General features: G+C 41.4%; 1 protein-coding gene, 3 long non-coding RNA genes and 1 pseudogene across 5 annotated transcripts; 3 read left to right on the forward strand and 2 right to left on the reverse strand.

Annotated features, from left to right (window-relative positions):
* Positions 1 to 33,902: 33,902 nt before the first annotated feature.
* Positions 33,903 to 52,103, forward strand: LOC116666119. Of its 2 annotated transcripts, XR_004322969.1 has the most exons (7): positions 33,903 to 34,051; positions 34,706 to 34,903; positions 41,293 to 41,413; positions 42,589 to 42,728; positions 47,301 to 47,435; positions 49,777 to 49,871; positions 51,771 to 52,103. It is a non-coding gene; the product is annotated as an uncharacterized LOC116666119 (long non-coding RNA). The 2 variants fall into 2 exon arrangements; XR_004322970.1 differs by lacking the exon at positions 41,293 to 41,413.
* Positions 52,104 to 87,589: 35,486 nt separating this feature from the next.
* Positions 87,590 to 422,644, reverse strand: VAV3 (vav guanine nucleotide exchange factor 3). The gene is given in 28 exon segments (XM_006179926.3): positions 87,590 to 89,819; positions 90,441 to 90,592; positions 111,818 to 111,947; positions 117,629 to 117,716; positions 118,284 to 118,400; positions 122,347 to 122,381; positions 127,606 to 127,671; positions 151,984 to 152,120; positions 193,644 to 193,689; positions 198,705 to 198,730; positions 210,251 to 210,351; positions 210,639 to 210,740; positions 245,090 to 245,199; positions 245,593 to 245,725; positions 247,266 to 247,351; positions 250,445 to 250,531; positions 252,200 to 252,268; positions 255,501 to 255,596; positions 259,301 to 259,400; positions 260,706 to 260,809; positions 262,650 to 262,718; positions 264,961 to 265,053; positions 266,778 to 266,886; positions 272,054 to 272,119; positions 274,534 to 274,550; positions 274,552 to 274,593; positions 341,933 to 342,049; positions 422,128 to 422,644. Coding segments are annotated over 28 exon segments (2,544 nt in total). The 5' UTR covers positions 422,332 to 422,644; the 3' UTR covers positions 87,590 to 89,777.
* Positions 137,150 to 141,512, forward strand: LOC116665918. Its single transcript, XR_004322751.1, has 3 exons — positions 137,150 to 137,353; positions 138,468 to 138,672; positions 141,088 to 141,512. It is a non-coding gene; the product is annotated as an uncharacterized LOC116665918 (long non-coding RNA).
* A 24,260-nt stretch (positions 422,645 to 446,904) lies between the features above and the next one.
* LOC102506720 lies at positions 446,905 to 447,455 on the forward strand (annotated as a pseudogene).
* Positions 447,456 to 491,912: 44,457 nt separating this feature from the next.
* On the reverse strand, positions 491,913 to 566,854 carry LOC116665917. The gene is made up of 7 exons (XR_004322750.1): positions 566,734 to 566,854; positions 532,397 to 532,517; positions 517,175 to 517,264; positions 511,607 to 511,718; positions 507,210 to 507,349; positions 506,620 to 506,781; positions 491,913 to 494,937 (listed from the first exon to the last, which is right to left on the reverse strand). It is a non-coding gene; the product is annotated as an uncharacterized LOC116665917 (long non-coding RNA).
* Positions 566,855 to 576,716: the final 9,862 nt, after the last annotated feature.

Here is a 576,716-nt window from a genome sequence, read left to right on the forward strand (position 1 = left end):
CCAGTCTGACTTCTTCACCTGCCGCCACGCCTTGCTGGATGGAGGAGGGGTGGGGATGTCTTCTGATAAATACCCTCTGTAAAAGCTAGATGAAGGAACAGCGTGTCTTATTGGTTTTGTTCCCAGAAAAGCCAATTCAAAGAAGGCAATAAAAGGTAAGCAGGTAATGCCTGTGCTGCCTGCCACCCCACGTCTAAGTCGATTGAATGTTTGTTATTCAAACCCACAGTCTCTTTTGATGTAAGAAATAAGAAAAGATGAAAATAAATTAGAGCTCTGGCTTAGTGCCAGAGTGGCCAAGCAGAAATTGGAGATTTACATTAGAAGCATAAACAGCGAATTATATTTCAGGCTCACCAAAGACTACACGTGGAAATGCTGATAACACACAGAGTTTGAGATTACTTATAATGAGGTGGATTTCTAATATTAAAATTGGAATTTAAGTTGTCTTGTAGTTTATTAGCACAAATCAAAGGCAGACTGTGTCATTTCCAGCAACGATGCACTTTATCATTACCCACTCATGGCTTTGTCACAATGCTCAGGAATCAGACTGCACGCTTCAGTATGTGGTATTCCAAAAGCTAACTCTAGAATTTAATGAAGGCCTGATCCAAATCAATTCATCTGCATTTTATCTTTATGGAGCTGTAAGAATCTAAATTGATGAGGGAATATCTTGCTTTCAGTGTATTTAGATATAGTTTTCTGAATTTCCTGAAGTGATGTGACCTGCTTTTAAATAAATTCACTTTTAGGTATATAACAAGTGGAAATGAAATGTTCTTTTTAATCTGGATTCTCAAATTCTTCTAAAGAGTGTATTACTTTGACAAAACCCCGAATCAGTGGATTTGATTTGCCTGATTCTTTCTAGCATTCTTGGAAAGCTTGTTCCATCAACAATATTATGTCTAAGAGCAGGATTGGGGTGAAAAATGGCTACCAAGTTGTTCATATATTTAAGGTCCTAATTCTTGCTCAGTCTCCACTTGGATTAACCCTTAGGGTTCGTTAATATAGTCTTATATATGAGTTAATCTATCAACTTTATCATAAAATACAAGTACAGTTCCTTCCATCAATACCATAGATGAATATAAAACTTCAAAGGAATCTTGGTCCCAAAGTTCAGCTATATAGAAAGTGTTTATATTTATAGGAAAGTAATTAGACTGCCCTGTGATGATGTGGGGCTGATGTGTTTCTGACCCTGTACACAGCCTGGAGGGGGACTTTAGTCCCAGCAGAGAGGGGCCCTTACTTAAAGGGGCCTATTCTGACCCTCCTCCCACTTTCTCTCAGTAGCCAGAAACTCAGAATTCCCTACACAGGTGTCCTCTCCCCACTTTTAGGGTGTGAGTACCTCTTCTGGGGGTCCAGTTCCTGAAGGCAGGCAGCATCGTGAGTGCACGTCCTTGAGCACAAGAGTTAGTGAAGGATGAACATGTGTGGATAGACAGTGACTTGGACCTGGGAGTCTATGATGGGGAACTCACATGCGAGTGAAAGGAGGCTCCTTGCAGTGAAAATCAGAGCTCAGGGGTGGACAGAAGGAGCCAAGGGGTGGGAGCGAGATAGAGTCGGGCTGCCTCAGGGCCAGGGTCCAACATAGAACTCTTGGCAGTACAGAGATGCTAAACCTATACCTGAGCTTCCAATGATTCTGAAAGCATTTGCATCAAAGCAGCAGGGTGGGACATATTTTACTTAATACTATCTTAGCTTCATGTATAACTTATAAACATTTAGATACATGGCCTGTGGGCTTCCATTGTTACTATTGTCCTGGCCCCTGCCTGGTGGGTCTGCCTGAAGATGAGCATTGCATGGGGTGCCATGCAGAAATCACTCACTCAGGTACAGGCTGGGAGAAGGCATATGGGTTACAGTCCAGCCGTTCCTGTAGTTAATGCTCCACCTCACTTTCTCTCCAACCTGTCTTCTTACTGAAAATGAGAAGGTTTGGATGGACTGGGGCAGGTGTGAGGAAACCCTGAAGTCAGATCTTTTGTCCCGTCGTCTTCATGCTCCGCCATCAATAACCCAGTGTTACTGGGAGGTAAGGATCCCACATTCTGAGACGGGGTGCTCTTTGCTACATGGAAATGGGTTGTTGTACCTCATCTGTCGTTGATGCTGAACAAATTACCATTTAACAGTTTCTCTGCTCGTAGGATTGCACACAATACAGGGGAACTTTGAACTACACACTCTGTGTATTCGTTATGTGTGGGGGTCTATGTAATTATGATCTGGTGCAATTTAAAGCTTCAGCTTCAGAAATCTGAACTAGAATTTCCTACCCACTGTTTTTATTCCTAGTCTTCATCAATAAGCATTAGAACAACCTAAGTAACTGAGTAAAACTCTAGGATTTGGGGGGGATTTAATTGGGTAGCCTTAATGATATATAGGAATGAAAAACAGAGCTAGAGAACACCCCTAGAATTTGGGTCCAGGTATCTGACTATGAACAGTTCTTTCATTACCTCAGGAAATCAGGACTAGATTCTGATCAATTTTCTTTTTAAGGAATATCAAATGTTCATTTGACACAAATATTTTGACAGTTCTGACCATTTCCATATAGAAGAATTTTTCACTTTGAACTATATTTTCACTTTTTAACACCAAAAGAAATTTTTCCCTTTAGTTACCTAAGACAGATGCCAATAAATTCCCAGTATAAACTGCACATAAACATAATACGATGTCAGAAAGAATTAAGGATACCAACTGTCATATTTTGAATTTTCACCAACAGTCTTGGGAACATGGAGAATTTTTACTCTTTACAACACCTGGTAAGGTGTGATTCACATATTACCATCTTCATTTTGCATCTGAAAAATCAAATAACTAAGAAACAGACATATCCCCCTTATAAATCATGTTATTTCATTTAACTAGAAATGAGAAAATCACATCTGTGAAAAACTTATATTAATATTGAAAAATGCAGTTATTTGAGATCTATTATGGCAGAAAAATTCTGTCCCTAGTACATTTTTAGAGTAGGTCCTGAAACAATCCCCCAAGATTTATATGATTTTGGGGGTTATTGTTGAAATATATACAATTGAGCATTTAACAAATGCTGGAATTCCCCCCTCCCCCGCCTTCCCTCATCACCCAACAGCTCTTTTTAATTGATGACTGACTTAAAATGGAATAGTAACATTTAAAATTATGTGATGTTTTTATTAACCTGAAATGATAGCTGGTAAAATGGACCATTATTCTGCAAGACCTAATTATGTTAACACTAAAGATTTAGCTAGGCTGGCTGGAGCAAACTGCAGAGAACTGGAAGTAAAAATAATATCATTTCTTAGCCTAGTCCCATTTTTTTTTTCAGAGGCATCACTTTTAACTATTATTTAATTAATGAACTATGAATTCTATGAGGGGGAAAAAAAAACGTGACTGGAAGAAAGAAAAAAATAATTACTACCCTTCCTACATCTGTCTGAATAGACACCGAAATTCCTGCGTGGCGAGAATGTGTCAAGTTATGTTAAAGACATAATGCACCTGGTGTGTATCCTCCAGCCGCCCTGCCCTGCTGGTGCCGCATTACAGCTCTGCTCTTACCAGGGAGAGTCATTCTAATCTAATAAAAGAAAGAAAATGGCAGAAAATCACACACCTGAAGTCCTGTTAAGAATAGGTGATTCTTTTTGCCCCAGGCAGGCAAGAGCATAATGTCATTTTTGTTCGTTTGTATTTTGCTCTGAAGGAGGGGCTGCTCCTGTGAGGGAATGATTTTCCCTCTACCGGTGTGAAACGTGGCATTCTCCAAGGAAATAGCATTTTGCTGGTTACCGGCCGTGCCTACCCCACGAAGCCCTGAGTAATTGTTTTGGCTTTAGTGGTGTGTTAAACACCTAAAGGCAAGAGATTATGTCATCACTCTCTGTCTCTTTTTCTCTCCCTTTTATATATATATATAAAAGTAAAATTGTATATATATATATGCGTCCAAGTATAGGATGATGATGTTTGCAAGAATCCTTCAGTTAGCTGATGCCTAATTATGAAGACTCCCAATTAAATATTTAGTTTATTAAATTAATAGTGTGACAAGTATCGGAGCAGCTTTACAACCGCTTAAACTCGTGTTTACATCCTGTGTAATTACAATTCATAACTGGGAAAGCAGTCAAAACTTTAATGCATTCTGACCGATGGTTCTCATTCTGCCAGATAGACCCAGCACAACACATTCCAGTAAGTGACTTAAAAATGGGACGTCTACATCTAGACTTGGGAAGGGCAGTGGAGGGATTCTAGCCATGGAGTGTTTCAAATTAGGTGTAAGATTTTCTGTATACATTTTTTTTTTTTTTCTGGGCAGAGGATCCGTTAAACTCTCTCTCTTTTTAAAATTTAATTTATGAAAGGCCTGAAAGTGTAAGGATGACTGCACTAAAACCTAAGGTTAAGATTTACCCGAACTGTGAAAGTTTTCTTTAAATGATAAATTGTTGATGGGGAATGAGTGAAAATAACACAAAGGTATTTTTGAAAGCACGTCTTCCAGCAATCAGCTCTTTTTTCATTGTGTACCGACCTCATCTCTCCTCAGGGCATCTATATTCCCTTTTGTAGATAAGGTAATACATTTTATTAGTCGGTCATAGTCATTGTGGAAGCCGCATGACGTAAAAGTGAAAATAACCTAGGTCAGGAGTGTCGCATGAGTGACGGGTGATCGAAGCGTCTCGGCAGCTCTGGTGTGTTTCTCTTGGCAGCATGTAGGATCGCTGGACGTTCACTTCCCCTGCGTCCCTGGGTCAGCCTTCCTTTAGGCTTTGAAGGATACTGGTTCCAGTAAAGCTCTTGGGAGAATCTCTGTTTCTGAATAAGCACTTGCATTAATATGTTGATAATAAAAGCCTCATATCTTATCATCAGTTTCAATTAAGTGATAACTAAACTCTGGCAATTGGATGTATATCATTTTTCATTCAATCTGACTGTGTATGTATTTCCATGTGAATTGTCGCTTTGATGCATGCAACATATTTTCATTTACAGTCACATACCTGGGTTACTGAGTCAGTGAGAACAACCTGCAGGCACAGGCAGGTAGCAGTACGTTGATTTGACACTTGCCTATTAGAGGATGTTACCACATAGATTTAAGTCCCTCCCATTAGTCAGATTCTGTCACCTGAAATATGAGCACATTCTGAAAAAGCCTGAAATAACGTGGGTTCTGAGGCTGTTCTCAGGGTTGTGAGAGGCACAACCACTCTGGCTTCTCTGTTACAGACATCTTGCTAGAAAGGGCTCAAACTGTTTCTTTTTCATATTTGTCCTAACATTTTAAAAAATAAAATGTGTGTGACACTGGAACACACTTGGACTGAATGGCACAAACTCCCTTTCCTTCCAGCTGGTTTGTTTCATTTTTGTGGCTATTCTAGGCTGCAGGCATCAGGTCAGGAGCAAAGGTCTTCCTGACTGTATGGTTCCCTAGGTTGTGGGAGCTATTCTCACTGCTCGGGGCCCTAATTTACATCCCTACCCTGTCCTCTGCACCTGTGCCAGCCAAATTGGGAGCGACTCGTGACCTGTGGCTTTTGAGCGCTTGACTGTGGTTAGTCCACAGTGACATGTCCTATGAATGTAAGATACTCACTGGATTTCAAAGAGTACAAAACAAACAGGAAAAGAATGTGAATTCTCTCTTTAATCGTTTTCATATTGACTACATGTTGGAATGATAATATTTTGGACAGACTGTGTTAAATAAAATATATTATTAGAATTGACTTGAACTGCTGCTTTTTGCTTTTCTAATGTGGCTGCCGGACATATTTTAGTTACGTATTTGGCTCACATGTGTTGTATTTCTATTGGACAGCACTGCTCTAGCCACTGAAGTTTCCCATCTATCAAACGGGGCAAGTAGTAGTCACGCTCCAGAGTTCATGTGAAAGTCAAAGTGAACTAATGAACATGAGTTTACTTGGCAAATTGTAAAGTGTAGGAAGAGTCTGAGGTGCTGATGAGAATGATGGTGACAGTCACGATGATGACAGTCATGATGATATTTTCAAGCTCCACCTTTCCAGGCTTCTCTGGAAATGTTCAACCAGAGGTCTTGCCGAAACTTCCTCTAAAAGTGCTCCCGAGTGAGGCATGCAAGGCTTTTAAAGTTTGAATGAGGCACGTGACCTGAACAGGAGGCTTATGTTTGTAACAGTGTCAACAAGGAGCATGCTAATGGCAGCAAAAATTAATAGTAATCTTTGCCGAAAGCCTTGAGCCAGGAGCTGTGTTAAGTGTTTTTTACCATCTTTATTCTGAATAATGCACCGCGTTTCTGTTAGGGCAGCTTATGAGCCTTTTGCTCTCTCATATTTTCTGCGCCCTTAATTGCTTCTGGTAAGTTCTTTATGTAGATAATGAATGGAAGATGGCAAGATGTGACTTAGCAACAGCAACTCAGGGGACAAAGGCAGAATGTGAGTCGACCATGTGTGCATAAATTTGCACAGCAGAGTTCTAGCGTCATAGCATGAAAGGCGGTAGGATTTCTACGCAGTCACTCTTCCTCTCTGTGTTTCACACTACTGCTCTTTGCAGATATTTTGCAAATGGAAGGTTTGTGGCAACACTGAGCTGAGCAAGTCCATCAATGCCATTTTGCCAACAGCATTTGCTCACGTCCTGTCTCGGTTGCATCTTGGTAATTCTTGCAATATTTGGGGGTTTTTTTCATTATGATTATATTTGTTATGGTGATCTGTGATCAGTGATCTTTGATGTAGATACTGCAAGAGATTACAACTCACTGAAGGCTCAGATGATGGTTAGCATTTTTTAGCAATAAAATATTTTTAATTAAGGTATGTACATTTGTTAGACATAATGCTATTGAACAGTTAATAGACTACAGTGTAGTGTAAACATAATTTTATGTACACTGGGAAACCAGAAACTTCAGTGTGACGCTTTATTGCAATAGTCACTTTATTGCCATGGTCTGGAACCAAACCTGCAACGTTCCCGAGATAGTACGCTTTGTAGTTAGGGTCAAATGTTGAGCCTCTAATTAATTTAACTTCTGTCTGTGTAAAGGATGGTTTTCATGGGATAACACTCTTGTTACCTCACTGCTCCATTCAACAGCCTCTCAAGATAAACTGCTTACTCCACAGTCTTGAGATCAAAACTCATCTTCACGTTGTCCTCAGCACATCTCTCCAGTCCTTGATGCCTGAAAATGCCCTGCACATTATCATCTTCCTGACTTATTTAGGTCTACCTGGAATGCCTTTCAACATTCTTCACCCATAAAAAAATCCTACCCCAAGTCAAGTTCTACCTCTCCCAGAAGCCTTGTCAGATCATCTCCACTACTTCTAGACGTGCTTACTTACGTGACTCACCACTGAGTTCTTGCCACGTGTGATCTACACTGTGATTTAGTAGTTATCGCCCCTGCTGCATTATCATTGTTAACACTAACATCACACACACACACACACACACACAGGATCTTGCATACAATCTCTACATTCATTCACAAATATTTATTGAGCACCTATTATGTGCCAGGCACTGATCTAGATGATTGAATCAGTAGGGTCTAATACAAATTTGAGTCTGTGTGCCTCTTATTATATCTTATTATATATAAATATTACATATATCTTATATATCTTATTATATATAAATAGTGCAATTTAAATAAATAACTGTATTAAATAATATAAATAAAAACTTAAATAAATTGAATTCCTGAAGGGAAAATGTGTATACATTAAAGATTTGCAGATTGAATCTCATTTTAAATACATTAGGGGTGTATTCCTAATTAAACCCTGTGGTGTGTGCTTCTTAAAGGTCCTTTATAAGATCATTGATGTATCCCAGTTTACTTTTTCTAATTTCAGATTTTGATATAGATCGTTTTTCTTAAAATAGAAACATCTGTATTCCTCAATCTCTGCCATACTTTGTGCTTACATCTGTCATTCTCAGACTTGAGCATGCCCCGGAATCACCTGGAAAGGTCTAGGAAGACAGTGGGCTAGAGCCAACCCTCGAGTTCTGGCTCCGTAGGTCTGAGGTAGAGCCCAAGGGTTGGATTTGTACAAGTTCCCAGGTAAGGCTGAGGCTGCTGGCCGAGACATCACCCTGTGAGAACCATTGCTTTAAGCTAATTAAAAACTTCACTGCATTTTCCTGAGAAACTCACGGAGCTTAACCTAACTCCCCTCCCTTGAGATCCAGTGACCTAACTTTAAAATGAACATCCTGATTTTTCACCCTGCAGGCCTGTGCTGAGAATTAAATGAGGTAATGTACACGAAACCGTCTAATCTGAGGTTCACATTCAGGAAATGTGACTTGAAACCACACGCTTTCAACTTAGCCATAAAATAAGGCAGAGGCATTTATTTTACTAGATTCCCCAACTCGAGCAATTCAAGCTATCTATTAGAAGTTCTGGTCTCTCTATTCAACTGATTTCACCCACAAAATGATAAAATAATAGGCTCCCACAGTTGACAAAAACGTTAGAGATTCTCTGGAGCAAGCAGTTAAATGTTTTGGACCAGGTAAATTGTCAAACCCTTTTTGTTTACTTTCTTGATTCAGTAAAGCAATCAAAACAATTGAACTGGTTGCCTGTATCATTCCTCAACTTGAATATTTAGTTTTTCCTAAATTGAATTATTTGACCAAAGCAAGCTACATCCAGGCTAACATGAAAAAAAAAAAGGAAATGAGATTCTCGTTTCTCTTGTCAGCTTGTAGCTGTGCAGCTTCCACACAGACGCTCTGCCCTGGGAGATCACGCTGAATTAAAGCCCCGCTCCTTCTGACTCCGGCTTGCCCGCTAACTCACCGTGTGGCCTCACTCTGTGATGTTTCTCTACCCACTACACGGGCTCAGAGGGTTGTTAATGCAGGGAATCAATGATCAAAAATTAATTTTAAAGCCTATGTTAAGAGCGCATTAACGTGAACAGTGCAGCTTGCCTACAAGAGAGCCTGAGCAGCCCAGCAAGATGCTCCAAAGGGTTTGAGGACAAAATTCTCAGATAGAACATACCTTGAGAATAATGATGCGTGTCACTAATAACCCAGGGCTAAGTGATCAGCCTAAATTGGAGGCTTTGCAGAGGAATACACAGCCTTTATAATTTCCAGTTTGGTGTAATAATATGGAAATGGCTTTTGATGCTGGGACTGGATCAGCCTAAATGAGCTGGAATTGATAGCTGCCTGTAATACCAGGGGCAGGAGAGAGTGATCACGTCTGTGTCCTTGCTGACTTATCTAGGGCTCTCCAGACGTGACAGTTTTAAGGAGTGAGACTTTAAATGTGTTATGGAGACGCACTGCAATATCCTGCAGCACAGAGCGAGGTACCTTTAAAATTGCCTCAACAAGAATACAGAATGCGGAGTCTCCTTTCCAGGAAGGGAAGAAGGGCTTTTGTTCCCATGAAAAGTAGAAGATGATAATTTTTTTAAAAAATATGATGGAGGTGTTCTGAGGGCACAGAGAATTAGCTCTTCCTCCAGGAGCCCCCCAAGCCCAGGCCATTCTGTCCCCTGGAAGCGATAGCATTCTGGAAGGCAGACACCTGGACCCTTTCCAGGGAACAAGATAATGGACACCTGAGGGCAAGACAGTTAATAAGCTCATGATTAAAATGTTAAACTGGCAAAATTCAAAGCCTGTGGTCAATGACATAGGAAACAAAGAGCTGCTTTAGTTTCTGTGTTATAGATAGCATCCCCAGCATTACGTAACAGCCTCACTAAGAAGTCATCACGGCACGAACAAATCATTGTGGAACAGTGGCGAGTTTAGATTAGCCCGAGTGGAATCAGGCTTGACGAGGTCTTTGCAAGGCATATACGACTCCCTACTATCTGACTGCTTCGGCCGCATCTTCTTGCCAGCCTGTGCTCCATCTTAGTCCTGGTGGTGGCACTTCCCTGGAGACACCAGACCCTGATGTCCCATGTGCCTTTGTGTCTGTCTCCCCTTCCACCTGAAATGTGCTTCTCCGTTGTGTCTGTCTAGTGAGCTCATCCCGTAAGACCCCGTGGAGCTGCCTTCTATTTGATGTCCCAGTGCAGTTGTTTGCTGTGTCTCAGACCACCCCAAAACTTACTGGAATAAAACAAGACTGGCGAGGGCAGCTTGTCCCTCCTCCACAATGTCTGGCATCGCAGTTGAGAGGGACTCAAGTGATGGAGGACTGTCAGCTGGTCCGGCATGTTTTGGCAGTGGCCGAGGGCTGAGTTCGGCTGGGCTCATCCACCAGAGCACCTACAACACGGCGCCTCTGGCATGACAGCCATAGGGTGGTCAGGTGTCTTATGTACAGCTTGGTATTCTAGCAAACAATGTGGAAGCCACATGCCTTTCAAGACTGGGATTTCAAAATGTAGAACAGACAAACAAGGTTGTACTGTGTAGCACAGGGAAATATATACAGGAACTTGTGGTGCTCACAGCGAAAGAGAATGTGACAATGAATGTATGTATGTTCATGTATAACTGAAAAACTGTGCTCTACACTGGAATTTGACACAACGTTGTAAAATGACTATAACTCAATAAAAAAAAGTTTTTTTACAAAAAAAAAAAAAAAAAAGACTGAGCTTCAGAACACATATAGTGTTACTTTTGTCACATTCTACCACTCAGCGGTCACAAGCTAGCCCAGACTCAGGAGGAGGGGACACAGGCTTTGCCCTTCATTGAGAGAAATGTCAAAGAATTGGGGACCGCGTTTCCTCTCTGACCCAGACAGGGTGGCGCGTTCTCCTTTGCTCCACCCCCACACACAGCGTAGCTTGGGATCTCTACCAGCACCTGTTTCTGGCTGTGCTGTGTGGCTGTTTAGTCCCCTGGCTTCCAACTAGACCCTGATCGCCATTCGATTTGCAAGCCTGGCAAAGCTCACATCAGATATTGGACAAAAGGTGCTTAATGAGCACTTCTCAAATGGGGAGTCTGTTGTAAGTCTGGATTCCAAACAGAAACTCCTCCACCAAAGGGTATGTAACTCCTGCCCCAAGGGCAGCCCCACATGCTGTGTGGAAGAGCAGTGCTTGTGAGCAGAGGGCGTGGTGGCCGGGAGAATGTAGACATGGAATTCTCAGTGAGCCAGACTGTCCGAGGCCACCGCCCACAACATTTCCAGGGCGAGTAATCGGAGACAAATGCCAGTAGTGATCAGCACCGGCCAGGGCTGTCAAAGGCACAGTCTGGCGTCCTCCTCTGCCACTGCCATCTCAGCCTTCCCCTGGAATCCAGCCTCCTGGGTCTAATGGCCTGTGGGACATTTACCTGGATGTCTAATAGAGGTGCTCAACCAACATGTCTAAAAGACCAAACTCTCGTGTCAGCAAGCCCTTCCAGCTCCGCCTTCAGCCCTGTCTGGCCTTGTCTGCTGCAGCAGTGTCCTGACTGCCTTCCTTTCTTCCAGCCTCACCCCTCTTCAAATCTCCCCTCAGCAGTGACTCTTTAAATAAGGAAATATGGTCATGTTCCTCCTCTGCTCAAACCCACCAGTGGTGCCTCCTCCACCCGTAGATCAAAGTCCAAAGGGATTGCTCAGGCCCCACGTGGATAGCCCTCAGCTACCTCTCCGCCCTCATTTCCCACCACAGCGCCGCTCACTGGCCCCGCTTCAGGCGCACTCTGCCCTCCCCTCAAGCACACTCCGCCTCCAACCGCTCTACTTGCTGCTTCCTCTTCCTGGAATCTTCTTTCCTAGATGTTCTTCCTACTCCATTCAGGACTTGGCTCAAATGTCTCCTCTTCCTCACCAGTCACCTTCTATTCCTACTGTTTCTCCATTCTGCTCTATTTGACTTCCGACCACTTATCACCACCGGCATGATACTGTTCCTTTGTTTATTGTCTGTCTCCTTCCACTAAAATATCGGCTGTGTTTACTGCCATGTTCCGAGCATCCAGGACAGCGTCTGGCTTTGTAGAGGGCACTAAACAAATATTTGTGGAATTAATGAAGAAATTGACGAACGTTCCTGGAAGACGTGGATCGCAGTGCTCTTGCCTGCAGAAGCCAGGCGAGGCCTTGGGACCTGTCTGATCTGTGTTCCGTGTAACCTCTAACAGTCTGAAAGTATCTTGGTCCAAGAAATGAAAAATGATATGCCATCCCTGCGCTAAACTTGGGGTGCTTTTGGTTTTGTCTGTTTTCTTTCTTTTAGAAGAGCTGTTTTGTCTCCTTATTCCCAGGACCTAACAGGTGTCTGGAACTAATAGGTACTTGAAAGGTGTTTGCTGAACTCATGTTCAGTAGACTAGAAATACGCTAGATGCTTTTGTGACTCACCACATGTAAACATTAGCCAGTGAGATGGAAGCCCCGATTGCATTTTGCAAATACTTCACTGATACCAAAAATGTATCAGGCGTAGTGCCTCATGCACAGCGTCCCTCCAGCGTCTCCTCCATGGCTTCTCTGCGGGTTTGGAAGGAAGGGGAAGGTGCTCCTCCACTGACCGATGGCTCCAGAGAAAAGTGCGACTAAATCCTGTCACCTTCGTCAGCACAGCCCCTCTCCTGGCACGGACTGGTGATGGGGCTGGCCACCCTGTGCTGGTACCTCTCCCCAAACTGCAGGGAGACAGATAAGAAATTGTGCTGTCTTTATCCTGTGCTTTATGTATGTACAACTTTTAAGGAAGTGAATGCTTGAGTTTGTGACAAAAGCCCTTCATTTACATGCGACATTAAGTGTCAGTTAACGCTCGGTCAGGTGGCACGATCGTTTGGTCCCAAGACTGTGCTTTCTGCGTTACTTTGTGCCAGAGTGGCTCTCGTGATAGGTGCTAAGCAAATACAAAGTGCGACGGGGAATGCTGCTTTGTGTTTGTAAAACTTCTTTCAGCCCAGGCTTTCCAAGCAGGATACACACATTAAAGGAAACGATTATCCCCACTTTACACAAAGAGGAGAAACGTTTGATTTCTTTAGTAATAGCCTCTTAGAACAGTTTCCAAAGGTAATTACATTGGTTGGATATGCCAACTTGTGCGATGAAATTATCAGCACATTACATGAAACCAGTAAGAGGAAATAATACTTCACAGAGCATATCAAGTACAAGAGGAGCTTCCCCTGCGTCCTGACTCCCTCTGTCACCGGGGGTAAGACACCAGCATTGCTGTAATGAGGGAACGGATGCATCCTTTTGGGCCATGGTTGAATGTTCTAACAATCATTTGAATGCACATGAGATAGGAGGTCCCCTGGGAGTAAGCAGAAGGCTGCCCCCTGCCCCTCAGACATTCCCTCTCTGAGCGAGACAATGAACAGGTGAACTCTGACTGAGGACCTGCTATGCCCCTGGCCTTGTGCTAGGTGCGTTCACGTGCCTGATCTCCTCCCATCTGCATCACAGTTCATTTTGTGGCTTAACACCAGGAGCTTGGTCTTGGACTCCAGGCTTGGTGTTCTTTCCACTACCCAGACCTGCAATGCCCAGGCCAGGCCAGGGCTCACCACCTTCGTCCAGCAACTCCCAATTCCGCATTTCTTCAGCAGCCCCAGGGAGGCAGAAAGCCAGCCCTCCAGGATTGCACAAAGCACACCTGAGTCACTGAAGGGCTAAACCCATAGAAACGGGCAGAGGGTTAGACATGATAGGAGCCTCCTCACTGTCTCAGCCTTCCGGTACCCACCCAGATTCCAGCGTCTTTCCTTGACTCGCAGAAAGGTTGGTAGTGTGGGCTATGAGGTCTGATTGGCTGGGTCTGAAGCCCAGTTTCTCCACTTGTAAGCTATGCGATCTTTTTTTTTTTAAGTAAGCTATGCGATCTTAACCTTACTGTGCCTCAGTTTCTTCACTGCGAAGTGGTTTAATAATAATATCTACCTCACACTGATGTTACAGGAGTTGAATGTATCACTGCATATTCCATCAGGGAGGTGCTCTTCAATCAGGAAAAACAGAAGCAAAGGAATGACTGTGGAAAGATTTCTAACACTACCTTAATTTCCCAATTATAGGCAGAGTACAACATTCTAAGTAAAACAAAGTCATAAGCAATGACACCTGGGTTCCTTTGCTTTCCAAGCCTTTCCTTCCTTTTATCAAGACCTCCTTCTTCTTGGTACAGCTGCCTACAGATGACACCAACTCACAGTCTCTAGCTGACATTCCATCCCTGACTTACTCCTGTCTCTGCGAGATGGGGAATTGTTCTCTGAAGGCAGAAATGTGCTTATATAAGTGCATATACACATTCCCATCCCCTTTGGCGATAAAGCCTTAAGGAAAAAGATGTATTTTTCAAGATGTGGCCATAAAACTATGTGGTAGAACTTTATAATCTCAGGGCCAAGAGGGAAAAAAAATAGCACAAAAAGGGAAATTTCAGCCAATGTTACAGAACCACAGCGGTAAGAAGCTGTTTCCTGAACAACAGGCTCGCTAAGCCACATGACCTCTGCTGCCATGTGAAGAGTGAGAAATTCTCTAAATTAAATCAGTTGGAATGGTGAGCCGGAGAGGCGCCTGCTGACCGAGACCTCCGGCGGCACGGCCGGGGGCCAGGCTGGGAAATCAGGCGGAATTGAAGTTCCCCAGTGAGAGCAGTTAAGAGCCCGATGGGTAGGTGTTTATAGGTTTTGCCAAGTCTTGTCTTGCTGACAGACTGGCTCCTCAGTCGAGTTTCCTCTCCTGTCTTCTGCTTCTGCTCCTGTTCCATGGCCTTGCAAATGCCGTAATGTAATCGCAGCTTGTTTCCATTCTCCGAAACCTGTACCCGGAAGGTACCTCTAAGCTATATACATACGTTGGGATTAAAGACAAGACAGGCTCCCAGCCCCATCGTGCTCAGATGCACTTCCTTGGAAACACGGCGTTTCAGCTGAGCAGCCCTGGGCTTCAAGTGTACCTGGGGGGAAGGATAAGTGACTCTTCCCTGACCTTATTTGCTCCTGGCTGAGCTGGAGCTGAGATGCTGTTCACAAGTGGTGCTCAGAGGCACTGTCCCCCACTCACTCAGCGAGGAGTGTTCGGGGCACAGATGCAACGGGGGAGTGGAGCAAGGCAACGCCCTCCATCCTTGTCCATCCCCACCCCCAGGTGCCTGTTTTAGTCTCCATTTCATTAGAATGCTGCCTTGGGATGGATCACACCCCAAATCAAATTCCAAGAAAGGACAGAGGGTCCATGAGAGGAAAATGGCTTTGGAGTCAGTGCCACAGCCTAGGAGGCAGGGGAGGGGTTTGGAGTCCCAAAGCCCAGTCATCCTCCTGACTTGGGGATGCCTTGGGGAAATGGCTCTGGGCATAGTCAGGGTTCCAACAGAAAACAGATGGCAGACTCAACAGGGGGCAGTTGAGGAGAATTTAATTAAGGGACCGTGTTCAAAGATGTGATCTGAGTTAAGGGAATGGTGAGTATCTGGATTTGGGGAAGCAGCTACCACCCCAAGGCAGCTTTGGGAGAGGTGTGGGCTTCCATAGAGGAACCAACCAGCAGGACGGGGTCCTGGGGGGAATTCCAATTCTTCTCTGCCCTCGAGTCTCTGCCAGTGCTGCCCATTGGCCAAACTCAATAGGGATCAAGAGGGCAGAGGAGCCTACATGATGCATGAAGGATTACCCAAGGCAAAAAGAAAGGGGAGAAGAGTGGTGGGTGGGTCTGTAGGGACAAACGGGGCACACACAGCATCATTCTCGCTTCCCAGGGTGCAGGCAGTTGGAGCCATCTGAGAATCTTCACTGAAGTCAACGCAAGTGACTTGATTAGGCTTATCCCGGAGAGACCGTCACGGTCTGTTCTGTTGGGGTTGGCAGCCCCCCAAAAGGCTGACAAATTTATGGCTCCACCAATGGCAGCAACATGGTAGCCAGTGCAGAGGGGGCTGTGACAGCCGTGGCCGGCAGGGGTGGGTAGCCCTGCTGTGGTGGCTCCTGCAGGGTGTGTGAAAGCCAGCAGTTTCTGAGCCCAGCCCCAAAGGGCACTGCCAACATCCTGTTCCCCAAAAGGACCTCTTCAGAGCAATGACCAGAACTGACATGTAAGCACCCTGGGAGACCTCAAACATCCTGGAGGCATGGGAATAGGGCTCAGCAAACTTTTCCGTACAGAGCCCTGCAGCAAATACTCTGGGCTTTGTGACCTCTACGCTCTCTGTTGTTGATGATTCAGTTCCGTGGTTCGTTGTGGCATGAAAACAGCTCCAGACGTGTAAACAAATGAATGTGATCGTGTTCTAATAACACTTTACAAAAATAGGTGTCAGGCTGGATCCGATCTTCAAGTAGTAGCTTGCTGAATACTGGCTTAGAACATGGAGATTTAGGGGGTTCGTATAATCCTGCCCTCATTTGTACCCACAAGATGGCAAGGCTGGGGTCGTATCTGTTTTATGTATTGACATTTCTGGTTTCTATTAGATTGTAAGCCACATGAAAACAGGAGCCACGTCTTATTGTTCTGGGCATCCTTAATACCCAGAATTACATGAATGAGTGAATGGCCACAGAAGACACTCTAATTTGCAGTGGTATTGCAGTTCTTGCCTTTTTCATATATTTAAAACAGTGAATGATCAGAAGATGTGTAGAGAAATAGAAACTCTGTGTGGGTCCTAAATTTCTCATCAAATGGAGACAGTTTCACGCGCTGACTGGCGCTCCTTTACTCTAATGAAGGTAGAATAGGTTAGCGCAAACAAACAAATGTTGACAGTAGAAAAGTAAACAGGATCCTAATTAATGTGTTTGCTAATGAGACTCCCTGGATGGATGTTTAACCATCACACATGAATTAGGTGTTTCTTCCCAGCATATGCTCAACTTAGGGGGTTGGGCGTTCGGTGCTTTATTTATCACACGTGGCCTTCAAAAACTCCAGGGGAAAAAAAAAATCCTTGCAACTCTATTTTTCTGATCTTGCGTAAGTTCCCTTTCTGTTTTCCCTCCCTCCCAACCCCAGGGTATTCGTGGTGCACCTGCTATCATGAGTGCGCTCGTAAAAGATAACTTTGGAACTGCCTGTGAGACACAAGTCTTAGCACCCCGACCACTGTGCAGATCCAGGACTGTGTAAACCCATGTGCAGAGAGGCGAACAGAGCTGGAGAGAACAGAACAGTCTGTGTGGTACAAGGCTGGACCGCCACCGCCCGCAAAAGCACACACGCCTTCCACGTAGTCTGGTTCTTCTTTACGGTGAATGGAACACAGCCGACGAAGAAATGGAAGAGCGCTTTTGCTGTTTCCTTCAGTAAACAGTAGTTTGAATTGTTTGACCATAAAAAGTTGAAAGGAGGGAGTTCTTAGCTTTCCCACAACAGAAGCAAACTTTTGGGGATGATGAAGTTTAGGGGCCCAGAGATTCTAGTAAATGTGTTTCAGCATGAGTGGCTGGAAGTATCTATGATCAAACAGGGAAAGAGATACAACCTGTTTCTAGGTCACTGAATGCATTCGCTAAGTATTTATTGAGCATTCACCAAGTACCCAGCAGAGATGAATCCAAATCTGAACTGCTGCTACTCCACCCAGTCCTTTGTTGAGCCTACATGCAAACGGTTTTGCAAGCTTCGTGGAAGGTATGTATTTGATATTTGCTTGATAGTCATCATGGAATCAGAAACAAGGTCCCTGGACACTGACACTCTTCTGTCTATGTTTAGGCCACGTTTTGCCGTGCCTCACTTTGACATAGCGAGCCAAGAGAATGCCAAAAAAATCTGTAGTTTATCGACAGGCAAGTGATAGAATAGTGTTCATATTTTGGTGAAAATCAAACAAAATGTGCTTTGTTTATTTCAGTCTGAATAAAATGTGGATTTCATCTTTTTATTTTTTAAAAGGGCAGTGTTCAATTCTTTATAAAACCTGTGGTCCAAGTATTCCTATTTTGATAAATTATAAAATGACCTTCTCTCGTCTCACCTTTTCCTGCTGAGGCCTGGCACTGCTTAGATCTTGCCTTCTGCCCTTGCAACCCCTGGTGTGTGTCTATTACTCAGAGCATCAAGTGGAGGTCAACAAGTTACTGAAAAAGACCAGACAAGTGAAAGAAATCCTTACTGCTTCTCAATGAGTACTGGCCTGAAAGTACAGTGATTGGTTTTACATCGTGAGGGGGATAAGTTCTCGTACGTCAGCCCCTGTATGGGCAATACACACAGTAAGTGAGACAGATGAACAGCAATGTTAAATTATTTAAGTGCAAGTGTGCTTAAAACTCTATGAGACAAAATAGGTACAATCCTCATTCTTCTGCTAAAACTAACTCTTATGAACAGTGTGATATAAACACAGAACATGAAAAATACTGGAATTTTCGATCAGATAATTAATGTAACTAGAGTTGATAGACGGTAGATAGTTATACATTGAAAGGCAAACTTAAATTGACTGCTTTCGTGCAGCTTCTGAACGTCGCATTTACTTTGAAAAATAACTGTTTTGTTCTAAAGGAGCTGTATGCTTAAATAGGAGAAGACATTCAGCTGTGGTTCTTAACCCATCAATGAGTGGCATTATTGACACCATAAGCCAGTGAATTAAAAGCTCTGTTAGTAAAAAAACTGGCATATTTTCAATTCAGACTGACACTATTCAAGATACAGGCGTAAGTGACATCTCTTCAGTACCACTGTACTAAAATGTATCACAGGACCTAAGAAAGTGCGATAGTTAGAGGAAGCATTAAGTCAAACACAGGGGAAAAAATACTTTCCAGTCTGCCACAGATGTTCTCAGCCAAAAAGTGTGTAGGAGGTTCAGCTGATGGAAAATTCACCATGAAAGGACTATTTGATGAGTTAGATTGTATCGTTTTTTTTTTTTTTTAATCAGCCATGTTTTCGTGTGGTGTGATTCTCTGTTTTGAATTTGCTAATAGGACGTGAGATATAAATGTGAGTCCTCATTCAGCTGTCATATCCCTGTGGGTCATCCTTAAAAGAACCAAGTGGGAGAAAAGGGATTTTTAGATACCATTTTAAATTGTCTTTGGGGAAATGAGGCAGTGGGCTAAAGGCATGGGTTTGACAAAAGTATCTGAGAACTAGAGAGCTCAAAATCTGACCCTGTGATTGCGTGAGGGCGTTCTAGTTTGAGTGTGTGGCAGTAATAGAAATACTGAATAATGTAGTCAATAGCACAGAAGTGGTTTGGTTTGGATAGCAGGTTAGGGCACTAAAATAGAGACCAGAACTTAAGTGATCAGTCAAGGGGCAAAGATGGCAGAAGCAAACTCAGCACGTGGACTGTGACTCCTATTGGCCAAAGAAAATTCCAAGCCCTGAATTAGGAGCATCAGCAACTGAAAGGATGTTGGTTGGGTATCACCTCCAGCCCTCTTACCCTAGCTCCATTATTTTGCAGATAAAGAGACCAAGGTCCAAAGAGGCAAAGTGATTCCTCTGGTCATATTTTTTATTCATTCATTCATTCATTCAGTCACTCAAGAAGTATTTGATGAACACCTCTGATGAGCCGGGCGCCATGCTAAGCAGTAGGCAGGAGTAGATCTGTCACTGAGTCAAACTTGCATCCCCTTGCCCGTGTGCACCGACACGGGGCTGTGGTGGAGGGAAGTGACACATGCACTGCAGGGCACCAAGCAAGGAGTTCAGGTAGCCCGCGCTCAAGATGCTTGAACTCCTCGATGGCTTCAAGGGAAAAAATTTTTAAAGACAGGGTGAGGGAGGGGGCTTGTGAGGTACACGATCAGCTCATGGACATTCTTCTGATTGGCTGGTGGTGAGGTATTCCACAGTCAACATTATCAACTTTCTGTTTCCAGCTGGTTTGGGATCTGCTATATGCTTGTGGGCAGCATGCAATTAACTTCTTCCACCTGGTGGGGGTTTGAGTCTTTGCAAAACAGCAGAAAGGACACGGCTCAGAGTATTACCTACAGCCACTGAAGAGGAACTAAAGGTCCCTGACTTTGTTTAATGACTAAATTATTATTTTGTCTTGCTTGACCATTGCTTTTCTGTCGCATTTTCTCATTTCTCTGATTAAACGTATTCTTTGGAACTTGGGGAAGGCCTAGGAGGCTAAAGTTTTCTACAGACAAAAGGCAGGTGGAGGACATGGGGGATCTGTCCCAGGAAGGCCCCATAGGGTCCTGCTCCATTACAGATCCAGCTTTGTGGATCCTGAAGCTTATACAGTTTTAAGAAAAGAATGTGAAATTAAGTCAAAAAGGGAGTTCATAAATAGGACAGTAGAAAAAACACAATTGAAAAAAATGTTAAAACCAACAGTCACCATAAGCATCACAAAATCCAGAAAAATAACATATCTTTATTAATTGACTACCTACCACATCTTTATATTTTCTTTTCCTGACAATTTTTGGCTGGATATTCCTTGATCACCTTTCCAAGGACAACAATTTTATATTTTCTGTGGACAGAAAGGAGAGATAATTTAGTCTTTCCTTCAGCATCACTGATCAAAATTAGTTTCCAATAATTGGCAAATTTGAAATGATTTTTTTCAGCTTCACAACTCGTGGTTGGTTATGTAATATAAAATTTCAGAATTGCTATCAAATTTGGGAAAACATTTATCAGGGAGAGAATGCTCATTTGATTTGTTTCCAGCAATGAGAACCGAACCTTCTATGATTTTATACAGCTGGTGACTGGAAAAATATTTCATAGACTAACTTCTGGCACCATCTAGTTCAAACCTTGTTTCTCTTCTGCTGCTCCCATGCCTCCTCTTGCTTGACGCCGTAGGAACACACTTATTTCAAAGCACAACCTCTGGTCCTTCATCGTTATATCCCAACCCCAGATGAGTGAGCTCCGGAAGGAGTAGGGTTCTGTCTGGAAGCCTTTCTTAGACTGGATCAGCAAGCAATAGCTTAGTGATACAAAAAAGCGAGTGTGAACCACATAAACATACCTCATTAAACTAAAATTGAATATATATGTAACCCAGCTCTCCTTTAGCTGGATTCAAAAATCACTGCTGGCCATATGAACACATCTGAACAGGAAGGAGAGTGTGACAGAGGGAAAGTCAGTGGGGAAGGACCTGTAAATTTAACTGATTGTGGCTAAAATGTTTCACTTATGTAAAGTTTACCAAAAACAAATGGCCATGTGAACTTTTGTTAAAGATCCTGCAAGTAGAGGGACAGTCCCAATGCAAGTTGGGAGTCTGAAGCCTTAAGCACGTTAGCTTTACAGTAACGCACCTCAGGTGGTAGGGATTCAGTAATGAACATCAAGAAGTCATCTGAATACCATCCAGTGGCTTTCAGTCTAACCCTGTAAATCAGCAGTTACCACGCAATCTATTATTTGCTGGCATGGAGAGCAAGGATATGGACTACTTGTGAAAACACTGGAAGACCTGTCTCTCCTCAGACCTGTCAGGGAGCAAGGGGAACCAGTTACAACTGAGAGTAGAACCCAGCCCCAGCACTCTGGCCAGCGCCTGGAACCAGGTAAAAGATATCTTCCAAAGACCACATGCTATTCTAAGCAGCATTTTAGTTTATGATCCATGCAATGGCCACTAAGGGAGCTAATTTGTAAAGGAGTCTTGTTAGATTTTCAAGAAGTAATAAACTAGAAAGAGCAGCCCCCAAACTATTTATCATCTGCCATGCAAATTTTCCAAGTATTGCAAGTGAAGAACAGCATCTTGTCCCTAAGACAAGTTCTGTAGCCCCTGTCCCCCACCTATAACCCACCTGTAGCCACCATGGACTGACCACGCACCATCCCAGGCTCGGAGCTAAGGGCTTCTTTACATGGTGTGTTGCATTTCGTCCACATGACAACCTTCTTGTTTGGGATTCTTAGTCTCTATCCAAATATGGAAACTGATGCTTAAGGGGTTTAAATGTTTTACCCGGGGTGTAAAGATACTAAGTAGTGAAGTGGGATTTGCAATAAAGACTTTCTGACTCCAAAGCCTGTTTTGGACTTAACCATGTGTCGGGCATGGTTACTACCACATGAGATAAATAGGTGGAGATAACACAGTTGCTGTCCTCACGGAGGAAAGACTGCCAAGGAACAGCAGGAAATCCCCAGGCATGTCGTGCTCATGGGGATAAGGGCTGTGAGAAGCTCTATCCATCCCTGGCCATCACTGCCCCCACACTCATTCTGCTCTGTCCCTCTAGACTCCTTACTTGTTCCTTAAACATACAAATATTCATATCTCAGGGCTTTTGCTTTCGATGCTTTCTTTGCCTTACAACAGTTTCCTCCTAGTTTCCACATAATTTATTCCTTATCTCGCTGAGGCCTCTGCTCAGATATCATCTTTTTTTTTTTTTACTTGAAGTACAGTCAGTTACAATGTGTCAATTTCTGGTGCACAGCACAATGTCCCAGTCATGCATATGCATACATATATTCCTTTACAGATTCTTTTTCATTAAACATTATTATAAGATATTGAATATAGTTCCCTGTGCTATACAGAAGAAATTTGGTTTTTTTAATCTATTTTTATACATAGTGGCTAACATTTGCAAATATCAAACTCCCAAATTTATCCCTTCCCATCCCCTTTCCCCCGGTAACCATAAGATTGTTTACTATGCCTGCGAGTCTGTTTCTGTTTTGTAGATGAGTTCATTAGTGTCCTCTTTTTTCTTATTTTTAGATTCCACATATGAATTCAGATATCATCTCCTTAAAGAGACTTTGACCAAGCTGCCGGCCTTTTTACTATATTCTTCCTCTGTTTTATTTTTCTTCATATCACTTAGCACTGCCTACACATGAGTTTACATACATTTACTCATTTACCTACATTGACTCCCCCACTAGCATTTAGACTACATGAGATCAGGGCTTTGTTTCATTTTCTGTTCTGTCTCCAGTGCTTGGAACAGTGTCCCATGCAATGCAGGTGACCAGTGAATATTTGTGAATGAATAGATGTGTCTCCTGATGTCATAAATGGTCAATGAGACAAGCTGTCCCTGAAAAGCAAAAGCAAAAGAAAGATACAAGTCCCCACAGACCTGTCGTCCCACTAAAGATCTGGATCTATATCTGAGTTGTTAAGGTTCCCAGAGAAGACTTTTGCTCCTACAGTACAACATTCTTTTTCTTGGTCAGGTGGACTTTCCCTGTGAGAGGGCCAGCTTTAAGACCCAGATTGGGGTTCTGGGCAACACGTTCAGTCCTCACATGGACTTTGAGATCTTTGCCATGCGTCACACATATCTCTTCTTGACACCAAGTCTGACTCTTTAAGATAGCCTTGCCGTGTTTCTCTGGGATGCCGTGTGTGACATTTAGTACAACTTTATCTACGTTTTATAAGGTGATTAGACAAGTGCTATGTAAAAACGGCTAAAGTCAGTCATAGATGACCAGCACAAGGGGGACCAAGGATGCACTTGGCTAAAAAGCTGGCTTTGAAACTGTTGTTCCCTGGGCCGTATAATGACATCCTCCTAGTAACATCTCTTTTAATGAGGAGGATGCGTTCCAATGAAACACTTCAATGCAACAATTCATCACAGGAGTAATGACCTAGAAAGTCGCAGGGTGTGCTCCAGCTTTGGTGACTAGTAAGTTGCTTGCATCTCCCTAAGTTGTCTAAGAACAGAGTGGGTTTAGAGAGGCCAGTGTGTGCAGAAGCATCACTGCAGCTCCACTGTCCAGGTTAAGCCCAGCCTCGTCCCCTGCAGCCATGACTGCCAAGAATTTGTGTTAGAAAAAAAAAATACCTTTACTTTTTAAAACAATGATGTACTTCATAGATACTGGGTGCTTCTGAAATCTTTATTGGTACAATCTCCTATCTTGCCATCTGGCCCAATCCTGGACACATAGTTTGGTGGGAAAATGCATTTACATTCCGAAGGCATAGATATTGACCTAAAGGCTTAATATGGGGGAAGGACTGCCATCATCGCACAGCAGTATGGGAGCCCACGCATGCCCTGCAGTGGTCGGGTACCGCCTGTACGTGCTCACAGGTAGGGCTGGGGAGATGAGGGTCCCAGTGCTCTCTGGGCGGCACCACATTCAGTCATAAGGATGGAAACAGCAGGGAATGCCTTGCCAGCGCTCACTCTATTCTTACGACTGGGCGAGGACTTACCTTCGTCATGAGATAAATTCCCTGTATCTTCAGATGCTGCCTTGCCCATCATCACCTCAAACATAGACATCAGCTGGAAATGAATAGTCAGCAAACCCTTTGAAGTCTGAGACCAGAAATTCTCTTGCCCACTCCAGTCCCTGGTCAAAGACTCTCTGCATTTAAAGGGCTATACACAACTCTTCTTTACTGAGCCCTCTACTGTGAGCCCTCAGTGTGACTGAGGTATAGGAGGCAAAGGACTGTACTCGGTGAGGTCAAACCAGTAGTCAGGGGCCGTATCAAGAAAAAACGTCTAGAAGGATGTGGCCACAAAACGTGTTACTGACAAGCTGGGACTCAAATCCAGGCCAGTCTGATCCCACCGCCCAAATTTTTAACAATGATGTTGCATCACTAATTGCAGTTATTGCCATTATCAGTCAGTAGCCTAGAGAAATTTCAAAGTTTTATTTATATTTTATTCTTATTTTTGTTTCCAGTCGAGTTTGCCATTTCTTCACATTCTTTCACTGACAAATGTCTTTAAAAAGCTGTCCATGCCCATTGCCTCCGGAATCTCACCGCCTCTCACTCTCTGCCCCTTAAAGATCTATTCTCTGCTCTCAATCGTCTTCCGTGAAACTCCTTCCTTGAAAAGTTCCAGTGTGGTTATTGAACTTCAGCTCTACTGGGATTTTTTTTCATCCTCATATTTCTCAGTGTCTCTACCGTGTTTTATACATTTTTGTTTCAGAGAGTCCCTTCTCCTTTAGCTTCTTTGACACAGCCACACGCCCTCCTTTGCGCCTTTATTGTCCACTCTTCCTTTCCTGTCCTTAAATGTGTGACTGTGCTTCCGTCCCCAGCCCTCTTCTCCAGGTCATCATCTTCTTCAGCCACCATAGGTGGACATAGGTGATTCCTAAGCTCTGAACGCTGTCCTGAATTCTTCAATTGTAATCAGCTCCTGGACCAAATTCTTCTTTCCTCCCCAACTCATTTCTTCTACTTCATGTCTTATTTCTACTGAAGGCAACTTAATTCCTCTAGTCCCTCAGGCTGGAAAACCTAGTCATCGTAGACTCTCTGCTCACCTCTCACCGTGAATTTTCGCTTTTGTTCTGTAATTGCTTTTTGCATTGTGATATTACCCTGAGGAGACGGAAATTTCCTTGAAAGTAAGTAGCATATCTTATACATAGGGCCACCCACTGAGTAGGTGCTCAGTAAAAATTGGTTCAATAACAACATTGAGTCCACATAAAGTCCAGCTTTTTTGGCTTAACCATTACCTGACTCCTACCACCCTTCCAGAGTTATCTCCACTGTGTGCCTTCAGGAACCTTATGGTATCACACAGTTGTGTTACTTAATATTTCCACTTGCCCCACATCTTCCCATCCCTGTGTCTTTGTTCACACCGCTGCCTTATCCTGGAAGCTTTACTAACCACATTTTTGTATTTTATAAGTCCTACAGATATTTTTATATCGGTTCTAAAAATAATATTCTCTTTCCAGCTTGAAATAATCTCTCCCGCCTGAATGCCCGTCACACTTTACGCACAGCCTGTAATTCCACTTTATCATACCAAGTGCCATACCATGTTTGTAGGATGAATGTTGAATGTTTTACATAGTATCAAATCCTTTCCGTTTCCTCCCCAACTCAGAAACAAGAAGTGGGCATCAAAAATCTATAAAATATTCAATACCCTATTCAGTCCCTCTTAACAAGCTGCTGGAACAATGACCCTAGAGTGCAGAAATATCCGTGAAACTTTAAATGAATTATCAACAATCAACATTTTGCCAAAGAAAACCAATAGGTATGTCTTATTTGTCGTTTTGCCTTATTCTTTCTTCCTGTTGGATTTATTAATGCCCGTATCATCAGAGCTATAATAAGCCTTAAAATTAATGTTTATAATGTCTTTTGTAGCTTAAGACTTAATTTATTCCCCAAGCCTTAGACTCTGGCACAATTAGCTTTTGATACATGGACATTTCTGCTTACTCGGGACTTAGTAGTAAAGGGCTCCACATTTTGAATGGCCTCATAAATATATATTGAATTTAATTTTCTAACATGCAAAACTCATTTTCCTGTTGTTTGGAGGTTTTTCAGGCGGGAGGGGAGAGCAAGTTCCTATAAGTATTTTTGTTGTGTTCCATTAATTAGTTCATAAATCAGCGTGTCTTAGAATTGCACAGATTACCCTAAAGCCAATACACTTAGCATCGCAATGTTCAGCTGCATTCTTCAGTCTCACCTATGACTTCCAAAGGTTTTGTTCCAAGCAATTAAAATTGCTAGGGTCACTTGGACATTAATAAGAAGTTAGTGATACTTCAAAGTTTTTACTATATTCCTTTTTTTAAAAAAAAAATTATCATATTTTCTTCAAAAATATTGTATATGAAATTATGAGCCACTGATTTTCCAGAGACTAATGATCAAATGTTACTATTTTTAATTATATGATTACGTAAGGTTTTTTTTAATCAGTGAAGAAAAATAGAGAAAATACTGGTGAACTAAAAGATAAAAAGTAAATTTAGTGATTCCTAAGCTTCTCCTACCCAGAAACAACCACAGTTAATATACATACGTTTTATTTCATCCCTCATGCCTTTTTTTTTTTAATCTTTCTCATTTTTGGTCAAAATGCCTTTTGTGCTTTATTGTCCACACTCATCTCTTGGTTGTTATGCACTTTTTTTGATGAGGCCTCTCACGGGGACAATGGAGGGGAAGAGGAACGAGAAACCCAGGGGATGAGAACACTCCTACACTGGATGTTCTCCATCGCTGGGTGTCACCAAAGCACCAAGAGAGGTCCAGCTCCTCTATATCCTCCCTCGATGTAGCCGCTGCACCCTCGCTGGGCACACGCAAGGGGCATGCAGAGAGGCAACGAACCTCCTCCACCTTTCCTGACCTGATTTTCACTTCTGACTTTGGGATCGATAGCTTAAATGAGGAAGGAAAGCCACACGATGGAGAAAGATAACAACAGATTTAACAGTGACTTTGGCTGAAAGCAGGTTGGCCTGGAGAGAGTCATTTATTTTTCTTCACCTCCAGCGATTAAAGATTTAAATAGAACCAAAGTGGTCATCACTGACCGTGCTTAAGGGCACTGGTCATTATTAGCAAGTGCGCACATCATCTGTATGGCATGTCCAGTTAACCGCACCAACTCCCCCCGGCCCTCCCGGGGTCGGACTGCACAGAGGATCTTTAAAGGGGCCTGGAAACTCCGTAATTCACCCCTGGTTCAATAGGAACATAGAAGATTTGGCCCATTTTCATTTCAGGTCATCCCAAAAATATAGCCCCAAGCTTTCTTGACATCTAGACCCACATAAGCCTTACTTTCTTTTTTTTTTTTTTAAATGGAGGTGCTGGGGATTGAACCCAGGACCTTGTGCATACTGAGCATGTGCTGTACCACTGAGCTATACCCTCCCCTCTACTTTCTAATTTATGAGGTAAATTCCAAAGCTTATAATATTTATTCTTTTCTCAGAGACAGTAAGACTAATATGTATCCTTCAACCATCCACTAAAATAGATTAAGAATATTCTCATTAAGCATTAAAAATATAAAGGAGGCAGAAAACACAAACATTTGAAATAAGGGTTCACCAAGTTATAGACCAACAGAAACTTCTTTATGAGAGATACCGGCAGGTACGGCTGCAACACAGGGTTGGGTAGAAGAGATTAACATGTAAAACTGATCAGGAGAACGAAGAATGGAGAAGAACTGTAGGGGAGCAGAGCAAGAGACATTCAGAGGATTCAAACAGGCCAAAGAGATCGCCACATGGACGTCTTCAGGAAAAGCAAAATAAGCTGATGTACCATGGAAGGAGCAAATGTAACAGTAAAGGGTGCCGTATGTCAGTAATTAAAAGAAGAGGAGAAAGAAGCTGAAAGGCAGAATGAAGAAGCTGAAGAGAAAGACGGTGAGAAGGCAGTAGGTGAGGGAAATTCCCTCACGTTCTGCACATGAGATATGGACTCAAATGCTGCCTTTCACAGTCTTACTGAGGCTTTGAAAGAGGAACTTTGCTGAAGGAGAAATGCATTGGCCTTGACTTCAGCTCAGCTTGAAGTACAGTGTTCAGCGTGGCCTCCACTGAAATCCGTGGTGCAGACACTACTGTGTCTCCTCTTCCAACGTTCCATGTAGTCAGCAACTATTTTTTTTTTTTTATAATTCTCATTCTTTAAGTCAAAAAATAATTTTCTAAGCCAGAGAGGCCTCCTTAAGTGACAAAGCCATTTATTAACAAAGTAAGAAAAAACTCCACTATGACCCATGGAGAGTCATGAATCTGTCCATCCGTCTGTGCAGCCATTCTTTATTCATTTATTGTCTGTTCACTATTCTGTATCAACTCTCATTTATCCATTCTTTATTCCACAAGGCACTGCTATTAGGCATGACTAGATCAATAAGATAAAGACTTTATCTTCAAGGAGTTTACTCTCTACGATGTAATTACATTTCCATTCCTGTAAAAATACACAAGTTTCTTGTTTTTGCCTTAATCCTGGGGTTCCTAGGGTTATCTCACACACACACACACACACACACACACACACACACAGAAAATCTTCAGAGCAATAACCTAATTATTTTTATCAACTTAAGGAAAAAAAAGTTATATTTGTATATTTTTCAGAGTTCAACAGGTTTTCTTTTACTGGAAGAAATAAATCATGCCAAGCTCCCAGCCTTCCATTGCCTGGTTTGCACTGGGTGGCTGACATGTTACTTCCCTTCTCTTCCCCCTCTAAGAACTGCCTTGCATGATGTTCACATCCGCCCACCCTGTGCAGTGAGCTGAACAGGGTTTGATCCGCCTCATTAACATCTGAAGAAAAGAAAGGTCTAAGACTAACCGAAGTAATGGATTTGGCAAATCCGTGATCTCTGACTCGGAATCCCGCATTCTTCACACTCAGCATGTTACCGCCTAGTGCTAGGACAAATAGAGGTGGGGAAATTGCAATGCAGAAAGAAAAAGCCTGTTTGGAGCTGAACAGTTAGAGCGGTTGCATCACAGTGATTCTTCAGAAGCTGCTTCAAGATAGCTGACCACTGTCAGCTCACACACAGCACCGTGATGTGTACAGCAGGTTAAGGCCTCCACTGCAGTGGCAGCAAGAACTGTGGTTTTCTGGTCTCCCAGAAACCCTATGTCAGTGGAAAGAGAGCACTCTCCTGGTGACCGCCACTGTGATGCCATCACCATAAAAACCAGTCCTCGCAATGGGCTTAAGGTGAGATGCCACAGCCCCTCAGTCTTCTGCTGACCCCCCACCGCACCCCTGCTCTCTCTGCTCCAGCCTCACAGGCCCCCTTGCTCTTCGTTGGAACAAGCTACGCCCACTTCTAATTCGAGCTTTTGCTCTGCTGTGTTCTCTGCCTGAACCACTTTCTTCCCAAATATGTTCATGGAATCCTCCCATACTGCCTTTAAGCCCTCAGCTTTTCCATAAGCCGCACCCTGTTCATTAAACCTAAAATGTCAAACACCTCCACCCCTGCCATTCCCTTTACTCTGTTTTTTTTTTGTTTTGTTTTGCTATAGTGCTTCTCATCTTCTAAAGTGTATACTTTACTTATTTAATATATATTTTATTTATCATCTGTCCCCACCTCCTTGGCCTATCAAAGGTACATCTGAAGTGGCTCACCACAATGTTTGTTACATTTTTGTTGAATGTATGAATGAACACATCCCTAAACAGAAGTCGGGAGTCGATTAAGATGCATGCATGGGAGATACTGCTTTTATAACTGAGATTCATAGGAGGAGTCAAGTCTTTTAAACTGTACTTTTTATAACTATTAGAGTTACTTAAATGTCTTTCATTTTGGAATTTCCCCCATGGAAATAATTCCCAGAGGGGTCCCGGGTTCCCTTAATCCCCGGTGTCTCTGTGCAGGAGCCGTTTCCCCCAGCGCCGCCGGCGTTGCCAAAGCAGCGCGGGCGGTCCGCTCCTTGGCGCGGGTCCCCGGCCCTGCCTGCGCGCCGCCGCCGCCGCCGCGCCGTGCACGCGGGGTGCACCTGCGCCGGCCTTGCCGGCGGCGGGCTTTGCCGTCCGGTCCGTGTTAACACTCCAGTGCAGGCCCTCCTCACTGGCACGTATTCTGTCTGATAAACCTTGTCTTCCCCGCCCTTCCCGCTCTGTCTTCTCTTCTCCTACAGAAACATTACTTATTTATACCCAGGAGCGAAGCGTACTTCCTCCTAACATTCTCCACGTAAGATGTTCCACTTGCAAGATACAGGCTAGGGAAGTAGCGTAGGTTTGACAGGAACCAGAGCCGGAAGGAGAAGAGATGGAGACCCTAGGAAGCCCCCCGCATCAGGGTGGGTTTGCCATGCCATCTCCTCAAGGAGCCGGCTCCACATGCCTCAGCCTCCAAAATCACTCCCCGTGCTTCCTCCTTAATGCAGCGCTGCTGTATATTTAGCAATGGAAAACCCTGACCCCTCTGATCCGTCCGACTGGGCCATACCCCACAGAAGGTATCTCGCCCGGAAAGGAGCGCAGAAAGCCTTTAATTTTCTTTAATTTGTCATGGTTTTCATTTCCATTTGAATGGTGTGTGTCAGAAGACCTCTGCGTGGTGAAATATCTTACCCGTGTCATCGTACCCTCCACCTCGTGCCCACGAACTACACCGTGGAGTCGCTTCTGGCAGGAACCCCTCCTTCTCCACTGCCTGGACATCACGTCCTCATCCGCCTTCGCCGGCATTGTAACAAAGCTCATGCGGGAGCATTCTCCAGGGAGGGGACACAGACTTGCAGGATGGTGCTTTGCTCAGCACACAATGATCACCGACCAGCTGTTTAACCAGCTAAGTAAGACATTTGTAATCTTGCTGTTATGTTGCACGTGTGCAAGGCCACTCGCTACATCACCAGAGAGAATCCAGTCTTACTCTTAGTCCATCACAAACATGTGTGGGGGCCAGATTATCTTTGTTGCTCTCCCAGAATCAGAGGGAAGCCTGCCACTCTTTCTTCCTCTTTTTCCTTGAAGTCTCTCTGCCCCTCAAGGTGCTGGCTCCATCTAGCTGTAGCTCCCATGGTACAAGTCTATGGGGTGCATTTACAGGAGTGGAGACCAGGCAGATAATCACACTCTTCAGCATAAAACATCTGAAAGACGGGCTTTCATTTGCTAGTATCTCTCAGCTCTCAAGCATTATATTAAGAGCTAAAAAATCAGTAGTGCTCCGACTAGGTGCCAGGCACTGTGCTCAGCACCTGATGTGTATTATCTCATTTAAAGTTCATGAAACCTAAGACTTGAATACTATCATTTTTCTGATGATTTCATAGACTAAGAAGGTGAGACCTGGAGATCAAACAGCTAAGTAGTAAAGAATTCAGAATTCCAACCCAAGGTGTCTAATTCTGGAGCTGGCATGCAGAGGGTCTCCAGCAGTGTCAAGGAGGTCAAAGGAGCTGAGACATGCAAAGCACTTAAAACATTGCCTGGCACATGGGGAGGCTCAATGCAAAGGTGTGCTCCCCACCAGGGACAAGCATGGGAGGGAGCCGAATGGGGAAGGGAAAGGAGAGGTGAGTGTTGCCACACACTCATTACTTTGAGAGTGTATGTAAAGAATGAAGGTGAAAAAAAAATGTTGCATTGGGAGGCTTTCTTTCCCTTATCAAATATTTATGGAGTGACTATTGAGGGCCAGGCCTCATGCTAAGTGGGAAGATTCAACCTAATTGTTGCCCCAAAGGAGACAGAAGAAGAGACCTATGAATGGGTAAGCCGGTGAAGTGGTATAGGCCTTCCTCGAGCATGACTGACAGCGAAGAAGGAGCGGCCAACCCTACGGGGTGGGGTTCAGGTAAGGAAGGATTTCATAGGTGTGCCATTGGCTGGAATGAGGACCCAATTTGTAACACAACTGCTGCAGCAATGAGGGGTATCAGGATGAACATTTTCCTGAATTCGGTCTGCTAAGCCTGGAGGTAGCCAGAAGCCACTCCCAGATGTCTGAAGGGTATTTCTGGCCACCTCCCCTCTCATCAGTACAGTGGGAAGCAGACACTGCTCACGACTATATGCTTAATGAAGTGTAGAGTTTAATCCCAAACACTCAGTCGCATAAACCTGCTTTAGCTTTGATAACTAAATCGTCTTTCTTTTGTTCCAGAAAGGTCATGTTCACTGTAGCTATAAAGAGGGTGTTAGGCAGTGAACTTGGATTTACATTTCAGTTTTGTTTTGTGTTTATAGCCCCCAAATTCTAATAATTTTCTATCATACCCAGATTGTCACATTTTCCTGTTGTCATTACACTAACTAAATTGACTTGTTTCCCTGTCTACAGTTTATACTTACAGAGTTAGAATAAACCCAGGAAAACGTCACACAGTGGAGTTGACAACTGGTCCTGGAGTTTTACGACTTGGCATCCAGTCTCTGGTCTTCCATTTACAAGCGTCACTTTAACTTGGATTAATCACCTGTAAAATGGGTTTTATGATAGATACAGAGTGAGTTGCTGCTCTGGAACTTGGAAAGAAATAAGACTGGCTTCTGAGAACTCAACCAGAATTCCACACCACAGCTGCGACAGGCTTCTATGGTTAAAGCAAGAGACTCTCTGTGACTTGGAGCTTCAGAAACGTCCCAAATTCCAATCAGGTTGGTCTGGATGCAAACTCAGGGAGGGTAAGTGGAACATAATTAAGATTTAGTTAGTACAAAAAAATCAATAATATTGACTCCTTTCTGGAGATTCCGTGAACAAAGAGGTAAGCTGGGCCAGCCAGGGGTGGGGGTATTCAGTCAAGTACGGCTCATGGACCAAATCCAGCTGGTTGCTTTTTTTGTAAATAAGGTTTTAAGGAACATTTGTTTACCTATTGTCTATGGCTGTTGTGAGGCCATCATTACAGAGCTGAGTGGTTATGGCAGAAATGATATGGCCCACAATACCTCAAATATTTACCGTCTGGCCTTTTACAGAAAAAGCTTGCTGATCCCTGCTGTGGAAGATCAGTCTTTGATACTTTAAATTTTGGTCTCTTCTGGCTCATCTCCAGAATAAAATGTACTCCCATTAGTTCCCAAGATGGGGCCCAGGGACCCTGATTCTTATCAGAATCTCCATATGTGGGGTGTAATTATAAATGTCCCCTAATGTGGACACAGTGATGGAAATGCCAGAGTTTCCAAGTTTCGAAATGTTTAGGGTGAGATGCCTGATAAGTGCAACACGAGATGTCAGGGCCCCTAATAGCCACATCCCCACCTTGGAAAGGAATACATCAGAGCTGTCAGAGCTGAACACCATTTAATAATCAGATATATAATCCCCAGGCTCTGTTCTGCACCCCTAAAGCAGTCCTCTTCTCATCTGACTCCCCATGGACAGTGCCCCCTAGAGAGCTGGTCCAGGCGGCGTCTCTCCACTTGCCTGCCGCTCTGCTCACTACAGATGGCTAAATCAGTGTCAGTCTCTCCGAACTTGGTTTGTGTGCCTCAGTCCCTGCGTGGCAGATACACTCTCAACGTAACAACACATTCAGGGCTCTGAACCGACAAGGTTGTGAGAGTTACATGAGTAACGAGCATGAACCCAAGTTGGTAAGCTTGAAAGACCCACCCTGCTGCTTTGATTGCCAGTGTGTATATTTAACAAAAACCAAGGGAGAAGGGCGGGACTATTATTCTTTGTGGAGGAGGCTTTGCTAGTAGTGGAAATAATGTCATATGGTTTGTTAACACTTTTTTATTGAAGTGGCTGGTGGAAACTTACCAGTTAATTTCAGTTCCAATTCTCGCTTAAGCAGTTCTTACATCTATTCTGCTCTCCCCCTCAGCCTTCCCCCCTGCCCCACCCCTGGGTGAAGTCCTCGTCATCTCTGGCCTGGGCTGCAGTCCACCCCGAATGACCTCTCAGCCACCAGGTAAGAGAGTGCTGTCCCCAAACATGAAGCTCGGCGTGTCCGCCTCACTCAACTTTTCTCAGTAATACAGCTTTCACACTCCTCCCCAGCCTGGCCCCACCACACCAGCCACATCAGCCATGATCCAGCGACCCTCCACATGTACAAATTCTGCAACATGGCATTCCCTTTAACTCCTTTGCTATGGCAGGCTGCTGGTTGTTCCTGATAGCTCGTCCTTCCCTTTTTCATCTTATTAAAAATATATTTTCCTGCCTGCCACCTCACAGCTAGATGTGGCCATGTGTCTGTTCTCCAAGCCAATGAAATGCAGGAGGAAGAGAAGTGGGCAACTTCTGCCTCACTTGACTGAAGTGAGCTGGCTTGCCCTGGACCTCTTCTCTCCTTCCTTCCTACGATTGGAACACGCCCTTAGCAGCAAGCCAGCTGTAGCTCTACCAATCTCAGACGAGTGTGGAGCTGCAAGTTAGAAGGCTCTCAGTCACTGGCTGACCTGGTGGAGCAGACCCGCCCCCTCATCCAACTGACTTCCCACCTTCAGACGTCATGTGAGAGACAGATGGAGTTATTCCAAGTCACTGCCTTGTAGCTCCTTTGTTACAGCATTTAGCCTTTACCCTGACACTCTTGCCTCCATGTGTTCTAACTCTTCAGGCGGCTCTATCCCTGGTCACTCCGCCAGCTCCAGGCCACCATTTTTGTGGAGTAGCACGATGCCTCAGGACCAAGCAGGATTAGTCCTTCCTTGCCTGTGCACTCGCTCCACGGCACGTTCGCTTGATTATATCACCAGGCTGCTGTGACCTGATTTTTGGCTCATCTGCTCCATGACCATACTCTCCCATCAGCAAGGTGAGGACCATTTTCAGTTCATCTTTGAATCTTTAGGCCAAAGTGTAGCATGTGGTAGGAAGTCAACATGTTTTAAAAGGTAAGTGAATCATGGCTCCTCATCTTCCAGCTGAGCAGTAAGGAACGTTTGAAGGGTTAAGAAGAGAAGCAGAAGACAGAAAACTAGAGAAGGGACTAAATGAGACGGAAGGAGGGAAGGCTGAGGTATAGACCCTGCCCTCCAGGTCTTCTGCATCCCCACGAGCACCCAGCCCTCCGAAGGACACAGTCACCACTTGTTGACTGGATCGGGCCATTGCTTGTCAGCGTTGCTTCCCTCTATCAGATCCCAAGGGAGCTGTCATAGGAAGTCAGTCAGAAGACTGAAAGAATAGTTGGGGGGTAGGGGTGCAGATTGCCTGTTATTTAACAACACCTGTCACCCAAGTCCCTGAGTAAACAAATCTAGATTAGATGTACTCACGTGTTTAGACATATGGCTTTAATTAATTCAATATATTTTGGTTTGTAAAATGTCTCAGTGGCATGATACTTATTAAAACCCATTTCTTTATTTCATCAGATTTTCAAACAGAAACTCTCAAAGGAGATTGCTCCTCTAACTGAGACTATTTCTTTCCTATAGTCAGGGTGCTCTGTAAAGACAGTACACATTGCTTGTGGTAGCAAACGCTAGAGAAAGAGCTGGGAAACTCGGTGGCCTTTAATTATGCAGGATTTCATCGTGCAAGCATGTACAATCAGTATTTGTTCATCTTAATCTGATTACCAGCTAGTGGTGTTCATCCCCTCCATCAACAGGATAACAATATGACACATTTCATAGACTTTCCTGGGACGCTTCTAACAAGCTTATTGGAAGGATTTTAATCAGCCAATGAGCTCTTCAGTGGCGTTTTCAGGAGCCGGGGCACCTTCTTGCACTTACATCCCACAACCATATTTGCCTGACATCTTGTGGCCACAAGGAACATGACAGCCGATAAACCCCACATCTGCACACAGTGCGAGAGGCATCTTTGAATGCTAATGTTGGCATTACAAGTAGAGCAACTACAAAACTGCTTAGAAGATGTGTGACATGTAATTATTCCATGTAATTAAAATGGAAACTAGCCTTTTCCTTTTGTATGTATGTGGCAAGTTGGAACATGTGGTTCTGTTCTTCCAAGGAAAGGAATGGGGCCTCTAACTGGGCTCGACCACATTTGGCTTGGTGTCCACTGCCTTGGCCACAGAACCTTCCTCCTGTGAAAGGTCCACCAAAACAGGAAGGGATGAATTTTGGAGTTTGAGATTTACCAATGTTAACCACTATATATAAAAAATAGATAAAAAACCAAATTTATTCTGTATAGCACAGGGAACTATATTCAATATCTTATAATAACTTTTAATGAAAAAGAATATGAAGATGAATATATATGCATGACTGGGACATTATGCTGTACACCAGAAATTAACACAAGGTAACTGACTATACTTCAATTTAAAAAAAAAAAAAAACAAAGAATTATAATAAAAATAGTGACACTCATCAAAAACAAAAACAAAAGCCAGAACGTGGCTCACTTGGGCTGAGGAAAGAAAGAGGATCTGCAGTCAGCTCCTCTGGGAAAGAGGATTTCAAGCTGGGATTGTTAGAACAAAGAGTGAAGAATCTTCTGAGTACAAAAGAGGGGACTGATAAAAGGTTTCATTATCAATGGGTGTGATACAGTGTTGTGGCTTACAAACTGTTCTTTTAGCACTAGAAACATTTTGTTTAAAACCAGATTTAGTGTGGAATCCTGTAACTATAAAACAGGAGGAAAAAAAGGAGCTTTGATTGAATCCAGGGGTCTGAGCCCCACTGGCTTAGCTTCCCTGCCCCCCCGTGAGACTTCCCCAAACCCAGACCTTTGAGGAACCAGCCTGAAAACCACTGGGAAGACGGAAATAGTTTAGAGTGAAATCAGAACTCCTGGCTTTGTATTCCAACTCTGTCCCTCAGTAGCTAGAGCATCACTTAATAAGTCATTAACCTTTCTAAACCTCAGGTTTTTCATCTATAAAATAGAGGAACTAATATTTATTCCCCAGAGTTATTGGGACCATTAAAGGAGGCAGTAAAATGAAAGTGCTTTGTAATTACTAGACAAATGATCACGTTGTCATCATTAGGCAGCCGTAACGGGTAGTCACGCAACCAAGAGAAACAGGCGCCAGACAGTGCCTTGCACTGTCCTCTTGCCAGGTTCCAAGGAAATCTGGAGGAATCCATTGGCAGTCTTGATTAATGAATATGTCCCTGAGTAGCTTAGAGTAGCTAAAACACAGTGGGATGCTCTGAAACCTACAATACAGGGTCTCCAAACCCATGACCGTTCATTGTCAGCACCTTGCTTATGAAGGACAGCTTTCCCTGAACCTGGTACCCACTGCCACCTCATGTGACAACCAAATCAGAAGACCTATACTTGTGTGTCTGAGAAGAAGGTACAGAGGCAGAGTCACAGACAGGTTGTAACTTGTCTCTGAGCGCACAGCAGGCTCGTGACTGAGCTGGGACTAGGTTCCACTTCTCTTGTCACTCCAGTGATCACCCACCTGCCTAGGGGACAGCCTGTCTTATAACAGACACCCATCTACATCAGGGAGGGGAGGGAGGGGAGGGAGGGGCGCTGGTGCTGCACTGGAAAAATCCAGTGATGATAAGCACTAAGGCAATTTTGAAATCACTTCTGGGAGCTGGGAGCTGGCTGGGGACAGCAGGATAGAAGAGCAGAGAAACCCAGCATTTGCTTGCCTTGGGACTTGAATGAATGGGGACTGGAGTATGTTCTCTCTGTTGGGAATAGGACCAGGGGATAATTCTAAATGTTTCCAAGGGAGGAACAGTCTTCACTGACTAGCAGTAGGATGTCAGCCCCTGGAGCCCCTGACTCTGGGCACCCACAGCCCCATGAGCGTGTGGTGCCAGGTGAGGAGGTAAAGCAGTGGTGCTGCCAGGTGTTACCAGGGCGCTAGGATGCAGTTAAACACAGAGGACCTGGCTTATCCCACAGCACACCTTGAACAATTTAGAATAAATTCTCGGAGAAAGGTATATTGTTTCCAGTGGAGAACTTTACAAATAAGCTTTCTGATGTGTGCTTCTCACCCCCCAAAAAAAAGAGTATCCAGGCAGGATCAGATATCCTACCAAACCATCTTTTTAAGCTGAAAATTATGTGGTTGTATTGTGCCATTAAAGGTAATTTAAAGAAAATGGGTATTTAATTTAAAGATCATTTCTGGCAGGGCTGAGCTCTGGCTCCACCAGCATTTGAAGCTATTATATAAACCAGGAAAATCAGAACCGCGGCCATCTCGTCTATTAATGGTCCAGGCACTTGTGCCTTTTCTCTCATGCTCTTTGATATTTGCTATTTCCTTTATTTGGACCAAAAGGAGAAAAAGCTTAGTCGCAGAAATAGAGCATGCCACACTTGAATTCAGTGGAGCTTTTTGGGAAGAAAAAAAGAAAAAGGAGAGCCTTCCGAGGCAAAATGATAAATGGCTAATAAGAAACAGGGGTGCCTAGGGGCTGGCGAGGAGGGGCTGACCTCATGCTGGAGAATTCAGGATTCCGAGATAGGTAGCTGCTGCCTGTACCCTTGAAGGAGGAGCTATTGATTCAGTTTTAAGGAAAACAGGTTGATTCCTGGGCCCTGGTGGATGTGGGGCAGCGGCTTCTCTGAGCCTGCCACGCCCAGCGACCTTCACACGGGGCCGCAGCAAGAACAATGGAGAGGCAACACTCCTAAATTAGTCGCTGGGGCTGTTTGATTTGTTTCTGTGCCAGATGTTTCCTCGTTGATCCCTGCCTGGCCCATATGTCCTCCGTGAACAAGAGAGCAAGCAGAGCCAGCGGCCACCACTTCAGAAGCAGCCACCAGAGCAGGCTAATGGAGCCCTTGGCAGGAGGTTACCGCCTGATTGGCTCTCCCCCGTTTCTCTTGGAGATCAAGGGCGTTATGCAGACAGCACACCTGCCCACTCCCGTGGCCGGGCTCAGGGCGGCCAGGCAGCCTTGATTCCCACTGAGCTCCGGTGAGCGCCCCAGAGCCCCTCAGCTGTGTCCCCTCCCCTCCCCTCGTTTCATCTCCTTCAGGAGAAGCCTCTGTGGAATTCAGTAAAGAACCATTGCCACAGTTCAAAGTGGGGCCCGATCTGGCCAAGCAGGTTTTCTGTTCCCACTAGCAATACCCATCTGCTGTCGCCTGTGCTGAGGATGTTGGGGGGAGAAGGGGGAACTCTGCCACCTTCTAAACAAAGGGTGGAGAGGGATTGCCATTTTATTTTCCATTTTTTTCCGTCAAAGTATATGCACGTGGCCAACAGGCACATGAAAAAATGCTCAGTGTTGCTAATTATCAGAGAAATGCAAATCAAAACTACGATGAAGTATCACCTCACACCAGTCAGAATGGTCATCATGAAAAGTCCGCAAATGACAAATGCTGGAGAGGCTGTGGAGAAAAGGGAGCCCTCCTACACTGTTGGGAATGTAGTTTGATGCAGCCACTGTGGAAAACAGTATGGAGATTCCTCTAAAAACTAGAAATACTCTAATCATATGATCCAGCAATCTCACTCCTGGGCACATATCCAGAGAGAACTCTAATTTGAAAAGATACATGCACCCCAATGTTCATAGCAGCACTATTTACAACAGCCAGGACAGGGATTATCATTTTAAACTGGCAGGTGGAGGCAAGAGACTTGGGGAGTTGGCTCGGTTTGTCCTTCGTATCCACAAGAACTTCACTGTGGTTGTAAAAGGCAAAAACATCTTCCCCAGTGTCTCACAAGGCCTTTAAGGGACATCTCTTCCATCTGCCCACTTCACTCTCTTCTTTTGGAGTATCTGCCTCCCCCTCTTCTTGGGCACCTTTCTCATGCTGGCCAGGCAAAAGAATTTCTCCTGCAGTTTTCAAATCAGAACTGGGCCAAGAGTCAGTCCCTGCTCCAGGAGTGGGAGCTGTGGGATGTGAGTCTCACTGCAGACACCCCAGCAGTGGGCCAGCCCATTCCCAGCCAGCGGCCCCTGAGACCTCTGCCCTTCCTGTTCAGCTTTCTGATCCTTCTTCAATTACAGAGGATATTCCCATATCCTACCCAGTAAATTACTATTTTTGCCAAAGCCATTTTGGGTTTCTGTCCTTGAATCTAGAAGAGTCCTGAGAAATAAATGGATCACATCAGATGGAAACAGGACAGTACCCTGAATCACCATGTTTTTGAGAGCCAACTCTCTGATTAACCGATCTGCCAAAAATCAATTCCTCACATAATCTATTTGCTGGGAGACCTAGTCACAAAGCTGAGGATTTCCCCAGGCTTTGGTTTAGCCATGGCTCCTCCTGAGGCTGTTACTTTAATTTCTAGCTATAGAGTCACATCAGACTCTTCTAAGTTGAATGTCAATTTCCTATGGAATTTACATCTTAAATGGCCAGGATGTTTTGAAAGGTAGAAGCTTTATACGCAATGGATGACTTTCCCTTAAATATAGTTGGCCACCTTTCTAGTTTGAAACCTTATACCTCTATGTCTGCTCATTGTCTACTGTTCCTCTCTTGTGCCCCATCTTTACCCATGCCCACAAAATGTCTGTGACGAAATGTTTGAGATCCAGCTAAAGAATGTATCTGAACAATTTTAGTAATATGACCGTCCAGAGTTGTGAATAATTTACTTTCAATAATGTACTTTCAACCCGACCAAGATCCCAGTCCAATGCCTCACCACCAAGGATAGGCTGGAAAAAATGAATCCAACATTTAGCTTTCATCTGCTCCTTTACCCTTCCTGTTCACTAGACCAGTTCATTTACCCTAGAGTAGATCTCCCCAACCTGCAGGACAAACTCTGAGCCCCTGCTCTGCAGGGTCTGTACTGTTGCTTTGGGAAGGGCCTTGGCTCCCTCTTAGTCTGGGCCATGTGATTACAATACTCACGCCCTCATTATAGCTGGTACTTCTTCCACAGCACATCAGTCAGCTGCATGAACTTTTAGTTATGGCTATTTGTTTGCTATCTGCTTCCCCACTAAACTGTTAAGACCTTGAGTGCAGGGACCAGTTCATTCTGGCATCATCACTATATCCCAAGTGCCTGGCCAATCGATGGCACCACTTGGGAACCATCCTATCTTCGGCTTCCTGATTCTGCTGCTGCTCCCTTAAACCTTCTGAGTCTTCAGCAGCCTGAGGACCAGACCCCGGTCACCCATGCCTTCTCTCGCTATGCTGGCTCTTCTGATGGTCCTGTGATTAGAAGAGCCTGGTCTTACCTGCTGGACAAGTCCAGCCCAGCCTTCTGCTTTCAATTTGACCTCAGCAACTATTTCCTTCACCTTCCAGGTGTCTATCTCAGGGTGAAACTTTGCCACTTCGGCAGTCTACCCAGGAGAGGAAGATGAAATGCCTGACATCCATTATCCGCCATGGCGAGAGAGGGGACCCAGTGAGATGCTTCAGGAAGGTTCAGAGACTGCTGCGGTTGTAGAACTGGGGTCAGTTTCAGGTTCTGTCATTTATTGGCTATGTGACATGTTGTAAAGAAGAGTTAATAATAACAACCGTTTCACAGTGGCTGCTGTGAAAATACAGGCGCAAACAGAGAGTGCCTGGGCCCGAGCAGAGAGAGGCTCGTTCATTTCTTCTCCCCCTCTGCCCCTGTTGGGTCGCACTTACTAGCTAGCTAGGGGGATCTCACGCTTAGAGTCTCTGCCTGCGGTCACACCCCCGGCCCCCTAGGACTTCCTACCCTGCTCTTGCTTTAAGGGGAAAAAAAGCCCTAGAAAAAGTGTGAAAGGTTTTAAAATTACTGTTCTGTCCACAATCAGGCCAAAGTCCAGTTGGACACAGAAGTGCTGTCTACAGCTTTCCCCCTGGACCTGGTGAAGCAGGTCCCCTGATTTCCCCATGGACCCAGGGAGCTCTGCCACTGTCACAGCAAGTCCACCGCTGAGCAGAGCCCACCTCCACCAGGCTGCTGCCCACCTGCTTCATCTGACCTCGACCTCTTGAATTGAGGGTGGGCAAACTTAGCAAATAAAAATACAGGGTATCTATTTAAACTGCAGATAAACGACAAATACTTATTTCGTGTATGTCCCAAATATTCACTGTTTACCTGAAATTCACATTTAACTGGGTGCCCTGTGTTTTATCTGGCAATCTGCACCTTTGCTTGTTTCATTCTCTGATATGGCTTCCCACCCTATCCCACCCCTCCTCGCCTTCCTCCACCCATGATCACACACACACACACACACTCTTAACCCAAGCAAATCCATGGAGAGAGCTCAATAAAGTTATCCTCTCCCCACCCTCACCTGTCTGCTTCAGTCAGGAGTCCCTAACCACAGTCTTGTTCTTACTTGTCTATCCAACTGCCAGACTCAGTTTTACACGTCTGATCATTTACACTGGACACTACCTGGCCCAGGCCCACAACGAACCCTGCCCTTGGCTCCATCCCAGCTGCTTCTGTGGCCAAAATGAGCACCGTTTTTGCTTATGCACTAAAATGTCAGCATAATAACAGCCTTGTCCATTTCAAGTTTCTGTTTGCATCTCCCTCCCAAAAAGCGATCGCCCAGCAAGCAAGGGACCACTCAGCGTCTCACGCTGTTGTTTCCCCCTCTTTTCTAGGCGCCAGGCGACGCGTTCCAGAAAGCCTCTTTGGTCCTCACTTCCAGTCCCTGCTGAGCCCTTTGTGCTGCTTCTTCAGGTGTTTCTGTTGTTCTTCTGGCTTGTTTTCCTGAAGCTCGTCTCCAGCGTGCCTCACTGAGGTAAGAATCAGGAGGGGCAGGCTGTATTTGGAATTCTCAAGTCTGAGAGTTGATAAGTCTTGGAGCTTGGAACTAAGAACGCCAAGGCCTGAGAGTGTATCCAAAATTCTTTCATGGACTTTATGACTTCCAGAAAGCCACAGGTTTTCATCTGAGACTAGAAGAGCTACAGTTTAAATTGTCAGAGATTCCCCAGAACACAAAGCAAGCCCCAAGCCCTAGGACCTCATATTCTGAAAGGAAAGGGTGAGAAAAGATCGGAAAATCTGAGCCAGTGCAGCCTGCCAGATGTCACAGAGAAAGAAACACCTGCTCGAGCCACATTAAAGACAAAATAAAACATTGCTCAAATCGGAGAAAGAAGGAAAATCTTTTGTCTTCACACATGAACAGTTTGGCAACTGCATGAACTTTGCATCATGCTCGTTTTGGGGGGGGGCAGGTTACAAATATGAACATCAAAAGATTTTTTTCAGAGAGCCCAAGAGAGAGCAGATGTTAATTAGAATGAAATTGTAGCAAGGCAGGCTGGATCTGACTTCGTCCTGGTGTTGCATTATTAGTTCCTCACATCCACGTAGTCAGCAAGGCAACCAGTGTCGAAAATAATTGATCCAAATAGCTCGGTCTGTAAAGGCCATGATCAGACTGTGACCCCGGGCCCCCGGCACCAGCACAGTGCAGAGACGTGTTAGAGGTGCAGTTTCTGGGGTCCCAGGCCAGGCCTGCAAACTCAGAACTGTCCGTTACAAGCCCTCTGGGGTGGTACTGCAGCCACCGCTCAGACGCCACTTCCGTCGTTCCTGGTGGCGATTACCCAGAAGCGCCTCCTCGCCAAGGCTTGTGGACAAGAGAAATGGCCTGTGCTTTTTGTTTGTTTGTTTGTTTGTTTGTTTCAACGTAGCAGGAGTCTGACTTCGTCCCTGCCTTGCTTAGCACCAACATCAAAGTCAACACAATGTCAATTCCAGACACAGAGAGTTATTTTACTTAGTTGCCCACCAGCCACTTCAATAACAAAAGTATTGTTTTCTTAGGAGGAAAGAGAGAGGGAGGGAGGGAAAGAGAGTGGAGCCAAATCCCTGTCAGTCAATATGGAGCAACAGTGAAAGAAAACAGGTCTCCTCGAGGTCGCAATACTGTCTGCGTATTTTCCCTGACCCTCAGTACAGATGACGAACTGGTCAGTTTACCTGAGAAAAGCAAAGGGAGACAGTGGAAGGACACCCGTGCTGCTCACAGGTTTATATTATTTGTACTCCCCATGGTGATGGCAGCTGAACTCTAGGCGTCTCTTGGAACTGATGGACATTCAGTGTCAATTTGATAAAGTGCTTATAACTTCTATGCCATCTAATTTTTTCCTACATCTTTTACTATAATATTGCTGGGACACTCTTGATATTAGAAAAATAGATTTGAATTATGATTTTTTTCAAAGACATGGTGTTGATGAACTGAGTCCTAATTGTTCCCAGCTGGGCTTCCCCCACGCACCAGGGGTAGTCTCACTCCTAAAATGATCAGGAAAGCATTTGGATTTTTTTTTCAGTCCGTGGAAATTAAACACTTTGAAGTGAGATTTAAGCTGGCATTCTGGAATGTCTAAATGATTCGGTTTTCATGGTGGAAGACTTACGGCTTTGGTCTCTGCCTCAGAGGTCGGCAGGTGAGAGCGAGGCTGCTGTGCTCAGATTGCTCATTGCCCCCGACCCGTCTCAGCACATACAGCCTCAATCTCGGTTTTGTTTGCCCTGTTAGAAGGCTCTTAATTAGAAGCCCGTATATTTTTAAACCTCAGATAATGGTATTGGCCTTAAGCACCCATTCTTGGTAGGTGCCAGACAATGAAGGAGTCAAAAGTCATATCATACCCTATAGCCTTCCCAAATATAACTTTGCATTTAAGTATGTTCACAATGTCCTAAATTTAAGAAATCAGTTAAAAATAGTAAACACAGAGTGATTGGTTTAGATTTGGGTTTTTGTGAGATAGGTGAGATTTAAGGTTTTCTGCTTTACCACTTTTGTGATCAGAAAAAAAAAGTAAATTTAACTTAAAATAATAAAACTACTTGGTTTCAAAGTAACTCCCTCCAAATATTTATTAATTTCTGTGGTGGTTTTAGCATATGTCCACAAATTCTCTAATACCCCTTCCCTCCCCCAGGTGTGGGCTGGAGATAACATCTCTCTTCAAAGGAGTGAAATAGGCGGGGGGAGGAACACTAACTGTACGATGGAGAGACCTGGAAGGTAGCACCTTAACCAGGTCAAGGTGATCATCCCTAGTGATGTCATGGTGATGCCATGTGACATGAAGCTCACGTCACCTCAGTGGCTTCTTCCTGAAGTCCATAACCCCGGTTTAATTATGATAAAACATCAAACACAAATTGAGGGACATTCCACAAAACATCTGACCAGCACTCTTCAAAAGTATCAAGGTTGTAAAGAAACAAGGAGAGACTGAGATATATCACAGACTGGAAAAGAGCAGACACCTGAATGCAGTGCCTCTGAAACTGGATCCTGGAAGAGAAAGGGGACGTTAGTGGAAACTGGTGAAATGTGCATGAAATCTGCACCGATGTGAATTTCTGTGTTTTGAAAAATGGCTGTGTCAGGTGTTAACTTTAGGGGAAAGGTATATGGGAACTCTCTGTACTATCTTTGCATCTCTTCTGTAAGTCTCAAATGATTTCCAGATAGAAAGTTAAAACCATAACAAGGCTAGGGGCATTTGTAAAAACACTGAGCCATCCCTTTGCCAACTGTAACTCGTGTACCTCGGCAGCTATTATGTGAGGGCAGTGCAGTCATGCCTTACAGACACAAGGGCTCTCCCAACTTCAAGTATCACTTTGACCATCTCCAAAGGAACATCACATCCCAGAGAGACATGAAATCTCCCCCTGCCTGGGGAAGAGAGGAGTTGGAACAGGTATTCTGCTCGAAGCACACACCGTGCCATGCCGGGCTCCATTGTTGAGCCCCTCCTGTCACTGGCCGTCCCACACCCCGACCCCCACGCTGTGGCATTCACTGCCCCTTCCTGTGACTGCCCTAGGGAAGAAAGGGTGCATCTGAATATTCAGCCATTTTCAGCTTCCAAGCCAGCCTAACCAGCCAGTCTGCTTAATTCTCCATTTGTCATAAACATAAGACAAGGACATTTTAAATCCATTTTTGCTTGGTTTTGTGTTTTCCTCCCAGAATGAAAAAAAGCTCTTTTACCTCTGAGGGTTTATGTTCCATTATTTCATTGGCATTGATTTCTTTGCCACGTAGCCCGGCTTATTTCAAAAGCGTGAAATCTGTCCTCACTGTACTTTGCCACTGGAGTTCCTTTTCTATCCTAGTTCCCAGGCACAGCTTCTCCTTTTTTGAAAAACAAAGGGTCCTACCGGTACGGCAAGCTTGCTCACAACCTGTTTCAGGATGGCACCTGACCCAGGAGGTTTGCATGTTGGCTCAGCTGGTGCTGGCACTGTCAGCACCGAGGATCCCCCTGTGAGCAGAACCCCTCCTGTCCCCCTGTGGGTTGCCAGGGGCATAACTGAAGGGCTGAGAATGGCAACAGGGGCACCCAGGATCCACAGGGCACCTCATCTTTGGAAACCACTGGCCCTTCATCGTTATGATCATTTGCAAATGTTCACCAAGAAGACTTGGATGAAATGGAGATGATGAAAACATTGAACAAAACAGAGGAGAGACTGTCTCAAACACTTGGCCGTGAATTCTTACTAGGTTCCTGAGGCAAGTCAGGAATAGAGGAAAAGAATGAGAAGAGCTCAATCATGTGTTCAGTTCCCCAGTCTCCAGAGATTGGGGAGCCAGTGGGAAGGAAAAGGATCTGAGCTTAAAGAACTGAGGCCGTGGGAACCTGGTGGAGACTCACGTGTGCTCCAAGGACCTCTGACTTTTTTAGTAGAGACACTAGGACGTGCTCAGAAATGAAACTCCTGAGTAATTGTGGGCAGACCTGGGAGATGAGATCTTTGCTGACAGCGTCCACTGAGCCATACACAACTGCAAGTCCCCCAACTCAGCAAGACGGCACCCACGATTATCTAAGATGGAAACTCATTTGCTTCAGAAACAAAAATGAAAGAACAAAACCATGTTTATCTAACTTGTTTACATGCTTAGTTCACAAACAACATTTTAACAACAAAAAAACCACCATAATTCCACCATTTAGCAAGTCAGCTCTCTTTATTCAAGTTCATGTATGATCCCGTTTTACAAAATTATAATCATAGCATAAATAGACTTTTAAATCTTGTTTTGCTTTAAATGACAAAGCATTTTCTAAGCTGCTGTAAAATATCCATAATTACTGTTTTTAGTAGCTGTTCGATATTCTATTTTGTTGGTATACTATAATTTATTTAACTAGCCCCTTCTGTTGTCTGAACTCTTTTCCAGTTTTTTGCTATTATAAACCAGAGTTTAATGCACACGACTTTTCTCTTCCTCTGGGTAATGTATTTGGGATGACTTCAGAAGTTGAATTTAGAGGCAAGGGATACCTTCTAACCTTCATTTTTATAACTGATTTTCCAGGGGATTATCTATGTTCCTTTGTCTAAATGAGTCAGGAAAAGGAGATACACGTGGAATAGTTACACAGCCTCATTCCTGTTGAGCACCAGAACCGTATATCAGTGTGTCCGCTGGGCATCTCCACTTGGATGTTCTGTAAGTATTTTAAATTCAACATTCCCACACTGCACTTGGCATATTCTTCCCCACTCCCTCTCTCCTGCCCGTCCTCTGGGGTACCCTGGCTCCGTGAGGAGCATCACCCCACTGCTTAAGCCTAGAAACCTGAGAGTCATCCTTGATTCCTTCTTTACCCTCACTTCTCCCTCCATCTAATCAGTCATTAAGTGCTATGGGTTCTGTTTCCTGGGAATCTCTTGAGCCTCACCATTTTCCCAAATATCCATGTTCTCCTAGTCTAGTCCAAACCCCCATTGTCTCCTACCTGAACCACTGCACTAGCCATCCAACTGGACCCCACGCCTCTGGTCTTACACCCTTGGAATCACTCTTGTTGCACACAGGCAGATGTTTCTGAAGCATTTCATGCCTGTGCTTAGAGTTTTTTGTTTCCCCATTTCCCTTTGCACAATTTTAAACTCCTCATCCTGATTACAGGGCTGTGTAGGATCGGACCCTTTCCAGTCTCTCCAGTTTCATTATGAGTCACACTTGGCCCTGTTTTCTCTGCATCAGCCATTCTTGTCTTACTTCTGTTCCTCAAACGTCCCTCACTCTGTCTTGCCCTGGGGCTTACATAGGTGCCTGTCTCTCTTTACCCCGCAACCCACACCTCCATTCTCTAAATCCCGCTCACACTTTGAATCGCATATTAAGTGTCCCTTCCTCAGAAAGGGCCCTGGCATCAGTCACTGCCCCACCACGGACTGTCACAGTGGAGTGACATGCTCTCATAACACTCCATGCCTCTCCTCCAGTAACACTTACCTCACTCGTTTACTTATTAAACATCTGTCTTCACCCCCAGATTATTAGCTCCATGAAGGCAAGAATGTTTTTTGTCTTGGTCACCACTGTGTCCTCAATGTCCAGCATGCATTTGAAACATAATAGGAACTCAATATGTATTTTCTCAATGACTGAATAAATGGGGGAATGGCATAACCATATTTTCAGACCCCATTTTAAGATATTTTCCATCACATTAAACAGGATATTCCCAGAATCCTACTCCCAGAGATCTTCCTATGATTCACACCTCCACATTTTATGCTCAATGTGCACTAAACTTCAAGAAGAATGTTTTAACAGTTGATTCCCCACCCCCTGCCCAGGTGGATATGTAATTAGCACAAGAGCAGATCAGTGACTAAAGGTGAGGCTAACCCTACATATTTCCTTCTCTTCCCTGCTTCTCAGACTCGTCCTTTGGGAGAGGAGTGATAAAGCAGATGGATTTAGTTTTTATGTCGGTCATCATCAGCTGAGTGGAGGTTTTCGTGTGAAAGAAAAGGCTAGCATTAAATTGATTGATGGTTCATTTTTCCTATTTGCTCCTTGGTCATTGGAGTGACACCGGGAGGGCTGTCTAGTTAAGAGGTGTGTGAGACATCGGCTCTGACAAAGGCTGTTACGCACAGAGAATTCATCGCTTGTAATTGATCCTTGGAAATGAGCATATTCACATGTAGTCACCAATAAGCCTGGGTGTTGAGCTGCTAGGAGAAATCTATCCTGCACTTACTCAAGGAATAACATTTACATAGAATCTCACAAGGAGTGTTTGTGTTTCTCTAACAAGTGGGAGATGACAAATAATTCATGTGTGTATTAATAATTTCAGCTTTGAATTGTCTTCATTTCTGGCCGTACACCCAGGTCCCGCAAGACACGCACCCATGTGATTTCCATGCACTGCCGGGGGTGGGGTTGGCTGCAGCACGGGGGTTGTGTCCTCCCAGACTTCAGCCTCACATCTTGTTGCTCTTATCACTTCCCTTATTAAATCAGCCAAGGTTTTTGCCCTAGAAGGTGAAGGTCCAGGCGGGAAGAAATAACTCACCAAGTGGATCCAATATTGTCTACCAGGGTTTGCTCCCTGCCTGGGACTGGCTCACAGAAAACTCCTCTGCCACCCGCCTGCCACCGCAAATGGCTGCACCCCCTCAAATGCTCCAGCACAAGTGGGGACAAAATCTTCTGTCTCTGGCTGTCCTTAGCGCAGCTAAGCCTGGCTGGGCCTGTCAAAAGAATTGAAGTACAAAAGGAGCACAGAGGAGGGATAAACAGAGATAGGACGAATGATGAAACGGCCTGCTTGGAAAGTGCGGGCTTCTGAGCCGTCTCAGCCACCTTGCTCTGGGGGCTTAAGGGCCCTGCTCTTCCTGTAATTTTCTCCTGACGATGATCTTGTGCTTTAACCTGAGACGGGAGCAGCGCACCTGCCCCCCTGGCTCCTCGGCAGTGGTGTCGCTGGTTACAGACGCTGCCTCCGTCTGAAGTCTGAGTGAGTTCTCCCTTTGTTCCTCCCCTGCAGACACTGTCAGAGCTTCTCATCCTTCTCCTTCCAGTAGGAAATGTGACAGTGCGAATAAGAGCATTCATGTGTTGGATTCTGTTTCTGTGCCTAAGGTAAGAGCTGCTTCTTAGAGTAAGGGGAGGGGGTGGAGTGGAGACACAATAAGGGACAGGTTGACTGGTTTGTGATTCAGAGGGAAGAGCAAGTTTACAAAACATGTAATGTGATCCCCTGGGGGTCACTGGTAACCAGGTCTCTTGTTTCTCTCTGCCTTCCTATCTTTGGAACTGCTAATAGGAATGGATACAGACGCCAGGTGTGGCAGTTAGCTCCTGCCATACCTACTGGCTTGCTGGCTGGAAACACTAGTCCAGCACTGCCCCACAGAAGTGCCTACAGTGATGGGAATAGTCCTCGTCCCGCGTGCTGCCCAGGGTGGTGGCCGCTAGGCACACGTGGCTGCTGAGCACTTGAAATGTGGCTAGTCACAAGTGACACATGGGACTGGGAAAGTGAATTCTAAATTTTATTTAATTTTAAAGTTAAGCAGGCACACATGGCCTGCTGGTAGCTAACGCTTTAGACAGTGCAGCTCAAGAGACCAAGTGTGGCAGGGACCCTAAGTAGGTCCAGCATCTCTGCCACAGAGGCGAAGTCCCACAGCCACCGACCTGCTTGTCAAGCCATCTGGCCCGACAGAAGAGGCCCTTCCGGACCGGACCCCCTGTTTATAGCTGAGACCCGCACGCAGCCTTGGTGACGTGCTCTCACAGCACTCCGCAGCTTCTCCTTGGGGGCAGTTTTCACAGCTGTAATTTAGAAACCGTTTATGTGGTTCATTCATGAGTTATTTTGCTTAATCATCAGGTGTTTCTCGAGCATCTGCTCTGAGTGTCCCAGGCACCATTTCAGGCACTGAGGGTGCAAAGCGAACAAAGCAGGCAGAGTCCCTGGTCTCAGGGTCCTGCTGTGCCGGTGGCAGAGCCAGACCATAAATAAGTAAAGAAACAGATATAATGTCACGGGGAGTGGTGCCAGCTCAGTAACAAACAGTAAAGCGATGTGAGGGCGTGGGGAGCAACAGGGAAGCTATCTCAGGCAGGCGAGTCCGGGAAGGCGTCTATGGGAAGGTGGCACTGGAGCAGAGACATTTATAAAAGCTTCATGTAAGCCAATGCAGCATGCGTGTAATAAGGAAAGCACACGTGCACACGCAAGTGCACACATGCCATTTAGAACAAGGTCCTGTGCTGACGCAGTCAGTCAAGGCAGCCACACACCCGAGCAGTCCCACTACGAGGGGCCACCAGCTCCAAAGCCTGGAGCTGCTTCTGCCCCAGCTCCGCTTCCATCCTGACACTGCCCACTGCTGTCTACTTACCAAACGGTCGGTCCCAAGCGCCAGGCCCAAGGACTCCTGTTGTTTACAAGATGTATGGTCTCCTGCCATTTGGCCCGTGCCTCCCTTTCTCTCCTCATATCTGGCTATCTGCCTGCTCTGACACAACTGAGTGACTATCCAGCGCTTTAAGGGCCCCAAAGGGAGGCTCGTCTTGTATGTCACCTCTGTTCCTGGAATCTGCTCTGTCATCATGGTGGAGGCCAAGAGCTAGACCCCATGTGCAGGAAGTAGACTGGGTGGAAAGAGTGGAGGCTGTTGAGGATAGGGGGCGCTGAGGATGGAGTGTGGAGCATCCTTCACTCTGCGCACAGCACCCCCGACCTCAGCTCTTACCACGTTACCTCTCGTGGGTGCTGAAGTGGGTGAAGGCAGAGTGTGGTGGGAGACTGTGTGGTCAGGTCACCCAAGGTCTCTGCACATCCCCAATGCCTGCTTCACCTGTACCCGACTCCTGTGACTGACCTTCCTACATACTTGCCCCAGGCCCCACCTACTGATTGTTGTTACTGAAGGGGCGGTGAGGGGCGTGCCTCTCTGGTGGTTTCCATGGTAACAAATGGCCAACTTGGTGTCAATTCCCCCATAACTGCTAACCTCCCTCTGTCCCCAGGAGCGAAGACTGCTGCCCTGTCTTGCCCGCTGTCTGCCGCACACGGTGGGGAGTCGCCCCAGGACCTCGCTTCAGACATGTAAGCTCCCCCATCCATTAAACCAGTGATGTCTCGGCTGCTGACTCTGGGCTCTTTCTTCGGTCTTAAAGCTGGGCAAGTACAGGCCTCCTCTGTGGGTGGCACAGCCCCCAACTTCTGTCAAGCCAGACCTGGATCCTCCCTCTGCCCCCAACTCTCAGACCTCCACCGAGTCCCTGACTTCAAGCCCTGCATAGTCAAAGCCCCACATGGTGAAGCTTCTCCCTCGGGAAGGAGAGGGTCCAAGGAGGAGCTGTGAGGGGGCGCATCAAGGTCAGGGGCCTTGCCTCTCCTCGTATTAAAGAGAAGGAACTGTAGGCAGAGAAGGGAAGCCAGCCGAGTGACCCCCTAAGTGGAAATCAGGGCAGAAGTCTTTTGCAACAGAATCCCCATGGGAAACATGACAAAATTAGTAACAGGAATGCGGCCTCCCTCAGAGGATACAAGAATCACTGCATTGAAAATAACCACAAGGTCATCTAGTCCAGCTGCCACCAATGGCCTGAATTTTTCCAACAAATCTGTGGACAAGCAGTCACCCAGCCTTACACAGCAGCTCAGTGCTCTGCATGGCAGCTCCTTCTGACGGTGGGCAAGGGTTTAAAAGCCCCCTGGGCATCTAGTGCTTCCAGGTTCGCAGTGGGCAGAGGGCGGCACACGGGGGTGGGGGTCCAGCCCACTCCTCCATCCGGCCGGTGTGTTCATTCTCCCTTGATTTACAGCAAAGGCTCTTGGTGAGATCAAGATTGCTTTACTTTAGGCTGCTTAGATGGCTGCCTTAGTGAGCCAGCCTTAAAACATTCCCCAGGGGAGGTCAGTTTTTTGTTGTCATTGGTTTTTATTCCTGTGAAATCTCTGGGAATCACAATTTTAGAACCAGGAGGAACTTAGTTATCTAGTCCAACCTCCTCACGTGACTTATGAAAACTGAAGGGAGCCTCAAGCCTCGGGGCGGAATTCAGACAACATTTCCCACTGTTTCCATGCAGTATACCCTCAGAGGCTGAGTCCCCGTGGCTCTGGGACCCTCATGGAGGTGCTTAGTGGCCTCCCTTCAGTCTCACGTTACCTGATCCACTGCAGCACTGGCCCTGTTGACTCTTCCCTTGTTCTCAAAACTCTCCTCCCTTGGTCCCTGCAACACCCTTCCCAGTCTCCTCTCACCTTCTTTTCAGTCTTCGTGGCTGGACATTTTTCGACCTGCCCCATAAAGGCAGGTATTCCTGACAGCATGTCCTGGCCCCATCTCTCTGCTCACTCTACACATTCTTTTTCTTGGTTACAATCACCGCCTACAGATGGATAATTTGTAAATATCTATCTTCAATACACAGCTGTCTCCCCAGCTAGTAGGTTATCCTTCAGAGCCATAGATCCAACTGTTTACTGATTGTCTCCTTCTCAGTGTCTCATGAGCTCAATATGTTAAAAGATGGAATTCATTACCCCCACCCACAGCCCTGTTCCACTCCTATGTTCCCTGTCACCCAGACACCTGCCTCTAACTCATAACATACAAACCCAGAAGTTATCCTAGACTTTTCTGTTTCCCTCAGTTCTTACTTCCAGTTTGTGCCCATCAAGGGAAAAATGATGGAAGGAAGACAGCAAACGATTGCAACAAGTCTGAGGAAAGTTACCCTGTCCCCCAACCTTCAGGGATATCAGGAATGAGACAAAGAACAGACTCTTCTGATAAGATCAGCAGACAAACCTTTGCCCCGTGGGTGGGACAGCCATGGCTTCAGTCCCTGGGGCGTTCTACCAGCCCCCGGTCCGTCCACCTTCTTCTGTTATTGCCTCCTCCCAATCCAGCTCAGATTCAGTGGGCCACATTTTCAGCTACTCTCTTCCCAATACCTGCGACTTGCTTATCCAGTCATCACAACATCTGGAAAATCCCACCTATCTGTCTTCTCCACACCTGCATCTGGCCCATCAATCACTGATGGAGGAGATTTTCCAACCAAGCATGTCAGCACCGCTCTAAACGCAGGGTCACCAGATTCAGCCTTGTCCTCAACACTGCCCACTGACATTGCTCTGTTTCCATAGCCTTCTTACTCTTCTTTCCTCCGCAGTAATCACTGCAAAACTTCTCCCTGCCCCAGCCTTATGACTCTTAACCCTGCCCACACTCCCGCTTCCACTTGCCACTTCACAAGGAAAGCAGAGGCCGTCAGGGAACACTGTCAGATGGTTGCCACAGATCTGCAGGCACTCATCCTTTCTTTCTCTCATCCTGTCCAATAGAAGAGGGGTCCTTTTTCCAACCTAAGACTGATCATCACTCACTCATTCACTCAACAGTTAGTTGCTGAGTATCTACTATGTGCCAAGGTCACAAATGCAGCCACCACCTGGGGACTGACAGTTCCAACCCTCTAATCACATGGTTGCTCCCCTGGCAACCAACCCCGTCCTTAGGTGCTTCCCAAAACTCACCTCCCTGACATAGACCGAGTTATGGTGGGAAGAGGCTTGTGATGAATAATATGACACCCATTTCACCTGTATGTCTCTGAAGAGATTTCAGGAACCAGGGACAAACATTGCTCCCGTTGCTCTTCTTGCTCAAGAAATTCCAGAGGTTTTGGGAGCTGTGATCCAGAAACCGTGGACAAAGACCAAAAGATATATGAGGAATATATTTTGCAATATGTATGAGAGAGATGTTTCGGTCACCTGAGTGACCAAATAAATATTCTTATGGATCCTAATATCTCAGGCTGCAAATGTTCATGCAGTCACTCCTTGACCACTGCCTCCTCCACACATATTTCAGCCACTTAAGTCTCATTCACCTTAAAAATAACATGCTCCTCTGGGCAGCTTTTCCCCACTGTTTGTGCCCGCTTCTCCCTTTCCCAGCTGAATTTCTTGGAAAGTATCTCCCCTCTGCTTCCATTTCCGCACCTTCCCTTCATCTCTCATCGGTTTTATGTATCCTGTGCCACCGTGCTTCCCTGAAACTGCCCTCACCAGTGGCCTCCATGTTCCCAATTCCAGCGTTCACTCTTAGTAATGCTTGTCACAGCAGACTGTACCTCCTCTGTAAAGTTCTCCTTTCCTTGGCTGCCTTGACGCGATGTTTTTCTCCTGATGTCATAGTGGGCTTTTTGCCTATGTGACTCAGGCCTTGAAATATTGGAGCTGGGTGGCCTTCTGTCTCAGACTTTCTTCCTTACTCATCCTAACTCTTTGCTTGTGGCCCCATCCACCTCAGTGACTTGGATCACCGTGTATCTGTAAACTAATGAGGCTTTAATCTGTTGTGCCTACTCAGACTTGCTCCCAAGCAGGAATAGCACCACTGGGATGTTACGTATGTGTATGTGACACTCGGCGTGTCAGACGCTGACTCGGAACCTTCTCTCCAGTCTCACCCTCACCACCACATCACTCTGCGTCCCAAGCCCCACTGACGTCAGCAAGCCTCCCAGGAGATGGCGTATGCCTACTGCTCGAGACAGAAGCCCGGGCTCGTCTTTGACCCCTCTCACGTCCTAACCATGCAAATCCCCCTAATCCTACTCAAAGCATCTCTAGGCCCATGCCCTTTTCCCTGGTGCAGACTGCCCCAGCCGTGACTGTCATCTCTCCACTGCTCTACAGCAATCACATCTCATCACATCTCCCTGCGTCCACTCTTGACCTCATCCAGTCCATTCTCACACTGCAGCAGGGAGGACTTTATGAAATGCACAGGGGACCATGTCACTTGACTGCTTAAAAGCCTTCGATGGCTGCCTGTGGTTAGGGTAACACCCCAAGCCTTAGCCTGGCTTGATTTTGGTCTTCCAATGCCATTTCTCAAACTCAACTCTCCAATTTAATTCAACACTTCCACTTCTTCAAATGCTTCAACTCTTTCTCACTCCTGTGTCTAATTAATATTTCCTGCCCATTAGATTTTAAGATCCACGAAGTCATGAATCTTTGTTTAGTTTGTTCACCACTGTGTACACAGCCATCAGCCCAGTGCCTGACACATATTTGGGAACCACATGATTTATTTATTGAAAAGATATTTTTAAGGGCCTAATGTGGGTCAAGGTCTATTCTTGGTGCTTGGTGATATGGAAATAATAATTTTTTAAAAGAGAGACAAAACTCCTTGCCCTTAAGGAGTGTATATTAGAGTAGAGAGACAGAATAAACAAAGTGAGAAAAACATATAGTATGTTTGATAGTGGTAAATTCCATAGGGAAAACAATGCCATAGGACAAGGAGGAGAGAGAGGAAGAAAGAGAAAGGGAAGAAGGGTGGAGAGAGAGAGAGAACCAGGTGGATGTTTGGGGGAAGAACACTCCAGCAGAGGGAGCCGCACGTTTAAAGGTCCTGGGTGGGCATATGCCGTGAGAGCTCACGGGCCAGGAAGAAGGCCAGTGAGACGAGAGCAGGGCGAGCCGGGGGAGGGCAGCAAAAGATCAGTGCAGAGACACAAGGCGCTCCGTGACTCAGGGCCCGGCGGGCCTGAGGGGGCTTTCACGATGCGTGCTCCCAGCAGAGGGGCGCCATGGTGGGACGGGGATCTTGGCGGCCTCGCTCAGAACTTCATGTTGGGAATAGACTGAACAGGGATAAAGGTGGGAGCAAAAGTGCCAGCTAGGAGGCTCCTGCCACCATCTGGTTGATGAATAAAGGCAGCTCCGACCAGGGGGTAGCAGAGAGGTTGGGGGCGATGTGTATCTTGAAGGCAGAGTTGACAAGGTTTCCTGATGAACTGGATCTTGTGTATGAGAGAGGGAGGAATCCAAAATGATTCTAATGGGTTTTGGCCTGAGCAAACAGAAAGATGGCGTTGCCACTGAGATAAGGAAGACTGTGGAAGTAGGTTTGAACACCTGAATGTTAAGCAGCCTTTTAGACATGTTGGGCATTTCAGGCTGCTCAGAGTTGTGCTTTTTAAATTAAAATATCACTGTCAAAATGCCTTATAACTTTTAGCAGGAGCCCCATTCCTTTCAGGCCCGAGGCTCTGGCCCTATCCCAAACTTTCTAGATGTCGTAAAACTGGTCTAAGGGGATGCGTTAGTCTGGTACCGTCTGTGGAGCCAGATCTCTGGAACTGCCGCTTTCTAGAATATTTACTCTGAGCATCGTTTTAAAAATCTAATAAGCAAAACATTCCTGGTTGTGCAGAAGGACTGGAGCTCCTCTTCGCTCTGAAGCTTCCCAAACTCAGAGGTATCAGATGAGGTTTTCTTGGCCAAACCATGTGCCAGGTCCTCTGATAAACCATCTGCTAGGAATCTGCCCTTCCATGCTGCGGAGCCAGGCGCTCCAGATGGGGCTGGGAAAGGACTCCAGTCGGGATAACGAAGGCAAAGACATAACCACGGGCATGTGTTCAAATCACTGTGCCTAGGCCACCAAGGACGTCCTCAGATAATGTCCTTTCAGAACCACAGCTGACCCAAGGAGGGGATATTTAAGCCCAGCACATCCCTGAAAGAACCCTCCGTGGGTAAACTGGGGGCAGATGTTGCCCCAGGAGTAAAGTGAAAAAAATTGCAAAACTCCAGCCTGCTGAAAGACAAACGTTTTACCTCAAATCTACAATGCTAAATGGGTGGCTGCACTTTCTTTTCTTAAAATAACTTGCTTGCTAAGGGAAAAGACGTGCACATTTCTCAGACTTGAAAGTTCATCCAAGGAAAAGAGCCAAGTTCTGCAGACAGGCATAATCCACCTGCAGGTTCTTGTGACAGACATTCAGGTAACTAAAATTTTAGTGTCTCCATTTGGAGTGAGTGGTCCTTTCTTGAAGGACTCATGGAGCAAGGGGTCCGGCTGAATTCCTAGGGTGGTCCAGGACGGTGCCTCGATTGCTAGTCTTACACTGAATGGAGGAATAATGTTTCCCTGTGCTCGGGACAGGAGTGTCCATTAAATAACCAGCCTGGTTTCTCTGTCTGTGAATTAGCTCACAAGATTCATGAGAAGCAAGATTTCCAAACCCTTCAGGGGAAAAGGCGAGAACAATGAAATGGGGATAGAGTTCTTCAGTGGGAGGCTTTGAAGACAATGGCACGCAGTTGAACACAGACTCACTTTAGGTTTACCATTTAAAGATTCTTCCATCTCGAATAGGTAGATAAGTAATACACTACATAAATAAGACTAGATGGAAAAGTTTTTAATATATACATTAAATAACATGATCCTCTCATCTACCTAAACCTTAAAAAAACAATGTAAATAATTCAAGTAGATTCTGTCTTCATTAAGATCGAGGGTAGGGGTTCAGATGGGGATGCCCCTAGGGGAATGCACGAGAATCTCAAAGAAGGAAGTTACCTGTAGAAACCACGCTTGTCTCTCCCAACCTGGAAACGGTGACCTGCTGCAGGTATAAGCCTATAAGTCTATCCCCATGTAGATACGCAGGGGTGTGTGAGGATTCTCCAGCTGCACCGGGACAGATGAATGTTGTGAATGAACTGATGTGTATTCATCAGAAGGTACATTTGTAACTTTATCAGTGATTGTGGGTGCAGGTGACCCTGTCCTGAGAATTACTGTGGAATCATGCCCATGACACTGACATGATAATCACATGTTTAGAGGTCTAACCAGAGAGGCATAGAGCATGAGGTTACAGAGAGGCTCAGGTCCTGACTGGGTCACTTGCTAGCTGTGTAATCTTGAGCAAGTAAACTTGATGTGCCTCAGTCTCTTCATCTGTAAAGTGGGTAGCAATGGTACAGCTCTTAGAGGAAAGTAGAGATGAGATGATTTAATACATGCAAAGCATTTCACCTGGTTCCCAGCACATGAGTCCTATATAGTGTTTGCTATTTTAATGTCACCAGCATTGTTGACATAGACTTGGATTCTATGCCTATTCTGCCCAAGAACTGGATTAAAAAGATGCAAGCAAACAAGTTGCCAGTAGTGTCCCACATCCTGAAATGACTGCCACCTCAAGGATGCCCGGGAAACCAGGGCGAGACAGGATATCACAGAGCTCAGACTGGGCACTTTTAGACTCTGCCGTGCAGGGAGAGTGAACTGGGAGAGCTTTACAGCTAGAGGACAAAGAGGGAGTTCAGATAGCTTTTGTCTTTTACAGAAATTGAAATATGGTAGTATCATTCTCTTTCACCACCTCCCACCAAAGAAGAAAATAAAGATTTGTGGCATCAATGTGTAAAGTCAGAGAAAACATGAAATTCTCAGCTTTTTCCTTATCTGGTCATGTTCAAGACGAACACAAGTCTTTTAAAAATTTTGCATTTTAATGATGTTAGTAGATTGAGCTATGTAAAACTGCTGATTTGTTGGTCAAATAAGATAAACTGTCAGCATTTTTCATAGGGGTCAGTTTATACTATGCACTGGACATTCCTTTTCTGTGCAGTACACTTTAATTGTTATTTTTTTATGCTTTGTACCCAAGGGTAAATTTATTAAAGGGCATGTTTTAAAAGATGTATATGAAATAAAAACATTTCAAGGCTGGCCTTTGGCTACATAAATACTGAGTTTGCTTAAAAACTTCATTTTGTCTCGGTAATACATGGAACTTCTGAAACTGAGAGGGACTTTAGAGAACACCTTTCCTAAACCTTTCTTCTGATGAAGAAACTGAAGTCCTGAAGAATAAATTTATTTGGTCAAGGTCACAGTTAGAAAGTGTTGGGCCCAAGAACAGCTCTCAGGTCCCTGAGTCCCTATTCAGTTTCTCTTGGGGGAAAATCAAATCTCTGTTGTCTGGAAAATTCGTCAGGCAGGTGCAGGTGGGCTTTATAAAGAAGCCACATTCATGGTGTGGATAACATGGGTCTGAGTACATCCACTGTGACCTTAATGCCAAGACCCACTTCCTCAGGTCCTTATCCAGGCTCCTAATTCTGGGCATAATAAAGCTTGAAAAAATAGCCATTCGTATCCAAGAATTCTCAGACCCCCTCAGTCACACTGGTGCTGCTGGCACAACATCCAGGAAAGAAATGTTGAAAAAGAAGGTGTAAGGGCGCCTGCCACGTTTCCATGTAGGTAGCTGATGCTACCCTTGCTTTACAGACGAGGAAGCAGGTTCAGAGAAGCTGCTAGCACCCATGTCTGTCCACATTATCATGGAAAGAAGGGGTACTTTTCTGCCAGCTTCCAAATCTCACGTGAGTGCGTTCAAGTGGGAGAACTTCATGAGGGAAACCTGGTCTCAAGGAGTTCTGAACGTGCAGTGTTCAGCCTTCTAACTTCCCGAATTAAAAAAGCGTAAAATAAAGTCTGTCTTAGAAGGAGGCCCTGGACGGAATGCCTGTACTGCTGGGTTTGGGCCCCTTTCTCTGAACCAGTGGCAGCAGCACAGGGAAGGGACCTAGCCTCACAGGCTTCAACCAGTCAGGGTTCTTGTGTTAAGCTGAGGGTTTGATCATGTCTGTAAGTACAGTTGGCCCTTGAACAGCACGGGTTTGAATTGCACAGGTCCACGTATATGCAGATTTTCTTCAACAAAAATATTGGTACCTTTTTTGGAGATTTGCAACAATTTGAAAAAACTTGCAGACAACCGCAGAGCATGGAAATAATCGAAAAAATTAAGAAAAAGTTAGGTACGTATGTGATGAATGCATAAAATTTATGTAGATATATATTTCCGCCTATCCTTATATAGGCAGAAGGTGAGTGATAATTAATCTACAATTAATAATGGATTTTTCTTACTGTTTCATAACTTTGCTTTCAAAGAATTATACAGATGCCTCTCTCATAATTGTGAAACTGCGGGTTAAATCCGTTTCACCTGCCCTCACTAGTCAGGCCATTTTAAGACTTGGGCCTCCTCCAAGTGGCAGGTGACCTAAACAAGAAGGTGTCTGCCCGAGCTGTTTTCTGGGAACTTGGAGGCAGCTGTGTCCAGTCTGAGCGCAGCTGGTTCAGACTGGATAGGACCGCTGACCCTTCAACTGGGCATGCGCGAGCGTCCACTCAGTGACCTGCTGCACCTGCGGAGGCCTGCAGCCTGGTTACGCCTGCGCAGAACCATGATTACCCACCTTTTTCCAATCTTTGCTCCCCACACCCTCCACACTCCCTACGTCCCCTACGCCCCTACGTCCCTTCGCTCTCCACGCTCCCTTTGCTCTCTGCGCTCCCTCCTTCTGCTTGCGCTCTGCGCTCCCCACACCCTCCACCTCCCCACAACGCACTCGCTCCCCACCTCCCCTCAACCCTCCCCACTCCCCATGCCCCCCACTTCCCCCCTCCATGTTCCCCACTCCCCACCCCCCACACTCCCCACGTCCCCCAGGCTCCGCATACCCTCCCCAACCCCCACACCCCCCCATGTCCCTCAGCCCCCCACTCCCCACAGCCTCCACACTCCCCATTTCCCACACACTCCCCACACCCCCCCACTCCCCATGCCCCCAAGCCCTCATGCCCTCCACGCTCCCCACTTCCCACACCCCCACGCTCCCCACACCCTCCCCAATCTCCACACCCCTCATTCCCCAAGGCCTCCACACTCCCCACATCCTCCACCCCCATGTCCCCCACACGCCCCATGCTTCCCACACGCCTCACATCCCATCCCCCACACTCCCCACACCCCCATGTCCCCCACATCCCCCACACCTCAGCCTGCCTGCTGCTTTACTCATTATCCCATAATACTGCAGCCCCCTTGCATTCAGAGGGAGATTTGAGATTTGTTCCTTTGGCTCTTTGCTGGGCTGACTTGGGAGTAAACCCTCTGTCTGCTACAAGGGTCGTGGACTCAGCGTTCCGGCTCCTTGTGCATCTGGCAAGAGGAGCCTGGTGCGGTTACAACTGGAGAAACTGCCTACCAGTCTAGCATGACAGGTAAGTGGCTTTTTTAAAAATGTAACGTTGTTTCCAATATTATGTTATGAATATGACTGTAATACTGTATGTCATGAAAAAGCGATAAGGGTTCACTTGTTAGCGCCCAGGCCGGGCTGCGCGCAGCAGTCGCACAGACCATACGAGGCTGCCGGGAAGCAATCCTACCGCCGCTTCTTTGTCGTCGGTGCACGAATCGTTATACTTGTAAATACAGATTTCTCACATTATCTTTTCATTTCTGATGCCTAGTGTTAGCGTTGTGTATAACCTTGACTGTGTTTTGTATCTTATAAAACAACATCAGTGGACGTGTTGACTGTGCATCTCGTAGAGATGACTCAAACTTACGGTGTCAGTGACTACAGCAGTTCTTGCAAGTGTATTTTCTCTTTCTTACGATTTTTTAAAAGACATTTTCTTTAGCTTACTTCGTTGTAAGAGTAGAGTGTATAATACATATAACATACAAAGTGTGTGTTGATTGACTCTTCTATCAGTAAGGCTTTTGGTCAATAGGCTACTAAAATTCAGCTTTTGGGAAGCAAAAAATTCGATGTGGATTTATGACTCTGTGCAGTGGGGTCAGCACCCCGAACCCCCACATTGTTCAAGGGTCAACTAGATGTGGGCAGGTGCTGGGGGAGATAGGAAGAATACCCTAACAAATCCTGGATATTGTTAGTGCAAAGGGGGAGCGGGTGCTGGGTGATCAGCCGACAGGTATCTACTTCCATAGCCCGTATTTAGAGATGCCATAATGTATTCAGTAGATTTACTACTGTTGGACATTTATGTTCTTTCTGATTTTTCAGTCTTACAAGTTGTCTCTGCAACACTATTGTCGCTCCACCTTTGTGTACATCCATGAGTATTTTCCAAGAACAAATTCTTAATGTTGAATTGCTGGGTCAAAGTATGTGAATGTTTGTTTGGTCTTGATACAGTTTTCTTCTAGGAAGTTTGTTTCCCACCAGTCATTGATGGGTTTTGTGTTCCTCAAATTTCCTGATGATGATAAAATTACTGTTCTATGGACTATCTCAAGTGTAGGAGTCCCAAAGTAGGGCAGTAAGTTTTGATGCACTACAGCTAAGTCAGAAATCTTACGGCTCTTAAAACAGGATGCAAGAGACTCAAAAATTCAAGACAAGTGGTTTTCACCCAACTGAATAGTTAACTATCTTGCTTATAACCTTGATGGGCAACAGATAGAGCTTGACTGCATCCTACTGAGTGAAGAGTGTGCTTTCAGGCTTGTTCCCGCAGGAAGATGTCTCTAATAACATGTGATAGCATGGTGGTTACATCTGGAATAAAAAGACAACTTTCCTCCCCATAATTCTGGGTCTCATGTGGACATTCTGTTTGCCCCTGGACATCCTCTCCACCGTGCCATAGGCCGCAGGAGGGTGATCTTTATGGGCTGCGCCAACCAGGCCCTTGACCTCTGGTTTATGATTGACTTTGGAAGTGGGAGGCCCTGGCAAGGTGGGAGGGTGGGAGGTTGGGAGACAGTGAAGTGAAAGTATTTACTCTCCAGTCCTCTCTGGTGGACTGTGGGTTGGCAGTGACTCATCTCAGGCCCTCTCCCCCTGCTTCCTCCGGTAATTCAGGTTCCTGAAACCACTCATTCCTGTTGCTCCTTTCGGCCCAGGTCCTTGATCTCCCCTGCTGCCAGCCCAGGATTACTTCCCTAAGCCTCACTGGTTTCCTTTAACCCCGCGCTGGACTCTGTAAACAGCCTCTCCATTAAATTCTCCATTAGTCATGTGCCGTATGTTTCTTGCTGGAACCATGACAAATGCAGCTCTTGTAGATTCTATCAAACATCGTGAAATGTAATTCCACAAAATATACAGGAAAAGCACTCAATTTCCCATAACCCACACTCCAAACAGAAAAGAGCACTTGATCAACCAAGGAATTTATTTGGGTTTTTGAAAATGTTGTTACTGTTTTTCAGAGATAACTCCTTTTTATAAAAACCATTCTGTTCATGATTTGATGTCCTTTACAGTTGCATCCCAAGAGATTGATAATTAGCACTGATACCTGAGTTCACTGTTCTCTGAGGCCAGTGGTGTTGGTATTATTGGAGGAGGCCAGTTTGGAATTTGATCCTCTCCACGCGCTTGACTGCAAGACCTTGTTAGAGTAATGCCTATTGCTTCACTTTTACTTTCCAAATCTTGCACTAGTTTTTGTGTTTTGAAATTTACTGCAGAGACACAAAGGGAATGGGATTCTGGGAAACATAGTTCCTTTTTAATATGGCACAATCCAGTGCAGCCCCAGAGGAGAAGGCTGGTTAGTCATTCATTTGGTCATTCATTAATTCAAACAAATATATTATGCCGGTAATACTCTAGGTACCCATTTTGCAGAGCTTTAAACAGCCTCAATGAACATGAACAATGGGACAGATATTGTAAGTAAATTTCAAACACTTAAATCCATAAATATAAACATGATAGTGATGGAAAATAAGATGAACCCATGAGAGAAAGTTTCAGAGGAAGAACAACTTAGATTGGGGGTGGGGAGTGTCAGAGACCACTTTGCTAAGGAATGACGTCTAAGCTAAGACCTGAAAGATGAAGAATGAAGGGAAGTGTTTCAGAGAGAAGTAACAGAAAGTCATTTCAAAAATGTCTGAGACAGTTGAGAATACTTGCTGCAGCCTCTTTCTCATCTGCCATTTTATCTGGAATCTACTCCAGTTTCATTTTACTGCTCCAGTAAAACTCATCATACCAGGGTTACCATCCACCCCTAACTGCCAAATCCAGTGGTTTATTCACAGTCCTCATCTCACGTGATCTCTCAGCATGTCTTGTGCAGACAGTCACCTCCTGGAAACAGAGTCTTCCCCTGGCTTCCAGAACACACGTGTTTGTCTCTACCTACTGAAAAGTGCCCCACTGCATGACAGCAAGGGCTTTGGCATGTTCACTCCTGTATCTCTAGTGGCAAGGACAGTGTAGGGGCAGAGTAGGGATGGAATACTTGTTGAGTGAATTAAGGAGTCTAGGAAGAAACCGTAAGATAAGAAAGGGAGCAAAAAGGAACGGTGATCTAGAAGCTAAGTGAAATAATTACTTCAAGAAGGAAAATGTGATAGGTGATTTAAATGCTGCTGATAGCTGACTTTTGTTTTTATTTTTTGAAATGCAGTATAATCAGTTTATGATGTGGTAACTTCTCGTGTACAGCATAGTGATTGCTATGCATATGTGTATATATATTCCATTTCATGTGGTTTTTCATTATGGGCTGTTGCAAGGTTTTGAATACAGTTCCCTGTGCTATACAGTAGGAGTTTGTTGTTTATCTATTTTATGTATAGTGATGTGTATCTGCAAATCCCAAACTCCCAATTTGTCCCTCCTCTTCCCCCCCCCCCCATAAACTTAAGTTTGTTTTCTATGCCTGTGAGTCTGTTTCTATTTTGGAAAAAAAGTTCACTTGTGTCATTTTTTTTTTAAATTGCACATGTAAGCAACAGTATATGGTATTTTTCTTTCTTTCTGGCTTACTTCACTTATTATGACAATCTATGTGCATACATACTGCTGCAAATGGCATTATTCTTTTTTATGACTGAGTAGTATTCCATTGTGTATATATACAACTTCTTTATCCATTCACCTGTTGATGGACATTTAGGTTGCTTCCATGTATTGGCTATGGTATATAGTGCTTCTGTGAACACTGGGGTGCATGTATCTTTTTGAATTAGCATTTCCTCTGGATACATGCCCAGCAGAGGGATTGCTGGATCACAGGATAAGTTTATTTTTAGTTTTTTAAGGACTTTCCATACTGTTTTCCATAATGACTATACCAAATTACATCTCACCACAGTGTAGAAAGGTTCCCTTTTCTCCACACCCTCTCCAGCATTTATCATTTGTGGATTTTTTAATGATGGCCATTCTGATTGGTGTGAGGTGTTACCTCATGGTAGTTTTGATTTGCATTTCTCTGAAAATTAGTGATATTAAACAATTTTTCCTGTGCCTATTGGCCATTTGTTTGTCTTCATTGGAGAAATGTATGTTTAGGTCTTCTGCCATTTTTTGATTGGATTCTTTGGGTATTGTTGTTTTTGTTGTTATTGAGTTCTATGAACTATTTGTATTTTTTGAAAATTAAGCCCTTGTCAGTTGCATGGTTTGCAAATATTCTCTCCTGTTCTGTAGGCTGTCTTTCTGTTTATAGTATCCTTTGCTTTGCAAAAGCTTATAAGCTTACTAAGTTCCTCTTTGTTTTTGTTTTTGTTTTTGTTATGACTGCCTAGATAGACTGCCCTAGGAAAACATTGCTACAATTTGGATCAGCGAATTTTACCTGTGTTCTCCACTAGGAGGTTTATGGTGTCTTGTCTTATGTTTAACTCTTTAAGCCATTTTGAGTTTATTTTTCCGTATGGTGTGAGGAGTCTTCTAACTTCTTTGATTTACATGAGGCTGTCCAGCTTTCCCAACCCCACTTGTCAAAGAGATTCAATTTTCTCCATTGTATATTCTTGACCCCTTTGTCTACAATTAACTGACCATACGTCTGTGGGTTAATTCCTGGGCTCTCTATTCATTTCCATTAATCCATAGATCTGTTTTTATGCCAATACCAAGCTCTTATAATTACTGTAGCTCTGTAGTATCGTCAGAGCCTTGGAGGTTTATTCCTCCAGCTTCGTTCCTTTTCTTCAATATTGCTTTGGCAATTCTGGGTGATTCCATATAAATTTTAGGATTATTTGTTCTAGTTTGCTAAAAAATGTCATGGGTAATTTGATAGGTTTTGCATTAAATCGCTATATTGCCTTTTGTACTATGGCCATTGTAACAATATTGACTCTTCCAATCCAAGAGCATGGGATTTTATTTTTCCATGTCTTTAAGTCATTTTTAATTTCCTTATTGATATTTTGTTGTTCTCCCTTTATAAGTCTTTCATCTCCTCGGTCAGATTCATTCCTACATATTTAATTGTTTTGGATGCGATTTTACTAGGGACTGTTTCTTTACTTTCTTTGTCTGCTATTTCATTGTTAGTGTAAAGAAAGGTAACTGATTTTTGTATGTGAATCTTGTATCCTGCTGCCATGCCGATTCCTTTTATCAGCTCTAGTAGTTTTTTGTTGTTTAAATTTGCAAAATCTTTCATTTTTTAATTGATATACTGTCAGTTACAATGAGCCAGTTTTTGCTGTACAACTCAATGTCCAGTCATCCATATGCATACATGAATTCATTTTCATATTCCTTTTTGTTGAAGGTGTTTATAAGATATTGAATATAGTTTCCTGTGCTATACAGTGGAAACTTGATTTTTTAAATCTATCTTTATATATAGTGGGTAACATTTGCAAATCTCAAACTCCCAAATTTATCCCTTCCCAAACCCTTTCTGCTGTAGCCACAAGATTGTTTCCTATGACTCTGAGTCTGTTTCTGTTTTGCAGATGAGTTTATAGTGTCTTTTTTTTTCTTTTGAGATTCCACATACGAGTGATATCATATGGTATTTTCCATTCTGGATCTGGCTTACTTCACTTAGAACGACAATCTCTAGGTGCATCCATAGTGCTGCAAATGGCATTATTTTCTTCTTTTTTCTGGCTGAGTAGTATTTCATCGTATAAGCATACCAGGGCTTCTTTATGCAGTCATCTGTTGATAGACATTTAGGTTGCTTCTGTGTCTTGTATATTGTGTAGAGTGGTGCTGTGAAAATTGGTAAGCATGTACCTTTTTGAATTAAGAGTTCCCTCTGCATATATTCCCAGAAGTGGGGATGGGAGATCATCATATAGTAAGTCTATTTTCAGTTCAGGAACCTGTATACTGTTTTCCATAATGGCTAAGCCAAACTACATTCCCACAAGCAGTGTTGGACGATTTTCTTTTCTGCACGCTCTCTAAGGCATTTATATTTCATGGAGTTTTTTAATGATCATTCTGACTGGTGTGAGGTGATATTTCATTGTAGGTTTGATTTGTATTTCTCTGATAATTATCTATATTGAGCATTTTTTCCTGTGCCTATTGGCCATTTGTATATCTTCACTGGAGAATTGTTTGTTTAGGTCTTCTGCCCATTACTGGATTGGTTGTTTTGTTCTTGGTTATTAAGTTGTATGTGCTGTTTATATATACTGGAAATTAAACATTTGTCGGTCGCATCATTTCCAAATATTTTCTCCCATTCCATTGGCTTTTTGTTTTGCTTATGATTTCTTCAGCTGTGCATCAGCTTATAAGTTTAATGAGGTCCCAGTTGTTTATTTTTGCTCTTATTTCTATTGCCTGGGTAGACTGCCCTAGGAGAACACAGCTAAGATTTATGTCAGAGAATGTTTTGCCTATGTTTTCTTCAAGGAGTTTTATTTTGTCTTGTTTCATATTTAAGTCTTTTGTGGTATTTTGAGTGTATTTTCTTGTATGGTGTGAGGGAGTGTTGTAACTTCATTGATTTACATGCTGCTGTCCAGTTTTCCCAACCCCACTTGCTGAAGAGACTGTATTTTCTCTGTTGTATATTCTTGACCCCTTCGTCTATGATTAATTGATGATAGTTCTGTGGGTTAATTCCCAGGCTCTCTATTTGGTTCCATTGATCCATATGTCTTTTTTTAATGCTAATTCCAGGCTGTTTTGATGACTGTAGCTCTTTAGTCTGAAGTTCTGAAGGGTTATTCCTCCAGCTTCCTTCTTTTTTTTTTTTAATATGCTTTGGGAATTCTGGGTCTTGTGATTCCTATAAATTTGAGGATTATTTGTTCTAGTTCTTTGTAAAATATCATGGTTAATTTCATAGGGATCGCATTAATCCTCTATTGTAACAATATTTATTCTTCCAATCCAAGAGCATGGGATATCTTTCCATTACTTTAAGCCATTTTAAATTTTCTTATGTTTTATAGTTTCCCATGTATAAATATTTTACCTCCTTGGTCGTATTTATTCCAATTTTTTTTATTTTTTGGATATAATTTTAAAAGTGCTTACTTTCTTTCCCTGCTATTGTATTGGTAGTGTAAAGAAATGCAGCTGATCTCTGCATGTTAATGTATACTGGTGTGTTGTTGAATTCTTTTATCAGATGTAGTAGTTTTTTTTTTTTTTATTCAAAATTGTATAATCTTTTTCATTGAATTGAAGTTAAGCCCTATTGTGGGAACTCCACTTGTTCATCTTAGAAACCTGGGCCGGTAGGGCCCCCAGCCCCTCAGTGATTGTTTACCCTGCTATCAGGTCAGCCCTGTTCCTAGCGCTGTGTCCATGTTCGGTAGGCGGATTGGTTGAATAATGGCTGCCCCAGCCGTTGCTCCTGCTCTGTGCCAGAGCTCCCCTCCTTGCTCATTTGTCTTAGAGGCGTGGATCCACAAAGGCACCCCTGGAGCAAAATTGTCCCCTACTGTAAACAAATCTCAGTCTTGCCTATGAAATTGAGCTGACCCTGGGTATGGATTCAGGTTTCAACCCCGCCTCTGCCTGGGATCCCAGCACCAGCAACACAGTGACTGCTGCTGAGCCCCACGTGTCCTCTCTTGAGAACATGCCAGCACCGGTGCCTTGGGCCTGTGGACACAGAGGCTGCGGCCCAGTTGTGTTGCACCCCTTTTCCCAATTCATACCAGCGTTGTTGCTTTTTTTTAAAATAGGGGACCCTAGATATTCTATTCTATATACACTGCCAGCCATGGCCCACAGCATACTGCAGCTTTCTGAGGCTCCCTCTGAGCTGTCGGCCCCAGCCCTATGCCCAGCTCTGAAAGTCAGTCCCAGACCACCCCTGCTGGCTCATGTCTGGGCTGGGGATCACAGAGACCATTTGTGCTGGTTTCTCTCAGTCCTCTTGGCCAAGTGGCTGCTGTGTGTGCTCCTCTAAGCCTCGGAGGCTCCCCCTCTGTCCCCTTGACCTCTTCATTGGAGAGGGTTTGTCCCAGCCTAAGAGTGCTATTTCTCCTTTGCTGCGCCCTCCCTGTGGGACAGGTCCTGCGCTAATTTCCTTTTTCTTTTTCTTTTTTTCCCTACCAGTTTTGTGAGGAATTGTGTCTTTTGAAGTAGGTGATGTTCTGTCAAAGTTCAGCAGGTGTTCTGAGTGAATGGGCAGGTCTGTGGATGTCTCTCTTGGTGTGCTTGTGGGAGAGGGTGAGCTAAGGGCATTTTTCTACTCTGCCATCTTGGCACCTGCCCCCTCCCCACCCCCCCGCAATTTGGATCCCTTTTCACTTGTTTTTCTTGTCTGATTATGATGGCTAGGACTTCCAATATTATGTTGAACAGAAGTGGTGAAAGTAGGCATCCATCCTCCTTTTGTTCCATATTTTAGTGGGAAGGCTTTCAACTTTTCATTGTTGAGTATAGGGTTGGCTATGGGAGAGCTGACTTTTGGATTTGGTACAGTGCAGGTTTTGGTGGAATCTTGAGAGGCCAGAGGTCATATTGGAGTATGTTCAAGATAATAGAAGAATTGTAGCAACTTCAGCTGTTTTGAAGAGATCATAAAATGGACTGGTGGGTGATATGGGCTGCAAAGGAGCTTTTGCCTTTTTTTTTTTTTTTTTTTTTTTGAGGAATTGATATCCTGATTGTAAGGGTCTGGTAAAGAAATAAAGTTTGAATTTACAGAATGGAGAGGGATAATCACCGGAGTGATGTCCTTGAGGACGTGAGAGGATAGGGATTCTATGTAGAAATGAATTGGTGGGTTTGGACAGGAGCGTGAATAGTTCCTGTAACAAGAAGGATGTTGGTGCAAATGCAAGTAGATTAGTAGTTTTGGCACGGAAAGGTTGAAGATGAGCTTCTGTGACTCACCTCCATTGCTAGAGTCTTCTTCTCTACTCAAAATGTAAACACTGGAGTGCCCCAGGGCTAGTCACTGGCTTGCATCTCCTACGTTCACTTGCTAAGATGATTTCGTTTAATCTCATGACTTCAAATCTGTTGTTCATTTCCAGATGTTTTTTATACTGCCCCAACCTCTCCTCAAACTACAGACTCATACCCAACTACCTATTTGGTATATGTTGTTAGATGGCTAACAGGCATCTTGAGCTTAATGTATCTACAACTGGGCAGTTGACTTCTTACCTCCCTTCTCAAATCAATTAATCACCCTTTACCATGCTCATGCTTAAACACCATGCAAGCCAAAAATATTGACGTCAGCCTCAGTGATTCTGTTTTTCTCATCATTCCACATTCAAGCCATAAGCTAGGCCAGCAGTGACTTCAGAACATACCTGAAACACAAATGCTTGTCACACAGCCTGTGATATCAACCCGGTATGAGCCACCATCATTTCTCACCTGGGCTACACAGTCATGCTTTGACGGGCTTTCTACTTCCACTCTTGTCTCCCTTTGGTAAAACTTCCAACAACAGGCCAAAATGACACTTCAGTAAAGCAAATCTGATCATGTCACATCCCTCCTCAGAATGCTCCAATTTTTCCAAAAATCTAACATTCTTTCCATTATCCACAAAGCCATAGATGATCCAGTCCAAGATTAGCTCTCTAAGTCATCATCTGCCAGCCTTTCCCCTTGTTCACTCTGCTCTAGAGACAGAGGTCCACATGCTGTTACTTGGAAGTCCCACCAACCAAACACACTGTTCCCCAGGATTCTGCACTTGGCTCTTCCCTCTGCCTGGAGACCCTGATAATCACATGGCTCCCTCCCTCCCTTCTTCAGGTCCCTGTTCAGATATTCCTTGTGGCTACCATGTCTAAGGTAGAACTTCCCTCTTACTATATCCTTCCTCTGCTTTGATTTTCTTGATTTTATTTATCACTTCCTGATACTGTGTCATATGTGTTCATTTTTTGTCTGTCTCTCTGTTCTTGCCAATACAAGGTGGGCTCTATCAGAGCAGAGAGTTGTCTGTTTTGTCCACCATATATCTCCGCACATACATACACGGAAGGAATGGGAGCTGTTGAAGAGTTTTGAAAAAGGAAATGAAGTGATCCAATCAAGATTCTGGACAGGGGCTGGAAGAGGAGCAGGGATGCCAGCTGAGGCATTTCAATTGTCTGTGTGAGATGAGGTTGATTTGGAGTAAGGTAGAGGGAGTGAGATGTCAGAGACTCATTCAAGTCTTTGCCCTTCAAAGTTGTACACCCCCATTTTGTTTGAGCTTCAGTACTCTATTCCATTTACAAATTTGATTCCCTGGCCAAACAGCTATCTTGGTGTAGAATGTTGAAAACTGGAAATAGGCGCAGAAACTGTAGAACTGATGCCTTCCTCCTACAGATGAGGAAACGGAGCCTCAGAGAAGAGAGATTCCACTCAGTCTCTTGACTTGTTAGCGGAAGGAGCCAAGGTTACACTCTGCTGTGCCTTACTCTCATTCCTGTGCTCCTTCACCTCCCCACTAATCGTATTATAGAGTTGTCTTAGAAAAAAACAGACGTACTCTTAACATCTGAAGGACTTTGAAACTGCTAATTGTTTTTAAAATAATGTGATTACACGTTCAAGTTTGGCTCTTTGCACAATTCTAATTGTATTTTGGGCTGTACTGAGAAGTCCCAAAAGAGTGTATCAGATTTTGAGAGTCCTCCTGTTCAATGGCTTCAAATTGGTGGTGCAGCAACCAAGGCTTTGTTCCAGGGTTGTTTTGTCCCCTCTTTCCTTTATAACCCTTCGGGATATCTACCTAACATCATCTTTGAGGCAGGTCCTTAAATGCGATTATGTCCAGTATTTTAAGAAAAATGTAAAATAAATCGAGTAATATTAGATCAGGCAGACTGAATAAAGGTAAATAATTTTTTCACACTAATGTAGATTCATTTCATCACATGCCGTTAATGTAAATTATCTTCTTCAAAGCACCCAGGCAACAATATCTCAACATTAAGTGTAATAAATGCTAAGGGCATTTCTCACCTCTACAAAACCACAGCACACTTTCCCTCCCTTCTTCATATTATGCAGGTCTAATTTGCACAGGGATTTAGGAGCGTTTCGTTGGCTCATTTAAATAGGTTGCTTGTTCCTAATGAGCTCATTGCACAAAACTACTTAAGAGCTTTCCTCTCCTGCTGAGGTGATGTGTGATCCTGACATGCTGGGCGAGAAGAAAAGGGGTAACTCACTTGGGGCTGATGCCCTGAGAAGCTGAAGCAAACATGCGTGGGTAGAAGTAGTAGTGTTTCTATTGGAAACTAATTCCTACCTGAAGTTTGTCCTTAGTTTACACCCCTTGAACTTCACTCACGGTCTGTTTCACTCTCTCCAACCTCACTGCCCTTGCTGTTCTACAGACACGAAGCACTCAGGTATTCACATATGTTTTCATGTTCTCACTTAAATTTGGTCATTGTTCAAAAATCATTTCCTTGACCATCCTATGAAGAATAACACTCTTTTTCACTTACTCTACCTCTTTCCCCCTCTGTAACACATCTCAGTACCTAACTTGATGTATCTATCACACACCTACAAGTGTGTAAGCGCCTCAAGTGCGGAATTGTTACCTTCCAAGCCTTCGTAGAGTTGATCAAAAGAGCTCAATGTCTATTTTTTGAATGAGTGATTTGCCAGACACTTGGGGACTTTATCATTTTAAATTTTCAACAGCTACCTCCATGAAAACCCTCCTCTCATTCTCTCTCAACACTGAGTCTCAGGAAGGGCATTTCCTAAATGGAAGAAGACCAAGAAAATGAGCTCCTCTGAGGAGTCGCCCTCTTTTCTCCCCTGTATCCTCTGCAGAGCCTGGCACACAGTGGATATTGATTTAAATAATCCACAGTAATTTTTTTTTTGAACAAAGAACTAAATTTTAGGCAACTAACCTTCTCCGGAGTAACCCATGCTTTTCAGGTGAACCTCATGCTTGGCTTAAATGCTCTTTCGGTGTGCCCCTGCATGTAAGCACCTGCTGATCCCCAGGGATCCCTTCATCCTGGTATTCACGCCTTGTGTCAGCCCCTCCCCTTGAGTGTGAGCCGGTTTAGTGACTCCTTTCTAAGGACTAGAATAGAGCAGGAGTGATGGGCTGTCACTTCCGAGATTAAGTTATAGAGAGACTAGCTTTCGCCTCGAGGGCTCTGGCTCTTGCTCTGTCGCTCTTGAATGGATCAGTCTGGGGAGGAACCAGCTGCCATTGTTGTCAGGCAGCCCTGTACAGAGGCCCATGTGAGCAAGCTTGAAAGCTAATTTTCCCCCCACTTGAACTGTGAGATGACCCTGGACTTGACTGAAGCCTCACAGGAGACCCTGAGCCCGAAAACCCATTGAATCTACTCCCCGATTCCTGACCGAAAGAAACTGCAGGATAATGGATTCTTGTTGTCCTCAGCTGATAAGGACTGGGATAATTTGTTATGTGGGAGTAGACAGCTGATATACCCTGCACTATGTTTTGTGCTCATCAATTTTAAAGCATCGCTAATGAGAAAAGTTATCTTAAGATGTTTCTTCCGGTGGCTAATATAATACAATAGTTTTTCATGCCTGAGTTAAGTTTGTAACATTGATTTTTGTATGTTAAGTGGTAGCCAAAATGCAAAATTTAAAACTCTGTTTACATGTTATCCCATTTAATCCTCATGAAAACCATCTGAGATAAGGTGCTATCATGACCCCATTTAAACTACAGAGAAACTGAGGAAGAAGCAGTGTAAGCAATTTGCCCAAGGTCACAGAGCTGTTCAGTGGCAGAGCCAGAGAACTGTAGAAATAATTCTGAAAAACTCAGACGCTCCCATGTATTGCTGTATCTTAGATAAAAGTGGCCTTTTAGACTTGTTTTGTTCCAAGTTCAATGAGATGAAGTATGTGAAAAGACTCCATGAGCTGTAGATTGCAAATTAAGGGATACTTAAAAAAAAAAAACCCACCTTTATTATGGTATGGCTCCTGTACAGTAAGCTACATATTTCAGATGTACACTTTGATGAATTTTGATAGATGTGTACACAAATAAAACCACTACCACAATCAAGATAGCTAACACTTCTATCACTCCCCCAAGAGGTGTAATTTTCTGTCTTTTTTTTGTATATATATGTATTTTTTTTAATTGAAGTATAGTCAGTTTACAATTTTGTGTCAATTTCTGGTGCACAGCATAATGCTTCAGTCATACAAGGACATACATATATTCGTTTCATACTCCTTTTCACCATAAGGCACTACAAGATACTGAATATAGTTCTCTGTGCTATACAGTATGAATTTATTGTTTAACTATTTTATATGTATCAGTATATGCAAATCTCGATCTCCCAATTCATCCCTTCCCACCCCCAGCCAACTCTGGTAACCATAACTTTGTTTTTTATGTCTGTGCATCTGTTTCCATTTGAAAATAATTTCATTTGTGTCATTTAAAAAAAATTCCACAGATAAGTGGCATCATATGGCACTTGTCTTTCTGGCTTACTTCACTTAGTATGACAGTTTCTAGGTGCATCCATGTTGCTGCAAATGGCATTATTTTATTCTTTTTTGTGGCTAAGTAGTATTCCATTGTATAAATATACCACATCTTCTTTATCTAGTCATATGTCAGTGGACATTTAGGTTGTTTCCAGGTCTTGGCTGTTGTGAATAGTGCTTCTATGAACATTGGGGTGCATGTATCTTTTTGAATTAAGTTTCCCTCTGGATATATGCCCAGGAGTGGGATTGCTGGATCATATGGTAAGTCTATTTTCAGTCTTTGGAGGAATCTCTACACTGTTTTCCATAATGGCTGCACCAAACTACATTCTCACCAACAGTGTAGGAGAGGTCCCTTTTCTCCACAGCCTCTCCAGCATTTATTGTTTGTGGACTTTTGAATGATGGCCATTCTGACTGGTGTGAGGTGATACCTCGTTGTAGTTATTATTTGCATTTCTCTGATAATTAGTGATATTGAGCATTTTTTCCTATGCCTATTGGCCATTTGTCTGTCTTCATTAGAGACTGCTTGTTTAGGCCTTCTGCCCATTTTTGAATTGGTTTGTTTGTTTTATTCTTATTAAGTTGTATGAGCGTATATATATTCTGGAAATTAAGCCCTTGTCAGTTTCATCTTTTGGAACTATTTTCTCCCATTCCGTAGGTTGTCTTTTTCTTTTGCTTATGGTTTCCTTTGCTGTGCAAAGCTTGTAAGTTTAGTTAGGTCCCATTTGTTAATTTTTGCTTTTATTTCTATTGCCTGTGTAGACTGCCCTAGGAGAACATTGCTAAGATTTATGTCAGAGAATGTTTTGCCTATGTTTTCTTCTAAGAGGATTAAGGTATCTTGTCTTATATTTAACTCTTTATTTTGAGTTTATTTTTGTGTAAGGTGTGAGGGAGTATTCTAATTTCATTGATTTACATGCAGCTGTCCAGTTTTCCCAGCACTATTTGCTGAAAAGACTGTTTTTCCTCCGTTGTGTGTTCTTGCCTCCTTTGTCAAATATTAATTGACCTGTGATATATTAATTGTCTGTGGGTATATTTCTGGGCTTATATTCTGTTCCATTGATCCATATGTCTGTTTTTGTGCCAATACCATGCTGTTTTGATTATTGTAGCTCTGTAGTATTGTCTGAAGTCTGGGAGCGTTATTCCTCCAGCTTCATTCTTTTTCTTCAGTAATGCTTTGGCAATTCTGGGTTTTCTGTGATTCCATATAAATTTTATGATTGTTTGTTCTAGTTCTGTGAAAAATATCCTGGGTAATTTGATAGGGATTGCATTAAATCTCTATATTGCCTTGGGTAGTATGTCCATTGTAACAACATTGATTCATCCAATTCATGAGCATGGGATTTTATTTTTCAATTTTTTAAAGTAATTTTTTATTTCCTTAACCAATGTTTTGTTCTTCTTCATGTATAAGTCTTTCACCTTCTTGTTCAGATTAATTCCTACATATTTTATTTTGGCTGTATTTTAAAAGGAATTGTTTCTTTACTTTCCTTTTCTGGTATTTCATTGTTAGTATAAAGAAATGCAACTAATCTCTGTATGTTAATCTTGTATCCTGCTACCTTGATGAATTCTTTTATTAGCTCCAGTGGTTTTTGTGTGCTTTAGGGATTTATATATACAAGTATCATGTCATCTGCATATAGTGACAGTCTTACCTCTTCTCTTCCAATTTGGAGCCCTTTTATTTCTTTTTCTTGCCTAACTGCTATGGCTAGGACTTCCAATACTATACTTGAATAGAAGTGATGAGAGTGGGCATCCTTGTCTTGTTCCGGATTTTAGCAGAAAGGCTTTTAACTTTTCACTATTGAGTATTATGCTGGCTGTAGGTTTGTCATTAATAGCTTTTATTATATTGAGATATGTTTCCTCTATACCCACTTTGGTTAACAGTTTTTATCATAAATGGATGTTGAATTTTATCAAATACTTTTTCTGCATCTGTTGAGATGATCATGTGATTTTTGTCCTTTGTCTTGTTGATGTGGTGTATCACATTGATAGATTTGCGTATGTTGAATGATCCTTGTGACCCTGGGATGAATCCAACTTGATCATGGTGTATAATCTTTTTTATGTGTTGAATTCTGTTTACTACTTTGTTGAGGATTTTTGCATCTATGTGCATCAATGATATTAGCCTATAATTGTCTTTTTTTGGCATTGTCTGTCTGGCTAGGGTGATGGTGACTTCATAGAATGAGTTTGGCAGTGTTCCTTCCTCTTAAATCTTTTGGGAGAGTTTGAGAAGGGAATGGTATGAGCTCTTCTTTGTATGTTTGATAGAATTCCCCAGTGAAGCCATCTGGTCTTGAACTTTTGTTTGCAGGGAGGTTTTTTTTATTTCTGATTCTATTTCACTTCCAGTGATAGGTCTGTGCAGGTGATCACTTCTAGTGGTGGGTCTCTCGTTCTTGATTCAGTTTTGGTGGACTGTATGTTTTTAGAAACTTGTCCATTTCTAAGTTGTTCAATTTATTGCCATATAGCTCATATATTCTCTTATGATTTTTTGTATTTCTGTGGTGTTGGTTATAATTTCTCCATTTTCATTTCTTATTTTGTTTGTGTTCTCTCTTCTTGGTGAGCCTGGCCAGAGGTTTGTCAATTTTGTTTACTTTTTCAAAAAACCAGCTCTTGGCTTGATTGATTTTTTCCTATTGTTTTTTTAAACTTTGTTTTATTTATTTCCTCCCTGAACTTTATTATTTCTTTTCCTTCTGCTGACTCAGGTTTTCTTTGTTCTTCTTTTTCTAATTCTTTTAGGTGGTAGGTTAGGTTATTTGAGATTGTTCTGTTTTGAGAAAGGCCTGTATCACTATGAACTTCCCTCTTAGGACTACTTCTGCTGAAACCCATAGATTTTGTGTGGTTGTGTTTTCATTGTCATTTGTCTTAAAATATTTTTTAATTTCTTCTTTGATTTAATTGTTGACCCACTGTTTTTTTTTTAAAGCCCATTTATTGGGGTTTGTTTTTTTTTTTTTGGTTTTGGTTTGTTTTTTAACTTTTTTTATTGAGTTATAGTCATTTTACAATGTGTCAAATTCAGTGTAGAGCACAATTTTTCAGTTATACAAGAACAAACATATGTTCATTGTCGTATACACTGTGAGCTACAACCCCATTGGTTTTTTAGTAGCATGTTGTTTAGTCTCCATGCTGTTTTTTTTTCTCCTTTGTTTTTCTGTGGTTGATTTCTAGTTTCATGTCATTGTGGTCAGAGAGGATGCTTGAAATAATTTCTATCCTCTTAAATGTGTTGAGGCTTCTTTTGTGCCCAAGTATGTGGTATATCCTAGAGAATTTTCCATGAGCACTTGAAAAGAATGTATATTCTGTTTTGAGGGGATGTAATGTCCTAAAAATATCAACCAAGTCCGACTGTTCTGTTGTCATTCAGTATCTCTGTTGCCTTTTTTTCTGTCTGAAAGACCTTTCCAAAGATGTTAGTAGGGGAGTTAGTCTCCTACTATTATTGTATTCCCATCAATTTCTCCTTTATGTCTGTTAGTATTTTATATATTTAGGTGCTCCTATATTGGGTGCATATATGTTAATGAGTGTAATATCCTCATCTTGTGTTGCTCCTTTGATCATTATATAATGCCCTTTATCTTTCTTTATGGCTTTTGTTTTAAAGTTTATTGTGTCTGATATGAGTATTGCTACTCCCGCTTTCTTGTCATTTTTTTTCTTCTGATAGTTTTATTTTTTACATTTATGTTTTTTAATTATCTGAAATTTATTCTCTTATAGGGTTTCAGCAGAGAACCCATCTTTCCCTTTCTTTCACATTGCTTTTCCGTTGTCTCAATAGCATTTGAATAATCCATCTTTTCCCCACTGCTTTCAAGTACCACCATTATCATTAATTAATTTTCAATATAGACTTGGGCCTATATCTTGATAATGGTATTACATTGGTTTGTCTCTCCTTGTCTGTGTCAGTACCACTCTTTTAATTACTGAAGCATGATAGTACATTTATCATACCGTTTAGTCTTCCAATGAACATTAGAATATTTTTTTTCAAAATGGAAAACTTTTCCCATTGAGATTTTGATTAGTATATCATTGAATTTAGAAATTAATTTAGGAAGACTTGATATCTTAAGAATATTGAAGTCTTCCTGTTCAAAACCAAGTCATCTCCAAATATTTGTTTTATCCTCTTTTTTTTTTATTAATAGACTTTATTTTTTAGAGCAGTTTCAGTTTCACAGCATAATTGAGCAAAAAATACAGAGAGTTTGCACATAGCCCTGCCCACCCACACATATATACTCCCCTATCCTCACCATTCCTCATCAGTGTGGCACATTTGGTACAACTGATGAATCAACATAGACACATTATTATCAGCCAAAGTCCATAGTTTACATTAGTGTTCACTCTTGATGTTTTACATTCTGTGGGTTTTGACAAATGCATAATGACATATAACCACCACTATAGTATCATACAGAATAATTTCATTGCCCTAAAAATCCCTTGTGCTCCATTATTCATTCCTCCCCCTGACCCCCACCTCCCCAAATCCCTGGAAACCATTGTCTTTTTATTGTTTCTGTAGCTTTGCCTTTTCCAGAATGTCATTTGGCTGGAATTGTACAGCTTTGTATCCTTTTCCGACTTGCTTTTTCATTTAGTAGTATGTCTTTTAAGTTTCTTCCATGTCTTTCATGGCTTGATAGATCTTTTTTTTTTTTTTTTACTGCACATATATTTTTAAATTTACATATATGTACTGTTCATTGTTTCTAAGGATGTTTAGAGCTTTAGCTTTTTAAACTTAGTTATCAAAGGAATAAAGCCAACCACAAAATAAGAATTAATTAAAAAATATACACACACCCTACTATTAACAGCAATATTATTTATAATTGCCAAGACATGAAAGCATCCTAAGTGGTGCACATCAATAGTTGAATAGGTAAAGAAGATGCAGCAGATATGTAACGGAATACAACTCACCCATAAGAAAGAAGGATATTTTGCCATTTGTGGCCCTTCACTCTTTTTTTTTTTGCTTCAAAAACCAGGATTTTATAACTGGCGTAAAACTTCCATTGCATCAAAAACAACAAGATACCTAGAAATAAACTTAATCAAAATAGTTACCTATGCTCTGAAAACTGAAATGATACAAAGGAATGGAAAGATTCCTTGTGCTCTTGCATTGAAACAATCAACACTATCAAAATGGCCACACTACCTAAAGCAATCCACAGATCCAATGCAACCCCCATCAAAATACTCATGACATTCCCCACAGAGCTAGAACAATTCCACTATTCATAAGGAACCACAAAAGACTCCAAACAGTCAAAGCAATCTTTTGTAGGTCTATTTTTTTTTTCACTTTCTTCTTTTTGCTCTCTTTTCTTATGGTTTGATGACTAGAGAAGGTCCTTCAACATTTGTTGTAAAGCTGGTTTGGTGGTGCTGAAATCTTTTAGCTTTTGTTTATCTGTGAAGCTTTTGTTTATCTGTGAAGTTTTTTATTTCTTCCTTCAATCTGAATGAGAGCCTTGGGGGCTAGAGTATTCTTGGTTGTAAGTTTCCCCCTTGCATCACTTTAAGTATACTGTGCTACTCCCTTCTGGCCTGTGGAGTTTCTGCTGAGAAGTCAGCTGATAACCATATAGGAATTTCTTTGTATGTTATTTGTTGCTTTTCTCTTGCTAATTTTAATGTTTTCTCCTTATTTTTAATTGTCAATTTGATGACTATGTGCCTTGGTGTGTTCCCCTTTGGGTTGAGTCTGTATGGTATTCTGTGCGCTTCCTGGACTTGAGTGACTGTTTCCTTTCCCAAGTTGGGAAATAGTTTGGTGATTACCCAAAAATTTCTCTCTTCTCTTTCTGGGACCTCTATAATGTAAGTATTAGTGTGCTTCATGTTGTCCCAGAGTTCTCTTAAACTTTCCTCATTTCTTTTCATTCTTTTTTCTGTTCTGCAGTGGTAATTTCCACTAATCTGTCTTCTAGTTCACTAATCCATTCTTCTGCCTCATTTAGTCTATTCTTGGTTCCTTCTAGTGTGTTACTCATTTCAGTGATTTTATTCTTCAACTCCGTTTGGATATTCTTTATGTTTTCCAACTCTTTGCTAAAAACTTCACTCTGTTCATCGCTACTCCTCTCGGGTTCTCTGAACATCTTGGCCATCATTACTTTAAACTCTTTCTCAGATAAATTGCCTATCACCTCATCACTTATTTCTTCTTCCAGGATTTTATCTTCTGCCTTGGCCTGAGAGATATCCCTTTGCCATCTCATATCATCTATCTTTCTATTTTTATTTTTAGATAAGCTTGTTACGTTTCTCAGCCTTAGAGAAGTGGCCCTCTGTAGGAGATGTCCTATGCATCCCAGCAGTACACTCCTCTCTTGTCACCCCAGGGTCAGCATCCAGCCAGTCCCAGTGTAGAGTCTGGCCTGTGATTGTGGATTCCTTCCACAGGCTTTGGGATTGTTGTTTTCTTATTTCTAGTATCTGCCCCCTGGTGAATGAGGCTGGACTAGAAGGTCATGCAGGGTTCCTAGCAGGAGGAGCCAGTGCCTGCCTGCTGCTTGGTGAAGCTTGGTCCTGGACCTTGTCATTTCTATTTGCATGAAACATCTTTTTCCATCCTCTAACTTTCAATCTGTGTGTTTCCTTCACTCTAAAGTGGGTCTCTTGTAGGCAGCATATTGTAGGCTTTTGCTTTATTATCTATTCTGCACTCTGTCTTTTGATTGGAACATTTAGTCCATTGACATTTATAGTAATTATTGATACATGTGTTTATTGCCATTTTGAACTTTGTTTTACAGTTGATTTAGTATTTCTTTTGTGTTCTTTTCTTTTCCTTTTTGGTTTTCTTTTTGTGGTTTGATAATTTTCTTTTGTATTATCTTGATTTCTTGGGGGGGTGTGTGTGTGTGTGACTTTATTGTATGCTTTTGATTTGTGGTTACCCTGTTTTTCAAGTATGTTAACTCATTACTATATCTGTTTGCTTTAGACTGGTAGTCATGTAGGCTCAAACACATCCTAAAAAGAATGAAGAAAATGAGGAAAGTAAGAGAAAAAAATCTATATTTTCTTGCTTCCCTCTCCCACCTTTTATGATTTTGATGGCTTTTTTTTTTTTTTTACATCTTCATGTTTCTTCTCTTGCAACTCATTGTAGTTATCGCATTTCCAGTTATGGTTTTCTTGCTTCTATAGCTTCTGGCTTCTTTTCTGTTTAGAGTAGACCTTTCAATATTTCTTTTAGGATAGGTTTAGTATTACTGAATTCTTTTAGATTTGTTTGTCTGTGAAATTCTTCATTTCTCCTTCTACTCTAAAGGACAGTCTTGCCAGATAGAGTATCCTAGGTTGCAGCTTTTTCTCATTCAGGACTTTGAATATATCTTGCCACTCCCTTCTGGCCAGCAGTGTTTGGGTAGAGAAATCAGCTGAAAGCCTTATGGGGGTTCCCTTGTAACTAACTCTTTTGCTGCCTTTAGAATCTTTTCTTTATCTTTAACCTTGGCCATCTTAATTATACTATGTCTTGATGTAGGTCTATTTGGGTTCCTCTTCTTTGGGACCCTCTGTGCTTCCTCTACTTGGATATCTGTTTCCTTCTTTAGTTTTTGAAAGTTTTCAGTCATGATTTCTTCAAATACCTTTTCAACCCCTTTTTCTCTTCTCTTTCTGGGACCCCTATTATGCATAGGTTGCCATGCTTTATATTATCTCATAGGTCCCTTATATTGCTTTCATTGATTTTTACTTGCTTTTCTGCCTGCTGTTCTGATTGGGTGACTTCTGTTATCCTATCTTCTAAGTCACTTATTTGTTTCTCTGCATTATCTAGTCTGCTTTTGACTACCTTTAGCTCAGTTCTTAGCCACTGAAGTTTTCTGTTTTTAATTAGCTCCTCTTTATAGTTTCTATTTACTTTTTATAGTATTATCTGTCTCTATTAATAGTCTCTCTTATTTCCTTCAGTGCTTTTATCACTCCCTTTTTGGAGTCATGATTTAGTAGATGGTGAGGTCTATCTCATTGTTTATTCTTTAGGGGGACTTCTCTTGTTCTTTTAATTGGGGGTGGTACCACTGCTGCTTCATTTTACTTATACTTCTCTGGCTCTGTGGATTATGGAGTATCAGTAATGTACTGTGGTCTTGAAGGGCTTTTTTGTTGTTGTTTGTTTGTTTTTTATTTGCAGTGGGAGTATTCCTGTGTAGACTGTGTGCATCTGTTTTGTTGTGAGGGCTGTTATTGGCATGGATGGTTGCCATGCCTTTCTTCTGTGTGTGTTGGCTGTTATCCCTTTGACTGGGGGTGTAGTTGGTGTTGTGATCAGAGCCTGCCCTGATTGTTGTTGTTGAGTGGGGCCTCCTTTTTTGTTCTGTGGTTGTCACAGCCTTGACAGGGGCTGGGTGTGCTCCCCTGTTGCTGGAATAGAGGCTTCTAGACCTGTTTCTGAGCTGTGGTGTATGGTAGGCAGGGTTGGAGCACTTCAGCTGGAAAGAAGAGTCACTGAGTATACCTCTGCAGGTGATGTCCACTGGGAAGTGCCCTCTGTGATCTGTCACTTATTATTCAGACTTACACAGTACTTTTTGTTGACCCTGCCTTTGTCCCCGCCTTAGCTGCAGTAATGTCAGCCACCTGCTCTGGTGTCCCCCAGGTTCTGAGCCCCAGGAATGACCAGCACAGGTCCACCAGTGTTACCACCAGTGCTGTAGTGAGCATGCAGTCACACACCTGAATCCGTGGTGTGCCACACGGTCCACACAGACCCCAGCCCCACCTCCATGTATGGTACAGTATGCAGGCCCATCGTATACCTGCACTCGCCCCCACCATGTGCCAAAACTCTGCTCACTACCTGTTCATCCCAGAGGTGTAGATCGCAAAGGCACCAGTGGAGCAAATCCACCCGCTGCATGGCTGTAAACAAATCTCAGTCCCACCTGTGAAGTTACAAGTCTGCCGGATATGTATTCAGCTTTCAGCCCCACCTCTATGCAGCAGTGATGGCTATGACTGAGCCCTACTTCCCTTCTAAGAACACACCAACAATGGAGCCAAGTGGAGACAGCGGCTATGGTGTGGTTGCATTGTGCCCCTCCCCCGAATACACACCAGGAGTGGTGCTTTTTTATGGGGTCCCAGGCTTTTCTGTTCTGCACACACCCTCAGCCAGAGCTTACACCACCCTCCAGTCCCCTGAGGCTGCCTCTGTTCAGTGGGCCCCAGCCCTCTTCCTGGGCTTGTCACCAATCTCCAGTAGCTAGTCCCGGCTTGTCCTTGCTGGCTCGCATCTAGGGCTGGGATCGCAGGTACCCTCTGTGCCATTTTCTCTTAGCTCTGTCTGCCAGGGCAACTGCCTTTTCTCCTCCGGGCCTCAAAAGCTCTGCTTCTGTCCCCGCTTACCTCCTGGCTGGAGAGGGAGTGTCTCAGCATGAGGCTGCCTTTATTCCTTTGCCCCTCCCTCCCTCCCTCCCACAAGACTGGTTCTGCCCTGATTTTGTTTTTCTTTTTTCTTTCTTTTTCTGTTTTTCTCTTACCGGATTTTGTGAGAATCCTCCTGTATTTTGAAGTGAGAGACACTCTGCCAAAGTTCAATAGGTGTGCTGTGCGATTCATGGGTTTGTAGATGTGGAATCTTCAAAAAAAAAAAAAAAAAAGGAGAGAAATGAACATCTACAAAAACTAAAACTGACAAAGGCTGTTTGGTAACAAACTTATGGTTACCAGTGGGTAGAGGGGATGAGACGGGATAAATTGGGAATTCAAAAGTTTCACCTCAGGGGAGGTACCAAGATGGCCGAGTAAAGAGACTCACAGCTTGCCCTCTCCCACAAATACATCAAGAATTACATCAGCTTTTCTCTTTCTGGCTTACTTCACTTAGAATGACAATCTCTAGGTCCATCCTTGTTGCTGCAAATGGGATTATTTTATTATTTCAGAATCAGTGCTAGCATATTTTAAAACTTCTACATTTTGACAGAGTCTTTGAATTTCTTTTATTCTGAACCAGGAAGGAAAAACAACTTCAATCCCAGCTCCGTGGTTTTGTGAACTGACAGCGAGTCTGGTCAACCAGTTAACAGCTGCAGTCTCAGGGACAAAGACATGGGGACTCTGTGTGCATTGCCTGGGGTCACTCGGTGAGTGCAGGGGCCACGGCTTGGCCAGCAGGTGGCGGGCTGTGCACATCAGTCATTCCACTCACCTTCCCCGCAGGACTCAACACCGACCCACCCCAGTGTCCATCAGAGGACAGAGCATGACGTGACCTCTGCACTCATTCTGTTTCTTCACCGAGGTCTGTGTGTCTGGGTCATGGTGATCATATTGTGCCTAGAAATTCTGGAACTTTCTGACAGAGCCAGAGTTAGGCAGTGCTTCAAGATAAATTGTTTTCCTGTCACTATCGTCCCAAATCCTAATTGATGGCACCCAACTAGAGAAAGGATTCCTTTTTGACCTTTTTCAGGACTTGCTCATTACTTATAATAGGGTACTTTCCAAAGCCTGCCAGACGCGCGTGCGTAACATTTCTAATCAAAGTCTAACCAATCCCAGAAAACTAATTTCAGTGAAAAATGAAGTAACTGATGGACTAAGTCTAAATGATTATGAGCCGGGTGAAAATCCCATTTTCCTACTCAAAATAATGTGGAGCTGGAAAATTCAACTTCTGAGATTGTTTATGGGTTTGAATATTAATCTTCCTGAACATGCACCTTTTATTCCATCTGTAATTTGAATGCTCAAAATGTAATCATGTGTAAGAAACAAACACGAGCTCTAATACTCAAAGTAAAAGCTGCAAGTTCATAATTTGGTTCCTAAGTATTTAACAGTTCATCCGGGGAAAGGGACCAACATTTCCTGAGTACTACTATGTACTACTCTTTACTGACATCTTTTTCGTATGTTATGGTTCATTCTTTATAACAGTTCTCTCAGACACTTATCATTTATTACAGAAGAGGAAATTGATGCTCAGAAAAGTCACTGGCAGGGCTGGAGTTGGAACCTAGGTTGGACTGCTAAAACTTCCACTCTTTTTATGATACCAAATGGTTTAATTTCCTTATTAGAGAGATGGTCTAATTCAGAATCTGTAGTTTTGCTGCTTAATCCAATAAATGAGCCTGAATTATAGCAACGACCCAAATTGACCAGAAAATCCATCTGACAATGACAACCACAATGATGATAAAAACAGCTCATTTTATGTGTGTGTGTGTGTGTGAGGCACAATTCCACTTTATGTGCATGGTCCATGTGGAGTCTCACAACCATCCTGCGAAGTGCATGCTGCTGTGATGTTGACTGGCGGAGGCCTCGTGTGGCAGGGATGAGATGTGAACCCGGACGCGCAGTCCAGGGTCTGGGGCCATGCTTTTATCACTCTTCTGTACAGCCATCAAATTAAGTAGAACAGAGCAAGGCCCTGGAAGCCTAATTATCAACATATTTTACTTCCATTACTTGATGGAAGATGAAATACTTGAGTGGTGAAGGATATAGTCCCAGGTTAACTAGTAAATAAAGGGGGAGTTTGTATCACGGTTGGCAGTGGAGGTGAGGGTGGTGATGATCTGATACAAAGTCTGAAAGTCACACAAATGCTGCTGTGTTGAAGGGGAGGGGTAAAACAAAGGCAGCAAAGGCACCGGGCCTTCGCGTAGAGGGCGCAAGGCTGGCTAGCCCACCTTACTGTAATGAAATAGGGGAGACTCTACTGAGCATAGCTGTGCTGGTGATGGCGGACGGAAGCCGCTACCAGGGAACTGGCCTTTCCTGCCCCTTGGGAAGAACACACAGGCCAGCTCTGCCAAAGGACACTTGCTTCTGAGTCTCTCTGGCTTATCAGTTCATCATTTTCTGTGCAAAAGTTGAATCAAAATAGGAAAAAAAAGAATCCACTTTCTGACACCTGTCTAGGTAATATCTGAGTTCTCTTTTGGTAAGCGGGAGTGGGAGAATGTGAATTCCGTGTTCATCTTCAGCTGTTTAACCGCTGGCGTGTATCACCGCTGCTTCCCAGCTATGCCGCTTTACAGATGTGCCGAATCTCCCCCGCCCCGTGGAGCGCGGCGGCACAGGCCTGGAGTCAGGCTGCCCTGGTGGGAACTGCATTCCCAACACTGCTGGTTACGTGAGCTGGGTCGAGCTGCAACCTCTCAAAATGCCAGTTTCTTCCTCTGAACACGGGGTTCCTACCTGCGGGGCTGCTGTAAGTTAGCGCACGGAAGGCGCCGAGCACGGCGCGTGGGTTAGCATGTCGGTAGATGTTATTTGCAACCACTGAGTATGTCTTACAGGTCACTGTTCACAGCTGTTCAGGCAGCAGTCCTGAGTTACACCAGATCAAAGTTAGGGCTTCCAGGCCCATGCTTATTTGGCTGGCATACGTTGAATTGTGTATGGAACTGTTCAATGGAAAGAGTCTTCAACTCTCAATCAATTTAATGCAAGTAGTAACTATTTATTGTATTGACATATTTACAAAATATTACAAAGTGAAACACCACTCTAATTCACCCTACTGCACGGGGCTGCATACAGGCAAGACAAAGTATCTGGAAAAACATTTACTTCTGTCTTTGGTATTAGAAATCTACACAAATTCGCAGCATTTAAAATTTTCAGTACAGAATATGAAACATAGAGATGTACCCGGTAACATCATGAGAAAGGGCTTTAGTAACCTCTGCCGGGAAACCCGCAGGTCCATGAAATGCAGCAAGAAGACAACACGCCACCGCAAGGGAGGGGGTCTGTTGGCTAAAACAACAAAGAAACCGCATAAGCTGTAACACTGTGCGCAGGAGTGTTTCCACGTGTGTGAAGCTGCTCTCTCCAGAACAACATCTGGCAGACAGTAACAGGTGAAACACTCCCCAGACAGAGCTGCAGATAAGACTTTATAGGAAAGAATCCACTCCAGGATACCCCTTGAGGGTATGACTTGACTGTACAGAACATTTTATAAAGCTCGATTTTATGATCATTTACACATATACAAAAGCTTAACTGGTTTTAGCAAATTTTTCTAAAACACAATCACAGTTTACATAATTCTGAGGTAAAGGTCCTGAATCTACCCTATTTGAGAAGTCCTGGCCCACGAGGGTCTCTGAGCGGGGATGTGTTCACTGGACATCGTCCTGGCGCGCTGCTGGGCTGGGGAGGAGGCCAGCCACGCCCACCGCCCTTGAGAGATGGTCCAGAATTTCTGAACTAAATCATTCCTAGTTTGGTTCTATTACGTTAATGCTTCTAATGTTCTTTTCAAACATGAAACACTCTCTGACTCTTGTCAGAACATGACTTCTGCCGTGGGGAAAATACTTCATCAGGAAAGGGCCAAGTTATTGTCAACTTGGCTGTCTTGACTGGGCACTCTGCACATCCCAGGGAGAATGGACTTAGACTCCTCACATGAACAGTGAAGACTTGGTCAAATAAATGCACCACACACTGGCCTTCCCACCAGTTAGCCCACACCCAGAAATGGCCTGCAGGTGGGAAGAGTCTCAGAGCCAGAAGCCACTGTAAGACCAGAAAAGTCCAGGGACCCTCCTCCTGTCCCCGAAATGCATGAAGGACCTCGCTGTGCTTTACTTCAGAAATCCTCAACAGCCTTGTTTGTGCTACTGCAAATATTCCAGGGAGATGTGAGAACCAGCAAGTAGGTCCCAGGTATTTTTTTGGAGGGCGGGAGAGGTGGTGGGGGAGAAAAAAGCATATGTTAATAGATGTTGCGTCTCTAAAACGACTTACTTAAAAATCGCAGCCCTTGATCTGTTTCTGTAAACAGTGCCACACTTAGTGCAGGTTATTTACAACTACCTAAAACGTTCTCAGCCAAGATTCTCTCATAAAGCACATTTCCACAGTAACCCTAAGAAATCATGGCGGTTCTGAAGATTTACTAGGAAGACATTCTTTTGTGCACACTCTTGTAGGTTTTCTTTTTATGAAGTTTGCAAATACAATCAGGACATCAGATGAATAGTTAACCCCCCTGCGATCTATCACTTAAGAGGCAAACCTGAGCCTCTGCCTCTCGTGTTTTACCGCGAGTAACGTCTGGGGGTAAAAGTGCTTGCCAGGCAGTGAGCCACCTTGTGAGGCAATTTAAGACAAGTGCTGCTGGACCTTTCCAATAAACCGCCCCAGTGGCAGAACTCTTAATTTTAATATACGCTCGGAAGGGCAAAATCAACCTGCTGCTGCTCTGTACCATCAGAAACTCTGGTGAATGGCACGTGAGAAGAAAGTAAATACGTGCTAAGCATTTACTGACGGCTGGCGTTCCTGGCGTCTGACTGGACGAAGTAAAAAGAAGCATGAACCAGTGTGTGTGTGCAGGGCTCTTCTGGGAAGAAGGGCCTTTGGCTCTGCCCTGGTCTCTGGTGACGACAGACTGGCAGGCTGATTCTTGCGCAGCTCCAGGCAAGCCATTAATCTGTCAGCAGCAGCATCTTTAGAAATCCCAGCGTTAGGACTTGGGAAGGGACGGGGGGAAGGGTGCTGAATAGCCAGAAAGGCAGCTTCTTACACCCTTCAGTGACTTCATAATGCTGCGCAGGCTTCTGTTTATCCTTTCTCTGAGAGTCCCGGTGCAGGGTGCAACGCTGGATTGGAATTTATTCATCCTCTTCCACATACGTGGATGGAAACCAGCCCACCTGGAAAAGAAAAACCACCAACACAGCAACGTGACTTTGTATCTGGCACTTCAAAGGGTTCTGCAAACAGAGCATGTCATTTTCATAACACCCTGAAATTAAGCTGGGGTTTTATGCTCACTGCAGGTGAAGAGGATTGGTTTAAACTACTCCTGAAAGCCCAGCAGAGTGAATGATAGCCATGATGGAATAAAATATGCTTCAACGGTGTTCTAATCTGCTAGCACACAAATAAATATATAAACTAAGGGGCTCTACTATTTAATGCTTCCTGTTTCTGCAGTAGAACAAGATACAAAGACAGAGGTCCTATGCCCCACTCTTTCCAATGTAACTCTAGACTTAAAAGGTGGCTTAGAGACTGAAAAGAACTGATAGACTCCTCAACCCTTTCCCCAACAGGAAGCCACCAAACTTGCCCAAGAAAACCTTCTTTATGGCACTGTCACAGTCATTCAACACACTGTCCTTGTGTGACTAACTTCACTGTGGAACACCCCCCGTCTCGAGCCAGGGCTGGATGCGTATAGGGGCTCCCCAGCCCCCAGCACCACCGTGGGTGCCCACGGCTGCCCCGCCCACGTCGTTCATGTGACAAGCCCGTGGGGAGGGACAGCTCACCCTGCCGTTCACTTCTCCTCTCCACCAGCCGTTCGCACTCATCTTCGTGTAAATCTTCACCACGTCTCCTTTCAACAGGGACAGTTCTCGCATATCTCTTGCACAGAAGTCATACCTGGCGATGGCAATGCCCAGCACCTTTGGACTTAACACTGTAAAGAATTGATAGGGTCAGAACTGATTTGCAGTTTCCTGACCACAAGAACCTAATCAGATGAATGTCATAGATGCAATCAAAATGCGCGGCCGTGATTCCATCACAGACCAGTGAGAATGGCAGAAGGGCTTGAAAGCAGCAGAATTGCTGTTTCAATTCAGTCAGTTGCAGTCAAGTTCATTTCAGAAAGTTTAAAAAAAAAAAAAAAACCACCGTTCTGTTTTCACATTCTTTATAGGGACTTCAAAACAGGGACTAATTTTTGTAGTTTAAAAAAAGACGATTATTTAAGTTACTATCTAAGGAGACAGAATCTAAGATAACCAGTATAAATTTCCTATTGACGGCACTGTGATCCACTTTTAACTAGAATCTCTAAAAGGTAAAAGCTTTACAGTTTTATCTTTTAACCTTTTCGACTAAGACTCAAAACAACCAACTCCTCTGCTCTGAAAGTCTGTGGAATCCATGTCATCATTTCTAGTTTAATGGAACTTCCTCCCCCAAACAGCTTTTTTTTTTTTTTAACTATTTAGGGACAGTTATTTTTTTATAATTTCACTTGTAAAGAAGCTTAAATCAGGTTTTACAGAAAGAAAACATAAACACCACCCATTTATCTTCTTTCTTTCAAAGACTGCCTAATAGAAAACCTTTACTGAAGTATGCAATCAAAAATAAGACACCAGATGAACCAAGACATTCACCTGCTATATTCAGATTTATTTATTTATTTTTTTTTATGGTAGGAAAGGAGCTAATCACCTTCCTGCCCTCACCTGCCCTGTACTTGAAAGGCAAACTCTGCTTGAGCTGGACCTGTGTTCACCTCTAGTGTTTCATGACACATTTTATATTAACTTCTCTACCTGTTGCTCCTTGGGGTTATAAAGTGTTTTCTATTACATGTTTAGTGATTCTGAGAATCACTCACTTGGGATTGGTGAGGCTTTATAAACTTTAAATGGCAGAGGAACTGAAGTATAAGAACAAGAAATAAATGCTAAAAGCTGCCCATCTGGGTTTTTAACAGCTCCCCGTGCCGGGGCAGCTGCAGTTAGGACCCATGGCACTCCAGGAGAGCCTGCCTGCTTGGAGACAGGGAGCTCTGGCCTATTTTTCAGGGCTTTGCAATGACAGAAATTTTTTTAGTCTCCAGGTGTCCATTATAAGACAAACGAATAGCAACGCTGTAGATTTCAGAACTGTAAAGGGAACAAAAATAGGACATTTTATTTCACTGTTCAGACACAAACCACTTTCATAGTTTTCTTACTGAAAACCATCCCATTACTGGGGCACAACTCTTAAGAGTCGTGCACATAAAAACACCCCGGTGATGGAAAAACCCCTCTCCAGCTTCACTGTGCGGCCTTGCACAGATCCCTGTGACCCCTCTGGGCCATGTTGTTCTCGCCTGTAAAATGAGAGGTCATGTTAGATGACTCCTAAGGGCCTTCTAGTCCTAACTTGTATTATTCCACTGGGACTTACAGGTTAATTTTTAAAAATCTGTAAGGAAACACAGTTTGTCTAGCCATCATGTACTTCCCTGTGTGTCACATAAACAGCCATTACATTCTCTGGCTAATGACCAACATCTAGGCAGAATGCTGGTGCTCAAACTGATGGGCACATTCTGCCTTTAAAGCAAAGCGGACTAAATTTTACTCTTAGATTTGGAGGCAAAGGTTGGGATTTTGATTCTATTTATTTTCTTCATGGAAATACATGAACATTGGCTTTTCTGATCTCCAAGAAAGCTCGTTTTACAGAGTGCTTCAGCCCCCCTTTATCCTTTCGGCCTCCACGCCTTCCAAATGATGAAGCAGAGAACGTCTGACTGAGATACACAGCATGAGCACACACGCACAGCCAGGGGAGCAGGGTGTCAGGACAGACGGTGACCTGATGACAGAGACAGGAAAAGTGCATGGCGAGGACGTGACGCCAGGGGCTGCTGGCGAGGAGATGGATCTATATGAGAAGCCACACGGAAGTCGGGATATTTTTATTTGCAAACAAAAGCGAGTGGAACAGACACACAAAAGCAGCAGAGCAGTACCTGACCAGAAAGGAGTGGGAGAGTGGGGGACAAAGCTGGAGCCTGGAGGAGCTACAAAAGAAAACCCACAGCACAAAGAAGGGGCTGAGAGAGAGAGAGAGAGAAGCAAGAGAGCATTTAGATTTTGGCAAAACACATCTCAGCACAGCTACTTCACTGTCTAGAACCCTATGAAAACTGTCACATCAAAGTTGAAAGACCAAGCTTTGCCTTCACCCCCTCGTCTCCCGTCGCCGTTTCTAGAGGAAGATTGAGCCAGATTTTCACATTTGAGTTGATGTTAGTTCTGCAACTCAGGACGGGCTGTCCCTTTACAGGTGAACACAGTGCGCCCATTCCATCCCGGGATGGCCTTCTCTTCTTGATGTGGTATCCAAGCCCCACTTTGTTACCTCAGTGGAGAAGGGGATCCTGTAAATTCTTAATGTAAAGGATGCTTCACATCAAAACTGATATAAAAGAGCCTGCAGGGTGGTGTCAGTGAAACATGCAGAGCCCACTGAAAATTCAGGAAAATCACTCAGTCTGTAGGAACCACCCTCACCCTCCAACCAAGCATGCACATACTGGCTTATTTCCAGAAGTAAAATGTACACCACTCTGAATCTTATATCCAGAGAAGAAAGTAAATATAGCCTCCAACTGGAGGAATGTACAGAGCACTTCTCTGCATATTTGGATGCTCAAAAACTTGTTTTAATAACAAGAGCTAATTATTATCAAGTGGTTTGGGAGTCTTTGATGCCATGCTCAGTGTTTTATATTCAGTGTTTTATTTAATTATCACAACAGCTCACAGACGAAGGTACCCATACTATTTCTTCTTCATATCTGAGGAAAACCCAGATCCCAACCCAGGCAGAGTGACTCCAGAGTCCAAGCTCTTAGCCACTGCGCTGCCCGGCATCTACCCCTCTGCTTTAGGTACCACCACTGACAGTTTTCAAACTCCCTGCTGATACCATGGTGCCCCTGCGATGGAAAAGGAAGGCGTGGTTACAGATTTTCTCCCAATATTTATTCTCCCATTCATCCGTGGAACAGGTTATTTGGTTGGGCTATGTTTGCCCAGAAGGAAGGCTGTGACTAAGTTCTTGCTACAGAGATGTAAGTAAAAGTTATCATGAGGCAGCTTCGGGTACCTTTCCTGGTAAGGCAGCAGGCACAGGCCTTCACCCTTCTTTCTGCTTCCTCGCTCCATCCTGCTGTCTGGAAAGTGAAAGCTGCCATCTTGGTTCATGAGAAGGCAGACCTCGCCTTAAGGATGAGCTTGAAGGAACCTGGGTTACTGAAAATTTTATGGAGCAGAGAAGACCTGCCCTTCTCTAGAGCCCTGGACTTAGTACTTCCAGGTCTTTATGGGAAAAAGAAATACATGTCAATCATGTTTGAGCCAATGGTCTTTGGATTTCTGTTACTCGCAGAGGGACTTAATCTAAACTGTAACAAAAATCTCTCAATAACAAAGGACGAGGTGAAAGTAGGCCAAGCGAACCACAGTGAGGCCACAATGTATTTTGCCTCTCTTCAGGTCACTGCTTGATTTGAGAGCCACAGAATCCTTCCCAAGTTAATACTTCTTGTCAGGAAGGGATGCTAGAGATACTGAGAATAGCAGGAGCTCATGAAGGGGGTTCCCAGATACGAACCGACAGACTGGGCAAAGTGATTGGAGGGGGTTCGGTGGTTCTTGGAGCCCCCATATGTACACTGATGCGTTCAAGATACTTTTCTCATGAATGGCCTTATGTATTTACTTTTGACCTACCCTGAAGTATATCCTTGTTGATAATCGAGGTCCTTTTCTAATTGCATTTTCCAAGTGACTTTTTTTTTTTTAATGCAGTGGGGTACATGGCATTACAACTTTCATTTATTGCCATGCAGTGTAACTGGTTTCTTGTTTTCCTTGAGATTGTGTGATATCTACTGCTAGAGAAGAGGATGCTGTCTCTACTTTAATGAGGAAAATGGCACCCAAACTCTACTATTGGCAGAAAACCTGGTGCCAAGATTCCTACCCCATGTCTGTGAGAACCTAAATCAGGGCTCCTCATTCTACACATTACTTCTGGCAGGTGTTAGAATTTTCTCCTTGACCTGTTTTCCAAGTGTCCATCCTTCATTCTCTCTCTGGGACTATTTATCCACTGAGTAATCAAAGAAGAAAGTAGTTCCCCAAAATTTCTAATGAAGGTAATTCAAGACAAGAGTCTACAAATATTAACAAAAGATAAGCTGACTCTAGAAGGAAGAAATGAGAAATCCAGGAAGACACAAATAATGAGATTTAAATCTCAAAAGCAGGTAGATATATTAGATCAGATGATCTTTCTCTAAAATATCGATTCCTGACGTAACGTGGATAATGCTTCACCAAAGGACGTGAATCTGTTTCAGACACATCACATCAGTGCGCTACTTCTCTCTCAGCCCCAAAAGCCTTGCAAGCATTTGTACTCATGTCAAGCACATATAATGTGAACCATCTTGAATTTTATCTGAAAATTATAATCTTAACTGAATGCTAGCTGTGCCCCCTGTGGTTAGACTCAGCTCCTCTGCCGGCCTCACGCTAGCGTCTTCCCCAGGGAATGGAACGGATGCTCAGATGCGCTTTAGCTCCTCATGTAAACTCCACTCTTTGATTTCACTTATTTTCATGACACTGGCGTGAGGTACAACCATTATCTCTAATTTAACTTGTCTGAAACCAAACTCATCATCTTCCTTCCTGTAATCTAGCTCAACCTCCCACCTTTGTGTTATTTTTTTTTTCAGTGACTCCTGTGTTCTCTTTGCAGACTGTCCTTGCAAGGTCAGTATACTGTTCAGCTCTTTCTCTTCACTCTCTTCTTCCTCTGAAATGTAAGTTATCCCCTCACCAGACCCTCAGCTCATCCATCCCAGTTCAGGTACTTCAGCCATTTCTAGACTAAGATGCTGCCTCCCAGCTGGTCCTCATGCTTCGACTTCTTTCCATCCTGTTCTGACTACCGCCTCTCAGTTACTTACCACACACTGACTCATTCCTTTCCCTAAATTATAGAATCCAAACTCTTGACCTGAATTCCATGGCAATTCGTAGTCTGGCTATATCCTGCCTTCCTAACCAAATTTCCCATCACTTTCCTACACAAATTCTTTTCATCTTCAGACCACCTTCCTAATAACCCCACCCACGCTATGCCCTCAGCTTCAGTTTCAACTCAAAACTTCTGCTTGTTCTGGAATGCTGCTCCTTCACCTTCCCCCTACGAACCCTAACCTCCTTGTCTCCAGAGCTCAGCGCAGGTCCTGCCATGCGGCTTCCCTGACCAGTCAGACAACACTCGCCCCCTTTCCCGTCCTTTCTAGCCATCTGCTGGGCACGTACATCCTGGCACTCGCTGGTTCTGCTGTGTGATTCCTGTGCGTGCTCCTGTGCTGTTTCTACAATTAGCAGTTGATTCTGGAGAGCAAGGGCCAGCTCTCACCACGCGTCTGCCTCCCCACAGGGTCAGGCCCAGTGCCAAGCACTGCTGAACGGACAAGCCTCTCAGCGGGACATTTAGTTCTGCAAGCTCCTTCCATCTCCTGTTCGTTTAGCTCATCTTCTGCTCACTTAACTGCTCAAAAAGACTTCCAGCAAAAGCCAGCACAACACAAAGGAAAGACTGTGAAATATGTTCAGGTCTTACTCCCTGCAACCCCCGAGAGCCATAATCTATCAGCAATATTCCTGTGATAACTATGCTTTTTGTCCCTGAGATGCTGCACAGCTTCTGAGTGCCGTGTGTGTCACGGCACTGACCACGCTGCGGGCCTGAGCAGTCTTTGTAGGAGGAACCTTTTAACCTTTGACTCCTGTCTCCCGGTACCTCGCTCTCAGCCAGACATTGTAAGGACTGGTAGAGGTGCTTTCTACTTTTCTACGCTCTGTAGCATGACTTATTGTTGTCACTCTTTCTATACGTCAGTTTCCACTGCCTTCGGGTCTTTAATTCCTGTAAGCTGGGAAAACAGCATTTAAATGCCTGGCACCTATGGAGACGAGAGTATAAAGTTACATGTTTCCCTGGGAACGTATGGATTTAAATCTAGGGGTAAGCAATGTCACAGTAAGGTATTTGATAGAAGTATTTTGCAGAGTGGTTTAACCTGCAGAACATTCACGTCCATGCTGGAATATATTCACCTATTTCTACACACAGATACAGATACAGGTTTTCATCATACTCCTCCTCCTATACCAAGATGTCACGAATATGAGAATTACCAGTAGGCACATATCCTGGAAAGGAACGGAAACAGCTGAGCACATTCACACGGGGACGTTGTGGGATTCTCATCCCCCATCCCTTTCACCTCCTGGCCTAATACTTCACCACCTAATGCCATAGTTACACACCTGCCGCTAGCACATCACGTTGTGTCAGGCAGCTTCTTGAGACAAAGAACGTCTATTCATATCTGTCTCCACTGAGATAATATTAAATCTATGTTGAGACCTTTTTCATTGAAGTAGTCATCTGCAAACTGAGTGGTTTATTTAAGGGTCTAACTTTCCTTCTTCCTCAAATACTTTCAACTCCTCCTTAGTCCTAAGGAGAACCTTACTCAGAGAGACCGTCATCACACTCAGGCAAGTCTGGTTATTTTTCACATGAGGCCTGGCGCTCCAATGGGCTAATGCTCACGGAACGTTAGTAAGTGGCTCACAGTTTAGTGACTGAGTATTTCTCATTAGGAACTATTAAAAGTACAATTAAATATTATTATCTTTTCCAAGTGTGTACTTCAGGTTTTGTGTGTTTAACGTTCTCTAACCGAAACAGAAGCCATCAGCATAGCCGTAATCAACTGACTGGCAAATCGTGAGTGAATATTATTCAGTTCTGAGCCTTGACTGCGAAGACAGAGGCACAGAAGTATGTCAGTGAAACGAGGGACGCAGTGTTCACAGCAGAGCGAAGCACTAGGGGATGGGTATCTGCTGCCTAGAGTTCTGTTGTCAAGGCTGACTAAGCATTGCTTTGAAGGACTGTGCTCTGCCTTGATCAGGCTGTTCATGTTTATGAGCAATGAAAATCCACTCAATTTTCAGTAACATTTCGAATATGTACACGGCAGAGACCAAGCTCAGTCAACACTTCCTTAAGGTATTGGATATCAAATCACTGTTTTTGAACTACTAATTAATCATCCATTCCACGTACAACTAAACATGATGCAAAGCACTTGCTAATTATTCTCTGGGATAGACATTGCCTAAAGCTCAGCTTTCAGTTGTAACAACCCTATGTGTTCACACTCATTTGTGTGACGAAGGGTTGTCAGTAAAAATATCAGGCAATTGGACCAATGGTACCATCATCAATCCAGTGATCCCTGTGAGTTCACGGCCCAGCAGTGGCCCAGAGATTTTTCTGAAGAACTCCGTTCCTGGGTGGGACACTCTGATGAGAGATCCACAAGGTTCTTCTCACCGAGACTGTCTACAGATGGCCCAGCAGCAGAGAACATGCTGAGAATTTAACGAATGTTTAATTTACATTTGTGATCCTGAACCTGGTTTTATTTTAGAACTTAGCTGTGTCGTCGTCTTAGAGTCTCAGCAACATTCATAGACATAATATCAAGTATCTGCTCCCCCGTCTCCCTCAAATGTATAGTGTTTATTGTGTATTTTATATGTTGTCACTGAAAAAACTAGGAATAATTCAGATTGGTTTCATTTAATTGAATGCTGACATCTGGTAAATGGATAAATCTTCTTTAACCTAAAATTCAATGATATGACAAGGAAAACTTATATTCAGAATTATTTTAAAAATAGCTACTTTGAATTCAGTACTGCACAGTCTAAACATATAAAGCCATTAACAAGAAGACATGAGTATCGGGCCTTCCTTGTTATGGACAAGTAGATCGCTGGACAGTTCAAGAGATTTCAGATCATTTATAGGCATCCAGTTTATCAAGATGTGAACTTGATGCTAAATCCTTACTCTTTAAAAATAATTGGCAGACATTTATTAACTACTAATGTGCTAAGAACTGTGCTAAGGTGCTCCTGGAGATATAACAAGTAAGACAGAGCACTGGACTTCAAAGGAACTTAGGGATTAGTGAAGAGACAGACACATTCAGAGATGATACAGAGACACAGAAATTATCCACTTCTGGATAGAGAATGCTATGACTGTCAGACTTCAGGCTCCATTTGAGCCCTTCCCTAAAAGTCTCCAGTTTTCCAGTTGCTCAGGCCAACAACCTCAGTCATCCTTAAATCCTCTCTCGCTGTTTTTTCTCACATCTGATGTGTTGGAATGTCCTGCTGGGTCACCTGCACAACAGATCACCTGTCTGGCTCCGTGTTGGTCCAGGCCACCACCACTTCTTACCTGGGTTGCTGCATGAGCCTCCTACCTGGTCTTCCTGTTTCTATATGGAAGCTAGAAGCATCCTGTTAAAACTTAGTTAGACCCTGTCTCTCCTTTACCTAAACGCCTCCAATGCCTTCCCATTTCTCCCAGAGAAAAAGCTGAAGTCTGAAAGCCTCAGAGTCTGGCCTCCCTTACCTCCCTGACTCGACTCCTGCTGCTCTTCCTCTTGCTTCCTTTGCTTCGGCCACCCTGCACAGGTTGTGTGTGCTCCTTCGCCTGCTCCGGCTGTTCCCACTCTCACTTCCTTGAGTCTTTGCTAAGTGTTCCCTTCACAACTGGGCCTCCCTGGATGTTCCTATAGAAGAGTCATGGACACATCACCAGCGCCACGTGGGGCAGAGAGAAAGCAGGGACTACTGGGGGGAAGATAAGCAAGCAAAGAAGTAGGTAGAGGGCACTCAGTCCTCCAAACTCCCATTGTTCTGCTGTTTCGATTGGGCATGCGTGGTCTGCACACATCAGGGTCAAAGACCCAGTAGGCTGCTCTTCTGGATGGATAGGGTGTTTATGTGAGTTTATAGATAATAGGAACTCCCTGTTTGATATGGACTGAATGTTTGTGTCCCCTGCTCCCTACCCCAAAATTTATGTGTTGAAACCTACAGTGATGGTATTTGGAGGTGGGGCTTCTGAGAGGTGCTGAGGTCATGGGAATGGGTCCCGCGTGAATGGGATTAGTGCTCTTATAACCATCCCCAGCACTCCTGAGTAGTGTTACATTGTTCTTCTTAAAAAATATTTTTATTGAAATGTAGTCAGTTTACAATGCTGCATCAATTTCCGGTGTACAGCATTAATACTTCAGTCATATAGGAACATACATATATTTGTTTTCATAATTGTTTTTTTACCACATTACTACAAGATACTGAATATAGTTCCCTATGCTATACAGTAGAAGCTTGTTTTATCTCTTTTATATATAGCAGTTAGTATCTTCATAATTGTGAACTCCCAATTTATCCCTTCCCTCCTGGTAATCATACTTTGTTTTCTATGTCTGTGAGTCTGTTTCTGTCTTGTAAATAAGTTCATCTTTTTTTTTTTCTTTAGATTCCACATTTAAGTGATATCATACGGTATTTTTCTTTCTCTTTCTGGCTTTCTTCACTTTGAATTGACATTCTCCAGGTCCATCAACCTTGTTGCAAATGGCATAATCTTATTTTTTACGGCTGAGTAGTATTCCTTTGTATAAATATACCACAACTTCTTTATCCAGTCATCTGTCGATGGACATTTAGGTTGTTTCCAGGTCTTGGCTGTTGTAAATAGTGCTGCTAGGAACATTGGGGTGCATGTATCTTTTCGAATAAAGGTTTCCTCCAGATATATGCCCAGGACTGGGATTGCTGGGTCATATGATAGGTCTATTCTCAGTCTTTTGAGGGCTTTCCATACTGTTTTCTATAATGGCTGCACCAAACTACATTCCCACCAACAGTGTAGGAGGGTTCCCTTCTCTCCACAGCCTCTCCAGCATTTATTGTTTGTGGACTTTTTAATGTTGGTCATTCTGACTGGTGGGAGGTGATACCTCATTGTAGTTTTGATTTGCATTTCTCTGATGATTAGCGATATTGAACATTTTTTCCTGTGCCTATTGGCCATTTGTAGGTCTTCACTGGAGAACTGCTTGTTTAGGTCTTCTGCCCATTTTTAGGTTGGGTTGTTTGTTTCTTCTTATTAAGTCATATGAGCTATTTATATACTCTGGAAATGAAGCCCCTGTCAGTCTCATCTTTTGCAAATATTTTTTTCCCATTCTGCAGCTGTTGTTTTGTTTTGCTTATGGTTTCCTTTGATGTGCAAAAGCTTGTAGGTTTAATTAGGCCCCATTTGTTTATTTTTGCTTTTATTTCTATTGCTTGGGTAGACTGCCCTAGGAGAACACTGCTGACATTTATGTTAGATAATGTTTCGCCTATGTTTTCTTGTAAGAGGTTTATAGTGTCTTGTCTTATGTTTAAGTCTTTAAACCATTTTGAGTTTATTTTTGTGTATGGTGTGAGGGAGTGTTCTAACTTCATTGATTTACACGCTGTCCAGTCTTCCCCACACCATATGCTGAAGAGACTGTCTTTACTCCATTGTATGTTCTTGCCTCCTTTGTCAAAGATTAGTTGACCAAAAGTTTGTAGGTTTATTTCTGGGCTCTCTGTTCCATTGATCCATGTGTCTACTTTTGTACCAGTCCCATGCTGTTTTGATTACTGTAGCTCTGTAGTATTGTCTTAGGTCTGAGGGTTATTCTTCCAGCTTCATTCTTTTTCTTCAGAAATGCTTTGGCAATTCTGGGTCTTCTGTGATTCCATATAAATTTTAGGATTATTTATTCTAATTCTTTGAAAAATGTCCTGGGTAATTTGATAGGGATTGCATTAAATCTGTAGATTGCTTTGGGTAGTATGGCTATTTTAACAATATTAATTTTTCCAATCCAAGAACATGGGGTATCTTTCCATTTCTTTAAATCATCTTTAATTTCCTTAGTCAATGTTTTGTAGTTCTCCACATATAAGTCTTTCACTTCCTTGGTCAGATTTATTCCTAAGTATTTTATTTTTTGAATGCAATTTTAAAAGGGATTGTTTCTTTACTTTCCTTTTCTGATATTTCATTGTTAGTGTAAAGAAATGCAACTGATTTCTGTATGTTAATCTTGTATCCAGCTACCTTAGCGAATTCTTTTATTAGCTCTAGTAGTCTTTGTGTGGAGCCTTTAGGGTTTTCTGTATATAGTATCATGTCATCCACATATAGTCACAATTTTACATCTTCTCTTCCAATTTGGATCCCTTTTTATTTCTTTTTCTTGTCTAATTGCTATGGCTAGGACTTCCAAGACTATGTTGAATAGAAAAGGTGAGAGTGGGCATCCTTGTCCCAGGTTTTAGGGGGAAGGATTTCAGCTTTTCACCATTGAATATTATGCTTGCTGTAGGTTTGTCATAAAGAGCTTTTATTATGTTGAGATATATTCCCTCTATACCACACTTTGGTAAGAGTTTTTATCATAAATGGATATTGAATTTTATCAAATGCTTTCTCTGCATCAGTTGAGATGATCATGTGATTTTTGTCCTTTCTCTTGTTGATGTGGTGTATCACATTGATTGATTTGTGAATGTTGAACCAAACTTGTGTCCCTGAAATGAACCCAACTTGATCATGGTGTATGATCTTTTTTATGTGTTGTTGGATTATGTTTGCTAATATTTGGTTGAGGATTTTTGCATCTATGTTTATCAACGATATTGGCCTGTAATTTTCTTTTCTGGTAGTGTCTTCGGCTTTGGTATCAGGGTGATGGTGGCTTCATAGAATGAGTTTGGAAGTATTCCTCCTCTTCAATCTTTTGGAACAGTTTGAGGCTCGGTATGAGCTCTTTGTATGTTTGATAGAATTCCCCAGTGAAGCCATCTCATCCTGAACTTGTGTTTGCAGGAAGGTTTTATTTTTTTATTGCTGATTCTATTTCACTTCTAGTGATTGGTTTGTTCAAATTATCTATTTCTTCTTGATTCAGTTTTAGTGGACTGTATGTTTCTAGAAATTTGTCCATTTCTTCTAAGTTGTCCAATTTATTGCCATATAGTTGTTCAAGTGTTACATTGTTAAATTATTCTTCCAGAGCACTCACCAATGTCTAATACGCTATATAATTTATTTTTATCTATTATTTGCCTTCTTCATTACCATGTAAGTTCCACAAAGGCAGAGATTTGCTTCCCTCCCCCACTGCTGTGTATTCCCAGTAATTTGAATAGTGCTTGCCCTACAGTAGGTGCTCAGCAAAGATCTGTTGAATGAATGAATGAATGTGGGGACCTGTGGAGGGGGTTAATGGTGAGGATGTAATAACTAAAGAGATGAGGAAAGAAGTTCTTGGACTCATCCAAGTATGGAGAATGGTCCTATGAGGGAGAAGCATAAAGGAAAGAGGGAAGATTAACTGGGGAAGATGGAGCTTTGACTGGAAAGAATGAGCATTGAGTAAGGAAAGATCTGAACAAGCAAGTCAGGCCGTTATGAAATATTTGCACTCAATTCTTACAAGTATGAGCATATCGCAGCAGGGTGGCCAGGATAGGTGGCAGATTTAGCAACCATATGTATGAGGAGGGACTTATTAATTTAATTAGTTGATTAAAAAAGAAAGAAATGCGGCGAGGAAGGAAAGAAAGCACATGAGATGAAAGGCTATCATGGTAGAGGGAGTATCTAGTATATTTAGCTTTGAGTAGCTCTGAGAGATGAACTAATGATTAGCTACAATAAATCATTTCTGGATCAGTACAAGAATTTTAAAAATTTTGTTCAGAAAATTAAGTGTGTGCTTTTGTGTGGCTGTGGACGTGAAGTCACTTGAGTGTCAAGCAAAGCCTAAAGCTGACCTCAGGAATGTCTTCTTGTCTGAAGACGCTTCCACCAGGGCTGATGTGGCTGTAAGTTTGAGGAGCCTCAATACGAGACTCCTCCTGCATTCCCGTCTGTTGGTCAGCTGTTAAGCTAAACTGTATGCAACACTCAGGGGTTTGTGCGAGAGTGTGTTTGGTGCAAGCAGGTGCTCAGAAAAGGTGAATGCAGAAAGCAGTGAATGAAAGGAACCCTGGGCCAGGGCAGTACTCAGCTTCTCATGCTATTAGGAGAGGGCTGCAGAGTTAGGGCCTGCTACCTTCTGCGGATTCGGAATTCAGTAGGAGAAGCAGCAGATCAGTGGTGCGTATGAGGGAAAAGAGAGCTCTCAGCATCATTTCTCAAAGTTAGGAGGCTGCTCCAAATTTTAGCAAGACAAAAAGAAATTCCTCGCAATTAGATAAACTTCTGTTTGTTTTACAGGAAAGGGAGACTAGAAAAATCAAAACCTTGTGGATCAGGGCTGCCACATGAGGGTACTAGAGTCAATTAGGGAACATTACACCTATTAACTGAGATCCGTTTTTAATTTAGAAAATAAGGTTTATCAGAAAGAACACTATATAAAATGAGGAATTAAGACCTAAAGACTGCTTTTTGAGCTTTGAAATATTTAAAAAAGACATCTTTGAGTGAGGTTACTTAAATCTGTAGGATTTTGATCTGCAAGCTCTACATTTCCAAAGGGACCCTGGGTACTGGCTGCTGATTTTTAAAGCTATCAGGTTCAGGATAAAAATTCCTCGTAGTACCTAGGAAAGCTCCTGAGATAAGTAAATTAAACAGAGAAGCTCAGCATGATGTAGTAATGGAGATGTGCAACTGCAGCGGACCAGCTGCCCAAGAAAAGTGAATCCTGTAGACACGACAGACATGCTGAGGAAGGAGGTATAAAAATGTCAGCATATGTTACAGCTGCGTTAGCCGATAGAAAAGTGTGCACAGAGCACGTCCCACACACCAGACGTTGTTCTGAGTACTTCACATATACTGACTCTCTTAAGGCTCCTAACGTGAGCCTTACACACTCTGAGATGGCGTTGCAGGATGAAATAAACTCGGCAAATTCTGGGTAACCTGTCACTTTCCCGTATCATACCAGCAGCACTTCTGGTGCATCCATTTAACAAAGGAAACCTTTCGTGATGCTTCTCCCAGCGCTGGTGGTTCACGACACACTTGGTTAGAGACATTAATATATGTGAACGGGGTTTGAAAAATACACCGTTCTGTTAATCTTATCAAATTATCGAATATCAGAATTCCTAGGTTCTTATTCTATAGCAAAAATTTCATATAGTATTTCAGACAAATGGTCATGTGGATTTTTCTTGGAAACTTTCATTGGCTAGAAGTGCTTTCTCTCAGGAAGACAGTGCATTTCACTGCAGGAAAGTTACAAGCCATTGAAAACACTTCATTGTATTAAGGTCATGTTTCTCCTAACTCCCCATCCATTGACCAATTAACAAAAAGTAAAACTACAGATGGAAACATTTAAAATTAGTACTGTGAGATTATAGTGGGTTGAATGTTGCCTCACCTTCCCAAAGATAAGTCTGCCTAGAACTGAGTGTGATCTTACTTGCAAAGTGGGTCTTTGCAGATAAAAGTTAAGGATCTCAAGATGAAATCATGCTGTGTTAAGATGGGCTCTAAATGAAATGACAGGTGTCGTTATAAAAGAAGAGAAAGGGAGATGACATACAGAGGAGGGAAAGGCCAGGGAGATTGGAATGATCTGTCTACAAGCCAAAGGGACACCAAGGATGGCCAGCAGCCACCCAGAAGCAAGAAGAGAGGCAAGGAAGGGGTTCTCCCTCAAAGCCTCCAGTAGGAACCAATCCTGCCAGCACTCTGGTTTCAGACTTCTCGCCTCCAGAACCGTAACAGTACATGCCTGTTATTGTAAGCCCCTCCATTTGTGGCAGTTTTTACAGCAGTTCTAGGAAGCTGTTACAATGAGATTAAAGCAAATGCTTACATTACCAGAATAAAATGAGATTGAATCAAATCCAAATACCAAATGACAAAGGAAAAAGATGACAGAAGACTGAGGATAAAATTAGGAGATCAGGAAATAAGAGGAGATGGGTATGAGCAGGTTGAATTACAAGGGCAAGAAGGTTAAAAGCTAAGTGCACGTATAAGGAGTTTGTATGAAGGAGCTAATATTTCCACTATAACAAATAGTGGTAAGTAGTGGTTAGGGCATTATCAGGAGAACGATCAGGAGTAAGAAAGCTATGTTATATTGAGTTAAACAAATTATGAATGATACTCATTTTCCAAGCTTCTAAAACACTGGCTAAAATGAAGCTTAAGTACCTTGTCAGATGGCTAACAGAGTAACGGGGGTACCAGTGTGAAAGGAAAGAGACCACGCGCGGGGAGAAGGGGAAGCAGCCCCAGGCCCTGGCTCTGGCTCTGACGTTTTCCTGCAGGGCCACCTGTATGGTCCCGATGACCCAGAAAGCCTTTGTCAATTTTTGAAGAACTGCTATAATACTTGCTACTAGATCAAAGGCATCATTCTGATCTAAATGCTGTTTCACCCCCCCCCATCTTTCTCCCCTTTATCAAATAACTACACATAGCATCTTAATACCTGCTCTGCCTCCCGTGGACCTTCGTTCTGACTTCACTTGTTTAGCCCTGTCTGAACAAGTGATTCATGAAAGGCGCTGTGCAAAGTGCAGTCTGAGAAGCAAACAAGCCTGGTTCCTAAGGCTTCAGGGAACAACACACCAGAAAAAAATCATGAAACCTATATATTTTTATCTGTACTTATATAATATTTATATATTATATTTTTATTTATATTCTATGTAACTGTGGAATGAAGTGTGAATGATGGACAAAACTATCTTGTAAACTGCCTACTGAACCACTGAGTATGCACAGGTACTAAAAATCCGTGCAAAACTGCATGCATTTAGAACGCCTCTGTGTCCCGGTCAGTCAGTGGTTTCACCATTGGCCAGTCGTCCAGGGCAGGTGCTTGTGTATCACACCTGGACTGACTTCTACCTCAATTCTTTTATCCAATCAACTCGACCTCTAGATTATATCCAAGTCTGCCCTGGGTCCTGCTCCACTGCTTCCACTCCACTCTTGTCCAAACCACCATCGTCCCTCCCTTGGACGTCTGCAGGAGTTCCCTACCTCACCTCTCTTCTGGGCGGGCCTCCCTCCGAACCACTCTCCCAGAGTAGACAGTGATCTTTTAAAACAATGTAAATCAGTTCGTATCATTTTCTGCTCATAAAGCTTCCACACATTCCCACGGTATATAGTAGAATCCGCTCACTGTGCTCCAGACATTTCGACCTCCTTCTAATTTCTCAAGCATGCAAAGTCACTTCCTGTTAACTGTCCCTCACACAAGCTGCTGCTTCACTGTGGCGTTGCCCTACCCACCATTAACCCACAGCCCGCCAGTCCATGTAGATCCTCGACGCCACTTCTTCCCAATGTCCTCCCCTGACCCTACAGGCTAAATAGGCCCTCTTGTCATTCGCTTCCACCTGTGCTTCTGCTTCACAAGACTTAACTGGAATTTGTGATTATGAAGTCATTTGCTTTATGTCTGTCCCTGTCCATCTTCTTCACTGTTAAACCGAGCATCTGGAACAGGGACTGGCACGTAGTAAGAGCTGAGCCAATATTTGAATAAAAGAATGAATGAATGAATAAGCAAGTGCAGTGAGGGCCCAGGAGAGGAAGAGATGGTTTCCAGTACGACCTGCTTAGTACTCTACACGCCCTAAAACCGGCACAGCGAGCCCCCCGCACCCGGGGCCGGTGGAGGAGGACAAGGCTGCCATTTCTGTCCGGCGCTGTCAGACCTCTGCCGCTAATGGGATCATCTCTAAATTTTAAAACTCTTACTTCTGATATAATTCAGACTTAAAAGTAGCAAGCATAGTACAAAGAATTCTTATGTACTTTTCACTCAAACTCCTTAAATGTTAACATTTTACTGTTTGCTTTATCAGTCTCTGTATTTCTCCTGAACTATTTTAGAGTACGTTGCAGACAGAATGCCCTTGATCGCTAAATACTTCAGTGTGTACTTCCTAAAAAAAAAAAAAAAAAAGCATTTTCTTCTTTACAATCACAGTACAATTATCAAAAACAAAAAATTAATATGATTACTTCATCTAGAAACTTATTCATAATGTGTTAATTGTCCCATGTGTGTCCTTTATAGCCAAAAAAAAAAAAAAATTTTTTTTCCGGGTCCAGGAGTCAATCTAGGATCACATGTTGCACGCAGCTGTCGTGCGTCTGGTCCGCTTTAATCTTGAAACAATTCCCCAGTCTTTGCCTTTTGTGACGTTGGCATTTTTTAAGAGTACAGGCCAGTTATTTTGTAGAAGGTCTTCAGTGTGGGTTTGTCTGATGTTTCCTCATGATTAGATTCAAACTGTGCATCCTGGAGGCAGGAATCCCTCCAAAGAGGTGTTATGTCCTTCTTAGAGCATCACATTGGGAGGTACATGTCCCGTCATTGGTAACATTGTCACTGATCACCTGATTAAGCTGTTTCTCTTTTCCCTTTTGTAATAAGTTCTTGTGAGAAGATACTTTGAGATTATGTAAACATAGTGATAACCAACATTTTTTTAAACATTAGCCAACTCTACTCTGTGGTTCAACTAATTCTCCATTTCCTTGGGAAAATGCTTAAGGCCTGTTAATGGGTAATGAAATAGCTAATCATGCAACTTTTCCAGGTATAATGGCCTATTAATATTTTACCTAACCTTCTCTCACACAAACAAACCAAGGATACTATTTTTAAAAGAACACAATAAAATAATCTCATTCCTTATTCATCAGATGAGAAAGCTGAGGCCCAGACAGGCTAAGTGACTTGCCCAAGGTCAAACAGCCACTCAGTGGCAGAGCTGAAAATAATTAAGGGCTCACAGTAGAGCAAGAAAGGCAAAAGTCAGTTCAGAGTCTTTCAAGTACGTAAGCCCTGGGGGTACACCCGGAGCAGACTATGGCGGGTTTTCCGGGACCATTTTTGGAAAGTGATGGGATTCCTGCGCAGGCCCACGGGAGGGCAGGAGGTCTCCCACAGAGCCAGCGCCGTTTCCAGGGAAGCACGGCGGCTCACTGCTACGTGCGAGTTCCCTCTCTGTTCTCGCCTCTTCCTTTCTCTTTTTCTCCTCTCTTGGAAACACTCAAATCATTGCAAAGGCAAAAAAAGAAGAGTCTCATAGCCCGGGGAAGAGCCTTGCCCACAACGGGCTCCTCACCTAGAAACACTCTATGCTGGCTGCCTGTTTAATTCTAGTCAGTATCTTTCCATCTGTTGTTTCGCAATTGCATGAGGTAGGTCAGTCATAATCTTACCATATTTTACAAACTTGAGGATAGTTGTTAATCTGCCCAAGACCATTCCCACCTGGACTTAATACAGAAGCAAGCAGCCTCTTCTGCAATGTCCTGGGACTTGTCTTTTCCAAGGTAACTATTTTATTTAAAAAAAAAAAAAAAAAAAGCAGGTTTCAGGAGTTGGAACTCCAGTGTTGACATCTGCCCAGGACACAGGGTGGCCCTAGGCTGCAGCACGCCTGCTCTGCTTCCTCCAGGACTTTAGAAGCAGTGGCGATGTCACGCCCGGCCATCCAGGATCCCAAGGTACTACTTCTTCATAAAAGTTATTTGGAGACATTTAGCGGTGTACCCAAAGCTATGAACCAGAGGTAAGGATTATTCAGACATCCTGCATAATCTTTCTATGCAGAAGAGGTCCTGTTACCTCTTTACTGCTTCCTGAGAGGCACAACATGCATATAAAAGTAGAAGTGATGTTTTAATGAAGGGTTAACCCTTGATCAGGACTTGGTATTAAGTAAGCAAGGTATATTTTAAAAATTATAAAAGCAAAGATATAGATTGCTAGGAGCTAAAACTAGTAACTCAGCTACTGGGGACACAGGACCATGTCTGCTGTGCTAGGAGTTACGAGCAGCAGCCCTACCCGTGGCAGCGGCAGGACCAGTAGCCGACATTCACGGCGGGTTTTCCGTGTACCAGCACCACTGCGTGCTCTGGACAGAGCACCCCATTTAGTCCTCAGCATCATCTCCGTGCTCTTCTCCCTTCATACAAAGTCAGCATAAAGTAAATACAACACTGGGAAAATGTAGACTTGATCTAAGATGCTAATCCTGTTCTGGGGTAACAACTGAATAATCCTGGAGGTGTAGACCACCGAGAAGTTATTGCTGACTGACATACGAACTCACTCCCTCACTTCTCTCTCGTCACTGTATGGGTGAGGTCTTCCCTGCTCGTCCTATATAGAAACATCAGCCTCCTAACCCAGACTTGCCTGAGTCTCCTCATTAAACTCTAAGCTCCACGAGGACAGGAATTTTGTCTTCTCAACTGCTGTGTCCTCGTACCTAGAATAGTGCCTTGTCTGTGCTAGGTTTTTACCGTGTTATCTGTTGAAGAATGAATAACAGAATACTTGATGAACAAAGCCAAGCTCTAACAAAGATTACACTTTAAATGTGATTTGCTTTTACTTCTCGATCATAATAGGGTTCTTGTGACATGACTTGCCAGAGTCTCTTAAAAAGCTTGGGTATGGAATGTGTGAATGCTGTGAGTCTAAGAATGTCCCTATAGCTCGCATGGATGTTCAAAATCATGCTGTTGGATATGCTTAAAAGAAAAAAAAAAAGGAGAAAAAGCCCGTAACTCCATTCCTAGTGACTAAACAAGCTTGAGCATTAAGTACCTAGTTAAACACTAGAAACAAATTTTAAATTGGTCAAGTCCCTTCATCGTTGAACAATGCTCTCTGAACACATACACGTGCCAGCACCGAAGTGACTAGAAGTAAAAACATAGTGAAACACGAGGGTTAATGACCTTCCCCCGATACGGGACATCTGCTCTCCCCGACGGCCAAACTCTCCCACGATGGCTTTCCAAAACTCAACAACTCAAACAGGATTTTTAGTCTAACTGACCTCCTTGGCAACTTGTATTTCTCCTGCTACTGGTAAGGCAGATAAAGAGAACTGAAGATTATACTTGTCATGGAGGGGAAAATGGCATAACCCTGTAGACATTTAAGAAATTTGTAGAAAAAAATTAAGGGAAAACTTGCATTTTTGAATGAACAAAAAATAGGGCCTATGTGAGAGTCTAGGATAACTGGGTAACTGGGCTAAAAACCAGGAATTTTAATGTGTTTACAGTTTCAGCAAAAAGTGTGCTCTGGCCACTCATCGCACAAGCTTGTTCATTTATCACGGCTCCTTGTGAACAGAACAGCTACTAAGTTATTCAGATAAAAAAAAAAAAAAACCTGTCAGTCGATGTGACAAATTCCTTATATATTTACTTATGTGGAAGTGTTATGAAATTTCACTGATGTTGTTAGAGCCCTGAGCATTACTTGTTTTAACTTTTTTTTCCCCTGAAAGCAGAAACTGAAAGGGAAAGTTATATTATTACATGATGCAAAGCCTTTTCTTCAGATACCTCTAGCTAGTCCCATTGTGCTTAGGCTAAACGTTCCAAGGGTAATAAAAGAGGGTTCCTTTCTCCTCTAAAACAGTTTTATTTTTTAAAAAATGCTGTTAAAATGAGGGAATGAAATCACATTTTATTCATAGCAGTTTTCATTACTATCTACCTCCAGGAAGACTACGTGACATTAAACAGTGATGAGAAAAATGTTTTGACTTGAACTCACACTCAAACTATAACATGCTTTCGGTGTGCGCGCCACTCTTCTGTAATTATTTGTGGCATAACGCTCATTCTGGAACAAAGTGGTTAGTATATACTTTTAAATACTGGTGTCAGAGAAAACATGCTTTTAGTTATTTCAAAGCTCTGAAAGTAATCACGGAAATAGAATCTGTAAGCAGACTTGGGACACGAGGTTAGATGGGAGGACTGTGCACCAGCCTTGCTTAAATCCTGGTGATCAAACCGGATTATGGTCACAAACACTTATCGGTTAAAAAGAGTTTGGCTGATATAAAAGTCAGTGCAAAGTACAAAACTTACATATTAACATACCCTACATTTCTGATCGGCTTCTGAACACAAACATGATTTTTAATTTGGCACAAAGAACTAAATCTAGACATGTTCAATAAACCTGTTGGTCCATCTGATTCTGCTTCGCTCCAGAAAAATTCCTTGCTAAATGCATCTGCATATTAATTGATTCTATTTCAAAATTTGGAATGAAGCTGTTTAATGTTATCATGCCTTCAATCCTTAAGTGACAGCAAACTGTATTCTAAATTACAATACTCACAGCTGTTGCCTGCTCTGCTACCCCTCTGTCCAGCTGAATGTTCTGGCTCCTTGTATGGAAACTGCAGAGTTGTATCCAAGGTTCTGAACCCTTCTTTGAGAGAGTGATGCTTGTAGTACTCCACCAGCTCCTTTAGGAAAAAAGAATCAAACACATGAGCTCCTTGACACATCAATGTATACAATACACTGCTAAATTTTCCATAAGCACATGGAAGAGTAAGTAAATGATGATCTCCCCATGCTGTCTGGACGTATGTGACACCTGGCGAGTAATGGTCCTTGCTACCCAGGCCATTCGGAATATGAGTTACTGCCTGTTGTTACTCAACATCCTGTTAGTCTTCAGTCAGATGCAGTAAATGAAAAGAAATCATACTAGACCCCCATTTCAGAACAGTAATTATTGTTCTTATTTATGAAATACTTCCCTTTATTTTTGTTTAGAAAAGCAACAGCTGCTTTATGAGTATATAGCAATTTCCAGTTTCCTGCGTTTTCCTTCAGCATGGCAGAAAAACCAGCTTGATCCTGAATGTACTTTCCCGTGGTAAGCCAAAGCGGATAAACCGCAAATGCCGCTCGACGTTGTGTCTGACTTAGCAGTGTTAGTGCCCCCTCCTGGCTCTGTGCCGTCTGGTCCTCACCGAGGTCGGTAATGTAGTTCTTCCCAACTTCCTCTTACACCTAAATCTGCCTTAAATACATCCAAGCCTAACGTAACAACCACCCAGCATCTTTCACACTAAAATTTCGGGAAATTTCTTTTGAGATGTCAGTTTCACAGATTCTGCACAAATCTGAATCCGTCTACTCTAAACAGAAATTGAATAATGATTAAATCACACTGGAAAAATGCATATTATCACTAGATGAGTTACTGCAGCTATGTTTCTTAGAGAAACCTGAAGTGAAAATGAAAGCAAAATCGCTCTTAACCTAATCATTCAGTGCTTCTACCTCAGCACTAGTGTTTAAAACAGCGTAAAAGCAACTCTTTTTTTTTTTTAAATGACACTGTCATCAACTCAGTTCCTCCATTCAGTGGTTATGTTCAAAGTTCCCAAAACAACTCAATCAGGCCAAAAATCACCCAAAAGAAAAAGAGACTCATCAATGATGTATGTATTATTTGTGACCAGACTCAGATGAGTTGTGGAATGCATTGTGTGGGGAGTTCCCGGGCTCAGGGATGGTGAAAATGAGGCTCCGAGGAGTTCTCACCCTTGAAGGAAAGTGAAGGGTTATGAGAGTTCAAAGGCAAGAAAGAGAACTTCCTTCTCTGAATCCAGTGGGGAGGTTGAGGGGAGAGTTGATGGTGGGGGGTAGCTTGGCTTAAATTGAAGAACAGGTAAAATTTCAAAAGCCAGGAAGGAAGGATTAAGTAGAACAGTCAGGCGGGGAACAGACACAAAGGTAACAAAGACCACGTTCGTAAACTAAAAGCAGCGTAGTTTGGATAAAGTAAGTGGGGATTTTTCACCTTTCATGTCTGTTAAATGGGGATAATAAAACATTTCACAGATGAGATGTATCAAGGGCCTGGTACGTGTGAATGAATCATCATGGCTACTGTGAGCCCACATGCCAGGTCTTTTATACAGTTTCTTACAGTCTTCACAAAAGAAACAACAGCTAGGCCTTGTCCCTAGTGATGCTCAAGGCTCGGTGAGGTTTACTCAGCTTGGGCAAGGCTGTACTGCTGGTGTCTGTCTCCAAAGTTTCTGCTCTCAGCTACACTATACTATTAGCAAATAGTACCTGGAAAACATAACTACGCAAAAAGGGAGGCAAAGAGAAGGACCATTTGCTAAGCATCCATGGGGTATCAGGAACTTTGTTGTCTTAGATCCAAAGTGCTAAGGTTTTACACACATGACAACTTAAAATTTTTTTCTTCCATCCTTCCTTCCTTTGGGCCCAGATCATGGGGGTCCTTGATGAAACAAAAGAATATGGAACATGATCAACTTAAAAAAGTTAAAATACTAGATAGAAGTTTGTATCCTCAGAATGGCTTCAATGATCAGAATATAGCATTTGTATTGTGATTTTTTAACATGGTTTATAAAGGCAAGATCTAGAATTAAATTCTACTCAGAGACCAATGATATAATTAAATTTTTTTTAAAGGCAAAATTTGGTAAGGTCTCTGGAAGAACTGGACATGTATATGTACATGGTGTTGCTGGAGCAAAGGGTACTAAAAGTTCTCTTAGTCTTCTAATTTAAACTGAAAGAAATGTGTTTTCTTTAGCAAAAATATGGAAATAAACCTGAAAGCAACTGGAAGCCAACAGATTTGAACGTCAGTGTACTTTTGTTATAGGTAATATGACTTCTACGCATTATATTATGAATTAGCATGAAGTAAAGCTTATGTGAAGTTGGCTAGAAACTACAGGATTATACTGATGATCATTTAATACCTACCCACCTCCAAATTTTATGGAAGAAAAATGATTTTGCCAAGGCCAAGGGTCATGTGGCTTGGTAAGCTGCAAAACACCCTGTTAACATCTCACTAAGCATGAAAGATGTTTTAGTTCCATTCTTACAGCCCTTTGAGGGCAAATCTTCCTACATGTTTCTAACTGGGGAGAATTAAATCGTGCCACGGTGGATCTCTTCCAATTTATGCCTTTATGCTTCCTGTATTTTCGTCTAATCCACCCCTGCCGTAGCAGTCATTGACCTTCAGGTACTACAAGTAAATAAGAAGACTCTGAACAAAAGAAACCGCTAAGCTCGCCTTATCTCACTCTGACACAGCAGTGTCAACAATTCAAGTCTCTCTGAAAAATAATGAGTGAGAGCCAGTTGTTCCAATTACCAAGGAAACAGGCAGTGGAGATGATTTATAAACAGCAGTGGGACATGGATTGTCTGGCATACATGAGAATTAGAACAAAATTAATGCCTTGTAATATGGATACAGAAATTCACTTAGAATTTGAATTTAATGACTAAAACACAAAGATTTAGACAAACTAAGCTACTGAAACCCAAGGGGAAGAGGTTAGGTCATATAACCACCTGAGGCCAACCTCCTCTTCGGGAAGCTGGCTAATTTAAGACAAGTTGTGGATTTTGTTTGCATTTTATCTCCTTTCCAAATTAACTCCCAGACCCTAATGAGTTTCCTTAGGCAGATGAATATAACTTGATCACCCATGATGGGAGGATACTGAACTACACTTCAGTAAGAAACAGCTCCATCCATAGACCATCATGTACTTACAGTGGGAGCAGTGTTACTTGACCCCAGTGTGATAAAAGGTAACTCCTTGAGGTTGTATGATGCAGGTTTAGAGAAGCCTCTAGGTTGCCAGAGGGAAGCTGAAGGTCCCCATTAACCCTCCATCTTCTTCCTAAGGGGCTGGTTACTGAGACAGGAGCCATCCCTTCTGAACAGGAATTCACATGGCACTTTCCAGTTTAGGGTCAAAGGACAGTATTATTGTGAGGTTCTTGGTGCAGATGGACTTAACTATTTGAAAGAGCTAATTCAAATTAGTAAGCCCTTTTTGAATTCTGCAAAAACACTGATTTCACATGGTGAGGACTCAATATAAATGTGTTCAACAAATGAACAGAAACAGGAGAGGCAGCTCCAGACGAGTTCAACTGTCTCAGCAATTTTTATGGTTATTTGCTGAACCTGACAAAAGTGTTCGTCTGCGACTGAGATTTTTTTCAGCTCCTAGCCTTTCTTTCTTTTCACAATTATATCCTTTTGCAAATGTTTTTTTTGTTTGTTTCATTGCAGTTTTGCAGTTAATTCTTAATCCCCTCCTTTTAACCTACTGCACGGTGCTTCCTTACAAAAGATCCCCAGATCTGGAGGAAAAACACCTGCGTGTGTCTGGAGCAGTGGCGTGTCAGGCATTTTACACATACCATGTAAGGGGAGCTTTTAGCTGTGACAAATACTCTTAATTCCCTTTCCAGAACATCACGGCAGAACCTTCTACTGCTCTCGGTACAAATTATTTGAATTCTGGGTTCCTTATTGCTTTTACTATAATCACAGCTTTATATGCAGATGGGAACTGGAGGACCTATGTCCGCTAATCCAGGTCATGCAGCATTTACTGGCTTTCCACATCTAACCTCAGAGGCCGAGGAACTTTCTGGAGGTGAATCCAGGGGATGCAAAGCTGAATTGACTGTTGCTTCCCAGTGACTGTTCCTTTCAGGCTCTTTGCTTGTCTCCTGTGATGGGAGTCCCTTTCGTTGCTTTCAAAGTCAGCAAGGCCGGCAGCCGTCTCTGGCCCAACAGCATGTCTGTGTGTGCCTCACAGTCATCGTAATACCACGGAGCAGCCTCATTACCAAGCACAGCAGTTCTGTGGGTGGGAAGTCAAGCTGCTGTGCCTCACGGTGACGGGGAGACCCCTGTGCGTGCTTTTATCACGTCTCGGCTGGGGCTGTCACTCAGTATTTGTGCATACGCTTGCCGCCTCCCTGCTAGGTTTTCATTTCAGGAAGAGCCGCCTCGGGTCGCGTTCTCTCTGTGCACAGCCTGCTTGTTCCAGCAGAACGTAAGTCACTGCCAGCAGGGAGGATGCCTGGATCTTGGTTGCCAGTTTGACAGGGTCTACCTTTTCCAGGACATGAGTTCGCTGCCTGTCCTTAGCATGTGAATTGGGGATGTGATATTTAGGTCCAGAGAGACTTCCTTTCTTTTCTTTCAACTCAAGATGCTTCAGTTTCTTTAAAACAATGATTCCTGTCTTGAAGCAGTTCTAAATTTTTAGGCAAGGCTTTCAAGCTGGCCTGTTTTGTGAGGCTCTCTTACACTCAATTTTAACTTTAATGTTAACATCCGCAAAGTGCTTTGACATGTTTTCCGGAAGGATGCATTATGTATCACTTGATTGATGGTTCAATCAATGAGTAGTCCTTCCCAGTGTTACTCAAAGTACTTAGCAGAGTGCTACAAATGCATCTTATGTCCTATATCCAAATTCTTCATTATCTCAAGAAACTCCTTCAAACTTGAGACACAGACTTGAGACCGCTTTTCAAGAAATGAGAACTTTCTCTTTACCGTCAGCAACGCACGTGTGATGACAGTAATGCACTGTTTATATGACCTATACGTAATATTCTAATATGCTAATTGCACTTTTGAAAATAGTCAGAATAGTCCTCATTTATTTGAAGCAACTTAGTAACAACATACTATTTCAACTTAAATATAAAATTCCTATGAAATATCACTGCCATGTGGTAAAAATGTCACCTTGTTAATGTTTAATTGTCCAAGGCAATGAAGGAGAACTGTAGCACAGATAACTTAAAATAGCAGAAAATACAGGAAGGTTTTCCATTTGACAGCATAGTGTATTTTGTGTGAAATGAACCTAAATGTGAGAGACACTTTACCAATTACAACTTTTTAATGTTTAATTTAAAATCTTTTCTTCTGCCTGAATGAGGAGACGGGCAGAGTAGCAAAGAGACGTGTATTGAAACTTCGCTGTGTGTCACTCAAATACGGTGAAACACACAAGTGAAAGCAGATAGTTTTGAATGTGTCGGTGGCTCTAAGGATCATAAACAGTGTGGACTCTGAAATATTATCTGAAACTTGCAAGCTTAGTTTACAATGAAAATATGACTAGGGCAACATAAATGTAACTAGAATTCTTAAAACTTTTCAGGACTCCACTACAAAATTATAGTATGATTCTCTTCAAACAATGTTCAGTGAGCATAATTTCCAAGAAACTATAGAATTAAAACTGACTTTTCTAATAAGAGAAAAATGAGGACCACAGATTGAAAAGAACTAATCAATGCTTACCATTAAACTTTTAAACTTCCTATTTTCTGCAATGTGAAAAAAGCCATCTCTTGTTAAAATCTTGATGTGCTTTGCTTCATTATTGTACCTGTGGGCAACGGATAACTTATGAATATAAATGTGTTTTTAATCAGCTGAAATCAATAATTACCAGAGGGCATGCCCCAATAACATTATAGGAATTAATTCTGAAGACAAAATATATACCTATGCCAATACACTGGTGACAGCTAATTAACAAAATACATTTACTAGATTGGCTGAAGATACAACCAATATTTGAAGTGGGGGGGTTAGGTTTGACCAATCACTATGCCCAATTTATTCATAAGATCAGTTTGAGAATACTGAAAAACAAAGTAAAACAAAATCAAGTAATTTATATTCTTAGAATTTACGAGAAACACACACATCAAGTCACCAAATTACAGTATTATGAAAGAAACCTAATATGCCAATTAGCGGCCTATAACACGTAATACTGTTTTTTCTAACAGATATTTTCAAGTATTAATGAACTGTCTGGAGAGATGATGCATTATTTCTGCTGCAATTAGAACCTTGGTTTTCAACTTTCAGCGCGATACATGTCAGATGGTCTATGCAATTATGAAAACAGGAAATCTATTTCTGTAAAAGTACTCGTCCTACTTACTTAATGCTAATTGCATATTCTCCTGACTCTTTGGTCCTGTGCCTCACAAGGTAAGTACTATTTACCCTATTAATAAGTTCAGTCTCTGCCTGCAATCTTTCCATTGCTCCAGCATACCTGTAAGAAAGACAGACACAGAAAATGTAGGTAATGTACCTGGAAGAGAAGAGAGGCTAAAAATAAGTGATCGTGTTGGGATTTTAATTTAGGAGCAGAACTGAGCTGATTTTACTTCTATATTAATTATATTGCTTCAAAAAAAATAATGGGGAAAAAAGTCCTTCAATTACATCCAAATGCAAATGCTCTACAAAGATTACAACAGGGAAGTGAACAATGCTTAACACGAGGTAAATATTTATCAAATAAATAAATGGGACAAAGAACTAGTAGGTATTGGGTTAGAGGGAGAGTTGTGGGAAGTTTAGGGTCAAGAAGGAAAAAGATGTACTCAATAAAAAAAAATGTTTAAGAAAAAAAAAAAGGAAACGGACACGAAGGGAAGGACTGCCCTGCGTAAGACGCACCCAGATGTACACACACGCCTCCAAAATGTCACTTGTTCTACGTGCAACAGTGTGAAATAAAATCTCCTTTGAGTGTCATTTTAAGAAAACTCCAGTCATAATTTAAATTATTTTTATGATATAAAATTAATTCTTGTAGTCCACAATTTGGCTAACCAGTTTTCTTAAGAAATTAGTAGTAGTAGTAGTAAAATGTTTAAAAGGTGGTATTTTCAAAACCCGAATTCAATTCTTCCTCAACTATGTTGGCCTTAAACATACCCAAATTCCATGACACCAACAATAAAAGGCCCCAGGTGAATGTTGAAATATTCTTTAGTGATCTTTCACATCAAATACAGGTTTAGCATTTACTGGCAAATACATTCGAGATGTTGGGTAATAAAAGTTAAAGGAAAAATTTTATGTTTCGATTGGCTAGCTTTCAAATCAGTATTCTTTGTTTTGTCTACACTGCAAAATTTCATGACACTGTGCCTTCCAGTTACATGCTGTACTGAAAACTTCAGCTCTGTCCTGGGCTCTGGGTAGCATTTTAATTTGGAAATGAGAAATTCTAGGAAATGTTTGTATTATTTCTTTGATAATCGCTGCTTTCAGTGTCTCCTGGAGTTCCTACCAACTGCAGGCTGGGTTTCTAGGGTCGATTGATTTTTCTCTCTCTTTTCTCTCATATAATCTCTTTGATTTTCTGGAGGATTTGCTCAATTTTACTTTCCAGTTCCTCTACTCAATATTTAATTTTAGAAGAGCTCTTGAATGTTCTCTGATTGTTCCTTTTATAAAACATCCAGCTCACTTCTCTGGATGTATTGTCATCTCTTGATTCTGAGAATGTAAGTTAAAGGCTTTAAAAACAAATCTTTTGCCCATTCTAATGTTTGTCTTTCTTCCAGGTTTCTTTTTTTCCCATTTTATCTGTTCTCTACTTCAAGGTTTTTCTCAAATGTCTGGTTACTCTTGGTTGTCTGCTCATATTTAAGAGGGAGGCATCCAAGAATGGGCTGGAAGCTCTGTGTGGGGACGGCAAGGTAAGCTCCTTGGGAACCTGATTGTTTGGCTAGAACCTGAGGGTGGGGCTGGATTTTAGGTTTTTAACTCTTGAGTCTATTCAGTTTCTTTAGAGAAAAGTCTTCCAGATTCCCGTCTGGACACAAGGAGAAGGGCAGCCCACGTGTGAGACCCAGCTGTCCCAGCACTGAAACGGGGCTAGTCCCGGAACAGGGCATCATCCCCCGTCTGTAGACTGACTTTCCTTAATTTGACCCCTCTGTTTGCAGTTTGGCATCTCCCCAGTCTCTCCTGGGCCTGCTCTTTCCAAGTCCAGGCCCTATATGGCTCAATTTCCCCACGTAATTTATCTTCTATCGCGTGTCTCCTGCAAGGGCAGGAAGAGGTAAGTTGCCTGACGACTCGAAGGATGAGGTAGGGCCCTTGGCATCTGTGTTCTTTCTGTCATATGGATTTTCAGACAGTTTCCCAGATTTAAGCCCCATGCCTCATCCCTGCCTTCATGCACCCCAAAACACAGCTAGATTGCTGAAGATAATACTGCTTGAATTCTGGTGTATTCCACGGTCTATATGACAGACAAAGTTTACCTTGTGGGAACAACTTGTTTGTAAATATGGAAAGAATGAATACACTGTACAGTTGGTGATATTCAACTTCTTTACAACTTGAGAACCACAGTGTCATCTTCTCTAAACAAACAGTTTAGTAATTCTAAAATTGAAGGTTCTATTTTCCAGTATAGTTGATCATTTTGTCCCAGCAGAAGGCATTTAATATGAAACTAACTGCTTAGTGTGAATAAATTGTCCAAACTGATTAAAAAAAAAGTAATTTAAAAATTCTACATTTTTATTTCTTCCTATTTTCAAGGGTCTTCCCTCATGTGAACATCTTCATTTTTTTTTTAATCATTAGGAACAAACTATTCTAAGTGGTTATATTTTCAATAGAATTTTACAAACTGGAACAAAAGAACATTTTAAAACAAAGGAATAAAAGGCTAATCTCTTGTGCCCCCAGATGGTTCCCAGGTAACTCATCAGTTTACTTCATAAAATCCATGTAGTCTGTGGCATGACTATCTCTAAAAATCATTATTTTTGTAACTACTCTGCCTTCTATGAAAAATACTAAAAGAAAAGAGAAATCTTTACATGCGCAGGATCTCACCAGTTCTTGATATTTTTTCAGTTTGATCATCAATGCTATCAGCTCTATTCAAATTTAATTTCTTTCAGGATTACAGTCTTTAATTCCATGAAAACTAAGACCTTGAATCTGTCTTAAACCAACTAAACAAATAGCAAAGATTTCTAGGTCCATCACAAACCTGCTTCAATTTCTTCAGCAAGCTCAGTGCTGAAGGCCAGGAAGGGATGTCAGAGAAAGGAGACCATGGCTGCAGAAGGCAGGTGTGCCGGGAGGGGGCGGAGGGGAGGAATCCCGTACTTGGGACAATGTCTTCGTACAGCAACCTGGCACTTCCCATGCTTTGTTTATGTAACCAAATAATCAGAATATTTTAACAGTATCAGACAACGCAGGTGCTATCTACACTTGCAAACTGAACTAGCACTGTTTTATGCTCAGAATCTCATTTATATACATATCCTGATATCTAATTTGTATGTATATATTTCAATATCAAAATGAAAACAGATGCAGTCATCTTTTAAGAGAAGCCAAATTCAAAATTCAGCAAACATAAAAGTAAACATACTTATGATTTGTACTTTGACAGGTGGTGGAAATGGAATAACTTGGAATCCTGGCTCTATCTACCACTGACTAGTTGCTTGGCCTTAATCGTTGTTTCCTCATCTGTAAAATTAATAATAACCTTCCTCATAAAGATACCGGAAAGACAAAATGAAATAAAACGTGTAAGTACCCAGTATATGTTGGTTGTTATCAGACGATGATTGTAACTATCCTAGATTCTAAATAGATTTTTTTCCAGTTGAAGATCTCACTTCCTCTTAAACTCATAATGTCTAAAAAATAATAATCATTATCTACTTTGCTTCCTTGGTTCTGCAAGTGCTAATGCCAGCCTCCAAGTGGTAAGTGAGCTCCACACAGACCTCAAACTTCAGATGTGGCTACATCTTGCTCCTACCATATTGTGTGTTGTAAACTCTATTTTTAGGCTCTACTATCCTTTCTGGGCTAATTTTTAGTTTCAAACAATGGAATTATACTTTTTTCCTCTGCTTCATGAAATCGATTCTCCTAAAATACTATATATTTGCGCACATCCCATCCCCCTCTGTGGCTGTTACAAACTTTGAATTTACAGTCAGGTACATGCACTTGTATACACACACACACACACCACTCTGATAAAGATATGGAAAGGTCAGCAATACATAAATTCATTATGGTGTTTTGTTGCATCTGAAAACACCTTTTAGCCAGGACAAATGGAAATGGAACGCTGTTTACTATTCCCACGTCTGAGGCGTCGTCGAGCTAAGGGTATGATATTTCAACTTAGCTACATAAACATTTTTAATACTTACCAGGGTTGGCAAGAATAATCTACTGGTTTGGGCACCTAGGATATAAAAAGGCAAAAATAGATTGTTTACTTAAAGGAAGCTTTTAGAAATCAATCATTAATTCAGTTCAGCTGACTCAGCTTTATAAAACCCCCAGGAGCGCAGTCCTACAACGAACAATCCATTGGCAATGTTACACACAGTGAATCATGGTGTATGTCCGGTACGTAGAAAATAATTCACATTACTTTAATTCATTCTTTCTACTGCCACTGTACCTCTAAAGGAAGAGATAACAGGAAAAATATGAATTGGAATCTTTTGGTATTTATTACCAAGGCAGTTTAATTCTATCATAGCAAATTAAAATGAAAATGTTAAGAAAACCAAATAGCACTCTGCTTTCCTAAGACATTGGAAAAACAGGCAAAATAAACAATATCCGCTGGAAATAGACTCTTATTTTGTAACACACGTTTTAAACGCTGCTTTTGAAGTCTTGGTACCAACTGGAAAACCTTTTATTTACGAAAAAGCCATGGGATATATTTTTCTTTTTTCACCTATGGAGCTTTTGCAAAAGAGAAAACCATAGCAATTTCTACACAAAGAAAGAAAAAGAAAACTTCTAGTTGCTGATTACAACTAGAAAATGAACAAAGCCAAAGAAGGCATACTAATATTCATAAAAGAACAAAATGCATGCTGTGCAAAGGGGGACGAAGTTTATAAATCCCTAAGAAAAGACTGAGAGTAGAGATAGTTTGTCTTGTGGGTAGAAAATTTTTTTGTATCCCCTGAGTCTGATGTATATATTCCTTGGTATTCCTGAGGCTTTTTATGTTGGTTAATTAAAAACGCCATTACTCTCATTTGTAACTGAGATCTGGTCAAAGTGACTCTCTCTCTAGCATGTCCATTTTCATCATGGGCTGTCACTATTTTGACCTTCCAGGTGAAGAGTTACGTATAAAAAATTACCTTCTTGGTCAGAACATCTCTAAAGTTCTTAATATTTAAATACTTTATCCCATAGATCACATTTTAAAGTTTACCACCACGTAGAATCCTGATACACAGCTTATAATACCGAATTTTGAACCTATTCAAATCCTGCAAATACTTTGTTATACCACCTTGTTTTCACAAGTAGAAATCAATCTTCAACAGCTTCCCTTTCGTGGGGGAGGGCAAGAGCTCAGTGGCAGAGCACACGCTTAGCATGCAGGGCCTGGATTCCACCCCCATTACCTCCATTTAAAAAAAAAAAGTTCCCTTTTGATGAGACATACGTAGCCTCTGAAATCTGATGGGAAAAAATATTTCCTCCTTCCCTCTCCCTCTCTGTATTCTTCAAATGTATGCTTATTCCTAAACCAATCTCTCTCTCCCTGGTAAAGAGCTTCAACATTCACTGGCTGTAGATTTTCTAGGCAGGGAAAGACCCACATGAATGAAGGGCAACGTAGCATTCTAAAGCAGAACAGATCTGAAGCCGTCCCATCCTGGTATGTCCTGCTGGAGCCGCCTCTCCGCCCGGGGGGTGTACCCCGCTGTGTGAAGAGCTAGGACTCCCATAACTAAGGTAGGAGCTCTGTCCTTTTCCATCTGGCATGAGCCCCTCCCTCCTTTTCTTTTCTGTGTACTCTGGGCCCTTGTCTGAATGGGCATTTCATATGAAAGGCCACAGACGATTTTCTTCTGGATACTCTCATCCTTGAGCATATTTTCAGCTTTGACCATTTTCCTCTGGTGCCTTTTTCAGCCTTTATCATAGGCTGTTTACCATTAAATGGCTGCTATGGATACCGAGTTTTAAAGAACATGTTAGTGGGAACATAGCATACATGTAAAATAATGCAAGATACATGCGTCTTCCTAAAGTACATCTTATAAAAACCAGATGAGACAGTTAAGTGAACTTTGTGTTTGTTAGGCTAGAAAGTCATTATTTCATCCTTACTGAGGAAACATGAATTTTTAAGTTGACAGTAATTTTCTTTAAAAGCTTTGCACATTGTATTCTTATTGCTTCAAATACTGAAGTTTCACTGTATAGAATTTCCATTTGGTTCCTTTTTATAGATCCTGTTTCTCTGCTGAGGTTTCCTACCCATTCATCATGAACATACAGTTGACCCTTGAACAACATGGGCTTGAACTGCGTGGCTCCACTTACACGTGGATTTTTTTTCAGTAGTACATACTACAACACTGTATGATCTGCGTTTGGTTGACTCTGTGGGTGTGCAACTGCGGATGTGGAGGGCTACAGATGGATATAGGTGGATTTTCCTCAAGCAGGCAGTTACCTTGGTTGAATCCCAACTACAAACTCTTGTCTTCCCTTACCCAGTTGCGGTTAAGAGGCAACTGAATTCTCAGTTCAGTTCTTTTAGCTTACACTGAGCTGCTTGGAGTCTGTACCACTGAGACAGAGCCTGGGGCAACATTTTACACAGAATTTGAGGGTCTCCCATCCTGACTCCTTCCTTTCTTAGCTCTCCTATTTCCCTTTCCAGCTTGTATTTGCTTCAAACTCCATATTCTGCCTCTTCAAGCCAGAAACACTGTGAGATTTCTATCTGAATTGGGTGTAAGTAGCCATAAAACCAGGAACATCGCCTAGTGTCACCACCCTCTGAGTGTAACCTCCTCTTAGCCAGAACCTTCAGACATTTTTGTAAAAAAATTTTTATCCAGAGTTTGTAGTTATTTTCTATAGGAGGATTGGTTCAATAGGAGATATTTGACTATTACCGCTTCCATTATTGCTGCTGTTAGCTATGCATCTCTCATCAACGCCGTATAGGTAATCTGTAGTTGGTTTTAATATTTTCTCTTTGTCTTCAATGGTCTGCAGTTTCACTAAATGTGGCCAGGTACTGAACTTTATACATTCGTTTTATTGTAAATTCTCAGCCATTTATTTGAACAATGCTTTCCCACAATTATCTATATTCTCTCCTTCAATAAGACGTATTTGAAATTGATCACTCCATTCTGTTACATTTTCTTCCTCCTAATCTCTCTGGACTGTTCACTGAGAAATTTCTTTAGATTTTTCTTCCAGTTTTCTATACAACTGTGTCTAATAATGTTTCCACTTAAATTACTGTATCTAATTCTTTTTGAATATGCCCAGTTTGGAGAGTGACTTGTTTTCCTCTTAGACTTTTATTTCTTCAATCATATTAAATATAAAATTTTGAACCTGATAAATCCACTATCTGCTGTCCTTGTGGGTCTAATTCTGCATTTTGGTTCTGCTAATCTTTGGTTAAGGTAGTTTGTTTCTTCATAAAATTTAGTGATTCCAAATTGTGAATTTTATAATCCCTGAGACTTTATCTGTAGAAATCCTTTGAGACTCCAATCTAGAGAGAATTTGTACTTGTATTGGGGATGCAATGTGGAATCATTCTACACTATATTTCTAGTTTAGAATTACTTAGGTCACAGATCTGGTCTGACTTTCAACCCCACACATGGATGGTTTTTGGATCTAAAGATTTCTTAGGGGAGAGACACTGCTGTTCTTTTTCCAACCCAGATCCAAGACAAAGATAAGCATATCTTCTGTTTTCTTCTTGCTCCCCTACTGAGGGCTCTGGGATCCACAGAGAGATACCCTAATTTGCACTGTGCTGTGGCTCCAGGCTTTGTCTCCAGTTACCATAGTGCTGGAAGGGAGTGGTCTCTTATGTTCCTTCACCTCCTTCCACTTACCTTCACCTAACCTGACCTACAAACCAACAAACGGATCTATAATTTCATTAAGCAGTGCAATTTTAGTAGCTATTCATTAACTTTAAGCTATAAAACAATCATATTTAGTTGGCAGACCTACTCATACTTATGTGTTCCTCAACAACTCTTTGTCAGCTGAAAATTCAGAACCTGTTTCTCTTTCTAGTAACTAACTAGGTCACCAATACCATCCAATATGAGTCTATAAGCTGATTTAATTAGTAGCTGGCATTGTTAGTTACCTACAATCAGGGACTTTCGTTTGCTTTTTCACCCCTTTGTTCATTCATGTAAAGTTTACTAAATACCTACTATGTGCCAGCCTAGTCCTAAAATAAAACTTCAAATGTCATTTTATGCCTTATTCAAGGCTTGGTACATAAAATGCATAAAAGTTTTGATTTTATGTCTTTTAGGTTCCCAAACATCTTAATTCCCTGCTACCTGCCTACATAAAACATTACTTCTTTAAGCACAGGAAGCCTGAAGCTTGTTCATATAAATGACAGAATAGAGAAGCAAAAATGGCTTTGTAGCCACTTAAGAGTGCTATCAGTTTTTTTTAAAGACTATTATGTAAGGTAACAAATACGTGGCATTAGATCACAGAAACAATAGACATAGAGTAAACCTTTTTTGGATTCCCTTTGCTTTTGAAATTAAGCTTGAATGAGTGGAGTGAATTACTCTACAGACCACACCTGAGGTCAAGGATGACAGACATTCCCACTTACAATATTAAAAGGAATGTTCAGTTTAGAAATCTAGGAAGGACTGAAATATAGCAAGCAAGACAATTCAAACTATTAACTCCATTATGTTAGTAAAAGAATCTCATGTACTTAGAATTAAGAACTTAAAAAGCTTCGTAGAAAAATCCACCCTAAACACCAAATTATGATAAAATGCCACCCTAAACAGAAATTTATAAATTTCATAAAGCACCAGAGTACATTTTGTTACATTCATCCGTAATATTTGAGCATTCACTCTTCTTTTATCTGCCTAATGTGTTTGATGTTTTCAGAAAATGTCATTATGATGCTAAAGCATAGAAAAATGTACTAAGAGATTTGATTGAAGCATCTGTGGACTTGCATGCTTTCTAGCATGCTTTCAAACACTGGTTGGAGTGTAAGCTCTCTGTAGCTCAAAGTAACCAGAAATACATTAGACCCTACCACTCTCACCTCAGGGGGGAAGAGGGAAGTTTGTACATCTGATCAGTAGCCTTAGTTTATTCCTTCTAAAACTTTGTAGAATTTACAAAATTAAATTGTTTTACAAATTTAAATTTCCCTCTTGCATATATTCCCTTAATGTTTAATAATATTTTCTGACAATGGTGTATCATAATGATTTTGTAATTTTAACGACATTGGCCATACATTTAAACATGAAATAATATGGTCCCCAGAAAATATTAATACAATTAACGAGGGACCAAACCAGTATCCTTTGTACATTCTCGCACAATTACAGCATCAAAAAACAAAACAAAGTAGGAAAAAGTAAAATACTCGTACTTACACAGGGGCAAGGCTTCACAGCATCACTCGGAAAAAATCCAACCTCTCCAGATGCTAAATTTCTACCCTAAATTAGAGGGGGGGAAAAGCCAGTGTTGAGAACACATTTACCACAAATGATCACCCCATAATGGTCTATACATGGTGGTGCTACTCAGGTTCCTCAGAACTACTTCCACTTGGAATCCAGTCCTAAGTGTTAACGTACTGTGGCTTAGGGAGGGAAGCATAAGCAGAGGTTTTAAAACTGTTACTTACACATAGCTTCAGATCACAATAATAAAGTGAGAATTCAAGTTCAACTCTCCAGTCTACCACTCAGTTTTGTTAACTGCACATCCCTCAATTCCATATAGAGATAACAGCATTCTGTCTTTCAATTTTATCATCATTCATACAAGTAGATCACATCGGTTTTGTGCAAGCCCAGAACTGATTAGGAATTTGATTTAAATGGTTACTACTAGTACCCCTAACAGAACTCATGAGAACGTTCCTCCAGCAGGACGAGACATTTCAAGACAGGTGGCAGTGGAACACAGCGTGATACGACATTTTAGCTGATGCTCAGATTCAGGAGAAAAAAAACTGGATAATGACTAAAGGAAAACGACATCTTGTCGGAGGAAAGGCTTTTAACTCAAAATGGCATTGTAAATGAGGAGAGGAGGAGGAAATTAATGGTAAGAAAACCTAAGCACAAAATGGACCAAAAAATACTTAAATTTATTCTCAGAGACCTTTAGTCAGGTTCCTCTTTAAACCAAGCTCATGACACAATTGTTTCCCTTTTCCAGAAAGATGAACTATACTCAAAACATACCACAACAATCAGAACATGTAATTAAAAAGCCCTTTTGAGATTATTTCTCCTTGTTCAAAAACTGGGCTTGAAATACCATATAATATCATTTATATGTGGAATCTAAAAAGACAAACAAACTTATTTACAAAACAGAAACAGACTCTCAGACAGAGAAAACAAACTTATGGTCACAAGGGAGGGAAAAGGGTGGGAAGGGATAAGTTGGGAGTTCGAGAGTTGCAGATACTAATATATATAAACTAGATAAACAAGTCCATACTCTATAGCACAGGGAACTATATTCAATATCTGGTAGCAACTTATGGTGAAAAAGAATATGAAAACAAATATATGTATATTCATGTGACTGAAGCATTATGCTGTACACCAGAAACTGACACAAAATTGTAAAATTGACTATACTTCAATTAAAAAAAATATATATATATAGAAAAAAATTGCTTGCTTCTTGGTACCTCAGATAAGTAAGTCACATTATAATTGGCTCCTACAGGCTCTAAAATTTTTAACAAAGAAGAGTAACAACAACAAAAAGAATCAGAAAACGTCTCCCTCTTGAAGCAGTTACCCCTTTGTTCTCAGAGATCTGGGCTATGAGTTTGTGGAGAAAATTTTTAAAAAATGGGAATCCAGAATTAAAGACTGATGAGGATGAAGAGAAGGAAAAAGGGAAGATGGGGGAAGGGAGAATGGGAAAGGGAGGGGCAGTGGAGCAGAAAAGGTGGCAGAGTCAGAGGTGAGAGGAAAAGAGGAGGAAAGGGCGGGGTCAGAGTCGGATCCAGGGAGATCAGTTCAGTAACAAAGCAAGGAGAAGATACTAATTTTGGCAAGAACTGAGCGGAATATTCACTCATTTATCCAACAAATACAGTAGTGTTAATTTAGACACTGAAAAAAAACGCAAACATTTATAAAAACAGTTCTTGTTTCCCCCTACATTTTCACAAGTTTTGTATGCATATAATACAAAGCAGAAAGGCCTAAATACTGTTAGAGCGGTACAGAAGAGAGGCTGTGGAAATTAGGAAGTATTGGGGGTTTGCCGGAAGGCTACATGGAAGAGGGGAGCACGTGAATGTAAAATGTGCTGAGTTTTAACAGAGATGGCGATGTGTTGTCCATTATTAGACCCCATTTAAAGGGAACTATTTGCTACAGGTGACATTTCACTACGGTGTTTGGGACTTGCCTGTGGATTAGATATGGGAAGAGAAGTCTATGAAAGTTAAAGAATGGGGGAAAAGTCAAGGATGGAGGTGATTGCAAAATCTGTCCAAAGATAACAAACTTAGACGACAATCATACAGAGGGGAAATTTGAAATCGTACGAGCAACACTGTCATGGGAGAACATGCAGTGAGGAGACAATAAACAACTTACAGAAGTTAGTGTAACTAGAAGGCAGGAGGGCACCACCAGGAGGAGGAGACTCAGGCTAGTGTGTGATGGCAGCACAGTAACTCTGAGGGTTGGATGAAGTGCTGAAGAGTTTCCTTCATTCAACTACTTACCGAGTGCTTTATGGTGCTTTATTTTAAGCATGGCACTGAGATACAAATAAACAAATGTAGTATTTGGGGACTATATGACTAGTAGACCTTTATATATAAATATGTAATACTGCAATGCTACCTGAGTACAAAATATAAGGGGGCAGTGAGAAGCATATACTGATGGGGGCTCAGAAGAGAAGACGATAAGGGTGATTGTTTTAAAAAAGCAAAATAAAGCCTCTGAGAGTGTGTTAAAGGAGCTAAGTCTGTTTTTTCAGGGGAAAGGCCTAAGCAAGAGCTTTATAATGGTTTTTTAAAACTGTACTGGAAATAAAAGGAATCCAAATTGGAAGAGAAGAGGTAAAATTGTCACTATATGGGGATGACATGATGCTATATATCAAAAACCCTAAAAGCGCCACACAAAAACTACTAGAGCTAATAAAAGAATTCGGCAAGGTAGCAGGATACAAGATTAACATACAAAAATCAGTTGCATTTTTTTACACTCAAATTGAATTTGCAGGAAAAGAAAGTAAAGAAACAATCCCTTTTAAAATTGCATCCAAAATAATAAAATACTTAGGAATTTATCTGACCAAGAAGGCGAAACACTTTTACATGGAGAACAACAAAATGTTGGTTAAGGAAATTAAAGATGATTTAAAGAAATGGAAAGATATCCCATGTTCTTGGATTGGAAGAATCAACATTGTTAAAATGGCCCTACCACCCAAGGCAATATAGAGTTTTAATGCAATCCCTATCAAATTACCCATGACATTTTTCACAGAACTAGAATAAACAATCCTAAAATTTATATGGAATCACAAAAGACCCAGAATTGCCAAAGAAATACTGAAGAAAAAGAACAAAGCTGGAGAAATAACCTCCCACACTTCAGACAATACTACAGAGCTACAGTAATCAAAACAGTGTAGTATTGACATAAAAACAGACATATGGATCAATGGAACAGAATACAGAGCCCAGCAATCAACCCACAAACCTATGGTCAATTAATCTTCGATAAAGGAGGCAAGAATATACAAGGGAGAAAAGACAGTCTCTTTAGCAAGTGGTATTGGGAAAACTGGACAGCAGCATGTAAATCAATGAAGTTAGAATACTCCCTCACTCTATACACAAAAATAAACTCAAAATAGCTTAAAGAATTAAATATAAGACAAGACACGATAAACCTCCTAGAAGAAAACATTCTCTGACATAAATCTTAGCAATGTTCTCATAGGGCAGTCTACTCAGACAATAGGAATAAGAGCAAAAATAAACAACTGAGACCTAATTAAATGTATAAGCTTTTGCAGAGCTGGGGAAACCATAGGCAAAACAAAAGACAACCTATGGAATGAGAGAAAATATTTGCAAAAGATGAGACTGACAAGGGCTTCATTTCCAGAAGCTGTATAAACAAGTTGTATAAACAACTCATACAACTTAACAAAACAAACACCACAATCCAATGTCAGGCAGAAGACCTAAACAAGCACTTCTCCAATGAAGACATACAAATGTCCTATAGGCACAGGAAAAAATGCTCAATATCCCTAATTATCAGAGAAATGCAAATCAAAACTATCACCTCACACCCGTCAGAATGGCCATCATTCAAAAGTCCACAAGCAATAAATGCTGGAGAAGATGTGGAGACAAGGGAACCCTCCTACACTGCTGGTGGGAATGTAGTTTGGTGCAGCCATTATGGAAACAGTATGGAGATTCCTCAAAAAACTAAAAATAGGCTTACCATATGATCCAGCAGTCCCATTCCTGGACATATATCTGGAGGGAACCTTAATTCAAAGAGACATGTACCCCAGTGTTCACAGCAGCACTATTTACAATAGCCGAGACATGGAAGCAACCTAAATGTCCATTGACAGGTGACTGGAAGAAGATGTGGTATATTTATACAATGGAATATTACTCAGCCATAAAAAAGAATAAAATAATGCCATTTGCAGCAACATGGATAGGCCTAGAGATCGTCATTCTAAGTAAAGTAAGCCAGAAAGAGAAAGAAATATACCATATGATATCACTCATATCTGGAATCTAAAAAAAAGAAAGGACAAGGACACTATGAACTCATCTACAAAACAGACTAGCAGACATAGTAAACAATCTTAAGGTTACTGGGGAAGGGGGGGTGGGAAAGGATAAATTTGGGAGTTTGAGATTTACAAATAGCCACTATATATAAAAATAGATTAAAAGTTTCTGCTGTATAGCACAGGGAACTATGTTCAGTATCTTGTAATAACCTTTAATGAAAAAGAATATGAAAACAAACATACGTACGCATATGCATGACTGGGACATTGTACTGTACACCAGAAATGGACACACTGTAACTGAAGGTACTTCAATTAAAAAAAAAAACTGTTTTGGAAGATGTATCAACAAATTGGAAAATGATGGCTGTTATATGAATGGTAAACTGTCACCTCCTGTTTGTCATCCAAAAATCAGAAAAAGAATAAAAGGTCTTATCCTATGGAATGCAGAGTTCAGGGGAAGGAGTGATGCTCTGTGACAGTGTGTGTCAGCCACTGTAACAGCGCCTATTTCCCCAGAACAAAGGTGCTGCAGGCCCCCTCCTACAGGCCGATACTTCACTCCTCCGCCAAACTCGGGTCACACATTACTGCCTCTACCATCTCTTCTGGAAAATACTCCTCAGTCTGCAGATCCAGACTTAATCGCACCCTGTGTTCCACTGCCCCTTCACATACTGTTAGTTCATGTGCCACGTGAGGTGATTACGTGGTCTCCTGCAGGACTAGACTGTGAATTATCTGAGACCTGGGACAGCGTCTTCATCACTTTTTATAACAGAATGTCATATGCATAGCAAGCACTTAATGTTTGTTATCTGAGGCATTTCTCAATCTGATAGTCCCATGTCAAGGAGCAGTGTGACCTTAAATTCTTCTTCATTGAAAAGAATAAAACATGTCACACTTTGTCTTTACACAGACAAGTGCTGAGAAGCATTAGGCTGCCATTTCTGTATGAAATTATTCTTAGAATGCCTCTGCTGGCCCCACCCCTGGCGTTTGTACAAGGAGTGCACGTTGGGGAATGCCGCGCACCGCAGACAGCAAGTGAGGCCATGAGGAACAGGAGAGCGGGAGACACCTGAACAGGTTATATAATTTCTGGAGGCATATGGACTGGCCCACCTGTTTTCTTTCTAGAACTGAGGGTTCCACCTAAAAGGCATGGATGGGAACTGAAAACTATTCGAGAAAATTGATGAAGGGGCCATAGTTGTATAAGAAATATCCTAAAACTAGGATAAATATAAAATTTTCCGTCCAAAGCAGGATCTTTAGAGAGTAATGGGGTAGTGATTAATAACTACACCAGGACAAAGGGTATAAATCGGGACTGTTATGGGTAAATCAGAACACATGGTTACTGTATCAAAAACCATTTTGTTCTTTCTCACTGCATTTCAAGAACATTATTGGAGGTCTCCCAGGAGAAAGAATCTTTCACTAAGCAGACTACCAAGGTCATTCTGAATTGTTTTTTCCTTAATGGAATGCCCTAGCAGTGCTGGTTACATTTCCTCAATGGTCACAGGCGTCCCTTAGGTGACAAACAGGTGAGAGAGAATTTAACATCTCTTAACAGACGAAGAAAGTTACATTCCCTCACTAATTTCTATGAGATGTCAGTTTTAGCCACAGGAGATAATATGTGCTGTATTTAATGATTTTCCACTTACTAAGGGAATAGCCATCCTACATTTGGAAGATTAAAAAACAAAGTAGTGTGTAGGTGGGGTGTCTTTGGTTCCCTGGTGGTTGTGTGGGGGACGTCCACTGATAATTCATTAACACGAATGGGCGGAGCAGCTGTCAATCCCCTACGCATGGATGGAAGTGTAGATTGCAGCTATGAAATAAACCATTTTCAAAGCCAGTGATTTTGTGCACTTTATGTGATGATCTATTTGTGAAATTTTTACTAACCTTGATAAGAAACATGTAGCTGAATTTCCTCCTCCTTCACTTTCCTGTGTAGGCATTTTGTTCCGGGTCAGGTAATCAACTTGTCATTCCTTTCACGCCTATTATTACAGGTGCCAGAGACCAGAAGTCTTCTTTGAGTTACCCTCCAGTCTCATATTTGTTGTTGTGAGTCCCTTAACACTTTCAAGGTCAACTGGAAAACACTCCTCTCTTATAGTTAAGTGTCATCTGATGTACCAAACACTGCTATGTTTATATGCATTTATTCTGCAGGGCATTCTCTACATTATGTGATGGGACTTTCATAAATCTAACAGTACAGGTTGGGTCATTCTTATGAAAATATTCTGTTTGGAAAGTACCTGAGAAATAGGTTATGAGCTATGATATACCTCTAATATTCATATAATATTCATTAAATATATTGGAGTAGACACAAAGCAACATAATATTAAATTATAATTCATAAAATAATGCCTTTTTTTTCCTGAAAAGAAAATTGCTTCCTGTAGAAAAATGGATCAAACTAAAATTATTGACAGTGATCTCTGAAATTCCTGAACATCAAACGTAAATGCGTATTCACACATTTATTTCTAACTGATCTTAGGTTATAACCATTTTTCATTTTTCTTCAATAAGAATCCACAGTGAATCATAATGAATTTAAATTTGCTGGTAGAAATGATATGTACAATGTACCTATGTGGAGAGAAACATTAACGTGTGCTAGGGTGGCAGAGTTAAAACTGCATTTTTAAACTCATAGACAAAGATGGCTTAAAATGACAGAGAATATCCTCCAGAAGTCTTAATCGTAAATTGCTTGGCTCCTAACTTTGCAAGAAGGAGAAAGAATTGCTTTAAAAAAATAATACAGTGTCTTTTCCCTGTGGCTCATTTATCCCCTTAATACCACCTGGACTGGAGCTTTCATGCACTCCTGGAAGAGCACTGAACAATCTGAAACAGATGTGGGAAGCTGAATGTAAAAGGGACAGATTAATGGTTATTTATGAAAGATGGGGAATTCTCCCAAGTTACAATGCCTAAACACTTTAAATGTATGCATGATGGTGCTATGGAGATTACGAAGCAATTTATCACACATGGGTAACAGCCAGAGCAACTGTCACCCTGGCCAGTCACTCTCTCATTGTCAGAAATACAGTCTGGGGTAGGGGTAGGGGTCCGGGAGAGACATAGAAGGGTGGCCGTGAATTATGGGAATACAGGTGAATACACAAATTAGTATATTGACTGGATAGACAGATAGCTTTTAGCTAGCACGATTCTGGAATTGTTCTGACAGGCTTTGCGAGTACACGTAATGGAACCAAAGGACCGGGAAAGGAGAGAAGACCATGACAAAGAACTTGTCTGAAACCGGGCTTTGTAAGGAGCTCTGTGATCATAGCTGCAGCCACATTGGAACCAGTGTCATCAGTTAGACAGGTATCTATCAGTGCTAGTCCCTGGGAGCAGAGAAAGGCAGTACCATACAGCAGGAAGCGGCATCTAAAGAGCTCGTTCTATTCCCAGCTCTGCTATAGAACCTGTGCAACCAGAGGCACGGTGCAGTAGTAAAACAAGGATGATGACAAGATCCACCACACACGCCTCGCCAGGGTGGTACAAGGATGAAAGAACTAGCGTGCGTGGAAGCACTTGGTAAATGCTAAAAAAAAATCCCTATTTTCTATTTTTTCCACAAAATTGCTTTTCATTTAATCTCAATATTTTTTACTTCTAAATTTTCATTTTCTAGTTGGCCTATTCACATGCTATTAAAATAGAAATGCTTAGTCCTGTGGTTAATCCCACCGATGTTTATGCCAGCTTGCTAAGCCACAAGTTAACAGATTCTCACAAGTTTCACCTGAACAGGAAATAATTACATTCCACTCAGACCATTTCTGTGTCTCAAATGTCCTAATGCTTCCTTGCAAGTACACATGTTTTTCCTTTGTTAATTGCTCCTTATATGATTAAGAAACACATTTTTTCCACCAGCAAACACCTTGAAAATTTGCCAAGCGTGATTGCATGTGGCTATACTGAATGCTCATGACAATGAATTCCAAGATCTTTATGCACATACACAGAAGAACCAAACCATAAACCATGTGCTTTTACCATTTCTTAGTCAAAAGAGAACAAGACCTTTGACTTTTGGCCAATGGATAAACAGTAAACATGAGGTTTTTCAAAAGACTGTATGAAATTCACATTCCTGGCATTGTCCATCTGTACGTAAGTAGCTGTCATAGGCTTAGAATTCTCAATAGCTCTAAAAAAACCAGCATGCATCTTGGTCTAGGATCTTTGAAATTAAATTTATCTTCAATGTGTAAGGGTTTATAACTGCATCAAATCATCAAAATATTTGACAAAGGCCCCCATTATATATGATAGCTTTTCCAGTGCACACACTATTATGTTTACGATATCTCTGAAATTTTGGCAGACAAAAGTACCAACCCCCCCACCCCTCCAAAAAGAGAAAAAAGTTGTGAAATGTACACTAAAAAAAAAAACCCACTTAAGAGCTGTAAGCTGTATTTCTACACTTACTAAGATGTGAGATGAATATAGCAACATAATGAGACTTCGCAGAATATTTTTCTTGTTATTCAAAAGATGTGCTCTGTGAGGCTCCTGGATTTCTCCAGCGGGGAAGGGAGCTTTCTAGTTATGGGTGTCTGGGGGCTTCTTCTCCTAAGTCTCACTGGGTAAGACACTGTACACACTGTAACCCTGAATCGAAACCTTACAACTTCCAAATAAGTGGAAAATAAATTCAGCAAGCAAAACCTAGTCTGATGGAGGCAGGCCAAATCCTAAGTGATTACTCAATTCAAAACCCAGAAAGAAGAATATTTCTACCACATCTTGGAAGAAATCCTATTTGGAGAGAGGCTATGTAGCTCCCCCCCTACTCCCCCCTGCCCTGTCCCCCGCAAATAACTCAGGATTAGCAAAGGTCCAAATCATAGAAATTTGTTTTTCTAATCCTGGTGGACAACTGATGAATATTTTCCTATCCTTGGTGATTTTAATTTTAGGCAATCACAAAGGAAGTGTTCTGAGGAACAGCACTATACAGGTCACATGCTCGTGGCAGCATTAGGTATTTTTGAAGAATTTACTTAGAACAGAATTAGAACTTCAATGAAAAATGTCCTGGCTTCTTAACAGGTACACTGTGCTAGGTACTAGGAGATTAGAAATGCATAACATGGCTACTGTCTTCAAGGACCCCACTCAGACCATGTCCTTCCCTTAACCAGCTTTTGCTTTGGTTATCTTCATAGATTTTTCACAACATTTTGGATCAGAAAAGAAAAAGCAAACCTACGAGGTAATCACTTGTTGTGCATAGAGAATCAGGAGCCCCGTGTTCTCTTCCTGGCTTCCAGATCCCGAGTAAGTCATTCAGCCTCTCTTGGCTTCCGTGTTCTCATCTGTGAAATGGCAGGGTTTGACCTGAGGATTTCTGGGGTCTCTTTTACTACCAAAGTTCTTTGTTTATACGAGCACTCTTCCCAAGTCCCTACAGTTCTCTGCTCAGTTACTATTACCAAGGAATAGGCAACTCACAGATTCTTAATCAGCGCTACTCTGTGTCAGTCACTTCACCCGGTTGTTCTTATTTACAGACGTTAAGGACAGTTCGGGTCCTTAACGGCTTCCACTCCAGCTCCGGGTGAAGCCCTCCACCTCCCTGGGTACCTAGGATTGACTTGTTAGGAATGACGTTCCTTCACTAATTCCTCAGGAACTCAGGTTACCATGAATAATTAAAATTCAGTATGTGTCACAATTTGATAAATTATTTGGCCCAAAGCCTTAAGGGCATGCCTAGGGGCACACTCTATTGAAACCACTCATGGTATCAAATCAATTATACATTGGTGGCCCACTGAAGGTGTTCCATGATTGACACAAACTTTTAGTAATTATGACAGAACATAGCTTATATGGTGATAAAGTACTGGAAGAAAAAGGACCATAGCTGAATTCCTCAGAACTTTTTCCTTAATACTGTCACTCTCTACTGGGAAAAGAAGAGAGGAAGTTCTAGACAGCTGTGTCCTCACGTAGGTGTGTTATAAACCTACATTTTGCCCTGTACAAACACAGGAAAGGTACCAGTAAGAACTGTTACCCAAAAATGCCCATCTTAAGAGTTAACAATTAGGACCTCACCCACTTTGTCAGGAGGTGTGCCGGTTCCCACAGTACACTCTGCACTTAGAAACATTCCTGCAAACTCAGGTTATGATCTATTCAATCAGAGCCAGTTGGCAGCCATCCAGGGAAAACGTTTCTTCCAGGCCTTTACTAATGTCTATTATCTTCTATAATCATCTCTCCTGGGCCTCCTTTGTTCTATTACAGTCATGCTCTGCCTTTTTCTCCTTTCCTGTAATTAGGGACCCCGATTTAACTCAATATTTTGAGGTAAACACCTGTCAGAATAAAGGACTCATAATTACAGGACACACTTGTACCACATCAGCCTCTCCTCTCTTCACAGAGCTTCGTGTCCCCAACGTCCACAGTTTTCAATCCTGCCTTGGCTTCTCCTGATTTTACACAAGGGATGGGCAGGTGGTGAGACGCAGTACAGACGCAAAGCAAGGTCACCTGAGGAGCATCCTGGAAAGTCCAGGACGGCTCAAAAGCTGTCACGGCCACGGTGAAAACCAAGTTTGGGATTTCACAGACACGCCCTGGAGCAGGTATCTGAAGCGGGGAAAACACAGTCCCCAGAGACGTTTACTCTTGGGTTTACAACCCCGAAGCCATGAGTCTCTGGTTATCAGGAACCAGTTTTCTTAACAAAGGAGATCTGCTGCTTTTAAAAATATTTCTTTTGTGTTCTGTTTGCCTCTGACTGTGATGCAGTCTGACACTTGAATTTTTAGATCAGGAGAAAGAAATACATAGTTTTAGAAAATTCTATTATAGTTAACATTCTTCTGTGGTCTAGATGGAATTAGGAAAGTCCCCTCCTAACATAGGGAAATGACTGGACAACTAACGTTACAGACAGAGGTGCTGAAAAACCCGCCAACACCACTCCATTCACCTCCCTCCTTACACCTCAGAGGGTCAGGTCTGGGGTACAGGACAGACGGCTTAAGCACAAAAAGTCAACAGTTCCCAGACCAGAGGCCACGGGCAAGCACACGGTTCCCTAGGCAATGTCTGCCGTCTGAAATTCCTGCCTCTCCATTTCCTTCCCACCCTCCTCCTTCATTCTCCTTGAGCAGCTAAAACCTTCCTGGTCCAAACCTGCTGTGAAGAAAGGGCTCATGAATTTACCCTGTTTACATCAAACATCCCCTTCAGAATTTATCATTTGTGCTTTTATGTCTACTTATGAAGTAAAACGTTTAATATCTAATGAAAGAAATTTCAAGAATTGGGTATCAGAACTGGGAGAGCAGAGCGGTCTTCTAGGAGCCCGTGTGTGTTAGTAGGACTCTTAAAACTTTACCTTCCCCATATTTAATAGGAAAAGTTTTTAAAGAAACCAAACCAATCATCCATTTTCCCACTTTGGGAAAATGAAGCATATCTTTCAAAATCATTAACCATCATACAGAAATATGCTTTTTCTCCTTTTCAATTTTCTTTCAAGTTTACTCCCTATGATTTTTACAACACCCTTGTGAGTCATTTAAGTATTAAAATCCCCATTTTATAAAGACTTTGAGGACACAAGGTTAAATAGCTTTAAGACTAGTCTGCGATAATAAAGGTACATTTAAATCTCACAAGATGGATGAATACTTCAATGGTCTTTCAAATAACAGCATAAAGCGTAATTTGAGTTAATAAACAATGGATCTGAAAACCTGTAAATAACATATATTTTATGGAAATTGGAGCTCTGAAGTTGGCACTAGAGAGGAAAGCCATGGTTCTTATCTTTTTGGAGGGAAGGCTGAATACACAGTTAGGTACAGTATGATGATTATGACAGAAGCCTGTTGGATTCAGAGAAGGTGACCCCCTCCTTGCTTGATGCTAAAGAAGGATTTATCAAAGAGAATGGGGGTACAGGGGAAATTTCAGGCAGAAGGTAAAATATGTCAGTGACTAAAGGTTTGAGAAAACATATCTCCTATGAAAAGGATCTCCCCAATTGAACCCTTCATTTCTTCTTTGCCAAGTTAAAAAGAGGAAAATGCCTCTGTGGAAAAAAAAAAATCGCTTGACGGTTGCTTGTTTGAACAGTAAATACAGCAGTCACATGGGACGCAAAAGTTCTGGACAAGGTACACTGACACAACGGTCAGCTGGCTGCACTCACTACCCCTGTGTCCTGAGGGCTCCGGTGGTGGCAAAGGGTGGCCTGTGGCCAAGTCCAGAGCCACCTCCCAAAGCCCCTCCAGCGGGACTCCGTAAGGGTTGGAATTGGTTCCCTCCTCCTGAGAATCTCCCTAAGCTCAACTTATTTCCTGGCTTTATATTCTTTCCTTTGAGGCAAAGAGTTGAAAAAAAAAAAAGTAAAAAGCAAAAATTTCTACATAAAGCAATATTTCGTTTCTTGATTGTTCTACCAAAACAGGACTAAACTGCCTTTAAGGATGTGTTTTCCTTAAAGATGTTAAAAATCACCAATGCCTCTCCTAAAACAAAGGCAGGCTGGCCTAACATATAGGACTAAAGTAGAAGACCAGAAGTCCGGAAGACAACATAACTTTAATTCTGCAAATTCCATCCTATAGATGGATGATAAATTTGGCCCTTTAAAACCATGGTTCTAAGAGGGGGAGGGTATAGCTCAAACGGTAGAGCACATACTGAGCATGCATGAGGTCCTGGGTTCAATCCCCAGCACCTCCTCTAAAAATAAATAAACAAATAGACCTAATTACCTCCCCGTACAAAAATAAATAAATAAAATTTAAAGCCTCAGTTCTAATTTACCTTCTTTATGGAGATTTCTGTGAATTAATCAGAATGTGTGTAAAAACATTTTCACTCCTTACAACAAAGACCATGTAGGCGCATGCTTTGTCAGTGTGAAGTATCACAACCATTTTCTAGGTTATTTAACAAAATTTCATTGTAGATAAAAATATGTATTTTTGGCACACTGATTACAGTACTACTGCTTATAATTGCCTTTTGGTTCCAATTAGCTTACAGAATTCTCCCAGTGGAACATTCGGGTATTCATCAATGACAACGAAGCAAAGAAAACCCCATGATACAGGCCACAGGATCCTCACTGTTTCAGAAGCTTTAGTCTAAGAAAAAAGCACCTATAAAGCTCCACTGTAAGAGAAACCGCAGACGGTATCACTGTAACAGAAGCCGCAGACGGCAGGGCGGGACTTGACAGCTGCCCGTTTCTCTCTTGCCCTCTCCCCCTCTCTGATAAGTATAATCTGTATCTTTTCTGGGAAAACAGTTCCTAACACGTGTTCTTATTAGAGCCACCTCCCCCGGCCCCTCTTTCAGCAAGAAGGATGTTCCCTTTAGTTCCTGAGCCCTTATTATCGCATGTTGCAACAGGGACTTAAAGGCAACGAGTTTATCATCAGTCCCGTGGCGGGATTGGGACTGTTCTACACGCCGCCCCCAGGAAAAACGCCGCCCTACACCTGCACTCGGAAAGGTCCCCTCGGTGGCCAGTGTCCTAGTTTACATTCATTTCACTTGAAGACAGTTTTACAGAACTTTCCAGGAAAGAAAAGAAAAAAAGCTGTGAAAATGAATCCCTTCAATGCAAAGACTGAACAGAGAACATTCTTACACTCATTGTTTGAAAGAAGTTCTAATGAAAATGCAGATAGTCCAGCCACTTCCACAGCATTAGAAATTACTGTTGTTACAATAATAACCCAGAGTAGACTAATAGCTCTTCAAAGAAATAAAGCTCCTGACAGCCAGTGGAGGATAATTTGTATTCTGTGGACACAGAGCATGTAGAAAACATGACAGTCTACAATAAAACCCCACTTTCTACACTAATGAGTGAAGTAACTCACTTGAAGAAAACAGAGAAAATAGTTTAGTTTAGAAAGCATAATTTTTAAAAAAATTTCTAAATAAGCCAAAGTACTTAACTAGTACAGAAGACATTTCTGGAATTTAAATGCAAAGCCACTGTAACCTCCCAGTAACTATTCTGGATTAATTACCTGCAAGGTTAAGTCTCGATATATTTGTAACAAGATGATTTACAAAAACCTTTAATAAAAAACTTACAATGGAAACCAGCGCTAAGCTTATTCTGAGTTTTGATCATTCCTTAAATCACTAAGGCCACGAGGTTGGAAACTAGTTGTCTTGTTTGTGACCCTCCCCATATGAAACACTGTCAGACACGTAGAAAGCAATTTATTAGTATCTGGATGGATGAATTGGTGGATCATTCATCCGTGACTGGATGAATAAATAGGAGCTGCTGTTTGATGAGCACTGTGCTAGAACTCTTTCATATTTATTCTGTTACATTTTACAGATGAGAAAACTGAGGCCCACAGAGTAAGAAATCGATAAAGGCTACCCTGCCAAAGATGGCAGAGTCAGTAACTAGTCCTCAGCAAAATGAGCTACACTTCCTAAATTCTAGCACAGGAAAGAAAAACAACTTGCTTCTCTGGTACTAATTTTGTACAATCTCAAATGAGACTGAACCTACCGGGTAGAGAACAAAGGGAGGTGCTTGAAAACTATCTTCTCAGAAGCAATCAAAAAAGGAAAACTCGCCAGTGCACGGATCACATCCCTGAGGATGCAGACCATAAAGCACTTGCCATCTTTGAATATGCAAATCAGCAAACGGATGTACACGGTCCACTGTAAACACACCTGCAGGCTCACGTGACTTCAGAGGCTCAAACCAGCAACGTTCTCCACACATTTAGACCCAACAAGGAGGAAGGAGTTATGTTCAGAAATTTAAAAACCATGTGACTCTAGATCAGGCCATTGAGTAGGTGCACATTCAGGCCGGTTTCCTAAAGCACCTTCCGCACGTACAGCCTGTAAAACAAAAGCTGCTTTTTCATCATGACAGCTTTAAAGCACTGCAAGGTCTGAAGTGCCCTTTGAATCAGAGAAAACAATTATATCAACTTCCATATGAAGGCTGTGGGAAGTATATTTCCATTGTATACGATTCTCCGAAAACGTACCCTTTTATTTGGTAACTATCGAAGCCAAAGCACTGAGTTCACTGTAACACCATGTTTTGCAGCTGAGTTTAATAAATTGGTTTGTAATAAATGACCAATCAGCAAGCTGGGGATAATGAAATAACTACTTACCAGCTGGATCTTAGAATCTTACCAACTGGATCAGCAACCAATAGCTCACATCGCATTTAGCTGGGATTCTATACAAGCTACTCACAACTGGGCTCAAACCAGACTAATGGTATCCTAATCTCTGGAAGTGGGACTGTGTGCTGACATTTTTACAAAGCCCCCCCCCTCACCCACCAGGTGACTCAGCCAGGGTTGTGAGCTCGGCTCTGGTCCAGCCCCTGTCTTGTAACAAGTGGAGAAATTAAGCCGCACAGTGATGAAGTGGCTTGACCCAGGACATAAAGCTTTCTGGCTGGAGATGCATGCCTTGAATCCAGGTTTTCACATTCTGTCACTGCTCCTTAGCATCTGTTTGCTAGAAGTCCTGGGACTGGCTTAGAGGTACCCACCCCCACCCCAACACAACTCTGACCCATGCTCTGTCCCTGTCAGAAATACTAGATTTGTAAAGTATCTCTGAACATTTGGACAAATGGCTAGCTGCCACCAAGCATGAATGATCCTTCTAGAGACAGGAAACCTAATGTCAAACCAACGACTGGAACTGATAACTGGAGTGTGAGCTACATCTGAGGAGTGCGGACACGCTGACACCCAATACACACCAGCTGATCTGAACTAACTGCTAATTGTTATTCTCTGTTCTGGACATCAGCCCTTCTTGCTCCTCTCACATATCCCCCCTGGACAGTGATGCACGTGCGTTTTGTCATCCAGTGGTTCCCATCTCTCCTGAGAGTCTCCAAAGCCATCATGCCATCACACGAGGAGCACCTCATGCTTCCAGGCTGCTGAGAGGAAATGACTGATACTAATGTCTTGCTTGTTGTCTGCAGAGACTAGAAGGCAGTACAGTTTGGTAAAAGAGTGCTGGGGCTTCCTGATCGTCACTCCATCCTGACAAGTAAAAAGCCGAATGGGCTGAAAAGTCAACAACTTTTCTTGGATCTATAGAGAGGCGGACCCGGGACAAAGCTCAGCCCCCAAGACTAGAGGGACAGACAGGCAAACACAGGGGGCCCAGATTACAGGAGAGGCTCCCCAGCAGAAGCTACCCCAAGACGCAGTGCCAGAGCCAGAGGGGGCAGGACACCCCGCGCTGTAATCGGCAAGTTGCTGGTGGCTCAGTGTCGACAATCGTAAGGGTTAAAAACTCCAGGAGCCCAGTCACTGGGGGCCCTCATCATATTCTAAGACTTATGTTAAAGAGCTGGACCAGATTCCCCCTCGAAATATGGGAGAAAAATCCCTTGCGCCTTCAGGCAGAGGGAGGGCACAAGGCTGGTCCTCAGGGGGAGCTGGTTAACAGAGCACAGCCTGTTAGAAAAATACTCACCTCCAGCCCTGTCTCGCCATCCCGTCCCACCTTAGAGGGGAGAAGGAAAACTGAGAAACACGTGTGACGTTCACTGTCCAGAGGCACAGGCTCCCTAGAACCTGAGACCTAATCACAGGACTGAGGAACACCCCGTCCCCACGCCCTACAGCGACACTAAATGCTTATTTACTCAGCATATCACACCCGGCTACCCGAGAACAAACTTACAAGCCATACCAAAAGGCTCCTTAACCTCACAGTGCCTGAGTTCACTCACTTACAAAACAGGGACAATAAAAGTATGAATTTTATAGGATTTTCATCAGCACGATATGTGTTCATACATGTAAAGTATGCGTAGAAGTCTACCTTGTACATAAAAAATGTATAATGAACATCAGTCATCAGTGCTGTTGTTGTCATTATTACCCCAAGAAAGGAACAAATGAGAGGGACTTCTGTCCACCTGTGCTTGGAAACAGGACTGGGAGTAGGAGGGGAGATGGGACAGGAAAGGCTCCAAGGGAGCTGGAGCCGTGGCAGGAGGGGGGTCACGGAAGGGAGGACACGCACACGCATGTGGGCCCCTGGCAAGAGACGGGGTCAGAGGAGCAGGCAGGGGCTGCGACACGAGCCTCGGGTCCACAGATGCTTCTACTCAGGCCAAGAGATATGAGTCCTGTCTGGGCAGGAGGAAGACACTGGGGGACTTTAACGAGGGATTATGTCATTAGTTGCATCTGAACTTGGCAGTGGTCTGGAAGCTAACAGGCAGACATATTCTGGGGGTGAGGAGACCAGGTGGAAGGTGATCTCAGGTGTCATGTAGTACTTACGAGAGTGGAAACCAGGCAGTGACAGTAGAGGTGGAGAGGACGACGTGAATGACAACTACTCAGAGGAGAAAACGAGCAGCCCGTGATGGTGACTAACAAGACATGGGTGGGGGTGAGAGTCTACAGACGCCAGCTTGGGTGCCGGACGGCGGACGGACTGGATGGTTATGTCACGAGTCGGTAAGGATGCAGAACACCTGAACAATACTGTCAGTTACTTGGACTTAGTTGGCATTTGTAGAACACCCCACCCTAAAAAAGTAGAACACGCATTCTTTTCAAGTGTATGTACACAGAGCACTTATCAAAACAGACCACATTCTGGGCCAGAGAATAATCCTGAAGAAATTTTAAATGATTCAAGTCATACAGACTGTTTTCTCTTACGATATGGAATTAAATAGGAAATTAAAAACAGAAATGTATTCAGGAAATCCCAAATATTTGGAAACTAAATAATGTACTTCTGAATAACCCATAAGGAAATGAAAGGGAATTCAGAAAAGTATTTTGAGCTGACCTAAAATAAAAATACAACATAACAAAATGGGGGGGGGGTGCAGTAAAACAGTGCTTAGAAGTTTATACGGCTAAACGCCAACGTTAGAAAAAGAAAGTTCTCCGATCAATGAGCAAATATTCTGCCTCAAGAAACTAGAAAAGTAAGAGCAAATTAAATCCAAAATAAGGAGAAGAAAGGAAGAAATAACCAGACCAGTTCTAGGTAGTTTTGCTGTAAGTATTTTTGCCACATAACTAATTGGTTGTAAGGCCACTCTGCAGTGAAAGATAAAATAACTAGTTTTTGGTTTGACGGTTTAGCTTCCACTGGTTGAAATGTGTTGGCATTACTTCCAGTCAGCAGCGTTACTGATGGCTTTATCCAGCTGACCGATAAGGATGATTTGCCCCAAGAGTTGGTCTCTTATTTTGAAAAAAACAAAGAGAAAGAGGCTGAGGGCCTCGAAGCTGCAGAGCTGAGGCCATGCTTCCCAGAGAAGTGTGGCTTGTCTATCCACAGACATGGGACAATATACCAAGAACAAACAACAGGGTAGAGGCGTTCACAATGCAACGCACAGCTCAGGTACAAACATGCATCCTAGTATTTGGAAATACTCTCTTATGGGAAGGAAGACATTTTCGCAAAAAAAAAAAAAAAGTGTGATGCCGAACAAGGAGACAAATGAACAAACAAAAAGTAAGAACATGTATAAAACACTATGAACAAAAGACTCGGAAGGCACGTGCTTAGGTACAACCCACAAAATAAACTCACTTATTTGCATGGTACTATCATGAATCAACTGTACACATTTTACTTTTCATTATTTTATCTTTTACGGCAGAATTGCCTTACGGCCAATTAGTTATGAGGCAAAAATGATGGTGGCAAAGATGCTTCAGGAGAACATACCAGACACGAACCAGACCAGAGCAGAAATCAATGAAATGGGAAAGAGAAAAACAATAGAGAGAACCAGCGAAACCAAATGCTGGTTCTATGAAAAGATCAATAAAACCCGTAACAGTCACAGGCCTACCTCATCTTCACTGCACTTCCCTTTATTGTGCTTTGCAGATAACACATTCTTCACAAATGGAAGTTTTTGTGGCAACCCTGTGTCAAACAAGTCTTTCAACGCCATTTTTTCCAACAGTTCATGTCTCTGAGTCACACTTTGTTATTCTCTCAATATTTCAAACTTTTTCGTTATTATTATATGTCTTACAGTGGTCTGTGATCTTCAATGTTACTATGATGACTCACCGAAGGCTCGGATGATGGTTAGCACTTTTTAGCAATAAAGTACTTTTTAATTAAGGTGTGTGTATTTTTTAGGCATTATGCTATTGCACACTCAGTAGACCACAGTTAGTGTAAGTTAGTGTAAGCACTGGGAAACTAAAAAATTTATGTGATTTGCTTTATGGCAGTGGTCTGGAACCAAACCCACAATAATTCCTAGGTACGCCTATAGTTAGATTGACCAGAAAGGAAAAAGAGAAGACACAAATTACCAAGGCCAGAAATGAGAGAGATGACACAACAGATTCCACACACAAACTACCAAAGCTCACTCAGCAAGAAATAGATAAACTGGACAGCCATACACTTACTAAGGAAGTTGAACTTATACTTTAAATAAGTCTTCCTACGAAGGAAACTCCAGGCCTAGAACAGCATCACTGGTAAATTCTACAAATCACTCCAGAAAGAAATAACAAAGCCGATTCTTTCAGAAAATTTAAGAGAAGGGAATAATCCCCAGTTCATTCTTTGAGTATTAAACTATTACCAAACCCAGACAAAGACATTACAAAAAATAATAATAAAACAACAAGAACAAAAAGGACACTATATCATTACCAACTGGGATTTTTCTCAGGGAAGATTAGTTTAACATCTGAAAACCAATGCAATTCACCATATTAACAAATTAAAAAGAAGAATCACAAAATCACTTCAACTGATGCAGAAAGAACACTTGACAAAACTCAACATGCATTACTGACAAAGACTTTCAACGAACTGGGACTAGAAGAGAATGTCCTCAACTTGATAAAGGGTGTTTACGAAAAACTACAGAGAACATCATACCTGATGGTAGAAGACAATGCTTTCCCCCTACGATCAAGAATAAAGCAAGAATGTACTCTTTTACCACCTCCATTCAACATTTTAATGGCGGTCCTGGCCATTGTCACAAGGCAACAAAAAGACAGAACATAGAAGGCACCCAGATTGCAAAGGAAGAAGTAAAACAGGGCTTACTCACTCACAGCACGACTGTCTATATCAAAAATCTGCTGCGATCTATAGAAAAAAGCTACTAGAACTAACATGTGAATTCAACAAGATTTTAGGGTAAATGATCAATTAACAAAAATCAATTATATTTCTACATACTAGCAATAAACATTTAAAATTGAAATTTTGAAACTACTATTTACAGTAGCATCAAAATGAAACATGAAATAACCATAGATAAATACGACAAAGGGTGTGCATGTCTTCCACCCTGACGATGGCAGAACGTTGCTGAGAATTTAAAGACCTAACTACATGCAGAGATACACCATGTTCAGTAGTCAGAAGACTCAATGTTGTTAAAATGTCAGTTCACCCGTATTGATCTAAATTCAACACAGTCCCAATCAAGATCCCAGCAAGCTTTTATTAGTGAAATTGCAGAGATATTCTAAATTTCATAAGAAATGCTAATAAGCACCTAAAATAGCCAAAACATCTCTGGGGAAAAAAAAAAAAAACACGTGGAGGACTAACACTAACTGATTTCAAGACTTACTTTTAGCTGCAATAATCAAAATAGCATCAAATTGAGAGAGATCAGTAGAAAAAAGGATCCAGAAACAGACCTACACTGTATACGAAAAGATTATTTTCTACAAAGTGCAAAGGCAATCCGATAGAGAGAGAGTTTGCAATAAACAGTGCTGGAACACACACTGATACCCATAACCAAGAGAGTAATTCTTGCCATATATAAAAAAACAACACAAAATGGATCATAAGCCTAAATGTAAAACCTAAAACTATAAACATTCTAGAAGAAAACACAGTTTTCTTGCCTTGGGGAAAGCACAGATTTCTTAGATACAATGTCAGTGTTATTCACAAAGGAAAAAATCAACAAACTGAACGACATCAAAAGTAAACACTTCAAGCTCTAGGTATCACATAATTAAGACAACAAAAAGGCAAGCCACAGGCCAGGAGAAAATATACGGAAATAATATAATTTATCAAGGACTTGTACCCAAAATATGTAAGAGATTCTCAAAACTCAATAATAAGAAAACAACCCATTAAAAATTTTGACAAAATATCTGAACAAGCACTTCATCAGTGAAGGTCTATAAATGGTAAAGAAGCACAGGAGAAGGTGCTCAGTATCCTTAGTCATTAGGACAATGTAAGTCGGAGCCACGATGAGGCACCACTATACACGTGATGGAGCTGATATATGCAAGAAGACGGACCGCGCCCAGTGTTGCTGAGGACGCGCAGCGCTTAGAACTGGCAGAGCTGTAACATGGTAAAATCGCTTAGAAAAACAGTTTGGTCGTCTCTCAAAAAATTAAACATTTATCTACTTCTGATCTGCCCATTCCCCTTTCAGTATTTAGCTAAAGAAAATGAAAGTGTTTCTATACAAAGATTTATATTTAAATGTTCACAGAAGTGTATTCGTAACAGCCCCAAACTGTAATAACCTGAATGCCCATAAATAGGCTAATGGATAAATAACCTGTGCTAGGTCTATACCTGGAATACTGATTGGCAATAAGAAGAAAGAACTTCTCTTCGCATTATGTCCTCCATGTTTTTTGCAAATGATAGGATTTCCTTCTTTTCTAAGTCTGAATAGTATTCCATTATGTTGTACATCATACTTTCTTGATTTATCCATTCGTCCATTGATGGATATTTAGGTTGCTTCTAAGTCTTGCCTGTACATAAATGAGGAATCTAAACTAGCCAAACCCATAGAAGCAGAGAGGAGAATGGGGGTCTCCAGGGGCAGGGGGAAGAGGGAAATGGGGGAGGTAGCAGTCAGAGGGTACAAGTTTCAGTTATTAAACATGAATGAGTCCTAGAGATCTGCTGTGTAGAGCCTACAGTTTAGTAATGCTGCGTTATACACTTAAAATTTTTCCAAGAGGGTAGATCTTATGTTGAATGTTGTGAATCACAAAAATAAAATAAAAGAAAAAGAGAATAAAATAAAATAAAAAGAAAAGGAGGATGGGAGGAAACTTCTAGAAGTGATAGATATGTTTATGGTATAAATTGTGATGATAGTTTCAAAGATATATACACTTAGCTCTGAACTCATCCAGCTGTATACATCAAACATGCACAGCTTTTTGGATGTCAATCATACCTCAACAAAGTGGTTTAAAAAATAGCATAGAACTATGGTTACACAAAGCAACATGGATTAATCTCAAGATAATTATGTTACGTGAAAGAAGCCATACAAAAAGGAACACACACTACTAGGTGATGTACGATACAAAATTCTGAGAAATGCAAGCTCAGTCTGAAAGCAGCAGAGTGCTGCCTCGGGCGTGGGGAAGGGCAGCAAGCAGGGGCATGAGAGGGAGCTTACAAAGGGGCACGCAAAACCCGGGGGCTGATTTTATCATCTTGATTGCAGCAATGCTTTAACTTACACACACATTTTTCAAAACGTGTGAAATGTCACTGCACTTCAAATATGTGTGGTTGATCATGTGTCTCAAAGGTGTTCTTTTTATTTTTATTTTTAAGTGGCATTGGTCATCCGAGGAGGAGGGGTTTCTGCAGGAGACTGCAGTATGAACAGGGCATAAGGAGGCAGCGACTGAGTGTAGACAAGTCTCCCAGGAAGCTTAGCTGTGGGACTGGGGGAGGGAGAGGGAGACCCACACAGACAGACACAACGTTGAGTTATCTGTGTTTTGAGATGAGAGAAAGAGGAGCCAGTGGAGACAGTGAGATTGAAAACGTAGGGGGTCTGGAGCCAACTGATGAAATGGTGGGAAGGAAAAGCCAAGAAAAAGATGTCTTGAATAAAGGGAAGCACACATGTAGGTATGATCTGTGGCTGGACTGGGAGATGCAGGAATGGACTGAGGAGTTGGTAGAGTTTAAGTCTGCCATTCTCTCTCTTTTTAGGGATGGATGAGGTATGAGAGGAATAGGATGCTTAAGAAGAATGAATGGTGGAGCTTTGGAAAAGCCAGTGTGGTTGGAGATACAGGTTCAACTTAGGAGCATTCGTCTATAACAAGATGGCGGGCAAGAAAATCGCTTTGCGCAAGCAAAAGAGCTGTTGTTTACATGGGTGCACAGCGGGTTACGCCCCCACAGTCCTCTCCTGCTCTCTTAGCCCTAGGAAATTTCACTCTTTCTGTTGTTCCCACCCTTTTTCTCTCAACACACAACAGATTTTCAAAACTCTTTTAAGTTTGTTGGGAAATATTTCTAACATACACATGAAAATACAGAATAATTTAATAAACTGCAATGTTCTACCACCCAGCTTTCTCAAGTCTCAACACTATATCGTATTTACCTTGGTTAACCCAATCCTTGAACCAAACACAGGCTAACGGGACGAGAGAGGTTTCATCACCAGCAAACATCAACATGCTCACTTGCTTTTGGCATTTCATTTATTTCATAGACAACGCCCAGAGCACGTCTGAGAACTTGAGGTGTTACCGTGGGAGGCACAAATCAAGTGTGGCCAGAAATGGCCGCAGGCAAGCTTATGAGGTAGTACCCTGAAGTCAAGTGTTAGTGTGTTAAAGCCATGCAAATTAGGCCAAACCCAAGGTCCCAGGTTTGGAAAAAATACTCTGGGATAGTATGAATTTTTAATATAATTGGTAATTCCAATTCACAGCGCAGACACGATTTTCTTCAGTGTTCTAACACTCATTGCCACTTTTGCGTTGGTAAAATATGAGGATGGTTAACTGAAAACTACTTTTCCCCACATCACGTATTTAAAGACAAGAGCTTTATTCTTTAAGGCGCAACAAATCATCCGTTAAATAAAAAAAAAAAAAAAACCGTAACGTGGACAGTACCTGCCAAAACAGACTGTGCGCATCCCCTTGCAGGAGTTCAACCGTGTCTCCTGCCTGGATGTGCAGCGGGGGCCCTTCGTGAAGAGTGGGGGGTGGCGTTCCAGTATAGTTCCTAATGACCTGCATCTTTGGTAAACCTGCAAATAAGCAACACAACTTTGAGAACTGAGAAAATAATAAAGTGTGAAATCCAAATGTACTTAAAAAAAAAAAAAAACACAGCCATGATGAACATTAAAAAGTTTTAATAGCACCAAGTCTAAGTAAACATCTGAAGTAACTACAATGGAACGCTTTTCAACTTTCTCCTCATTTGAAGTGGTAACGGAGTAAGACACATATTTATCCCCGATCCCTTACATACTCTTCCTCTCCTGTACCATCAATCTCTCCATAGTTGAAAAAATACTTCTCTTTCAGCTGATGTCTGCTTCATGAAAAAGAACACATCACGTACAGTTTAATGGAAAAGAATCAGTTTTTTCATCAACTCTACCCTGTCTGCCTGTTACTTTCCTCTGGGGCATAGGCTGATCTCATCACTGAGGAGGCTCACCCTTCCTGTGCAGGGACCCCGCCATCCAGTGTAAGGCTCATATCTTCAGATTAGCCTTGTAATTCAAATCAAAGAGGTGATGGTGTGCCACCGCAACACTTCAGACATCTGTGCGGGGAAATTCTTCAGGCTCAAATCTAGGCTTGCAGAGCAGACCCAACAAAGGGAGCGTGTGGAAGGAAGCCTGCAGCGTCAGCCCTGCCGGCAATACAGAGCCGGGCCTTTCCGCTGTATTTCGCAGTGAAGGCTCGGGGCCCCTGTTTCACCTTTGAGAACAATGCCCCGCCTGCACGCGGGACTGACCGCATCAGTACTGCTGGCAAACGGACACCCTCAGGGCCGCCTTCTCACTTGGAGGTCAGACTGCTCCCTCCCACAAGAGACGTCGCTCGTGAACATGGTACGTGTTTGCACATTTACAGACGTAAGCCCTTGCTTGTTCCACTTCAAGACTTTTCGCTCTAATCTACACTGAACCCGGTGAAGCTGCAACCGGCTGGAAATGCTGCCCTAAATAGGGGAGGAGGAATGGCGGTCATTCAGGTCTCCACGTCCAAGTCACCTGGAAAGGACCTCGATATCTACAGGAGATGCTCCAGCAAACAGCTGCATAACGTCCTCAAAACCCTTTCTCAGTAAGCCCCCGAGAGGGCGGAAAACAAGCGTGGCCACCAACCCAGCAGGGCTGCTGCCTTAAGTCAGCACTTTATCAACCCGGTCAATCAGGAGGCAGAAGGGCTGAAAAGCCTCGGGCCCTTCACCCCAATTCAAGTGCGGGAATCGCCGAGGCCTGTTACGCGTTGCTACATCCCCCCTTGGCTTCAGTTCTTGTGCCGCGGGACCCCGGAGCGATGGCTTTGATCCCACATCTGTCAGGGAGCGCTTCCACACACAGTGGACTCTGTCTCCTCCAAAAACAACACTCTTCTCACTCAAGTGCTTGTCACTCTCTTACTTAACACGCCGCAGGCGCCTTGAGTAGAGAAAGAGCTTCTTTTACACTTTCTATTAAGATGCTGTTAATTTAAAACGAAACCTCAGTCTCCCGTGCACACGGCAACTGACTGAGAAGTTCACCATACGGACGAGGACACGCTCTACGGTGGAACTTCAGAAGTGAGCCCAGCTGGCACGGCAGCTACTCCGGCGAGGCAGTGAGCCCTGGTTTTACTCAGCACTTCTAGAGCCAGGAAAGCATTCTGCTCAGCAGGCTCCCTTGATAATTTTGTTTTGACGTCAATTCTTAAATAAAGGCTGAAGTCAGGAAAGAGGAGTTTGTGAACCTGAAAGAGCCGATGCGGCCTCACCTCCTGGGGCCAGGTGAGTGCTCAGCAGGGCCCCGGCCTCACTGCACTCGGGTCTGCAGCCGAGACCCACGGGGACAGGCAGAAGCAGCGCCACGTGACAAACGGCAGGAACAGGAGCTCTCTGGCTGCTGACACGCCCGAGTTAGTCACTCCCGGGAGGAAGTGACTGAAAAATGCATAGAGCATCAGGAAGAAAAATTAAGCTGGATGACATTTCACGCCCAAATACAGATTAGGGACTAAAATACAGAACGGCCCAGGCCATGAAGGCTGAGAGGTGTCGGGGCGGAGCAATGCTGCCTTATCTATCTTTTTCGACAGACTAGGATGCCCGTAACACGGGACCTAGTAAAATTATAATATTTAAAACTAAAAATGGTTCCTATGTTAATCTCCTTTGGTCAAGAAATGAGACCTACATGGCAGTCTTAGGATTTACTCTAGACTAAGCAGTCTTCAGACTGGTGGACTCAGTTCTCATAGTCTTGTTGATTCCTGATTTTTTTCATTGACTCTCTATTTCCTGCTGTGACTTTCTTCTCGGTGACGAGCTTCACTTGGGAAGCTGACCTGGCAGCACACTCGCCTAGGGTGTGTTGCTGATCTCATTCCTAAAACAAAACCTCTCTGAACCTTGCCAAGAATTATGGTTGAGCCCAGGTAATGGTCAAAAGAGCAATGCTACTAATCTGAATTCAGTCAAAAATGATTTGTAAAATATGACATTTATTTGGCCCATACTCCTTTTTGTGGAATGAGGTGTGAGTTTATAATAGAATGGAATTTCTATTTTTTGGTCATTTGTTAGGATCACCTTTGGCTGTTACTTCTGATTGGTCAGCATGTCCCATTTCAGGATGATCCGTCCTCAAGACTGAGGGCTACAGAGACCAGAGGACAAGAGGGATGAAGCAACGGCTCAGCGACACGATGAATTCTGACGCTGTGCCCCGTGCCTCTGATGCTTGCATGTGGTAGGAGCTCTACAGCACTGGTGGCATGAATGGTTGCTTTCCAAAAGGCCCCTTTATAGTCCTTCCTTTTATTTAAAAAAAAAAAAAAGACACGGTAACACTGCTAAGAAGGCGAACACAATCACATTAACTGATAGATAAAAATGCATTGAAAATAAGGAGAGAGGCAGCGGGTTAATATTCACGTCAGCACTCAGCCCTAGGGATCACTGCTGACACAGTCTACTGCCACAGCAGGGGTGCACACCTCACAAATGAGATCCAGAATGGAGCAGAAGTTAGATTTACAGATGCTCTTATTTCAAATAGCCATTTAGCGTTGATTTAGGATAAGTTTTCTTCTCCCCTTACAAGATATCCCTGACAGGTTCTAACCTCTGTTTAAAAATGTGCAGGACAGGACATTCCTTACCTGTCCCTATGACAACTCAGTCCTTGTTGCATAGTTTATGAACAAGCTTCATCTGAAACTTACTCAAAACTCTCTCTGGGTAACTTCTATCCACTGCCTGCCTCCTTCCATCTGGAATTATGCTGAAGAAGGCAAACCTCCTTTGTATAGATTAGCCTTTCAGAATTTATCCAGGCTTAAAATCCCTAGTTTCTTATTTTAAAAAAAGATCATATTTTCCTTTGGTGATCCATACTTCAAGGGATGCTGAGATACAAAACAGGGTAACACGAAAAAAGCAGAACTCTACTTCCTGTCATTGACACTGACCAACCGGAAATAAACACCTAAAAGTGACTCTGAAAACTGATTAAAACTTATAAATTCCATTATGTTATAAATTCATAACTCATCCCAGGAAGCTGCTTTTTTCTTCTTGGGTAAATATGGACCCAATAGTTGTTTAGTTTCTTTCTGCTCCAGAACCGCTTTTACAATGGACAGGCTGGTACAGTTAAGTTACAGGGCTGCTCATCGAAACCTGAAAAGTTATACTGCAACCACCTTCAGACAGTAAATGCAAAATAATCATATGTAATTCTAACACATACGGGGGTGGGGGGGCACTGCAGAAGTTCCCAAAACTTTATATAATCAATTATCTTTAACTAAGGGAATATAATTAAAAAGGCTGAGACAAAATTAGATCTCGTGCCAAATGTTGAGTTATTTCAGCCTGTTTTATCCCCTACAACAAATGCTTTGCTGTACAGCTAACTGTATCCTTAATACATTAAGTTGTGGACAAGTGTGCCCTTTAACTTTTGTTCACGTAGCAATTATGCTTAGTCTAAAATCAGACAAGGTCCCCAAGTCATCCTGATGCATGAAGAATGAACAACGAGGAGAATCAGCAATATTAAAATGATGGTTATACTCTAGTAATTGTCATGGGGTTCTGGCTGAATAAAACCGAAGCCAATTTTATTATGTGGAACACCAGAGTTTTCCAAAACAATACAGAAGTGTTTTTTAAAAGGCGATCTGAAGTAAGATTTCCTTTCAGATCTGAATTCAATGTCACTAAGAGTGACAGTATGCCAAGAAATGTTTTTTAATAATGTGCGTTTTTTAAAAAAATTCATTCTAGGTAGAATCATCTTAGAAAGTTTGCCGGATATAAACTATTTCACTGACAATTTTCACATAAACCCTCAATGAACTTACCCTATGGTACCTGTATCAACCGCTGTGGCTTCTAAGAAGAGTGACTGCCGCAGTAGAGGTTAGTATCTATTTACATGCTGCTGTCACGGCCCTAATGCAACGGGCTTCCCTGGGGCGGTAACTTAGAGGAGAGTGCTGTGGACCAGATCAATGGGCTGTCAGCGCTGTGCTGGCCTTTCACCTCTCAGGCCCCATTACAAATGTAAACACAGCCACTTGAAAAAATAGTTCCACAAGATGTCGGAGGATGTGGTTGGTTTATCCCGAGAAACTGATCACAAGCATAACATACTCATTCATTCCTCAAACGTCCCGTGCACCCTGCCAGGGCTGGCCGTGGTGGCTGAGAACAGAGCAAGGCAGGCTTCCTGCCCTCAAAGAGCCTACAGTCCGCTGAACAGGTAGGTGAACTCCAAGACAGCAACGCAGCTGGCGTGGGCTGTTGCCCCGTGGGACCTTTTTCAAAATCTGCCTAGTAACAAAAATTTCAGGGAACTGTTTTGGTGTAAGTCTTCAAGGACCCTAACATATATATTCTGTATTTTCTGCAAGTCTCCTAGGTGTGGTTTCCAAGTCCTCGACAGTTTTGGGAATCACATTCTGGTGGGCACACGAGCAGGCGCCATGACCGACATCTACCACTTCCAAGCTTGCTTTTGAGAAAACTGCAGTGAGAAAAGTGCTGCCTGGCATCTCGCCAACTAAGTCCCCTTTAAGTTGACATCTGAGCCCTTCCTGGTACCAGTTTACGATCCAGCCACCAGTTCTGACGGCCGGGCTGAGCCGACTGGGCAGCTGGCAGGGTCGGTGGCCTGAGACGCCGGGTGCTGGGCCCCGCCCTCCACACCTTCCAGGGCTCTCCCAGCTAGGCAGGGCTCGCTCATTCACTTCCTGCTCCTCACGGAGGAGCAAAAGGAGGCTTACAATGGGAACTATCTGTTACAAGAGAAGCAGACAATTCGGTGGAGAACAAACTGGTCTAAGGAACGAACTGTTCACAACGGGAACACTCCCCATCAATGATTTCGAGAATTTTCACCCAGAGAATCCTACGTTACTTTTATAAACGATGAGTCAGAGGAAGGAGACAGCATGGTCACTGCTCATATGAAAACAAGCTTCAGGGATACTTTCCTCCAGATTATAAACGCTGACTCGTCACTCTTTGGCACCATTTACTGGGAGTACTAGTACGTCAGGGGTGAAAGATGTAATCATGTCTTTTGGAAAAATTTTCCACTTATTAAAAAGATCTCATAGGCCACCAAATATAAAAGAACTACAAAATTTCATGTGTTATTTTTAAAATCCATGCAAATTTAACATTCTGTTCTGTTGAATAAGTATGTTTTATTGAAAAAAAAAATGAGGTTTCTGTAAAATCCCTAAATAAAATCAAAGCTCTAGAAGAATGGGCCACTAGTCAGACCCCTGGAAAACAACCTCTCTTGAGGAAAGGGAGGGGAGCCGTTTGAGGGGTTCGGCCTGAGCTTCTTCAGTATCTTCTTTAAAGATTGAAAAGGAAGATAATTATACAATTTCAAACGAAGCGCACTGTCCACCTAGTTTTACCACCTCATTTTCTACCTTGTAAAAAAAACTCCTAAATTTACCAATTCCCAGTTCAGTCCTTCTGGCCACAGGCTAGTCATTCTCTGCAGAGAATGAGGTCCAGGCAGAGAGAAGATCCCCTGATACCGACTGGTAAGTGTTTGGGGATCACCTGAATCCCTGCTGGGTGTGCCGTGTTATCCTGAGAAGAGGAAAGACTCCTTCAAGTGGGGAGAGATTGAGAGCTCCCCAAGATTAGCTGAGCTCTAGGAGGAAAGCAATAACTCCCACTAGAATATTCTAAAGACAGAGCCTCAAAGCGCCTCAACTAAAAAAAAAAAAAAAAAAAAAAAAAATTACACTTGACAATCTACGGACCTCTAAGTGCCTGACATATCTGTGTGCAGGTCCGTGGATCTGTGGACAAGCGGCCACATGTAGTTCTTTCTACAGAACGTTATCATCACTTAACCCTCATCAGTCTGCTATTTGGACCACACTTGAGTGGATCAGGGATGGCAGTTAAGCCAAAGGTTGCAATGAATAGGCTGAACATGTGAGGCACCAGTGGCTGAGCAGGACGCTTGAAGGGAGATTGTCCAAAAGGGCAGTCCTCACTGGTGGATGAGAAACAAGACAATCCAATTTGCTCCTACAGAACAGGAAAGCAGGAGGCAGACTTGTAAGTCAGGAGGGAACCGTGGTTTCTGACTTCAGAAAAGAAGAGTTGACTGGGATTACTCAGCTTCCAAAACTGTAGGTCCTGAAAGATCCTTATAAAGCCTGCTGTCCTCTCCCCCTTCAGGGAAGGACTCAGATCTGGAGTGACCATTGAGAAGACTTCCTGGGCTGTTTCCTTACCCTCCTAGCTGGAACCCCCACGCCTAAAACTAACGAGCATGCTTCCGTCTTGCAACCAAAATAAACCTTTGACAATCCAGTCCTAAAGGATATCTAACGAATAAGAGAAAGGAAAGATGACTAAGGCACTCTGCAATAACCTGGTCCGATAAGTTCATTCATTTATTGGATGATTATTTACAGACTATCCGTCATGCCCAGGTACTGGTCTGGGCACTGGGACTGAAGCTGTAAATGAGAGTGACATGTGCCTCACTCAGAAAGCTCATATTTCAGTGGAGAACACAAACATAAACATGAAAACAAATGGACAAACATGACAATGTCAGATGGAAGTACTACAAAGAAGAGTTTAGAAAAAGGTAGTGTGCAGGGTTGGGAGGGGAGTCTGTTTCTTTAGGAGAAGGCGATCGGGTCAAGTTTAAGACCTGAGAAGGCAGTAATCACTTGGGGTAAGGGGTGGGGGGCGGGGGGTAGAAGCTGGTAATTTAACAGGCAAGTTGAATGATAAACATGAAGATTCTGAGACTGGAATGAGCCTGACGTCGAGGGACAGAAACATGGCCAGAGGCACTGCATGAAAGCAACTGATAAAATTTAAAACTGGGCATTGTGCTGGGTGGGGTGGGTCAGACAGAGAGGGACAAGTGCTGTGTGATGTCGCTTATATGTGGAATCTAAAAAATACAACAAACTAGTGAATACAACAGGAGAGAGGCAGACTCTGGGACCTAAGGAACCGACTGGTGGTTGCCAGTGGGGAGCTGGGGGGCAATGTAGGGGTGAGGGAGTGGGAGGTTACCAACTGCTGGGTGTAAGATGGGCTCAGGATGTACTGTACAACATGAGGAACACAGCCAACATTTTGCAATAACTGTCAATGAAAAGTAACTTTTAAATTTCGTATTAAAATTTTTAAAATAAAAAAATAAAATAAATTGACATATACTGTCTTGATGGTCTGGTCCATTCCATCACTCCTTTCACACACACACATCTTGTTGAATTATTTGAAATTTATTGAACGAGTCAAGTTCTTATCAACATGCTGCCCCTTCTTCCTGGCATAAACCCAGCTTACACCCCACCTAAGGGGTAAAAAAAAATCTAACTTACTCCTCTCATGTTTTAAGACTTCTGCTAAGAAACCTACTAACATTCTCCTAAACGTGACTTAAGTCCCTGAAACATATGCTCCCTTTGACACTTGTGCTGCTTCAGTACCACTTTTCACGCCAAAATGCTTTATCCAGTGAGTATAAAATGTGCATTCTAGACCACAGGCATCTTTCCATGTACTGTCTTCGCAGAATTTCCATACAGTAGACCGTGACCACCTTGGTGACGAAGGCTGTGTTCCTTATCTCAATGAATTCTTTTGGCAGAAAGGAAAAAGGTAGCTGTCCTTCTCCCCCAGTAGCCACCCTTCCAAATACACACATGCACTTTGACTTCCACCCAAAACACTCTCTAAGTCAACCATTTCTTCCTATCTTTATTTCCACCTCCCATTCCAGCTTTATGACTAAAACTGGCCTTTCCTCATCCACTCTGCCAATGCTTGCCTGCCCTTCACAAAGCCCTGTGAATGCCTTTTAAAAAATGCAAATGATATGGCATTCTCCTGTTTAAAACCCTTCCCACTGCACTGAGAATCAGATCTGACCTTTTCGCCGCAGCCCATAAAACCATGCACTCTCACGCTAGCGATCCTGACTGCGGTGGCGGTTTCACAGGTGGATAAGCATCTATCAGAATTCATCAAATTGCACACCCGAAATACGTGTTGTCTACTGAACAGGAATTATACCACAATAAAGGTGTTTTTTTGAAAAAAAAATCCTGAAATTATAAGTAATCACTCAAATATCTGAGAATTTTATAAAGTAAAAATGTAAAAAAAAAAAAAAAAAGATGCGTTTTCAGGCCCCTGATAACTCTCTAATCTCATTTTGTTCCAGTCTCACGCTTGCACACTGTTTCCCATCACACCGACCTTTCCCTAGTTGCTTAAAGACCCCGAGCAAGTGGGTGCGCAGCCAAGACAATCTACAACACGAACCCCACCTTGTAATTCTATGGTTATTCACTCACTTGTCACCTGCCTCCTCTCCTCTCCGTTCCTATATATTCGTACTGCTGGTTTGTACGAGAAACATTTATTTTCATAATCAAATCTAGCTTTTAATAATAAAAATATTCAGCTTTTATGGGATAAACTACCACTTCATCTTCAGTTCTGACTTGCTTTTAAACTGCACGGAATTATTTGTGCTTTCACCTCTATCAGTGTGCTACCTGTAACTGCAATTTTGCGGGAAATAAAATTGTTTTTAAGGTGAAAAACTGCTAATATATTTCTTGAAAGCTCTTAATAATGACTTTCTTAATAACGTGTCTTCACCCTGCGTATCTTTAAATCAGGTGACCCGCATCATTTATGCAGAATACTTTTTTATTCCTATACACTCAATTGCTTAATCAGCATAAAAATAACAGAAGTTCTAACTCAGAAAGTAGCATATGCTTTCTAAAACAGCCCCCCAACTAGCCACCTCCTTCCACTCTGGGCTCTGTTCCTCTCTTTTCTCTTGACCTCCCTCCCACCTGAGATCCCTTGCTTCAGTCCCAGGGAGCATATTCAGTCGCACGCCCTGAAGACTTAGATGTGTGCAGACACACTTTACTGATTTGTAAGTTAAAATGAAGGGCATATGCAGTTGGTATTCCTGACCGGCAGTTTCAGAGAAAGCAAATGACTCTGGACCATCATTTAGATGTGCTGCTGTTTTTTTTTCGGTTTTTTTTTGTTTGTTTGTTTGTTTTTAAGAGGCCAGGGAGCTCTTAGGTCAGAGACCAACCATCAACCTACCTACACAAAAATGCACATAAATTGAACAATCTCTTTACCCTTCCTATGAACATTCTTCTATAATAAATTTCTGAAATAGGAAAAAGGAAAAAAGCCACCTCCTCTGCATACAAGGGCACTACACCGAAATTACTAATTTGCAAGAATTTCGCACCTGCTAAGTCTTTATAAACTTTCATGAGCTCACTTGTAAACTCTGAGAACGCACAGCTCTCACAGTATCTGACTGGGAATTCGGAGATTTAGTCTCTCCCCAGTTGCTTAGCTTAATTTTGTTTTCCCCTTTAATCTTTTTCTGAAATAAAATGTAATTCAGTTCAGAGAGAACTATTTAGTTACAGTCTTATGGATTCAGATGTGGGCAGGCTGAGTATAAATGTATCCACCTGAAATCAAGTGGATGTGTAACTATTACTCAGTCCCAGCCAGGTTTCCTAGGAGGAAGCTGGCTATGTATCTTCATTTTCATGTGGTACAATTGTTTTTGTTTACGTCATCTTTCACTGGGGCTACAGATCAACAACCAACATCACTACATAATTATGTACGTAAAATGAAAAGAAAACACGGTGTCCTTCTCAGGAACATTCCTCCTTCACACTATGTGTAAGGAGGAGAAGGAGTGATCAGAGAAACCACACTGAGCTGTGTATTCTTTTCTAGCAATGGGTACCCTGTATCCTAGCATGGGATGTGATTCTATCAAAGTAGGGTCTTAGAATAATTCAGCCAAACATATTCATTTACACAGAAACAACTCAATCCCACAGCTTAGAGCCAGCTAACAGCCAAAAATGGTGTTCTTTCCAACAACAATCTGTCACCCAGTGAGGGTGACTAGGAAAAACAAGGGAGGATTATGGAAAGGTCATACATGACTGTTTTAGATTTAAATACTTAATGAATAAATCACTACCTTTTCTAAGAAAGCTGGGAAAGAATCAGTTTCAAAATGTTCCAGTGGTAATGACAGTTTTATAAGCAACAACAGATCCTTCAAACTATCATAGGAAGTTCAGAGAGTCGATTTCAAAATCTCTATACCCCGAGGTTATCATACTGAGAGTATGTATTCTGTCTCCTTCCTATAAATTGATTGGGAATACTAAAAAATTGAGGTATTAGCCTATAAGCTTTTGTCCTCTATAATTTTTCAATTTAAAATATTTCAAGTGCATATAGAATACAGACTTTAGGAACAGTATTTGATTTTTGTGGGCTTTTTTTTTTTTTTTTTTGCTTTCAAGATCTTGATTTTTTTCTCCCTCTCCTATCAATTCAAAAGCTATCACTTCTCTTCCTAGTCTTTTTTTTTCCCCGTGTTCTTACCTTCCTTAAGGTTAACCTTATTCTTTCCCCAAATTTTCAGCTTCCTATCTTTTTTTTTTTTTCCTTCCCCTCCATAAAGAGCTTCTTTCATCAACCTTAAACATCAAAATTATGCTCTGGTGTCAACTTGTTCAATTTTAGCATAATAAGCTATTTAAATAGTTAGCCACAGTTGGTTCTAATCAACTGGAAAACGGCAAAAGTGAAATGAAACCTATATCCTAAGAGTATAATAAAAACATAAAAGTAATAATTATGAAAATACAAACTGTGGACTACAAAGAAAAATGCAAATATTAAAATAATAAGAAACTGTGTCCGCAAATTGTGCGTCATCTGGAAGGCAGTCATGCTTGGTAAAACCAGAATTGTGCACAGAAAAGACATACTGGAAGAGAGTGTTAGTTCTGTCTCACTTCTCAAAAGACCAGAGACACTGAACACAAAGTTCACATGCAACTATGGTTTACAAAAACACCTGCACATAACACATAATATACAAAGATGGCACATAATTCTAAAACCAAACCACTGATTTCTCATGAACTTTATATAGCGTGAAAAACGGCGGATCCTAAGAATGACCTTCTCCTGGGTTCCTGGGCAGAGTCTGAGCATTTCATGTGTTTTTCACTTCTGAGTTAAGACAAACTCCTGCGGAACAATGAACGAAACTTCTCTTTCTTTGCCAATATCCCAGTGTTCACGCCATTATAAAAGTGTGACATATACTGGCTTGAACCTGAGGAACTGGCTGCTGCTGACTGTTTTTGAAGTACCAGAAAGGTAATTTCCTAAAACCTAGCATGTGCAAGGTGATTCTTTCCATGCACAGTTACTGAGTATCTAATATTAATGAAGTTGCAGCAAAAAAGTCTGATGAAGCTCAAACGTGACAAAAAGCAGGCATAATTCTGTGCAGAAAAGAACATTTCATGTAAATTTGTACTTGGGCACTGGCTCTGTGGAGCAACATTAATTAGTAACTCTGTTCAATAAATTCAGTAAACATTTGTGGAGGCCCTCATTTCCAGCTACCTCAGAGCCATAACTCTTTTGAAAAACCTAGTTACAGATTTTGTTTTTCCAGGTTTTAACAGGAAGAATATCCTATTTTGCCCTTTGAAGCTAGAGAGTATAATTTGTGACAGCAGGGTCCCTATTTTTTCTCTAAACTTTTTTTTAACCTCTAGACAGAAAAAGAAATTGCATCTATTACAAAACCACAAAATCAAATTCATTTTTGTCTTTAGAGTAGAGACTTTTTAAATCATTCATCTTTGTTTTATTAACCTCATCCACAGTGCTTGGTATGTGGCAAAACTTGTTAATGAGTGATTTAATTTCCAGGAGAAATTTTTACCTTATGAGAGTTGAGAGTTAATTCTAAAACAAACAAATATGATAAAATCAAATTAATATTTCTTTTTCCTATTATCTTCAAGGATTTGACAATGTATGATATTTGTTTTTAAAATCACTTTAATTTTACTACTAAGGAAATATAACCTGTGGTGATGAATTTCTTTCTGCTTTTTTAGTTATCAAGTTGACTTAAACATCCAAGAAGGCATGGTAAACACAAAGGTTAAAAAAAAAAAAAGGGCAGTATCTACCTGAGCAACTGAAGCAGTACACTCCTTTTGAAACTCTAAGATTTCTTTACAGACTATTTCATCAAACAGATATACTCAGAAGCTACTTCTCCAGCATACCAGTTGTATCAAGCTTTCCACTGGCTTTCAAATTGTTTTTCCTTTTTCTGCCCCTAAATAGAAAGATCCTTAGAGAATATATCTCTGTTTTTGTCACATTTCACCAAGACCAAATAAAATGATCTTGCACAAAAAGGAGAAAGTAAGTTTGAAATGCTTTCAAAAGTTGTAAGTACTTTCCCATGTATATAATACTTTGGAATCTACAGATATTTAAACTATATTCACCTACTAGTTGGTTGACTCCTTGATTTGCTGTTGGCTGTCTCATTTAGTCATGAACATGACTTTCCCTATAGAACTTAACATTCTGTAGGGACAGAGGGGAACATACACCCCTACAAAGAACGACACTGCTGTGTCAGTGATCAGCATGTTGCTATGGAAGTGGTCAGCAAAGCACCAAATCAGGGAGTTCAGAGAAGACCCCAGGGAGGAGCAGACATGAAGCTGAAACTGAAGTATATGCAGACACCAGCCAGACATAGGGGACGGTGTATAACTCACACCGCATTTAAAGAGGCACAAATCTTTATGCTTGAAAGACTTTCTTCAGCAGGACTCGGCACTCCAACTGCATGAGTAAAGACAGGTTGATTCAGAAAATGGCAGAAAAAGGGTTCAAATGGTGGACCATGGAAACGAAGCTGATCAGGCAAGGCAGCAAACACAGGAGAGACTGATGAACAGAAAGACAGCAGACGGGCCAACGAGCAGGAAGTCTCTAAGACTGGGGTGAGAGAACGAGATTCTGAATTTAGTGTTCTAGACACGGGTGATGACCAGGCCCCCGGGGCGGCCGTGGGGATGTCTGGCTGACACACAGCAGAGCCAGAGGTCACTGGAGGTGAAAAAAATCAATGTCAGGTGAAGCGAGGAGGCTCAGGTTTGAATGAGTTATCTACAATGTGAAGTCACCTAGGTTGAAGGCAAAGTGCTCCTTCTGTGTGTGAGAGAGAAAATCGTGGAGGGGAGCCCATGCGAGGGGGCAGGGTGTGTAATGGTCATGAACGCAGGCTCTGTATCAAACAGGTCTAAGGTTGAATGCCATAAACACTTAATTTCCACATCTGCAAAATGGGTATATTAACACTACTACTGATGTTTTTGTGAAACTGTGTATGAGCTTTAGCACACCACCTGCCACATGGTGTGAGTCAATAGATGTTTGACCCTTAACTGGTTCTATGTAACCATTTTTCTGTAAAAAATTATTTACATTAAACTAGTTTACCTAAGTAACTTAGATCCAATAGTTCTATGCCTCAAAATGTTGTAAAAATAAGAAACTATATATATTTAATAATATCAAGCAGTCTTCACACAAAGTACTTTTAGTTTCAATGTAATTACTAAAAAGTATAGTAATGAAAAGTCTGCAGTATTAGTGTAAGAATAAATAGACCAATGGACCAAAGAGCCTAGAAACAAGTCACCTACGTGTCCAGCTGAAAGAAAGATGAAGTGTGAAAAGCAAACCTGTGACAGCTTTTAGAAGACAATAAATTAAACTATCCTTATGATATTAGGTAGAGGAGATGATTTCTTATGCAAGACACAAAAAGCACATGCTAAAAGATCACTAAATTTGTTTCCTTTAAAATTTAAAATGGAAAAAGAGACCACTGAAAAAGCAGATGCATACAATTAATATAACTAAAGGAATAGCATCCTGGATATATAAAACACTCCTAAAATAGAAGAAAAAATATAAACAGCCCCACAAAAAAAAAAAAAAAAAAAAGGAGGGGAGAATATGAAAAGTTAATCCTCAGATATGAAAAACTGAATAAACCTTACACATGTGAAAAGATGCTAATTGTCAGGTATTTATTTCCAGGGGGAAAATTTAAAACAGTGAAATAGCAATCTATACCCTTTATACTGGTAAAAAAAAAATCTTACAAATCAGTAACACTAAGCTTTGTTTAATTTAAGGAACTTTTTGAGCAGGAGTTTACAAATAGCAAAATGTTAAGATCTATTTACTCTTACTAGTAAGCATATCTGCATGTATCATATTATTTTCAGTATGTCTGAAATGCTTCACAGATGTATTTTTAAATTTTACTTAAAGGGCCTTTATCTAATAAATTACTTAAAGAGTTTTAAATGGCCTTAAAAGTAGTTTTTCCTGTATTTATCATGAATGCTACAAGAAACAGAAACAAACAAACCAACCTGTATTTTCAGTGAATGGAAATCAGCAAACAACTTCCTATGCACTGTAACAGTGCTGTTGATATTTGGAACTTTATTCAAATCTTCACCTTTTGGTTATGTCTGAACTTGCTGAATAAGATGCAAAGAATGACAGTTGAAGGCATTAAACTGTTAACAAACGGGAGTTCCTGTTAAATAGAAATTAGCCAAGCTCCTTGCCCCGGGGGCAGCGCCCGTTTCCCTGGTACACACGCTGTCTGCCCGCGACAGCCCTCCAGCAGAGCTCTCAGCGAGGGTCCCCCAAGAGCGGAAGATGAATGAACATCCCTCCTGCATACAGGCTTACCCACCAGCCTCAGAGTAACCTAGCACACATTTTTCCAAGGAAGACAATCATTTCTATTTCTTGAATAATTAATGTAAGACTTTAGCTTATGAAACAAAACAATCTAACAAAAGGTCAGGTCAATACGGTTAGAAAGGTGACATTTCTGAGCAAATTTCACATCTATAAAGTCATGGCCGAAAAATAAGGATTCTTTTTTTTTTTAAGCAGAATTTCAAATTTCCTAGCCTATGTTCTCTTTACTTTCCCTTTCAGGCTACCTCAGGTAGTAATGAGTGTCACAGAGGAGGACGGCCAAGAAAGAATGGTCTTACCCAGGACCTAATCCTTCTCAACATTTTGTCCTTGGACTGGCCTCTGGGCATACATTCTCTTTGACAGCCCAGTGGTTCCTATAACCTTGAGCATGTTACTTTTGATCTCACCATGAAACTGCTCCAGAGGTCACCAAAGTGGCACACAGCTCTAAGAGGCAGCAGAAAACACACAATTCAATGCAAAGATTGGGACAAAATGTTTTCTGGGATTCACAGCATGCATCCTATGATGAAAGGCCTATTAACTGTGAGCATGAAAACAGAGCTGAAAATTAAAACAGCATTTTCAGACTTGCTATTCAGTGATACTCGCAGGTGTTTCACAGGAAATATTGAAAATGTATGTCCAGCAATGTAACTACTCCATCACTTTATCAGTGCAGTCACATAAGAGAAATGGCCAACTGACTGCTATTAGCACAGCCACACAGGAGAACTAGAAAATCTACAGTTTGGGTCCTAGTTTTTATTTTGACATAGAATTTATATGAGGACATGAGCATTTCATTCAACGTCATTTTGCCTCGTCTCCTACTGGGCATAATATTTCAATATGTCTTTTTAATGGAAAACTACTCCTGTTCAAATAAATGTCCTCAGTAAAGTTACTAACATGTAAATATAGAACATAACATTATAAACATACAGCTAAAGAATAAAAGGTTTGATTTGTTACTGAAAAGCTACACACAGAAAATACGAGTGGGGATTAGGTAAATTCATCAAAGAAATTCACTTGTATAAATAAATAAATGGCCACAGATGCTCCTTTCAAAAAGAAGAACCACTTGCCCTTCTAAGCATCCTACAGATTCTAGAACTTTACAATATCCACACAGAAAACCACCTGGGATTCGGAACTTTCTTCTTTAAGGTACAGGAGTACTGACAACACAGTTTCTCTTTTATGAGAAAGCACTTATATTTTTACATAAATATAACTACTTATAGGTACCTAAATACAAAATTGTTTTCTATTTTTACATAATATTGTTAGAATCTACAGAAACATATTCCCAGTTGGTCTTTTTTTGGAAATGCTAAGCGGCTACTATGTATCAGTTACTATGTTACATCTTAGGGACACATGATTACCTGCTCTTTGTTTTCTGTTGAAGGTTTCTTTTCATACATAAGCTCAAACATACAGTTTTCTGTTAAATCTACAGACTAGGTAATGAAGCCTCCAATGAGGGGGATAAAAAGAAAAGAGGTGATGGCTAAGCCAGACCTTACCTACCATCCATCTTCACAAGCTTAATTGACAAACGGCCAGAACAATACATTTAAAACAGCAAACATTTATACTTTTCTTTCCTCCCATCTCTATTTAGAGGAAAGCTTCTAAAATGCCACTAGGTACAAGGGAAAGCTCTCCTACATCTGAAATTAAAATTCTTTGGCATCTTAAAAGTATTCCCACAGAGAATCTGATTCATCGGTAATTTACTCATTTCTTTCCAAATGCCATGTTTTAACCTCCCCGAGTTTGTTCTAATTTCAGGCTACAGCATGTTGAAAACTCTGTAATGCTCAGAAAGGGGGATTCCCTTCCCTGAAGACCTTTCATGCAGCTATCATTCTTTGAATAACAGCATTGACAGAGAAGACCACTTCCCCCTGCTAAACTTGAAGACTTCTTTTTGTTGGGCTGTTGTATAATTGTTTCTTTCGTGTTAATTATCTCAAGTGAGTGGGAAGGCACATTGAGGTTTAGCTCCCTTGGCTTTGAAACAAAGTAACTAGGAAAGAAACTAATACATGTGCCAGTTTTTCAGACAGCCATCTACCTCTTCACAGAAAGAAATACACATCAGGCCGCCACAGTGACCTGGCTTTACAGCTTCCCTCTCCAACACACGGCGACCCTCGCTTTACACCCATTTACCCCTTTATGAAACACATCATTCACTGGCTGCAAAGTGAGGGAGACCTTAGGAGGTAATTTATTTGTTGGCACTTTGGCTTTCAGTTTCTATTTGTTCATTTTTTCCTAAGTTATCCACTTATCCTGAATTTATTAATTAAAAAAACCTTCCAAATGCTTACTTTGTGCTTAGAATGGGAGTAATAAACAAGGTAGGTGTGTCCTTCCCCTACAAAACTTGGAATCTAACAGAGGAAAAGAAAATTATCCAGGCAATTATTACAAAGCATTATGAGTTTTACGGTAGAAAAATTACAAATGCTGTGGAAATAGGCAAGGGGGCACAATCGTATCAGGTTTCAGGGCAGGGACCTATGATGGGGAAAAAGCCCACTGTGAGAGCTTGCCAGCATGACTGTAGTTTATGCAGCAGTATGCAAATGAAACTTTTTTCTGTAAGAAATGGAACCTTTAAAAATGTTCTTATTGAAATTATAAAAATATATGGCATTTTAAAGAACTATGAAGAATTCATTTCTAAAATATTATTAGGATTACTTTTCAAATATTTACTCCAGTACAGTTTATGATATAAAAAAACTGGAAACAATCTAAATGAAAAGCAGTAGGGAACTGGTTAAATTAAATCTAGGGTACATCCTTATAGTTGAATAGCAAAGTGAAATTTAAAAATAATGTCACAGAAGACTGCCTAATGATATAGAATCATGTTCAAATATGTTGCTGGAAAAAAGCAGGTTACAAAACAGCAATATCACAGTAGACTTCATTTTTTTTAAGAAAAAAGTATAGAGAAGCACAAAAAAAAGTCTGCAAAGACATTTATCACAATGTTAAAAGTATTTATACCAAGATTAGTACATTATGAGAACTTTCTACTTATCTAAATTTTCTGTAGTTAACACTGGTTTCTCTTAGAAAATTTTTTTAATTAAAGTTTTGTTGTTGTTAAAATCCTCCCATGACACCAAGTTGCCTGCAAAATAAAGTCCAGAACTCCTTGTGCTGACCACAAACACAGGCACGACCCACGCCCCCACCCCGCCACAACAAATCGCCAGCCACCGTGGCTGCCTCTAGCCAGTACCACTTGTGCGTGAGTCACAGCGAGCACCCGCTCAGGGCGGGCTGGGCAGGCAGGTGCACAGCAGTACAAAGACAAAGCTCTCCCTCCTCTGTGAAGACACTTTCCCACGCCAGGACCTGCAAGGCCCCGAGGGACGCTGGCTGGAGCTCTCCACCCAGCCCTCTTCGCCAGGCACCTCTGAGAAGTGGGCACAGGCTACACCACACTTGCCATTTCCCCATCATGCACCCAAAGGGCACACTACCTTCCCGGCCAAGTGAACCACGCACGTCCACCACGCAGGGCCCTGCTAATAGTTCTGTCATCATCCCGGTCCCCATGGGCGTGGGCGCCAGCTCTGGGATGCCTTCCCAGCCCCCCCGGGCAAACAGGTGCTTCGGCTTTGTTCTACTGCATGTTTCACAACCTTCTGAATTACTGTTACAGAAATTACTGCACTGAGCGTAAACTGTATATCATTATTTTGTTTCCTCCCTACTGGAATATAAAATTCACAAGGCCGGGGACCACGAACTTCTCAACTGTCTATCCTCAGTATGGTGTTTGGTACCCAGTCATCTCTTAACAAATGTCTGTTGAATAAATAAAAGGCTGTGTGAACGTTCATCTTTAAAGAATAAATTTAAAAACCAATTTTAATAGAAGTTTTAAAATGTTTTTCTTGACTAATCCCACTTTTACAAATATAATAGCAACACAGGGCCATTTTGGACGTACCATGTGTTGCCAAATTCTCTATTTCAACCAAGTCGTGACTTAAGACTCTAAGGCCTTAGAACAAAGATCATGAAACTGGAGCTCTCGTCTACGCCTAACGTCCTCTGGGGCTCAGCAGTCCCCGGTTTCTCCAGCTGTGTCTGCCAAGAAAAGTAAACTTGGCACCCCAGACTGGTTGGGGGTATTTTTCTCTCCTAAATGAAAAATAATTGTTTAGATTTTCAAGTCATTATGTGCCTGTAAGCAAAAGAGTTCAATAGCTCTGAAAGCAAATGAAATTATAATTCCTAATGTGACCAACTGCTTACACAGTATAGACTTGAAATTTAAAACCAGGGCGCTGTGGTTTACAGTGATTGTGCCATTTAAATAAAATGAGTTGCTATGTTTTTTTTTTCAGCATTGAATCCATTTTGCAAAATGAGACTGTCAACATAAGTATCTGCCCAGAGCATCACTGATATAAAAGGATCTAGCCCCCTTTCTCCAATTAAAATAATATTTAAAAATGACTTTTTTTTTTTTCAAAGAAAAAGATTACAGAGGCTCAAAAACCATGCGCTGAAGAATACCTTCTCAATTTTCATTCTGCTTGATTTGGATTTTTCCTTAAGGAATTCCTATAAGGGGAAAAAGTGTCTGCCTGAAGTAAAAAGCAAAAAGAGAGTTGAATGGGATTTTATTCAAGGCCACTGGTTCAGTTTCTTATGTCCCAAATCCAACCAGACTGACTGGTTATATGACAAGGTTTTAGTGAGAACATTTACTAACCACATGGAAAATCTGCAATATATCATTCTTCAGAGAAAAATGCTAACAGTAGCATGTTCTCTGTGTACCTAATGGGTAGAAAAAGACATGTTAGTCATATGTGTAATGGGCAAGGAAATGAAGCTAAAAGTTTCTAACTCTATCCAACTACTATTTAAAACACTGGCAGTTAGGAGCACTTAGAGAACGAGGCAGGTGTGAGTTAGAAAACAGGAGTGCCCTGGCATGGAGCGAGACTCCCACTGTTCACAGCCGTCTCCTCACGTCTGCTTCCAGGCTGCTAAGGCTGCTTTGTCTTCCTGAAGCCTCCCTGGGTCTTTCAGTTAGTGTTCTCTCTCTCTCTCTCTCTTTTTTTTTAATTGAATTATAGTCATTTTACAATGTTGTGTCAATTTCTGGTGTACAGCACAATGCTTCAGTCATAGGAACATACGTATATTCATTTTCATATTCTTTTTCACAATAAGTTACTACAAGACATTGAATATAGTTCCCTGTGATATACAGTATAAACTTGTTTATCTATTTTATATATATTAATTAATATCTGCAAATCTTGAGCTCCCAATTTATCCCTTCCCACCCCCTGGTAACTGGATAAAGAAGCTGTGGTATATTTATATAATGGAATACTACTCAGCCATAAAAAATAATAAGAGAATGCCATCTGCAGCAACATGGATGGACCTGGAGATCGTCATTCTAAGTGAAGTAAGCCAGAAAGAGAAAGAAAAATACCATATGATATCACTTATATGTGGAATCTAAAAAAAGACAAACTTATTTACAAAACAGGCACTCACAGAAAACAATTAGTGTTCTTTATAAACCTAATGATACTTTAAGCATGTTAAAGAGTTTGTGTTTTAAAGATACCTGTGGTAATCACTGTATTAAACCCTGGAATGCATTTACAATCAGGACGTGTTACTGCAGCTCAGCCGGTAAGTTAGGATTCACTGGAAGCCTCTGGGGAAGTGGTAATTACATAATGCAAAGTTTATTCAATGACTTTAAAATATACTTTCCATTTGTGAATAGTCAAGTGGAATTTTAATATGTGAACTTTCAGACTGTCGAATAGTCTTGTATGAACTGGGGTTATAGAGAAACTTTTATAATAAAAAAAATTTGAGAAATGCATTGTCGTAAATCAAGTATTTGTGGTACAAGAAAATTACTCTTAACAAAACTAATTTACATAACATTCCATTGGAGGGGCTTTGAAAATATCTCTGGGTCTTCAGAAACCTCTAAAGGTTAAGCTTAAACTTTCTCCAGTTTTTTGAACCCTAGGCAGATTTGGATTGAAAGTAAGCATAGTGAGAGGAAAAAAAAAAAGGCTGTATGAACTCCTCTTTCACCAAATAAATTAAAGTTAGAATGTGAGACACAAAATTAAATGCAACTTGATTCAAGATAATTGCCAATAGAGTGGTCAGAGTTTAAAAAGAAAAAAAAAGAAAAAAAGCCAGTTTGCAAAATGAAGAGTTTGCTAGCATTTCATCTCTGCTGAAAAATGTGATTGCCTTGCCTTTCTGTACCGGCCAGTCCCCCACTATAATTCCAGTCAATCACGTCCCAGGGACATTCTACCGCAGCCCTTACAGACCCTAAGTGAAACTCCCATTGTTTCAATTTGGCTCCGAGTGGTTGATACTAGAGACAAATGATTTCACGTGAAGATTCTTGTAAAACTTCTCAAAATATCACCTTATACACATGTCTGTGTTCTATATTGCTATGGATTTAGAATCTTTTATCCATTGTCCTTGTGGTCTGAAAAAAATTAACAAAGCTGGTGCAGACTCACCGATATTCAAATATAAACGCTTCTCATTGTTTACATACACTAATCTGAAAAGTAAGCATTTAATAAAAATAGGATTGCTGGCCTCCATAGCAAACCATGTTCTTAATTTCCTAGGTATATATTAAAAAAAAAAAAAAAAGCAGCATACATCAGTTTGTCGAAGAGGTTAGAGAATCTGCATATCAGAAATCAGAGTTCCTTCTTACAAAGCTGAACACACAATTCAGTTCAACATAGTTCTCCTGAGCATCAACCATGTTCCTGAGACTCTGGGTGTAAGCATGAAGAAGATAAGTTCGAGCTGTTAATTAAGGAGCTTACAAAAAATTTTAGAAAGGAGACACGTAACCAGAAAATTTCAAAAAACTTTAAAAACATGACAGCAGTGCTGTCATGGGAGAGGAAGCCCTAAAGTACACCAGATGTGAGCTATTGTAAGACAGGCTTCTTGGACTGAGCTTAGATGAATAAAGGATAGAAAGATGAGTAAGAGTTAATCAAAGAAGAGGGTAAGGTAATTTTGGCCAGAAGCAAGAGCTAAGGTGCAGGGGCAAGAAAGAGTTCTGTGCATGCAAAAAAATTGCAGAAGAGGAGTAGGACCTACATTCAGTACGAAGCATATCTTGGGAGCCTTGTATATTTAGTATCTCGTAGACTGGTTCTGAGGACAGGCTGAAAGTAAATCAGGAGGGGCCATGTTCTCCTAAATTTTAGGCAAATCATTTTTCTGATAGTATGGAGGAGCAATAAAGGAAGTCAAGATTAGAGGCAAGAGGAACAGTTAAGAGACTAGTACAATAGTCAATAAATTGAATAACCATTCACTAAATACCTGTTGGGTGGGTGGGTGGGGTGTGTGTGTGTGCGTGTGTGCGCACGAAGGACAGGTTATAGGAAAGTAGAGGGGTTGGGAGTGTTCCACACGTGGCCACATGATAAGGTGTGCATTGTCTAAGGAGAATTTTAAAACTGACTAAAATTCAATTTGATTTTTCTTATCACCATGGGCCAGTAATTCTAGTGATGTCAGTGCTAAAATATTCCTGAAAGGAGCTCTCGGTCTACCAGGGGAGATGGGCACACACCTCAATAACCATAACCCACAAACATACTGTCTACAAATCTGTTCTTCTCCAATCATAACACAGGATCAAAGGTGGGAGCCAAACCAGTCTTATGTTCCCTGACTGCACATGACCTTCCCTGCTGGGGGCAGAGCCCATATCTTTCAGGTCACCACTGGGACCCCCATGTCCTGACCTGATCCAGAGGGAGGATGTGAACCGTCGATGCTACGTTCCTCCCCGCTGAAAAGTCACAGAGCCCAAAATGCATGGAAACTTTCACCCTCACTGCTTTGTTCCTACACTAGCGATGCATAAATAAAGAAACCAAAGGCAGGGATATGATCTCTAAATGCCCTATGCAAGGGAGGCGGTGGTAAGTGAAAGGAGCAGACAGCACACCGCAGACTCAAAGAGGAAGGGGGGTGAGGGCTCTGGAGAAAGCTCCCGGGGTCGCCCTACGCACAAGCAGCACCGCATGCCCGGCAGAGGGTGATGGGCTTTTATGCCAGTCATTTTTGCCCCCACCTTCCTCATCCTTCCACCCCTGCACATCACCCTTCCTCTGTGAATATCTTAGGGTACTAAGCCTGGAATAGGTACTGGAAATCACCAAATCCAACCCACCTATTTTCAGGAGTGAAATAAAGCCCAGAAAAGTGAACTGACTTAGCAAAGTCACACAACTGGCTAACGGCCTTCAGGAATAACTAAGAAAGTGCTTACTCTCTGAGTGGCGGGGGTGGGGGAGAGCTGAGGGCAGGGCTGGGGGGAGAGAGTTCATGTCTTATTTCCCCAAAGCACAAGCCCTCGGAGAACACAGAGTGGACTGAAGCAAGGCAGCGTCTACAACTCGGGAAGGGGTGTGTGGGCCCCTCGGGTGGTCACCACCCCCCCGACACAAGGCAGGTGACAGCCTTGATGCTGGACACAGGCCACTGTTCCCAGAGGCAGCACGGCACCTAGAGCACCGTGGCTCCCGTCTCCCCGCGCAGGCGCTTGTGCTTTTGTAGCCAGATCATGCCCTGAGATACGAATCTGTGTGTATTCCCCCGGTATCTTCCCCGTCTCCCTCGTATAATCAGGTAGCAAAGGTCTTTGTTTTCTTGCCTTAGTGAGCACTGCAGGGTTGAGAATAAAGGCTTTTGGACATCACCGATTCTCCCAGCCCTCTGCAAAACCTGAATTACTGGAAAGATGGAAGGGTCAACATTTGACAAAGCCAACAGAGGAGGGAGGCGGTTCCCCAGGCGGAAAAGGGGACAAGAGAGCCAGGAACTTACTGCTCTGTGGCTTCTCTAGGGAGACAGCAAGACCTCAAAGCTGCAGGGACACCTAGGAAGGCTGGCCGTAAGCCTCAGCCACCCGCCTGTCAGGAACAGACATTCTTCAAACACCAAGGTAGGGGGCGGGGAAGGGCTCAAGGTTGGAATTGAGCTGATTTTAAGAAAAATTATTACATGGCGTCATTCCTTGCACTCAAACTTATGGAATGAAATTTCCACCAGCTACCTTCAAGTGTGCATGATTCCAGAGAAGCTAGCAGGGGCTTCAGTGTCCTCTCAGTCAGTCCAGCTGCACTGGCTTCTTATTCTGAAGATGTTGCACTATCCGCCAGCTCTCTTTAAATATTCATCGACAGTCTTTTAAATATCACAATTATCTCTATGTATAATTCACATCTACCATTATCTTCTGAAAACTGAAAATCTTTTACTTTTAAAAATACTAGCTAACACTTACATAGCACTTGCCATGTGCTACATCCTCAGAGCTGAATATATATTGATTCATTTAAGGCCTCATGATAATCCTGTGAAGTGAAGCTTACTATGATCCTCATTTTAAAGAAAAAGAAGTTAAAGCACAGAGGGGTTAAGTGACTTGAGCAAGGTCACAGAACTGCTAAATAGGGGATACTGGGTTGAAATCTAGGCAGCCTAGCTCTGGAATCCATGCACCATTAATCTCCACACAAGCACTGTAAGCAAGACATGTGGGAGCTAGCAGCTTGCCCTGCTCCTCTGCTCTAATGGGACTGGATTCTTAAAGGCAGAACAAACAAGACCACAGCATCGCCAATGGCCTAATGAGGCTGAAGCCCAGGCCCTGCCTCTACAGGTTTCAGCTCGCCTTCCCCGCCTGCCCAGACCCACGATCCTGACGAGGGGAGTGATGACAACAGTGATGATTTATTAAGTGCACACCAAGGGCCAGACACCGTGCTGCTGCTCTACAAATCCATCCTCTCCGTCAGTCCACATACAGCAATTCCAGAAGGCGGGTAGCGATATCATCCTGACTCAACGGAGGGCGGACGGAAGCCACAGAGGTTGAGCAGCTTCCCAAAGATGCACCGCTAAGTGGCAGGGCTGGGCGACGCCAATGACAAAGCCTGATTTCTTAACCACTTAGACTGGCCTCCCACTCACTGCACTTGAGAGCATGCCTGTCCTGGCACAACAACGCAGGAAACAGAATCCAGCAAGGTCTCCACATTTGCCTGAGACGTTAGATGCAATTTATATGCAAAACAGTGTAAACAGATTTACTGTAAGGAATATTACCGTAACTGAGGATTGAGCCCTCTGACTGATGATGGTTTCTGTGAGGATCACACACACACCGACATGACCAACAATAAAGCACAAGACGGAAAAACGTAACCAACCTCTGTAAATTATTTAAAATATCAAAATCACGCCAGAATCCTGTTTTCTACACAAAACCTAATGAAGACAGTAAGGAAAAAGACAGTGCCGTATGTATCAAAAATAACCAGAAGTGGCACTTATTACATTTGTTTGGGTCATTTCCTGATATTTTGCTACGATTTTATTATCTAATCATATTAAAATCCAAGACACACTGATGAAAGATCTAGAACGCTCCAGGGAATGCGCTTCCTTCCTTGCCTGGAACTGCGGTGACCCCAGGGTTGGCAGAGACCCGAGGGGCCATCTATGTGCCTTGCCAGTCCTTGCCCACCTGGTGGTCCTCCTTCGTCTGGGACCCAAACATTAATCCGTGCAATAGCGAACCTCCGCCTGCCTCAAAGCCCTGACATCAAGGTCATGCTCTCCCTCCCTCTTGAGCTGAGCAAGTAAGAGTGTGTGTCCTTCACTCAAACCAGGATTCTCTCTGCAGCCACTTCCTCACTCACTCCCCTGAGCACCTGCCATGATCCCTGCTGAGACCCTCCGGCTACATAAACCTCCTTGATAAAGTGCACTGATTCAGTAAATGTGCCTCCCACTCCCATCTCCCACAGCAAGAATCCTAATTTTTTGTTAACAATGTCTAATGCTTTTACTGGTTGTGGAAACCCATATATATCATTTTTTAAAACCTGTGGCTGAAAGCTTGGCTTTGGCATTTATCATTGATGTGAACTCAAACACATGCCTTAAACTCTCAGGGCACCTTCCTCACCTGTAAGATGTGCATAAAATGTACCCCACACATCTTTCTTGAGAATTAAAAATAAAATATATAAAAATCCCAGTACATGAGTAAGCATCATTGACAGTCACCCCACAATTATGCCACCAAGCAGCTGATGAATGTATAAACCCTGTATTAAGAATCAAAGGTGTGAAAACACGTAGCACACCATCAACTCCTCCCTCCGTGTAGTGAGAGGAAGAAAAACAGAGAGCCACGTCCTGGGATCTACGTTTGTGCAGATTGGAAAAGAGGAAGTGACAATTCTAGAAAAAATATACTCTCAAAGGAATGTAGGTGGTCTCACAGGCATTTCTAAGGTTCAAGAGTAACTTTAGTTTATATTTTTAAGAGAAGCCTACAGTTGGCACGGCTACACAGGAAGTGGAGTTGGGGCTTTCCGCTGGCAGCGCCATTTTACAGAAGCATCCTGTGACAGTTAGTCCCCAAGCTACTTATTGCAACGTGTTTCTTTGAATTCTCCTCAACTCTTCTGTAAGAATGGTGTGGGGCTCAGCCTTTTCTGAGGGAATCAGTGCTGACTATGCAGGAAAAAAGCTCCCACGGAGAAAGCCAAGAGCTGGTAAGGTCAAGAACACAGGGGAAAGAAGACAGACAAGTGAGGCTGGTGTTCTTTAAAACTGAAGACAGAAAAATTCTTGCCTGCACTTTAATTCTACTTCACCTTACAAAACCCTCCTGCTGTTCTACTCTGATCAACCTCCTCTTTTCAAACTATTCTGACTTTAAAAATGAACTGAGCCTTGCTATGGGTCCACATGATCTCTTCTCTATCCTTTACTGTTTTCCGGGGTGGGGGGGGGGTGCAAAAAGAGCTACCCCTGCTATTACTGCAGGATACTACCCATGCCAGTCTCCTGGGATTTTCCAAAGCCTCATGCTGCATCTTCAACCGTCACCTGAGAATTTCCTGTCCTTCTTTTGGCTTTTAACAATGCTCCTAATAGCAGGGACCACAGAAATGAACAGGAAAGGGCAAGTCTTCTAACACGGTCAAGTAAGAAATCAACTCATTTTTCAAAGTACCTGAACATTTCACCATCCATCCATTCCAACCTCTGACACTTGGTAGCCAACAGGTTGTAAACAAGAGCAGGCAGGAGCCATCTCACATAAGCTTTCTTTTTTCTTCCCTATTTACGCTTGTTTGAATTGGTGCATCTGTTTTCTCCACATGGTTTGTATTATCTTTCTGTTTTTTTCCAAGATTGTCATCACTTTCATCTATTGGCTCAGTGCCACATTACTCAATTTTTCTTACTTGTAAATAGTTTTTTAAATTAGGAGATGGGGGAAAGATGTAAAAACATAGTTACAAAGAATAGTAAAGTTTCTCATAAATGGTAATAAAAAAAATTGCATAGAAGATGTAGTAACGACAAGCCTGACCCTAAATCCATCAAAACTACTCATTGGCCACATAATGCTAACAGTAAGAGGCTGAAATAAATGACAAGATAATGAAGATTTCACAGCTTGGCACTTACAAACTTGTGTCATGAAGTAAAAAGTATGCCATGACTAGGTTCAGTTTTCTATGCTGATTAGAGCATTATCTCATTTGTGCCAACAGATAATCCTATGACGTAGGTTAGGCAACTATTTCTACTCCCATTTTACAGATGAAAAAACTGAGGCTATTAACTTGCTCACAGATTCACCCAGAAGCCTGGATTGAAATCCATGTTTTCAAACTTCAAGCCCATACTTGCTTTCTGCCGGTGAGACTGAGAATTTCCATCACTGCTGGTTATTGACCAGCTACCCTGAGCCCAGCACTGTGTCTGAAGCGCTTTGCAAGTTGTGACCACACAGGCAGGAAGTAACAGAGCCAGGAATCTGTATCTAGATGTCTCTGACTGAGGAGCCCGAACTCAATCAGCACACTCTACTGCTGTTTGCTACGCACGGGTATTCTCAGAGTGTGTTAAATCTACATAACATTATCACAAATTAAATAACAGCCAAATTAAAACCTTTTCAAATGAAGATAAAAAATAGGAAAATAAGAGGGTTATTTTTTTTTTTTTTGCCTTTCAGAAATGTTATTGAAAAAAATTGGCAAGAGACATGAAGTATGTTTGCTCTTGTGCTTCGATGATGATTAATGAACTCCGTTTTGGAAAGGCAAGATCTGTGCTTGGCATTAATATCATCAACTTTTCTCATCCCAGTGGCTTCTCTTTAGGTGGGAAAAGTGGTTACATAAGGCAGTGATTAATGAGATGCCACAAATGTTGATTTAGTTCCAGATAGGGATTTATTTTCCCTCTCTCTCAAATCTAAATGCTTCACCAAAATTAATTTTAAGTCACACTACAAATATGAGTAAAGTGCCGATTCAAGTTGAAAACACATCATATGCTCAACCTGAGTCCATATGCTTTTTTCCCATTTCTTCCTGTTTTGCTAGAAAAATACATCCTTGAACAGTCTGAGATTCCAAGAAGGTGTTGCCATTTTGCTTTTTTCAAAACCATTGGCCAGATTCTGTTCTTGGCTGCTGTTTGAATTTAAATAGAAGACACATAACTTTTGAACTACGAGATCCCCAAAGCATGGCAATACATTTTTTAAATGGCAAGATTCTTCTTCTGGGAGTTAAAAGTTAATCGTATGAGCAATACAACAGTAGGTGGAATGGAGAAGCACGTGAGTATTTTCATTTTTCAACTAACTCATCCTTTGGATGCGCTCTAAACAAACTGAAAGAAGAATACTTAGTCCCAAGAAGAAAACTTCTGTCCTGAATTAAAGGCATCATATGATTCCTTTGAGCCACTTAAAATAGTAAGAAGCTACAAGCAAAACTGTTGGTATCTGGACATCCAGAGGCATGTTTCCCGAACAGATCATTAGGAGCAATAAGCCAGGTAGGAAATCAAAGTCGTTTTTCAACCTGCTTACAACTGGCTCCCCCAAGAAAGACTATCTGTTAAACACCTCATGTTTTCATGGCAACATACAAAACTTCCCAAACTAGAGCTCTTAAATGTAGAATTTCTACCTTGTTTTGGAAATGAAAATGTATCTATGGCATTTTTCAAATAAAGCAGAAGTTTAATTTTTTTTTTACATTGATGAAAAATTATTAAAACTAAAAGGTCTTTTAAAATAATAGGTCTAATCTTACCTCCAGGAGCAGCTATGTAAATTAAGATGAGAAAAGATCATAGAATGAAGGAGGATGTATATAACAAGGGGAAGAGAGACCGACGGAGGCGGGAGACACCCTGAACTCAAGCGAATAGCCACCAAGCGTTTTTCCCTCCTACTTCCAAAAAAACTTAGGAGAGGTGATCTTAGTTTACAATAGTTTACAAACAAAAAAGCCTGATTATCTCAATATTAAGTTCCTGTATTTGTTTCAAATATTGTTCCCTTACTATCTATACAGAGCATATCTTGTGATATATTTTGCACAAGATAATTTATGGTCTGAGCAAAATATATGTATAATAAAGTACTAAATAAAAAGTAAACAATGTCATGTGGTTGTTCAGTGACATACACAAAAGGTGAATTTACATTTTGTAAAATGTACTATAAATCCTTGAAAATACTTTGATGTACTTGACACAGCTCATAGGATTTTAATCTATTACTTAAATAAAAATAAGTTAAATGATTAATATTTAAAAAACTACACTATATATTTAGTGTATACAATTTGATGTTTGGATATATGTATACACTTGTGAAACCATTATCATCATCAAGGTTATAATAGACATATTCATCATTTTTAAAAGATAAAAAAAAAGTTAAATGGCATGGGCCAAATGCTATATAAATTAAACACTAAAGCTAGAAGTAAACACTTGACAAAAATCAGAACGGGAGTACTTTCTAAGCATAAAAGCAACAAAAAAGGCCATAAATAAACTATCAATTAACTACGACCACATGCAAATTTAAAACTCTATATAGAAACAAAGAATAAGCCAGAAAAAATTTTAATAAATGATTTTTGCTGGAGGCGTTCCCTCTACCTGCAACCCTCTCATCTCCATTCCTGCTTGGCTGACCCCCTACTCATAACCTGGGTTTCAGTCTAGATGCTATTTCTTGACGTTCACATATAAAGTATGTGCCCTTTTAAGCACAGCCCCTGTATTTCCCTGATCTCAAATCTGACACTGTTACCTTTGCTCCATGACACTGTGTGGTTGCGTGAGGGAAAACACTTCTTGTTCACCCTTGTAAACGTAACACCAAGCCTGCATACTTGTCAAAGGGTTGAACACAAAGGAATGAATAAACAAATATGCTCCCGAAACAAAGTCAAGTGATAAAAGCAGGGACACCAAATTGCAAATACAGACATCTTATAACATATGGCTACTCACAAGGAAAACAAGTATTAGAAAAAAATATACAACCAAATAAAAGTGTAAAGGGTGATTATCTGAATGAGGAGATTACAGGCAATTTTTCCAGGAAACTTTTCTATACCCCCTTATATTTTCTGAATTTTTAAACAACAAAATTTTTAAAGTGTAAAACTAATTTTTTTCAGTTGAAGATCAGTTGACTTACAATACTGTATTAGTTTCAAGGGTACAGCACTGCAATTCAGTATTTTTACAGATTATACTCCACTAAAAGTTATTCTAATGACTACAATTCCCCGTGCTATACCAGCTATCCTCGGTGCTTATCTGTTTTATACACAGTAGTTTGTATCTCTTAATCCCATTCCCGTAATTTGACCTGCTCATCTTCCCTCTCCCCTTGGGTAACCACCAGCTTGTTTGCTGTATCTGTGAGTCTATTTCTGTTTTGCATATACACTCATTTGTACTACCTTTTAGATTCCACATATAAATGATATCATACAGTATTTGTCTTTCCCTGTCGGACTTATTTCACTAAGCATAATATCCTCTAGGTCCATCCATGTTGCTGCAAATGGTAGAATTTTGTTCTTTTTTAATGGCTGAGTAATAGTCCATTATATTATATATAATACATATAATATATGTTATACACACACACACACACACACACACACCACATCTTCTTTATCCATTCACCTGTCGATGGGCATTTGCGTCACTTGGGTTGCTTCCATGTCATAAATAGTGCTGCTATGAACACTGGGGTGCATGTATCTTTTTGAATAAGCGTTTTCTTTTTTTTTTTGAGATATATGCCCAGGAGTGGGATGGCTGGATCATATGATAGTTCTGTCTTGAGTTTTTTGGGGAACCTCCATACTGTTTTCTACAATGGCTGCACCAATATACATTCCCGCCCGTAGTGCACAAGGATCAAAACTCTAATTCGTCTAAGAGGGTCAAGTGTTATTTTTTTAAGTATATGCTATTTCACCTTTAAATTCAGAGAAAATACCAAAACAATATACATAAAATTATGAAAAAGCCTAAGTGACAGGAAAAATATGTAGACAATAAAACGTATGGTGTTTGTCACCACTTTTGCCCACAAGATATTTTAAAGGAGTATGACAGCAGTTTTCCCGAACTGCATGCTGTTAAAAAATTACACATTTAGTTAAACAGTTAACTCCTTAAAATGACTTTGAAAAAAAAATCAACACATTCAAGTTGAATACTGAGACTGCCAGAAATCATTCTTTCCATTTCAAAACTGCTCAGCAGAGTGAGTTCTGCTGCATGTCATCCACCCAGCACGTTTCGGTGCCAGCATCTACAGTTGTTTGTTTCAGATCCCCTAATTAGCTGCCTTATCTTCTGCTAGGGACTCTTCTGGTGCTAAGTTTTAATCGCCCAAATTAATTGAAATACTGTAGCAATTTCAGATTAACATTTTCAAAATTAACAATGCATAAAATAAAATCACCCATAAATCCGCTTTGTATGTAACAGCAGCCACTAATGAACTCTGCAAAACAGACCAGATCACCCTGCTAATTTGTCCTGTACTACACAGCAAAACTTCAGGAAATAAGCTTTCCTCTGTCCAAAGGTTGGCATAAGAGGGTGGATAAATCTCTAGAGGAATGAGGTCTCTGGATCTAGAGAAGTAAACGGCAGAAGAATGAGGTCAGTTAAATCCTGGTCCCAGTCAGCTGCTGTGTGACCTTGGGTAAATTACTTAACCTCTCAGAGCGTTGGTTCCCTCCACTGAAAAATAGCAATATCTCCTCTTACAGTTTGTGGCAGACAGACTCTAAGATGAACCCCAATAGTTCCTGCTTCCTGGCATTAACCCTTGTTTAATTGCCTTTCCTGAATGTGGGCAAGACCTGTGACTTGCCTCTGGCCAACAGAAAGGTGATAAGATGTCATTTCCATGATTGTGTCACATAAGACTTAATTTTCCACCCTTCTAGGAGACTCCATTGCCCTCTTGGCTGGCACACTTTGATGAAGCCAGCAGCCATTTTGGGGAGGATCATGTGGCAAAGAACAGAGGACAGCTTCTGGCCAACAGCAAGCTAGGGATTGGGGGCTTCAGTTCAACAGCTCAGAAGGACCCAAATCCCCCCAACAATTACACAGGTCAGCTGGGAATGGATCTTTCTTCAGCTGATCCTTCAGATGAGACACAGCATCCTGAGTGAGGTCTTGGGAGAAACCCTGAGCAGAAGACCCAGCTAAACCATGAGCAGACTTCTAACCCACAGAAACTGAGATAAAAAGTATGTGCCATTTTAAGCTGCTAAATTTATGCTAGCATGTTACACAGCAATAGACAATATAGGGGTGTGTAAGTATTCGTAATAACCAGCATGGCCACCACCACTTATATACAGAGCACTTTACTATGTGCTAAACCTTGTTGGTGAATGTTCTGCGTATTACGTCATTTAATCTTCACAATGACAGCAGGAGGTGTCTGCTACTATTATTCCCATTTTAGAGATGATCAAACAGGTTTCCTGGCCCACGATTACACAACCAGTGAGCGGAAGGAAGGGCAGGACACAAACCCGGGTCTCTGCCACTGCAGAGAGCTCAGTCTAAGCGGCTGCGCTGGGCTGCCTCTGACGATTAAAAGTGTCCACGTAAGAGAAAGTACCCAGTACAGCTGGCCCCTCTATCTGCGCATGCGGAACCCAGAGACGGAGCAGGCCGACTCTGCTTCGCCATTTTACCTATGGAACTTTAGCATCTGTCGATTTTGGTATCTGCAGGTCATCCTGGAACCAATCCCGCGGGGATACCAAGGGGCCAAAGCACAGACAAAACTGGGGAAGATTCTTCCTGACTCCTGACTCCTTCACTGCGACAGAGGCAGGTTAGACCTAAACGTCCGCCTCAGTGGCTGCATTCTCTGGCTCTCCAGCCTCTCATCCTGACCCTCCCCACCTGCCTCCACAGAACGGGCTGTGCTAGGTCTTGTTGCCTCAGCTCTCCAATCAGACGGACCAGTGGACACGCAGGTGTGCGCAGGCCACAGTGGAACACTGGAGTGACTCCATCTAAACGAGTGTAACACTGAAATTTCAGGTACAGTGACAGGGTTCCAAGAAGATACTATGAGACAAGGCCAATTGTTTTCTTGGTATCCTTGCAAACTAACACTGTGAGCACGGATGAGCCTTTGTCGAGAAGCTCCAATTCCTATTTTAGGTACATCCTCCACATTAACCTCGTCTGATACTAGAAAACAATCAAACAGAAGGGCCTACAAGTGGAAAAAGGACAGGCTAGGAGAGGTGGAAAACCCAGCCACCGGACACGCACGGAGGAAGATGTCTGAAACACACAGTAATAGACTTACGTTATAATCTGCTCCAATGAAGCTTCTCTATTTTCCTTCCCCCACCCTTTTGTAAACAGAGCTGTTCTTTCTTATGGAAAATAAATGTCATGCCCCACAGGCTGGGTCAGCCCCTCTTCCCATGTTGCAAGTGGGCACAGGAGCCAGGATAGCCCATCACACGGTACCCTGGCTGCATGACGGCCTCAGAGATGGGCAGAGGTCTGGGCCAGACCAATTAAAGACACCTTGGGATTTTTGCTAGATTTACAGGGGAAAGCTGTTCTGTTTCCCTTGGGATTACTAGCTGGGAGGACAAGGTACCCTTAGCGTTGCTAGTGGCCAACTCTGCTTCCGAATGAGAAAATCAACAGAGGAAGAGAATTGAGAGACAAGGAGAAACGGAACCTGATGGTATCATTTGAGCCCCTAGATCTAACTCTGCCTGAAGCCACTTTCCATTTTAGTTGCCTAAGTCAATAAATCCTCCCTTCTTTTTTTCCCTTAAACTATAGATCTTCCTCTTATGAGGGGGTTGCATCCTGATAAACCATCATACGTTGAAAACATTGTAAGCTGAAAATGCATTTAATACATCTAACCTACTGAACATCACCGCTTAGCCCAGCTGACTTTAAATGTGCTCACTTACATTAGCCTACAGTGGGCAAAGTCATCTAACGTAAAGCCTATTGTACAATAAAGTGTTGAACATCTCATGAAATTTCCTGAATGCTGTGCTGAAAGTGAAACACAGGGTGGGGGTAAGGGTATCAGTTGCTCACCCTTGCGATCGCGGGGCTGATGGGGAGCAGCGGCTCACTGCCCCTGCCCACTGTCACTGAGAGCATCGTATGACACATCAGTACCCCGGGGAGAGTATCAAAGTTCAAAATTCAAAATAAAGCTTTTATGCAATGCATAATGCTTTCATACCGTCATAGTCAAAAAACCTTAAGCTGAACCATCCTACGTTGGGGACCGCCTGCAGTTTGAAATGGGTTTGTGCCACTCGACGAACAACAGCACACTGAACTGAGGTCAGAACACCAAACCTAGTAAGAGACTGATAACTTTACTTAAACATCTGTAGCTCTGTGTAAATGCACTTTTATGGATGTGCTTGCCAGACACCTCATCTCCATGTCCCTTGTGCTTGTTTAATTCCCAGAGATTCCCCCTCATCCTGCCTTCCTAGTCAACCTACGACGCCAGTCACAAGCAACCACACACACTTGGGGGGGCCCATCAGATACCACACACCATTACTGTCTGACATGTTATGTTTGTAGGTCTTCTCTCTCTAACAAAGTTCCAAGGTCCTCAAAGACAGGGAAATTTCCATAAATTTCTAACATCTCTGCAGGAGAAAATGCATCTCAAAAGAAATATCTTTGAAAAAAAATAGTTATAAGAACCTAACATCATCTTTTCTTTTCACTCAAATTAAAAATATAAAAGTCAACTTCATTTGAATATGCGAATGATAAATAACTGGCAGTCTGAGTCATTCTGAAATAAATTCCACAAACTCCATTCCAATGTTCTAATTAATTTGATAACCATTCTCTGTGTATAGAAAGACTCTAAGACTGTAAACAATTAGGATATTAAGGATTCCTTTATCAATGTCCCCTTTCCCAGTATCAGCTGGATATTACTTGTACCAAATATTGTTATTTGAAGCCAACAGTTTTGACTCAATTGGTTCCTTTATGTACTGTATTTCAGACTAAGTTCTGAAACCAGACTGCCTGATTCTCAGAGGTTGCTGGCTCATGAGAAATTTCTGATGTTTCTCTGTCTACCTAGCATCACATGGCGTGTTCCTCTGCTTCTGTGATGAAATGGTACCTGACTATCAGGGCCACAGAGAGCAAAGGGTGTCCAAGCCACACCTGACCTTCCCAGTGAGGAGTGATTTATCCATGATAAATGGTAAGAAGCACTTTATGGCTTCAAGACGTCCTTTTCAGAATATTTCTCTAAATATGTAACAGACACACTTTATTTTCTGAAGACATAATTATTATCATAACAGAAATTATACATTAGAAGGGTATAAATGATCCAGAAGTCAGTTCTGTATGTAATATGCCAAATGTTTGGTAATTTCAGTAAGCACATTACTGATGCTGTTTCTCACCTAAAGTCCCCTGTGTCTTCAGATAGTCACCTTGCCCTTGTTCCAACACTGGAGGTCCCTGAATGGCGTGGGCAAACCTGCCAGATGACAGCTACAGTGACCCTTCGTGAGCCTGGGATGAGACTTCTATGGGAAAAAGAAATCCTCCCCAAACACAAAAAAAGATGTGAAGGAGGGACTATGATGTGCATTTCAGAAATCTGTCATCATCATAAAGGAATTAGAAAGGCAGTCCTGAAAACAGCTACCAGGGGGATCAACCGCCTTAGTGCAAAACCAGCCCTACTGTCCACAGTTTAATAGAAGCCTGAGAAAATCAGCAATTTTAAAAAGCAGAGCAGGCGCCCCGGCACTCGCGCGCAGGCTGGATTTCTCATTTCTCTGCAATGAATCTTAATCACTGGGTTCTATTGTCCCAGTCTTTTCAAGTTCATTCTTTCAATGTGAAATATATTTTTACACATTTACAATTATGCTCCCAATATTTAGATTAGGATTTACGTTTGAGGAGAAATTAGTTTTCGAGGTGACAGAAAAGAGCAGAATGTTGATTAATAAGGAAATATTGTAATCTGTGGATACTTTGTTACTTGTTTATTACGGACAAAAGCTCATTTACTAAAACCTTCAGGAATATACATGTCTCCCTCCAAAAAAGGGGGTGGGGGAGACAACTGTGCTTTTAGACCAGTCATTTTAAAAATCCTGGGTTGCTATTTTTCTCATCAATGTTTTCTATTTGGAAATTAAAAAGACAAAATCTCTCTATTGAGCAAATTGACATTATGCTTAAAAGCAAATCTCAAATCAACAATCCGGTTTAGATTTAGAATGAGGTTACCAATCCTTTGAAATTAAAACATTAAGGAAAACTGTATTAAATTGTAATTCAATGCAAAAAAACCAGCATAAAAATTTTATTTATATAAATGAAAACATACATAGACTCAGCTTATAAGCAATCTTAGCCCACACTGGTTTCTCTTCCTTCCAATTCCTTTTGCTTTTGTGCACATATTACATAATTAAGTTTTTTATATGTTTACCAGACTATTTCCTAATTGTTTTTATGACACTATGCCATACCATAATGAATCAGTATATAAGACAGAATATTAAACTATTTTATATGTACACTTATGTACATGCATTTATACAATCAAGACTTTATGCCTGTTTCTACTCCTTCCTTAGGCAGAATATAAACTGTGGAGAGGGGCCATGTTTTATAATTAATGGCATTGCTGGTGCTTATTGTTGTACAAGACACAAAGACGGTAATGAAAAAAAGATTTCTTCTCCTTTCTTCATACGAGAACAAACAGCAATGGCATTAGATATCTATCCTACCCACCTGAAAGGGAAAGTGACCATCTTTGAAGATGTCCCTGCTAAGGAACAGTAAGACATCCCCTCAGTGAGTGAGAAAAGACTGTTTTGAAGCTACATTTTTCTCTTTGTAATCAAGAGTTTAACAACAAGCACATGAGAAGCAGGGGCTCCCAGAAAGAACTCTTTTTTATCAATTTAACCATTATCTGTTCATTTACTATTCAAGGTTATCACAAATCACATGAGTAACTTAAGATCAGAAGGAGGATGGGAACCTAAGCCTTTCCCATCTACTCCATCTAATCTTCAGGCAGAACAACAGCCTGAATTTTTTAGAAGCTACTGGCTGTGAACTTAAATACAAGATGCTATGAGTTCCACAAATATGAGACAATTTTGCAACAGTCTAAAAACATGGGCTTGATTAAGAGAACACACGCCCTGGTATACATTTTTGCCACATGCAAACTAAAATAAATCTTGTATCTTTCATACTAAGACAGAAGGAAATTTTTAAAGCTCAGTATTAAAATTTAATTGGTAACTTTGACCTTGAGTGCCACTTTAGGTGAAAAATATTACACCAGTTCTCAGATTTTCTTGAGATTTATGATCTCATGTTCTTGAAAAAGGCCTTAGCACCTCCGTGTTCCTGAAATAACTGATCTGCCTCTTACAAGTGTTATTTTCCTGAAACCAACACCTGTCTCAGGAAGAAAAGTACAAACTTATGAAAATACCTTGCTATATTTAAAAAATCCAAAAGAAATTGCCAGGATTTGCATCTAACACGTTACTATATTTATAAAAGCAGTCAAGATCACAGATTGATAAATTTCTTAGCACACAACAGAAGACAAGAAAAAGTAAACTCAACCGCAAAGACATTTGTAAATATTATTTATAAAGGTTAGTTACAATTATTAATAAAGAGGGAATGTTTTAAATGGGCAAGTAAGTCACAATGCAAACCCACACCTCACATCTTTCTTGGCTTGAATGGAACTCCACAATACATGCTTTCAACCTTGGGAGCTCTTCTTTCTTTGCTTCTTTACTGCAATCACAAACACTGCTAACTTCCCCAAAACACCCTCAACCACCACTGTTGATTGTGTCTCTTCTTAAAGATAAGCAAAATGTCTTGGAAGCCATCAGATAAGCAAGAAATAAGGCAAATCTGGAAACAACTGTGATAATGTAACTTCTAGCTTCAGCTGGAATTCAACATAAAATTCTAGGTCTCTTTTCAAAGAAATAACTGGCAAAAGTTATTGATTCTTCTACACATGACAAAATGTCCAATATTAAATAACCCGCCCTACCACAAAGTAATTACTATCATAACTGCCATCTCTCAGCATTTACTACATACTTGGCATGTTGTAAGTACTTCTCATGTATTAACTCATGTGATGCTCACAACCACTCTGTAAGGTAGGTGCTATTATTTGTCTCCCTTTACAAATGAGGAAACTACAGCACAGAGAGAAGCCAAGTGTCAAAGGTCCACAGCAAGGAAACAGCTAAGTTGGGTCCCCAGCCCAGGCAATGTGGCTCAGAGCCACGCTTCCTACCACCAGACTACTCCATACTCCATGTGTATACTGGTCCACTGTATCAGCAGGAGGAATTTAAAAAGCAAGAGAGCCAGTGCATGCAGAAAAAGTATGCAGCCATTCATTAATTCATTTAACAAACATTAAGCACTTACTACTACTGCTTCCACAGAGCTATGCATTAGGCTCCTCTCCAAAACGAAAGGTCTATTGAGAAAATACATCATTGACCTTTGTACGTGGCTCTGAAATTCGGTACTGGTGAAGTGGTTACATCTGACCTCCCAAATTCTTTAATCATTTTTTTTAAATTTTTATTTTTTGTTGGGGGGAGGCAGTTAGATTTATTTTTATTCATGTATTTATTTATTTAACAGTACTAGGGATCGAATACAGGACCTCACGCATGCTAAGCATGCCCTCTACCACTGAGCTATGCCCTCCCTCTTAATCACTTTTCTCTACAAGCCACTCTGAGGCCCTGGAAAGCAAACAGCGTGTTAACATGGAGAAGTCAACTAAAATCACTAAAAAAGATTAAAGCAACTTTTATGGTAAAAACAGTGATGGCAAATAATGCCCCTTGGAAGCAGTTTGTCCAGACTGACGAAGTCTCGAGTTTGTTGATCCCTTGTTTAAACACCATGGAGTGAAGCATCTCCCATACAGCTGTGAAAACCTCACCAACAGCTACATCAGGAACAACTCAGAGCAGGACAGTTATCATGCAAGGGTTAGCTGTGAGCAAAAAAGCTCTGCCACGTGCCAACAGAAAGCAGCAAAGATGCAAACGACAACCAACCCTAAACACATAATTCAAGCCCAACATCAAAAGACACCCTACGGGGAGAAATGGTTTTTGCATTAGGATCTACAACAGGCAAGATCACCAACTAATTTTTTTTAAGTGTGGAAAAATGAGAAAACACTCATATGTGTTTACTATACCTAATGGGAAGCTATAAATAGACATTGGTTTTCCTCAAACATCACACATAGCACCGTTTCTTCTGTATGTGTATGTTTATTCTTCATGGGGTTCTAAATACTCTGAATAAGCAGAAACACCAGAAGAGTTATACCCATAGAAAGCCATCATCTTTAGGAAAAGGAGAATAAACTATTTTATTATGGTCCACTTTGTTGTATTTATAATCATGAATTCACCATACCTACCTTTAAATAATCTAGGGCTCTTAAAGATTTTGGCTATAAAGTACATTGTTAATGGTCAAATGTGCTCCTACTGACACACTATAAATACAGAAACGCATTTCCTTGGGGAAAAATAGATTAACTGAAAATGCCCATGGAAGAGGAAGTATTTTTAAAAATAATATTGATATAAAGTTTAGATAATTTTCAGAAACAGAATACTATAACTTACACAGAATAAAGGAAAAAGTATTATGTTCACAGTCATACACCCCCTGCTAAATGGAACAGAAGTAGTCACCTTTAAATATGACTGCAGAGCCTCCTGTAAAGGGCATTGTCTTGGGAAAGTTAGAACCAATAAAAACGTAACCCCTATTTTCTTTAATGGCCTTAATTTTGTTTTGTACTTAAAAGATTTAAACTGATCTCAAGACACAAGTGAGGCAATTTCTAGCCAGAGGCAACAAAGCTCCTATAAATCTTTACAAACAGCTCATAAACTGGCATGGTTACCATGGGTGTGGTTTCAGGTAAAAGCTATAACGCTTTGGAAGCTAAACTTTACAACGAGGTGAAGGCGGTTTATGATGAGAAAACAAAACATATAATCCAGATTATTTTCCAGCAAGACTGCTCTGTGTTTCATGTTCCACTTGATTCACCACTGAGTTCATATATTTGGAATCCTTTAGCCATGAATACCTTTTTACCCACAATAATATGACCATATACATAACAAATTTTTGGTTAAACTCTGGAAGGCATTGCTTAATGGATGAAAAATAATTATTCAAAAGTAACGACAGAGCCAACCTCATGATGTTAAACAGAGAACAAGTGAACGCTCTCTGCAGACAGAAAACTGGTCTCCAGGGAGGACACTTGTTCACCAAGTCCTTACATTCACTCTCCCATAATGAAATAGTACAGACATAAAATAAAGAAAAGGACTTTCCCAAGTGGGGAGGGTACCAAAGTTGCCTGGTTTATGAACCCCACCCTCTTAGAAAACGTTGATTTTTTAAGTGCCAGTTTGCTGGTTGATTTTTCCCAGGTTTGGGCGGGAGCAGGGGAGGGTGTTGGGTACGTTAGCATTAACTAGGCACCCTGAGGCTGTTCAGTAAGCAAATAATCAGCTCAGCTGCTGATTGTGGAAAGACTGTGGTGCTGATGGTTGCTCACCATGTGACCCTGTCCCGGGTAAATGATTTACCCAGGAGAAGGTCGCCTCCTGGTGGCACATGATATGCCAAACTGCCAGGAACAAAGGCCAGCAATCTGTCTGACTTTCTACAGCAATTCCCACACACTCTCATCATCACTTAACTGGAGAAGTGATTATGGGGCTTAATCACACACCTGGATCCACCTGTCTGGGAGTTCTTCGGAGTCCATTGGTCCGTTTCTGTGCAGAAAGGCAAAACAAAGCAAAACAAAGATTCTGTATTATCAAATTGTATCATTCTGTGACACTTTAGAAGACTAATGAATGTTGCACTTTTTCCATTTAAAAAAATGACTAAATTTTTATCAAACCACTTGGTTCCAAAGTTGGTTTTTATAATTTAACCTTTCATTTCTCCAATAATGCCTTCCACTCGAATACCACTGAATTTGAGAAGTCATTGATATAATGCTTTGGGAAAGAAATATCTTTTCATTTGCCATCTCTGGGTATAATGAGTCATTTTTTTAAAAGTCAAGACAACAGGAATTATGAAAACAAAGCCCAAACAGCCATTCTTGCTTAGAAAATGCTCCCAGCAAAGACATGCAATCTCCAAAACCCTAACGCAGCTGTTTCTGGGGCCTGACAGACCAGAGACTGCAGAGAGCATACGACCTCCAAGCAAAGATCTCAAGCTCTGATTTTAGCAAACACATAAATGAGAATGGTGTTTTAATTACGGATCAGTGCTCTCTGAATATTTTAAGAAACAAAACAGGCATGCAGCTTGTGAACCATGAAAGTAAATTCTTATTATAGAAAAGTTATCTGTGAGAAACATTGTGCACTACAAAAATTGTAGGTAAGATGCAAACCAAAAGAGGTTTTAAATCTTTGAAAATGCCTGGTTACACGTTTGACTTCATAAGCATTAAATTCATTCCTACCTAGTAACTATGGTAAGCTCACTAATTAATAAGGACTTGATGTTCACTTTTTGTTATATAACTGGATGAAATGCTCAGTCCATAACTATCATGTAATTCAGACTTTCCCAAAAGCCATTTCCTTTCTGTGTGTGTTGGGGTTCGTGCCTGCATGTGATGACTTCATTTCATTCACGGCACACTTGGCTTTGCCAACCACACATAAGTCATGGGTGTTTCTTAGGGTTCTTCCTGTTCTCATTCACAGGACTAGATGGGCGAAATGGGGTCTCACAGCCTGCCAAAGGGCCTCAAAGCGGGTTTCAGGGTTCTCAGCTAAAAGCAAACTGAAGAAATCTTCAAAATATAATTTTGTTTTTAACCCAACTGCTTTCAAAATGGATTTGCAAAAGCCCAATCTGATCACTGAATCAGCATTAAGCTATGCTGAACAAGATGGATGGCTGTGCTGAGGGAAAGGAAAAAAAAAACAAACTAGTACAAAGAGAGCCGTTGTGAGTGAGAAGAAAATACTGCACTGGGCTTCTTACTAGCCAAGCAGGCAAAGGGGAAAGCATGGTGAGTTACAGACCCATATCCTGTAACTTGGAAGAAAACTACTTTCAAAAAAAAAAAAATAAAACAAAACAAAACCTCTTTTCTATTGAAAGGTTATAAAATGTTTGGAGCCCTCTATATAAATGACAGTATTTTCAATAGGAAAATATATAATGATGGATGTCTGTGGCTGCGTACTTCCTACATTGCCCTCCACCTTCTTAATGTACAACAGAAGCTGGCTTTCTATTACTCTTCCTCCTCCTACTATCCAAGTGCTGGGAAGGCAAGAAAGAAATTCCACCTTTGAGCTTTATTCCTGGAACGCCTAGACTAGCACTCCTTAAGAACTATTAACTTAGAAAGTGAAAAGGAGCCTTTCAGTCCAAGAGCGACTCTCTGTGACCTTGCAGTTAGGATTAACATAGGGAACCGGGTACAGTCAGTAAGAGTATGGACTCTAGAATCAGACAAAGTTCCAATTCAGACCCTGCCACCTGGCACCTGTTTGATCAGGAGCAAGTTAGAGTCTCCATGCTTGTTTTTTCATCTATAAAATGGGGGTGATAACTACCTACTTCACAGCATTTGTGGTGAGAATTAAATGAGTTAATTTATGTTAAGTGCTTCGAAAAGTTCTTGACACAAAGTAAGGACTGAGTGATAGCTTATTATTATTATTATTATTATTATTATTATTATTATTATTATTATTATTATTATTAACCACGTCATTGTCATTAATTTCATGATATTCTGAATGTCTAAACTCATCTAAATGAAAATTTCTTCTACTAAAATATTACCCTACAACTTATGTCTTAGGTTTCCCTCCTGAAAGTCACTGAAAATCAGTGACCCTGAAAACAAACTTTTCTACGGAAAGAGTAGGCAGTGGACAAACTACAATCTGGTGCATTTAAAAAGAGAGAATTTCAGCCACTCAGACCAAGTGCATTTGGAGAGTCTGAGATTTATTACACCTTAAAAGCACCTAAAAAGTATTTTATATTGTAAAAAAAAAAAAATTGGAAATGTTTAGCAGAACGTATTTGAACAATTTTAAAATGCAAATTTCAATCGTCATTGTGCCACACCCCATCCAACACACTCCTCGCCCCGACCTATATTCTCAAAAGCCTAGGGCAGAGCTGGACAGGACCTCGTCCCCAGCAGGGAGAGGCGGACGCATCTAGCAGCCACCCCCGGGAGCTCTCTGTTATAGCCCCAGGAGATCGGGGCAGTCAGTCTTCAGAACATTCTAGATCTCCTTGATCTACCTAGAAGAGGGGGAAATAAAACAACCAACCAGCCTAATTTAATTTCTTGCTTCATTACCGATTATTACCTTACTTTCTCTAAAAGAAATACGTCCAAGAATCTTTCTTCTTGCCTCTTTTGGGAGAAACCTAATTCTCTCTATTGATTTTACCAACAAAACAAGCAAAGTTTCATTTGTTCTATGAAACTGGCTTTGGTTCCCCTACCTGTGGTAAAGGTAGAGAAATCTACCCTAAAAAATAGATTTAAAGTAGACACGTGTTGAATAGATAGGCAGTGATAACCTCGCTTCCTGGAGCTACAAGTGGCTTCTGAAGGCCCGCTCTGGAACAGGATGCAATTGTATCAGGTGTGATTAGGGAGGCCCAGGGTTCCTGTGACTACTGAAAACTGACCTACCTTGAGAATGAAGTATACAATTAAAAATACAAATTCGCAACCATGGTTACTGAAAGGGGTACAGAATAAGACTACAAACTGTTACATGGAGAAAAAGACGACCTTCAGGAGAAGGGGGAGAAAACCATGGAGCTTACAAAAGGCCTTCATCATTTACTTCTGGGAGGCTCCTGAACATCACATTAGCATCTGCCTCAGAGAGTGAATATATCTTCTACAAAGTCTCAGTAGGGAGGTTAAGGTGCTTCTTAACGTTCTTTTGCTACACTTCTCCCTTAAGCTAATTAAAGTTTCCAAGTGGATTGGTCAGTATAAGAACTTACTAGTAATTATCCTATTATTAGCAGAGTCACACACTAAATAAAAATTACACTCATTATAGTCAAAAGTTAAACGAGTCACTAAAACACTGATGCTACATTTTAAAAAATTAATGTGAAAATCAATTCCTTTCACGACAGATTTACATGTAATTTTCAAGAGTATAAAATGCCTGGAGAGAATTATTTTGTATCATGTGAAAATTATTAACCACTTCTCATTAGCATACTTTCTGTCAATACGCCCACTTCACATTACTTATAAAATCAAGTGAAATCATCTTCCCTGGGGGGAAAAACTTACATCTAATGGGATAAACGTAAAGTAAAATTGAGTGAAAGTTCCGAGCTTTACAAGGAAACCTATGTCAGTAACCTAATAACAGTGTAAAAGTGGGAAAAAGAAGGCTGCTTTCCAAGATCTTTATTGGCACTGCTGAAAAACCCTTACAAACCCAATGAAAAAATCTTACCTTGTCGACCAAACACTAAGAGAAAGCTTACTTTAATTTATTTTAGCCCTAGAAGAACTTGAACGGCCTATTTTTAAAATATTATTATCTTGTTATGCATTCCTTGAGTTAGATCCTAAGTTCTAAAATATAGTCAACTGATGAACACTGAAAGAGTGTATATAAATTTCCTCATTTCACGTTCTTGATACCTGATATGTACAAATCATGTGCTTATGCAAAAAGTAGAAGCAATTACCTCTTATCGGACATCTCGCTGTACTTCTCATTACTTTTACCAACTATATAAATGCCAGCCTATTAAAAACATACTAATATGATACCACTCTTAATGAGATATCATTGTTATGCTGTTAAAACAATAGAATTTTTTTTGGTCATTCTTGTATTCTGAAATTCTCAGATTATTGTACTTCTGGCTCACATAACTAATCACAGACACTTTACATTTTAATTTCCTTTGCTATGAGTTTTTGGGAGGTCTGCTAAGAAATGTATTACTTTCGGTTGAAGGCCAAGGCACTGGCTGTCTGTAATCTGCCCTGTTTTTCATTCTTTCATTTTTTTTTTAAGAGTTTTATTCTGAGACGTGGCAGGGATCACATACTTCTAAGCCATTAGACCTCAGACTCTGTATTAAACCAAAAGGAAATGTTATCAGATTTTGATTTGATCAGTAAGACATGGTATGGAATCATGTTTGTGTGCAAATGGAAACCTAGTAGAAACATGAAACCACAACCTTAGGTGAAGAACGTTAGAACTTTTTAGTATTAAGGAATGTTGGGCAGTGATACATTTCACGACAGGGGACGGGGGACAGGTCTATTGACCTCCTGGGATGAGGGCCACGTTTCTTTCTGTACTAACTGAATCAAAGCTCTTCATTCCAAGGGAATGCTTTCAGATGCATTAAGTCTTACAAGCCTCAGGGTTTGCGGAATTCTGTAGCTGGGAACTAGGAAAACATACCCCAATATTAGTGCCACAACACTGCTACAATATTTATCTGAAATTTACCTGAATAAAAGAGTACCTAAGACTCTGAGAATGTCCCATTTCGCACACAGTCTTTGATTAAATATTCCCATTTTTCCTTTACCTAAGATCTTCAGATGGTGGCTAAAAATTCCTCTGATTTAACCTGTGCATTTCAGTCTTGAGAACTTGACTGTTCACTCTATTTCTATCCATTTTAAAAGGCACATTTAACTTTCTAGAAGTTTGACACTGCTTAAGTTAGCGAACAATCTGAAATGCAAAAGCTATATAAAAAAATTAAATGTTAATCTTACCTCAGGTGGTTTGAGCGTCCCTTGTTCTGAAACAAATGTAAAAATTGGCATTGTCAGTCAGGTAATTTTGTTTGGTTAGCAATCTTCGCGTGTTCTCTGCAGCACGGTAAAACACTGCTGCTTTGTTTTCCTAAGGATACCTGTAATATATTTCCAGGGTCCCTCAGGCTGGGCTAGTAATTGTTTTGCAACCGGCTTCTCTTGTCTTATTGGCTTGTCAGGGAGTGACTCATGGCACTAAATGACTTGTAGGTTATGCTTAACTTTTTCAATTGTTTATTAAGCAATTGTCAATCCAACCACACAAAGCTCCTTAAAACAGGGACTCGCACTAAGTTTAAATGTGTAAGAGAAAGCTGGGTGGGAACCTTTTTTTCCAACACACTCAGTTTTAAAATCCTAAACACAATAAGTTACAAACATGTTACAATGACTGTAACAATTGCATTTTTAACCCAGTACAATATTGTACATGAATTTTTTTTCATTAAGTGGCTATAGCTATTTTTTTTTCCTCTTTTTTAAATTGAAGTATAGTCAGTTTACAATGTTCTGTTAATTTCTGGTGTACACTGCAATGATTCAGTCATGCATGAATATACATATATTTGTTTTCATATTCTTTTCCACCATAAGCTACTACAAGATATTGAATATAGTTACCTGTGCTAGGCTATAGCTTTTAGTTTTAACTGGGGGTAGGGGGGATACAGTTTGATTTAAAGATGGAAATAAAAAACCAACAAGATTCAATTCCAAGGCTAATTTTTCTTTCATCTCAGTTTACCTGTCCATAAATAGAAACAAGAATCTCCATTATATTTCAGTTCCTGAAAATGACTAACAGTCACAAAGGGCTGTGAGATCTTCAATTGAGTAACACGGCAGAGAGCAAAGGGCAGCTCTGAAGAATAAAGGCACACACTGCACGTAGAAAAACTGGTGGGTAATATTTTTGCTTCCTTTCCCCATATCCAGGAACCTCTATGCATGTTACAACCTCTCCAGACTGTTAAGGAAAACACCTCTGCCTGTACTTCTCCCAAGCAAAGTGATCCTCTGAAGAAGGGACCGAGAAGACGAGACACTGATGGAAACATCAGGAGAGGAAGGGCAGGGCTAAAATTTTGAGAGCTCTGTCAGCCTAAACAAACCTCTTACAGAGGTTCCAAGAAGCCCCATAACCCGGGTTCAAGGGGAAAAGTACCAGAACACCTGACTAGCCGTCACAGATTACTTGACACAGGAAGACTGCCTGGGGCATGGAACAGGAGGTTTTTTGGGGTTTTGGTTTTTTTTTAAAGGACTATTCCTGATTAATGGAACTGAAGGTTCGCAGGCAAAAAGTCACCTTTCTGGAGAAAAGCCAAGTCCGCATTCCTTTGTCAGTTTCAAACCCTGTCACCCCAGCTTTCATAGGTAACTGCCTCCCAAGAAGGCGTCTTTGCCAGGTCTGAAGTTGGCCTTTACAAAGGACAGGAAGCTATTATTTCTGGACAGAAATCTACGTCCCTTCTTTTCCCTTCTACTAGAAATAAGCAAAGTTTCAGAAGAAAGACTGCTTAAGAGAACTGGTCTGGGGAGAGGGTCTATGAAAGTACCATTTGGCTGGATACTGTGCCCAGATGCAGAACCCAGGTTGGGTGAACTTGGGTTCCTACCGGACCGGCTGTGACCTGTATCACTGGTTTGACCAGAAAGACTTATATGCCAGACTAGCTCTAAACTACTTTCTTCTTCTACTGAGAGTTAGAGAAAGAGCCTGAACTGGGAATCATAAACTGTAAGAAGCACCACACAGGAGGGGAGTTTAAGTTTTCCATCCAAGGAGGAGGAAAGCTGGTATTTCTAGATGAGCTCTAAAATGGAAAAATTTCAGTCTTTCCTGTTTATAAATGAGTGTGCACCTTAATTTCAATTCAGAAGTATCTTTTTTTTTCCCTGACTTTCCATAGCAGTGTTTTTATGTCCTGGTGAAGTAGCTCTGTTACAGTACGCTTTAACTGTATTTTATTTTTGGCATAAAACCTATGAGAGCCCACGTGGCAGTAGATGGCACACAGGTTCCAGGAGGGCACTGGGTTTCCTCAGGAAGAGGAAATGATGGTATCTAAGGTGACATTCTAGCTATGCAGGTATCCACACCTCTTTACCCAGAAAACAGATCTGGGAACAGAAACCCCTCACTAACAGGCCCTTCAAATCTTGTTGCGCAGGGCAAGCCGGCCAGCTCCTGGCATGAGTGAGCGCTGACCACAGAACATAAGGGGGTGTAAGGTCCCGGCGAGACATGGATGGATGGGCACAAAGTGAGGAATAAACTAGACTCAGCCGCCTGCCTTACGCAATGCTCCCTCCTTTGTTTCTCCCACTTGCTGTTGTCTCCTGCTTTCCTGCTTTGTGTCTCACCAAGCAACCCAGCTGTCCTCGTCCTTCTTAGTGGATGTACAAAGACCTGCTCTCTGTAACCCAGAGAGGAAAATGGAAAAGGGGCTTCATGCTGAATGCAACGCCAACTCTGAGGACCTGAGTCCTCCACTGAGGCTGACCCTCTCCCTTGCCACCACTCCCTGTCCTCATGGCAAGCACAACCCCAGCCCCACCCCCACCAGCCAGGAAAGAGGCCCTCTTCTTCCACAGACTTGACATAGGGCAGTTCTCACTGTGGTCTGCTCACGCTGGGCAGAGCCCATAAATAGTGGTTCTCAAAAGTCCCAGAGTTTATTTTGTCAGATTTCACGGCAGGGTTCTGTAAATTTCCTGAGGGTAGGGCAAAAGCCAGGGGACTAGAAATAACTCTTGGAATCTGTTCTGAGTTCAGAAGTTATTTATCCTTCTGTACTTGCTCCAGGGCCCTACCATCAAACTGGACTGGCCCCTTTACAAACACGATCTAAATTCCAATAACCATACTGAGGCAACAGCTTCTTAGCATCTATGAAAAGTAACAGTGATGAGACAAAACCCAACTGCAACACTGTTTCACACATTTTCAAAGCAAAAGTCCCTTTGGGCTGGGAAAACAGAACCACCATCTCTTTGAATGAAGTATCCGCGGAAAAGTTGCTCTAATTTTGAAGTCGACAATACCAGCCTTCATTTCCTCTTGATATGTACCCAAAACTACTTTGGCGGGCACTTGGTCTCTAAAAAAAACTTTGTGTGTCACAGTTCTGCATCAGGACTAGGTAATATGGGCTGATGATCATTAAATGTATTTTGACTGAATTCTGACCAAACGGAGAGGTTGCTGATTGAGATCTGATTGAAAGGCCTCTCTCTCTCTTTTCTGTCTCTCTCTCTTTCTCCTGGGAACTTCCTTAGTAACTCACTGCTGCAAGTTCCAAAAGTTTTTAATCCTCAACTTGTCTTTAATCCTCAACCCTACAGCCTATTCCTCAGACTCCGATTGATCAAACTTAAAATGTTCTTACCCTTTCAAGAACCTTTCTAGATGGTGACGCACAGGCCCTCAAGGGGTTTATACCCTGCATTCTTTCATCATGTCCAGGCTGGCTTAATGTGATTCAGAGAAGCCATGTTACTGCAGCGCTCGGAGCCTTAGCAGAACTCCATCGTCAGCGCCAGCACAGGGCTCAGCGTGCATATTTATGTAAGACAAATGATTCTCACCGAGACTTTGGACTCACATCGTATTTGTTTAAACATAAAATCCAGTCCTATTATATTTGTTTTCCAATACTAGTGGCTGTCAATGCATACATTATTACGCAACCTGCTTTGCCTCTTGTCTGAAGTCCTATTTCTTAAGACTAAACAAATCAATGTCCAGTAAGATCATTTGTCTCAGAAAAGTAAGTACCAGTATAGCTTTTGAAGGAGCTTTGTCCCCATGGCTAACATGCTATTTTTTTTTTTTTTTTGAAATAGTAAAACAGAAGAAAGACAGTTGGAATGATTACATTTCTGAGGAAGTTAAACAAATGCTATGTAAGCCACTGAGATCTACAGTAATTATTTTTTGGGGGAAAAAAACTATCAATAATACTTGGAAAGAGGCTTTGATTTCAAGTCTTTTTAGGAGCTCTAACAGGAATCCAACCATACAGCTTCCAGTTCACTTTAATAATTATTAATATACCACTAAACTGACCGAAATACTTCAATGGAAAGAGTAATAACTACCTTTGAGTATAAAATTGTCTTGATAAGTTAAAAAGAGAACTAATTTTCGTAAAAGGCTGTAAGTAATGTTAAACAGGCCCAAAGTCATTTTTTGGTTATGAAATCAATGATCAAGCCTCAGCTTATGTAAAAATAATGTGATTAAAATGCCTAGTGGTAGAAGGCTGAAATAGAATTGTATTCTAAAAGTTTACTTCTTATGATAACATACTGCAACAGTATTTCTAAAAGGGCCACTTCAGATGCCAATCTGGGGCGCAAGTCCCAGGTAGCAATCTTGCAGGGTTAAACCACTGGGACAGCAAGGCAGCCTCCTTCCAGTTGGGAGTGGCTACAGCCACCCGGGAGCAGCAGCTGGCCCAGATGGAAGAGCAGTTAAACAGAGAAGCAAGTGACGACCTGCCCCGCTTAAACATGAGAGCAGCTGAGGCTTGTGCTCCCACCAAAGGAGGAGCGGCATTAAACCAAAGTCGCCTGCTCCAGCGATACTTGCCCCCCAATGTTACTTCCTCTGTTCAAAACCAGAGGGTGCAAAGCAAGCTGTACTGATCAATGTCAGGGTGGGAAGAGGGCAAAAGGGGTTTAGCCATATATTCTAGCAGGAGAGACAACACAGATGTCCCCAAAGGTTGCAGCTGAGGACTAGATTTTCCTGGCGATGCACCGTGAGATAGAAATGCCACTCTAGCATTACATCAGCTTGGCAGTGACTCGTTGAGAGACTCACACGTCCTGGGGTTCATATCTATTCATTACTGAGGTTGGCAAGTTTGGCAGCACACTTCAGAGTCCACGTACGTGTGGATTGCTGAGGTTGCCATGGTGAATGTGAAGGAGTCAACCCAAGTTCAGGGAGAAAGAGAGTGGGACCGCCTGCTCTTTATATCCATGCAAACCCTCAAATGTTAAGACGTAAACTAATCAGCCAAGCTTCAAATTTGTTTCCAAGCTGCATAGTTTGTCTCATAATACAAAAAACTAAACTAAAATAAACTTACAGGACCTTTTTTTCATGCTTGAAATGTACTTGAGTTAATAATCTGTCATAGTCAAATATTAATATGAATGGATTACTTCCTTCGTTCAGAAATGCACAGCATTTTTGCCAAGTAATTATTATTTCGAGGATGAATGAAGACTAGATAAATTTAAGGGCTATAGAGCATGACATATAAAAGGTTTCTGAACCCAAGGAAGGGAACATCCAAAAAAGCCTTAACTTCCACAAAAAGAAGCATGAAAGAGCTATTTCAAATGCTTAATGGTTAGTATTTAGCCACACCCAACACTATCAAGGATTGTATTGGGGTTGAAATATTCCTTTTTGGGGAAAAGGAATAACAACTTGGTATTAAGCACTTTGACTTTGGACTTGGTACTAAGGGCTCGATACAAAAGGGAACGGACAGTGGCGGAGACACTCACCAGACAGTCCTTATGTTCCTCTACTTGTCCAGTCCCCCTTGTAGTTAAGTTGAGGTCACGTCACTGGTTTTGACAAATGGATTTTTGATGTTATAAAAAAAAAAAGTGGAATTGCTCACTTCCAGTCCACAGGTCCTAAGAGCAGCAATCCCGGAAGCCATGTGTTGAAATGACAGAGTCACGAGACAGAACTAGCTTGGGTCCTCAAGTCATTGCTTAGAAGGGAGCAACCCACAGCAGACAGTGCATGTGTGAAAAATAAGCTCTGGTGTGTTAAAGCCACTGGGATTTTGGGTTTTTTCCCCAGTTACTACAACACAGCCTGACCTTGGCGAACACATAAAACCTATGCACAAACTAATTACAGAATAACTGAGTTATTGTTATAATAACTGCTGGGCGGTCAGGGCGAGGCTAGATGACTGGCAAAGAGCTTGGAGAGGAAGTAAAAGAAGGGTAGATCTCGAAACTGCAGGGGAGAAAAGGGAGCATATTTCAGGGAGAGGAAACAGTAAAAACCAAGTAAGAATTCTAAAGATGGGACTGACTGGAACAGGGAGTAGATTTCTCCAGAAACAGGTATTTTTGTCACCCGGTGTTCTGTGAGCTGGTTCATTTTCTAGCTACTTATTAACCTAACCCAAGGGTCCCTTGTCAAAGGCCTGATGATCGATGTTCAGGGCCTGAACTTCTCCTTGAATAAACGCTAGAAAGAAATGCAAAAGGTCTACCCAGCTTTCTGTCTTCCATCCTTAAGGTACCAGCCAGGGATTCAGATCAGGTTTTTAGTCCACTTACCCCACACACACTCGCGCTCTAGTCTCTGCAAAGATAAAACCAGACGCTGTCCAATCTCCCACAGCCTCCAGCTTCTGGTTCTAGGACACTAGTGACTTCCAGGGCCCAGCAGTCCTGGTACACTACAGTTCCACTCATTAACCTGTCCATCTGTTTGTCGGTCTGTCCACTCACTCATCTGTCCATAATGGCTTTCCAGAGGTCAGAATATCAGTTAGGCATGGTTCTTATCAGAGAGAGGCTTGTAATCTAACTGAAACTTGAACATTATTCTGTGAGGAACAGAAAGTATAGTGAGCAGGAGAATGACACATCAGACTTGATTTTAGTGAAGATAATGTTGGAAACTGTACAGAGAGAACGTGAAATTAACAGCAGGGAGAAGACTTGTAATTGTCCAAACAATAGACAGTGCGTTATTTTTAATCCATAGCAATACCTTATCAGTGGATTCTGGAGCAACCTAGGAGGAGGACTAAGAAGAACAGGTAAGTGGATGAAGATAAGGGAGGGGGTAAGTCAAGGCTGACTCCCAGGCTTGGGTGAGTGGACAGTGGACCTTTAACTAAGGTGAGAAGAGGAGGAGGAAGCTGATGGTAGTGACTAATGAGGTTGGTTTTTTTCTTTTTTCGGGGGTGGATGGGTGGTACTAGGTTTACTTATTTATTTAATGGAGGTACAGGGATTGAACCCAGGACCGCATGCACTCTACCATGCTATATCCTCCCACGGAGGTTGGTTTTAGTTACGTAAAAGTTGGGGTCCCTGGAGGACACCTGGAAAGGGATATGAGAGAGGAAGATGGAAGTTTTGAATCCAAAGTTTAGGAGAAAAGCCTTAAGTGGCAATGGAGCCTTCCCTGCCTGGGCTGTAGGTTATAGCTAATGCCAGAAAAATTAATCAGATGTCCAAAGGATGATACGGGGGTGTGGGGGGATGTGAAGGGGAATGGTTAACAGTGCCAAGTGATAGAGAAAAGTCAAGTAGGGTACAGCCCACAATATGGTGACCAGTGGAAACGGCAGTTACAAGATGGACTGGAAGATTCTGTAGCCTTCGTTCAGCCCCTGGGTTACTGCATCATTTTGTACAACCAGCACCTCTTCTCCAACTGACCATTCCCTTATCCATAAATACGTACAATGCTGAATTAAGATGCTCCACTTTTAGGAATGGTCTTCCACCCCACTATCCAACATTTATAGCAACTTAGCTATTTCTACTAGCCATGGCTTTCCGGACCACAAGTGGACTCCTATCTCACACTGTGCCAATTGGAATCTCTTTTTGTCTCTTGAGGAGAATACAGTTAGACTGTCTTAACCAGTGGCGCCATAAAGCTCTGTTAAGGTTGGGATCAATCATCTCATATAACCTATGATTTAATTTTATGGGGGAACCTGGATTACTGTAAGAATTTAAGTTTGCCTTAAATCAATACTATCCACTTGCTTTAAATACGCCTGCTGGGATGATTTCCTCCAAAGTCAAGTTCTCTCTTGAGTTCCGTCCTCCATACAAAAGCCCCAATCAAGTAAACTGTGTCTCCAGCCTCTGACATACCATGTCCTTCCTCCTGCCCTCCTCCCCTGCACCTGCTTTTCTCCAATCATGCCACTCATGGAAAATTACCTTGCTGAACTGCCCCAAGCAATGACTCCTGGAGGTGGGAACAGAGGCCTGTGCTAAACTGAAAGAAATATTGGAAACTGGGGTTCTCTGCCTGCTGGGAAACAGCCCCTAAAGTCTAGCTTGCCCATGTCCGCAAAATCCTACCCATTTTACCACACTCATCTCAAAATCCTACCCATTTACCACACTCATCACCTGCTAAGCTCAAACTCACACTCTACCTGTGATTTCCACCTACACCAGGGCAGGAAGGGTGGTGGGTAGAGGAGAGGATGCCATGACTTCCAACTTTCAGAGGGTATCTGATTGGAAGTCAGGGAGAGAAGGCTGCAGACAGAGCTGTGATGGAAATTCCTCCTCTCTTCGATGACACAGTCCCTTTATTTCTAAGGGCTGCACAGAAAATCCTAAACTAAAGGCAGAGAAGGGAAGCCTCTTGGGCAGGTTCTCGCCACTTCACATCACTAATTAACTGACCACGAGCATTCAATGCATCAGTCTCTTACATATCTTCAGCACAAAAGGACAGAAAGAGGAGAGAGGATGAGAATAAGGACACAGAAGTGCAAAACAGAGGGAGGACGGAGGGCAACATAAGGATGCAAGGCAGAGAGAGAATCAAGAAGGCAAGGGAATCATGTTCCAAGCTGCAAGAAGCAAATTTAGCCAAGGGTTTCAAAACACATCTTCCTGCTTTATAGTGAATTAAATAACAAAGTTTAGAGAATGGGGCTGCCTTTTAATGAATGAGTGTAAGTAAACATTATCTATAATCTGCAAGACACATGGTGTAATTCTTAGCTCCCTTATTTTCAGTATTTTTATGACTCAGTTTCCTCATCTATAGACAAGAGGCCCGAGAGCTGAAGGTGTCTACCTTTCCTCCAGCCGAGACACTCCGCGGGGAAAGGGCAGGCACGGTCCCCAGGGGTGCCTGAATTTCTTGCAGCATTTCAGAACATTTAAAACCACAGACATTGGGTAGTTACTAACTTAACTGAATTTAAAGTGTTTTTTTTTTTTTTACTTTAAAAAAAAAAAACAAACCAAAAAGCAGATTAGAAAATCTCTCCCTTTCACAGAGAAGACCCAGCACTTGATCATGTACGTGGGATGGGAGCTGTGCGTTTGGCGCACAGCTAATTCACAGGACTGGTCGCCGGCCCAGGGCTTAAGAACAAGCTCAGGAGCTGGCCTGTCTGGAACGTCGGCTCTACTAATTAAGCAAGGTAGACACGTTACTTAGTTTTCTGGGCATGTGTCTCACCTGTAAGATAAGAACAGCAATAATACCAACTTTACAGAACTTTTATAGGACTAAATGAGCCAACAGTGCTAAAGCACTCAGAGCAGTACCTGGCACTATAGAAGTATTTATTTAAAAAAAAAACTTTAAAGGCTAGCTGCTATTATCACCCCTATTTTACAAGGGAAGAAACTAAGGCTTAAAAAAAGTTAAGTAACTGGGGACCAAGGTCACCTAGTACATAAATTGTGGAGCCGCATTCCAACCAGACCAAGACTCCAGAGCTGCCAGGTTTAATGCCTCTCATGCCATCTCCCTGCACAGAGCGACTCACCCACCAGGAGAGGGCGCTGAAACGATGGCTTAGGGAATAGCCCACTCTTGCACCTGGCTAGACCAGGAATTCCCAACTGTTTCCTATTGACTTGTTTTTAACCAAAAAAGTTAAAAATTTGAAGTCCTTTTAATGTCATTCTTGTGTATCACTTCAACGACTGGCACTCACTAATTTCTCTGCACACATTTGCTCAACCGTAAGAACAATCATGATGCAGACTAAACTCATTCCTTTAAAAAAAAAAACTGGCTTCTCATCCTGACACCTGGGATTAAAACACAGAGTTCTGGTCGTGTCCAGGCACTCTGCTATGCATCAAGGTGATTCTAGATGAACCTCACCACAATCCTCTAGTTTCCATTTCACAGCTCTGGATGTTTAGGTAACTTCCCGAGGCTCATGCAGCTAGCTAACAGCAGAGCTATTTTTTTCAACCATCTTTGCCTGATGGGCAGCCACTCTCCCTACACTATTCCCTTAGGAGGCAAGAACCCTGACAACCATGGGGTCACTTTATACTCCTCACAAGACTGAAATTCGTAAGACAGAGCTATGGGGTTCATAAAAATCCATTCGCCGACCATAAGCAAAGAACACGTTAATTGTCCTCAAAGAGATGAGAGGACAGGGCACATAAACAAGGAACAACAGAAATTTAAGCGATACACTGTATCAGCTAGGCAATTAAGTACTAATAATATGGTATTTCTTGTCTAGTTTACAACTTTGTAAACCATTTCTGACCTTCGGAAACATTGTTAGGTGCTAATCTTGTCTCCATTGCCTGACAGGCCTTGAGCGAGTTGCATAAGCACCATGACCCCCATCAGAAACATCAGAAATGGGGAAGGGCTGTTCCAAGGACTGAACGGTTCCGGGCAGGCGGGGCAGGCACAGTGCAGGTGCTCAACTAATGTCCGGCTCCTTCTCCTGCAGGTGCCCACACCTGGCATCGAGAACGGCTCACGGGGCCATGAAAATATGTCCACTGAAGGGGCCGAGGGAGAGGGCTGTGCTGTGATCTCAGGCCTCTAATAGGATTCACACCTTTTGTACAACTGCCTATTTTCTGAACTCAGCTCTGAAATGAGCTATTATTCTCTGTTTTACTCCTCTTCGTATTATCCCAAATAATTCACTGTCCACCTTTCCCTTTGGGAAAATCAAAGGTTGACACGGCTACCTTTTGAACTCAAGCTGTTCAAGATCCTTTTCTTCTGTTCAAAAAGTTTCACTGATTTTGAAAGGTCTTATTGATAAAACACAGAGAAACTCGAGGGAAAAGGACAAAGAGAAAGAAGAAGAAAGAGAAAGAAGAAAGAGGCCAGAAAAGAAAGAGAAGGAAGAGGGCCCGAGAGGCGCAGAGAGAGGCTAAAGGCTACCAAATGTATAATCGCCACCAGCCTTCAAAACCAGCTCAGGTCACGGTCACCAAGTATTGTTTTTAAAAACCAAGGGGAAAATATTTACACAAAATCCAAAGGATACATGCTCTTTGTTAAATGCTCGAAAATGACAATGTATTCAATTCATTAATTCATGAATTAATCTGTGCGATGTGTACTCCTAGCAGCATTAGCATTTCTGAGATGAATATTTAAGAGAACAGGGGAGAAACTTCAGGACGGAAGACAGAAGTGAAGTATTTTTGTTTGTTTTGGTTTTGCAACTCCGTTTGTGTGTTCTGGTTGTATTTATACAGGGCTGATGAGATTTAAGGGTTGGGGTGAATGAAATGGGTGGCATAGAATCTTCCAGGCCCCTCTTGAAGCCCTCAGCCTCCCAGGTACGTATAAACGTCACAAGAATTTCACATTATTTTCTTATTGTGCTTATAAACCATGGTTTCCAAGGCCAATACGTTATAATAAACACATATTAAGAGTAAATTAGGCCTTAATTATGTTTAGCAAGTTTTATGTTCTCATTAAAAGCAGAATCACAATGATAAACATGACTTACCAGCGGAATTAACTCGGGCACAATTGTCTACTCTCCCCAAACATTCCTTGTGCGCTCTGGCGCCACACTTAAAGCACAAATAGCCTTGATAAAATGTTCCCCTGCAAGGTAAAATAAGAGTGACAGGTTAAAAGGTGCTAAATTCTGCCTCCAGGAAAGCATTAGTGCCAGAAAGGAAAACTCGGGAACACAGTGGTACACAGAAGCCCCCTTCGTGCGAGGGAGAGAACCGTCTGGGTCCAAGGCCAAGGAAAGACCTGTTGGGTCCAAATGGTAAGGCGATGGTATCCCCCGGGAGAACCTTCTGGCCAGGACCTCAGAAACGTCTGAAACATTTAGCAAGTACACTGGTTCCTTAAAATTGAAGGGCAGGACCAGGCAAACGTACCTCAGGAGCATCTGGCAGACTTTGCAGGATGTCACCCGGTTGAAGGTGTGCATCTTGAACTCATGGAAGTTGGAGTCGGCATGGTCTGGCCTTATGTTAGACCTACACAAAGGGAAAAAGGAACGTCCTCAAGGAAGGTTCCCAACACAGCGGCAGCCCAGTCATCCAAAGCCTCAGTTCAGCCACATAGCAGGTAGAGAGCTGATTCAGGCAAAGGGGCTATTAAACGTGCAGTGTTTTCTAAGCCAAAGTATGTTTTGCATCAAAACATACACCCAAATCTGCTTGTGTGAGAACCAGCGACGTGTAAAGATTTAAACAATCCAATCCTCCTCAGAGCTGAGCGTTCCTGGGGAACTTTACAGAATGGCCATGTAGGTTAACCTGTCAGGAAAAGCACAAAACCTGCTGGATATTCACACTGTGCAAGTTTCTTTTCTACTCACAACACCTGAAACAGAAACCGGCTGGAGAAGGTGGGAAGGAGGGGAAGAGGGTGCTGCATTTCTGAGGGCCCGTGTCTGTGGGCTAGGTAATGATCTCTAAAAGCGGATTATGTAATGATCTATAAAAGTGAATAAAATCTTATAAAAAGCTTTGAAACAAAGCATCATCTGATCATTAAAAACTTCCTCCCTAACCAACAATTCACTTTCCTTGCAATCCAAATAAAAATGAATTATTCTATCATTTATATTTTATTTATATCATACACACATGCAAACAAATTAAGCATATTGCAAACTGACATTCACTGCGCATTTACACTGTGCTGGTACCGTGATAAAAACACGATGTGTTCACCACCCCTCACTTATCCTTCACACCAGTCCTAACTGCTAGGCACCAATAACATCACCAGTTTACAAAGAGGCAAACTGAGACTTACTCTAAAGGAAATAGCAGAGCTGGAACTCCAACCCACATCTGTGCTCTCAGTCACCAAAGCTATAGTGAAAGGAGGAATTCAACAATATTCACCTTAATATAATTAGATGTGGGGTCTAACAGGTATGCTGGAAACAGTTAAGGTTAGCCATGTCCAGAGGATTTTTAAAAATATTATTCTTAATCTGTCTATGTCATAGAAGGCGGCAGAAAAATTAGGAAAGAAGGTTAAAATGGATACAAATCAGAGGTGCACCTAGAAAGCTAACACGATGCCCTCTGAGATGTTACAAGCGATTTGAGAGAATGCTGGCAAAGTTTGAGATACTGATGAGCTAGGAGTCCCCTTTTACAGAACACAGCAACTCTCAACCACACGAAGCCTTGGTGCAATGAAGCATAACACAGGCGGGCGACCAGGCATCGATCTCTGAGGGACCAGGAGAAGCCTTATGAAAAAACATTCACAAGGCAATTGGAGTAGCAGGCAGTGATGCACAAGTGTCAGCGAGGTCAGCCTTCCAATCCATCTGCTGAATATGAGAGTGTTAAAAATGAAATCAAATATTAGTGCCATCTGGGATTTCTCTGCTCTGTGCTTCTGGTGGCCTCACTTTTTAGGAAAACGTTCTGCTGCATGCTGAAAGGCACGGCCATTTCCATAGAGGCGTTTTTGTGTCGCTGATTAAAAATTAGAGAGTTCTTCTTCAGGAAGGGAGAAGGTGAGAAAAGATAATGATCTAGAAACAAAACTCTCTTCACATTGTTCAGAAGACATTTGATTCTTGAGTCCCTACAGTCAGGCATTGATAAGAGCACCAAAACCCATTTTCTTAGCCAGGACAGGCCATTGTTCATTTCTCCCTGAGCATCAAGGTGACGCAGTCAATACAGGAATTGTCAAATACCGGCTTCGGTCCTGGGAACTTGAAGAGTTCATCAGCCTGGAGTTTCAGAATAAAACTAGGTCTCCTTCAGGCAGAAACTCAGGTAAATAGATACCAAACAGGTAATAATTTAATTAATTTTAGAAGTCTGCCTGGGACATGGGTGGAATATCTTTCTCTCAGGGTCAACGTGAATTATGTGTGTGTGTGTGTGTGTGTGTGTGTGTACACCATTTGTACAACAAACTTTCAACAACTAATTAAGAATAAGTTGACTTTTCCAAAGACAAAAGCTGAGAGGAAGATCACACCAAGAGGTTAAAAAGAAAAATCTTCCATAAGGAAAATATTCAGAAAATGTTGTTAACAGTAGTTGCCATAGGTTAAATGAGACTTGAAGTAGTAGGGTAGAATGGTAGAAAGGAACTATTGGAAATTTTCATTTTTTTTTAAACTGGGACTGCATATTATTTAAAAAATTTAAAATCAAACACTAAAGAATAAAAGTTAACTCTATGACCCGGGAACTGTTACTGAGAGACTGTAGAATATAAAAGCACAGTTGAGGGACAGGAATCTGAAATTAGACCACCTGGGCTTAAATCCTAACTTGCAAATCACTAGCAGGGTGACCTTGGGCAAGTCAGTAAGTACAAAACAGGAATACTAATAACATCGAATTTGTAAAGTGAGGCAATTTATATAAGGTGCTTAGGACTTTGCCTGGCCCAGAGTCGATGTTCAGTAAGTCTTAGCTCTAACTTACAAATTGTTGATTCCAAATGCACATAATAATGATGTGATCAGGATAACATTTTATGAGTGATGAAGAGTCTCGTGGTGGTCTTGGGACTGAATCTCTAGAGGGTTCCCATTCTTTGGGGAATTTCATTGCAGGAAGGTTGTTACATGCTCAGTGTCCTTGCGACCAGGAAATCTATAAGCGATGATTTAAGCACAACAAGAAATGAGGTTACCCAGGAGAGGACATGTATGAAAAAGCCCAGGGAATTAGATGAAGTCCTATCACGTGCCAACTAAAGAGAAGATAGATGTCAACTCACAAGGGGATGTACCTAACCAGACAGTAAGTTGGCTGGATGGGAAGAGCTGAAAAGGGAGACTGGAGCAGAAGAGGATAATTATCAGGTTCATAGACTGAGTAACACAAGGACAAAAACGATCAAAAGAGGTATTTATTGCATCCCTCTAATGTACCAAGCACACTGACTTGCGTATTTTTTTCACATTGACTTCTCACAATAAACCTACAAGAGAGAGTCACTCATTCATTTCATGTTTATTGAGCATCTACCATGTACATAGGCCCCGAAACAGGAACAGAAAGAAGAATCCTTTAGCTGGAGCCCAGTGAGCGAAGCGGGGAGATGTGGGAGATGAGGAGAAGAGAGGCCATCAGGGGCCAAGGAAAGAGGCGAACAGCTTATACCTGGGATTGGCATCCCATTTAGTTGACCAAAAAAAGAGAAAAAAAAAATCTCTGTGGCTACTATGCAGAGAATTCCCTGCAATGAAGCAAGAGTGGACACAGCAAGACCAATTATGGGGCTGGGCTGCCTGAAGATGAGAACTGAGGATCCAATACAGGTCACCCCTCTAATGTCACTTGCTTGGCCATGCAGTTATACATAAGGGATTTCATTTTAGTAACCTGCTTTGATATATTACAGTTTACTTTATGAGAACTTGGATGGAATCTCATAGATTTCTCAAATAAAATGTTCCCATTTCTTTTGCTTCAGAGAGGGTCCATAATTACTACAATTAATCACGCAATCAAATATTTATAGAGTAAGGCATGTTGATGCTCCTGGGGCTCCTTGTAACTGAACAGGCTCTCTGACTGCCCCTCTTGTGACCTGGCTCCACAGGGGCGTCAAACCTGAGGACCACATGCCTCCATCTAGCCTGGGCATCCTCCCCACCCTGCAGATCTGCATCCCCAAGCACTTCTCAGGCATCTCAAATGCTGCACATACAAAACGTAACTCCACATCTTTCCTAACCTACCTGATTCTTAAAAAAAACAAACAAACACTGTCGAAGGCTGACTTTCAATAAGCAACAGAGCAGCTATGTATGAAACCCTGATGCAACATATCCTGATTCTAATCAAATTCTGATTTCAATCCATCACCATTCACTCCAACTTCCAGCCAAGAAACTCAAGAACCACAATGAATTTTTCCCTCTCTTTGACACCCTCTACATATTCATTTTCTCTTAACCTCTCATCTGCTCCAATTTCTCCTTCCCTGACACTGTGACCAATTTCTGTTGATTCAACCTTAAAAATACCTCCTCAAAAAATGCAGGTTTCATTCTCTCTTCTCACTACCTAATTCAAGCCCTTCAATATCTCTCAACTAAATTGTGACAATGACTTTCTTAACTACTCTCCTACTTTCTCTCCCTGTTTAAAGCCATCTTCCATACCATTCCCAGAATTACTTTCTAAAAGGGAAGGAAGACATGTCATCCTTCTGCTGGTTCCTATTGCCTATGAGGAGAATTCCCAAATACTCACAAGCCGTACGCTACAGACACTCGGACCTTCTCACATTCCCCAAGCATATTCTTCTCGTTCATAACTCTGTCTTTTGTAGTCCATCCACTCTAAATGTTTCCCCTAACTTGCAACTGCTAATTTACCTGGTTACTCATTTAGGAGCAGATTTAAAAAAAAAAAAGTGACTCATTTGACAAAATCTTCTTTGAGTCTGCATGATAAAAAAACAGTGATTTTTCACATCATCTGGAATTCGAAAGTACTTTCTCAGCCTTCTAGTAAAATATGATGTTGTACTATAACCACTTAATATCCGCCTCCCACTACCGGAAAGCTAGTCCTATGCTATTTGTGGTTACATTGCCAGGGCCAGCTTGCCCACTCACCCTAAAGATCTTGGGACTTACCAACCTTCATAAATGCATGAGCCAATTCCTTATGACACACACACATACACACAATTTATTCTGTTTCTCTGAAGAAAAATCTAACATAGAGGTAATAGAAAATAATGCTAGATATAATTAGTGGGGCCGGTTACCAGAGGAGGGGGATGGGAGCAACCCTTACGTTCAGATTTGTCAGCCTCCCTAACATTTTCCTCGACAACCCCAATGCCAACTTAATACGAACCACGAGGCTTTCACTACTGTTGTACAACCCCCAGAGGAGATCACCACGTAGCATTAAAAGTGCTCCTTGCTGGGCTGGTGTATACGGTGCTGGAGGGCAGGCAGCATGTCTTCTCCTTTTAAACTCATCTCACCCTTACAGTCATCAAACATTCTACTAGGAAAATGAGCTGCGAAACACTGATGGCTGATGGAAATCAGAAAAACATACTTTCACTATAGCATTCACTTTGCTGGTTTTCAGAAGGCTGCCTTTGCCACATTATCAGATAGAAATTTGGAAGGAGAACAACAGAGGTAAAGACATTTTTACTATGCCAAAAAATTTTATCTCCCATATAAAAGAAAGCTGAAGAAAAACATAATGATTAACTGAATTTAAGTTAAATGTTATAATTTATGTTTATTTACTTAAATCCTCTCTTCCTTGTGAAAAAATAACATTTAATCTTTTTACAAGAACTATAATGCAACTCATAGATATAAATATATTTCAGTATTAAGGATGACAGTGGAGTTAGTAATATAGTCAGTTATTATTTTAAAAACTTGTATATTTAAAAATTAACAATTTTCTCAATTTTCATTATAAACTTTAAATCCTGCTATCTTTTAGTAATATAAATTTAGAACAAAGGAAGCAAATATTAGCAACATGAAATAATCTATAATGATCACAACTAATTAGAGAGAAAGGTGAGCATCAATTTATGACATCAGACTATCTCATACCCTGTCAGTATTAGCAACATTTAAATATCACCACTACTGGCATTGTGACAATTATGTAAAACACAAAATAGTTTACTACATCTTACTGAATTAAAAGTTAGATGACAGAGCTGGAAGCTTAAGTCCCCCTGCTTTGAAAAATACTTGTTTGAATGCAGCTGTGTAACAAAAATACAGAGAAAAGTAAAAATGTATACACACATAACTTAATGTGTGAATACTGCTGAAATTCAGAAAATATGCAATATGACAAATGAATGCTAGGCATGAATCAAGTAAATGTCCCATAAGAAAATGATGAACAATCTTAATTTTTCTAGGTATTATTCTATTAAATTATCTTATTATCTATGACATGATAAGACAATGCATCTCATCTTGCATTCTTCCATTCATCTCTATTATTTAAAAGGCAATGAATTACTATAAGCAACAATATTTGGTATTCCTTTCCACAGCAAGTTTTAAAAATCATTTAAAATAATAAGGACATTCTATCATCTTTAGGATACTTAGGTTATAGATCTTATTTAAAATAAAATACATAACAATTTCTCACATTAATAGAATAAAGAACCAAAAAACCAATAGACCAACTCAAGAGGTGTCCAAAAAACACACTTAATAAAATGTAACATGTGCTTCTGATGCAACTGTAAGTGAATGAGATGCTAAGGGATACTTCCTTAACATGATAAAGAATATCAAGCTGAAGACAATTGAAAACATATTTAAAACACTGTCAGAATCAAATTAAAGTTTTCTGAAGTCAATTATGTTACTCAACATTGTTCTGAAAGATCTGAACAATGTAATATGACAAGAAAAATAAATATGAGTGATAAACATTGCAAAAAGGTATGCAGAGTTATCATTTGGAGGTAGCATTATTGGGACTACTAGGAAAAGCAAAGAGAAGAAACTCAAAACTAATGAAATTAATGAGAGAGAAAGACACAACAGGTAGTGACTGGAGAAATCCATCTGTAAGCTTCCACTGTTCGCCGGCAGTAAAATGCAGTAACATGTGTACGGTATTTTTACCGAGCAAAATTCCTTGAGACTCAGGGTTCAAGGGTTTTTCAGGGGCTGGTCACATAGGCACTGAATGCCAGCAAAATCAGCCACAATCATTAAAAATTCCCAGAAGGAAAGTAGGTCCTCATTATAAACCATGCGGTTTACTTAAAAAAAAAAATTAGGCAGGCTGGCCCAGTGAAACTCAGTACCCCTGGCAACATCGAATAACATTATCACATAGCACCACAGGGACAAGGAATATTTCAAAGCCCAAACTCCTAGATGCCAGTCAAGGTCTAAATCTGGAAGCAGACCCTTTTCAAGACAGGAAACTCAAGCCTGCCATGTTAACTCTTTCCTGAGCAAAAGCATCTAAGAAAAATCCTGGCATGAAATGTTCAGGTTCTAGATGAATAAAATTTTAAAATTAACTGAGGAAAATAAAAGACATTCAAGTAAATAAAAGCTATACACCAAATTCCTCAATAAGAAGCTTGCATACTTTTTATACATACATACACTCTCTCTTCAAGTTAATTTATAAATTTAAAACAACTCCTTCCTCCCAAACCAACACACAGACACACACACAAACACAAATATCCAGTGAGAGCTTTTTGAACTTGACAAATGATTCAACTAGAAGAATAAATATGTAACAATAGTTGGGAAATTTTAAAAACTAAGACTATTATAGGGAGTAGACGGGAAGTCATCATAACCTAAAAGATACTGAAATGTTTTTTAAAGGTATCATTATCAAATCTGACAACAAAACAGAGAGAAAGATCAATACTGAGGATAAAGTTTCAAAGGGGATGGATCAGATGCAAAAACTCAGCATGTGATTTCTGTGGCAGTTTGTTCATTTATTTGTCCGTTTGAAAAATAAAAACTTACTCTGTATCTAATATGAGGCAGTGGGGTACAATGTTGAGCAAAATCCCTGAGTAAAGTCTCTGCCCATTTGGTGCTGGTGGAGAAAAAAAAATACCTAAATAATTGTAAAACTACAGGTATGACAAGCACCACAAGAAAGGTAGTGTCAGGAAAACTTAACAATTTGGAATGTGACCTTATCAAAGGATTATCACAGAGGGCTTTCCTACAGACGCAATGCTTGAGCCGAGATGTGAAGACGACTGAGAATTCAGGAGACGAAAAGGCAAAAGAAGGATGGTCCACGTAGAGAAAGAATAACAGATTATAAACATAGTTTAGAAAATACATCTCCAGCTTTTTAAAAATGTTAAGGATGCTACATTTCTATCAACCTCTTTACAATGATATAAATTTGGTCATTAAAGATTTATATTATTTATTTGGTAAATATGTACTACATGCCTATGAACCATGAACACAGCCAGTAACAGGGAATAAGAAGATGCACAAAACCACTGCCTCCAGGGAGCTTATTTAAATGTCAAATTTATCTACAAAACTATATGTAAATGCAAGATTTAGATAGAAATCTGAAATTTGTTTTAAGCACAAAACAAAAACATAAAAGTACTTGAAGAAAACACTGATGACTGCTTACATAATCTTTAAAAGTAAAAAATAAAAATGGCTGAATTTGATTATTTGTAAAACCCCCAATTTTTCCTTAAATCAAAACAATAAAAATTAAAAGAGCAGGAAAATATCCATAATATGTAACATGTATGATAAAAGATTAATGTTCTTATATAAGTGCTCTTGAAAATCTATGAGGAAAAATGAGCACTCCAAATGAAAAATCAGCAAAGAAATTAAAAGGGCAATTTGTTAAAACAGCAATAAAAAGAATCAATAAAAACACTGTTTCAGTTACTAGTAATCAAAAGAAATGCAAATTTAAATAAGATATCATCTCACATATCAAACTGGCAAAAAAGAAAAAAATAAAGGAAAAAATATAAAACTTAGTGTGGACAAAGCAATAGGAATATCTGAAAACTTAAAGATCTATTAATCCTTTGACATAAAATTCTGCTTAGCCGAAATAATCATGAAGGGTTTACAACATTTTTAATAGTAAAAAAAAATTGGGATTGATTGAATTAAAAGTAAGAAAATAGATAAATTATAGTACATCAGTACATGGAATACTACACAACAATTAGAAATGATAAAGTGAACATATATTATTAACCAAGAAAGATATCTGCACCATAAGAGAACAACTTGATTCCAAGCTGTACTCTTAACTGTGATTAACGTAAGACATAACTTCTCGCTAACATACATATGTGAAAATGTGAATAGGTAGAGGCGTTATGAAGTTTGAATGATTTCAAATTTTAGAGTTATTTGTGTTTTTTAAAGTTTGTACAGTGAACATAATATATTATTCAATTTACTCCCTACATCAACTCTTTCGGAGAGAAAAAGAACAAGCACAACCACAACAATCTGTAAAAGCTTTAAAGACGTTAAACAACTTGACTAAAATACAGATAATAAGTCACTGAACAGGATCTGAGTCAAAGATTTGTCTCAAAGCCTGTGTGTTTAATCACTATGCTAAAAATATCACAAGGCAATTAAAAAGCAAAGACAAACTGAATTAAATGTTTATAACATATATGGAAATAGCCTTGATATAAGAGGAGCCATGACAAATCAATGACAGTACAGTGATCAACTGACCCCTAGAAAACTTGGCAAAGGATAGGAACAAGGAATTTATAAGGAAAAACAACTTGTTGACAGGCGTATAATGAACTATTATTCAGCCACATTAGTAAATGGAGAGACAAGGACATCCCAGAACACTGGGAAGGCTACAGCGCACACATCGTCTGGAAACTGTCCTTCCTAGACCCTGACTGCTTTGTTCTCCCCTTCCTCCCCCGGTCAGAGATGTGATCTTCACGATGCTGCACTTAGTCTAAGAACCAACAGAGCTCACCATTTGTAAACTGCTTCCTTGAAGGGAAGCATACGGTCTCAGTGCTTTGACATGGAAGGCTAGCTAGCCCCAAGTAGAGAAGCGTAATGCTGCAGTATGAATTGAACGTTCTGGAATAGGCCAGATGCTGCTCCATGTGGACAGAGTGACTGACAACTGTGGGCCCAAGAAAAGCGAGTTGAGCTGTGGTCATCTGTTCCCACCCTCCTGCTCTCGGTGAGATCGTCTATCCTTGACAAATTAAAAAGGATCCTATTCACACTTCTTGAGGGTGAGGAGTGGGATGTATTTTATTTTCCTGCTAACATAGAGCCCTATAGAAAAACCCTTGATTTACAAACAAAAGAAAATTATACTAATATGTTGTCATTTACAGTAGTGAATAATTGTTAATAAGCTGTGTCCAATGACAAGGTATTGGCAAATATACTGTGGTACTTCTGTATAACGGAAAAATAATCAGTCATTTTAAAAGAGTTCTCACAAGAAAATACAAGTATAAATGTATTCTACAGACAGTATATCTGTACACCTATATATGTGTGTGTACCTCTGTATGTATGTATCTCTGTTACCATAAAAATGGATATAACACACACAGGAAAAGAGGAATTAGAACCATTATAGAGTCTCAGAGCATCATGTAATATTCCTTCATTGTACTTGTAACAATTTCCTTTTTTTTTTTTTTAACACTCCTTTGTATGAATATTTGATTAATGCTTCTTTCCCCCCAAAGATTTTAAGCTCCCTGAGGCCGGGGCTGTGTCAGACTGTGCTTATCACTGTATCTCTAGCATCTTGCACAGTGCCTAACATAAACAGGCGTTCAATAAATGTGTCAATGTTTAACGGAGCATCAAAAGGAGATTAAAGATAAAACAGTAAAATAAAGTTAGATGCAAAGTGTATCCCAAAATACAATTATTAAATATATATTACAAATATAATGCTAAACTTCCTAGCAACCAAAGCAAACAGAAAAACAGGATCACTTCCGAAGATAATTGTATAAATTTTCCCAGCACCGAAGTGTAAGGAAAATTGCCCTGATAGGTTTTTATAAAAGGGACACTGTGTGATATACAGTCAATGTCTTCTACAACATCCTCATAAATACACTTGTATACCTGCCCCTTGTAGTCTTTACTGTTATGAGTCAAGGGCATAACGCTGAAATATTGCCCAGTAAAAGCAATCCTATTGGGGGGGGGGGCTTTCAGGAACGATTCCATCTCTATATCATCATGTAACAGCCATCATCTTCCCTAAAGTCAGATACCAAGTTTGGCTAACCAAACATCTTTCAAATTTAAGAATTACTAACTCCAAATTATCTGTAGATAGAAGTAAACATTTGTGCCAAATCCTCAAATACTAGATCTAGAGGTGAAGTCCTTATAATTTAGAAGAAATTCCTGAAATGAATAAAAAGCTGCCATCTTAATTTATATTAGTTTATATAAATCATTTCTCCACGAGGACTGAAGATAGGTCAGATAAATGCACAAATCCTAGAGCTCAGAAAAGACCTAATAACTAATAACTGTTTGAAACAGAGACAAAATCCCGCATGCAGTCCCCAACAGGCTGGACAGATCGCTAAGCTACCTGGACAAAGGATCTCACTTAGCAGAGTGTCTCGTACACTCTTAGAATTACCAACTCAATATTCAAGAATGTCAGAAATGGTATATCTAGGTTGTTTTTGTCAAGTTTCAAAATCAAAGTAAGATCAATCATTTTTTACCTCAAATTTAGGCTTTCCTATAAGATACAACTTTGTCTCATTAAACGGTGGTTTTTCACCCCCTTCCTTTGTTAACATGAGAAATGCCAAAATAAAATCCAAATATTTATTTTTTTAAAATCCTATATTGTGAAATTAAATTTACCAATTAAGTAATGGGTGGGTACAAAGGACTGTATTCATACCATCTTTCAGTAAACTATCCTAAATCCTTACTGCTTTTTCACAAACTGTTCTTGTAACACCATAGCATACTAATTGCTGGCTATTTGAAAGGGCAAAAAAAAAAAAAAAGAAAAAACAAACAGGTTCCTCAAAAACCAAGTCAAAAAAGCAGAGTTCAGAAGGGACATCTTCACCTCTTCCTAAAGACTCATGAAAGGAAAGAAAACAAAAAAGAAATTTATAAATCAAATCCAAATCTTATTCTTTGTATTCCAAATCATGTACAATCTTTTACCTAGGGAAATGAATAAATACTTTCAAAATACCAGTAAAAGTAAGATGATGCTTGGCTCTGAAAAACAGTATTTTCTTCTCTATTATATAAAGCACTTTTTTATTTCATTCAACACTGACTTTATAGTAATTTTAAATATACATCCATCCCTGAATTTCTGTGACATCTCAAGAAACTTACTGAATGAAATGTAAAGTCAGTAAAATCTGTAATAAATTTAAAGTGGAAAAAAGAAGTCAGACAACATGCAGTTTGGGTCTTTGTTATAAATTTGACGTGTGGCTTTTGGCATATAACAAACATATCTTTCTATTTTTAATCTCTTCACCAATCAAAGAGTTCCGTCAGCCTTGCTATAGAAGGCTGTGGTCCAGGAGTCGGAGAAGGAAGGAGGGTCACAATTTGTTGGATCTTGTTCTATCACTCAGATTTGTTCTGAAGATAAAGTGAAAACACACATATGTTCATCTTACTAAATTTTATTTATTAAATGGTGGTAAGCTTTATACAAATGCTAGACACTGTATCTACTGTTATTGTTGTTGTTGTTGTCATAAGTGACAAAGACACAGTGGAAAACCTAGAGGCCTCATCAAGGTGGAACGAAATAAATGACCCACCCGTCACCGTATCCTGAATCAATGGGAATAAAGCTTTTCTTGTATTAGACATTTAATCAACATATCATAACTTTTTATGTATTTGTTCATACATCCAACAAATCAACCAACTGCCCAGGATGTGCCAGTCCCTCTGTGATACTGGGAACACAATGATGAGTTTAGCCCTGACCATCAAGGATCTCCAGTTAATTTGGATTATTTTGCTTTACTTCAATTTTCCCATTAAAACAAGTTGTTTATCCCCTTGGTGGAGAGAGAGAGAGACAGAGGGCAACAGAGACAGAGAGGCTGAGAGAGAACAGCAAGGCCTGCCCCACTGTGTTAGCTATTACAACGTAAGGGACAGGATCTAAAGAACTTGGATTTTCTCATTCTCTGGTCCAATAAATCTGCACCATAATTCAAAGATAACATGGGTTAGGAATGCTGAGTAGGCACAGTAAATTCAGGTTCCTGTAGCACATTTTAAATTAAGTCTGATGATATGAAGTTTTCTGTTGAATTAATGTGTATTAGAAACATATGGGGATGGAGATGTACTGCCACCAAGCACCAACAGGGAACAACGGAAGGAAATCTGAAAGGCAACCTGCCCAGCTTCACAGGCCTTCCCCTTCAAAGTCTATGATGATGATACATTAAAAAAAAAAAAGGTTTTAAAATCAACACACCATCCTTTGCACATAAAGTCTCTGTTCTACATTAAACGCCTTATGTAGAAGTTCAGTATAAATTGGGAAGAATTTCAGAAGAAATTCGGCATGAATTGAGGCTATCATTTATCAAAATGAAAAATCACTCTTCAACAAAAGGAAAGACTTTAAAATGTTGAATATGCTTATTCAAGGAAAAGGCATATTAAGCATGAACATTACTGTTACAAAACAGACAACTAATAAAGACTTTTTAAGCAGGCTTTTTAATATTCTAGACCTTGTGGGACTCACAGGTTAGGAAGACACCATCCTCTACAAGCTTGCCTTAAAGTGGGAGGGACAAGACACACACATCGACAGTTTGTGAAGAAGGTGAGAGCTTGGACGGGTCGTGGAGAGCCACGTGGCCAGCAGCCACGGAACCAAACACAGGAGCTAGAGCTCGGAGGAGACAGAGCTGGGGAGGAGGGGCGGCTACTCAGAGTCCCCATGCCAGAGTGGGTACAACTACAACTCTGATCAAAGGAGGAGAGGAGGAACTGTTGTTCAAAGACGTAAGCTGGGCAAAGTCTTGTTGAGGCGAACAGCTTGAGAGTTGATGCCCAGAGCTCTAAGGTGGACAAGAACCATCTATGGTTCACGTTTCAAGACAAAGTTAAGGCACGAAAAACTGAGCCAGGGCATAAAAGAACCAGGAAGGTAACAGAAATCAAACAGATCTGGATGGAGGGATGGGGGTGCCCACTCAGCAGAATGAACAGAGTAAGATGCAGAATCCCCAGGTACGGGCTGCTACTGTGTCTCTCCGAACGTTAAAGAGCTTCCCGGAGCAGGTCAAGGGCTTCTAAAGGCTGACAGATGAGAACCACATGGCCAATGACCTTTACCAAGGTCTAGGACCTCTGGGAAGCTTCTAGCATTTGAGCTGGAAAGAATGGAGAAATCAACTGGAAAGGCGAGGCATTCCAGTGTGTAGAACCAACACGGGGTTAGGGAGGCGTAAGTGGGGAAATGGCTGGATGGGTAAGAAAAACGGAGGCTGCAGCGCGCAGCAAACACGTCTGCCCTTCAGGGAGAGAAACATGACGCAAGCGGTGCTGTCACCCGACAGCAGGTACAAAGACAAACACAGACGGGTACCTCTCCCCCCAATGGGAAACACAGCTCCCCTCAGGGCACCAAGGCAACCTTCGAGGAAGGGAAAACCCACCGCATCTAAGCTCTGTTCTCGAGCCTGAAACAATTCTGATGATGCCTTGACATCAAACTACACAAACTAAAGCAGGAACCTCAGGCCAGCTTCCAGCTTCGTCCAGCCCCAGAGCAGCTGAGGGGCGCTGCTCACTCAGCCTGTTGCTTTAATGTCTCCAAGTTGTTGGGTGACGATTTTCCCCAAAGATTTCCAAAGAAAATGATTCCAAACCTGCAATGACTATCTGAGTGTCCAAAAGAAAGAACGGGCAGCAAAAGGGGATTTTGAGACTGCCCGTTTCTGCTTTCCATTCTGCTTAAGCGTTTCGGAATTTGCAGAATAGCCTGAACCCAGCCCCATTCCCCACGGCGAAGTATGAGACCGATCCTCTATTTCTGCCTTTCTGCTCAATGTTTTCTTTTCTTTCTTCAAAACTAATTACACTAGAGAAACTCAGAGTAAAATGGTCCACAAAGCATACTTTCCTCACTATCCTTGTCAATGAACTTCAATGTGCCCTGTGATTTGGGATTCTCTATCCTACAGTCTCTACCCATTTTGAAATAATTTAAACTCCCAAATGAGGCCAAAAGTATACAGAGCAGTAAAACTCAAGTGGCTACTCTCGAAACAAAACCCACAACCGTCTCACTGGCTTGAAACAGACGCGTGTGCTCATCTATCTCAAAAAAAGAAAAGCAGAAACAAACCTAAGGACATAGAAGACAAACTTACAGTTACCAGCGGGGGAAAGGGATGGGGAGGGATAAACTGGGAGTCTGGGATTTGCAGATACTAAGTAGACACTATATTTATACTACGTATAAAATAGACAAACAAGTTTCTCCTTTATAGTGCCAGGAACTAAATTCAATCTGGCAATGAAAAAGAATAGGAAATAGTGATTCACTTATACATACATATGTAAAATACAACCACCCTCAAAAAATATCAAGACATTCTAGCAAGTGGACTCATTAAAAAAAAAAACTGGGGGGCCTCTAAGCTCTGAACATGTGTAATAAAAATACAGCTAAATGTCTGACACTGAAGGGCTGTCTTGTGGATGAAAGAGGGCCAGCCTGAGCCCCCACATGGGGTGAGGATCAGGGGTGCAGGGCAGCATCAGGACACGGTTTCTTCCCTTAAGAGTCCCCTACTGGGCCTTGCATCTGTCCCCGGCCACAGGCATCACATGTCCCAAATTATCGCCACAAGACCTGGGCCTGCGCACTGCAAGGTTCTCTCTCCACCCAGACCGGCCGAGATGAACATGCTATAAAAATGCTGCAGCCGCAGTCAGCCCTCAAGAACGTTACCCATCGTTTGCCACCGTCCTCCACCTGGACCCCTTGTGCTTCTGTTAGTTTACACCCGGAGTCTCCCTCTGGGCTGGGCCCCTTCCCAGACTGCCAGCTCAATGAGACAGTTAACCTGGTTTGATTTCTTTTTTTTCCCAGAGATTGCCTTTTGGCCTCATGCATGAAAGCCTGTGGGAAGTGACCAGTCAGGCTCCTGGCCACTGTATGTCAACTCCAGCCAGGACTCTGGGCCTGCATTCATCAGGGAGGCACTAAAGCTGCCAGCAACAGCAACCTCCAAATGCTCAGGATCTCGGAGGCATCATGACAGCTGCTTTAAATATACTGCTTTCAGTTAACATCACAGCAACTCTAGGAAATATTACCTCCGTGTGTAGATTATGGAACTTTGGCTGAGAGAGCTTAAATGATTTTTTAGGGTCACCTAACTAGAAAATCTAAGTGTCGTGATTCTGATGGTATCTATTGATTTTCGAAATTAATGCTTCCAAATTCTATTTTATATGACTTCGAGTTCAATATAAAAGAGAAATTTTAGGGGTCTCAGTTTCTGGGAATTTTCACCTGGCCCATCCCTGAGATGACAGCCAGAAGATTAGTGCCAGCCTATGAGAACGGTCCCCAGTAGGCATGGCTCTCAGCTTGGGCTTGTGCTCACAGCAAACCCACTGAGCTCAGGACTCCAACCAGGGATGGCTTCACTCTTAGCAACTCCATCCCCTATTCCACGCCAATTCCCAGAAAGAGGCGCTCAGTTTCACAAAGGGTTTGAGGGCAATGTTTCCAGCTTGCGAGCTGAAGCTATCATGAGACCACAATTTAGCAGACCCAACTCTCCCTTGAACCTGAGCTGAGGCTGCACTGGTACAATTAATCACTGCTGTCAGCTGCCCTACACAGAGAGGCTTGTTCCTTTCCAAGCCCTCCAAAACCTGGGATCATGTCTTCCGACTTCCCCACGTCCCTATTAGCAACACCACGTTTCCAATGCTGCAAAGTAAGAACAAAAACAACAGCTAATCAACTCAGAGCTAACATAAAGGGTAAGTGAGTCAACCCACGTCAAGGGCCCTGCGCTGTGCCTGACACAGGATAAATACAGAATTGGTGCTACAGAGTCCTATTTCATTTAAATGTTACAGCAGGCACTAGGGAGGTAGACAGGATGTCTCCGTTTTGTGATTTCCTAATTGAAGCTCAGTTAAACAACCTAGCCAAGCTCATGAAGCTATTCATGGGCTAAGCTCTGCTTCGACTCTTAACGATTACCCAACACGAAGGGGTTTAGAAATTACTATGTAGGTCATGAAAGCAACTGAAACATTTTAAACAGGAAAATTACATCTCCAGCAGCTGTATCCTATCATAAGCTCATTTATACTCACTTCAGTCTCAGCTCTAAACCATTATTCCTGGCTGTGAATATTCTTCCTTCTCATCACTTCAAATCCTGCCTACCTCTATAGGTGAGGTCTTCACCTTTTCTTTGACACCTTCCCAGGTCACTGTAGCCCATATGATCTGTCCTTTCTCTAAATTCACGTGGAACTCACTCTTTTATTACGACTCAAATGCTCCAGTCATTCTTTTATTCAACACAACTATTAAATGCCTAGTGTGTACCATGCACTGTGCTGGGAGAAAAAAAGTGCATGGCCCCTGGCCTTAAGTTCTTTCAATCTAGGATGAAGATAAAGACATAAAAAGAAGCAAATCTAATACAGCATTCTCCAAAGGTATAAGACATGGTGGAGATAAAGAAGAGATTAGTCAACCTGATAGTGTAGGCTGGGGTGGGAGAGGGAATGAGGGCATGAGAAGAGTGCAACCGCCTTGGATCTGAGTCTTGAAAGATGAAAAGGTCTTGCCTGGCAGACCTCCCAGGAGAGAATAGGTCCCAGACCAGGAAAGAACTCTGTGATCAAAGGCCCAGAGAAATAAAGGAGTCCAGCATGTTTGGGCAGCTCCCAGGAATTCAGTCTGGCTGCAGCACTGGATATGGTCAAACATGACTCTGGAGCCGGGCACGGGCCAGAGTGCAGACGTCATCTGTGCGTTCTCCAGGAATCTGATCGTACTCAGTGGGCAATGCGTGACCACTAAAGGGTTGTCTGCAGATAACCAGATTATGCTGGCATGTTAGAAACAACACTCCAGCAGCCATGTTGTGAAGGGGGTGAGAGCAGAGATGGGAGACAGCTTTGGAGACCACTGCGTCAGACCAGGTAGAAGGGTGTGAGGATCTGAACTAAGACAGTGACACTGGGAGTGAAAACAGTAGTCAAGACAAAAGCTAAATCTAACAAGAGAGGCATATGGCAGCTTGGAAATGAGCAATTTAGAAAGGTTATTCTTGCAAAGCCCACTGGGGGCTTGCAGGTGGATATGCTGGCAGCCAAGAGACCAGTTAAGAGGCTAACAGTAAGTTAAAGAGAAATGATTAAGACTTCTCTGTATCTTCCCTCCTCTTGATTCCACATCACTGGTGTCATCACTGGGCAAAGCCTTAAGCTCCCAAATGGTCTTCTGAATCAAAGAATTGCTGACCCCTAAACTGAGTTTTCCTAAAAGATGGTGAAAAGTAAATAGACATACATGACATAATGTGAGGAAAGGGTGGGGAGGCACACTGGAGTAGGTTGACAAAATACTCAGGGTTTACTGACTTCAGACCAAACTTTAAGAATGCTGGTCATACTGGGCAGATTTCAGCAGCTAATCAGAGCCTACCTCAACTATTTGGCCATCACACAGGAAAGTTTTCAGTTGCTGGCAATTTTTATTGACACATTATTCCTTTTCCTTGTAGCATCAAGATAACCGTACTGTCCTGGGAATTACATACTTTTAAATAACAATTCTGATAGATGAAGGCAAACACAAAACTCCTTTGAATTTAAGTTACTGCTGGACCAAAAAAAAAAAAAAAAAAACTCTAATGAAGGATTTTAATACTATGCTATCAATATCTCTCTCTCAGAAATAAATGATGATGTGTGACAGCCTACCTTCAGGGTGGTTGAAAAAATCAATGATCTTTTTAAAATTTGAGCTCTATTTGCAAAGTGCTTTTGGTTCAGATGAAAAAAAGCAGTAGGAGTATACAACAGATAAATAAATCAATCTATTTTAAAAAAGAAAGAAATTGCTCGCAAAAGATAAACACAGCACTCTGGAGCAGAATTTCATTAAACTCTACTTAGATCTGATCCTTGCACAAGCCACAGTTCTCCCAGAAAGTCTCGGTGCTTTGGCTGCAAGGACTCTCGCATATTTCCTTCCTGCGGAGCAGTGCTGACCACTAACGGCCAGTGGGCTCACTTCAGCTCTCCCAGTCATGTCTCAGAACTGCCTTTGAAGAAGTCATTGATTAAAGTAATCAATCAATTCTCTACATAATAATGCTCTGGCTTCTTGTGCCTTTAATATCAAAAAGACTTCTTCGCTAAAAACTAGGAGTAATCAAGTTTACTGGATCACACACTATCCATACTTTTTGATCAAGGGTTCACTGTTAATTTCTTTGGCTTTGCAAGGTGATGCTTTCGTTCTACTGAATCAGCACAGGCGATCAACCTGATTTCTTTATTGAGATTTTGAATGCAAGCAATGCCTTCATTTATAATTAAACTACTTTTGAGTATTACTTTATCATCATTATATAACCACAGATGGAATAAGGCCTACTTGGGGAGTTTTCCTGATGGTTTACAGGATGAGTATACAGAATTTAAAGCATGTCATCACCTTTAGGGCATGAAAGCATCAACCTTCCCAAAGGGACCACAGTATTGTTGTCCAATATGTATACCCATGCATGTTCTTGTAAACATACAGATACACACAGAATAATAACTGTCTAATGTATTTCGGAGATGCAAAAGAGAACAAGCACAAGAGAAAACATCATGACTGTTATGTAGAAATAAAAGATGATGAGATTTCACTATTATTTCTGCATCACAATTAACTTCCACACTTCCCCCACCTTCTTTGCCATTCACAAGCCTTCAACATATTCAAGAAAGAGGCTGCACAGAGCCACATATAAGGGAAAATATTCCAGTGATGCAAGAAAAAAATTGATCACAAATATTTTTCAAACCCCACCCCTTCTTTAACTAGTGACTGAATGAAGTCCCAGAGAAGGAAAGAGGCTTGCCTGGGTCCCTTGGCTAAGTCCGTGGTAGGACTTGGGTCCTGCCTCAACTATTTTCTCTTTGTCCAGCCCTCTCTGAACTCTGCGAAAGTGTCATCTCCTTCTGCTTTCCTATTCTGTTTTTAGGATGATGAATATGATCTCCAGATTAATCTCAGAATCTTTAAGCCTTCATTACTATTCATCATCAACGTTATCCTCAGCTGCCTTACCTTTCCTTCAAATTATTAAAAATATTGCAAAAGCATAAATTAATCATTAGGCATTTAACCTCTAAACACCTTTATGAAATCAGGTTTATCTGCAATTTTACATAAATGCGAATTCTCACTTTCCAAATGAATTTAAAAATCAATTGCAAACAGTCCACTAATAAACATTTAAAATTAATGTTTGACTATTTCCCCAACCAGTCAGATATTCCAATTGTCAATCTATCTGGTATATTCAAAATGGCCAGCTAGCCGTATTTTAAATTAAACATAAGCCCATGGGATTTAGCCTTTGTGGGCTTTGCACATTTAGACTTGTGTCAATATCAAGAGTCAATACAAAGCTGATACTAAAATACTCAATCTCTTACGTTGAAATTTTATAAAACCAAGGATTCTCTTAAAGCATCAATATCCTTTTGGAGTCATTTTTAAACCCCCAAATAAATGCAATCTAAGGGGAATTTCATTATAATTGAATGTGGAATTGCAGGTTGGACTGTGCAACACATTAAACAATTAAACAAGCAAGAAGTTTAATTAATTTGGGCTTCACTCTATCCTACAATCATAAAGTTTCATGCTGGTATCAAATGTTCGGAAGCCAGGAGTGCCCTGCTAAAAATAAATCTGCAATGTCAATGGTGAGCACTGTATTAACGCCAAAAAGACAGTGGGATAATGGGTCCCATTGCTGATATCCACTGGAGGCTGTAGTTGAGTTTTCCTCCTCTTCCCTAAGTCCAAGGGTCCCTGGACAGGGAACTGGCAGCTTCTCATGACAAGGATATTGGGGAAAGAGTCAGACTCAACCATTTAATGAAAAAGGAACCTGCTGATAAAAAATTTACCTTGGAAGAAGAGGCACTATAGAGCCTGGAGTCTAGTTGTTCCTCTACTTGCTAGTCCTGTGGTTTGGGGCAAGTGCATTCCTTTGTAGACAAAGTTACCCTGGGTCCAAATGAATACAAAGTCTGAAGTCATCCAGTACATAGACATTTAAGGAAAAGAACCACAATCGGTTCATGGCTCTAACTGTAAAATGTATGGGGGGGGGGGTGGTCCCTGCTCCTCACTTCTGTGGTTCCGAAAGTATGGCTCTTTATTAGATTGCCCAGGGGAAAAACTTTCACAAGGAGAGCCTCATGTATATGTATTATGTATTGTATATAAATACATATATGTATAAATGTGCATATGTATAAATGCCCCCGAACCAGCTGTACTGGAGAGAAGGCTCAGCGCAGACAACTTATCAACCTGTACGAGTCTAATGCCACAAGCAAAAGAATGCTTAGCTATGTAACCAGATAAAAAGTGTTTGCAAGGCAAGAGACACTAATGCAAGCCTAGGGCTCAACGTACAAAGGCATCATTGTCACAAAGCATCATTTTAATCTTGATACTTCCTATCCTGAAGGCTTCAGAATAGTTTCTAATTCATTATTCCTGGTGTCTATGGTATGTAGAAAATCCATTATATTTCTCTACACTGTTTCTTCTAGTAAATCAAAGCCCTGCAAAAACAGTTTGGTTTTTTCTCAATCTGAAAGATGTTTAGGTCATGATCATTGAAAAACGCAATTCAAACCCCTACCACAATTGAACAAGCCAGGGAAAGTTTTGCCTTAGTGAACTACATACGACCTCAGGTCTATTTTGCTATGTATGAAACACTATTTCAAAGCTATCCAGTTTTTAAAATGCACTGACAGCAACAGCTTTAATTTAAAATGCCAGTGTTCAGCATGTCAAAGCTCAAACATTCTCTGAGAAGGAGCTTTAATGCATATACATTATTGATGCACAATCAGAGAACAGATCCCTGAGTTGATTCTGACCAACGCGTCATTAGTCAAAGACGACATAAAGTAAATCTGGTGCAAGGTAATAGGTGAGGGGATTTTATTTCCGGTTGCTCTTGCTATCAGGGAGAAAAGAAACCAAGAGAAATACAGGAATTCTGCAGTTTTGGGTTGGGACATAGAAAAATTGGGTTAAATAAAACACCAGGCTTATTCTTTATTAGCCATTGGGCAAGAAACTCTTTGGACAAAAGAAAGGGGAAAGAATGACCAGGGACATGGTGGGCTGAGAGGAGCAGGGTGGGCTCTTGGCTCCATCACCAGCTCTGTCTTGGGCTTATATCTTATCTTATACTCATATCACTGCTTCTCAGTTTTCTTATTTGTACAAACAGAGATAACTGACCCCACTTAGGTTTTGGGAAGATTTAATGGGACAAATGTCAAAAACATACAGCATAGTGTTTAGAATAGAATGTTAATGTCCGCAAGTGTTAATTCTCTTGAGGGACTGATACAAGGAAAGACTGAAAAAATAATAAATACAGAAGTTTTGTTTGTTTGTGTAACAAACTTTATAAAATAAGTATTGTTTTTATGAACTTTTAAATTTACAAAGTCCATTAATTTAGGGCATCTGTGACTTTTAAAGTACCTGCCCTCATTTAAAGGGCTGGTGGCTTTGTGCAGACAGTGAGTTGCAAATATAAAGACGTGGATAGGAATAAACAACTAGGACCCACCAACCCCTGGGGTACTTTAATCACTTCTGAGATAGATGATCCGAGCTTCTAAGTATCTGAGTGTTTTCTTGGAGAAAGGTTTAGAAGAAAGCCCACTATTCTAGTAAGCGACAGACAGGTCAAACACATGGTTCAGATAACTTCAAATCCGGCTCTCCCCAGGAAGAAGAAGCTATTCAGTGTTAGTCCAAAGTTTACCCTGAAGGAGAAAAATGACAGTGTTTTCACACTGTGTTCATGTCTCCAGTGACTTACATAATACACATCCAGTGTTACCTAAGTACTGGACGAAAACACACACACACACAAACACACACACATATTGATTTAAAACTCAACTTGAATCTATCCTGATAACTGGCCAGGGCCTAGTCTCAGACCATGAAGCTTTTCTTCTGCAATCCCTTTACCTCTAAAAAAGAGAATTTAAACTCTGAGACTAACATCACATTATCTAAACAACCGGAAGAAGAAAACACCATCAAATCAAATCAAATCAAAACTCTGCATAAATCATATTAGGCTAAATCCTGTAATAAGGTGACCAAAAGTTTATTGGTACAAATTAACTAATAAATTAGGGCTTAATTTTACTCTAAGGAAATTCTTTGAAGCCCAATCATCCTTACAAATTGTTAAAAATATTCATGACACTGCTTAGTATTTGATTCTATTAAAAAAACCCAATTCTTTTCCAATGGCATCACTAAAGAATAAGTAGAAAGTATTTAAGCTGTAAATCATATTTTTCACTGAGTGTGTGAATACATGACACAAGAACACCTCTTGCTTATAAAACAAAATGAAGGAAACTTTCATCTTTGGCGAACAGCAAGTAGGTATTCCTGCTATAAATAAGACAGCGTGGTGCAGGGGAAAAGCTCTGGACTGAGATTCAAGGTCAGTCTCTGCCACTTCCTAACTGGAAAATAAAAAACACATACAAAATACTTTATCTCTCCTCTGTTTTCTGACTTTTTTTTTTTTTAAGATAATACCTTCCTGGCTACCTCCCCAAACTCCTTACGAGTCAAATAAGGTATCATCTGAAACACTTTGGAAACTATAAATCACCATGTGAGGAGTAAAGAATTACTCCTATATGCTACCAGACTCCAAACACTAGAACACGAAGGAATTAAAACCTGAAACCTTCCTCATAATACTCAGAATCAGACATTTTTAAAATGCCATGCATAACTCAATCAGAGGTCCCCAAACTGACTCCTAAATACCTTGAAAACTAAAACTGTCTCATTTACCTTCTTGGGGGGATGACAGCAGCCAGCATCACGCCTTGCTCATGATACTGGACTGAAACGAAACATTCGACTTACCCTTACCTGATCCAGATTAGCATTCAAATAAACAAGTTAATGCAAGAATCTTCCCAAATTAAGTTTCTTTTCATTCATTCAAAGGGAAAGAATGCTCAAAACATGGGCTTGGAGGAATAGCTCTTTTCAAGCAGCTGCAGGGTTATCACATATGGGAAAGAGTTAGACATGTTCTATGTGGGCCCAGGAAGGAACATCAGGAACATTATACTTGAACAGTCAGGTTTCAACTCATTGTAAGGAAGACTTCTCTACAGTCAAAGCTAAGCAAAGATGGAGCAAAAACATTCCAGAGGTAGTAAGTTCCTCATCACTGGAGGCATTCAAGCACAGGCTACAGTTGGAAGGAAGTTGTAAAAAGGGCTCAGGCCTTGAACAGTTCAAACAGAGGAACTTTAAACATCTCCTCTTTGGAGTGTTTACGAGTTTATAAAACATTATGGTTTTTTACGATCTTGATCATTACAAACAGGCATTCAGAATAAATGGGAGAAAAATCACCTAGAACAAATTAATTTTTCTAAATTGTGTATCAGTGGTAAATGGTATTTTTCCTAAGTATTTAGCAAAAAAAAAAAATGCACATACTTAACCTACAACAGCTTACTTTTCCTAAATTAAAAGGAAAAGTCTTCAGTTGCTAGTGCCTACCTTAGATCCCCAGTGGGCCAATAACTCTTTCAAAATTTGCTGGAGAGCATCACATACATTGGATTTTTCTGTGTTGAAATGTCCAATTCCATTCGTCTCACATCAAAATAATGTGTGCCATAAATTATTTCATTTCAAAAAACGTGCAATTTTTTCCCTGCTTTGCATTGACATTATAATGCTGACTTGAAAATACAAGCCTTGTTAGACAGTAAACTCCATGAGAGAACTTGTCTTATTCATCACTGTATCCTTAGTGCCTAGAATAGATCCTGGGCAGGCGTGGGAAGCGCAATGAATACACGAAAAAGTGAATGACTGCAGATACACAGTACTCAGCCTCATTCAGGACTTGTTTCAAGAATGACTTTCTTATCTCTCCAACTAGACTGCGATTGCTTACTAGCCCATGAGAGGGAAAAATGAAGTTTCTCCCATTGCTCCCACTGTAAGGACTGCCAATCTCCAACTGCAGCTTACTTTGTATTGTGTGGCTCAAAGTAATGATTCCCATGATCTAACAATTTCTTATCGAGAAATGGCCTAAAAGTAGCACCTGTGACATTGAATACAATATTAAGTTTAAACTTACAAATTGACGCCTGCTCACTATTTTAGAATTCACTGATTACCATTTTCTTAGAGGAAACCATCTACCTAGTTGACTCACAACCACCAACGATTCCAAAACAGACTTACTCTCTGTGTGAATTTCCACATTACGCAGACAAGCTGGAGACAGCGCAGGCCACTGCCAGGTGAAACTCTCCTGCTTGCACTCGTATTGTTCTCATACACAAAGAAGAAAACACACACACACAACAGATCAGAGGTTCTGGTTATAAAAGCTCTGGGAAATCAACACTAATTCAGCTTAATTTTATTTGCATTTGGTTTTAACCAGAGTAATGCTTATTTGTTGATGGAAATTTCTGTGTCATCTCCTTCATTCTTTCTTCTGCCTAGGACTTCTCCTTCCTGAGAAGCATGCTCAGGAATGCCAGAAAAATGTCAAATGAGTGTTAAATATGACCAGAGACAAAGGAGAGAGGCTGATCCCCAGTAGGCAGTAACAGAACAAGAATACTATTTAATATTTACTAATGCTTTGTCATGCATGAAATGCTTTTGCATGTTTCTGGATCAAACAGGCTACTGAGAGATTCCATTTTATGGGAGCTGTGATTTTTCTGAGCACTGTCCCGTGTCCTACTTCCTTTTATTGCTGCCAGGAAACTGCAGTTTAGTTCCCTATACTGACTTAACTGCCAATTTTGAAAGGTTATAGACAATACATTAGATTCAGGGAGAGCTGTGCTGGCTCCAACGTGGGAGATTAATGTGAAAAGGTCAGCACCACGAGGCTCGGCACAGCCTGGGGGCAAAGGGTCCTGTCGACATGGATTTCATACCCATAAACAAATTCTCCATATTTAAAACTGGTAATGAAGGCCTTTCAAGCAGAAAGAATGAAAAGCTGTTCTTAGAGTAAATAATTTCTCCAAAACACGAAAAAGCATGTGGGCAGACAGATACAGAAATGCTTCGTGGAAGGACACTTGGGTAGTTATGCTGGTCAGGTTACTGGTTTCCAAATACATTCTTACGGGCTTTGGATATTCAGAAAATGCCAAAGCAGGTGTCACCACAGTCAAATGTCACCCCCACGTACAGCTCGTCCAGAAAGGCTCACCCTCATACCAACTCCTGACACCCCCAGGGCCTTCCATCGCCCCTTCTAACAGTCCTCAGTGTGCTCCCCAAAGAGGGAATTCCAGAATAAATAACAGGCACAAATGTCGTCACTGGTGGAAAGAAAATGTTTCCAGAACACAAAGAGCCGTATATATAAAGTTCATCCAGGTGTTTTGGTTTTGGTTTTGGTGGAGCTGAGAACATTTTGTAACTAAATCATCACAATGCCTAAATAGGAATTAGTGTTGCTAAGAAAATCACACTTCTGCCAAAGGCCACAGCGTGATGCCACTATAGCTGAGATCCTTGAGTGTCACCACACAGGCCTAGATCATCAACTCTGCCTTTTAAGACAGGGGTGGCTAAGTACAGCCCACCACCCATTTTACTGGAATACACCACACTCATTGTTGATGTAGTATCCATGGCTGTGTTATTACAATGGTTGAACTGAGTGGCTGTGACAGACAGGGTCATGGGGTCCACAAAGCTAAAAATATTGACTTTTTGGCCCCTTATAAAAAAAAGTATGCTGGCCTCTGTTCTGGGAGATGCAATCTGTAGTCTCAACAGACACTTACACAGACATCTGAGAAGATCTCCACAGAGCTCCCAAAGAAGACGACAAAGGAGAGGAGGAGAAAGGTGGGGAAGGGGGGCAGCAGTGTTAGCAGTAGCAGCGGCCGCGGGCGTGGGGCTGGAATTCTCCAACTTAGCTTCACGGAGCTACTGGAGGATTCTCCAAACGGGCAGAAATATAAACACAGTATTTTAAATGTGCACAAAAGAATGTCAAATTTGCTGCCAATCCTCTGGCATCATAAACATGGGTCAGGGGGAGGGTTTGGCTCAGCAGTAGGGGCCATGTTTAGCATGCACAGGGTGTTGGGTTCAATCCCCAGTACCTCCTCTTAAAAAAAAAATTAATAAATAAACCTAATTACCTACACCCCCCCAAAAAAAATTTTTTTAAAGACTCAAAAAAAAAAAAAAAAAAAAGATCTCTCATCAGTCAACAACAAAGACCATTTCTCTCGAGACACTCACCAGATCTCTTAATCCTGATTTGATGTGTAACATAACACAGCTTTATTCCTCTAAATCCCAGGAAGGCTTGGGGAGGCGCCCTCTCTCTGAACTGACTAGTCACTCCCCGCAGGAGAAGCAGCAAGTCCTGGTCCGCTGCAGGGAGCAGCATATGCGGGTGGGGGTCACACTACCCTCCAGGTGCTGCTGAGGGTGTCAAGGAGACCAGGGAAAGGGCAGAGGGAACAGACACATGAAATGAGTCTCCCTTGTGACACCCATCAGTACACAAAGTGCAGACCGTGATTGGATTTCAGGTGCAAAATGGAGGAATGAAGACTCTCGAGCCTGATAGGCGGGAAAAAAGAGCAGGTCTCAAAGAACTGGAAATGTGGACAGAGAGAAATACGAGGAATTAGGTGGCTTTGCGCACATCAGACCTTAGAACTAGTCTAACTTCATCTCCTATGTCTCCTAGAGACAAGGAGGCCCCACACAGCATGAGCTGCATACTGCTCTGCAGTTTTTAGCATAAGTATAGATTGGACCGGCATTATCTGAAAGAATCTAGGTAATGTGAAAGTTACGCATCTTGCTTGTTTCACGTTCCATCAAGCATTGAATCAGACTGCCAAAAAGAAACATATCTAGAAGAACAAAAAGAAACATAACCTGGAAACATCAGGTTAGACATCTACACAAACGCCTTCAAAAAACTGCAATCTCCAAAAAACAACAACAACAAATGCAATCTTACTTTAGAAGCCTAGTTTAAGAAAAAGAATAATGATATATGATGTCAACTTCTAGAACTTCAAAAAATCTAATGCTGCTGGCAGAGAACATATTTTCTCAGTGTCTCTTACCTAAGGATCCAGATTATAAAGCCTTCTGTATCACACTAGTAAAAGTTTCTTTCCCTCGAGAGCTATTGTGATAGTTTGTTGGACAAAAATACTTTTCTAATTCATCAAGTCTTTTTTTTTAATTGCCCTTGTTGTCAGAAAACTTGAAAATAAAGTTTCAGATTTACAATAAAAATATGATAATCCATTACAGACCAGGCATTGTGCTAAAATGGGTCCTGTGTGTGAATAACATTGACAGGACCCCTGCCCTCTTGGTGTTTTTAGTCCACTGGGAGAACAGCCATGAAAAAGACGGCTAGATCTAGTGGTAATGCCATCAATCCAAGGGCCCAGGAAGTTCAGCCTTGGGGCCTTAAAGGTACGCATAGCACAGGGCAACCAAAATAACCAAAGAGCAATTTCATTCTTTACTTAGCATTTCAGAGAACATCAGAAGGAATATAATTCAAAGTCCCTGTGCCCCGTTCCAAATCCCTCAGACCCCATCGCTATTGCACTGCCTCGCTCACACCAAAACCCAAACCTTTCTTTCCATTCCCAGACCTATGAAGCTTTCTTTTTCCTTTTCTCCCAGCATTAACCATGTAGTTTTTAATTTAGCTTCTCTCCAAAAAGCAAGAAAGAGTCCCTACTCTTTAGGAGGAGAAAAGACAAGGAAAATAGAACAGGCAAGTAATGATTATCTTTAACAAGTAGGATAAGGGAACCTCACAGTTGAATACCTGAGCCCTGTGCACTTTCTCCAAAAACTAAAATGCACTCACTCTAACTATAGCAAATGGGTGTGAGATGTAGCTGGAGAGATGGGTGGGATAAAATCATGCAGGGACTTCTGAGGTCCTGGTAAGAATTTTGATATTATACACAGTGCAATTAACAGCCAAGGAAGGGTCTTCAGTGGGGCGGGACACAGCGGATCACCTGGATGCTTCCTGAAGAACGAACTGATAAGGACGATGCAGGAATAGTGGAAGTTAATTAGAGATGCGGAAGGCTTGAAGGAGGTGAGGCTGAAGACTGCAAGCAAGTGGTCAGACTGAATCTGCAGAGATTGGTGAGAAATTGATTACATGGGGGAGGAGAAGGGCAAACCTTGGCTCTCTTTCTACACTTGAATAGATGGAATTCTGAGGAAGAGATTATTTGGATAGACATATCAAGAGTTCAGTCTTAAAATTCAATCCATTATATATTAACTGAATATTATTATATTTAGAAGTCACAGCATTTAAATTCAATTGCAAGAGCTCCTTCAGTGTCATCTGGCCAGGGCTTCCAATAGGGTCCGGCAATAAGGCAAGTGTTCAATAAATATTTGGCGAATGAATGCAATTTCCTCCGGTAATCACCCTTCTAGTAGTCAGACTATCTGAGCAATATCTTTAGATTGAAACAAATTAAATTTGATAAAATATAATTTTATATTTAATATGTGAAAAACACACTCATGGCTTTTACATTCAAAAGACAGAAGGTGAATTTCAGGAAAATGTTCTTGTCGAGTGGAGCCTGAGTTTGAGGAAAATGCTTTGGAGCACTGTTCTGTTTGACCTCATGATTATTTAAATTTTTCTTTTTAATTCTGTGGCATGTGTGCTTTTTATGGTGAGTGACCTCAAATTCCTTGGAAGTAAATGGGGAATCAATCAGAAAGAAACACTTGCTCAGATTAAGCGGATTTGTGGAGTTTAACCGGCTGGATTCCTGCCCCCTGCCCTGCCCCGCCCCACCTGGAGAGCACTCCTCTTCAGGGTCAGGGGTTCATCGTGGGAAACAAAGCTCAGGGACTGACTGCCCTGCCCAGTGACAAGGCAGCCTTGTCCCAGGGCCCCTCCCCAACTCTAGAATTTCTATACTCCCTTTTCCTCCTCTTCTCCCCGCTACCATCAGTCCTAGCTTTTAACAGACACATATCCCGGGCTAATATTTTATCAGACATTAACGACGTCTCTGCTATTTTGCCTTAGGTAATCCATGTGGCGCCGTGCCTGGCATGTGGTCCACAGGGGAGAAATCTTACATAGCGTGGTAAGAAGGGTACGTGCATCTTCAGGGGGGCTTCCTTTCTTCAAGGGAGTATACATAAATTGTTAGAATTTCAAGAATTGGGTCAGGTCAGTCAGAAGAAATTCCAGGCAAGAGGGCCTCTCACCTCTCTTCAACAAACACGACAGAGGCCGGCTCAGAACCTACCACTTTCTACCATATGTGATGCTCTTTTTTTCATCCTATTTTACTTTTCTTTCTCTAGCTCTCCCTTTTAAAAGTCTTCTTATTCTACTGTTCAATTTCTTTATTTCATATTTTACCCATCTTTGACTTATTTCTGGAACATTTAAGGGCACTGCCTTATCCTCTAGGTCCTAGTCACTGTGGGGGAAAAAAAAAAAGAAAGAAAAAGGAAGAAAGAAACCTGACTCCAGTTTTAGATAACACGGTTTGAGCCTGGGTGCTTATCTTAGCACCTTCATGGATAAAGAAAACGCTGTGAACTGAGATCCTGAACTCTATTGCAAATGACAGAGCCCTGAACTCGGACAAATTTGCTGAAATAGCCCTGCGACTGCTAGCTTCCTGAGCTATAAAATGGGTATGACAATGTTCGTTACTTTAAATCTAACAGGAGAATTCGCAAAAACACTGGCTTTCAGGGATGTGAAGGAAACCCATCCATAGCTTTCTGATAATATTTTGAACACCACTATGGGCACTCATATCTACACTTTGCAACATCATTATGAGAACCAGCTTATTCTCATAAAAATACATCCCATCCTATTTCACAGATGACTAAATGGAACTGTGGGAGACAATGACAAAAAGCCCTTTCGGAAATAAATAAGAATAAACAACGCATATCAATCAGGCTTTTAAAGATCTAAATCTCTTCTTTAGAGTGCAATCCCCAGAACTAGAGCTCTCAAGCATTCCTCGGCTCAGTAACCATTCCAACAACCTCAAGAGCCATCAGTCCTGCGACCACCTCTCCTCACAGGAAAGAAGAAAAAAGGCATCCTTCTTCCTGCCCTTCCCAAGTGGGTCACTGCGGCTTTTCTCTCTGCGAAGCCTTCCTTCCAGAGGTTTGCCAAGTTCTGATGTGGTCCGGTGCATTCTGTAAAACGCTGGAAGTGGTTATGGCCAAAGAAGGTCAGAGAGCACGCTACTGAGCAGGGATGGGGCGTGCTTAGGAAAGACGGACGCTCAGATTTAGGTCACCTCTGGGGAAATGATTTGCATTTACCAGACACTTACTGTTTCTTGGTCTTCATGCCTTTCTATGGCCCTTTCTAATATTCTAAATTAAGAGCAGTATTTTAAATGCCTTAAAGGTGATTTGCAATTTTTTTAAATAAAAATGATCCAATTGTCCTATAAACAGCAGAATTGCCATCTTCTATAAATAGAACTGGCAAGCATTTCATCAGTCTTAAAATATCACCTCCCTTCATTTCCCACCACCTTCCTACCAATGCCTCCCTTTCCTTTTCAAAATCTCTTAAAGCAACACTCCAGAATCAACAGGAGGATTCACAGGACCCTTGTCAATGCCAAAGGGACTGGAAGGAGCTGGCCTGTGGAAATGCACATGGCTTACTGTTCATCACGTCCTGTCATGAATGCTGCAGGATTTCTGAGTTTTCTTTTCTCCTCCATGGCTCATAGATTAAGAGTACTAGAACTTTAGATAATGGATAAAATAGCAAAATTTGAGCTAGGTGAAGTCTTAAGCTTCAGGACTCACCTAGATTATTCAACTTTCCTGAGCACATGACAAGCAAGATCTGTCTTACAAAGCTGGAAGCAGGGCTCTCCAGCATAACTTCAGTTTCAAAAAAGAGGAGAGGAAATAAAATAATAGAATATTCTGGTGCTTGAATAAAATCCTTATTTTATCATACATGCATAATCCCTGCTTAAAGTCAAACTTTAAGTAATTTTCAAAAACAGGTACCTCCACCCTCTCACCATCTGCATGGGTAATTGATGGAACTCTGAAATACAAATAACCACTTCCATGGGTGTTTAATTATGTTGTTGACATGCTTGGAATGTGCTCAAAGATGAAGAGTCGCAGGGTCCCTGTGTGTGGTACAGCCATCTTTCTTGTGGTGAAACTATTTAAACCCCCCCATACTCCTCCGGTATGTATATACCCACACAACAGAGACTGACAGTTGCCTACAACTACCCATTTCTCTTTCCTCCCACAATAAGAGAAACTTGATTCTTAGCCGAGCATAACCTTGCACAGAATGAAGACTGTATTTCCTAGGCTCCCTTGTCAGATGTGGCCATGTGACAATGTGCTAATCAATATTACGTAACAGAAATTTATAGCATTTCTGCAAAGGATCCTTAAAAATGAGGATCACTTTCTGCTGCCAAGAATGTAGATGTGATGGCTGGAGCTCCAGCAGATATTCTGGATGACAAGGTTGACCAACCCTGAGGACAGAAGCCAAAGGGTGAAATTGGCAGAGCAGGAAGATCTGCGCTTGGGTTCCCGACAGTACTCCAGAGATCCACAGTACCACCCTTGTCTACCTACCCCAGATTCTTTTACATGAAAAAGAGAGATAAGCATCCATCTTGTTGAGTCTCTTGTATCCAGAGCTTAGCTGTTTTTAATTTACATCAACTGAACAAAATATTAAGTGATAAGCCTGTTACATAGTCCAAGGAGCCTGCCTTCTCTGGACAAGAAATTTAACTTCCCTCCTCTGCAGAAATTCCTTCACTCATGTAACGATTATAGAGCCAAACAGAATCCATAAGAAAATACCAGCCCAGCATCCTTTCCACAAGAGTGAAGGCTTGAGATCAGCTCTGCCTTTTCACAGTATCAGAACCCCAGCATCCTGTCACCCCAACCCCAACTGCTCCAGTCCAAGTGCAGGCTATCGCTTGAAACCTCACTACAACAGCACACTAGGTTTATGTTCATCAGAGACTGGGCGGAGGTCACCAACTTCATCATCGGTGCCCCAAACCAGGGAGGTCCCTGTAGAATACTCATTTTATTGATGCACACAACTACTAAGCTTTTCTGTTTAGTTGTTATAATCAATAATAATAAATGTTAAGAACTATCATAGTATACTGAAAAATGCCCTCTGATTTTATTAGGATCCAAAATATAAAACAATATAAGTAACAGTGGTAACAACAGATACCACTCGCTGTTCAATACTTATCACTGCCGCTGTACCGTGTGGCCGCCACTCTGCTTGACACAAAGTATCTTGAATTCAAAATACTATTATCCCTATTTTACAGAGGAGGAAACTGAGGCTCTGAGAGGATAAACAAATCGGCTAAGACTATGCAGCCAGTTCATGGCAGTGGTTACTGCTAAATCCAGAATTGTCTATGGGCTGAAAAATATGTTAGCTGCACAATCCTCTCTCTCAAAATGTTAGAGAAAATAATCTAAAGAAAATTTCTATTTTTCTCACTTCAAAACTACAATAAAAATATTATAATCCTTGCTCCATTTTACATTAATATGAACACTTACAAAAACAAAGCAAAAGAAAAAGCAAACAAAAAAATCTGATAGAATTTGTCTACAAAAGGTAAATAATGCTAGAATGAAGTAGATTACAAAAGTGGTTTTTTTTCTTCCTTAATTTCACCTTCTGTTAACAGTTTCAATTTCAGGGTGACCTATATGTTTCATAACAAGGGTCATTATGCACCTTTTAATCCATAAACCTCAAAACTGAAAAGAGACCCCTACAGTGACATGTTCTTATATAATTACATCTCTTTATGCCATTCCTTTTGTAACAGTTCTGATTTATTCCCCACTTCTTGTTTAGCTCCACTTTAATAAAAGGAAAGAACACTGAAAGAAATCACGTCCTTGAAGCATTCATTGAATATGTCAAGCCATTTACCCAGAATTCAAATAAATGAGTTAAAAACAAAACAGGAGGAAGAAATCAATCTTTCTATTAAAACTAAAAGATGTGCTTGTGTGTATACATGGGTGTGTATGTGTTTGGGGGTATTTCTCTTTAATTTAAAGATGTATATAGAACATGGCAATTATATTAGAAGTTTATCATTAGAATAATTAATATTTTCAGGGACTGGTGAAAGCTCAAGAATTAAATATGCCCATAAGAAAGTCAAACAGAAGGTTAGAGCTCCCTCTTTCTTTTTCTTGAAGAAATTCGCCAAAACATCTCTGCGGAGACCAAAGTTATCAAGCAGACGGCAGCATAGCACTCATGCTCGGAGCACAGTGTTTTCACGGTCTCTGTATGCATGCTACAAACATTAGAGTACATTTATTATTAGCCTATTGTTTGTAAGAGACTTATGCAATAGAAAAAAAGCACTTTTAAAAGCAGAGATACTCACAAAGCCATTTCAAACTGTTCCAGCCATTTTTTCTTCAAATCTTTTGTTTTGCAATAAAATTCCAACCCATTTTGTCCTTGGATGTGGATGAGGTAGAAGCCGTAAGACCACTGTTAAAATTAACATTCCTCGGGTTAATAGGTATCATTCATTAATAACATCAGGTTTCCAAATTCACTAACACACCACCAGAATCATCCACAAACCTCTCATAGCCTTATCATCATACAAACTGTGAACAATCAAGATTATTGTAGCTAATTTCATATCTGTAACGACTGCTATGCCAAATGCATTTTGCTGCCTTGATCATTAAGGCATTTGAGGTGATCATATCAGCCGTGGCACTGTCCAATTATTTCTCACAGAGGCTTGCTTCTAATTAATCTCTAGAAACAAAAACACCTGGATCGATAAACTGCCTCTCACATTAAGCTAGCAGCCCACTTTCTTTGAATAGTCAAAGTTACGAGCAAATCAGTTATTCATTTCCAAGAATTCACCTTTTTATTTTCTTTATCAGTTGTAGGATTGTTGGCTATTTTGTACTGCTGAAGATCTATTATTTCCTTCATTTCATAGTTATCACCTTTCCTTTTACATACAATCACTGCCAGATCAAATAAGAAGATATGCCTGAGAGAGAGAAAGAGAAAGAGAGATTGATTTAAATGGTTTGGAAGCATGTGGGTTAATTCTTCCCAGGTAAAATTTGATTTTTCTGTGAGTTAAAGACAAAGGCAGTGTCTGAAAGGAATGAACTGTGTGTGTGTCCTGGCACTGCCCTTTACTAAATGAATGACCTTGCTGTACCTCAGTTTCCTTGCTTAAAAAATAGGCAAAATTATAATGAGAATGATATGCACGCTGTGGGAGTTGCTGTCAGGAACAATTAAGCCAAAAAGAGTTGTGCAAGAGGCAGTATTCTTTTTTTTTCTTTTTTTTTTAGTTTAAAAGCTAAACATTTATGGAATAATTTTAATGACAACAATAGCAGTTAACATCTACTCATGTTACTAGGAGTCAGTCAGAATCCCTTCCATGAAGATGACTCCCTTAATTTAAGTCCCCAGGACCATCTCCTGAGATAGGTATTATCATACCTTCGTTTTGCTGGGGAGATGGCTTGAGGCTCAGAGAAATGAGAGGACTTTATCAAGGTCACATGGCCAGTGGGTGCCAGGCAGGATCCACACTTGGGTCTGCTCGGGGAACTCACGCGTCTACCGTGTGAAGTATTTCCTCGTGACTTAATGGACCGCCTGAACCACAAACTGAGTGCTATGTGACCCAAACAGAAGCTGGAGAAATTACGGTTACATCTACATGTTGAGATTTCCCTTCTATCTCAGTAAAAACAATGTAACTGGGGGAGAAGACAAACCTGCTAATCCTGACATTCAACACCCATACTTGCACCTTTTCGAAAACTCTCAGTTGGTGATTAACATGCACACATTTTTTTTTAAATGATGACGGTGACAATACACTCGCATAGCTCTATTACTTGCATCACTTTCCAAGCCTATTTTCCTGGAGAGGCTAAAAGGACATGTATCTTCTGGCAGCTACCTTTAGAGCCTGGGTATTAAGATGGAAGTAAGAGCTGATGCTGCCCCCTGCTGGCTGACTTTCCAGTCTCCAAAGGATCCAGAAAATGGCCATTTCAACCAAATAAATCAGTTTGACAATCACATGTGTATAATTAGGGACACCAGGCCAAGCTCACTGATCTTTACAGACTCCACCTACAAGCCTCCCTCAAAAAAGTCTCACTAAATGGTCCTCACTTGGACTTCCTTCTCAGAACATTCTGTATTATTTTTAGTTACTTTAAAATGTATACCAAAATAAATAAATAAACAAACAATTGTGCTTTTATGGTAGTTGTCTATTACTGCTCTGTCACTACGCTCATTTTCATGGACTTTTTCACTTTAGCTGATGTTTTATATTTGTCATTTCCTTCCTAAGAACTCAAACTTAGGCAAATCAACAGATACCAGAACAACATTATCATACCTACATGGGGAATTTAAAAAACATAGATTGGTCCGTGCCCTTGTTTTTCTGCCTTTGTTTCCCTCCTTTGTCCTGGAGGAACTCAATTTTTAAGATTTTCTCAATCTCCTGCTACTAATTACTTATTTTGAAAGTGAGCACTGATCCTTCTCACCTTTCTTGTTTTGTATGCTTGTCTAGAGTGGTTATCCGAATTTCACCATCTCCCTGAGGTCGTCCAAAAAGCAAAACTGGTTGGTTCTAAAATGTAAAATTTACATGTCTCAGTTTTTCACAATCACTTAAAAACAGAAATAAGCATTAGTGAGGCTTCCTGGGGACCATAACCTTATTACATAACAAGTTTTATCATTTTACATTTTTACCGCATAGACTCTAAAAACCTCAGATCAACATGATACGCTTTGAAACAAAGCTTGTCCTTGGTCATCCCAGAAGGCATGCTGAGGACATTAACCGATTCCACTTACAAGCCTAATAGAGAAGTTAGCTACAGAAGGAGAGAATTGGAAAAATTCAAATCACAAAGAATTTACAGCAATAAATATTTACTGAGCATCCGCTTTGTGCCAGCCACTGTAACAGGCACAGGGCAGACTGACCCAGACTCTGCCCTCCTGAAACATACTGCCCAGTGCGGGAACAAACATTCATGGAAGTAAATGATGACAAATGTGTGACAGTCACGAAGGAAGAGAATAGGAAGCACGCATGGCTGGGGGACATAATTTGGTTTCAGAAGTCAAGAATGGCTTCCCTGAGCAAAGATCCCAGGAATGAAAAGTTCTGACTTAATGATTAAAAATAACGAGCCATTTCCCCAGAGACATACGATAAAAAGTTTTAAGTATTTATGAGCACCTAACTAAGGTGATAAAGGAAAAAAGAATTGACTGAAAATGATCACTAACACCTAGATGCATGCATTCTAAGAAAAAAGATAGGAAATTAATTAACTGTACTGCAAAAAAGTATAAAAATAAATGTTTCCTACTAAAATTCCAATGATGTTTTTGGCAGAAACAGAAAACTCCATCCTTCAATTCATGTGGAATCACAAGGGACCCTTAACAGGTAAAACAATCTTAAAAAAGAACAAGGTTGGGGTCTCATACTCCCCGATCTCAAAACTTTTTACAAAGCTATTAAACAGTATGCAACTGGCATAAACACAGACTTCTAAACCAATGGAGTAGAACAGAACATCCAGAAATAAGCCCTCACATAGATGGCCAAATGATTTTTGACAAGAGTGCCAAGACCACTCAATGGCTGACAGGAGAGCCTTTCCAACAAATGGTGCTGGGGAACCGGGCATGCACAGACAAAAGAATGAAGCTGGACCCTTCCTTTATACGGTATCCAAAAATTAACTCCAAGTGGATCAAAGAGCTAAAAATATAAAGCTTTTAGAAGAAAACATAGGGGGAAAGGTTTATAACATAGGATTTAGCAATGATTTCTTAGATATGACACGAAGAGCACAGGCAACAAAAGATCGGTAGGATGGACTTTAGCAAAAATGAAAATTTTGTGCAGAGGACACCCAAGCGAAAAGGCAACCCACAGAACGTGAGAAAATATGTGCGAACAAAAGCGTGGTAAGTATCAATATCTAATCCTTCATAAGGGCAGAGGGTAGAAGGGCGGTTGCCAGGATCCAGGAGGACGTAGGAGTTGGTGTTCCTAGGGAGAGAGCTTCAGTTTTACAAGAGGAAAAGAGTTCTGACAATGGATGATGGTGGTGGCCGCACAACAGGATGACTGCATCTGATGTCACAAAACTGCCTACCTACACATGGTAAAGTTTATGTTTTATATGTATTTTACCACAATTAAAAAAAAAAACAGCCATCCAGGCCATGTGCTATGGAATTACAAAGAGAAAGAGAGATGAGGGATTAGGGAAAGAATTAATTTCAGTTGGACCTTGAAGAAAAATGATAAGGAATAATGTAAAAAGATATTATTCCAGGCTTTGACATTATAATCAAGGGCAGAACTACAAAAATGCATGGCAAGTCAGAGACCTCACAGCGCAGCAGGGGAGCTGTGAGATAAAGCATGCGGACACTTATTAGCTGGATACGTTTAGGGAAATAGCTTAAGGCCAAATCACTGAAGGCCTTAATATCTTGCTAAGGAATACTGACTGAGTCTTGAAGGTAACAGAAAATCTCGACAAGACTGGGAAGGAGAGTAGAACTGAGAAATCCGCATTTTGGAAATGGAACTATGTGAAGGGGTGATGAGAGGCTACCGTAACTGGAAAGGTGGCCAATGAAGTCCTGAAACGGGGAACAGGCTGTACATGTGGAACGACACCCAGACTCACGATGTTTCGGAGAACATTGCATTGCAATGCAACACTAGCATTGCTCTGCCAAGAAAAGTCTCTTAAGTCCGTTCACTCAGCTCTGTCTCCCCACCCACAGCTTCACCCAGGCCTCCGTCATCTCGCTCTGGGAACCACCTCAACAACCTGCTGCCCGGCTGCCGGCTGAAAGGGCTTCCTCGACATGCAGCTCAGGCTGTGAAGCCCTCCGGTCACACACGCCTCCTTGGCCCCCAGGCTGGGGGCTGCAGGCCTCCTGCGCCTCCCCCACCGCACAGCCCACCCTCCTTCCTTTTGCTCTCAACTTCCAGCCTCTCTTGCCTTTCAGCTTCTCGTACAGCCCTGGCTCTTTCTTGCCCATCTCTGGGCCATTCACCTGCTAAGGCTTCGGCCTGGAATCCTCTCTCCACAGACCCCTGTGCCACTGGCTTCTTCAGGCTCAAGTGACAAATGACTCAGACGGACTTTTTCTGGCTGTCTTATCTAAACCGGGACTCCCCTCACCATCCTCTGTTGCAGCAGCCTGGTCACAGCGCTGATCTCAACAGAGTATTTTTAAACTCCTACTGTCTCCTCAACTCGGAGACCATGCTGTTCAGAGTTGCAGCCCCAGTCCCAAGCACACGAGGGTCACCCAGTAAATACACATAAAATGAATTAAGTAACAGGACTCCGCCATCAGTATGTAGGGGGGTGAGGAAAAGACAAGGAAAAAATGGACTCCAGTGTTCAGAACTGGGACTGCTGGGTGAAGAGGGATCACCGTGTGACTGAGGTGAGAAAGGCAGCCATGGCAGAAAGTCTCTGGACAACGATGTGTCCCAGGTGCCACCAGACATCCATGCGGAGGCTGCCAAAGAGAACTCAGGAAAAAAAAAACAAAACAAAATCCGGAACAACAGGAACTTGAAGGTAAACTATCTTTCCTTCAAAAACAACTCCTAGAACGTCCCCCAGCTTGCGGGCTGGGGAGGCTGGATGGAATGATAATTACATACCAGATTTTCTATAGATAGCTGAAACTGTTTAATTTCACGAAGGGTCTCATTATCTCTTTTCACTTCATTCACATATTGTGCCAAGTCCTAAAGAACAAAGAGAGGGGCAGAGAAAAGAAGCAGGATAAGATTAGACAAGAGATGAGAACGGTTTGAAAGAAAGCACATCATTAATTTCATTAGTGGTCAAAGTTACCACCGTAACTTCTCAGTGACAATCAAATGAACGCCCAGTCAATCAAAGCTGCATCTCAAAAGCAGTTTAGCGCTGTCTGGCATACAGCTGGGAGGACTAAAGCCTTGTCATTTACCACCCACCCACCCTCCACCGAAAAGAGCAAGGATAAAAAACAAAAACAAACAAAATATGCTGCCATGGAGAACAACAAACAGGAAACCAGGTCGGGAGAATGTAAATTCCACACGAGTTAACAGCTGACCTTGAGGGAATCACATTTGCACTTGGGTTAGAATCAGGACAATCATCAAAGATGAGCCGGGAGAAAAATGTAACTCGGAGTGAGACAGCGAATCCAGCAGGACTGTTGTCTGCATCCAGCTAGTGTCTTAGCTCCTGAGAGCATTCTGTCCAGGAGGCCAGTTCAATTTCAAAGAGTTAATAGTGGGGAAGTAAAGGGGGCAGAGAAGCCAGAGAACAGGAAAATGACCCGCAGCGCACAGACAGCGCCGGCCCAGCTTCTCCGTGTGCCTTCACCTATTTTAAAATGTCTTTTCTCATATTTGAGGGAACATGAGCTAATCTTCCGATACTGTAACCAGCTATTTTTATTATACATGCTCCAGATTTTTCCTGCTTTCTGGGTTCTTTTTCTTTTTTCTCTACCCTCTTACATTCATCTGTAACAGCAGGAACAGAACCCTGGCAAAAAGCAGTTCCTAACTTTGTTCTAAATGAAAGCCTGACTTTTCCTAGGATATATCTATACACGACCTCTTTAAAAAATGGAAAACTTGGTATGATTATTTTTTATAATAATAAATGTGTGATGTTTCCTGACAGGATATTAATGTCAGCTGAACGGCAGGCTTAACACTAAAATTGGCACAGAGACACAGGCAAGTAATTATGCATTGCTCTGAGCAGAGTCACATTGGTATTTTGTTTTGAGAACAAGTATTTGCTTATGTTTTAATTTTAAGTTAGGGGCAAATATTATTTCTTCCAAAGTCAGAGTCCAGCAGAGCATGGAAATCAGGGTTTTACAGATTCCCCAATATGCTGAAAAAGCATTCATTCATCTACTTGTAGTTCTTGATTTTCAGATTTATTACCTGAAACAGAAACTCAAACCAATCCACGTGTGCTGATACACAGCATCCACAGAGGTCCACCTGGCAGACAGCCTGACTTGAGGACAAGTCACGCCAGTGTTCCGAAGTCATCAGCTTGCACAAGCCAACAGTTTTCTCTTAGTAACCAGAAAAGGAATGTGAAGTAAAACCTTTCTATTAAATCCTTCCTGGTGGTTATGAAAGTTGTCATACTTTCATAAATAACAAAAGTTATTTTAATAAACTTCTTTGTTTTGTTTTTGTCTAACAATTAAATGCATGCAAAGATACTGATTTCAGTTAAAAATATCCACCTCTCCCCACCAAAAGCAAAACTCTACCAATACTTACAGATATTATATTATATACTAACATATCATACGTATGTATTAGCCGTTTATAGTCCATTGTTTTTAGGCAAAAGTAAGAAATACAAACAAGTGAATGATTCGTTTGTCTTACCTTCATTGCGTCAAGGGCCAGTTTCAGATTGGCCTTCTCCATAGGATCCATGGTGTGTTTGACCAGCTCCTATTTGGAAGATACAGTTTAGTACTACTTTCATCCAATTAAAACCAAAATATAAGAAAACATTTAAATAATAAACCATTTTTATCATTACTCGCACCATAATATGGTAAATCTGATGCAAGCAGGCTCTGTTTTCAAAAATTTCATCAAATTCAATACCAATGTCTTGGTAAGACTTCAACAAGACATCAAACGAACATGAGACAATGGTTGGAAAACATTTTCCTTTCAAAGCTGAACCTGAATTCTGTCCCCCATTATCACACTGACCCTCTTCCCAGGTGTTATGAAAGGCCCCTCCTGGCCAACTGAAATGATACTTTTCACTCGTATTCAAACTTGGCCACCTGATGGCTTTGGGGGGGGTAATTAGATTTATTTACTTATTTATTTTGAATGCAAGTACCGGGGATTGAACTCAGGACCTCATGCGTGCTAGGCAAGCGCTCTACACTGAGCTGTACCCCGTCCCCCCACCACAGCTTTTGATCGTGATGATGGAGCCTCTCCTTTGGCCTCAGAGACATAAGGCGCTCTGTTTGTAGCTGTTGTTATTTGTCAGTCCATCTTAAATGTCTGCCTATTCACTTGTCTTCCACACTTTCTTCTTTATCTGCACCTTAGAAATTACTGCTCCCTAGATTTTCACCTCAGTCTTCTGTTATCCTTACTTTAAATACTCTAAGAATTCCATCACAACCATTGCCATAATGTCCTCTATCTCCTCACGAGACAGTGGCTCTCCAATGAATGTGCTCAATTCAGGACTCACGCCTGAGTCCCAGTCTCTAATGTCCAACTAAACAGTTCGACCTGGGTGTCTGACAAGCCCCTGAAATCCACATGTCCAAGCCTAACACACCCTCACTCACAACCCTACTCTTGTTCCTGCTCATGGTTCACTGAATGACGGCACCTCCAACAGTGTAATCACTTAAGCCAAAACCTAAAAGGTGCCCCAGACTCTTTCCTCCCCTTCAGTGGTGACTTCTGTTACCTTTGGTCCTTCCCCTGGAAACCAGCCCGACTACCAGGACCTCGGTTCGAGTCCCTGCCCTTTTTCAAATGGGTCAGGACACCAGGATTCTGACTGATTTTCTGACTTGCAGTCTATCCTCTCTACCATCTACTCACTCTTTTGATATCAGTGAAGTCCCTACATGTAAGTCAGATCCTGTTAAACTTCTACGAAGCCCGCAGAAGCTTCAGGTTGTCATCCACACCTCGAAGACACCTCAGGATCTGAATTCTGCACACCAATACCAACTTCACTCCACTTCCACCTAAACAACCTACATTCTAGTACTGCTAAGTTAATTGCAGTTCTCAAAATGCATTCTAATATCTGATTCCACTAGGCCTGCTGCTATCTCGCCTTAGAAAGCCCTTTCTCTCCGAGCCACTTATCAACCTGTTATTCTTCCTTCAAAGCCCAACTCAACAATCTGTCCTCTGCAAAGCCTTCCCTGACAGAGGCCTCTATGTGAGCTGTAATTAACTAGGTCCGTGTTGTCACCACCTCGGTACCTTCCGCATCCCTATCCCATGGCACTGCACTCGACAGACTGCATTTCGCTCTCCCCGTCTAAACATCACCATGTGAGGGGGGCTGCTTTATACTGCTGACTGCCTAACACTGTATGTGGACCATGGAAGCCATTCCTTTGCTGCATTCAGTACCAGTGGTGCTTCTAGTTGTAAACAGAACCTACAGATACCAAATCTGCTACGTCTAATAAACCTGTAAAGCGATATTCTTTTATTTCTATTTTTACTTCTCCTTTCTTAAATAATAATAGTAAATTATTCTCAAGGTTTCAACCCCCTCCCACTATAAAATATTTTAATTTGATAGATCTGGGATTTCAAATCATAAGGCGTTTCCAAACTGATTTACCCACTAAAATACAGTAGTAAGTAGAAAATGTGCACATTCATACCACATTTATTCAACACATTTTTAAATAGTAGACAAATTAATTCTACTCGACACTATTTTGAAATGGAAAAACATTTCTAGAATTTCTATCTTAAGTGCGGTGTCCCAGATAAAACTTTTCCTATTTCAAAAAACCATCAAGGAACTAAATATATTTTTGAAATTAAAAATATAAAACCACCCAAGAAAAATTAGTAAAAAAAAATTGCCAAATTTCAAAACGATATAGTCATATTTTATACTTTTATAAGTCTGTCTAAAATCTTTAACATGACCAAAATGGGTGTTTCTTGAAAACTGCACTTTTTAAATTCTTCAGCTGGTATTTGACTATACCAAAGTTACAAAATAAATTATTATCTTCTTGTGGACATGTTTTCAGTGTCACAATGTCTCAGAAACTGATTGCATAAGTCTTCCTTACTATTTTTTCATAAAATGCAATTTGATTAAGTTGCTTTGAGTTTAGGTCTCATAAATGTTTTAACGCATTTTTAAGGAATAATCAGGGTTTGAATCCTTCTGATTTCTCAGTAGAACAAAAATAGAAATGACTAATAATTTTGCAGCTGCAGTTCAAGAAATTTAATATATGAGATGTACAAAGCACAGCAAACTTAAAATGACATTCCACCTACAGGTAGTAGATCTTTTCAAAATGACATTTCACAAGTATCAGTGGAGCTGACAGACTAATACAGTAAGATATTTCTTTGGAGCAGAACTAATGAGTCTCCTGGTACAGCTATCAAATTAAATTTATAAGACTCTCCACCCTCATTAGAAGACTAACCGTGGAAACCATAAGCTTTGGAGTTACAACAAGAATCACTTCAAAATAAATGCAGTCTTACTATAATCTGGCATAGCAGAAAGCAACACAGAACGTGACACAACTCTCTTTCATTTATAGGTTCTAACACAATTAACCCGCAAAATTCAAGCATATAGCGACACTGAGAGTCCAATAAATGATCACTGCTAATGACAGAAGATTTGGTTGAAGGGACATTTGTATTTGTTTTGCTTTGTTTTTAAATTTTAAACATTTTTTGGGGGCCAGTTCTGTTTGGAGGACAAAATGTATGACTTTGTGAAAGACACAGGATTATCTTTACCAAAAGGAAGGAAAGATGCCCAGCTGCTCTGTTATTTCCCACGTAGCTATCCTGATCATTGAAAATTGTTAAGGGGACAGGGCTCCAAACATAAAGTTTCGAAGCACAGTTGATGCTTCATTAATATTTTGCTGAATGTAGTAAATGAACAAATAAACGGTTTTAAGTTACATACCTGGAGAAGAAGGTGATACTTTAAAACACGTTGCATAGGAACCACCAGCAAATCTCGAAGAGTAAATTTCCCATTATTTGCTCTTTTGGAACATTCCTAATGAAATATTTTTTTTAAATTTAATATTGTTAGTTTTATCAAAGGGAGTCACAAACATTCAAAGAAAAAGATGCAAAAGTCATAAGCAAAACTGCTATTAGACAAAAAATAGTTTGTTTTCCTTCTTCCCAATCCTTCTTTCTAAAAAACAGGAAGTATCAGCAAGTAAAATAAAAAAGAAATAAAACTTGTAATATTTCAGCACTAAATGGGAATAGATACACAGAACGGTTTTACGCATGAAGATTATTTTTTCTAGTGGTCCTCCAGCGTCTGCCCCTACATGCCACGTTACCTTTTACCAGCCTCCCCAAGCAGGCCTGCGGACCAGGCACCAAGAACAAGGCCCGGCTCATCACGCCCACCGTGCTTCCTTCCCCACCATCATGGCTGGGTTCATTCAGTTCTTTCCAACTGCCGTGTGCTTTGTCTAGTTTCCAGCAAAACTCATCATCCTCTTGATAGACTGTACTTCTGTTAGTAATAATCCCAACCCAAACTGTTAGTAAGCCAATGTGTGCTGTCTCTCTGTGCCCTGTGAGTCTTTTAATTATTGTTGTAAGCAGTATCTTCCCCAATATGTCTTTTATATCTCTAAGAATCCACTATTTGCTGAATAAACATTTGTTAAAATGAATGAAATGGAACGACTGATTCCAAAAATTTACTAAACGATAAACCCACAACTGGATTCCAAGTTCTAAAAGCCTCAGATTTTATTTTTTTAATCTCACACTCTTTGTAAGAGTTTACTGAAAAATAGTATTGACTGGTTCACTCTTTTCACATCAACTATGACTTCGAAGCAAGCACTTTGAAGTGTCAACACCTGAATTTAAATCAAGTTTGGTAACTCTTGTCTGTGTGACCTTGAACAAGTTGCTTTTCTGATTTTACTGTTTCTCACATAACTGCTGTGTAGTTCAAAGGAACAATAAAAGTTCCCTAAAAACATTTTTATTAGTGAGCAGCCTAACAAGTCCAAAATCCTCAGACAATTACATATCCAAGACCAAGGAACTCTCCAGTTCACGGAAGGAGTTGTATTCAAGAAAATACTCTCTGATTTCCCTTTTGCTCACACTTAGCTTTTTCGGCACATAAGAGGATATATTACCAGGAGCTATAAAAACAAACACCATTAGCTCCAAGACCATACTGAGTTAATGAGTGCTTGACTACAGCTCCTAAACACGAAGAACTGGGGCCACATCCTGACGTGTTAGCTCACGTCTTGTCAGTTGCTGCGGTTCACTGAAAGGATAACTATTTCAACGGATTTCTTGCTTCCACAGATTACACAGAGTTCTGGATCGTGGGTCTCAAATAGGAGGTCAAACTGTTAATATTATTGTAATGAACGGGTTTCATCTTCCCAGCTGCATTTTAAGTCCCTTGGAATTGAGGTTGTATCTCACACTTCTTATGTTATGCCATCTTAACAAGTGTTACGAACAAAAATATTACACATTTAAAATTCATTTTGTTATGTTATGGAAATGAGTTTAAAACTTTGGGGGGATCAGTTCAAGTTCTAAGCTACAGGCTCAGGAAGTAAAGAAACTAGCACTGCTGGCATTAGCTACAGCAGGGGGCCTGAGACAGGTCCAAAACGCCTGTCAGCATTGAAAGTAAACAAAGGGTAGAAATTATTCTTCCCAAACATCCAGCCGTGTGCTTAGCCTCAACTCCAATACTAACTGAGAAGAAAGTAAAACGGAATAGGGGTGAGCCAGCTTGTAGGGCGAGATACAAGACTATTAACGCTTAACTCCATGTTATTTTGGTCCCAAAGTGGAGGAAAAAAGACAAAAACCAACAAGAGCAAAAGTAACCACCGAAAAGAAGATTTGAAGACGGAGGCAGAGAGAAACCAAGTATAAGGCAGCTTTCCCTCCATATGCTGGGACTGGCAGAAGACAGTTCCAGCCAAGACTACGTGCTGAGGACTAACAGTGAGCATCTGAGTAAGTACCTCCAAGTCAGGGAGATGGTGAGAAACGGGGCGTTTCAACTGAGGAAAGGAGAACCATCAGCACCTCACCCTGAGCCTTTCAAACTCAGCCCGAGGCCCTCTCTTTCCCTAAGGCTGACAGTGACGACAGCAACTGTGTCCCTAGAGTTCCAGAGGGTGCTCACTGGGCAGGATGGCAACAGTGACTCTGAAAGAAGGAGAGGAACGTTCAAATGATGCCAAGAATCTCATGGAGGTTTGATGGACAACTAGCTGACTCCTCTCTTGAGACAGAATTATGTATCTTGATTTAAAAAAAACAAAAACAAAAACTGCTTTAATGGTAGCTCTATCAGGAGCTAGTTGTGCAAGTTGTAAAGTTCTGTCTCACCATCATATTTTAAGTCAAGGTGGCTAACAGTTCTACGCTTATGAGGCCCTACTCTCCAAAAAGGAGTGGGGGACCCTTAGGCTAACAAGATTGTAAGGATGTCATTTAGGGACTCAAGCCATCTCTAGACATAAGGTCCACATCGTCCAGGGACTGTAAGAAGTAAGGAAGAAAGATCTATGACACTGAGTTAGTGCAGTTACTTGGCAGCCTGTCGACGTGCAAACCTTCTAACCAATAGTTCCCTTTGGTGGGAACTAGGAGTTACGAAGCCAGACCAGATATGCTACAACAGTGAAGGAGTTCTGATTTGTAAATCATCTGCTACTTTTTCTCCTGTCCATCACCTGACTTCATTGCTAAACCGAACAAAGAGCAGCAGAGAGGATGAGAGAGAGCCGGCTAGGCCACACTGTCACCTAACAGTTGACTATGTATCTCTACCTGAAACTTAAGAAAATCCAAACATATGGACAAGATATTTGAGATGATAGTTCACATAACACACAAATATCATTTTTCAGAAGTTTTCTTGAAAGTGCAAACATTTTTTGTGGGGGCAAAAAAAGGATGCACAAAAAAAAAAAAAAACAACAAACTTAACACAGATTCCAGACTTATTTTCCATTGTCACCACGTGCTGTTTACACTAGTCTGCTCTGCACTTCTCAAACTTTCCCGACTCTTCTGGTCAAGACATACCAATTCTTAAAGCCCCATGTGTTTTCTCATCTGTCAAGATTCACCCCATTCTTCAGTGACCGATCTTAAACGCTAACCCTTCAGAGAAATCTTCCACTGTCTAACTCTACTTACTGAAGTGACCACTCAGCCTTACTCATGAAGCCCTTTCAATTAATGCCTCTCACATTCTACTTAATCCTATTACATGTCTGTCTAGTCTTCCTTTTTATGGGCAATATCCATTCCCTTTTTATACACCTGCCCCTAAATGTCTTATATTTTAAATAAACATTTTAAACCTACATATACATTATCTCACATATATCTCACTCACCCTGTACCTTTTACTACTCTGGGTAAATTACTCATCATCTCTCTAAACCTTGGCTTTCTCACCCATAGACAGGAAAATTAACTGTATGTATCTCACAAAGTCATGAGGCTCTAATGAGATAATGCATGTAAAGGAGCCATAAAGCTTCTATCTTACTACTGCTATTACCACTGCCATATGATTACTTTATAGAGCTATGTATTAAAACATTTTATAAAACTGACATCAAATTATACATAGGACGCACGGGAAATTTGTTGCTGCTTTGATCACGAAAAGGAACATGTTTTTGGTTTCTTTTACTCTATGTCATATAGAAACAGGAAATAAACAGGCACCTCCAATTTCAGTTTGACATCTTCTTTTGTCTTCGAAATGTAGTCTAAACTAGAGATGGCTGACTCCACTCCACTGCAATACTGCCCATAAATAACCAACCTGAAAGGGAAGAAGAGAGAGGAAGAAATCTGTAGGACAAAAAGGCAAGAATAAAGTGGAAGAGGAAAGAGGTAGAATTTTCAATCTATTTAAACCCATGTTAGGAATAATCAGTAAATCTGGCTCGTCCTGCCCCTCTCCCTATCTCGGTCACCCCGGGCAATTTACTCATTTCTTTTTAACACACATCATACATACAGTCGTGGAATGAGGGTCACTCATACTTATGGTATTAAAGACGACTGTTTTTTTACTTCTAAATTTGAACAGGATTGATTCCACATACAACTTTACAGCAGGTAGATGTTACAAACTGGCGTGATGACTGTTAATACTGTTTGATACAACATATACACCAAAAACAAAATAAAACATCTGTTTAACTTCCTATTAGAGATCAACTTCTTCACTGTTTACGCTCACTCAGGAGCAGTTTTATCTTCTGCTGCGATTTCACTGTAGTCACTACTTAAACTCCACTCGTTAATAAACCTCCTAGTCCTTCCAACTTTTTAATTAAGAAAAATACATTATCTGGAAAGTGGGACTGAGAAGCCTGCGCTGGGCTGGACAGAAGGTAACTCGTATTGCACGGGGTCGGCGTCTGCTTCAGGAAGGGCATCTCTGGAGTAAGACCGGCTTTGATTTTCGCAGAGCCTGGCTGATTTAGTGTTTCTCTTAACTCGGCTGGGCTGGGGGGTTGGGGGGGGGGTGGGAGGGAACTACTACGTTAATGTTTATCTAATGTTGATGCAAAGCAATTCATTAGCCACTTTTTAGAACTAGACTACGGCACTTCATTTTAAGAGAGAGAACTGCCTTTTAAGCAAATTCCTTGGTTACTTCTAATTCATATGAGTTGTTCAGAAGATTTTTTTTTTTTTCAAACTCAGAAAGGGAAACTGATTTTGGCTGTGAATCTAATGCTCCAAAATAGAGAATTATAAAATATTAGAGTTGGAAAAAGCAGCAGGTACCAGCTAATCCAGCCCTAACATTTACAGGTGGAAAAAAGGAGGCTCAGAGTTAAAAACGCCTTCCTGGAGACTCCAGGACTCCAGGGTGACAGTTCTGTACAAAATCCTGCACCTTCTGACTTTCAGCGCAAAAGCCTGAAACCTTTTTTTTTTCTTGATACACATATAGACTTCAACTATCGCCTTGAGATTAATTGTGCCATGTTCTAATTACTACCCAGGTAGGATCTTAATAAACTGTAGTAAGAGCCAGTTTTGTGCAATTGTAATACTAACCCTCACTGTAATTACAAACAAATAGCCACAAAATCTGAAATCCAAAAGTTACCTCTCCTTGTAGTTAATGAAGACTTGATACAAGTTCTGGTCATTTTTATTTACAATGGAATCATGAATCTCTTGCATTAGGTTTCGGTGAACTTTCACAAGTTCCTGAGAAAAGAAAACAATGGCAAAGGAAATTAGGAATCAGAACCAAAAAAAACAAAAATCACCTGGGGCCCAGCATTCCTAGCACTGCTAGATATTCAAGGATATGCCGAATTCCCTCAATATATACACGTGCTACCATCAGTAAAAGGGGGGAAAGGGGGAGGGAGAGAGGAAGATAAGAGGAGAGGGAGGGGAGGAAGGAGGAGGGGGCGGAGAGAGGAAGACAGGCCACGTGCATGGGAAATAGCATTTTCAGATCCAACTTGAAATGTCAGTGTCCTGTGGAAAAAGAAATTATCTCACTAGTTATTAAAGGGTAATTTATTCCTTGTATAAAAATATGTACAGTTCATTTTCATTTTATAATCACTTTAAATTTTTAAATAAAACCATCCAAGTGCTTAATGCTGTATTGACAGGATAAAGTAATGATTCCTGTCCTTGGGACATAAAAACGCAGATTTGTACTCTGGTCAATTAGTGGTGTCCTGGAGCTAAGCTAACAATAATCAGACTAAATTACTCGAAACCAGACAACTAATGGCACAAATAAGCAGCAAATAAATTGTAGCAGGCAGTGCACCGGGGCAACTCAAAAGTCACAATTTCCCATTTTTCCTGATAAGCAAGTAATTTCCAGTGAGATGGTAAATACGCGTCACAGCCAAGAAATGAGGAGATTTGAGTCAAGGTGCCATTTCTCCCTCCATCCCTTCCCGTGTACCCTGGAGCACACACTGACATCTCTGCGTGCCTTTCCTCGGTAGGCAGGAGTGAAACATGAATGTGTTGGCTCTGTTGCTATTTTTTTTGAGGAACGTGGAAAAGCCCCAAGAATAAGGACTGTCAAGTGGGTCCTAAGATACAGCGAGCCTACTTAGATGGCTCAAGAGCCTCCTCTTCTTAGAATGTGTGGTTTGTTTTATGCTAAATGTTCGTTTGATATTGTGACCTTCCTCTTCCTTCACAGAAATCAGTAAGAACGTCTTCCTTTGGCCAAAATCAGGAACAAGGACAGCATGCCACAGCTAACTGCCTGGTGCACAGCAACACTAAATCTAAAAGAATCAAAACTGATACAAGCCAGCCTGTACATGAATGCTTATATACTGTCTATAAAAGCTGTATGTTAAAACAAAGCCTGTTCTGGAGGTCTAAGAACGTTGAGTCTTGCCTAGCAAGACCTCACAGGGTTTAGCACTGGCTTGCTTCTCTGCTTCTGGGTAAGTATCCTTCTAGGGTTGTCAGATAATTGTACAGTATCCTGAAATCTGAAATGCTTACATAAATGTGAAGAAAAGCTCCTCACATCTTACCATTAAAATGGACTGTTAAATCCTAAGGAAACAGTGTATTTCAGAAATGGGAGTTTAGGCTGACACATCTGGAAACGGAAAACATCACAAAGCAGAGGTCAAGGAAGTGCAGGAATGGCGGGAAGTGGATGGAGCCGGATGGAGCCAGGACAGTGTCTGCAAGAAGGGGTCCGGGGGCTGGAGGAACATGAGAGCAGGGAGTGGGGCAGAAGGGGACGGCCACAAGGTGAAGAGACAGTAAAAGCAGGGATTAACTGAGACACCGTGTCATGATGAGCAGTGCAGGGTAACACATGAATCTTATCCATCTGTGTTCAGCATACACCCTGGCGGACTTTTGGCTGACAATATGACATATCAGTTACTTCCAGAATAGAATAAGACTATAAGAACTCAGGAGGCAAAAAAATAATAATAATAATAATTGGGTCAAAATTCTTAAAGAAAACAGGAGAATGTTAAAATGGGGAGTCAAGAAGAAAATGAGGATTTTATAGAATGTCAGCTCGCGCATTTTTACTTACAGGAATGTTGATGAACACTGAATCAAATTCTGCTGCTGTCAGAAATCTTTTTAACGGTGCCATGAAATACTACCAGAGAGAAGAGAGAAGAATCATTAAGCACAACTTATCCTAATGTATGTGACAGTTTTCACCAGCAAGCAATAAATATTTATGGAGAGTTAACTGTTTATCAATATTATGAATACTGAGAAAAAAGAACTACCGTGAAGGTATTATACTTGAACAGAAATATAAAGACATAAATAGTTAATACATTTTAAGTACAAATAAAAGATCTGGGCTACAACTGCTTCTGAAAGTAAGGGGGAAAAAAGAGAGGGAGAGAGAACACCATTAGCTGAACTGGAAAAAATGGTAATGTTTTGGAGATGTATTTGAGGGTTAAGACAAAACATCCCTCATATGCTTTGTGGAGATTCTAGATCCCTGAGCTCAATAATCTGCTTATGCAATTTATGGGTCATTCCCCTTCACCCCTTGAGAACTGCAGCTCCTGGCCGGCTGCATCTCTTCCCATTATTCCTCCCACCCTCATTTTCGGCCATCTCAGCACCTGTGCCGATGATCCCTCCAGTAGCCTGGCCTCTCAGTTCCTTGAACTCCAATAATCTGTGTCCCATCCTAGCTCAGCTGCTCCCATGGTCACATCCCAAGACCCTGCCAGCACCGACACCTGCAAAGGCTCCACAGCACCAGTGTTGACCTCTGCCCTCCCACCTTTCCAGCTCATTCCTTCAAGGACTTCTTCAACCCCACTGGGTCTGCCAGTCCACTGACCAGCCCACGTCCCCCATGTCCTCACCTCCTTTCTCACCCAGTTCACACCCTACGGGCATCATCAGAATCCCTTCCCTGCATATACCCTGATCCTCTCCTCTTCCACTGAGGAAAAATGAACACCCTGGGTTACACCCAGCTTGCTATATATTTTGCCTCTGTACCTAAAAAGTTAAACAGGAACTATACTGATGTTCTTATTTAAAATATAACCGCAAAGCCCAACTAAGTCCGCAGTCCTACATCATCGCAGCACATTTACTCTCTCGTTCTCCTGAACAAGTCTTCCACACCTTCACCTCTTTTTTTTAAACTCCCAAAAGGTTCTCCTGGTTCCCATTTTCTTAACCTGCAAATGTGGAGGGCAGCAGAGGTGGCCTCACACCTCCATCAACAGTCACTCCCTTGGTGATCCCATCAAGGGCCACGGCCTTAAACACCACCCCAGGGCAACAATGGCCCAATCTGTATGTTGAGTCACCCCTTCCTCTTGATGTCAGACTCTTCTCTCTCACTTCCTCCTCAACGCATCCCCAGGGAAGCTAACAGGTATTGCAAATTTACTGGGTCCTGATAGACTGGTGGTTCCCAAACCTGTCCTTCCCCATCTCAGTCCTCATCCTGACCATCCACACAGTTACTCATGCTAAAACCCTAGCATTCTTGATTGCTCTTTTCCACACCTCCTTTACCTAATTTATCATAAATTCCACTCAGCTCTACTTTCAAAATTTATTCGGCATCTGGACACTCCCTACCACCTCTACCAATACCACCATTTTCTGTCAACTTAATTACTGCAATATCCTTCTCACTTTTTTCCAGTTTCCTCCCCTGCCTGACAAGAGTCAGAAAGAGCTGTTAAAAACTTACATTCGATCAGACCACATCTACTCAAACTGCTCCAGCTCTGAGCCAGATGCTCTGTGTGCCCCTCTGTGACCCAGGGGCTCACCACCCCTCTGATCTCACTGCTCCCTTCACTCATTCTGCTTCGGCCACCTGGACTCCTGCTGTTCCTGGAAGCACACTGAACACCGTCCCATCTGAGGGCCTGTCCCCCGCGGACTGTCAGCTCTGGCCACCACGTGGCTTGCTCCCTCAATTCACTCAGCTGTCTGCTTAGATAGGATCTGATCAAAGAGGCCGTCCATTACCACTCTGCACAGGATAATACCAGCCTCCCCCATCACCTTCTATCCCCTTCCTCTGCCTTGTTTTTCTTCAGAGGACTTACCACCACCTGGCATATTATTTACTTAAATTATAAACCCTCCCACAAGAGAGAAGGTGTCATGAAAATCAGAGTTCTGTCATGTTTACTGCTATATCCTCAGTCTCTAGAATAGTACCATTTAGGTACTGAGAAATCAATAAACAGTTGTGGGATGAATAAATCTGCTTTGAGATCTTTAAACCCGAAGTTCTACAGACAATCACAACACACAGACACAGCAGAACGACCTTGAGCCCAATACATTAATTATACAAGGTGGTATCTGACCATCAAGAATGACACCCGATGACTTACTTTTTCTATTGACTCCAATGTTTCTGTATATTTTTCCTCCGTCTGCTTAATTTCTGCTAGGCAGCAACTTCGTATATCATTTTCTGGACATTTCTGCAATTAGAATTTTCAAATTTAAATTATTTAACCAAATTCATGTATTAACACTCTGGCTGAAGCTAGAAATCAAAATTATTGATTTTTCTAAGCATTCCATTCTAATAAAACACATAACTGAAAGATATATTTAACTGTGTTTGTAAAGTATGTTTGCTTTTTAAAGAAATTTGAACAATGAAAATGAAAAAGTTTTAGATAATCAAAAATAAACTTTTGAGTCTAGGGACACTCTTTAAATTGAAACGTCTATTTTATTATAAATGTTACTGAATGTGGAAACATCAGGAATGGTGTTTAATATCACTTTCTTAGTGCACAGCATCCTCTACAAGTGCTGTAGAAACAGCTGCAAAAACAATAAAAGGATATTTGGTAAGTAAAAACCTTAAAATAGTTTTTCAAGAGTTAACATCTTGGTGTTTGGCTCTTTTACTACGAGTTTCAGACTGAAGGCAGAGGGACACAGCATGAAGACCAAAGGTTCTGGGATCAGTCAGAATTGGGCTCCAGGCCCAGTTTTACTGTTATTAGCTTGTTATGTGTCTCAGTTTTCTCATCTATAAAATAGAATTACAGTCCCCAGCCCAAGGAGCTGTAAATGAGATGACCCATGTAGAGGCTTAACACCCTGAGGAGTCCACAGGAAGGGCCCCGGGCACGAATCTATCATCACCGTTAACCCTGCACCACACAAGCGCCATCAGCTGAGGGACGACCGACCCCGGGAAGAACGATACAGCATCTGCTGGTGCTCAAAGCAGTTTAAAGGAGGTCCAGATGATACTCTGTCACCTCACTCTTAAAACGCTGCCAGGGGCGTCCCGTCAGCTCGTGCGCCGGGTTAAAGCATACATCATGGCATTTCAAACACAGGCCAGGACACCTGTTTCCATCCCACAGAAGCTACCTCCCTGTCTGGGCCCCTGACAACCTGCCAGGCTTTTATTAAATGTAAGCAGACAAAGATGCTGAGTGGACTCACCAGAGCACGGGAGGAGCCTCAACTACCACTCAGCAGATGTAGAAAGCTTTTCATATTTAAAAAAAAAAAACAACTATGCTAAGCAACTCATCTTTTTTTTTTTTTCCATTTCAAATTACAGAAATTGAGAAAATCATTCAAAGTAATTCTGAATGTTTTAGATACTTTAGCGGCAGACAAAGCTTTGTGGGCTCACATTGACTATGGTGACATGTGAAACTAAGTTTATAATATAGTATAAAGGCTAGGAGACCTACAATGAAACGAAAGAGAAGTATCTCCTATCAACCCCTAACAAAGAGAAATACGATTTAACATATATTTTATGCTACATCAAATTTAAAGTAGATTTACCTGCTTTGGTAAAAGAGATTTCCCTTCATAACAATGCAATTTCACGATTACCCCGAAATTATGTTCTATTGCCACTCTGCCATTATTTAGGGGGTGACATGTCACTTACTCAGATTCGGCTCTCTTACTAGTAAAATGAAACGATTAGACCAGAGACCCCCTATGGTTGTTCTGAACTATAAAATGCCACGTTCCTATATCTCCAGATGCAGTAATGAGCCATGGTTACATAGTTATGAGCAAGGAAAGATAAAAGAACAAACAAACAAAAAACTACCCCAGCAGAAGTTACATAAGTAATGATATTCATTAGCCCTTCAAATAGTCACTTTCCTAAAAAATACTCAGAGTAACGTAAAAAGCAGGCAAGTGAGAGGCCTACGGGCGGCTGTGCTTCCTCTGCCTTCATCAGGTCCTCGTACACCTCACCACCTTCGTCCTCCCCGTACACACAGTCGTACAGGCCCTCTTCGTCCTCCGCACGGGTTTCACTGCAACAGAGGGGATAACTGCGAACGTCATTTTCTGCCACGCAATAAATTCGATGGTGAGAAACAGCTGGCTGGATTTCGGTAGAAAATCCAGGGAGGAAATCACATAGAAAGAGTGGAAAGAGTCAAAGGCTTCCTTCACAGCTCTGCCCCTCCTACTAAGAACAAGGACAAATGACAGCAGAACCCCCGGGGCCCGCAGGGACAGCCAGCATTCACTGGGCACCACGATCGTCTCACCCAGGTCGCCTGGGCCCAGCTCTGGCTGTGTTACCAGGGAGGCACTATTCCTTGACCAGTTCTAGAGATGAGGACTTGGGGAGGACAAAAGGGTCTCTGACCTGCCCAGGATAACACAGCCAGGCAAACGGCAGGAGCCAGGATTTAAACCCCCCATCTGTCCTTATGCTCTGAGCACCTTCACGGCTGTTATCATGCTGCCCCCCATTTTCCCTTTGTCAAGGCCTCCATTTCATCATCTGCCTTAAAGGGTGTAACACGGAGAAGACAGGGGAGTTGGGGAGGATCTAATATGTTATGAACAGTCTTTTTTAAAGCATCAGTTTCTGCAGGGTAGTAATTTTCAGTATCCAGGGCAGTGGTTTTCAAGGCCACTCAGAGGGTCCCCACAGGTCCCCTTTCAGCCAGTTTCTGCTTTTACTTGTTTTATTCGTATTTTGTTTCAAGAAATGGTCCCCAGGCCTGCAAGTCATTTTTAAAAGCCATTTAAATTCTTCTGCGGGTCTCCTGGCGGTGGGAAATAATCCCTATTTCTTAAAACATCCACGAGCACTTACAGAGTGACAGACAGATGTGTCTGTCCTAAACCCTTCATGTGTGATTGTAAACCTAGTCAGTCAAAGGAGAAACAGCTGCTTCCACTCGTCACCATTCTGTTCCTGCTCCTTAAGTTTCTCCCTGCAGCTCAAGAGTCCTACAAATAAATAGCTTCCATTAACTAATTACATCAAATACCTAAGATTAGTACATTTAGATGCGTTAGAAGGAAGCAGTAACATCTCCCTGAAAAAAAAACTCAACTCCTTCAACACCGCCAACTCTTATTATTTCTTTTGGGCCCATGTGGACAGAACATTATAAATCGGTACAGACAAAAATGAAAACACTGCAACTGTAAGTGTCATTCTGCAACGTGGAGCATCTTTCAAAGAAGGTGCGATCACAAGGTTGCCTGTGTTTGTCGTGAAGCATTATCTAGAGGTCCCTGACAGCAACGAACTTCCAAAAGGAAGGAAGGTGCCTTGAGGTACCTGGTGGTAAGAGAAGTCTTGCGAGAACTCTGCTCTGGGAAGGAAATCATCCCAGGATTGCCCGCCCACCCACCACCTAGTGTTGACTAAGACTGTGCGGAGTGCAGGACCTGTGAGTGCCAGCAGTGCAGGGGTGAAGTCCCAGGACCCTCCCAGGGGCCAGCGTGGAGAACAGCACATCAACATATCATTCTACACGCGCAGAGGACAGAGCGAGAGGAGCTCCGACGAATGAAGTCAGGGGAGCCTTCACAGCCTGGATCTTGAATGTCTTCACTAATTTAGTCAATGAATATTTGCTTAGTCAATGCTATGTTCCAGGAGACAGAGCTGCAGAAGAGGCCGACAGTTTCCACCCTCGGGGGTGACACACTGAATGAGAAGACAGACGGGAAGAGCACCGAGACAATGGACGTGAACAGTGCAAAGGCAGAGCAGTGCTCAAGGTCCACAGCGTGAGGGGGGCGTCCCATCCAGCGTGCCCAGTGCAGGGTCCACAGCATGAAGTGGGGTGTCCCGTCCAGCGTGCCCAGAGCAGGGTCCACAGCATGAAGCGGGGCATCCCGTCCAGCATGCCCAGTACAGGGTCCACAGCACGAAGAGGGGCGTCCCGTCCAGCGTGCCCAGTGCAGGGTCCACAGCACGAAGTGGGGCGTCCCGTCCAGCATGCCCAGTACAGGGTCCACAGCACGAAGAGGGGCGTCCCGTCCAGCGTGCCCAGTGCAGGGTCCACAGCACGAAGTGGGGCGTCCCGTCCAGCATGCCCAGGTGAGTCAGGTGAGCCCCAGGGGAAGAGCTGAACCAAACTGAGAAGGGCCTTGCACTCTGTGAGCTCGGCCTTACCTGAGCATCTGGGGACCACGGGGCATTTAGAGGGGTGGGGTGAAGGGTCAAGAAGACAGGCAGGGAGGATCAGAAAGCCAAGAAAGGAGATACTGTGGGGAGAGGTCACGAGCGCCGTAACTCGGGAAAAGGCAGATGTGGCGAGAAACAGAGACTTTGGAGGCTGTCAGGTAGAGCCAACCAGACCTGGGGACCAAGCAGGACGGGGAGAACCAGGGACAGTGAAAGACTTTCTACTTAGGAAAACTGGGGAGATGGTGAGTCACACTGGCATCTCCAGTTTCCACACTGAGGGGCTTAGGCAGGCAGCCCAGCCTGAGAGCACGGGGTGGGGGCAGTTAAACTGGTTCGAGCACTTTCTGTAACTCAGCAAAGGACAGGAAAGTCTGATGAGTTCAGAAGGAAAGCAGGCTGTGAAATCCACTTCTTTGGCATTCTTAACCCCAGCTCTCCTGCCTCTGACCCTCCAACCGCCGCCCCTAACCAAAAAAAAACCAAAACAAAAACCAAAACAAAATAAAAACAAAACCAAAAAAACCCAAAATAACTACCAAGCAAAAACTCCATCATCTTGCTTAAGTCTCTCTCTCTATCCCTCTCTTTTTTTTTTTAATTTATTTTTTATTTTTTGCTATTTCCCATGAGGGTGGGGAGAGGAGCACATGGATAAATGCAGATTTTTCTCTGAGAACTACAGGAGTGACACACGTGCACACACACACTGAGACTGGGCTAAAACAGTTCGGGTTTTGTTGTTCAGTCCCATACCAAAGCTGTTTTTCTCACCAACAGTTCGGTCAATAAATTCTGATTTGCATAAAGTGAACAAGTGGGGAGGAAAGAAGGACCTGTGATTCTTCAAGATGGTCAATAAATCAACAGCAGCCTGTATTAATTATCCAGTGTCCAGGCCGCCTGTATACAGTCATGTGTGACCCCTTAGCATACACCTTGGAGGAGCGAGGACCCTGCACAGCTCAGCCGTCTCACACGCCCCCCACGCCGTCCTGCGTCTGCCTCTCTCCACGCGAGGGGAGAACGACTCCCTCTGCAGTGGGGAGCAGACCAGTGCGTGTCCTGGGGGCTTCCCTTCAGGCTATTCACCCCCAGAGGTTAGTGTGAACTAGATGAGCCCCTGGAGATCATAACAAAGCTAAGGCTGAACATCAAGCCATCACAGCAAACTCAAAAGCAAGCCTTCGCAGGAAACGCACGGCATTTGGACCTCCCACCACCAGATGGCGAGCTGGAGCAGACGTGCCTCCCAGAGCCCGAGCTGCAACTCGGAGCAGCCAGCGTGGGGGCCCAAGTCTTCTCCAGACACACCTCCTCACAGGATCTATCCTGGCATCATGAGAATGACTATAAAAACTAGTAGGCGTTAAGTGACCACTGGTGGGGGTTAAGAAAGAGCGTCATTACAGCACTGGAAATAATAGATTCTTTCTAATACTTTGAAGAATTTGATTATACTGCCAGTAACCTCACAGTCACTTTATGACGACTGTAGCCAATTCAATGAGACAGCCAGCAACTCCACTGCTTAAGATTAGTGAGTTCTTGGAGAATTTGAGAAGAGATAAGAAGACATTCTTACTATACATATAAAACACAAGACTTCGAAGCCCACCCAATGCAGCCGCCTCGGGCACGAGCTGCCGGTCACCCCCGTGGTCCTGTCACGATGCTCTCCGACCGCAAGTCCTTGGAGGGGCAAGTCAGGTGCTTCTGGGAGTCAGTGCGGTGCGTACTTTAGAATAGGAGCTGCCTGGGTTCAAGTCCAAAGACGACTATTCACTAGCGATATGATCTTCAGCAAGTTACTTTGCTTTTCAAGATTCAGTTTTCTCTCGTGTAAATGCGGTGATAGCAGTGACGACCTCATAACATGAGAGGGCGGGTGGAACAGGGTTAGCGCAGAAACGTGCATTCAGTCAGTCCCCAGGGACTGACAGAGGTCTTATGACAGAGCTCCCGCCTGAAGCATCATGCCTGCAAAAGAGCAGGTGCTTAACGCAGCTCTGGTCTATTTATTCAGAAAATAGGCAATACTGAGGACCTACTAGACGTTGAAGTTCTAGGAAGATAGCCAAGAACAAGGTAAAGACCTTGACCTCACGTAGTTGACCTTCTAATAAGGAGACAGACAATAAAGGAAGGACACCGAGACTGCCTCAGACAGAGGTGAGCACCAAAGAAACACAGAGCAAGGGCAGGGGGGCGCCAATCTTAGACAGGGTCGTCCAGAAGGCCTCGCAGGGAGGGACAGCTAAGCAAAGACTTGAATGCTGAGGGGTCAGCCACGCAGGCAGAGAACACCAAGCGTGAAAGTCCTAGAGCAAGAACAAGCTCCGTGCGCTGGGGCATTAGGACGGATAAGTGGATGAATTTCCACAGGATCTGAATCTCTCCTGGAGCATAATCTATGTCTTATTACAATTCTTTGCAAACATACCCGATCTTTTGACACTGGTTCCCTGAGGAGTAAGGATCAGGTTTTATATTTATTTGTAATCTGCACAAGTCACTCAATCAGCATAAGATAATCAGCTGCAAGGACCTTCAGCCTCTCCTGACTATTCAACGATAAAGCCCCAAAGGATCCTCTGTTTAGAATCAACACTGTCTAATACAGCATCCCTGAATGACTCCAGCCCAGGCTAACCTCACCCTTCCTCAGCAGTGCCGTCAGTCCTGCTATAAGCCCGGCGGCAGATTCCACTTCTCTCTTTGTTTCTTGCTTGCCTGATTGCAGGCTTATCTACCACCTCTACTACGCCTTTGAGAAACTTCCAAATGGTACTTCACTGCCGTTTGTTTCTTGACTCTCCAGAGAGACTTGCACAAGGCAGGACACACAGTGGGAATTAAAGGCCCTTTGGAGCACATTTTCTTGTGACCCTTCCCATCAGGAGTTTGAGGTTAATTCTTACGTGTCTTAATCACTAAGCCACTTTCCCCCTTCAGAGAGCTATCTTAACACCCCTGGTTAAAATCCACAGAGGATGCAGAAATCGGCAGTAGTGCGATGTGGCAGAAAATGCTCAACGTACTCTATCAGGTCAGGCAGGCCTTTGTAGACGTCGTCATCGTTAACGCTTTCTTCCGTTGGGAAGGGCCTGGGAGGGAGGGGAACAAAAAAGGTGAATAAGCAACAAGCAGGCTGGGCGTTAACCTCTCACTAAATGTACAAGTTCAGCTGCTGCCAAGCGCTCAGTTCAGTCACCACATTTAACACGACATCCGTCCGGGCTTCTCCCACAGGGCCTGCCCCATGGCTGTGTCTGGGGTCCCCCAGGGAGGCCGTGGTACGTGCCACCCCAATCACCTGCAGCAATCAGTGTGGGTGGCTGCAGTCCTGTGAGCAGTTGTGGACATGCTAATGGGCTCACCTGGTCCCCCACCGGCCACACACCTGCAGGCTCCCCAGTTTACAGAACAGGGGGCCGTGCGGCCCTTGCCTGCAGCAATCGTGACTTTTCCCTTATGGAATCTGATCTGATTGACAAATTATCTGGTGACAATCATCCTAGCATGACTTGGTTCCCTAGTGTAGATGAAAATGAGGAGACAAAAATGCCATGTCCTCTATGTGTGACCACTGCCCCAATACACTTCTCTACTCAGACTATAAGCCATGTAAGTTGCATTTTCTATTTTCATCGACTGGACAAATGAGTCAAACAGGCCACAGGGAGAGTGCACTGTTTTCTTTGTCCCCTGGTCAAAGGAAATTACTAATTTATTCCCTATTCCTAGCCATTGGTTTCTTGCTTTGCCCCATGCTATGAACTTTATTTGTAACACCAACATAATGCCCTAATTTATGTCTAATAAAATCACAGTAATTATACTCTAGTACCAAAAGTTTTACCCTTTCTTTATACGCAGACAATATGTCATATGTTTCATAAAAACAAGAAGATCCATTCAAATAGCACATAAGCACTAAATAATTACTAAATAATTATACTTAGTATATTGAAATACTTTCACAATCATTTATGGATTAACTTACTACTTAAGGCATCTGAGGAACACCCAGTTTTCAAATAAATTAAAATGTGTGAGAAATGCCCATTTCAAAATCTTGTTTTAAATAAATTTTGAAGCATTTTATTATACTCCTATACAAGTCCAGTGTAGAAAAAAATTGAAAATATAAATAAGAAAAATTGGAAAGGAAAAAACCCTTCTAACATATATCCTTTCAGAATCAACAATATATACTTTAAAAAATCATGCTATTTCAAAATCTGCTGTTTGTATGTAACATAAAATATATGTTGACGCGGAAAGATAATCATGTACTGAAGAGAAAACCACAAGGCGTGGAACATTCATCCAAGCCTACAGACTACTTCTGTAGGAAGCTGCCTAAATCATGGCCCATTTCTGAGAAAGGGTCTGTAGGGTGCCCTCCCCTAGGTCCCCGCGCTTTGTACCCAGGGACGGGGCTGCCCCGCCACTGCTGATCAGTCAGTCCTGTGAGACATGCCTGGATCCTTTCTTTCAGAATCTGAATGTGAGATGGACACAGAAAAATGGAAGCAACAGAAGAGACACAGGTCATAGGGAACCATAATGGCTGAAGACTGAATTATGGAACCCCGAGAAAACCAGGTGAAAGATGAGACCCATTCTATCTCCACGTGGTCTGGCTGCGTGGCTGCTGAGACTTTCTGTATTTCTAATGGTACTAATAATGCAGCTTTCTGACTGATCCGACTTGACGATGCAGTATTTTAAGCAGAAAAGGCTTACACAACATCTACACCTACGCTTCTGCGCTTCCTGACTGCATAATGCTTCAGTGCACGGAGAGGGAATAATTTGTTTAACCAATTTACAGTTGGCCAGCAGGGTTTGGACTGCACAGATCGGCTTAAATGTGGGGTTTTTTCATCAGTAAATACTACGATACTACACAATCCGTGGTTGGTTGGAACCACGGATGCGGAGGAACCGAGGATGCAAAGGGCCGACTCTAAGTTACACTCGAATTTTTGACTGTGTAGACGGTCGATGCCCCAACCTCCACGTTGTTCAAAGGTCAGCTGTACTTTCAAGTTTTTCATTTGGTGCCAAGCTTTCAATACACATCTTTGTACACATATTTCATACTTGTCTGGTTATTTCTTAAACTCCTAAAAGCTGTGACTTACTGTTATGGCCTACAGGATATAAATATGCAACAATATCTTTTAAAATATTTAAGTAAGCATTTATGTTTATCTTGATGAATCACGTGTATAGTAATGTTAGAGGAAGTAAAAGAAAAAAAAAACTATCAGTGACAGTCACCAGTGAATTGAGAACAATTTTTAGCCAACGCATCTTATTCAGGTCTATGAATAAATTCTTACTTGCTCAATAAATTTCAGACGTGTCCTGGGCCCTTATATACCAGGCACTCTGCATGAATGGGACTCGGTCCCCGTATGCACACTGCTTTACAAGAAGTAACCATTCGATAAATAATCATTTCATGGAACTGAGTGGGACCCATGACCCACCTGAGAAACTAGCTTACCTGATTCCCGTGGCCAACTGCTATAGGAGTGCGAGAAAGTCGTGATAATGTTTCTATTACCTGAAAAAGAGGAAAGTATTCACAGGACGTGTATTTCAGAAAAAAAAAAAAACATTTTTCTGGAAAAAGGAGTTTTACAATCTCCTATTAACAATGGCAGCAGAAATGTAAACAAAGTGCGGAAGGGGAAGAGCTGTAACTGAAAAGGATAAAAACCTGGGTTATAATTTTGCCCCTTTCTTTCACTTTATGACTCTAAGCAGGGCACCAACCATCTGGTTTGCAGTTTCTGGATCAGTAAAAGCAAGGAGTTAGACAGGGTCATCCTAAAGGTCTCACATCTCCACTCCTACACGATGAATGATAAAGCTGCACTGTCCAAAACCACAGCCACTAGCCACACGAGGCTACTTAAATTAATAAAAAGTTTACAAACAAAAAATTAAGTTTCTAAGTTGTGCTAGCCACATTTCAAGTGCTCGGTTGCCACGTGTGGCTAGTGGCTATGGTACTGGACTGCACGGACCCCAAACATTTCTGTTATCACAGAAAGTTCTACCGGTCAGCACTGCTGTACAGCAAAGTGGTCTGAAGGATGGGCTCTCGAGCCGAACCACGTGGGTTCTGATCCTGACTTCACCATTTATTCGCCGTATTACCTCAGGCCAACTATTTAACTCCTCTGGGTTTCCGTTTTCTCATCCAGATACTGCCTATAATAATTAAGTTAGATTATTCATCATCAGTAGATTGTTATAAGAATTAAAAATGCATGTAAAGTGTTTAAATGGTAGCTGTTCTTTATAATTGCCAACTCTGAGAAAATTGCCGTGTTCTGAGTATTTTCAGAAACAGAATTTCCTAAATTACCCTTGATTATCTGTATCTGTCTCAAAAATTCTTCTTGAAGATCTTCAGTACCTAGCCCTCAGGGCACCCTGCGGCAGCTTTACCGTCAGTAGCTAGCAAAGGTACTGGTACCCAACAGCATCTCTTTCAAAGACTTAGTGAGGAAGCCAGTGAGCTTCAGTGTTTTTTCACATGAAGCCTGTTTCTATGATAATAGATATAATTTGTCCTAATTCTCTAAGTAAACTTTAAAGAGGTTCTACTGAATAGAATAAGAATTTTTAAAAAAGGTAAAATTCTCTCCCTGGGTTGAGACAATCTTCGAATTCTTCAGTTCAAAGACGGAAACACAAAAAGAAAAGTCGCCAGCACCCTGTAGGAGTCCCATACGGGTATTAGCCACACACGACTTACTTATCACTGACCTCAGGAGGTGGTATGTTGTGTGCTTACAAACCCTTCACTCTGAAATGAGACACCCGGATGAGCTAAGCGCACCTTTACCAGCCTCTATGCAATGTGGTTAAATAACCGCCACCTACCTGCCTCACGGAGTCACAGAAAAAATTAAATAAGATAATCCTCATGAAATGCTTCACTCAATAAATATGAGCTTTATTATTATATAAAATTATTATTATATACAAACAAAATTTCATTGAAAGCCTTTATGCAATTTCTTCCTGGTTAACCTTGTTGAAGAGCAAGAAATGACCACCGAGATAAAACTTGATACCGATTAATTTCCATAATAAAGATAAAGCATCTTCAGCGAGTCTTCAGATTCAAAGATCACGAATGGACAAATAATAAATGCATCACAATAAACAGATTCAAGATAAAAAATAATCATTTGCTAAATTTCTAAAAATAGGTACTCCTGAGTGAAATCTCTAGCTATTGGGGAGATCCCAGAATAATCTGTGGAGTCGTGTTTAGACTGTAAACTGTTGAATTTTAGCCTCAGCCTTATCCTGGGGTGGCACTTTTCTAAAGTCATGGGATGAAGTCAGCTTCTAGTTCTTTTTTCACCGTGGTCCCACAGTGTCACTACTCAATAACAAGAGAAACAGCAACAGCATTAGCATCGTTATGTATTTTACTATCGCTACTATTTACTTTAACCCAAGTTGAAACACCAGAACTATTCACAAGCCGTCCCCCCGCTCCACGTGAGAATGTGTGGTTTGATTGTTTTCATACAATTGTCCACCAGAGGGAGCCAGATGACAGTCTATTATATCACTCCTGCATTGACTTTTTTTTTTTTTTTTTACTGTGGTATATATATATTTAACTTTTTTATTGATTTATAATCATTTTACAATGTTGTGTCAAATCCCAGTGTAGAGCACAATTTTTCAGTTATACATGAACATATATATATTCATTGTCACATTCTGCACTGACTCTTAAGTACAAACATTTCTGAACATCAACAAGCTGAAACCAATTCCTATTATTTACTTAACAAAATATTTATCTAAGTAAATATTTAAATATTAATAAAATATATGTAAAATATTTATTTTGTTAAGTAAATCAATGATAGAAAAATAACATAAAATACAAATTCAGTGGACGAGACAGAAGGATAATGTGTAGCATGTCATAAACTGAATCTGCCTGAGGACCATCACTCCTTGTGCCTGTCTTTTTGTACATCAAGTCCGTCCATTAACTCTAAGTTTAGCCAAAGCAAATAAAGACTGTTTGGTCAACGCAGTGTTTTTAGAACAGTGTGTATTCTACAAAGGTGGAGGGTGTCTGCATTTAGAAGGGATAGGTACACAAATTAACACCACAGTCTCAAGTCCTCTGTGTGAAGAATGACCTGCCATTCGAAACGTCCATTCAAGAGTGTATTTACAAAAGAAAATATCCCCAAGGGCAGGAGGAAGGCTATTTGCCTTGAAATGTCTTCATTTCTAAACTGTTGCCCCAAATAATATGAAATATGGATATTAACTCCCAGAGAGGGGAATAACTAGTTAGAATATTTGCAAGTTAATAGGCTGACAACCAGCTACTAAATCCACATCATGGATTTTCTTTACCTACATTCATCCTTTGTTTGGTAAGAGTGGCCTTTGTAACGAAATAAAAAAAAATTCCAGATCTCATGAGTAAGAGTTACCATAGGAGGAGGGTGGGAGAGGTGGGCAGGGCTCCCTTGTGCTTGCTTGAGAAGGGGGGCTACCCCTCAGAATCTATGAAGGATCATTGGCCAAGATTAAGGAAGACAGTAGGGCCCAAACTGCATTTTTAGAAGATCACTCAGCAAAGTGAAGGGCAGACCAGAGCAGAAGAATGTGGGAGACAGACGGGGGCCAGGAGACCCACCAGGGGGTTTCTCAATCATCCAGGTGAGAAACGAGAGGTCTGAACTCAGACAGCAGGTGTAGAGCCAGGGGAGAGATGGAAATGTGAGCAGCACTTAGCAACAGTGGCTGCTGCTCTGTGGAGGCTGAGGCAGGAGGAAGAACCCAGGAGAACCTGGACCAGCTGTTACAGCATGGAGGGCCGGCTCACCGCCACCCACCCGGGAGGCTCCAGATGCTCCAAGCAAGAAGTTCTCATTCTCTCATGTCCATCCTGAACTCGGCCAGGCTGGTCCCTACACAGAGCCTTCTCTGACCATCTCCCACCTCCAGTCTGGGTCCTCTGTGTCCCCACAGGACCCTGGACCTAACTCCACACTAACACTGATTCCCTTATTTAAATATGTATTTGCTTTTTAAAATATTTCGAGGGTGTGGAGAAAAGTGAACCCTCCTACACTGCTGGTGGGAACGTAGTTTGGTGCAGCCACTGTGGAAAACAGTAATGGAGACTCCTCAACTGAAAACAGACTTACCATATGATCCAGCAATCCCACTCCTGGGCACATATCTGGAGGGAATTCTAATTAGAAAAGACACATGCACCCCAATGTTCACAGCAGCACTGTACACAATAGCCAAGACATGGAAGCAACCTAAATGTCCCTCAACAGATGACTGGATAAAGAAGTTGTGGTATATTTATACAATGGAATACTATTCTGTCATAAAAAAGAATAAAATAATGCCATTTACAGCAACATGGATGGACCTGGAGGTCATCATTCTAAGTGAAGTAAGCCAGAGAGAGAGAAAAATACCATATGATATCACTTATATCTGGGATCTTAAAAAAAAAAAAAAAAGGAAGAAATAAAAAAGAGGACACTAATGAACTCATCTACAAAAGAAATAGACTTGCAGACATAGTAAACAATCTCATGGTTCCCAGGGAAAGAGGGTGGGAAAGGACAAATTTGGGAGTTTGAGATTTGCAAATGTTAACCAATATATATAAAAATAGATTAAAAAAAAACTATTATCTTCTGTATAGTACAGGGAACTATATTCAATATCTCATATAACCTTTAATAAAAAAGAATATGAAAATGAATACATGTATGTATATGCATAACTGGGACATTATGCTGTACACCAGAAATTGACACACTGTCATTGACTATACTTTAAAAAAATTAGAATTCAATGATTTCAAGAAAAAAAATATTTCAAAAGGACGCATGTTTGTCTATTGAAATAATACAGTAATACATAAAAGAAGTCCCCTACACCACTCACACCTTCTGTCTAAAGGAGACTAGAGCTACGAGTCTGGTATGACTCTCGGCAGAATCTTATTTATTTTTCTTATTATTTTACATAATGTGTTTCTATTATACAGATTTTCCTACGACATGCTTTCGTCATTTAACACTATATCACAGAGAGCAGTACCAACACATATAGATCCACTTTATTCGTTTTGATGATGTGTAACATTCTGGTGTAAGTATACAGAACGTAAGGATTTAACCATTCTCTGGCCAGTGACCTTTTTCAACATTTTGCTACTACGCTTCAATTACCATCCTTGACAAGGATTTATTCAGTTGCGTGCAGGTATTTCTCTAGGAAAGATTCCTAAAGGGGAGGACTAGGTCAAAAGGTATAACCATTGTTCTTCAAAAAATCTGCACAAATTCACACACCCCTGGAGAGTGAGACCATACCACGGAGAAGCCCTTATAAACCTTAAGCATTAAGTATCAGGAAGAGTTGCTTACTCCTCAAATCCAGAGACACAGTGGCACCACCGCCATCAAAGCTGCCCCCCCCAATGATCATTTTTATTTAGTTTGAGCTCTATTTTGACCACCCCCATTAGTCAGTTTAAAAGCCATGAAATAAAATCAGTTTGCAAAAACGGGATGGCAATATTGTACACTAATAAAGCCATCCATTTTAACTATGCTCCTCATGGGACCTTCGGGGGAATTCTCACTCTGCTGATCCAGCACGTTTGCGCTGCTGACAGTGTCAACTGTAAGGAACACAAGTCATCTGTGCAGAAGCGGTGTCACGCGGCTCCTTCCGAGGCCCGCGGTTAACGAGGCCGTGGACACAGGGAAGAACCGGGGGGGACCACGGGGACCACACACAGGCCTGCCGAGCGGTGCTCACCAACTGGATTTATCTCCTCGAGCTCTCTGTTCCGAAGTTTTCTCTCCTAGCCCTCTCCCTGCCCCAGTGGGAAGGCTATTAAGATTCCTGAACAGGGAGCTGGATTCCGGGGAAGGGACCCTCCCAGGAGGTGGGCTCTGCAAGGGGAATCAGGGGGCGGCGGGCGTGCGCCCCGAGTGCCGGACAAGCCGGGCGGCTGGAGAAGGGTCAGCAGCACCGCAGGCATGAAGTGACCGTGCAGCCAGGGTGGCGATGCCACCACACCCGGGTTCCTGCAGGTAAGTGTCCTGTGACGTCAGGGAAGAAAAACACAGGCCCCGGAGGACACGGTTGGGAGTGTGGACCTGGAAGGGCTGGGCTGAGTAATTCAGACAGAAGGACAGGCGGGGAGACTAGACGGGGTGCAAGCCAGGGCAGCCAGAGACCTGGAATGACCCAGGGACCCGACTCGCTGACAGTGAGGCCTCATTCTAAACCCAGCCAGATGGTGAGCTTCAGACGAACAATCCATCTCACCTTCTCTCTCCTAGGAAATCGACAGAACTCATTATCTTAATTTTCTCTGCAATTCTTATTTCACACAGTAAATTATCCCATTAGGATACACTGCAGCTTGGCGTCATTTTTAGCAGCGTGTTTAGATCTTTCCTAAAAATACCTGGTTGGTGCTTTGAATACTGTAGAATGGTGCTGAAAAAAAACCCTCGCATTTCTCTGGGAAAAGCAAAGCAGTACAAAGTCTTTGAGCAAAACATTACTTCCGTATCAGGAAGATTGTGAACCCTGAGAAAGAAATCTCCATTGTTCAAAAGTGTAGAGTGCCTATTTGGGTTTCAGTGGTCCAAATTACAGTTTGTACAGGCCTTGATACAGATCAGAAATGCAAGAATTAGTCTATGTGAATAATTTTGAGACTTCTAAAGTAAAACTCTGTAAAGAAAAAGAACCTCTCTTTAGGAAAGTCAGATGCTAGACTGGTTAGGAGTGCAAGCTTAAGAATCAGATATTCTGGCTTCAAATTCCAGCTGCCGCTCTCACTAGCTGGGAGACCACGGAAGAATGTCTCATACTTCTGTTCCCTAATGCCTAATACTTTTATCATTGGTAGATTTGGTCTTTGCGAAGCACTTCAGAAAATAAAATGTGATATCTACCTCAAGTCATCATAGGAGACAAAAGAAAGCTTCCCAATGGCTGTGAATACATCTAATAAATTATGCTGTGAATTCACATGAACAAAGCACATGATGGCCAGTGTCTGTTAACAGCCACCAACAGATGCTTAGCTGTCTAATTATAACATCATATTTTCAAAAAATGAAGACTGTAGACGGTAAACGTTTTTCTTCTATTTACTATCCATTTTCTGCTTCTGTGTAATTAAGGTTTAATCCAAATAAATAAAAATATGCCCTCCTGTTATACAAAAGTATGTCACAGAGAGCAGAAAAGAGAAGAAAGAATAGACAATGATGGGCATTCATCCTGCTCCCAAAATTAAGATCCCCAATATGAAGCAGGGACAGAGGAGATGTTTGCCATGGGGAGGGGGTTTGGCAAAACAGCAGAAGCCAACTGAATTTGATCCTTGCTAATGGGAACTTTAGTGAAATAAAACAAAACAAACAAACAAATATTCCATGCCTAGTCGGCTCGTGAAGACAACACTAGTAAGGACCAGAATTACATACAGCTCGTGTAGAATTAAAAGAACTCAAAGAAGTGACAGCACAAAGGGCTGGGCTTCAGGAGACACCTCCTCCAAATCTCCATCACCTCCACACCTCACTGCCTCAAATAAATACAAAAATCTGTGTCACTAGAGTGTGTTTGTCATTTAATCACAATTTCAGGACAAGTCCTTTAGCTGAATCCCTACCTGCAACCATATGGCCACCCTTCCCAGCTCCATTCTACAGAGAAGTTCTAGAGCCATCACCACATTTCATTCAGTGATTCTTAATTACCTTAAGTCACAGAGCCCTTTGAGAATATGATGAAAGCTCTTGGTCCTTTCCTCAGGAAAAAAAAAAAAAACTACGTGTGAATGCGTGTGTGTATAAATACAAATACACACATACACATAGATACGTAAGTACACACAACACTGCAGTTCGTCTCAAGAAATCCAGGGACCTCTTGAAGACGATTCACAGATTTCTTAATTCACATTCACTCTCCTCCTTTGCCTCTAAGAAAGCCAAGGCCCAGAAAAATGAACTAGCTTGCCCAAGGTCAAAGAACCAACAGCCGCAGAACTGGCACCAGAACCCAGGTCCCCTCTCTTCTGCCCCGACGACTGTTCTTTGCAGCTCGCCATCCTGTCTATGAATCTCCTGCGTTTGCTCAGTGGACACCCACTGAACGCTCACGACGGGCCAGACACAGCTGGTGAACTCCGCGTGCCGAGGCTAACGAAATGGAGATGACACAATTCCCACTCTCAAAGCCCCCACCCTCCAGTGGGAGAGACCCCAAGGGAGGTGAGAGAAAACACAGGCCTCGTGTTGCAAAGTACACCCGCAGCCCCGAGGAGAGAGCAAGGCTAAGCTGGCTGTCCCCCTCAGCCTGAAGGACCAAGCAAGGGACGCTCTTTAGGAAGAGGCGGCCCGGGGCCACCCCACCGTGGGGGAGGAGCAGCAGGGAATCTCCCAGACCATCTGCAGGTCGACAGGCCTGATGGGTGAGAGTAACCACCTCTGGCCCCACCCCCTCCATCATCACACACGCCAGGGTGAACACCTCACGCTCTAAGCAGGTCCACTTGCCCCTCACTCTCTGAGAAGCTCTTTGAAGTTGCCGTGTCCTGAGTAATATTTTCCTTATTTGGTTGACAGTGAATAGTCTTCAGGTTCCAAGAGACAAAGTCAGTCAGCAAACGGTTCCTAAACCAAACAGACCTGCACTTGTCTCCTGAGGCATCTCCGCTACCACTGTGGTCTTTTTGTCTCTGACCCCACCCAGTATCCTTCCTCCAGCCCTGTTTCTGCTCCACGTCCCCAGTGAGCCCACAGTCTCACTCCTCTCCCTCACCTGCCCAGGCATCGGGGAACTTCCCAGACTGGTACTTCTCCCTCACACCCAACCTATCAACTCATCCTTTTAAATTTCTCTCAGACCCAACTCCTTCTCCCTTCTGGGCTTCCACCTTAGCCCAGGCCCTCTCTGTCTCTCGCCTCAGTTACAGCATTGGCCCTCCCACGGGTCTCCTTGCCGTGAGGTTCCCTCCCTTCAAATCCATCTTCCACGTGGCTGCCACAGAGACTGCATGATGTGACAGAACTGTCCACCCGAGCACGCTGCCATCACCACTGCGCCCACCCTGACATCTTCAGCTGTCCACCCTCATGCAGAGATCAAACTCTTCAGAATGCACTCAAGACCTGTCAATTGGTCGGATCTGCCCCCGTCCCCGTCCAGCCCCACCTGCCTACTCTCCCCACGTTTCTCCTGTTCAGTCCGAGCTGACTACTTTGTCTGCTGTGCTCCAGACAGATTCCAGAACCACACATACACGTTCCAGCAGATCATAAAACTCACTCTACTACAATTCACAGAGGTGGTTTCAAAATTAACACTTTCAGACTAAAGAGTCGGCAGAAAAAAGCAAACTGGTACCAGCAATGCTGATTTTCTCACACCACATAAAAAGGAGTTGTAACTTCTCATACACACTGTTCTAACCATCCCCTGGGCCCAACTAGCAAAGCAGATGAAACCTGAAATCCATCGGTGCAGAGTTAGCTGTCTGAAAGCACAGCTCTCTAGTTGGAAGTCAGAACAAACATAAACACTGCTTCTCCTAAATTGACACCAGTCCTTGAGGATGTGTTGCACTTAGTATGCAAATAATAAAGAATTCAACTATTTGTACACAGCTATAAAAGGAATACTTTAGTTTTGAAAGTGTCATCATATTTGCACATCATTCCTGCCTTTACACGGAGAGTGGAGACCCAGTCTGCAAGGATTATGTGGCAATTTTAGTCCGTTCGCTGCCATGAAAGGGAATTTAGTGTGGACCCTGTCGGTAAACCCTGATTACTCACTGTTCGATTACAGTAATGACTGCAGCTCAGCCCCTGAGATTGCAGCAGTGTCATTACCAGCTCACTGAGAACCCTCTGTGGCTTTCACACCGCTCGCTTTAAACAGGCGAGTCCTATGTGCGAGTGTCAGGCCAGGGGAGAGGTGGTTGTTTATGTGATCAAAAATAGACTGGGAGACATCTATGTGACTTAAGGGACATGGAAAACACAACGAATTCTCAAAGTTAGCTGCAAATCATTCAGCTGGGTCAAAGTTAACATAATTTCCAAACTCAGCTCACTTTCAAAGTCACGCAAAGATCTCTGCTTCCTGCAGGCTGCCCACCTGGCTATTCCCACTTTAAAGGGTGCAGCCGCATGGAGGGCAGGAACAAAGAGGCAATGCCAGGATGCCAGACCCCTCGGTGGAGGAGAACACGGCTGAATGTTCGTATCCCCCCAAAATTAGCATTTTGAAGCCTAACCCCCACTGGGACAGTACTGGGCTGCGGGGCTTTGGGAAGTGATTAGGTCGTGAGGGCAGAGCCCTTGTGAATGGGATTGGTGCCCTTAGAAAGGAGACCCCCGAGAGCAACCTCACCCCTTCCACTGTGTGAGGACACAGCAAAGCGACATCTATGAACCAGGAAGCAGGTCTCACCAGACACTGAATCTGCCGGTGCCTTGATCTTGGACCTCCTAACCTCCAGCACTGTGAGAAGTACATTTCTGTTGTTTAAAGCCCCCGGTCTATGATATTTTGTCACAGCGGCCCAAATAGACTAAGAAAATATCTAACATCATCCCTTCTTTCCATTTGTTTCTAACCCTGTTTCTTCTTGTTCTTTCTCCCAAACAGGGAAGGACAGTGAGTTCCAGAGATCAGTAAATTCACCAAAGTCTGTGAGCCAGTCTGTACTGTGATGAGAATACCTGCCTCCAACAAGGGCTTCTCCCCTCTGACTTGGCCGCATTTATCAGACTTGACAAGTCACAGGACAGTGCATCCCACGGTGGCTTAGCTCCAGACGGCTGAGGGCCGTATAAAAGTTAAAACTTCATTCGACAGGTCAAGAGCTAGGCAAGGTTTTTAAGGAAGGCAGTAACATGTTCCGATTTGTTCTCTAGGAGAGCTGTGCTGGCTGTTCAACAGATTAACCAAAAGAGAAAGAGACTGGCGGAGCAGAGACTAGGAAAGACAGATGACCGAAAATTCAGGTGTCGGAGCACGCGGCACGGCCCAGGGCACTGCGACTTAGGGGAGGGGATACAGGTGAGGGCATTCCAGAGCATACTCAAGTCGGGTAAGACACACAGCTACACGAATGTGGTTCTCAGAGGGCTCAGACCCATTTCTCAACGCTGGCTGCAAGTCAGAAACACTTGGAGAGTGTCTGAAAAACACCTAACTCCAGGCCTTACTGTCATAAAATATGACTCAAATAGCCTGTGATGGGCCCCAGCATCAGAACGCTCTAGAAGCCTCCCAGGTGATTCTAACGTTCAGCTGGGGCTGAAAACCACTCACCCGGATACTAGAGCAGCTTTCTGAATCCCTCAAGCCTAAAAGAATTCATATTTTCTTTTTCAGTCTTTAATTTAGCAAATAATTATTGAGTGCCTAGGACAGGCACAAGTGTCCAGTTTCATTTAATCTCACAAAACCTATGAGTTATCTGATATTCTAATTTTAAAATAAGAATCCTCTAAGGGACAGAGAGGTGGACAGACCTTAGGAACAAGATAGGCCAAGAACAGAACGTAGATTTGAACCCAGCTCTGAACATTCAGATGATGCTGCCCGTCTCTTTAGAGTTGGATCTGCAGGTGGGGAGGGTAGAGCTCAGCAGTAGAGCGCATGCCTAGCATGCATGAGGTCCTGGGTTCAACCCCCAGTACCTCCATCAAAAATAAATAAATAAACAGAGTTGGATCTTCAATTGTGATTTGATTTCTAGAGTGCTTCTTGACTCTCAGATATTTTGACCCCCAAGGAGGGTAACCACCTCAAAAGCTAAACCATGCTCAGTTGTTCCACTGAACCCTCAGCTGTGCTAACAGCATGGAAACAACCACAACATCTAAATTCATCTGCTACTAAATTCACCACCACGCTACTGAAGCAAGGGTGGGGTACCTTCTCCGCACTTTACCAAAATAGAAACCTTGACTATATTCTTACAGGAAAATTTTTTTGGGGGGTTACAATACACTAAGTACTCTGCAAATATAAATCCTGTATGTTCATAGCCTCAAACAATTCCTTTAATAGTGCAGTTCAAATTCATATAAAAATATAAACATGTCACAGCAGTAACTTCCTGCATCTTTTTCTCTGACCAATAAACAGGAAACACATACTATTAAAGTAACCACCTATAAAAGCTCAGGTGCATTTCAACAAGTAACACAGATACTAACATTCAGTAAGCCAGGACAGCCTCACTATGCAGTCATGCTAATTGCTTATGAAACTATTAGTACATTTGGTCTACAGCATTTGCATCCAAATTCACATATCATAAAATGTCAAAGAAAAATGTGTATGATCATAATTACTTCCTACTTATTTCCGTATCTTATTTGTTTGAAACTCGAGGCATGGTGTTCAGCTGGGGAAGTAATTTATACGTAGAATCTTCATGTACTGTCAAATTGAATACAAAAGAGGTTAACACAACAGAAACCACTTAGAAGTGTATGACTGCTCAAAGCTAGAGCCCAGCAGTTTATGTTCCTCCATCTGGTCGGTAATTAAGTAGACTATAAGGAAACAGAGAATTCTAATCTCTTTAAGGGTTATTTTTCTGTTTAGAAGTATAAATATTTATACAGATTAAAAGTTTATCTCACCCAAACAAAAATGACAGTGGTAAACAACTGAGTGCTGTTACATACTATACACATTCGTGTGCACACGTACACACACATACATGCTGGTCCCCATGCTGGGCACTTTACTAAATGCTCACAACGACCTTATGCAGAAGATAATGCCATCATCTTCATTTTAGGAAGAGCTAAACTGAGGAACAGAGAGGATGAAGAGGCCATGGCCCAGAGGCAACGAACAGTAAAGCCAACACCTGCACACAGGTGATCCGCCCCGGAGGGTGGGCTCTCTTTACCTCTACACACGCTGCCTCCCACACGAAAGCACTGATACCACACAGCTCAGGAGCTACAAAGAAGTGAAAGACACGATCCTTGTGGTCCAGGGGCAAGAGCCCTACCTGGTGAAACCCACCATGTCCACGCACGCTCAGACCCACAGGCTGGAAACTGAAACCATGGAAACCAAGACAGCTGGTGATGACAGCTAGATAAATCGTAGAGCCAGGCAGGGCTACAGGTGTCAAAGAGAAAGTGCCTGGGCTGTAACTCACCACCCTTTTCACGTGTCATAGCTTCTCACATTTGAAATACGACCCAATTACTATCTGTCTCCCTGACCTGGAGTATAAGCCCCGAGAGAGCAGGGGGTTTCAGCTCGGTCCACTGCAGCACCCACAGTGCCTAGGAACCACGGAGCTCACCGACGCTCAGTACCTGGACCTGAACAAGGGAACGGCCGAGGGGCACGCACAGCGGAGGCAGCAGGTTCACGATGGGGGAGTGTGAAACAGGACTGACGAGGCTAGCTGGAGGCAGATGGCTTTAAACTCTAGGCTAAGGTGGCTGGCCTTTATTGTTTAAGTTATGGGGAGCCCATAAAGATTTCTCAGCTAAAGAAAGAACTGTCAAAAAGCAGTACGTTAAGAACACTAATCTGGTGGCTGCACAAGATGGTTCAGAGGAAGGAGCCTGAACCTAGGATGTTGTTTCAACACGAGCCTAGCTCTGAATCACTGACAGAGCGAGCCTGGGAGATGGGAGAGGAAATGTGTATGACAAGCGTTACACAAAAGGGATCAACCCAACTCAGGCACTGCTGGGTACACTGAATTCCAGAGGAGCAGGTCTAGCTTGAGCAAACTTTAGGAAATTGATTCTGACTCTAGTTCATTACAGTGTAGAAGACGCAGTAGAGAGAGGCCTAAATCCAGGCATTTCTTAGAAATGTGATTCCGTTCCAGTGGGAGACAAAGATAGCTCCGGCTGACAAAGGCTGAAATTGCTGACCCAGAATCGTCTTGAATCTCAGAGACCCACATGCCCGGGACATCCCACAACAGGGTGCTGACCTGAACCTGTGTCAGGCCGGATTCACAAATCGGGGGCTGGCCCAGAGGCAGCCTGACTCCTACGGAGGGATTTGCAACTGTTCGCAGTGTGTGCGTGTGACCACACATGGACCCGTACTAACAAAGTAAGTTTTTATGGAACTTCATGTGATTCATAGCTTTTTTCCCTTCATCTTGCTTTTCCTTCTCAGCCTTTGCTGAGGATCATGTGTAATCTTGGCACATTAAGTTGTCCTTTCCATCTAAATTACATTGGATTCAATCAGCTTTTTGAAATTCACTTCTATTATGATTCAAGGGAAAAAAGCTGAAGATTAAACTTGTATTTTTATTATTCAATTTCACCGTGAGATGCCATCTCTCTTTCACTCCAGGTGTTTGCTGATGTCCTCTTTTGAGGTAATTTTAGCTGAAATACTTAAATAGCTATTTTTGAAGCGAGGCAGCAGCATCTGCTGCCTTCGAGCTCTGTCACCTGTGGCCTTTAAGTCCTGAAAGGGATTTTGCCTGAAGAGCCCTGGAAAACGTCCTTTTCTGGACTGCCCATCGTGTTCTACAAGCTGATGCAAGCGAGTCAGTGGAAAAGCTCTGTATTTTTTTCTATTAAAATACATAAATATTAGAATCCCTCAATTTATGCTGGGCACAATTTTTGGACCCTCAACCCATTTAAAGAGCACATGAACCTACTCTTGATCAAAAAAAGGATCAAAGATGTATAAGACAGCACATTATAAGTGAATATAAAAAAGTACTTCCCAAAATAAATTCCTGAGAATCACAGCAGGGTCAGTAATTGTCATAGTAGTCTGATAAGTGGAGTTTAAAAAGCAGACATGTACTATTTGTTTAAAAAAGTGTATTTATACAAAAACCTTTTAAGAGCATATTGATTAAAGAAATTTTGCCACCAATATATTTGATTCATTTTTCTTACCTTCTCCACAAGATAGTGAATAGTTTAATTCAATCACATTTATCTGTTTTTGGTCCTGATGAATTAAATAACTTTAAAAGATGAGTGAAAAAAATATATATATAATATGACTTCGAGATAGGATAATGAAAGTCTTAAAATTACTCAAATGTACATGAAGGTACTAACTTTATTATAATTATTAGCTACCATTTTTCAGAGCTAACTGTGTGCCAGGAACTCTACAAAAATCTGTGAAATGGGAAATATCTGACTTTATATAACAGGAAAAGGAATCAGAAATCACACACGCTGTCTAACAATCGGTGAAATTCACACCCAGCCACTTCAGCTTTCTTGTAACACCAGTTTGCCCGAGAGTAATTCTCAAGCTTGGAGAAGTTACTATTTTGTTAGTTTTCACTTCATCCTTCACTTAATATATATTTACCGAGCACGTGCCCAAGCCACAGATTCCAGCAGGTGTCAGCGATAAAAAGACGCGAGTGATGCAGCCCGTTCCTCAAGGAATTCCCAAGAATATGGGGGAGAGAGACGAGTAAACCAGCCTCTGCAATCAAAGGTGAAGCGCTACGAACAAGGTACCCACACGGCTCCAAAAAGCACAAGAGTCAAGACCAACTGGATCTAAGGGTCAGTCAGGGGAGGCGCTCAGTGAGTGATACTGGAACAGAGTTTTAAAAAATGATTAGAGACTTGCTGCATGGACAGCAGTGGACAGTGACCTTCAAGACAGAAAAACAGAAGCGGTACCAGAGCACAGCGCTTAGGAAACCAACGTGAGGTCTCAGTAAAAGTGCTGCTTCTGGGTTAGGGTAAAAGAGTGGAGAATGAGGAGAAAGACCAAGTTTAAGAGAATTTTTAAATCTTTGCTTTTATAGAGAGCAGGAGTTCTCAAAGCAAACCGCGCCCTGCATCAGCGCCGCCTGGTGACTTAAAGCCCAGGTGCCGCGTCTCCCCTCCAGAGTTTCCAACACGGCAGGCCTGGGCTGGGGCCTCAGGATTTGCATTTCTAACCAGTTCTAAGACGTCACTGGTTGTCACACTAAGGATCACACTTTAAGAACCACTGACACAGAGGGATAAGTCATGAAGAGAATAATCCAAGAACACCACTTTAAAAGTCATTCCCTTTAGCCCTCTGCGTTCCCGAGTGTTAACCTAGATACGTTCCTGATTTAAAAAGTGCGAAGTACACACGGGTCTATAGGACGTACACAGCCCTGTGGAAGGAACACAAAGTAACAAAGGAACAAGGAATGCATTTTTGAGTATCTTCTCCGATTCTACCTTCTAAAAGGGAGGCTGTTTGAGAAGGTCTCTCGCCCTCCCGCTGCTCTAGAAAGGGTAAGAGGCCTGAGTAGAAATAGGAAGGGTCCTCTCAGACCTGGTCGCTGCACCATTGCCTCCCACCAGATCCCCAGCCAAGGCCACGTGCGCATCCCATAGACGCGACATTCAAGGACAGACGTCAGACTGTCAACAACGGTGGCTATCCAGGAAGTGAAACTGCTACTCATTTCACTTTTGTTTTTATTTTGTAACATTTCTGTATTGTTTGAAGGTTTACTAATAGTTGTACATCAACTTTCACTCAAAAATTTTTTAATGCAAAGAGGCTTTAAGAACTGTACAGCAAACAGAAATGGTTTTCAACTTTTCCTTACTGCCCTGTGGTACCAGACTTTGGTTCAAATAAAAGATTATCAAAAGCCCAAAACTTAAAACTGATGAAGGAAGAACTGGTCCAGAAAAAGTGGTGAGAGGCCCAAAAATTCTTTGTGGAATCTTACTCTTTCTCAAGACAATTATAGTACTTTGAAAGAGTACTTTTCATTTAGCTATGGTAAAGCGTGGACTTTATACCATATTTGTACCTTATACAATCTATTGGCATATGTTGAAAAATCAATTAATCGTGAGAAATTTCCTGATTCAAAATCAGTTTCCTTATTTGCCTCTTCTGTGTCTGGTGTTCACTCAGCGGAAAAAGAAACATGTCAGTTTCTGTTAGATGGAAAAAAAAAATCTAAAACCACAATAACGTAGATGAAACACTCATTACTCTCCATTTAATTTTTTTAGACCCAAATTATTAGAATGGTAACTGCGGTAGACGTAAATCCAGTCACACACACAAAAGTCAGGGAAGGTTGTCTGGCATAAGCACAGAATAACATGTAAATTAATAGAGCAACTTACTTTCCACCAATAATGACTTCTTACTGTTTTCAGCCCTTGAGGGTAGGAATACATTTTGGAATATTTGGCACCATTTTCATTGTTGTGAAAATACTAATATTTCCCACTTGAATCACATAATAAAGCATGGCAGACAATCCTAACTACTCACTAGGCTGAGGAGGGGTCACACCTTACTAATGCTGCAGAGCAAACCTGATGTCACCACAAATGTGCTGAAGCACAGCGGGTTTTCTTCTAGTGCTCAGCAGCGCAACTCAGAAAAGACTTACTTTAAAGCCACTGAAACTCTTGGTTTCTAGGTGTCAAAATGATCACTTCAAATCAGAGTACTTTTCCAAGACAGATTATTTCAGTGCAAATGCCAATGCTCTCTCCTCCGTCCTTTCTCAAACAGGCCATTGAAAGAGGAGGGCTGGAAGCTACAGTCACTTCCTTGCCATTGCAATTGGACTCAACGTTTAGGGCTTACCTCTGCTGCTTCTCTCCTTATATGGTAGAGACTATTACTAATCACCCCGGTACTAAAAGGCCACCTGATTTATTCTGCTCGTCTACATTGAAACAGGACTTTTAAAGAGAATCACAGGAGGTTTGATTACGTAGCACCGACCTGATTCCCCTTAACACCTCTGCTCCTCCAAGGGACAAGCCAGAAGGAGGGCAGGGGAGTGGTGCTGGAGGGCCACTGCACATGGCCTTGCACTCTGTGCACATAGTAAACTGCCTTGAAGGGCGCCCCCTAGCTTTGCATGGTGCAAATTGGCATGACCGTGAGCCCCACTACTTTCCACACCCACCCCTACGATCTGCCCGCCCAATGCCAGCAACCCAGGTTAGACCTCGGCCTTCTGACTTTGCCTTGGAAAAGCATTAAATGTAACTTAACTGTAAACAAATGTTTCTTTAAAAGCAACAAGAAAATGCGTATTGGATTTTCTTTTTCCTCTTTTGTAGGGAATGTAGCAACATATTTCAGTGTCTAGGTCCAGGATCTGGGGGAACAGAAACTGAGCAATGTGACTGTTCTCCCTAAAAAAACCTGTACAAGTGTGAGGATTTAATAATTTACAGAAATGTAGTGCTCAGATCATCAGCCAAGACAGAATTTTGGCTATTTGCACACAATTGAACGATGATGACTGATGTCAGGATCCAAATGCTTGTTTAGAAAAATGCTTTCAACATACATATTTAATTAGGACTCAAAATAGAGATCATTTACACAATGTCCTGGGAGGCTTAGCTGACACAGGATTTCTGAAAGTTTTGATGCTAAAATGTCCATCTTTAGTAGGAATACGGAACACATACGGGCGAAGCGATGCTAATGCTGAGATACTGCCCATAAACCACAGGGATCACAGGCATCACAAAGATGAACGACAAGAGCACGGGTGCTAGGCCTCCGAAGGAAGAAAGTGCTTTTAATGAAAAGTGATTAGAAGAGACAAATGCCGTCAATGCACATAAACAGCCAATTCCAAACATCCGCCTGCTTTTTCCAAATTGCTTTGAAAACTCTAAGCATTATTTTCTTACCGTATTATATTTTTGTTGGCATCTCTTTTTTCCACGACTACTGGTAAATTGGAAATTAAGTTTGAAAACTCAGAAATACTCTTCCACTTTAACTGGGGGTCACGTTTGGCCCCTGCTCTCAAAACTTACAGTTGGGGCACCTCATGATCCAAAGCCCTGTTAATGATCAGCTGCCCCTACAAGTCATCCTCAATTCCAAACACAGGAAACCCTAGATCTGTTCCAATCTCAGATGTGGCCTCAACGACCCAGAGCATATACTCCTTTTTAAAATATATAAAATGACTGTTTGGGGGGCTACACAGTACTCTATGGGGTAAGAGGTTACAATGTACTTAATCAGTACCCTATTGTTGAACACAAGAGGTTTCTCCCCAACTTAGCACAATTACAAACAATGACAAGGATACTTTTGTATCTAAATATTTGTCCATGTTTCTAATTATTCCCTGATAATAATTCCTAGAAGAGATGTTTCTGGGCCAAAGGGTACAAACACTTTAAATGTTCCGGATGTATACTGTTAAACTGTGGAGGATTTCTTTTTTTATAACTTCCCTACAATTAAGCTATTCTGAACTGCTCGCAAGGCATGGAACTCGCCCAAAGGAAAGGGTATTGTTGCATTATCCGATCATGCCTTTGATCCTTAAGAAGTATTCTGAGGTGCTCCTGTGATTTTTCTCCCCCTTGAAGAGATTCTTGTGTTATTTTTGGCAACTGAAAAAATAAGCAAAACCACACAGTCCCTTTCTTAGAGCTAGTTCCTGAAGGTTTCCTTTATCCACTGTCGATTTGGCAATGTTTTGTGGTGGAGTCATTACTATAATTAGGACACAACCTAAGAGCCTGGGAAATTAACATTACCTAACTTCCAGTGAAAAGAAGACCATGGAATGAGTGAAATATTTAACACATTCAACAAGGGAGATCCCATTTCTAGGGCAGAAAAGAGCATTACTGTGTCAGCGCCAGGTTTTCAGTCCCTGGGTGGTAATGTGGCACAGGCGTCATCCTGGATTCTCGCGATCCTTAATACATCTCTAATTCACAGACAAGTCTAATCACAAATCTTTTATGAGCACTGACCATATGCAAGATCCTGTTTCTAAACATTATAAAGGAAACAAAAAAAATCTAAAAACCAAGGAGCTTATAAATTAGGCACAGAAAAAATATATCCAAAATGCACTAAAAGAGGGGAGAGGATACTTAAAGATTGCAAAACAACAACATAAAAGTCACTAGGCAAAGGCAGCTATTTCTACAATTACTGCAGATTACAATCTGTTACAATCCTAGACACGTCTCATTTGAGAACGATAGAAATAATTTACAAAACATCTTTTTATTTTTATATGTTAGCACAAAGAAAACTGTTTGAAAAGGTTTCAGTGATTTGAATTTCCTAGAGAAACACTGCTAGAAAGGTGTTAAGAACCCTCAAGTGACAGCATCTCTTACTGTTACTAGAAAATAACAGGTTATTGTAAAAACACATTTTGCAAAACATCTCTAAGAAGCCTGTATTTTTATAAAGACCATATTTTCTGAAATAACTTCTTCCCTTTTAACAAACATTTTGTCATACAAGAAAAAGGTGATAAAATTCTGCTGATAAATTGCCACTGGCAGGGCAAACCCTAGGGACTCCAATGGCAGCAGCCCGGACCAGGATTCTCCATCCCCAGGCTTGGCTCCTGCCTTTGGGAGTCTGGGAGCAGCCACCCTGGAGATACAGTGTCTCCCCGGCGTTCCTGCTCCCATGGGGGACTCGGGCCTCTCCCTCAGCTTCCCACTCCTTCAGAGCCACAGGAGATCAGAAGAGAAATATACAGAAGTGTGGCAGGAGCTGCATGATTGCTTCTCAGAACCAGAAGACACTAACATTATCACACAGAGACCTGAGCGAGTCAGACTTTCCATTTCGCGTACTCTATTTTCACCTTCAACTAAAGAAATGATGACAGTTTTGTAAATTGGTAAACTCAAGGAAATTTTCCTATGTCGTGAAAATTCAAAAAACATAGTCCATTTGAATGTTGCTTTAATCATTGTATGTATATGACAAGACTGAAATACATCTTAGAACTTGGGCTTTTTCAGCTGGTAAATCTATAGGTTAGCTCTTTTTTTCTCCCACCCCCACCCCCACTTAGTACTTTATTTGGGCAATTTTTATCTTTGTATCACTGAACAAGTAATCATGTAACAGTGAAGCTCCCAAACACACTTTTTCCATTCATCCGGATGTCCTGAGATCATCCCATAATGAACAGTAAGAAGACAGCAGGAAAACGCGTGAAAAACGGGAACATCAGGCAAGAGGACCAGACGTCACGGAAGGAAAATGGAAAACAAGGGAAAGGCCGCAATGAGAACCACAAAGACAAAAGAAAATTAAAAGGGGGAAAAAAAAAAAAAGGAAAACATGTAAAAAGCCCCCAAAAGTAATTTTAAGAAACAGGAAGTAAGAGACAAAAAAACAATATTCTCAAAAAGGTCTTTTGGTTTCAGGAACATGTGGACAGTTCAACTTTTAAAAGGCCTTTCCTGACTCATGAATGTGTTCTGAATTAAAAGGCAAGTTAATTTTCTTCTTAGACAGACACTGAAGGCCACATAAAGATGAAAGAAATAAAATGACAAGGTTTGGGTTTTGTTTTGTTTTGTTTTTTTTAATCTCATTTCATGCTCAGGAAACAAGGCCTGAATCATTCTAAAGCTGTTTAGAAGGTGAACAAGTACCTTGTAGCGAGCACCCCTGTATCCAGTGAGGTCACGAGGCTCTCTCTGTGCCTTATTCTCACAGGTGACCCGGACAAAGGAGCGAGGGGCCCAGCAGTCAGACCCACACAGGGATGATTACTCACCTGCACAAATGAAGAGGTAGGCTGACACTGTATTTAAAAACAGGATGACATTTTGGAAAAGCCTCTTATAGAAAGCAAAGTAGAGAAAAATCTGGCCAGGCACAGATACTAAATAAGACAGAACTGGCTGAATATGATCCGAATGGCAAAAAGTCAATGACCTTTTCACCATACACCAGAGAAATTCTAATTGATTAAAAAATATCTCATGATGGGGAGAAACTGTAATGGAACATTTCAACAGACTGCAATTCATAAAAATGTAAAACTGTTACATAGCAAAATAATCACAAACCAAATCAAACACATTAAAGACAAAGAGTTTTTACTATCCAAGCAACTTTTAGAAATCAATATGAAAACTGCTAACCACCACAAAGACAAATCAAAAAGAGCAAATCCAAGGAGAAGAAATATGATTGTTAACACACTACGAATCTCGAGGCCCCTCTGAGAAATGCCCTTTGGCTTCTAAAAGACATTTCTATGAAACAAGAATAAGCCACAGATTAGGTAATACAGACTGCAATTTTTACATTGCTTTAAGGTTTTTCAAGTTGCAACAAGAAGGCAAGAGGTCACATCACTGTCTACGAGTGGACAAACCCCCCACCCTACGCTTCACACCAAAGCGTCTGCCGTCACAGAAGCCATTATTACCCCCTCCTGTGGGAGCAAACACAAGATTAATAATGGCACACGTGAAATTAAACAAAATCACATATTCTTAGAACACGAAGTTTAAAAAGAAATATTCAAACAATATCATTAACGAAAGTTTAGAGGGAGGCAGAGCTCTACAAGTGCGGGCTAGCAGAGAGTTACTTAGCATGACAGCTCAATACCCTAAATTACATTCTGTCTGATGCTGCTGGCAAAGATGGCACTCTTGTGCACAGGCAGGATCTGCGCAGCTCAGTGAGGAACAATCCCAATGTCAAAATGCCTCAAAGAAATACAGAAGGTTGGAAATTCTATAACAGACACAAGGAAAAATCCTAGGGGAAAAAAACTGTCTACTCCCTTGTGTGTCACATGTATTTTATTACCTAAAATACCCTGATAATGGCTGTGCTTTTTCCTTATTATTTCATATACGGATTTCCAAAGAGTAGGAACAGTGGACATTAACTGTACATACCTAGTCAATGTCAGATGTGAACAGCTGTGGTTCAGGTTATACACACAGCATGATCTCTACTGTACTCAGCATTAGCTTCCACGTGGAGAGTAACACGCATGGAGTGCAGCGCTCTAAGCCATGACTGATCCAGAACTGCTAAATCAGGTTCCTTCCTTCCAACGTCATTGAAACATACAACACAAACTAGAACATACATCCAAGGTTACATATTTCCCATTCAATCAATCAAGAATCTGTTATGGGTGTAACACCGAGAACAGAATAAACCTAAGTATATGTCATGGTTCTTTCCCTTAAGGACTTGGGGTGGGGAGCAGGGACGAATATAAGATTATGAGAATTAAAAAACACTTGATGAAATTAGAAAACACTCCTAAATAATAAACTATGGAGTGCAGATTTATAAATATGAAAGTAGCAAAGAAAGAGAGATCAACAGGAAAGTCTGGAGTGATATGGGGACGTCACAGAAAAGGAGAGAATCCACACTCAAGAAAAGGTAGAGTCTTAGACACTGGAAAGAACAGGGATCACACTCTAGACAGGGGACAGCAGAAGCAAGAGCCACCTTCCTCCCCTGACACTCTCTTTTATCAGCCACTAATGGTACCCAAATCACAAATGACCCAAATTGCGTATCACTTATTAAACGGTCACTGACTCCTGAGTCAGCCAATGGTTAACCGTAGCAATTGTGAGCAATGAAGCAGCATGATGAAAACAGCACTAGGAAAGAGCACTCTGGCAGGAATCCGCAGGGTAGATCCAAGAGAAGAAGAAATCGGTATTGGAGAGACCAGAGGGGAGATTACTGAGAAAATCCAACCTCAAGGTCGTGAAGACCCAGAATGGAGTTATGCTCCAGTAACAGACAGGAAGGAGGAGACCTGAACCTGATTTAGAGCATCAGTAGAATTTGGCGACAACTGATTCCAGATGATGAATAAGAAAGACTGCCAAAGTTTCTACCCCAAGAGACTGAAGAACTCCCTCTCAGTTTTCTTATAAACATGAGGAGGAAACCTACTCTACAAGATAAATTAGAACCTAAACATGACTGGATGCTACAGTGTCCATCTGTCATTCTCTTTAGCTACCTCATATCTGAATCGCCTTCCTATGTTTGAAGAACGCCCATCTTAGGAGGAAGAGCCCACCTCCTACTCTGTAAGTAAAAATGTCCAACACTCACATCTCAGCCCCCCTGGCAGCTACAGCCTAGGCTCACGACGTACTTTCTGCTAATCAGATACTCCAGCCCCAGACTCGGACTAGGAAGCTTAGAAAAATTCAAAAGCAAGGCAAGTGGCAGCATCTAAATCAGGGCTCCAGCAGCAGAGGCTGGAGTCCAGGACAAGCGCCAAGTGGTAAGCACAGTGCCCCGGCCAGCTCATCACCAGACAAGTTCAACGGTGTGGGTGTAGGCGTGAATCCCGGCTGCCTGCTCCAAGACCCTCCCAGAGATTCTGTGAGCAACTGGATGTGCCTTAAGTCACTTTCTTTTTTATTTAAGTCAGCCAGAGTCTGCTTCTGTGCCTTACAGCTAGGAATCCTGATTGACAGAGATGCTAATGAACAGAGTTTCTGAAGCAATGGTAAAGTGCTTTTTTTGAGAAGATGGGACATTTGGAATGAAATTCAAGCATTCTCTGCCAATAATCAAGGCACCATTTGTTCAAGATACAGGTACCTCCAAAACCTTCCAACCTTCCCTGGCCTCTTCACCAGGCACACACAGGCACTTATTCTATTGCCTGACAGAGAAGCCACGTGATGTATTAACAGAAAGAACACGGACTTCAGAACTGATGAACCTATGGTTGAATAATGACTTGAAAATGTAGTGACTGAGTGACTGTGGGCGAGTAACTTCACTCCTCTGAGCCTCTTTTCTCACATACAAAGTTGAAATAACCATGTCAGTTCCGCAGAGCAGCTGCTGGGATGAAACGAGACAGTTGATGCAAAGGCCCTCATCTGGCGTCAAGAACATAGTGCTGCTCAATGAAATCACTGTCAGTTTCTTACCTGATTTATACTGGCCACACGCAGCCGCTCAGTTCCACAAGCCCGTCCTGACCCAGGTTACACAATTTCAGCTCTGCCCTGGTCCTGCAAACCTCCCAGCACTGAGGCAGAGTCACTCAGAAACCGCACCCCAAGGCCAAATGACCTGCCTGTGTGGGCTCTTGAGATTGAGACTTAATGCTTTTTCTTTTGACTCGTTTACTTTGGTCTGCTTTGGGTCAAGAACATCGACCTGGCAGCTCAAGTTTTTAAAGTAACATATTCTCATGGTAGACAATTGGGAAAGCATAGAAAAGTGTTCAAAAGAAGAAATATCATGAAACTTCCAGATCTGGAAGAAACCTAAAAGAATGACTATCCAAGCCCTCTTTTTTGAAATGAGCAAACTAAAGCACAGAGAGGTTCGAGGACGGCTCCAGGTTCACAAGGATCATTTCGTCGATGACAAACCTGCACTGAGAATCTACAGGAGGCGGAATCACTGAGCAGGACCAGAGCCCAGTCTCCAGCCAGCTTTCCCGACTCTCGCGCAATACCCACTCCACCGCACGTCCAGAGGCTGAGGTTGCCCACCTCCCACCAAACCCCTACAGCAATACCCTTCAATAACAGCGGCTAAATCCTGAAGAGACAGCAGGAGTCCCCAGGGCAGAGAAGGGCACCGGTACAGAGCAGGGGCACGGCCTGCCAGCGTGCAGCAGGGCTGCTGGACGGTGAGCAGTCGGCCACAGGGAGGCCGTGGGACGGAAAAGACCAGACATGAAAGGGGCCAGGCTGGTCAGGGCCAGGCTTTGAAGACCCTTCAAGGCTGCTTTAGGGACTGTGAGCCTCGTGCTCTGCAGCAGAAGGAGACATCAAAGGTTCACGAAGAGCAGAGGAAAGGCAGGGTCAGAGCTGTGTTTCCAAATTATGTCGATTAGATGGAAGACAGGGAATTAAGGAAGATCAGGTAAGTGACCACTGCCACGGCCCAGGTAACAGGAGAGGGTCCCTCCCATAGGCCGAGCTTGGGGAGACAACAGGGTGAGCATCTCCCAAGCGGCTGGCAGAACACGAGAGAGCACTGACAACGGGCCGGGACAACCTCTCTCGGTGCTACCATAAATCTATGGCTGTGCCAAGGCCAATCACTCAAGAGGAGGAAGGAAAGAGAAAAGGCAAAACACTCATAGATTAGCGAATGGGTTTTAGAGAAGAATGCAAAGTACTGTTCTGAGCTCACTCTCTAGACTCAACTTGATGATTTCATGTGTCAACTAATGACTCAGGAGACCAGATCCCCGAAGGCCATGTCCATGAGCTCCAGCCACCATTCACATGGAGGTGATTAATTCAGGCAGGACAACAGGGAGCGGAGCACTGTTGTCATTAAATGGCATGGGGCAGGGGGGTGGCTCTTGGCCAGGCCAAGTGCTCTGATGAAGTTGCCACCCGGGCCAAGTTTTAGTGGGTTAGGGAGGTAGGACAGGCTTGTCTGCACCCTGTGGTAGAAACAACCCTCTCCCAGAGCAGATCAGAAAGGCACGGATTTAGCAGATCATGGAAACGCCCAAAGGCAGGTCTCCCCAAGGAAAGGGCACCCGCCTCCCTGTTTAATCTCGGAGTCCCCAGGAGCCCAACCCCAGCCGGTCAGGATCCATCTGGAAGGCAGCTGCGTCATCTCATATGTATTCTCCTCAGTTAGGTCTGGTGGAAATGCACCCAGCGCCTTTTTTTTTTTTTTAAACCATAAAACGCTGACCATGTTTTCAGTAGTAAGTACTCAGGAATCAAACAGACACAAGTTTATCTGCTTCCTCTGAAGGAAGGAAGACTAAATAAATAAACTAGGATATATTCTATATTGGGGTTATCTAGAACAGTTAAAATAATGACCTACAGAACTGTATGGACCACCAGAGATTCATCTCAAAAACATTTGTTTTTTTTTTTTTTAAAGCTGAATTGTAAAAAGCTGAACTCACTTATGTAAAGAATAGATGTAGATAAAACACACAACTAGCACACAAAGCACTTATGAATATATCCAGAAGTAATAAGAGTCCAAAACAGTAGCAGGCAGGTGAAGGCTGAGGACAGTCCCACGAAGCCAGGGCTCTAGGCAGCTGGTTATTTAGCCTCCCTCTTGATCCCTCACTCTTGCCATTTCACTCTCATCATTAGGGAAAAAAATTAAAAAGGAAATTTATTCCACAGGCCTCCACCGCAGTGCCTGACTTTCCAGAGAAGTTCAATCTCTTTAGTCAAAATATATATGGAGTTTTGTTCAATTAAATTTCATGACACCAGACTTGTTAAAAAAAAATTATTACTGTGCAGATTTTTTGTGTTATATATTAGTGATTTTTTCACTTAAGTATAATTGATTTACAGTATTATATTAGCTTCAGGTGTACAGCATAGTGATTCAATGTTTTTATAGCGTATACTCCATTGAAAGTTACTACGAAATAATGACTAGGTTTCTCTGTGCTGTACATGCTATACAATATGCCCCAGTGATCTCTGTTTTTAACTCAGGTTGGGGGCGGGTGGGGATAGGCTATAAACTTTTCTGAACCTTTGATACAAGGCTTTAGCTGAAAAAGCAAAACATACTTCATCAAAGAAACTAAATATTTTGTCTTTATCAATTTAACTTCCTTTCTCCTTCAAAATGTATTACTATCAGCTTCTTACAAACAGGGATTATTTATTCCCTTGATATCACAGAGTGAACATATACATACATTCAACTCTGGGGAGAGAGAAAAGAAAAAACATAGGCAGTATGGACACTTTAGCCACATAAGTAACATATTTTCATATAAAAAAAGAAAATGATATGAAACAAATGTAACAAAATGTTAATATTTCTTAAATCTTGGTGATTAGATAAGGATGCCTCAAATTGTACTTCTCAGAGTAATGGAAATTTATCATTTTTAAGTTTCAAGTGGAAGAACATGAGGGTGGGGGAATTTGTTACGTAGCTTTTTGCAGTGCCTTTAAATACGTACGTGTAATGCTCAAGTACTTCCTCCAAACTGTTCCATCATCACAGCAGTACGATGAGTGCAGGATTAAACTCTGTGACAACAGTTACAACAACTGTCTTGTCCTTTTCTCAAGTCCTGGGGTTGCCAGATAAAAATATCTCACCTTCATTTCTCTGATAACCGAGTCTTAAAAATCTTTCCAGTCCAATATACTGAGAGGAAACAGTAGTCTAGGCTCATTTTAATTTACAGTGAGGAGCAAATGTTCCTTAATACCTACGTAACAGAAGGTAAATACACAAATTCCCTAATGACTTAGATGACTAAAAGTGTAAGAAAGCAGTTGGTATAAATTCACTGTCTCGTGTAAGCTATGTGTTAGGAGGTACCTCTTTGACTCATGAAGCTGTCTCTGGAGAAATACAATATAAAGTACAAGAAATACCAATATAAAGAAACTATGTTCTGCTTTAGATCTACTATGGATGAAGATCTAACAGAAGCATTGCTAATCATAGCATTCAAGTTTCCTAAAATAATCATTTCTGTTATTATATCCTTCAGACATAAAGTTCTGAGGACAAAGCGCTTTCAGACATCCAAGGAGAAATATGTTATGTAGCATGTGTATTCACTGATCCGGCAAATAAGCATAAATTGCCAGGAAATGCGACAAGCACTAAAATATGATCAAGACAATGTCCCACCCACATGAAGACAACATGGGAAAGAAAGGAAGACAATAAACGAAAATATAAAACAATTATAGATTAATGCTACAAAGAAACTTTTCTTGGTGCTGGGTCAGTGAAGGATGGAAAACCCATCTCAGATAGACAGGGCCTGTCTTAGGAGGTGACTTTTGGAGTTTCACATAAGTTTCAAAGAGGCCAGCCAGGTAAAGATCGGAGAGGAATGCTCCAGGAAGAGAACCAGCACGTGAGAAGACCTCGAGTCGGGAGCATGGAATTGGTGCAATCTAGGGGACGGCAGGCACAGAATGGAGGAAAGGAAGGAAGATGAGGTTGAAGGGATTCGCAGGGGCCGGTTCATTCATGGAGAAGCCACTGAAGAGTTTCTAGGCGGGGAGCACACAGCCTCAGGTACATTTTTAGAAGATCACATTGGCTGCTTTGTGGAAACGGACTGGTATTTATTGCAACTTCATGTGACTTTTCTCTAAGTTTTAAGGTTTCTAAAAACAAAATGATGACAGTGAGGAGGACTAACAATGAAAAAAACAGATAAAAAGAAAAACGAGAATCCAAATAATTACCCTTTACCAAATGTGATGACGAACGCCCTAGTGGAAATAAATTTCTACAGCCTCTTCCTCCTCAAAAGACTGAGGAAGAAGGAAACGTAAGAAGACTCATGACAGAGGAAAATTTAACACTTCTTCATTCCCATATAAATAATTACAACCACTCTCTTACGGAAATCTTCCCATTTTATCAAACTGGTCTACTGTCCTACCCACAAACACACTGACTCTTCCTAGCTCAACGCCTTTGCCTATACAGAATTCTCTTATTTTCCACCAAAATATAATAGCTTCTCTCAAAATGTCTTCCTGCCTAAATTTCAGTCCCCTTTCAAAGCTCACTTACATGTCATCTGCTCCCTGAATCTCTCTCCCTGTTCTTGGCCAAGGCTGAATCCCCTCCAGGACTTAGGTTATCTCTGTCTTTCTCAGGACACTTACCAAACATTGCTCTACAATGTTGTAAATTATGTCTGTACCCACACAGCCAGGCTATAATAGGCAAGCTAGAGGAAAAGAATCATTTCTAGCAATCTTTCTATCTCCTGCAGCAACAAAAGATGAGAATGCCTAAAGGCATGTATCTTCTTAATGAAATGTGAGATTAATGGTAACAAGATTTCCAGCTGTAAATATTTATCTTATTCTCTTAAGGTTAGTACGTTTAACTTAACAAGTTTCACTGGTGTGAAATGTTAAGTATTTTTTAATGTAATTGTAGTGCACATGTTCAAAGCTAAGTATTTCTTTGTTTCTACATTATTACTTACTAGCCTTAGAGAGTCATTCACCCTTCTCAGTTTTATTTGTAAACAGAGATTATAAGAATATGAGCCCTTCTGCCTACTAGCTCACAGTGGGGCTCAATGCAATCATTTAAGGTAAGTGTTCAGAAAAACTGAAAATGCCATATAAAATGTCAGGACGTTTTTTTCATCATTGCTCGAGTGTGCTGCAACTCTGCCAACAACCGGCTGACTGATGCTGTGTGAATGCTTCTCAGGAAGAACCTCGTTCCAATCTTCGTGAGAAATCAAGGGCTTTTCCGGGCACTTAAGCTTTAGGATACTCAACAGACAGGTCAACTGATCATTGCAGCCTAAGTGCTCTCACAAAAGCCAGGAAGGTGAAGTCCTTGAGATCCTGCCTACATTAATCAAATTGATTTTCCTGATAAGATTTGAAACCAATACTAATATAAAAAAGGAAACAAATGGAAAATAAAGGACATAATGCTAGCCTGAGTCTATATTTTTTAAGCAAGTAACAGTATCTAAGCACAAAGTATCATCACATTTTTCTAGTTTTTTCTATTAAAGGTGTCAAAGATTTAACTGTAACTACCATTTGCTCCATAAACTTACAAATCTTCAGTACCTCAACCTAAAACTTAATATACTATAATAACGTCCCATATATAACCTCTCATATATTTTTGTCTTCTCTCCAACATTTCAATATAAATATATTTTTAGTCTTACTAGTTTTTTCCTACTCTGAATTATCCATGGTGACATTCAGTCAAGGGTCCTCTCAGCAAAGTAAAATTTGCTGTGACTGAGCCAGACAGAGGTAAAATGAAAGAACTGCTTGCCACAAGGAGGGATGGAAAGAAAAGCTCTGTTGGACACATACTCATCTTGCCTTCCTTTAAAGCTCTTTCTATTCCATGGCTGTGAGCTCACAGAACTAACCTACCGATGAAGTTAGCATTGCCTGCCCTTCACATCTGCACACTGTCATCACACGAATCAGGGTCTACCCTCCCATCTCAACCCCATGAAGAAATGTGAGTGGGATCCAAGCTGTGTATAAACACAACTTCACTTAGCTATATTTATAACTGGCTGGAAAAGTCACACTAAGAAATGATGACTAAAGAGTTGATTGATATCTGGAGAGAAATCTCTAGGAAGGAGATTAGCATTGCCCGAGCTGCCCAGATCAGTCAGGATCAAAGAACTCTTCCTACCTGATCAAGGTCATGGCCCCAGAACCGTTTTCGACAGTGTTCCCATCCAGAGAGCTCTCACCAACAAATCGCATTTGACAGATGAGATAAAACATATTTGAAGTCCCTGGATCAGATTTTCTGAGGAATATGTCATGGTCTGCATCCAATCTTAGATTTTTTATCATTGATTTTATTTCAGATATCCTTATTATTTCTGTCACGACTAAATTTTTTTCTTTAAGGACCTAGTGGAAAGTCAGAATCAAAAAATTTTAAAAAGCCAAAAGAAAAGATGTTTTGAATATCCTGAATGTATTTTACATTTATTCATAGCCAATTCCTGTTCTAACTGTGGGCTCTAGACTGATTCAGAAGGTGCCTATCAACCATATGCATATCCATCCACAGATTACCTGGGATATGGGAATCAAGACAGGACCAGACTGGACACAGCCCCAGACAGGCAGTAACAAACTTCCAGGCAGAGATTTAGAGACTCCTGAATCCAAATGGTTTTGATGAGTTTGAAGAACAAAACAGTGCAGCAAGATTCACTCTGCATCTAGTTTCTCTCTGGAGCACCCGGTGCTTAGACATTCATCCTCAAGCACTTTTGAGGGCTCCCATTCACCCACTCCTCGGTTATCTTGGGGAAGAAGAGCAAAGTGGTTTCCGCCTTTCAGGAGTACACGATTCGGTGACGTAACGGACATTTATCACCTGAATAAAGACCTAGACTGTAAGGCAGAAGGCCTGGGGGTCTAGACCGGGTTTTATCCCTAACTTGGTGAGTGTATTAGCTTTCTATGATTGTTATAACAAATTACCACAAATTTAGTGACTTAAACTCAGATTTATTAACTTGCATTTCTCTAAGTCAAAAGTTCAACATGGGTCTCACTGGACTGAGGTGAAGATGAAGGTGAAGGTGGCAGCAGGGCAGTGGTCCTTGCCAGGCGCTCTGGTGGAGAGTCCATTTCCCCATCCTTTCCAGCTTCTAGTAGCTCAAGGCCCACCTCCTCCATCTTCAAAGCCAGTCATGCTGCATCTCTCTCTGACCCAGCGGCGGAAGGCTCTTTGCTTCCGTGGATCCATGTGATTATACTGAGCCCTTCCAAATAACGCCAAATATCTCCCCATGTCAAGGTCCTTAACTCAATCACACCTGCAACATCCCTTTGGCCTGTGCGAGGTACCATTCACAGCTTCCAGGAAGCAGAACGTGGACATCTCTGGGAGGCCATCGTTCTGCCTACTACCCTGAGCAGCCTTGAAGACAGAAGTTCACCTCTCAGTGACAGACCTGCAGAGGGAGAGGTCTGGACGACCCCAGTTCCTAAGCCGGTTTCAGCCCTATTTTACACAGGCGTGTCCAGATGAGGAATCCTAACAAGCAGCTCCTCGCATCACAAATTACAGATGCGGGAGGGCAGCGGGCACAATCTGCTCCCTTCCAGCCGGGATCCATCTGCCACGATGAGCCAATTACACAGAGAAATGTTAGCAAAACAGACTAAAGGGTTTGTGAAAAGAATGACAACAGCACACTTATAAATCCACCGCTGGTCTCCAAAGCTCATGAAAGGGGGTCTAGTGCCACTTACTACAGCACTACTGTGTTTCAAATCTCGGTTGAGTCATTGTGTGATACTGTCAAAGTCAAACAATTGTCCTTCCACCATCTGTTCCCATTATTTATGTGGCCTTTATGTGGTCTCCGCTCCTCGCTGCATTCTGTTAGCAAGCCACACAAAAATACAAAGTCACTACTGTGCTTTACATTAAAGTGTTTAAGAGTTAATTTCGAACATAAAATCGAGGAGTAAGGTTTATTTATACAATTCATTTTTACCTCAAGTGTAAAGTAGACCATTAAGTACTGACAGTATTTTAGTTTCTTGGTGGGCATTTCCTTTACACAGACCACAGTCCTGCACAGTATTTCCTGTAAAATAACCACACCATTTTTTTTTTCTCTCAAAGTGGGGACATTCAGCAGCTGAAGTTGCACAGTTTACTCTATTAACTGTAGCCGAATATACCCACCCAAAGCACTGACTGCACACATGAGAACGAAATTTAAAAATTTTAAACCTTGATTTTTAAACCTCAAAAGATCTTTAAGACGCTAAGGTATAGCTTACCACTTTACTCTAATAAAATTACGGAATGTGTTCGAAGGTGCACTGAGCACTAAAACAATGAAGACAAGATCATACTTGGGAACAATTAGGAGTGGCTTTCTTCCATAGTGAGATGGAGAAAAGATGTAGAGTTTAAGAGAAACAATAACTGATTAGAGGCTTGGGGGGATTTCCCAGACCCTATCTTGAATTTCAGACCTCACAGTTCATTACTTTTCAGTGGGTTAAATTTAGTATTAAATGTCCTTTCTTCTAATAAGCTAGACTCATGTGGCTTCTGTGTCTTTCGGCTGTTGACACTCAGCGCTATCTGTATGACACAGTCGGAGAAGTCCAGCGAGCAGAAGCTCCAGAACTCCCAAGTCTCTCAAGCAGATGAGAATATTTACTGTTCTGGAAGTAAGATCAAAGTAAATGAACACTCCTTTAGGTAGTTTGAGAAAACTGCAAGCCCCGGGAAGTAAGACTTACTTTGTATACAAGGTTATATCTTCATCATTTCAAAAGTAGTTTATCTCAAAACTTCCACTTAAAATCTTTACTCAATAGACATGAAGCTCAGGTGTGGGGACCAACCACAAATATTTCTAATAAAAACTTGCTAAAATGGTGGGTAGATGATAGAGTGTTTAGGGTGTGTGTTTTCTTTTTATTTTTTTAAAAATATCAGGACTTCTTTACTTACTCTTTTTAATTGTTTTTGTGAACAATAGGTGGAAGACAATATGTGGAAAATAATGTTTTAAAAAGTATATATGAACTCCATCTCAATATAACAATACTGATTTGATATTACCAACTTGAGATGAATGGAACTGAGTGCATTGAAACTATTATTTATGAGAAAAGGGATGGCTATAAAAATTGAAATGCAACAGGAACAAAGATGAGCAGAGCTCAGATGCGAATAAACGTTAGTAATTAGAAATTATCTCTCCAGATTTTTCACAAAGTTTACTCCCAATATTTTCTTCCAGACTGGTCTTTGCTTTCCCTTTTCCAATCATATGTGACCTTCATAGCTCATCTCAAGCTTAACTCCATATATAAACTCTTAACACAGTTGACTCCCCTTTCTCCTTTACTTTCAGCCCTTTGGGTCTATTCACTTGGGTACTTGGACATATTTTTCCTTATATATTTATAAGCACGTCTCATCCACAATAGGAATGTAAACTTGTTCAGAACAGATTTTATACTTTAAATCTTTTTAGGGTATTCCCACTTCCAACATCATACCAACATGATAGGCCCCAAGACACTCTAAATAGAGTTAGATTGGTTTTAGAAATATTTTCATGTAACCACAGCAACATGCAAAATTTTACCCACAATTCAGGGGGCAGGTCTGCTGAGTTTAGGTATGTAAAACCCCCCCAAGTCAGAGAGGCTCCTTGAGGAACCTTGACCAATCACTGACGTAAAAGCTAGACCAAAGCTTCGCCTACAACATCTCTCAGTCCGCAGCTCAGTGAATTGGATCACGGGGCTGATTTTAAACAACCAGATGAGGCCGGAAGCAAAGGCGGCCATCCAGGTATGAAGTAAAGCACGTCTGACCGGGCAAGCAGCTGTGAGAGCAGAGGTGAAGGGGTGACATGGGAGGCAACCGTGGAGACCAAATCTGGGTATAAGTGTGTGATGTTGTGATATGAAATAAATAGATATTTGGCCTGCATTCCCAGGTCCTGGCACAGAGCTCTTAAAACCTTTGACATTTTTCTGAATGAAAGGAATCAGAGGAACATCTTTGGTTACAATATTCGGTCTTAGACCCTTGCCTGACAGTTTCTTAATCTCTTGGGATTTCACAAGTGACAGGAGCACTTTTTGTGCTAATGAGGTAGCTCTGGGTGGGCCCCTAGATAGCTTCAGAATGGGGGCTGCTTGCCAAAAAGATCAAATTTTGATTAGAAGCTTAGAACCTTCAGCTCCACCATCAACTTCAAGAAAGGGGAGGGGCCTGGAGACTGAGTTATTAATCAATCATACTTATGTGATGACAACACCTTAAAAAGTCCTAAATGATGGGGTTCAGGGTTCAAAGGGCTTCTGGGTTGGTGAACACATCCACATGTCAGGAGGGTGACACACCCGACTCCACAGGAAGCCCAGTGTTCAGGATCCTTCCAGACCTTGCCCTAGTGTACTTATCTGGCTATGCATTTGTATCCTTTATAATAAACCAGTAACAGTAAACACAGTGTTTCCCTGAATTCTGTACCCAGAAAATTATCGAACTTGAGGAGGGGGTTGTGGAAACCCTCAATTTTGTAGCCAAATTGAACAGAAGTGTGGGTTCCCTGGGCATCCAATACTTATTACTGGCATCTCAACTGGGAGCAGTCTTGTGGGACTGAGCCCTTAAACCTGTGGGGTCTGCGCTAACTCTGAATAGTTAGTGTTAAAACTGAAAGGAATTGTATAACACCTAGCTGGCATCAAGAGTGAGAGAATTTGTTGGTGTGATGGCGGAAAAAAAGAGAAACCTACATATTTGATGCCTGAAGTGCGAAAAGTAAAAACAGCTCAGAAAGAGCAACACAAGAATGGGCAGTGGAAGTTACTAACCCTCTCTGGACTGTTCCTTTCTCTGGAAAATTAAATCAGAATTTAAGATGTCTCACGTCTCCCTCAGCTTCTAAATCCAGTGCCTGAGGAGGCATAGACGCTCAGCATGAATGCATGCCCAGAATGTCACGAGAGCGTCAGAAGAGCTGCGCAAATTATAACAAAAGAAGAATTATAACAAAAGAAGCATCTTCAAAGATGACCGGAGCCCCCAGATTTGGTCATCAGCAATCTCCAAAAGTTAACTAGTAGGCCTAGTGGCAATCTGAGAGGCAGTCCCACCGACGGCCTCCCACTTTATCAAGGTGGCATTTTCAAATTCATAGTTTTTCATTTTCATCTGAGTTTTTATATACAACAATTTAGAAAGCAAACCTTAACTAATTTTCTCACAAACTCTTCCGACTGACCAACCCACAGGATGTAACACAATAGGTGTCTTTCACACCTTGCTAGAAATAGCTCGCCTCGTCTCTGTCTTCTTATTTAATGCTTTCTAGAGGGTGTCAGTATGCTTCAATGTTCATATTTAACCCACAGCAATTTCAAAAAAAAAAATCACTGGAAAGATAAGCCCCTGAAGTTATACAGGGAAAATAGCATAGCTAAACTGTTATTTGAATGTGCTTATGTTGGAAAAAGGACTGTGGTTTGCAGAAACTATATCAACTATTTTCAGCACCCGCAGAAAGCTCTTTTTAATTAAATAATTACTAAACGTATCCACTTTGATAAGAGAGCTTCATGTGTGATGCCTAACAAAAAATATAACAAAAACCAAAGGGATCTTTCCCATATCTACAAGGTTACGGCTCTATGACCAACCTGGAGACTCACTTTAAAAGAATTAGGTTGATTCCCAAGTACATATGTCTAACTACTCAATGGAAAACGCAAGCAGGGACAAACCGACACGCTTCTCATTCTGTTAACTGAGTCGGCAGCTTCCCGAAGCTGAGTTTATGACAGTCACTGCCTGATGAGGGGTGCAGGAGTATCTGCTGCTCTCTTCCATTTTGTGTATTTGGAATTTTCACCATTACAAAGTTTCTAAAAGTTTGACATGACAGTGAAAACCTAATGAGAAACGCACAGAGTTTTTTAGCATCTAGAAAATCATAGGAAAAGACCACAGAGATAAAAGAATGATGGGCATCAAGCATTCATTTGCATTTACGTTAGGAGAGCCCACTACTGGGCAGGTAAGAATACAAGCAAAGATTAGACAGAGAGCCTCCATATTAATTAAAATTATTTAAATTATCAAAGAGATACGCAAATTAGTTTACTGTAGCAGTGACACTTTGCACAAAACCACAGAGGCAGGCAAAGAGCTAGAACGTGATGAAATTAATTTGTTGCCATTAACGGAAAATAAAACACAATTCTGATTGCAAATCAGGTTTCCGGCACCATAAATTAAGTCATGTGATTAATTTACACAGAATGAAAACTCTCAAATAATGATTCAAAACAGAAACATTCCAAAATTCCTAGGTGGGGGGAAAAGCAGCACCTTTGGCCCTTGAGTAGTCTAAGATACAACGTGCTTCATTGTTGGAAGAAGCCTGACAAAAGACAAAATAATCCCTAGGAAAAACAAATAGAAATACAAAAGCTATGACCATGGTAATATCTTTTGCTTTTACAAAAACACATTTGCGATCTAGCTTTTGGGATAAAATTCCAATTTCTTACATCCTCTCTACCCTACAACTAGACATTATAAACTATTCATCTAAAACAAAACCCAGACCCAAACAGCACTTTGTTTTATCAATTTAGCTCAACACACATTTGGTGCCAATTACATTCCAGGCACCATAGGAAGTACAGGGATACATTTAAGACACTGGAGGAACTGGAGTTCATTGCTGATGATGTTCGTATCTGTGTCCAGGTTTGACTTTGGCTGGAACTTCAGAGACACAACTCAAGTATTTATAGGTCTGTTTATATAATGCACAGACAGCACGATATTTCTATTCACAATGATACTTTACGAACATGTGTACTGCTATGAAATCAAGATACGGTGCAGCTTTTTTTTAAAAGAGTATGACCAGTTTAGGTTGAACACATCTGTGCTATGAACCCACAGCATGTCCAATTCTGCTAACTGTGCAGAATACAAAAGGAAATGAGGAGCGGCTCTCTCTCCCCGCCAAGCCCAGCATCATTGAAGCTCTCCAAATTCTGCCCATGTGGACCATTTCCACCTCCTTTACAGCTCATTTCTAGAACTAACTATCCTAGGAATTCCTCACTGGCCAAAGTAAGCCCTACTTCCTCTTGGATTCCTCAGCATTTTGTAAAACCTCATCACTTTTGCACCTTCTCTTTCACAAACAAGATCTTGAGCTCCTTGAGAACAGAAACTGATATCTGGCACTGAACTTAAGACTATGAAAAGAGGACACTAATGAACTCACCTACCAAAGAAACAGACTAGCAGGCATAGTAAATAGTCTTAGGGTTACTGGGGAAAGGGGGTGGGAAGGGATAAACTTGGGAGTTTGAAATTTGCAAATGTTAACCACTATATGGAAAAATATATAAAAAACAAATTTCCTCTGTATAGCACAGGAACTTGCTATTCAGTATCTTGTAATAAACTTTAATAAAGAAGAATATGAAAACATATATGTGTGTGTGTGTGTGTATATATATATATATATATATATATATATATATATATGCTTGACTAGGACATTATGCTGCACACCAGAACTTGACATTGTAACTTACTATATTACAATAAAAAAAAATTAAAAAAAGACTACAGAGCACTCAGTAAATATGGCAGAAGAGAGAAACCCATTAATTAGGGTTTTTAATAATTATTATAATTCTTGGGCACTATAATCACTATGCAAATATTCATTACAAAACATTTAACATCATATTGTACCACTATTTACTTAGTGATAATAGTATGCTGTCAGTTTGATTTTAAATAGCAATAGCTACATGAGAAATAAGCAAATAAACCTAATTACTTCCGCACAAACAAAAAAACAAAAATAAACAAATAAAAAATATATATATTTTAAAGTTACATACGAAAGAAACAGAAAACATGAAAAATGTAAGAAAGCTAAATCCCCAGCTACTGTATTAGTCAATAAAGGCCTTTTTAAATTAGTAAATAAAAATACAAGTGTAAATATATTATTTAGAGATACAGTGGTAAATACCAGAAGGCATAGGTAAAAATAATCAAAAATAGTTACTTCTGGGACGTAGGATGAGGTGAGGGAAACTGGCACACGGGAACTAATGTTTTTCTAAGTTCTAGAATTTTAAAAAAATAATAGATACCACCTTGCTCAACTAAAAATTTGTTAATTTTCCAAATAAATGAAGATCATAAGTCATTCTACAAACACCACTCATACATAGCAGCCTAGTCACGTTACTCTTGGAATGACATTTCCTTTAATGTAGTCTACCGTTTCAGATCTGTTATTTATTGAGACTGTCCTGTTCTCTCCTCACTGAGAAGCATGAGCATTAAAAGTTAACCCAGAACCTAATATATGCAACAGTATGATTTCCGAGTGGATTCTGAAATGCATGGTATTAACTTCATAGTAAGCTCTGTAATTAGAAAATAAGTTGCTCATACACAAGCCTCGTATCAAATGTCAAATGAAATCAATGAAGAGGCTGATTTCTATGAGTTCACTCACTCAGTTGAGATTCCCTACGGTTCCTAGTGGTTGACCTAACACAAAATCACATAAGGAAACCCAGCAGTATATGACAGCATTTCCTGGTTTGTTAAAGAAATACAAAGTTTAGACTCCAAGGATTTTTCTAACAGCACAGAGAATCTATGCAATTTAATATTCAATAAACATAGAATATACTATATGTACACAGAACATGCCGGATATCGGGGGGGAATTAAAAGGTGGAGTCGGGCTGATTTCTTCTTAAAGAAAATATTACTAGGCATTTGCCTGTAAATCTTTCTCACTTTACAAAAAAAATTCCTGGTCTCAGTTTTAAGTTTTACTTATATAGGTTAATACTTACCAACCAATATTCTAGATTTATTCATTCCAAAAGCTCACATTTTTTTGCAAAATAAATCAAGTTCTGAATATTCAGGAATCAACTGTAGAATGTTTTTATTACTTGTACTCAGTGCCCATTTTAACCCCTGGCCAAAATTTTGCAACCCATCAAGCCATAGTGAAATTTAAATCATTCCACTATCCTTGTTATTTTGCAACTAGCAAAGGTCTGGTGAGCCCCTCAGATAACAATGACGGCTTCAAAAAAGTGTGCTGCAATTATCAGTGGAATTAATTAATTGTCCCATTCCAGCTCTTCTCTGACACTGTGAATAATGAATCCCTGGCTATGACAATGTTATTCACAAGCAATTTTATTCATGATGACCACATCTTAGGTTCATTTCACACATGAGACGGTATCAGGTTTCAACAAACCATAATTAACTTTTGGTTCTTCTTCAAAAGTAAACGATATGCAGTGTAGAAATTTACAAACTACAGGGAAACGTAATGAAGACTGCTTTTAAAACACGTGTAATACCGTGGTCCAGGAGTTATAATTACGCTCAACATTTTGGTGTAAATTCTTCTTGATTTTTTAATATGCATTTGTATGTGGGCAAGTATGAACCCATTTAAAATGGCGCCATTATGTACATGCTCAAAACAAGCAGCTTTTAAAGGGAAATAAATGTCTGTCACACCCATCAGTGATTCAAACACCACATACTCTGATTGTAAATGTCCTTAGTGTACAATGCCTTGATGTTCTCAAGTCATAAATTAGCCCCTCTAGGAATGGCTCTCATACTTCTAAACCACTGGGTCCCTACAAGGGATGCTCTAAAGCAGAGATTTTTAAAGTGTTCCACTGTAGAAAATCAGTAAGGACACAGGACTATCAAATAACTTGATCTAATTGACACTTACAGAATACTCCAACCAGTGATAGCAGAATATACATCCTTCTCAAGATCACATGGAATATTCATCCTAATAGACCGTATTTGGAGCCATGAAACACACCTTAACAAATTTTAAAGAAAGTATCTTCTCAGATAACATGGTAATTATACTAGAAATCAGTAACAGAAAGATAGCTGGAAAAACCCCACATATCTGGAAATTAGACAATACATTTATAAGTAACCCATGGGTCAGAGACGTCAAGTGAAATTTAAAATATTTTAACTACATGAAAATGAAACCACAACTATCAAAATTTGTGGGACGTAGCAAACATAGTGCTTAAAGGGAAATTTATGGCATGGAATACATCTGTTAGAAAAGAAAAATATCTAAAATCAGTAACCTAAGCTTTTACCTTAAGAACTAGAGAAAGAAGAGTAATATAAACCCAAGCAGGCAGAAGAACAGAAATACAGCAGAAATCAATGAAATCAAAAATTTAAAATCAATAGAGAAAATCAACACAACAAAAAGCTGGTTCTTTGAAAAGCTCAATAAAATTGATAAACCTCTAGCTAGGCTAATAAAGAAAAATGAGAGATGACACAAATTACTAATATCAAAAATGAAGGCGAGGCCATTACTACTGATCCAACATTAAGAGGATAATGAAGGAACACCATGATCACCTGTACGCCCACAGGCTGGATGACTGAAATAAATGAACCAAGTCCCTGAAAGGCAAAAATGGCAAAACTCACACAAGGAGAAACAGAAAACAGTAATAGTTATCTATCAGCTAAAGAAACTGAATCTCAAATTAATAATCCTCCAAAAAGAAAACACCAGGCCCAGATGGTTTCACTGGTGAATTCTACCAAACACTTAAGGACTAAATAATATTAATTTTCCACACTGTCCTCCGCGTGATAGAAGCAGAGAGAACACCTCCTAAAGTGTCCCATTGAAAGCTGTAAATATTTTGCTGTTAAGGAAGTACGTGACTGTTTTCAATTCAATCTATGAAAAGCTGCTGCTCTGCACACGAGAAGGGACTGGGGTCACTTTTTGCTTCCTATGAAACTATGTATATTTTAAAGTTGTACAAGGACTTTGATTGGCAGCACTTAAAGACAAAAGGTAGAGAGGAACCAGACTACCAAAGAATACCACTGCGCCCCTTTTCCCCACAGTTCCCACACTTTGACAGATACTCATCGCTCTTAACCATAAATGATGCTACATTCCAGGGTACTTGGCCATTGGCATATATGCCAAATGTCTTGCTTTGATGACATTTCACTGTCTATTCAGATTTCATAGGGTTTCTATAATCCATCAGCAGAGCACTCCTAAATGAAAATTCTTTATGTGTCCCAAGGAAAGCAAAACAAGTAGCAAAACTTGAGTCGGGATTCTGGGTTAGGGCAGAATGAGAAAAGACCATCAAGGAATAGAGAACAGATGTACAAAGAAACAGAAGAGGAGAAAGCACTGAATGTATTAAAAAAAAAAAAAAAAAACTGTCCAGTTGGCAAAGCACGGGACACAAGTATAGCATATGACAGATATCCCTAAAAGCCACAGGGAAGAAATATAAACCATTGGAGGGAACTGAGAATTGTGAGCAAGGGAGTAGTAATATGTTCAGAGATGCTTTTTAATATTCATGTGGCAGTCATGTGTCAAATAGCTCAGAAGAGAAAGCTGGAGGCAGAAAAATGATGACAAGGATACCATAATGGCATTGACTAGGCACTGAAGGCTAGACTGACTCTGATGGCAGTGCGATGGGGAAGAGTGTGGGTACCAAAGGAAGACCATAGAGGATGATGATGATGATGGAATATCTGTGTATACAGCAACAGTGAAGGCCACGTGTCTTGTATCCTTCATTCATGCTATCAGGAAATACCAGGCCCCTTCTCAGTGCCAAGGACTGTTCTAAGACATAGTGATGTAGCAGTGAATACAACAAAGCTTTTGCCCTAACAGAGCTAACGTGTGTGTGTGTGTGTGTGTGTGTGTGTGTGTGTGTGTGTGTGTTTTGAAGGGAAGGAGTTGGTAGAGAAAGACAAACCATTTGTAAAGTATACATGTATGTCAAATGTAACAGGAGTTAAAGGGAAAACTAAAGCAATGTACAGGGCATAGGGGTTGTCAGAGGGGTGGGGGAAACAGCAGAGGTTGCTATTTTGTTTCGGACGTTCAGAGAAGGCGTCTGTAACCAGGACATTTAAATAGAGACTTAAAGGAAGTGAGGGAACAACCCTTTTCCAGTCCATTCCCCCCCTCCTTTTTTTTTTTTTTTTTTTTTTTGAGGTTGCTTTCCATGACTCCTTCAGTGGTCCTTTCTGCTGATCACTCACCCTATTGTGGTAAATTTATTTCAGAACTTGAAAGACATGTAGCAATAACATTTGGCTCTAGACCAAACTACAATTGTGCTCCAATTTAAAATAGGTATCATTAAGATATAAAAGTACAAAATAAAAGCATTAAATAGGGCATTTCCTATCTTGTCCAAAAGGTATAAAAATATATTGTCACATATATAAATACATTTTAGGTGGCAAGAGTTATTTTTGTTCATTACACTAAAATGTCTAGATGACTACCCCTTTCTCTAGACCTGAACTGTTCGATATTACTGACGACTTGAAATGAGGCTAGACTGAACTGAGATGTGCTGTAAGTATAAATGCAAATAGAATAAGGAAAAAAAAGAATGTAAAATATCTCATCAAAACTTTCTATATGACTGCATGTTGAAACAGTATTTTGGGTGAATTAGATAAAATAAAATAAATTATTAAAATTAATCTTACCCACTTCTTTACTTCTTTAACATGATGACTAAAAAAATTTTTAATTATATCCATGGCTTTCGTTTGTGGCTCATATTTCTGTTGGGCAGCACTGTTCTGGATAGTTTCATTACTTATTAATCAACTTTACTATACTTTAGTTACCCATGCAACAAAATCACTTAAAACAAACATCAATTTAAACAGGAATAAGAAAATGAGACAGCACTAAAAACTAATTTCTAGGAAATGTTTCTTTTTCTTAGTATGTGTATTATCTACCCAATAGCTCCCTCTTCTTCTGAAAACAGAGCCTTCCTTCTTTCAGACACTGTTATAAATATTTAGTCCAGAGAAGCTACCAAGTTGATGCACACTATCAGGGAATACTAAGCACCCCAGAAGAGCCAGGGCCTTTTCTAAGATGCAGTAATAAAGCAACCACAGGATTCTACCAAGTTCTAGATGAGTCCAGTACCCTGGGCATAGGTGACTGTTCCAGGAAAGGAGCTGGGGGATGGGATGGCTGAACCAAAGTCCCCCGCACTGCTGGCCACAGGTGAGTGGTCTGGGTGGACAGCTGACCCGAGCTAGGCCAATTAGAGCCTTTCCCACTGATTTTTAATCTTCCTGAATCATTTTGTTTTGGGTGTGTTTCTCGTACAACATACAATTGTGTCTTTCCTTGGGAGTCAAACTGGAAATGTTTTCAGACTTTTACCCACAGAGGAGACTTTCTCTTAGGCATCAGTTTCACATTAACCTCAGGCCCAGCCTTCCCTCTTGCATTGCTTTTGAATCATTCTGATTCACAGCAAAAGTCTGGGGCAAGAGTATGAGGGGTAGCTTCATGAGTTTGGGGTGGGTTCTTTTTTCTTTCATTTACAGTTCATTTGAAATTTGAGTATCCTTGACGCTCATGTTCTTATTTTTTCCCTTGTTGCGAGGACATACTGGGAGAGGGCACAGACTTAGGCAGCTGGCATTATCTGTCTATCTGGAAGTTTTCCTCACTCTTTTTTTTTTTTAATAACTGCAGCTGAGAAAGAGTCTTCCAATGGGAGAAGTTGTAAAATACTGCAGTGGCCATCTACCATGTTTTCTACCATGCTGAGGAATCCAGTCAACAATGAGCTAGAGCCAGCATACTGCAAAAAGTATACACAGCAGACTGAGGGAGATAATGATATTTGAATTCCCGGTTCCAACAGTTCCTGAAGCCCACCTCTACTCTATACTTCCCAAGGTTGGGCTGTTGTATTTTCTGGTGGAATTTATGAGTCAGTCAATTTTCCATATTACGCCCATCCCAGGCCATAATGTTCTCCAGTCAGCATTACAGCTGACAGCTCTGGAATCAGACTACTTGGATTTGAATCCTGGCACTAACACCTACTATCCTGAGCAAGCTGCCTAACAATGTGTGCCTCAGTTTTCTCATACATAGAGTGGGGACAATAAGAGTATCTACCTAACAAAGCTGTTATTAGAATTTGACTAGATAATATGTGTGAAGCCCTTGACATAATACAACTGCGTATTTCATTCCTGACTAGGATTCCTTCCTGTTATCTACAAAAGTCTGACAAAGTCTATCACACATCTATTTCCTTTCAGATAGCTGCAGGGTAGGAGGCCAAGCTATAATCAAGGTAAACATGCCCTTGGCATCACCCTACAAAGCAACAGAACTTGGAGAGGAGTTCCCCCAGAATTCTAGGTGGTGACCAGCAGCAAAAGCAGAAAGGGGCCAAGGTGCCGCTGAGAACAAGGTAAATCTGGATGAAGTACAGAGGAGCAGCTGCCACACAGAAACTGAGCAGACCTTCATTCCCCATGTCAGAGGGAGACTGGGGAGAGGGGGTGCAGGGGGGAGGCTGACTTTTGGCTTCCACGCATTTTCAATCATTGGAATCATGTGGCCCTGAATAGATGTTTTCTAAAATGGTCACTCCCGTATCTATTCACTCTTAATTCAATTATAACAGCTACCCCTTAACTAGAAAAACTAGAAAAACACTAAGGGGAAAAAAAGCAAATTTTATGTTGCAATAGTGAATTTTTATTTTGCTTTTAATTTTAAATGTTTTTACCAATTACAAAGGAAAGTTTCGTTTTTTTGTTTTTTGATTTTTTTTTGTTTGTTTTTTTGGGGGGTTAGTAATTAGGTTTATTTATGTATTTTTTAAATTGTTTATTTTTGTTTTATTTTTTTGGTGGAGGTACTAGGGATTGAACCCAGGACCTCATGCATGCTAAGCATGCCCTCTACCACTGAGCTATCTATACGCTTTCCCATTTTTTTTTTCATTTTAGATTTAGGCTCAGGGGAAGACTATTTCCATCCTTATTTGCAAGAGAGAAAAAAGGTCACAATACATCCTATACTTGATCTTGTGACGGATTCTTTAAATAAACAGGAAGTCGACGGGAAACAGAAGCACCCCTACAGGATGCAGTCCCCAAAGGGAACAAGCTCTAAAAAAACAATGCCTCTAAAATCAGGATGTTGCTGGAACTAAACAGATAATAGATGAGTGTTTTGTTTTGTTTTTTAACGTATCTAATGTCCCCATTAGGTGACATCAGCTAAATGTCTTTCAACAAGTACACGAATCTACCCACTCACAAAATGTGTAATCAAATCAATACAGTATTTTCATGCAATATTTTGAGAAGTGTGGATAAATTATTTCCATTTTACTCATTTGCTGGTTTTCTAAAAAGTTTTTTTCAAAAGCTTCAGGTTTTACCAGACACAATAAAATAGAAATATGATATTCAATTACACTACAATGAATTTTTTTTAAATCCATAACTCTCAGTGAGGTAGAGCTGATTGCTAGAAAAGCCATGCCTGAGAGGCACAAATGAATTATCATACCTCCAACTGGGGATTCTGGTGCTGAGCAACTAAAACCAAGGATTGACAACCAGAGGTCTGAACTGTTTGTTAAAATGAAACTGAGGTTGCACCTACATGTCTAATACAAATATTTGATAGGAGTATAGGAAGTGTTTTTCCCCCACAAGGATAATGAAATTCCTCTTTTTTACCTCTTTTTTGATTTTTAGTCCTTTCTAAGAATACACAATCTTCCAAAAAAAAAAAAAACTTGCATTCAGTTATTTTTCTAAAAGACTTCTCAAAATCTGTTTTTTGAATAAAGTTTCTTTCCTATTAAAAAAAGTAAGATATATTTATTGCATAGAAATTATAAAATATAGAAAAAAATCTTGCGTAATCTAACCATTTAGAAATAAATACAGTTAACATTTTGGTAAACTTCCTTCCAGGTAAATACATATTATCTCAGTAATACTGGGATCACAGTCTACATGCTGCTTTGTAACCTAATTTTCTTTAATTTATTGTAACTTTTTAACGTATTATTCTATTATTCTACCAAAATAGTAAATGGCTACAAAGAACTCCATTGTACATACTTTCGAAAACTCATTTAGCAAACTCTCCTGTATGGAATGGCTATTTGAGTTGCTTCCATTTTTTATAACAAATTATTAAATTAACATCGCATCTATCCATTAGTGTCTAAGTATGTGAGACTTTAAAGATAGTATAACCATTAGGTCAAAGACAATTCTAAGGTTTTATATATACCATGAGAAATCCTGACCAAAAATGTACCAAAAACCATTCCATAAGTGATAGAAAAAAAAAAAAAAAAAAGAACATTTTGACTGTTTTGACTCCAGGATAAGATGGCAACATAAATCTCTTGAATTTCCCTCCTCCCACAGACACACAAAATATACAGCTATACATGGGGCAACACCCTCTGAGAGAAATCCATAAAATAGTTGGGTGATTCCTATACAATGGGTGACTAAGAAAACACTCAAACAGAAGCAGGTAGGAAAAGCTGAGACATTCTCACTTTAAACCCCACCTCAACATAGCACCATATGATCAAAAGGAAACCCCCACTCCATCATCCTTAAGGAGTGAAGGGTATGGACCTCACATCTAGCACCCCAATTTTTAAGGAATGTTCCCCAAATCAACTAGCTCTGAAAGCCAACAAAACTTGTATTCATGAGTCCCACAGAACTACAGTAAACAAAATAGCAGTTGTCAACCAGCGCACCAGCACTTGCCACAGCCGCCCTCCCAAGACTCAGCACAGAGGCAGCAGGCAAAATGCCCATCTCCCCGTCTTTCCCTAGGAGGAGTCTAACTGCATACTTTACAAGCTGCTGCATCAGAGTCCAGCTTCTTATCAGCATGCTTCTAGGTGCCATCCTTGCCAGAGCCCAAAAGTGATGGTAGACCCCTCCCCCACGTTCTCCCTCCAGCTCACTCCAACACTAAAACCAAGTCACCACTGCCTCCCCGGAAGGAGCCTGCCCACACATCTACCACCCCAACTTTTACAGTTGCCATCCAAGACATAGGCCCCCAAATCACCTGGCTCTGACAGCCAACAGGGCTTGCATTCACAAGGGACTATGCTCTAAACAAAAGAACAAGATAAAGAAATGGATCTTAATAAAAGAGCTAAGTCATTTATCTGATGTAAGATTTCAAAATAAGAGTCATAAAGATGCTCACAGACGTAAGGAGGGCAATGCATGAACACAGTGAGACTTCAATGGAGAGACAGAAAATATTTAAAAGTACCAAACAGAAATCACAGAGCCAAAGAAGGCAATAACAGAGCTGAAAAATACAACAGGAGGGTTCGACAGCAGACTAGACAAAGTAGCAGAAAGGATCAGTGAACCTGAAGACAAGGCAGTGGAACTCAGTCTGGCCTGGTGGGGGAACATGGGAGAAGCTGGTAAAAGGGTACAAGCTCAACTGTTAGATGAATTAAATTAGGTCTGAGGATCTAATGTATAACATGGTGCCAGTAGTTGGTAATACAGTGTTTTATAAATGAAATTTGCTGACAGTAGAACTTGAGTTCTCTCAAAAAAAAAAAGTAAGCATGTGGGGAGAAGATATATTAACTTGATGGTGGGAACCCCTCTGTGGTGTACACGTACATAAAATCATTATGTTGTACACTTTAAATGCAATTTTATTTGCCAACTATACCTCAGTTTTTTTCAAAAAGAATACATACTACCACACAAATGTTATGAAAAGAATACTCGATTCCAACATTTCACTCCGCCTTTATCAATTCTCAGTATTTTCATTAAGAACTAAAGATATGGTTATCTCATGGACAAAAAAATGAAACCTTGTGATTTGTTTTTGAAATCTGTACTTATTTTTCCCATCATTTTCCATAACTTTGAGCATTTTTATCAGTCGTTTGTATGAACGAATGTACAGCCGTGTATGCACATGGGTCTAGTTCTATGTGGGTGAGAACTGGCTGTGTCCTTGGAGCATTCTTCCTTTGACTTTTTCATTTATATGTCAAAGAAAGCAGTGGTTAAGAGCCTGTGCTCTGGAATCTGACCACTTACGTTCAAGCCCTTGCTGTACCACTTACTAGTCATGTGGCCATGGCAAGTTACCCCATCATCAATTGTAAAGCTGAGATAACAGAGTAGCTAGGAGTGTTAAATTCAATAATCTATGCTGGGACATGGGAGGAGAAATGTGTTTTCTACTGCCATCTATAATTACTCTTTATAGGGAATAAAACTTTCAACACTATATTTGCCATAAGTACCACATTTTGTCAGAGTCTATTATTTGGGGGTACTTTTGAGGTTCCTAAGTTTTACAATTTTAAACAGGAAAATCTATCAATATTTTGAATTCTTGTTATTACACTTAAGTCTCTACCATCCCACATGCAGGACTGAAAAAGAGAGAAGCAGGAAGGAAAGACAGGAGGGAGGGAGGGAAGGAGGGAGGGAAGAAAGAAAGAAAAAGAAGGAATTGATTGAGGGAAGAAAAGAAAGAAGGAATGAAAGGGAAAAGAAAAATATCATCTATATTATGGCTAGTTCTTTCAACATGCCATTTTTTTTTTTAAGAACCACAGTTGTTCTTTATGTCAAATAAGATACAGACACCCCCAAAAAATCACTCAAGAGAACAGCCAGAGAAACAATTAAAAACTGACTAAAAGATAATCAGGAGCAATAAAAGCTACACAACATTCTTATCCCTAAATATAATCCTGTATTAGGGCTAACTCTATGATGTGATTAAAGTAAGAGAAGAAACACAAGCTTTCAACTCCCTCATAAAAAGCCACTAAAAAACATTCCACAGATGCAACGGTAACTTATTCATGAGTTACATTTCCATGTGTCTAACAGCTACTCCTGTACTCAGATGAGGCTGTGAAGATAGAGGTAACTGCAATATTTTTATCCAGCTAACCCACTACTAACAGTGAAAGGGCCCTATTAATAATTATGCCCGGTCAACAGCATAAACCAAGTTCATCCTGGGCAAACAGAGATACACGATCACCCTATCACCACGTGAGTGGAGACCGTTAGCTTTAATCTTCTAACAAATGGCTTCAACAATAAACAATTCCTGGGAGTTTGAGATTTGCAAATGTTAACCAGTATATATAAAACTAGATTTAAAAAATGTTTTTTCTTCTGTATAGCACAGGGGACTATGTTCACTATCTTGTAATAACCTCTAATGAAAAAGAATATGAAATGCTATATGTAGGTACATACATGCCTGGGACATCGTGCTGTACACCAGAAATTGACACACTGTAACTGACTATACTTCAATAAAAAAGAGAAAGGAATATAACAGTTTTATGAGTAGGTAACTGAAATTTCTATCCAACGTAGTAATCTGCCAATCAAAAGACGCATGAAACTTTCAGTGGCACTTCCTCCCAGGACTGGTACTCTAAAAATCAAAATTACTATTTTAATAGTTAATTTAAATTGCCTATGAAGCCTATAGACTAATAGACAGGACATATACTCGTTCTTGAGTTTTATTCTTATTAACTTGTATCTCAAAAGTTGGCTGAAGCCTAATAAAACAAGAGACTTTTATTTTTCACTGTAAAAATCTAATGATTCAAGCAATTTCTAAATAGTAAAGCAAAAATGCAAGCCATTTTTCAAAACTTAATGTACATTTTAAAGACACAAAGCCCTGTAATTAGCCACAAGAATGGCCACAAATTCTTCCCCATGTTTTGGTAATAAACCAACAGCCTCAGAATCATCTTTCTTAAAAAATACATGCTAAAGGGACAAGACTACCAACTGAAAAATTCAATAATCTGAATAAGATTCGTCTAGCTGATTTTTAATGCGCTTAATAGGGAACAACTACCACATTCAAATTCTCCACATGATCAAAGGAAACAGAATTAAGTACAGGGAACATCTGTAAACTTACATTGTTACCTTCCCCTGCAGCCATTTTGAGGTTTATCTTCAAAGAATAAGAAATGGTCACTAGATTTGCTCTTAATAGATTTGCTTAAAGACTGTGACACAATTACATGGAACAGAAAGTTATAAATTCATTTGCATATGATTTTGAAATACCTGCATAAGATTTCAAAGACCTGTAACATTCTTTATTTTTTTCAGGTTTTGTTTGTTTTAACACCACCTTTTTATGACAGAGTAATATCTCGATACCTGACAAAATGACATGTGCCTTTTAATAAAAAAGGATGCCAGATACGGACTACCTTGGGTGTTACCACAGGTGAACACGGGAAACAGCAAAAATGCTTTAAGTTCTGATTCTCAATTCCTATCTTAGAATATATTTTCTTTTCCAGGAAAAAAAAAAAAGCCTAGAAAAAAAAGTAAATTTATCTTTGACACCACAGGTCATTATTTCTTGAAGAAATGAAACTTTTGTATGGCAGATATAATATTAAGCAGTAATTTCTAATGCCTACTCATTTATCAACACAGACATACAATTTCAACAAGAATCAGGGAGATGAGCACAGATCTTATGTCAATTAACACATACAGCGACCAAAAGCAAGCCCAGTTCATGACAAGCTGGATTTCCAAATAAAGAGTCAACACGAAATTTTTGTTGACTAGCCAAGAAATAATTTAACAAATGAGAGGCCAAGCAATCATAAGAGACAGAACTGGAGAACTCTTTATTACGCACAACCCAGGATGCCTGACTAATTCCAAGAGGTTTTTTTTTATTACAGAAAAAGAAGCAGTACTGTCACTGTTTCCAAGTTCCCCTTTAATTAAAGGACAACCGTACGCCCTACAACATATACACACTTGGTTCTGGTTTTACTAAAAAAAAAAAAAAAGTGTTATGCAGAAAACATGAACTCCATCAACTACCCTGACAGCTCTCATTTTAAAACAATCGTCTTTTCTTCACAGGCCATCTAGAGCCAAAATATTACGTTAAAACACACAAAACTGTGGTTTTTGTCAACTATTAGCAATTGCATAAGGTTCAGCCTCTCTATAATACAGTTCTAAATGAGACAAATTACAACACGGCTACTGATTATTACTGAGTAACAGCAGTTAATGTTTTACGTATTTTGTTTTATCCGTTTTCATCGCTCTCTTATTGGGTTCCTCAGAGAGATTAGACATACAACTTTGACCTCAAATTGATGCGAATTGTGCAATACAAAGTGTAGTGACAGAGAGGTTTCATCTAAGGAAAGAGGAACAATGTGTATGAAAAGAGCTGCCACTATCCATTAAGTTATGTTTAAACATATGTCTTATCGACCAACATTGTTCCAGCACAACGCATATGTTAAGCAAGGTGCTGAAGACTTTAGACTACATTACCTGTTTTAATCCTCTCAAGAACTGTACAAAGGAGATAAAATAAATGAGGTTTTTTGATTAATTAGCTGACATCACTGCTGATATCCTGCCTGCCTTCAGATTTTAATCACTCTATGTTCATTTGGATCAAATGTTAGAAGTTAAGAAACTTTCACAGATATGAATACATGAACTAAAGAGATGCCATCTATGAAGGTAAAGCTTGCCTTGTTATTACTAAATTGCTAATGCGTTACTTTTATTCTTTTTAGCCCCTCCCCAAAAAAGCCCATCCCCTTTAGCATGTAAGTTAGTTATCACCCCTATTGTTTCACTGTTCTTATTAGAAACCCTAACTTAAGTATGGATTTTGAATTTTGTTGAATTTTTTAAAAGTTAGTAACATAATTTCCAGCACAATAAACAGTGCAAGTTGAGGAATAGCAGAAGATATTAAGTGTAGAAGAGATTGTATTTCAGTACTTTTTCAACTGCTATTTCATTGCACTAAACTTTCTTGTGAACATTTGTGGGTTTTGTTTTTGTTTCGCCTTTTTGGCAAATTGAGGCATTGGTTTTTTTGGAGTTTTTTTCCTCTGCAACAAGACTCAAAGCTTTTTTCATGGAATATTCAGAATGAATGCAGGATGAAAGGGGGAAACTGCTGACTGACTGTGTCTGATTCTTGTCACAGAAAATGAATGGTCAACTTTACCAAAGACTTTGCTGGACTTCCTAAAGGAGGGATGAATGCTTTTTTAGATCAGCTGGTACCAGAGAAAGAATGTGAAATACAGCTGTATGGATTATATGGGAATTTTTTCACGGAAAAGACAAGGATAGAACTATTACATTATACCACTGACAAGACCCAAATCAGGAACAAGTTTTATATATTTAACAAATAGTGTGTAATAATAACAACACAGGTAGAAAAAGGGTTGTCTGGAAAAACCTACAAGCACACTGACCCTATAATGAAAAAAACATCCTTACAAAATTGTATGATTTTTGAAGCTGGAGAATTCTTGTCAATGTAGTAACTCACTCTTAACCCTAAATATATAACAATAATAAAACTTAAATTAAAGGGGGGAAATCTACCCAATTATAAGAAAATCTTCTTGTTTCCTTCCCATTTCTTTACTACTAAGGGGATAAGACTAAAACATGATCATTATTTTGAGACTCACACATGACACCACTGAAATACAGGATCTTTCTTAAAGTGATATGTTTTATTCTCTTCTAGTCTAGTCCCCAAAATTATGGCTTTTGAAATTTTAAGTAATATACTCCTTAAAACCAAAATCTAAGAAAAACTTAAATATAATACCATGCAAGGAAAACAAAACAAAACTAGTGAAACCTCTAAATCAGAATATCCTGGAAATGTGATTCCTGCCTAATAATATTTGGGTAAACTCTCCATGGAAATAAAACCCCATGGGCAGGAAGATGACACTGAACTCCCTAAAAGTTTCTGAAATTGTAGGATTCTTTCATGCAGGTCTCTATCAGAATGCTGACATTCTGAACAAGGTCTAAACAGCTTAAATGCTTTCTAGGTCATTTTTTTTTATTGAAGTATATAGTTGATCCGCAATATCTGTTAGATATTTTTTGAGCCAGAAGAAAAGCTTAGAATTCAAAGAGCCTATGACTCTCTTAAGGATTCTTGAGGAATTCCTTGATGAAAGAACATGTTTTACCAGTCGATCTGTTTATCCACAAGAGTATGTTCACTGTATTGAAACTCTATATAAAAATATATGGAATAATTCTGGATAGTTGTTTCAGAGCTTGGTACATAGTAGTCCTAAAACACTTGTAAGCTGTTTAACATTATTGGATTAAGTCACTTGATTCTTACAAAAACATGTACTGAGCCCCTCCTTTAGCAAATGCAGCCAAGGCTTTTAAAAATGTCCTAGATTACAGAAAACTCAAGCTTGACTCTAAACTCAAACAAAGAACAGTAGTTTCAGTCCAATAAAAACCCATCAAAAATGACCAACATCTTTAACAGGTTATTTGAAAATTAAACACAAAATACATATAAAACTGAAGGAAATATTTTTCTTTAAGAGACAGTAACCAAATACAGTATCTAAATATTGATTCAATCCTGGCTCAAAGTAACCAGCTATAAAAGGTATTTTAGGGATAACTGTTGGAATTTGAGTATGGTCTAGACAGTAAATGGTATTAGGAAACCATTACGGCTATACAGGAAAACAGCCTTATTTGGGAGCTATAAACTTGACGTCTTTAGGAGACAAATGCATGATGCTTACCTATAGTTTACTTAGAAATGCTTCAGTAAAAATAGTGACATGTATATGCAATCATAGTAGATAAAGCAACTATGGTCAAATATTAATAGCTGTTGAAGAGTGGATCTATGTCACTGCAGCAGGCTCTCTGCACTTCTGTATGTATAATTATTTGTGTATTTTTTAAAATTCTTGGGCTTCTTATTTTGTTTTGTTTTGTTTTTCCCAAATTCTACCAGGTACAAAGACTTTGAGGCTAATTCAAAAGCACACCTTCTGAATTAACTGGGTTTTTTTCCCTTGGCTTAAGGCCGGCTGAGAGATGCGTGTAGTCCTCAAACTAGCTGGTAGGATGACAGCGTCCCTTCCTATAAATACCTTCTAATCTCTTTCACTTTTAAACGTCTTAACCCTTAGTCTGTTTAATACGTGTTGTCATGACAAGACATGTCACATTATTCTTAAAAGTGAGCAGGTTACAAGCACAATGGAAGGAAGTGAGGAGATTACGTTTATTTCATTTTAAGAAGACTTAGACGAGGCTACCAACCTTCACGTGCGTGAAGGGCTGTCCCACAGAAGATTTATAAACTAATCCTGTGCTGCCCCAGGATCAATGAGTAGAAGCTTAAGGAAAAAAGATTCTGATTTATCATTAGTGATGATTTTCTAAATAATTCAATATCAAAATTGGAACTGCTGCTACTTAGGAAAACTTTGTGCTATCACTAGGAATTTTTCAAGTGCTATCTAAGTGAGCCCAACTACGAGCCCCAAAACAGTACAGGAAAAAGGACATATGTGTTTGCTTGCTTACTTACCTACCTAAATATCTACTTACTTATGAAAATCCTGGGGGCAGTCTACTGACTGCCCAAAATCCAAGTCACAACAAAATATGAAAAACCCTCAGCAAATTTCTGGAAAACAAATGCTAGTCAGTGTCATCTCCCTTTTGTTATATTTTGTGGTCGTTTCACTATAATGCTCTTAAGTTTTCAATTACTAGCTTCCTAAGAAATTGCACTTTATCATCTGGCAATGATAAATTCACGTTTTTCTGCTGTTTCCTCCTCAAAACCTAATAGGCTATTAGAAAAACACTAGCAGTGATTTTTGCTAAAGCAATGCTAAACTCCACAGGCATAAAGAGCAGACGCAGAGTTAATTCTAACCTAAATCTGGCTTTCGATGCATTTTTTATTACTTTTATTTTTTTTTACCCAATGCAACACCAATGCTATCAATTATCATCAAAACATGACCTAGATTGACCAATAAACATGGTACACAATAGCCTCCCATGTCGTAATACAACCATTCTAAGGTGACCACGTTCTGAGATGAATTATCAGCAGGCAGCTACTTTAAGAAAACAACTTAAAGAACAGAAAGTATCTATAAGGTAGCTGCCCACTCAGAAGCAGTAAGCGTCATCCTTCATACCCTTTACATAGAAACACAGGATGAAAGTAGCAAGATGAAGGTTGCCTGGGGTCACCAAGCACATTTAGTGTGAAACTGATGGTGTGCACACATGCACATATAGTTCCAGGGGAAATATTCTGGAAGATTTCAGTGCCATTCATTCATTCTGACCTGATGACTTCTGTCCGCTCTATGCACTGGCTGGTCCTGACACTGTTAGTCCTCAAACACTATGTCGATTCAGTGGGACTTTTCACACCCCCAGGGCATTATAACTGGCATCGAGGCAAACCAGAGAAAAGCGCATAATCAATTAACCTCTCTCCAGTGCAGTCCTCCAAAGACACAGGTGCTTTAAGTGGGAAACAAGTGACTCAGAAACTAAACCATCCAGAGGAAGCTTGTGTGGCCAGACTCCACACGGTGCAGTGACTACCAAGTATTGTTTCCTGTAGCTTTCTGGTGTTCGTCACGCCCCAACGCACACTTCCTCTGCTAAGCCTGCGCAGATAAGAGCACTCGTGTGGCCAGCTCCACCCCCACACCACTCGCTCACTGAGCATCGAAAGCAAATGCCAGCACCCTTTCCTTCCTACAGATGTGCATAAGCCACTGAAAACACAGGGGATAAAGACGGAAAATGCCGCTCTCCTCTTCCAGAGGATCCTGTTGATGGGAAATACGCAGGCACACCAGTTAAGGACTAAAGGCCAAGAGCTTTGCATCACTGCTGCCTGCACAGACAAGCACACGGGCTATTGTAACATCACGCACCGGGGTTAGCCAGTCCTCCTTGTGGATTTCTCAAGTGTCGTATTCACAATAACAATTTACTGAAAGCAAACTAGACTCAATGAATTCCGTATGTAACTTGGAAAAACTGTATCTGCCCTTTAAACCAATGTGACAGGGTTCAGGATCTCTGAATGCAGCTGAGATGAGCTATGGCCCCACAGCTAAGCTAGGAATAAGAATGAACACGAATCCGCATGTATTTGCTATAGTCTTAGAAATACAGACAATATTCCTAAAAAGCTTCCTTATTACAAAAAAAAATTTCTGTTTTTAAAAGAAATCATGAAACAACAACAAAAAAAAAGTTTTTAAGTGTTCTACCAGAGATGAAGCCTCCACTACATAATCAGGAAGTGTGAAAACCATCAAAAATGAAATACAGGGGTAATTAAGGATGGTCAAATATAGTTAAAACTTTTGAAAAATGAGACATGAAATACCTACTGGGTTACAAAATAAATCTACAGAAGGTTAGCATAAATGCCATTAGAATTCTCCTGCATTAAGACACACACACACACAGAGCAAGCCGCACCCGCACCTGCTCCATTATTTCTCCCTTGCAGTGAGCTCTATTTGCCCACCAATCATCTCAGGAGTCAGTGTTCTCTCTTCTCTATCCTTACCACTTCATGGGTCACATCAATTCCTAAACACCCCAAAGCGCTCAAACTCTGGACCCCTCTTGCTGTTGCTCTAGTAAAGATCCCTGTAGTTTTCAACCACAGCGCTTCCGTCTCATGCCTGCTCCTCCCACTGCTGCCATTACAACCGTCCTGTATGGCCTCCCCACGACTGAGAGTGCGTGGCCCAAGTGCACAGTGGGTCATCTCAGGTCCATCTGTTAAAAAACCCCCACTGGCCCTTCATCAGAATCAAGGCAGACCCTGCAAGACTCCAGACCTACCCAACCTGGCCCCAGTCTCTGCGGGACCCCAAGATGCAGCTCGCCCCTGTTATGTCTTAATTCAATCTATGAGGGCTCTCTGCAGAGCCCCAAACATTCCACATGCATCCCCACTTCTGTACCTTCCTACCTGACGTTCCCTCTATTTAGAAAGTGCTTTCCCATTTCTGCCTGGAAGCAGTGCAGTAAAATCATTAAGAACGTGGAAGTTAGACATTCAACACTGTCTCAGATCCATTCTCCATCACCTACAAGCTATGATTCTTTTTTATATTTCTGACTCAGTTTCTTGGAGATAAATACAAACATCACGGGGTTCCTGTGAGGACAGAGAAATGGTAACACAGGGACGCGGCACTGGTAAGCGCCTAATAAAAAACAACCAGCAGCAGTGCCCTTTCCAATGTTTTTGTATAGATTAAGCATGAAGATAAACTCTGAGGCACCTTCCTTCACCACACTGAGGAGGAACTGATCCCTTTCTCTTGAGTTCCTCCACAGCATCTTTTCATCTATCAATTACTGCATTTAGCATATCATATTAGAGTAATTTATTACTTAATTATCTGCAATATGGAGCAATCCCTAAAAAAGGATTAAAAGCACGGCAAATATGTGCTGATTAGTACACACACTCCTATTCCTTTACCTTGCTACTTTGGCTTGAAGGCCTCTTCAGAAAAAGCTTAAATTATATATGAACAACATTAACCAAAGGTATAATGAGGCTCAAAGAGGTCATCATGTGATAGGAAGTACAATGTCCAGCTATACAGTACTTAAGAAAATATATGCATGTAAGTTAAAATTCATAAATTATGTTTATGTATACAGTTCTAACCATAAAGTCCAATAAATAAGTTACTATAGAGAATATGTTTGTGGCTACTTATATCTATAAACCCATATCTGTTATAAGCAACAGAGATCCACTATCCGGCTTCAAACCTATGAGCAATATGACCAGTTTCACATTTTTGTAATATTACTCTGAAAATGAGTTTGGAGTGATTCAGACCTGAAGGCAGAGGAATACTTAGGAGACCATTTCAATGATCCTTGTGACCAGGGCCTTCAGTGTTTACCTCCTGGCAGGGTGAACAGAGGAAAAGCTTCGCCAGAACAGAAATGTATTTGAACCCAGGAATCCCACTCCTGGGCTTGTATCCAGAAGGAACCCTAGTTCAGGATGACACCTGCACCCCAATGTTCATAGCAGCACTATTTACAATAGCCAAGACATGGAGACAGCCTAAATGTCCACCAACAGATGACTGGATAAAGAAGATGTGGTATGTATATACGATGGAATACTACTGAGCCATGAAAACCAACAACGTAACGCCATTTGCAGCAACATGGATGCTCCTGGAGAACGTCATTCTAAGTGAAGTAAGTCAGAAAGAGAAAGAAAAATACCATATGAGATCACTCATATGTGGAATCTAAAAAAAAAAAAAACAAAGCATAAATACAAAGCAGTATTAGACTCACAGACATAGAATACAAACTTGTGGTTGCCAAGGGGGCGGGGGGTGGGAAGAGATAGACTGGGATTTCAAAATTGTAGAATAGATAAACAAGATTATACTGTATAGCACAGGGAAATGTATACAAGGTCTTATGGTAGCTCACAGAGAAAAAAATGTGACAATGAATATATACATGTTCATGTATAATTAAAAAATTGTGCTCTACACCAGAATTTGATGTAACATTGTAAAATGATTATAAATCAATAAAAAAATGCTAAAAAAAAAAAAAAGAAAAAAAAGAAATGGGTTTGAAAAGGGGAAAAAAATTATTCAGTTTTATACGCAGTGAGTTTGAAGCGATCATGTGATACCAAAACTGCTACTCACATACAGATTGGAGAAATTCTAAATTAAAACCAAAGTTTAACTGTTTTCCTCATTTCAGGACTTGTCAGTGCCTTCACTAGGCTATATTCCATAGAGGGAAGACTGGAATTTGCAGTGTTTACCAAACTTATTTGAACAAGAATATTTTCCCTAGACTATAAGCATTTCTCAAGATAATGGGATTGGCTTGTGAAATGTTGTTCTAGACGTTTTCAACTGTATCAAGATTAGAGAACAGTGAAGGGTTTTTTTAACTGGCTCAACAACAGAAAGCAGACCGAAAAATGAACTTGAATAACCACTGAGGTGTAAAGAATGATCCCTGAATGGTTCAGGTTCTTACCACACGGTAAGAGTGGGAAACTCTGCTTAGTATTAAGTACGCCTGTGAAATACACTGTCAAAGAGACTGAAATCAATGTAGAGGTTGCTTAAAAGGTCAGTTCTGTCCAAAACCAAAGGAGCAGAATACTGCTAATGATGCAGAAACGGCGTTAACAGCCGACCAGACACGTACACTGGGGAAGGCAAGAAGCTGTTTGCTCCGTCTCTGCTTAAATAGACACCAATGAGGCCTTGGAATAAGCTTTCTTTGTTCAGGGAGGAATCACTGGAGTGCTCTCCCTTACTTATGTAAATACAGGCAAGATACCCACTGCTCAGAGGGAGAAAGTAAAGGAGGCCTTTGTGGGTGGACAGAGGTGGACTCTTCACTGGACCCTGAGGCTGAGTCTGCTGGAGGCTGGAAGTTGGCTGATTTGCAGGGCAAGTCCAGGGCCACCTTGGAGGAGAGACCAGAGATCCTGAATGCTGCTCTGAGAATGAAAGCTGGTACCCTTCTCGGGTCCGAATAAGGAGGACTGACCCAAGATCACTGGCAGGAAAGGATACCAGGAGCTCCTGAACAGAATTCACTGCACAGCTGAGGGAACGTGGCCTGGCCAGGCTCAATGCAGAGGCTAAAACGCTGTGGGGGCGGCCAGGAGCAGGCGTGGGTAGTGCAGGGCTGAGCGGGGCATGCCAGCCTCAGAGCTGTCAGAGGCACCCCGCCGCCCATCTGCAGCAGCACCCGGCTAGTGGACCATCGACTGGAGGTCAGGCATCCCGTGGCCTTTCAAAGCAAGACTGATTCATGCCCTACGGACCGCAGAAGTGCCAGAGACTCCTGAATAATTCAAGGCGGGAAATACTTCAAGAGAGAAATGTCAAACTTCTAATAAGAGGAGGAGTTCAAACAAAATAATGTAAAAAGAGAGATTAAATTTAAATGCCATAACAATTCATGTTGGGTACGCAGGGATATATGAAAACACATTTCTAGTTGTTGATCAGTGTGCACACACACGCCGCTAAGGATCTTACAAATCATGCCAGGGTGAGGCCCCTGAGGCCACCTGGGCCCAAGAAAAGCTCGGGAGACTTTGGTTGGGAGAACTTTCTTGCACCAGGGAAAGCCAGGCAGGGTTCCAAGGAGACACAAAGGTAGCAGGAAACCCTGAGATTTTCAAGTTTCAAGTTTCATTGTGTTGGGAGGCAACTGGTGCTTTGAAGGGTGAGCTTCCCAACACACACAGGACTGGGGGTGGGGAACGAGGACGTGGTGCTTCCTGGAGGCCAACCAAGTACAGGTGCTGAGAGGCTGCCTGGGTGTCAGCACAGGCCGGGCAGGAAGAGGTCCTTGTACCCTTTCTTAGACATACACCCCAGGCTGGAAGGGTGAAAGCACACAAACTTACAGGACGCAGCCTGAGCAAATACTCTGTAAGTCATAAGGCATTACAGATGGGACAGCAGCTTGAGCTCATGACGTAAAGACAGCTTGATGGCAGCAGGTCTCTGCTGTTAAGCTAGTTGTAGGGGAGGGGACACTAAAGCCTCTTGATGGAGGTACAGACAGCTGTGAGTTTCCATTCCACAGGCCATTTTAAAGCCTTCTTCCACCAAGGTAACCGTGTATCCCTTGGTTTTCTCAGCAAGTTCAAATTACTTTTAAATAGCAATGTATTTAAAGGGCTGAGGAATCAAGTCACCTCTTATCCCTGAATCTGATGTAGCTGCTAACGTGGTTTATATCACAGGAAAAAAAAAATATATTTGCTGAGTGTTAAGGCATCAACCAGCTTCCGTGAAAAGCATCACTGCAGATCCCTCAACGAAGTCTGCACGCGCGCGCACACACAGAACACTCATAGCACAAAATCCTAGAACATAGGCATAAATAACCACACGTGTGTGTATTATAATTTTCTAAATAATCTGAGCCAGAAAGAATCAAATAAACTGAGTTTCAAAAAAGGCCACTGAAATCATCACTTTGCTTTTACACATAGCTACATTCAGAACTCTGAATGACCCGTATCTATCCAAACTATTGGTTCCAGACTGGATCTAAATTCATTCAACTGATCATTTATTGAGCAGCATGCCAGGCATTTTACATCAATTAACCCTATTTTTTATGACTCTGTATGGTAGAAATTATCCCATTTATAGACGAGGAAACTGAGGATTAGGGGGAAGAAGTGACAACTCAGTGGTCACAGAATCCTACAGGGTTGTGACTTCTGGGACACTTTTTTTCAAGTCATTAATTATCTCTAAGCCTTATTCATTTCCAAGTGAAGGAGTCAGAGGCCTCTGTAAGTCTTTTTCACCCTGAAGTTTTAAGGTCATCCTCAAATCATTCTGTATGATCCAAATATAAAGACTTAGCCGGGGGCCTCAGGAGGCAGTGAGTTCTCATCTGAAGAGGCATGCATGCCCATTTTCTGGACCCTGTGGAGCACAGACAAACATCGGAAGGATGTCTGATGACTCAGAGCCTCCTCTAAACCTGAAGAGTGTCCAAGATGCTCTGTGGGTCAATGGTAAAGAAGAGAAAGCACTTGCCACGAAGCCGGGACCTCATTCCATGTAGTTATTTACATGCTACAAAGCAGATGTTCGAGGACTCTTGGCATAACTCCTCTTCTCTATATGACAGAAGATGCAGACACTACAGAATGGCCTCCAAGTTGTGTGGAACTTTGGTACAGAAGAAAGGTTAACCTATCAACACAAATGAAATGTGATGGACAAAACCAGGTGCATCACTTTGATTTCTCTCACTTCTGGTTGAAAGAACTGAGGAAAACTGGCCTAGGGAAGAAAAAAAGGGAGATTGTACTGGCTTATGTCACAGAAAAACCCACAGATATACGTACTTGGCTTTGGGCACAGCTTGATTCCAGCCTCACATGGTGCCCCTGGGATCCTCCTCAGCTTTGTTCCCTCTGAACTGGGTCCGTTTTGAAACTCCATGTGGTTCCCAGATGGCTGAAGCTCCTCCAAGCCTCATACCCACACACTTCCACAGCAGGAAGAGGGTGAAACGAAACTGTCTCTGCAAATATCTCAATGCATCAAATACGTCCTAACTCGGTGGCAGGTCCCGTCCCCAAACTCATCACTATGGCCAAAGAGATGGGATACTCTGATTGATTGAACTACCCAAACTATAAGATTAGAAAAGGGAAAAGGAAAAAGGGTGGCTCCTCAAAGGAGACCCAAGGCCACAACAAGAAGGAGAAAGATGGCTGTGCAGGATAAAATAGATCAATAGTATACCACATGAGAAAGAACAAAGTTTATTTCCTAATCTTGCTCTGCCAATATCATTAGCTCTTACACTCAATTCAACATTCAACCCCTATGTTTACCACTGAATCCGAAGCCCATTAACACCATAAATGAAACTTATAATGAGTAATAACAGCTACATTTACCAAGTGTCACGCAGTTTGGACCTGGATACTCTCACACTCTTTAAGCACTTTACATACATCATTTCATTTCTCCCCTAACCTCAGTTTACAGATAAGGAAACTGAAGTTCAAAGAGGTTAAGTATCTCACCCAAGATCACATGCTAGTAGGGAAGATAACTGTAATTCAAACTGAGATGCAACTCAGAAACCATGTTCTTAACCAAAACACAACACTGCCTCTTCTCAGTAATGTTCTTACCTGAATCCCTGACTCACCACTAAGCCAATGCCCTGAATTTCTTTGGACAGTGCCTGCCCTGAACCTTAACACATAGAAACTACCCTACTGCTGCTAACATCAGCTAAATTACCTTTGGCCAGGTGTAATTCTCTTTAATTCAAGAAAACATAGCCCTTCACACTCACCAGGTGCTTTACAACACTTGAAACAATAGACGTGAAGTCGTGGGTAGTGGGGAGCGGGCCCTCACCCACTCCCAGCCGCCAGGGGAAGGAACTGACTTCATCACTCATCTGGACAGCAGCAGCAGCCTGATTTCTGTTACTAACCAGAAATGGTCCCATTAAAGAAAAATCCCATGTGTTTCTGCACACTGGAAACATGCCAACAGACAGCTCAGTAGGAAATGTTTCCAAACAGCAGGCGCATTAATCAGAAAATGACAATCTCAACTGACAGAAATTGACAATTCTTTACAGGCAGAATGGAAGTGAGCAAACTACTGATCCTGTTGCAAGGTAAAAAGTAATATAATTAATAATTGCTAATATTCCTGGGGAAAAGATTTTTTTTTTAATTACATTTCTCAAGCAAGGAAATCAACAAACTGGATTTTAGTTTTTAACATTATTGTTACTAGAAAACCAGAAAAGGACCCATCTTTTGGAAAAGCAAGAAAGTAAATGATTTTTCAGAATTACACAAAAACATAAACCCAAAGGCAGTGAAAAGTGGTAAGGTTTCTTCAAAGGGCACCCCAGCCCCTCCCACCTCAGAGCAGGGAGAAGACTCAGCGCGCTCAGGCCAGGGTGTCAGCACGCCACCTCTGGCAGGACCCTTGTTCAGGATCGCTGACCCCTGAACAATGCAGGGCAGGAGATGTTGGGGGCACAAAACCTCCCTGCAGTCAAAAATCCATGAATAATGTACAGCTGGCCTTCCACCTACACGGTTCCTCCATATCTGCAGCTCTGTGTCTGCCGGTTCAACCAACCACAGACCGTGTGCTTATTGTAAAAAAAAAAAAAAAAAAACCCTCTGTAAGTGCCCACACGCTGTTCAAACCCCTGTTGTTCAAAGGCCAACTGTACATAACAATCCTGAGAATGAGGGTCATAGTTAACCTCTCTGCTGGACTCCTAAATGAGTTCAAGTTACTAAACGTATTCCCCCTTCCTGTGCAATCTGTTTTTCAATCAAAGCATAGAAAGTGTTCAGAACCAGTTTAATTTTTGTTGACACAGTGTATTCATTTCAATTCAAACTCGTAAAAACAGTGAGTAAAGAGCTCAATACTACAAATTAAAGGTCACGTCAAAAGGCAGAATGATCAGAAGCCCTTCTAGAGGACCCAAAGTGTGTGCTCTTCACCATCTTATAAATTAAAAGAAAAATTATCATCATTTGTGTTGATTAACACATGCAGTACCCTAAATCTGACTCACACAGTATTCCAAATCTTCCCCCTCTTTCTAAAGATAAAAGAAGTGTCATTAGACTCCAAGATCACTTGTGCTTTTAAATTCCATATATTCCTTTGGTTTTTCTCCTATGAGTTCATCCTTTTCCCTGAGCACCCACACAGGAGCAAGACCCAAAACATAGGCAGCAGACAAGACAAGCAGAGGGCTGGGAAGTCAGAAGCCCTGATCTCCAGATCCTGCTCTGTCCCCAGGTAAGAAGATCTTGAAGTCACCATTTAGTTTCCCCACCACCTTCCTCATCTGAAAATCAGGAACACTTGCTTCCTTCCTTCACAAGACGATTATGAGAATCAAATGAAGTCAGTGATCTGAAACACTCTCAAAGCTTCAAAATGCCATAAAAACATTAGACACTGTTACTGCAATTAATATATTCCTAGATGAAAAGGCGCCACATATATATGGATCCTAGATTCACCATCTGTATGAACTAAGGCAGGCAGGCAGCACACAGAGAGAAATATTTTTCATGTGAAAGTTAATTGAAAATTTAACTAAATCTCAAGGAATGGAGAGAAACAAACTAATCTGTCCACAGACTGTTAAAATTTATATTCACAATACCAGAAATGACTCTGTCTCAAAGTTAACACTCTATTTACATTTTTTAACTTTAAAAATTTAAACTACAGGAATCATCCAAGTTCTATCACTTACCATCTAGGACCTGTAAATGGGGACAATAGTACCAACATGGTGGGACTGATGTGAGAACTGAGTCTATACTTGCAAAGCGCTTAGGACCATGCTGGTAAATGGTACCAGCTATGTGGATGCTCGCTCTACTGCGAAGCACTGGAGAACCAGTCAGGTCTGGGGTCAAACCACTGTTTCAGTCTCTACCAGATATGTGATTTCAGGCACAGATCTGCTCATCTGTATAATGAGGAAAATACTAGAAAATGTTATGAGGATTAAAAAATACACATGTGAAGATTGAAAAGATATCTGCTACATCAGAAGTGCTCAGTCAGCGGTGGTTACTGGTGACCTTGCTTAGAGTGACAATGTTCAACAGTAGTAGTACTTGTAACTTATGGAACACCACCTTATATTCTTTAATTTTCAGTGGTTTATTTAGGTCAAATACAGTTCTGAAGAGATAGCTGCACCAATCTTGGCAGTAGCAAAAAAAAAAAAAAAAAAAGTATGTGATCTTAAAGTGGTAAATACAGGATCAAATTCTGTATTTTATCCCACAATCCCAAGCTTAATTCTGTTTCAGACTTCACACTGCCAAAATATTTTAAGGAGCCAGAAATATAATTACCCTTGAGAAGCATACAGTTTATTCCTTTACATTCAACTTTCTATAACCTCAACTCCCTACAAGGCTTCCATTGCCTCATCAATCCAGCATGCAATGTTCTTCCACTAAAACAAAGCCATGCATTTCTAAACATTTGTTATGATTTCCCAGTCTCTGTCAACACCATTTGGCACAAATTAGAATGAAAAATGAAAAGCTCTTCGAAAAGCTTTAAGAAGTCAAGACTTTCCTCTCATTTTTCATCCCCCCCAACCCAAAAAAAGGGGAGGAAAGAAAGGAAAATTGGAAAAGATTTTCTTTTAAAAAAGTAGGAGGAAAGGTCAAAGAATAGAAAAAGATATTTTTATAAGCCGTTAAGGCGTTTTTCCGGGTTAATGGCTTGGAGGACTGTCCACTTCACCTGGGATTCTATTTGATTCCTCTTTGTCTTTGTGGCTTCACTTCATGGCACAGACAAATGTGTCATCACCTCCTTATGGGGAGGTTTGATTTTCAGTTCCAGTGTGATTAATATCATATGCTACCCTCCATCACCTTTTTAGACCTCAGGACAGTTAAATCACAGCTTGCCAGAGAAAAGAGGAATCTTAGAAACCATGTTCTTACACTCATTTCCTTTTGTACAGACCTCCAGGAGGGCAGGTGGTCTGATGACAGAGAAGACTGCTGATGTCCAGAAGACCACAAAGAGACCAAGAGAGAATCCACGGTTCCTTCCCTCTTCCTGGGCAGGGTGGCTTCCCCATACTTCGTGCATTTCAGCATTGAATTTCAGGCTTGTGCTATCTATTCCTATTGCAAGCGAATCAATCCATTGCTTGGTTTTTAGTTTATACTCAGAATATTACATCTTAGATCAAATAAAATGTCGTCTCAAACAGCCTTTTGATAAGATACTAGCACCTGAATGGCAAGAGTAAGAGAAACTTCTCAGTATCTTTTAGGTTCCCTTCCCAGGCACTTATTTTCGTACTACGATTGTTTCAGCAGGGGCTCCCTGACTGCCTGACTCTTTTACGGCTTGTTAGACACAAGAAGGTTAGCTTCACGCCTAATCACTCCAAAACAAATGAATGTAACTTTTGAAAAGATGATTTCTATCCTTTCCTTTCCATCCTTTTGAAAAGATGTCACTCTATTATACACAAGTATTTGTTGTACATACAATAAGAGCAAACACTGAAACAATTTACATGTGACAAGTATCACTGACATCCAACAATCTAACACGTGTCTCCTGAAATCTAAGCAGCAGGGTTTGTTCAACAGTCTCAAACATTCCAGTGATTCATGGCTTCTGCAAGTCACCCACCCAAGTGTCAGAAGAGGCAACAGAACATTCTCAGCTTCCAAAAATTAGATGCCTTTAAGGTATGGAGAGGACTGGAGGGGAGGGAAGGAATACTGGTCCTCAGACATGTCAGCCCAACAAACTCTAAAAGATGAAAAACAGTAGTCCTGCCCTCCGACATAACTAACAGGAGAAGTTAATTCTGGATAAAAGAGTCCCCTTATACTGCTTTAAATTAAAAAAATAAACATTCTAATCTCATGTGGACGTTTGTTGATATTGGTTTTTTGGGGGGTTTTTGGGGGGTTTTTTTTGGCCAAGCCACTCATACGTAAAATGTAATAACTACATAATACTGACACTGAGGCCACCTGAGTCACATGTCCACTTCAGTATAGGAAACAACAGTATTTGATAAAAATGTTCTCCACTTAAAATACATAAAAAAGAAAATGTAATTACCTTTCCAAAATCACGAACATCAAACAGGTCAAACGCCTCGAAGAGTTCACTCTTTCTCATTCCAAATGTCTCGCAACAGGCCGTGAGGAATGTCCTTATGTTCTTCAAACAGAGAAACTGAGGAATGGGAAACAGCTGTTAGTACACGGTGACTCCTTCTGAACGCTACCTGTCCTCTGTCACACCCGCAGTGCCGGGAAGATGACGAGGAAGAGCCCACCCGCTCTGGAGGCTGTTTTCCATGACTCCTTCAACTTTCCCGCACTGATGACCCACTCCCGCCCCAGAACCGGCGACGCAGCTGTGAACAAGGCAGACGAAAGCTGGCCCTCGAGACACTCACGTTCTCCTAAGAGGAGGCAGACGAGAACAAACTCAGCAACCAAAACAAACAAGGACATGTTTTCATTTTCACATGGTGATCAGTACAACAGAGAACAATGAAGCCAGGAGGAGGGGTCCAGAGGGCCGGTGGGCGTGCAGCAGAGGGACTCCAATGGGATGGTGAGAGAAGGTGCCGGTGAGACGAGGACGGATAAGCAGAGATTCGAAGGTGGTGAAGGAGCAAGCCATGCAGAGTTACAGGACCAACCACTCAGCTGAAAGCAGCACCCCATGCCGGGGTCTCTAGCAGAAATGTCTGAGGACGGGACCATGCGGCCAGAGCAGAGCGGGTGACAAGGAGAAAGGTAGGAGGTGAGCCAGAAAGGTAATCAGGTCAGATGACAAAGAACCCTGTAGGACAGGCTTTTGCTCTGACTGAGATGGGAAGTCACTGGAGGACTTGGCATGGAGTCGGGTTATCATCCCATGTTTTAAAAGGGTCTTTCAGGCTGCTCTCCCGACTCTAGATGGAAAGGGGCAGGAGCATGGACGGAGGCAGGAGAACCAGACAGGAGGCTCGTACAGTAACCTAGATGAGAGACAACCCTGGGAAGACCAGGCGTTCAATTGTGACCCTGTTAAATTTGAGATGCCCCATCATCCAATGGGACACAGGGCAGCAGACAACTGGATATAAGCCTGTTCTCTAGACTTAAATTTCAGGGTCTTCAGGGTATACAAAACATTTTAAACTATGACATTGTTTGGGAGAGGGAGAGAGGAGGAGAGGACCTGGAGCCAGATACTCTTAGATCAGGAAAAGAGGAGGAGCCCACAAAGAGGTTGAGAAAAGAGGGACCAGGGCAGAAGGAGACCAACCAGGGGAACAGGTTTTCCCTGAAGCCACGTAAAGAAGGTATTTCTAGGAAGAAGGAGTGATAAGCTGTGACAGCTGCTGCTGCTGCTCAAATAAGACAGTGGCCAAGTGCTGTCCGTGGAATCTGGCCATGTGAAGGTCATGGGTGCACCTCGACAAAAGCAGATTCCATGTGGAAGATGGGGTTGGGGCCCAAAGGCTGCGTGGAGCGGCTTCAGGGGACCACGGGAAGAGAGAAAGTCAAGTAGAATATAGACTCTTAGGAGTTTTGCTGCAAGAGGCTTGAGGAGGTAATCAGAGAGAGAGTTTTTTAACAAGGGAGGCTGTTACAACACGTTCCTGTTCTGACGGGAATTACTTGATAGAGAGAAAGATGGTCATGCAAGGAAGAGGGACAGTCACTTAAAGTTCTTGAGTAGGCAAAGGGGAAGGGTCTGGTGCTCAGGCGGAGAAGCTGACCTTGGAGAAGAACACGCTCAGCTCATTGACACTAAAGGGTTAAGAGGGAAGGCAGACATTATAACTTAACCAACAGAATTGACTTTCAGTATCTAAGACATAGAGCCACCTAAGCAAAGTACACACATGTTCTGACAGAGAATTTCAGAAGTATTAGCTACAATGGCACACATAAAAATAAAATTATTAACCTCTAATAAGTGAGAAACCAATTAGCTATTTATTCCATCTTCTTTTTTTTCTAAAGCACCATCAACATTTTACTTTGTTGTTTTGTTTTCCATCTTGGTTTGTTTTTTAATTTGCAGAAAGCACATTTTACTTCCTCTGCTTTGGGAACATTCAGATTTTTCATGGACTTAACTCAGACACAGTTTTACCCTTTACAGGAATCATTCTTGGAGGCTTAAATATTTCAGGAGGGATTAAAACCACAGGGGAAGCATCATAAACCCTTTGAAGCACAAAGGCAGCAGCCAATCGCACATGCAGTTACTGCTTTCACTTTAAAAAATTCATAAGAGAACTTTACGACGCAGAACCACTCTGCGTGGAGCTCTTTCACATAGAATTGCTTATTTACAGATTAAAAGCCTTGCATTCTGCCAAGATAGACAATAATTACCCTCTTGGGGATTATGCAACGGCTCTCTTGCAATATTTTTTACATAATTAAGTGCCCAACTCATAGCTCACCAAGGAACAAAGCATAATTGCACATAAGATCTTGCACCAAACTCAAATTATCCCCCCATACAGGAAAAGCTACAGTAGACTTCCATTCAAGGGCTCTGATCACCAATTCAGAAAAGTTTTATTACTGAAAGTTAAAACACATATATATATATGAAATGTAGTCACTATTACATGTATTCAAGAGAAGACTGAAAAACAGGCCATCCCCTTACTTCTGGAATAAATCTTAACCTTATTTGCCCCCTTAACTAATTCAACTCTATTCAATTAATTCCACAAATATTTACTGGATTTGAAAAACATCGCTGGTGCGCTCTCACATTTCCAGACAATCAACAAGTTTGGTCACCCCTTTATTGGTGTGTTTTTTCAGTCAACAGCTTCTGACTGCCTACTGGGAATGCTAAAAATGGGTAAGACAGGTTCTGCCCCAGGCTTCTCTGTGAATCGTAGCTGGAGATTTTCATCGTTACCCCAAGTTTGGCTAATAACCCTAGGATCACACTTCCCTTGATGGCTTGAACCAAGTCCAGGAACAGAGATAAGGCATGGAGGAAGGGGGCCCTGATATCATTCCAGAAGCCCTGGGCCTGCCCACGCCAAGACTTTTGCTTTGTTTTCCTCATGTTCAACTTTCTTTTTCCAGTTTCTTTTATTTAAAAGAAAATTTCCAACCAAAAAAAAAAAGAGTTGGGAGAATAGTACCACATACACTCCATTTACTCAACAACTGTAACTTACTACTGTATGTGCTTTTGTGTGCCAACCATCTCTCTATTTATTTATAAAAAATTTTGCTGGAGCACGGGGAAGTAAGCTGCAGACATCGTGGCACTCCACTCCCCAATAACTCAACAGGCATCTCCTAAGAATAAGGATATTTTCCTATATGCCCACAATACCGCTAACACACCCGAGAAAATTAACAGTAATTCTATATTATCTAATATCCATCCCATACTCAAATTTCCTTGATTGCCTACCCAGCATCTTTTCCACTATCCCCTGCCCCACCCAATCGAGGATCCAATTCAGTTTCACCCATTACATTTGGTTGCTTGATCTTTGCAATTTCTTTTAATCTAAAAATACTGCTGCCTTTTTTTTTTTTTTTTAAATGACACCGACTTTTTGAAGAGTCTAGACCTGGGTATTTTATAGAATGTCCCACATTCTGCATTTGTCTGATTAGTTCTTCCTGGTATTACTAATGTTCCTCCATTACTTGTATTTCCTATGAACCAAAGCTAAGTCTAGATAGAAGTTAAACAGAAAAGAGCAAAAATACTTTATACTGTGAACTTCCTATCACATCATGCCAGAAGGCACAAAATGTTAGATTATCCCATTACTAATGACAGTAAGCTTGATCACCTGGTTAAGATGGTTATTGCCACATCTCTCTATTGTAAAGGGACATGTTCCCCTTTACATCAGCAAAGCCTGGGGATGATAATTTGTTACCATGTGGCTGTCCCATTTCCCAATAACTTCATGGATTTTGCCTCCACTGATAACCCTTGCTTCAATTGTTCCTTTCAGGGCTGCAGTATATTCTATCATTCCTTCCATATTTACTAGCTGGCATTCTTACCAAAAGAAGAGCTTCCGCTGCCCTCACCCCACCTTTTTTTTTTCCTTCTCTCTGCTCAAGTTCTATAATCAGCCTTTTGTCCAAACAGTTCCGTTTCAATTTATATGATAAACGGTATTTAGAAACCAAAGTCTGAGCACCAGGCTGCTCCCAGATTACATGAGCCAGTTAAATCAACAGAACCAGTAACTCCACCCTTCACTTAAGCAATCCATCACTTGCAACAGAAACAGTTAATGCAAAAACAGTTAATGCAAATGGCTTAACTGATGAACTTCTCAGAAAATCCTGTCACTTTCTTTGCAGAATGCCTAATAATCCAAACCTTATCCCACTCTGCTAAGAAAGAGAGAACTTGAGCTCACTGAAGACTGATGAACACGAGTTTGTTTTATGCCTAGAGATATTACTGGTGTTTGGACACCATATTATTTCAGTGCAAGTCTAAATTCTTAAAGTTTACAGCCATCTGACAGTCCTTTGTATCACCTGCAGTAGCTTACAACATTCCTCCTTCAGACCTGGTTTATGACTCTCAAAAACAATATACATCTCATTATTTCATAAGCATAACTTACGTCTGACCAAAAATTATACAGCTTTGCTAAATCATCTAGTTTCTTCATAAGAGACAACTTTAAGATTTTTTTTTTTTAGAATTTGGGATTAGGATTTTAGAAATAAGAATTGAATAACTTTAGGATTTTTAAAATATTAAATATATCCACACATGATGGTTACCAAAATCAAGGATATAAAAAAATGGTCTAAATAGCATTTTCTCATTTAACAAGTATTAACAAGGTAACTGTTATATACCAGGCATCATAAAACTTCATAAAACATCCCCTCATTGAGTACTGAGTTATTAACTTATTAAACACATGTTAAGTGGATAAAACTGCCAAGAACTGAGCATTTAAAAAAGCAAATATGGCCCAAACTCTGCTCTCAAAAGGGATATCCTAGTCAGGCAGAGCATACAGAACACAGTGTGAACACATGTGAACACAATGATGTGGCAACTGCTATGAGGAAGGCACTCAGGTTCCTCAAGAGCCCTGGAGTCTCAGAGACAGCCCTCTGGAGTAAGGAATAGATGGGACCCTGAAGGTTGGGCAGGAGTCAGCCACAGAAGGAGGAGTGGCTGATGTTCAGGAAAGGGGGAGGAAACTGCCAGACTCGGTGCGAGGCCATCCCAGGTAATCAGCCCAGTAGGCACATGAGGACAAGACGAGACGAAGAACGGACTACTGGGGCAGTGGACGTGGTTCAGAACGGACCCAACGCTCTGGGGGAGCAGTGAGAGCAGGGCTGGACAGGGGAGCTGGGACCTACCCAAAGCCAAAGGATGTGGGCTTTATCCTAGAAGAAACTGTTAGGTTAAAGGGTTTTAAGTTAGAGAGTGAAATACTCACTTTAGCATTTTCTGACTACTGTTGTAGTAATTTTTTAGTGCTTGCTATGTACCAAGCACTATACTAAATGTTTATGTCATTCAATCCTCGTAACAGCACAATCAGGAAAGATTGGTTTTCTTTTTCATACAGAATGAAGCTTAGCCATTTATCCAAGTTTATGTAACTGCATTTGCCAAAGTAATGGAGTCATAATTCAAATCCAGGATCCTGGCTACAGAGCTGATCTCCTCAGCTACCACGTTACACCTGCTCCACTGTGCAGTGTGTAGAATTAACTGTCTTTTTCTCTTTATTAGGGAGATCATGCAGAGTAAGTAAGAATAGGATGCTGTCATATCCATTAAAAGAAAAAAATGTTGACTTTTACGAGGATGGAAGAAGGAGAAAAGGAAAAAACTCAAGGACGTAACACAGAAATACCCAGTGACTGACTGAATATGGGCGAGGTGGGAAGAGTGGGAGAGAAAAGAATTAAGCAGCACACCCACAGCTCCATCTTGGGCACGCATGGACCATGGGAGCATCCCCTGAAAATGGTAACTTAGCAAGTCAGAGAAAACAGGGTCTGTGAAAAGGGGCCACACATTGAGTTAATTTTTGTCTTCATGTGGAAAGGCCCCGTGATGAGGTACGACATAGCCTCTCCCTCAGGTCTAGCCAGTGACAAGTGACACATTCTAGTAACACAGACTCCAGTCTTCAGCCATCGTGCTTGCCCTCTCTGCCCCTTCCGAAATACATAAACAGCTTGCTCACTTATTACAGGCTGAAGAATTAAAATGTTAGAAAAGCACTCAATATAGATGCAGATAACCTTCAAAGAAGGAAATTGGACACCATCAAGGTCTAAGACACTCTAAAATTTATACATCAGGCCAGAGCTCTCTGGATTACAAAAAGTTTCAAGACAGCTATCACAACAGACAAAGCTAAGTGGCTTTTCAAGGTGCGGCCTCTTCATTGTGACCACTTCAACGCTAAGGATCCTGACATTACAGAAAGGAAACGTGTAAAAGTCGGGCTGCTCAAGTTCACTCTACGAGGCTGAAAGACTCTTGTTCCCTCTAATCCTTTTATAAAGGGTATGGTTTCCTTTTCCTCCGTGTGTGTAGAAACCATTTTGACTTTTCTAATGACATGAATGCAAATAGCATCACTTCCCTTTTCTTATTTGAAAGAATAAACGTACTTCTCTAAAACCGTTAGCAATAATGGACTCGCGTTAACCAAGGCTATGTAACAGGAAAAACCTCCACAGCTCATTGTGAAATGAGCTATTTCAATCCCAACTGAGAAATGGTATCTTGTGGCAAGGTCAACGATTTCTAATCCAGCTTCGCAGCCACGGAGGCTGGCTGACTTACTGCAATCTTTCTTCACAAGGACTGCCAACAGCTAGGCTGTTAGATAAAGAAGGAAGTCTTCAGGGGTCCCACTTCTGGGTGGGACACTCATTATCCCATTTGAAGGAAAGACTCTGAATTTGAGAGTTTGGCATCATTCAAATTATCAGTGACCATTAACAGGCTGATTGACAAGTGCTGAAAAGCACAGCAGAGACCACTCGACGAAGCCCACCTACAAATATTAAGGTGTAAGAAGAGCTTTCCTTCTCAGCTGAGCCTCGGCCCAGACTTCATTAAGTCTCCGGAGTACCCTGCCATTCAGACTCCTCCCCAGCCCTCTCCAAAGGGCAGTCGTCCTCCGTGGAACTAGCAGGCAGGAAGGCACGGAAGGGAAAAATGAGTAAATCAAGTTTCTCCCTTCCTGGGGTTTTCTACTTCTGCCCCTTTCACCGTATCTTGCCCCCTCCCCTCTCCATCTGACTTTTAAAATTAGGTCAGCTAAATCTTACATCTTTTGGGACAAAAATTTTTAAAAAAAAAAGAAACGATGGATAATTTTTATTTGTACAGGGTGGGGACCTCATTTGTCCCTTTCCCTTGTAAGTCACTGGGTCCCAGCAGAGCACCACTGTTCTATGAAGAAATCATATCTACAGATGCCTTCTGAATAATTATAAAATAATTATGTTACACTCAGCATCAATTCAGGACTGCACAATATCTTCACTTTCCCTCTTGGTCCTATTATTATAAATAAGTGAAGACTCTAAAGGACATTGAGGGAATAAGGCCAGAAATGCAGAAAGGCTGTTTCTTAGCTCCAATTCTGTGCTCAAATCACTACACTAAAACTCCCCTATTCTGAGTAACTAAAAGCCAATAATTCCATTCTGATTTCTGTCCAAGCTGCAACTCATTTTTAGATGATAAAAAGTTAATTACTTAATCAAAAATATAATAATTTAAAAACATTTAAAGTTAGTTTTTTTCATTTTCTCCAATGATAAAGTGCTTTTATGGATTTTGTGTATGTAACTAAGCTTACAAGTGTAGGTCTACGTTGTAAAAACCCACTCAACTTACTCCAGAGTACGTGGCTCACACCTATGATAAAACTATCTTGACTACATCTGTTTGCCCAACTACTGCTACATGAAATAAACATTTTTGAGAGTCGAGACTGCCTGTATTTCATTTATGCATCCCCACAGCTTTGATAATGGACACATTTTTGAATAAATTGATGGATGAATGATGATGCAGTGTATCTGTATAAAAAAATAATACTCCTTAGTAGCCAGCGAGCTCATACTGAAATTTTACATTAAATTGCCATCGTATCCTCTTACTTACATGTTAGTACATCAGTCTATCTTTGTTATCAAATTACCTCAAAAACCTTCTTAGTAGTTAGTTATGCTAATAATTATAAATAAAATAAGGACTTTAAATTATTAAGCAGTTAGGTTCATAAGCAGCATCTGTGTTGCCAGCCTCTGGTGTATATTCTGCTAACTGATGTTCAGGGTCCCTGGCCAGCTGTCACCATCACACACACACACACACACACTCTGCTGCTCTCAAAAGCTCTCGTCCTCACAGGGAGCACCATACGCCTCTCCCTTGGCAGGAATTTAGACCCTCAGTTTCAAAGGCTTTCTGTCAACCCCAGCATTAGCCCTTGGACTCAGAAAAGGTTAACCAATAGCATCTTTAATCCTCCTTATGCGTTTCTAGTCTTTGCACTAAAAAGCTGAATGCTTGGGAAGTGCAGATGTCAAAATGAGCCTGAGACATCTATTTTCCTACGTTCATTAACCTGCTAATGAAAGCAACACATGCTACCGCCTTTAATGAGAAAAAGCAACACTCAACCATCTTGGTGTTTGGAACACAGCTAGCCTGAAACACACTAACAATGGCCCAGTCTACATCCCAGAGAAGCCTGGCTTGCAAGGTTCCCTACTGTAAGGAACAGAAAAACAGGCATTTCTTTCTACGTAGGCCATTAAGGGACAGCAGAACGCAGGAGCTGAAAGTCAGGATCTCGATACTGGTGGGAGCAGTAAGGGCAATAGTGGCAGCGACAGCAATGATGAAAGGAGAGTGGAAGCCGTGGCAGTGGCAGTGGGGGTGGTGGCACCAGCTGCTGACTGCAAACATGGGGGTGAAAATCAGAATCTCACATGCCCACCTCAAGGTGAGAGATGGACTTCCCTTCCTAGGCAGAGGATCTCAGAACAGCACACTGGCCCAGAAAGCCACTCCTGGGAAGCAGGGAGTGAGAGCCTCCACGACTGGGTTACCCCAGAAGGAGGGCGGCTGTGGTGGTTCCTCATTACAATGTTCAATATGAGGGGCAATCTTGTGGTGACACAGATTTCTGTTGCTTTTAGAGATGTACCTTAGAAAGCCATTAATCCACAGAATGGGAACAAGGTTTAGTGTGTTTAAGTCTGATCTCAAAGGAAAAGAGCAGAATGCAAATGGAGACAGGGGGGTCTGACTGCGAGGGACCCACATCCCTCCGAGGAGGCAGCAGCCCGGGGAGCAGGCAGCCGCAGAACTCCCACTTCACTGAAGCACGACCCCCACCTCTCCACCGCTGCCACCCGGCCCACTGCTGCCTGTGCGCCACCCCGTGCACCTCGCTCCATGGCGTGGCCAGAGTAGGACTGAGTAGCAGGAGGTACCAAAGGAAAGTAAAGTATGGAGGGGCGGGGGATAGGGGTATCCAGCTCGGTGGTAGAGCACATGCTTGGTGTGCACAAGGTCCTGGGCTCAATCCCTAGTGCCTCCATTAAGGGAAACATAAAAATAAGAAAAGAAAAGAAAATGCATATCTAACTCAAAAAAAGAAAAATAGTGGAGGTGGAGGGGTGGGTATGCCTGAGTCCCTCCTCAATGACTACCTTCCACTCCATGGGGTGGGGACTATTATAATTACCACTTACAGAGGAGGCACAGAGAGTCAAATAATTGGCCCTGAGTCACCTGGTCAGTAAGTGGGAAAGCAAGTTTCATAGCCAGGTTGCTGGCTCCAAAGACCACGCCTCTGACAGCTATGGCATCCTGTCTCCCACGAGGGCAGGTGGAGACTCATTCCTCCAAGGAAGTGGCTGAACTGAGTGTCCAAGGATGAACAAAATGTCATGAGAAATGGTTCGGTGAGAAGCAAAGGCTGGCCTTTCGGAGGAAATGCAGACACTCACATGGCCTCCACGGGCAGTGCAGGCAGGAGAGCACCAGAGAATGAGGCTGGAAGAGTCGCGGGGACCAGATCTCAACAGGAACTGGGAACTCATTTCTCCAAAAGGAAGAGGCAATGCCTCATAATAATGCGTAGGACCCTGCCAACAACAATGAGTATGAAAGGGGATGTCCCAGGCTTGGCCCTAAGCACATCCGTGCAGCCAGTAACCCAAGGTCCTGTAGCTCACAAGTAGAACCAGAGCCACACCCCGCCGGCACTCTTCCCCGCCGCGCTGCGGGGCCTCCCTGGGGTACCAGAGTCGGGAGGCTTCACGGCAGGGTTGGCACCTGCCCACAGGCACCTCTGTCTGCCCTAAGGAAAGCCCAGGAGGACATCATCCCGCAGGAAAATATTACAGCCACTTAAACTGTCGGCCTTTCTTCCTTCTCCTTCGCCCCAGAAGTTTTAAGAAATCTAAGAGGATGGCTGAGCTAAGACGGGTTCTGTACAGTGGCTGGTTTCCAAAAAAGCTTTTGTCTTCCCACAAATCATATCCATCTAGGTTTATGTAGACTTTTACTTTCTTCCTTCAATTCTGTCCGTGCTGGGAGCTCTGTCACACTGTTCCCCACAGTTCATTGTCCCTAACACACAACCCAGAAACCACACTTTTGTATTTGCCACTGCACTGCACCAGTATCCAGTATAAACTAAATTAAACAAACAAACCTGTACTTGGGGAAAATTTTTTAAATGAAGTTTTTTTTTAAAAAATACAACAAAAACACACCTGAAAGTACTACATTAACAAATGTTCTACCAACTCTATGTTTTTCTATTCAAAAGCAAGAAAATAAGTACAATTTGCCTTCCTTAAATACAAGCTATTAAGTTTAAACTAGAAACAGACGGCATATTTGTTAGTGCTTTTTCATGAGTCAAAGACAACTCTCCTTGGAGGTCTGCCTGCAAGGCAAGGCCCTGGGTGGATTCACAGGTCGGGCAGCATCAGAACAGAGCCTGGGGCCCTGCCCCGCACTCTGGAAGCTCCACAAGCCCCACCAGTGGGCAGCCATCGTGATGACGGCAGCGGTCACCCGGGCAGAATGTTTCAGGAAAGCTCGGGGAAGCAGGTTTTTAACTGAATCACCTCGATCATGGGCTGAACTGAGTACAGTTGACCATTAAACAACATGGGTTTGAGCCCCGCAGGTCCACGTATACAGGGATTTTTTCCAACAGTAAACACAACAGTACTACACCATCCATGGCTGGCTGAATCCGGGGATGTGGAAGAACCTCAGATACAGAAGAAACTCCCAGATGGAGGAACCCGCAGATAAGGAGGGACGACTAGAAGTTACACGTGGATTTCTGACCTCAGGGCGGGTCAGTGCCCCTAACCCACAGATTGTTCAAGGGCCAACAGTACTTTTTTTTGGGGGGGGGGGGGGTTATAATGACCTACCAAGTGAATGTTGTTAAAAATAGCAATATCAAGTACATCATAAATAAACTTAGTTTGAGGAAACCCAAATGCTAACATTTTGTTCTTGTATCTCCACAATATTTGCACATCCAAACTACAACTCCAACATTGCCTTTCACATAGAAAATTTTTTTAATTATTTTGCCAGCCTCATGTCTTAGTTTTCAGTTCAAAACCCTCAGTTGCTGTTGACATAAAGCCAGGGACACCAGATACCCAGACACACACCGCAAGCCATCCATGGCCCAGACACATGGGTCTCTCTGATGTCGTGGGACCCCTGCTTTGTTTGACCTCCTTACCAGAATGATATACATTCTAATTTTTCTGGCACATCTTTATTTTTTTCAGTTCATTTTCTGCTTTGTCATTTCTTTGTGTTACAATGAAGTGGGAAAGCCACATTGTTAAATTTGAAACAATTACTAATTTTATAAAATACCAGATTAACCTCTAGCCAGTCTGTTCATCTCAAAATTTTTGGAGTCTTTTTTTTTTTTTTTTTGTAAACTATCCTTAGGAGCATACTTAAGAATATTGTGTTAATTCCTGTACATAAAATGAAATGACTAATGGCTGCTTTATAATCTTAGCAACATCATCATACCCACTGGCATAACAAAGTAATACAGAAAACACTGTTATTAACCACATACTATGATACCATCTTTGTTGAAAGAAGTCATCTGCAGTGCAACTAAAAATGAAGTGTGACAAATTTCCGCAAGTAATTTCAACTTCAGAAGAGAGGCATTTTAGAGAAAAAAAACTTTTCTCTAAAATTAACCCCCAAAATGTTTACATTGCCGTTTAGATCAGCAGAATATTTAGCTCAAGACAAAGCAACCTACCTCCCCTTCCTTCTTCCCTCACTCCAAAGGACAATGTCGCTCTCCTTTTCCCTCATGCCTTTCAGTAGGCTGCTTCTGCACACTGAACGGCTTTGAACAGATCTGAACGACTGAATAACTCTGGAACAAAATTATTCTCATATAGATCACTGGGTTTTTTGTGCTGAATTACATTTGATTTTCCAACCACATTTCTAACCTCTCTAATTTTAAAAAAAAATTTTGTTTATTTAGAACTTCTTTTTTGTTTAGTTTTTTTTGGGGGGGTGGTAATTAGGTTTATTTATTTATTTATTTTAAATGGCTTTTTTTTTTTTTTTTTTTTTTGGCGGAGGTACTGGGAATTGAACCCTGGACCTCGTGCGTGCTAAGCATGTGCTCTACCACTGAGCTATACCGTCTCCCCTCTATTTGTTATTCTATCTGCACTCATACACCCCTCCCAACTTAGCATCATCCCCAAATTTCATGTAAATTGTACTTACCATTTTCGATTTTGTTATCTGACAGAGATTTCTTCATGACTTATGCCCCAGGTGTTAGTGCTGCCCAGTGTTTTACAATTTATTTTATTAAAGTTGTAGTTTTTTCTAAGTTAAACAAGGTAGGTGGAATCTGACTAAAATCACTATATTACCAAGAACTGAATTACAGGTCAGATTTTTATCTGACCTATATATGTTATCTGTATGTTTATACACACAGATGCACACACATGATTTTTTTTTTCAGTAAATACCACTACTTCTATACAATATTTCCTTCTGGAAATATGAACCAAGTAGAATACTTAACTAAGTAGAAATGTGTCCTAATTAAGGTGAGAAAAAGCTCCTTGGTCTTTCCTTTTTCCCACGTTTTTCTTATCCTTCCAGTAAACTCAGCCATCTCTAAATCCAGGAGATTTGTACTCCATTTAGAAAACCTGTTACTCAAACACTCACCAATACCTCTCACCATGTTATCACCACACCTATCTTGGGCTCAGTATCAAATTAACAGTGTTTTATTCCCAGTGGCAACAGAAAAATCTAAAAATAAAATAAACGGATATTTTAACCTGAGTTGTTAATTTCCACAGCCAGATACCTTCAGTCTTCCTTTTTTTGAGTCAAATCTCCCAGTGAACTTAATTACAATGAATCAAATGTTTTAGCCTTCTTCATCCCCAACTCTAATAGTATCTTAACGTCTGTGGTCTCAAATCTGCAGCCAACTTAGCCTTCTTTCCACCCAAAAACTGAAAATGCTTTCAGATCATACAACATAAACAGACTGTACCAGATCACTCTAGAACTGCCTTCCCCTTTAGCAGATGTTTGCAGGTTGTTTTTACAGCAGCAGTAGCTACCTATTGCTACCTTAACCCTACAAGGCAGTTGTGGAATGGGTTTGTTTAATTTTGTTTTTTATCTAACACCAACTGAAATGCTCTGTTACGTGATTTTTGAACAGTCACTTGCAAATGTAGTTCCCTCTGCTTAGAATAGCATTTCCAGTTTTCCCAACACCATTTGCTGAAGAGACTGTCTTTATTCCATTGTATATTCTTGCCTCCTTTGTCAAAGATTAGTTGACCACAAGTTTGTGGGTTCATTTCTGGGCTGTCTATTCTGTTCCATTGGTCTATATGTCTGTTTTTGTACCAATACCATTCTGTCTTGATGACTGTAGCTCTGTAGTATTGTCTGAAGTCTGGGAGGGTTATTCCTCCAGCCTCTTTCTTTCTCTTCAGTAATGCTTTGGCAATTCTAGGTCTTTGATGGTTCCATATAAATTTTATTATGATTTGTTCTAGTTCTGTGAAATATGTCCTGGGTAGTTTGATAGGGATTGCATTAAATCCGTAGATTGCCTTGGGCAGTGTGACCATTTTAACAATATTGATTCTTCCAATCCAGGAACATGGGATATCTTTACATTTTTTTAAAGTCTTCTTTAATTTCCTTCTTCAATGGTTTATAGCTTTCTGTGTATAATTCTTTCATCTCCTTGGTTACATTTATTCCTAGGTATTTTATTACTTTGGGTGCTGTTTTAAAGGGGATTGTTTCTTTACTTTCTCTTTCTGTTGATTCATCGGTAGTGTAAAGAAATGCAACTGATTTTTGAACGTTAATCTTGTAACCTGCTACCTTGCTGAATTCTTCCATCAGCTCTAGCAGTTTTTGTGTGGACCTTTTAGGATTTTCCATATATAGTAACATGTCATAGGCATATAGTGACACTTTAACCTCTTCTTTTCCAATTTGGACCCCTTTTATTTCTCTCTTGCCTGATTGCTGTGGCTAGGACTTCCAAGACTATGTTGAATAGGAGTGGTGATAGTGGGCAGCCTTGTCTTGTCCCAGATTTTAGTGGGAAGCTTTTGAGTTTTTTACCGTTGAGTACCATGCTGGCTGTAGGTTTGTCATACATAGCTTTTATTATGTTGAGATATGTTCCCTCTATACCCACTTTGGTGAGAGTTTTTATCATAAATGGGTGGTGAATTTTATTAAATGCTTTTTCTGCATCTATTGAGATGATCATGTGACATGTAAATCAATGAAGCTAGAACACTCCTTTACACCATACACAAAAATAAACTCAAAATGGATCAAAAACTTAAACATAAGACAAGATACAATAAACCTCCTAGAAGAAAATATAGGCAAAACATTATCTCACTTACATCTCAGAAATGTTCTCCTGGAGCAGTCTACCCAAGCAATAGGAATAAAAGCAAGAATAAACAAATGGGACCTAGTGAAACTTACAAGCTTCTGCACAGCAAAGGAAACCATAAGTAAAACAAAAAGACAACCTACGGAATGGGAGAAAATCTTTTGCAAATGAAACTGACAAAGGCTTGATCTCCAGAATATATAAGCAGCTCATCTGACTTAGTAAGAAACAACCAAACAACCCAATCCAAAAATGGGCAAAAGGCCTAAACAAGCCTTTCAAGGAAGAAATACGAATGATCAATAGGCACATGAAAAAACGTTCAAGATCACTAATCATCAGAGAAATGCAAATCAAAACTTCGATGAGGTATCACCTCACACCAGTCAGAATGGCCATCATTCAAAAATCCACAAATGAAAAATGCTGGAGAGGCTGTGGAGAAAAGGGAATCCTCCTACACTGCTGGTGGGAATGCAGTTTGGTGCAGCCACTGTGGAAAACAGTATGGAGATTCCTCAAAAGACTAGGAATAGACTTACCATATGACCCAGGAATCCTGCTCCTGGGCATATATCCAGAAGGAACTCTACTTCAAAATGACACCTGCACCCCAATGTTCATGGCAGCACTATTTACAATAGCCAAGACATGGAAACAGCCTAAATGTCCATCAACAGATGACTGGAGAAAGAAGATGTGGTATATTTATACAATGGAATACTATTCAGCCATAAAAACCGACAACTTAACGCCATTTGCAGCAAATGGATGTTCCTGGAGAACTGTCATTCTAAGTGAAGTAAGCCAGAAAGAGAAAGAAAAATACCATATGAGATCACTCATATGTGGAATCTAAAAAAAAATAAAAACAAAACAAAACATTAATACAAAACAGAAACAGACTCATAGACATAGAATACAAACTTGTGGTTGCCAAGGGGGCAGGGGGTGGGAAGGGACAGACTGGGATTTCAAAATGTAGAACAGATAAACAAGATTATACTGTACAGCACAGAGAAATATATACAAGATCTTATGGTAGCTCACAGAGAAAAAAAATGTGACAATGAATAAATACATGAAAAACTGCACTGGAATTTGACTGCAACATTGTAAAATGATTATAACTCAATAAAAAATGTTAAAAAAAAAAAAAAAGAATAGCATTTCCATAGGAAGACCACTGTCCTAATTTACCACAGATGATCTTTAAGTCCTATTGTCCTGCTGCAATGATAGTGTCCCTGTCACTTAAAAAAAGTTCTTGTTTATATAATAAGTTACATAATCATTCTCCTTCCTCTTCCTACAAGGTCCCTCATCCTTCACAACATCAAATCAAATCACGCTCATGTGTGGTTGTAAGGAAGTCATTTTAGTGAAGTGACTAAGAATGGGTTCAGGGGTCAGAAAGGCCTAACTCACATGACCTGCCCACTGGCCAGGTGAACTCAGGAACTTCCTTGACTTCTCTAAGCTCTAGACTCTAAAATGTAGATAAATTCTGTCTTCCTCATAGGACAGTACTTAGCTTAATGAAACTATGCATGTCAAGCCTAATTTTAGTAAGCAGTATTTCTAAATATTGCTTATTGCTTTTTATAATAAAGTGATCTGCCAATGAAATAAAATACATTCCTTAATTTATATGATTAATATGGCATCATGGAATATATTGTTAGTGGAATTGTCAATATTAGGCAATCACTCAACCCAACTCAATCTTGGTTTCTTCATTTATAAAATGGGGATAATCATATTTCCTTACAGATCATGTTGTATTAGGCGAGATAATCTAAGTTCATTCATTCATAATGATAATTCAGTCTCATAATAAGAGAAATCTAAGTTCATTCATTCATTTCATTCATTAAGCACTGACTGAGTGCCCATTAAGTCTAGACACTATTAAGGACAGGCTGATGCCAAAGATTACAAGGCTGACTCAAGGATAGATACCAAAGAGGGACGAGAAGACAGACAAGCTCCTTCTCCCAGGGAGGTCAGAGTCCAAGGATTAGCATGTGACTTTCGGGAGCTGTAGAAATGCAAGCACCCTCACTATTTGCTTCACTTTTCCTTTCTCTGACATTTCTGCTTCTCTCCCTCTCTCCTTTTAATTTCTTCAACTTCTCTTTCTATCTGAATTTAGGACAGTATTTAAAATATTCCATACCTTATGTTAAAAGACAAAAAGTGAGCTATGAAACCAGTATGGAATAGACTACTACATATATATTTAAGTATATATATATATGCACATATATAAAGGCTGCAATAAACGCACTGAGTATGCAGTCATTAACATTACAGGCAACCTATGACATTCTTTCGTGAGCAAGTATTTTCTCCTGAATTTCTTCAAATCAAGTATCAGGCTTGTTCATTTTATACTCCATGCTCCAGTTTAAAGAAGACAAAGAATCTTTTCTTGGCCTAGTTTCTCCCCATTCCAATATCCATTTTATTTTTCCAGATTTATTAAGATACCATGGACACACTTTGTGTAAGTTTAACAAGTATAACGCGTCAATCTGATACTCTTACATATTACACAATGATTACCACCACCACAGAGTTGGCCATCACTTCCATCATGTCACATAATCACTATTTCCTTTTTGTCCCATACCCAGTTTAAGTTCAGCATTAGTGTTTCAGTGTTAGCTTTATCTGTCTCTTTCCCACATACCTGTCTGTATAGAGTTTAGGACTAGCTTAGTAAGTGCTGGCCTCTAGTCCACAGCTAATAAAAAGGATCTTCCAGATGATTCTGGAAGGAAACTATAACAGTTCAACAAAACCAGGAAGTGCAAAATTTTCTTATATTTATTTATAGTAAAAAATTTGGTTAAGTTGTTAAAAGTTCAAGTGTCACCCTAAAAAAAAAACAATAATACTCTTGAGTCGGATGTTCATACTGCTGGTTATCCTGTCACTGAACACTTTCATTTTTAGCACTGTACTTTTATTTTAGAACTTACTTTGCTTGCAAGAGTCTAACACATTTTAAATTACTTCTCTTTTTTTTTCTTGAAGTACAGTCAATTACAATGTGTCAATTTCTGGTGTACAGCACAATGTCTCAGTCATGCATGTACATACATATATCTGTTTTCATATTCTTTTTAAGATTATTACAAGATATTGAACACAGTTTCCTGTGCTATACAGAAGAAACTTTTTAAAATCTATTTTTATATATAGTGGCTAACACTTGTAAATCTCAAACTCCCAAATTTATCCCTTCCCACCCCCCTTTCCCCAGTAACCATAAGATTGTTTACTATGCCTGTGAGTCTGTTTTATAGATGAGTTTATAGTGGCCTTTTTAATTTTTAGATTTCACATAAGAGTGATGTTAAATAATTTTTCCATTAGTGTTTTGCTGGACTAAATTTTAAATATTTGCTTATTTTTACAGTTTGATTTTTATATGGCTAGAAAAACACTTTACCCAGGAGTACTCACCTCCAACTTTATAATAAAAATCACAGGGTAAACGAAGGTTTCCTTACAAGGAATCTCTGCAGAACCTACACGGTCTGAGCCAAGGTTATTTGGAACCTCTTTTTAAAAGCTCAGATGCTAAATATGGCATTCTTCTCATTCACCATATCCAACTTTTTTCCTAAGTAGGCTGCTATAGTCATTAATGTCCCCCACAAGATCACAAAACAACAAAGTTGCCACATGAGATAAATGTCAAGGCTGCCTCAGGCAAGAACAGCACATTGTGATTTACCAAGAACACACATCCATTCCTGTAACAGAAGCCTCCTGCCGAGGGGAGGTGAGCAGCAAAGCACGCGTGGAACGTGGATTTGGGGCACGACTGAACGGCTGCCAACACCAGCCTTCACAAGTGCTCTTGTGAAGAAGAGTCAAATTATTTTCCATACCTGGTCAGATACGAACATTCCTGAACATTTCGGGTAGAAATATTCCCAAAAGCCCAATATTCCAAATAATGGTAAAATAAATACTTGCTCCTTTTTAAAGAACATTTTCATACAGGGATAATTCTGAAGAAAAATCTCATTCAGTTGTTCTCACAGAGTGAATCTGAAAACTAGGTAACAGTGCAATGTGTGGTACTCAGAGAAAAACTAAGAGAAAAAAACAAATTTAAACTGGCACCAACTTATGAAGTAAGACGTCCTCTTGTGACAGGTTTTTATTCCTGACTGTGGAAAATTTAGTACAAGTTCTCAGACACTGCAATTAAAACAAGCTAAAAATCTCATTATAAGCAAACTGATATAAATCTCATTACACAAGAAATTTCATTATGATTAAATTAAGTGCTTAGAAAAATGAAATGATTCCTAAAGCTTGTCAGGCAGTCCACGAGAAGTGGGGGGACAGAGAGAGACAGAGAGAATCTGGGTAAGTTATTCTATATAATTTAAAATTAAGGACAATAAATGCTTCCCTAGCAATTGCTACTTTTTTTAATGGCAGTTAAAAATTTTTTAAATACAATGTTTTACCTGCAAATTGCATAACAGTGACTGAAAGACATCTTTAAATTTCAAATTATTTGCCCCTAACTTAATACAGTTATCAAATGTACCTTCTCAAATGTTTTCCCCACTAATGGCAGAGGAGAAAAAGCTCAGATCCCTGGTGTTCTAGTTGCCTGAAGCTGCCCCATCCACCACACACCCAGAATTTCTTTTGTACAATTTCATTTGTAAATTTTGTCTTCTAGCCCATAAGACAGTCATATCTGTTTCACTTCAAAAGATGCTGTAAATTATTTACCATTGATTCAAGAGCCTCTCCCCTCCATTGCCCATAAAGTCACCACCCTCTCAAAGTCGCCACCCATTAAGTCCCCCTCCCATAAATCTCCCACAAAGTCACCACCAATGATAAGGGGGGGGGGGAGGAGGAATCAAGAGGAAGGAACTGAATTGACCCACTCAGTGTGAGATACTGAGGGAAAAAAGCTATAAGGAGGCAGGAGTATCCAGGGGGTCTGAATATAGGGCCACAATGACTGTGAGAACTTAAAGCTCCAAGATTTCAGAGACTTCAAGGAGGCACTGGACTCTTACCCAGAGGACTCAGGATGGGAGCTAAAGCCAATCTGACTTCCTCAAGGGCAGCTAATACCTGCATTCTTCTTATACTGTACCTACAAAGGTGTTCCATCCCATGGCTTGTCATCCGCAATTGTAAAAATAATGCAGGAATCAGAATAATACTAGTAAAACTAACCCTTATCTTACTCTGTGCCGGGCACCATGCTAGGCATCAGTGAGTGTACATGCATGCATGCATGCATGCATGCATGCACGCACACACACACACACACACTCTCATCTAATCCTCACATAAATCCTTGAGCTAACTATCCCACTTTACAGATGAGGAAACAGAGGCAGAGTTAAACTCTTGCCCAAGGTCACACAGCCACAGAAGAGCAGGAATTCAAACAGGCAGCATGGCTTCAAAATGACTAACCACCAGAGTATGCTTCAGATACTCTAATGGCACAGTAGAGAAAACTTGATGTGATCATCTCACTGATCGTGTGTCTGACTTGCTCAAAACTCAATTACATACAGACTTCTGCATACATTTGCACAACGGTTAAATTTTATCTGTAGGACACATGATTCACACAGAAATATAAAAACGGTTATTACTGTGCATATGATGCTCACAGGAATTTACCCACAAAGTGGTTCAGCAGAGAACTGCTGCTGCACAGAGAGGTGTTGAGTGAGGTGACACTGAAAATGCCCTGCGCTGCCCCAATAGGGTCCACTCTCACCTGGGACTCCATGTGGGAAGTGACTCTCCCTGCCAGAGGGGGTGCCTCACATGCCCTCCAACGGCCATAGCACGTGCAGGACTCTGATTCCACCAGGACAACACAGACACATAGTGTTCAGTTCAGGGAGCCAGAGATCTGCAGAACCCCAGGGCCATTTCTATAAAACAGTAGAAGGCAATCTGCACTTGGCAGAATATACTGGACATAAATCAAGTGTTGGATCAATTGATAAAGCTCCTCCTCCACTTAGAGACCTAGATTCTACTTGAGGAGGTCCTTAAGAACTGATCTTTGGAAAAACATAAGCATGCAGAGCATTCCCAACAAAGAACGTTCTGATTTCACTTTACAGGTAGCTGTCTAGTTTTCCCAGCACCACTTATCAAAGACATTGTCTTTTCTCCATTGCCTATTCTTGCCTCCTTTGTCATAGATTTATTGACCCTAGGTGTGGGAGTTCACTTCTGGGCTCTCTATCCTGTTCCACTGATCTATGTGTCTGTTTCTGTGGCAATATTATACTGTTTTAATTACTGTAGCTTTGTAGTATAGTCTGAAGTCAGGCAGCATGATTCTTCCAGCTCTGTTCTTGTTTCTCAAGATTGCTTTGGCTATTCGGGGCCTTTTTGTTTCTGTACAATTTTTCAAGTTATTTGTTCTAGTTCTGTGAAAAATGCCATTTGTATTTTGATAGGGATTGTACTAAGTCTGTAGATTGCCTTGGGTAGTATGGTCATTTTAAAATATTAATTCTTCCAGTCCAAGAGCACAGTGTATCTTTCCATCTGTTTGTATCATCTTCAGTTTCTTTCATCAGCATCTTATAGTTCTCATAGAACACCTTTTACCTTTTTAGGTAAGTTTAATTCTAGGTATTTTATTCTTTTTGATTCAGTGGTAAATGGGATTGTTTCCTTAATTTCTCTTTCTGACACTTCATTTTTAGTGTATAGAGATTCAACAGATTTCTGTCTATGAGTTTTGCATCCTGCAACTTCACCAAATTCATTGGTGAGCTCCAGTGGTTTTCAGGTGGTGTCTTTAGGATTTTCTATGTGTAGTATCATGTCATCTGCAAACAGTGACAGTTTTACTTTTTCTTTTCCAGTTTGGACTCCTTTTACTTCTTTTTCTTCTCTGACTGCTGTGGCTAGGACTTCCAAAACTAAGTTGAGTTAACAGTGGCAAGAGTGGGCATCCTTGTCTTGTTCCTGATCTTAAAGGGATGCGTTCAGCTTTCCACCACTGAGTATGAGTTCATTTCACATACACTGCTGAATGATTTCACCAGTTTTTATTATATATTAGAGACGGAATCTGATTTCATTGGCAATTTAGTCTCCAATTCAGGCCACATGTAGGACTAAAGAGTTTACTTCTTTGTAGAGTTTGACTCTAAACCATTATCAGATCCTCAAAAAATCCCTCCCCCCCAAAATTTACTCTGTACAAGACACTGTTCAGCACCCAGCAGACACAAGGGAGAGAAAAAATGACTGACCCAAAGAAATCTAAAGTCTACTGTCAGGCTTACACCAGTGCACAGAGGGCCATAACACAAGGAACAGCCCGTGACAACTGCCCACAGTGCTAAAACCCAAAGCCACCACCATGGTCCTGAGAACTCCCAGCAAAGGCTGAGGTGGACTTTGCTCCTCTGCAGCCTAGAGAGAGAGGATAAACATGTGTTGAATGAACAACTCAATTAATAAATGCTTCTGAATACTTCACCCACGACATAGGCTAAGAGGACTATGTCTTAAAAGATTCTCTCTGCAGGGGAATCATAAGAATTGGAAGAGCAGAGAAATAGGGGGGGAAGAGCAGAGAAAAGACAAAGTGAGGCAGATTTGAGAAGCAAGAGAGGAGGAAGCAGCAGCAATGTGGACGCAGGGGGCATAAGGGAAACCGAAGAAGTCAATTCAAGAGGAAAGGGAGGAAGTGAGGTAGGAAGGGGCTACTGCCTGGCAACAAGGATCCCACAGTCCCAGTGAAGCCTGGAGGCCTTTATCCTACTGGACAGCAAGTCACATCATTTGGCCTCCAGCAACCACGTCATGTGCACACACCCTGCTCAGTACACAATAGCTCAGTAAGTACAGAAGTGGTGGTTCCTCAGAGCTGCTTATCTGAGCCCTCATGGTGGGACTTCCTGAATGACTGTCCAGCACCATCCCCTGCCCATTCTGATGGTGTCTGACTCGGTCTTCTCTTCTGTGAAATGAAGGTGATATAAGGCACAAGACATTTTATGTGACTTTATTACTGCTCTACTTTGCTAAAATTGTCCCATCTTTTCTGCACACTGGTCAATAAAATCCAAAGTCTCAGAACCATTTTTGTATGCCACATTTTAGATTTTTTTTTCATTAAAAGAAAAAAAGAACGTTAAAATAAGAGTAAGCAAACCCTTACCTAACTTGGAAACTATTAGGTAGAACGTTTTATCTTCCAGTGACTTTAGATTAAAAGAGATTTTATTATTCTTATGAGTAAAGAATGTCAGCACAATTTGAAAAAAACTGATAAAAATCACTGACATGATTGAGTTTAAGAAACAAGAAAGTAGATAAAAGCTCAATGCCTGTGGTAGGACCTTATTTTGTAAAATATGGGAGGGTGGGTGTGAGCGTGTGAACATTCATGTACATAACACATTGAGTATCCATGCGTGTAAGTATATATGATAAAACTGATAATGGTTACCTCTGGGTCGTGAGATTTCGTCTTATTGCCACTTTCCTCATAAGCAGTTACTTTTGTAAGTAAATGTATTCTTCATTTACAAGTATGAAAAATACAGCTGTTTTAACATTGCAAAAATAAATATGTGAGAAAAAGTAACATGAAAAAATATTTATCATTGAATGCATGAAGAAATAGTGAGTGTTCACTCTCGCCAGTGGTTTTCTGAGTGAAGCATGGTTTTCCTCCCCTTACACCGAGCCTTGTAGACGAGGATCTCTTTATAAGTGCGCTGTTACTTAATATGTCAGTTTACACTAATAAGGTGAAGATTACTTTCCTAAAATAAAGCTTTCAACCTCTACTGTGCCTGCAGGGAAACAGGGAACAATCAGCAGATTCTTGGCTTATTATAATGTTTTATTACAGTTAACTACTCAGATACTTCACAGCCCTGGGAGTTTTGTCGGTATTTACAATCTGTAAAATGCATTTGCAGAAAACACATCTCCCATAAAATATCTAAATAAGTCTAAACATGCGTGCAATAAAGTATATATTATACATGAATATAAATACCTGAACGTTATATCTAGATGTGTCCTATAATCAAGAAACAAGCACAAAACACCTTTTAACTTGTTCTATACAATGTAGCTCAATTTAAAAACAAAGTCTTTTTGAGTAATGGCAAGACTACTCACCGTAACAAAAAATTAACGAATCAACATTTCAGTCTGGGAAAGGATACATTCAGGCCATCTGTCAACAAACATCCTCTGAGAACTGAATATGCAGGATGCAGAGATGAACTAGATGCAATGCCTATCTCAATGAGCTCGTTATCCATCAGGGAAACAAACATACAAATACAAGTCCGATAAGACTATTCAAGTTAACAAGGTGGGGATGATGGAAGTATATGCATGGTTCTTGAAGGGCACAAATAATGGTTATTCTACCTAGAAGGGCGGGGTTAGAAAAGTTTCCTGGAGGACTTTTTTCAAGGCAATTATTATTTCCTATGAATGAATTAGGAAGGCATCTATTTCTTTTGCTAAGCACTCAGAAAGACAGAGTTGGTGTCCAGGGCACCATTACACAGACTACACAGAGAGCCTAGAGGTGAGCTGACAGAGGAAGGCAGCCCCCCAGTCACGTCATTCACACCACATCATTTTAAGCATTTAAGTTCTGTGAAGATATCGAATCAGACATGGTTCCCTCCTCCAGAACTGTCCGGCCCACGGGAGGATACAGGAACAAATCATTACAATACAAGCTGCTAATGCTACAGGAAGGGTGTGTCCTCAGCTCTGGGAGCACAGCAGATGACAGTCAACCACACGTGAGAGTTCAGGGAAAGTAGAAGAAGTAAGGAGCCACATGTGAGCTCTGAGGGACAGGAGACGGAGTTCACTCAGTGAGCCTTCTGAGGCAGTGGATGTACTGGGGCTGAACAAGGTCCTCTGCAGTGTTACTTCATCTACTCCTTAGTGCATTCCATGAAACAGGTACTGCCCCCATATTCTAGGCGAGGTACAATGTGGTGAGACAGGGCACGGAACTTGTCCAAAGCCAAACTAATAACAGCTGAGTCAGGAAAGCAGATCAAAAGTCTTACTGATTCCCTTGGCTTTTCCCAGACAGGAAAGCGAAAAACCAGAAGGCATACTTTGATCTGTATCATGACTGGTTTCAACCTGATCTCTTCAAGAATCTCCTTTAGGTCTTTCAACAGTTCTTTCTGTTTTTTCTATAGGTTCATACATTTTCAGCATGTTTATTATGTATCAGGAGGCATTTGTAGCTCACTAAAATTATATCTACTCCCTCCACTTTTCAAGAAACTCAAACCTGCTCTAGACACTGCAAAGTAAAACTCAACCCTTAATATTTCTAATAATTTGAAACAAAGCTTCATATGGATAGATACAGGAGTTATCTGTATGCCCCCACCACTGCATGCAAATTTGATATTTCCCCCATATTCTTCTGGAAATGTCTCTGCTAATGGTTGGAAGTCATCAGTGCAATACCTAAAAGTTGTTTTTAGGACTTCACCATTAATAGGTAGCGATGTGAAATTCTCTTTTCCACGTAAATGGTGCAATGTCAGGCCTTTTAACATCTAGATGTTAGGGGACCACATTGTATCAGATATAATCTATTGCCAAGACAAGTCTCTAAACTGTGAAAGCATAAGAGGCGATGAGCACAGTCTTGTTCCGGAATGATCACTGCCTCAAAACCACAACTGAAGAGTGCTAAAGTAAGCAGTGCGATCTACAATGTATTTTCCTAAATGGACCTCTGTGTGATCTTCTGAAATAGCTGTCTCCACCCTGACACGGAGAAGAGCTCAGTCAGTCAACAGAGGCTACCACACCACAGTAGGGTCTCTGTGAACTTGCCAGGCTTACAACTTACATACAACTATTCATGTTGTGTTATCTGATTAAACTCCTAGGAAAATGGTCCACAAGTTCTCCGTTCACTCAGTCTCATGTTAATGAGCTTTTTTTTTTTTTTCCGCCTTGTGTGTTTTATGAAATACAGGTTCTATAAAGCCATCTGCTTTATGGCAGAAATTCAGTAATAACGGTGTCTTCCACTTACACATAAAGTCAAACAATTGCCAATAAAATATGTGATGCTGTACTTAGTAAAGATTACTAGACTGCAAATACATGTAAGTCAGGACTCCAGGGGAAAACACGTCTGTAAAAACTGATGGCATTTCAAGGGAAAGATAACTTATATTGGCTGGGCACCCAGGAGATGTATCTGACAATTTCCCTATGTTATTACACAGCACTTGGGAGGCAATAATTTCCCATGATCTACTATCTGTAAGATTATCGATCTACAGTTCCCAGGATATTTTAAGTTTTCAAAAAATAACAGGAATACTCAACATCTGTCAGACACTGCATGAACCAGTGGCTGAAATTAGTATGCAGTTCCAACACTAGATCACACTGCATTCCTTTCAATGACTTTTCATTGTGAAGCTGGATATTCTGCAGTTGCTGTGATTAAAATGATAATAATAATAGCTGACCCTTGAACAATGCAAGGGTTGAGGGCATGGACTCTCAGCATAGTGGAAAATCCAATTTCAACTTTACAGTCAGCCCGCCGTATCCATGGTTCCGCATCTGTGGATTCAACCAACCACGGACTGCATAGCACTGTACCACATATTTAGTAAAAAAAAAAAAAAAAAAAAAAAAGATCTGCATGTAAGTGGTCCCCCACAGTTCAAACCTGTGTTATTCAACGGTCAACTGCACAGCACATCAATCCATGTGGAACAGGAGATGAGCGTCGGTGGTGTGTAAGCTTATTCCAAGAGCTGAGAAGTGTGGTGGCCACCAGGCACTCACATCCCATTTGCAAGTAATTGTGAGTATTTAAGAGATAAAAATAAAACTTATTTTTCCTTTCAATTTATGTGTATTTTTTTTCAAACAACTATTAAGTTGTCTAGAGCTAACTACTTAAAAACAGAAAATGCCAGGCTGTTTTGTTTCAGTGTCGTTTTGGCTGAGGGTGAAGTGGAAAAGAAAATCACAGACACTAAACATGTGGTGCACTGAGAAAGCCTGAGAGCCTCCGCTGCAGATGAAGTCTAACCTTCCAAGTCGAAGGACAGGAGGCTGAACTGGGGTCTCCAGAGGTTTTCCCTAGTTTTCTGGGCTAAGATTCTAAAGTGATTAACAAAAAGACATCTGTGATTGAACGTACACCATCATTTTATGTGATCAGTGTAATGGACGGGAACGTAACTGAAACTGTACGTCCCACCCTTACAATGACTTTGCCCATCTTCCATCCTGTGTTATTTGTCCAAATATGGTGTACAATTTTTATTCCACATTCAGGAAAATTAAACTATATTTATTTTTAGTAACATTCCCTCTCCTGCCTTTTCAACAATTGCCACACACAGAAGTACTGCTTAGATAATAATCATACAAAGGGATTTAGATGAATTTCTTCCACAGTATGCATTTAATGTGTACATAGACTGTTATGATTTTCTCTTGTATTTCACACATTTTAGAATAACCTGAGGTCCTCCGTGTTTAAACCTTCAAGAAAATATATACAAAATTATGCCAAATATTTAGGAAATTATGCCAAGTATATATCACCTGCCATGAGATTATAAATCTTTTTACATAGGACAATAGGATGTCAATCAAACTAAAATTTAAAAAAAAAACTTCACTGACATATTTGTGGAATCTCCTGAAATGAAGCACTTGCTTACATATAGCCACTCGTGTCTACAATACCAAACAGTTAAAGATTTTATTAACAATCTCCCAGCCACAGATACTGATGTATTAAGGGATAAATCCCAACGGCTCACATATCTGTACTATTAAACTAGTCCCAGGTGAAAACTGTAAAGGCAGAACTGAATGAGATCATCCACCAGAGTGAAACTGTTTTCACGGACCAGGAAGAACTTCAGGTGACCGTCCTCCTTTTCAACAAGGGCAGGTGATACACAAAAAGGAAAGAAAAATCAAAATTAAGGTGTGGGAATGTGCTATTGAGAAAGAAAAGAGAGGTAGCAGGATATCTGATTTTTAAAATATCTGTACAGTTGGTCTGTATGAACAAGCACCTTAGGTGTTTCCAAAGAAAACTAGCATCTCCAAAAGGACCCCTGACAGCAGGGGATGTCTGCAGCCACATCAGAGGTTTGACCAAAGTTGACCAGGTACTGTTTGAAGTAATGAGTGTAAAACAAAGTCTGCGAAAAGCAAATGCCATCCCAAAGTCTCCGTCTTCATCAGCCCCCAGTGTGACGGCCAGGGATGGAAGCAGGAAGGGACACGGGTTAAGGATGGTGGCTCTGGGCAGAAAGACCGTGGTGTGAGCTCCAGCTCTATTACTTATAAACTGTGGGAGGCCAGGCAAATGATAAACTCTAACTTCCAGTGGAAGTTATACCACCACCAGTCTCACAGGGTGGCGTGAAGAGGCCAGTCACCTCACACACATAGCACCGAGGCGAGAGTGAGCCTGCACTTTAAGTCCATCTCATAACTTCAACTGAAAACTGACCAAACTGATTCCTGCCCTTCACGTTTGTTCAACAACTCCATCCACCAGAAACTCCTATCTTAGCATCGCCCTGCCACCTCAAACTAAGCATGGCTAAAACTGAACTCACATTTCGTGAGAACCAACACCTCTGTTCATGTTTTTAAAAAAAATTAATTTCCCTCGTCCTCCCACCCTATCACCTCAAAATCATTCTTGACATCCTTGTTCTCAGTCACACCCAGTCCATCACCAGATCTTCTCGACCCCTCAAGCCTTTGCTTCTCACCCTCATTCCTTCTCATCACCCTGCAGCTGGACACTCTAATACTCTGATAATTTGCCTCTGCTCTGGGCCACTTCGCAGCTAACCTATCTCAACCAGACCTGCAGATAACATGCTTCTCCTATCACTCACGTCACACAATACTTTCCTCCTTCTTCTACATCAAAAGTCAGTTCCAATAAGAACATATGGCACTGTCTCCACTCAGGGCCACTGAATGGGCACTGCCCACCTCATGGCCCCTTTGTGTGAATTAAAAGAGGCGCCCGTCCTTCCTGACGACACTTTATTTCCATCTGCTAGGAAATTAGCTAACATACTGATTTCGCTGAAGAAGGCCATGTGACTGCTGTGTGCCGAGATGCTGCTCTAAGTGCTACTGTATGACGTCATCCAATGAGGTGCAGCAGGTGTGGCTCCCATCACACACAATCACACACACGGGTGGTGTCTTCGCGCCACTGGTTCTTTCCCTGGACCAATGCCCCAAGTCATCCACACTATCCAACTGAGGCAAAAATCACCAATGACAGCCCAATTGCCAAATCTGATGGCTGAATTTGTATTTCTTTTATTTGACTGCCATGACTCTGCACTGTGATCACTGTAATTTTCCACGGTCCGTGGACAACACCTTCTTATGGGTTTCTTCCTACCCCTCTGACAACTGTGTCACAGTTTCACTTACTGTCTTCTGCCCTTTCTGCTGTGTCAATGTCACACCTCAGGGTTCCATCCCTGCCATTCCTTTTCATCAGATAAGCAATCTCAGTCATGACTTCCAGGACTCCCAAGTAAGCCCAGATGTCCCATCTATAGTCCTTACTGACACTGCCTATCATAATTCCCTTCCAATATATTACAAACTGAAATTCATGTTTAAAAACAGATACAATATCCTACACAATCACACACACAAAAAGAGAGAAACCCCTCCTTATAACCTCAGTTAACTGAGTCACATTTCTTGAAATCTCCTAAATTAGAAAGATCAGAGCCACTTCAACTTCACCCTGCGGTCAGTCATTCATTCAAGACATATCTGAGTGCGTACTGTGTGCCAAAGTGATGTTCCAGGCACTTGGGGTATTTCAGTGAACAAAAAATGCATAGAAGGAAAATATTTCTATCATCACAAAACTTTCATTTTAGTAGAGGTAAACAAAGAGAAGCAGACATTAATGAACTTATAAACTAAATGTAATGTAATTTTTCATTATGTTCAATATTTATAGATAAGTGTGACAGCATGGTAATACGGGAGTAAAGGAAATTGTTATTTTACATTGGGTGGACAGGGTAAAGCCTCAGCATAAAGATGACGTTTGTTTGCCTCAGAGTATTTTATTTTATCTAAAGTGAGCTGATCAGGCCATATTGCCTAAAAATAAAAATAAAATACTCTGTGTGCCTACGGTAGAAAGGTTAGAAAGAGAACTTTATGTGTTAATGCTGCAACATTTAGGAATGTACACTTTTTAAACTGAAGTATAGTTGACTTACAATACTATATTAGTTCTAGGTATACAGCAAAAAAATTCAACTTTATATTTTTCCATGTTATTTTCCATTATAAGTTATAAAATATGGACTCTAGTTCTCTGGGGTGTACAGTAAATCCTTGTTGTTAATCTATTTTATGTATATTAGTTTTTATCTGTTAATCCCAGATGCCTAAATTATCCCTCCTCCTTCCCCTTCCCCTTTGGTAACCTTAGGTTTGTTTTCTATGTCTGTGAGTCTGTTTCTGATTTATATATAGATCCATTTGTAATATTTTTTAAGATTCCAAATATAAATGACATTGTGTAATGTTTTTCTCTCTTATTTCACTTAGTATGTATAATATGCCCTATTGTATAACAATCACTAGGTTCATCTATCTTGCTGTAAATGGCAATATTTTACCCTTTTATGGCTCAGTAATATTCCATATATATACCACATCTTCTTAAACCATTCATCTGCTGACAGACACTTAAGTTGCTTCCATGTCTTGGCTATTGTAAATAGTGCTGCTATAAATACTGGGTGCATGTATCTTTTTAAAGTTTTCATCTTCTCCAGATATATGCTCAGGAGTGGGATTGCTGGATCATATGGTAACTCTAGTTTTTTAAGGAATCTCCATACTGTTTCCCATAGTTGCTACACCAATATGTATTCCCACCAACAGTGTAGGAGGGTTCCCTTTTCTCCACACCCTCTCCAGCATTTATTATTGTAGACTTTTTGATGACAGCCATTGTGACCAGTGTACGGTAATAACTCATTGTGGTTTTGGTTTGCGTTTCTCTAATGACCAGCGAGGTTGAACAATAAAGATGACATTTGAGTGAAGACTTGAAGTAGGTGAGGTAGTTGACCACGAGGATATCTGGGGGAACGAGCCTTCCAGGCAGAAGGATTAAGCAGTGAAAAAGCCTTAAAGCAGGAATCTGCCTGGCATACTCAAGGACCATCAAGGAACCACAGCAACTGGGGGAGACAGACCATCTACCTGAAAATCATCAGAAAGCATACACAAATCTGAGGTGTCTGTGATGGGAACGAGACCCTTGGAACAGAGTGCCTTGTGCACTGCACAGCCCACTTTGTCAGCCTTACCTAGAATCTCTCCTCTCCTCCGCTTGTCCCAGGTCAACCCTCACTTCACAAACCACCTTCTCAAAGAAGCACTCCCACCCCAGCATCACAGCCATCATCAAGTTCTCCAAACTCCCATTTGCACATAGTTAACCTCTGACACATGCTAACATATTTATATGGATTTGTCTTTCTAGATATAGTCTTGGTTGTATCTCTGACTGGACTGAAAACTGCACTACAGCAGTATCTACCAAAGTGTCTTCTATATCGTAGGCTCATAATTACTGTTCACTGAGATGCTAATGGCCTCTGACATTCAAAAATAAAATTCTAAAATATTTTTTATAAATCAAACCTTATCTCAACACTCAGATAGCAATCCAATGGGCCAATATACTTACTGCAATGATCAAGAAAATACTTTAAAAGGCATATTTATAAAGCACATTGATTTTTAAGTTGATTCTATCTAACTGAGTTTATGAAATAACCTAATCATTCATACTTCATTTAATTTAATAAGTGGTTTTAATACTGCTTTCTAAGATACAAAATCTTTAATCTTCCTAATAAAGTTAAACCTTAAAAAAAAGAAGAGAAAAATAAAGTATTCCCTTCTAGGAAGGAAATATTAAAGATACATGTTACAATCAAAAAACACAAGTGAATATACTCAAAGTCAAGCATGGCTACCCATGTAAACACTGGATAAAAGCTGGTATTGTAGAGCTGATTCATACACAAGTAAAGAATCGGCTGAAGACCAGGGTTCCACCAGAATGTTGAGATTACCAATTCAATTCTGTGATACAGTTTCATGATATTGTTTTTATATATCATACTCCTAAATCAGAATTTGATCTTTTTCTGATTCCCTGAAGTCTTAGCACCAATGATGGAAGTTGCTTATTCCTATTAGATCATCAATCCCCCAGAAAGGCTGGGAAGGAGACCTTCCAGCAACCCCTGCCCATCAGAGCCACTTCCAGAAAGGCTGAGAGTTATAATTGTGGCCAGAAGTCACAACTAAGCCAAGGCTTCTTAATCACAGGATGGCTGCCTGAGGCCTCTTTCTTGCTGCTGGAAATGGCCAGCAAGGAATACATGTCAAAGTGAACTCTGTAGCTGGGAAGTCTTGTTTAAAATGACTGAGGTTATGTCTAAATGCTTAGCACCTGGCTTAGGACCCTTACTGAATGTCTTTTGTTTTTAATGACCCCAAAAGGAAAGAGGGAAAGAAAGGAGGGAGGGAGGAAGACAAAGACGGACAGAAAGACCCAAATATATGACATGGTGTCTACAGTCTACGGGAACTGCTTATAGGCACTTCTCATTACATTCCTGAGAGGAGACTCAGGGATTACACAGTAGGAATTATTGTAATCAGAATTTTAAACTGCTATTTAAATGACAAACATCCTTCATATCACTTTAATAGAACATATAAAACACACATTTAGGGTTTATTACTTATGCAAAATCTGGTATCTGTCAAAGCTCACATTTGTCTCAAGGCAGGGGTCCCATTCCTTCTAAATAATCCTAAAAAGTTAAAAAAAAATAATTCTCAATAAAAAACTAAAGGAAATTATCAACATTGCCCTCTTCCCCTAGGCAGGCCTAACCAGCTATTCAAAACTAACTGGTGATTACTTTATGGTTAATGCTATTTAAACGAAATACTACCCAAAATATTTAGGCTCACTCCTAACTCATCAACTTGAGCATTTTCCAAACTTAAACCCTACATCAATTTTGCTACCGTTAAAAAATAATTTCTTTTTCTTTTGATGTGACAGAGAAGCACTATTCATCTGTGTATAGGTATTAAGCTTTAATATTCTTAAAAATTATTATGTGACTTCTTTCTTTACCTAAAAGGTCTTCCCTTCTGTAGATTAAACAATACTTTTGTCCTTTCTCAGCATTCAAAACAGCAAATAACAGGCCGTGTTGGTATCAACACCCTCTCGTCACACACACACGCACACACACACGCAATTTCAGGACTGTGTCATTTAACCAAAGTCATGCGGTAAAAACATCAGCGTAATTCTTAGGGAGCAAAGAAAATTCACAGTTAGAAAATACTGGTATTCACTCTCTATAATCAACATTTGTAAAGCACTTTTGTGAATTCAGACTTCGAATGTAGTTCATAAAAGGCAAAGCTGTCATTATCACTCCAACCAAACAGAGAAGCCCACACTAGATGTGCCCAACAGTCTCTGTCCAGCCCAATCTCCCCGGGGCAGAAAGAGAGCAGAACTGGACCCACTTCCTTGACCTGGTAAACGCAGGGCGCAGAACACCTCCCGTGAATTCAGTGGGTGCCGAGATGAGTCACACCACAACTATAACTACTTAGTTGGCGTCTGCTGAGAGCCTACCACGTGCTTTACATTGGATTACCTAAGTAGATATTGACAGTTGTAACTTTAGGAGGAAGATAATACTTTTCCAATTTAGCAGATAAGGGAATTAAAGCTTAGAGAACTCAGCAACTGGCCCAAGATCACGTAACTTTAAGAACAATGCTGAGATTTGGAACTTCACAATCTGACTTCATCTGCAGTTTTTTTGTTGTTGTTTTTTTAAACATATTACCAACACTATAAAATTACAGAACATAATCTTTAATCCCACAGCACTATTTCACTTAATTTTGCTCTTAATCACCATACATATTCCCTATCTCTGCCTCTGAAATGCTCCGAGGACCATGCTGTTAGGGACCATGGACACAATGCCCAGGGCCAGTGAGCTGTTCATGGTTCTATGGAAAATATCTGTGGATGAGCTGGCGAGGGGGGGAATGAAGCATCTCAAGATTATCAGAAGAAAATTTCTAAATTGAAGTTAAGACACACTTACCTTAAATGTCATAAATGTTACCAGATGCAAAGACAATTGCTCAATTTAGCATTCATGAAAGTTTAACCATATTTGAAAACAGTTTTTAAGTTAAACTCTTCTTACTCTAAAATAATCCCCAAAGACACATAATAGAGAATTATAGCCAATTATAAATTAAGCATGTTACTTATAGCTAAATTAATAATAAAATCCAATTATTATGAGTATCATTGTTAACATTTATTGAGCAATCACTATGTGCAGGCACTGTGCCAGGCATATTAACATGATTTAATCCTCACAGCTCCCGTGATGAAAGCATGATTATCCTCATTTTACAGATGAGGAAATGAACTTGGAAGAGGGTAGACGGAATGCCCAAGATCACACAGCTATGAAGTGGCTTCAGTGGGATTTATACCCAAGCCTACCGAATTCCAAAGCCTCACCAATGCCCAATCCAAATCTTTCCAGGCACAGTTAAGAACAAAGCAAAAATAAACATCCTCCCTGGTCACCAGCTATTAACACTTATAGGAACATAAATCACAAAGCCATCTCTCCCAGATGCTGACAAAGGCAACCACATACATTTCACTCCAGGAAGAAAGCTTTCATACTACCCTTCAGAATTCAGTAAATCCATATAAAATGCTACATGCTATTTGTTTTCCCTAAACTACGTGATTAAAAGCCCCAGATTAGCACTACTGCGGTGACATCTGACAGCAAGGGAAAAGTCAAAAGTACAGTAATTGAAGCTCACAGTATTGATCCTGATTCCAGAAAAAAAAAATTCAAACTCAATTCTGTAGACTAGCTTTCAATCACAATAGATTTAAACATATGCAATATTAATAATAAAAGGTTGTCATCTCAAGTTTGAAAATTTTTAAATTTTGGCTTTTAAAGAATAGGCTTGAGTTATATGAAATTTACTTAGGTAGAATATCTATTTAATGGCAAATTAAAAAATAACATTACTCAATTGCTTTCTGCGCTGAAAATAAAGCAGATTCTCTTCTCCCAACTTCTATAATGCAGCAGCAACAGCAGCACACACACACAAAAAAAATGTAATTCATCATAATCAGTTACAGTTAAGGTTTTCTAACAGATTTTTCTGATTTTAAAAGGAATATGAGCTAAGCATATACAAGAAAATACAAAGAAGTGCCAATTAGAAAATAAGTTACCTATAGTCCTATTAACATTAACATCTATATGTATTATATTTTTTAGTGTATTGTTCTTGTGAGCTACATATAAAACAGAAGCTTAACATAAGTAATTTGCAGACAAGGAATTAAGGAGTTGAACACAGAGGGGAAAATTCAAGACTAAAGTGGATGATTCAGGTAGAAATTTCTAAGGGAATACAAGTGCTGTGCCTCCCAGGAACACCGCAGCAGGAAAAGGGGTTCTGAAGGTCCAGGAACAAGGGTACTAACCTCTCTGAAAACTGCTTACATCATTTTTAAATCCTCAGAGTGGTGAAGATAAATGAATAAAACATAAATCTAACAAGTTAAAGGTACGTTTGATTTCCTCACTAAATTTTAATAGGAAAATGTTCTGAGTCTTGGAACAACAGGCCACCATAGAAATAGCTACTGTAGCGAGAAAAGTGACACCTTTCTCAGCCAGGTGAGAACTGACTGTTTGCAGACTGGCCAGGTGAGAATGAAATGGACTCTGTTACAGTCAACCAACGGCGATGCCACGGCTATCCAAGATACGCAAGGATACCCAAGGAGGGAATAAAACAAAACCTCCTGTAGGCCTGAGTTTAAACACTCTCCGACCCACAAGTTTAGCACAGACAGTTGGACAGGTCCTTTAGGTTCTTTTGTTCTTCAATGATGTTGTCTAGAAGCAAATGCTGCATTGTTACTGCCAACAGCACTAGTTTAGACAAAAATGTAGTCAGCGTTGAGAGGCAGAGTCTAGTGTCATGATACAGTAGTAAGGTAAAGCAGTGTCACTGGGATTAAACAACTTGGAAGTTTAAAAGAAGAAGTTTTGTTTTGTTTTTCATTATTGTCCTATGACGAATGAAAGATCTGGGAAATCTGTGGGACATACTGAAAGCATACCTAGAACTATCACGTTCTAAAAAGCAAGTGTTTCACAAAAATCTTTTTTTGACACAGAAATAACCACCTCAAGGACAGACCGATATTTTCAGAACATAATCAATCCATGAATTAAAAAAGAAACCTATCGATTTTTTTTTGTTTATTTTCTAATTCTTGGTAAGGAACCTCAGGTTTTAACAAATGAGTAAGGAAGCACTAAAGGCAGATAGTGACTAATATTTAATATTCATATCATTGAAAATTTTCCCTAAACGACCCTATGCCTGAAACTTAAGGGCTTACACCCTGACTGTTTCAATAGGTCTTGGAAAATAAAATCCCAAGAACATTAAAAGGCATGTGTTGAGACTGAACAGGACTTCCAGACTCTGACCTGCTGGGACAAACTGTACAAAGAAAAATCAAAAAATGCCCCACCTGAAGTCCAGCTTCCCAATCCATCTTTCTGGCTGTTCAACCTCCACTACCCTCTCCCTTATCTCATCTTTCACATCATTAATACGAAGCACCATAGATCCTAGATTTAATTTTGCTTCTTGTTTTGTTAAAATTTTATCTTTCCAGAATATCCACTAGTTCCTCCAGAGCAGGGACCAGACATCCTCACCTACACTGATACGGATATCACTGGGTCCCTCCCAAAGTACCAAGTACACACTAGGCCATTGCAGGCTGGGTTGACTCCCAGTAACCAAGTCTTTCTAGCAGATTCTTTTGTGAAAAAGGGCATCTCAACCACTCAGCTCCAGCTGAACCGAAAACCCTCAGCCACACTTTCCGCAGCACCAAAACCACCTGATACAGCGGCATGACGCTTAGAACCAAGTCAGCATGCTGATCTCCTGTTTCTCCCCAGGGCTAAAATGAAGACTTCGACCTCACGATGATCTACCTCTAAGCTAACCTATTACAACTTCTTTCTCCTGTGGGTTTTTAAAAACTATACATTATACCCCCTCTAGAACACAAGCCTAAGGCGTTCTTTTCTTTGCAGAACGCATACTGTCTATAGAAATCCATGCCTATTTTTTTTTAATATTTTGAAATTTTAATCATTCAAAAAATACTTTTGGCATCTGGCTCTACAAACCAAAGGCAAAGGAAATGTTTAAGACAAACTTTACAAGCTATATTCCCCCAGAGAGCCATCAGAAGGCCGCAGGTCAGCTTCAGTGTGATGGCCCTCTGGCATTTCCTTATGCTCCAGGGTGTATTAAAAGCCAAGAGGCTAAAAACAAAATTACACTGCTAACCACTCATAGATACAGCAAAATAATAATAATAATAATTAATAATAATAATAATAATAAAAAATTTTAATCAGATAACTAGAAAAACACTTTCCTAACCTGAAGCAAAAACTCAATTCATGAGAACAAAAGGAAATGCATTTGACTTTCAAAGTATTCATAAATTTCCAAGGACAGATACCAAAGATGATCAGTTTTTTTAATCATTCACGAACTATGAGGGCACAAAACATCTCTCTTTCTCAAAATAATGATGTGTGAATTCTCTAGCCCAAAGCTGTCAACGGGGTTATCCACCAAGCTACTCACAGTAACAGTCAACCCAAGTAGAGCAGATAATTAAGGAAACACTAACAAAAAGTTTGTAACTGTCACAACTAAATTTCTTCTGTATAATTTTTAAGACTTCAGATTGTTTTATACATAGTAACTACAAATGTCTATACATATACGCACAGAGGTAATGATGATGACGATAATGGAGGAAGAAGGGAAATACAAACATTAGTAATTTTTATCATCACTTCAATATTAATAACTTTATAATTACCATATAGCTAATTGGCAGTGAAATTCTAGCCACAGAAGACAAACTTGGTTGTGCCAGCAGAGCCAGACAGATCAGAAGTGCACGCATGGAGGAATTAAAGGGCAGCTGACACAAGAACCTCACTTCAATGTTGCAACTGTGATATGCAATCAGCATTCCCGCGCCCTGCCCTCTGGAGCTTGCAGCCCAGCCCGGTTGCTCCAGTCCCTCCCGCGTGCACTGCACTCACACAAGCTCTCTCTGGGTCCCAGTTCCAGCCATCTGCTGGGCAGGCAAATTATCTGAGCCCTAATGCTATCACCCCTCAATGAGGATTAAATGATCTCTCTCCCATAAAATTATCGTGAAGATTAAGTGAGCTAATATGCACATGAAAACACTCTGTATCCCTTCACACACAACACAAATGGGATGCATCTCTGTTTTAACAGGGGAGACTGTATCCTCCAGCCGCTCTTCTCCAGGGCACCAAAAGGTTCGGAAAGCACTGAGGCTTTCGGACATAATTAGGAAGTACTAACTATAATTAAAGTTACTTCAACCAACATTTGGGCACTTGGGAGGCACAGTCATATGCCCAGCACTGTACTAAACACTGTGGGAAAACAAACAAACAAAAAACCAGGATTTGGTCCTTTTTGCACCAGAAATAAAAAGTTTCGCTAGGGAAACAAAACCAGCACACGTGAGGTAGCAACACAGCACAGAGAACAGAGCATGGCTAAGGGCTCAACCTGCAGGGAGCATTTACGTCAAAACCTAAAAGGAAGGGAAATGTTAATTTTAGTGGACAAAAGTTGACAGAAAGCATTCCAGCAGGGAGACAGAGCCTAAACACAGGTACAAAGGAAAGAATGTATCTGCGGGTCTGATCAAGGATTGCCTTAAGTAGCGAGTGGTAAAGGAGCAGGAATTCTTCCGACTATGAGGGATCCAAACACCAAGAAAAGATGTTTAAACTTAATCTGATGGGCCTAAAATGAAGACTCAAGAGATCTAAAGGTCACACCAAAAAGGTCACCCTGGAAAATTTTACCAATGGTTAAGAGTTGCAAAAGCAAAGGGACTGAGGCCGACTGGGAAAGTTGAAAGAAATGCAAAACCTCAAGCAGCAGTAGGCTCATTTCCAAGTCTCAATTCCTTGCCCCATTTTCAAATGCAAACCCCCAAATACATGAGTGGGAAGAAACAGATGGAATTTCTGATAAGCCAGAATAGACGTCAGGTGTGACTGTCACCGTCACATGGCTTACCAGGCTGAAGACAGCATGTGTTTCAGGAGATGCATCCGGAGATCAGGCGGAGGCAGGTGCCAATCCTACATGAACCTGAATAAATTGCTGGGTCTTGATTCCTCGGTTCCCTCATCCGTACAGTGAAACTGTAACATCTTTCAGGGTTATTAAGAGGTTTAAGTCAGAAAAAAAATCTGAAAACGTTCAGCAGTATATAAATGTTAATTAAATAAGAATTGAGTTTAGCACATTTTGGGAGTTGGTAAGAACCCTGAGGACAAGGGCTGTGTTTTATTTTCCAGTGCAAACCCAGAACCTAGCTCAGTCTCTAATATCTATAGCAATGCAAAACATCTTAGGTTACCGAATGAGTGTCAAATTTAATGCAATGCATGTTTGGTGAGCACGCTTTACATTCCGTGCATTTAGTAGGTCTCAAGAAAACAGAAAGGGCTCCTGCCCTCACAGGACTGGTGGTCTAGAGTGGAAGACAGGCACTATTCCAGTAATTACACCACAGGAAGAATCAAACAGGAAGCACAGGGCTGTGGAAGTCTAGAGCAGCGAGGGGGCATTTAACCTCGTCAGTGAGGTCAGAGAGGACCTTCGGGATGAGCAAATAACAGTCATCAATTACTTCTATAATTCCCACAGTAACAAAAGCTATTAAAACCTAACTGCCTATTGATTTAAATATAGATATTTTTTCCAAATATTGATTTGGACATTACATTGAAGGGGGGAGAAGGAGGTTCACAAAAAAAGTTAGATGGAAGAAAAAGGTTTCCATGCAAGTTCAAGTGACATCAAACGTATCCTGCCTACAACAGAAATGCAGTATTCACCCACAATCAACTTTTTTGCCAGAAAGACCTCCGTTACTGTAACGATCTCCCTGTGTAGTTACAGCTCTTTTGTTAAAAGGAGAATGTCCCTAAAGCATCCAGATTTATGAATCTCTCTCATCTCAAATACATTGCAAATAATACCTCTGGTATTGTAGCTGTAGTTTTAAAACTCAAGCCATCAATGTGACACTCCCTCCCCCAAATTAACCAGTATTTGAGTTCTACCTCCGGGTAAAACACCAAATTGGACATTAAAGAAAATATTAAAAGATTTTAAACAGTACTCAAATATCAAGAAATGTACAATCCATATAGAAAAAAATACTACAGGAATCAACAAATAAATTACAAAGATGCAAACTACAAAGATATCACAAAACAGGATTCCCTGTCAACTGTGATACAAACCAAAATTCCAGAGTCTGCAGACTGTCTTTTTTGTTCACTGGTGTTTGCAAGTGCTGACAACAGTGTCTTGTCTCAGCCAGCAGTGAGTGAGTGAGTGTGTAAGTGATGGAATAAAGTTCATCTATTAAGCAGGGAAAGCAATGTGACAAGAAAGGGTTCAAGAAAAATTTCATGGAAAATAAGCATCAGAGGCCTTGAGTGACAGGCAATCTAGACAGAATGAAAAAGGGAGAGAGAAGAGTGTCCGGCACTAAGACAGGTTGAGGAGACAGATGAAACTGGGAAGACTGACTACAGACTCATGCCTGAAGGGTCCAAAATGAGGCTAGAAATGTTGGTCAGGATCAGACTCCAAAAATTTCAATGTCAAACTGAAGTGTACAGATGATCATTTTAGCTGTGAGGTCATCAGCTTCTTGAGAGGAAAATGTGATCGCTATCTGCCTACCCGTGCAATCCTGCATGCGTAGAGGGGACGGCACTACATGGGTGATGGACGAGACGCTCTGCCAGGGCAGTCGCAGCCTGACTAGAAACAATGGGAAAGCTCAAAAATGCTAATAATTCTCTCCTGACTCCCTGGAAATCACAACTGCAAGGCAGGCAATTTATTCAGCGTTTACCATGTGCCACGTGGACCACACTAAGGACTTTCACACATATTCTGACATAATTCTCAAAAACTACTCCAAGGTGATAGGATTTTTATAATAAGGAAAGTAAGATTCAAGGAAATTAAGTAACTGTCAGGAGTCCAGCTGTGGTCTGACTCACAGCTCACTGATCTGTTGTAATTTAGGAAAGGGCACCAGAGTTTTTTTAAATCATGAGATATTTTTAAATCCAAGTGACAGGGAGAAAGATGACACCATCAATAAAAACAGAACACATGGAAGACATTGAGATTCAGACCTGCCTTGTTTGAGGTTATATTAGACAGCCAAGGAGAACTGTCCAGCAGGCAGTCGGGAAGGAAGGAAGTCCAAGATCAAAGATGGAATATGTATTAGGGCTGGGAGGCATAGACCTAAGAATTAACTTTTCAAAGGTAATAATGGAATAATATTCAACTATTTAATCAACAAATATTCTGTGAGTATCTTCACTATGCCAAGCACAAGGCTAACTTTGGGAGGTAATTAAATCCCAAAGTTTCTGTTCTCATGTAGCTTAAATGGCTAAAAGAAGAGAGTTAATTAGACTTGCTTATACAGAGTATAAGTCATGTTTGGGGAACAAATTCGTAGGGGTGGGAAAGACAGCACTGGAAGAAGAGGACACCAGACTGGAAAGTAAACTAACGTAGAGTGAGATGAAAAACTCAATCTCATGATTTCAACAAAGCAGCAGAAATAGAAGCCACGGTGCAGGTGACAATGATTTTAACAACAGCAGACCTAGTAAATGGGACTAGGGCACTCAGAAAGTCTTTACAAATCTGAGTGGATACAGACAAAACCTTAGCTTTCTGTGAGTATTATTTCCAAAATGTAAGCCTAGATTGTTACAAGCCAAACCAGAGTAAACAAAGAAGAGGAAAATAAGAATAAAAAGATACAAGATGCAGAAGAAACAAAGTATATTTTGGTACATCACATTTCAGAACCATTTTCTCAGTGTATGTGAATTAAAGTAAGTGGATATTCTGATAGAAAAAAGATACTACTCCATAAAAACAAATCATAAAGTAAAAAGTTCTTTTAAGGTATATTTTAAAATGTATTTCCACTGTGACATGTGCCATATGAAGAAATATTATACCAAAAATATAACTCAAATTATCCGTATCTATTAATGAACTGGATACAGTTTCACTCGTTACTCTCCAGTTGATGCTTTAGTTACAATTTATAGAAATAATAAACCATTAGTCACTGTCTATGTTTATATTTAAGTAAAAACAAATCACTGACTTGAAATATACTCTTTATTTGTCCTAAAAATGAAGCTTACATTTACCTTTAGACAACATATTATATTTTTATTGGACAGTAATGTATTTTTGTAGAGAAAATTGAATATAGCTATTGCTCAAATTAAATTCACTATGCAATTATTATACTTCTACTCATCAATTTAAACATGCAATTTCATTCCTAGAGAAAAGGAATATAAAACTTATCGAATCTAGACTAATTCTATTACATGGCTCCAATGAACCTATTTTAATGAAATTTCCATGTAGCAGATCAATTCTGAGAATTTATCTTTTAGCCTACTCTTAATATAAATTGGGAAGTTGTCTATAATCCTGGGTAAATCAGACATCTTGAAGTACAAAATGCCTAAGAAATGATCTTTTCTAACCCTACTGGGTTAAAGATAAGAAACCAAGACAAGGGGAGGTTAAAGGACTTTTCCAAATTGACAAACCTGATTTGAGATTATTGGATGGGTAGAGAGAGTGGGGATGATACACATTATGCATGTATTTCCTCTCAATATTATGAAATACTTTATATGCATATTTTATAATAGTCAGACATGTAAACATGTAATTATTAACATATTTATACAAAGACAGAGTGCTTTTTCCCATAAGTATGTAAACAATTCATTAACATTTAAATCATCTTAAAACCATGTGGTACCTTAACAACAATAAGCATAAAATTAAGAGAAACAAAATCAATGTCCCAGAAACAGAACTCAGAAAACATAAATATTTGATACATAATAAGTGTAACCTTAAAAAGAAGTTCTATGAGAGAAGAAATTGACCCTGGTTTTCTGGTTTTCGTCAGTTAAGATGCCTTATTTATGAAACAACTCCTTGAAATCACTTGAAGGGGGGGGGATAGTGATAACCTTTTCTTTAATAATGTCTGATATCTCCATATTGCAGAAGCAGTTGTGAGGTCTTCAGTTTGCATTTAAAGCAGACAGGAAACCATCAAGCTTTCTTCTCAGAACACTTTGTGTGAAAACTTCTTCAAGATCTACAGCTAAGAAGAGGTGATGATGCCCTAGGCTTAGGCATGTGGCAAAATGAGAACGGTGCTGCTATTGAAGGGATTTATTCAACTGAGGTTCATTTAGCAGCTGAAATGCTAGAAAAAATGCATAGTAGTTCACGGCTACCACCAATGACAAAGGCACCAACGTGGCCATCCACTGTGAAAACTATGGGAAACAAAGGCACAAAACTCTTCTCCACTAAATGATGAGCAATAAAGAGCCATTAAAAATAAATAAACCAAAAAGCCACACCTGGGAGAAGTGTCAGCTATAAATTAACATTGCCTTGATACTACTTGAGAATAGGAATAAGAATGTCCACCAACTATTACCCTGGAGGGAGAGACAGCATTTTGCTCATCTGAAAAGCTATGAAACTGTAATCTTTAAACTGATGTCTCTGGATAACCTACTTTGAAGTCAGAAAATGCTTTACCCAACTAACTGAACTCTCCAAACTACTTCTCTTTGATTAACAAGTTCCTCACCCACCCCTTATGTTCTACTATAAAATTATTCTATGCAGTTTTTTTTAAAATGCTTCTTCAAAAATTTAAAGTGAATGCAGAGAAAATGCAAACGTTTCCCTCTCCTCTAGTCAGAAGGGATCCTCCTTTCACCGCATTTCCCAGCAAGCTGTTTGCACCTCTTACAGTGAATGAGCAAATGTTCCCTTATGATTATTTGCATGTGTCTATGTGCACACGTGCGCCTTATTTCCTTCCAGTTTTTAAGTTAGGTGAGAACCTTATCTACATTTTCTTCTCCACACAGTATCTTATATTGTACACACATACAAATAGCATAAAATGCATATGCCCTTGAGTTAATATTGTATTTTGTACAGATACCATCACAAAACTTTTTTAACAGGCTTCCATCTCCACTGAAATTCGCCTTCACATTTCTCCTCCAAGGATTATTCTAAAACAAAACTCTGATTGTATTATTCCCCTACTTAAAATCCATCCACGGCATCCTACTTCACAAACAATCGAGTTCATACACACGTCATATACGGCTATTGCAATGCATCGCCTCTCTCATCACTGCCGCAGACGTCCCCCAGCGGCTTTAGGAAGCAGGGAGCGTTCCTCTCCGCCTTTGCTCTCTTGTCCTGGTCCGCCAGGCGCGTTCCTACACATCAACACTCAGCTCCAACCTCCAGACTTCATCACGCACTCTCCTCGAACACACTCTGTACTGCTACGCTAGAGCCTGTCCCACAGCACTGCTCACACAGCGCACATCCCCGGGGCGGGGGACTGGGACACGTAAATAAGGCTTTTTCTCCCCCCCAAGTTGTAAGAAGGCCACTAGATGATAAAAAGCTAGAAACCACCTGCAAAAATGTTTGCCTAAATCTCAGAATTAAGGATAAAATCTGGCACCAACAAAGTTCCACAAGGTGGTAGGAAGGTTTACTCTACTCAGACATGGGTCCTGCCTGACAAGCGAACCACAGCACTGTAACCTGTCAGCCTTACTTAGGGATGCATTTCCTAATTTCAACAAAGCACCGGGGGAAAAAATTCTTAAATGGAAATCATGATGGTAAATGCTCTGTTAACACGTAAAATAAATTTTTTTTAATTTTCCAAATATTTAGTTTCTAAAGTAAAAATATCTACTCTAACATTCGAGAAGAATTTGCAAATAGGAAGGTGTTGTATGTACGGTTTTGATTTTTTTTAATCTGCAAAAAAAAAAACAAAACAGGTTTTAAAAGCATTCTAAAAAATTAGAACTATCAGTACTCTCCTTTGCTACAATACTGGTTCACAAAGCAAAACCATAACCTAGTTATTTAACGTCTTAGCTGTTTTTGTAAACCAGCCATCCCCCTGCCTCACAGACATGACACACAGAAGAAAGATTAAGTTCTTCTCAGGAGGTTTCAGTGCTTATGAAATGTATGGATTCGATTATTTACCTTCCTGATCTGTCAAAATTGTATTTGGGAGAAGGACCATTTCTTTATAATCCCATCAACCCCCCTCCAGCCAAAGGGTTATCATTCCTTCCACAGGGCGACCACCCTGCCTTGCACAACTTGTGTGCTCCCTGTATCTAGTGGTATCATATTACACATTGATATATGTAACTGTCAAAACAGCAACAACAAAAAGTAACAACAAAACCTCCACGGGGGTGGAAATTAATGCCTCCTTTTCTCTGTATCTCAGGACCCAGAAAAAAAAAAATTGCTCAGTTTACCCAGGCAATAGGACATCAAGGGATATTTTGAGGCAAATTTCACCGAAGTAAATTAAAAACTGAAAGTGTCTTATCTAACAGAAATTATAATATACTGAGCACACTGTGAGATTTATGTTGTGTCTTTTACCTTTTGAAAATATATACAGAGGCAGGGTGGGTAGAGCTCAGTGGTAGAGCACATGTTTAGCATGCATGAGGTCCTGGGTTCAATCCCCAGCACTTCCATTAAAAAAAAAAAAGAAAAAAGTATATGGATACATATATAAATTACACTGCACATAATTAAATATATTATCCTAATTTTTGTTCTTACACCATAACCTAGAAAATAATGGGTTTTCTAAGCATCACTATCAACTTAATTTTTAAGAATATTGAGAAAAATTTTATATCATTCTTATTTTAAGACTTAATACCCATGCCTGAATAAAAAATGAACTATTGAAGCTTCTCAGCACATAGGAATTTGGACTGTTACTAAATGATAAATGCCAGCTTGATAACCAATTTTACCTTCCAGTCAACATTATGACAATACCTATTAAATTACAAAAAATAATTTTTTTAATGCTTTCTGATTCTCTGCATGGCTAACAGGCCTCTCACGGCCTAAAAGCTGCCTTGTCCGCAAAAAGAAATATTGTCTCCTGGCCATCTCTCAGTTTTTGCCAACTTCTCAGCATATCACCGAAAATACAGCACTTGAATTTCTGCTCATGCCTGTACAACATACAGTAAGAAAATTTAAAAAACTGTAAAAGCTACATATACGGCCAACCACATTCATTTTATTGACAGCAGCTATCAATAGTGCCTTCATACCTATTTGGGAAGTTGAGGCTATGATAAAAACCGTTTATCCGGTTTCTTTATAGATTCCATCAGGGCAGGGGAAATAGGACCGTACGTTCCTTAAGAATACTTGTGTTAAGTATCAAATAGTTCTGAAGAATGGAAGGAAGCTGAGAACAATAGTTGGAGAAACCCTGGCAAATGCTACATGGGATAGTAATACATCTCGAGTTACAGGCCAAAGCCACTCCTAATTCTATATCTAACAGAAAGACACACATATGTCCACCAAATTATTTGACAGAATGTTCAAAGCAGTATTTGTAACACCAAAGGACAGTAAAATGGATACACTGTGCTTTGTTCACAAGATGAGAAAAGTAGTGCTACAAGAAATGATGTGCATAAATCTCAAAACAGAATATTGAGCAAAAGATGCCAGGCACAAAAGAGTACAATGTGTGTGATTCTGTTTACATAAACTTTAAAATAAGAAACAAAAAAGCTATAGTGTTGAAGGTCAAAATAGGTGTAACTTTGAGGACTGGGAAGAGAAAAGTGGGATTCCAAGGTACCGGTAACAGTCTATGCTAATCATACAGGTGAGTTTGTGGAAATTCCATGAGCTATATGCTTATATACAGAAAAGTACACAAATCATATTATACTTTAATAAAAAACTGAATTTGTGCTCCCATGTTCATAGCAGCATTATTCACAATGGCCAAAAGGCAGAAGCAACCCAAGTATCCATCAAATAGCTGAATAAAGAAAATGTGGTGTATGTACACAATATTATCTAGACTTAAAAAGGAAGGAAATTCTGACACATGCTACCTGCGCACATGTGGATATAAGGGTAAACGTTGAAGGCTAAGTGAAATAAGCCAATCACAAAAGGACAAATATTATATTATTCCACTTACATGAGGTACCTAGGGTAGTCAAATTCATAGGGACAGAAAACAGAATGGTAGTTTCCAGGGGCTGGGGGTGGGGGGTGAGGAGTTCTTGTCTCATGAGTACAAAATTTCATTTTTGCAAGATGAAAAGTGTTTTGGAGATGAACGGTGTGACAGTTGCACTGAGGCGGGAAGCCCCATAAAAAAACCCGGCAGGGTCCCCACTCCAGTGTCGGCACCATCCTGGTTCCCTGGCCCAGAGGCTCTCTCTCACTTTTTGCCTCTGAAATGGCTTATTTACCCCTAAAAGTCTATTGGTTCCCTGAGCTCACTTCTGATTGGTTATTTCCTTCACTCCTGATTGGTTATTACTCTCACTTCTGATTGGTCCACTTCCCTAACTTCTGATTGGTCCATTTGTAGTACTTCATTTGCATGGAGCTCACTCCTGATTGGTTATTTCTCTCACTCCTGATTGGTCTATTCCTACAAAGCTTGTTCCTGGTTGGTCAACTTCTGTTATACTTTATTTGCATATGATGTTGCAAAGTGTAAAACTGGCAGCCGATAAAGGCCTGTGTAAACCTACAGATGGGGTCCAGAGCTTGGAGCGTTAACTCCTCTGGGCCTGCAGGCGTAATAAACCTGAGTTCTCCAATTCTCCGAGTGCTGCTTGGTCTCTTGCCTGGATCCAGGTTGCTGTCACAACTGAGCTGTAACACATTTTTCCACAACAGCACAACAATGTAGATATACTTAATGCCCCAGTACTATGTTCAGTTAAAAACAGTTAAAAATGGTAAATTTTGTTATGTATCTTTTACCACTATTTTTAAAAACTGATGTAAAAAAACAGTTATTGGAGTCAACAAGGGGTTTCTGTTGGCCAAATACAGGACAGTTAGAACATCAAAAAGAATAATGACTGCATTGATGAAAACACATTATATAAAAACCCACTAATTCAGAATGAGACTAAAAACAAAATAGAAAGAACCTCCACTACCCACCCAAAAAATTTAATTGGTCATTACTAGAAAAAACTAGGACAAGAACTCTTGACAGTGAAAACTGATGATCAAAGGGAAAGAAATCTTTCTCCTGTCTTTCCCATATAAATTACACCTCAGAGTTACCAAATACCTAAGTCAATGAGAAAAGGTTCTACTTTAGCTACCAAAATATTCCAGTCAAACATGCAGAAGAAATAATGACAACTGTGCAAAATCACAACTTGTGAATCCCAATAAAATAACTGTTTTAGGTGAAGATAATAATAATAAATGACACAACTGATGAAAAGAGGATGGAAAACTTTACATTGAAAGAACGAGGCTGTTACCACCTGAATCCACTGATCAATCTTAGCGTGTCTGTAAGTGGGGCAACCAGACATTATCTGCCCTCAAGGTGATTCCGAATGAAGTATACTGCACCATCTATGATGTATCTTCGCAAAAATAGTTGAATATAAATCTATTCCAACTTTTGGAGCTAATATTCAGTTTAAAAGGACTATAGTGAATAAAGGAACAAGTTAATGGCACTGGGAAGCAGCAAGACAACAAACCCAGAATGTGGGATATTGTACAAGAGACCAGGTTTATTATTGATCATGTCACCTGCTTGGAGAAAAGAACTGCTTTACAGTAAGAGACGTAGGATATGTAATATCCAGTGCAAAGTGTGGACTTTATTTGAATCCAGATTTGAACAGATCAATGTAAAAAAAAAAAAAAAAAGGCATTTTTGACACAATCTAAGAAATCTAAATATGGACTTAGATTATACCACAACAGTGTTCATTTTGTTAGATGTGATGATGGTATTCTGGCTAGTTAAAAAATGTTCAAAATTTTAAAGATGCATATCAAAGTATTTAAGGACTAAAATGACATGACTGTGGGGGGAGAAAAGGCGTATCACTGAAGCATGTATGTTAACCTTGATAACTGCTAAATCCAGGTGCTGTGTTGTAAGAGTTCATATTCTCTCTTTGTGTATGTGTGAAACTTTTCATTATAAATAATTTTAGACTATTCAATTGCAATTGACTATGCTAGCATACATTTTATATTGCCCATGGACATTAACATAAAAATTAAAATATTTTAAGAATTGTAGTCAAATACACCTTCATTTAGCAAATAAGGAAACTGAAGCCCAGACAGCTTAACTGATCTGCTGGAAATCCCACAACTGTCAGCAACAGTCAACACCTGAACAACCAACATTACACCATGGAAGTCTTAATTCCATACCTCACATTTAGGGGTTTGGCACAGACAAAAAGGGACCCGTTTTCAGTAATTTACCTCTCATCCTATTTATTTCAAATTTGTACTTTTGAGCAATAAGCACTGCCCACATGCAATTCATCTGAGAAGCAGTTCTGTATTAAAAATATATAAATCTATCACACATGTAAACGTTTTTCTCATGGCCAACCAGTACAGCACACTGAGGGCTGTCATGTTGATTCAGGCAACAAGAGCTAGTATGTGTCACCATACCGGGCATTCCTGGTGCCCATACTATGCTTTCCTCAGTTCAGTGACCTATGCCAATTGGCTTAGTTACTCTACCTGCCATTGTTTTATGTGTTAGTGATTTTAACTCATCATAACAGCTAACAAAAGGCATGCACATTGTAGTACTAGAAATGCCCCACAGGACCCAAAATAGGTAAGACATAACTTTTCAGGTGTTCAAAGCAAATGGCAATGCAGCTGAAGAAACTATGATTTGGTGACCATGGAGGGACTGGCAGAAGGCCTCTACCTTGAAAGGACAGTGGGAGAAAGGGAGGAGGGACAATAGTTTGTACGGACAGAACCTGAAAGAGACTATGCAGAGACATGTCAGACTTGAGGTGATTTGAAAGAAAATAACAGAGTAACTATGAAGTATGATTTGAGGAACCCAGTTCTACAGGGACTGTGCTGTGAAGACCTTGTAAAGGTCTCTGAGGTGGGTCTGAGTAATGACCCCCAAAGAAATGCATATCCTAATCTCTCAAACCTATGATTATAAAATTATGGCAAAAGGGACTCTGTAGACTCGATCAAATTAAGGATCTTGAAATGGAAAACTACCCTAGACTATCTGGTTAGGTACCAAATGCAATCACAAGTGTCCTTATGAAAGGGAGGCAGGGTGACACTTGACAGAAGAAGAGGAGAAGGCAATGTGTAACAGAAACAGAGACTGAAGTGATGTGCTTTGAAGATGGAGGAGGGGGCCACAGCACAAAGAATACAGGTGCCCACTAGACACTGTAAAAGGCAAGGGAATGGATTCTGCCCTTGGAGCTTCTAGAAGTTATTTGCCCTGCCAACATCTTGTATTTAGCCCAGTGAAAATGATTTCACACTTCTGGCCTCCAGAACTGTAAGAATAACTGTGGGTTGTTTTAAGCCACTAAGTTTGTAGTCATTTGTTATAGCAGCAACAAGAAACTAATACATACTCCAATGATGAGGAACACATCCCCACAATAAATAGAATGTAACTGTATAAAAGAAATGCATAACAAGATAATGAAAAGTACATGAATATATTTTAAAACTTCTTAATATTTTGAGGTTTAAATGAAAATAGTAGGTTGTTTTTTTTTCGAGAGTCTTAATTTGGGGTGGGGTGATATGTTTTATTGTCTTGATTTGTTTACACTGCTCACATTTGAGAGGGCCTAAGAGGTCTGCTGGGTTGATAGTGGTATGGTGGTGGTATTTTACTTTAAAAAAAGACAGCCTTTGTCCAGAAACTACTTGGTACTCCACCTTCATCAGCAAAAGATACCTTGGACTCAGGGTCCTTTAGGATTTGCTCATCTCAAATTCTGAGTGCAATGTCTTCAGAGGTAGTTCACATTCATTAGCTCACTTCCAAGTTTAGAGCTTATTAAGAGGGGGAAAAAAGGCTCATCCACACCACTTCCTGAAATCACATTTGCAAACACTTAAAACTTGAAGTATAAACTTTGAATCTTGTTACTCAAAAAATGTGGAAAAAATAAAGCATACTAATCAGCAAACAGAGCAACGCTTCTGCAGACCTGGTGAGAGGAGTGTGCACGCTGCATGTTCTTCTCTGGCCCTTAGCATAAGCCTGGCTCACAACAGTGTGAGGATGACAGTATGACCACACCACCACTGGTCTCGGGGCTGCCTCGTTTGAACAGAATACAAAATGGTTTTTGACATTATCATTATGACCATATTCAGAAGGCTCTATTTCTTAACTCCAATACTTGGATTGACTCAAGGAAACTTCACAAGGAACCTATCTGCTTATCTTGGGACAAAACAACTCTCCAGTTTATTTCATTTTTAAAATATGGGTAGCCTTTAAAATTAGTAAGAATAAACTCTCTGAAGTTATTCAGTGAAATGGCTACATATAAATATTGCAAAACTCTCTTTCTGGCTTACTTCACTTAGAATGATGATCTCCAGGTCCATCCATGTTGCTGCAAACTGACACACTGTAACTGACTGTACTTCACCATAAATAAATGAGTAATGCAAAACTCGACGCTTCCCTAGATGTCATCTTTAAGACAGAAGGAAATATACCTCTACTTAGCTTAGAATCACAAATTCTCTTAGGTGATAGGAAAGAATCCTGAAAAATGTTGATCTAAACCAAACCCCTCAGAACAGAGCAGAATATTTTGCCATTCTTTCCTCTCCTAGAAAAACACAAACAGGACTAAACAGATTCCATGTCTTTCACATGTGGAATTATTTTTATGAGCCCCAACTATTGAGTCATAGTAATTATTACTTAAGAATTTCTAATTATTTCAGGCAATAATTAGAAATGGCTGCAAAGAAAAGTATAGTTCTAATCAAAAAGTCAAAACCAGAAAGCTCTGTTAAAAACTATATCCATCTTATATATCAAAAAAAAACAAAACAAAACAGGAACAATAACCTCCGTGTCCCAAAAGAAAGAAAATCTGAACAAAACAAGCTGTGATGAAAACTTAGAAACACTTAAATTATATGCTGTACTTAGAACTTCCAAATATGACACTCAGAAAATTTCAGACTAAATACATCCTCTTCAGGGAATTTTATAAATCATTGGGTTGATATTAAAGCAAAACCATATGCTAAACAAAAACATAGCTGGGTACCGAGGCATACGAGAGGAGAAATGCTGCAAGAAAAATTCCTTAAAAATCTAACCACAAGGTACCCATGGCTATGAATAGATCACAGAGGGGCAAGAACTTCCCAGGGCACTTAGCTCGTCGAAGAACTCATCCCACACTAGTAACAGCAGCTTCTAAACTTCTTCAAACCCCTTCCACCATACGATACAGTCACCGCTCTTGGATCAAGATAATTGATGAAGCCAGGTTACAGCTGGCAAATATCTGCATCCTCCAATTTGTCAATGAGAATGTTGGAAGCTATTCCACTTTCAAGATAAATCCCTAAGGTTTTCTCCTTGGGCAACAACAGCTGCGCAATTCAAGTGCCCCACAGCTCCCCAAAGCAAAGCAGTTGCTTCTAATTCATTCATTTCAAAGCAATTGTGTCAAATGTGATTTGATTTCCTTCAAGTCAAACCCTGAGCTCCTCCAAAGATAAAAACCCTAGAAAAACAAACAGCTTACACTTCAAGCAACAACAACTGAAATGCAGCGTGCTGAGGTTTAGAGAAGCGATAAACGCATAATTCTACAGGAATAAAGAGGAGCAGCGGCAGCCACCGTGCAGGGACCACAGGAGTCTCTCCTACAACGTCAGGGGCCACGAAACACTCAAGGAGCGGAGGAAAAAGAGAGCAAGGGTCTCACAAGTCCACAAAGTTGGCCTGCAGTCACAGGAATTAGGAATACATCTCCCCATCGGAATAACAAGGGCAAATATTTCATTCGTTCACTCACTGCAGTTACAGAAATGAGCAAGAGATGGTCGGAGCCCTGAGGGAGCTCAGAGTCCAGGAGAAGGCAGGATGGGTGTGGTAAGTGCTGTGGCAAAGACGGTGTGCCAGCGATGCAGGGAGAAGAGGCATCTCAGACTGCGTGGCACCTACCACGGCCATCACCTGTGTGAGCTCCGAAAGCATTTGGGAGTCAACCAGCAGGTCTGAACGGGAAGATGCTCCTTTCCCAAGAGTGGCGTATACAGGGACTAGGAGATGACGGATAATGCAGCCTGGTCAGGCCACGCTCTGACGGAGGGGACAGGTGTAGGGAAGGGAGGCCAGGGAGGAAGCCAATAGTGTGGGCAGGGCGGCTTTGTTGAGTTAAGATATTTTGGATTTTATCCTGAGGACGTTGAAATGTTTCACACAAGAAATATCAAAAAACATAAACGTTTTAAGAAAAGTCACTGTACCCAGAGGGTAGAGAACCAAGAAGCAGGAAGACCACGTGAGAAAAGAGACAAGTCTCTGAGCTACACAACATCAGAGGAGCAGACATCAAAAAGGTGAAAGTACCTGAATTCTGTTGTTGCTAAATCTGAAGTGGGCTGACAGATAAACCAGAGGATTTTTTCTTTTTTTTTTTTGGTTTTTGGTTTTGTTTTGTTTTTTAATATGTAAGAGACAAGGGCACATTTATGTCCCTTTTGGAAACGCTACTAATATGATGCAAGGGGAAAAACAATGAGTGAAGGACATAGTTAAATCTCCTAGAGCGGAAGGATATTTTTAATGTGAATTGCTAAATAAAGTATCCTGAAAGTATACACATAATTTTTTTAAATACTTGGAAAATAATCTAAGTAATCAATTAATGCCTTAATGCTAATTACACTTACGAATAGTAGTGGAGAACCCCAATGACTTAAATTTGAGGAAACTGCATCAGGCCAATGAAAAATTCTGTATTTAACGTATGAGTTAGTTGTGCATAGGATTAGAATTAGAATAGGGTTAGATTAGAACCAAAAGGTAAATCAGATTCCAGGTCTGATTTTCAAATTATAAATGAGAGAGCTAGATTACAGCACTAACAATTTCTTCTTAGGGATTTAAAAAAAAAAAAAATAGGATCACTGAGAGAAACAGGAGTGACACTACATGCAAATGACTATCCTCCAGTCAACAGCTTCACTTTGCAACTTGTGCTTTTGGTTGTTTCATTCATCTGCTTAACTGACTGTAAGGAAACCAAAACCGGCCAAGTGAGTCAGGAGTGAGTCACGCTTATCTCAGGGCGCAGTCACAAGCCTGGCTGTGGCTCACTGCACTGAGCCTGAATTTCAAGTTGAAGAAGCACGTCAGGTGAAAGAAAGCCAAGGGCTGCCAAGGATGCCGAGGAGATTACTGAGAGAATAAGGGCATCCCGAGAGCAAGCTTCCCAGCGCATCCTTCCCAGGCTGCAATGTATGGGCTTACACCTCCCCCCAAGCCACAGAAAAGATACACCTGCATCCAGTCCACTCCTTCCCCAAATGGTCTTGTGACTTCACACACGGTCATGCGTTCAAAGGAAGGGACAACTGAGAGTGTGCCTCCCGGATACCACCTTCTTAACGCTGCCCACCAGACAGAAGGCTGTGGAAACAGAGGATCATGGTGACCCCTCAGGCTGCCGCGCCTTACAAACAGGCGGGTAGGGGACGCCTGGCAAGGGTGACAGAGTCAGCACAGCCCTGCCTCCTCCCTGAGAAGAAGCTCCATTATTCACACTACAGTTGTGTTAATACATATGAGACCCACAAAAATCACGGTATTTGGAGATTTGAAAAACAGATACCACAAAATATATATTAATGATTTACCAAAAAAAAAAAAACCAGAAGGAAAGAAAACGTCACCGCCACCACCACCAAGGTGTCACTTCTTATCGAGGCAGGGATGAAACCAGTGCATGACTAACTGGTTCCCTCCGTGCTCCAGCCTTTGCACAGTGAGTGTGGCCAGTGACTGTAGCAGCTGCAAACATCAGCACAGAAGCTTTTCTTCACACTTCCACCTCCGCTTGCCAAATACTAATATGTCATTTCCTTCCTGCTGGACTCTACAACTTTTTCTCGAGGACAAGGACCATGTAATTCTTAAACTTAGGCTACAGGCATCCTCCACCGTTTAAGTAAAATGCATTCAACAAACGTATGTCAAATGCAAAAGGAGTAGGAAAAACCTCCAACTGTTCCTTGGCTGTTTACCTCCCAACCACCCTGTTAACACAATGCTAAAGAAAATATATAATTATCCTCCTTACATGCATTACAGCCAAAAAGCTCTTAAAGTTCACCATAAGGTTTTCAGAGGCCGATCCAGTGACTTCATAAAATGCTAGAAGACTAAGGCTGAGGCTCGTAGTCTCAATTGTTAGTACAATATGGGCATTATATTAACATCTATAATTGGTATAAGAAAGCCACAATTTAAAAAATGTTTAAACATAGTCCATTAAAATTTCTAGGCTTTAGAATTTAGAATACGTTTTACCAAATAAATAAGGCCAAGGTGGTCAAGCTGACAGGACAGCAGCCAGTAGCCCTCTCTCCAAAATAAAGAAGCGGAAAAGTGAAATCACTTTGGCGTCACTTCCTTGCTTCCCAACATGATAAAATGCACTATCTCACCAGAGCAAGACTGCAGTCTTCTTGGCATGTCTGGTGTGGACCTAACCCTAACCCTCATGGGAAGCCAGGGATGGGAGATCCTTAGGGCTGTAACCATTCTGGACCCCTGAAATAAGAACAGGTTAGGGGAGGGGGTGTGAAGAATAAAAATGGGGAAACAATGATGCTAAAGAAGAGAGAGAGATCCTTGAACTGGAGGACCAGCCAACCAACTTAAAGAGATGCCCCTCCCTTCAGGCACAGGGCCAAGGACACCCTTGCCCAAGGGAGGCTGCGGAGGGAAAGAGCTGCCAGATGGGACCATAAAGGCCAGGGGCCCTCCGGGATCTCGATTCTTTGACAAGGGAGCCAACCTGAAACATCAGGAATGGTTGGGGAGACGGGGTAGATTCCCAGAAGACGGAGATATCCGTTCCCTGCAGAAGCAGGGGTGTAGACAGTAAAGGGCAAGGAATAGGAGAAAGGGAAGAGGAAGCAGGTATGGAGGGAAGAGTAATTCCTCCAATTGAAGTGGTGAGTTTGAGCCTGGGGACATAACTAAAATATTAAAATAATTCAGATCTGTCCAGACCAGGAATGGTTGTCCTCTTCCTCCATGTCTCTTATTTTAAGAAGCCCAGAGCACTTGTGTGTGATAATCTCATAGCACTGAACCCATAACATATTCAAACACCATCGTGTCTACAAGTAGACGTGTGGCTTTGATTATTTCAAGGGCTCTCAATGTACCGTGCACTTAATACATACCTACAGAACAACAACTACAAAGAAATGAAAAAGATGTTTCGTCCCTCGTATAAACAAATGATGTTCCTTTAGTGTGCTGTCAGCAATACTGCAAGTGAACTCACATATTTTATCACTGAGTAGTCAAAATAAAATAAGCTGATTACTATGTTAATCAGGTCTCTCTCAAAAGAAAAAAACAAAACAAAACAGCAGAGGAGGAGGGAAGGATGGATACTTTTGGTTCCCTTTATTGGTTTTATAGGTCACTGATACCCACCATATTACATCACACACACACGGAAATTCTACAGGGGCACATTTCATTGTTCCTGCAAGGCCTTTCCTCCCAGATGTCAATCACCTCCATCTTTTATAACTTCTGATTTGGCTTAAATATCCCCACCACAGTGACATCACAAGAATGTCCCTTAGCCTTTCAGCCTCGAATGCTCCAACATTGAGAACTCAGGGTATTCGAGAAAAATACTCTTTGTCCCCACCTGAATTTAGAACTAAATGAGAGGTAAATGCCTCAGTCAGAGAGAGAGAGATTTTAAAATGTTGGCTTTTTATTCTTAAAAACTTTAATAGGAGAAAAGAACCTGGTGTGCGGCCAAATGGGCTTACCAGTCCCCTCCCACAACCGAAGACCACCCCCGGGGGACGGGGCGGGGGGAGCCTACCCTATAACTTACTTTAATGGCAGAGAACGGACAGGCTGTACCTTCTCTGCAAGCAGGCAGATTCTAAAGAGAGGCCCAGAGAGGGCTGTCACACGGGCCCAGGTCCTGCTCCCAAAGAGATCACCAATCAGCTAAGTCACCGTCTTTGCTGGAGATGGATGGAGTGGAGAAAAGCCAGTCACGTTACTCTAACGTGAGTCCCCCCCTCAGGAAGACAGGAGGACTAGGCCACACGTATTCTAACATTTCCCTGAATTTTTTTTCTTACTCAGTAAGCCCCTGGGCTACCAGGGGTGTGGCCATTCCTCAGTCTCCTACCACAGCCCTGTCCCCACTTTGCAGTGCCATCCACTGTCGTTTGAGGAGCCTCTCAGGATCGCAGGAGCGGAAGGAGAAGAGTTCTAAAAAGGACCAGAGAAGGACATCAAACAAAATAATCTCAAGGTCATGCTGAACCCAAAGCTGAAATGCACTCCCTGATCTCCTTCTGATTCCAAACTACAACTATTGTCCAACGCGGGCCACGACGGCTTCTGCGATGAACTTTAATCACAATACTAAGATTAACTACAGAAATTAAAATGCGGCAAATAGAGTGCTCCCAGATTTAAGTACAAACCTCCTCCATCCAGTCTCAGTTCTCCAGTAAGACATTAAAGCCGAAAAAGGAAATCCCTTGCAAGTTAAAGTCTAAAAAAGTGAAATTCTGAGGGAATTAAATTTTGGATTCCAATTATCCTGCCCTTACAGATAGAAAGTCTGTCTTGATCTGAGTTTCACAGAAAGGAGAGTTTGAGACAAAAGCCGGCACACAGGTGTCTGTCTAGTGTGAGAACTGATACTAAAAAAGCAGCAGTGAGGGCGCAGGGGATGGACAGAAGGAGAACACAGGATGCATTCCTGAGCCAGCCATCACTGTTGGAGACTGGTGCCCAACACCACCCAACATCCTGAGGAACCTAATGCAGTGCGCCTCTGAACTGCCCTCCCTGCGAGGAGGGGAAATTCATCCAACTACTCCCATGCACCACTGGTCAAAGGCTGCCAGCCCCCAGTTGACTCAACAAGACTTCCCAGCTGCACGTGCACACCCAGCAAGCTCCCAGGAACTCAGAGAGAGGGAGCAGCCCAGAGCAGAGCGGCAGAGGTACAGGGCGTGGCCCCAGGCAAGGCGCTCTCCACGTGCACCTGTGAAACTCATGGACGCCTGCCTGGGACTGGCCACTGCAGCTGTGGCTGGAATAAGAGGCCAGGCAGAGGATTCTGAAGTGGTGCACAAGAGGTATCCAATGCCAAGTCTAGCAATACTAAAGGCCAAATTCATCCTCTCAAATATCTTATTCTATTCACTCTCAGCTGGAGGAGTCCTTGATGCCTGGGTAGAACTGTAAGGGTTTCCGCCCTAGTTGTTCGGTTTTTCTGTTTTAGGAGCTTCGAGCTGTAATGGAGAAAGTATAGTTTCTTTGAGAGACTCAGACACTGATTCCACTTTATCTCAAGTCTTCACATGCCCCCAGTTTTAAAGAGCCCAAGCGTCGCAAGTCACTGGCCCCGCACTTGAAACACTGTAAAAGCAGTCAATCCTCAGGCCTTGACCAGCTCTCCCAAGCAAAAGTGTTCCCAGAACCCAGTAACTGGCATAATCAGACCCATTCAACTGCTCCCAAGGACCACAGCAGAAACTCCAGTGCATCCAAGGGATGGAGGGTCAATGAGGGGAACATAATCTTCTACCAAGATGCCTATAACCCTAGGGCAACTTCCCAGGGCTTACCACTCAGTTAGGGGGCAAGTATCCACGATGGATAAAAGGATAAACAAAATGTGGTACATGCGTGCACAGATTATTACTTAGCCTTCAAAAGGAAGGAGATTCTGCCACATGCTACCTACCACATGGATGCACTTTGGAGAAATTTAGCTAATTGAAATACACCAGTCACAAAAAAAGACATATATTGTATAATTCCTCTTATATGAGGTACCTAGAGTAGGCAAATTCATAAATAACAGTTGCCAGGGGCTGGGGGGAGGTCACTGTTTACTGGGTGTAGAGGAGCTTCAACTGGGGAAGATGAAAAGCTCTGGAGATGGATGCCCAACCACATGACTGTACGAATGCAACAGAACTGCACCGCTAAACATGGTGAAAACAGTAAACTTTATGTTATATAAATTTTACTATAATTTTCTTTATAAAGCTCAACCAGGAGAAGTCTCCGAGCAGGTTAATTCTGGCCCAGTGCATCCAGACACTGGAGGGAAAATCCAACCATGCACAGCGTCTTCTCTCCGAGAGTGGCATTGAGGTATCACTGCCTTCTTTAAAAATTTAGAAATTTGCAGCGGTGGCAGCCGCAGTCCCCTCAGGCCCTAACCGTAGAACCTTTCTTTCCCAACCTGTTTCTCGGTCAGAGCTTCTCAGCTGCAGTTGCTCTGAGGCCCACGTTGGGCCCTCACACACTGAGCTGAACGCGGGCTCTGCCGAGCGCAGTCGGCATCTCTACCACCTTGAACCAGCACGGATGTTTCGTCTTGGGCCACAGCATCTGTCCCAAATGCCTTTTCTGTGTAATCACTTCAGGCTGTGACAAGTGCTTCCCGAGGAAGAGCCTCTCAGTCCCCACATTTCTTCCAACTGAACTGCAGATCTCAGCACTGTTTGCACTGTTCCCGAAGCCCACGCCCCTGGAGGCCTGTGAGGACCTACATCTTTGCATGGGCACATTTTAATGACCAGATCAGTACTTTTTCTTTCCTTCCTTTTTTCCCCCTCCAGAAGTAGCGCTTATCCCTCACGTTTAATTTATCTCTGCTAATTCTATTTTCTTTCGAGAAAGATTCAGAGGCCCCCTCCCTTCCCTTCTCTTCCACTTTAGAGCTGTCACTGTTGGGTAGAAATGAACAGTTTACTTCCCAAGTTGCACATCCCAGCCAGGGGTTACTCCCGTCAGGCCGCATCTTGCCAGGCCTGGGCTGGCTCCCCCAGAATGCACCCCGTCTCTCCCAGGCCTCCCCTTAGGGTCCTAATTCCATCCGAACCTGAGCAGGAGCCTTTGGGGCACAGGTGACACTTGCTCCCTCACCTTGAAACTCAGACTCTTCAGTATTTTGTGCTGATAAATCTGCAGGCTCTCCCTCTCAAATGCAGATTTTCTTTATTACTATCCCAGGGCCGCCCCTCCCTACCTGAAAGCCAGTGGGCAGCAGAATACTATATGCTGGGCAGGAGGAGGTGCCCCCTCAGGGCGCAAGTAAAGCCTGGCCAGGTTCCCCAGTGAAAACAAAGGGAGTTGCATTTCTACCTCTACTAGCAAAAATCTTGGTGCACTAAACAAAATGCAAAACCACACCCCGCTTTGAGCTAGGAAAATCCAGTTTCCAGCTATTCCTACTTCAGACGCTAGCTGAATCCTTTAAAGGGGCCCTCTGCAATATTTGCTGGATCTTTGTGAAAACCTTTCCCATCTTGTGCCATTTTTTTTTTTTAACTATATTTCTACAGGTCCATTACCCTTTCAGCTGGTGCTGGCAGAGTGAATCTCCTTTCCTTTTTATATCTGCCTGTCCTGGCTTAAGACCTCATTTTCCCCTTCATATCTCCCATGAGATGTGCAACTTTCTCCTAGCTTAATTAGCCCTTTCAGTCAACCACCACTCCTTTTCTGATAAGACCAAAGCACACTCTTCAAACCACTCTAGTTCCTCCTTGATTTCCTGAGAAAACCTGATCTCTAGAATCTGAGCATTGAAGACACAGGCCTTTGTAATCGTTGTCTTACTACTTGGGTCTGCAAGTTCACTGACTCATTTGTCTATCTACACCCAAGAACGCAGCATATGTGACTTAAGTAAGGATGTCCCCCTTCCTTTTTATTTGCTTCTTCTCTTCTATAGGTGAAGCCACAGTTCTATGACAGCTCTATCCCAATGGTGGGAACTTATTTAAATGACAAATCCAGAGCACACCTAAGTCACGCTCCACAGCGTGGAAGAACCTGTATGCTTCTGTTCCACTCGGCACTGCGTGGCCTCAGCTCCTTCCAGGGCTGTCTCTGAGGCCTGCCCATCTGCAGAGAACGCTTTTCTGGTCTGCTCCAGGTGGGTGGGTGGTTCGGTTGAGGTTGGTCATATGATAGGTGGTCTATTAAGATCTTAGATAAACTACAAAATTACATAAGATTAGTCCTCCAGGGCCTTCCTCTGGCCTGGAATGAAATTAACTGAATATAGTGAAGCCAATTATCACTTCCTTTCTTGGCCTCCTTCTCACCATTTCAAGGAGGAACCAACCTAACACAGTAACATTCTTGAAATCTTATCACTTTTGCAGTTTGAAGTTCTGGCCTGCAGCTTTGACTGAAATACAGTAAAAAGCAGTAAATGCTATTCCACCCCCAAATAACCAAAAAAGAATCAGCCCCATTCCTCGGCCTCACATGTGAGACCAGTTCAAGCCGAATCCACAAAAACCAAAGGGCGCACAAGTGCCTCAGCCCAGCCACAAAGCCCAGTGAGGGTCAGTGCATCCTGCATCCTCACTAAGGCCTGAAGACCCACAGCAAGCAGCCGTGTCTGGTGAAGCCACTTGCCCGTGGGCTAGGCCATCGTAAGCTTCACAGGTACCCCAAGGTCAAAGCAATAAATGCTCCCCTTTCCTACTGAGAAACTCAATGAGCAGCTGATAACAACAGATCCAGAAATAAGATATAAATGTGAACTTCTCATTGATAAAAGTTAATATACACTGGAAAGTGTGGCTCGGGAACGCGGGTTCTCCTCTCGTTCCCCTCCCCCTCCAAAAAATGCTGCAAGCCTCCCCCTTGATGACAGAACTGGCTCTGCTTAGCCTACCTTATGAACCACAGTAGCCCAGAACCCCATCACCCTCTCTGCAAGTAAGCAGGTCTCAAAGACAAGATCCAGAAGCTGGCTCACGTATACCCAAGTGTTACTCTAATGCTGTAACAGAAGTTCTTCCACAGCGAAGCAAAGTGTGGGGAGACAGTTTATACCTCTCTTATAACTTGAGCTCTTTGTTATATCTTCAGGGCCTCATCAGAGTTTTGAATACAGTGTGAGTTCAATAAACTGGAACAATAAACAAAATGCAGTTTAGAACGTGCAGAAGTTAACAGCGCGACATAAAACAGCTTGCACTTCTGGGAAACGCAAACCAAAGCAGCTGGAGGTCTCAAGTGCAAGGAAGGTACCGGGTGTAACCTAATCTCTTAGGAATGCTCGTATTTGTCATCAAGTCCTTCTGCTATTTGGCTCAAAATGATTCTGTGCCCGGCCTCCCGGATGGCTCAGGTAATGTTATTATAGGTCTTGGATGCAGTGTTTTGGCGAAGATGAAAGATGGTTAGATGCTACTAAACTATGCTTGACACAAGAACTTGCCCTCATTAACATGGAAGAGTATATAAGAAAAAAGTAAGCAAGATCTTAATTACAAGATACACTTGGGTTTTTAAGCAGTCCTTGGAAAACACCTAGTATTTAATTTCACTGAGCAATTTCAAATCACAAATGCTTTTCACAAATTATACCTAAAATTCTTCTCTTCTGTGTTTACTGCTAATAGTAACAGTTACTCTATGTGTAGTTATTTATACATTCCTAAAGATTTATTGAGTACTACATGCGGGGCACTGTGCTCGGCCCCAGGGAGTCTGCAGCGACCACCATCTAGGTGGGCCCTGCCACCACAAGGCTTAAGTCTAGCAGGCAAATTGGTCCTGAAGCAAGTATCTCTAACAATGATGAGCTCTACAAAAGGAGAATTTAAAAACCAAGAAACAAGACAAAATGTCAGGTTCCAAGCAGAGAAGAAAAAGAAGGGATGATAAATTCTGGTAATGGAACAACACCCAACATGGCTGCAGCAGAACGAGCAAGAGAGAGTGAAACTGAGGCTGGAGAGGGCGGCAGGGTCCGCAGGGCCTCACCCAGGATTCTGGGCTTCCCCCCTCCGAGCATGGGAGCATTCTAATAGTGAAAGGAGTCAGATTTGTGTTCTTGGTGGGTTGTTTTTTTTAAGGGAGAATGCATTGGCATAAGGTAGACTTCCATAGGGTGTACCAATTAAGAGGAGACAGAGGTCCAAGTGAGAGATGATGGATGCTGGGGAGGAGTACAGATGGATTCAAGACAGACAAGGAAGGCTGAGCACTAAACAACTTGCACTAAGTACTTAACAGGATTGTGAGGTAGCTACTTATAACCCATTTTACAGATGAGAGAGTTAAGTAATTTGCTCATTCAGCAAAAATGTAGCTCAGATAGAAATCAAGTCTAAGTGACATCAAAGTCCTTGTTTTTAAGTACGACTTACTTTGGAAATGTGCCCCTTTTTGTTTCTTGACAAACTACCTGCCAGTAGGTCAACAAGAGCTGCAAAAATGTTTCTAACCTTCAACCTGGAAATTTCACTTTGGAAAATAAAACTGAAGGAAATAATCCAAAGTGGGTGGTAATCTATACCAGGACATGTCTAACCATGCTATCTATAAAACAGAAGAACTGGAAGTAACCCAAGTGACTGGCTATAAAATAGAGAGCATATTAAGAAGGTGGACTAGTCATCATTTTCCCAGCTGCATACTACTCCATCACTACTTCCTCTGTGATCCTGAGAAAAGTTCCCAGTCTTTTCTAAAATTCTTCAGCTGTAATGATTACATTCTCTTAATGAATTTCTCAGCCATCTAGGGAAACTGGCATTAATAATACTAACCAGGCTGCATTTAGTGAAGGAATGCCTTTCTCTGAGTAAATAAGGTGCAAAGCTCTGAAACTGGAACATGTCACACATTATCTCATCTAATGCTAACAACTTACATCGTAGGCAGTATTGTTCTCAACACACAGCTGAGGCAACAGAGAGGCAAAAAGAGCCTGCCCTGGATCACACAGCGAATTGGTAGCACATCCAAGATCTGAATTCCAAAGCCTGTGTTCTTTTCACTTACAATGCCACCTCCCCACCTTTGCTATCAAAGAAAATGGAGTTCAGAGATCACAATGCTAGTCTGCAATAGAACCAGAATTTGAACGTAGGTCTCCCAACTCCGGGTACAATGTTGTCTTTCTCGTGTTACGTCACAGTTGTCCCATATGAAATCACCAACAGAGAGCTAAAACTACGTAAACTCAATCACTGTTAAAGCCACAATACTCCAAGGCTTAGATTCAAGTAGCCTACACAAGACAAATGCAGAAAGCTGGAATACAACAGGAAAGAAAAATTTGCCAAAGACCAGCAAAAGGTTACCAACCCAAAAGAACAGTGGGAAAAGCTCTGTCCCATGAAAGGATTAGATGGGGTGGAGACAAAGAATCTCGCACTATTACGAGGTGCCTATTATGTCCCCAGTGCTGTGCTAGATATTCTGCCCATCAGGGTTCACTGGTTCCCCACACCACTCTGCAGGAAGAATTCTATTTCCCAAGCAAGAAAACTAAGATGGTGAGAGATGAAAGGACTTGCCCACAGTCATTCAGCCAGCAGGGTATGATTTGAACCCAGGTCTGTCTGATGCTGAAGTCCATATTTTTTCAATGTACCATGCTGCCTTCCACTGCAACACGACCAGCAGAATTACATTTTTGCATTCTGTGATTAAAATGAAAGATGCAGTAACATCTGGCATTCTTGTCCAACCAAATGTAGGCTGTTAGGGATTCATTAAACAGTCACTCAATAGCCATTCACAAGAGTACTTTGTGCTATGAGCTAGGAACAAAGTTGAACAAATGGTGCCATATTTCATGGGACTCACAATCCAGGAGAAATAACATGTTCTGGTGTCACCATTAATGAATATCTATATTCTTGGGAATTGGAGACACAATGTGTTATCAGGTTTGAAATAGGAAAACCTCAACTCTCTTAGGAACTGAGTGATGCTGGATGGCTAAGTTTCTGGATAGCCGAGAATTTACTCTCTTAAGTATCGTATCTTTGACTTCACAATTTTTATTATTTAATCATTTCTCAGCACTTTGTCAATTCTCCCAGGATATTCTGAGCTCTAAAGTCTGAGATCTTGTATTCCCCGCTCCCACTGATTTCCCAGTACTATTAAATCTGATGCATGGATGGATGGATGGATGGGAGAGAATAAGATCTTTATAATAAATACTTCACATGGGAAATTCTGAACTCAAGCACTTTGTACACTTTCTTAAGTTTTGTTTGTTTGTTTGTTCTTAAGGAATAACATGATTTAAACTTCTCATGAGGACCTGGGTCATTCCTAGCATTCTGTTAAGAGAAAAATAATGTGCTATGATTCAGGAAACCAAGGAACCTTGAGCAAATCATTGAACATATTAGGGGCCTTAGATTGCTCTTTTTCAACATTTTTTCTTTCCTTTTTTTGTTTTGTTTTGGTTTGGGGGCTTTTTTTCCTTACACATCAGACACCAGGTCTCCCCCCCCCCCCCGCCCCACTTGACGGAAGCCCTGGGGGCTGAACCCAGGACCTTGTGCGCACCAAGCACGCGCTCTACCACTGAGCTCCACCCCCACTCCCTAGATGCTCATTTGTTAAAATGAAGCGCTGAGCTAGAATTATTTCTGAGGCCTTATCCTCCAGCTCCATAATCGTGTACTCTTTGAACAACAGAATCAGTTACTATAATGGTCGATTCAACCATCCTTCCCCAGAGCCTTGCGCAGTATGTGAATTAGTTTGGCTGCACTCCCCAGGGTCCAAGACTAACACGGTTTTCTAGTTCTTGAGTCCATGATTTACAGTTTTTAACTATTGCCAACTTAATGTTCAGCTCTCCCTCTTTCTTATTTTAACTTGCAACCTGAACATGTAATGGCCTTGATCGAAACAAGGAAACAAACAAACAAACAAGACAGGCTTAATGAAAAGGAATGGAACCTCTATTTACTGAGTACCTTCCAAGTGCCAAATAAAATATGCATTACTTCAATTAACTTAATCCTTACAACACTACAAATAGGTATTATCTCTATTTAATTAATAAATGTGACAACCCAAGATCAGAGTTGTTAAGTTGCCCAAGCTTATAAGTGGCACAGCTAGGACTCAAAGCCAGGTGGATGGATCCCAGGCCCACGTGCTTTCTACTACACAAGGCTGCGTATCAGAACAGGGAGTAAATTGAAAGTCCTCAGGCTTGAAGTCAGAATCTAGGAACTCTCTAATGGTTACGTACATTAAGTGTAGCTTATTGTATTTATGTGGAGTTTAAGAAACTCATTTTAGCTCTTCTTCTATAGGATATAAGGACTTTTTAATTATTTTTATGTATTTATTTTTTACTTAGCTTATTTTATATAAAACCCAGGAGAACTCTGGGTAGCAATCAAACGAGCAAGGATGCCAAACAGCTCAGTGTTGGCTGGATAGGGAGGAAATTAATTTATATGTATCACTAAAACCAGGTGAATCATTTACTAAACAGTAAAGGGGAAAAATTAAATCCTTTACCAAATTTCATTACTTTTCTCTTAACTAAGGTCATTAAATAGAACTAAATATTCAAAAAGATTGAGAACTCAGTACAGATTTAACTACCAGGGCTGCTGCATAAATGCTCTCAAGAGCTCAGCTTCACATTTTAGAATCTACGGGGATGAAATGGATAAACAGCAATTATGTCACATTCTTTCCATAAACAGTGTCTCTGAAAGCACCCAAATCTTTCACGTTGGTGCTCTGAGCTCTGGAAATCTCAGCTCCTGCTTCCCTCTCACTGCGGATGAAAGGCTATATTCTACTGAATCCCCAAGTACAGTTAATGGGCAAGGGTGACATTCTGTTTCCAAGTACTCTGTCATCATAAATAATCCTGAAGTCAAGCACTTCTTGTGTGGCTGACCGTGAACTAAGCTTATTAACTGTCTTTAGTCAACAAATGCTTTCTCATATTTGAAGGCCAAATGCCAGGGAAGGTAATAATCTTCTGCCGAATGTCCACTTTGGAGTACCAATAAGCGATGAATTATTCAAGATCCACTGTCCCTTGTCAGGCACCACATATATGATTAAGTGAAAGCTGCACTAATTAAATGATAACATTATGTTTTTTTAAAAAGGCTTGCTAAAATAAGCAAATGCTGTGAGCTGAGCTCCTTGCAAGGGGGTACGTGCAGCCTCAGTTCTGCTGGGAACTGATGAAGGTGACCCGAGGGCCTCTGGTTTGTCGGCGGAGGTGCACTTAAGTACACCGCTGGGCTCCGCAGACCACAAACCAGAAACAGGACTGCTACTGGGCAGGATCGAACTTCTCAGTCAAAGTTTTCATAACACCTGGTCTCCTCTGGGATTTTCATTGAGTAAATGTTCCCTTCAAGACACAAAGCCCTCTCCTGGGAGTCAGAAGGTGAAAAAGAAAATGCACAAATCTAACTTGTAAAGTTTGGAACAGTCTCTCCTTCTGATAATAGTAACAGTGGTCACCATCAACGGGGAGTGGATGAGATGGATTGAGGCAAGTTCAAACTCAGGAGGATGGAGGGCGGAGGGGGAGAGGGGTAATGAGAAGGACCAAGTGAACTTGCGGGGACTCGGGGAGAGTCGGGAGCTCAGGGGGTCTGGCTTTAGAGGGCTGCAGTCTGACCGAGGGAATGAGAGGACACCAAGAGGACAGGAAGCCTCGCAACAAGATGAAAAAGCAGCGTCAGGCTGCAGAGAAGCTGGGCGGTAAAAACAGGCTGGTGTGCTGGCTCCGACAGCTCTCTTCTGCTCAAATGCAAGAATGAGAAAGCCAGTAGGGAAGGGAGTTCCAGGGCTGAGTGACTGGCCCATCTGAGGTCACAGAAGGTGAAGGGGACTCGGGGTGGAAGTGGGAGACCGTACTGCAGGTCCAGGCAGGACTCAGGCGTAGACAGCCAAGGACACAAGGGCCAGAGGAGACGTCCAGCTAAAGAGCAGGGGGAGGACAACAGGCCCGACAGGTGTGAGCGACGGGGCGGCGGCAAGGCGGGAGCTGAGAGGGAGAGAGAGCGGGTCTCCACCTCTCAGGGCTGTACTTTAAAGGCCCATCAAGCAGTTAACTCTCCCTTCACAGTCCCTACTCCCTCAGCTTTTAAGATATCCAAAGAACAGACCATCCTCTGATGCCCCAGGCCACACACGTGACAGATGTACCATCTTCACCACCAAACGCCAATAGTACAGCCCTCTTCTAGTATTCATGCTATTAAGGATATTTCACCAGTGCTCAGAGTAACTGTCTTGTTGGGGGCGTCACTGAGGTCTGGATGTCTCTGCACATCCTTCGTCTCACACACACTCTCCCCACCCAGTTTTCTTTCACAAACCTTCTTCCTCTCTAGTAACCACTCTTGTCTATCCTCTTCCTGGTGCGCGGCTCTCTCACCCAGCTGCGTGCACTCCTCACGGGCCTGTAACATCCAATGACATGTTTCCTTTCTGCATGCTTGCAAAAGCCTCACTCCAAGGTCAAATCTGCTTTCTCCCCAGCCTCCCAAAGCAGAAACTTCACATTATTCACCTTATGCCTTCAGTGCCCTGCACACAGGAGGAGGCCCCAGACGAACGTCTATGGAAAGGAGAGAAATACCTTGAGCCAGGCACACACACAATCCATTTTGTGACAATGTCATCCCGTGCACATCAGCAAAATGAACAATGCATCCAAAAAAGCATCACCCATCTACGAAGCATCTGTCATGCCCATCAGCCTAACTCACGTCTCCCTTCCCATCCCCCTGTGTATAAGGGCATGTCTGAGGTAACATCCACGCTGTACAGACCAAAAGCAACATAGGGTCAGGGACTGAGTTCTACTCACCTTTGAATCCTTAGCATCTACTACAGACAAACTGATAATGTGATTAATCAATCAACTCATATGCACACATTCCCATGAAAACAGAACCACAGAAAGCAGAAAAGCTACAAAATTACCAAAAGCAAACAATCCACAAACTAGACACTCAGACTCTAAAATAACTGAAAACTGGTTTCATTATTTTAGATGTTTCTATTTTAAATGCAGTAAATTTCAGTGCAAAATAATACAACATCACTTTACATGTGCAGAGCAGGCTGTGCTCTTTCCAAGCCTGTCCCCAGTCATTTGCTCAGGTAATTCACCACTTCTCAGCTGAGCTTGGTGGCAGGCATGGGAAACGTCACTGAATTTGGGTTTAGGACAACTGGACTCAAGTCCTGTCTTTACCACTTCCTGTCCATGTGACCTTGAGGAAAGTCCTTTAGCCAGTGCACATCTCATTCTCCTCCTCTGGAGAGCAGAGATAAGATCTTGTTCTTCCTGCCTCTCAGACTTAAAGGAACAAGGAGGTGGCGGGGAGGAGGAAGGAAACAAAATCTTGCTGAATACCTACTGTGCCCAGGCATTTTACATACATTATTTAATTCTCACCACATCCTGCAAAGTCGGCTTTACTATTTCTGGCCTATTTTATGAGGAAACTGAGACTCAACAAGTAAAGCAGCAATTCTGTGATATGACCTTGGGAACGTTAAGGGCCAGAGCTGGGATTCAAATATTTCTGCCTTGTCCCAAAGCTCTCTTCGTGAAACGCAATGCCTTCTAACGTGTGATTTAAATACGTGCAAAAAACTGTAGCTGCTTTTGGGCACATTACCATATATATAAGTATTTGCTATTACTGCCGTGAGTGTGGAAGGCAGAGACAAAGAGAAGCAGGTATCTGCTAAGGTCACATGTCAGAGACCGAGCTGGGAATGGAACCTGGGTCTCCTGACTCCTGGCCTGAAGTCTTTTCATTGACCACACTGCCCCGCACCCCCAGGAAAAGGCTCCTGGCATTAGCGGGCACAGAGGCATGATGCTTGTTTATTCAGACCAGCTGTTACAGATCTATTTTAAGACAGGCACTTTGAAAATCATGGAAGGTGAGTATCAAGTGTCCCATTAAATATTCCATATTAATTGACCCTTTAGAGAACTCCCATGTGAGTAGCATATCCTGCCAGCTTCCTGTTAAGCAAGCTGCTCAGAAGCTGACTACACTTCTTGCAACACGGATTTTGAAAGTGCATTCAGATAGCAGCACAAAATACAATTTAAAACAGTTTCCCATGAAACTCAAAAGGAGCTACTTCTTGGCTGTTCATGGATCTGTCCTTTAAATGCGCAAGCCCAGGGAAAGGCAGGACATAAATTTGTGGCTGTCCTTCATACCATGCAGGGTCTGTGTTGACAGGGAAAAGAAAAGAGTAGGGTATAATGTTCCAAACAACAGCTAACAATAGATGTCTGAACTTACAAGGAGGATGGTTATAACACAGGGAAAAAAAGAGAGAATTATTGGAAAGCATTCAAATTAAATTATTTGAAATTATTTAAAGCAATGGTGTTCCTGCTGCCCAGGGAAGCGTAAGCAGTCCTGACCCTGCCCAAGAGCTGCGCATGAAACCATGTGCTCCGGACCAAGCATCACGAGGCACAGTGTTCAAAGGCCAAAAAGGAGCCGCCACACTCACTTGCTCCTTTCCTCTTGTTAACTCTCCTCAGTTTTTCCATCTGCTTTGACTTCCTTTTTCCATCGTATATCTGTCAAAAGTCTATCTGCCATTTTACACTGATTCGTTTGACAAATGGGTATAAAACCATCCCGTTGATACACTCAATACCCTAAACCAAAATTATGAGTCCATATCCAACTTAGTATGGAGGTGCTATTGACAGCCACGCAACTTCACAGCAATGCCACGTGAGCAAAATACAGTGAAAAAAAAGAAAACGTCCTCACAGTTCACATTCAGATGTGCCAACAGCCTTGCTGATGGGAACTCAGTTCACTTCAAATGTGCTGGTTCTAAGCTTGCCTCCACCACAAACTACTCGTTAGTACAAGCTACTAACTCCTCTTGGCCTTGCAGAGTATCACGGGGAGAAGCAGCAGCGCATCTCAAGCATCTCAAGGGGTCGTGACGATGAGATGATGCAAGGAAGGTGTTAACACGCTGCCTCACCTGTTTCTGCAGAGGCAGCAGCGGGAACCATAGTGAAAGCAGTTAACATTTATTGAATATTTGTTCCATGCCAATCACAAGGCCAATTAGTTCATTTAGTCCTCACAACCACTCTAGGAGGTAGGTTCAATGATTATTTTTGAGACGAGGAAGTTCAAGGACAGACAGGGTCAGTCACTTCCTGAAAGTCATTCAGGCGCTAAGGAGCAGAGTAATGTTATTTGCTATTATTAGCAATGCCACTTAATGAACAGATGTTTTGGGGTTTTAATGTGCTTAGCACACCTTATTAAATTTTATGTAAGTATGTCTGACAAGGTAGTAAACAAAGAGTTTTCATTTTCAATCCATCAAGAAGTTTAATTAATGCCTATCTATGTATGCATGTTACACACGAGTCCCTATGTCAATTTCCAGAGATGGATATAAATTCAAGTCTATGGTAGCCTCAAGCAGGTCACAGCCTGGAAAGGAGACAGATAAGAGAAAGGTTGCAAAACAGTGCAAAGATGCACTCCACCCACGTACACTATCCAGGGTGAAACAAAGTAGCACGCGATCACGTGATCAGCCACACCTGCGGGAGGAGTTGGGCAGTCCTCACTGCAAAGGTGACTCTTGAACCAAATCTTCATTCAGACAAATGAAAAGGGGCATTTTAAGCAGAGAAATGGGCATATGCAATAGCACAGAGACATTTAATAGCATAGTTCATTTGAGAAGCCACGAAAAGGTCAAGAGCACAGTTGGAAAGAGCTTTGAGACAGGAAGCAGGACCAGACCATGGGCTCCTGAATGCTTACTAAGGAGCCTGGATTTTATCCCATGGTCCATAGGGAACCATTCAACAGTTATAAAGAGGTTAGACTAACCACCTGCCCCAGTAGTTCAGCTCAAGCTTTAGGAGTCCTTAGTCACTCTCCATCACAGCCAGTGTTCATCAGCAAGTCTTTGTGGCTCAACCTTGAAACTATGTCCTGAATCAAATGAGAGAAATAGCAACACGTGTGCGTGCAACTGAATGATCCAGGAGAGAACGGATGATGCAGGGAAGCACGGGGATGCAGGGAAGGAGGAACTGGCCTTTGCTAGGAGCACTGATGGTTCACCCACAGAACAGGAGAGAAAGCACCATCTCCAGGCAAGATGCAGGAAGGTGGGAGCCTGAGGAAGCTCTCCTCTGTCTCTGTTTTCTCAATGGAAGAGGAAGCAAGATCACCAGTTGAGTGGAAGTATGGAGATGGAAGTGATGGAGGTTCGAGAAGAAAAGGTACCACATGGGCATCTGGCAGAGTCAGAAACTGAATGGTCTAGGGCAGTTCTCGAACTGACTGGTCTCAGTACCGCTTTATACTCATAAAGAAATAATTATCGAGACTCCTCAGCAGCTTTTGTTTATGGGGGTTATAGCTATCAACATTTAACATGCTGGGATTCCAAACTGAGAAATCTTTAAAACATCCACGAGCACATAATCACAGCGATGACACAAGCAGTATCATGTAGCTTTTGGGAAACTCAGCCATACACTTGTGAGAAAAGGCAGATAATGTCTTAATATTATTATAAAAAGAGTGCTTGACCTTAGGGAACCCCTGAAAGCATTTTAGGAACTACCAGAAGTCCTCAGATCATCGTTTAAGAAGCTCTGGTCTAGAGAAAGGTCATCACTATGGCTGGGTAGCCCAGGTGCTCACCTGAGAGTAGGGATCGTGAAATGAAAGCGAGAACAGGCAGGGGATATAGACTTTCCTTCACCAGGTTCAACAGCTGAGTTGCAGGCAGGGAATAAGTAGAGAGCTGGATTTAACCAGGGTTGTATTTTATCCGAATGAGTATCACCAAGCAAGAGAAGCTAAGGAAGTAAGTTTACTGGCTATGGTAATTAAGCTGAGTAGGAAGAAAGTGAAGGCAAGAAGGCAGTGAAGAGGTGGTGGGACCAGGAGTTCAAAAGATTGCTGAATTTTCGGTATGAGTAGAATAATCCAGAAAGGAAGGGTTAGTAAGAGAGTAGGATGCTGGAAACAGAATCCGGAAGGTAACTGGTAATAACTGCAAACTCAACATCCAAAAGTGAGTGTGCTCCCTCTCCCTCTGAAATCTGCGCCTCCTCGTCAGCCAGGCCTGAAACTGGGGATCGTCCTAGACACTCTCCACTCTGCCTGCATCTAAGAGGTCCCAACGTCTTGCTCATTACAACTCTTCACCATCTCTGATCTTTTCCGTTCCTCTTTATCCCTCCACTCCCACCCCCTGTCTGGCCTCACACTCACTGGCCTCATCCCCTTCCAACCAGACTTGAGCAGGAGTCTCTCTCGTGCCCAGCTCTTCCCCGTCCAGTTCATCCTTCCCTTTGCAGTGGGGGACTTTCTACCATGAATTCTGATCACGTGGTCCTCATCCCTCCATCCAAGAAGTGACTGTCACCACAGAGGTGGGGGCATAAAACATGCAGATACAGGCTGTCAACATGAACGTGGGGTCCATTAGGGGATGAGAAAAGGCAACTCCACAATGTCATGAGATCATACAGGGACGAGGATACGAAAAAAGGCAACAAAGAAGAAAACCCTAAAATTCTTAAGGAATGTTTAGAAAACGAGAAGCCAGCAAAGGAAGCTGAGAAGGAAAATAAAAGGTCCAAGAGAACCAGGAGAGTGTAGTGTGGTGAGAGTTAAGTTTCAGGAGGAAAGGAAAAGTCACTAATATGAACTGCCACTGAGAGTTTAAGAAAAATAATTTAAAAGGGCCTGCTGTATTTGAAAATTAGGAAATCAGTGGTGATCTATATTGGATCAACCCTATTTGCATTACAAACATGATATAATTTTCCTCATCTTAAAAAAAAAAAAAGGCACTTTCTCATTTTCGTCACCCTGACAGCCATGGGACTGTACCTCACCAATAAAAGTTCCAGCACTTCAGTCCTTTAGCCCAGGCTCCGGTTCCTAGAGAGCCCAGGTTAAGCCATCAAGTATGCAGACAGAACAAGTGCTTAAGATGCCTGAGCTACTTCACATGAAAAGATCTTGATTGGTGTCAAGTTTAAATTTATGCTGGCCAAGAGAATAATCCAACAAATGGCAAAGAGGTTGCTGACTTCTGAGAAGAAAGACTAAATAATGACATTATTCTGAGCTGACTGGCTAAAAATGTCACTGGCACACCATTCTTTTTAGGAAAATGATGGCTTTTTTTTTTTTTAATCTCTTCAGTATAACCCAAAAATCCTCACACAGCACTGCCTTGCAGGGGTTGGGGGGCAGGGGCAGTGAGGAAGGAATGCAGACGTGCATTTGGAAAGCATACCTTAATGTTAAGACTAATATAATCTTAGTTTTTAAACAATTTACAATTATGTATAGCAGAAATAAAGTTTTCCTTAAGTAGTAACAGTAATAAAAACCCAACCGCATGTTAGTAGCTTGGAAGGAAATCCTGGGGACAAAACTGGTGTACTCTTTTGCAAATGCTGTATCACCAACACTTGGTGCTCAGCGGAAAATATCATGTGAAAAAAAAAAAGTGGAAATCAATGGCTGACTTGAAATGGTATTTAGTGGAGTAGCAACTGGAATGAAAAGAAGTTTTAGGAAAACATTAAAGATAGTTCACTTATACGTTCTTATATACATATATTTTTTCCAGATGTACACATATATACAAGTGTGCCATATGGTAAAAATCTATCTAAATCTAAAAAAGGTCCTATCATAGGTATCAAGTAAAAATTCTATATGATAGGAAAAGAACCCTCGATCTCTTTCCCCCTACTAGCCACTATCCCATTTATCTGCTCTCTCTACAGCCAAATGACCCCAAACACACGTCTGTACTCGTGGTCCAGATCCTCTCCTATTCACCCTTCTTCTTCAGTAGAGTGTTTGCCCATCACACACCAAATCGGTCTTTGTCAAGGTCACCAAAGAACTTTACATTGTTTAATACAATATTCTATCTTCAATATGTCTTTCACATGAACAGTAGCAATGACATGTCTGATCACTCCTCCTAGAAACACTTTATTCACCTGGTTTGCTAGAACTGCATTGCGGGCTTCCCTCCTACCCCGGGGGCCGTGCCCTCCCAACTCATGTACAGGTTCTCGTCTCTCTAGCCTTGACACAGGGCCAGGCCCCACGGCTCACGCCTCTACACTACTCCCAATGTGATATCATCCAGTGCTGTGATTTTAAATACCACCTATATACCCTGAAGGCTGAACTTCACAGCGACATCTCCAACTCCTCCAGCTGCCTGCTCAGCACCTAGATGTCCGCTGGGCATTTCAGGCAGCACTTGCCCCAGATGGCCCCTGCCCTCTCCCTTCCCCCTTGCCCTTCCCCCAGCAGCCCCCCTCTCCCCACCACCTCCGCCCTCCCCAAAGCTCTTCTTCCTCCAGCCTTCTCCATCTCAGCAAATGGCAACTCCATCATTCCAGTTCCTCAGGCCAAAACTCCTGGAGTCATTCTTAGCTCCCCTCTTCTTTTCTTACCCGTAATCTGATTCCATCAGCAAACCCCTTCTGGCTCTACCTTCAAAACACACCCAGAGCTGGATTCTTTCTCACCGCCCACCCTGCTATCACTCCTGCCAGAGCCGCCACCATCACCTGCCTGAATAACTGCACTGGCCTGACCACTTCCATCCTCGCTGCTCTGTTCTTAACACACGGCCAGAGTAACCCTGTTGGAAAGTAAATCAGGTCACTGGATTCCTACTTCACTCAGGGTGAAAGTCAAAGTCCCTACAGTGGCCCACAAATCCTAAACCTCTGGCTCCCGTTCTCCCTCTGACCTCATCCCTACTGCTCTTTCCCACACTCACTCTCCTCCAGCGCGCTGGCCTGCCTGCTGTTCCTTCAGTTTACCCGCCATTTAACTACCTCCGGACCTTTGCACCTGATGTCCCCTCTGCCAGGAATATTCTTCTTTCAAACATCCACATTCCCTGCTCAATGTTACCTCCTCAGAGAAGCCTTTCGTGAGTACCTTCTATAAAATCAAACTGCACTTCACTCTAGTCCTTTACCAAGGTTCAGAGCCCATCACATGGTATAACTGTGTATTTATTACTGTCCTCCACCCTCAACTAAAATATAAGTCCTTTTAGGGTAGGGACTTTCTAGAGTTTATTTACTGCCCTAAGCCAGAGTCTCAAACAGTGCTTGGCACATAGTAGGAACAAATATTTATTGAAGGAATACATAAAACCTGGGTAATAAGAAAATTCAAAGTTTACCTGCACTGTACATAGTGGTCAATAAATTCATCACCAAATGTATTATTCCCATCCTAAGACACAATATAAAGCAAAATTTTAAATTACAAAATAGTAATTTCATTGATGACAGAGGTATGGTTGGTTATCGGCATTTACCTATGATACCTTCTTAACCACCAAAAGACACATCAAGCCCACAAGCCACAGTCTTCCACAAGGCACCCCCAGTGGCGCTTCTCTTCAGGAATCACTTATGTGCCTGGTATCCTAGCTAGAAAGAACACTGTTCTGGATGCAGAACTAAAATACCTCCTAAGTGCATGCAGAGACCAGATTTCAGGGATTGTGTGGATTCCCATGGATCACCTGGATTTTATTTAATTTTTATTCTTTATAAAAGGAACATGTTAAATGTGTAAGTAAATGTGATTGATTATCACTTTAATAAAAAACAAACCTAAATCAAAGTTTAAAAAAAAAAGGACTTATTTTGAACTGAAGAAGATTGTCCTCTTACCAACAGAGCAAGACCCAAAAAAGGCTCACAGTCCACAGCCAAAAAGAACACTTACTAAGTAAGAGAACTGGGATCCCATTTATAATTTTATTTAGAAGGACAATTAATTAAGACTCCAAGATTCAAACCTATAATTGTTTAATTATTTGCAGGGTTACTACAGTTTTAACACAAACAAGGCAGAAGGCTAACAAAGAGAATGGGAAGAAATCACACTCATTGGAGATAAAGTCTTATCAAAAGAGGCTACTCATTTTATAGCCTCTTTCTGCAAAATTGAAAACAAGCAACAAAGCAAGATATCAATATACTAAAATTTCTTTGGTCAGCATCTGTTTATAATAGTCTCAAATACCACAAAACTCTGACATGAGAGCCTCCAGTTACTTCCTGGCTTAGAAGGTCAGGTGCTATAAGGAAATAGTTTATTTCAAATTAGTCTCATCAACAGAACCTAAGTCAGGTGGGCAGAATGACTCTTAGACAAGGCAAAAGCCACACGTCCTCATAATGACAGGTCTAAATTCAGAAGGTAAAGTCAGCTGGCACATTGCAAGGTGAGTTACTCGGTTATTCACCACACAGTATGAACTGAGCTGCTGGTGCAGGGGAAGCAGAACCAGAAGCAGCCAGAACCTTCACCAGGAAAGATATGAGTAGTTAGAAGGAAGACATAGATGTCAGCCCAAAGGAATTTGTAGCCTTGCAACTGTTTTAAAATTTTGATTGTAACCTGTTACTCAATGTGACAATAGTAGGGGAAAAAAATGTTTTAAGTAATTTTGCTAATAGTGAATATCTGTTAAGTGCACGGTACCTGCTGGGCACTGTAGGCATGTGAAATATGTCACTGGGCTATTTAATGAAACCATTTACTAAGCCTCATTTAAGCATTTAAGGACAACCTGTATCATACAAACTCACCTGTCTAGCACTCAGCTATTCAGCAACCTTCTCTCTGCAGTGTGGCCAAGAATCAGCAAGGGAGCAAAAAGACACCACCATATACAGACACTAGCCTTCCAGGGTTCACTTTTGGGAGAAGTTGGGGACATTACTCTCTCACAGGACATTACTGGGAAAAATGCACTGAATTTGAAACAAGAAAACTCTGAGTTAGAACCCAAAAGCACAACCACCTAAGGTCATTCAGCTGTTTAGCTCATTATAACCTGGTGGCTTATCTGATAGAAGAGTGTAGTAAGGTGTAATGATTCCTTTAGGGCAGGGATCCTGGGGTGTTCAGCGTAGTACCCTCAACAGGCAACAGAGTTCTTAGAGCAGCATACATGCTCAGTTTTCACTGACGATCCTCAGCCATAAAAAAGATTAAGTTACATTAGATATTAGATACATTCTACAAGGAGAAGAAAGAGCAAAAACACATTTGAAAAGACCTTCATCCATTGTTAACATTCAAGTAAAGGTCAGAAAGTTGAAAGAGGAAGATCTCAGCTGTCCAGAATACTTGATTATTGAGAACAACTTAATGCACCACCTCCCCTACGCTGACCACCACCCAGTGTTCCAAGCAAGTGAAGTCTCAGGAAATGTGCACAGTTAAGGTATTCCCCGCTGGTGGGCAAAGGCATCCTAACCCATGCAGCCTCCTGAGGCTGTAAGCCAGGTGGAAAATGGGAATCAGATTGGATAACCAACTTCAGCTCCCTAGAACACTCTGTTCAGAGCAGCAGCTCCCACCTATTAGGAAATGTCTGCTAAACCCTTCAACAGGATATCCTAATTGGGACAACTCTTACTGGGTACAGAGTTCGCAATCACCACCCAGGATTACGGGAGAGTATGAAAACCATATGGTTTTCACCACTTACAAGCCTGTTCCTTCTTGGGGACTGGAAACCACCAGGTTGAAGGCAGAGAGGCAAGGGATGTAGAATTTGAGGTGCAGAGGAGCCCTGATGAAACACTGACATCAAGAAGAAGAGAGGAATGTGCGTCTCCAACCTTAAATACATAATTATGACATTATATAAAGTTGGTTCCGCTGTAAAAGGCACTGTTCTGGTCACTAAGTAGCTGAGGCTCTGTTATCATTTAGGAGGAGTGCCGCAGTGTGTCGTGGAGGGGACTGTCTCGTCTCCCTTTTAAGCTAAAAGTGGTTTTTTACATTTTGAAAGAGAAAACAGATGTGCTGAAATGTGTTTTAACAGCTTTCCGCATGAAAACTTTCTGACGAGACCAAGAAACTACCGTTCCACTGAGTTGTGACTTTTGAGTTTACTCTAGGGTGCACACAGCCTTCCAGAATTGCATTGTTTTTCAGCCCTCAAAGAGACACCTCCAGGACAGGCTCCTGCCACAGGACCCAAGCGTGCACCACAGCACCTGAGCAAGCGCTGAATGAAGGAAAGCGGAATCTGGAACGAAACTTCGTTTCCTGTCGCTGCTGAGAGAGGTTGGCCTGTCTCCTTCTCACATGGCTTAAGACGAGCTGTAAACACAACCCTGTAGCGTGCCAGCTGGCCACGAACTCAGGGGGCTTTCAGGGGCAGCCGCCGTGGTGTGCTCCCTTTTCCTGCCTTTGACCAGTGTCATTCCTGTACAGATAACGGTACCGGAACGGCCTCCACTTCCTAGAGTCCTCATTTATGTCATGGTTCCTCTTTCAAGAAAATATGGGGATGAAACGCAAAGCAAAAGAACCGACTAAAGGCAAAATTACGCCCATCAGCTCCTTTCATTCCTCTCCACCGTTGTTATAAAAGCTGGATCAAATTCCTTTTGTTGCCTCCCCTACCACGACCCCTACACACACCCAAGTAGATTAAGGACACCGTAAGACAGCTTGTTTTTTCCCGCCTCACAGAAAGCCTGTAAGAAATCCTCACACCATCTCAGGACGCAGGGCTCTAGGATGCTAAAGAGCTAAAACCATCTCAAGCCAAGGTACAAGAAGCCAAAGTTACCCCCAAAGCAGAAGGCTGCGAGGCAGGGCAAGCTGAGCGCACCTAGATGTTTGCATTTACACAAAGAAATTAGCCGGCTGATTTATGGGAGACGCCGGCTGGAGGCGGAGGAGCCCGCGCCGGCCTCCTTACCTGGGACATCTGCGGCCTCAGGTTGATCTCCTTCAGGTTGATGGAGTGTGCACGGAGGTTGTTGAGCAGCTGGCAGAGCAGGACTCCATCGCGGAGGGTCTGAGCCAGGTCGAACACCTGCGCCGAGTCCCAGGTCACCCGGTGGTTGGCGGGCAACACCTTGCAGTGAATGAGCCACTGCGCGCACTGCTTCCAGGGCTCCATGCCCGACGGCTCCGGGACGCTGCCGGGCCGGGGCAGGCGGCGAGGATGCGGCCGCCGCCGCCGCCGCCGCCGCGGTTCCTCCGCCCCACCGACGCCCGCCGGGGCCGGCCCCTTCCCTGCGAGGGTGCGACGGCGCCAGGGAGCGGGCGCCGCGGCGGGAGTATCGGGAGCCCCGCGCGGGGCTCGGCTCCGGTCCCAGCCCGGGTCCGCGGCCGCCCGGCCGCCGCTGCAGCGAGTCCCGCGCGCTCTCTGTGCGCCCCGGTCGGCTCGGCGGCGGCAGCGGCGGCGGCGGCCGCGCACAGGCTTCCGACTCGCGAGCCCGGCGCCGGGCGACTGAGCATGCCCAGCGCGCCGGCCCGTCCCGCTGCCGTCTGCGAGTCCCCAGAGGCGCGGGTGGGAGAGCGCGCACCGCCCTAGCCCGGGGTCGGCGGCCTGGGCGGGGAGGGGAGGGGAGGGGAGGGAGAGGGGAGAGACGCGGTGGGATCCCAGCGCCCCCGCCCACCACGAGCCCTCAGGTTGGCGGAGCTCACACAACCCCAGGCATCCGGAAATCTTCTCTCGGGACGCCTTCACGGTTTGGGGACAGAGTGGCTGAACAACGTAACTCAGTGGGGGTTCCTATTAGGACCCCCCTAAACGGCGAGTGCAATTTTTAAAGGGTCTCGGAGGAACGAAGGATTAATTGAAGCATCCGAACTTCCCAGAGAAAGGGGGAGGGGAGGCACAGAGCATCTTGAGAACACAGCAGCTGAAAGTTTTCGAGATCATTACCCCCTCACCCCTTCCATCCCCTACATTCTCTTCCTACAGGTAATTCCTGTTCCTCCAAGTTAGTTGGTCCTTAAGATGTTTTAGCACCTTAAAAGTGTGTGTGTGTGGAGACGTCTGCAGAAACTCGCCTCCCACCCCGAGCTTATTTCGACGCGAGCTGTTTTTCATTTAGAGATGGTCTCCCTCTCCCCTCTCACGCTCAGAACTGGTCGGCGTCGCAGTCTGGCCCATTTGCTGACCGCACAAAAACCTGCGGGAGACAAATAGGCCTGTGAAACGTCCACGGAGTCCCGGCGGCCACATTGCGCATGCGCTGGCGACGCGGGCCTGGGTTAGAGAGCAATTAACGTTAGTCCTCAGTTGCACGGGTTGGGCTCAGCTTTGGGACCCTCTGTGAAAGTTGGAACTTGATCTCAGAACTGCAGTGCTGGCTGAGCAGCATATTCGCTTTTCTTAAATCTTATGGGGACTGCTTACTCTGCCCCTTTTACTCCCACTGCCCCTCAAAACCAAAAATAGTGTTTAAATTATTTATGGCAAGATATTACCATATTAAACTCTTGCTCTTCTGTGAAATGTCCTGGGTCACCGTTTCTAGATGTCTTCTTTTATATTTTGAAAATAAAAGTAAAATACAAAGTCAGTTGACGGGATTTTAGATAAATTTTTATTTTACTATTACATTCCTGTAGCTCAAATTTTATACTATGAACCATGTTAATTTTATAAGCAGGCCAAAATGTGATTTTTAAAAGTGTATCTGATCTGTTAAGGACAGGGACTGCAGCCTTTTCCACTAGTCTGTGGCAAGTATATCACAATGTGTACACTGAGCGTTAAACAATAAATCAGTCTGAGGATTTCCTTTCCTCACACACATCCTTCCCCAGCAACTTCCTCTCGTGTTCAAACCAGATTGCATCAATGGCACAATGTTTCCTAACCTTTAATTTCGGCAAATAAATCATATTAAGTTTTATATGTCATCTTTAGAAATAAAATCCAGCATCTGAATCACTGTGTAATACAAGGATAAAGAGAAATTTAATTAGGAAAAGGAAGAAATAGTTAACAAAAATATAAATTTTGTTAATGATAGCATCAAATCACCCTTGTGTGTGGTAGAAGACTTATGAAAAAGTATATAGATAATGCATACTATATCAGGAGGCAGAACTGAGTTTAGGGTTTGACCACTGCTAATTTCTAGCAACATAAACCTGGGAGAATGGTCTAATTCTTCTAACCTTCAGTTTCCACATTTGTTGAATAGGAAAAATAATCCTCACCTCAAAGTGTTGTCATCGGGATCAAATGATACAATCCCTTCTATTTCAAAATGTAGTCTATGGACCAAGAGCATCACTCAGGAGCTTGTTACAAATGTAGACTCTTGGGCCCTCCCCCTAGACCAACTGAATCAGAACTTACATTTTTACAAGATCCCCAGGGGACATATATTTACATTAAAGTCTGAGAAGCCCTATATAATGCATAAAGTGTGTGGTGCCTAACAGGTAGTGAGAGCTCAATAAACATTAACAGTAGCTTTTAGTTTACAAAAAGGCAACAATGACCAAATAAATTCGATTTAACCTTTTGCAATTCATATATAGTGCATACATGACATGTTACATATATAAAAAATATGACTTCAAAACATATTACCTCTCTGTTGGGAAAACTGGACAGCTGCATGTAAATCAATGAAGTTAGAACACTCCCTTCCACCATACACAAAAATAAACTCAAAATGGCTTTAAGACTTAAACATAAGACAAGACACTATAAACCTCCTGGAAGAAAACAGGCAAAACATTCTCTGATGTAAATCTTAACAATGTTCTCCTAGGGCACTCTGGCAAGATAATAGAAATAAAAGCAAAAATAATCAGTGGGACCTAATTAAACTTATAAGCTTGTGCACAGCAAAGGAAACTACAAACAAAATGAAAAGACAACCTGTGGAATGGGAAAAAGTATTTGCAAATGATGGGACTGACCAGGGCTTAATCTCCATAATATACAAACAGCTCATACAACTCAATAACAAAAAAAAAAAAACAGTGCAGTGGGGGAGGGTATAGCTCAGTGGTAGAGCAAATGCTTAGCATGCAGGAGGTCATGGGTTCAATCCCTAGTACCTCCATTAAATAAATAAACCTAATTACCTCCCCCCACCAAAAATAAAAAATAAAAAGTAAACAACCCAATCAAAAAATGGGCAGAAAACCTAAACAAACATTTATCCAGTGAAAACATACAAATGTCCAATAGGCACATGAAAAAAATGCTCAAAATCACTCATTATCAAAGGAATGCAAATCAAAACTATAATGAGGTATCACCTCACCTGGGCAGAAGGGCCATCATTAAAATGGCCACAAACAATAAATGCTGGAAAAGGTTTGGAGAAAAGGGAACCCTCCTACACTGTCGGTGGGAATGTAGCTTGGTGCAGCCATTATGGAAGACAGTATGGAGAGTCCTTAAAAAAACTAAAAATAGACTTACCATACATTCCAATAATCTGAGTTCTGGGCATATATCTGGAGAAAACTATAATTTGAGAAGATACATGCACCCTAATGTTCATAGCAGCACTATATACAATAGCCAGGACATGGAAACAATCTAAATGCCCATCTAAAGATGACCGGATAAAGAAGATGTGGTGTATATATAATAGAATACTACTCAGCCATCAAAAAGAATGAAATAATGTCATTTGCAGCAACATGGATGGACCTAGAGATTATCCTACTAAGTGAAGTAAATCAAACAAAGACAAATATCACATAATATCACTTATATGTGGAATCTAAAATATAATACAAATTAATTTATTTACAAAACAGAAACAGACTCACAGACATTGAAAATAAACTTATGGTTACCAGGGGGTATAAATTAGGAGTTTGGGATTAGCAGATACACACATTACTATAAATAAAATAGATACATAACAAGTTCATACAGTATAGCACAGGGAACTATATTCAAATCTTGCATTAACCTATAATGAAAAAGAATATGTATATATATGTATGACTGCACAGTACACCAGAAATTAACACAACATTGTAAACTGACTACACTTTGATTAAAACAAAAAATTACCTTTCAAATACAGTTAAGCCAAGAGCAGGGCAAGAGGAAAACACATGGAAGGCCTAGAAGAGAAGGAAGCTGGTGGAAGCACAGGGCATTCAAGTAACAGGGAGCCCAGTGGAAAAAGTAAGTCATGTGGAAGACCTTAGTGTCAGAAATCGGGATGAGAACAAATACGGCAATGGGCTTTTTGAGCTGTCAGCTGCAGTCCTTCCCTTTAAATCCTTACTAACTGACAAGAATGATGAGCTGAGTGATGAGGGACTCTGTCTGTGGCATGTCAGCCCTGGGCCCCAACGTTCCAGTGAAGGCCATCTTTGCACAGGTGACGTGGCCCCACAGCCCTGTAGGCCTGGAGGAGCACCTGACTGAGGCACATCCACGCTCTACCATTTACTGAATGCCATGCCCTCTGTTGGCCACTTTACATACATTATCTGTGAGTTAGAGGACTCCCCTCCCCCATCCACCCCTCACCAAAGATAAACAACCAAGATCAAAGGCATTAATCTAATACCTTGCTCCTGGTTACAAAGCTCAGTAAGAGCCTGCATCTTATTGGCTCCACAGCTATGCTGTTTCTGCTCAAAGCTGCTCCTCAATGTTCTAATTACCTTAGTAAGTTTAATTACTGTCTGAAATGTTTTTCTCCCCGCTAGACCGAAACACCTTGAAGGCAGGAGTGATAACTTACTCATCTTCAGATTCCCAGAATCAATCTCAGTGCTTGGTGCACAAGCACTCAATAAACATTAGTTGAGTAAGTGAATAAATGAATAAACGAATGAGCTATGTTGCCTCTTTTTTTCTCTCTCAGCTCTCTCTTCCTGGTAGTTGGAAAAGATCAGGAAGCAATCACACCGGTGTTGGTTTCACCAGGTATCAGGGCCATAGGAAGGGAAGGTCTGCTCCTTCCTGTGTATCTCATTAACCTTTCTGCGCCCTCCAGCATCCACGCCCTCTGCTTCTCTATTGCGTGGCTCTGCAGTTTGGATCTCTGTCTCAGCCCTACACTCTAGTACCTTGAGCTGCAGGAAAGACACAATAATAAATGATGGATAGCACACAGTAGGGCTTTTCCATGCTCAAAATTACACCATCATCAGAAAAGTAAGAATTAGAGAATTCACTAGGTTATGCATCAGTGCTACTGTCTCAGACGACTGAAGTAAAGCAGGTGAGAGTCGTGTAAGTAAACTCACTGCTTGCTACAAGGTGTTGCCCCCCAATCCTTATCATTTTTTCTTCTTATCCTTTCAACTCCTAACTTCAGAAAAGCACTAAGATCTATCTGCCACCAAATATTCAGAAGCCCAAATTTATTATCCCTTATTTCTTTCCTATTTTATGACACAAAAGAAGTACATCATTTTGAAGCGTATTGAAGATAAATCAGTTTAGGAAAGAATTTTAAGTGCAAAAATGTAAATACTGTATACTGCAAACAGAAATCCAGCCTCCCTGTCTTAGGTTAATTTTCTTCAACTACAATCAAATGTTTGGTTTCGCATAAATATTAGGGATGCAGGCTTTAAGTTTCTAGTAATTTGATACTATTTTTAAAATAAACACCAGAAAGCCACCATGAAGACAGGATGAGAATAGAGTGGGATTTCTATAACCATCATTCGTTTAATAAATGCTCCCAAATCATTTTAATTTAAAGAATTTTAGGTACAGCTGAGCAGGACCTTGCTGGGCTCTCGGGATTTTTTTTTTTTCTCTCCTGACATGTTTAAGTCCTGATAATAAGAACAGCAACAATGACAATAATGGCCCTTACTCAAAATGTCACTTAGCATCTAACAAAAGAAATTTACTCGAGATAATTTATGACACAGATAGCTTCCAAAGAAGCTGCTTAAAAAGAAGCATAAAAACTGGACTCTAAATCTTTGTGTTACAAGGGATAGACTAATGAGCTAATGTGCAAATAAATGAAAATACAATTGTTACCCCTTTCTCTGTGGGGGATTCATACACACACACACACACACACACACAATGAAACTCCAAAGATTTAATTCACCAAGTTAATTGCACCTCACAAGGGCTTCCCAGAGTCTGGTTCACATTAAATATGCTGCACCCCCTGAAGCTCTGGTTAGACATTAGTCCATTAGCAAACATCAAACATCAGCTGTGACTCATGTACGCATTATGTTTTAAAGATGACTGAGAAGCTCGAAGTTACAGGGAAAAGCTAAATAGCTATGTATTCCTGGGAGCAACTAAGGGCCTTCAACTAATTTATGAAACATTTAAATTTCATTTGCATGTTGGTATAAGCAAATTGTCAGAGAGCTCTTCATACTGTGACGGCGAATATTAAAATCCAAAGTAAGGAAACTTTTGTGGGAAGTCCTTGGTGCTCCTGTTTCCACAAAATTCTATGCGTTTTGCAATCATTATACTAAGTTACTTGTAAAATAATTATTTCTTTTAAGTGTCATACACCACCACTACCACCATTTTCCCTGCACCCCTACAGTGACCCTCCTGTGAGCTCCTTGGGAACAGGGATTGTATCTGATTCATGTCACATCTCCAATGCCTAGCACCTAATAGGGGATGGATGGAGGGAGGGATGGATAAATGAGATGAGGAGGATGCAAACCATACAATGATAGTAATGCCAGGCGAGGAGAGCAGCAAGGCTAAAGTTCCAATTACCATTGCCACATTTCACCCAGATTTATTCCTGCTACCAACAATGTTCTTGGGAAAATAAAGCAATTCTTCAGGACCAATTGGCTTTATCTGTGGGAAGACAGTATAGGAGTACTAAGGAACCAGCTGATTTTTGTTTAAATTTTCTTTAAAAATTGAGATCCATTATCACACAATTAGAAACCCCCTGGAAAAGGTAACACAGTTAAATTCTTACTTCACACCTGAGATCAGACAAGGACAGCAACAGCCATTACTTACTGAGCTCTTACCACGAGCACTGACAGCTAGCTATGGAACGTTCCAGTTTTGATTCTCGTCACCTGAGGTGAGTACTGTTACTTACCTCACTTTATAGATGAGGAAACGAAAGCCAAGAAAGCTCAACTATCCTTCCTAAACTCAAGCAGCCAGCAAGTAGCAGGACCAGCACTGGAGCCCAAGCGTCCTAATGGCAAAATCCAAACCAGAACCACACATCTACCCATGATGCCATTCTGCCTCCCAGGAGAGCTACACAGAGTCGTTCCCCACGAGATGGCTTTATCCACAGCCAACTCTAAATGCTCCACACCTGTGCAAGCTCATGACTGAAGTACAGTTTTAATATTCCCATCAATGAAATTCCCCCTACTGTTATTCAACCATCAGGAAAAGAATCTAAGTCTGTTTGGTAAAGTAATGTTGTTTTAATTCTTTAGTTTTATTCTTAAATATTCCATTAAATTTTTTTTTTAATTTTAAGCATTCCATTTAATCTTTTCTGGTATAACCCTTTTGTTTTCTTTTGTTGTGCTGTATTATGTTTCAATGTGATATGAATTTTTGAAATGCTGTGCTTTAAAAAACCTGTGGGTATCATTTTTGATCATCAGACTCATTAGGACAACACAGGAATGGTTTAATAAAAAGTTTAGCCAGCTTGTCTGGGGACTGATGCGAGAATGCCAAAGAGCACCGAAATGGAAACATAATGTGCCTTATTAACCCCTGCATGTGCACACACAGACATTTTCACATTCACTTATTTTGGTGGATTGTTTAGGTTCCGTTTTGTAATTGTGGCATTAGGTTACCTGTAAAATCATAAACTGGTTTTTATCGCGGACACAAACACAAAAGGGAGGCTCACTGGCAGCACTAAGAGGACATCGTATCCATTGAAACAATAATTATTTCTCTTTCAAATTGCTTGCTTTGTTGCTGGCTGTAACTTGTAAGTTTTTCTTACAGAAATTTCCTAGATGTAGGAAATAACTCATTTGTTCTGTTAGCTCTGTTTTCTCCCCTCACTGACCCTTTTCAGCAACTAAAATTTAGGGCTGTTTAGATCAGAGTATAGCATTAAGGTGGAAGAAAGAAAGAAGTGTCTATGGAGAGTGGCCCTGAGAGGACAGTAATGATTCAGATTATTTTAAAAGAAGAGGATGAAATTGGTAGGTCTGAAGAAAATAGGATAATTACTTTTTATATATTTTAAATGTCATCACAATAGCGGAAGAACAATCATCCCCCCCCCAAAAAAAATGGGAGATTATTGTCCATTATAAAAACAAACAAAACCCTGCCAATATATTAAATCTGATTTACCTACTGCATTTAAAAAATATTTAGCACCTTCTAAGTGCAAAAACACTCTTCTGCCTTTTACATGAGGTTACAGGACAAAAGTAACACAGGGTTCCATAGTAAATCTCTGTGAAAATTAACACTACACAACAAAGATTTGCAAGACGGCACAAAGACTCCAGATTTTTCTGTGTGGTGGTGTTTTCATAGTTCACGTTAACTGCTTACAGTGGCTGAAACTAGAGGAGATTTAAGAACAGGTACCTAGCTAGAAGGATTGCCAGATCATCCAAGCACAGAATACCTTTTTCTTGAGGTCTGCCTCAGGCCTCGAAGACTGGCCAGCTAAATGAAGTCTATTGTCTTCTAGAATCCTGAGATTTCCACATTCATGACCCTTTCCCTCTGTTGCCTTAATCACCTTAAGTGTCAGGAACCAGGAATAACTTCCCAGGTGTCCTCCCCCGGGCCCCAAAATGTTATCGCTGATACAATTCAATGAAGCAAAAAGAGTTGGTGACATTAATTAAAAACTCCGAAGTGTTGAAAATCCTGACTAATCTAGGTAATTCACAGCAAAACCCCATCATCTTAGATCATCACTAATCACCCCAGCTACCCTGCTTGAGCACCCAATGGTTCAGCTTTCTCACAACACAATGGGAGAGGGTCTGCTGCGGGCGGGGCCACGGGGGAGAACAGGTGATCAATACCAGCACAAAGGCTGTGGTCACCCAGCCTCTCTCCGTCACACTGATGGGGAATTGAGTTACTTGAATCAAAGTGAGTGAGATTTTGCTGCTGGCCAGCTATCAGTGCCTTTCGTTTTGATCTGTCCCTTATTTGAAAATGCCTGGGAAGCTGTGACCGCCTGGCAGAAATTTCTCTTTAGAGCTGCTTGCTGTGATCTACGTGTGGTTGGTGGATAACTGTGGCCCCACACCTCCACTGAAGCTACCAGTTCAATTTATAGGAAGAGGAAGAGGAGACAGATTCTGCTGACCCAAAGCCGGTGGGTCTCTGGCACTGGCATGAGGATGAGCAGAGAGGGCTTTCCTCACCATCACATCTGGTTCAGACATTTTAAAGCAGCTATCTGCCTAATGATTGCTTTTTCATTCTCATTACCTCTCTCACATTCAGAGATTAAAAGTTCTATTGTAATGCCTTTAAGAGTATAAATGAAAGTGGCAACAGTTTCTTTATAGATTAAAAAGCACTTCTCATCTCTAAAGAGCCAAAAACTAGTGTCACTGAAGAAAAGACTCAAATATCTTTTACATAATAATCTAATCATTTTTGAAGTCAGCTTTACCCTTTTTTGCTTCTCTGCATTTAAAGATAGAGGTAATATTTTGCTATTTGGGACAGATTCAAAGAAGATATGGGTTTAAAGATACTCTTGCTGATCTGTCTTTCCATCCAGATTTGCTACCCCAAATTTCTCCAAAATATTCTCAGACTCTGCGGATAAAACAGAGAAAATTCAAGTCCTGAATTCCACTTTTCAAAGGATCTTTCAGGAATGAGCTAAGCAATGGTCAATTTGCAGCTGGATTAAAAACTAAGCTGGCATCTCATTCAAGTTACGCACTGTGGCAAATGAGAGCAGCTGTTAAATTTAAGTGTTGCCGGTAGACTCAGTTCCCACATCGGCCATGACAGTCTTGCTAGGCTCCACGGGCACAGAATGTGGCTCTCGCCTAAACCAGATCTGTAGCCAGTGCACATGATGAAGGGGAGGGAGGGCTCAGCTAGGCTGAAGCATCTCGCTCTGCCTACATCAGACTCTCAAAAGCGCAGGGAAACGCTGCCTCCTCAGGAAGTCCCTCCCTGATAATGAGTGACAACCTCATCTTTGCCCACCACCACCGCCACTCACCCATCCCCACTGGTGTCATTTCTGCCTTGTCTTAGTTATTTCTATTGGTCTTAAGAGAAGTCCTTAAGGAAACAGTGTCCAGTTCATCTGGGAATTCTCAGGAGTTCACTAAATAGTTACTGAATGAACAAATGAATGAGTGGTCTCAGACCTGTTACTACAGACATACTACCTCTAGTCCTAAGCTACAGAAAGTTTTCATATTATCTCAAGGTTCCTGTGTATATTTAACCTTCTGTTGCCTAGATTTTTACACTACTGAAACCGTTTTCTCTAAAGAATTTGGAGAAGAGTACAAGAAGCAGTCAAGAGGGAGTGAAGTGAAGGTTTAGGTGGTACTGGTGACTGAAGGTAGAGGACAAATACAACTCAGAAATGACATGATCCATTCAATTAAAAAATGAAATTATTCCAAAAGAGCTAAAGAAGATAAAATATCTAGCACAATCGTGGTGTTAAATGTTATCTATTTAGTTATTAATAAGCAATTACTATAAACAAATGTGTCATTAAAATAAAAGATATATTTAATAGAGGTCTCAGAATTCTTTTTCAATAAGCCTAAATTATGCTTGATTCTAGACAGTGTAGTTTGTTTTTCACAGTGATTTTCTCCATAATGTTTGAACTATTCACGACTTGCGTGAGGGAGAGAAGCTCTTCCAGCTGTTGAAAATTAGCTTAGTCACCAGTCTAGTGAGACCATCCATGACATACCCTGGTTATTGGCAATTTGTTATCTCTGAGCTCTTTAAATTAAATATGGTGGCAGCTCATTCTGAGAAGGGGTCAAATCACTTAGCAGAGCACAAAAGAGAGAGGACGTGTCAGTACTATGCAATCAAATTCTTTCACTTTTTAAATTCTTCTTTATTTTTGGCCTTGGTTGCCTAAATTCATCTTCAGGTTTATAAATGACCATTGGCCATTTATCAGAGCAGGAGTCCTTCTTAAAGGGTGCAGGATCCTGTTATTTTAAACATAACTGGGCTTCAGATTTTTGAGCCAGGGACTGAACTACAAGCTTTTACACATCTTATTTCACTTACTGTAGACCTGTGGAGAAGATATTGTGTCCCAGTTTTACAGGTTAGGAAAAGGTTTCAGAGAGAGTAATGTTTACAACAGCCTGATTATAAAAAACAAGATTCCTGAACCTTACCTCAGACCACTAAAGCACAATTTATGGGGTATATCTACGAATTCATTAAATCAGAATTTCTGCATTTTTTACTAGTGATAATGATGATGATTACTTTTTATTATGAAAATTTTCAAACCTTACAGAAGTAGAAGAAATTGCTACTAAAACCCCATGTACCTATCACCCAGTTTCAACAGTTATCAACTAAAGGGGTGGGTAGCTTTTCAACTGTTCAGATTTTGCCCTGTGACGCAGTAATTTCTATGTCCATTGAATGAAATATCCAGGTGATTCTTCGAAACAGTAAAATTTGAGAACCAGTGGGGTTTCACGACTTTCTCATTGTCTCTTAACTGGGGAGCAGCAAAACTGAAGCAAATCCAAAATATGCAACTCCAGTTAAAGTCTGCCTTCCATTAAACCAGAAATGTATTCATCAAGTCCATAAATGTTTACTGAGTTCCTTTTTATTCAAATTGCACCAGACTGAGGACTAAAACACGATAGAGAAACAAATACATACTGTTTTCTAAAATGTGAATAATGGGGGGATGGGTATGGCTCAGTGGGAGACGGCGTGCTTAGTGTGTGCGAGATCCTGGGTTCAATCCCCAGTGCCTCCATTAAAAAATAAAATAAAATGTGTATAATGGAGAAGATGGAGTAGACATATTTAACAGTTAAATTATATCTCAAAATGTCCTGTGAAAAAGGACCAAGAAGCATGATGTAGATTGTAAGCATGTTCATGTATCAGAAAGTGGAAGACTGAAGAGGAATGAAACCATTTAAAAGTTCTTATAGAAGAGGTTAAGACTTGACCTGAACCTTTCAGCAAGGAAGGACTTTACAAGTGAACAGTAACATGGCAGAAACACTGCATTCAATATAAACAAATTATTTTTGGAGAACTCGGGAGTAAAAAGCAGGCTGGCTGGATCAGAGGGATCATATCAGGAGGCAATATTGAATTGTTTAGGGGGCTAGGTCATGGAGGCTGTTAAAGGCAAGAGAGAATGGGGGGGTAATAAGAAGCCACTGGTAATTTTTCTCTCTCTCTCTCTCTTTTTTTTTTTTTTTTTGGTGGGGGAGGTAATTAGGTCTATTTATTTATTTTTATATTTTATTATTATTATTATCTTCTTAGCAGAGGTGCTGCAGATTGAACCCAGGACCTGTGCATGCTAAACAAAGCACACACTCCACCTGAGCTACACCATCCCCGTTACCATTGGTAATTTTCAAATAGGAGAGAAATATGGTCAAAGGGTGAATTTAGAAAGAAAGATCTGGCCACAGTATATCTGGAAAAGATAAGCTTAGGAGTCTGGGTGACCAGGTAAGACGTTATTGCACCAAATTAGGCATAAGATGAAAAGTATCAAGACTTGAGAGATGGTTGTGGACCATTTTATAGAGTCAGCTGAACTCGGTGGTAACAACAGGGAGGGAAGAGTTAAGAATGACTCTGAGGTCTTGTAACTGGGTAGGTAGAAGCACGGAGGAATATCAAAATGAGTTTTACTGAAGACGGCAGGAGAGAGGAGATGAGAGTCTGGGTGAGAATTAGGGTGGGAATGCTGGGTCCAAGAGTCAGCATAGGGAGTGGTTGAACCAGTGATAGATGCATCATCACGGCAGGCTCCCTGGGCACTAATAGTGAGATTCAGGGGACCACTCACAGTGAAGCAAAAAAAAAAAAAAAAAAAAATCAAAGTAGCTCAAAGGTAAACTACACACATGTCATAAAATATTCATTTAGGCCTGTTCCATAGATCGCCTGCGGGTGTGGTCTCGGTGATCTGGAACCCCGCCTCCCCAGGGATGAGGAGATCTACAATAGAGAGGTAGCTGGAGGCAGGTCTCAATTCGGCTTCAGGGATGTACTTTACTGGTCTGAGTCCACTTGTTCCCTTCTTGGATTTCAAATTGGTCTGTGGCAATTAACTCATTTATTAAATAAGTATTTATTAATCACCCATCTTTTCTAACACAAGAGATTCAGTGATAAATAAGACAGACAAAAATCTTTATCTTCACAGAGTTTAGTCTCCCTCTGACTTTGCTCAGTGGTTAATGATTTATGAGTGTACACATCCAAAGTAAAGCAGACTCTTTTTAACTGTATCAATTGGATTTGCTACCCCTGCTATTGCCTTTTTGGCCATGGGCACATTTGAACTCTGATTTCACATTTGAACTCAAGGCTGTACTTTCTCCTTTACCTGCTGAGAACAGCATAAGACTTGATTTCTAAGGTGTCCGCATATAGTTAAATTGCCACAGGGTCAGTGGCATCCTATCCTCCATCCCCTGAGAAGCCTCTCTTTCTGCTAATACTGAAGACACTGACTACCTTCTGATCTCTCACTGTTATTACCCCTCAGTAATAGCAACCCCTCAGTTCTCTCTTTGCTCCCAAGTCCCCATGACCCCTGTGGTTGTTCTCACATTGTCACCTGCTGGAACAAATAGCCTTACCCTCCGAGGCCTCAGTACAGTGCTACTAGGAAGAGTGACACCTGCCACCAAGAAATAGCCTTCCCCTGTTTGTACCTCTCTCTGAACCCTTCTCAAATTCTAAGCCCATAGAAGAGAATTTAATATAAGAAGCTAGTGAATATAACAAAAAAAGAAGCAGACACAGATATAGAGAACAAACTAGTGGTTACCACTGCAGGGGGGGCAGGGGCACCACAGGAATGGAGGCGTGGGAGGCGCGAACTGCTGGGTGTAAGAGGTTCAAGGACGTACTGTACAACACAGAGAATATGGCTGACACTGTAAATGGGAGAACTGTAAGTGGAAAGTAACCTTTAAAATCGTATAAAATTTTTTAAGTTTAAAAATAAGTAAATAAACTTTAAAAAAAAAATCAATGTTTCTGACTACAAGCAGCCTAAAAAATACTTTACTCTTTTCTTTCCTTTGATATCCGACTTGCATTGTATCTCAGAAATTAAGATAGGAGAGAATTTCGGGAAGGATGGGGTGATCGGCTCAGAGAAATGGCCTCTGTTTTGGTAGGGCTCTCTCGTGCCATCTTGCACTTTCCCACCCATACAGCCAAAGCTAGAACAAATAATTTTATAGGCTCTGAAAAAAAAAAAAAAAGACAAGTTTTGGCCCTTTTAATTAGCTGGATTCTATTCATCCAGGAAAAAATAATTTTTTCAAGAAAAGTGCAATATTTGAAAGAATATCTACTCAGACTTGCTAATACATTAAAAGAGAATGTTTCATTTTTTTTACATCATTTCTATTTTTTTCCTAATCACAAATGAGCTAATATTTTCACCACTCATTAAGGGATGCTTCCCTGCTTAAGCTCTCCACACATCTTTTATTTTATTTTCTTCTAATCAACATTGATTATAAATTTATAAAGAATCTTTCTAATTAACAATGGTAAATTAAATCAATCTGGAAAAAAATTTTCTGAAAAAGTACTGTATGCTACAAAAATAATAGGACTAAAATCCAAGTCAAATAATTCTCAAATGAATTGTTTCAAAAGGAACACTTTTTTCAAGATGCATCCATGAAAAGTAAATGGTTTCCTTCACTGAGGCTCCCAAGAGAAAAGGATTGTCCACAGATGGGAGGTTTAACATTGGAAATAAATGTTGTCCTATATGTGAAGCTTTGTTCCTTTTCTAAGTTTTGAGGAGGTTCAGAAGCTTAAACCTTTTATTAAAAATTTATATGGCAATTGTTACGATCTTATTTCATTTTCTGTTTTCTTTTTCTCTTGTGTTTCATGAATTTTGTATGATAAGGAAACAATTCCTCTGCTATTAAAAAATGCTTTTAATGGGGGAGAGATGTTACCAACAGCAGAAAAGATCAAATGATAGATCCAATTTCAATGCAGAAAGGAGAGTTTTCCTCAATGGTCAAGAAAAGTAATACATTTTAAAATACACAGTCAGTTTTGTAGCCCATCAAAAACATGTTTTCATGTGAGAATTTATTAAGTTTACAGGATGAGATGAAAAAGTTTTTTTTTCCCATACAGAAAAATCAGTACCAAAATTCCCACCAACACATACTGAAAGGAAACTTTCATATCAACAAGGATTACCCTATCTTAATTTATTTTAGACACAGAACATGTAACTTCAATTAAATAAGGAATACGTATTCAATTATGAAGTGTTTTAAACCCTGAGGCTTCTGTATAGAAAGTAAATTAATCCTGTAGTATCAAATTACACACTGCTATCCTCCGACTCTACCTAATTATCTCTGAAGATGAAGTGTATCAGGAATTCAACAGAGGGTTATAAAGAATTATCAGGATATACAGAAAATCATTGTTGATGTAGTCTCTAAATAAAAGTGAATTTTGTAGTTTCTAGGTGAATAATTACCAATTCTTAATAAAATAAATGTACAGTCTTAATAAAATTGCATGCATAATATTTAAAGTTCTGAATCTCTGAAAATAAAAAGAAAAATGCTCCTCCTTCAATATAAACTGCTTTCAATCAATATTCATCCAAATCTGCTAATACCTGAGAACAAACTTGAACACAGTTGACATTCTTTTTCTACATTCAGAGAAACTGATAGTACAGAATCATCATTGGTACCCTACTTCTGCTTTTCCCATCAGGAAATCATCTGGTAAGTTTCTCCCAAAATGACTCCTCCCCTTAATTTCTCATTTAAGACACACAGCTGGTCATGACTGCAAGAAGTATGGTCCAAATTGATGCTTTGTGTGCCTCACATACATACCGTCCTCATAGCACCCACTTACTAAAGCAATGTTGTAAATTCTAGCAAGTGTCAGCCATTCTATAGAAGATTGATGCCATGGTAATGGTCTAGACCAAGGGCACGGAACAGGGATTCTAGCCCTAACTCCTCTACGTCTGCCCATGTGACCTGGGACAATCTCCTGGGGCTTGGTTTTCCTTGACCTACTTACTAAGTGAATTGGACTACATTAATTCTAAAGTGCCTTCTAATTGAAAATTCTGATTCTAAAGGCACCCACATTGTCTCCTGGTCCATCAGAATCAAAACTGTGAGATTTAACTACATTGGTTTCATCTAAACTGTCATCAAGCACCTTTTGTTTGGTTGGTTAGGTTTTTCGTTTTACTTGGACCTTATCCTCTTAGGCATGCTCCATAACCTTGTTAATTCATTCTATACGGTATGTATCCACTTCTCATCATCTTTCCTAACTATGAATCTTCAGGCATTCCCTACAGCCCATCCAATTAGAGATTCTTCATAAGAGACTATACTATGATACATTTTGAGAGATAATTTGGTTTCAACTCATGAGTCCAATCTCATTCTTCAATACACCAGAGATATTGACTCATCTCACCACCAGCCTTTCATTTGCCATGGTCTGTCATCTTGAAATGACTCCATTCCTACTCCCAAACCTAACCTGCCAAATAAACTCCTACATATTTTCCAAATTCTTTATTCAAGGACTCAAGACCTGTCGTCTTCCACTAGTGTGAGGAGGCAGAGCAGAGTGGTTACAAGGGCCTTTGCTGAAGTCAGATTGCCTAGATTTCAATTCCTGGGTCTGCCACTCACTAGTCCTGTAACTTTGGATGTGTTACACCACCTCTCTGTACTTCGGTCTACAGACCAGGGGTACATTAATACCTACTGGACTGAACTGTGGCAAGGTCAACAAGTTATTATGTGCAAAGCGCCTGGAACAGTGCCAGGCACACAGTAGAAATTCTAAAAGTGTTTGCAACCACGATGACACCGGCTCCCTGCAGCATGCTTGTTCAGGAACATATATCTAGGCATGTATATTTAAACCGTGTTCTGCTACTCACTTCTCTTTCTCTTGACTAACTATATAAAGAGAAGAGGAGAGCAGGAGTGATGCCACTCTCTCAGTATCCACAACCAGAGAGACGTTTGAAACTGCAGGGGAAACCTATGATGATTAAAGGGTTGGAAAGTGATGATTACAAGGAAAGACTAAAGAGAAAAACTAGTCATCCCCTAAAAGGAAAGTTGAAGGTTATTTAAATAAAGGTCTTTAGAATACATTGGGTCCTTGAAACCCCACTGGGAACTGTCGTCCACTTCCAACTCCCATATATTTCCTTCTTCCTTTCCCTCCCATGACTGCATTCCTGTCGCACCTCACTCTGTTCCTCTGCCCTGGCTTACTACAACCGCGGGCCAGGCACTTACATGCATTATGGTCATGACTACTCTGGAAGGTAGATTCTATTAAGCTTTTTATTGGAGCTTATGGTGATTAAATAGATTTCCCATTGTCACATAACCAAGCCAGTAAGTCACAGAGCCGGAATTTAAACCCAGGTCTGTCTGATGTCAGAACCCAAGATCAGCCCGCGACTCATGCCGTCATTCCTGTTTTTCCTTATAGTTCCTGTTCCCTTATGCCCACCACTCCTCCCGACTCTTCTAGCTTGGGCACAGTGATGGGCACATAAAAAATACTCACTAAGAGCTTGCTCAAACGAGAAGTACTGAGAGTTTTAAATGCTGTAATAATTCAAGAAGTTTGGAAATCTTTTTCAATGAATAAGCAACATTAATACACTAATGAGTTAATTGGCTCTCCCATGTGTGAGTAGATTAAGGAAAGCATCTGGCTTGATAACTTTTCAGGCACTTTTTGGAACCAAAGCCTTTATGTTGATAGAAAATCCAAGTTGTAAAAGATTCTTTAGCCAGTAAAATATAATGGCTGAAAATGTCCTCAATTTATAAAACCACATGAACTCTTGTAGGGGTTTATAGGGAAAATTAGCCAAGAAATTTAAAATATAAGCATTTTAATCCCCTTAACACAAACAAGAGAACACTGATGAACTATCTGTTTATGCTAACGACTCATGCAAAGGCTAGCGGGTCTGTGAAATATAGAACTCTCTCAGTAAATCAAATCTTTATAAACTTTGTCCAAGTTTTAGGAAAATCTGTGTAACAATTAGAAAAGATTATCTATCTGAAAATGTTCCACTATTTCATTTAATGAATAAGATATGGAGGAAATTTTGCTACTCTTTTATTATATGTGAAATTCACCGGGTCTACTAATATATATTCAAAAGAAACAAGCAAATATCCCAACACAGGAGGGCCAGTTAAAATGAGTATCTTCCTTTATTCCATCAGTGTGTGTTAATTTGATCCTTTGACTTTCCTTAGTATTGAAATTAAGGAGAAATGCAAATCAAAGCTACAATGAGGTATCATCTCACATCAGTCAGAACAGCAATCATTAAAAAGTCTACAAATAATAAATGCTAGAGGGGGTGTGGAGAAAAAGGAACCCTCCTACGCTGGTGGTGGGAATGTAAATTGGTGCAGCCCCTATGAGGACAGTATGGAGGTTCCTTAAAAATTAAAAATAGACTCACCATATCCAGTAATCCCGCTCCTGGGCATATATCCAGAGAAAACTCTAATTCAAAAAGATACGTGCACCCCAATGTTCATAGCAGCACTATTTATAATAACCACAACATGGAAGCAGTCTAAATGTCCACCAACAGACGAATAGATAAACAAGATGTAGTATAAATATACAATGGACTATTACTCAACCATAATAAAGAATGAAATTATGACATTTTCAGCAACATGGGTAGACCCCATAATCATACTGATTATCATACTAAGAGAAGATTATCATACTAAGTGAAATAAATCAGACAGACAAATATCATATGATATCATGTCTATGCAGAATCTAAAAAAAAAAAAAAAAGATACAAATGAACTTATCTACAAACCAGAAATAGACTCACAGACATAGAAAACAAACTATGCTACCAAAGGGAAAGGGAGGAGGGATAAATTAGGAGTTTGAGATTAAACATATACAAACTATTATATATAAAACAGATAAACAAGTTTCTACTGTATAGCACAGGGAACTATATCTGATATCTTATAATAACTTAGAAAAGAATATGAAAAAGAATATATATATGTATATATATACATATGTATAACTGAATCACTTTGCTGTACACCTGAAACTAACACAACACTGTGAATCAACTATACTTCAATTTAAAAAAAGAAACAAACTGAAATTAAGTTACACGTAAACTATATAAACTCAGCAGAAACTTCCCAGGCACTACAGATCTGAGCCTGTTAAAAGATTTTCTTTGAGTGGGACATAGAACAAATTATAACCATCTTATTGTCATAGAGTGAAAAGAACCCAACTGTGTCTTTTCATGACTGTAGCTCTCAAATATTTTTCTTCTGTATAATTATTTGTCTTATTTTATAAAAGTAATATATAATCAATCCAGGGAGTCAAAAAATTTATATATAATATAAAATAACCAGGAATTCCATCTCCAAAAGACACTTTGGTGTGCAGTTTTTCAATTTTTTAATGATATATGCACTATTTTTTAAGTGCCAATTTCCTGTACACACTATTTTAGAGCATTTTTTCACTTAGCGCTCTATTAAGGTTTTCTCATATTTATGTAATCTATTATTCATTTCATAAGCTCTCTTGATTCATTTAATATGATATATACTGATAGTTGTATTTTGTATTTTTAATGCATGTGAATAAGTCAGTAAGTTGTTTGGAAACACAATTAGCTCACCTGCATCAAGACACTCTGGTTATTTATAACCACTCCATCTTGCTCTTAGATCCAAGGGTACCCTGCTTTAAGCAAACCCACATATCATGAAATGGAAAAAAAGACTGTATAGCCAACTAGAAGGAAAATACTTTTTAAGTAGAACAGGCCAGCCTGGAGCAAGAGTCCAAATGGAAGCCACGCATCATATACCTAAATATTTAAAAGTTATAAATCAAACTAACAAACTGTTGAATAAAACATGTTGCACACGTCCATCTTGATAAATGCACCTTCATGGTGCTCTGAGAGGGCAGAATTGAGAACTCTCAGACAAAACATGGAGGTACCGAGAGATCAGCCTGGTCCCCGTCCACAGCCCACAGCCTGCGGTCCACTTCTTCTCCTCACGTCCCTGGCTCTGTCCCACCTCACTGAGGACTCACTCCCGTGCAAGTGGACACCTCAGTTCTGTCTCCAACTCTGCCCACGCCTGCTGCCCCTCGGCCATCCAACAGGCCTGGGAGTGGGCACTCCAGCAGCATGACAGCCCTCAGGGAGAGAAGAGGGGCCAGGGGCAGAGCCCTGCACGGGCCTCGGAAAGCAGGCTGGAGGGGGTCACAGAGGAAATCTATGGATCTCAGGGACCAGAAGCACAGTGTAAAAGAAAGGGGCGCAGATTCCCAGAGGGAATTCCCAGTGGGAACCCTTGTTCTGGAAGCGTATGTGCTGGGGTCTGAGGTGTGGAGTGCAGACCCAGGCTGGGCCTTCTACAGCACAGCGCCCAAGGCAGGGGCCTCTTCTGCCCATGTCTGAGGGCGGTGCCAAGGCAAACCTGCCTTTTTGGGAAGACTTTTTTGACAAGCTCATTTGAAGTAGACGTTAAGACCCTAAAAGGACAAAGTTTGGGGAGAGAAGGACCAAAAGAGGGAGAATGATTAAAAGTCCGAGGGCAGAGCCTGTGTGATTAGATGATAAATAACAAAGCCTTCTGTCACTCAAATACTTGTTGGTAAGGGGAATTTCTGCACCAAAATGGGAACCCATGAGAGAGCTTGAACCTAGTTGATTTAGGGTCATATCAGATTGACTTAGACAGAATGGCCAAGAGGAAATAAGCTCTCGGAAAATTTCAAACATCCTAAAGAAATCTCTGGACTCTCAAAGACCATGAAAATGGTCGGCCATAGGAGGGTAATTTGTATTATCTGGCTTAATGAGGGACAGAGATATGTCAGCTAACATCTTGGGAATATTTATTTGAAAATTGGCACTTGAAAAAATAAAATAGGAGTACTTTGTAACTTTGCAAATATAATCAGTCTGTGATTATTTTTTAATGGAATGGTTTAGTGCTTTAAAAATGATTACATTTTAAAAATAAAGATGACAAAATAAATATACTGCTAAAAGGTTATGTGTAGAAATGTCAGAATCAGAGATAAACACGGCTCTGAATTCCCTTGCACTACACAAAATCCAAAACTCACGCCCCCTTTCCTTCTTTAGGGTGCCAAAGTTTAGTCAGTTGAAGCTAAGGTTTTCAAATAAACTTCAAGAAGCAGTTTTCAAAATACTATGTGATGGGTGGGTGGGTATGGCTCAGTGGTACAGCACATGGTAAGCATACACCAGGTCCTGGGTTCAATCCCCAGGACCTCCACTAAAAATAATAACAAATATTTGTTAAAATACCATATGATAACACTTCTATGTGGTGGAATCTAAAAAAAAAAAAAAAGACAAACTTATTTACAAAACAGAAACAGATTCACAGACATAGAACACAAACTTATGGTCGCCAGTGGGGGAAGCGGGGTAGAGGGATAAATTGGGAGTTTGAGATTTGCAGATACGAAATATTACATTTAAAACAGATAAAACAACAAGGCCCTGCTGTAGGGCACAAGGAACTATATTCACTACCTTGTAATGGCCTATAATGAAAAAGAACGTGAAAAGAAATATATATCTGTGTATAATGGAATCACTATGCTGTACATCAGAAATTAACACAACATTGTAACTGACTATAATTTAATAACAAAAAGTAAAAAAATAACACACACACACACACACATACACACAAAGCATTTTTCAAGATTTAACGCTGACATAAAAACCATCTGCGTTTTCACAAGATGAGCTCTCTGTGTCTAACAAGTTTTTAGGGGCTTTCTTTCCCTAAAAACTCTTTCCTTTCACTAGCAGAGTAGTAAACCACACAGTGGATTGTTATCTCCAAGCAGCCAGGTGGGAAGCACAACGTATTGCTCACTTCCTCTAATGGTACCTTGTGATTTTAGCCATAACAGACCCGACTCCCATAGCACCAATGGCTGGGGCCTGTTCCCACCAGTTTCTCAGCCTCCAACCACAGCTCCTGCAAGAGAGCTCTTAATAAATATCACTTATTAGCAAAAGAAAAAAGGACAGGACACATTAGACCCTTCACAGTCAACACAACTTTTCAATTCGATACTGTCATCAAGTTTTCAGTTCTGACAATTACTTCGGCTCCTTTATGACCTCCATGAATTCACGCTGACTGTATTTTGCCTGAGCTACTCCCATCATGATCATTCAAATTCACTGAGCATCTGTTATGTGCCAAGGCCGATTGTCTAGTGGGGGAGACAGCTCAAAGGCATGATTATAAACAAAGGGGCACCAGGGTGGAGGGCAATTCAGATTGCTGCAGGAGCACAGGGGGAGGGAGGGACCGGCTGACCAGGGTCGGGTGGCTGAAGATGTGGGGAGAGAAGCTGTCCTCTTAATGGGAAAGTAGGTGGACAGATCATACCAAAACTCAGGGGCCTAAGGGTACCGCAGACTCAGAGGCCAGTAAATTTTGTGGAAGGACCAATATACTGTGTGTATGAAGTGAGGGGAAAGAATTGTGGGGAGCTTATGGTCCGAGATGAGGATAGAAGGCAGACAGGGCCCGACTGTAAAAGGACCACGGAGGAACCCAGAGCCTCACAAGAAGGCTGTCCTCAAAGCCCACACTTGACAGGTGAAGCCACCTCAGAATGAGATTCTTTTGGCATCCTGCCAAGGACACCCCTTAGTAGAATTCAGCATTTATGCTGAATTTTATTTCCTACGGAACCGTGTTAGAACGCGATTCCACAGCCATCTCAGAGGAACCCTCTGACTGCAGACTGTTCACAGGACCTTTACCATACCTGACTTCTTGAAGGAAGAATGCTGAACACACGAACTGTTACAAAGACCTTTGTATAAAACTAACTTGGGAACCCAGGACCACGGGATAGCAGAGACAGTGAAGCCCACGGCCAGGATCCAGGGAGAGGCTTCAGGAAGGGCGGTCACCTAGTTTTTTTGTTGTTGTTTTTTTTAGCACCAGGCCTTTTTTGCCCACGGCAAAATTACTCATGCAGTGAGAAGGTGCGTGGGCACTCCTGAGAGACGTGGAGGCTCAAGCTTCAGTGTGTCAGTGTAAACCATCTTAAAGCTGCCCAAACTGACAGGATCCAAAAACCCTCAGTGCACGGCCCTGGAGCTACAGGTTCCTACATGTCCTGCTCTGTCGTGCACATAGCAGCACACAGATGACCCTGCACGGTTCCATCAGCCATCTTCAAATCTCCAAATATTAAAGTCGGAGTAAAAACCATAACGCATTGGCAAATTTTATATTTAGAGACACTTGTTTATAGTCACTGTCCAAGTTAAACTCTAGGCTATAAAGAAACTAAACTAAAGAAAGAAACTAACTTATAAAGCAAAGGTTTCATAGTGATGTCTAGAAATGCTTTAGAAGGTGACGAAGTTACCTCCACTTCCCTTGGGTGGACATTTGCTGTCTGTGCCTGAGCAGCCCTCACTTTCCTCTCTTCCAGCGCCTCCTTTAGGGCATGTCCTCTTCTCCATGGCACACAGTCTTGGTGGGTGGTCAACAAAGCTGTCCTACAAGGGCGTATGGGTCCAGCTAGACCCGCCTCCTTCCTGAAAAGGATATATTGAGTGGAGTGACAGAAGAACAAGAAACCGCTGGAGTTTTCTTCCCTTCTCTCTCTTCTTCCTCTCTGTTTCTCTTTCTTTAGAGAGTCTCTCTCTCTTTCTCTCTCCAACTCTCCCCCTCATTTTCATTGTGTTCAGTTAGCCAGGCATGGTCTGTTGCTTGCAACCAAAGAATCCTAAATAATACATTGCAGTTCATGCAGCACAGTGATCCTGTGAATCGAATTTAGTGATCAGAAGAGCCACCACAAGGGCAAGACAGACAAAGGAAACTTGGACACCGAATTTATAGTTTTACACAAAGTTCACTAGCATTTCCAAGTTGCTTCAAAATGGTGTGAGAGGGGGCAGCAGGTGGAAAAGACTGGGCCTGGAATGGAAAATGCTGCACGCCTGCATCAACAGAGGCTCTCTCAGGTGCTAGTCCAGGTTCCGAGAAGCACCGTGGGCAAGGCCGGGCGGTCATGTGAGCGAGGGCGGTGCTGTGGACCAGCTGAGTCACCACCGACACTAAGGGAAGGGCAGCAGAAGAAGGTGGAGTTTCTCCACTGAGGTGGCATTGTGGAATTACTGGATGGACGAAGCAGAGCCCCCTGGAGCAACCAGCCAGAGAGACTGGGAAAGGCAGACAGTATTCGCGGCAGCAAGTGCAGAAGCTGAGGGCTACTTGCTCGGACACGGCAGGAGTCTTCCTGTCACTTCTGATTTAGCATCCCCACTGGCAAGGTTTTCCAGAAAATGGAAGTGTTCTGAGGGCCATGCAGGTGCATCAGAGGCTCTTCTGTTCTGCTGCCGTTGACCCCCAGCGGCCAGGGAGAGACCCCCTTTCCGGGTCTCCTCCAGTTCCTCTATAATTTGCATATTCAGACTTACAAAGAGCAGGATCTCCCAGGGCCTCACATTCTAGGGTTTTGAAGACTGTTTCCCTACCTTTCATTGACTCCCTGTTTCCCTTCCAACCCACAGGACATGGTGGGTCCTCTGGTGCAAAATTCCAGATTTCCCTGGGTCATCCGGTTGGAGCCATGATCCACTGCACTGACAGCAAAGGAGCCAAAAGTCTGTGTATCATCTCTGTGAAGGGGATCAAGGGACGACCGAAAAGACTGCCTGCTGCTGGTGTGGGTGATACGATGATGGCCACAGTCAAGAAAGGCAAACCAGAGCTCAGAAAGAAGGTACAGCCAGCAGTGGGCATTTGACAATGAAAGCCCTACAGGAGAAAAGATGGTGTGTTTCTTTATTTTGAAGATAACACAGGGGTCATAGTAAACAATAAAGGTGAGATGAAAGATTCCGCCATCACGGGACTGTTGCAAAGGAACGTGCAGACTTGTGGTCCAGGATTGCATCCAACGTTGGCAGCATTGAGTGGTTCTTTGCTGTATTTGTAAAAAATAAATAAATAAATAAATAATAATTAATTTAAATAAAAAAAATATTTGCTCCTCCTTGCTCCCCAAAAAGGAATGTCTAGGAAGGAGTGTAATACAGCACAGAGAGCCTGGATTTAAATCCTGCCTCGTCTGCCGTAGCTTTCAAGTCCAGAGGAACACGACAGCCATCTCCTGGGGTTGTTCTGAGGATAAATGAGATGGTGCGTATCATGCCTTTAGCACAGAGACCCACAGGCAGTAAGTGCTCAACAAAGCTAGAGAAAGTGCCAGCAAAGATGCTCACTGATGGGACCGGGAGCAGCCCCAGTCCCTTCACAGTTCCTTTCAAAGTCCTATACACAGTCAGTGTAAGAAAGAAGCCTGCTCTGGTGTCCTGCACTCCCCACCACCAAGTGGCCTTAGAAGACTTCACTGCAGGTGGAGAGATCAGGAGGGGGTTTGGCTCTTGCTTCAAAGGGGAGGGGGGAAGGGGAGCATCTGGCAGCAAAGTCCCTTGAGGCCAACTGGCAGCTGATTCACACAAATGGTATTTGGATCGAGGTGGAGGGAATAAGAGAGAAGCCTGCCCCTGCCTCCCGGAAACTGGCTCCTCTCTCATCATCACAGCTGCCATCTTTCATCACCCAGGCCTCCCCCAGATGTGGCAGCCAACTTGCTCACAGAATCCCCTCCCACACCACGAACATGTTGAGACCTCACTGCCTGCTTGCCCGCCCAGGGCTCTCAGGAACTGTGCTCTGGTCCCTTGTATAAGAGACAGAGAACTACAGCCAAGAGAATGGAGGCTGGGGAAGGATTAATCATTGTGTTTTTAGAGCAGCTGTACCAAAAAAAAAAAAAACCAAAACAAAACAACACTTAGGCAGTTTGAGAATTGGGGCAATAGAAAGTGCCCGTTGCGGAGACTAGGATCCATATTCACAGAGAAAAATCAAAAGTTGTAACAACAGACAATGCAGAAAGACAAACTCCCTTCGCTTGTACAGTTGCTCCCAGTGAATCATGGCTGGGGCAGTGTTGGCTCTGGCATCAGTGAGACAATGGTGTTCATGTTAGACATAGTAAGGACTAATTGGTTCTATTCAAAGTCACAATATAACCATAGGGGAAAAAACCCTTAAACTTTATTTGGGTATTTGCATTACAGTTTTTTAAATATAGAAACTTCCAAAGATGTTTTTCCTGTTCATATCTAGTTGTTTTTACATCAATAAAATCCCACTTGGAAATTGTTCTACCATCACACTGTCCCTTTGGAAATGGTCCATGGGAAATTAGTGGTACTGAATTCTCACTTCACTCTAAAAAGTTCCCTGGAGAAACGTTCGTTCTCATTTCCAGTGGCTTCACACCTGAACTCCAAAAGCAATATTCTCATTTGAGGCTTAGACTTTTTTTAAGTGCAAGTTATTTACTAGGAGTCACAAATCCTGTGCTAAGCATTACAAGCATTGTCTAATTTTGCAGATTACAAACAGGAGGCTTAGAGAGGTTAACACTGCAGAGTTAGAGATGCTGGAATTCAAACCTCTCCTAGTTCTTTGCAATTGTTATGTGACCTTGATAGAATTAGGACATATTTCACAGCCCCAGCTTTTGTGTTTACTGTCTTTCTGTCCTCAGCAGCTGGCATATATTAGGTGCTCACTAAATTCTTGGTCAGTGGCTTTTCTTCTGTTAGATACGCCTGAAATTCACCTCCTCCTAGTGTTTCCATCTCAAGCTAACCAAAGAAAGCACTCAACATCTATAGTACTCTCTCTATAATTCTAGGAGTAAGATTAGAGTATAAAATGGGAATTATATAAAAACATAAAATGGACTTTTTGACCAATCACTGAGAGAAGTAATTTGAATTCACATCGCTATTTTGTTGCCACAGATTTCTTCACAGCTTTTCAGTATTCTCAAAGTCAAGGAGGGTAAAGGATGAAGGGAAATGAGTTGAATTACTAAGGATGCAGTCTTGGTGGGAGGAACCAGATGGTCTAGATGGTGGCTGGCCGCAAATGAGTGGAACTTAGGTGCCAGCCATCTAGGTATCCAGCCATGTGGTTGCTCTTTTTCATTCCAGATGCCAACACGGGCATCAGAGGTTCTCTTCACTTCATCCCTGCCCACACCTCATGGCAATCCTGTGAGGATGGAAATCTTGGTAGCTCAAGGAGTCAAGCAACTTGCTCAAGATCACAGAGCCACTGAGTGGCAGAGCTGGGTTACAATCCGTTCCCTCTGAGTTCTTAGACTGTTAGCTAATACTGTGTTTCCAATAAAACCTTAGCTTGTGATAAAAGTTACCCTTTGGGAACCTTCCTGGCTGCGATGAGTAATGACCTATAGAGAATGCATTTCTGATCCAAATCAAACGTAGGCTGAATAAGACAAAGCAAGGGCCAAAAACAATGATTCATCGCCTACCTTGTGAAAGATGATGGTAATTCTAGGTCAAAGTCTAATGAACGGATGTCCGCATAGCAATTAGCACTGCCAGGCACTCCGGCTGGCAGTCTTGGCAGAGCAGCTGTGGATCGTCATAGAAACGGACTCCTCTCTCTCCCGCAGAGGAATCCACTCAGCTGATCTAGGACAGAGCAGGCTGCTGCCACGGACTCCCCTTCTCCTCCAGGCTGGAATCCTGCCCCTTCAACATCTCCCAGGAGAGAAGCAACTCACTGAGGGAGGGTCACAGCAAGATGGGAAAGCTGTGCCTGTTAGCATAAATGTCTGTCACCCTTCATTTCACCTAGTTGCTTTGAAATTTGAGCTGGCAGCTCACACATGCCCCCAGGGGTGGAGTCTGCTAAGGAAAATTTAGATAGAATCATCTTTTTTCAATACACCCCATTCTTAAGATTCATCATTTGCAGTCAAATGCTCTACCACTGAGCCATACCCACATAAGATTCATCATTTGTAGTCACGAATGACAGTATTATTGGAACCAAAAAGATATCCCAGTAACATTTCATCTTATCTCTACAAATGCTTAAGAATCTTCCTGAGTTCCTTAAAATTTTTCACCAAACAACATTAATCTGATTACACTCTAGTTGAGTCATTAGTTCTACACAAAATCAATGCTGTATCTTTCTTGTTATTTATAGCATATGGCAATACATTATAACTGTAAATTCTCTTTTATTGGGAAAATAACGAATGGAGTTTTAGGGGAAGGAATCAAAATATACAGAATGTCTAGCATGGACTGCGCATTTTATTTAATGTGCACAACTCTGTGAGATATTTATTATTATCTTCATTGTATATGAAAGAATACGAGATTCAGACACATTAAATAACCAGCCCCATATCTCACAGACAGTGTGTAGAGCTGGGATTCAGAGCCAGGGCTGTCTGGCTCCAAAGCCTCTGTTCTTCCTACTACAAAATTCCACATATATTTATTTTACTTTGCATGCATATATATCTGGGATTACTCTGCAATGCAAAAATCACTGAAAAATTCCAAAATTTAAACTAGTTGGAACCCAATTAATTAGAATTTTGAATACATAATTCTTCCTCTCCCATCCCCCAGGCCTCTGCTACCATCACATTCTCAATAAGCAGGAACAATAATCAGATAGTGAGAAAACCACTAGGGCTGATGATTGCTTTCACTCTTTAAGGTCTGCCATGAGGTAAGACAACATTCAGCCCAGCTTCCTAGACTGATTTCATGACACTGCTGTGCAGGGATCGTGCACGTGAGCCCAAGGCATCGTGAGATTCTGAGTTATTGAAGAAATATTCAGTTAGATTCAGAATATACTACGTAGGCAGTGACATGGACCGATGAATTAGTAGCAAGTGGAAAGAAAAGTCATTTTGGGGGGTCGGGGGAGCTATCTAGAAAATTCCACTACACAGTTCCTTGACTATGTAGTCTATGTAATTCAATGCATTTGAAAAGAAACCCCCTTTTCTTCCAAAGGCCCAAATTTTACCATGCAGATGAGAACAAGTGCCATTGGGCAATGAGGCAAAATGCCCAGCTTCAAATGCCTGCTCCATCACTAGTAGCCTTTGGAGCACCAGCCAGTCCTTAACTCTTCAGACATCGGATTCCTCATTAACGAAATAATGAGTTAGAGGGGTATGCATTTATGCATTCATTCATTCAATAAATAGAAGCATTTTTATAAACAGAATGTTCCACTGTTTGATGATACCAACTTGACATTATTACCACCATCAACATTACACAACTACGTTTTAGGTCCCTGCCACATCAGGCATAATGAATACAAAGAAATGAGTGAGTCCTTTCCAAGGAGCTCACAAGGGGAAACATGACATATGCACAACTGCAGAAGGGAGCCCAAGGAAGGCCCCCATGGCTGTCTTGGGGGGAAGCTCTACAGGATTTCCCAAGGATTATTTACATTGCTTTCATTATTTCAGTAGTTACGCTAAGACAAAATTGATGACTTATGGAGCACTCCTTAGCCTGCACACTGGACGTGATATTATATTTGATATTTTCTCTGCATTTCCCCCTCATCATAAAAAGCACTTATATCCAGAACAGTAACTAAATGCAATCAAATGACTACATGCACATAGGGAGTCTCTGCAGGAAATGAGAACAATTGCATACTGAACACTAGTACACTGTATTTGCCTTCAATTCGGTATTCTAGGAAGTGCCTGCTATGTGCTTGGTGTGGAGAGGGCTACAGAGGTGAAAAAAAAAAAGACCCTGTCCTCTAGGACCTCACCGTTTACTCAAGAAGACAAACATGTAAACAATTCCAGTAGGTGTAATGATAGTGGTCCTAACAACGATGCTTCTGGAGGGTCGAAAGGAGACATTTCGTGTTGCTTGAAGAATCTAGGAAGACTTCTCAAGAAAAGCGAGGACTTTATCTGAGCTCTTGAGAAAGAGGACTTTGACAGAGTGATGTTTATGCAAGGATGTGTAAGAAGCGAGAAGGCCTGTTCTTTCAAGCTGCAGCAATGTGTACCAAGTTCCACGTAGGCCAGGATAAGTAAATCCATGTGACAGCACCATTAGGTGTTCAAGGGAGACAGTGAAAGTTAAGGTCAGAAATAGACACCAAATCCACAGGGCTTCCTCCCAATTCTGAGTAGCAGCTAAGAGCATGACACTTCCAGCCAGACTTCCTGAGTAAGAAACCTGGTTATCCACGACCTTAGGCAAGTTACTTAGCCTTTCTGTTCTGTTGCAAGTATTAAACAAGTTAACATGTGGAAATGCTTAAGCCTGTCTGGCACTTAGGAAGGGTCATATAAATGCTATTCCGTGTACAATGAGGAGTCACTGAAGGTAATGAAATTAGCATGTGAGCTAAGCGGTCCACTTATACAGTTATCCTTACTGTGCAGTGGCTATATTAAGGAGCTTGAAGGAGTTTGTGATTGTAATTGTGTTGCAAAGTTTAGAGGAATATGTATTTAATCCATATAACTATTAATGATAGTCTCTCAGCCCTGGGAGCTCTCAGCTTGTTCAGATTCCAAAGACATACCATGGAAGATGGTTCACATTCTCAGGAACTCGTGCGGTTTACAGGGGACGTGTCCTTTCATTAAAACAGTCAGGGCAGGCACTTGCTTTAATGTGAAACAATTGTCTTATATCTTATTCACTCTTTCATGATTTTTATTATATTTGCTTAGAAAATACTAGTGTATTGGAAAATCATGATCATGGCTCATAGAAAAGAATGTAGAATGTCTAGCCAGATTGGCACACACAACTCTTTTAAGAGATGCCAAGGACATTTTCCTCTCGGGAGAACTAGGAGCAACAGGCTTAAGGGAGTTCTAGAAACTGCGTGCATTGATTATAAAGACTATTCTTTCTTCCTCTGTTCTATTATTCACAGGCGACCAACCTTAAGGAGAAAAGTCATCGTTGCAAACAGCAAGAACAGAGAATTTAAATGAGAATTGTCCTGGAAGACTCCGAAAAATGTAATTTTTCCTTTTTTGAGGGATAGTAAATACAGGTATTATAATTCATTAGGGTTATTCCTTTAGAAAATTCCAAATCAAAATCTCATTCCTCTCATCAGTGTATTTTCAGCAAGAATTGAATTTCTAGGTTATATGAGTTTTAAGTACGGACCCCCCTCGAAGTTCTGCAGGTCGAAGAAGAGTAAGTAGGGCAGCGTGTCTATTCCATGCACCAGAGAAGGTCTGGGAACGGAAGCAAAGAAGACATCGCCCTCCAGGACCCGCAGCAAGGCAGCATGACCTAGTTGTAGACCTAAACGCCAGGCTGTCTCTTCCAGTTTTGCTACGATCTGGGCCACATCATTTGCTGACTTCCCTGGGCCTGGCATTCTCTCCCTGTGGAATTGTACATGAATGCAGAGGACTAGCCCAACTAAGGTCGTCAGGAAGAGTTCTCTCTCTCTCTTTCTCTTTTGTTACTATTTTGCTTCATAATGGCTCAAACCAGGAAGATGTTGGCTTTTATGTATACATTTATGACTACGTGTGCATATTTTTATATGATTAAGGTTTATCATACATTACGATCATTTTATATATATATATAAATATTTATATCATACATAATCATTTTGTAGATGTTTAAAACTCATGCTCCCTCCATGCAATGTTATTGTCTCAATGTTGAGGAAAGACCATTTCACTTCAGGGAGATACTGATGGGATGATAAGAACCAGCTCTTTTCACCAAATGCCCTTCATGCACATCAAGGAGGCTCTGTGCAGGGTCTGCTCAGGGATCGACAGTGTTTCCCTGCGTTTCCTGGGCTCCTCCCACTCCATGAGTTCCTCATCAGCAGTAGTTCTCAAAGTGTCGTGTCTGGACCAGCAGTATTAGCATCCGCATCCCCTGAAAACTTGCTAGAAATGCAGCTTCTCAGACCTCACTCCAGATCTACTGGATCAGAAACTATGGGGTGAGGCCCAGAAACGTGCTTTCACAAGTCCCCTGGGCTGACTCTCCTGGATGCCGGAGCTGAGAAACTCTGCCTTACAGTATAGAAAGGTACAGTCAGCCATACAAGCAACTGTAACAGTGGAACAGCAATCTGGTGGCACCAATCAAATACCAAGTAGGTTATTACAGTGCGTCTCTGCAAATGCTACTGCGATTTCCTCCATTCAGAACCAACATTTTAATATGATTTTATTCACAGTTTTATTTCACTTCTTAAATCAAGAAACATTTCTTAAACAAGCAATTCTTCAGTGAAGACCTACAAATGGCCAATAGGCACATGAAAAAAGGCTCAATATCGCTAATTATCAGGGAAATGCAAATCAAAACTACAATGAGGTATCACCTCACACCAGTCAGAATGGCCATTTTTCAAAAGTCCACAAACGATAAGTGCTGGAGAGGGTGTGGAGAAAAGGGAACCCTTCTACACTGCTGGTAGGAATGTAGTTTGATACATGGAAAACAGTATGGAGATTCCTCAAAAGACTAAAAATAGACTTAGCCTATGATCCAGCAATCCCACTCCTGGGCATATATCCAGAGGGAACCTTAATTCAAAAAGATACATGCACCCCAATGTTCATAGCAGCACTATATACAATAGCCAAGACATGGAAACAGCCTAAATGTCCATCCACATTTGACTGGATAAAGAATTTGTGATATATTTATACAATGGAATACTACTCAGCCATAAAAAAGAATAAAATAATGCTATTTGCAGCAACATGGATGGACTTGGAGATTGTCATTCTAAGTGAGGCAAGCCAGAAAGAGAAAGAAAAGAGAAGGAAAAAATCACTCATATGTGGAATTTAAAAAAAAAAACACAAATGAACTTATCTATAAAACAGAAACAGACTCACAGACATAGAAAACAAACTTATGGTTACCAGGGGGGAAGGGGGTGGAAAGGGATAAATTGCAAGTTGGAGATTTTCAGATATTAACTAATAAATATAAAATAGATAAACAACAAGTTCACACTGTATAGCACAGGGAACAGTATTCAATATCTTATAGTAATTTATGCTGAAAGAGAATGCAGAAATGAATATATGTATGCTCATGTATGACTGAAGCATTGTGCTTCAGAAATTGACACAACATTGTAAACTGACTATTCTTCAATAAAAATATATAGATACCAAAAAAAAAAAAAAAAGAGAGAAACATTTCTTGAACCCCACCACGTGCTAAGCACTGGAGGGATACAGATGGAAAAGACCATTTCTGTCCTTATCAACTCACACTCTGTTAGTAATACAGAAGAGAGGGAGAAGAATTTATTGAACAACTTATTTATTGAACAATTACTATGTGTTCTTTGCAAACAAGATACTAAGGCAATCCTATGAGGTTTCACAGGAAAAACGATAACCTTAGTGAGGTTAACAAACTTGCCCAAAGTTGGGAAATTATTTTCAAATTTTTCAAACACATAGAAGAGTTGAAAGAATATTACAGTGATGAAAGCCTTCACTTAGATTCATCAACTGTTAACACCTCACCCTTAAATACATCATCATGTATCCTGCAAGACATCCTTCTACATAAGCACACCATTATCACATCCAAGAAACTTATTATTAATACAATAATATGTTTCATATTCTCCAATTGGTTCAGAAATATTCTAGATAGTTGGGGAGGGGAGTTTCCCCCAAACTATGTTTCAATCAAGGATCACTGCATGACTTTGGTTATCATATTTCTTCAATATTTCATTTTATATCACTGCAGGTATCTGGTTTCAGTCTGACCCAATACTAGACATGCTAATTTTGACCCCTTGGTTAAATTCATGTCCAGCAGCTACCTCCATTGCAAAAGTACATTTTTCCCATTGCAATTTTTAAGTGCAGGAAGATGTTTTCAAATACTATATTCTGTTCTCTAGAAATCTTTTACCCAGTTGTTTCACTATCCATTGAAAACACTTGCCTGAATCATTTATTATATTGTTGGCTGCAAAATAGAGATTTTTTCCAATTATATAATTTCTTCTAAGATTTCCAGCTGTCATTCTTCCATAAAAACACAGCTTTTTCTTTCCACCTCTTGCATACCCTGGAGCATTGCTATGGAACTGTTGATTCTTTTTTTTAAAAAAAAAAATCAATATATTATAGTTCAGTACCATAATGATTTTTTAATGCACAAATATTTCCCAAACTGGGCTTCCCAAGGAGACCTCAAGGCAGTACCTTATCCTTTGGTCTCGACCTTGTGATTGAGCCTTTCTTTGCTTTTTGACACAGTAACATATTCTAGGAGCATATTTTCATGCCCTATACCTGGAATTGCCCATTTTTCCAAGGAAATCTGGATCCCTTTTATTAAAGGTCTAAAGGCAATGGTCTTTAGAAGTCAACATGTCAGAATCACAGCTGGAATCTGAACCCAGACCCTGGGACTCTGGAGTTGAGCTCTACTACTATACCTCATGGCTAGAGCTAAGTATAATATCTTCTAACAACCTAGGTACACAAAAGATGCTTTGGGAATAAAAGGAGGATGTGGAGGGAAGGAAAGAGAAGGTGAGACAGGACAGGTATGCCTTGCTAATCCACCTTTACCGTTCTTTTTCCATGCTGATGCCAGAACTATTTCATTTAACCACCAGGTCACTATGGAAACAAGTCTTTCTTATCTGGGCCCCAAGTATATTCTGAGTTTCGGTTTTTCTATATTTCACCCGAGTCACAAAAATCCCTGGAAAACTCCTCTTTCCTGGGCATTCAGAAGGGTCTGCAAGAAGCTGTTCTTCCCTCCCTCATTCTGCTCCTGTCCCCCTTTACACTGATTCACTCATTCTTGACTTTATTGTTTCCTCCAAGCATATAAAGTGTGTTTCCCAAGTAATTGTCTTTCTCCAGAGTCATCACTTGGGAGCGTCCAACTCCCACCCTTCTTGTAATAGACCTCTCCAGACCTCACTGTTTTAGCACAAGGGTTAGTACAGAATTTTAGCATGCTTAAAACCCAATTTTATATCGTATGATATCACTTATAATGTAGAGTCTTAAAAAATGATACATATGAACTTATTTACAAAGCAGAAAGAGATTCACAGACACAGAAAACAAGCTCATGGTTACTGAAGGGGAAGGGTGGGGGATAAATCAGGAGCTTGGGATCAACAGATATGCATTACTGTAAATAAAATAGATAAACAACAAGGACCTACTGTATAGCACAGGGAACTATATTCAATTTCTTGTAATGACATATAATGGAAAAGAATCTGAAAAAAAAGATGTATGTATATATATAATTGAATCGCTTTGCTATACACCTGAAACTAACGTTGTAAATCAACTATACTTCAATAAAAAAATAATAATAAAATAGATAAACAATGAGGACCTACTGTATAGGACAAGGAACTATACTCAATATCTTGTAATAACTCATAATGGAAAAGAATCTGAAAAAAAGATATATATATATATCTTTTTTATATATATATATAAAACTGAATCACCTTGCTGTATATCTGAAACTAACACAGCATTGTAAATCAACTATACTTCAATTTTAAAAAACCAGTTCTATATTTTCATTACCCTGCCTCAGCCATGTGGGGATACTTCTCACATCACATGTATTTTAGGAGGACAATTTTTATTACCCTGGATAAGTTTAAATTTGCATAGTGAGGGGATAGGGGAGAGAATGAGCAGCTCGGAGTCAACACCAGGCCAGGTTTCCTTAAAGGGCAGCAAAAGCAAGCCAGCTGAGAGCCCACTGAGACTCCTACTGAAAATACATAGCCTGGGTGGGTCTGGACATTTCTAGACGAAGCTTCTTCCCAGGCCCCCTTCGCTTCGTACTGCATTCCATTTCTTTGCTATTACTGCTGCTGCTGCTGCTGCTGTCAGGAATGAAATTAATAACAACATTTTGGCCTCTTCTGCCACATCAAATTTCTTTCCATTTTAGCCCACAGGAGAGAGGGCCAGCCTGCGACACTGCAGTTGAATAGTAAGTAAGTAATCCTTCAGTAGCACAAAGGAAAGAATCAAGGGTCTTTTGAAACCATTCCCTTAGATCTATTCCAGATAGCAATCAATAAAGCATCCCAGCTTAGGGTGACAACTTGGCCTGGAAAACAGACCCACAACTGCAAAGACTGTGGCCTCCCCTGGAGCACTCCAGACCAGAACCTTCTCTGTCTGATGACAAACACCAAGAGCCAGCCTAACCCATTACTCACTCTTAACCTGTTGTGGGTTGTTTTTTTTTTTGTTTTTTTTTTTTGTTTGTTTGTCTTTTTGCTGTTGCTTGACCACAAGCCAAGCAAAATGAACACTCATGTGGTGGACTTGGCAGCTGCCCCACTCCAGACTGCTCTTCCGCAGGCCGAGAGAAGCTTTGAAGCTGGCCTCCTCTCTGCTTTGCCCCAAGTTGGGGAATCAGCCTTGGAGGAGCAGAGATCAGCCAGCACTGAGTCACACTGCCCTTCAGGTCAGGCGACATTCAGGAAGGCTACTGGCCTCAGTGATTGAGCAGAATGACTTGACCTATTCCTTGGCCTTCAAAAGAGGTCAGACATCATGCAAGAGCTGCTTTGCTGCATCTCCAGGGTAAAGAGTTCAGCAATCAATTTGGACTCATGTTTTAACATGAGAACGTCCATCCTTTTGCTTGTATGTATTAAGTTGAAAGAGTGCCCCAGTGCAGAGCTTTAAAAATGCTTTGCAAATTCACATTCAGCTTACCAATAATTAACAGTGCTTATGGTCAGAAATCAACACAAAGAACACTAGAGTGAATGGATGGATAAAAGAACGAATGAAGCTAGAATATCAAATGAGGAAATGGGATAAATGAATGGAGACTGAATGAATGTCAGGGAATCTGGGTTTTAGCCCTGACTCTGTCCCTTCCTGGCCTCTCATTTAACCACCTGGACATCAACAGTCCCATTTAAACTATGGCTCAGGGAGATGACTGTTGGTAACTCTTCTAGCTGTAAATGCATTTGTGTGCATACAATGGTTAATAGTCAAAACTCAAACCAGTTTATAATTCATAGCTGTCAGTAATATTCAAACAGCTTCTGAATAAGTCAGAACCCAAGAGCATCCCAAAGTTGAATTACACCACATGATTAACGAATTGGGAATTTGAATTTTGACTCTGTCACAGGGTTAAGGACCTCCATCTCTGTGACACATGTTGTCACCTATAAATATTCTAGACAGATTTACTCCCAAATCAAAGTATTTAGAAAACATATTAAAAAAACGTGTACTGCTTACCCTAGACTTACAGTACTGTTCCAGGATGGACACAGTTGAGCTCTTCAAGGCTGGCTCCTTTTAAAGACACTGACATGGAGGAAAAAAGTGAGTCATGGTAAAGGTCTTCCAGTGAATGAACAATTAAAGGAGAACTTCATAAAGTGCTAGTGCGCCAGCGTTAGTCTGAATGCTTACGATTACTCAGAGCTGTGGTCTCTCTGCTGCTATCGTAATTCAGAAATGTGATGTACTCACTACTTCCGGCTATTCTTTTCCCACCACCGTTTTGCACTGTTAATATAAATCACTCTAGGGGTTGATATTTCAAAGAAGCTGAAGATAAAAACATCTTCAGGGTACCAAAAATGATCACCAATCTGTAAAATGGACCCGCGACTCTCCCACATTTCCCAAGTGGCATTTCCTGCTTCCAAGCTGCCTTACATGTAATTAAACTACAAGGGCAAAAGGACATCAGAGACACAGCCCTTCTTGGCACACAGAGTTCCAATGGAAATTCCAGCAGTTGTTGGGAGGGGTTAAGAAATGATGTTTATCATGTCTTCAGGATCAAATGCCTTCAGCACTTGTTATTGTAATAAGAATGATATTTTAGCAAATATTAAACTGATACATTTTACCTCCCCCCAAAATGTTTCACTCCATTCATCCACTTTTGATATCAAGTCATAAAAGATGCAGTGCAGAAAAAAGGAGGCATACTAAAGGAATTGAGACACTTTTCTGTGCCCATACAAGGCCACAGTCCTTGGCAGAAGGTATTTTAAGTTCCTCTAAGAGAGCAAGAGCCAAACCTGGAAGACCTAGGTCACAGAGTCTCTCTAGTCATGTATAGGGTTCTTCTGCACCCAAGGCTAGCCACAAAGCTACAGCTGGACCAAAGGAGGCCATGAAGCAGAGGAAGAAAAAGGGAAGCCCTCCCTCTCTGATGACTGGATGAGGGAAGGCAGCTAGAGATGGGAGACCTGGACAGTATGGGAAAAACAACAAAACATGTATTCTTTGATTCAGTCTGCGTTAAAAAGAAAATGCAAATAAGAGTGATATTTAATGAGGAGACATAGGAGAAAATAACCCTTTGGTCATTTGCATTTTAAGTTCTCAAGATAGTATGCTAATTATATTCTCAGAGATTAGCAAACAGAATACATTAGCAATCCTTCCTCCCATTGCCTCCAGGAGCAGAGGGAACAGAGAGCCCTTTTAAGAGACTGGACAGGTGAGGAAACAATGTGAATCTGAGCAAACAAACACCTGTTATGTTTGTGGAGAAGCAAGAGGCCTTTTGTTTAATCCTCCAGGAATGATTGAACCTTCTATTGCAAAGCACACGATAACCACAAGGTTTGTAAAACATACTGTGTATAGATGTTCATTATAGGAAACAGAAGTTGTTCACTTAAACTGTAAATGTAATTACCAGCTTATGTCAACTGACATACCATTATGCAAATTGTGAAGATTCTTTGATGAACGAGAGTGCTCCAGACTCCCTAGTCTAACTTTTCCTTTGCAGGTTGAGTGAAACAAATGTTGCTTCTAGACAACTTCAACGTTAATACAATGCGAAGCTCTGTTCTCCCACCATGGTCCGCTTGTAGAATGAGCCACCTAGGCCAGGTGGGCAGATGGAGGAAATGGAAGAAAGTGGACCTCAAGAGCTGGGGTGAGGTCAGCTAGCTGGAATTGACCCTGGGACCCTGACAGAGGTGAGCGGGAGTCCCTGTGAGTTCACTCGCCTCACACATCTGCACCAGGTATCAGGAGAGGGCCAAACCAGCCAAACCCCAGTGTAAACCAGCTACCCCCTCTGCCACCCTAAGTTTACATAAACCACCCCACACCTGCAAATACACCCAAGTGCCATCTATCTTGCACTTACTTACCCTCAAAGAGGATGTAGAAGTGGAGATATGTCTGAGTAAGCAATTATTGCAGAGAAAGACTGAAACTTATCTAAGGGCTGCTCACATTATTGGTTCAGGCTGAATTTAAAACCATTGAGGACCGTTTTCCCCCCTGCTCCACAGTGAGCGGGGATCACCAGGAAGACTAGATCAGATATAGAGAAAAGAAAGAAAATATATTTACTTTGCAGTTGTAGAGTGAGTGAATTTGCAACTTTGCTAAATTGTTTATGAAATTAGGGAGACAACGATGACTCTGATCTAAGGGGCACCCCCAAACCTCCTTTATTAACTTGCTGCAGTGTAAGTGTAAACTCTTCATCCTGGCCTGAAACGCCAAACTTCTCAGTAGGTAACAAAGGTAGATGTATTAAGTCTAGACGGTGTTGAAAATAAACCTTGGGGGTGAGTATAAGCTCGGTTACTCCAAAACTAATTCAGAACAGTTATCCTTCTAGCTTCTGTGAACCAAGACCTAGAGGAATAATGTATAAGGACGAGGGTGATGAAGAGAACTTGTTGAGCACCTAATATGCACCAAATGCTGTCCAAGAGAATTTCTGTGATGACAGGAATGATCTATATCTGCATTGTCCCATACGGTAGTCACTAGCTCCATGTGGCTTCTGATCACTGGAAATGTGGCTAGAGTGACCGAGGAAATAAATTTCAGTTCTAATTAATCTAAATAGCCACATGTGGCTAGTGGTTAGTGCTATTTATTGTACTGGACAATGAAGGTTTATATAAATGTTAAGATATTTGAAGCTCTAGAACTTTGAGAGTCAGGGCGTGGGAAATGTATTAACTTCCATCTTTGGTATTTGAAAATCAAAGCATAGATTAACAAAACATTGGTTCCCACTGCCCAATTTGCATAAAGCAATCTCTGCACTGGAGTAGCAACACCCATGGTTTGAGAGTATTTGGGGAAATCATATATATTACATTCTTCCTTTGAATTCTGGTTATAAATGGAAATGGGCTAAACTTCTGATCCTAAAATCACCTGTAAGATGCTTGGGGCAATAAAATACTGCAGGTAGCAAAGAGATGCTTTTGCTTCTGAGTTTCAAACATTTCCTCTCTTTTCTTACCCCATTCCACTTCCTCACCTCCATGGATTTATTTTTTTTTAATTGTTCCTTTGCTTTTATTTCTCAGAAACTAGATGGTGAGAAATGAAATAAGAAAAGCTAAACATATATATTTTATTACATAGCTTTACGCAGCTCAAACAATGAAGAGGCATTTCGAATATCATCTACTTAGACACAATACTCCACTATCCTGGGGATGATATTCACAGTCTCAGTGACTCTGAAGCTTTATGATGTAGGTTTGGATTTGATAAGTAAAATAGGCAACGTGAGAACGTTAGCATCATGCTTGGTAGGCTAGAAAAGGAGGAGGGAAATAGTCAACAATAGGGCTGGCATATTTTCTCCCAAATATTTAAATTGAGAACCAAAAATTAAAGTACGAAGGCAAAATAGGAATGAGTCCATCTTAGAAACAAAAGTGCATATGCTTCTCAGTATAAGATAGTGACTTTTCAACTAACACCATCAAAAGAACTTTATTGATCAGCAAAAAGAATCAGAAAAACAAATACATATAAAATAATAACTGCTCTGTCCTTCAATTTGTGACCCAGTTGGGTGATGGCCTCAATTAGATAGTAATCCGGCATTTGATGTTTACTCCATCTGTCAGGGTCCTGGAAAAATTCTTTAAGTGTAGATGGAGAAATTATCCTAAATGATGTCAGCACAGAAAAATAGCATCTGAAATACATTTCTCATTGTCTGGAGAACTTGGCTCAGCACAGATTCCAGGGTTATAAATAGGATCATCAGCATGTCCTTGACAAGAGTATCTCAGGAATCTTAACAAAGATGAGTTTTTCTTTTCTTAAGCAGCATAATCACAGTTTCCATCTATCCACGAGCTGGTTGTACCCTACGTTGCAGGCAACTGTAACTCACCCAGGAACACTTGCTCAGCATCCATTCCCAATATTCATAACATACCCCTAGTCACGTCTCTGGTGAAATGATTCAGGCAGTAGGTAGATTTAAATGGTTCATTTGGTGCCAAACTTAATAGATTTTGAAGCCTGAGATATGATGAAAACACCCATACACTCACACATACATTTTACAAAAGAATTCTAGTAGTCCTCATTTGTTTATAAGGTTCATACTACCACCTTGTTCTGAATGTGTTCAGTGCTGCCCTAAAGTTCTGGAATAATAAAAGTAAAGAATCGTTTCAGATTCCTTTCAAAAAATGTAAAAGTTCAAAGTACTTACTAAAGACTGATCTATTTGGTTACTCCTTAGATATTCCATTTAAAGAGTGTAAGTAGAGACTGGACCAAAGAGGGGTGGAAGGCATCAAGGGAGTCCACCCCATCTGCGACATCTAATAGTGCGCAGGTTCTGCTCTGTTTACTTTGATAAGTAGCACATGCTGCCAGCCCAGACACTTAAATGCAACCGATGGTAGAACTGATAAATACATTTAAAAAGATAACTCCTTGGAAAAAAGTGAATAAAATACCTCTGGATAATTTAGAGAATTAAAACAAACACATGAACTTAACAAATTTAAAAGATATTTTAAAAGAAACCACAATATTATGCAAAATGGTATACCAAAACTTCTGGAAACCTTAATGAAATTGATGGAAAAATTAACATCAAAGTAGACCCAAATTTATGAATTCAATGAGTAGACTCAAGAAGTTATTAGTCAATAATGAAGGAAGAAAGTTTTCAAGATTTGTCTTTCAAACAGGCAAAGGACCATTATCAATGAGTTAATAATTATGATTACATTTAATAGTTACACTTATTAGGCACTTACTGTCTGCTTGAGATGACACTAAGTGACTTACATGTCTTAACTCTTTAATCTCTCTTACCCTTATGATGGAAATTATATTTTCCAAGTTTTACAGAAAAAAAAAAAAGCTTAGAGAGAGCTCATACAACCAGTGTATGCCTAATTCAGGATTCAAACGCAAGGTACAGAAAATTTCTTTATAGATTATTTCAAGAAATGGAAACAAATGAAAGGCTACTAAATCATTGGATGAAATACAAAAGCCTGAAAAGTACAATATGAGATATAGTATAGCTAACTATTGGAGGTGACGGATATGTTAGCTTTATTGTGGTAATCATTTCATGGTGTATACATATATCAAAATAGTACATTGTGCACTGTAAATATATACAATTTTATTTGTCAATTATACCCCCAATAAAGTTTGGAAAAAATACACTGGAATTCATTTTCTTAGCATTTTGTATAAGAGCCATATATTTATATTCATGAGTAAGACTGGTCTGTAGTTTTCTTTCTCATACTGTTCTGTGTTCTTGGCACCTTTGTTGAAGATCAATTAACCATAAAATATATGGATTTATTTCTGGCTCTCTACTCTGTTCCATTTGCTTATGTGCTTTATGCCAGCACCATGCTGTACCATTACTATAGCTTTATAGTGTATTTTGAAATCAAACAGTGTCGTGCCTCTAGTTTTTCTCTTTTTGATGATGATTGCCTTGGTTATGCTGGGTCCTTGTGGTTCCATGCAAATTTTAGGATTGTTTTTCTATTTCTGCGAAAAACGCCATTGAAATTTTGGTAGAGAGTGCATTGCATCTGTAGATCACTTTGGGTAGTATGAATGTTTTAACAATATTAATTCTTCCAATCCATGAACATGGAATACCTTTCCATTTATGTATGTCTTTAGTTTCTTTCATCAGTATTTTGTAGTTTTCAGTGTGTAGATCTTTCACCTCCTTGATTAAATTTATTCCTAAGTATTTTATTGGGTTTTTTTTGATGCTATTATGAATGGATTGTTTTCTTAACTTCTTTTTTGGATAGTTTATTGTTAATGTATAGAAATGCAACTGATTTTTGTATGTCAATTTTGTATCTGATAGATTTACTGAAGTTGTTTATTGGTTCTAACAGTTTTGGGGTGGAGTTTTTAAGTTTTTTTTAATATATAATGTCATGTTGTCTGTAAACAGAGATAATTTTAATTCTTTCTTTCTGATTTGGATGTCTTTTTTTTTTCTTGTCTAGTTACTCAAGCTAGGACTTCCAGTACTATATTTAATAGAAGCAGTGAGGGTAAGCATCTTTGTCTTATTCTTGATCTTGGAGAAAAAGCTTTCAGCTTATCACCATTGACCATGATGCTGGCTGTAGGCTTGTCATATGTGGCCTTTATTATGCTGAGGTAGCTTCTTTCTATACGTAGTTTGTTGAAAGTTTTTATTATAAATGGATGTTGAATTTTTGTCAAATGCTTTTTCTGCATCTATTGAGATGATCTTTTAATTTTTATCCTTCATTCTATTAGTGTGCTATATCACATTTATTAATTTGTGTATGTTGAACTCTCCTTGCATCTCAGGGATAACTCCCATTTGATCATGGTTTATTATCCTTTCAATATGTTGTTGAATTTGATTTGCTAGTATTTTACTAAAGATTTTTACAACAATATTCATCAGGGATATTGGGCAGCAATTTTCTTTCCTGGTAATATCCCTGTCAGGGTAATGCTGGCTTCATAAAATAAGTTTGGAGATGTTCTCTCTTACATTTTTTGGAAGAGTCTGGGAAAAATTGGTATTGGTTCTTTACATGTTTGGTAGACTGCACTAGTGAAGTCATCATACTGGGCTTTTCTTTGTTGAGAAGTTTTTGATTAATGATTCAATCTCTTTACTTGTTATTGGTATGTTCAGATTTTCTATTTCTTCATGATTCGATCTTGGTAGGTTGTATGTTTCTAGGAATTTATCCATCTCTTCCAGGTTGTCCAATCTATTGATGTATAATTGTCCATAGTACTCATAGTACTCTTATGATCCTGTGTATTTCTGTGGTATCAATGATAACATCTCCTCTTTCATTTATAATTTTATTTATTTAAGTCTTCTCTCTTCTATTCTTAGTCTGGCTAAATATCTGTCAATATTGTTAAAGTTTTCAAAATCCAATCTCTAGTATTATTGATCTTTTCTACTGTTTCTAGAGTTGTTATTTTTTTTTTTTTGCTTTGATTTTTATAATTTCCTTTCTTCTACTAACTTTGTGCTTATGTTATTCTTCTTTTTCTAGTTCTTTGAGGTGTAAAGTTAGGTTATTTATTTGACATCTTTCTTTTTCTCTTAATGTAGGAGTTTATCACTGTACATTTCCCTCTTAGGATTGCTTTTGCTGTATCCCACAGGTTTTGATATGTTGTGTTTCCATTTCATTTGTCTCAAGGTATTTTTTTATTCCCCTTTGGATTTCCTTTGCCAATTGGTTGTACTGGAGTGAACTGTTTAATCTCCACATTTGAGAATTTTCCAATCTTTCTCCTGTTACTGATTTTGTTTCAAACTATTGTGGTCAGAAATATACTTGATATGATTTCAACCTTCTCAAATTTGGCAAGACTTGTTTTGTGACCTAACATATAATCCATCGTGGAGAATGTACCATGTGTACATGTAAACAATGTATATTCTGCTGCTGTTAGGTAGAATGTTCTGTATATTTCTGCTACATCTGTTTGATCTATAATGTTCAAGTCCACTGTTTCCCTATTGATTTTCTGTCTAGATAATCTATCCATTGTTGAAAATGAGGTATTGAGGTTCCCTACTATATTGTATTACCGTTTATTTTACCCTTCAGTTCTGTTAACATTTTGCTTTATGTTTTTAGGTGCTCCAATGTTTGGTGCATATATTTTTACAGTTGTTGTATCCTCTTGATGAATTAAGCCTTTCATCATTATATAATGACCTTCTTTCTCTCTTGACTTTTTTTATTTAAAATCAATTTTATCTGATGTAAGTATAGGCATCCCTTTTCTCTTCTTTTTTTTTTTTTTCAATGCATGGAATACGTTTCTCCACCCTTCCATTTCCAGTCTATGTGTGTCCTTAAAGTTACAGTGAGTCTTTTGAGAAACCTCTAATTGGATCCTGGTTTTTTAATCCATTCAGCTACTCTATATCCTCTGACTGAAAATTTTAATACAATTACATTGAAAGTAATTATTGATAGGTAAGTACTTACTATTGCCATTTTCTTAATTGTTTTCTGACTTCTGCATCTCCTTGTTCCTTTCTTCCTCTCTTGCTGTCTTCCTCTGTGATTTGATGATTTTTTGGTAGTGGTACACTTTGATTCCTTTCTGTTTATCTTTTGTGTATCTTCTATAGGTTTTTTCTTTGTGATTACCACGAGACTTCCGTAAAACATCTCATAGTTATAACAGTCTATTTTAAGCTGATAATAACTTAACTTTGTATACAAAAACTCTCCACTTTAACTTCTTCTCCCCTCACTTTTTATGTTATTGATGTCACAGTTTATATCTTTTATATATTATATATCTATATAAATTATTGTAACTATAGTTATTTTAAATAATTTTGTCTTTTAACTTTTTACATTAGAGTTAAAAGGAATTTATACACCACCACTACAGTATTAGAATATGTTTTATACTTTCATATTTTTTTAATATTGTTAGAATCTTTTCATTTCAACTTGAAGAATTTCTTTTAGCATCTCTCATAAGACAGCTCTCATGGTGATGAAATTCAAATGAATAAATGTTTACCTGATATCTGAACAAGGAGTAACTATCCAACTGAAAAAATGCAATAAAAGAAATCATAAAATAAGGGTGACAGATTTGACATGTAAAAATTTAAAATGGCAGAGTAATATTCCATGTGTATGTATATGTATGTATGTATATATATATATATGTGTGTGTGTGTATACATATATATATACACACACACACACCATATCTTCTTTATCCATAAAAAGAATAAAATTCTGCTATTTGCAGGAATGTAGATGGATCTACATAATATTATGCTTAGTGAAATAAGTCAGATGGAGAAAGACAAACACTACACAGTATCACTTACATGTAGAATCTCAAAAATAATACAAATGAAAGTGTAAGCAAAACAGAAACAGACTCACAGATATAGAAAACAAGCTAGTGTTTACCAGTGTGGAGAGGGAAGGAGGATGGGCAAGTTAGGGACACAGGATTAAGAGATACAAATTATATATAAAATAGATAAGCAATAAGGATATACTGTATAGCCCAGGGAATCATATCCATTACCTTGTAGTGTATGCATGTGTGTGTGTGTGTGTGTGTGTGTGTGTGTGTGTGTGTATCTTTGTGTGTGGGTGATTTCCTACCTTTATTGTATGTTTGCCTTTACCAGTGAGGTTTTCCACTTTGTAATTTTCTTGTTTCTAGTTGTGGCCGTTTCTTTTATGCCTAAAGAAGTTCCTTTAGCATTTGCTGCAAAGCTGGTTTGTTGGTGCTGAATTCTTTTAGCTTTTGCTTGTCTGTATAGCTTTTGATTACTCCATCAAATCTGGACAAGAACCTTGCTGGATAGAATATTCTTGGTTGTAGATTTTTCTCTTTTATCACTTTAAGTATGTGGTGCCACTTTCTTCTGACCTGCAGCTTTCCTGCTGAAAAATCAGCTGATAGCCTTATGGGAGTTCCTTTGTACAATATTTGTTGCTTTTTGCTTGTTGCTTTTAATATTCTCTCTTTATCTTTAATTTTTATCATTTTGATAATATGTCTAGGTGTATTCCTCTTTGGGTTAATCCTGTGTGGAACTCTGCACTTCTTGAACTTGGATGACTTTCCTTTCACAGGTTAGAGAAGTTTTCCACTATTATTTCTTCAAATGTTTTCTCATGCTCTTTCTCTCTCTCTTCTCCTTCTGGAACCACTATAATGCAAATGTTAGCATGCTTGATGTTGTCCCAGAGGTCTCTTAAACTGTCCTCATTTGTTTTCATTCTCTTTTCTGTTTGGCAGCAGTGATTTCCACTACTCTATCTTCCAGCTCATGGATCCATTTTTATGCCTCATTTAGTCTACTACTGATTTCTTCTACTGTATTTTTCATTTCACTTATTGTATTCTCCAACTCTGTTTGGTTGGTCTTGACATTTTTTAATTATCTGTTAAAAACTTCTAACTTCTCACTCTGTGCATCCATGCTCCTCTTGAGTTCTTTGATCATCTTTACAATCATTACTCCAAACTCTTTCTCTGGTAGTTTGCCTATCTCCACATCACTTAGTTTTTCTGAGGTTTTATCTTGTTCCTTCATCTGAAAATATTCCTGTGTTGCCTCATTTTGTCTAAATTGCTATTTGTATTTTTATATACGTGGTAGGTTATTTATGTTTCTCAACCTTGGAGAAATGGTCCTCTGTAGGAGACGTCCTGTGCATCCCAGCAGTTCACTCTCGTCTCATCACCCAAAGGCCGGGGCGAGATGGTCCCAGGGTACAGTCTGGTCTGCGTTTGCAGGTTCATTCTGCAGGCTGTAGGACTATGGTTGTCTTGTTTCTGGTGTCTGCCCTCTGGTGAGTGAGGCTGGTCTAGAGACTTGTGCAAGCTTCCTGGTAGGAGGGGCGGTAGTGCCTGCCCACTGATGGGTGGAGCTGGGTCTGGGTCCTCTAGTGGGGAGGGTCACGTCTAGGGTGTGTCTAGAGGTGACCGTAGGCCCAGGAGGTCTTTAGCCAGCCTGTGTGCTAATGGGTGGGGCTGTGTCCCCGCCCACTTCGTTGCTTGGCCTGAGGCATCCCAGTACTTGAGCCTACAGACTGTTGCTGGGGCCAGGACTTGACGTCAAGATGCCAGCCTCCAGGAGAACTCATTCAGATGAATGCCCCCTCATGTGCCCCACCACCCATGTCCATGTCCCCAGGGTGGGCCATAACTGTCCCTTGCCTCCCCAGGAGCTCCTTGAAGACTAGCAGGTAGGTCTGGTGCAGACTCCATCAAATTACTGCTTTTGTCCTGGGTCCCACTGCACATGAGACGCTGTATGCACCCTTAGAGAGCGAAGTCTATTTCCCCCAGTCCTGTGGGGCTCCTGCAATCAAGCCAAATGCTCTGGAGGCTCCTCTTCCATGTGCCAGACCCCCGGGCTGCGGGGTGAGAGGGTTGACCAGGGGCTCAGAATTCTCACTCCTGTGGGAGAATCTCTGTAATATAATTATTCTCCAGTTTGTGGGCCACCCACCCAGGGGGTATGGGATTTGATTACATTACAAGTCCACCCCTCCTACCTGTCTTCTGATTCTGTCTTTGTCTTTAGTTAGAAGATCTTTTCTGGTAGATCTCAGTCTTTTTCGTCAATGGTTGTTCTGCAGTTTGTTGTGATCTTGGTGTTCAAGAGGGGAGGGGAGTATAGGGTCCTTTTGTTCCACCATCTTGGTTGCTCTTCTATAATAACTTTTAATGCAGTGAAATCTGTAAAAATACTGAATCACCTATGCTGTACATCTGAAACTAACATAATACTATAAATCAACTGTACTTCAATTAAAAAAATTCAAACTGTTAACAAATCAAAGATTATTGTAAAATAAATGATACAAACAACAACCTGAAAAAATACATGGCAAAACAGTAATAAAGGGTAAAATATTCTTATATTTAATATTTCATCCAAATTGAAAATATATAGCATAAAACCATTATAGAATATGAGCAAAGACTATAAGTAGATAATAAAAGAAAAATTTTAAGTGTGTATCAAATAAATGAAGAAATAAATCTCATGAGGAAGTAAAACTTTAAACAGCAATAAGACTTTGTTTTACTTTATCAAATTATCAAAATAATACCAACTTTGACAGAACTACAATGAAACAGAAGTTGAGTACACAGCTAATGAAAGAGTGTATAATTTATCCAAAAGCCATTTGGCAGTATTGCATAAGGAATCTTAAAAATGTTCATACATTTTGACCTAATAATTCCAAACCCAAGCTTATCATCAATAAATAACTTGAAATTCAGGCAAAACTCTATGTATAAGCATAATACCTAAGCATTATTTATGATAATGAAAAATTGGACATCACCTAAATATCAACCACTGGAAACCGGTTGTCACATCCATATGATGCAGCTACTTAAAATCATGTTCTAGGAGATATTTACTAACACCAAAAATCTCCACACTATTAAATTTATGTTCATACTGTAGAATGTTCATACTATATGTTTAGGAAAAGACTAGAAAGAAATTACCTAAATGCTTTTAGATAAATATCAATGAAATCGATTTAAATATGATAGATAATTTTCAATAAAATTTAAAAAAACCTCTGCTGTTTTTAAAATAGAATATAAAATATGTAGAAATAAATGCAAAGAAAGATGGTAAACACATTTACAGTCTCTAGCTACACACAGATCAAGGAATAATCCAAACAGCTTGGGATTCCAGGTGGCCAAGGAAAAGGCCAAGGGGACAGTTATCCGTGTTGGGAACAGGTGAGGAGTTTGAATCCAGGAAGTGAAATATTAAAGACAGATATAAGACCACTGCTCAAGAACTGCCTGACGCCAGAGCAAAGGGCACGTGGACTAGCAGCTCCTAATATACTATTTCCTGTAAGGGCAAGAATTAGGGTCTGTGTGGGGCTAAGTCTGAATCTGCAGCTGTTTGAAGAATGAGAGAACCGATACTGGATAAGAGAAAGAGAAGAAAAAAAGAGGTCTAATATTGCAGGTGGCTTCTGACAGATATAGAAAGCAAGCTTTAAATAAAAGGCTTGAAGTTTCTAGTGAGAAAAGAGAGAATTATTGATACCAAAACAGTTCAACAAGCCTTCTGGTGCAGCCAAGTAAGTCAGCACAGCTCAGGATCAGAATGAATCAAGCCAGGAGCCCCATAAAATAAACAAACTGTCTGAACTTGACTCACAGAACTGGTTTCGTGAGGTTCCAGGCTCAAGGATGCACTTTGGAAACTGGTGAATGCAGAGTGTACCAATAAAGGGGCTACAGACTGGCTTCTTTTTTTAATCAATAGAATAATTTTTTAATGCCATTGTGCTGCTATCTTTGAATGCCTAGCGCCATGACAGCTACAGATCCCTCAGGTCCAACTGCCTATCAGATGGGGAAAATCAGTTCATTTCTCCTGCTGAATTACCCCAAACAAGCTTCCAACAGTTTACTTTGCAGTCTGCTAAAAAGGAATCATTTACCTATGTTTTGTACAATCTTTTGAAAGAAAGATGGAAAAGGAAATTTCCATCCGTAAAGAATTGCTGCCTAGCACTTTCGCCCCGCAGTATTGAGACAGAATTGATTTTTTTCCCACCACGTTCAAGTTCTCTCTACTACCATAGTCTTTTACAACACATCTTTGACACACTACACATTCAGGAGGTGGAGGAGGAGGTGGGCAGCTTGTTTATCCAGGAGGTTTGAAGAGGTTGGTGGTATTACGCTTTGGGAGTTTAATCCTTGGAGCAATTGCATACAGTTGCTCTTCTGCAACCACATCAAACAGTTAGTTTCCCTTTTATAGGACCATTTATAGCATTCTTTTCTCCCCCTTATGGAATAACTTTTCAAGTTTCTTATGCCCAGAAAGTATCCTTGGTAAAGCGCCAGAAAATGCCTTGCCTTGGATTTCCAGATGCACACATAGTGCTGAGCCAAGACAGCAGACTTCTTGGGGTTGGATTACCCAGGGGATGCTACGCCCACCCCCACTCCCACCCCCTCCTCTCAGAAACCTGCTTTTAGACGTAAGTGATTGACAACTGAGTCAGAAATATAGGGCATATAGTTACACCTAATATTAAGACCTATCTGGGCAGTGGAGAAAGCAGTAATAACATAAAGCTTCAAAGTTAAATGACCGCCTCAGATTTACTGAAAGCTCATTGTATATATAGAACGAGAGTGGAAGGAGCCTTAAACAGCCACACAGTCTCTTTCTGCGCCCAAGCAGAATTGAAACTGAAATCAAATAAATATAGGCATTCAACACTTGAATAGGGAGTTCTGCCAAGAACTAGAGTTAGACCACCTAAAAGCCTACCATGGAGGGAATATTTCTTTAATGAAAAGGCTTAGGTGTCCATAACACCTAAAATTGAATTCTTAGTCTTCTATGAAACACCAGCAGCTCCCCCAGAATGAGCCTTCGTGACCAGCCAGCTGCCCACCCTCTGTTGACTTACCAGCACCTGTACAGGAGCCCGAATCATGTACCCCAGTTGTGATCAGGGGCAACAACTGTGTCATATCTTCTGACCCAGTGTAGTGTCCACAAGGTTTCTAGGAATGTCTACAGAGGAAGAGTTCCCTTTTCTCCATGGGAACATATAGGTAACGATAAACATCCCAGAAGCACTGTCTTCAGGTTCAAAAATTCTAACCTTCTCCTTGCTACGTGACTAATTGACAACACATAATTCTGTGTTAAGATGTATAAAGCACTACTGGTCTTTTAGTACTTTACGGTCATAATAGTCACAGGGAAAAGGAAGCACATGGTGGTTTTTCTATCTTTCCAAGTCGCTTTCCAGGAAAACTCATTCTTTCATTCACTCAGCAAGTATGTATTAAGCCAGCTATGATTTTAGTTAGTAGAAACAAAACAGGAAACAAAAGAGACACAGATCCTGGCCCTCACAAAACGTATATTCTGAGGGGGTGTGGTGGGTGGTGTTCATTCAATTGATTGCAGTGTAACCTTTTTCCAAAGTGCGTTTACTACTCAAAGTGCAAGTCAAAAATACAAAAATTACTATTGCTAGCATTACAAAGGGTCGTGCTTGCCAGAGCCTTCCAAAGTGGGAAACAGAACTGTGGTAACAAAGGACACGAACTTGGGTTTTCTTAATGTTACACAAATAGGTCTTTCAACTGAGAATTTTATTTCCTTGGAGTTCCTCCTGGGAAAGTGAGAGCCCATATTGGACCTGAAGTATCAGAATTGCTGGATCAAAAATTGGTACATTTCCAGGTTTTTAACACATAGTACAAAATGTCCCTTTAGAAAGGCTAAGTCCATTTATCTTTCTAGCAGCAGTGCACGAGTGCCCATTTCACCCACAGAGGCACCCTGGCCAGTACTCGATGTTTTCGCTGGATCATTTTCGATGTCCTAGGTAGAAGCAGTATCTTGTGGTTATCATAATGTGCATACAGCATGGATAGCTGTTGTAGATAGACTTAGCTGTTAGGATAATCAGGGAGTGAGCTTTGAAAACTCAATGTGATTTTTTTCCCCCTCAGTATAGTATTGGGTCTAATAAACTGTGTCTGTCTGAGAAAGCAGAGCTCCTTTGATGAGTTGGCTCTGGTTCATAATACTAAGAAACCGTAAACATGCCCAGCATTCGATCTCTGAGTTCCTAAACCATCCAATCTCGCTCCATTTTTCCCTCTAGCCCACCTTGGCAATTCATCAAGACTCATTTGGTTGCAAGTGAGAGAAAAAAAGAAAAAGTATTGGCTTAACTGGGAAGTCAAGGGGTAGATCAAGCATGCCTGGATCCAGCTCTAATGATGCCAATTCTCATTCTCTCTCTCCCCCCGCCCCCCTGCTTTTCTCCACTTGTCTCTGCTGTTCTTAATTCTTTATGTTCTCCCAGGTTCTCCCTGCCAGCTCCCACAGAGATATTCCAAGAACACTGGGCTGATTTTGGTATATGGCTGTTCCTGAATCAACAAATTTGCCCAAGAAGAGTCATCTGCCCACCTCTGTGGGTTATGAGTAGGAGATATGGGGTGGAGAAGAGATACATTCTGCTGAACAGGTTAACTCATACTATGTGGAGTGGAAGAGGCGGTCACCAAAGAAAGTAGAAGAAGGAAGTAGGAAAGCTCGTTGGACAGACAAAAACTATAGTTAGCGCTGTTCACTAGTTGTCAACCCAGTCCTCACATTATGCCCTGTCAGTCACGCACACCACAAATTGTGCCACCATGTTTCCAAGGCCTTTGATCTTGGCTTTCTGGCTGGTCACAATTTGTCCGTCCCACACAGCTTGCGCTGTCCTTGGAGGCCAACCATCAGGGTAACATCCCTTCCAGGCCAACTGTCCCAGCTTATGACTGAGGCTTATCAACTTCACCCTTTTCACTCCAGTCAACAACAGCAAATTAGAGCAAGAGATAAAACCTTGATAAAGCAGCAGTTTCTCTGGCTTCTAAATGTTCATCCGTCACCAAATACCTGCAGGGATTTTGAGGCAGCAATGCGGGGGAATGCCAGGTGGGGGAAGATATGATTTATTCAGGGCTGTGACGTGGCTAAGTAAGCTGTGGGGTCTGGGGGTGGAAGGTGGAGGGGAGAAGGAATGTGAGTAGAAGGGAAGGGGGATGGAGAGAAATCAGTGGAATATGAGCTTCCCTGATGGGGCTTGCCTCTCTGCCACAGACCCACTCTAGCAGAAGCCCATGACTCTCTGCCTTCAAATTCCCAAACTGAGCCCTCCCCCGAGTTGATTCTCCACTTTCAGTGCTGCCCCTGGAAATAATCCTCCAGAACTCCAACACAGCCACCTTGCTTGAGGAGGTCATAGTAGTCAGGTTTCTGTCACCTTCATTACAATAAACAGATCTGACTGGTCCTTGAGAAGACCATTTTATCATTTAGCAGAATGTTTATCATCATTTTAGTATTTACCATTTTGCTTGACATCATTTCATTACTCTTTTTCCCTCCATTACTTTTATTCTTTCAAACAAGGAACAAGAAAGAGAGACACTCTCACATGAAGGCCCTACCCCAAAGGAGGGAAACTAGACGCCCCTTCCCTGGCTTCCTCTTTTTTCAACAGCCACACCTCCTCCACCCATCCGACCCTTCCACCCAGTCCCTGCAGTGGGCGTTTCAGCACCCATCAGTTGGTTAATCACTCAACAAACACTGCATATTTACAGGTGCCACTGTTGGGATTTCAGAAGTCAGCTCAGCTCGCACTTATAGGGGATTCTCATTCTAGTCACAGAGTACCTCTTCGACAACAAAGACTCATCTCTGGAGAAGAACAATGATATTATTTATATCTTATAAATGTGGAAACTGAGATATAGAGAAGTTAAATAGCTTGTTTAAATCAGAAAACTGGTAGAGAGTATTTAGACTAGGCCTTTTTTTTTTTTTTTTTCTTTCCAAATCTACTCTTTCATTCCACAAAACAGTGTGGTCTCTTTAAATACGCAAGTTCACTGGGGGTGGGCTGTATTCAACATGGGCCGAGATTTTCAGTCCATGTTTATTTCTTTCCAGGTTTCTGTCTGCAGTTCTGATACTGGATGAAACTGTCTGCCTTCTTGAGAGTAGATAACTGAGAACAGCTCTCAAGTCTCCCTACGTTTTATCTAGAAATAAAACAATCCATAGTGATTTTCTAATATCATTTAAGTAACACGTTGATATGCATGAGTCAAAGAAACAATTTAAAGAAATAGTAAAGCAAAAAAATTAGAAGAGGTCAATGGAGAGAGCCCTGCATTAGAAATTAATAGATCTAGGTTTAATTCTTAATTCTACCCTTTACAATGTACGTTGAGCATTTAATCTTATGATCTCTTAAGCCCTGTGTCGCAAAAAAAAAGGAGAGAGAGAGAAAGAGATTTAAATCAGCTTCTCTCTAACACCCCTTCCAGCTCTAAAATTCTATGAACCAGATATCTACTTTATGAGACATAATTTATCTTTCATTTCCCTTTTTCTCTTCTAAGGAGAAATTTTTGATTTTAACTCACTTAAGGTACCTGGAATGCTGAAAAGCCCCCGAATTTAGGGAACCATTTTCTGCCACTGGAACTCTGTCAGGTTCAGGCTCTAATCACCCCTGGAAATTACCTGCAAATCCAGGCTGACCTCTATCCCTCGTTCCACAGAGATGTGCCCACCCCAGCCGCAGTCGCTCCCCTCAGAACAGGCGGAGCAGGGGCTCTGAATCAGGTGCCTCCGGCCTCTCGCGGCTGCGAGATGAAGGTGGAGCGGAGGAAGTGGGCCGCCCACTTTGTCCCTCCTCTTCCGCAGAGATGGAGAGGAAGTTGAAAGACTCGGATGAAGCCCCTCGGGCCCATGGGTGCCCAGCAAGTGGCGACTTTTTCTTTCCTGAAAAAAGCCCCTTATCTTTGGGTTTAGGGGTCTCCCTCTCATGCAGTCTTTCCTAATGACAGTGTAATTTAATCAAAGCTAAACATTTTTGAGCCCCTCATGTCCATCTGGTATTTCCACGTGAACTAGCGTTACACATTAACAGAGTGCAGAGCAGTTAAATTAGCTCAGACTTGACCAGTTGTGTCCAAATGGGAGCACGCTTAGGTTCAACAAACGTACGATCCACTAGAAGAAAGCCACCCTTTGTAAAACAAATTTCTTGGCTTCCCTAACTTGGGTGCTAATCAGAAAAATGAGTTGATTTTAGGTGTAATGAGACTGAAGCATGAGAGATGGTTTACCTGGGGCCACAGGAGTCGGCCCTCAGAGCTCTGAATCAGATCCCTTATTTGTAACTCTGCCCAAATCCAACAGCTTCTCATCTAGCAAATTCCTTTCATGTGGCATCAGTGCTCCAAAATTTGAGGACACAGGCCTTCTTCCATCAAAATGGACAGGTCCCCATGCCCATCTCTTCAGGACCCTGCCCTTGGCATAGGAAAATGAGAGTGGGCTAAACTGAAAAATCAAGCATGAAGCCACAAACAATGCTTTTTCCCCATCCAGTTATGTGAGGGCACTTCAGCTTGGTCAGCTCCAGGCCCCTCCACATGCAGTTTCTTCTGTCTGGACGCTTCCCCTTCCCCCAGACTGAACACTTCAATTTAGCCCCCAGGTCTCAGACGTCACTTCCTTCTGGAAGCCTGCCTGACTCCTGAAGTCTGGATCAGACCCTCTGTGACCCCCTAATGCCCTGGCTTGTACCTTTTACAGCACGCTGCCCTCTATTGCACCTGCCTTTTACTTGACCAACACTATCCAAGCAGTTTCCGCAGTGATGGAAATGCTGTGTATCTGCTCTGTCCAAAATGGCAGCCACCAGCCACATGTGGCTATTGGAACACTTGCAATGTGGTTAGTAGGGCTGAGTTAATACATTTTCACTTACTTAAATTTAATTAATTGAATGTAAATAGCCGCATATGGCTAGTGGTTGCCACACTGGACTATGCAGGCCTAGACCTTATATTTCTTAAATAAAAGGGCTCTCTGTTTTGTTCACCTTTGAATCCTTGGTACTTAGCCAAGGTCCGGGTAATCAGTAAGGGCTGGGTAAATGTTTGTGGAATAAATTAATTTAGCAAAACCCCCTATGTTGCTGTCTCTCCAAGAGCTTTCACAGTGGGACCTCTAGGCCAGGTAGAAAAAAAAGATGTCTTGACTGACAAGGAGGAATCTTTTAAAGGGCAAACGAGGTTGTCACCTAGAAGCATGACAGGGCACAATTCTGCAGGGTGAGGCGCCTCTCTTTTCTCCCAATGCCCTTTACCCCCTCACAGGGCGTCGCACTCAGGGAGCCAGTCCCTGCCTCCGCCCACCCAAGCCCTCAAACAGGTGCATCCCAGTGTCAGTGAGAGTACTTGGCTGCAACTGGCAGAAACCAGCGCAGGCCCACTTAGGCAAAATAAAACAACACAAACAAAACCCTGAAAGGATGTGGGTAAATTCACATAACTGAAGAAGAGTTGGAGACTTACACGTTAGAACAGACAGGAACCAGAGCAGCTCTGGTGACAAGCCCTTGGTGTGGAGTCTCTGGAGGGAGTTGCCCTCAGGATGGCAGGATCCAGCTGTTTCTTTTCATCTCTTCTAGGATTAAAATCTAGGAAGGGTACATTTGATTGGCCCGGCCTTGGACAGGAAAGGGCAGGCACCAGACATAAATCCAATTAGAGGCAGTGGTTCCCCCGAAGCGAAATCAGAGTGCTCAAACTAGAATAGACACTGGCAGGCAAAAATGATAGCTGTCCATGATGACTTCCACTGTGATGAGCCCTTCATAGCCATGAGCTTCCAGATCTTTCCTTTCCTATTTCATCTTCATCTCACCCCTCGCCTGGTCCACCCAAGAAGGCGATCCAAACATCCAGCAGCTCAGCTTCCCTTAGTTCATGGTGTTGAAAAACTTGCCCGTCAAGTCGTTAACAAACTTGGTTTTCTTTTTACCTAGAACGCTTAAAAATTTAATTAGGGTGCTACTCATACAAAGATTACTTTCATTTTAATAAAGATTCTCTTTTAAACTTAAAGAGTGATGGAAAAATATCAGTCCCTGTGCTGGGCCAGGTGGAGAAAGGTTTGCAGGTAGAAGGGCTCTCAGGTCAGTCCTTCAAATCTGGTATTTGGTCTGCAAACCGGTTTTGTTCAGGTTCTCACTTTATCTCCTCACACCAAGGGGAGAAAGGTCATCTGCAACAACTTCTGCAGAGATAATAGCTACAAATATTGTCTGTGTGTATGTACTACACAGTATAGGGTTTATATAGAAAAGATCCTACGCTTGTATTTAAATATCTGTAATTCACTAGTGAGAATGTGGTCAGCTTTAGGTATCTATCACCAGGAGAGGGGCCTGAGAAGCCTGACAGGAAAATTCAAACAGAAAGTGACATGTGAGGGACGAGAAAACTCTGCCATATTCTGGATCTCTGCTTTATCAGGTTGAAACACTACATCCTTGATGAATGAAGCCCTCAAAGTTGAGAGGCAACACGCCAAATGAATAGTGCCTTGAGCCAAAAAAATCATTCTTGCAGGAGTGTCCACCCAGGTCTCTGCTGAGAGTAGTGGGGTCATTGCCAGTAGAAAATGGGCCTCCACACTGAGACCAAGGTGATGGCTGACAATTAACAACCAGTTTAGCTGCCGGCTTCACTACCCTAGCACTAGAATAGAGAAGCCACAGAGAAGGAAAGGTTGGCAGAAGCCAATGATAAGAACTCACCACACCAACAGATTTGCTCGCACATTCCCTGAAGATAATGTAAACCCAGCTGTTCAGTCTCTGGCTGGGTGGCCAGCCCTCTCTCTCCTACCCACAATTGTTCTCGCTGTCAGTTACGGCCAGTGAGTCATCGCTGCAGAGGGATAAGCATCCTGCTACGGAGACAAACCCAAGTATCATCCTGGGAGCGCCTATCATTTTTTTCTCACAGCACAAATGTTTCACTTGGCTTTTTCCATCTGGCATTTCAGCACCTAAAACATTTCAGACTTGGAGTGCAATCCACACCTAGCTTCCAAGAGCTTTGAATCTCTTTGGAGGCTTCTGAATCTTGTGATGCTGCAGGAAATCATTACGAAGGCCAGTGACCATTGCACGCTAGTCCACGAGACCTCCTGCGGATAAAGCCCTGTGTTAAGGCAGCCATAGAAACAGTACGGTACCCAGCATTACAATGTAGTGGGGAGTGATGAAGGAAGTTAGCAAAATTACATAGAGAATGAGTATTAAATGAAACATAAGTATTTCATATGCTACAGGAACTTAAACAGAGACAGCAATCACTCAGGATGAGATTGAGGGAAGGGAGGGGAGTGGACAAAATAAGTAAGGACATGACACACCTGAAAACACACTCTGGACCTATGAAAACATCCTGCTGAGAGAAGGAAGCCAGTCACGAAGAGCCACATGTTGTGGGATTTACAGGACATGTCCAGAATAAGCAAATCCATAGAAATGAGGAATAATTAGTGGTTTCCATGGCCTGGGGCGGGGAGGGGGTGAATGGAGAGTGATCGCTAGTAAGTATGGGCTTCTTTTAGAGAGGTGATGAAAGTGTTCTACAATTAAATTGATTTTTTTAATTGAAGTTTAGTTGATCTACAAGGTATTCATTTCTGGTGTACAGCATAGTGATTCAGCTGTATATCTATCTATCTATATATTCTTTTTTGTTTGTAGGTTATTACAAGATATTGAACGTAGTTCCCTGTGCTGTACAGTAGGACCTTGTTGTTTACCTGCTTTATATATAGTGGTTTGTGCCTGCAAATCTCAAACTCCTAATTGATCCCTGCCCCTACCTTCCTCTTTGGTAATGATAAATTTGTTTTGCGATCATCGCTGAAAATTAGATTGTGGTGACGGTTGTGAATATGCACTTGGAATGGATGAATTGTATGGTATATGAAATACATATCAACAAAGCTGTCTAAAAAGTATTCTGGGAAGTTTTTTTTTTTAAATAAATAAACTTTTGATAATTCAAGTTGTTTTCATACTATTTATTTCATTATTCTAAAAATCAGTTGCCGAGAAAAATCAAGTTAATCATAGTATTTTTTTTTTTACATCCTCACTATCGTCAGAGTTGCCACGGTGCTGGTGCTCCAAGCTGCCCCTTCCAACCCCTAACATTCACTTTCCTCTTTCTCTCACTAACTCACCCAAGAAATCACGCACCTGCAATACTCTAGGTCCTGAACGAGAGACAAGGTCCCTGGCCACTCGGAGCTTTACTTTCAGAAAGACAGGTGAGGAGAAGGAGGGAGCGGGTCAGACAATCCTTGGGAAGCTGAGATGTGACCAGCAATGCAGAGAGCGCACCCTGGGAAGATTTTAGCCTGAAAATATAAGATCAGCCCATGAGTTAGATTTTGGTCATCCACTGTTGTTCTCTGCTACGGACTGAACACTTGTGTCTCCCCCAAATCTGTGTTGAAACCCTAATCCTGGGTTTGGAGATGGGTTCTTTGGAAGAGCAGTCTCATAGGTCACATGACCTTGTTTTATTCTCCCCAGAGGTCTACAGCTCCACCTTGTTGATCCTTTAGTTTGGATCTTGAGATACGTACATTTATTTTTCTTTTAACTCTAAAGTCCCTTAAATTTGAAGGGACCCTTAAGCTTCATAAATCTACTTTCTTCTAATAGAATCCTGCAGTCTTTCATCTTCTTTTGCTGGTACAACTAGTATCAATATTTAGTGCATTTTGGATGCCTCATATGGCTTTGTCTGACTCTGTTAAAGCATATGAGGTGATTCTACTAAGAAGTAAAAAGGACAAAGAAGTCTATGGAGTGTACAAGCCAAGAGGCACGTGGCGTCATGGTTGAGAGCACAGACTCTGACACCTGGCTGCCTGGGTTTGGATTTAGCCCTGCCTTTTACTGGTTCTGTGATGTCAGGCAAGTTATTTTAAAACCTCTCTGCCTCAACTTTCTCATCTAAAAATGGGGTTGTTGTAGGGAAATGAATAAGTCTGCATATGTCTCCACCACATTTGAGCATCACTCCATCTCCTTTTGGGCCCTTTCTTTGCTCCAGCTACCTCTCCAGCAACCAACCCCCTTCAGCCCTGACCAACTTCACCTAGGAGCACCTTGACAGCATCTCCTCCTGGAATTCCTATACCTATTGCTTCCTGCCCCAGCGCTTCTCTGATGCCCCAGTGAAGGACAACCTTGGGAATCCACTCTGAACTGGTGTGTGTGTACAATCTAGACGTTCAGGGAGGACCACCCTTGATCTGCGAGGAAAAGGAATCACGGATAAATGCCACTGCCTTTCCTTGGGCAAACAGTTTGGGAAGCATTTCATAAGGCTTCCTGCAGAGTGCCGGTTACCCACAGTGGTCACCTACTCAGTTAGGCATCCTTGTATTGACTTTCCCTCTGTCTGCATTTCATTGGCCTTTGTCCCTCACTCCTACTCCCTGGGATCATTTTCCAAATAAACTACCTGCGTGTGAGTCTTTGGCTCAGCTCAGCTTTGGGGGAACCCAAGCTAAGCTTATATGCAAAGTGCTTAGCATCGCACCTGGCCCTTGGTAAGCCCTACGCAAGGACTAGCCACTGCTATCTTGCAAGGAAGTAATCATCATACTGGGCTAGGAAACTTAAGAAGTGAGGAAATGACAGAGATGCTAGAAAGTGAAAAACTGTGGGGCCAGTGGATTGAAGATCATATAAGGGATTGGGGAATGAGCAGGGTTAACAGAGCAAGTGAGCTGGAGGTGGTCAGAGTGAGACTCTTGAAATCAGTATTTCAAGGTGGTACAGTTATTGATGGTAACATAGTCTACAATGTGACCATGGCGACGGGTGGCTGAGCTGAGGTGGAAGACAAGATCGTGAGAGGCAAGGAGGTCAGTGGCTCAGGGGCCACATTCATCTACATGTGAATCAGAAGCTACCTCCCCAACAGCCCTGCGTAACAAACGCGTCAGACCTCAGCGATGGGCACCAGCCCTGAGCACGCAGCCTCGCGGTCGCAGGCCTGCGGGTCAGCCAGCTAAGCCGGGGGGCGGGGCCCAGCCGGCTAGTGTGCTGGGACTGGTTCAGGTCTGCCACAAACGTGTTTGTTCTGGGGTCTGGGGACTTGGGGGCACGTTGGTCTCCTGCAGGTCACCATGGCAATAGCCAAACCAAATCTTGCAGGCACATCCACCAGGTCTTCTAACATTGCATTGGCCCAAGCAAGTCACGTGGTGCCAAACCCAACGTCAAAAGTGCAGGAAAGAGAGTGAATACGTGCTGATCCACAGTCAAACCATCACAACAGAGATGCTGCGGTCGCCACGAATGCTGACATGAGCAGCGGTGCAGAGGACAGCGAACCAGCAGCGATGAGGCACGACCATCCTCCCAACACAGCCCATTGAAACACATTTTGTGGAGCTGGATTTTTCACACCCCTTTTTGAAAAACTAGGCACAAATTTTTCAGTTACTATTAGATAATAAAATCTTTTGTTTGCTTTTAATTGCCAGGAGTTTGAGTCATTAATATGTCCTATTCTGCGTAATAAAACTCCAAATTTTATTCAACGTTCACGTTTCTCTCCTTCCTGATTTAGACTTTCTGAAGGTGGGAAGCCTGCAGTGGGACCGGGCACACAGGAGTGGCTTCCTCACTTCTCCGTCTTCCCTTCACACTCACTCAGACACCCGGCTCGTGCAGGATTAAAGAGGTGGCAAGAACAGAGCGAGGAGCTGTGGAGACAAGCAGGGCTGGGCTGACACTGGTGAGATTGGCGTTGGTTTCCTCTGACGATAGTGGATGTTAAATTGACTGATATTGACAGATGTTCAAACTTGCCTCTTTCCAGGACATGCTAGTAGTTCTTCAGAGACATCCCCTCCTCCTTTTCTTTCCTGGGATTTCTCTCTGTCAGTTCCTTTATGGAAAGCTGTTCCTTCTCCAGTGGTTGCTTACAAGTCCCCTCTGAGTCTCCAGTTTTACTCCACACTGACTCTCTATGGGGGTCCTGCTGCCTTGCACCTGTAAGTCCAGCACCAGTCTCAGTGCCCCCAGAGACTCAGGGGACAGAGAATAAACTCTCTGAGTGGTTTCCTTAAAGCTCTTCTCACGAGGCTTAAAGAGAGGAGAATCTCTTTCACTGTTACTCCATGGGTTAACCATTCTCTCCAAAAAAATTCTCTTTCTAATCTCCTGCTCTTTTCTCAGAGCTGGACAGTCACCTGAGGCTTGCAAGCCCAGATCTCAAGCCTCCGTGGCATATCCTGCTTGCATGATCTAGTACCTTACTTTGGTGTGTGAAGCCATTGCGTCCACTCTCTTGGAGCCTCATTTTAATGTCTGGCTGCTCACAAATGTGGAAAAGTAACTGAGAAGTCACAAGCAAAGAGCAGAGGGAGTGGAGACAAAATTTTCACTCTGCAGAAGCAGGATCCCAGAAGAGAACTGACTCTCCCTCTTGGAATTCTTTCCCTGGGTCCCTAGTTATTAGTTTCCTGAGGAGCAATCAGAAAAGAAGTACATGGGGTTGCAACTCCTCTGCCCATGTTAGAAAATGTAGAAGGCACTTTTATCATTTGCCAGTGGAAGATTCGCCAAGATTTGAGCTGTAGGAGCTCAGAGGAAGAACTGTAATGAAAGCTCTGAGTCGTGAGACAGCAAAGACAAGGACTCCGAGGGAAGAGAAGAGGCAACTGCGTGCCGGCATAACTTACATATAGAATACCAGAAATCTGGATCCCACATGAAGTGAAAAATCAGGGCCAGCACGTAGGAAAACTGTAGAGCAAGAGAAGTCAAGTTTTCAGGGTACAACCATCTCCCCTTTCTGAGGTCAACCCCTTCTTATTTCCCTACACGCAGGAAGCTGTTCCTTTTTGGAAAGTAAGTCTCTTCCAGGAAGTCAGGTGATAACCCTAAGTTTTCCCCTCCATCCAAAGTCACTCCATTGACAAAGTCAAAGCTGGAATCAAAACAATGGGAGGCATCAAAGGGATTTAAGCAAAGTCAAGACATGGTCACATTTTATTTTCAAATGATCACCCTAGTTCTAGTATGGAGGAATTTGGGGGTCAATGAGAAGTGGAGAAAGGGACTAGATAATTCAGACCATGTGTATCTTCAATTCTGTGAGCTTTTGGAGCGAATATACAGTAATATTCACAAAGTGATTGCAAAACCAGACAAAGCCATGGGCTAGCTGGATTTTAGATCATTCAGATTACACTCGTAAAGGCAGGAATGATGTCCTGTTTGTCTTGGACCTCTTAGTACCAAGTCTGGTGCCTGACCCATGGTAGCTGCTGAAGGGTGTTTGTGAAGCTGAATTGAATTGAACACATGGAATGATCAGCATACAGTGAAAAACAAAAGCTCAAGGTGGTGCTTCTTAAAGTGCTCCTCTGGTGCACGGCTGTGTTTGCTCTTTTCTGAGAGCAGGAGTTATCGTTTAGTTTCCCCCTTTGCCTCGGCTGCCAGTGAGCTCAGAGTCAACTAATTATTTTAGCCCTCAGGTTCAGTATATTTGCTTCCTTCTCTTTTTGAAGGATCTCAATAATTCTCCCTACCTTATTAGCCTTAGAATGTCCCTTTATATAATTTTGGAAGGAGGCAGGGTACAAATGAATTATGTCATATCTCTGCCTACGTTCTTTGCTCTAGAATGAGGGTGAATGTCAAGATCTGATTGCTGGCCAGTTCCTGGAGCTGAGATGGCTGCTTTAAGATGAAGGCAGGGCAGTAGGAGACGGAGGTTATTTTATTTCTGGGAGCCCTATCTGGTGCTCTGCTGGAGATCTGCCCCTTCCAACCTCAACTATGGGGCATCCTCAGAGATGCTCAAAGACAGAAGAACCACAGGGAGACAGAGAGGACCTGTAGCTAACACACAGCTGCCAGAGGGAACACTGCCCCAGGACAGGGGAGAGGGAGGGAGGGAGGCAGCGAGAGAACAGGGAGGAAATAGCAGTAGGGGTAGTGGCAGAGTGGCATTAGCTTTCGGAAAAAAAGGGAGGAGAAAGGAAGGAAGAGAAGGAAGAGAGAAGGATGAGGGAGGGATGGGGAGAATGAATAAACGTGTATCAAGTCTTGTTAATTCACTGAATGCATATTTAATAAATGTCTTCTTTGTTCCGGGAACAGAAGCTACAATGATGAACAAGACAGAATATTTCTGTTCTCATGAAGTTTACCTTCTAAAAAAGAGTAAAGGGCTTTTAACAAATTACCAGCCTTATGATGAGTACTAGGGAGAGAAGTATTTGTTGCTATTTGAATGAATAGTGAGTGACCTAATCCAACTCTGTGAGTTGAGGAAGAGATACTTAAGTAAGACCGAAGGAAGATGAGGGATTAGGCGGAGGAAGAGCGGGCCAACGTGCTCCAGGTGGAGAACTGCGTGTACCCGGCAGAGTCAGGCGGAGGCTGGCGGGAGGGGCAGAGGAGGCACGGACTCCCTGGGCTGGCAGTTCAGGGCGAGGAGGTCCAGCTCCTCCCAGAAGATGATGGGAGGTCATCAAAGAGGATAAATAAAGCGCTGCCACGGTCAACTTACGTTGTCAAAGGATCACTCTGGTCCTGGTGCAGAGCATGAACACTTGCTTCTGGTGGGCACAGAAGCAAGAAGATGATGCAGGAGGGCGTGGTGGATCTGCAGAGGGCCGTGGAGGTGATGCTGGAGAGGGGTGGACTCTGAAGATCGTTACTGATTGTGAGTCAGGGAGGGAGGCGGGGGGGATGAGTCAGGAAGGATTCTCACACTTCTGGTGAAAGCCTCAGGGAAAAGGGTGAGCTCATGTTCTTCGAAAGAGAAAGCTGGGGGAGGAGGAGGTTAGGGGTGGAAGGAGACGGGAAGACCATGAATTCAGCTTCACCCCAGCTGAATTTGAGGCGCCTGTGAACCAGTCAAGCGGACACACAGAAAATACAGTTGGATAACTGGGTTTGTATCTCAAAGGAAAGTCTGGGCTTGACATACAGTCTGGGGAGTTGTCGGACCGCAGGAAACACAGACACACCTCACTGTATTGTACTTCACTGAGCTTCACAGATACTGCATTTTTTACACGTTGAAGTTTTGTGGCAAACTCTGTGTTGTCAGATAATGGTTAGCGTTTTTTAGCCATAACACGTTTTTAAATTAGGGTTTCAACTATTTTTTTTAGACAAAATGCTATTGCACACTTAATTGACTACAGTAGAGTTTAAATATAATTGTTATAAGCATGGGGAATCCAGAAAATTCATGTTATTCACTTTATTGTGACATTTACTTTAGTGTGGTGGTTCGGAACAGAACCCACAATATCACCGAGGCATGCCTGTAAAGGAAAGATTTAGGATTAAGTTCACTTAGGGAGCTTAGTTAGAGAAGGTTCTCAGATAAAGCCCTGAGGGTCTCTGAATTTTAGTGGTCAGAGAAAGGTGGCAAAAGACACTGAAAAATAGTGGCCAGAAAGTTTTCAGTTGATGTCAGTTCAGGACAACAGACATCACTTTGGATGCTCTAAAGAGGAAGGCATAGATCCAGGAAGTTAGATGCTCACAAACCCATCAGAAACCAGGGAGAGCAGGGAACACTGCTCTCAGATTTACTGTTGTCTTTCAGAAAACCAGGAAATGGCAAGAAATTGCAAAAGCTCTTGAGGTGATCACATCTACCTGCTTCATGGAGGTGGTGATTTACAAGAGAACGCTGGAGGCAGCTATAACCTCCCATGTGTCTACCACTGTTGGAGGAAAAATAACTTGCTTTACTTCTGCATCCCACATCTCGACACAAATGCCTCTCGTTGGCAGAACGTGAAGGCAGAACCCTTCTGGCAAAGGATGCTTACAGCCCCTGTAATATAGGGGCCGCATTCAAAAGTGTGGGGTTAGATGCTGCAAGCCAAACAAAAATCAAAACAACAGCAGTAAGAGTAGCAGCGATCAGAATAATGACAACAATACGCAGCCTGGGAAGGAAAGCGTGGTGTCTCCCAACACTCAGAAAAACAGTTTCAGAGTGAACTTGACTCCTCCGGCCTTTCTAAATGTTCCGTAACTATCCAGTCTGCAGTGGCAAACTCTTTGCTGCTTGTAGTACCCAAAGTGATGTCTATCTTCCTGACAAAAATGACCTCCCTGACACCGCACCTCCTTTGCTGTTCTGCCTCTTCCCCACACACCACAGCTGTTACTCCTTCCCGGAAGAAGAAAGGAAGGATGAGAGAAATGAAACAATTTGCCCGGGATTATAGAGCTAGTAGAAGCGAAGTTAACTTCTGAATCCAGACTAACCTCACTCCAAATCCCCTGCTCTGTGTATCACACTAAAAAGGCAAGAGACAACTGCTCCACGAACAGAGAAAGCACAGAAGAAGGAAAGATCACTGTTCCTCTCTTTTCCTCTCTCCACCCCAAACCTGCTTCTTGTCTTCACTCGTATTTAATGGTACCATATGCTCACCCTGCATCGCTTAGCCAGCTCTCTCTTCCCTTCCTCTCTTGTCCTCCTTGCCCTCACCTCAGTTTGAGCCTTCATCATTTCTTGTCTGAATGGTTGCAACTCCTCCCCTCTCTTTCCAGCCTTGTCCGCATCCACTCCATCCTTCGCGTTGCAGCCAGAGTGAACTTTCCAAAGCAGAAAACTGACCCTTTCTATAATCTTTTCAGAAGGTCTTAACATCTTTTCTATGAAGTTAAAATTTCTCAGCACGGCTCCATCTCATCCTGGTCAACCTCTCCATCTTCATGTCATCCGTTCCCCTGCACGTGTCCCACGGGCCAGCTACACCAGCTTCCTCATCATTCATATGCGAGTCGTGATTCCTTTGACTTCAAGCATCGACTGATGCTGTTCTCTCTGCCTGGAGTGTCCTTGCTTTCCCCTCGCCTGTCTGAGTCTTCCTCCTCCTTCCTTCAGTGCTCTGCTTGGGAAGTTTTCTTGACTTCTCTATGTTAGTGCCTCTCTTCTCTCCACTGGCCCCTTTTACTGATTAGAACACTCACCACACTGTGTGGTAACTACTGGGTAGCTTTTCTTCTGTTTTTCCACCAAACTGTGAGCTCTTTAAGGCAAGGAACCATCTGTTTCCCAGCAATAGGTATTTTCTGCATACTCAGTCCCTAACTAGCAGTTGAATGGGCAGATGGATGGATGGATGGATGGATGAAGCTGTTTGTGAGGATTGCGCAACATGGAGAGGCTATCTGTTGCCATAGTAACCTACTGACATGAATAAAAATACCCTCATGAGATGATGGTCTGTCGAGTGATTGAAATCAATGAGGATAACGTGGCAAATAAAATAGAGGTTGACTGAGGGCCAAGAGGCCCACAAATTGGGCTGCAACACGGACTTACTACCCTTGGCCATCAATCACTTCCCAACTTCCAAGTAAGGAGGAACCGGTGAAAGCTCAGCTTACAGTTATGCACTCTGTGTGGTAAGATAAGAATATAATGAGCTACATATGTTTGTTTTGATTGCCTAGTAAATCCGTTTATGATTTTGTCCACGTTGTATAAATTGAATTATTGTGAAATAATCCAATTTGTTAAAAATCTGAAGTTCACATCTAACGAGGCATTGAAATTAGAAACCGCTGATTCCAGACGCACCCTGTCAGCCGCCCGTGGCTACATCCCAGGCAGGGATGGACGGTTCCAAAGCCAGGTCCTTAGGCCACTACCTGGCAGTTAGAGAAGCAGGTGAGGAGGAGGTGACACGTTTGCATCTGAATAAGAACAACAGCACGTGTTGAGGACTTTCTAGGTGCCAGGCAGTGGGCTAAATCCTTTCCGTTCATTATCTCCCCACAGCCTCACACCAATCCTATGGAACTGGGTTATTGTGCTGTTTTATTGGAGGGGCAAGAGAGGCTTGGATGGGGTTAAGCAAATTTCCCAAAGTCAGGGAGCTGTGAGTGGCCGAGCTCGGATTCCCGGGCATTCAGACCCCAAGCCTGTGCTTTCCGCCACTCGCCTGCTCCACTCTCCTGCCTCCCTGAGATTCCTCAGCCAGGGGCAGGGATGCTTGGCTAAGAGAAAAAAAACAAACAAGATAAATGACGTACTGATATGGCGTGGTTACTTCACAGCTGAGTCACTAATGAGAAAGGATTGTGTCTGGCCTGGCAAACTGAAGCCCACGCTTCAACACTCCAGGGCCGCTCACCATGGGTGCGGCCCACCTCAGTCCTCCTCCACAAAGCTGGTCATTCCCTCGTCTGTTCATGTTTCCCTGTGTCTCCACAAGGAGGCTTTTTTAAAAAACCTTATATTGTTATAGTCTACATGCCTGTCTCCTTAACAGAACTGTGAGCTTCTTGAAGGACGAGACAATGCCTCACCCACCTCCCATCCGCAACATCTCTGATGGTACCTGGCACGTACAGACCCAGCCAGGGTTTGTAGGATGATTGAGTGAGTGAGTTATATAAACAACGGAGGCAGTAGCACCATCTGAGATAAGAGGAAAAATGAGAACCAGCATCTGCCAGCTCCCGCACACAGGATATGACCCAGACTTCCTCTGCTTGGACAGTGATGCTCATATTTTGAATCCCTGCAGGAACAAAAGGAAGAGGACAGAAGAGACATAGGAAGCACAGAAGCAGGCGTTTTCCTGTTCTCGGACTCTCCCTGGGTGGCCCGGCTTCTGGCTGGGATCAGATTAGTACCCTCCACCTCAGGACACTGCTGCTACGCAGAGGGGCTCGTGGGCACCTTCCAGTTGTGAAATATATAATATCAATTCTGAAAACAGGCCTCCGAGCAAAACCACACACGCGCGCGCGCGCAAAATCCGAAACTGAGCACAACTCCAGCAGCAAGCCAATTCACTATTTCCGTGCTCGCTTGCTTTCTGTGTAAACACCTCGTAGGCAGACGACACAGGCATTCTTGGAGCTGGTGACTGTCTTTTCAGAGCCATACATCATGCCAACTTGGAAAACTCGCAGTCACCCCAAGTGGTGAGCGCTTAAATCGTCATGACCTAATTCGAAAAGAGAAAGAGAGGGCCTCCGGAGCCCTTGCCTCCCTGGCGTGTACTAGCAAAGCCCTTCTGTCACAGGACTTGGCACAGAGACAGTGCACTTAGACTGTTTAATGTTGCAACCACAGTTTTCAGCCCCATAGACTAAACTTTGGAGAGAAAAAAAAATGAATACTAAATACCTGCTGTCAGCTCTGGCACTCAGAGCTGGAAAGGAGTCTCTTTCCCACAAGAAATAGAAATAAAAACAAACCACTCAGACAGTCTTGGCCTTTATTTCGGCTTATGTACATAGTCCTCTCTGTTTCTCTCCATGCCTCTATTTCTCTGTATCTCTCTCTCTCACACACACACACACACACACACACACACAATCCCCTATAACACAATCCCTAAGTGGGACAGGTTCACATGAAGGAGAAGTCGTCTTGAAAATCTAATCAAAGTAGAAAAGAAGGTGACCTCAGTCTCTAGGACTTTGCCACACCCAGTATAATTTTTATTTCTTCTGCTTTACCAGCACTTGCTTTTATCCAGCAAGAAGCACAAATATTCACAAATGCCATGAACAGTGCTATTTTTGAAGTCCTTTCCTTCCAGCTGAGGAGGAAATAGGACCCAGGTTTTTAAAACATTAAATCATCTCATTATCACCTCGTGTAGCAAGCGTTCAGTCTTTTAGGTATAGTCTTGTTATACTGAGTAATAAAAAATATATAGTTTTCTCAGTAAAGGATGGCGCCCAGCATTCAGTAAGTGTTCATGAATGAATGAATAAACAGATGAGCACAAACAGTCACCTACAAAGATAAAGATGGCCAATTTCATTAAAACACAGTAGTGTTATTGTGGTCTTTTATTGGCTGGAACACAGACAAGGAAGCCACCTGAACAGAATCATAATTATAGACCTGCCACACGTTTGCAGGGGTTTATGGAAAACGTTATTTGGCTCTTGCAAGTCCTTTTATAATGTGAGCATGATATTTATCTCTTTCTTCCTCCAAGAATATTAAAATTCATCATGTTATTGGTGTGTTTTAATTTCAATCTGTAGCTTACAAACTGCCACAAGCTAAAAATTCAGCTCACAGGTAACAGCAGTCCCAGAGGGGCCCTTTATATATTAGACACCAGCTCAAAGATCCCACTGTGGCCTCAGTCTCCACAGGGCACCAGGACCTCCTAGGGGTCAATGAGAAAATCCAGCCCAGTCCAGAGCCCCAGGACTCTCCGCAGGCCTAGAGTCTAAGAACTGACCTGTCCTGGGGTCCAGAAAGCCAACACTCCACTGTCATTGCAAGGGCTGACTCTAAGGCCCACCTTACGTGAGAGTTTTCCCTGACTTCAATGAGCGTTATCTGGGATTATCTGGGGATCTTGTTACAATGCAGACTTGGATTTAATAGGTCTAGGATGGGGCCTGAGATTCTGTTTTGCTAATAAGCTCCCAGGTGATGGTGGTGTCACTGGTCCATGGATGGCTACCCTATGGTAGCAAGATCTGGAGTTTTCTGGAGTCACAAGAATGCCTCCTAACAGTGACTCGGGACAGCAATCACGGAGCTGGCACATGGGCTCAGACCAGAGGGAGTCTACCGAGCGACTTTCTTAGTGCCAGCCCTTCAGAGCACAGTCTCTGGAGGAAAACAGACCTGAACTGGAATCCAGAGGCTGCCACATTCAAGAGCTTTGTCACTTGGGGCCAATATTCTTTGGATCTCAGTTTCTCCATCTGTAAAATGGAAATAAGAGTACCTGCCTAATAGAACTCTTGCAAAAACTACCAAACACGCCTAAATTTGAAATCCAACTCTCTTCTTTGCTCTTACCAGTTATGAGATTTTAGAAATATCACCTGACCTCACCAAGCCTCAATTTCTCATCTGAAAAAAGGAAAGATACACCTAACACGCAAGGTTGTCCTTGCATGAAATAACCCAGTGCCCCCAATATGGGACACACCCCTGACGTTCAAATTTATTGTAGAATATTGTGAATGTAGGATTTCAGAGGAAATATGTCACAAAGCTAAAATATTCAGAGAAATTTTTTGGCGAGAGCAGAATTTTATCCATATCTTGAAAGAACATAAGATCTCCAGAGTGGGCGAGAATCTTGCCTTTTTTTTTTTTTTTGGCAGGTCAGAGCAGAGAATATGATTCTCCCCCTCCTCACCTGACTATTTCTTTTTCTCCTTTTAGGTCTCAGTTTAAGTGTCATGATCTCAGGGAAACCTCCCCTCCCCCGGGGCCAGGTAAGACTCCTTGCTCTATGTTATTAGAGTGTTCAGACTCGCTGCCATAATTAGGTAATGTGCCTCCCACGCTAGTCTCTAAGGTCCGGCATGCAGGCACCTTAGCCATTCTCTTAATATTGTTTGTGTAATAGAATGAAATCGAATTCAGAATACTAATAATTAGCTTTTAAAATCTATTTGGAAGGAGATGCAATTTCCTCCTAAAGAGTCATACATAAAATACCCTGATCTCCACTCCTTCAACTCAGCAACAGAATTACTGAAGATCAACAGCCTTTCAGACCTTGCAGGACACAGACGAACACAGGCGTGAGTCAGTCACAGCCTGGAGCTCTCAGACTCGCAGGGTGATTAATGCATCAACCATGGCGGGATAAGCACTGTTACCAAGGGCTGTTCCTGGAGCACAGATAAAGCTGCAATTTCTCCTTCAGGGGAGGAGTGGGAAGGAAGCAGGGAACGCGGCAAAGAGGAGGGTGGCTGAGCCGGATCTCCAAGGATGGGCAGGAATCAGCTTAGCGAACGTCTAGCTGGGAAGAGTATTTGTTTCATCCTGACGGTATTTCAGGAGCAGATTCTGAAACCCAGCTGTGCCGCTTACTATTGGTGGTAACTTAGGCAAGTTTCCCTCTCTCTGCCCCAGTTTCCTCATCGGAAGGTGGGATCAGCAGCAGAATCTACTTCGTTAGGTCTTTCTTGAGGATTAAGTCAATGACGCACTTCAAGCGCTTAGAGCAGCGCCTGGCACCTGCTGAGAGTCATCTACATGTTAGTTGGTGTTGCTGCTCTGTGGTTGTTCTCGGTTGTAGCCAAAAGTACTTTCACATGCTAATGAAAATGTGTCTTTAGACCTGTAGTAAGTTCAAGTCCACCTGTGTGTCTGGGCGCACCAGTTGAAAACAACTGATCTAAAAGAATGGAGTAGAGACGAGGGCGACCAGAGGCAGGCAAAGGAGATCTCCTTAGCTGACTGCAGGCAATCCAGGTGAACAACGCTGTCTTCTGTCCGGCAGGTAGACCCACCAGCGCCTTGGGGAGTTACCTGTTGGAGAGGGCTGGGTTAGTGCTGCTACCACTCAAGAGGAGAGAGGTCTGAAGTCTGTCATGCATATTTAACTGCAGTTGTCAATCAAGTGAGGAGTCCTCCTAAGAACGGTTTCTTTTAATGGCTATTTTCTGCCTCAGCATCTTTAAGGCAGGAAGATGGCTTAACACATCAAAGAAACATCATTCATTCTGTATGCATTGCTCTGAAGTCATCTCCTCTATCAATATTTCATGAAACAGACTCCCCAGATTGAGAGCGCAGACTGAAGGTCACAGAAGGTTAGTCACTGCAGACATGGGAAGGTTCGTCTGAAATCCACTCCTGTCACGTTCAGAGGCTGTTTATAATCGAGGCAAAAAGGATACTACCTCCTAGAGCACAGGTATAAAGAAAGAGTCCTAGAGAGACATCTATTTTAGAAACCAAAAGCCCTACCGTCCTTTACACGCATTACACGATCCAGTTGCCCGCTCCAAACACGTTCCTGTTGTTACTCAACTCCTGGTTTTCCCTTTTTCCACCTGATTAATGGTCAGATGATTCATAATCATGAGACAATTTTGCCACATAAGATGGTCTGTGATTGCTACATACTTCCTCCCTCCACCCCCAAATTTCAGCAATGTGACAGAATAATTTTGGTGCAAATCTCAGAATTTATGACAACTTCTATCCCGGCTATAGTTCTGCTTCCTAAATGTTTTGTTTTGTTTTGTTTTGTTTTGTTTTTTTTGAATGAAAACAGTAGAAGACCCATTAGCGGTAAACTGAAGATTGGTCAGTTATCTGTCTCCGCCTTCCCCCAGGTGTCATCTTGGGAGAACACAGAGCCAGGCCCAGTCAGCTTGCTCTGTAAGCATTTAGCACAGGGCCTCATGCATACTTCATATTTCATATTTGATGATGACTGCAACCCTTGGTTCTGATTTTTTTAAACCTTTATTGTATCTCAAATGCCTCAGTAAATACGATTTGTTTCCATTTTACTGTATTAATTAAATTAGAGGTATTCTTTCTAGGTCCTCTCCAGGCAACAAACTCTTCCCAAAAGCAGTAGCTTTCAAAAAACGTGACCCTGGACTAGTCACATGAACATCACCTGGGAACTTGTTAGATAGGCAGCTTCTCCAGTGCCCCAGTCCCCAGCCCCACTGAATCAGAAATTCTGGGGACTGGGAACCTACAGCCTGTGTGTTAACAAAGCCCTCTGGGGAATTCTGGTAACTGCTGCGGCTTCAGAACCACGGCTCTGTCTGTAGGAAAATTCATCTTTAACCAAGTTATACTGAGTCCCAGAAGGTTAATAGCCATATATCCGTATTATTGAATCTTCCTCTAAATATCAAATAACCTGCTTAAAATCCTCTGGTGGTCCCCACTGCCTACAGAACAGGTACAAATTCCTCAGCTGGGTCTGCAGAGACTTCAGCAAGCTGGCCCCTATCCAGCCGTGCCTCCCTGAAGCATCTCCAGGCTTCAGGCCCCCGGGCATCTCTCTCACTCTGTGCTAAAAGTGTGGTGTGTCCTCTCACCAAAGTACCCTTTCCCCCTTCTTCACCACTTGGCAAACCCCTTTCCTCCTTGAAGGCAGAGCTCTGACATCACCCCCTTCTCCATCTCCCCCAAGTAGAATTAGATGCTGTGGCCTCAGTGTGTCCAGGTCTTCTTGTTCATGTGTCTCTCACAGCATCTGTTATTTTGTCATTTATCTCCCCATGGCCATATCCCTTGGGATAAACAATGGGCAATCCAAGAGCAAAGGCTGCTTCTTCTTGGTCTCTGTAGTCCTGGAGCTGAGTTCAGGGCCTGACCTTGTCAGATGTTCGCCATGTTTGTTGAATAATCACCCGATGCTGATAAATTCAAACATTTATATATTCTACACTGAGACAGGTAAAACTAAGGTCAAGGAGAGAGTTCATATGATCAAATCCTTATTACATGGGGCTGAAAGTCAAGGTGAATGGAATTTAACATGGAAAATCTCTGTGGAAGTCTATGCGAATGGAGCAAAAGCAAGTGCTTCCAAATCAGAAAACACAGGTTTTGATTCCATTTCTTGCAGTTGTTTAACCTGGAGCAAACAAGTCCCGGGGCCTCAGTTTCCCCGCGTGTAGAGTGAGATGGAATAATGCCTTCTTCACTTCACCGATTGTTGTGATGACATGAGCAGTAAGCTTAATTTTAAAATGACTAAGTTTTAAAGGTTGTGAAAGCTGTTATTAACGTATCAAGTTCCATCCACATGCAGTTTGATCTTATTGTTAAACGTCACAACATTGGCTGAAACACTGAAGCACGTAAAGTAAAAAGATTTCAGTCCATGCACTAAACGTGAGGCACTGGGCTAAGAGGAGGGAGGAAAGGGAAGAAAAACTTCACCAGTTGAGAAACACTCCTTTGAACTTAACCTAGCAGAGGTGTCTCAGCCCAGGAGAGCTTCCTGTGGATATTTGTTCTACAGAGTAACCATGTGTTTTTTGTTTTTGTTTTTTCTATCCATCTCCCTGCCCCCACTCTTCAAATAACCCCCAGCTTCTCACTTCTGAAGGTGAAAGCTACCAGGAGGGTTTACATCTGCGGTCTCCTTTCCCATCTCCCTTCTACATACTTTGTATCCCCATTCTCCGCCTCTGGGAAGGCAGGGGCAGTCTGCCAATTCGATTTATCGTCATTCTCCCAAGAGCCTCATGTTATACAATTATGCCAAGCTTCAGATTGCCTGCAGTCGGTTATCAGGCTACTTTCAACTCTTCGCTTTTTGGCAGATACAAGGCATCTGGCGGTCCTGGGGAGGGTCTTTAACTCTCCGCCTGCTCTGCCAAGTACAGCTAATGCTTAAGGCAAGAGTAAAGGAATTTAAAATTGACTCTGGCTCTGGAAATTCTATTTCAGGGATGTCAGCAATTTCTAAAATTTAGTCTTTTTAAATGCTTTTTTGGGTGCTAATCTGTAATCTCCTTTCTTTGGCAATATTCTCATAGCCCTATTTTGATAGCCTTGTTCAGACTTCATTAATCATATGAAGTGATGACTTTCCTACTTTTCAGTGTTTAAGATGCTTCTAGGAATGTCCGTCTCTCCAGACCCTTGCCTGCTACATGGTAAGCCATTTTTTACTATGAAGAGTGTTGTAAGATCAAACATAGGCGTTACTGTGCTGACACTGAACACAGATAAGGGCCAGGCAGACTTGATCTCCTGCAATAAGGATGGGGAGCAAACAGCCTAAGCAAAACCAAGAGAAAATGAAGCAAAAAGGGGAAACAGGAAGGTGAGAGATTAGAAGGGGGGCAGGCAATTCATGAGGCCACCATAAAAGGGATGCATTAAGTGACCAAAGCAAGACCCCTAGAACGGGCTCACATATGTGCACAGAGAACACAGAGGACTGTTCTCTCAAGTAAGAGGTGACTGAAGAAAGAGGACAACTTGTTAAGAGAAATTTCTAGACTGAGGTTGAGTCCAGGAAATTTGCTGATGTTTGAGTATCCATGAAATAGGTTTCAACCTGGAACCAAGCAGTGGACCCAAGATCCCTACAAAACTAATACTTCTTCCCTGATAAGAATGAGTTAAAATAGCTTTGAGTAGGTATAGGAACAGAGAGAAATGGCAGTCTGGGAAGAGCCAGTTGGCTTATTAACTTGAGCTACCTAAAATAAATAACGTAAGATACTGTAATTATACCCCTGCAGGTAGATGCTCCCACAAGCTCCCTCCACCCTGCCATTGCTTTTACCCCAGGCTGATGATGGACGTGTTCTGCCCAGAGGACACTGGAGAGTAGGAGATCTCTAAAACAGTGAGGGAAACCCCCTTTCCACTGGATGGTGACAGCAAAGATAGACAGACAGATACACACATACACACACCCCACTTGTCAACTGGTATTCCCCAGACTCTAATAACTAGACAAGATTAATTCAATTCCCATTCCATTAACTGGGAAATTTCCATGGTTTCTGTAACATTTATCGGTTCCTGGGGGGCAAGGAGGCTGAACCACTTGGAGTCACTTCCAGCTCTGAGCGCCCACATACACTGAAATACTCACTTAAGGGAATCACTGTAGATCATCTCACCAGCTCAACAGCATGGTCCCAATTCCCATCATGTTGACCCAGATACTGAATTCAACCCCTTTCCTTAATTTTCATCAGCCCTAGTCAACAAAACAACAAAATAAATAAAACCGTCACAGAGGTATTTGTGAGAATGGGAGCCTTTGTCAAAGCAATGGCAGGATGCACAAGACAGACATGCAACTCAAAACTCCTTGATCGGTATCTCTGTTCCTAGAAGTCTCTTGGACGCTTCTCAGACAGGGCTCCGGTCTTCTACCATGTTGCATTGTCCTCTTCTCTCTCAGGCCCACACACGCAAATTCATTTCATTTCTAATGCAGAGGTCAATTATCTCTTTTGCTACTCTGGTTCTTACCATCTCATCAATCCATCTAATTAGGGGCTCATCTTCTACTACAAGAAGCAAAGTGTTGCCTGGTTATATGGAAGCCTAGGTCCACATACATGAGCTATTCTACATTCCTAGTGAAAATTCCACTTCAAAGCTTATTGAAGAACTCTTTATTAGTGTCTCCTGTGTGCCACAAATTTAAAGGCACAAAGATGTTCATATAACATCTCTAATAATGCAAAGCTGGAAAAATTTAAATTCTACCCAGAAGGGAATGGGCAAATTCACTATGATTTTGTCACTCAATGAAGTAGTGGATTTGGTAGCAATCAGAAAATTTAACTCTCATTACAACTTACACGTGCAAAAAACTCTATTTGCTTTATTTAACCTCTAATCCCTCTGGTTTTACTCCACTGATTAGTGGGGGGAAGAGATTAACTCTGTCCAATTTGATTTAATCTGTTGGTAATTTAGGTGAAATTCAGTCTCCCTGGATAAAAAGGGGTTAAATCTCTCACATAGCTTCGCTTCCCTTGCTTTTCTCATTAAGATGCTATCTGGGTAAAAGAGGGCATCCTGCATACCCTTTTGGCAGCAAAAACGAGGAGGTGCCCTCCAGCACAGTGTTGGCTCCCTCCTCTGGTCTCTGGAGCAGACCCAAGGTGGCTCTGCGTCTTGCTGACGTTCCCAGATGCAGACCGCTGCTCTTTTAGATCAATCTCATCTCTGGGCTCGGCCAAGCCCCTGCGTGCTCCTTGGCTGATTAAGCCTTGTTCAGCTTCCGATGGCTGAACACCTCTAAGCAGTTATCATAGCCCCATCCAGCCCCTGGCCTGAAGTCCCCCCCCCCCCCCAGGGTTTGCTGCTGCACTTCCTTGTTCCAGCACGAGCATTTACAGGCTCACTGGCTTTCAACATTACAAGCTCACTGGGAGTAGAGGGATGTTTCAGAAAGTGCCAGTCAGACCCTTTTCTGGTCCAACGTGACTGCACAGATCCACTTCGCAATCAGCCAGAGCTACCCTGCTACTCACGTAAGTCTCCTCCCAAGATCCTGAATGTGGTGTGGTGGGGTGGGAGGGGGCGCTTTCAGAGCCTCTCTGCTCCCTCCAGTTATAAAATACACGATGCATTGGGACCCACATTTACTTCTTTCACTTTCTTCCCTTCCCCTATCCTCTCTGCCCGACCTTCCTCTGGAACAGAAAGAGAACCAACTTCGGTTTTGCTTCCTTTTGTCTTAAACACAGCCCCGCATCAGCAGAGCAGTGAGCTGCATGCTTTGCTATCGAGGACAGAAGCAGCGTCTTCTCTACAGCACAGGAGGACGCCATGGCCTGGGTCGTCCACATTTGGTTGCAATGGGTAAGAGGGAGCATCGGCCAAAGGGATAATGGCAAATCCTTTCTCCTGCAACGTAATCCTATTTGCATGTCAGAAACTAAATATTACCTCAGTCTTCTTTTGAGAGGGACAGGGGAGGTAATTAGGTTTATTTATTTACTTTTAATGGTGGTACTGGGGATCAAACCCAGGACCTGATGCACGCGAAGCATGCACCCTACCACTGAACTATACCCACCCCCCTACCTCAGTCTTGCTCCTGACATTACTCCCCTGCCAAGCAAGAGGATATCTTGGCCAAAGTGAAAAGACGAAGGCCAGATACTCAGGAAGACAAAAGTATGTTAATAATTAATGATTTATCTCCATTACAGAGTAACCATTTTAAAATATGCTTATGACGTTTTTAATAATGTAGAAATATGCATATATTAGAATGCTACTGGGGAAAAAAGCAGGATAAGAAGTTATGAGAGAAATAAAATCACAACTACATTAAAATGTATACAGAGGAAAGGCTGAAAAGGAAAGACATCAAAGTGTTAACAGTGGTGGTCCCAGATTATGATTCTTACCTTCTCTCTTTCCCTGATTTTTCAGAATTTTCATAATGAAGATATTTAGTTGTAAATAAAAGTAAATTTAAACAAATATTTTTTTCCTGCAATTTATTCACTCATTCAACCACTATTTATTGAACACCTGCCACATTCCAGCTACTGCTGTAAAGTGCTGTGGATTATGGGTACAAACAAGACCGAGTCTCTGCTTTGTGGAGGTTAACAGCCTAACAGGAAAGTGGGGAGACGATGGTGGGACCAAAATTAGACCAGCCCAGGGTTAAACAAATAATGGAACATCAACGCAAGAGACCACTATGCAGAGTACAGTACGTACCATGGGATACTGCACACTCCGCCGTGCACTATGATGCACTGTGCTGTAACATACACTAGTATTATGCTATGTCGTATACAGTACAGAATGATCGCACAGTCTACCTCTAAACATAGATAAAAATAGAGAGATATATATCAGTAGTGTAGATAGATATCACACAAAAGATACTCTGCAGCTCTTAAGTATAATTAAGCAATGATCCAGAGAAATTTTCAAAATACAGTCCATTAAAATGCACGGCACACGCACCTGCTTGTTGAGGGATGTCTCCTTCTGGAGGAATGCTTAAGAAGCTGTTTGCACTGGCTGCCTGGGGGAGGGGTCGCTAGGGACTTAGGATGGAGGAGGAGGCAGATTTGCTGGGTGTATTTGAATTACTTAAGATTCGCTTGCATTGCCTTGTTTTAAAAAAGAACAATTTAACGCACTTTTACAAATCTGTCCATAGGAACCAGGCAGTTTGTTCCATCTTTTTGGAACAAATATTTAAAGATAATTTTAACTATCCTATCACTCAATTCTATTTAAGTTATTTCTGTGAGAAGAGTGCCAATGTTTAGAGAATGCTATATTTAGATAATGCTAAATATCCATTTAGTCTCTCAAATACAGAAAACTTGTGGACTCTTAAATTATCTTCGGGGATATTTTTATTCAACAATCTGCTTAGTAAGCTGAAAAGTTCTCAGGATTGGGGGGAATTCACTTTGAGGTGCTTGAAAAAGAGCAACACGGAGGGGGAGAGGACTCTGTGGGGCATGAAATCCAAACCCTACAGTGAGAAACGCCATCACGCACGGCCTTCTGTTCCTTCCGTAAACACCAGCAGAGGCTCCCTCGCTCATGAGGTAGCCCACCCTGCCTGCGGGCGGTGCAAGTTACCACAAAGGCCCTTCATCCATTGGGTAGAGACCTGCAACTGCCAAGTGAGCTCCACCCGATACCCGGAATATTCACCCACCCTCTGTGGCACCACATTTCAGAGTTCCACCAGTTTCTCCCAATGCCTGTCCAAGGCCGTGGTCTGCCTTGGGTTTATCACTGACAATCATCCCCATCAGACCCCAGGCCCCTGGCGGAAGGTCTGCCCTTCCTTTTTCTTTGAAACTCCTTACTTACCGGGTGCAACAAGCACACAGTAGGTGTTCAATTTTTGTTGCACTGAATCGAGCGCCCTCTATGTTCCATTTGCCCCCAGACCCTGAATTTCTTTAAGCAAATGGCTCAGCTGTGCAGAAAAGGTTAGCCCTGAGGCAGTGGGACCAATCCGACCGTGAGGATGAAGGGGGTATGACAGACAGGAAATGGTGATACTTTCCGCTCCATGTGTGGCTGGGCCGCTCACAGTGCATCCTTAGCAGGCCGGGCAAACGGAACCCTTTCCTGCGGCGGCCTACACACCAGGTGCTGGCGTTAATGCTCTTCAGCTGTGCGACGGGACCCACAACTAGGATCTGCCTTCATCCTTATCTAATCGTTTTATGGGGCATTAAGCTGCCTTTGGCTGAACCGACTGCCAGCTGCAAAAACACTCCAGGAAAGGACGCCGTCCCCTCCCACATTGGAGCACGTTACACTGATAGAACCCGTCCGTGTGTAGCTCTGACAAGAGCTCGTATCATTTATCTTAGGCTCATCCTCTCCTCCCAGGGGCGTGGAGCTACACCCACAAGGCTGGAGGCAATTGCTTTTTGAGGGCGCCTGTGCTGGGCTAAAGCACTGTTAGGTGTTTGGGCAAAGCTGGTGAGACTTTTCCCCTTGGCGATGTAACTTTCACAGTCTCCAGGTGACATAGCCGCTGTATAACTTCAAGGCCACAGTTTCCCTGTTTGCAAATGCTAGTGATCCTGGTCTTACTATATAGAGTGGTTAACTTGTTTGTGGGGTCAGCCTCCATCTGTGGAAGGACCCAGGGCCCTCTGGTCGCCGAAGGCATCTCAGACATGTTTTTGCTTGAAAGGGTAATCGCTGCGTGCCTCTCCCCACTCCCACCCTCTCCTCTGCGGGCTGTGCTTTGCTGGCGGCATGCGTTCGTCCTGCAACTCCTGGCAGCTGCTACTCAGGGCACTAGGATCCCAGCAGGTGAGGAATGTATATTATGCAAACCATGGCAACCAGAAACACCAACATCTCCTGTATGCCCCCCAAACCGATCACACAGCTTTTGCAGCAAAGCCCATGTATTAGAACCACCCAAGCCCCAGGAATGAGCTGTGAGTCTTGTGGCAAAGTTACTAATGACACTGGTATGGGAGCCAGCCTGGGCTTGGATCCTGGTTCCAAGCCTCACTGATCTGTTTTACCTTGAGTAAGTGATGGTAACTCTGTTTCCTCAGCTGTAAAATGGGGGAAATAATCGAAAGGCTATAGAGACTAAATGAGTTAACACAAGGAAAGTGCTTAAAATTGTGCCCAGCACAGAATAAGCCCTCAATACACATTAGCTTGTCTGGAAGAGAATTTCTCTACATCCAAGGAGTTATTGCTTCTAAGCCCAAGATGCCCAAAGTTGTAAGCCCAGAGCAGAGCTCTCCTGACTGGCTCCTCGAGGGTCTCATCTCGGCTGTCTTCGAGGCTCCTCCAACTCAGAACATCCAACACCAGACTCATGATTGTTCCTGACACATCCAGGCTGTGTTCTCTCTAGCGCTCTCTGCCTCGACACCCGCACCACCATTCATCCCAGAGTGCAAGCCGAGACCCCGTCTCTCCTTCTGCCTCCACACCCCCCAGCCCGAGCTACCATCCGGGCTCTCACGGAGGCCATGCCGCTCCTCCCAACTGGTGTCTCCTCATCCTCTCTTGATCCTCTCCACTCTGTTCTCTGAGTGATCTTCTGCTAAATCATAAAGCTGTTCTTATCAAACACGTACTGCCCCAAATTTTAGCACAAAAGCTAAAATCCTCATAAGGCCTTGCCTGGACTCACCCTAACTACCTCCCCAGCCTTGTACTACTTTCTTCTCACTCTCTAGGCATCAGATCCTTGAAGACAACACATGCCATTCAACCCCAGGGCCTTTGCACTTGCTATTTCCTCAATCCCCTTACCTAATCAAGTCCCGCATAGCCTTCAAATTATAGCCCAGGGACTTCCTTGAATCTCTGGTTAAAGTCAGGCTTCTTTGTCCTACATTCTCAAAAAACCATGCACCTTTCATTCAAAGCTATGCTTTGTTATTAGATATACATTTGTATGACTATTTGAATAATGTCTATCTTCCCAATAAATTGAAAACTCCACGAGAACAGGGACTAAGACAGTAAACAGCCCATGGTGGGTGCTCAGTAATTATTTTAGAATTAACCAGTAAAAGACTTATATTTACTTAGGGCTTCCCAAACATCACCTGAGCCCTCAGGCAAACCTTTGAAGTTACGTATGATTGTCCCATTTTAACAGATGCGAACACCAAGGCCCAGAAACTGGGTGATTTGTTCAAAACCAAGCAGAGACTAAATGGACAAACTTGAATTCAAGTATTCAGACTAGAAAAAATGGCTCTTCTCACACACACTTTGGATAGCTTCTCTTAAACAGTCCTTTTCCATAGTCAAGACTCTTCAGCTGAGGAACTGTTCATATCTGCACTGAGATGCTGCCCTGGTCTGAATCCGGGGCCCGTGAAGCTCACATCACTGGCCGTCATTCAGCAGCTGCACCATGCCTACGCATCCGGGCCCCAAGGGGCAGACAGAGGGAGGGACTTCTTCCACGCGCGTGGAAGGTGGGGCCCCTGCTGATCCTGACACAGTTGCCTGAAGTCTGAGCCCTGCCTCGGGGAGACCATCTGCACACAGGCATCACCACTTCACCTCATTGGTCAACCAGGAAAACAGAAAACACCTTTCAGTATTTCAAACAAAGGGAATTTGAGGCAAGGAATTTGTTACACCAAATGACCAAAGAGGCTGATCAGCCACCCTGGGGACAAGGTGAAACCCAGAGGTTAGCAGCCAGGGAACCATTGCCACCCTGAGACCATAAGGACTAAGGGAGCAGGGGCCTTACAAGAGGGCAGGGCCCAGGTCACCTTGAGGGTGGATGGGGAGAAATACCTTGGTGTGGGAGGGGGGATAATGCAAACCCACTCCCTACCAAAGATGTCCCTGTTCTAATTCCCAGAATCTGTAAATATGTCATCTTACCAGGCAAAAGGAACTTTGCAGAGGTGACAAAGTGAAGGATCTTAAGGGGAAAGATTATTCCAGATGACTCAGGTGGACCCAGTGTCATCTCAACCATCTTTATAAGAGGGAAGCGGGGGTCAGAGTCAGAGAAGGCAATGTGACAACAGAGGCAGAGGTCAGAAGGACGTGGCCACAAGTCAAGGAATGTGGCAGCCACTAGAAAGGAGACGAGTTCTCCCCTAGAGCCTCCAGAAGGAAGGCAGCTCTGCTGACACCTTGGCTTTAGTCCCTTAAGATTTATTTCAAACTTAGGATCTCCAGAACCAGAAGATAATGGACGTGGGTTGTTTGAATCACTCAGGGTGTGGCCATCTCACAGCAGCAGTGGGAAACTGATACACTTGGCTCGGCCCTTCCTCCCACACTTCAGTTTCTCACTAGCTGCCCCCCACAGGAAGCCAAGTGACAGGGAAGCCTGGGAAACATGGCCCACAAGGGAAGACAGGAGAGGGTCAGGGGAAACCCACCAAGGACCCCTGCCCTCACTTCACTGCCCCACAGGAACCTCGTGCTCCAATGGACATCTGAAACTCATTCTCCTGAGGCTCTTCCTGAAACTCTCCGTAGATCAATCATCCTGTTGAGTTTGTGCTAATCTATGTGGCCTGGCATATTAATACCTTTGCAGCGACAGGAACATCAATATAATAAAAACAAAGCTGATTCTCCCCTGATTGATTCAGATTCATCATTAATTATTAGAACCAAGGAATAACATCTGGTCAGGGAGTAATTTTCCTGAGATGGTCTGGTAATTTTGTGGACGCCATTTGATTTTTCTTATTTCATTAGCATGTAAATCAAAACAGATGGCGTCACCTTATCTTTCTCAACTGCACCAGCAATAGAGGACCGTCTACAGAATGAGGGGATTCCGCAAAAGCCGAGCCTGCCCCAGGTTATCGTGTGTGCAGGCTGCCGCCCACTGCTCCCTTCTGAGTCATTCCCCCGATGTGACTTGGCAGCTCGTCTCCATCAGCTCTGTGGTTGAAAAAAAAAAAAAATGGGTCATTGCGCTGCGACAAAAGGACATTCACTGCAAATACAGCAACTAAGAAAAGTTTGAGCTCCAATGGTCTCAAATGCCCAGAGGAAGCTTGTACTTGCAGCGTGTGGGTGCCAGAAACAGACAGACTGGCAAAGCAACACAGTCTCCCCCAGCAGCCCACCAGGGACACGTTTAAGAATTCAATCAGACAGAAGGAAGTGGCTGAAAGCCACTGATGGAGGGGACATGAGGCCTTGAAAAAGGCTGTTTTCTACATTACCAGCATTTAATTGAAACATTCTGGAACCACCAGTCCCAGGACTTAAAAATAGGGCATCACAACAAAAGACTCAATGGTAACATTTTCATTTAGGAAATTTCATTTTCTTGCCTAAATGATATGGAAGTAGATCGGGCTCACCTTACAGAAAGGCCGAGCGTCACCGGTTTCACCCGCACACGCGCAAACGGGCGCACAGAACTGGAAGGGTTCACAGATGAAGCAGACTAGCAAGAAATGGACGCAGGTGATGGGTACACAAGTGTTGGTTGTATTAGGCTCTGCTGAGTCATTGTGAATGTTTTAAATTTTCCATAAAAAAGAGGAAAAGGCAGTGTTGATTTCACAGGCTGCAAAGGATTTTTCATAGTTATTCTTTCCTCCCACGGCTCATTTCATGAAAATTTCCCCCAAGCTTCACCGTGTCTCTAAGTCACAGGACCTAGAGGCACTGCAGATATTGCTAAGCCCGCTCTGAAGCTCTCCGTGCTGATGTGGAAAGCAGAAGCCTGCTCTGGCAGAGGAAGGGCGGTGCCCAGGCGGAAGGCATGGGAAGTGAGTGGGCAGCAGGCTGAAGGGACCGAAAACAGCAGGGCAGTAGCAGTGCTTCCACTGAAATGCGCTGGGACCAGCTCACCTGTACTAGAGGGCACCTAGCATCCCCGGGACACTCAGCTACTAACTCAAGTTCAATCCACGAAGCATTTTGTTGAACAGCCATCATGAGCCAGGTCGGGGCGCTGAGCACAGAGCACATGACTATGAGTGAGTGCCACCATCTGCACAAGCTCAATCTTCATTGTCTTTAAAAGTTGAAGCACATTGACTAAACTGTCTGCAAACTCAGTCGTCTTAGCAGCATTAACCTAAGGAAGAAAAATCTCCAAAGACAAACTCTACAAATGCTGCTGTTCCACACCAGCTCCACCTGCGTGCAGAGCATGTGAGCTGATGACATGCTTGCCTCCTTCTTAGAACAAGTTTTAAAAAGCAAGGCAAAACTAGGCTTTTCTAGAGAGGACCGAGATGGGCAAGATAACGCGCTGCTGATGGGCTGACGAATGCTCGGTGTTCGTAGGACAGAACCACGAAGCAGAGCACAGTGAGAAGGCGATTCACGCCGATTCCACTTTGGAACAAAGGTCTGAAAAGTCACAAGGGTCCTTAGCGCAGGTCATGCTGGGTTTTGTCGCTGTAGGGAATGGGAAATGGAGCAGTGAGGAAATAAGCCGATTGATAACGGACCGCCCAATGCCTCATCCATCTAAAGCAACGTCCCCTTCCCCCTTCTCTTCCTTCTTGACAGCTGGCCCAGAGAACCTAAACTTAGCAAGGGTGAGGTGTAGGAAACCAGATAGCGCATTCTACAGTTGGATAGGAAATACTGGGCTCAATGTGTTTAAGGTTAAGATTAATTCCTCACTTCCTCTGAATCTATTTTAAAAACAGAGCAAAGGATGGCATATGCTTTCTTCTAACAAAATGACAGATGATCAAAGGAGCAACATGATCCTTCTGTCAAACCCTCCTACTGCCGTGGCCCTTTGCCTACAGAAGTTTTTTTTTTTTTTAAGTATTTTATCATTGCGGTTAAAACTTGGTTGCCTGTGTTTATTCAATAGTGGCAACAGCCAGAATAATGGTGAGTAGTGATTGGTGGAATTGACACAAGCCAGTAGAACAAAGGAAAATTTTCATGGGATTGTTCTTAAACATCGACTTCACAGCAACCAGCAAAGACCGCAAGGCGCTCTCTTTCTCAAGCCTGTGAGACCTGGTGGCTGAGAGCAGAAATCTGCCCGCCGCTGAGGTGGAGAATCAATTTTTCTGATTTGCAGTAACAATCCTAATTAATGTTGGCTCGTTATTATTCCTTGTGTTCTGTAAACAAGAGCTCCCTTTCTGCATAGCCGCTCATTAGGGCTGATTTAATTGAATCTCAGAAGGAAAGGCATGACCGCCTCGGGAAGCAGAGGGCTGGAGGCTTCTGAGCGAGCAGTGGTTCACAAGTGACTCATGAGCCACATGCGGAGGAAGAAACACGGACCCTCTCCCCTCCCCTTCTTCCACCGGCGTGGTTTAGGGGATCATCACTAACTGTTTTCACCACAGTCTGCCTTTGCCTTGCTCCTCTGCGGTTGTCAGTTTTTATGTCCCTCGAGCTCTGGCCCTCTTTGAGCTTTTCAGGACCCCAGATATCGAGGAGAAATGCTGTTCAATCTAGGATCCTTTCAGGAGAAAGAAAATCAGGGCAGAGATTGGCAGGCCATCAGATTCTATTGATTCCAAATGCCACTGTTACTGCTCCAACTAAAGTGCTTTTTTCAGTCAAGGCACTTTTCAACTCTGGGTGGAACATGATCTTTCTTTGAATAGGGTTCATTATCCAGTCCCTTCAGTCAGTCATTCCTTCATGGATCCTACAAGGACTTCTGGAGTTCCTGATGGGGGTTGGGCTCCACTCTGGACACTGGGGTGAGTGTTGAACAAGACACAAAAGGTGCCTGCTTTCAGGGAGATTATACCCCAGTGCAGGGAGACAGACAATAATGTGCCAGCAAATGAATGAACAGAAGGACGGAGCCACAGAGAAAATAACACAACATGGTGCAATTATAGCCGCCAAGTGAGTCAACTGGTTGGGTCTCTGGATGACTGGCTGAGACGACTCTCTGAGGAGGTGCCATTTAAGCTGGGATGCAGGTGATGTGAAGGAGTCGGCCGTGCGGAGATGGGGGGCATTCCTAGTGGGGGCACAAGTACAGAGGCTACAAGGCACTAACAGGCATAGGAAGTTCAAGGAGCCTCGAGCAGACCAGCAGGGCTGGAGCAGGCAGGGTGGGCAGCAGGGAGGCCTGTCACAGAGCGGGTGACGCCAAACCCGGCAGGGCCTTCCCCGAAGACCACAGCAAGGAGTTTGCTGCAGCAGGATAGCAGTGGTGGGGAAGGGGCCTTCCAAGGGAGAATGACACGATCAAATCTTTAATTTTCTGGCTGCTGTGTGCAGAATGTACTGGAGAAAGAGGAAAAGTGACGATGATGAGACTAGGAAGCTATTACAGTTCCCATGAGAAATAATAGAAAGGTAACGATCTCAGAACAACAGTTAGCATGCATTCCGTGCTCACTGTACAGCAGGCATCGTGCTAAGCCTTGCATGCGCCGCCTCATTCCTTTCTCCTAATACCCCACGAGACGTTAAGAGAGATTAAGTAACATGTCCAAGGTCACCCGCAATGGATCTGGATCCAAACCCAGGCAATCTGACTCCCACATTCACCTGCTTTGGAACTTCAGCAATGAGCACAATGTGAACCCTGGAAAGATATCTGTTTTAAGACAATTACACACACCCCTCCATACATATCTGACCCAGTCCTGGAGTTGGAAATGATTTCCTCTGGTAATTCTGATTTAATGATTGTTACATTGTGTGTCTTCGTGGATATGTGTAGAGTTAAATAATTTACATACTTTTCTGCCTAGGAAGAGCTTTAGCGTTGAGTTATCTCCCCAGGTGACTTGGTTTCAGCCTCTGATGGAAGCAGATGAGCACCGTGGGGGAATCCCAGCCATTTTTTAGCCTAAACAACAATCAGTGACTTAAGAGTCTCCCCCCGGGGGGCACCAGGACAGCAGTGCCTGCTGTGGAGTGTCTCCTAAGTGTTCCTGGGGGTTCTCTGAGGATAGTTCACACACTCCACAATCCCTGCTGGGACTCACTGATAACTCCTCTGGACACCTGCTTTGTCCCTCACCTGGTTCCCTAAGCCGGGACCCAACCCCTTCCACAGCCACCAGGACCTCACCCCCACCAGGTGTGCCTGGCTCCCAGCAGCATTCCACGGGGGAGAAAGGAGCCAGCTTCACTAAGACCCAGACTCCTGCCACCTGAAAGTCCGCCTCCCAAGGAGGTAGCACTCATCCAATTTAGAAACATCCAACATCTGCGTCTGAAACATTTGCCTTTTGTTTATAGCACTGACTTCCAGGTATTCCCGAGATTAACCAGTGCATATTTATTCTGAAGTTATGTGACAATTGTGTGATGGGAAATAAGCAGGTGGCTCCTCTGTGACTGACCTGCTCCTTCTATAGCTAGAGAAGGTTGGCGGTTTTAGATAGGACCCTCTCTCCAAAAACCATTTTCAGTTTCCTTTGAGCAGGCATTCTGCTTCATGTACAATAGCATAATTCAAACATACTGCCCAACCAACAAAGACTGGCCAAATAAATTACAGCATACTTTATAAGGAAATATTAGTTGACCATTTTTAAAAATTGTCACAGAATACATAATGACACAGAAAGATATTTATGCTGTGTTGGTAAGTGTAAAAAACAAGTTACAAAAATATATATAATCCTTTCATATATATATATATGGATTTCTGGTCATCTTTGTTAACATTTTATAATCTGCATTTTATAATGTTTTATAATGGAAGTGTTTTACTTTGTAATATGAAAAAAAATCAATTAGAGTGTTCTTTAATTCATAAGGCCTCAGCCAGTGCAGGAGCTAAAGGAAGACTTACAGACCAGAGTTGAGATCCACGCCAGACTTGGGCCTTAGAGCAGGGCTAGTCCACAGACATATGATGACAGGAGACACAAGTCTATGTCATTTAGAATTTCCCAGTAGCCACACTTAAGAAACAAAAAGAAAGAAGTGAAATTAATGTTAATGATTTGTTTTACCCAGTATATCCAAAGTGTTATCACATGTTGATATGCAATCTATATAAAAATACTGAGACATTTTATATTCTTTTTCCCTAAGACTTGGAAATGTTTACCCTTAAGGTGCATTTCAAGAGTTCCAGGGGGTGGCGAGTACAGCTCAGTGGTAGAGCACATGCTTAGCATGCATGAGGTCCTGGGTTCAGTCCCTAGTACCTCTATTTAAATTAATTAATTCAAGAAACTAATTACCTGCCCCTCCTCAAAAAAGAGTTCCATAGGGCACCTGTGGCCAGCGGTTACCTTTTGTGAGAGCAGTGAGGAGAGGGGAGGGAGGAGCCTCAGTGAGGGGGGTTTCCTTTGCACCCAGAGAAAAGATGGCAAGTATCAGAGGGAGGCTGAGAGAACGCTCCTGTTGCTTCCCTCTCTTTGGTCTCTGGGACCTGGGAGAAAGAGCAAGCTCTCCTGGAGACTCTGTAAGAGCTGGGTTTCAGTGAAGGTGAGGAAGTGGAGGGAACATTCTGTGGTAAACAAGTGTGTGAGGGGGCGGGGGGTTTACAGCTGCACAGGGATTGCAGCGGGACACGCTGGGAGGATTGGCAGAAGGCCCCACGGTGGGAGGAAGAACCAGGGGCTGAAATGCTCAGAACAACACGGGATGGGCTACATGCGAGGAAGCATGTGCAGAGGGCTTATGTTTTGGGTGGTGGCTAGCTCTAACAGGGATGAGAAGCAAGAAACTAATTGGGCTCGTGGTTCCAACAGAACTTTGGCAAGCAGGTCTCTCCCTGCCCTTCTGAGGGAGGCTTATGGAAGCCTCTGCAGCTGGTGCCCAGTCCCTCTGTCCTTTACCTGCCTCATGTTGGCTGATGCTAGGGAAACACACATAACTTACATCCTTGAAGTAGTCAGAAGTTCTAATGAGCTCTGTATATATAATCTAAGAATTCTGAAGCTGAGTTTTTAGGGCTAATCCTTCTCAAAACATTCTAGATCTAGATGAACAGTTTCCACAAAGGGCATGACCCTAAACTTAATTCGGAAAATATTACCAACTAAACATGGAGACAGAAAATAGTGGGATAAAATGGAGCTAGACATTGGCAAGATTTGTTCTGCTTTCCTAAAATATAGATCAATAAAATTGACCCCTTAAGTTACTTAACCAATTTCCCCAATAAATTCAGAAACCCACATAGTAATTATTAAGATAATCTTGGTATGTACCAAGTGCACAATAAACTACCACTTTACTTGAATACATTAAAGGCAAAAAATCCAAGTCAACTAAATTTAAGAAGTGAAATTAATTTTAATAATTTGTTTTACTCAACAAATCCAGTCTTATTCTACATCAATATACAATCTATATAAAAATTTTATAGTTCATTTTATTCTTTTTCACTAAGACTTGGAAACATTTACACTTAAGGCACATTTCAAGAGTTCCATGGGCACCTGTGGCCAGTGACTACTGTTTGCAGTTCGTATTTGTTACTAAAGTACAAAATACTCTTGTATTTGTTAGCTAACTCCAGTGGAGAACATTGCTCATTGGATGGTTCAGTTTCCCTTGCAAGATCCCACTGAGAATTGTTAGAAATAAACAAAATCTATAACTTTCTTGAGGAACTTTATGATCAGAAAAAAAAACCTCAGAATAAAGAAATCCTCTTTTTCAGAGAAAATGTTTCCTCTGTAATGTTTCATCCTTTGCAATAGTGAGAACTTTTATTTAGACAGTTTCTCTTTTTGCTCTGGGCACCAGGAAACTCAGCAAAAGCTGATGTTCAAGCAGAAGTCTATATTGTATTGGCTACTCTTGCAATCCATGGTCCTGATTTCCTAACATATTATTGCGTGTACACACACATACAGAGACGTACACACATGCCTACACCTTTTTCGAAGAGATGGGACACGAATGATTTAATTGCTGCATAATGGAAGGCACCAAAGACTTGGGCTGAGGAGAGCCCACCACGAGACTCATCTTAGCAGGCACCAGCTGGGTAACTTCGGACATGTCACTTACCTTCTCTAAGTTTAGTTTCCTTGTCTATGAAAGATCTACTTGGTCTCTCCCTCAAAGAGTTTTGAAGATTGAATTAGATGATGCGAGAATAAGTAGTAGGTAGTGCCATTTCTCTCAGCACTTTTCTCATCCTGTTCTGGCCATTTGCCTGTCCTGGCTACACCCCAGAGCTGGATTCAGCAGATCTGGTTCATATCCAGGTCTACCAAACCAGAACCCAAAGGTTATGGCTTAGGCATGTTGTTTCATACATTTCCCTAAAACGAGCACCAGAATTCAGTATGTTCCCAGGAAAGGGGGCCGCCTAGAAGCCTCCTGATACATGTTATAGCCCCAACCCCTACAACTACATACATCCTTGGCTTGCTCCAGGACTTCTGGAAAAATCAGTATCTTCTACTTCAGTCTCCCTCTTGGGTAGCAAGGGTCCTAAGAGCTGTGGCCGGCAGAGGTGTGAGGGGCGAGCCCCCCCACTAGGTATCATTTCCCTGATGCCCCCACCATCACCCTACCCAGTGTACATTAGGTGCCCCTTCCAAGTGCTCACCTGCACCCCGTGCAAGTTTCTACCTCTGTTCTCGTCAAACCTCACATTATTTCTCTCCTAGTCTCCCTTCCTGGAGTGTGAGCTCCTTCAGATTGGAATACTGTGTCTTAACTCACCTTAGAATCCCTAACACAGGTAATACAGGTGTTAACACAGTGCATGATGAAGAACCCTTCCCTTCCTTCCATCTTTCCATTTCTTTTATTTTGTCTTGGATATTTTCCCTACTTTTGGAGGTTAGGGGCAGAAGATGCTCCAAAATAGAGGGTGAGATCATTGATCATTTTACTGAGAATCTGGGGAAACGGTAGTTAGGGAGAGAGCCAGATGAGGGAAGGAAGCAAACATTTACTGAGTGCCTACTGTGTATGCTAGGCAGCCTCACCTGCACATCTCACTTAAGTCTTCCAACCCTCATCCCTACATGCTTGTGCTCTCATTCAAGCACTCACCCATTAACCCTCACAATGACTTCAAGTCAAAAACTTGACTGAACTTGAGCAAATTACATGAGCAAGTTAATTACACGTTACAGGGATACCAAAATAGGCTTTTAAAATAGAACGACACCCATTTTGATGATCCCTAATCCCAAGAAAGCAAATCCAACATCAGAAGTCAAGAGCCCATTATTTGTATCTAGATCATCCACCCCTGGGCAGTAAGTCAGAGAATTAAGATAATTACACACTTTCTGGTTCATTATCTGTGACGAAACATCCTACAGATATGTAAAATGTCAGGGGGGCTGCACTCCCGTGCAAGCTATTACAGGAATCTGTTACAGATTTCCCTGATGCTCAGCAAGGTCAAACACACCATATATCAGCACATGCAAGACTAGAATTCCCACCCACTGCTGCCTGCCCTGCCTGCAGCCCCACTCTTTCCGTGAGCCCCAGCCTCATTCTCAACCTCCACCTGGGCCTCCCCACTCCATTCTCTCAGTGGCGTCTCTGTCCCTTGCTCTTATGCCACACTATCCACAGGCTCGACTTCAGCTTTACCAATGGTTATCCAGGGCCCTTGGAAATGGAGGGCAGTGGGTCAAAAGCATGCAGGGGTACCCCTGACATATATACATGTGAACAAAATACCTTCCATATCTTCCCTTCCAATTAGATCCATTGTCAAGTTTTTTGGCCAGGAAAGATGAGGCAGGCATGACTGACTGCTTCCTCAATGCATTCCCACCACCCTTTTCTTTGCTAACAGGATGTAGGATGCTGCTTACATCGCTGAACAGCCACAGGCTCAGGGATATAACACAGTGTCAGCCTATAAGGGGAAGTCTGCTGGAGGCCTCAGAGAAAGGTGTCCTCCCTGATAAAAGGAGATTCGTGGAAACAAACTCTCCTTTCTGCCTTTGGACATTTTCATGAAAGGACATGATGCTTGGAGCTGCTGCAGCCATTTTGTGCCCATGAGGGAAAAGCCAAAGAGTATGAAAGAAGCTCACCTGGAGCCCACTTAACCAATTCTGAGACTTTGTGAGAAAACTAATTCTTTACTGGTTAAGTCACTTTTATTTGGGTATTCTGTTACAGCCAAAAGCATCTTTGTTGACTCAAGGGAAAAGCCCAGAACATCTAGTTTGTTATTCATACTAATGGGCTAGACAGAGAACAAGACTTAAGTAACAAGAATACATCTCTGCATTTCTGGTTTCACGGCAGGTATAAGAGTCATTTGAGGAAGAAAGACTTCCTTGGATCTGGCCTCTCTATGGCTTGTGGAAATGGCCAAAAACATCCTGATATCTATTAAGAAACAGTAACTATGGCCAGCCTCTGTCTGGCAACCTCGGCATCTTAGAACCCAGGGCAATATTGAAAAACCAGGTTCATGTGCCTTACAACAAGTTTTTCAACTGGGATAAAATTCTATCCCATAAACATCAATTATATTTGAAACTTATTCTTCTGGGATATAGAAATCATGACCAAGACTACAGAATCCTAGAATTTTAAAGTTGGAAAATAGTTGGAGATTATCTCTGGCAACCATTTTATTTTACAAATGAGAAAACAAATTGCCTGATGCATTTCCTACAGACAATTACTGAGATCATGAAAACTAACAAAATCCTCACTCCTTCATATAAGGGAGAATTTCTTCAATGACTTTCAGACCATCTATTTTAAACAAGATGGTTTCTTTCTATCAGGTATTGGAATGTAGAATTCTCTTTATATACATCCATTGAATAACGTGGAAAAAATGAACTCACACAAAAGGAAAATAAACGGATGCACTCAAGATGTTGTCATACGGGCTGCTGTCCTAGGCTGCCATGCTTCTGAATTGGTGTCAGGATAAGCTATTCCTTCAAGTAATTAAACCAGAATGAATAAATGAAATTTGCACTTGTGCATGGTTCCCCTCTAGGATCTCACAAACATGTGAGCAAATGCTTATTAACCATCCATAGAATGTTGTCTTCCTACAACTATTTTACCAAGTACTTACACCTCCACTCATGGGACAGTCTCAGTGCCCTTCTCAAGTCTAAAATAAAATAATTCTGTAACAGTCTTTAAGTCAAATTCAGCCACGCATCTCACCCCGAGAAACGAATAGGAGAAGTTCCCACCTCAACTCTGTTCCCTGCCTGCCCTCAGGAATCACAAGGTGAAGGGAAGGCAGGACCTAAATAAAACTTTCAGAGTTGTAACAAGCAATGTGGATAAAGTTCCTATCAAAATAACAGCATCTGTACTTTGATAAGGGACATACATATTAAAAAATGGAAATGAATTTGAGAAGTTTTATGATCCTACAGTTGGGAAGTTCAGAACTAAGATAATTATAAAGGGAAAAAAACCTAGAAATAACACTCACCTTGTAGTGAGCCCCAACCTCATAGTCAGGAGGCCACCACTTTGGGGTAATTTCAAGAGTGTAAGGATGTGAGACTTCAGTGCAAATATCCTAGGGAGAGATAACATGCTGATTTAAGTTTATACTCAGATCAAATGTGGAGAGAGCTATTCCTGAACTCGTTTGACTAGTGTAGACAGAAGAGAGCCTGAGTTGGAAGAAAGGATGTGTAAGATACCAAGAAGTGCTGAAGTGAACAGCAGAAAATGGGTCTGACAGTAATCCCACTCCTGGGCATATATCCAGAAGGAACTCTACTTCAAAAAGACACCTGCACCCCAATGTTCATAGCAGCACTATTTACAATAGCCAAGACATGGAAACAGACTAAATGTCCATCAACAGATGACTGGATAAAGAAGCTGTGGTATATTTCTACAATGGAATACTACTCAGCCATAAAAATGACAACATAACGCCATTTGCAGCAACATGGATGTCCCTGGAGAATGTCATTCTAAGTGAAGCCAGAAAGAGAAAGAAAAATACCATATGAAATCACTCATATGTGGAATCTAAAACAAAACAAAGCAAAACAAAACACAACATAAATAAAAAACAGAAACAGACTCATAGACATAGAATACAAACTTGTGGTTGCCAAGGTGGAGGGGGGTGGGAAGGGATAGACTGGGAGTTCAAAATCTGTAGATACTGACAGGCATATGTAGAATACATAAACAAGATTATACTGTATAGCACAGGGAAATATATACAAGATCTTGTGGTAGGTCACAGCGAAAAAAATGTGACAATGAATATATGTATGTTCATGTATAACTGAAAAATTGTGCTCTACACTGGAATTTAACATAACACTGTAAAATGACTATAACTCAGTAAAAAAAAAAAGTTTAAAAAAATAAAATAAAGTAAAATAAAATAAGAAAATGGGTCTGAAATAAAGAAATTCTCCCTTCAGCCCCCTCCTGGTTTTCTTCCTGTGCAGAGAATTAAGCATGGTGTTCCTCAGAGGCTTTAGAGCATGGTTCCAGGAGCAGACAGTGCATTCCTTCCAAAAACGGGGCTGCCCACAAATCTCTAGGCAGCAAAAACAAAACCACTTGCTTGAGTTTATCTCTAGCACATAGTCATTAGTCAAATCTTAGAGGTGTTTCTCTGAGGGAGAAGAGCAAATGAAATACGTGAAGACTGTGGTGCAATAAAGACTGTGCCTGGTCATTGTCCCTGGTTCCTAGAACAGAGCTTCAAAAGTCCTTGGAATCTCCTGAGTGTACTGGGCTAAGTTGTGTCACCCCAAAGTTTATTGAGGTCCTAACCCTCATTACTTCGGGATGTGACTGTATTTGGAGACAGCATCTTTGAAGAGGTAACTGAGGTAAATGAGGTTGTAAGGGTGGGGCCCTGATCCAACATGACTGGTGTCCTCATAAGAAGAGATGAGGACACAGACATACACCGAGGGGAGACCATGAGAAGACACCCAGAGAAGAGAGCCATCTTCAGGGCAAGGAGACGACTCAGAAGAAATTAAATTTGCCAACACCTTGATCTTGGATTTCTAGCCTCCAGAATTGTGAGAAAATTAATTTCTGTCATTCAAGCCACCCAGTCTGTGGTACTTTGTACAGCAGCCTCAACACATTAATACACTGAGTGAAGACGTGTCTTTGCAACGAGGTGACTCTTGGTGGATGCCTTGATACCTTCAGGATAAGGACTGACCATCAAAAAGAACAGTCACATGATTAGAGGGTTGGAACTTTGGGCAGCTGGATCTCCAGGGAGGGCAGGGTGCTGGAGACTGGGTTCACTCATGTGGCCAAGATTTACTCAACCATGCCCAGGTAGAGAAACCCCAATAATAACTCTGGACCCAAGCTTGGAAGATCTTCTGGTTGGTGAACATATTGATGTGCTGGGAGGCTAACATGCTGGGATTCCATGAAAAGAGGACACAGAGAAGCTCTGAGCCCCCATCCCCCAGACCTCGCCCCATGAGTGTCTTCCATTTGGCCATTCTTGATCTGTATCCTTTCTGATGAAACTGTAATAGGTGAGCATAAGGCTTTTAGTGACCTCAGTGAGTCGTTCTAGCAAACTCCTGAACCTGAGAGGGTCATGGAAACCCCCAAATTTATGGCTGGTTTTCAGAAGTGGGTATAGTCCCTGAGACTTGTGGCTGAAGTCTGAAGTGGGTGCTGTCCTGAGGAGGACTGAGTCCTTAAACCCGTGGGGTCTGAGGCTAACCTTGAGAATTCGTGTCAGAAGGTGAATTAAATTGCAGGACACCTAGTGGGTGTCAAGACAATTGGTGTCAGAACAGTAATAGTCTTCTAAGAACCCTGTTGTTTGAATTCTTTACACAAAGCATTTTTTTCTGTTGTTCCAGGTGTAAAACATTCCTTTCTTAGAAGGAATGTTCCTCTAAATGTTCCATTATTTAAGGTTATTAAGACATTTTAGAAAGTGAATCTGAGTTACATTAAATGTAGCTGACTAGTTGATTTTTGTGGTCTCAAATGAAATCAAATACTGAAAATAAAACACCAGTTTTGGATCATTTTGAGAATTCTTCAAACTCCACTAGTTCAATATGAATAGAAATAATATTTATTATTTTATGATATTTGCTTATACTATCACAGTGGAATGGTCTTATGACAGGTAATGCTCAGATGAAAATATCAGAGACTACAGCCTTTTCATGACAGTACTTAGTTTCATGGCAGTACTTAGATCATTTGTTTTTTCCAGATGAGGCATACTTGTGACCAAAATTTATGGTGGGAAACAATAGATTCGAACTCTATTGTTTACTGTTGGCTTTTTAAAGATAAAATAAGAACACTTAAAAACAGAAAGGGATGAGGATTTTTACACTAATTAAAGCCATAAATTATGCTAAAAAGAAGGATTACCTGAGACAAAGAAAAAAAAAAAGATCCTGATTACTTTGTAAAATATTTTAAATGACAATGCTGGTAGAACTTTCCTATAGTCATTGGTTAAACTGAAGTTTAAAGTCTTGAGATGGAAAGAGGGAATAGCGCCTGAGAATGTCTTTGCTAAAGCATAGAAAAGGATTTACATTTAGAAAGACAAACCATTTTATTAGACTAATGACCAGGAGCCTTCTCACCTAGGCACGGGGTAAAGTCGCTCTGTGACTCTTTATCCTGGCTAGAAGTGGAAAGAAACAGGGAGAGGGAGAATACTAACCAATTCAGCCCCCTAAAGATTTTCATAAGCAATACACTTTGCTCATCCAAACAACCCAAAGTTCTGGTAACAGCAGCTATCTGACTTACTAATAGCCAAAGTATATTACATCCCTGTGACTTGTTTACTATACAACTGGAGGTTTGTACCTCTTAAGTCCCTTCACCTATTTCCCCCACCCTCCCACCCCCACTCCCTTCTGGCAACCACCTGTTTGTTCTTTGTATCTATGAGTCTGTTTTGTTTTGTTTTGTTTTGCTTGTTGTTTAGATTTCACACATAAGTCAGGTCATGTTGTATTTGTCCTTCTCTGTCTTACTTTATTGCACTTAGCACAATATCCTCCAGATTCATGCATGTTGTTGCAAATGGCAAGATTTCATTTTTTATGACTGAGTAATATTCTGTTACACACACACACACACACACACACACACACACACACACATATATATATACCATATCTTCTTTATTCACTTGTCAATTGTTACACACTTGGGTTGCTTTCATATCTTGGCTATTGTACATAATACTGCAATAAACACTAGAGAGAATATATCTTCTCGAATTAGTGTTTTTGTTTTCTTCAAGTAAATACTTTCTGAGGTGAAACTGCTGATTATATGACAATTCAATTTTTAATTTTTCAAGGAACCTCAATACTGTTTTCCATTGTGGCTGCACCAATTTACATTCCCACCAACAGCGCACGGGGTTCCCTTTTCTTCACATCTTTGCCTGCAGTCATGTGCTGTCTTTTTGATGACAGTCACTCTAACAGGTGTGAGGTAGAAGCTCGTTGTGGTTTTGATATTGTCATTATTCTTAAGGTTGACATCAAGTGGTTCTAATAATGCCAAAAAATTTTGGAGAAATCCAAGAAGAATACTCATAATTCCCTTAGCAAAAGCAAGAGCAAAGGAATTGCATAAGTGGAAGTTGAGTTAAATTATGTCCAAATTCTTTCTTCTGAGAAAGAAACAAAGCGGTCAGAAACTGGTACAAATGTGGTACAAATATGACAGGATAGAAAACACGGAGACCAAAGCAATTACTCCTTTAATCTCCTAGCATGCAAACATTGTTGTAGAAAGTTGGAATGAGATTTGACCCCAAATTAAATGGGAATGAAGTGATTTTTTTTCCAGGAAACTAGTTAAGAAATTAAGAGGGATGTGGAGCTATGGTTATTAAAATAAAATTTAGTAAAAGTCAATCATGTGTTTAAAAGACAAAAGCAATTGTTTACAGATGTTCTCGTGGGTGAGAGGAAGGCCGCGGTCTATAGTGACCTGAGGCACGTCAGATTTTTTTTTTTAAAAGGAAAACCTATAATATAGCAAGATGTTCATCAACTCCAACCACAATTTAATGAGTCTCAAGAAACAGAGGAAATGTATATAAACTATCACCTTTTTAGGCATTGAGTAAAAATTATTTGTAATTTATCTTAAAATGGGTCAGCCAAAAAAGTTATGTATATATGCGTATGTTGCTCAGTCTAGGTTTTGGGTATACGGTTATTCACTGAACAATTCTCCATACTTTTCTGTGTGTTGAAAATTTTTTATTAAAAAAAGTCTAAGAATCAGTTAACCAAACAAAAAGAATTTGAAAAGAAATATACAAAGGCTAAATAATTCAAATACCCCATTACTGGTGCCCAAACGAAGCAAACACCATTGACTCTTCCTGAAACTTGGTTAAAAGGCACAAATAAAGACTAGTTTCCATCTTAGGCCTATTATAAGAGTTTATATATTTGTATTACATAATGCAAATTGAGACCTCTGGGAAACAAGTAGAATGAATACATTTTCATTGTAATCAATTAAAATAAAGATGTTTTGGTGTTTGTATTTACACCAAAGAGATAGATAGTATTTGCCAATGCATAGGATGAAATTCTGAAATCAACTGGTATGTGCCCAGCTCTGTGGAGGATATATGCCCCCAGGGCATTTATGCCTGGACAAGAAAATGAGACTTCCACACAAAATAATTACAAATGATGTAAAATACAGAGCTAAATTAAATGCAGTTGTGGATTAAAATATATTATAGATTTACAAACATAGGGCATATCTGGTAGGCAGAATGGTCCCCCAAAGATGTCCATATTTTAATATGGACATATGTTACCTTTGTGGGTGTGATTAATTTAAGGATTTTGAGATGAAGTGATTACCCTGGATTATTCTGAATAATCACAGAGGTCCTTATAAGAGGACAGAAGGGGAGTCAGACATGACCAAAGAAGCAGAGGTTGGAATGATGTAGGGCAACAAGCCAAAGAAGGTTGCAGCCTCTAGAAACTAGAAAAGGCAAAGAAATGGATTCTTTCCTAGAATCTCTATAAAGAACACAGACTTACGATTTCATTTTAGATTTCTTCCAGAACTGTAAGATAACAAAGAGTTCTGATGTTTTAATCCATTCACTAAGTCCGGGGTAATTTGTTACAGCAGCAATAGGAAACTAATTGCTGGGGTGCTGCAGTGGTCAGGAAGAAGAGGAATCAATAGTTATTAAACAGAGAGGGCTTCACGGGGGAGATGACACATGTGAAAGGCTTTGAAGGCTGTGTCAGTTGCAGATTGTCTGTCTGCGTGTAACAGAAAGCTATTACAATGATGTAAGCAAATAGAGTCACTTATTGTTTTCACACCACAAAGAGTGTGGAAGTGGGCAAGCCAGACTGATTACAGTGAATCTGTGACATCAAGTCTTTGGGATCCTTTTAACGTTGGGCATTCCATCCTTAACATCCGTTCAGCCTTACAGTTGCCTCATAGCCAGAAGATAGTTGCTCCATCTCCAGCCTAAGATAGGAAGAAGAAAGGAACAAAGAGGGAAACGTGGTACCTATATCAGGAAGGCAAAAATTTACTGGACATCCCAGCAGATTAACCAGAACTGTGTCACCTAACCATTCCTAGCCCAAAGAAAGCTGGCAAAATGTAAATTAATGCACCAAACAAAACTGGGATTCTGCTAGCAATGAAGAAGAAGAGAATGTACATTAGACAGGCAACTAGGAGCATCTGAAAGAAAGGACCTACAAGTTCTGAACAGTTGCAGAAGCCAGGATGGCATTCTAAACAAGACAGCACATCACCAAGTCGGGTAGAAGTAAACTTAGAAGGGGGTGGAGAGAAAATCATTATCATTGGCCTCCCATATAGGACCCTTCTTCCTACCTTGGCACTGTTCTCATACTCATTAATTTCCCACAAGTAGCTTCACTCTTTGTGGTACTGAATGCCAACAAGAAGGCACTCCCACTTTCTACTCCCCCATCGTGTCAAAACTCCCTGCTCCAGGGAATCTTCCACGTTTCTCTTTCCTGCTCCATTTTCTGCGAATCAGGAGGAGCCTCTCCTTTACTTTTCCTCAGCCTGCCTGTTAAGATGATGCCAACAGAGACATGAAAAGAATGTGTATGTTAGAGCTTTCCACCACTTGCTGCTTGGAACCCCTTTGCCACCAAGTGAACAACCCAGGCCAGATGCTGGAGGAAAAGAGACAATGCAGAGAAGGGCCTGAGATGTTCCCAGCCATCCTGGCTGAAGCCTCTGATATGTGAGCAAGGCCATTCTCAGGCATCCACTCCAGCTGAGCCATCCGGCACCAAAAGAACTGACCAGCAACCCCCAGGATCCTGAGGAATAATCAATGTTTGCTGCTTTAAGTCACTAAGTTTTGGCATCCTTTTTATGTAGGAAGAACTAACCGATGCTCACGACATTGAAGAGTGTCATTTTCCCAGCCTTCCGCCATGGATAGTACCGTGGGATTAAGGAAGAGGACTACAGCAGCACAGGATTTAGGGGTTTAGAGGCCAAATACCACATAAACTTACAGCTCACAGGTCATGAATTTACAGCTATGAAAAGAGATTAATGGGAGATGAGATTGGATAAGTAAAATGAAGCCAGATTATGGGGAAATTATGAAAAGTTAGATATTAAGGAAAGACAGGAAAAGGACATGACGAAAACAGTATTTTAAGATACATTTACTGAAGCTCTGTAGGGTGTACTGGCAGAAATATAAACCACAAACTGGGCAGCTGCTATAACATGGCCACTATAATGTAGGCATGGAGGGGAACCATAAAAGGCCACTAGAAAATTACTTTAAAGCAAAATGTAGAACTCTCAAGAAATCTTATATTTTGTATAACTGTACAATATAAACAACGATGGCAGAGACTGGCTGGTTGTTTACCAAGTCTGTTTCTCTTCCCTCCTGGGCCCACAGCTAGTCTACACTTCCCGGACTCCCCTGCAACAGGGTGTAGCCATGTGCTGAGTTCTGGCCAATGTCATGAGGGCAGAAGTAACCAAATCCACTTCGAGATCTGAACCATAAAAACTGCTGAGGGCTCCTCTGCCCTCTCTCTGTCTTTCCTTACCTACTGGGTGAATGGACAGGATTCTAAGAATATTCCACAAGATGAAGGTGACTAGGTCTGCAAACAACCACATGGACTCCTGCCTACCGAGTAGAAACATTTGCTTTGGACTTTGCAGGGGCAAGAATTAAACCTTTACTCTATTAAGCCATTGAGATGTGATGGTTTGTTTGACATAGCAGCTAGCATTTCTCACCCTACGTAATATGACTCTGTAAATTCAAACCTACTGATTTATAATATTTTTGACCAGACTAAAAGTGGAGAATACAGAGAATAAAGAATAGGCCAAGTAAACAGGCAACTTTCATGGAGTGTAATAAACACAATGTGAGACTTGCAAAGATGGAACTCATATCCTAATATTGGAAGGGCTTATCTTGTTAATAAAAGGCAAATACACAAGAAAAGAGGCAAAGAAATGGCAACGTTCCAGAGTAAGTCAGTAAAGCCTTGTCTGAAAATCCAGGATTCTGACAATATATGCAAATTAGAAGGTATTTAGTTGGGGATAAAAATAGAAACAACACAAATTAAATGGCTGTGGGCGTGCTCCATAGAGCCCCAGGCTAGATGAAGGTCGCTGCTCTTCTAAAAGAGGTTACAAATTCAGGCTAGCGTTCAGTTGGACTAATGACATCCACAGCTTCTAAAAGTTCCCTTCTGCTGAAAATCGAGTATCAGATTCAGTCTGTACTTTCCCTGCTGGTAATTTCATCTCTCAGAAGACACAGGAAGCCACAAAGGGAACCGATGTTCCAGACCTAATTCTGGGAAATAAGGGAAATGTGGTTGGTGATTGGATAGAACAGGTCATTTTATTTTTTATTGAAGTAGAGTTGATTTTCAATATTGTGTTAGTTTCTAGTGTATAGCATAGTGATTCAGATATATCTATATATATATTCTTTTCATATGTATATTCTTTTCCATATTCTTTTTTATTATAGATTATCATAAGATATTGACCATAGTTCCCTGTGTTATAAAATAGAAACTTGTTGTTTATCTCTTCTGTATATAGTAGTTTGTATCTGCTAATCCCAAACTCCTAACTTATCCCTCCACCCCCTTTTCCCCTTGGTAACCCTAAGTTTGTTTTCTATGTTTATGAATCTGTTTCTGTTCTGTAAATAAGTTCATTTGTCTCATTTTTAAGATTCCACCTATAAGTGGTATCATATGATATTTGTCTTTCTCTGTCTTATTTAATGCAGTATGATAATCCCTAGGTCCATCCATGTTGCTGCAAATGGCATTATTTTATTATTTTTTATTTTTTATGGCTGAGTAGTATTCTGTTGTATAAATATACCACAACTCCTTTATCCAGTCATCTGTCAATGGACATTTAGGTTGCTTCCATGTCTTGACTATTGTAAATAGTGCTGCTATGAACATTGGGGTGCATGTATCTTTTTGAATTAGAGTTTTCTCCAGATATATGCCCAGGAATGGGATTGCTGGAGCATATGGTAACTCTGTTTTTAGTTTTTTAGGGAATTTAGAATCTTTAATAGGGAAAGAAAAGAAAGCTGCAAACTGTTAGACATGCACCAGGTGCTTGAGAAAATAGGATATTTGATTATTTTAGAGAAAAGATGGATATGATCAGAGATCCTAAAGAGGAATTTGTCACAAGAGGGCTCAGGTATTTTAAAAGTATGAAATTTTAGGTATATAGTCCTAGATATCCTGTCCTTTGTTGGAGGAAGGTAGAGACATTTAAAGTAATAAATAAGATTGCATAAAATCTCTCTGATTAGCTCAAACTTAAAACTATACATTAAAAAAAAAAGAATAGACATAGACACATAAAACCTGTAATGAATACTTACAAGTATAGGCTTTGTAGAAACAGTATCTGTTTTCCTTAATTCTGTATCTGTAAAAATTATGTCAGAAGACTAAAAGCCTCCATAAGTAGCCCACAAACTAAGAGCAATGAGAGCTTGTGTAACATGGCACAATCTCAACACAGAGTAGAGAGAAGACACCTCCACTTTTGTTTCCATATTTTCCATTATAAAGAATGATCCTAATATTCAAGTTGGAATAAACAAGTTAAATACGGCAATAAAAGGGAATGACCCTTAAAGTCAATGAGAAGATAGTAGGAAGCCATCCAGATGTTTTTCAGTGTGTAATTCAAAACCAGTTCAAAAGGACAGACTAGGCACATGTTTGACTTCCTCTCTACCAGACCCCACTGAAATAGAATAAAGATATACAAATGTAACCCACATAAATGCCCAGTTCCTAAATTATCACCTCAACATGGTTTCTTGTTCAAAAAAAATTTTTTTGACATGTAAGTAAGATAGTGGGGAATGCATTCTTAATTAACAGTGAACATCTGTAACATTCTCTTTTTCTATCACCTCTTTTATCTATCTCCTCCACCTACAGCAGCATCTACCCTATTTCTCTCAGTCTCCCATCTTTCTGCACCTTCTCTCTCTCTCTCCCACCCCTGTGTGTGTGTGTGTCTCAACTTTCACACACGCCGGCTCCCTCAGCTTCCTGTCTGTCTTCCATTCCCAGCATCCCTGCTGTAATATCTCACCACTCTAAGGAGCAGCTGGAGTGTCAGTTCTTCCCTGTGAGCTGCATCAGATCCACTCAAGAATTTCTAAAAGATCTAATGTTTCTCTACTTTTCCCCTTAAAGTAGAAATGTGTGGAGTTCCCTAGAAAGTGTAATTTTCTCACAATAACAAATTTTCAAATCTTTATAGAGAATTTCTGATTACCAATATGCTCACTACCCTAAAAAGAATAAATCTATAGATGTGATGAAGTTAAGACAAGGCGGCATCAGACAAATGCCTTTGACAGGCTTTTTGATGGGATGTGAGTCGAATCATACAGGCAGCCAGAGTTGGGAAACAAAAAAAAAAACTAATGAACAAACAAAAATTCCAGAAACCTAGAATTACAGAGGTAGTAGAAGCAGAGGCAGAGCCATTCTTCTTCACAGAATCAAGAGAGGCCCAACTCAAAGTCGGCAAGTAGAGGATGCATTGCTGGATCTGGGGCAGTAATCAGGTAAGAAGACAGTGAGATGCATTTCTGTCCCTGTCACGTAAAAGCAAACTGCTCTGCTGGTCTTCGCTACTCAGTTTAAGGAAACAAAGTATTTTCCAGACCAACAGCTGCATACGAGGTGTGAGGAGCTGTGCTGATTTATTCCAGCAAAGAGAAAATATTAGGAACAACAGAAGAAATAAAACGCATCACCTAATTAAGTTTATAATAAGCTACTCTCATTATCCAGGATAGATCTGTCTTCTGCACAGGCCAAATGGACAAGACAAGTGAAGAAGTAACAGGCATGCCTTGTTTCATTGCATTTCACTTTACTCTGCTTCACAGATTACTTCTTTTTTTTTTTTTTTACAAATTAAAGGCTGTGGTAACCCTGCATCAAGCAAGTCTATGACACCATTTTTTTCCCCAACAGCATTTACTCACTTCTTGTCTCTGTGTCACATTTTGGTAATTCTCACAATATTTCAAACTCTCTCATTATCACTGTATTTGCTGTGGTGATCTATGAACAGTGATCTTTGATGTTACTATTATAACTCATTGAAGGCGCAGATGATTAGCATTTTTCAGCAATAAAATATTCTTAAATTCAGGCATGCACATCTTAAAAACATATTGCTAGTGCACACTTCATAGACAGTACAGTGTAAACGTAACTTTTACACTGGGAAACCAAAAACTTCACGTGACTGGCTTTACTGCAGTGGTCTGGAACCAAACCTGCAATACCTCTGAGGTTTGCCTGTAGGAATCACCACCCATGCATCTTTCAAGTCTTTGATGGTAACATTAATCTCTGCAGTTCCCCTAGGATTCAATATTGCTTTTGGTTTACAAATTTGTCCATTCTATTGTAACAAACCTTAAACCGCACGTCAGAGTGAATATTTGCTAGTTTCTTAATATGTCTATTCCAACTATCCATTTAGGTCCTGGGCAAATAACCACAAGACACAACTGTGGATCCAGTGGGCCCACTGTGATGGAGACTTGGGGCAAAACTCCACTTACCACCTACATTTGTCAAAATGGTCTATGTTATGCAACAATAACAAATAACCACAGGAATCGGTGCCTTACAAAAACAAATCATAATTTCTTATTCATTTTACAAGCTATCATTAGTTAGATATGGCTCTACCCTACAGTGTCTTCACTCCAGGCTAGTAGCTGCTGTCTGGAGCATTGCCTGTCTTGTAAGGGAGGGAAAAGAAACATGGAAAAGCATTAAAAAAATGTGACTAACAAATTTCTTCTGTACAGCACAGGGAACTATATTCAATATCTAGTAATAACCTTTAAAGAAAAAGAATATGAAAACGAATATAGGTATATATGTGCATGACTAGGATATTATGCTGTACACAGAAACTGACACATTATAACTGACTATACTTCAATTTAAAAAAAAAAGTGTCTTAAATCTTTTGCCCCAAATGACATATGTCATTACTGCCCGCATTTCATAGTCAAAGCAAATCACATGCCACTCTGCGGTTCAACATATAATTCCGCCATCTTGAAGGCACTGCAGGGAGAGAAAATGGAATATTTGGCAAAAGTAATAAAATCTACATCATCATCAGACCTGCATGGACTTCTACCCTAACTGTGGACCATTCTGGCATTTTGGAACCCTAGAAAATAGTGTCAGCTCAGAGGCAGTATATAGTAATCCCAGAAAAGTCTGGACATTTTTCTGTAGAAGATTTACAATATACAGCTGTAGCAATGTCACAGGTTTCTTCCTCCAGAAGACAGGCTTTTCCTACTGTTCAAAGAGTTCCAGATTTGAGAACTGGCTCAGGTCTGGAAATAGGATGAATAGCATTAACTCTCCATTGTGATTAAAATTAAGCCTCTACTCACAGACCTAGAACTTTTACATTTTATATATAAAGTAAAACCTTGTTACATAAAAGTAAAACTGCCCATCTATTTCAGTCTTAGGGACACCATGATCACTTGGCCATATTCAAAAATGTCTGTAATTAAACCATTCTGATTATCACTAGTCAGTCTTGTCTTGGCAGTATCTACTTGGTCTGTGATTCTGAGATCCGTCATCCACGTTGAAATCAAAGAGCCCATTTCTATGTCAGCATCTTCAGCTGTCAGCCCCAGTCTTTAATGACAGAGAGCAGAGAGCTTTCCAAGAAAGCTGGGGCTCCTGTGGCCAATGCCTTTCCCCAAGTTTTGATAGAGGCAGTATCCTCTGATAGGATGTATTATTTTACTAAGGCTGTCATAACAAAATACCACTGATAGGGTGACTTAAACAACAGAAATTCACTTCCTATTGTTCTGGAGGGTGGAAGTTCAAGATCAAGGTGTTGGCAGGTTTCATTTCTCCTGTGGCCCCTCTCCTTGCCTTGCAGATGGCTGCCTTCTCCCTGTGTCCTCATGTTGTCTTTACTCTGTGCCAGTCTTCCCTGGTGTCTCTTCCTCTTTTTCTAAGGGCATCAGTCATGTTGGATTAGGGCTCCACCCTTATGACCCCATTTAACCTTAACTGCCTCTTTAAAGAACTTGTCTCCAAATAGAGTCGCATAGGGAGTAAGGGCTTCCCCATATGAATTTTGGGGTGATACGATTCAGACCATAACACACTCTTTGCTAATTTTAACTTTCATATAGTAGATCTCATAAAACAGTGAATTCACTTGTTTTGCAATTCTTTAGTGCGTAAAAGAGCAAAATTTTAGTCTGGTGTTTGGTTACGTTGGTCCTGTAATTCTAAAAGAAGTTATTTTGCGGAAGTCACAGTAGCACTCTGATTTTCTGACAGTGTCTTAAGTAGACATTTTAGAATCTTGAGGTCATCACTTCTTTCTGTAATCTCTCCAGTGCACTGAGAAATATTTAATCTACCTCACACGCCCTGTAGTTCTCACTCCAACAATATCCACATATTACAGCAATCCCTTGGTCTCCCAAAACTGTACCCTTAATATTAGGCACTTCATTCTATGCAATACAGGTAATTTATGTAACTTTTTTGTCATTAATCAATATCACTACTAAGTAGGTCACCACTACTTCAAATATAGCAACTCCGATAACAAAGCCTACATTCCTATTTTCAAAGATCTTGTTCTTGGAACCACCCTTGGTAAGTGTTCAGCCTGGAAAAAAAATCTGTTATAGGTAGTCTAAGCAGGAAGTGATCTAATACAGTGATCTCATATTGTTGAAAGGTCTAGAGAAGTGGGTAGGAGCTGCCCATCAATCAGGAAATCACATAAAGATGCTGGTAAAGCAACCGTGGCTAGGTCTAAAGTGAATGTGAGAAAGCCACTTGCAGAAGCTCACATTAATCTATCACTATTTCTTATGAAAGAAGAATAAACTCTATCTCACTTCCTCCTTTCAAATCCTTTACGAGTACTTTCATTAGCTTACTCTAAACAAGAACGTTGCTGACAAAGAATTCTGGGAAACGTAGTTCCCAGAATTCCCGTGTCTACATACAGGAGGAGGCTGACCATGAACAGTACTGAATGCCAACAGACATATACCTGGCATGCATCTCTTTCCAGAAGCTTTTGGAGGATATGCCCCACAAAAATGAAAGATTAAGCCGCAAAGCAGAAGATCATGAGATCCTAGATACTGAGAATTCAGGACATAAGAAAGGCAAAAGAATTTTCCAAGATGATAGGAACAGGAGGTCCTAGGATGACAGCTGTGTCAGCTGACTATAGAGCAGCCAGCCCAGATTAGAATAGGAGGAAACAGGAATTTAAGAAAGGACTCCAAGGAAAACAAATGGAACTGATAGAATAGTTTGTCTATGTTCAGAGGATTTTTATAGTTCCACTGGAGAGATAAGGAAGATTAGGTATAGATAAAGGTACTAAAAAACCCCTAAAAAAATAAAAAGCAAGCAATAATTAACTCTAGGGAAAAAATTTTAAAGTACACTACTTGGTTTAATGAACAATGTTTATAGTCATAACACTATTAACACTAAATATTAGTTTAACCAAAATTGAATACATAATTATTTCAGAAGGAGGGGAAGGAAGGAAACTAAAAGTAGTAATGTAAAAAAGTTAAATTCTTACCATCAGTGATAAGACATATAGGTTAGTTCTAAAATGGATAAATCTATAAATAGTAATATGACCATATTAAGTTTAGAGCTGGAGGTAAATATGAGAATAAATAGCTAAAAGATGTAAAAGTGCCTGATTCTAGGAAGTGGTTAGTTGGAGATGGGGAGGGATAGAAAAGGGGCCTGCCACTTTCTGTTAAGAACCTCACAGAATTATTTGATTGTTAAAACTATCTATATACATGCAATAGTTCGTTATAAAATACAATAACTCTTTTTAAAAGATTAAATGGGAGATAAAGAGATGGAGACACAAGATGTAGCCCAATGCCTCTCAAATTTAATATATGTATTATTTGTATATATAATATATATATATATATATATATATATATATACACACACACACACATATACATATACATATACATATACATATACATATACATATACATATACATATATACACAAATTACCTGGGAATCATGTCAAAGTGCAAATGCTGCTTCAGTAGATCTGGGGTGGAATCTGAGAGTCTACAGTCTTTCAAGCTCCTGGTTCATGGACCATACTTTGAGTAACAAAACTATTTCTTGTCTTAGGGAAAGGGAGAGAGAAATAATTAGAGGGATACCAAGGATAAAATGAGGTTTTAATCATGAGATACCATATTGTACCACTGTTACCTTCTTTCTATTCTATCTTTTCCGCCTGAAAATCTACTCATTCTTTAACATCTAATTCATATAACATCTCCTCTGTGAAACTTCCCTGATCTTTTTCCCCTCTCCCAGTCTCAAGAAAAATTAATTATTTCACAGTTTGGGAGCTCCCCCCAAAATCTATGCCTATAGGAGTATCTATCTCATTGTATTGTTATAGTTGGTGTCTTGCCTGCTTCCTGCACTAAGTTGTGGGGACATAAATCATGATTTTCCCCCCAAATCTTGTAATCCTTGAATTTAGCACATGTATTGGAAATTTCAGAGTTTAAATAACTGCTTAGAAGAAACAAATCACTCAGGAATGAATATAGTAACAAATTATAGTCATTGGAACTGTTTGGAAGACAGATGCATGCTCACTTGGCGACGTTAGATTTCTTTATTTTGTAGGAAACTGATAACCCTATAACTCCCCTCCTAAGATTCCATGATTCTATGTCCTGGATGTTATGAAATAATAATAATATGAATATATGAAATATTTCAATGGAGATAGGTTATCATGCATTCATTAATTTATTCTGGGGAATATTATTAGCTTTTAACATATATGATTATAATTGATAACCTAAGTAATAGGAAAAGTATCCCTTAATATAGTAGAAAAATCCTTTAGTGGCAAAAAATACCCTTTAATAGAACAGAAATAGGAACCTACACAAGGTTTTAACTGTCAGGGTCACTTTGGTAAGATTCAGATCCCACAAACAAAACTGACTTCAACTTGGCAGCTTCTGCACCCTAAATTATAGGACTGAAATGAAAGTCAACACTCATTCTAATTAGGGTGATAAATGCTGTTAGCAATGAGCAAACGGGCCCAGAGAGGGCATACTGCCAAGCTGATTTTTAAATAGCAAGAAGTTCATTAAAATGATAAGGAAAGAGCAGTAAGGGACTGACACACAGTTCCAGCTTGTCCTGGGAGGCGGGAAGTGCCAGCCCTGGGCTGGATGTATCATTCCAGATCCTGAATTTAAGGCTATAGATGTCTGCTGAAGCAGGATCTAATGAAAAAAAAAAAAAAGAAAAAAAAGAAAGTAATAAGGGGAAGGAGCTAGGACAGCTGATGATTTGTCATCTGCCAAAATTTAGGTCTTCAGTTTGCACTTCAGGTCTGGAAGGGAACTTACAGATCAGTTACTCGTCAGTGGTACTTGCACCTGGATGCACGTTAGAATTACCTGGATACTTAAAAAAAAAAAAAAAAAAAAAAAGACTGACCCTTAAGTCCCATAACTGGGGATTCTCATTACTGGGTCCTGGCTTGAGTCTAGGACTCCGGGTCATTAATTTGCTTGAGATCACCCCGTTTTTAGTTAGTTGCAGACTAGAGATGATCATCATTGGTTTCCAGGTCTGCATCTGCTCTCTGCTATCCAGCTTCTGTTGTAACCACCTCCTGATATGCTACAGATACAATGGACAGCCATGCTCAGCATTTCTAGAACATCTTTCATGGTGAGATCAAAAGCATACTCAAAACCACGTGGCTCAATCCAACTGGAGAGACCATGCGAAAAGAGCTTATTTCTATTGGGTAGTATCTTGTCTCTTCATTCACATTACAGGCCAATCTTGCAGAAGCCAGGGAGTTCTGATTACAGTCTGGGCAAAGAAATAATAATTCTATAATTCCTGATTGGCCTGTTTCATCCTGCAACCAAACAGCTGTTGTCTGCTTGCAGAGTGTGCACACACGGACCATAACTCACACTCAGCTGTAAGCAGACAGTTCTCTCCAGCCATTTGCAGCTGCTCCTAAAATCCAGAATGATTTTATCATGATTAATGGCACTTACCTATAAATATCAATACTTCATTATATCTAACCCTGGTACACACCTTGACAATTACATTATAAAGAAATCTGGTTGGCCAATCATTTTAAAATATGTTGCAAATGGACAAAAAGGCATCATGGTATCTACGTCCCATCATGTTACCATTACTGTGACATGGAACTTGCCTCCCACTCCAGCATCAGACAGCTTCTTGCTGCACCTGATCTACCCAGCCAGGGAGACAGATGTCAGAAAAGCCACATATGCAAAATTCACTACAATCTTATGTTTGCTTTTTAGTATATTTTTAAAAAATACTGACCCAGTAAGAGGTCAAGAATTTAAGGCTTCTCTTGGCTTTGAAGCATTTTTGAGATAAGTAATTTTCATATTCTGATATGGTATCAGAATCACCTGGGGAGTGAGAGCTGGGAATTTGTATTTTTAAAAATTGATTTATTACTAGACTTTATTATTTAGATCAGTTCTACATTTATAGAAATTAAGGTGATAATACAGAGAGTTACCATATACATGCGCTCCCCCCCACAAAGAGTTTCCCCTATTAACATCTTACACTAGAATGGTACCTTTGTTACAATTAAGGAACCAATATTGATATGTTATTATTAACCAACTTCGGTAGCTTATTCGGATTTCCTTTGTTTGTACCCAATGCCCTTCTTCTATTCCAGGATACCACATTATGCATGTAGCTGTCAAGTGTCCTGAGGCTCCTCTTAGCTGGACAGTTTCTCAGACTTGTTTTTGATGCCCTTGACAGTTCTGAGGCAAATGAGTCAGGTGTTTTGTAGGAAGGCTGTCTATTGGAATTTGTCTGATTTTCTCATGATTATACCGTGGGTTCTGAGTTTTGGGGAGGGGTATCTGAGGTAAAGTTCCACTTTCATCACAACATATCAAGGGTACATACCATCAACATGATTGGGGACTGTTGTTGACCTTGGTCATTGACTGAGATAGTGTGTTTCTCCAGTGAAAAGTTACTTTCTCCCCTTTCCACGTTGCTCTCTTTGGAAGGAAGTCACTTTGTACAGCCATAAGTAAGGAGTATGCTGCCCCTCCTTTAGGATGGAGGATCTCATGATCTATTTGGAATCTGTCTGGATGGGGAATTTATCTCTTCCCAATTCATTAGTGCACTGATATAAATTATACCATGGATATTTATTTTAATTTATTTTATATGTTGCATTATCATCTAAAGCTACTTTATTTTGTTGCTAAAATGTTCAAGCTTTGACCACTGGGAGTTCTTTTAGTTGGCTTCTGTGCACATTTGACATACCCCTTTAGTGTATGTGTGCATGTGTGTGTGTGTGGGCATGTATATATCTATAAATATTTCCATATTAACCATCCACATTAACATGAGTTTTTACCAAAGCCTCACATTCTAGCCCATTACCATATGGATGATCCTCTCGCTTTTCTGAAGTCTCCCACTCCAACAGGAAAAAACTTGATTCCTGCTGCGCACCATCCATTCACTAAGTTGTTTGGTCCCAGCACACATGTACAGCAGTATCAGGATTATTAATGCTTATGTCCATGAGAAACAGCTTTTTTGACTAGAGTCCAGCATTATGTTCACACCCTCTGGCCTTTGGTCTTACAGACTCCACTCATTTCCAAAGCCACTTATTCCTTCAAAGAGAGTGTTTTATACACTTGTAACATAGTTAAATTCTCTCATCACAATCTACAATCTTTCTTGGAATCCCCTGACTTCCTAAATAATTTTTTTCATTTGCACATATTAAGGTTCACTTTTTTCCCCCAAATTTATTGTCTTTTTAAAAAATTTTTTTTAAATTAAAGTATAGTCAGTTTACAATGCTGTGTCAATTTCTGGTGTGCAGCATAGTGTTTCAGTCATATATATATATATACATATATTTCTTTTCATGTTCTTTTTCATTATAGGTTACTGCAAGATACTGAAGTGGTGTATAGAAGCCTTTTCAAACTGGCTTCTTTCACTCAGCAATATACATTTAGTTTCTCCCTGTCTTTTCATAGCTTGACAGCACATTTCTTTTTATTGCTGAGTAATAAATACTCCACTGTATGGATGTACCACAGTTTGTTTATCCATTCACTTGTTAAAAGACTTGCTTCCAGTTTTTGGCAATTATAATTAAAACTGCTGTGAACCTTTTTGTGAAAGTTTTTGCATGCACATAAATTTTCAACTCAATTCAGCCAATACCTAGGAGTGTGATCACTAAATCATACGGTAAGACTGAATTTAGCTTTGTAAGAAGCTGCCAGACTGTCTTCCAAAGTGACTGTTCATCTCGCACTCCCATCAGCAATGAATGAGAGTCCCTGATGCTCTGCATTCTCACTGGCATTTGATATTGCCAGGGTTTTGAATTTTAACAGTTCTAACAGGTCTGCAGTGATATCTCACGGCTGTTTTATTTTGCAGTTCCCTGATGGAGAGTGATGCTGACGCTGAGCATCTTTGCACACGCTTCTTGGCCTGCTGTGTGTCTTCTTAGGCAGCATCTGGGTTTGTGCACTTTTGAATGAGCCTTTTCAGTGATTCTGGTGAAGACCAGCGTTAGAGGGCCATCAGCCCAGACCACGGTCTGCCCCTCGCCTCTACTTAATTCTTTGTCTCCATTGCAGTCACCCTAGATGGCAACAAGGACATTCTTCCTTTTGCCTGATTTCACCACCAAACATTTTTTAATCTGTGAAATATCACCTATTCATTGACAATCTATTTAAATAGAAAAGTGATCTCTACCCAAAGGCCTGAGATGGAGGTAAATGTGAAGGTGCCGGAGTCTGAGGATGGGCTCTTGGCTTATACTTGCTGCTTAGAGACACACTCATTTCTGTACTTTGATGAATATATACCCCAGGGAAGTGTGATTCCATGGGCCACAGTCACCTGGTCCACCTGTCCAGGTGGGGGTATCTGTGCCACAGCTGTCAGTCCACCATTCAGAACACAAGCGCTTTCTATGGAAGTGTAATAGAACACGTAAGTCCACTGGTAAACAGTATGACACACAATTGAGAATAAGGCTTAAAACTTAAGTATAAGCAGATAGCTCCTCTTCCCACACTATAAACATCAGTTCTTAAACCATGAGCACTGAATCCAACACTGTTTCTATCTTTCATTTGAAGAAGAAACTTTCCACTTCCTCTGAAGTCTAAAGTCAGGTCCTGTGTGCCCCAAACTTCCCGGAGACTCCTCATTTTGTACCGTGTTCTCAGGAGTGTCAGACAGCACCCTCGTTTTCACAGAGAAGGGGTCCTTCACCTCCACACCTCTCCTAATCAATGGCAGGGTGCTCTTTTTTCTGCCCAGGTCCTCTCAGAAATGCTTAATAGTTTGTAACGTATTTTCTGTTTACTCTCTTTAAAAGGTCAGAACGGACCAAAATAATAACAGTAACTTGAAAAATAAAAATAATTATGCATTCCTAAACACCTGCAGATGTCGCCAATTGCCTTCTCCTTGCACCCCCCCCAAACAGGGAGGCTTTGCGTCCTTGGAGACCAAGTTCCTGCTCTTCCAGTCACCATCCCCCATGTTGTGCAGCTCTGGGAAGATATGAGCGTTTTTGCATCTAGTTCCTAAAAATTATCTAGTAATTAGCCCTACTACCTTCTCCTAAAGCCACCCCTAGCTTTTGGCTAGTTATTCCTTAAAACCGCTTTTTTTTTTTTTTTTTTGATCTCTCCAAAATTTTCAAACATGTTTACAGTCAAGTCATTTTTCAAGGGTTATATTGTAGTTTCTTTCCAAGGCCTTAAAGAATCCAGCAATGGAAGACGACGTTATCGCTACTGCCTCTCCTAAAGGACGTAAGCCACCTTCTTTCTGTGCTCATTGTCGTCTGCCTTGGTTTCCGTGGAAAGCCATTTGAGCAGGAACTGCATTTACGTGTATGCTCTGTGTTACGTGTTCAGTTGGGGTTTGTTGCTCAAAAAGTGTACCTGTCAAATTATGGCAATTGGTTATTTTTGGCTACATGCTGACTTAAGCTGTGACCTTCCTGAAGTCGCATAGATTTCTCTGTTTTTCAAGTTTCTCCTGTAAAAATACTGACCTACATAAACAGAAACGCTGTGAGGATTAACTAATAGATCGTTCTCAAAATGTCAGGGTCTATTAATGTGTTAAGCTATAAATATATACAACGAAGGATTATTGATTTAAGGGGAAAAAAAAAACCTGCCAGCTTAATAGTTTAATATTATCTCCTATATTTCTCAAATACAATGTTACAGTAAAAAAAAAAAAAAAAAGACTAACACTTGGTTTTGCCCAAGACAAGGTCAATATATACCAAGGAATTTTTTTCAGGTTTCTTTTTTTAATTATCTTTAATATTCACATCGAAGAATTTTCTAGAATCTAAGACTAGAAAGAGATCATAAAGATCGTGATGATATCAAACCTCCTGTCCAGAGTAGGGCTATAATGTTCTTAAATCATTTAAAGACCTGATCATTCAACCTCTCGGTAAACTCTAGAAGAGCACCCCATGTCATATGGTGACCCTTTCAAATGTGGTGGAAGCTAATTGTTAGACACGTCTTCCTTTAAACCAAGATGAAATCATCTTCCTCTGAATTGCTACTCTTTGGCCTGCCTTCTGGAGCTAAACACATCTAATCACTCCTCTATAGGACAGCCTTTCAACTCCTCGATGACAGTTGTCAGGGCCACTCAGAGGTTTTCCTTCTCCCAGTTTCTTCTTTCATTCCTAACGTGACATGATTTCCTGAGCTGGGCTCCTTCTGATTTCCCCTCTCAAGACATGCCCCAGTTTCTCCTGGTGCATTTCAAATGTAGTACCGAGGACTGACGACAGAATTTCCTAGAAGTAGCTTCCCAGTGGGAACTAAGGCTGGGGCCTGCCTCCCTTCCCTGTCCTGGCTCCCGCACCAGCGCCCAGCTGCAGGCAATGGTAAGATGCTCTGCACCTGGGCCTCCTTTGCAGGTGCCACTCAAACCCACCCCCCACCTCCAGCTCCTGGAGGCCCCCGCCAGCCTCAGCATTGAAACCTCTTTATTCCGAAGGACTCCTTGCTCAGCCTGACTGCACGATGGAAATCCCTGGGGGCCTTTAAAATCTACTGATGCTGCTGCCCCACTGATGCTGCTGTCAGAGATGCTGAGAGAACCAGACTAGTGTAGGACCTGAGAGTGGTGCTTTTGAAAAGCTCCCCAGGGAGTTCTCATGTGCCGCCAGGGTTAAAAATCACTGAGGAAATCTGGATCCTTTCTAAGGCTGCTCCTTCCTATGTGAAGATGCTTTAGCTCCTGGACCCCACTTACCATTCCGCAGGTGATTCCCCAGTTACACTCCGCCCTACTCCCAGGTCACTACTGTAGGCACTTGGTGTTGAGTGCCGAATGAACAAGTGACCCCATGGTCCTTTGAGACTCACACCCTCTGAAGATGATGACTTGTTCTCTTCTTCATCCCTGCGATATGCCAATCTCTTGTCAACTCCCTCATATTCACCATGAACTTGGGTTTATCATTTTTCTCACCATCTTGTCATCTGCTAGGGGACCAATGCCCACACTGACTGTGTTTCTACATATGGCCCCCACTTCCTTGATCTCAACTCAGGGGACTTCCACTCCACTCGCTGTCAACTACGCACTGGCAAGTCCACACTCAGACCTTGTCCTCATTCAGAACAGCTCGCTCTCTGAAATTTTAAACCCCACAGTCCTATTCCAACTATTCTCTGCCCAGTTACCATGCTTTCTGACTCCTTTCCCCAATCTCTCTTTACTTTCACAGCCAAGCTTCAAAAAAAGCATAGTTTTATAGGCAAAACATTCTGTGACATAAATCTGAGCAATGCTCTCCTAGGGCAGTCTACCCAGGCAATGCAAATAAAAGCAAAAATTAACAAATAGGACCTAATTAAACTTATAAGCTTTTGCACAGCAAAGGAAACCATAAGCAAAAGAAAAAGGCAACCTATGGAATGGGAGAAAATATTTGCAAATGATGAGACTGACAAAGGTTTAATTTTCAGAATACATAAACAGCTCATACAACTTAATAACAATAAAAACAAACAACCCATTCCAAAAATGGGCAGAAGACCTAAACAAGCAATTCTCCAATGAATACATACAAATGGCCAATAGGCACATGAAAAAATGCTCAATATCACTAATTATCAGAGAAATGCAAATCAAAACTACAATGAGGTATCACCTCACACCAGTCAGAATGGCCATCATTCAGAAGGCCACAAACAATAAATGCTGGAGAGGGTGTGGAGACAAGGGAACCCTCCTACACTGCTGGTGGGAATGTAGTTTGGTGCAGCCATTATGGAAAACAGTATGGAGATTCTTCAAAAAACTAAAAATAGACTTACCATATTATCCAGCAATCCCACTCCTGGGCATTTATCTGGAGAAAACTAAAATTTGATGCACCCCAATATTCATAGCAGCACTATTTACAATAGCCAAGACATGGAAACAGTCCATTGACAGATAACTGGATAAAGAAGTTGTGGTATATTTATACAATGGAATACTACTCAGCCATAAAAAAAGAATAAAATAATGCCTTTGCAGCAACAGGGATGGACCTAGAGATCATCATTCTAAGTGAAGGAAGCCAGAAGGAGAAAGAAAAATACCATATGATATCACTCATATGTGGGATCTTAAAAAAAAAAAAAAGAGTAAGAAGGACACTATGAACTCCCTACAAAACAGAAATAGACTTACAGACTTTGTAAACTTTCTTATGGTTACCAGGAAAAGGTAAATTTGGGAGTTTGAGATTTGCAAATGTTAGCCACTATATATAAAAATAGATTAAAAAAAAGTTTCTTCTGTATAGCACAGGGAACTACATTCAATATCTTGTAATAACCTTTAATGAAAAAATATGAAAATACATGTGTGTATATGTATGTATATATGCATGATTGGGGCATTGTGCTGTACACCAGAAATTGACACACTATAAGTGACTATACTTCAGTTTTTTTTAAAAAAAAGCATAGTTTTCACTCACCAATACCTGTTAACTCCCCAGGTCACTTCATTCTGGTTTCTCACCCCAACGTGTCACAGAAACTACTCTTTCCAGGGATACTTCTAAGTTTTCATCCACCTGCAGTATTTGGTATTTAGTGACGTTTCTCAGGGTTTGGTGCTTCTCTTTGAAAACCATTTCATCCTTCAGTTTTGTGAACCACACTCTCCAGTGTACCTGTTACTTCACGGACGACTCTCTTACATGTCCTTTGCAGGCTCCTCTTCTCCTGCCAGACTTTTTACGTTGCGGGTCCCTACGGCTCCAATCTGGTCTCTTAATCACCCTCACGCTCTTTTAATCATGCCCATTGCTTCAGCTACTGCTTTTACACAGATGACTCCCAAAACGAATTCCCCAGACTAGAACTCTTTCCTGACGTGTGACCTGAATTTCAGTTCACTCCCTATCTCCAAAAGCAATATCCCAGAGTCTTCCCAGATTCAGTATATTCAAAGCAGAACTCCCCACTATCATAGGAGTCTAAGGCCAGAAGGAACTGCAGTGTCTGTCTGATTCAACCTCCAATCCCTCAGCCTTAAGAACTCTCTAAGGACACAAGCACTAGTGAGTAAGTGCTGGCTACCTTGTAGTTCATTCAGCTCAACAGCAGCCCAGCAAGAGCCCTTTGGGAAAACACACCCCAAACTGATTCCCCTCCCGGCTTTCCTATCTTAGCATGTGGCGCCATCTTCACCCCGGTGCCAAAGGCAAAAAAAAAAAAAAAAAAAAAAAAAAGGATTCTGCTCGTTTCAGTCTTTTCTCTCAATTCTTCACCCAAGCAATTACCAAGTCCTGTCGATTCTGCCTCCCCAAGCTCTCTCATATTCATCTTCCTCAGCGCTTTATCCAAAAATATTGAGCGTCTCTTATCTTACAGGCACTGTTCTAGACTCTGGGGACACGGTGGTAATTAAGAAAGTCACAGCCCTGCCTTCACCATCTTCATACTCAGTCTCAGTCGGGATTCAGTCAGAAAAGCAGAACTCCGAGTGATAAGATTTGACTTGTTATAGGAGTTTGACTGTATGCAAAATGGCGAGCTGGTTAAAGAATTTATGTGCAATCGTTGCCCCTTCATTTGGTGCTGGTTTGGAGTCAGCAGGACAGGCAGTTGGGAGGGAAGATGAACAGGAAGTGGGAAGAGCAAGGACCAACTGGAACCCACAAGGGTTAGTTGGAACCTAAGGGGAAACCTTGGGTGCCAGGCTCCCATCACCTCCAAGCCTTCACCCTCTATCAAGAATCTAAACCACACCTGGCCCAGCGGTTGGAGGAGCTAAAAGAGGAGATCGGTTGTAGTGGAAACAGTCGTCATCCCAGCTGCCGCCTCATGCAAAGGTGAACCCACAGATTCCCAGCTGTGTCTGGCTGTAGGAGTGCCCGATCCTACACCAACCTTCCATGTGAACACGGCCGCCGCTTCACTTTCCCCTTCCAAATCTTGCGAAAATTCCTCTTGAGGCCAGTCCTAACTGAGAACCACACAGGAAAGGGAATTCTGGGAGTCGAATTTCAGTTTAACTAAGCTGACCCAGTACAAAACCACCATGCAACCGTGTGGCTCCACCCACCTCTCATCCGTCCCATCCTAACCATCCTTCACAGTGTCTGCAGGAGACGGTTCTCACCTACAGCGCTGACCACGTTGCTACGTCAGCTGCAGCAATTCCCCACTCAGAGCCCCCATTGCTTGTTCTGCATGGATGACATTATCTGCTTTCCAGAATTTCAGTGGAGAAAGGGACAAAGACTAAACAAACAAACAGAAAGGATGCACTTATGCTCTGTCTTTAAGGGCTGAAAGGCAGGCTCCCTGGAGCCAGGTGACACTCTGTTTACAGAATTTAGTTACCTGGCCACACCTACCTTCAAGGGAGCTTAAGGCATAGTCTTTAATCCGAGTAGCTACGTCTATTGCTAATTGAAGAAGGAAGAAAACAAATATTGGGGGACAAGTAGCTTCCCCCACATGTGACATATATGATCCCTCATCACCTGCCCCTGCCTACTCCTCTAACTGCATTTCCTGGCCATCTACTCCTCATATTTTAATAGGAAAACTAGAATACTTGATGTTTCACCCAACACCCTACAAACTAGGACAGGTTCATGACTTTGCACATGATGTTCCCTTGCCTGGAATTCCCTCCTCCACTCACCTGCTGGGCAGACACCTATTTATCCTCCAAGACCTCATTGGTTGTTTGCCCACATGTGTTCCATCTCCTTAACCACCTCCTACTCTTTAGACAAACATTCATTAAAATAATTACATCATAGGACAATTGTTTGTTGCCACATCTGTCTCCCTTGTCTGAGTTCCTTAAATGTGGGGACTGTCTTTTTAGCCCTGAATCTCCACATTTTGGCCCAGTGTCCAGTGCATAAGACACAGGAAATGTTTGCATGACAAAGACTTGCAGAGCACAAGGGGCTGGTACTTTATTCAGTCCATATGCTGTGTTTCTGTGAATGCAGTCTCAAGTAGTTGGGGGCAGCAGCCAGCCACAGGCTTCTCCGGCTGTGGAGCTGCTACATTGCTTCTACTGTTTACTGAAGAGAGATCAAGGCAGAGGCTGGACAGAAAAAGAGCTTGCCTGAGGAGAGAAGTAATTGCTTCTTTATCTCTTAAACACAGTATTGAGGACAAGCACAGATGGCTCCCTCGCTCTCCCTGTGCCTTCAGGGAAAAAGACAAAATGTCACAAGTCTAGAGCCAAAATACTACAGGATGTCTAAGAAGGTTAGATGAGGGTCCCAGGAGACAAACTAAAAGGCAAAACGACAAACATCCCCCATCATTAAGACACAGTATTCTTAAGGCTACAATCTGATGGGGCGGGCAGCCAGCCCCACCGCCACCAGTGAATGCTTGCTGGCTTCTCTACGGCATCTCCCCGACAAACAGGAAGGCCTTTGAGACGCAACTTTGTCCCCACCCTCACCCCACCATATTTGCTGTTCTTTTGAAAGGGTATAAAGTCTCTTTGACACACAAACGCTCAGAGCATTAGGGAAAAACACTTCCTGGCAATTATTAGTATTACAGCTGTCATTACGTTTTGCTGAAAAGCAAATATTAAAGATACATTCAATAAAAGGTATTTTGAGAGAAAGCAGTTCTAAACTGTACAGTCCTAGTTCGTTATTCAGATTCTCTAGTAGCCGTGTGTGCATGCTTGTGCACGTGTGTGAAATTCTAAGCCTTGATTGCATTCTCTTATGGATCATTTAAAAGAAAAAAACCACAGGAGAGCGTCGCTTGCATTATTTTAGATGACTACCGACAGCCCTTGGCGAAGCCCCCAAGCTGCCGGTGTCGGTGTCCCTAGAGTGCCCCTTCACCTGGCAAATTCTACTTCCAGGTAGTCACCCTGAGGAAGCCATCAGTCATGTACACGAAGATGTTCCTAAAAGGATATGCCTCTCATCACTGGTCATAATAGTGAGAAAACTGGAAATAAGTGTCTCATCATACAGGATTAGCAAAATATACTGTGCGGTCATAAAATGATGCTGTAGACAAACATTTATCGTCATGGAAAGATTTTCATCAAGTTAAGTGAAAACATGAAGGTTACAAAAAGAATATTCTGTGTGATCTTGTATTACAAGATACTTTGGCCGGGCACATGCTGGCCCAGACTCAGGAAGGTGGCAGAGTTGCCTCTTGTCCCCAACCCAATATGTCTGTTTGTGTTAAAGCTTGAGAGTTATTGAGGGTCTGACCACAATCTTTATGTACCTATAAATTAAGAAACAGAGAGTAAAGGCTTCTGAAAGACCTCAACTCCTTCTTTTATAAGATTCAAAGTTTTCATAAATTGTCTGATGGCTTGGGAGTGAGAAGGCCTGAGTTTGAATTTAGGAAAGAGTAGTGAGAATCCTAAAAGGAACTTACCATGTAGGTGGAAGAAATTAAGAGTAGTGGATTAGTCTTGGCATCAGGGCTGAGGCTCAGGAGAGCTGCCTCTGCCTCAGAACTGCTCCCCAACTCAGGTGCCCTTAACCCACGGGGCCCAGAGTGTATTTCTGTGGGGCACAAAGCTAAGGCAGAGAGAAGACAAGTAGTGCCTCTTCCCGGGGGGATATCACTGCCGTCATGTGTGCCGGTGGTGGTGGATAACGGAGCAGGGCGATGGGGCCAGCAGGAGTGGGAGTCCAGCTGGCCAGACCTCCACCACCAAGCTAGCAGTGGCCACCCAGCTTGTCCCAGTGGTAGGGGCAAAAGCCACTTCACTACCGAAACTACAGAGGAAGCACCTAATCAGCGGGCTGACTATAAATTATACTCAGATTTTCCACTGTGCAGAGGGTCAGTGCCACTAACCCCGCATTATTCAAGGGACAGCTGTAGCAGAAGGATCAGGACAATTCTTAGGAACAAATTTTCCCCACAGTAATTCCAGAAACACCAAGGAAGAAAGGAGCTGGGAAAAGCAGGGTTATTGCTAATTTGGCTAATGGGATCTGGAAGTCATCATCTGAGCCATCAATGTGAGGTTGGTGCTGAGCTGTCCAGAATGATGATGAATCTTTGTCCTGAATACACCTGTCCCCTATACTAATTACTCTGTCCAGAACAAGGTTTGATGCTTGGAATAACTGTATGTACTTTTAGTGTACAGAAAAAAGAATGGACTCTCAGGTGAACTGGTGGACTCCAGTGAAAATGAAATTAAAGGAATATTACAGATGGCTTTCAAATGTTCACTTTTAAGAAGTTCAAGAGAAACAAGGAAGAAAGTCAGCCCTATTAGAAGATAAAAGAGATCTGGTACTCCGAAGGTCTGCACTGGGACAAATGACCATGATTTGGAAATCATCCTGGTAGTCATCCAATCCCTTCCTTTTGCCAGCATCTTATGGGCTGGGATTCCATGCCCAAGTCCAAACACTTCCTTCTTCTTCAGGTACGTGAGGGTGGACCCTCTTGATAAAGGAGTAGGGAGCACAAAGAGATGGCTACAGCAGCACCTGCATGCCTGGGTTGGGGGTAGGTGTGTAAGGGGTGATCACACACCATACACCATAGAGGACCATCCTGGCCCATCAGAAGCACTTGCCAATACTACATGAGAGAGGCTGGCGAGCTTCTGGATATTCTCATCATCCTTGTTCTGAGTGCAGATTCTGACAAAGGACAGAAACAGCTTCCTGTCCTGAAGTTTTCACAACTGGGACATCTTGTTTAATTCTTGAAACCTTTTGATTTCAAGAGCTTTCAATCCCCAGAGAATGGAGGAAGAGACTTAGGAGGAAGAGACAAGCAAGGAGTAACGTTATGTCCTTTCTGAGTGTGACAGAACCAGTGTTCAGGGAAAAAGTATAAAACAGAGATGTGAGAACCTTGACCCTGAAAAATAACACCATAAGAAGAGTACTCTGCCTTAAGTCAACACCTGTTTAGAGACAGTGATTTATGACCTTGTCTCAGGGGTGATCGTATATACTTCATTGTCCAAATCAGGATAACTTGAGCATGAAAGGAGACTCTATTAATATCTATATCCAAATAACAGACATAAAACCAGGACTGTCTTAGACCAACCAGAGTGTATAGTCACCTAATTGTTTCTAAGTCCTGTAGTCCATAAGCTTCTATTGGGTAACTGCAGAAAATCAAGGCAAAAATTTCAAGGTAATGTGAACGACTGCATTCTGAATAGATGCACTGAAATAGATCTGTGTACCAAAGCCATAATAAGTCCAGGATACTCCAGACTAAATTCTAGGAAGCCAGTTGTTTTCAAGAACTGTTTTAAGCACTGGGTATTATCAAATGCATAGGACTTACTAGGATGTGGAAAAGATAGCATTCTTCATCTCAAAAGGGTCTAATTCAAAAGGACGGCCCAAGGGGTCTTGGAGCTACTGCTGTTTTCTAGAAATTGATGGTAAAGTGACATGAAAGTCTGTTTATATGACCTAATTTTGTTTGGCAAGACCTTGGAGGTTCATGAACATAACTGCTCTCCACCTAGGAGAGACGAGTGTATAGTTACACCATGACAAATACAAACCCTGCTAGGTCCTTAGTTAAAAAAAAACAAAAACAAAAACAAAAACAAACCAGACAGGAAATAATAGAATTGCAGCAGTGATGGAAATGACTCTACCACTGCTGTCAGCCCAGGTCCCCCAGTGATGGAGAATTAAACACCTTCTTCAAGTTCAGGGGTCTGAGCGGAAGTGACATGCTCAGAGCTGTGGCACTGTTGTGGAAAGGCAGACAAAAGCAACAGGAACTCCTAGAGGAACCCTGCTGCCCCAGCCCTCCTGGGAGTGCTGTGGGGAAAGATTCATGAGCATGCATTCGAAGCCTTGGCAAATCTCTAAATTTGAGTTTATGAGCTGGTATTTGCTGACACATCCTCCCCCAATCTTTTATTTTATATTCTCACATTATCTGGAGGGTTAGGAGCTGTGCTTTGTCCAAATAATTCAAAGGAGAAGAAGCCCAAGGTTTTTGCCAACGAGTCTATCCAAGATTGAAACTCAATATGCTTATCACAGATTCACTCTCCTGCTGCCAAAGTACTAATACAGCCGAGAGTCAGGAATGTACTGATGGAGTGCTCCTCTGGATGGAATGATAACCATCCCCTAATGTCTGAACTTATTACCAGTGTCAAACCGGGTATTACTGGAAGATGTCAGAACATATCTCAGGTAAAGGGTGAGAAAGGTGTTTCCACAAACACAAAGGGAAAGGAGAGTCCTGAAACTGCTTTAGGACTCTGCCAAGAATGTATGATGCCACAGCCGGGGGAGTGATTCTCCCTGCTTCGTGTTAGACAAGGTGAACTGTTGCCTCATGGAGGACATGCAAAGGGCCTCAGCACCACAAAGCACGGTCCAAGGGAGACAGACGGCAGTGGGAGACAGCCCCACAGCGGCAGCGGAGTACCTGCCCCGGGCTTGCTGGGCAGCTGCAGACTGGGCAGCAGACGGCACCCTGGGAAGTTATGTCCAGAGCATCAGAAGAAAATGGCATGAGGATGCTATAGACTAAATGCTGGTGCCCTCCCAAAATTCATATGTTGAAACCGAATCCCCAAAGGGATGGTATTTGGCGGTGGGGACTTTGAGAGGTGATTAGGTCATGAGGGCTTTGTGTTCTTATAAAAGAGACCCCAGAGAGCTCCCTAGCCCCTGGGCCATGTCAGAACACTGTAAAAAGACAACCATCCATGAACCAGAAAGTGAATCTGCCAGCACCTTGATCTTGGACTTCCCAGCCTCCAGAACTGTGAGAAATAAATTTCTGTTATTTAACATCTATAAAAAGCTCATACAACTCAACACCAAAAAAACAAACAACTCAATTGAAACATGGCAGAAGAACTGAATAGACATTTTTCCAAAGAGGAAATGCAGATGGCCAACAGGCACATGAAAGGATGCTCAACATTGCTAATCATCAGGGAAATGTAAATCAAAACCACAGTGAGATGTCAACTCACACCTGTCAGAATGCCCATCAACAAAAAGAACACAAGTAACAAATGTTGGCGAGGATGTGGAGAGAAGGGAACCCTCATACACTCTTGGTGGGAATGTAAATTACTGCAGCCACTGTGGAAAACAGAACAAAGTTTCTCCAAAATCTAAAACTAGAACTACCATATGACCCAGCAATTCCATTCCTGGGTATATATCAAAAAAAAAAAAACCCCAAAACACTAATATAAAAAGATATGTGTACCCCAATGTTCATATCAGCATTATTCATAATTGCCAAGGCATGGAAGCAACCTAGATGAATGGATGAAGAAGATATTGTATGTATGTATGTGTGTATGTGTATGTGTATGTGTATGTGTGTATATATATATATATACACATACACACACACATGGAATGGAATACTACTCAGCTATAAAAAAGAATGAAATTTTGCCATTTGCAGCAACATGGGTGGACTTGGAGGGTATTCCCCTAAGTGAAATAAGTCAGACAGAAAAACCACAAATACTGTAGGGTATCATTTATATGTGGAATCTATAAAATACAACAAACTAGTGAATAAAACAAACAAGAGGCAGACGTACCACTATTGAGAACAAACTAGTGGTTACCAGTGGGACGAGGGAAGTGGGGAAGGACAATACAGGGGTAGGAGGGAAAAGGGTTATTATGGAGTTATGTGAAATCCACGTGTGTGAAATTTTTGAAAACTGTAAAATACTATACAATCTAAAGAATACTTTATAAAATTAAAAAAAATTTAAGAAATAAAAATAAACTCCTGTTGTCTTTGAGCCACCCAGCCTGTGGTGTCCTGTTACAACAGCCCAAGTGGACTAAGACTGGGGATGAGGCACCTGGGCTTTCTGGGTCGCAAACACTTGTGAGATGTTCCCCAAGGGCTCCGTAAACAGATAGAAGCTTCTTTCGAACAATGGAAATTCAGAAAGAGTAAGTGGGGTAAAATTTAAAATATTGTTCTGATGTGGCTTGGTTAATACAGGTTCTATAAATAAGACACTCTTTGTTTTTTTCTTTTTCCTCCAACTTGTGTAATTTTATGAATGATGTTTTTAGTTGCAGTTACTTTCAAAAGAATTCTGTTCTGATCACTTATTTTACCTCCTATTGCCAAAACAAAGGCAGAAATCCAAAACAGGTCATGCCCTGTTAATACAACTATCCAAAAGCTAGCAAGCGTAAGGACAAACACTTAAAGGTAAGATACAGAGAAAGCAAGAATTCTTTTTAAAACTTAGAGACATGATGTTTAAAATCAAATTTTGTTGTCTTTGTATGTGTCTAATCTTGATCATTTTATTCACTGATGCTTCAGAACAGTTTTATTCAGGAATCTTTTATCAAAGCAGTTTAGAGATACTAAATCTTTAGGAAGGTTAATTTCTCCCCAGAATGTCAGGTTTGGCAATTGATCAGATACTAATCTCTCAGTGAGGCCTCTCACCCTGTCCTCAGATGTGTCAGGAAATAGGATGTGCGTCTGAGTGAGAAGCAATGGTTCTTAAAGGGAAAGAAGACCTTCTCTTTGAATGTTGCCAGTTCAATATTAACAGTTCCGAAAGTTTTATCCAGAAATGGCTTTTTAGAACATGACTCGTAGTACATTGACTATTAAATGAAAGAGCAAAGCTGTGACTCTGGTCTCCTATCTCTTATTCCAATACCATTCCAAACCCCTCCACTGCTTTCCAGCACAGCTAAGCCCTCTGTTCTTAGGCTATCAGAGGGCAGAAACATTCTTATTCCACAAGATGCATACATTCTTCATCAGACCATGCCGAACCTGATGGGCAAATAGCACAAAGGAAGTTCTTATGCCTCTCCCAGTGAGGCTTCTAGGAACGAAATGTATTCATTCAACCCTAGTAGACTAAATCACCAGAGAGTGGATGAACCCCGTCAGTGTACGTAGATGCACAGGAATCTCCCAGAGGGGGTGAACTGGCAGGAAAGGAAGACTCTCCCAGCAAACACATCTGCTTGCGATATTAGGAACCCAGGGCACTGACTCTATGAGGAGCAACTTGCACCACTTCTCACTTCAGCAAATAGCAAGGCCCAGAGGTTGGGTCAACAAATAGGACTCCAAGGAGTAGTTTTACATGAGTGCAAGGTCAGGGCGTGAAGACAACACGCCATCAGCGGGATGCTGCCCTTGGACGTCTAGTATGGAAGCCAGCATAAGTCCCAGTTCTCTTGCCAAATAGAACTACATGCTTCTTCCCTGTTAGTCTGGGTTCCTCTGCATCCGTTTGAATACCGAATTCAAGAAGTTCCTCAAAATCAAGAACTGAAGACAAAAAAAATCAACAGGTACATGAACTGTACTGTACTGTATTCAATGCCTGCCAGAAACATTTGACCTTATGGAAATAAAAGAGCATTCCTGTAGGAAGAGAATGCACGATTGGAGAGAAATCAAAGCTATTTGCAGGGATGGTGGTGGGAAGGCCCGCCCTCCTTTCATCAGGTGGCCCAGAGAGGCAGCTGGAAGGATGAAGGAACCAAAATATTTTTATGCTGATGTATAAATTAACCTAAGCCACCTCTGACTCTGAGTCTCCTCCACACCCACCCACCCACTCCAACCCTTCTGATGACTTTGTCTCCTAACTCCCGCAGCCCATGCTCCTCAGGACGATTTCTCGCTCTGCATTGCAACATTTGTACCATTTCCTCTCTACTATCTTCCCCAAACATTTTCTCCCAGGATGCACAGGCCAGCTGCACTGCCTTCTATCCATCCCCCTTGCTGTTACAGCCAGAACCATCAATCCTGCATCTTACACTGTGGACTTCAGAATCTTGTTATCCTTATGAACTGCTTTAACCTCCATGTGATCACCTCTTCAATAATTTAGACTCAAAATGTATTAATATTCTTTTAAAAATTTGTATCTATTTATATTGTTGGTGGTGGGGGACAGGTAATTAGGCTTTTTTAAAATTTATTTTTAATGGAGGTACTGGGGACTGAACCCAGGACCTCGTGCAAGCTAAGCACACACTCTACCACTGAGCTAATATTCTTGATTTTAATAAACTTCATTCACATTCTACTTCAACAACTCACTCTGAGAAAAAGATTTTTCTAATAAATATTTGATTCAGAAGCGCTAGCAAAAAAAAAAAAACAAGTGAATTCTTCTAGCCCATCTCTGTCCTTTCTTTCTAGGAATCAAATGGTGTACAAGCTGTCAGAACAATCATTCAGAGTCAGGACTGTGGCCTCAGCAGCAATCTCTCTTGCACTAAACTTTGTAAATAATCACTTCCAGAAGGCCCTTCCCTCTCACCAATACGATTTAATCAATCACTAAAGTTCTGCAGATTTTTATCTCCTAAATATTTCTTTAACATTTTCCTTGCTCACTATTCCTGCTTCCATAAAATCAATTTAAGACCCGATTATCTGTTCCCCTACATCATTTTAATAATCTCCTAATTTGCCTCCTACTTTTGCTTTGTCTCCTCAAGTCTGTTTTCCAATTAGCCATGAGAATGGTGTATCTGAATTGTAAATCTGACCATGTCACCTTCCTGTTTCAGTGTTGTTCTAGAGAGACTAACCCCTGAACCAAGATGAAGGAAAGAATAAAGAAGCATAAACAACGGCAGGAAAAAGTTATCGTTACTTTCAGATGTTATAGTTGTCTATCAGGAAAATACAATCAACTGAAGAACTGCTATAACCAATGAGAAAAGTCACAAATGTGACCAGTTATAAGCATAATGTATAGAAATTAACAGCATTCTTACAAACCAGTAATAGCCAGATAGAAAATAATGGAAAGGAGGCACCATTCATACTAGCGAAATAGATTATAAATTGCCTAGAAGTAGATATTAAAAGATAGGAGTGTAATTTTTAATTAAAATTTTTTTATTTTTAGTTTGTAAATTAAAATTGTTTTTAAAAATTAAAAATAGCACTACATATGACTCAGCAATTCCATTCCTGGATATTTACCCAAAGAAAACAAAAACACTAATTAGAAAAGATATATGTACCCCAATGTTCACTGCAGCATTATTTACAATAGCCAAGATAACGGAACCAACCCAAGGACCCATCAATAGATGAATGGATAAACATGTTACATATATATATAGATGTTATATATATATATATATTTTTTTTTTTTACTCAGCCATAAAAAAGAATGAAATCTTGCCACTTGTGACAACATGGATGGACCTAGAGGGTATTATGTTAAGTGAAAGAAGTCATGCAGAGAAAGACAAATACTTTATGATTTCACTTATATGGGGAATCTAAAAAACAAAACAAATGAACACACATAACAGAACAGAAACAGAGTTATAGATACGGAGGAAAAAACAGGTGGTTACCAGAGTGGAAGGGAGAAAAGAAATAGATGAGGGAGATTAACAGCTACCAACTTCCAGTTGCAACATAAATGAGTCAGTTATGAAATGTACAGTGTGGGGAATATAGTCAATAACTATGTAATATCTTTGTATGGTGACACACCATAACTAGACTTATCACGGTGACCATTTTGAAATGTATAGAAATACCACATCACTATGTTGTGTAACTGGAACTAACACAGCGTTGTAGGTCAAGTAAACTGTAAAAGCAAAAACAAACAAACATATAGAAAAAGAGATCAGATTTGTGGTTACCAGAGGCAAGGCAGGCGGAAGGATGGGGAATTGGACCAAGGCAGTCTTAAAAAACCTTTGAAATAAAAAAAAATTGAGGATAGATGCATCATCTTTATGGAAAGTAAAAATATTTTTTTATTTTTGCTAAAAAATATAAAGACTCGAATAAATGGAGATTCAAGCCACGCTCCTGGTTAGAGAGTTGTCATATCATAACAATAGCAATTACTCCCAGATTCATCTAACAATTTAATTTAATTCCCTCAAAATCCCAAGGGGATGGAAGGAACTGTAGTAGACTGCTAGTTTTTCACGCCAATGCGCATTCTTTAAGTTCTCTTCCTTAGTTATACGGATTCAAAATTTAGGCTGGGCACCTGGCCACATAAAACAAAGGAAATATGGTGACAGTTAAGTATAGCCACGAGACCATGTTTTGCCAAGAAATGTATAAATGTTGTGTGGCAGCTGCTAGGAAGCCCCCTTAAAAGGCAGCTGACATGCCCCTTTGCCCTTTTTTTTCATCACCACTTACTTCTCTCTCCAGATGTTATGGCCGGAGCTTGAGCAGCCATTTTAGACCATGAGGTAGAAGCCAAATGTTGAAGATACTGAAACAACAGGATAGAATATACTGGTGTTCTATTAATCATGGACTCACCATACTGTCCCTGCGCCAAGTCTTGTTTGACAGAGAAATACACTTCTATCTACTTTAAGCCACTATTGGCTCTGCGTTTTCCACTGAAACTGGTCCTAATCAGTAACAAGCACAAGAATAAATGCACAAGAACCGCCAAGAAATGTCTGACAAAAATGAGTGAAAGAAGACCTGTCATCTCAGATGTCAAAGTATATTTCAGAGCCCTAGAAATTAAACAGAGTGGCAATGGCACAGGAATAGGCTACAGCTCAATGGAACACATTTCAGAGCCTAGAAACAGATCTATGCATAAATGAGGATTTAATCCATAACAAAGTAATTGCCATACAGTGGAGGAGAAAAAAATAATCAATGGGAAAATAAGTAAATAAATACCATTAAATCCCCACCTCGCATCATACACAAGATTTACCGCAGATCGATTAAAAAATGTATATGAAAAAATGCTCAGGATTGCTAATTATCAGAGAAACGCAAATAAAAATGCCAATGAGGTATCACCTCACACCAGTCAGAATGGCCATCATTAAAAAGTCCACAAACAATAAATGCTGGAAAGGGTGTAGACAAAAGAGATCCCTCCTACACTGTTGGTAGGAACGTAGTTTGTTGCAGCCATTATGGAAGACAGTATGGAGATTCCTCAAGACTAAAACTAGGTTTACTATATGATCCAACAATCCCACTCCTGGGCCTATATCCAGAGGGAACTCTGAAGTTCGAAAAGATACAAGCACCCCAATGTTCATAGCAGCACTATATACAATAGCCAAGACATGGAAGCAGCCCAAATGACCATCGACAGATGACTGGTTAAAGAAGCTGTGGTATATTTATACAATGGAATACTACTCAGCCATAAAAAGAATAAAATAATGCCATTTGCAGCAACATGGATGGACCCTGGAGATCATCATACTAAGTGCAGTAAGCCAGAAAGAGAAAGAAAAATACCACATGCTATCACTCATACGTGGGATCTAAGATAAGAAAAAAGAGGACACTAATGAACTCCTCAACAAAACAGAAACAGACCTGCAGACACAGTAAACAAACATAAGGTTACTAGTGGGGAAGGGGTGGGAAGGGATAAATTGAGAGTTTGAGATTTGCAAATATTAACTGCTATATATAAAATAGATAAACAACAAATTTCTTCTGTATAGCACAGGGAACTATATTCAGTATCTTGTAGCAATCTATAATGGAAAAGAATATGCAAACAAATATATGTATGTATGTGTGTGTGTGTGTGTGTGTATATATATATATATATATATATATATATGAAACATTATGCTGTACACCAGAAATTGATGCATTGTATACTGAGTATACATCAATAAAAATCAATAAATAAAATATAATGTAAAAATAAATGACTAAGAAAATACAGAAAATTTTAAATTGTGACATGGAGAAGGACACTTTCAGCACAATATGAAACTCACAAGTCATAAAAAGTAGATTTTACTATATAAATTTTTTAATTGTGTATAACAAAAGATACTATAAACAAAGTTACTATAACAATGACAGACTGGAAGTAAAGTTTTGGAACGTGTTTATAGATAAAGAGTTAATATCTACAATATACAAGAGCTTGTTTAAATTAATAAGAAAAAAATTGAATAGAAAAATATATGCAGTATATAAAATGGAAATTTATAGCTAAATAATGGTGGCCAAAAAATATTTGAAAAGATAATCATACTAATAATATAACATTATAACTGAATGTAATATTTTTTACCCATGATATCAGCAAATATGTTTAAAGATTGATAATATTCTAAAGAATTAGTGCTCACAAACTATTGGGAGGAGGGCAAATTGATAACCTTTTTTGGAGAGAAGTTTGGTCTTTCATTTTAAAATATTTGTATTTTACTCCTATGAATTTCTCTCTCAGATAAGTAAATACTACCACAACTGCCCCAATTCATACATTGAAAAATCTTCTTTACGACGCATTTGTAAGTGCAAAACTTGGAAGTCATGCCAATACGCATCAACATGGAAACAGTTAAACACACTTGAGTACACCCACACCATGAGCCACGTGTTCTAATACAGAAAGATGCCCAAGAAATATTACCTAATTTAAAAAGGCAAATTTCAGAAAAATGTGTATGTAGCATAATCCCGTTTTGACAAAGTTATAATACACATAGAAAATAACTGGAGAAATGTTGGCCATGGTTATTTCCAGGATTGGGTTTGGTGGGACCTACTTTGACATTTTATTTCACTAATGTTTAAATACGGCCTGTGTACTGTATTTGTCATCAGAGAAAAAACAAATGGCATGGCTTATGAAACCCTTCATGATCTGGAAACACTCCATCTCTCTAATCTTATTTACTTCTCCCTACCTGCCAATTTATGCTCTAGCTGCACAAAATTACATACAACTTATTTCTTTCTTCCTCGCCTTTGCTGATGTGAAAAATCCCATCCCCTGAGCCACGAAAGCCTCTCACACAAAAACATACCCAGTTTATTCATCACTTCATATCCAGCTGAGCTGTCTCCATCTCCAGAAACCCCCACTAGACCCCTGCTCCTCACTCTAGCTGGCTCAGGTATCCCTCATCCAGCCCATCACGGCACATACTTCTCTCGGGTTATACTCAAGACTGTATTGTAATTATCACTTAGTGCGTCAATCTCTCCCACTAGACAGGGAGCTCCTCGAAGGTAGGGATCATAGTTTATCTAATCCCTAACAATTTACACAGTGCTTGGGGCTCTTAGATCATAAACTCCAGGAAGGTACGGGTCACAGCACCATTTTTCACTAAGCCAGCATCCGGTAGAAAGCAGGTGCACTGACAAATGAGCAGAGAATCGTGAATGAATCAATGGCCCACCCGACTGTACCCTTGGACTCATCTCTTTGGTTGGCCTGAGTCAATGCCCAGCCCCTAGTTCAGATCTTGACTTTCAGGAACTTATGTCATAAACCTAATTCAGCAAAAGCAAAGAAAAAAAATGGATACACAAAGATGTTTACAACAATATTTCCAACAATAGAGGGGGAAAGTGCAGGTAATCAGAAAACCAAAATGTCTAATTTTAAACATGGGCCTCTATTAAGCAACCGTTTATTAAGCATCTACTCAGTGGTAATAGATAAATGAGATATAGTCCCTGTTTGGGGTTGAATTGTATCCTCATGTATATATATAAATGAAGTCCTAAACTCCAGTATGTCAGAACATGACCTTATTTGGAACTAGGGTGGTTGCAGGTATAACTGGTTAAGATGAAGTCCTACTGCATTAGGTTGGGTCCCTAATCCGATATGACTGGTGTCCTCATAAAAAGAGGAGAGACACACAAAGAAGAGTTCCACATAATCACAGAAGCAGAGATTGGAGTGGTGCAGCTGCAAACTAAACACCAGGGACTAACGGCCACCACCAGAAGCTTGGAGGAAGCAAGGAAGGATTCCTACACCGACTTCAGAAGGAGCACGGCTCTGCCAGCACCCTGACTTCAGACTGCTAGCCCCAGAACCGCAAGACAATGCGTTTCTGTTGTTTTCAAACCACCCAGTGTGTAGAACTTTATTACTGCAGCCCTGGGAAACTAACACATTCTCTCGCTTCAGAAACCCATAATCGAATACGAGACAAACATACAAACAAACACGTACACTATGGAGCGATAAAACCAAAAAGTAAACTTCTGTACAGCGCACAAGGAAAGGGTAGCACCTGGTAGTGGCTAACTCTACTGGGGATCTAGGCTGGGGAGGATGCAGGGGATACTCCACAGCTACAGTGATGCTGGCTTGGGGCATAGATAACGGCTGCATGAAGGCCATTGAACAAGGTGGGGATGGGGAACGAGCGGATAGTCTTCCAGGCACGGGGACTAGCCTGCCGGAAGCCCAGAAGGGCTGAAATGGCATGGTGCTCCAAGAGCTGCAAGCAGCTCACGACTGCTGTCCTGCAAGCGCAAGTGGAATGAGGAGAAAATACTGACCTATAAAAAAGATGCGAGAAGCAAGGGCCAGGTCCTATAGCGCCCCCGTATGCCTTGCCAAGGGAGTTGAAATTGACCCATGCCATGATGGGAAGCACTAAAGTTCAGAAGGGAACAAGACAGTCAGATTAGAAAGGTCACTGTATGGTGCAAAGTGAAGAAGGGATTGGGGCAGAATGTGGTGTGTCACCAGCCGGACGGAAAGACAAAGACAGACTGACTTTTTTCCCCTCATGATGCCCTCTCTTTCCACCCACACCTTTCTCCCCTCACCCACTCCCAGTCCTGAGGGGACCACTGTACATCAGGGTTTTATGTGGAAAGGAGATTACTTATTTTCCTCTGTGGCTCCAGGTTACAATGAAGACAAATTGGTGTATGTGTGAGAGAAGATACACAAAAGAGTGTCTTATTAGAAAGTGCTTTACAAATATTGCATCATTTCCCCAAATATGACCTCAGATCACTTCTTTGTAGGCGTTGGGGGTGGGGGTGGGTTCCATGGCCAAAGGTTTGGAAAATTCTGAGTTAAATAAATAGAAAGTTTCCCCCCTTCTGATTTTTGCAGAGCTCTTATTAGGCTAATTTACATGATTAGCAGAGGGGCCTAATTGTCCAAGAGGGGGCAATTTTGTAAAACGTTTCCCTGATGTATTTGACCTCAAAACTTTTTCCTGCAACGATCACATCCCAAAATAAACATACTTTGAGAAATGTTGAGGAGAGTTAGAATTTTCTATTGAGGTCGTGATCCCCACTTTCCTGGCATGTTTTACGAAAAATTAGCCCTCTTAGGGGGGATATAAAAGAAAATTTCTCCGTTGAGTGGGATGTTAGATTAAATCAATTCTGAAGTCACTTTAACTCAACACACCTTTATTCTGTGGCTACTGATGATTTTCTCATGCCTGAAATCTGATTTGTTCTATCCTCAATATTTCATTTTATTACTGATTTTTTTAAGGGCAGGATGTTTCACCCATTAATTAAATGGTAAACATAACTGGGCAATGATGATTGGATTTTTGTCCCTCAACCTACATCAGGTCATTCACTCCCAGGACCAGACTACTGGAAACCCAGACCTCCCCGACCAGCCTCCAGAGCTGCCCAGCTCCAACACACGCCCAGTGGTGTGGCTTCCTTTCAGACATGCGTCTACAAGTCTCACGTAACCTAAACTGCTCCTGATTGTTTCCAGGGAAAATAAAAACCAAATACTTCACTATCTCAAAGGAATGCTGTCATCTATAATGTAACGGGGGCTGGAAAGAGACAAAGCCTGTCACTGTCTAAGGCCATGATCCGAGGGCATACCTGTTGCCACCAGACTAACCAAAGAGGCTGTGTAGAATGGAATCATTCAGAACCAAAGACAAGGGGCAGAAAGAAGGGCAGGAAGAAATTAAGGAAGAAAAATGATTCCTTTGCTGAGTGACGAACCCACTAATCTATTACAATCCCTGCCTACCCAAAGGATGCTTCAGACCCTGGCCCTCTTCCCACTAAACTCAGTTCTGAGTTACACAAATCCAAGTTCATCTGATTGGCAAAACCTAAATTACAACCATAACCTTAAGGGAGACTTAAAAAGGTGACTTTTTTTAAGCTTTCTAGCCTCTGCTGTACAGGAAGACATACTAGAAGGACACCATGATGGACGTGGAGAAGGCCAAACCAACCACAGCATCTGCCACACGCATAGAGTTACGATACTCAGAGAAAGCAGGTATCTTTGAAAGAAAACAAAATGTAAAGTAGAATGAGCCGTGTAGGGTTCAATGACAAGCTACAATCTACTTCAGGAAGCCCCTGGGGATCCACTTACCCCACCAGTCATTAAAAGCCAGTCACACTTAGCTGAGTCTGAGTGAGGATGGAAGATACACATACATTCTCCCATTTTTCCTTCCCAGTCCTGTGGCAGATGCTAATAATCAATCAGGTCACTTCTGTGCCAAACCTAGATTCAATTTCAAATTCCTTTTCAGAACAATGCATCAGGCAACTAGTGACATCAATCACAATTAACAGGCAAGCTGAAAACTGTCATCTTTTATTCAGTCTTTGTTATATTTTATTTTACAAATTTAGGAAACTGCTCTTCTGTCATCTATTGCCATAAAAATGATATTTAAAAAAATAAAAGCAAAAAATTCAGTGGTTTAAAGCAACACTCATTTATTACTGTTAATGCATCTATATGTTGGTTCAACTAGATTAGGCATGGCTGAGGCCTCATCCCTTATCCTCCGTGGACCAGTGGGCTAGTCCCAGCATGTTCTTCCTAAGGCAATGGCAAAGATGCCAAGAGGGGCTGTGGAAATGCCCCACCTAGGTTTGGAACCTGCACACTATCACTTCCATGCACATGCCATTAGCAAGAACAAATCACCAAGCTAAGCCCAAAGTCAACTGTAGGGAAACTCCTTTCAGCCACAATAAGGCCACAGCAATGGTTGTGGAAGCAAGGAGAGGTGAAGAATTGGGTACAAAAAGTGCAAACTACCACAGGTCCTCATCAAGCATCATTGTCAGCATGAAATATAATTGAACGGCATCTCTAATTTTCATTGCCAACAACCTTGAAAAATTCTGCCCTACTTTGTAAGCCACTGGCCCTTGTCAGTTAAGAATGTAGGTCCACACAGTAGGGCACGATTGACCGTACGAGCATTGAGGTGAGCGTGCAACCTGCTGGCTGAGAAAGTGGTACCCTGAGAACTCTAAGCCAACGTGCAGAACTGTACCAAGAGTGGTGGTCATATCAAAGAGACTAAGACAGAGGCCATAAGCACTTGGAACAGCTCTGTTTGCTCCCAGGAAGGCACTCACCACAACATCAGAGGCATGCAATGACACTTTAACACAAAGGCACCAATTTGCCTCCATTACTCAGTGCTATTTATGAAAAAAGTTAATATGTTTAAATTCATCATTTTCATAGTCTTGAAAAGCAAATATAACCTACTGGTAATAATAAGTATTAGAATATATAGGGTGCTGTAAATTTGGAGGTTTTTTTGATGCTATAATTGGGAGAATTGCTAACAAAACTGTTTTAACCATACAACATTATGAAAATATGCCATTTTAACTATAAATCTTCACAACATGAAAAACAACTGCGTAATTTGATGTTACTTATTGTGTTTGTAATCACTATTTTGGTACCAGTTAGAAAACTATGAATACAGTTGGATCCACCCATGCTATAAATGCCTTTGACTAATTTTTCTACCAATAAAACAAAATTTCACAGCACTTGGTGTTCCTGATTCCTTTCAACACAGTTTAGTCTCAATACTTCCACCAAAGATTTTTCTTTCCTCTCTTCTTTTATGCTCACATCGAAACACTAAAGATTACACAGGACAGGGAGGAAGGGAAGAAAAGATGTTGGATTAAAAACTAGGTGGCAGACTCCTTCTAAGAGAAAAATACATTTTATTTATAACATCTTGATTGTCTTTTGGTTGTAAAAGATATCCCTTTTGCAGGGATGGGTCCAGGATGGGGGAAGAAAAGAGAATTAAATTGTTCTATGTAATAAGAAGTTTTTGTGGAAAGGAGAATGGGGAGGGGACTCAGAGAACAAGGTAAAAACTGCAGAAGGAGATAAAAGAAGATGCTTTCAACCAAAAAAAAAAAAAAAAAAAAAAAAGGAAGTTGCAAATAAGAATAGAGTTTATTTGGAGTCTTAAGAATTGCAATTCAAGAGACACAGATTTGGGTAACCCCAAAAGAGTGTTCTGAGAAAAAGAAAGAGCCAGGCGCTGATAAAGACAAAAAGCCATGAGGTTGTTAAAGGTGCCCACAAGAAAAATGTGATTGTCTCTGACTCATGTTAGGAAATATTCATTCCAGGGTCCCAAGGGCGGTTCAATACGTGCAAATTAATCAAGGTGAAAAGCTTATCAGGCATATTAACAAAAGAAAGACAAAACTACATGATCATCTTAGTAGACTCAGAAAAGCATTTGACAAAATTCAACATCCATTCATGATAAAATCTCTCACCCAAGTGGGTAGAGAGGGAACCTACCTCAACATAATAAAAGTCATTTATGACAAATGTACAGCCAAAATAATACTCAACAGTTAAAAGCTGAAAGCTATTCCACTAAATTCAGGAACAAGACAAGGCTGCTGACCCTCACCACTTCTATTCAACACAGTATTATTGGAAGTCCTAGCTACAGTAATCAGACAAGAAAAAGAAATAAAATGTATCCAGATTGGAAGGGAAGAAGTAAAACTCACTATTTACAGATGATACAATACTCTATATAGACAACCTAAAGTCTCCACACAAAAACTATTAGAACTAATAAATGGATTCAGCAAGGTAGCAGGATATAAGATTAACATACAGAAATATATTGCATTTCTTTACACTAACAATGACATGTCAGAAAGAGAAAACAAAACAAAACAAAAAAAGTCCTGTTTAAAATAATGTCAAAAAATAAAACAAAACACCTAGGAATAAACTTAACCAAGGAAGTGAAAGACCTACACACAGAAAACTATAAAATATTGATAAATGAAGTTAAAGATGATTTAAAGAAATGGAAAGATATTTCATGCTCTTGGACTGAAATAATTAATATTGTTAAAATGGCCATATTACCCAAAACAATCTACAGATTTAATGCCATCCCTACCAAAATAACCCATGACATTTTTCAAAGAATTAGAATAAATAATCCTAAAATTGATATGGAACCACCAGAAACTCAGAATTACCAAAATAATCCTGGAGAAAAAGAACAAAGCTGAAGGAATAACCCTTCCAGACTTCAGACAATACCACAAAGCTACTGCAATCAAAACAGCATGGTATGGGCACAAAAACAGACATACAGATCAGTGAAACAGAATAGAGAGCCCAGAAATTAGCCCACACAATTATAGTCAATTAATAATCTACAAAAGAGGCAAGAATATACAATGGAGAAAAGGCAGTCTTTTCAACAACTGGTGTTAGGGAAAGCTAGACAGCTACATATACATCAATGATATTAGAACATTCCCTCACACCAAATACAAAAATAAACTCAAAATGGTTTAAAGACCCAAATATAAGACATGATACCATAAAACTCCTAGAAGAAAACATAAGCAAAACTATCTCAGACATAAGTTGTAGCAATATTGTTTTAGATCCGTCTCTCAAGGCAAAAGAAATAAAAGCAAAAATAAACAAATGGCACCTAACTAAACTTAAAAGATTTTGAACAGCAAAGGAAACCATCAACGAAACAAAAAGACAACCAAATGGGGGAAAACATTTGCAAATGATGCTACTGACAGGGGGTTAATATCCAAAATATACAAACAATATTGATACAACTCAATATCAAAAAAAGAAAAAGAAAACCCAATCAAAAAAAACAAGAAGACCTAAATAGACTTTTTTCCAAAGAAAACATACAGATGTCTAGCAGGCTCATGAAAAGATGTTCAATACTGCTAATAATAGAAGCAATGCAAATCACTTCACACCTGTCGCGATGGCTATTATCAAACAGTCTACAAATAATAAATGCTGGAGAGGGTGTGGAGACAAGGGAATCTTCCTACACTTTTGGTGGGAATGTAAATTGGTGCAGCCACTATGGAAAACAGTACAGAGGTTTCTTTAAAAACTAAAAATGAGCTACTGTTTGATTCAGAAATCTCACCCCTGGGAATATATCCAGAAAAGATGAAAACTCTAATTTGAAAAGATACATGCACCCCAATGTTCATAGAAATGCTTTTTACAGTAGCCAAGACATGGAAACAACCCAAGTGTCCATCAACAGATAACCGGCTTAAGAAGATGTGATACACACACACATACACACACAACGGAATAGTACTTAGCCATGAAAAGAATGAAATATTGCCATTTGTAGCAACATGGGTGGACCTAGAGAATATTCTACTAAGTGAAATAGGTCAAAGACACATATCATATGATATCACTTCTACATGGAATCTAAAAAATCATACAAATAAAACTATATACAAAACATAAACAGACTCACAGACATAGAAAGGAAACTTATGGTTACCAAAGGGGAAAGTGGGGGAGATAAATTAGGGATTAACAGATACGCACCACTATACATAAAACAGATAAAAAGGATTTAGTGTATAGCATAGGGAACTATATTCAACATCTTGTAATAATCTATAATGGAAAATTATATACCTATATATATCTGAATCATTTTGCTGTACACCTGAAACTAATACAATATTGTAAATCAACTGTATTTCAATTTAAAAAAATAAAGAAAATATTTGTCCCTAAGGAATCACAAGTTGTTCTAGGGTAGGAGTCTGGTAAGTGGAAAGATGGTCACAAGTTATTTTAGGGTAAGGGCCTGATAAGTATCTTGAGTTTCTGGCAGATAAATTCATCAGGTCAAAGGTCAGATTCCATCCAGGCTGAGATGTGCATAAGTCATACTTCCTAAATGGCCTCCCGGCTCTGTTTTAGAGAGCTCTCTTAGCAATACCAACTCCATCTTTATTTTCCTTCCGTCTTGGAGAGAGGGAAGGCAGGTATAGTAACAAGGGACCAGAGAACAGACCGCTCTGCAGAAATTCAAAGGTGTGAGCATAGCTGTTGGTCCTGAGGGGCAGGGATAGCGAATATTTTAAATCCCTTGCTGGGCTCTGTTGCCATATCACACAAACCTGGCATCCACTCCAAGTCATGAGTTAAAGCCTACAGTATACTCCACAGAAATCAGAAAAAGGAACTGTGCCCTTCAGGTTTACCAAGAATAAAGAGAAGGGAATAACCATGAAAGGAGAAACAGAAAAAAGAATTTGTGAGCAGAAAATGTGAGCAAGAGAAGACTGGGAGAAACGCAAGCAGGGTTGCCAGCTAAAATAAAGGACACCCAGTCAAATTTTAATTTCAGATAACAACATTTTTTTGGTCTAAGGAAATCTCAAATATGATCTGAAACATACTTATACTAAAAACAAACCCCCAAAACTGTATTATTTGCTAAATCCAGCAACCCTAAATGCAAGCCCAAGAATCTTCAGATGTATGTTTCTCTTTTTCATTTGAGATAATTAAACATTTCCCCCCACCTTCCAGCAGACAGGAGGGCCTGAGGAATTCCAGACAAGTGACTAATGTGTAAACATGTATCAGTTACCCGGTTACTAGCTAGCAATCAGTGCTAACCCAGTCATCCATTTCCCAGGCTTCTTTAGCGTGGTCGTGGCACTCTAAAACGGGGACCATTGTCCCAGCGACTGTTTCTGCCTGGGCCACAGAAAGAATAAAAAGCAAAGACTAGAAGTAGGCTTCCTTTTCTTCCTTTTCTGACATTATGGACAGATTAGATACTCTGAACAACCCTCACAACTGAATCAACTAAAATGCAGGATAGAGTGTTTCTTAAAATATTTTGAATGCATCACTGAGCTGGCACAAATGAATCTCTAGAATCCAAAGATGAAATGAGAGCAGGGACTTTGAGCGGTGAGCAAGGATGAAACTCTGCTTGGAGGGGTTGTGCTAAATCCTGGAGACATGTTTAGTAAAACTGCACAACGCGCGGGGGAAAGGTAAATCCCAAGGCAGGGCATCGAATAGAAGACCCCTGAACAAAGCTGAGATGGCAAAGGGCTACACTTTCAGAATAAAAGTCATGAAAAACAGACTCCTCTATGCTGAAAGGGGCGGCCTTCCTCCACCTGGATCCTGGGCAGAAGGGGAAAAAAATATTTCCGTTAAGATCTCATAACCAGAGGGCTTTCTCTCATGGGTTCACAGTCTAAGTTCACACCAATTCTGGGGTCCAAAAACCCAAACAGAGAATTGAAAGTGGCCCCAGGGGACTTCTGAAAAAACGATGGCAGAGGTGTGAAGTTACTGAATCTTTTCAAAACTCATCCAGAAACCAACCCGAACAACCTAAAGATGCTGGCAAATGCTCACCCCAAAAAAAGAGAACTGAGCTCAGGGGAAACCTGGGGAGCAGCCCTGAGAACTAGGGGTGTGACTGAGAGGAGTCCTCCCAGGCTCCAAGGCTCAGTGTGAAAACAACATGTGGGGATGGGAGAGGACCCGTGAGGTTACAGCACCCTCAGCCTTTCAGAGTCTCAGACACCCAGGAATTTCCTGCGGTGTCTCCCACGGACAAACCCACGAGGAAGCCAGCTGACATGGGAACTTGTGAAACCAGGCCTTAGGTGTCAGCTTCCTACGTTACAGAGCAAAGCAGTGGAGGGATGAAGAACAGGGCCACGAGCAAACAAGCAAGCAACTCACGCAGCCACGTCTTTCCTTACTGCTGTCATCCTGCAGCATCTGTCAGGGGAACCATGAGGGGCAGAGCCTCTACCCACCTGCACAGACCTCGCAAAGTTGTATTAAGCCACCGAGGTCCTGAAGTCGTTTGGTATGACAGAACGTCCCAGGCTTACCTTGACAGACACAGAAATTGCTATCAGAAGGACTCTGCTATTAACAAAAAACCCTCAGCAGGTGACATTGGCTTAGTGGTCAGTGAGTCAGCAGCAGGAAATTAATCAGACACTAGAGTGGCAATCGGTTTTACACAGCGGGAAGAATTTAGTGGAACTGTCACTATAGTAACCCGGAAGGAGATCGTGTATCTAGTGAATTTATAACCCTCAGGGAACAGTTCAGAAAACAAAGTGTTAGTTACATGTTTTAGTTACACTTGGCTGCGTTCAGCAAGGTGCCACGGGGAAGGGAGGAGCTCACAGAAGCTCTGGCTGGCTTGCACAAAGGGGTGAGAAAGAGCAGCGTCCACAAGTTGAGGGACTTGTACAGTGCAGGAGGCAAGCCCCTCTCAACTGCAAACAGTGAACGATAACATTGAGGAAGTCTTTTTGGTACAAGAAAGACCAATTAAAATTCAGTGGTAAAGGTAGGGACATCTGAATTAGTGATCAATATCTTCAAAATGAGAATGATGGCTGGGAGTAGAGGCTGAATTAGCAGTGTGGGATCCGTAAATCCTCTCTTGGAAAAATGGCTCAGGGTAAAGATAAAGTGTTTATCTGGGATTTGGGGCTGTTTTTTTTTTTTTTTTAACATATAGATATTAAAAAGAGAATAAGATAAATAGCTTTTCATAAATTTGAAAACAAAAGGAAACATATCAATCCCTGGGATGGGGGGAGTCCTTACCAACAATAACTGAAGAAATAGAAAATTTGAATATTCCCACTGTCATTTAAAAAAGTTAATTAATATTTTTTCAATCTTTTCACAAAGAAAACTAGACCCAGAGAGCTTCACAGGAAAATTCCACCAAATATTCTAGTAAAATATAACTCTAATCTTACATTAATTTTTTCAGAGAGCATAAAGAGAAGAAACATTCCTGAACTCATATTTTCAGGCTACCGTAACTCCATACCCAACCCAGACAAAGACAGTACAAGGACCTACTCATGAACACAAATGGAAATATCTAAGGAAAATATTATAACTCTGAATCCCAAAATTTATAAAATGATAATGTAACATGAACAAGTTGATTTTCCTTCTCAGGAATGAAAGTTTGATCTAAAATAAAACATTAATTAATCTATATAATTATTTCAATAGATATAAGAAAAGAATTCAATAAAATTCAATATCCATTTATGATTTAAAAAAACCTTAAGAAACTAGAAATAGAAAGTCTCTAACTTATTGAAGAGTATCTAAAAATAACCAATAGCAAACCATACTTAATGCAGTGCTTTCAGGACAAACACAGTATGAATTCACTTATATGTGAAATCTAAAAAGTAAAACACACGAACAAGCATAACAAAACAGGAGCAGACTCAGATAACAGGGAACAGACTAGTGGTCGCTGGGGGTGGAGGGGTGGGGGAAATAAGTGAAGGGGATGAGGAGGTACAAACTTCCAGTTATAAAATAAATAAAGTCATGGGATTCAATGTAAGCACAGGGAATATAGTCAGTAACAACGTAATAGCTTTGTATGGTGATAAATGGTAACTAAATTTATTATGGGGATCATGTTGCAGTGTATAAAAATACCAAATCGCTGTGCTATTACACCTGAAACTAATACTATATTGTGAATCTATTACACTTGAATAAAAAATAAATACAAAAAATAAAAATAAAATTTAAAATTGTTGTGCTTTTAGCATTTCACTGTCAGTCGTGGTCTGGCACAAGACATGGAAGCCTATTTAGCACTGCTTCTATTATACTAGAGATCTTAGCCTATGCAGTAAGATAAGAAAAATATTTTTTAAAAAGGATTTGAAAGGGATAACTGTCAATATTTGCATATCATATAACTGCTTACATATAAATCCATAAACAGCTACAAATTATTAGAGTTAGAAACAGTGCTGTTGACAAAGTCCACCCGAAAATGTCAACTGCACAGCTCTACACCCTCAACAACCAGTCAGGAATCATAATTTTTAGAAGATTTTTTTTTTAAAGATACATTTAGGTAGGGGAAAAACTTAACAAGAGATGTAAAACCTTTCACAGAAAAAAATATAAAACTTTATCGCAAGACTGTGAAAGACCTAAACAGATGGCCCTATCCTCCGATTTAATATTATACTGAAGAAAATTCTTACCAAAGTCATCTTTAAATTCACTTGTACACTTTGCAGATTTCCAAAATATTGTTCAGAGAAACATACAAAAGGAAAATAACTAGGAAGAGAATAGCTGACACCCATTTTAGGGTTGCTACCTTCAGGTGGGGCTGAAAAGAGAACTAAGTTGAGAAGGGATCCTTTGGAGGCTCCTGAGGTTTTACTCATGTTCTGCTCCTTAAATTGGGACCAAGTTATGCAGGTATTTGTTTTCTTATTTTTCATCAAACTATACATTTGCGTTTTATATGCTTTTGACTATACATTTCAAAAATAGAGATTTTAAAAAATGAGAATGTTAGTAAATAACTTGCCCAAATTGTCCAGTACCTTATAGTTCTCTAAAATATTCCTGACAATTTTAACCCTTTAGACTCTGTAAATACCAAGAGGGTTGGTACTAAACTGTATTCTTCATACCTCTCTCCTTGTGTAGTACAGTACCTGGGATGAAAAAATAGCTCCATAAGTATATTTCAATGAGTGAATAAAACAAAGCCTCATTAATGCTCTGTAATGGCACGCATCCACACCAAAGCCAATTATTCTCATCCTCAGAATTATGCTTCGTTTATGTATCTCTAAGACCCGCTGGTGTTCCTGCCCACTGTCTACTGGATTTCCTCTGCTGAAATGCTTGACTCACTTCCTCATATATGTTTAATGAAGTTATCAGCAAAGCCCTTTCCCATCAGACAGCCTGGCTTGTGTTTCACTTAAGGTCTTATTAGCATGCCTAATTCTCCTTGCCAAAAACAGAGTTAATTAAACAACCAAGTCTGTGAGCATGGGCTGGCATCACATTTAGTTTGCATTTACACACCAAGGGAAATTGGGGAAACTGATCCCTTTCCTGGGACTTGAGTGGCATGGCAAGTGCACCTGGGGCTTTCTGGGGAGTCCCTGAAGAAGGAATGGAGGTGGTCATTGGAGCACCATGGGAGTCTGGGCTCAGCCACCAGCAGCAACAGCAGCAGGAGCCCATCTGCTCCAGCCCCTGGCAGCAAGCTCCTGAGCCCACCTTGACTCAGGGTTCTGGGCTCAGACCCCAGGAAAAGCTGCCCTAGCACAGATTATTTCTCCCCAGGAGGTTACTGCATTTTTTAAAAAGAGACTGACAAGACCCTCCATACTTCCCAGGGTCTCATGCGCATGAGTGGCTTTGGAATGAGGTGTTTTCCAATGACCTTGACATGGTAGCATCTGCATGTGATTGCCTCTGAATGTAATTTCTGGGATGCTGCAAAAAGTTGCGATCCCATGAGATGCTAGCCTTGAGCTGAAGCTGATGCTGAAGATAGCAGAATAGAAGAAGAAAGAAATCTGGGTCCTCAATGATGTCATTGAGTTGATGATTGTAACATGCCCAGAGCCTGCCTTTTCTTCCTATAAATTTCTTGCCATGTAATATATTACTACGAAATTCCCCCAGGAGTAGGGGGAAGTGCACAAGTTGAGCAAATGTAGGATCAGATTCTGGCTTTATTTAAAATTTCAATATTTTGCTCATCGTGGACTCTTTGCATTAATGTTGATTTTTTTGAAACTTGGCATATAAACAGTATGAATCTTTATTGCTGACTATTTTTGGTGCCCTCCGCCCAAATTTGTACCCAAGGCGAGTCCATCAGTCACCCCACCCTAGTCCTGGCCCTGCTACTGTTGGTTGCAATTTTGGTTACTTGTAGCAAAAAATCATCCTCAGGATGAAAAAAAAAGGGGGAGAATTTGATAAAAGCTGTTAGGGAAATTGGTTTTCCATAGGAGGTAAATGTTAAGATGAAATTCGAACCGTTGACAGGCCTGAAGAGACACCTACATGCTAACCCTGTGTTGTGGGAAGGATGGAGAGCAAACGCATGGAGGTGAGTTACTGAGCCAGCCACTGCTCTGCAACCAACACAGCTTCATTGCTCGGTCTCCCAGGACATTTCCAAAAAGGCCATATAAAACCACTGTGTCTTGGAACTCCACGGAGGAGACGAGAAAGCAATCTGAAGGTTGGCTTTCCCTTTCCCCTCTTCTCTTTCTTGGTAGAAGCCCGCCTGCTAGGGCTTTAACTCCCTCACACCCCCTGGTTGTGTGTCCCTCCAGGCAGCCGCTGGTGATGTCCCAGCCTCCCCAACTCCCATCTATCCAGGGTACAGGAATGACAGATTCTCCTTGTCCATCAGTGCTGCACAAGGGCTCCTCAGTCTATAGCATCAGTGGCGAGGGCTTTATGACTGTGAGAGCAAAGTGAGCCACTGCCAGGGTCACTCTGGCCAAGCAGCAGGGCAGGTGGCAGGACCCGGTGGAGCCAAGGCAGATCTAGCACATAATCTGGCTCTGCTTCAGATCCCCACCTCCCGTTTTACACAAAAGCAATTTCCAGGGCATTAAAGACTAAAGTTATTTTTCAAAGAACAATAAACTATAAAAATACTAGAGGAAAATAAAAGAGCACAGCTTTATTATTTGAGGGGGTTGGAAGGGCTTTCTTAAACAAGACACAAAAAGCAAAATCATAAGAAAAAGCATTATCAATTTAATTGTATAAGAATTAATCTTTATAAACAGTAGTTCTCAGCTTGGGGCAATTCTGCCCCCCGGGGGACATGTGGCAATCCATTTTTGCCTGCCAAAATGGGGGGAAGTGAGGTGGGGTACTAATGGCATCAATGTATTGAGGCCAATGTTGTGGCTAAACATTCTACAATGTACAGGACAGCCCCTCAAAACAGAGAATTATCCAGCCCAATATGTCAATAGTGCCAAGTTTGAGAAACTCAGCCATAAACAAGGTTAACATACAAGTTAAAGACAGTGAAAAGCTGTTTGGCACATGTACCCCCAATAAAAGATAAGAGTCTCACATGGAGAGAGAATTACAAATCAATAAGAAAAATGAATCAACTGAAAAAAATGAGACATTTCTCATCCTTTCAATTGGTAAAACTTTAAAAAAATCTAATAATATCAAGTGATAATGAAAATTTAGGAAAAGAAGACTCTCACAGACAGCCGGCCATCATGTAAATAGGTACCACTGCCCAGTACAGAAAATTATTTGACAGAATGTTTTCAAATTTGAAATGTTCATATCTCATTCAATGGATTATCAGCAAAATAAGTTGTGTGCTTTTAGGTCTGTTCCTTACAATCTGGGTGTGAGCTCCTCTAGGCAGCATCCTGATGATGGATCTGGAGTTAGCTGCCTTTGACTTAACTTGCAGACAAGGCTAAAACAGAAGGAAAGTCTCTGATTGGCCACGTGGTTAAAGCCATCTTTCTACCTGCACTGTTCAATGTCTAATTTCTTTCATCACTGTATTTGGGGGCCTCTTTGCTGAGGTAGCTTGCTTTTATCCTAATACAGTTGACCCTTGAACAATGTGGGGGTTAAGGGCATCAACCCCCCTGTAGGACCTCACATCCACGGGTCCACATCCAGGGATTCATGTACATATTTACATATTCTGTAGTATGTATTTAGCGATAAAAGTTCATGCGTAAGTGGACCCACACAGTTCAAACCTGTGTTGTTCAAGGGTTAGCTGTACAATGTAGGTGTGTGCAGTGCGTATAAAAGCCGAGAAAGATCGGGAAGTCTACACACAAAGCTCATAGCAGTTTCCTCTGGGCTGAGCAATGGGTTTGGGAATCAGTGGCCAAAGAACTCTCTCTGCGGTATTTTTCTTTTCAAATAAGAGAAGGTATTCACACACCGTGAGTTTTTTAAAAAAAATTTTTAAAACAACTGATGAAGATTATGTTGCCAAAGTCCATTCAACAAGTGGTAACTATGGTTAGTAGGAGGCAGTTGCAAGATAACTGAGAGCACACGCCTTGCTGTCAGGAGACCCAGGCCTGCAGGCATGTTCCCGAGTCTGCTGCCGCACCTCGGTTAAGTCGCTTCATCTCTGAGGCTGTGTCTTCACAAACAAAATAAGGAGAATAATGCCCCCTCACATGGCTGTTGTGAGGAATAAAGGAGATAAAGTATATAAAATTCTTAGGGTGATGCCTGTCATTTGGAAAGCACTCAATAAATGGAAGAAATTATTATTATTATTATTATTATTATTATTATTAAGATATGTGTATAAAGCAAAAGAAGAGCTATCTATTTACTAGAAATATATTTGTGAAAATAAAAATGAAAGCATTAGAGAGCTGGCAAAGAAGGAGAGACATAAAACTTAGTTCTATTTAACGTGCATGTATTGAGCACCTATTATGTGCTAGGCACTAAGTTACAGATGAATCAGATGTAGCCTCCTGCCCTTAAGGAGCTCAGGGTCTAATTGTGGAGACAGATGAAACTAACCTACGCACAAAAGGTAGAGCCTCTCATCTCTGCAACAAGAGCGGTTGGACAGTGACATTGGCCGTGCCTTTGATGATTCATTGGAGGGACTGCAACAGGAAGGCTTTCAAAGGAAAGATGACAGTAAACATGGATAGAAGTTCCAGAGGCATGAAAAGTCAGGACGAGGGCAGTACAGGCAAGCAGAAGGCGTGTGCAGAGAGGTGAAGCAGGGACCCATCGCTGTTTGCTGGGTCCAGACGTGAAGTAGTAGGAGGGGTGAGAGCTAAGACTCGAGACACATCAGAAGCCCAAAGAGAAAGGCCTTGAATGCCAGGCTGAAGAACCCAGCAGCCGTGTGGAGGGTGGCTATGCAGGGAGCAAGGCTGGGCAGCAGGAGAAATGGGAGGGAGCTACTGCTGCAGTGAGAGCAGAGGGGACCCAGGAGAGACGCTAGGTGGGCAGCAAATCCAAAGTAACTGATGAGGCATTGGACATGGTGGGAAAGAAGAAGGAAGAAGCTGAGGATGGCCAGCAGGTTTGTAGTCGGGTTGACTGGTTGTGACTCTGAAATAACAGAGTTCAGGAGACAGAGGAGAGAGCCGTGTGATGGGTCTGCTTGTAAGTTCGATATAATGACAAGCCAGCTGATTCCTGTGTGGCCAGATCTTCCGGTGGGACTGCTTGGGGGGCATTGCCAGGTCCTATAACGTGACGCTGGAAAAGGCACCTGCTGGCCCCTGCTCGCCACAGAACCCTGGAAGCAGCATCCACCTCATGGCCCGTGACCAGGGCTTTCAGACGCCCTAGAACGCAGCTGTGTTTTTCGTGAGCATTTCTGTTTTCACTTACACTTCATCGGCTGCCAGTGTTGCAGAGACAGGACAAGGACATGTGTTATCTTGTCTTGGAGTCCCTGGTATCTGTGGGCCTAATCTTTAATATTTTCAATTAAATCATGAGGAAATAATTATGCAAACTGTAATTTCACCATCCACAGGGAAATTATTAGTTTATCATCCTTGAGAGGTTTGTACCAGGGCATCTAAATCTTTAGATAAGGAGTTAATTTAATTTTAGTTTCCCTTCTGCTAAGATTTCATACTCTGGGGTAATACATACAAAAAGGGGAAAACATGGGAGGTCTCTGGGTCAAGAATATTGGCATGATTATTAATGAATAGAAATTCAGCTGTTTTACCTCTCAAGTCTCCAAAGTTCCTTCTCAAACGCTATCTCATTTCTCCTTAGAGATAATATAAAGCAAAAATTCCAAAAACAAAAACCTACGTTATATTTGAGGCAAACTGTATTTTGGGAGAAGCCTTATTTTTATGTGAATATATTATCAAACTTATAACACTTTGAATCAGAGAATTTTATGGCTGAAGGAGACCACTCCACAGGGCATCGCTTGTTTTAAAGGTGAACCCGAGGCTCAGAGCAGGTAACAGCTGGGTGACGCTCACACAGCTGGGTCGTAGCAGGGAGGACTAGAGCCCAGCTGTCCACTATCCATCCAGCGTCCTCTCTTCCACCTCATCCTTTCCCCTACTGACATCTATTCATTCTCTTAAAACACAGCTTTCAATGTTAAAACTAAAGGATATTATTGCTAGTCAAACCCATCTCCCTTATTCTATGTCAACCTACTGGCTTTAACTTCTGCTCTCTGCTGGTTTTTCTAAAATCCATAAACCTACCATTCTTAAAAAAAATATAGCATTCCTTTGATACTGCTTTGCGCTCGAGCTAATTCCTCCCCCTCTTCCCTTCATACCCCATCTTTCTGAAACAATCTCCGCCCTCACGCTCTCTCCTCCTTCCCCCCATTCACTGCTCAGCCCACTGCTACCTGGAGCCCACTGGCACCCAGAGCCCGCTGCTGCCACTTCGGGGAGCCCTTGTAGGGACAGTCACTCAAGATCTCAGACCCTGTCCTTGCTGGACGTCCCTGCTGTGTGTGATGGTGTTGGCCATTTCTTTCTGTTTGAAACTCTCTCAGCCTGCGCTCTGTGAGGCCAGCTCTTTGGTGTTTCCTTCCCTCTCAGTCGCCCTAATGGGCTCTCTGCTTTTATGAGTCAGCAGGGCCAGGAGGTAGGGGTGAGTTGATCTGGCAAGGGCACAGGAGGGGGGCACAACCATCCCCACCTGTGTCTCCTCCCAACATCCTGCTTCCACCACCCAACTCAGCAACCCTGTCTTTCCTTCCTTCGTTTAGTCATTCGACAAATATCTGTCGAGCACCAACCTATATGCCAAATACCGTACATGACCCTGAGGATGCAGATATGAAAGATGAGAGTGTAGTCTCTGTGTCTTCAGTTTGTACTCATCAAAATTCACTCCCCTCCAACCCATTCTTCTGCAAAGATTTGGCAGGTCCTCTCACTCCCTTCTGATGAAACTCCTCCAGGCGTTCTCTTTTTAAACCCAACGATTTAGCATGGCATATAGCTGGTGTTAATCTGTCTAGCCATTCTCCCCAGTCACACAGAACATCTTCCAGTTTCCCCCAAAATCACACCATTTCATGCCTCTTTTCCTAGGCTGTCCTCTCTCTCCAGAACACCCTTATCTGCTTTGTGTGCCACAATCTCCTCATCCTTAAAGACTAAGCAAAAATGTCATCTCCCCTATGATGACTTGTCAACACCCCAGCCCTTGTTCCCACTGTACGCTGAACAAACTTGTTAAAGCGCTTATGACTTTAAATTGAAATTGTTTTTTCATGTCAGCCTTTTTACTAGCTCTGAGAACAAACGCTACGTTATTATTTGTTTTCACACATGCCTAATGACTTGCAAAGTCCCTGGGAGACAGCTATTAGCACAGGCATCACAAAACGCGCTGAATTAATTCCTCTGTTTTCAGTGGTACCAAGTACCTTGGTGCTTGTGCTTCCTGTCAACATTTAATATGTTCTGGGTGGATTTCATGTTCTTTACCATTGTCTACATCTCACTGCTGCTTCTTGTGCTATTTATGTACTTTGAGGGGAAAAGGCAAAACCTGACCTCTTTTCTTATCCCTCAGGCTCCTCTTCTTTATTAAATTGAAACCAAAAATATTAAACCACAAAAAGACTTTTGGCTCTAGCCCCTCCTCCCATAGATAGCAATGAGGACAGATTTCCTTTCACTGGATTTGATTTATTCCTTCATAATGGAATAAAAATTAACTTCACGGAAACAGTGCATGCAGCCAGAGGTAATTCGATGACTAATGAATGAGATATTACATAACAAAGCAGCTTAATTGGTGATTCTTGATTTAAAAGGCACAGCCTCTATAGTTTACAATGTTTAATTTCCTTTCACTTTCTAATTTTTTCATTGTGCTGTAATTACGACTTGTCCCTTTGAAAACCCTGCCTTCCGCTCGTCCTACTCCTGCCCTTGTCAACGAGCCACGCCCACCCACACTAGACTTCACTGGGGTTGAGTGAAAAAGTCACTGCTCAAACATGCAGGTCACTGCTCGGCCTCCAGGGTACGCCCTCTCCCCCGCC

Source organism: Camelus ferus, chromosome 9 (assembly GCF_009834535.1).
Source record: "Camelus ferus isolate YT-003-E chromosome 9, BCGSAC_Cfer_1.0, whole genome shotgun sequence".
Taxonomy (NCBI): Eukaryota; Metazoa; Chordata; class Mammalia; order Artiodactyla; family Camelidae; genus Camelus; species Camelus ferus.